We start from the raw sequence: 576,716 nt of genomic DNA, 5'->3' as shown, positions 1-576,716 counted from the left end.
CCCTTGTAAGATTTTGAGCATAACCTTGCTAGCGTGTGAAATGAGTGCCTACCACCAGCCAAATTTTGCCAGTTAGTTCATGTTCTCCAACAGACACTCAGGAACAAGAACAAACCAACAATCAAGCTACAGGAGGCCAAATTTAGGCTGAACATCAAGAAAAGCTTCTTAGAGCAGTACAAAAATGGAACCAGTTACCTCGGGAGGTGGTGAGTGCTCCAATGCTGGAGGCATTCAAGAGAAAATTGGACAATCCATCTGTCAGATCTGCTTTGATTTGGATTTCTGCATTGAGCAGGGGGCTGGACTCAATGGCCTTATAGGCCCCTTCCAACTCAGTTATTCTATGGTTCTATGATTTTGCAAAACACACATTCACATAATACACAAGCACCACAAATGCAATTACGTGCCCACTCTAATTCTTCATAGTTGCTTTTAATTTAATTTACTTTTTTTTTAATTTTAACCTTTAATTGTTAAGGGTTTTTTTAAAGTTTTTCTATAGGTGTTCTCATGCTAATTTGTTGCAACAATATGACAGTTCTGGTGAAAACACAAAGCACCAGATCCTGCGTTTGATATCATATGCAAAGCATTTAGGGGTACATTTGGAAAATATTAATTTTGCTACCATGTATTGCATCCGCAGTGGTATGGCTGAAATTGACATTTCCAAAGATTTGAAACGTGATCTGGAAGGCCACAACCAACTACAAACACCAACTATTAAATGATGAAGATTTTCCACCCTTTATTGCACTGGCAGGACAAGAGCACTACTGGTCGAAATGGAACAATGCTTTAGATATGAAAGCAAACAAACTGAGCCTACGGAAAAGAGAAGACGTAAACAAGACTACTTGTGGAATAATTGATTAAAGAAGACTGAAAAGACGTTAGGCGGAAATGCTCCCCACTTCACCTGGCAAATTAAATATTCTACTCCATTTGATCCACCTCTTTATCTTAATATTCTGACAGTTCCAAAGCAAAGGCAATCATATATGATCTCTTGTTGCAATGTGCTCCCTATCAGGAGGCCATTATTCAAATTACCTTCAGACCAACATTACTGTGACTGTCCCCTTTTCAAATTTTATACCCCATCCCATACTTTCTTTTATTGTTCGATATATAAAACAGCAAGAAAGCAGTTCCTCCAAAAAATGGCAATTGAAATATTTACCTTTCTCGGATATCTCAAGACTAAAATTATACTTGAGCAGTCTTTGCAAAAAAATGTGTTGTAGATCTGGCAAATTTCTTTTTTAATATATTTTTAAACTCTAAAACTCGACACGCTGTAAGGCCTACGGGCTACTAAATCTAAATGAACTTGAAGTTTTATTTAGGGATGCATCAGGGATTGTGAAGTGAAAGAAGCTAAACATAGCTGCAGACAAATTGTATTATGGAAGGAGTCAATATGGCCAGTGAAGGTGGTCATCCTCGGATGTAACTAGGAGATCAATGCAAAAGAAGTACCCTAACATTGTAGCACCCAGGTGATTTAGTACTAGGGTAGATAATTCTTACCAAAAATTACTGTAAAATAAAAGTAGTTTCATATGTGTGAAAAGGAGATTGCTTGTGGAGGCAGTTGTCCCCATACTTACAGATAATATACCCCACTTAAGACATCACCATCAACGCTACCCCTGGACCCCTTCAAATCAATCCCTGTACACACCCTTCTTGCTTTTCTACATCAGCACAAGTGGTGGCAAAGGCCTAAATCAATGCAAATATATTCACTTGCAAAAAAGTAGAAGCACCAAAGGCACAGGGAAAAGTACAGATTAGGAGGGAAATGTCTGGGGTGTTTCGCATTGAGCTGTACACCATGCAGTCAATGGAAAGCGCTATGAATCTAACCATGCCAATCTCAAAGCAAATTTCATATCATTTGTCAATGTAGTTGCCCTCTAAAATACCACAAGCTAGCCAGTAACAACCTTCTGGAAATTGTAATCCAAAGAAGGAACATTTCCAAGGTCTATAGTGGAGATAATTTACTGTAGGTCTACAGGTTTGGAGATAACTTACCATACAATAGCTACTTTTCTGTTCTGTATTCCACCACAGATAGTATTTATAGAAATTCTGTAAGTCGTCTGCCACTGGAATTTAGCATCAAATGTTTATTTTTTTTAAAAGTCTCAGCCTAGAGAAAAAGAAATGTGACCTGGATTGTACACTGATATAACTAATATAAGTTTCACGATACTGGTGGGCAGAAAGCATTTTGTCATTGTCATGTAAATAGTTATTAGCTGGATTGAAGAACAAAAGCTAGAGGAAAAGATATACGATGCAGCAATGTGCAGGGGGAAGTAGTTCTTAAAGTGCTAAAGGGATTTATTTATGCTCAATGCACTTCAGAAAAACATCTTTCTTAAAAGAGTGATTCTTTTTATCAGCCAGCTGCATAGCTTTCTCCTTAACAAAAGCCAACTCTGATGACGGACATATTCTCACTTGCATATTTTTTTTTTTGCATTTATATACAGCTGCCAAGATACTTCTGTCCACCATCACAGACAGATCCCCAATTTGTTGTTGTTGTTTAGTCATTTAGTCGTGTCCGATTCTTCGTGACCCCATGGACCAGAGCACGCCAGGCCCTCCTGTCTTCTACTGCCTCCCGGAGTTGTGTCAATTTCATGTTGGTTGCTTCGCAGACACTGTCCAACCATCTCATCCTCGATCGTTCCCTTCTCCTCATGCCTTCACACTTTCCCAACATCAAGGTCTTTTCCAGGGAGTCTTCTCTTCTCATGAGATGACCAAAGTATTAGAGCCTCCGCTTCAGGATCTGTCCTTCCAGTGAGCACTCAGGATTGATTTCCTTTAGAATGGATAGGTTTGTTCTCTTTGCAGTCCAGGGGACTCTCAAGAGCCTCCTCCAACACCACAATTCTTTGGCGGTCAGCTTTCTTTATGGTCCAGCTCTCACTTCCGTACATCACTACAGGGAAGACCATAGCTTTGACTATTCGAACTTTTGTTGGCAAGGTGATGTCTCTGCTTTTTAACATGCTGTCAAGATTTGTCATCGCTTTCCTCCCAAGATCCCCAATTAACCTCAGTAACTGATGAGCCTCACATGTTTGCTTCGTATCCACTCCTGAACCTGGGAAACCTGAAAAAAGCGCCGCATAATTTTTGGAGCTACCCCCCACTTGTTCTCCTCAAGAGTACAAGCAGGGATGAGTGACAACACCCCCTAGCCTCATGCTTTCTCAGACCTAGTCCTACCAAAAGCAGGGGAATTTCGCTGGATTTGGCATTCTCAAAAAGGGCCAAATTTTTGCATCTCCCAGAACCCCATGCTAGAAGTAACACAAGTTGCCTTGAGAATTGGCAGGGCTCTGAGACCAACAAGGCATTCTGGAGATCAGAGTGTCACTAAATTATAAATACATTGCAAAATGTAAATGGCAAAAGTCTGTGCCATTCAAAGACATACACCATGACTGGCCTGTCCAACCGGCCCTAACAAACTACATCCAGGTTTCAAAGGCTACCCTGGGCCTAACAGCCCTTATAGGCCAAGAAAGTGTACTGTGGGTTGGGACGGGTGAAGAGGTCAAATGAGCACATTTCTGTAAAAAGAATAACTTAGCCTAACCGTAGCCAGAAGGGATGTGGTGGTGCTGCGGGTTAAACCGCAGAAGCCTGTGCTGCAGGGTCAGAAGACCTGCAGTCGTAAGATCGAATCCACGTGACGGAGTGAGCTCCCGTTGCTTGTCCCAGCTCCCGCCAACCTAGCGGTTCGAAAGCATGCAAATGCAAGTTGATAAATAGGGACCACCACTTTCTTTACATAATTGGGACATGGTGGTGCTGTGGGTTAAACCGCAGAAGCCTCTGTGCTGCAAGTTCGGAAGACCAGCAGTCGTAAGATTGAATCCACGCGATGGAGTGAGCTCCCATCACTCCTGCCAAGATAGCAGATAGCAGATCGAAAGCATGTAAAAATACAAGTAGATAAATAGGGACCACCTCGGTGGGAAGGTAACAGCGTTCCGTGTCTAAGTCGCACTGGCCATGTGACCACGGAAGATTGTCTTCGAACAAAACGCTGGCTCTATGGCTTGGAAACGGGGATGAGCACTGCCCCCTAGAGTCGAACACGACTGGACAAAAAATTGTCAAGGGGAATCTTTACCTTTACTTTTAACCATAGCCATCTTGCCTTCTGTAACTTGCTTTGCTGCATGACTATCATGTTTCTGCTCAGTAGACAAATAGGCAAAGGAGGGAATGCCGCCTGCATTCCGTTGCTTGAAACTAAATTGGAAATGTGTCCTTGAGCCTGTTAAAGAGACCTGGGTGCCAAACACAGAACTGGGAAGAACGAATTATTGTCAACAGCCGGACACCTGCAGAACCTTCTCTTCCCCCCCCTTCTCCTCCCTCTCCGTTTTGCTACCCCTTTTATGTTGAATTTATAGAAATGTATACTCTGTATCAGCAGTACGTTTCTTATCCGCATGTTTTGCGGGCAAAGTTGCATCTGTTTGCTTGCTTTCAGCTGAAAATAAACAAACATCTATTGGATCACCTTGTCCCTTTTTAACTGACTAATACATCAGAGACAGGTTAATGGCCAAGAATTAGTTCTGGCACCATTCGCAGGGTTTCCTGATTTTTTGCACCACAGATCCTGTAATACTTCATTCTGCGAATTTTATCTACTTTGCAGGCACCTCAATGTGATGCCCCAGGGAGAAAGGCCTAAAGGCTCTGAGGCTTAGCTAGGCCAGTCTCTGTTCAAGTGTTTTGTTCTTGTCCTGGTGTTCAATGGGCGCTTTCGTTCTGAGCAGGATCCCAGGGCAGAATTTGGCTTAGCTCAGCCTCAAAGAATTCTAGCCTTAACCTAACTCCAAGAAGCCTGCTGACGTGTTTGAAATATGCCTGCAAGGTAGGTAGAATTCCCAAAATGGAGAAATGTAGTACAGTGGTGCCTCGCATAATGAGCGCACCGTTTAACGACGAATCCGCATTGCGATCTATTTTTGGGGATTGCTAATTGCGATCGCATTGCGATGTTCTGAATGAGCAAACATCATATTGCGATGATCGATAAGCGTTTCGCTTACCAATCTTCGCATTAAGATGTTTTTAGAACAGCTGATCAGCGGTTCCAAAATGGCCACCGGGTGCCCAAAATGGCCACCACAAGCATTTTCGCCCGCTGCCCTCGCTTACCGAGGCGGCGAAAATGGCGGCGCTGTGAAGGATCTTCGCTGAACAGTGAATTTGGGCCCCATAGGAACGCATTAAGTGAAGTTTAATGCGTTGCTATGGGGTTTTTAGTTCCGTTTAGTGACGATTCCGGATAGCGACGATTAATCTGGAATGGATTAACGTCGCTATGCGGGGCGCCACTGTATTGACTATTCAGAAAAATCCTAGCAATAGGCTTTGATACAGCTGTGAGGTCCCTGTGCACCTCCAGGGCCCAAGTGACCTATTCTGCCAGCCACAGTACTACAGCCCAAATTCCCACCTAAGCCAGGTAGAAAAGCCGCTATGGTCTTGCGATCCCTGCCTCCAATGGTAGCTAAGGCAGCTGTGCTCAATATAAATGCCAGCCCGGTTTCCTTCCTAAGGAGAGGCAATATACCATCCAGCTGCTGCAGCAGAAACAAAAGGAAGCCAGAAAATACTGTACTCTCTTGCAAGCAATTCTGATATTGCATCTGTTGGAGTCTTATTTACAACTTTACATGCTGTCTGTGGCTTGAGTGACTGGGAGAGACTTTTCTGGGCTGGGGTGGCTGTCAATCTATCTAGTATTTACCAATCGTTCCCTCCTGCTGCTGAATGTAAAGACAGCCCCACCTCTCTGCTGAGTGTTCTTTTCCCCTCTCTTTAGTCTGTTGGAAGTCAGTTGGTGGTGTTTATCTTTGCTATTGATAAGTAATGAAACATTTCTATTATTTTTCCTACAAATGTCTCAGTGAGTTATTGAGGCTTTAAGCGCCAGTTAATGACTGGTTGGACTACCTGGAGACCTTGTAACTATTCTTCTCCTCTGTGGATCTCTCGAAAAGATTTTTTCCAGATGTTTTCAAAACTCTGCAACAGCACCTTCCATATAATTACAAAAGAATACAAATGATGAAATAGAACAACGCTTCTCTTGCTACTTAGGACTGATAACAATGTAAGATTAACCTTTTTAGAACTTCCATGGGAACATGCCTTTAAAAATGCCTTAAAACGCCCTTTCATGAGAATATCTGAAAGTAATTAGGAAGCATTTCTCTTTATGCCAAAACAGCTTAGAAAGCCCAAAGTTCTCACTCCAGCTGTATTTCAACCAAGCTTCACAGAATCTCACTTCCGTTCCTTCCCCATGTTGTCAAAACAGTTTTCCTTCTCTCTCTCCCTGAAACCGCCTTCCCTCTCCTATTAAGATTATCCCTGCCTTGACTTCCCCGCTGACAGTTGCCAGGGCAAGATTGTACTTACCTGCTTTATTAATCCCTGGGACGAGCCCTTTCACCTTTTCCCAGGCAGCTCTTTAAAAAAGCTGATCTGCTCAAGAGTCTATTGATTTCTGGTTTTATCAACTCTAATCACCCTCACTGCAGATAGACATGGCAGAAAGTTACAACTGTATACACATACTCTATTTGTGAGGCTGGTGCCCCTTTGGCCTTATCTCAGTAAGCATTTTAGACACTAATTGTAGTACCACTGGTGTATCTCCATTGCTATTAAACTCTGTCCAGGGCATTTGAATGGCTAAGAACTGGAGGTCTTTACCAATTTAATTAGTGCTCGGCTGAAGGATTTGGCCCATAGCAACAACAACAACTCAAAAATACCAGCCACAGTCAATCAAAATAACAAAAATATTGACTGGTTTTATATAACAGATACAAGTTTTAACCAAAAACCTAAGTGTCTGTTAAATATTGACACAGTATGTATGCTGTTTCTAATATTGCTGTTTTTTGTAGCTCTGGTTGTGTTGTTTCTGAGATCTGCAACTGCTTATAATACTGTGTGAAATTTCTTGCGGTTGTTCCCAAAGTCCTGATGACCACTAAAGTGTGTTTCATCCATAAGTGAGATGTTTCAACTGCCATCTGTCTGTATTTTGTTTTTGTTTTTTCCATTCTTTATTTTCAACTCTGGCATCCCCTGGAATTGCAGTGTCAATGATCCAATGACTTCTTCATTCTATGTCTGGAGTGTTATGTTCAAGGTGTCTGTCCGTTTGGATCCAGAAATCCCACAAGAGCTCAAATTACTCATTTTCTGACACCTTCTCTACCTGATGTTCCCACGGGTTTTTGGACGGCAGCAAGTTATATTTTTTGCATAATGTCCAGTGCACCAAATTTGCCACTTTATCATGTCTAACTTTGTAATCTGTTTGTGCAATATTTGGACATTCACATATGCAAAAAAAAAAAAAAATCCATGGTGCCTTCCCCAAAACTGTAGGGAACTTCTGGGCACTTTGATTCTTTCCATTCATCTTCCAAGAAGCACTGTTTGTAGAGGCAAGCAAATAAGATAGCCAGATCTGATCTTTATATCACAGTTAGTGTAATATGCCAAGTAATTTCTCAGCTTGGAGTATAACAGATATTTAAGGGAAAACTCATTGCTGTTATGCAGTAATTGAAATCAACCATCTTCAGATTGACACTGCGGATTAAGAAAGCATCATATTGACAAATGAAGGTGACACATATCTAGCTTAAACTGCCAGGACAATGTGCATATTTAGGACGTATTCATGGGGGTAAGAATTTTCCAGTGCTATTCTTTGATCATGATATTTTTATGAATTAAGATGAACACAGCTAAAAATATAATACATTGCAATATTTTAAAAGCAGTTAAACATATAATTGCTTTTAAATACTTTTGGCAAGTTATGCATGCATAATGGACATTTTGTTAGTCATGGCAACAAATTGTCCTAATTAATGAGGTGCTGGTCGTGTTCCTAGTCATGTACTTGGTTACATCATGGGTATGTGACAAGGAACACAACAGATATCTCAGTGGTACCAATTCACTACTGGGACTTTCACTATTTGCCTTCCACATGTCTAAATTGTCAGTAAGATTTTTGGAATCTTGTAAGCCATCACAAGAGGGGATCCTGTAGACCCTCTTGACTACTGTCATTGGTGTAATCAGCATTTGGGTTGGCCTTTGTTATGTAAAGTGTGGCATTCTTTTTCCTGCTGTCTGTGGAAACATGCTATTGCATTATATTGCAAGGCAATGTCAGGCCATTTCCTGGGGGTTTGAACTGTGGACACAGGAGCAGTATTCCACATTCATAACCCAGAGCTGTTTATGAACCAGAGGTATTTTAAAGGATTGGATCCTATTTCTCTTCATCTCCTGTCACCTCTATGTATAAACTGTAACTTTCAATCTTTACTAAGATCCGGCAGCAGAACTTGCAAAATTTACTTGTTTTGGAGTGTCTTAAATGCTCCTTGTAACTCCCCACCCCCACCCCCATATTCGTTTTCATTGCAAGCTTCTCTTTTAATCAAATCTTTCTTCAGCACTTCTATCCTTAAACCATGTTATGTTCTGCTGAAATCTGATTGATTAAACTAGAAGCCCTCTTCCAATTAAACTGTTTGGATTACCAGAACACAATAACTGTCTGCTTTAAACTAGGGCTGCCTTCTAATAGTCCTTCTTGTGAGAATCAGCTGGAATTAGTCCTGTTTGTCCTGTAAAATACTCAGCTCTTTTTAAAGGGGCAGCTCTCATCCACAGCACAAAGTTAGACAGGAGGTATGTTGTTGTTTTTTAAGGCCAATTTTCCTGAAATTTTCTAGAAGTTTTATTCAAGCCTTTACTTAAACAAGTGGAGACATGGCATGAAAAAATGGAGCTGTTCTACAACATCTGGAACGGCTTTTTTTCAGACCATTGTGTGTTCTGAGATGGGGGTGCATACACTTCCAACACATCCCTCTCTCTCCACTTTAAGCTTTTGCACGTTCACAAAAATACTTGCATCGTGGGCAGGCTGATGGAGGCAAAGGCATCCTTTCCAATACAGGAGTCCCAAGCAATTTAGAGAGTTGAAAGTTTGGAAGTTACACTTTGAATTGGACTCAGAAGCAAAAAAGGAACCATCACAGATCCCTCTGGGTTGGATTTTCTCTCTGACGGAATGGAGAGGACAGCAAGCAGCAGGAGAAGAAGCAAATTATACACACCAGGGTCAAAGGAGTCATCATGATCTCTCCTGGCACCAGAACTGGAAGAAATATTGTTTCCTTTTTTCTTTTCAGAATGCATACAGTGGCTTTTTCAGAGGTGACCAAGAGAAAACGTGGGATATTTCACAAGACCTAAAAATAATTCTATGAGGAAAGGAAGCAGGCCAGTCCTGCTGTTCTGTCTGTTTTACTTCTTCCATTGCTCTCCTCGCATGTAAAGTGGTGCTTTGAAGATGAGACACTATGTCTGCGAAAGCTCTGTCCACACAATTTTCTACACTGCAAAACTGGCATTTTGAATCACGTGAAAACTCTCCATGCCCCAAAGAATTCCACCTCACTGTTTGTTTGAGGAGATCAATGAAAGTGGGAGTTGACACAACCATGTTCCCCAGCCTGATCGATCTATTTTCCCTCCATTTTATCAAGCTTGTGAGGAATCTTACTTTCTCTCTCTTCATGGGTGTTTCCATAAACAGACTGAAACAAAGGAAATTATTTTCTTTGCAGCTTTGACTGTCCTGAGTGGCTAGGCTGGTTAAGAAATGCTAGGATCTAGTGTATGAAAACATGTTTCAGAAATCTCTGTATATAAACACACAGTTTTGTCTGTTCATATTAAGCCTGAAATTGCTTACAGCGTTTATCATACCTTGCAACAGAGAACCACTTTTTTTAATTACCAGGGTAATATATTTATTTTGCTTAATATCTGCAGGGAGACAAGGCCTGCCTTAATTTATTGCAGCATCATTAAGAAAGAAAATGTTTGAACCCACAGGGCGTTAGATAGTGCATTTAAATGATCGTTTAAAAATGAGGTTCTCATTGCTCCCTTGTTCAGGATCTTTTCCTGAACAGCCCCCTCACTGCCCGAAAAGAGGAACAGAAGGTCAGTGGATATGAATGAAGAGAAAACAGATTGCAAGCTCTTAAGAACCAGATCAAATTATCCTTGCCTTTATGCTTGTTGTCCCCAAACTGTTCATCTCCAGATGGGCTGGACTGTAACTCCCATCAGTCCCAACCAGCATATTTTGTGATCTGGAGACCCTGGCAATAGTATGAGAGCACATCTGCAAGGTGCCGGTCTGAAGAAGGCTAGTGTATGCAGAGTAGACAGCAAATGCATGTCAGGTGCTCTTGCCTACCAGCCACTCCTTTCCCAGACTGGACACTCCGGATATCCACCACTCAAGCTGTGAAAATTTTGGTAAATTCCAATGAAAAGCAAATATGAAAATCTCGGTAGGCTAGTATGGCTACCTTAGCAGTGCTTAAGGAAGATAAAAGGAACTACTAAACAGAAGGACAAAATGTATTCACGGAGGCTTTCACGGCTAGGATCTAATGGTTGTTGTGGGTTTTTCGGGCTCTTTCGCCAGTCTCTGTGGCCGGCATCTTCAGAGGACAGATCAGAGTCCAACCCCCTGCCCAAGGCAGGAGACCTCATACCATCCCAGACAGATGGATGTCCAATCTTTTCTTGAAAACCTCCAGCGATGGGGCACCCACAACATCGGGAAGCAAGTTGTTACACTCTTAATGGTTCTCACTGTCAGGAAATTCCTCCTTATTTCCAGGTTGGATCTCCCTCTGATGAGTTTCCACCCATTGGTTCTTGTCCTACCCTCAGGCACAATGAAGAATAAATCGATGCCCTCTTCCCTATGGCAACCCTTCAGATATTGGAAGACTGCCATCATGTCTCCCCATCAGTCTTCTCTTTGTTAAGCTAAACATTCCTAGTTCTTTTAGTTGTTCTTCATAGGATTTAGACTCTAGTCCCCTTATCATCTTTGTTGCTCTTCTCTGCACCCCCTTCCAGGGCCTCAGCGTCTTTCTTTTATTGTGGTGACCAAAACTGGACATAGCACTCCAAGTGTGGCCTCACCAGCGTGGTATAGAATGGTCTGTGTTCTTGATGCTATCCCCCTGTTAATGCAGCCTAGGACTGTGTTGACTTTCTTGGCAGCTGCAGCACACTGCTGACTCATCCTTAGGCGGTGGTCCACCAGGACACCTTAATCCCTCTCACAGGTACTATTGTCAAGCCAGGTACCACCTATTCTGTACCTGTGCTTCTGGTTTCTCCTACTTAAGTGCAGGACCTTACTTTTCCCACCACGGAACTGCATCTTACTGGACAGAGCCCAATGTTCAAGTCTGTCTAGATCCTTCTGAATGTTGAGTCTATCTTCCAAAGTATTAGCAATTCCCCCTGGCTTTGTATCAGCAGCAAATTTGATGAGCGCTCCTTCAATCCCCTCATCCAGGTAATTTATGAAGATGTTGAAGAGCACTGGACCCAAGACAGAACCTTGAGGGACCCCACTGCATGCTTCCTTCCATGTAGACGTGGTTCCATTGAGGACCACACGTTGAGTTCGTTTGGTCAGCTAGCTGCAAATCCATCTGGTAGTTGCACTCTCCATCCCACTTTGTTCTATCTTTGTTCATTGCCTCTGAGCTTGTACCCTTTTTTAAAATTATTTTTCTTTTAAAGATATTGTGACGTTCACCCTCGTGCCCCCCCTGCTTGACCATCAAGACTCTGAGCACACGAAGGCAAACAATCCCCTCTTTTACACTGATGCCACCAGGTAATCACTAAATCACCATTGCTTCAGGAAGATCCAGGTCCACACTTCAAGGTCTTTTAAATATAACTTTTGTTTATTGATTGATTGATTGATTGATTGATTGATTGTATTTATACCCCGCCTATCTAGTCATTTTGAACTTTTGTTTATTGATTACAGTTATTGATAGTGATTCATGGATGTCTTCTTTAAATCTTCTATCTGATAATACACTCGTAACCCTAATCACACCTCAGAATTCCCCAAACTCCACACTGTCTCCCTTCTCTCACATTCCACTCTTACTGACTCTTACTCTTTGACTACGACTCTTATAGCATCTCTCTCGGCTCCGCCTCTCAGCAACATGAATATGCATGAACCATTACATGAGTATGCATGAACCAAACATGAACCATTGACCTAATAAATGGGGTACGCTCAGTGGTGGGATTCAGCAGGTTCGCACCAGTTCTACAGAACTGGTAGCTAATGTATTATTGGTTCTGCAGAACCGTTTGTTGGCCTGCTGAATCCCACCACTGATCCTGGCCAGTGGTGGGATTCAGCAGGTTCTCACCAGTTCTACAGAACCGGTAGCTAATTTATTATTGATTCTGCAGAACCGTTTGTTGGCCTGCTGAATCCCACCACTGGGTACGCTACAGGTATATTGAAACATCGGCAGTAACAGCCACCGCTAGCAAAAACAACATGAATATATTGCTCAAAAGAAGACAACTTGAAAGTTACAGCTTACCAGCCCCCTTGTGGGTGAAAGAGGGCTTGAGTTTTTAATTGTAAAGGAAGTGGCATTGCATTTCATTTACCTATTTATTTATTGGATTTCTATCCCGCCCATCTAGACCAAAGGTCTACTCTGCATCTACTCTGTCTTTTTTAAAACCATGCTCTTCACAATACTTTGCAAGTCTTTCAAAACCCATTTCATGCTCCCAACACGGTGCAAAAGACTTGCAAAGTGTTGTGCTGTTGATTTATTTCCTTTGCAAAGGTAAAGGAGGGAAGGGGAAAGGGGAGCAGGAGAGAAGGCACAGACTTCTCTGTTGCACGATTGATGTATTACTGTACTTGTGTTACTTAAAAGCAAAGACAAGGGGGGCTTGATTGCCCCAAGAAACAGTAGAGAATATGAGCAGATACAAAATTAAGAGCAGTGTAGCCTGCTATAACAGTTCAAATAGAAAGAAATTAATTGATAGCGTTAAAATTCATGGTGCTTATATACTGCCCTATCAAGCTTAAAGCACTGTCTTGGTGGTTTACAAGTTAATTATGCAGGCTACACATTGTGAAAGCTCCTGCCAGTATATAAACCATGAGACCACGAAAATAAATGTACCAGTACAACAGAGATCTAGGAATACCTGGTTTCTTTTGGCAGGTGTGATTAGGCCTACAAGTCTTCTTTTACTCTCCTCTCACTCTCATTGGTTTCCAGCTTTACCGTCCTTCCACTGCTTGAAGCAGGAGACTGAATCTGCACTCATACCCTTTTTTACATGAATCTTTAAGCACAAGGATAGACCCTCTGAAGACAAGCAAAGAGGAAGGGATAGATTATTCCTCTTTGTAGTTTATCCAGCTTTAGATATGGATAATGCTGGTGGGGGGCTACAAAAGGAAGCATAGCTGGAAGGAAGAGCTGGTGGAGATACCAATAGAAGGGTATGAGGGACCTTTCTCTGGTTATGATGATCTTCTGAATTGGAATTGTGGTGCTGGAGGAGGCTCTTGAGAGTCCCCTGGACTGCAAGGAGAACAAACCTATCCATTCTAAAGGAAATCAACCCTGAGCGCTCACTGGAAGGACAGATTCTGAAGCTCCAATACTTTAGCCATCTCATGAGAAGAGAAGACTCCCTGGAAAAGGCCCTGATGTTGGGAAAGTGTGAAGCCAAGAGGAGAAGGGGACGAGAGAGGATGAGATGGCTGGACAATGTCATCGAAGTGACCAACATGAATTTGACCTAACTCCGGGAGGCAGTGGAAGACAGGAGGGCCTGGCGTGCTCTGATCCATGGGGTCACAAAGAGTCGGACACGACTAAATGTCTAAACAACAACAGCAACAACAACAGTTTGTAGAGAAAGTCTTAAAATCCTGCCTCTCTTTCAGGCACCATTTAAAGAGTCTCAGAAGTTGGGTCCTTGTAAGGAGAAAGGCGAGGGGAAAATATTTTAAATAAAATAAATAATTAAATAAATAATAAATAAGTTCATTTTTGAGTCATACTCATGCAGACTTATGTGGCATCACTGAGAAGCCCTCACTCTTGTCTGCTTTTCTTTTCATTTCCTCTTATTTGAGCAAAGCAGCCCTGGGTGTACATGCTGACTTATCCTGGTGGATTCAATCAGAAAACATCGCATCATTTAGCACCTGTAATCTCTTGACAGCAGGAAGTGTGTATGTAGAAAGCCAAGCAGGTTCAATGAGGTACTCTACAGTCAGAAAATCAACTCAAGCAACAACATTTATAACAAGTTAACTTCTGATTGCATTTCCCTTCTAAAAAGTAATAAGGGCAGTGCACTGTGGCATGCAGTATGTAAAAGCCAATTAGGTACCTTTGTTCTTACAGCTCCCTATTTACGTATTTTCCTTCTGACCTTTTTTCTCTTTCTCCTTAATTTTTCTTCAGCTGCAAGATTGGCAGGAGGAAGTTAATTATTTTAACCAGCACTACTTTCCACACAGAAACTTTTATAACAGGAAACACTTTGCTCAGCGAGAAAAGGATTGGAAATCTAAAGAGATATTAAAAACAAAAAACAAAAAGGAATGAGGGGGGAAAGGAAAGTTAATGTTTTCCCTGACAGCTTCTCACCTGTCGTTGGTGGCCATCTTCCTGGAAAGGGAAGTTATAGCTTCTGACAGGGAAGCTTGCAGGAGGTATCATGTGGCCTTTTATAACAGCAGCTTGGTGATCTGGAGGATGGCTGTGCATTTAATGCTTTGGTACAAGGTGTTTAATATCCTTTTTTACAAAGTAGATTTATTTGATTGGTAAGGCAGCAGGGAAGCCAAGTAGCCGTTGGCAGCCAGCTGTGAAAAGAAGCCTTCAGAACTGAAGACAAGCTGGAGCCTCCTTTAAAAAAATAAAATAACAGTAAACAAAGGTGGCACAAGATACTTGGAAAGTATCTGCTGTTAAGGTCATGTGGAAAAAATTACAGTTTGCCCATCACACACACAGAGAGAGAAAGAGAGAGAGAGAGGAGAGAGAGAGAGAGAGAGATTAACATGCTTATTTTTCTAATCAGATTCTTTAAATGAACTGTATTCCAGGACAGCCTGAGAAAAGGGGACTAACTGTGTTGGAATTTTTGCAACCTCAGATAGACTATCAATAATAAACTGCATCCCTAATTTTTTTAGTAAAATGGTTTGTTTGAAGGTCCAGTCAAGAAACTGCCCACAGTTGAATCCATGGATTCAAGCGCCAGCTACTCTGCCTGTAGGATCTGAGGCTATCAACGAGGGTTCCTGCAGATCAGAAGATGCTCTTTCAACCTTATTATGAGGTCCCGAAAGAAAATGATTAGGCAAAGCAAAGACGGTTTCCAACGCCATACGGGTTTGCTTAGCATGGTGTGCACGTGTCTAGCGTTCACGGATGCAAACGGCACACTCATCGGGGATCCAATAGGCCAGGTTTTGTTGCATGCCCCATAGTGGGCTGAAGGACAAGCAACAGCATCATCCAAATCATCCTGCTGAGTTTTCTTTTTCACTCCAAGATTTGAAACCTCTCAGTGGAACTGTGCAGCGTTGAAGGCATTGACCTGATGGCAAGATCAAACTTGCAGATTTGTAGGCTAATCCCTGCTGCTCTTGACTCACCCAGCTGGCTCAAATGTGTGCAACCCCCGTGTGACCATTGGAATGAAAATGTGCCCTGATTAGAGCACCAGAGGAGGCATGGACAACTCTAGGAGGAACCAGACACCCTCCTGCAGGAATAAAAGGCTTGAAACAAACAGTTGCTACTGTGGTGTAAACTTTATATATGTTTTTTGCCTTTGGATCACAGGGTTGGAAGGGAGCCAAAGACTGCCTGCCTAGCCACATGGCTGCAAAGGCAGGACATCCCTAGACCAGATGTCCAAAATTTTAGGAGTCTATCTGCATGAAATAATCATAACACTCTGATATCATTTTAACTGTTTCGGTTCCTGTTACAGAAACCTTGAACTTCTAATTTGGTGAGATACTTAGAATTTCTTGCTGTGGTTCAGGGCAGAGCACTTAAGTTACTTCTTAGCCAACAGAGAGAGAGAGTCAGTAGCCTGCAAGTCCATCTTGTACAGCCAACTTGACTGGTACCAAGATGGCAAAGGAGGAATAGATTTTTAATTCCCTTATTTACTTGTCTTCCTCCATGATTTTATGTTCCAGCTCAAAAGAGCAGGCAAATGAGAAACCCATCTCTCTTCCTCTAGCTTGCCCTGATCACTAGGGGAAGAATTTCTATGACATTTCACATTTTCTCTGCAACCTATATTTGAACTCATAAGCAAGTTCAAAGATGTTCATGGATAATCTGGCCTTTCTCGCCAGATTAATCATAAGCGTGTTCAAATCCACCCATGAGCTAAAACATTGTTGTCGTTTAGTCGTGTCCGACTCTTCGTGACCCCATGGACCAGAGCATGCCAGGCCTTCCTGTCTTCCACTGCCTCCTGGAATTTGGTCAAATTCATGTTGGTAGCTTTGATGACACTGTCCAATAGGTAAAACATAGGTTGCAAGAAAAAAATGACACGCCATAGAAATTCTCCTCCTTATCAAAATTGTGAGCTTGTGAAATACAAGGCTCTGGTAGGTGGTTGGTGAAGCACACCTTCAAGAATGCTTCCAAAGTTATGAATTGCTTGCAGTTCCTAACAAAATTATGAATATATACTTCCTTTCATATCCCTCAGTTTTTTTCTATTTGTTTATATCCCTTTTGGGTATGTTTTTGTTGTTTATTTTCTCAGTATAAATCTGTCCTCTTTTTCCTCCTCCAGGATTACCACAACACTCTGTCTGTGTAGGTGGGTTTCCTTTTTTCTTTTCTATTTTTTTGGATGTTTTCCCAGAGATTTCTAATATAAAAATGGCATACGCTGAACTAATAAATAATTATGTGGCATTTGGAGAGAAGAGAAGCTGTCCTGATGTAAAAGCGACAGTTCATCAGCAAAGCAATGAACTTACCAGGAGAGGCAAAAGTAACATAACATTAAAGAGAGAGAAAGAAAGAGTTAGTCCCCTCAATATTCTTCTTTTATCATTTCCAGCCAGCCGGCAGGTGAAAAGAAAAACAGTCAATAGACGCGGTGACATTTCTCAAAGCTAGCAGAAATGGTGTTCAGGGCTGCAGTGAATGAAAAGGGAAGGCACCAGGAGGGGAAATGCATTGCAGGTACCCAGTGGGATCCTTTTAAATCTGTGCCTCTTCATTGTGCAAAGTTCTTACAGGGGGTGTGTGTCTATCTGTGTGTTTCCCATTGCATATATTTCCCATTTTACCATCTAAATCAAGATGACACAAAATTGACGTTTTAATTTATTCAGTTGCACAAAGTGTCAGGTAGCTCCGCCTCTTCAGATGTTTGGGCCACAGTGGTAAACTGTGGCCATTTTGGGAAGCCACTCTGAATGGCAAAACACATACAGTGGTGCCTCGCTTAACGAGCGCCCCATATAGCAATGAATTCACATAGCGATCCCTTTTCCGGGATCACTAATGTGAAGGCATCACATCGGCCCCAATGGGTGAAATTCGCATAGCGAAGATCGGTAAGCGTTTCGCCGGTAAGTGTTTGGCCGCGGGCAGCATTTTCGCGCCCTTGGTAAGCGAGGGGAGGGTGCGAAAACGCTGTGCGCGGCCATTCCGGGTGTTCCGGCCGCCATTTTGGACCCGCCAAACAGCTGATCCGTGGTCTCGCTGCGGCCGCAATGGCCGCGCACAGTGTTTTTGCGCCCTCCCCTCGCTTACTGAGGGCACGAAAATGGCTGCTGGACCCGGAAAACATCGATGTTTAATGCATTCCAATGGCTTTTTTTGATCCGTACAGCGATGTTTTCGCATAGCGAAGGTTAATCCGGAACGGATTAACCTCGCTATGCGAGGCACCACTGTATAGATATAGATAAAGGTCTAGATATAAAGATGATATGTGTCATCAGCTTCAACATTTTTGCCTCCAGAGATAGTTCAGGCTTGATTTGATCTAGGACCCACTTATTCTTCTTTCTGGCAGCGTGGGGCACCCAGAAAGCTCTCCAGCACCACATTTCAAATGAATCAATGTTTTCTCTCTCATCTTTCTTAGCTGTCCAGCTTTCCCACCTATATATGGTGATTGGAAATGCAAGTCTCCAGTGACACATCCTTGATCTTTTGTTTTTCCTAGTTCCTTCATTGCTGCCCTTGCAAAACTCAGTCTTCTTTGAATTTCTGGGCTGCAATCTCTATTAGGACTGATGAACCAAGGTATACAAGATCTTTCACCATTTCAATATCTTCATTGTCTATTTTAAGGCTGTGTAGTTCTTCTGTAGTCATGTTTTCTGTCTTCTTGGGCACTTTTCTCCTGTCACTTCCCCTAAGAGCATTTCAAGTCATTGCTACTTTCTGCCAATAGGATGGTGTCATCTGCGTACCTTAAATTACGGATGTTTCTTGCACCAATTTTCACTTCCCATTGTTTTTAATGTGATTCTGATAGCATTCCATGTTGCATTTGCATTCAAGGACTAGGGAGGCTTTGGATTTCGGTGGATCTTTTTCTGGTGAGCTAGTGTGGTGTAGTGGGTATGCTATTGGGCTAGAATGTAGGAGACCTGGGTTCAAATCTCTGCTTAGCCATGGAAGTTTATAGGGGGGTTATAAATGGTATATCGCTCCTTGAAAAACCCAACTCACGTGTCCTTTTAGCAGTCTTTTTGCACCTTGACTTTCTTTGGGAAAAGAAATGCATCTTGGCTTATGAATTATTATGACATTTATTAAATCTGAGAGGCCATCTCAGAGAAATAAAGCACGCACAAAACAACATACACATTTTAAAATGTGAATGGCTCAAATTACACAAATGCATTAGTCCGTAGTAGAAACGTATTTTAAAATAACACACATAAAACAGTGTGTATACTAGATAAAACATGTTAAAATGCATTCTTAACACATTTTTCTAGTATAATAATAAATAATAATAATTGTGTTCATAGTATATACAGCATTTAATGTGGGGGAGAACGACTCTTGAAATGTGATACTTTGCCTTTAAAAAAATGGGGGGATATCCAAATGGGATTTTGAGAAATGTAGCAACATTTAGCATTTGTACAACCCTAGTCAGTTCTTCTTCAAGGCTGGAAATCTTTCCGTACCCTCAGTCATCTGCTGTGTCTTCTGGTATCCATGATGCCACATCAGCCCTACTTCTGTAGCTTAAAATAGTGGGATAACTTTAATGATGATGATGGTGATGATGATGATGATGATGAAGTCAATATCTTGTGGGATTTCCAGATCCAAACAGATAGACACCTTGAACATAACACACCAGGTAAAGGTTCCCCTTGACAATTTTTTGTCCAGTTGTGACTGACTCTAGGGCTCATCCCCGTTTCCAAGCCAAAGAGCCAGCGTTTGTCCGAAGACAATCTTCCGTGGTCACATGGCCAGTGTGACTTAGACACGGAATGCTGTTACCTTCCCAGGTGGTCCCTATTTATCTACTTGCGTTTGCATGCTTTTGAACCGCTAGGTTGGCGGGAGCTGGGACAAGCGACGGGCACTCACTCCGTTGCGTGGATTCGATCTTACAACTGCTGGTCTTCTGACCTTGCAGCACAGGCTTCTGCGGTTTAACCCACAGCGCCACCACGTCCCATGATAACACACCAGACATAGTAGTAGTAGAACAATGAAATGTCTGGATCATTGACACTGCAATTCCAGGAGATGCATGAATTGAAAATAAAGTACTGGAAAAACTAAGCAAGTACAGAGAACTTGCAATCAAAACATCTTGCCTCTGGAAGAAACACACTTCGGTAGTCCCTGTAGTCATCAGGGCTTTGGGAACAATACCAAAAAATTTCACACAGTATTATACCGTTTCCCCAAAAATAACACGTAACCTGAAAATAAGCTCCAGTGTGATTTTTCAGGATGCTCATAAGCCCTATCCCAAAAATAAGCCCTTGTCAAGTGAAACCCCACCCTCCGCCATTGTGCAGCAACCAGAAGAAGATGACATGACTTTAAAATAAAACATCCCCTGAAAATAAGCCCTAATGCGTTTTTTAAGAGCAAAAATTAATATAAGACTCTGACTTATTTTCAGGGAAATACAGTAAACAGTTACAGATCTCAGAAATCACACCATCAGAGCTACAAAAAAATGGCAATATTAGGAACAGCATACATACTGCACCAATATTTAACAGATACTTAGGTTTATGGTTAAAATTTGTATCTGTTATAGAATAACAGTCAATATTTTTATAATTTTTATTTACTGTGCCTGGTGTTAATAATAATAATAATAATAATAATAATAATAATAATAATAATAATAATAATAATAATAATAATAATAATAATAATAATAATAATAATAATAATAATAATAATAATAATAATAATAATAGAGAAGGACTGAATTCCATAACTCAAGTATGATAGTTTTTTATGGTGTCAACACTGTTCATCTCTTTCCAGTATTCAGTGATTTACTCAGAAATTTTGAATTCTGCTTTCTGCAGTTCAATTCTAATAACATTAGAGGGTTTTTTTTCCCAATTAAAGGTCAAACTATAACCAGTAATTCTATTTTTCTGTTGTCAGCTCAGATACAGAGGTAAATTTGGAAGAAGAAATTCCAGGGCCAACCTCCCCCATAAGGAGAGTCTAAAAATGCATTGATGCATATCAAGAAGCACGTTCTAACAGTTTTTGTTTCCACCAAGGGCAGTCTTTTGCAAAGCTAATGGCTATTAACTTTCTATCCCAGATCATGACAATTGCAAAATATGCTGAGAAAACCCATTCCTCTCCCAGGTGTGGTAAAGATTTCAGCTATGTTCAGAGAGAATACAGAAGTGGGGGTAGTGAGGGGTGGCAAAAGGTGGTGTTATAGACTCTGCTACTCAGAAGGTCCCAGGGCTTTCACCCTGCCACCCCCAGCTGCAGAATGCTACTGGTCATCACTTATCCCCCAAAAATATTTCTGTCAAATCCATCATATACTGCATACAAATAACAGGCCGACTGTAGTCCACATCTCCACCACACAGTTTTCATATAGTCACCAATTTCTCCAGCCCAGAGCAAAAGAGGTTGTTTGGGGGGTTGATATAGCAAGGGGAAAAAAGGGTAAGAAGTAAATGAAATAGCCAGAGGTCCAAAGGATATTTTTCTTTGTGGACTGACAAAGATTTAGGTTACATCTTTCAGGAGTAGCAAGAGTTTTTACAGTTAAATAGCTCACTTCTTCACATGCATGGACAGTTGGTAAGCTTCGGATATATATACCACATGTGGTTGGAGTTGAGATATATATGATGTACTGAGCAAAATTAAATGTAGAATTGTTAGCTGTGGCACTTGAATTGACACAAACATCCTGGCACTAGATCGTGTGATACAAACGCTTTTTCTGAAGTGGCAGTTATCTGATTTCCACCCTGGGCACTTCTCATCTTCTCAGCTTGAATCCTGCTCCCTAGTTAGCCACATCCATTCAAACATCCCTGTTCACCGGCTTTTATATTTCATAAGTGTTCCAGCCCATCTCTTAGCTCAAAGAATATATCAAACCATATTTGAATATGTATTTTAAAAATGTGGAGAGATTATGCATTCTGTACAGAGTTTTAAATAGAAATTAAGAGAGTTATAGAGAAACAAGACAAAATAGATGTGTGGATGGATAAACCAGGTCAACAGATTTGTTCTTCCACAGAAGTAGAGACTGGTGTCCATCAAAATGCATATAAAGCAAACTTTTTAACAGTACTGGGTGTTTTGGATTGTCATTCTTTCCTTTAAAACCCTACCTTCTCTCTCGTCGTGTTACTGAGCCAGTATCACTCATCTTGCTGTGATTGTGCATTTATGGTGGGGTTTTTTTTACCTCCTAGGTGTAGAACTTTGCACCTATCCATGCAAAATTTCATTTTGTTGCTTTCAAGCCAGTGCTTGAGCCTACCAAAATCTCCTGCCATGGAACCTTCTCCATCATTGTCCTGAGTATAATAAAATTGGGTTTCCTAAAATCTAGCATACTTGTGGAACTACACTCTGCTTTTGTTCCTCTGAAATCAAGAACTCACTTAGAACGTGGTCAATTTCACCCAAAGTTCCCGTTATTACCACTTCACTGATCAAGCCATTTCTGTTGGTTAGGATGAAGTCCAGGACAGAATTGCTTCTTCCATTTTTTAAAATTTATTTTTGTAGGAGAAAATTATCAGCCACACAAGCTAAGAATTTCTTGAAAGGGCCATATTTTGCAGGATTTCTTAACAGATATCAGAATAATTGAATTATTCCATTATTACTACAGTAAATCATGTCTCTTTGAAATTCATGCAATTTGTTATTCAAATGTTTTATCCACATCTCTTTGATGTGGTAGTAGACTCCAGTTTACCACATTCCTTCTGCTTTTCATGCCAGTTATATTAATCCAGGTGCTCTTGATAGAACAAGCTCATCCTCTGTTGTTTCTGTATAGGAATGTGTATTTTTGATATAGTGTGACTCAAAGCCTATCTCACAGCCATAAATACTCCACTCCCAAGCAAACTACACCAGAGCACACAGTGCTGTCCTCTGAAGATGCCGGCCACAGAGACTGGCGAAACGTTAGGAAGAACAACCTTCAGAACACGGCCAAAGAGCCCGAAAAACCCACAACAACCATAGTGTGACTCCATCACCCTTTGTATTCTTTCTGTTCGTTTTGAATTATTTATATCCTTCAGTTGCTGTATTCTAGTCATGGGAGTCATCCCACTGAGTTTCAGTTATCCCTATCAAGTGATATTTACCCTCCTGAACTAGGATTTCCAGTTCTTTTTGTTTGTTTCCCAAACTCCTGGCATTCATATAGACACTGGAGGTTGTGTGATTTGCAGCATGCTTTTCTTTGTAAATGTTTATGAATACTATTATTAAAGTTAATATTATTAACCCCCATTAGAACTGTTTGTTCCATTCTTATTGTTCATAAGGCTTCATCTATATTTCCCTCTGTGCTTGTATCTCCCTCCCCATTCCAGGTCAGTTTAAAGCCCTCATGGTGACATTCTTCATGCTGTGGCCAAACAGATTCTTCCCAGTCCTTGTGAAATGCAAGCCATCTCTTGCTAGGAGTCCACCTTCCAGGAACTTTAGCCTGTGATCCCCAAAAAAACCAAATCCCTCACATCGACATGTCATGAGTGCAGCCAAAGATCTGGAACCCGAAGGGTTAACTGTAGCTGAGGAGAATGTTGAGCAATCAGAAATACAAACACCTGAATCGCCTCCAGATTCTCCTCCCCAGTAGACAGGCTGAGGGCCAGGCTGAGGGGAGGACTTATGACAAGAAGGTCAGAGGATCGCTTGAAGGCTGCCTGCAGAAACATCCGATCAACTAGCCCTGAGTTCTGACAGGATGAAAAGGCTTCCAGCAGCTCAAGGGCTGTTTTATTTATTTTATATTTATTTATTTTATTTATATGCCGCCCACTCTACCCAGAGGTCTCTGGGCGGCTTACAATAATTAAAATTCAATACAATAAGATGATTAAAATACAATTATAATACAATTAAAATACAATTAAAATTGCCATCATCAGGACCCACAGTTGTTATTTCAATTAAAAGCCTTCTGGAACAGGAAGGTTTTGACCTGGCGCCGAAATGTCATCAACGTCGGCGCCAGACGGATTTCAGTTGGGAGGGCGTTCCATAGTCTGGGGGCAGCTGCCGAAAAGGCCCTTTGTCTACAAGCCATCCCTCTTACCTCTTTGAGGGATGGCTCTTTCAAAAGGGCCCCCTGGCTAGATCTTAACTGCCGGGTAGGCTCATATGGAAGGAGGCGGTCCTTCAAGTATCCAGGGCCCAAGCCGTTTAGGGCTTTATATGTCAAAACAAGCACTTTGAATTGGGCTCGGGCAGCAACTGGTAACCAATGTAAATTGAACAGAATTGGCTTGATGTGATCTCTAGCGGCTCCACCACTCACCAGCCGCGCAGCTCGATTCTGGACCAGTTGCAGTCGCCGGACCGTCTTCAAAGGCAGCCCCACATAGAGCGCATTGCAATAATCTATACGAGATGTTACCAGTGCGTGTGTAACTGTCATGAGACTCCGCTCATCCAGGTAGGGCCGCAGCTGGTATAATTTCCGCAGCTGAAGGAAGGCGCCTCTGGCCACCGAGTCCACCTGGGCTTCCAAAGTTAGACTGGGGTCCAGGAGCACCCCCAGGCTGCGGACCCTGTCCCTTAGGGGGAGTGTAACCCCATTCAGGGCATGGTTCACTTTTCTGCTCAGTTCTTTTAGCTAGCTAGTGTGTGTGTAAGAGAGAGAAAGAGAGTTGGGTGTATTGTTTCTTGTCTGGCTTTTGAGTAGTAAAGCTTCATCACTTTTTACTATATAAGCAGCTCTGAGATGGCTGAAAATCCATGGAAGCAACAAGTCAAACCTCTGGCTTGCATCCATGCTCCTGACAACCTTGAACCTTGTTCCCTGGACCCTTGGCTTTGGACTCTGACCCTGGACTATGTTGTGTGAGTTGGCTTTGGTATTTGGATATCGGCTCTGCATTCCCTGAATTCCTGACATAGCATTGGTTTATCGGACTCTACTGTTGTAACCCCCAGGAACGTGACACGACAACACCTTTGTAATCAGTTATTCACCTGGAGCATTTTCCTTTCCCTTTCTATTCCTCTTCCAAATACTTGTAGGATGGATGAGAAAATTATCTGGGCCCCCACTGGGTACTTGATTTTCCTTCCTGGAGAGTCAAAGTCTGATATGATTTCTTTGTAGAGAGGTTGAGAGGAAAGGGCTATGCATCTTTGGATTTTATGAGTGATGGCCATCATTCCATCACATCCGTGATCTGTCCTCCAAGAATCCAGAGTTCTTCCCTGCATCAATGCCACACAGCAGGCAGTCTCCTAGTATTACAACCACTCTTCTTCTTTTTGTAAAGTGTGGATTCAGAGACTCTGTCTGGCTCAGCTTCAGCTTATCTCATGTTCTTCCGTGGGGGCCTCTTGTATATCTTCCTCTGCATACTGTTCTTCCAACAGTGCTAACATTTTATATATCCCAATTTCTTTCTCTTTTTAAAATGCTGCTGTTGGCTGCTTTGGAATGGGTGTCCTTTCTCCTGGAGGTCAAGTCTGGGTTGGTGGCTGTTCATGTAGCAACGGCAAGTTTGCTTTAGATAATGCCAGGCAGAAGACTCCAACTCAGACAAGGCAAATGGCAAAGGAAAAGGAAAGGGTGAGAGGGAAGACTGAAAGTGGAGAAAGGCAGATCCTACTTTCTCAAAAGTGATGAAGCTTTACTACTCAAAAGCCAGACAAGAAACAATACACCCAACTCTCTTTCTCTCTCTTACACACACACTAGCTAGCTAAAAGAACTGAGCAGAAAAGTGAACCATGTGGGAGTGTGGTAACTTTTCTACACTCCCAGCAATTGGGGAGTGCAATATAGCTTGTTTCTTTCTGTCCCTTCTTTCTTTCCTTCCCTCCATTCAAAGTTCATGAAAACAAATTCTTGAGCAGTATAAAGCAACATATTGAGATATGGGAACATAGTTCAGTTATCTTGGATGACTGAATAGTGAGAACTAATTCAGCAATTACTCCAGAAAAATGAGGATTTTTGTCTTCTAGTACTTGAGGAACAAGGTCTTCAGAAAGTGGTGTTTCCAATAATTAAATAAAGGTTTAATAAAACACTCTCTCGCAGTTGCATAGAAAGGGCAAGAGCACATTAACAAGGAAATGTATTTGTGCAAGAGTTTCCACGACAAGCTCCATCTGGGTAAAGTTGTCCTGACAATCTTCCTTGTTGTTATATTGTGTTTATTAAACTAAAAAAAAAACTTTCATTTCCTCCCTTAGAAGTGTGTGGAAAAGATTCTTGATAGGCATTTCTCTACATTGGAGGATGAAGTTGTCAATCAACAAAGTCTAGCTCTTTCCCCTTTTTTTATCACCTTATGAAAAGATGCCTTATAAGGTGTCTGAAATTTTAGTTTCACCTTTTTCTGCTTTTCACTGCTTCTTTTTAAATTTTAACCCTCTAAATGCCCAATTGTTCTGGTTCAGTCCACAACAAATTCAAACCTGAACAGTAAACAAGTAACAGCTGTTTACTTCAGTCCCAGAAACACCTGGGCCAACAAACAAAACAGCCTGGATTTAGCTCAGAATTTAGAATTCAATTGACAGCAATTAACACTTATGTGTGCACACAAGTGCATGCATGTGCATGCATGTGTTCAGGCACACAAGGGAGTGAGGATGAGTGAGGATTTGCTTCTAGGTCTCCTGAGTCCTAAGGGGTGTGGTGGCGCTGTGGCTTAAACCGCAGAAGCCTCTGTGCTGTAAGGTCAGAAGACCTGCAGTCGTAAGATCGAATCCACGTGACGGAGTGAGCTCCCGTCGCTTGTCCCAACTCCCGCCAACCTAGCGGTTCGAAAGCATGCAAATGTGAGTAGATAAATAGGGACCACCTCGGTGGGAAGGTAACAGCATTCCGTGTCTAAGTCGCACTGGCCATGTGACCACGGAAGATTGTCTGCGGACAAACACTGGCTCTCTGGCTTGGAAACAGAGATGAGCACGACCCCCTAGAGTCAAACACAACTGGACAAATTGTCAAGGGGAACCTTTACCTTTACCTTACCTCCTGAGTCCTAGTTCATCACTCTGTCCACTGCACCACACAGAGTATCCAGCAGCCCAAGTATTGAGCAATTAGGAACTCTCCGATACATTAGACAGTTGATACAAATACATTCCCTTATTAATGTATTTGTTGTGTTAAAATAAAAGTATGTAATCCAGATTAAATGATGGCTAGGCATGTATTTGCACTACATGATTGGATTAGCGTGATCCCACTTTAATGTTTATGGTTCTGCTTTCATAACCCTGGGCTTTGTAGTTTGGAGAGCTGCTTGGAATTATCTGCTAGACAGCTCGAGAAGCAATCCACAGAACCACAATTCCCTACGTACTCAGAGCAGAGAATTAAATGTAGACAGCACCCGGTGAGTTCATTTCTAAACCACAAGATACAATGCATGGAATTACCTACAAATGATGTGCTCTTCATAGATATGCCTGTTAAATAAAGGTAAAGGTAAAGATGTGTGTCTTCTTCCAGGTAGGGCTTTCTTTTGAGTAAATATTACACACTCTGGAGCTTGACTGTGGGGAAGAGTATTACTGGAATGAAATGTATACACACGCACACACTTAGGGATGCACATTGTCTTTAGATAAACTGTAAACTGGGACCAAACATGACTATTTGTGGGTTTTTAAGGCAACCATGTGGCGGACCAAGATCCCCAGGGCATTCAGAAATCAGAGCAGTGCCCACTGCAGATTCCTCGTATTCAATAGAACATTTGTGGAATTAAAATGTTAACATTAAAAAGATTCCATGTAAATAAAAAAAATTTAAGGGGAATCAATAGCTTATAAGGAAGATGCTGAGCTGGTATCAAAGGAGGAGCCTGAGATCTTCACTACCACCATGAGGCCCAAGGCCTGTCCTCCCTACCCCAATCACTTTAAGTCTCCGAGTGAATATACCAGGTTGTAGCAGCTGTTTTCTGCACAAAGTTACTTGGTTTTTACAGGTTTGAATTTTCTTTCCCTTTCCCTTTGTTCCTCTTTTCAAAACAGTTGGTTGTTACACTACTAGGACTGAACATGTATGCTTGTACAGATAGATACCTGTGTTTCTTTGTGCTATAAGGTCTGTAGATCTTCAGCTGTAAGATCGAATCCACGTGATGGAGTGAATTCCGGTCGCTTGTCCCAGCTCCTGCCAACCTAGCAGTTTGAAAGCACGTAAATGTGAGTAGATAAATAGGTACCACCATGGTAGGAAGGTAACTGCATTCCGTGTCTAGTCGTGCTGGCCCCATGACCACGGAAACTGTCTACGGACAAATGCTGGCTCTGTGGCTTGGAAACGGGGATGAGCACCATCTCCTAGAGTCGAACACGACTGGACAAAAATTGTCAAGGGGAACCTTTACCTTTACCTTTATCTACATTTGAATACTTGGGTCTATTTAAATTCTGGAAGTGTGACATTGGGAGGGGATGCCTCTAGAGAGGAAGAAGGAAAGCAGGAGGCTAGCACTTGAAGGAATAAGATGCAAAGAATCAGAGGCACAAGGAAGCACGACATGTACTTGGAGCTACAGAATTCTTACCAGCTCTCACCTTGGACAGCGATTCAGAGCTGCTGGAACAGGGACAGCAAATGCAAAAAACATGGAAATGATGGTGGAGGATCCAGTGAATAGAAGGATTCCTAACACTCAATAAGTGGGGAAAAACACAACAATGAAGCAGCTTGAGGGAATGACTCATGGTCTGAAATGTTTCTGTATAAATGTCAATGCACAGGACATGGGAAACAGGATGATCTTGAACTCTTGCCACAGGAAGGCAAATGTGCTAAAATAAGCATAACAGAATAACTGTAACTGAAATAATTTAATAATTGAACATAGTCTTAAAGAATAGACCAAGCAGGAAAGAAGGAGAATCAGTGTTATAGATAAAAGCTATGAACAACTGCAGAAAGATCCATGAACTGGAACAAGAGATGTCGGTGGGAACCATTCACCAAAAAAACAGATAAGAAAAAAATAATAGCAATGGCACTGCATTGTGCTACTTTCCAGACCAGGGGTTCTTAATATTTTCTTTACTACAGGCCTTCCTTAAATATATTTTGTTGCCACAGACCACCAAGACTTAACTCAGCATATAAAACTCCAAAATGCATCAGATATTTGTTTAAAGTTTCTCATGAAGAGTCTCATTGACAAATACTCCATGCTATGACAGCAACACTTTTTAAGATGACTGGAAGAAGCTTCATTTTACTTAGAATCAGATGCAGCCTCATCAACAGCATCAGTTATTTTACATTTCAGATTCAGCCAGTGATCCATTCTGAAGCTCAGCTAAAATGTATTGTTACAGAATTCACTGCAATAATATTGAATAGTCACTTTACTTGGCAATAACCAGTTTTATTAGCGATATCAAAGAAGAAAAACAATCACAACATCCATCTGAACACTCACTCTGATTGACTCTGACTTCCTGCGGCTTCTGACTGTCTGTGTAGTAGCAAGAAATGTGACGTGCTTTCTCTCAGCCACTCAGGATCCTTCACTTGGATATTCTCACCATGTGCAGATATATCAAATAGTTACTTGCAAACAAACAGTTGTTTTCATAACCAGTTTTTACTTTTGTTTGTTTTCAATTGAGGCAATAGGTTAGAAAAGCCAGGTTTTACAGAAACAAGCAAGGGAAATTAAGATTTTGTTTTATGTTTCCTTTTCTTGCTTGCTTTCTCTTTCATTCATTCTTTCTCTTTTAACTGCTAAAGATCATAACGTTTCTTCAAGCCGTCCCAGGCTCCCTGTGAGGACAATTGTGGCCCCCATTGTGGACCCACAGACCACAGATTAAGAAACTATGTCCTTCACAGACTTAAGATTTGAATGATGTCCTTCTCAGTCATGTTACCAAATATTCAAAGAAGTGAGATACAGTGGTAATAAGAGACTTCAGCTACTCTAATATCTGTTGGAAGCTCAACTCACAAAAAATATAAGGTCCTCACTGACTTTTCTGACAACTTCACTTGAAAGGGCAACATCAGAATCAGCTATCCTGAATATCTGGTCTTAGCCTGATATTGGACTATGAATTTAGGTCTCCCTACCCTGATACTCTTGAGAGTCCCCTGGACTGCAAGGAGAACAGACCTATCCATTCGAAAGGAAATCAACCCTGAGTGCTCACTGGAAGGACAGATCCTGAAGCTAAGGCTCCAATGCTTTGGCCATCTCATGAGAAGAGAAGCCTCCCTGGGAAAGACCCTGATGTTGGGAAAGTGTGAAGGCAAGAGGAGAAGGGGATCACAGAGGATGAGATGGTTGGACTGTGTCATCGAAGCAACCAACATGAATTTGACCCAACTCCAGGAGGCAGTGGAAGACAGGAGGGCCTGGCGTGCTCTGGTTCATGGGGTCATGAAGAGTCAGACATGACTAAATGACTAAACAACAACAACAGCCCTGATACTGATACTGGAGTGGCATTGCCAGTTCCTGCTCCAGGTGGCTTGCATTTAGTCAGAACTCTCCACTATGACCTGTCCATCTTGGGTGTCCCTGCATGGCGTGGCCCTCAGCTTCATTGAATTACTCAAGCCCCTTCACCACGACAAGGCAGCAATCCATGAAGGGGAACACGACTTAACAACTAAACAATAACAACAACAAGCCCTGATTTTCTGCTTCATTGAGCTGACCTGTACTAAGCCATTTTGCCTTACCCTCTTGCTGGCAGCCATGATTCTCTTTTACAGACCAGAGCAGAATACTCTGGACCTGTGATACTTTCTTATGTTGGTGGAGTATTTGCAACCTTACATGCAACCTTTAGTAGGTGTGGCTGGGAGGGCCCTTTCTGGGCTGGGGCGACCATTCAGCAATCCAGCACTAAATAATCACTCCTTCCTTCTGTGACAACCCCAGACCTACTGGGATATATCACCCTTTAACTAAGCTGCCACCAACCATTCCCTATAAGGAGTCACACAGACCAGGAATGGATTTTACTAAACAAAAGAACAAGGTTTATTGAAATAACAGGGTAAATAAAAAGATCAGGTAAATAGGATAATGTAATGTGGCATAGTCCCAACCATATACATACAACAGTTTGGTTCCCACAGAACCCTTTAAAGTAAAGCACAGACCCTGAACCTATCAGTTCTGGCTACCCAGATAGAAACCTGAACCTATCAGGTATGTACTAACTGACACACAGTTGTACTCAGTCTGACACACAGACTCCAACTCCTAACTCTCCACATCAGCTCCAAATATATATACAGTACAGCTCCTCCCCCTGATGTCCCGCCTTCCACTCCCCATAGGATGGAACTTTCCCTCCAAACCCATGACAGACAGGTACCATCAGTGCTGTATGTGACATCTGCATTCAAAGAGAGACATGCCTCTCTGCTAAGAGCCTTTTCTCCTCTCCTCTGTCTGTTGGAGTCAATCAATCTGTTGGAAATCAGTGAGTCTCTCATGGTCTTTTGCTGAAAAATCCTTGCTTTGTTAATTGGCTGTTGAATCTCTCCCATTGTATGTAAAGAGAATGACTTTTATTCTTTCTTTAATTTATGTTTCAGATTAGATTTAGTGCCAGTTGATGAGAAAAAGGGGTGTTCTAATTCGGAGACCTTAAAGCTAATTTTTCTTTGTGAATCCCTGCACCTCTGTTGCACAGTTAGAGGGATTTGACCAAAATTCTAAACTCTGCAATATATGAGGTTACTGTCACATTCAAAATTGTGTCCTGGAATACTTCCATACAGTACTTTGTTGCTGTTGATTTTTAATAAGTGCATATTGGAAGACAAACCCTGCTTTGGTCTTGCTGTTGTTGTTTCCACAGAAGGCTCCTAAGTGATTTCTCAGTGGAAAGAATCCTGGAATAGCAATCCCAGATACACCTAACCTTGAGGGTTCTTAGGGTGATCAACCTGTCAGATAATGAAACATATTTTTGACATTGGTTGGGGATTAAATCATCAGCAGTGCAAGAGCAACTGTAGCATTCTATTTAATTCTGGTCTCTCAAATTGCCTTCCACTTCTGTCCGTGAAGAGTTCTTGTAGCGCCAGCTGCAAATTGCTGTGAACCTTTTATGATAAGCTGAGATGCAGCATCTCTTAACCTTGCAAACACCTTTTGTGTCATTGCATGCCCTTTAAAGTATCTCAGAAATTATGAAAAAGCTAAAAAGGCCTCCTAGTTCAGATGTCTCCCTGGGCAACGATGCAAGAAACACAGTTTGAGATGAACTAGTAGTCTAAGAGTTCTGAAAGCATTTACTAAGAGGTTCATCAGAAATTATTCTAGCTTTGTCTTTGATCTGTTTTTGCTCTGGACATCTATTTCTATCATAGAAATCAATGTGAGATGTCTTCAGCACACACACACACACAAAAACTGCCTTATAGCAAATCAGATCATTGGTTAACCTAGCCCAGTATTGTCATGGCTTTCTGGAGTTTCAAGATTGTTATAACTCAACCTAGGAAACCACATAATGCTGTCAGGTCTTTGTTGATTGATTGATTGATTGATTGATTGATTATTTGATTTGATTTGATTTGATTTGATTTGATTTGTATCCCGCCCATCTGGTCTATACGACCACTCTAGATGGCTAGGGAATTGATGTGCTTCCTTGAGTCTCTAGACAGGCATGCAGTCTCTGAGTATTAAGTGCTTCAAGGCAAAAACCTATTTGTATCTAGAGGTGGTTTTAAAATCTGGGAATCAATCTTAGCCAATTTCCAGCAAGCACCAGGTTGGCTGGCTGAGTATTAAAGTGTTTCTATATATACTGTGTTCACACAACAGTGTTGGATCATTATTTGAAATTTGAAGGGAGCAAAGCAGGAACTAGAATACCAGCGCTGTGACTCACCAGCCTTCTTGTGGTACAAAATGGGGGAAAGCTGCATTGGTTGGTGCTAGAGATGGGTATGAAATGGGCCATGAACCAAAAAAGCCAATGAACCAAGCTAGTTCTTGGTTTGCTTCACAGTCCACTTTGGGGATCCTGTTTTGCCAAAGCAAAATGAAACACTGAACTCTTTCCCTTTGGCAATTCCTCTGGCCACCCCCTTCCCACTGCCCCCATTGCCTCCACTTACCAGCTCTTACTGCCTCCTCCACCAGCACCACTGCCACAGGTGTCATCCTCAGAGGCAACAGGCCTAGCTTCCCTGCCAGGAACCAAATGCTGTCTGTAAGCATGGGCCCGCCTAGCAGCTGGGCAAGGGGCACATGCTCAGAGACCGTATCTGATTTCCCTGCCAGGAGTTTGCCACAGCCTCTGAGCATGCACCTATGGCAGTGGTGGAGGCTGAGGTGAAAGAAGCAAGTAGGGACACACACACACCGGGGCACCACCAACCTTCATGAACTATCACTTTTCCATTTTGTACCTATCTCTAGTTGGTGCTAAGCCTTCTTTAATTAGTAGCAGCAGCACGCGGGGGTGGGCAAACACTAATAGTCCAAGGGCTGCACCCATCCACCTACCCACCATTCCTGAACCTTGGAAAGTTGCTACCACTCCCAGGAAAGTTCACACACACACACAGATACACACACACACACAAACACACACACACACACACACACAAACACACAAATATCATTTCAGCCCTCTACTGACCGTAAATGAAAAAAGGTTTTTTTAAAAAATTAACAATTTTGAGGGAGCTTAGGAGAGCCTTTAATGGAACATGGTGGCGCTCTGGGCTAAACCGCAGAAGCCTCTGTGCTGCAAGGTCAGAAGACCAGCAGTCTAAAGACTGAATCCATGTGACAGAGTGAGCTCCCGACGCTTTGTCCCAGCTCCTCGCCAACCTAGCAGTTCAAAAGCATGCAAATGCAAGTAGATAAATAGGTACCACCTCAGTGAGAAGGTAAAATGGTGTTCCCTAGTCATGCTGGCCACATGACAATGGAAATTGTCTATGGACAAACGCTGGCTCTACGGCTTGAAAACAGGAATGAACACTGCCCCCTAGAGTCAGACACGACTGGACTAAAAATGTCAAGTTTTAGGAGAGCCTTTGGACATGGCAAAATGCTGTCAAGTCTCCAGGAAATGACACAAAGACTTTTTGAGCCAAAAGGATTAATTATAAAAAAATAAAAAATTAATTCAATTTTCAAAAGTCAGAGAGTGGGACGAGCAAGTGTCGGTGAAACATGTGTGGCCTTGGGCACATCACTGCCAAATATTTTCCCCACATCACCCCCTGCTGGCTGTGTGGTGTCACTTTCCAAGACTGGCTGCATTTTGCTCCTCTTTCGTTCTTTTCTTCATCATATAGAACATTGCACAATTTAAAATTATGCATGTGCAGTATATGAAATATGGTTAAAATTATAAACCAACTAAAATATTAAGATTTTACCCATATTCTAGGCCCATTTAGCTGGATACCTCTAGAAATTGTTTCCAAAATCAGCTGGTTCCAATTCACTTTCTATTCCCTCCCCATCAAATCTGGGATCCCCACACACCCCCACAACATCATACAGGCCCACTCTCTGGTCTCAGATTTAGCCCTAACATCTCAGAGAAGGGGTTGCTGCTGACATGGCAACCCAAAGATCAGACCCCATTCTCACAATGCCAAGACTTCTTTCTGAGAAGGAACTCTCCCCCAGGTCAAGAAGACATACCGCCTAGAACAGGATGGACAAAGTTTCTTCTGTCCATTGTCCTTCTTCCCTTGAAATGAATTACTTTGGAGCTGCATGCTGCTAGCAGTGGACAGGAGAAATTCCTTTCTCTCCCTTTATCTGGCTCCTCTCCATTTTCTCTCCATCCCTCTCCTTTTTTCACCCTCCATCTGCTGAGGGTGGGTAGCTCCAGAGACAGTCTACACGCCTCCTCTTCTGGGGGCATGTCAAGGGGTCTCCAAGGTTTCCCACAATCCACACCCAAACACCTTTTCTTCTGTATTATAGCTTGTCTATCAGAGGTTCCCAAATCTGAAGCAGAAGAGAGCCCTTAGACCTATAGCCCCTGAGGCACCCTCCCAGCAACCCGAAGCTTATGGTCTAAAGTTGGGTTCTATATCCTCATGCTACAGTAGCCATATGTTCTCCTTTAGAAAGGAACATCTGGCCTCCTCTACATACACAAACACCCCTTGAGGCCCTGCAGCCAGCAAACAACCCAGAAATGCAAACACATGTTGAGGGAACACTCTCCACACACTCTTAAAATAATTTAATGGCCACTAGAAGGCACAAGAGAGCTGGACCATAAAGAAAGCTGACCACCGAAGAATTGATGCTTTTGAATGGTGGTGCTGGAAGAGACTCTTGGGAGTCCCCTGGACTGCAAGGAGAACAAACAGATCCATTCCGAAGGAAATCAACCCTGAGCGCTCACTGGAAGGACAGATCCTGAAGCTCCAATACTTTGGCCATCTGATGAGAAGAAAAGATTCCCTTGAAATTACCCTGATGTTGGGAAAGTGCAAAGACAAGAGGAGAAGGGAACGACAGAGGATGAGATGATTGGATAGTGTCATCAACATAAATTTGACCAAACTCAGGGCAAGACAGGAGGGCCTGGTGTGCCCTGGTCCATGGGGTCACGAAGAGTTGGACACAACTAAACGACTAAACAACAATATGTAGGCACAAGGAGAAATTTTCATTTACAAAACCCCTTTTTAAAAAAAGAAAAAAGAAAAAAACAGTAGTGTTGGTCTCATGGGAGTGGAGTACCTAGTGAGCTATCATGTGTTGCCCTTGGCTTCTGGGTAAGGCCCCACCCCACCCCTCTTGACACCCAGAGTCCCATTCTCTGCTAAAGAAATGTTTTTTTTTTCAAATAAAACTGCATTTATATTGGCAGGAACAGATACTTATGCAAATTAGCCTTAGATGAGGAAACTTTTGATTTCCCAACATATCAATGTATGCTCCCCCAAAGCATTTTAATTAATAATTATATAATTTACAATTTCCTGTATCATTTGACTCTACCATATACATTTGATTTTATCCTATGTTTGGTTTGGTTTTGTTTTTCCAAAAATCTGCCCCTTCGTTGCCTTTTAGTGTCTTCAGAAAGCCTTGTTTGGCTATTGCTCCTGCAACAAACTAAACTTAACTGAACCATTCCACCTCTAAATATTACCATCGAACCACTGTGGAAATGCACATCTCCTGTTTGCTCGCCTCGTGGGGTACTCTCAGGTGCCCTATGTAGAGGTTCAATTAAGCTATCTGAGCTAGTAGCTATTGTTCAAATGTCTCTGCTGAAATTTGTCACCTCCTTTTTTTTTCCCCTGAAGAAATCTGAGCTAGCGGCCAAAATCTAATCTGGAGATTTAAAACATTCCATAACTTAATTACAGACTGTTTGAATAAGTACTTCTCTTGTCTTTCCTAATTCTGCCAATAGTTACACTGATTATATGACCCTGAATCAAGGTTTGTGATAGGGACCAGGGTAATGGTGAAATTATCAACTTCAGACTATTCATATACTTTTCACTACTATTTTATTCTGTGACATTTCTATTTCTTCATTCGAAAAAGGCCCTTTAGACTTCCCTTATAGAACCATTTCATATAGATTTGTTTGTTTTGGCTGCCTTCTTCTGCACTTTTCCTATTCTCTAATATGCTTCATGGAGCAGGTCAACTGCTCAGCTATTTAATTAAAAGTTTATTCAAATGTCATTTCTCAGTTATTATGTCCAAAGCTTTTGGATCAGTAGGAAGTGGTTTCATGTAGTGAACATAGCAGCCCTTTCCATGTCTTCAGGGTCCGGACTGATTCATCTCACTCAGAGTGTTGTTGTTTCCTTCTAGGTAGGCAGGACTGCAAGAGAGCTTATTGTCTCAGTTAACCCTTGCTTGAATGACAAGGCACTCCTTTTGGCTGTATCCTTGGTCGTTCTTTGGTGGTGGCCCTGGGGTTCCTCTGCAACCTGGTTCTGCTTTGTCCTTTTCGCCGTGACAACAGTATCATGTTGCAAATATCCGTTGGCTATGGGAGCACACCAAAGAATTTCAGAAGAAGGTCAGTCTACGTTTATTGTTGTTGTTGTTTAGTCATTTAGTCGTGTCCGACTCTTCATGACCCCATGGACCAGAGCATGCCAGGCCCTCCTGTCTTCCACTGCCTCCTGGAGTTGTGTCAAATTCGTGCTGGTAGCTTCGGTGACACTGTCGTCCCCTTCTCCTCCTGCCTTCATGCTTTCCCAACATCAGAGTCTTTTCCAGGGAGTCTTCTATTCTCATGAGATGGCCAAAGTCTTGGAGCCTCAGCTTCAGGATCTGTCCTTCCAGTGAGCACTCAGGGTTGATTTCCTTTAGAATGGATAAGTTTGTTCTCCTTGCAGTCCAGGGGACTCTCAAGAGCCTCCTCCAGCACTGCAATTCAAAAGCATCAATTCTTTGGCAGTCAGCCTTCTTTATGGTCCAGCTCTCACTTCTATACATCACTACTGGAAAAACCATAGCTTGACTATTCGGACTTTTGTTGGCAAGGTGATATCTCTGCTTTTAAAGATGCTGTCGAGGTTTGTCGTCACTTTCCTCCCAAGAAGCAGGCATCTTTTAATTTTGTGGCTGCTGTCACCATCTGCAGTGATCATGGAGCCCAAGAAAGTAAAATCTGTCACTGCCTCCATATCTTCCCCTTCTATTTGCCAGGAGGTGATGGGACCAGTGGCCATGAGCTTAGTTTTTTGATGTTGAGCTTCAGACCATGTTTTGTGCTCTCCTCTTTCACCCTCATTAAGAGGTTCTTTAATTCCTCCTCGCTTTCTGCCATCAGAGTGGCATCATGTGCATATCGGAGATTGTTGATATTTCTTCCGGCAATCTTAATTCCAGTTTGGGATTCCTCCAGTCCAGACTTCCGCATGATGTATTCTGCATATAAGTTAAATAAGCAGGGTGACAATATACAGCCTTGTCGTACTCCTTTCCCAATTTTGAACCAATCAGTTGTTCCATATCCTGTCCTAACTGTTGCTTCCTGTCCCACATATAGGTTTATACACTACAGCGAAGCCTTTGACTGTGTGGATCATAAGAAACTATGGGGTTTTTTTGTGAAACAAAAGGGGACTACAGCCAAGAAATCTGAAGAAGACTTAGACTTGGAAGGACAACAATAAAGGAATTAGAAAAGAACACCAAGTGCCAGGATGTGTCACTGGAGACCAAGCTAGTCTTGTATTTCTAATCACCATGTATGAGTGTGAAAGATTAAACAGTAAAGAAAGCTGAGAAGGGGGGGGGAGAACTGATTTGTTTCAAATATGGTGCTGAAGGAGAGTGTTGCGGATACTCTGGAAGGCCAGAAACACAAGTGGGTTCTAGTTCAAATCAAGCCTGAACTATATCTGGAGGCAAAAATGATGAAACTGAGACTGTTATATTTTCGGCACATCATGAAAAGGTAAGATTCTCTAGAAAAGACAACAATTCTGAGAAAAGTTAAAGGTAGCAGGAGAAGAGGAAGACAAAATACAAGATGGATGGACTCCCTTAAGGAAGCCACATGCTTTTACAAGAGCTGAACAGGTTGCCATAAGTTGGAGGTGACGATGGCACCTAACAACAACAACAACAACAACAACAACAACAACAACAACAACAACAACAACAACAACAGGCTCATGACTTCCGGTTCAAGGCTCCATGCTCACATCAAATTGGTGCCCATACCTTTGTTTCTGAATAGGGTTCCAGATCAGTTGTTTTTTTTTCCCCTGGTAAAAAATAAAAAATAATTTTTTAAAAAATCAATTGAATAATAAAATTGAAATGAAAACAATTAAAACTGCATAAACAGCTAAAATGCTAAAATTGCGCACAGTGCTCTAAATGCGACCAAGCTATGGAGTTTCATAATCATAAAGATACTTATGATTTGATGTTCAGTCTCTTAGTAATTGTTCTTGTGCCTGAAGTTGCCTTTATCACTGCTGAACTATACAGTTGCTTATGTCTTCGGTGAGTTATTTACCATTTCCCCAGATCTCTTTCATGAGATCTCAGAGCCAGTTGAGCTCCCTTCAGCACATGTGTGAAGTACATCTCCAGCCATAATTAGAGAAAACTGGCATGAGTTCTTCATATGCATGACTTGTTAGGCAAATCTCAAAAGGAGGAGGTGAGAAGCAAAACGTTTGCCAGGGAAGAAATAGCTTTTCTAATATTCTACATTCATACCAAGAAAGTCATGCCACCCTGGGAACTTTAGTGCTTATCTCATCCAACCACCTGTTCAGCGCAAAGAATCCAAACCTTCAGTTCTGCTTGAAGATCTCCAGCCGAGGAAAACTCATCAGCTCTATAAATACTTGTTCCATTGTCGAACTACTCTTACAGTTAATAAATTTCTCCTAAAGGGTAGCAATATTCTTCCCACCTGGAATTGCCGATTAGACCAAGCCCTGCCTAGCTGAAGAGCAGAAAATGAGTTCTTGCCTTCCTTTTTGTGACATTTTTTTCCAAATATTTGAAGAGTGATCTTATATCCCCTGCCAATTACCTCTCATCCAGATCAAACCTATGAAGTTCCTACCACCTTTTCTCATACAACGTGCTTCCTACAATCTCTCACAAAGAATAATTGAATGCTGGCAGCTTAACTGTGAACAGATGATGATCATGTATACTTCTTTCGTAGACGATGAACAGATTAAGCATAGAAACAGTCACGCTGGATCAGACCAATTGGCAATCTAAACAAGACCAGAGGTTCATCTAAATCAGATTAATAGTCCATCCTGCAGTTGCCCCCTTCAGAGACTGCTAAGGCACACAAGAGTTTTGCATAAACATGATAAGTCAAGGGCCATAAATAAACCTTTCCTCCGCCTTCAGTTTATCTCTCCTACCTGAACATACTCTATTATTAGAGCACAGAAACCTCTCCTCACTTTGTTCATGTGATACACACCATAAGACACACAATTTTGGTTCTGATTAAGAGAGAGAGAAATCAGTCCTCTTGTAACAACGTCTCTTTTCTCTTTCTGAAGGAAACAAATACAAATATTTATTCACAACCTAGGAAAACTGATGGATAGCATATGTCCAGGGTAACCAACCTTCTGTACTGTTTTAGTAAAGGGAGATTTTTCTCTGTTCCTAACAGAATCTTGGCACACTGAATGGAGGGAAGCATCCTCAAAGTGGCAAAGCTTTAAAAAAAGTGCCTCCAGGCTTTGAATGTTCCATTTAAAAAAATTACAATGTGGATATCAGTAAGGTCATCAGCATAACCCCTTCACAAATCCTGTTGCTACAGAGTCATTCTGTAGCACTAAAAATAATTATTATTGCCAGATAAGCTAAGTGGAAGGCAGTTAGGGGTTACTTAACGTCCATTTGTGTTAGCTTTTGTAAGTTATAATACATTTCGGCTGTGTTCTTGTAGATTTATCTGTTGTGCTCCCTTCCACCCCCGCACATGCTTTCTTCATGGAGTGCAATGTTCTCTCCTTCTGTCACACTTTTCTCTTGTAAGAACCCTAGGATATTCTGGAAAGAAAAGCCACAGTCAACCAATTGACTTCATAGGGTCTGTCCACACTGGCATATAAATATGGTATATGGATGGTTGATGGCACAGTTTGGATCAGGGAAAAAGACAGTGTCCTCTTATGTTTCTACTTAGATCAAGCCATCCTTCCCCTTTAAGAGCTGCCAAACACTTTTCTGGACCAGCGATAAGGCATGCATTCTTTTTGGCATGCAGTTAATCAGGGGAAGCACCTGGCTCGGCTTCCCTGCTGGCTCCAGGTGCCCCAACTGGCACCAAGGAGGTCCTCTTCCACAGAGGCATCCACCGTCTTGAGGCAGGCACTGTGAATCACAGTGTGTAAGAGAAAGTGTGTGTGTGTGTGTGTGTGTGTGTGTGACAGCGCAAGTGTCAGTGACCTTGGTAGTGGCAGTGAAGCACTGTTCCTTCTGTCCTTCTCCTACATGTCCTACAGCTTTGCTTCTCATCCTCTGCCTTCCTGCCCTGCGCACCCTTTCTCTCCTTCCATTTTCTCTTTCTTCCTTTCTTTCCCAATTCCTCTCTTTTTTATTTCTCCTCCCATCTGTCTGTCCGCCTTCTCTCCCGGCTCTTTCACCTGCCATTTCTATATTCTTGGCCTTCTCCTTGCTGCTCTTCCATCCTCTTTGCTCCTGTCAAATTCAGTTCCCAATTCCTTCCCCATCCAACCGGTATCCTCTTTCCTCCTTCCCTCTTGCTTCTTTCTGTCCCAGGCCTGTTTTCCTCCCTCTTCCTCCCCTTTCCCCTTTCCCTTTCCTCTACCCCTCCTTATTTGCTGTTTCTACTTTGACGATTGATTGGGCTACAGAACATGGCCAAACAGCCCAAAAAACCTACAACCACCATCAGATCCTGACCATGATAGCCTTCGAGAATACACCACAAGGGGTTGTTTGCTGTTCATACAGGTGGAGCATGCCAAACGGCACATAGCTTTCCACATCTTCTACACCACTGGTTCTTAACGTTGGGTTACTCAGGAGTTTTGGACTGCAACTCCCAGAAGCCTTCACCACCAGCTGTCCTGACTGGGGTTTCTGGGAGTTGCAGTTCAAAAGCATCCGAGTAACAAAGGTTAAGAACCACTGTTCTACACAACATTGGTTGATGTAAAGGGAAGAAACAGTCATCACCAGCATTCACATGGATGGTTATGTACAGCTGGGTCAGGAATTGGGGGAGAAGATTATATATATCATATTTACCAAGTACTCATGAGATGGACAGCGGGTCCGTGGTCAAAGAGTTGGTGGAAGTTTGAATTATGTTGTTCCCTTTTTGGTGCAGAGAAAGGAACAGCAAAATGTTCCTAGTTTAACCCTGTCCTTGGAAAAAAAGAAAAAGAAAAATGATCAGTCTGAATGCTCTTAGTTAAAGGAAACAAAAACATGCTTGTGTTCTTTCCTTTTGTATAGTGAAGAGCTACACCTCCACACATTTATCTTCAGAAGGCAGAAAAAAATGGAGAAAGGAAGAAAGGCAGCTAACAAAGGAACAGCAGGGAAGAAGAGGTTGTCTCAAGGACTCTAACCCATAGTAAAAAAAAAATTCTGTAAGTTGGTAGAACATACAGCCATCTTCCTCACAGGCAGCCAATGTTAAAGGAGAAATACACAATGCTGTATTTTTCCAACAGGAAGAACCACATTTTCCTAAGCTGTACTAGCACACACCAGCAACCTTTTTCCCCTCCCATCCAGCAAATCATCACCATCTTCAGTGAACTCCTGCTGGGCCTACAAACTGTCCCATTTGCATGTTTATGTCGATTTAAAGTGTGTATTTTATTTTTTATTATTTTTATTTCTATGCCACCTTTCTCAAGTATAGGTATCTGAATCACTTCTGTCATCATGCAACGCTTGGAAATGTATAGCCTTCAGACCTAACTTGTGTTCGAATCTTCATTCAATTCTGGGAGATACAAAGTGGATAAATTCGGGTCAAAAAGAAAATGAAATTAAATTCGTATCCATTTTTATACCAAGCCTCTGCGATGATTATGTCAGTACATATTGGAACAGAATTGATCCACTGGTATGCATGCACAATTTTTTATTGATGCTGTTTTCTAAAAAAAAAAAAAATAGTTCTTGATAGCTGATCCCAGGTCTAAACTGAGCCATAGGGTGGTTACATACTACCAGCACTGATGCAGAACTTTTAGCCACATGTTTAGCATCATTACAGAGAAAGTACAATCTGGCCAGAAGGTAACTCTGCCCATCTTCCAACATGCCATGCCTAGGGGCTATCCTCTGAAGAAGGTAAGCTTTGGCTGAGGTTAGTGCAATTTAAACAATAATCCTACTTTATGTGTACATTTATAGCCGTGCGCCTCAATGGGGAACAGCAAGAGAAGCAGTAGAGGGCAGATAGCACTCTTATATAACTGTAAAATGTAAATATTATCAGCATCCTGAAATGATATGTTCTCTTTCTCGCCTGGATAATCACTTAAAATCTACTGATTACCTCTGTAGCTCTGAGACTGGCAGGCTGACTGACAAAATTTAATATCGGTCTGTTAGATAGGACACAATTTTGTAATTCCGCTAGGTTGGATGCTATTCTGTGCCAGAAAGTGTTACATATTATTCTTGCTAGTTTTGTGCTTCCCAGCCTAAAACTCTTACACAGCTGTTTGAGCCTATATTATGTTTGGTGCAATAAAGGAAAAAGATAGGAAAGCTGGTTACCTGGATAAAATAAGCACAATAACAGAATGGGCGCTTGGGAGTAGCAATTGTATTTTCGCCACCAAGAAAAGGGAGAAACGTTTTAGGGATGTTCTGTTTCAGATCCCCAAATAATGTAGATAATGTGCATCTTGACATTAGGAGGAGGGAGGGAACCAAGTGCTTACACAGCTCAGCTGTTTGCACCAATTTACTTTAGGGCTGTGCAAAAGATACTGTCAGCTCCCAAATTCTGAACTAAATTGGGCTGATCCAGATCAATCTGGATATGGTCCAAAACCAGGGATGTGCATTGCCCCTGACAACCTGCTCGCTGCCCAAATAAGGTCGCATAAATGGGCCTGACTCACCTTCTGCCCTTTAAGAAAACTTGACCCTCGTTTAGGTTTATGCCCGCACAGTAGGACCCCAGTAGCCTCAAGGGATTGGTCCCAAGTCCCACTCCCAGTGGATGCTGGAAAAAATGCAGATTATAGCAAACACTGCCTCCCCAATCCAGACACCTGCCCTGCCCTTGCCAAATATCCAAAAGGTAGAGGGACAAAGCCCCCCCCCCTCCAATCCATGCAAAAGGACGGCAGAGCATGGAGACTGCGGCCACAGCTTTGAGAGAACTGTTTACCTGCATGCTGAGCTGTTGGACAGTGCGCTCCCAGGACTCAGTGCAAAACAAGCCGGATGGAGACAGCCCCATTCCGCTTCCCAGCTAGATTGCCTGGTGCTTGACTTTTTTAAAGGGTAAACTAGCAGACAGGAGGAGCCTCCACCACCACCTCCAAGGAAAAAGCTTACAAGAGGACAGAGATTAAGGAGCCAGAGACCATGTTATGCACAGTCTCTCTGACTCCTTCTGCTGACCAATTCTGTCAAAATCTGTGATTTCCCCCCTGCATTTTAAAAGATACTTTTGATAAAGTATTTGATATAATATTTGCATCCTGTGGATAAGTGAATCAGTGGATACTGTATCTGTGCAGGTTTCCCAGAAGAGCTCCATTCTCATTGATGCAAACAGCTGGACCAGATTGTAGACTAAATGCTGAATGTCACAAGGAGGGCAGAAGGCCTTCTGGTCAGGTGGTGGCTGTCTGCAGAGCTGGGTGTTGCTTTCAATTTTCATTTTAAAAAAAACAAAAAAAACATCCCTATAACTGCCCAGAGGATGCTTGCTCAAGGCCATACAGTCTGGCTTTTCTGGGAAGCACAGTGTGGAATTGAACTCTGAACCTGTGGTTTGGCAGCCAGATATCTAAACCAATGAGTTATCCATCCATCTGCTAAATATATAGTATAGTATAGATAACTCAGTGCAGATTTCTCAAGATTGTTAAGCAGCTTTGGAGAACCCATTTTATGATCCTGAGAAATGAGACACTTTCCCTTGCAGCTCACCTTTGGAAGGAAAGGGAGGGTAAGTTTCACACTTCTTTTAAAGAGTTGCTAACTGAAACAGTGCATCAGTGATGCTTGACAGGGCTTTAAAAATACATTACAACACTTTAAAATAAACGCAAAACCTCCCTCTCCCCTGCCCAAGTGGAAGATTTACATTTCTCAGGATCATTAAGGAATTTCTCCAATGGGACTGTTAGAGTATTGGTATTGAGAAGTCTTCCTTTTTAAAGAGATGCAATCTTTCCTTTTAAAGGGAAAGATTTTGATCATGCTAAGCAGGATCTCTTGAGATGCTATATGGTTTCCTGACCTGAAACCACTGGATCCTTTCATATGGATGCGAAGATCACAAATGTCACCTCTGCAGGACCTTAAGCCTGATACAATTTGGCCATCTAGCCAAGCCTAAGTTTCAATATACAAAAATAAGTAAATGTGACTTGAGAATGCAGACATTCTCTATGTTATAATTAAATTGTAGTCAAAGAAAAATCCATGGGTATTTTTCAGATTACTCATCTTTTAGATGTTTCCGGGGGGGAAACAGTCTTTCCCATCCCTACAGATGTGTTACACTATACTTTTAGTCAACCCCACCCATCTTGATCAGTGTTCACATTGGCTTGGAGGATGGACCACGTAGCCCAACGGATCTGCAGACACCTGCTTCGAAAAGACTATGTTAAAGAGTACAGTTGGCACACTGCTAAAGATAATTAGCCATTCAACGTGACTCATCCTTCTGTTCAAATATATATTTTGTTGATAAATAGAAGCTATAAAATATAGATTAATAGCAGCTACAAAAAAACAGAGCAAAAAAAATCAGTGGTAGCAAAACTTCTGTTGTAGTTTTCCTCTAATCACAGAGAGAAAAATGTACAGAAGCTCCATGGCATACTTATTAATTTAAAAGGCTCAATCTTATCCTCATGAAAGGTAGTAATCAGAGGCATTAAAAATGAGATAAATAAATGAATAATCAAACAATGGCCCATTCATTCTGAGCCTCTCTATGCACATATTCTATTCAAAGTTAACCTAGTAAGATTTATTCCAGAATTAATGAATAGTCCCTTTCAATGTCAATGATCCATCTTATCCCTGCAACAGCCTTTGATACAATTATTCAGTTAGCCCAAAAATAATGCTTTCAGTTTAACATTTGTTTTCATGTTCCTTCAAGCTACAAAAATCTGGGAAACTGCAGAGATTAACAGACATGTCATTAACAGATACCTTATTTAAACAATATGGGTATGCTATCCTGTGGTGTACTTAGTTTGGGCTTTACTGCCACCTTGGAGAAGGCAGAGTGTGTTGGAATTATTTTTACAACCTAACATGCTGTCTGTGGTTTGTGTGACTGTGAAGGATTGGGGGGAGGGGCTGCTATCCAGCACTAACCAATCATTCTTTCCGGCCTCTGAACTCAAAGAAAGCCCCACCTCTTTGCTGAGTGTTCTCTTTTCCCTCTGTTGGTGATAGTTGTTTGTTTGCTGTTGATCAGTTCAGTTGGTTGCTAAGTATATGTGCAGTTTTTTTAAAAAAAAAAACACATATGTTGTAATTCTAAGCAACTGCAAGCAAAGAAACCATTTTTATTCTTTCTCCTACAAATGTCTCAGTGTGAGTTATTGAATTCATGAGAAAGGGATGAACTCTGGAGAACCTGTCACTATTTTTCTCTGTGGAGCTATGCCCATTTACTGTGTAGCAAAAAGGATTTTATTTTTCCAGAAACTCAAAACACTGCAACAGAGTGGTTGTCCCAGATTTGTCTATTTACTTGAAGAAGTTCTTGCAACTGCTGTGCATAGATAGGGGAGCTTTGTATTCAAATCCCCAGGGATATGAATACAAAGCTTGGCACAACTGCCACAGCAGTCCATTCCCATCCTTCCAGAACTAGCCCGGTCCACTCACTGGGCTCCTCACTGCCAATGGCAGTGACATTGAGCCAATCGCTGATGTAGCCCCGCCAGCACTGCCCCAGTTCTCCCCACAACAGACCACTCCAGTGAAGAGGCAGAAAGATGAGTCTCCCCACTCAGCTGCTGAGCAGTCAGCTGAGGGGAGAGGCGGGGAAGTGCCAGTGTGGCTACGTCTGCAATTGGCTCAATGTTGCCACCATTGCTGATGTCCATGCTGCAAGGAGCCAGGTGAGTGGACCAGGCATGTTCGGCAGGGGGCGGGGATGATGCCCTGCTTCATATTCATATACAGTGGTGCCTCGCAAGACAAATGCCTCGCAGGACAAAAAACTCGCAAGTCGAAGGGTTTTGGCATTGGGGTTGATGACTCACAAGACAAATGTTTCTATGGCCGTGCTTCACAAGAAGAATGTTTTCCTTTTTTTTTGTTTGTTCCTGCCTCATGTTCGCTGATTTTTAAATGCTTTTCTATGATGTTTAAAAAGTTAACATTTTGTATTAATTTTTTTAAAATCATCTGCACAATATGTATGGCTTTAAAGAGCACTTAATAAACCCTTTGTAAACCAAATTTGACTTTGTTCTGACTTTTTTTTTTTTTGCCCATAGGAACACATTAATTAGATTTCAATGTATTCCTATGGGAAAAACGCGTTTCGCAAGACAAATTTTTCACAAGACAACATTAATCGCGGAATGAATTAAATTTGTCTTGCGAGGCACCACTGTACCCTGAGATACAAATACAAAGCTCCCATGTCTAGTTGTGATTCAGTAATTTAGATCTGAGCCTGATTAGGTGAAGAAGAATAATCTCGGAACTGCAGAGCTGGAAGGGACCCAGGGGGTCATTAAATCCAGCCCCTGCCAAGGAGGCCCCCTGGGGGGGGGAATCGAACTCCCAATCAGCCAGAGAACTAAGCCTTGGATATGTTCCAACCAAGATGTAGTAATCTGAATCTTCGCACCTCCTATTGGTTTGCACTGGAAACTTAAAATTATCTGAATCAATGAATTAGCAATTTTTGACAAATTTCTTGGTTCGTTTTTGCTTTGTGCCCATTCGTAGTCAGAAGCAAAAAAAGTAGTGCGGGAGATAATTTTGAAAGGGCATGAAGAGACAGGACAGAAGGTTGAGAGAAGAAGCAGAATGGTGAGGAGAATGAATGAGATTATTCCTGCTAAATTTTAGGAAGATGGTTGCTGTCCATTGCACGCCCTTCCGAGCTGATGTTCCCTGACAGTTTCATCCAGTTAGTTACAGAGAATGTTGTGCTATCCGCCTTTAATATTTACTTCAATATGCTTGATGTTTTCTAATATGTGTGCTGCTAATATGTTACTCAGTAGAGGAGATCCAAAGGATCTCCTGTATGGAGAATTAGTGCAGGGACATCACCCCAAAGGGAGACCACAGCTGAGAAACAAGGACATCTGCAAGCGGGATCTGAAGGCCTTAGGAATGGACCTCAACAGATGGGAAACCCTGACATCTGAGCATTCATCCTGGAAGCAGGCGGTGCATCACGGCCTCTCCCAATTTGAAGAGACCCTTGTCCAGCAGGCCGAGGCAAAGAGGCAGTCACAAAAGCAGCAAAATCAGGGAGCTGAACAGGGTGCAGATTGTATCTGTCTTCAGTGTGGAAAGGATGGTCACTCTCAAATTGGCCTTCTCAGCCACACTAGACACTGTTCCAAGTCCTCCATACAGAGCATGTTACCATAGTCTTTCGATACTGAAGGATTCGTAACTAAGAAGGGAAGAATTGCTGCCTTCAACTGTAGGTTTTCTGGCAGCACTGTACTGGCAACTGAAGGAAGTAAGATGCTAAACTAAGAAAATGGATTGCAGTACACACTTGCCACATCCTATTGAACCTGGCAGACCTTGGTTTCTGAATAAGCACATACAGGAGTGATCCGCATCCATTTTTGAGAGCCTGAAAAATTTATTTTGGTTTGCAGCTTCCAGAATCCCCCCAGTAGTTCTGCTGGCTCTGGTTTACTCTGTTCTCATTTCTTAGCTGAACTAAAACAATTACAGTATAACACTCTGAAAACTTGTCTTGTTCTCCACAGAAAAGCCTTAATCTCAAAGCATTGTGATCTACTGGCTGTAGCTTTCAATGCAAACGTTTCAGTCAAAACTTATCTAAGTTTTCTTCTATAATACAACTGTGTCTGTATGTGTTCCAATATGAAAAAAAGAATCTAAGATCTCTATCCAAGTGCTTGCAATGCCTAAAAGTTTTGAACCAAAGGACTTCTAAGATTAGCTTTTACTTCTGAAATTCTAATCAGGAATGGATGCTATGTTGTGCCCACATAAAATGCTACATTTGCATATTATCAAATAAGCCACATTCCTACTAGATCTATTAGTAAAAATAAAATAAAATACATTCCAATAAAATAGCTTAACATACAGTATTTCTTTCCATTCTCTTTTAGTTTGAAAAGGCCTTTGGCAGCAAACGCAATCAGAACACTTTAAATGTTTGTGCAAAGTTGGATTATCTGGAATTTGGCAATTAACAAAATCCAAACAGTGCAATGTTTCCTTCCAGCTTCTATATCTCTAAACTCCAAATTCTAGGGGCCAGTTGGTATTCTATTCAGTATATGCCACTCGATATCCATAGTTCTCTTTCAATCATTTTTCAAAGTTTGATAACATTCTTACTAACTTTGTGGGTTTATTCATGCAGGTATTAAAACTTTCACATGAATAAAATCTCATTAGGTTGTAATATTCCTACTCCAGATGTTTTGCATCAAAGCTTGCACTCTCCCTGACCATTGGTCATGCTGGCTATGGTTTTAACTTTGAAACATCTGAAGAGCAAAATGCAAAAATCTGCTCTTGCTTCCAGTCGTTCTATCACAACTTCCTTCCTTCAGATGGCATTTTAATAAAATAGCTATAATTAGTGCTGGGTTCATTGGCCAATACCTCATTCAGAGCTGTGCAGTTTAACCATATGCATTCCTACACAGTGCAGGAAGCAGAGTGAAGCATTGTGCAATGCAATTGTGACAACACAGACAACCCCCTTGTGACATTTGTTCTGCACAAATGGAGATTTTCCTGGAGAGAGGGCTTATGTGGCTTCTCTTATGTCAGAACTCGAGATGGACACAAACCGGAAAACTAGTGGTTCGTGGTTAACCATGAACCATGAACCATCACAAACATCCCGAAAAATGCACCGGCCTCCAAGCATGTAACAGGAAGCTTTCAACCTGTGCATCTCAAGGCCCACCTACTGTGTGGCTACAAGCTATTATGGTCACATAAAATTGGTCATATACAAAATGGTGTACCCAGAAGTAATCCCTTACTTATGAGGAATCCAGGGCCTCATTAGTGAGTCAGGGACTTCAGTTTCCGTTGGCTGACCAAGCCTGTGGAATCATGCTTTGTCACTAGACAGTAAGTGGCTGGTTGGCTGCGATTCAAAGACAGCCTATGCACATCTTGAAAGAAAGATTTGACAGCTCTCTGCCCCCAATTTCCTGGATTTGTCTCAACATCCAGTGATATGGGATGCTTCTCTGTAGTGTTTGGCTGGGGGGTGGGTCCAGGTCATCCAGCCAGGACATGGACAAAGGGCGACACCACCTATCTCTTTATGTGGAGGGAGATATTTTGCCAAAGAGAGCCTTATGTACTTACATAAGTTCTTCCTGCAGTTTTGAAGACAGATGGGGACATTACCCATTTTACTACAAATCATTGCCATTTTTCTATATTTTGTTTTCTTTTGTTCATGTATTATCATTATTATCATTAATGCTGATACAATTCAGAATACCCCATGTGGACTGGGGGTATTCTGGAAATCATACTTCAAAAAAGTAACTTTCAATCACACAGGGAACTTGCACAAGATTGAGCCGATATTTATATCGTATCACATAATACAAGCGTATCACACAACATATGCTCACTGCCTTAGTTATTGCCAGAAATCCAGGATCTCTGTGTTACCAGCAACAGTTCTATTAATGGCCAGCATTATTAATATAGTAAAATGCCTAACCTATAAAAAGCCTGTTCATATTAAGACTCTGGTTGAATTAAAATTGGCTTCTTGAGTCCTGGAGTCAGAACCAAGATCTGGCTTGGTTCCTTTGCTACACTATCTTTGCAGAGTTCTTTGTTGATACTTCCTGGTTCCTCTCTGTCCACTGCCCATCATAGAGATGGAGAACCAGTGATTGTCCAGATGTTGGTATAGATGTGTGTATGTATTTACAGTATGCATGTGTGCATGTATTTTAAATTAAGACACATGTATTAATATGAGGGTGGTGCTATAGGCTGAACCAGTGGTCCCCAACCTTGGGCCTCCAGATGTTCTTGGACTTCAACTCCCAGAAATCCTTGCCAGCAGAGGTGGTGGTGAAGACTTCTGGGAGTTGTACTCCAGGAACATCTGGAGCCCCAGGGTTGGGGACCACTGGGTTAAACCACTAATCAAAAGGTTGGCAATTTGAATCCATGAGACAGAGTGAGCTCCTGTCGCTTGTCCCAACTCCTGCCAACCTAGCAGTTCGAAAGCATGCAAATGCAAGTAGATAAATAGGTACCACCTCTGTGGGAAGGTAACAGCATTCCGTGTCTAGTCACACTGGCTGCATGATCACGGAAAGTGTCTATGGACAGACGCCAGCTCTTCAACTTACAAAAAGGGACGGGCACTGGACCCTAGAGCCAGACATGCCTGGACTTAATTGTCAAGGGGAACCTTTACCTTTACCTTTATTAATAAGCAACAAATGTTTCAGTCTATTTCACAAACAATTGAAATTAAGTCTAATCAGTTCAAAACCTCCTTCCATGTACTGTCATGTGTCACAGATAGTTTTGCACTCCAGTTCCCATTATCCCCTCCATCTCTCATCCTACATTGGCTAACTTTATTGAGCTTTCACATTTCTCCATGGAAAGCTTGAAATGAATGTTTGATCACATCCTGCAATTTGTTAGACCTGTTGAGTTCCACTGAATATAAGAGGATTAATTTCCATCTCCTGACGAGCTATTATAGAACATCATTTCTGAAAAGCTATGTCAAATGTGAAACTATACCTCCCCATTACTGAAAATTAATAATGGAAGATATTCTAATTTTCAGGGGGTGGGGTTGAATAAAATAAATACAGTGGTGTCTCGCTTAGTGATCGCTCCGTTGAGCGATGAATTCGCATAGCGAGGGGGTCCGGCCCATCGCTGGAGTGTTCGCTCCAGCGATGGCCCCTATGGCGTTTTTTCGCTGTGCGATGATCGCTAAGCGATTCGCTTAGCGATTTTCGCACAACGAAGTGGGGGAGAACAGCTGATCGGCGATTCCAAAATGGCCGCTGCAACTTTTCCCGAAAATGGCCGCCCCTATGGAGAAGCTTCGCTCAACGGTAAGTTTAGGGCCCATTTAATGCGTTTTAATGGGTTTTTTTGTTCCGTTGTACATTGGTGTCTCGCTAGACAGTTACCCCGCATGACAGTTTTTTCGCTAGACATTGGCTTTTTGAGATCGCTATAGCGATTTGCAAAACAGTGGTTCCTATGGGGGAATTTCCTTGGACAATGTTTGGTCCCTGATTTGGAAGCCGATTTTCGCTAGATGACGATTTTGACAGCTCCCTCCATGCTCACAAACAGGTGTTTTCAGGACCTAAGCTTCGCAAGACAGTGATTTAAACAGCTGATTGGCTGTTCGCAAAGCGGTTTTCCTATGGCCGATTTTCGTTAGAAAACAACGATTCTTCTCCATTGGAATGCATTAAACAGGTTTCAATGCATTCCAATGGGGAAATGCTTTTCGCTAGATAATGATTTCGCTAAACAGCAATTTCAGTGGAACAGATTATCATCATCTAGTGAGTCACCACTGTACAACCCAATTTCCAACCTTTCTAAAAGAGACAAAAAAAGACCATCTGCCTATTTGATGTTTTGCAGTATATTGCTTTGATGGTGTGCCTGGAAAATGCCACAAATGTCCATTCAAAAGTTAATTAATCCTTCCTGTTATCAAAATCAGTTTGATATATGTAAATGGTGCAGGCTTTCCCAGTCATTGCATATATTTCCTTTAAAGTCAGCCTTTAAGTGAACTAAATCAATGCCAATCAATCATGGACGTAGAAAATCTATTTATACGGGAGAATATATTCTGTTCCCTGCTTCTCCTTGTATAGGAATAAATGCCGTGCATTCCATACATTTTAAGAAGTTATGTTGCTGCCCAGCCAGGATCTGATTATGTCTTCTGTTAGTAGTATAGCAAATAAATGAATAATTCATTTAATGCTCTAGCAATCAACTTTCATATGTCAATCAAAGAGAAAATACATTATTAAAATGTCCGTACAGCAGACATGGATAGAGTTCAGGCTTGTAGGATCTATCTTGGTGGTGGTGTTGTTTTTAATTTTTAGCTACAGCCCTGAGGTTCACCAATCAAAGCCATGCAAAACAGTTGGAGTGCCAAGCAAGGAATGCAAATTCATATTTTAGCTCAAGGGGGGGGCAGACCTGATACATCCTGAGCTCCATACAGTGGGACACCGACATACAAGGGCAAATCTACATCCGGGCTACTATGGAACACATTCTGTAACACCCATGACCAGAATCCTGATGCCAGTGTAATTGAAGTGGAGTGACATTTGGAGTCAAACTGGTTCACGTTATGGCATAAGCAAAGATATTATTTCTTGCACACTGAATGGCAGAACCTGGAATGCAGCAGACAATGTCGACAGTGACTTTAGAAGTGGAGGCAATTCTCCTCCAAAAGGTTCACGGTTTACGTTAAGCTCACAGATGCAACTATGTTGCAACTAATGGGAGGCAATTAATGATGTTTCCCTTTATTGTACAGCTTCGAGTTTAAAAAAAAAACCTTTGTCAGATGGGCCCAATCCACCATCACTGTCTATTATCACCCATTATTCCACTGCTCAGATCATCGTCACCGTTTTAGAACTGAAGAACTGAACAGACTCTATGGATCATGAAAGCATATTGTTTTCTCTAAATCCTATGAAGTTTTATTTGGTGTAATTTTCAGGAACGGTAGTCCACTTCATCAAACATACATGATGACGTTGGCTGCAGTCCACAAATGCAGATGTTAAAATTTCTGAGGCCAAAAACCAACTGTTAATCTCAACTGAAGTAGATCCATCAAGTAAATGGAACTTGATCATTCAACACTTAAGTTCCATACATTCAATAGATCTCCCCTAGATGGCTCTAACAGTAGTATTTAAACCATCAGCCAAAATCTTCTTGCATTTAGCGTATATATATATGCGTATATATAAGGCACACATCTGATCAATGCTATTGATCAGATGTGTGCCTTATATATATATACAGTATATGCCAACAGTATATATTTCAGTATATATTTCAGTATATATTTTGCAATTTTCCAGCTGTCCATTACATGATCGCATAACCAGGACACAAACCGGGCATACATCAGGCAGATGGAAAGATAACTAGCACCACATGTGCAACTGCCCTTTTATTATCAGGATTGTAGCCATGTTATGGCCCCAAACTCTTGCTTCTTTTACTAGCATGAACTGCCTCTTCTCTGGAAGTTTGAGCTGCAGTAGATAAGAGGAAATCATGTTCGTCTCCACACAAATCTGGCAAGAAATACTGATTGGAGTGAACATCTATGAAGATGGGGGAACTCAAAGAGAGGCAGTGGCAGGAAATAGCTTTGCTCCCTGGTTTCACATACCTGAGTCATTCAGCTGATTGTTTTTAGCACATTTACTTTGGAGCAAATCCCACCGAATTCAGCAAGGCGCACTTCTGATTATCTACACACAAGATTGCACTGTAAATCATAGATGCCCCCTTCTCCCTGGAAAAGAAATGTAGAAAGGGACACCATTTAAACCTTGCTGTCTACTTTTGAATAGAACACTCCAGGTTTTTGCAATACAGTTTTATTTGCCTTGCCAATTCACAAGTATTTGTAAAATTGAACCAATTTATTAGCAGTGGCAATTTACAGAATACTTCTCAAAATAAAAGAATATGTTACAATATGAGTGAAATGCTGAGCTATCTCTGCCAGGAGGCCAGAGGAGGGATCTGGGGGTAGGAAATTCACCATTCTTTGGCTCTAGAATGGATTCTGCTGCTCTGCAAAATCATCACTGCAGGCAGGTCTCCACTATCAGCTATTTCTCCAAAGCGATAAAGGCAGAGCAGGTGATTTTTCCAGTTACACCTCCCAGAGACCTTTGGCTCCAAGATGTCCTTGGACGTGGTCTTGAACAGGTAGCCAGAGCAGCTGGGGAACAAACGTACCACCCCATTATTATGCCATCTGAGGTGATGGCCTCTCCTCACCTCCTGCATTTTACTCACATCAAAAGAGGTTGGTTCCATTTGATGATTTTTCTGTGATTCGGCAAAGCAAATTAAAATCGGTGGTTGTTGTGGGTTTTCCGGGCTTCGAGAATACATCAAATTAAAATCCCTTGCAAACTACCACCAAGTTGTAGATATAAAGCTTTAACATATTTCCTATTCCATACTGATTTTCCCTCCCTACCGCCCGGGATTGGAATGAGTCATTGAAGAAAGAGCCAGCTTTCTTTAAGTGACTTGTTACCGGAAGCAGTAGCACAGAAGTACCTGCACATGGTAGGCAATGAAAGAGACATTGGAGCTTCTGAGTGTGTCTAACTGGAAGGGTTGTTGTTGTTTAGTCATTTAGTCATGTTCGACTCTCCGTGACCCCATGGACCAGAGCACACCAGGCCCTCCTGTCTTCCACTGCCTCCCGGAGTTGGGTCAAATTCATGCTGGTAGCTTCAATGACACTGTCCAGCCATCTTAACTGGAAGGGTAATAACCTCCAAAATTTAGTGTGGCAGCATCCAATTCCCTATAAAACTCCTGAGCCCACGTTGATTGGACTCCAAAATCTGATTCTCAGAACAGAAACCTGGCAAAGCTGATTGTTAGCATGTACACACACTGCTGGACAGGTTTGAAAATATCACACTCTTGAACAAAGCCGTGATCCCTGCAATATACACAAGACTAGACTAAAGGGAGTGATTCACTCAATAGTGGCAGCAGAACTTTGGCATGCAAAGGATAAATTTATATTTTTACCATAAAAATTATAGGGGGAGAAAAGACTGACCACTTCTAAAACTAGTCCTCATAACAATAATAGGAGAAATTAGGATTTACCAAACAAGGGAGCTGGGACAGCAGTACAGAAAAGGTAAGGCAGCCTTTTGGAGCTATACATTTAATAGGAAAAGTGATATTCATCTTTAGTGGGACTATACATGGACAGAAGGTTTTTTGGTTTGTTCTCCCCTTTTACTCCTCTTAGTAAGTCATGGAGGGTGATGGCTATCCCCAGGTTCACAAGCTTCAGACCAGTGGTGCTAATGAACACCCTCTCTGCATCAAAAGAGAGCGGTTCTTGGTGGTAAATGCAGTGTTCATTCAAGAATGCCCAAGATGTTATCTTACTCCAAAGTATTATGGGATAATAATGGTCCTCCCGATGGTATAAGACAGTATCCCATGAAGACAATATTTCTGAAGCATTCTGGGAAAGAAATGGTACACGGATGGTGCTGGCTGTGACTCACAGCACTCGGTCTGCAGGGTAGACCATGACCCACTGCCTGTGGTCACTTTTTTCCTTCAAGCTGGCTTTATGAATACAAAATAACACAAACAAGTGGATGGCAACTGCAAGCTGCCACCAACAACTGCTGCTGCAGAGGAAGTGGCAGCCCAAAACATCCACAGATGTTGTGTCATTGGTTGTGTCATGTTGTGTAAGATCCTTGCCCATCCCACTCCATGGTAAGTCTTATCAAAATCTAAGCCGGAAGAAGAAAATGTGAAGTTTTGGCTTACACTTAAAGCTGTTCCATCTCGTTACGGGCTGTGACTTCCTCCATGTTTGCTGTGCTTGGATACCTGCACATGAGGTAAAGGTAAAGGCAAAGGTTCCCCTTGACAATTTTTGTCCAGTCTCCATTTCCAAGCCATAGAGCCAGCGTTTTGTCCGAAGACAATCTTCCGTGGTCACATGGCCAGTGCGACTTAGACACGGAATGCTGTTACCTTCCCACCGAGGTGGTCCCTATTTATCTACTTGCATTTGCATGTTTTCGAACCGCTAGGTTGGCGGGAGCTGGGACAAGTGACAGGCACTCACTCCGTCACGTGGATTCGATCCTACGACTGCTTGGTCTTCTGACCCTGCAGCACAGGCTTCTGCGGTTTAGCCCGCAGCACCACCACGTCCCTCTACCTGCACATGAAGCACACACTAAAAACAAAAAATCTAAACCAAACCAAAACCACCTGTAAAAAGGTTGCTAGGTCTCCAGTGTGCTTTCATCCACAGTAAATAACTAAATAAATCTGTGGCACTGCTGTCCTGGAAACTCCCCATCACTCAGGAGAACCTGAGCGAGGAGAAGCCAAGAAGATTAAAGGTACGAACTGAGTTCCTATTTGCTGGCATTGCTTGCTGTGTCGATCCTGCAGCCTTTGCAACAGCAGGGCAGGATTGCCTTTCAATGCTTGCCCACAGGGCTACACCAGAACAAAACAGTACGCCAATTTTTCTGCTCAGTAACACTTGTCAGGAGCCAACGATTTAAACAAAACGAAACAAAATTTTGTTCTGGTTTTAAGAAAGCAAACATGCTGATCAGACCCAGCTCTGAGAAAGGAAGCAGCTGCAACTTATCAGGAACTAACTTCTAACACTAACATGACCATCTTCCCTGCCTCCCTCCACCGTAGCCCATTAAAGTAATTAATAATTGTCTGAAGTTTCACCAGAACTTTCAGAAATATCCAGCTGGTCCATTTGTTACCACCAGCTTACGGTACCAAGCCTTGTCCAGAAAGCTTAGCGCAAGGACAAGCAACTCCTTTTTAACTAAAGGCTGAGTTCACTTTCAGAGGCCAAAGATGAAGAAGTGGGAACAAAAATATGATGGTAATTTAGTTTTAATCATTTACTGCCTAGAGGTGAGCTTTATAAGAGGCTTTTTAACCTTTTGGAATGGGGGCAAATTTTAGCAGAGTTTAGAATTTTTGGTTAAATTCTTCTAGCTGTGCAGCAGAAATACAGGGATCTGCAGAGCAGAATAGCTTTATGTTTCCCAGATTAACCTACCCCTTTTTTCATTAAGTGGCACTTCCAGTCTTGATAACTCACAAAGACATTAATAGTAGAAAGAATAAAAGGTTTCATTACTTACAGCTGTGAACAGATAAAACAGCAAACGAACAAACACGACTGCTTTTCAGCAACAGACTTCAATGGACTAAAAAGAGGGAAAAGAGCAGAGAAAGCAGAGAGGCTCTCTTTGAATTCAGAGGCAGAAGGGAACTACTGTGTTTCCCCGAAAATAAGACAGGGTCTTATGTTAATTTTTGGTCCCCCCCAAAAAAAAACAAATTAGGGTTTATTTTCAGGGGATGTTTTATTTTTTTTTATGTACAACAATCTACATTTATTCAAATACAGTCATATCAGCTTCTTCTGGTTGCTGAACAATGGAGGAGGGCAGGGTTTCACTTAACTGGGACTTATTTTGGAGGTAGGGCTTATATTACGAACATCCTGAAAAATTGTACTAGGGTTTATTTTCAGGTTAGGTCTTATTTTCAGGAAAACAGAGTATTTGTTAGTACTGGATAAATTGACAGTCACCCCAGCTCAGAAAGGTTCCTCTCAGCCGAACTACAAGCAACATGCAAGTTTGTAAAAACTCCAGCAAGAAATCCATGCAAGAACTGAAAAACCACCAAGTGATACTATCATGGGAAAGTTTGTGATGCTACCTAGGAAACTCCAGATTTGGCCCCAGAACCTGAAACTTCCCACCCAAACTTAAAATTACTATCGCTTCTTCAAAAATATGACTCTGACAGATGCTCCCCAAAATGCTTCAGCCTAAAGATTATTCCTCAGCCTAATTGTGATGTTCATACTTTTCACACAATAATTTTTAATGTATTCCATCTTCTCTACCAAGATAGTGGATTTGGATCCATACTAGAAAACAATCGTTTTTTTTCCAGTACCTTTTCTACCCCCTCCAGACGTAGCTTCAAGATAACATCTACTCCAAAATGAAATGCGGGATCCACTTCATTCCTTTAGCTGTTTGTTTTATTATACATACTTCCTCTCCTCCTTCTTTGTTGAGAATGACCAAATGTAAAAATCGGAGCCCAGCTGTTCTATTTCATACAGGATACTCCAGTATTTCAGGTACTGTTTCCATGTGTCTAGTACCCCATCTATAGAGAAGGCCTGGTCATGATGGGATATCTTAGTATTGGAATCATCTCTTTTTCTCTTGTTAATCCAACAGTAAGCCAGCAGCTTGCCTGCATGGATGGCCCACTGCTATTTCACACAAATGGAAGCCCCAGATGCCTCCAGAAAGAAACTATACATGATGATGTACCATTCATTTCCTCCTTTAATTAATTTAAACTCCATTCAAAGCCTATACCAAACACTGTGGTGATGGATCCCACAAACTCATTCTGTATTCTGTGTTACATGAAGTACTTTATGTTCGCTCTCTTAAATTCTACATGAAGTGGATGCTTTCAGTTGACGGTATCCTTCAGTGAGTTAGGTATCTGACCGCGGAGACAGAGGCTGGAAGTTCATTTCTCCGTGGTGTGTCCCAAGAGAAGAGCCAGCCTGTGTAGCTTTGGGCAAGCTGCACGCCCCATGGTGCCCCTCAGAAGAAGGGACTGCCAAGTCACTTCAGAGTATCCTGTATCTAGAAAAACCCTGGAAAGTGTTGTCATAAATCAAAATTGACATGATAGCAATGCAATTATTATTACCAGATTCTCTCAAGCTTTAGTGTCATGAGCTTTTTTAAAAAAATCTTCTTTGAAAGGCCAAGACAAGGTATTCCACACTGAACATTTGGAAATGTTACATTTTGGAATACAACTCCCAGCATCCCTCCGCCAGCGTGGCTTGCCAGACAATGCTGGGAGTTACATGCCAAAAAGTAACTTTCCAAGCCTCTATTGCGTTCTGCATGTGGTCCTTCCACCTCCCTTTAAAAAAAAAAAAGAAATAGAATAGAACATGACCCACCTGGGATTGGCATATAATTTATTGATGAGCTCCAATCCACTGTCCAAAGACCTGTGCAGTAGAACATGTCCAACATCTGTTCCATAACTGCTAAGTTATAACTAAGTTATAACTCAGAGCTGGTTCCCATCCCAAATTCTTACGCTTGCTTTCCCCCCCTGTTGCTGCAGTGCTGAACGATAATAAAAAATATGGAGGAGGAGGTTAGTTAAGGTGAGCCATCATTGGTTACAATTTATGAGATGGTTATTTGGAGCACCAATTCCCGAGGGATGCTGGAACGGTGGTACCTCATGATCCCTCAAGACACAGATGGATTGGTGCTGCTTAAAAGAAAGGAATGCTTTGCATTTCAATGATGAAGTCAAACATGCTATCCTGGCTCCCGCTTCAGAGTCCTTTAGGAATTCCTCTCAAAGCCTCCCTCTCCATGCTGTTATCTGTAGAAAACATGCCCCCAAAAGTCTGCTAATGATTTTGCAAAGCCAATGTCATGCTATTGTTAGAGGTGACCTGGCTCATCCTACTCCATTCAGAGATGCCTCTCTTAATGCCTGCTGATACACAGCACAAACGACATATGCCTCGTGCTGTGCATACTCGCAAACAACTGTGTGAGAAATCCCATTTCAGTTTGAGGTTCAACAAGCTCATCTCAACCTACACGGTGGTCTCTAAGCTGGATGTCATTTGTACTTCAGAGTCCTCAGACTGATGGATGACTGTAGTCACATCCAGAAGAAAAGGCTCACAATTGAAGAAGGTATGGAGGTGCACAAAATGCTCATTAACCATGCTTCAGTCAATATTGGAAACAAGCACAGACGTGCACACATTTGGAAGGGGATGGATTTCTGCCCATAAAAGAGGAAGGGGGGGATAAAACTGCATAGAGTATGAAGGTAGGAAGTGGGAAACAAAGGATGTATTTTCCATGATGAAACTATTCCTTTGTAATTAAACATCTCAAGCTTGGTTCTCTTTCATGGTGAAATTGCTCAAGGTCAGAAAAAAAGAATCTAGGGAGAAGGACTAGTAGCATTCCCTTTGATGTTGCACAGAAAAATACATCGTGATGGGAAAAGCGATGCTTGAGTTAGTTCAGAATTTGCTGACTGTTCATAATCTCTCTTGGTCAAGACACAGAAAACATTGCAAGAGTTGGGCTGCCCATTCCTTACTCAGCTATCTACGAGTGCCACAACTGAAACATGTTCCTGCTATTAGTGCACATCATCGCTTTTAGGCACACATGCACTCCTGCTGCTGGAAATGAATAGTCTTTGGAACGCACACATCTATGCATTTATGGGTTTTGTTCTAGTAATAGAGAACTTGGAAATGCTAAAAACATGGACTGTTAAAAAAAAAAAAAGGAGCCATTCTTGGAGTCTTAGTTGTGAGAGCTGAGGGCCCCAGCACCCACAGGCTTTCCTGACCATAACTCCATAGGCTCCAGTTTGTAAGAATAACCAGAAACAAGCTTTATTTCCTCAGACAGTCAACGCCAAACTAGAAATAGAGATGAGTCCACTCCCTTTGTGAGCTTGGGGGGGGGGGGGTTAGTTGACAGCACTAACCCCACAGGAAAGGTCAGAAAGGGAGGATGAGATCCAGGCCCAGCCTTAGGCCTTTTAACGATAACTGGCAAATTTTGGAGTCTACTCCCTTACTCCTCCTGGAGGCTCCTCTCTCTCTCTCTCTCTCTCCCTCTCTCTCTCTCTCTCTGTCTCTCTCTCTCTCTCTCTCTCACACACACACACACACACACACACACACACACACACACACACACACTACAACTGGGAAAGAGTAGGCATCATTACCCCTGTTGGCTACTGAAGGTGCCAAGTATGTGGAGGTGGCACTGAGGTCTCCTTCCTCTGTCTAACTGGCAGGGCTCAAGAGTCCGCAGCAAAGGGTTCCTCCTCCCACCACTTTTCCACCTCTTCCTAAGGACAGAAGTGGGTGTCCTATGCCGGTTCCCCTCAGGTTTCTTCCTCCTCCAATGTCAACAGGTCTTCCCTGGATCTTCCTGAGGAAGGTTCTGAGCATTCTGGTCCCTCCTCTTTTATGCCAGCCATCACCTTCTCTCCCTTCTATCCTTCACCTGTCAGTTCCTCTGTGGACAGCTGCAGTCCCTCTCTCTCGCTGGCCACAGGACTGAAAGCTCAAGACTCTCCTAGGCTTTTCTGGGGCAACGGGTCCAGGGCAGATGGCCCATCCTGAGCACCAGTAGCAACCCCCTCACTGTAGTTCAAAAAGTAATGTTTTTTTTTTAAATCTCTAAAGAAATTTACATCTGTGCTTTGTCTTTGTGGTCACATCTGGCTTCTCAGTTCCAGAGCTTCCTGGATGAGACAGATTATCTAGATCCATTTCAGTCTGGCTTCAGGCCTGGTTATAGGATGGAGACTGCTTTGGTCACTTTGGTGGATGGCCTATGCTGCGAACTGGACAGGGGGAGTTTTCCTCAACAGGATCTTGGCCAGTACGTTTTCCTACAACTTCCCGTCCTTTCATAGCCTCACAACCATAGCTCCATTTCCCCCTAATGCTCCCCTTCTCTTCAGGTCCAACCTGACACTCAGATTTGCCTGACCCTTCCACTCCAAAATTACCCACCAAATTGTCAGTGATTTTCAGAGCCTTCACTTATTCCATTTTTATAACTCTGCAGAAGATTTTATTTGGCCCTTTGGGCTCTTCAAATTAGTCTTAGAGGCATACATAGAGAACAGGAAGAAAGATGGAAATTAGGCAAATGAATTCATTAAAATGGAAAGTGCTAAATTCAATTATTTCTCAGGCCATATTTAATTCAATTTAAAAAATCATTTATGAATGTGGAATATTTGGCTTCTGTGCCCAGAATTCAAAAAGCCAAGATATGGCCCAATATTGCTGCACATATTGTGCCTGCATTGCCAAGAGGAAAAACAATGCCAGGCTTTACATCACTGGTTCTTAACCTTGGGTTACTCAGGAGTTTTGGACTGCAACTCCCAGAAGCCTTCACCACCAACTGTGCTGGCTGGGGTTTTTGGGAGTTGCAGTTCCAAAACATCCGAGTAACAAAGGTTAAGAACCACTGCTTTACATAGCCAAAGGGCAGCCTGAATGTTGACAATGCCAGTGGTAGCAGTCAAGACAGTATAGAGGATACCCGCTTCCACTTGCTACCTTTCACAAAGTGACACCATGCATTGGAAACTCCCAGAAACCGACTCCATTTTTCATTGGTTAACCACTTCTCATCCAACACAAAGCAATTGTCAGGCTGCTTTTTGAAACAAAATCAAAAAGGGAAAACTATTTTCCCAAAAAATAAAAAATAAAAACTATTTACATTGACTGAAAGAATTCTGAGCCATTTTTTATCCATTTGGTCCATCTTTATTGTTAAGGTTTTCTTTCCTCCTCTTGGATCATCTTGTTTCCATGGTGGACTTTCCTTTGATGCTTCCCATTTGGTCTTCTAGCTCAGATTCCAAACTTCCTTCTGAGTTTGGTCCCAGTCGTCCACTTGATTGCTCACCTTCCTGCTTCTCATCTGCCTTTTTTCTCTTCTTTCCTACTCAGCCATTTCCCCCTTTTCCCCATAAAGTCCTGCCTTCATTGTTGAGTTAATAGAATATATCTGCAACTGGAATTGGAAAAAGACACCATTAGGTATTAGCCACTTGTATGTAATTGAATTTGCTCTCGAGGATGTCAGCTCTGCATATTTTCTCCATTAAAAAAAAAACTATTTGGCACAGAGGAAGAACGGACTGCCTGCTACAGTGGACCCTTGACTTACAGACGGCTTGACTTACAGACTTTTCGAGTTACAGACTTCTCTGGCCGCAAAATTTAGGTTTGACTTGCAGACTGAGATTTGACTTACAGACCAGAAAAAAACCAAAATGGAACAAAAACGGCCTGTTACGGGATTAATCGGTTTTCAATGCACTGTAGGTCAATGGAGACTTGACCTACAGACTTTTTGACTTGAGAACCGCCTTCCAATACGGATTAAGTTCTCAAGTCAAGACCCCACTGTACATCTGTGTCAGATTTGGCACTGGTCTGAAGTCCAGTTTCAAAGGTATAATTTTTTTGTTTGGGGCATCCATACTTTTTGAGTTGCCTTATCTATTTCCGCACTCTCAAGCAACAATAATATAGATGATTCATCTGCTAGGCCAAAGCCTGCTCACACACCACGTGTTAAACTTATTTTGCTCTCTTCACCTTTCTGGGCCTTTCTTTGGCTGACATTCTGACCCTACCAGCCAGGCTTCTGGCTCATGATGGCTCCCTTACTATGTCATTCTCCACCTCAATTGTAAAGTTTCAGATACCCATGGCAATAATTCAGTCAGCTGGTGTATTTCATTCCCAAGAATCATCAGGAACATCGGTTGCTTGGAGTACAAAAAGGTGTATGTGTAGGTTGGATCTGGACTCAAATATTCATACTTGCCCCATTGAAAGTCAAGGTGAATGTTAGGCATGGCCCACTCGTCTCCCACCCATCTCTGCTGGAAATTGGTATGATTGACATAATAGTTTATCATTATGCATAACTAGTCAGAAGTAAACCCATTGATACTCTTGGGACCTATTGCCCAACACTTCTGTAAGCCCCATTGATGTCACTGAGCCTATGCTAGTTAGGACTAATAATTTGATTTTGCTATTTAGAGTGTAATATTTGATACGAGAAAGCAGAAGTAAAGTGCAAGAAATTGCATCCGGTTCATTGCAAAATCCTATCTATTTACAAGTAAGGTCCACTGAGATCAATAACATTTACTGCTAGATCAGCATTTGTAATACTGCAGCTCCAGCTGCACATATTTAGTCTTAGTGACAGGGAGCTGTTGGGACAAAGTATAGTATTTGTCGAGACAAAGTATAGCAGAGACATGACCTTGCCAGCAAAGGTCCGCATAGTCAAAGCTATGATTCTTCCATTAGCAATGTATGGAAGTGAGAGCTGGACCATAAAGAAGGCTGACCGCTGAAGAATTGACGCTTTTGAATTGTGGTGCTGGAGGAGACTCTTGTGAGATCCCTGGACTGCAAAGAGAGCAAACCTATCCGTTTTGAAAGAAATCAACCCTGAGTGCTCACTGGAAGGACAGATCCTGAAGCTGAGGCTCCAGTACTTTGGCCATCTCATGAGAAGAGAAGACTCCTTGGAAAAGACCTTGATGTTGGGAAAGTATGAAGGCAAGAGGAGAAGGGGACGGCAGAGGACGAGGTGGTTAGACAGGGTCATTGAAGCAACCAACATGAATTTGACCCAACTCCGGAGGCAGTGGAAGACAGGAGGGCCTGGCGTGCTCTGGTCCATGGGGTCACGAAGAGCTGGACACGACTTGAGTAGACAACAACAAAATAGTATTTTCTGAAATCCCATATTTCTCCATTCTGGGAGTTCTACCCAACAGACAAACGGGCTGCTAAATGTGGCTCATCTGTAAGAAAGGCCAAAAGTGGAAGGTTTTGTGGCCTGGGGTTCTACCTAACTTCTTATCCATAAAGGAAGGGCCGAGCTACCAGAGGAGCAGCTTCCTTTCTGCACAGAAAAGTAGGCAGTGCTAGGGTCCAAATAGGGTACAAAGATTTCCACTTTAGGCCTTTCTCCTAGATGACTCAAGGTGTCTGTTTGTCAGGTGAAACCCCCAGAATGGAGACTTATGGGACCTGTAAGAAAAAAAAAAATAAAAATAAACATTCCCATGCCTTGTTAGGACTAGGGGTCTATGCCAAAGACTCAATTGATAGAAGTGAATGAAGGGAGACGTGGGTATCACACCTATGCTCTTCAGGGAAGCAGTCCCAAGAAATGAACAGTGAGGGAGAAAGAGCTGAGAGGCTGAGAAATACACTGTCTGCATCTAAAACACTGCTTCTCTAAGAGCTGCTTAAAATGCAAGTGGCAGGGATCTCAACTCTTCTCCCATTGCAACAAATGGAACCCCGTAATTTTCATCAAGTGCTAGTCTCTTTAATGGCTAACGCCTCCATCAAAACTGTTCCAGCTAAACCCTCAAGGAGAAGTTTTTCATTTCAAAATAAATATTCTTTTGCAGTATACAAAATATCTAATCATGTATTTATCGATAAGTACTTCTAAAAGTCAACATAATTATTCAAGTCCCATTATATTTAATTTGCAGCAAATTATGCATTTAGCTTTAAGCCGAGGTTGCTAGGATGGTTAAAGTGAAGATAAAGCTTTCTGCTATTTATAAAAGTGGCTTTCAGGGATACAGCTTACAAGTCGAATGCTCGGAGTTTGAGATTTTAGCACAGACAGTGATCACACCAAGATTTAAAGAACAGCGTATCAACTTTACATTCATACGGAACAATCTTCTCAGTTCCAGAGAAAGTATAGTGGAATCCAATACATGTCTACTCAGATGTAAGACCCACTTGCTGCAATGAGACCTGCTCCAGTGAAGTGTGCATAGAATTCCATTGGGAACCCTTATAGGGAATTTAAAAGGGAGGGGACATTTCTAGAAATTTGGTTATTCCTTTAGTTAGCAGAGTACAAGACAGGAAAGGAAAAAAACCCACAGAAACATGAAGAGATCTGCTTAGTTTCACCAAACACCAATGATGCTGGTAAGTCTTTGGATTCAAGTCCCAAGTCTAAGTCTTTGGTACCAAGTCCCAAGTCCTAAACCCCGTCCAACTCTCAAGTTCCTATAAAAAATAAGCTTTTTTTCACAGAAAAAAAGGGAGGGGTGGGTGGGGTCTGTGTGGGATGTGTGTGTGGAGGTCTGAGGCTTGTGAACTGCCCATGTTTGTTTCCCTCTGTCCTTCCCTGGAAAACTTTTTTTAAAAAGTTTTAAAATGTTTAAATCATCCTGCTACATCTATCTTTTAAACAGCTCAATTTTCAGGGAGGATTTCTCTCTTTTAACGGGCTGCAGACACAGGGAAACTGCACTGCAGAAACCTCTCAGGGCTTGCACGGGACTCCTCCTCCCTTTGCCCAGGCTGGGGATCGGGGTGGGAAACAAGGCTGTTTCTCCAGGACCGGATGGATGGAGCTGCTGCTAAATTTGCTGTCTGAACCCTTCTCCGCAAGTTTTTGCATCATTCTGCAATTTGTGTGTGTGTGAGTGTGTGCAAACACATGGGTGACATATTTTCTTCTTGAGCTCCTTTCCTGCAAGACACACACACACTCTCTCTCTCTGTCTCTGCAAAATAAATGTCTGAAATAAAGTTCTGAAATAAACATGCTTAGGATTCCCTCTACAGAGTGGCGCCATCTTAGTTCTTGCAATGGTGTCAGGTTTTTAATTTGCCTGGAATTATTATTTATGTTATTTCTTATGAAATCCATTTTTCTATAACTGTGTTACATTTCTTTTATTGTAATTCTATTGATCTATTCTTGCCCGTAGATTGGAGAACAGCTAATAAATACTGCAAACAAAGGCATGAAACAGGCCTCTCAGCAGACAAATATGGGCAGCGGTTGAATGATTTTCATAATAACAAGGTAAAAACATGGTATTAGAAATGGCACATGGTCCATTACTTTAAAACTTCTGTATAAAGACAGTGGATTAGTTTCAGCTACACAGACTAAATTCTTTTTCTTGTTCCCTTTTAATTTTGTCATGCTTTGATTTTTCCTATTTTGTGCTTATTTTAACTGTGAGTTTCTCTGTGTTCCTTTTCTATAGTTAAAATTGTTGTTTAGCAGAGGTGTGTGAGGAGGAACAGAAATAACCTTTCATTTAAAAAAAAATAGTATCATTGTCTTTTTCTGGGTGTTGTCTGAACGTGGAGCTCCAGAATTAATAATATCTATAACTGTTTCATTGCCTGTAACTGGCAAATAAAGTCCTTCCCTGATCATCCACCCTAGTCACTCTGATAAGTCATTTTACACATGGGAATAGGAGAAATCAGTTTTCTCCAGGCTACCACAGTACATTCAGACTAGAGTTGGGACATGAGCATATGACTATTTGTCAACATTAGTTTTTTAAATTTTTATTACATTTTAATAAACACTTAATAGAACAAGAAAAATATAACTAAGAAAATATATAACTAAAACAATACATTGCATAACCAACTTAATTAATCAAATAAATTTAGCTAAAAACAAACAAACAAAATATTGCTCCCCTCCACCAGGACCAAAAAAACCCCTCAATTTTCCTTCTTATAACAGAGCCCCTTATCCCCACCAAAATGTTTCCTGCAAAGGTGAGCATTCTTTCCCTTTAACCTCAGGAACAGGCCCTCCCAAATAAATAGCCTCAGGGTGTGACTGCACAGTGGAATAAATACATATTGATGTGCTGTGAATTTGCACAATGGATGAATTCTCTTTACCAATCAGACAGGAGTCAATGGAGAAAGGTGAGGAGCTGGAGCTGTCCAGATTTGTAGGAGGCATGGCTACAGCAAAAGCTGCCTTAACAAGCTGAAAACAAGGACTGATTGCCAATTTCCTTCTTGCTTGCTCTTTCTCTCTCTTGCCTTCTAAGTGCTGTGGCATGGCTTTGTTCCAGTGCTGGCACCAAGCCTTAAAAACTAAAGGAAGAGAAGAAATAGTTTGGAGACAAAGGGTTCTAGGTCAAGGGGAGCTGACGAGTGCCCCAACCAGCCATTCACTGGCACTGCTAAACACACTGTTCTTCATAAGTTCAGGTAATCACAATGCCTGGAACAATGCAAACACATTTGATTGCAGAAGAAGAAGAAGCCCCAGCAGCAAAAGGGGGGGGAAGTATGGATCAGAAGGAAAAAATCCTAGCTAATTTGCATTGATTTGTAGTCAATAGAAAATAATATGAATCTGACAGTACCAGTCCCAGAGCAGCTCCTTCTTTTTACCACCTACTTGCCTACTTTGTAATTTTGAGCGCTATACACACCACTGTCTAGAGAGAGGGGGTGTATTCTGGTCCTGTTCTTCTCTTGCTTAATAGGTGGGAAAAATTAGATAGACTAGGAGGTTCATAAATTTCTAGATGTTTGTCTTCCACTGGGGCCAGGACGGATAATGTGTCAGGTAAAGATAGGCATGAATTTAAAAATGGATTGCAAAATTCATCAAAAATCGCTGATTTGTTGATTCACATTCATCAAAAGCAATGTCCATGATGAATACAAATTGACACATTTGAAGCAATTTTTGATTTGTTAATTTGTTGGGCTATAAAATGCCCTCCAGGCACCTAGATTCACCAAAATTGCAGATAAGTCTCCCCTTATTCTCCTTTACAATCCCTCCAAGTTTAGAGAAGATTGTGTTTTCCCCAAGCTAGCTGCGAAAGGACATTTTCCTGTAGGACCCATTTTGTGCTGTATAACTTTGATGTTCAAAACCCAATCTTCACCAAACTTGGAGGGATTGTGGAGAAGAGTCAGGAGAAGCTTCTCTGCAATCTTGGTGTCTCTACATGTCAGGGGAAAGTTTGATAGGGTTTTAAAGTCAAGACGAATCAATGAATTGATTTGTCTATTCATCAGGAAAAAATTGTAAATTCATGATTTGTTTACCTAGATTAATTATGAATCACAGTGAATTGCCTTTTTGGTCCTGAATCTCAGAGAATGGGGTGATGTTGATGGGGCTGCCCTAAATGGTGTTCACGTGTGGATAGACTTAGTCCCATGCTGGAAATGTCTCAAATAACAATATCACTTGCAAGTTCAAGGGTTTACCAAACTGAGCAGCTGCATAGATTTATTGCTATTGTTGTTCTTCCCTATGGGAGAGTGGATGCTGGATGGCTAGTCTTGCTTTAGATGCAGGCACTCTGACCAATCATTTTAGGCTGCACCTCCACCGATCTCCAAGGCGTGGGGAGTCAATATCTTCTTCCTTTTCCTTTCTTGTTATGTGGCTGAAGTATTCTAGCTTTCTCGAATACACATTTTATATCATTTTGTAAACTTTAAACATTTCCCTTAGTATTTCTTCATTTGTTATCATCTTGTCAACTAATAAATCATTTTCAGTGAGAATGAATCTTCATTTCAAATGCTTCCATCATTTAAGTGATAGTCTATTTTAGAGCCTGCAATTCCATGCTAACTACTAGAACTGAGATAACCATAGGCTCATGCAACGCACATCCCCAAAAGCCAGATTTAAATTTTTGCTGCACATCACATTCTGTTCCTTAAAGATCCTTTGGTCCATCCCTGTCCTGACTTTTATTGCACATCTTCATGCAACAAGATTGAAAGGGACTTACATTTGCAATCATGCCTTTTATTTGAATTTGTTTGTTTGTATGGGCTACCATGAACCTGGTGTTCTTCACATTAATTTTATATCATTCTTCATTATTTATTGGCTAAATCAAGCAATAGATTCAAAAGTTCCTGAGAGCATCCAATGTTGTTGCCACCATACACTGGCCTGCTATTTTCCCTATCCAGAATGGACTGTTTTAGTGTGTAACCCTCATTTTCTTACATTCACCAGTCTGTAGCCTATTAAGTAGCAGCCAAGAAATACAGTTCTCCATGGTACTGAGGTGTAGAATTGCCGTCATTTTAACAGGTGAATAAGTTCTTTCTTTCCACATTATGGTCCTTACATTCTCTGCCGTTCTCTCAAGATTCACAGATGTTCCGAGAAAAATTTCCTTTATTTTAATTTAGAAGGAGTAGGGTGATAGCACACAAGTATGTGTGTATTTGATGTAGATGTGTTGAGTCTTTCACAATTATTGCTACTTCTCTCCGTATGTCACTGAGTGCAATGCCTGTTAGATAATTGATTTTTATCAACAATGGATGGCTCCAGGCATCCAATAATGACACTGCAGCTTTCATTGAGTGCTATATCTACACGTTTTACATGGACTGAATCATATCACATTTGGAGTAGCACAGGGCCAAGGCTATAGTTCTTAGTGTTTGTGGCTGAGTGTCTCAACTTATTCTGGATGGTTTTTATATAATATTTTTACTTGAGAGAGCTTTTGCTTTGTATTCTTATAGATTTTTTGTTTCTTATTTTTATATGTTAGCAGATGGTCCATAGTATTTGAGGGTAAGCTGATGGAAATTTTAGGTGGCATTTCTAGGTAACCTAAAGTTTCCAAGATCTTGTTTATTTCTCAGATGAAATGCAACTATTTTGAGTCTTAATAGAGTCAGGCTTAAGCAGATTTCTATCATAATGTGCACAATATTCTTCTCTTAGAAAATGTTCTACTGTCTGAAGAATGTCCAATGAAGCAGTGAGTGCAAGACTCTTTATATAAAACTTTGTGTGCCTTGAGGAAGTAGTAAAGTGTTGATGCAAACGTTAAACAAAATAGCCCGTATAATCCCCTGGGGTAAACCATTCTTTTCAGTCCTCTCTCAACTGTGTTTTCCTTGACTGTTAACAAAAACAATCTGTAATTTTGCAACAGACTTGCTATTACTTCATGATTCTTCATTAGACTGCAGAATTTTTGCAGTAGTACTTGATGTTGAACAGTGTGATAGACAACCGGGTAGCCAAACAAGGGCTACTAACCTGTGACTTTTCTCCCTGTCACATTAAATGCAAGGCTTGTGCTGTAGAAATATTCCCAGGTCTAAAGCCAGCCTGTCGTGGGATCAGGAGTGGTTCCATTACTTTCATTAGATGGCTAAGAATAATTCTTTCCAAAGTTTTATAAGGATGACTGTAACGTGGCCGAGCCACTCTGAGGTCACCTCCTACTCAGGCCTCTCAGAATGCCCACCACGCCACTAAACACTCTTGCTGCCACCAACCTATCCTTTAAATCACAAGGACTAGGGTTTCTCTTAAACAAAAATGGTTTATTGATTACAAGAAATAAAATAAGTAAATCACAGGAAGTTAATCTCGATGGTAAATCACTGTTTCTTATTTAATCAAAACATAGACTATCCCTCACTGACTACACAGGCACACAGGCCTCTAAACAAGATCTCCAGATCTCACTCACTCTCTAACTCTATCAATCTCTCAAAACTGATCTCTCAAACACCATACACACCCCTTTATATCCCAGCTCCTCCCCCTTTAGCACCACCTTCCGTCCCCTCATTGGCTGCTGTTCCACTGCCCAGCTGTGACGGACAGGTGAGGGCAGGGCTGAACGTTACAATGACTAAGTAGTGAGATCTGTCTGAAGGGGTTTTTTTGAGGGTTTTTTTAAGGGTCGGTGGGCTCTTTGCTAGGTTTCAACATATTAATCACTTGTGACTTTCCCCAAATTTTCAGAATCCTGAGAGAAGCAAGACAATAATTAAAGACATCAAGTAGCCACATTTTTGGTACAGTATCAAAATGTTTTATCTCTTGTATGTCCTCCAGGCCTGTCAGCCTCATAGCTACAAACAGCTTTCTCCAATTTGCTTAAACTGAATGGTCTCGCAAGATCTTTGGTCTCCAGTTGCTTGTTTCTTTCAAGTTTAAGTTCTAGTTTGCTTGGTTAGTGTTCAAACCTGCCATTAATGAGGAGCTGATGGGTTATTTTATTTGCTGAAATCTTTGCGTGAGTAGGATCTTTAGCTAGTTCACTGTTAAGCCATTTCCCAGATCTTTTAAAGGCTTCTCGGCATTTATTTCTTCTGTGAGTTTTACCCACTTGCTCTCTCTTCATTTCTGAGACTGAAAAACAGGCAGGGATGAGGACTCAAGTCCCAAGACTCACTGTCACGTCGGACTTAATTTGCACCAGTGACTTGACTCGGACTCAACTTGGGTTCTTTTTTTTCAATGACTTGGACTGCAATTCATGACTCAGAACCCATTCATCCCTTCCTTTTTTTTCCTGGGGGGAAAAAGCTTGTTTTTAATAGGGACTTGGACTTGGGACTCTGGACTTGGTAGCAAAGACTCAGACTTGAGACTCAGACCCAACATCCCTGCCAATGAAAGTAAACTACCCAGCCCAAATGGTCTCTTTGCTCAAAAAGAACTCAAGTGAGTAAAGAAGACTATTTCCTATGTTAGGCTTCTGCATTCCCTAGGATGTGGGCTGTTGGGATGATTTTTCCCCCTCTGCTTCAACAAATTGTTAATAGGCTTCTGGGACCAGACAAGTATTCTATGGAACCCTACCCAATGTTGTGCAGTACTTCTGCCCATTGTCTTTTAAAACATTATATTTCCTGAGGCATGCTACTGTTGATAGTCGGACTATCACCATGAGTTGGCACATTCTGTTGGTTGGCAGATTCAGAATTGGGCTACAGACTGACTTCTTGCGCTGCCGGGCTATAAAAGCACACTAGCAAATATCAAGTCCAGGGTATAGTCATATTGCCATCCTTTGTTATTGAAAAATTGGGGAAGTTTGCTTTCATGAAAAAGGGTTAGCAGGGACATTTTTGCCCATTTTTGCCCCCCTTCTCCACTAATAACATCACGTGCATATTCAGAAACTACTTTGGCAACTGGAGTCTCCAATCATAACACTTATCTTTTGCTTAAGAAGACAATATAGTATTTTAAAGGAAAAGGTTGGATTAAGTGGTGCATAAATGGAGCATACTATGCAGTTACTTTGTTATCCCTGTATCATACAGTTTTGTCAACGCAATAAATAATGTTGGGAGCTCAGGTTTGACTTAATACCACAATTCCGCATCATCTTGTGAGGTCTTGGTATGGGCTTATACAGTGGTGCCTCGCTTAACAACGATAATCCATTCCAGGAAAATCGCTGTTAAGCTAAAACATCGTAAAGCGAAATTAAAAAACCCATTGAAACGCATTGAAAACCGTTCAATGCATTCCAATGGGCTAAAAACTCACCGTCCAGTGAAGATCCTACATACAGAGGCCATTTTCAGTCCCTGTATAGCGAGGAATCCGTCCCTAAGCACAGCAGGGAGCCATTTTAAGCACCCAGCAGCCATTTTGGAAACCTGACAATCAGCTGCTTTTGATCGTCATAAAGTGAAAATCAGTTCCCAAAGCAGGGAACCGATCATCGCTAAGCAAAATTCTCCCATTTAGACCATCATTTTGCGATTGCAAAAACATAGTCATAAAGAGGATTTGTCGTAATGTGGGGTAATCATTAAGTGGGGCACAACTGTATCAAGAATTAAGGACCTGGCCCTCCATATCTTTAACTCTTCAGCTCCCACCATTACTGTCCTTCAAGATCAGACTGGGAACTGGAATGCAACAAATCTGGGCAGTTACAACTTCCCAAACTCTGCTCTGTGTGAACACTTAGTATTAAGGACGTGAAGAAAGCGTGCTAAATTACTTGATTTCTACAGGCAGCCTGTCTTGGCATGTCAAGACAGCTTGTTCATTAACCCTGTGAAATTTCTCACCTTTGGAGTGAAAATGAAACACTTGTACATTTTCCTGCAGTTTGCATAAGTCATACTGGGCAAAACTAATATATTTTCCCTTGCAAAGCATACCTTGTATGAACAGAAGGCCTGAGTGATTGTTCACGGAGATGCAAACAACGGACGTGGGTTGGTTTGGATTTTGGAAAGAAGAAAATATAAGGCAGCAGCTGTCATGCTTTAGCTACACAACCTGGGCTAGAAGTATTCTCATCAATACAAACTCTCCCCAGATCAACGTAAAATATCTCATTGTCTTACAGGTGAAGAGAAAAATGTTGCTGTTTCTCATTTTTTAAATGTGAGGGAAAAGTCCAGGAGGGATTTACATCCATATTGTAATTCCCCTTGCATCGAGAGAGAAAGGCAATACAGCTGTCTCTCTTGGTTGTAGATACAGACATGTTCTGCAGATGAAAAATGAGGAACATGTTGCCTGCTCATCAGCACCTGGGGGGGGGCAGGGTGAGACACCATGAACTGTTTCCCCCTGCTCTCTTCTCTTATCAACACCTGTGGGCATCTTAGTCCTCGATGAATATAGCTATTATGGAGAATTAGAATACCAGTTCTGTTCTAAAGACACATACAAAAAAAGGACAACAGCCGTAATTACATTCCACTATAAACAGAGCTCTTGAGTTTAATTTGCATTACTCTCTTTTTATTATTTATTGGCAACATTTAATTACCACATCCTTCACCAACCATAATTAAAGATTCAAAACAGGCTTGACGACTCAATTAGGGTCCTTTAAAAGTTTTATTTTTGGTGTGCGCCTCCATTAAATTAAGGTTCAACTTTTACTGGAAGTCTTTAATATCGCAACACATTAAACTGAAGGCTTGCTTTGTTATGAATAAATCACTCCAGACAAAAGCTGGTAAGCTCTTACTCTGAAGTCCATGATTACAATGTAATATTTATGTTCCACCCAAGGAAGACATAAAATCTGCCCCCCTCAATCCTCCTCCTTTCTGGTACGCTGCTGACAATGACTTCCTTTCTGCACCCCTGTTTTCGTCCCAGTGCTGCCTTATCTACGCGGAATACAGAAAATAATTCTGCAAACTCCAGATACTCCAGTACTTTAAATTTCTCCTGGCAGGACTTTTTCCCAGTTTTGTTGAGAGAATTCTGAGATTCTGGGGCACATCATCCATCCAAGTACCATCTCGACCCGGCCTGGCTTAGCTTCAAAAATCTGACAGGCTCGCAGAGTGATATGGTGGCTCTCTTCTGGCTGAGGCTATAATACCAATGGAGACATCTCCACTGGATTTGCTGTCCATGGACATGCTTATACCTAAGGATCTCCGCAGGCTCAAGACAGTGTGCCAGAGAGATTGATTGGTATGCAATCAAGGCAACTGACACCACTCTCTAGGACTGTTGGGATAACAGTAATCTTGCCTGCACTAACACAGCCATCAGTGGGACACTTTGCCACCTTATATAATTGTCCTTTGCCACTAACATGATTGGTAAAGTTCTAATTTCCATCTCGGCAAACCTCGAAATCTTCCCTCCAGAAGCTTAGAAGGAAATGCATTGAACCTAGCTAACGCAAAAGCCCTTATGGCTTTAGATGACATTGTGCTGGCTAAATACGAGGAGGTGATAAAAGCAGATTTCTTAAGAAACTGGCCAACATGGTCTGTAGTTCAATCTCACATACCCTTAACTTCACTGTGTTAATTGCATCCATAAGACCAATTGCTATATGTATACTGGGAGAAAAACCAACTTTTTATATCTCTTCAGTTATATGTTTCTTCCACTGTTTCTGCTTCTTTTGTTTTATTGATAGTCCTTTTCTTTCTTCCTGTGACCATTCTCCAAGCAACAAGCAAACAGGGGCTCCTCTATGCCGGAGACTCCTTCCCCCCCCCCATTTTTTTCTTCTTACTGCAACTGCAGATTATAACTGTATGTAAAGATACCTTTTTTATATAACTTTAAATGCTTCTAGGGTGATTTTTACCATACAAAGTGTTTGTGTGTGTGGAAACCAGGGAGACTCTTGTTTGAAGAGAGTGGGATGATCTCTCCACATCTCTGTGTTGTTATTTTTTTTTTTACCATATACTCTGCTGACTAAAGAAGAATAAGCAGATTCCCAAACTGCCTCCCCACACACGCACACACTTTACCAGATTTTCCTAGTAAGGACAGCTATATACTTGTTTTGTGGGCACCAAGAAGTAAGTTGTGGATGCAAACTACAAACCAGCAGTCTTATTGGTGTGTTTTATACAATAAGCACCTGGGAGCTAGACTGAGGCCAGCCGATGCCCAAGCTATGCTGTTTCTGTTTTGGAAGAACAAGGTCTGGGAGGCACGAGGATGGCTTCTCATTTTGACTGCGCCTCAGCATCTCTGGACTTTTGCTAGCTTGTTTTTCTTAAATTGCTTCTAATTTTAAGGAATACTGCCCAGCATTTAGGGATTCTGTAATATTCATGCATGAGGCAGGAGTTAACAGGGCAGAGCAAATGCACAGATGAAAAAGAATTTCATGAGTCAGGATCGAACAAAGATCTCCGAAGATACCGTGAGAATATCTACACATAACCTTCAGAATCTGCGCATCCGCATGGCTTATGGGCCATTGTGGTGAAATACAGCAGACATAAACCAATGCATACATTTTAAAAAGTAAACGGCTAAAAATGGACATTGGCATAAATGCATTTCAGTCAATAGAAAAAAATGTGTTAAGTTAGACTCGTAGAATTATAGAATAATTGAGTAGGAAGGAGCTTATAAGGCCATCGAGTCCAACTCCCTGCTCAGTGCAAGAATCCAGATCAAAGTAGATCGGACAGCTGGTTGCAAAAATGAATTTTAAAAAGGCACACAAATTTATTTGCATAAACTATGCACAAGGTCTCATAAGCTGATGCGAAACAACAATGGTTATTTTAAAAAGGTTGGGATTTGGAGGATTTAACAAAATCAAAACTGAGCAAATTTCTGCCCCTCTAGGATCAGACAGCTCTTGCAAAATCTGAAATGACCTGAAGGCTTTTATGCACAGACCCTAAAAGGCCCTCCTGGGCTCCAGACCTTCCTACAAAAGGTGAAGCCTTAAAAGGACAGTCTGGGAGGTGAGCCCTCCTATGACCTTCAGCAAGTATGTTCTGGGTATGTTGCTTGTATTTGGTACACTCCATGACTGTGGAGCTCTGGATGATTCAAGTCATTGGGGGGGGGGGGCTGACATTATTAGCCCAAATTACTTGAGCTCTGAGGTCTTGGGAACCAATTCTAATCCAATTTTAGTACTTGGACCCTGTTTCTTGCCACTAAGAGTTATAAGCATGTTCATGTTTATTCCTCTTTTTAAGTACATAAAAATTTTGTTATGTTCCTACCGATGCAAATACATGCTTTTATTATTTCATTATTTAATTAATTAATTAAAATAATGAAAGAATGTATTTGCATCAGTAGGAACATAACAAATTTCTTCCAACTTGTCAGCAAATTTCCTGCATGGAGGGTCTGATCCTCCTCCACTAAAATATACATGTGAGAATTAATGTTTTTGTGAGATATGTCCAGGATTCATGTTTTACTAAGTGTACAGGCACAACTGCGTCACAAAGGCATGATTTTTTCCCCTCCGCCAACAGATGTGAGATTATTTCCTTCTTTTCTTGATTATTTCATTACGTGAATACATGTGTGAATGTTTAGACAAACTGTGAAGACAGCACCTCCCAGTCCCAGCCTAGAGAGAAGACCCAGAAGGACACCATGATCAATGGTCTCAAAAGCCGCTAAGAGGTCCACCAGAACCAACAAGGACACACTCCCCTGTCCAGTTCCCAGTGTAGATAATCCACCAAAGCAACCAGAGCAGTCTCAATCCATAACCTGGCCTGAAGCTAGATTGAAACGAATTAGATAATCCGTCTCATCTGGGAATCCCTGAGAAGCCACAACCCACTCCAGCACCTTGCCCAAGAATGGTACATGAGAGACTGGCTGGTAATTATCCAGTGCTATGGAGTCCAAGGAGGATTTTTTTTTTTGAGTAATGATCTTACTACTGCCTCCTTTAAGTAAGCTGGGATCCTACCCTGCTGCAAGGAGGCATTCACTACCCCTTGGCCTCACTCGGCCAGTCCCTCTCTGACAGTTTTTACAAGCCAGGACAGGCAAGGGTCTAGCAGACATGAGGTAGCCTTCACCTTTCCAAGGGTCCTTTTTACATCATCAGGCTGCAAAAGCTGAAACTAATCCATAAACACAGGGCAAGCAGGAACCATGGTTACATCTACAGGACTTGTATTGACTACAGCATCCAAGTCAGAGCAGATTTTGCCTGCAAAGTGCTATGCAATTTTTTCGTAGCAAGCTACTGAGTGGTCAACACTATTTTCCTGTGGCCCTTGATGTAACAGGCCGTTGACCACTCAGAAGAGCTCTGCTGGGTGGCTCTGGGCAGACCTGATGGTGGCAGCGAAGAATGACTTCTTTGCCAATGCCAGTGCCGTGGAATAGGCCTTCTAATGGGCTCTCGCCCATGTTTGATGAGATTCACTCTAAGCTTTCCACCATCGTTGCTCAAGTCTCTGTCCCATTCATTTCATCACCAGAGGCTCCCCTGTAAAACAGGGGGTTAGTCTGATTCTGTTTAATGGAAGGGGGTGCTTAGGAGCAGTTGTGTTGACAGCTCTTGTCATTTCATTCCAGAGATTCAACAGAATCGCCTGCTGAGGCAACAGGAAATTGCCCAAGAGCCACCAGGAAAACATTTGGATCTATCAGCCTCCTAAGGTGGACCATATTAATCAGTCCCCCAACCCTGCAAAGGCTGTGAGTTCCAGTTAGCGGAAACTCAACTAGATGATGATCTGTCCATGACAACAGGATGATAAGAGTTCCTCCACACCCAGACCACCAATATCTATCCCAGTACTTTAAAAAAAAGGTCTAAAGCAGGGATGTCCAACCTTTCACCTTCCCTGGGCCACATTAGAAGATGAAAATGTGGTTTGGGCCGCACATACATTTGGTTTGGGCTGTATGGGGGGGGGCAGCCCTAGCCGTCCTCCGCAGCCCCGCTCCAAGCGCGCTTACGGACAGCTGCAATCTCAGACAGCAGAGGCTGCCAGCTTCGACTCCGGTGGCTTTATGGGGCCGGGAGGGGGTCCACCTATTGACGGGGATGGGGCAATGCAGTCATACCGCCCCCCTGTCCCCTCCCCTCCCACTCCTTCCATCCTTCCCTCTCTCCCCCTCTATTGTTGTGACATGCCCCGGCAGTGTAACTTGAAACTTTGGAATTTCTTTAAAAATAAAAAAATTGCACTGGGACGCATTATGTGCTGACCTGGGCCGCATGCGGCCCTCAGGCCGCGGGTTGGAGAAGCCTGGTCTAAAGTGTGCCCTGCAGCATGGGTGTGGGCAGTTCCCTTTGGGACAACCCCATGGTTGTCATAGAAGACATGAAGGTCTGAGCCACTCCCAACAAAGCTGCCTCGGCATGGATGTTGAAGTCCCCTAGCACAACCAGCCGAGGCGACTCCCAAGAGCACAGCCGAGACCAGGTCAATGAGCTCAGGCAGGGATAGTGCTGAGCAGCATAGTGGGTCGCACACCAACAGAATCCCTATTCTGCCTTGGGCTCCCACTTTCAAATACACACATTCAAACCCAGAAAGCTGGGGGAAGTGGCACCTGGTGAGAGGGATAGTATCATGATAGACCACTGCAACTCCACCTCCCCACCCCACATGCCTTACTTGCTGCTGCACAGAAGAGGCTGGTGGATGAAGCTGGGTGAGATTAACACCCCCAGCCTCGTCCAACGAAGTCTCTGTGATACAAGCCAGATCAACCTGCATTTCCAGGATCAAGTTGTGGGTGGCTGCTGTTTTTCCATTTACCGATCTGGCATTTAGCAGCAGCATCTTCAACCCAGGGGGGCAGGCCATCAAGGCTAACCAAGTTCAATGCTTTCTTGTTATATTTTTAAAATCACATTTGTACTTCAGACAGTCCTAGTCAATTGATAGGCAGAGAGATTCATCTGTAAATTTAATACATTCGTTTTGTGTACAGCATTTGTAGGGACTGTGTGGCATTGTTATGAAGCCAAACCAGAGTGCATGCAGAAAACAGATCTCCTGGCTCGCTCTGGTGTCACTTCGATAGAAAATAGCACCCAGAATCGGAAGGCTATGTAAATGCTGCCACTGTTGACTTAAACAGTTCTTCAATGTCGATGTGCCCTCTCATCAATCAATTATCTCCCCCTATAGCTATCCTCGCCATCTTAGCAGTTCGAAAGCATGCAAATGCGAGTTGATAAATAGGTACCACCTTGGTGGGAAAGTAAAACACCGTTCCCTAGTCACGCTGGCCACGTGACAACGGAAACTGTCTTCGGACAAGCGCTAGCTCTATGGCTTGAAAACGGGATGAGCACCACCCACTAAAGTAGGACACGACTGGACTGAAAATGTCAAGGGGAACCTTTACTTTTTTATAGCTATCATTGTTGGTCCTTCTCTTACTGATAGGGAACAACTGGGCCTTCTCAGTGGTAGCACACTAACTGTGGAAGACAGCCATCAAGGAAATTCTCTGACATAGAAAAAAAGACATTTCACTCTTCTCAAGCATTTTACAGGCAACTGGTTGAATAGGTCTTTTAAAAAATGTTTTAAAACAAATTGTTTCAAATTTTTGAAAAGCTTTAATTAAAAAAAATCATTGTCATTTATATATAGTCATATACTCCTTTTTTAATCTATTCGTATAATACCAGTGTAGGAAATTTTTGATGAGCACGCTGTGGATCCCCATAATTATAGGGATTAAGGGGGATTATAACTGCTGCTGCTGCTATTAGTGATACTGCAGAGAAATGTGAATCCCAAAAATAATACTTAAATTGAAGGAGAAAGGACAACCCTCTCAATTTTCAGCCTGAAAACAGAGGGGAAGGGGTAGAGAAGTTGAGGGGCTTGCGGGAAGGCCCACTTTGGATGCCACTCAGCCACAGTGATAATTTATCGTCTTGGGCTCTTGCTGTGCATCAGCTCTTCATCCTAACTACTAACAGTAGTAGAAAAAGTAGTAGAACTTTTGCGACTTTCAGAAACACGGGAAGACTGTGTTATACTTCATTAGGCCATTGATCAATTGTGTACATCATCATCATCATTATCATCATCATCATCGAATTGCAGAGCTGGAGGAGTCATTATAGATCATCAAGTCTAGCTCCTGTTAACGAGGCACATTGGGGAATCAAACTCCCAAATTTTGGCTCCCCACCCATATAATTAAATTACTCAGCTATCCAGGAATTCTTTCAGCATTGTCTACAAGGATCCACAGCGATTCACCAACATTACAGGCAGGAGTTTCTCTTCATCCTGCATGGAAGTGCTGATGTTTGAACCTGGGACTTTGGTGAACTAAGCATGTATTTTGTCAGTGAACCACAGCCATTCCCATTTTGCATGGCTAATCCCAGCTCTTTTATTTAATCAGAACGGAAGATATGTTTTAACCGTGATGACCTTCCATCCTCAGCTCCTGTAGCCATCTACTCACTATAGAAGTATACTGTATATAGCCAAGAGTAAGATCTGTGAAGGAGATGTCATCCCCAAGATAGAAAGCATTTATCAGAGATAGTCTGATAAGGCACCAGTACATTTCAAAAGGCAAACAAATCTCAAACAAACAAATAATAGGATTTTGATATTTGTTTTCTTCATTTGAAAATGTTTTATTTCAGTTTTTTTTAAACGTTGTATTTTATTAAAAAGGAACGAGGGGAAGCACCACTGAATACTGATAAACATGATCCATATTAATAACAGCATATATATTTATTTATCTATATATACATATGTCTCTATCTACACACTTCTATAAACAAAACTTCCTTTGTTTTACCTTGCATGAGCAGCTCAGAGGGCATTGGAAAGCTGATACTTTTTAGAGCACTTGGGGTTTGTTTATTTGAATGCTTGCCCTTTTTGACAGAGGGTATAAACGTACATTATTTAATATCCAAGACAATGAAGTTTTTCCCAAATGTGGATCTTTTGGTCTCCAATTCCCATCCACCCAAGACCAAGAGTGTTATTTTTTGTAACAAAAGACCTCGTAAGGCCACCTAGTACACACCTTTGGTGATTGCTAAGACTTGTCAGAGAAGGTTTCTCCAAAATGGACCTTCCTTGTGATGGCCCCCCAACTTTTCAAAGCCCCACAGCACTGATGTTCAGCACCTATACATTATGACATATCCTGATGCCTGTTCAGGAAGCAACATCACAGAAAACACCAATGCTAACAGATGAGGTGCAGAACTTGTGCTGTTTGCTAGACCAGGTCTTGACTTGGTACATGACCCACATGTGAGGAGCACCTCATCTTACCACTCATGATCTTTCCTTGCTTTCAATTAATGGGTGATAAAGCTACGAATTTCTGGCCCTTGCTTTTTTACCAGACAATTTCTTTTGCAAATTGTTTATATTTTAGTTGTCTGACTGTAAATGCTTTTATTGAGATTCAAATATCATGATGATACATTGCATTTTATTATTTTTGTTTTGGATTTTATTACCGCAAACCACTTTTGAGATAAACTTTCAGAAATAGAAAACACATAGAAAACAATCAAATACATTAACTGAATAAAATGGTGATGATGATGTGTGCCTCAGATTCTTTACTTAGGAAAAAGCCACCCACTGTCTTCAAAAATATTATGTCTGCGCTGGCGTGCAGAGAATTTCACTCTAAGGTTGCAATTAAGGCAGGGTGATCATCCTGCCTTTATTCCCGCCTCCTGTACTGCATAGTCATGGATGATTAAAAGTTGTATGATTCGCATGTCCATGTTCCATTTATGACAGAATGCTCTTTTGCCGGTACAGTGGGTGAGATTAGCAACATTTCTCCTTTATCCCGACCCTTGTCTGCCATCGTCCTCTGCCAAGATCATCACCTTTTCTCCATCCTCTGCACTCCATTTTAAGCATTCTTCCACCCACCCGCTGTATGGCATGGTGTATAATTTGACATAAATAACAGGTTTTGGAGATACAGATTTACCAGCATTTTGTTGTTGTAAATGTATCCCATTCTTCCGTTACAGAAACCTGTTAATTCAATGTCCTTGGAGAGAGAAAAAAACAGGGAAGTGCAAAACTTGAACTAATTTAAGACCACAGTTTTTTGAGGCATAGATTTATCAAAATTTGTTTGCTATATATATATCTATTCCATGCTTCCATTGCATAAAGTCTTTTTTTTAAAAAAAACGAACACCTGAAATAGTGCTGCTGTGGTTTACCAGTATATCAACCAATTGATGTAGTAATAGAATCACTGTAGATTCTAAAGCAGAAACAAAAACTGCATTTTAGTTGTTTTAGTGGCATTTCCAGCAAGTTTGAGGAAAAAGGCAAAACCATTCACTCCCACTCCACACCTCACTGTACACATTTTGATCTATGGTCTCAAGACATGCCCAGCAATATTCCAGAAGGAACACAATTCAGAGCCAAAGAAATGTGAAGAAATTGGGGGTGGGGGGGTGGGGAGAGAGAGAAAAGTGGGGGAAAACAAGAAAGAGAAAATGAATAAAAAATATTTTGGAGACTGAATAATATGCACAATGATGCAAAAAGGTTAGATCTGCTCAGGATTAGCAACTATGTTCAATCATTAGAGGAAATATTGAAATTATTTATGAGGGACAGGGAATGCCTGTCTAGTCATGGTCTAAGCCACTGGTTCTTAACCTTGGGTTACTCAGGAGTTTTGGACTGCAACTCCCAGAAGCCTTCACCATCAGCTGTCCTGACTGGGTTTTCTGGGAGTTGCAGTTCAAAAGCATCCGAGTAACAAAGGTTAAGAACCACTGGTCTAAGTCAGTGGTTCTTAACCTTTGTTACTCGGATGTTTTTGAACTGCAACTCCCAGAAACCCCAGCCAGCACAGTTGGTGGTGAAGGCTTCTGGGAGTTGCAGTTCAAAACTCCTGAGTAACCCAAGGTTAAGAACCAGTGGTCTAAGTTACCTTCACTTTGCATGTCTTTGAGGGTGGAGATTCACTCACCAGCTCCCAAATGGATCAACACAAAACAGCTCTGTATACTCCTCCTTTCAATGTACCCAGTTGTAACTTTAGGAAATGCAACTCATCTGAAAAAGGAGAAGTTATGTCTTTCCCAGCAAAAGCAGAGGCATTTGATGTTGAGATATTCCCATGACATCAGAGCTGCATTTCACACTGTTCCCCGCGGCCCCGGAAATCGGCATTCTGTTAAAGCTTCTGCTGCACAGAAAGGTCTGCCATTGAACTACTGTCGGAACATACAACTGGAGCAAGTCTTGTGCAAAGAAACCTGCTCTTTATTTGCACAGTGGCAATGCTGGCACAAAAAAAAAAAAATGAATCCCACATGCATCCACTGTCAGGACTTTCTATAGTTGGAAGCTCAAAAGACGTGGGTTTTCACCTTCATTGCAGTGGGTCTCAGACAATCATCCATTTTTGCTTTTACCTGATCCACAGTGTATTTAATAACATTTTGTTTTGGCCATGATTAGAGATGGGCACAAACTGAAAAAAACAATGAATCAGGCTGGATCGTGGTTCGTGGCTAAGCATGAGCCATGAACTGCCAGAAAAAATGAACTGGTTTGTGGTTTGTTTTTCCGGTTCATGCCTGGGGGGGCAGGTACACCTTCCCACTGCCCCCCCATTGCCTCCCTACCTGATCCTGTCACAATCGCCCTGCTCAGAGGCAGAAGGGCTGGCCTCCCTCTCTGGAGTGGGAGCATGCATCCATCTATTGGCTGGATGGTGGCAGCTGCAGGAACGGGTGGGGAGGTGAAGGGGGCAGTGGGGAGGAATTGAATGGGCATCCCCTTTTGCTGAACAAAACAAAGCACCAACGGGGAACTTCAGCAAAACAGGATCCCCCCTCTTTTTCTTTTTCTTTTTTTTCTTTTTTTTTTTTTTTTGAAACAAACAACAAACCAGCCCAATTTCTTGGTTTTTCCAGTTGACGGTTTGGTTTATGCCCATCTCTAGCTATGACTATTTATGAATATGATTCCCATAATAAGGCTATGCAACTGTATCAATTGCAATTGGCATCAGCCTTCTACCTTCTACCAACAATTCGGTTTCTTTTCCAACTGGTTAGCACTTTTTAAAAAAGCCGTCCTGAAATGTTGTAATTGCACATCTCCTCTCAAAACGCATGTTAAAATGTTAATTTGCTTTTCAAAGGCATACTATCAGCAAAACAGCTGATAATAATGTGTTGCAACATTTGGAGATGTGTGAAATCCAGCTGCAAGCTGGATTCTGATCTGCACACCATATTAGTCTTGCCGGGTTCAGATCAGGTCATTTCAGAGAGGAACGAGCAAAGATCAAATTCCTCAAGACACAAGACAAAGGGGCATCTAAGATTTTATCCTTCTGGCACCAATCCTAATCGTCTTCATTTAAGTTGGACTAATGAAATTGGAGTTGTGATGTGCTTTCTAAAATTGTGATTTCATCAATCCATCTGCAAAATATAATGGTTTCCCTTTCCCCAGAATAACTAGTGATATTTGACACACACAAACCCTCCTGTACAACCTAAAATGGAAAGTATTTGGTTTTTCAAAACTTAATGAAAAGAAAGGGGGGGGGGAACTGAGCTTGTTTCTACTAAATAACCCATATGCATCTTGCACCAATGCTGATTTCCAAGCATTCTCCTTCCCCTCCTACTTACCTTCTCATTACTGTCTTCTGTTGACATCCCATTTAAGTAGTTCTGGGATATGCAATTTCCCAGGATCTATTTATATTCAAAGATCTATGTCAATATTATTTTGCACTTAGCACAATGAGTAAATTCTGGAAAGTGATTTTTCCCAGTATTCCTTAAAATTAGAACCACGCCTGAGAAAGTGGGTGGAGCAAAAGAAAGTTTAGAAGGTCAGGAGTTGGAAGGAAACACTAGTTAGGTGCCTTGGAATATTTCAGATCTTCCACCTGCTCATATTTTAAGGGTCAGCTTTTATTCAGAACCTGGAAACCATGATGGAGTCATCATGCTCACTTGATAGTCAAAGTAAGTATCATAAACCCAAAAGATCCTTAGCTGAGTCAAGACATACAGCCTGTAGCAACATGGGTAGAAAGACTTCATTCAGTTTTATAATACACAAAGGCATGGATCAGAAATAAAACAGAAAATGTCATATTCTCCTTGTACGTATCCTCCAAGAAGTGAGGTGCAATAGAGTATATTTGCTTGCACGTGACGTAGCGCAGAAGCAAGCACTCCTGCACACTCAGGGAGACACAATTATTTCTTTTTCTGGGCTTCAGCATGCCCCTTTTGCAGAACTAAGTGTCTGCACTTTGTACATTGGTTTTTTGGGTAAAAGGCAGGACAGCAGCCAGATTATGGACTTGGATCTTCTCAGAAGTAACCCTGGCAGCTAACTCTACCATCGCCTGACTGAAACCTACCTGACCCTCATAGGACATGGAAAAGTGTTAGAATCTTTAGATTGCCAGCTCTAGTGAAACTGAATGACTATAACAGATGTTATGGGACTGCTCTGCCAACAGATGAACCTAATTGGTTCTCTTGCTTGTTCAGAGGTGGGCAATGCCAGTGGGTCTAGGGACCAGTTTTGGTCTCTCAGTACCTGCAGGGAGCCCCACCTTTCCCCTCACCTGAGCATTCAAAGCAAGCATTGACTACAAATTACATTGTAGTAATTTGTTTTCAGCATTTGGCACCAAATTACTACAAGCCATTTATTATTTGTTTACCTGTTTTATTTATGTGCCACCTTTCTCCTCATAGGGCATGCAAGGTGGCAAAAGCAAGCACGTGCTTGTTTTAAAGACGCGCCCCTCCCAGTGGCTACTGAAGTCTGGTGCCCGTTCTTCCAGGGAGTTGGGGCTGCCAGAAGTGGCCTCAAGAGCCACTGCACTTGACGCATGCACAAGCTGAATGTTAGCCTAGGTCTTGAGCCAACAATACCCATCCCGGTCATTGAAAGAATATGGTACATGAGATTTTACAACAGAAACTACCTCTCCAGAGGTTAATTTCACTATAAATTTCTTGGAAAGATCGCTCTTTTAGGAACTGTCTGACTTTATTGAAGGCATTAGCATTTTCATACAAAATGTGTTTTCCAGTGGGATGAATAAAGCAGCCCGTCACTTCAACTCAGATCACCGGAGTTCATAACACAAGAGTTAAAGCTTCTGAGCATCAACATTACAGCCGGGGGTGGGTAGACAAGAGCAAGTTGGACTTTGGAATGTCATTCCCAGCTATGCATGAAACAAACACGAGATGGCAAGTAAGGAATAGGAATATTAAAAGAGGCAAAAAAAATCTCATTACGACATCTCCTCTTCAGTACAAGAGATCTGGACGGTTGTTTTTGAGCCCTAAAACGAACGAATGGAGGTTTTGCTTGGCAATGGGGGAGGGCTAGAGAATCCTTTGATTAAGGCCTAAGCTTCCATCATCTTTGAAAACAGGGAAACAGTGCCCCTCCAAATGTCATTAGAGCACACTGCAACTTCTCTCATCCCATTACATGTGACAGGTATGCTGGAATACAGCATCATGAAATGGGTGTTAGGTTAAGAGTACTGTCATAGAATTGGACACTGGGATTCGGCCATGCTTTAATGCCCAGGATTCCTGATCAATAGAAAGAATTACAACATAACAGAAGCTGCTTTTTTTAAAGATAGGGTCCAATAGCTTTCCAGATAGCATGAGACTACAAGTCTCATCATCCCTAAGAAGCTCTGAATGTAGCTGATGTGAGTCAGAGCCCAACAACGTCTAGGCAGCTATATGTTTCCCACCTGCCTTCACCTTTAGGCATCCTGTCTCCGTGTACATTAGTCACAAGTTAAACCAGTGAATTGTAGCAAGATTTCTCCAAAGATCCATTTGGTTTGTGTGCCTTGTATGTTACAATGCAATCCTAATCATGTTTATTTAAAAGGTAAGACCCTTTGGTTTCATTGGAATGTACTCCCTTAGGGCACAGAACTATGTCCTAAATTTCCAAGGTGAGGAATTATAAGCAATGTTTACATCCATCATTTGGAAGAGGCATTTTCTAGCCACTTCACCATCACTTTTCAATACTGCAATTTAATATATTAGGCTGTATACTAGCAGAATTCTGCAATCGATATAATCTCTGCAAATTAATCAAATGTCTGCCATTTCCATGATTCTGGAATCTTTACTATTCTGCATTATTTAATCTTAATTTCTTAGACACGAGAAGAATTTTACAGAGCACTGAAACACCTCCTCCAGCTCCTGAAAAGTCAACCTTCTGGCTATACAGATCTCAGAAATCACTCGTATTAAATCTCCAAGGGCTAGAACTTTTATTCCCTCCTTCCTTTTCTTGTTTTTTTTTTAAATGTAAGCTGGCATTCACTATACAGTGGTGCCTCGCAAGATGATGTTAATTCGTTCCACAAAAATCGCTGTCTTGAGAAAACATTGTCTTGCGAAACATGGTTCACCATTGGAATGCATTGAAATCTATTTAATGCGTTCCAATGTGGGAAAATTGTTGTCTTGCGAAAATCATCCACAGAAAACATTGTCTTGTGAAATGCGGTTCCCCATTGGAATGCATTGAAATCTATTTAATGTGTTCCAATGGGGAAAAAAACCGTATTGTAAAGCATCGGTCTAAAAAAAAAAACAACCCATCTTGCAAAGCATAGACCCAAACATCATCTTGCGAAAATCGTCCATAGGAAAAACCATCTTGCGAAGTGCAACAGCGATTGCAAAAACCCATCATCTTGCAGATTAATCGTTGCGCGAGGCAATCGTTGCGCGAGGCACCACTGTAAACTGAATTCTTTGCCCATGTACCAGCTCCAGCACTCCTGTGAAATTGTTCCACAGGCATGTCCTTTTCAATACATTTCCTGTAAAAAAAGGTTTTAAAATAAATCCATGGTGCTCATCTGTTGCAGTTCACAAGTTAACATTAACAGAAATAATCTTTCCATTAAGAAAAGAAAAAAAGAAAGAAATACATGGAGCAGCCCTTAAGTTTCAGCCTATATGCTTTTTCAATTCCAAAAATTCTACCATCATATATTTCTCTTTCTTGCTCTGGTGCTTGTATCCTGCATAACTGCAGGCTGATATCCTGGGATCTTGCTCACCGCTTCTTAGCTAGGCTGAACTAATTTGATTCTTGTTTCCACACAGCGGCCTATCGATTTGCTTTGAGCACTACAGGAGAGTGATGTCCTAAATCTTTCCAGAGGCACCATTGGTGGGCTGGATACAAAAGCCAGCAATGGCATATAAAAGATCCTAAGTGCTTATAACACTGTCAGACAGCAATGCCCACAAAGAATGGGCTAGGATACCCCACCAACACCACACACAATGTTGGTATCCCGTTTATCTTTCCTGCTTCTTGCTTCATACCTTAGTATTTCATTCCTCTCAAACTCCTAGTTGGGCTCACATGGTGGGCGTCAACAGTTGAGCAAACACCTCTTAATGGCTGCCATTCTTCATTTCCCATAATGGCCTATACTTTGCATTCCAAGACATTATGGATGAAAAGCAGCCATCTACACAGAACAACAGTTGGCCACAATTGCACTCCAACCCATCTTGAGTATGCTCTGGGAGTAACACCAAATGGCAGTTGCCAAGAGTGGCTGGCAATGAAAACTCTGGTTGCCTTCCAGGAAGGTAAGACATCCCCTAAATGGAAGTGCTAGACATGTTTCCTATTCATGCCCATTCATTCCCCTTTGCTTTTGGTTTGGGGCAAATGCATATCTATATTATACCCAAAAGTTTCCCTTATTTTTCCTAGTTCAACCAGTAACTTGGGCATGAAGCATTTCCTTCCTCTTTGGGGGGAAAAGTAAGGCAGTGATTCAAGTCCTTCCATTATGGGTCTAATAATGCCTTTGCAAATATTCCTTTATTTTTTTCAGCAACATGATGCTTCCGGCCATGCACACAAGTGCATACCAGCACCATTGCCATTCAGTGGTGTTACATGAGGATGTGATCACATGTAAGAGGTTTACACACCCACTTGTCTTCAATGGGCAGTTCTAAAATTATAGACTTTGGGTTATTATGGAGGCAGGCAGGCAAAGAGGCACCAGTCAGACCATCTTGGTCGACGTTACTCAGCAGGGCTATGCAGAAAGTCCTTGGTTCTTCAAGCAAGAGAATGTGGTACAGCGATTACCATGCAAAACACACTTGAGTGCTATGCAGGCTTGAATGCTCCTCTATGATGAGCTCTGTTGTATTTAATATTATGAGTTGGCTACAAATGAAAAGACCAATTAACCTGACTGAAAGAGGAAAGGAAAGGAAGGATTGTGTGTCTGGCAGCCCCAAGGATGCCGAATCCTTGCCTCCAGCCTGATCCAACACTGGAGCTGAAGACACAAACTGAATAAGCTATTTTTGGTCAGCATGGTGCTTCAACTCTGTTATACTTATGCTAGTAACCATAATAAATGATGCTTTTCAAGTTCTGGCTCATCGCAGACAGCCAATGAGCTGCAATGATTGCACAATGGAAATATGGAACTATCCCTTCCTGAACATAAGCAAAATGAGTTTACGTATCCAAGTCAATATGACCTCCAGCCATGCTAGTCATAAGTGCTTAAATCAACTATAGGTCACCTCTTTCAGTCCTAAAGATACAGCCAAGCAAGCACCCCAAGGCTTACATTTGACCTTTCAAAAGACTGCATCTGGATCTACTCTAACCTCTTAATCTGCACTCAAAACCACTTGCCTACAGATTCTTATAAATATCAATGGATCCATTTGGAAGGGAGTTAAATTATGTTTGACTGCTTGCAGATGGAATCCAAACTAATGTGCATGTCTCTCTTTGAACTCTAATAGCTACAATTTGGAAAAAATAGTGTGATCATATGAATGCTTCCATGTTTGGGTAGCCCTCTTGAAATGCACTGAAAGGGAGGAGGACAATTGCCCCCTGTAAAGGAAGTCCCTTGCAATGCTGGAAGTTTGGCGTATCCAGGCAGAAATGGTGTGTGCTAAAAAAATTCCTATGAAGAGTGCCTTAACCTTTGAGCAAACAGCCTATGTGCTTTCCCCTTATTAAGTGACCAAGAGGATTGACTCTTTAGCTGCTTATTTCTACTTGCAGCTCTCCTACCAAAAGTTGGACAGGTAGAGATTCAAAAACTCTCTTTGGAGGCAGACATTAGTCTGGAAACAGGAAATGTATAGTTATAAACACAGAAAGAGAACTGTACAGGCCCCATTAGTACTCCCAGTCCAACATGGCACATAGCTTCCCAAATAATGGTGATCTTGCATCATCTGCTCCAAAAATCTTCTTCAGTGGTAGACAGTCAGGAGGTTACACAGCTTCCTTGCATCTCTTGTTGAAAGATGCTGAACTTTGCTTTTTCCTCCTGCTCTCAGCCATTTTGGTCCACTTCAGGCTGCAACTGGTATAATCACAAGGAGATCTAGCCATCTCTGGGCACCAATGTCCATACATATACAAACAACACGCAGGTACCAAACTCTTGGCTGGCACATACACATCACTGTGTACATGGGATGAGTTGGTGTAGGTTCTGCACTGGTTGCCTCTAGAGGGGCAGGAGTGGGAGGTTAGGCAGAAAAATGAAGAGAAGGGATGGACAATACAATGCCACATCTTTCCTTTGAGTCATCGTTCTTTTTCTTTCCATTTTTCCTTTTCTTTGTTTGGTTCTCCTCCTCCCTTTTCTTGCTCGTATTTAAAAGTCTCTGTGCTTTTTCCGCACATTTGGCCCAAACTCCAAAATAAACACTTTGCCTGGGTGCTTCAAGGCAGGGTGCTATCTGGTCTCCAAGGATTCCAGGTATTCCAGGGCTATGTCATAGCAGAAGTGGTATTGTTCCTTTAAGAGGGAGGAGAAAAAAAGAGAGAGAGAAAAGGGTAAGAGTGAGTCCATTGTGCTCCCCAAAGACATAGCAGCAGCAGAAGATAAGGCAGAAAGCACTGTGGTCTTGCCATACATCTCCTGATGGAATGGCTAAATATTTGGCAAGCACCAACAAGGGGTCCTAACTTCTGTGTATTCCTGTTAAGTTCTTTATCAGGCCAGAATCAACCCCTTGCATGGAACTCTATGTGCATGCAACCATATACACATAGGGACCTTTCTCATGCTTTTGGGATATCCAAGAGCAAACCTGGTAAGAAAAATGCCATCCAAGCTATGCACCTCCTTCATGAAGGCTTTAAATTTATGACAGGCTTGACCTGAACCTCTCTAGCAACTGACAAATTTCCCTATTCTGATTACTTTTTAGGTTTTCTCCCCCACACACACACACAATTCTTACATTTTATTTGTCTTTAACATATTTTTCAAAAGTCTGCATGAACATCTGTGTTCATTTTTATCCATATTTCCCCTACATGCAATTTTGCCTCGTACGCACTTTTTTGCAAACCAGTTTCTCAGTAGAATTCATTTTTGAGTGCTGTTTTCACTAATACACATAGTTTAATGTTTTTTTTAAAAAATAAATAACCAGGGCTCTCAATTCAAAGTGGATTTAAAAATAATAAATAAAGTTTTGGTTTGTGCCTTGTGTCAAACATGCCATATTAGATAACTTTGCATTATAATGGGAACTGAACACATTTCCCCCTATCACTACCCCCTGCCTTTCGTATCTTTCTGGCACGTGCAGGAGGTGCTGATGTATACAAACAATGGATTGTAAAGGCACAAAAACTCTACTGAGGATGCTTGGGGCACTAATTCTAAAACAACATCTTCGCCACAAACAAAAGCTGGCATGAGTTCCAGAGCAAGGAGGAAGCCAATAACCGTGGCTATTTCCTGTGCAATATCTGTGCTATTGCTAACTCTCAGTACTGGCTGGGTTCCATCACAGGACAGCTTGGTAAAGAGCCTCATGGCACAGTGGTTAAACCGCTGTACTGCAGCCCAAACTGTGCTCACGACCTGGGGTTCAATCCCAGTAGCCGGCTCAAAGGTTGACTCAGCCTTCTATCCTTCCGAGGTCGGTAAAATGAGTAGCCACCTTGCTGGGGGGCAATGTGTGGCCTGCATAATTAACTTGTAAACCACCCAGAGAGTGCTTGAAGTGCTATGGGGCAGTATATAAGCAGCACGCTTTGCTTTTGCTTTTGATAGGTAAGAGGATGATTATACCATTAACACCTGATTACACCCTTGGCATATTGCACTGATGTAGCTATGCGGCACACTTCTGTATAGGAGTGAGCTATGCACAACTGCCCAGGATGCCTCTGAATATGAGCTACTGGGGAACTACAGTCAGAACAGCAGTTCCCCAGTGCTGCTTACAGGCTTCCCACAAGCATGCGGTTGACCCTTCTGAGAAGCAGCACACTACATAGGAAGGCCTTTGGTTTGGTCCAGCATGCTCTTCTTATGGTTTTATGAGACCTGCTGTAGTCTGATAGGAAGGGATTTGCGACTACGATCCACCAGCTTTCTAGGAAAACACAGAGTCTTACATACACACATACATTTCAGCCTTGTTATGGGATGACCCATTCCCTGAAAGACAAGAAGTCTCACAGATAAAACAGATTTCCCCTCAGCGTGATGAATCCACCAAGTGATGAACGTAATAAGATCCTATCAAGCAAGAGTTAACTTTGATCAGAATGGCTCTCATTAATTGTGAAAGGTAAGTTCATGGTGACAATGGGGAAACAGTTGCTCCCGTTACACCCTGGGCCTTTGATAGCTGTAGCTGTAAAGCAAAAGAGGAGCCCTGTAGCAACCCAGTTACCTATCAAAAGCTTGCCAGAAGGATATGAATGCAACTTGTGTTCCATAGCAATGGATATAAAAATGGCTGAAGGTTTGGTGCCTCTACTGGGGGAGAGGCAGAAAGGTATGAATTCACGATGTGAGAACACAAAATCTCACAATCCATGATGGTGTCATGATTGGAGTAGGTTTGAGGAGACTAGGTTGCACATTTGGCTTTCAAACCATAATTAATCTAGCCGACTGCACAGGGCTGTGGTGAGGATAAAATTAAGAGGAGAAAGAAACTAGCTTGCTGTTCTAACTTCAGTGGAGGAAAGGTAGAAAACAAATATAACCAACAAATAAATGCTGTCTTTGCACCGTCTTTTCTACTCATGGTGGAATGAGGACCCAAACGTGTTTATGCCTGTATGGTGTGAGGGCATCATGATTTGCAATCCCACAAAAAATGTAGCATACACTCTACTGAACCCAGGGAGAGTTACTCCCAAGTAAATATGCATCACATTATTCCACACATATTTGAGTACACCTAGGGAAACAGCACACAGTGTTTGCATGTTTCAAAAGGGAAAGAAACAGCACTACAGTGGGGTCTTGACTTGAGAACTTAATCCGTATTGGAAGGCGGTTCTCAAGTCAAAAAGTTCTCAGGTCAAATCTGCATTTCCCATAGGAATGCACTGAAAACCATTTGATCCGTATCTGCTCTTTTCCGTCCATAGAAACTAATGGGAAGCTGCTATTCTGTCTTCGACCACTAGAAGGGGATATTTTGTTTCTTTTTTTTTTTTAGGTCAAGAAAGGTTCAGGGAAGGCGGGGAAAATACAGTCCAGGCAAGTACAGTACCAGGCAGTCCGAAGACTGTCTCCCAATCCACTCTCTAAACGCTGGGAGGAGTGAGGAAGCAGACAGGCACCCTTTTCACTGGCCAACAGTTAACTGAAAATTCACATTTTGCACTTTCCCTGCCTCCCACGTGGGTTTTTTTCAGTTCTTAACTCAAATCTAAGTACTTAAGTCAAGTCAATATTTTCCTATGAGAGCGGTTCTTAAGTCAAAATGTTCTTAACTCAAGCCGTTCTTAAGTCAAGACCCCACTGTAATACAAAGAAAGAAAGAAACTCCAATGAAGCCCGGCGTGAAAAAATGCTCTGTTGTGGTGGTTATTTGGAGAGTAGGGAGGGAACTCAGACATGGGAGGGATGTGGAGTGTTTAGGTACCCTCAGAGTGCAAGTGGGAATGAGATGAAAGAGGAGCCAAAAGCCATATTTAGAAGGGGCTGTTCTCTGAAGTCAAACAGTGAGGGCTCCTTTTAAGAGGTGTTCTACACAGCAGAATGTTCTTCTTTTATCTGTATCCCTGTCTTGCTCTGATGGGTAATTCTCTTGTATTATAGGAGCCTCCTACTGGGATAGGATAAGACTATCATGCGTTTCTATCATGTACTTCTGTCATACTCATGGACCGTGTGAAGTGGTCCCTGGGGAGAAAAAGAAGGATCAAAGAAAGGGAGAAGGGCCATGCTAGATATTTGGAGGGGAAGGGAAATGAGCTGGGATTAGTCTTCAGCTTGAAAATAATTATCCAAATGTGCAGCAGAAGTGTGTCACAGTGGTCATTGGAAGAAACTGGAAAAATTGGTATAGCTCTCGGCCAAATAGTTACAGTAGTTAGTAGCTATGGTCGCCGTTTTTGAAAAGAAAATATTATTCTGCCATTTTTCTAAATATTTCTTGCAGTTCTTTTAAAGAAAAAGACTAAATTCTACATGTTCCATTGTACAAAAGTCTTATCCACCTTGAGGTTACCTCAGTATCTGTCCAAAGCACAAGGCATAGGACAGCAGCTGAACCATTTAATATTTCTCCTCCATCATTTCAGGAGGTCAAAATCCCTGCAACTTTAACAGTGACTAAAAAGTCGTAGTTACGTTGCAGCTGGGTTGAAGGTATCTGCCGCTGTAATGCAAACTAGTTACATATTAACTTGCCAGCACTGAAATGATGCTGCCACCAGCAGCAGATTGCTGATAATTAATGGGTCACTACTTCATTTTTAGGTTGCATGTGATTTCGTCTAATTGTGTGCAAGCCGTGTGCAATTTACAATCAACTGCTAACTAGCAGCAATCTGCTGCCACCAGTGATGTCATTCACACTGTTCTGGCCTAGCTATGCAGCAGGATCTAGGCCATTATTCAGAGAGGAAAATTAATTACTTAATTAATTGCAATTAAGTGTGACTGGTCCTACACAACCCTTGGTCCTGAGGGATACCAGAGGCTTGATTCCCTCTTCCCCCAAAACAGGCAACTCAGTAAGATCAAATTCATATCCAGTTTTTGTAAGAATGACCAAATGACACACAATTCCAAACGACGTACAAATTACATAGGTACATCTTGCAGAAAAGTTCAGAGAGAAATGACCTACACGCTAGGGCAATGTTTCCCAAGCTTGGGTCTCCAGATGTTCTTGGACTAAAACTCCTAGGGGCCTTCACCGTTAGCTGTTCTGTCCAGGATTTATGGGACCTGTAGTCCAAGAACACATGGGGACCCAAGTTTGGGAAACATTGAACTAGAGCATCAGAAGGCCTACAACAAGAGTGGAAAACTTGTGGTCTTCCAGATACTGTTGGGCTTCACCTCCTATCAGCCCTCACCAAACAACATAGCAACTGCAGTTCAATGACATCTGGAGGGCCATAGATCTGAAAGCCTAAGCTGACCAATGTAGACCTTCAGTGTTTAGACTGTTGCAACTCTTTACATGGTAGGTAATGGAGTATTAACCTTAAAAATCAAACCACCTTAAGAACTACTTGTAGGGAGACAAGTTTTAACTCAGGCTTTCCTCTCTTGTGTTAGATTTCTACATGCAAATATTTTACTTGGAGATATTTGTACTTTGCATGGAGAATGTTCTATCATGCGGACGGACCCCTACAGATGCAGTCAGCCAGAACTCAGAGAGGGAACAGGTTTAACGTCATTGAGTGCAATGACAGCTGTGTTCCTATGCATGAGCCCAGTTTGGAGCAGGTGTACTAAGAAATATCCTTCTTCTATTCAGCAAAATGCAACAGCAGTCGCAATATACTTTCTGTAACATTGCCCAGGAACCAGGGATTAGAAAATCTGTGAGGTTCATTCTTCCTCCAGTTAATTTTTTACAACCTCGGGTTCTCTTTGTCTCTTTAAAAAAATTCATGCAAAATTATCTGAAATGAAATTTTAATCCATCTGCACTGGCAAAATAACTGCAACTGTTCCCAAAATCGAGAAATACATGTTGCATCTGTTTGCCCTGTACCGTATGTGTTAAAAATGAGAAGCATCTCAGAAAAAAAAAATGGATGTCAACCCTAATTCAATACTAGCATGGTTAAAAGAAACAGGTCCAGATCCAGACATTTAAGTGTTCAGTACCCAAAGTCCTGTACCTGGATAGATATATCTGTCCATTTTAATATATCTCGCATGCAGTTTTAAAACTCCGATTCTATCAATTCTGAAGATGAAGAAACTTGAGAATTTGGGGGTAACTCTTATGAAAATAATTTGTAATGACATTCTCTCATATTTCGGCTAGAGAGAAGCAGGTAAGGTTTTACTAGCAACAGATACAACTCAACTGTGCCTGTATAGTGTGATACAAACAAGTTTCTCCAGAAGAATTGTATCTCTGTGTACAGTTCCCTGGAAGCAGGCAGAAAATAACATTTCTCTGTGTCTAGTTCCTTGGAAGGAGATAAAAGACAAATGACTTTGTTGTGGGTCTGAGAGGCAAGGCTCAAGACCTTCAAGGCATGTGCATACACCAGCAGGAAAGATATTTTTAAAAGTCCACTGTGAAAAGGATTAAAATCTGTAATCAGATTGCTAGACAGTCCAGTGGTTTAGATGTCTGGCTGCACAGCCAGAGGCTGGGGGTTTGATTCCCCGCTGAGCCCCCTTGACAAGGGGTGGACTCGATGATCTAAAGAGTCCCTTCCAGCTCTGCAGTTTGGAGAGGATGATGATCATGCTTTTAGATTAAGAAAAAAAAAAGAGAATTCTTTGCCTTTGAAGCAATACAGAAAATCAAGAAACAAAAAAGCTACAGCAAATAAAACCAAACAAAACCACATACAGGGCCCAGATCCTCTACGGGTGCAGCTCAGTGAAGCTCTACTAATAATAAATAGGCACAATCTCATTTACTCCAGTGGTGGTTCATTAAATTAAGGCTAGCAAAACAGATTTGCAGGTTCTCTGGGGAGCATAGAAAAATCTAGTTTGCATTTGCTAATACCTTGAAATCTAGCCCAATAGGTTGTCCAATTCTATCTCTCTGCTTCATTTCTATTGCTTTCCCTTAAATTCACCCAACTATTCAAGTTGTGTTTCCGCATGCAGTCATATCCGCCCGCTTTCTCCAAGATAAATATCTCCTCTCTCCTCAGTTTTCTTCTCCTCTCTCCTCAGTTTTCTTGCTGGCATATTCCCTTCCCCCTCTATAGCAAGCAAGAGGGCAAGAGAAACATTTCTTTTAAGAGTTGGTTCTAGAACGCTGTCCCAGATTTTACTGCCCTGTTTCCAGGCAGCAAACAGGGCTTCACTCTATGGGTTTTTGAGACTTCAGGACCGCCTTGGTGGTGCTACCGTAGCCATTTCACGGACGAGTGAGGATGAGTTGGAACCTTGAAAGCTAAAGGCAGGGAGAAGATGACCAGTCCTGCAGTGCCTGAGTTCATGTGCGTAGCAAAGACTGAAAACCCAACTCTGCTCCACAGTCAGAAAAGGAATATGGACCTCCTACACACTCCACAAGAATAGCACTGACTGAAAGCCTAGTTTAGCTTTAGAGTCTGCAGGTGAATACTCTGCTACAAAGGAACACTCTTCATGAGAGTCCTTGTGAGGCTGACTTAGGAGAAGTGGGTCTAATTGAAGGAAAGCTCTTGCTCCTATGGAGATGAGCCGCCCACGTTCCTGAAGCTCAGTTCTAGGTTGGGCTTGGAAGCTAAGCAAGACAAACTGCAGCCACAGCAAGCTCTGGAAGCAATCTTTCCTGAACTTCAGATCCTGCCTGCTGTGAATCCCTTGCTTGATTTTGCAATCTTGTCTATTTGCTTTTTACAGCTGAAAGGGGCAGACCCTTAGAGAATTAGAGACAACTCATAATCAGAGCAGGGAGTGTACCCCTCTGTGAAATTTTAGAGTAAGGCACCCTACCCTGGTCCATGGACCACAAACACCCTGGCTTGTTATTGGACACTGTCTCTGGGATCCTTCTTAGTGGGTTTATTCTGATAAAACTGTAATTATTTCTAGACCCTTGCTTCTTTTCTCAAGAACCTCCTTGCCTGGCTCAACTATTTGGGGAAGGGCAGTTCCCTACTACTGGGGCCTCACCCATCCAGGAACAGGACACTAAACTATTGTTGTTATCTTCAGGCCGAAACGGTAATTAGGGATGGAGCCTTATTTGAAGGGCTTCCACTCCCGTAAGTCATTGAGAACCCCCAGGCCAAATTAGAAGAGCGAGCAGGAGGCAGAACAGCCCTCTTGTCTCTCTGCCATTTCCAGTACCATTTCTCCATCAGGCAGGAAGAAGCGCATGGAAGGCTGAGTTCCAACCAAGCCTGCTTCCATATAGAGCACATGGAGGCGGCATCCATCAGAATGTACCCTCTCATTCCCCTTTGCGAGTCAAAGGGAATCCTCATATATACCGTATTTTTCTGTGTATAAGACTATACCTTTGTCTAAAATCTTTAGACTAAAAATTGAGGGTCGTCTTATACACGGAAGTAAGCTGAGGAGAGAACAAAAATAAGTGGAGAGGAAAGCAGGGATCAAAGTGATCCGGCAGGGCTTTGATCCCTGCTTTCCCTTCCACTTGCTAAGCCCCACTTAGATTTCTTAATTTTGGGTTAGAAAAGTGGGGGCGTCTTATACATAGGGGCATCTTATACACTGAAAAATATGGTACCTTATACATTGCAGCAAGATGAATTTTTTAGAAGGTGGTGGCAAAGGAATGGCAAAGAGATGAGAGGGCTGCTCTACCTCCTACCAGTTTGAGGACATAATCTGGCCTGAGGATTATCACCTATGGGAGTAGAAATCCTTTAAATACCAAAGTCCCATCTCTGCCAGTCATATTGCTCATTAGAACTCTCCATGTGCATGGATCCTTTTAGGGGGCAACGGCAGGGTCCTGCATTGTCAAATCAGCCCTCTGAAATGGTATACACAAAGCAAACTGTTCGCTGTGCAAGCAGTCATACTCTCCTTTGCTGCTGAGTGCTATGTTTCTTACTTAAGAGCAACACAGACAAAGGAGAACACATGTTTCTTGCATTCACTCTACTTTGGCTTTATGCTATTATAAGAGAAGCCCGACTGTGTGATGGATGAAAGTAGGATCAGGCAGTACTGATCCTGCTTTCATCCAGAAGTGCAAAGATTAGACTTTGAAATTTGCACGAGGGATGTTCACAGAGAGTTTCAGGAAATATCCCAGAGCTTCCACAGAGTCTGAAGGTGCAGGTAAAGAAAATATGGCACTTACAAAAGTCTCAACCATATTTGGCTTGTAGTTACGGAGGGTTTTGGCAGCAAAGAAAACATCCACCAGCTTGTGACACTTGATCATCTCCAAGATCATGGTGCAGGCACAGAAAGTGCCACTCCGGCCACCCCCATTCCTGCAGCAGAAGGAAAACACATCATGTCAAAGTATACAAAACCAGTGCAACTGAGATAAACAGGCCAATCCTCTCCCATTTTACCCAGCAGCTTTGAGCAAAATCAGGGACCAATAAGCTTTTGTGAGGGCAATTCTCAGGCTAGCTGCAGAGAAGTGAAATCCAGCTTTTGATGGGTTCACATCACAAGGGACAAATGCTCAACCCTTGTCCAGCCTTGACGGTTGTTGTTTTTGAAAACAATGTAAGAGCAATGAGTTTCTGAATGTGTTCACACTACACAGTTCTAACACGGTGGCACTGTTATATAAGTATTCATTCTCACAGTCCTAGGATGTGCAGCTTCGTGACATAGAAACCTTTACTGCAGCCAGGGAAGTCCAGTACTAGACCTCTCTCTCTAACACAAAATTCTAAGTATATCATCAGATTCCTAATTCTAGCATTACTTGCAACAGAGATGTGGTACTTACTGTGGCATCACATTCCTTAAATGTGAAGATACAGCCTGCACATCTCTATGGGTTATGCTTACAAGACATGGAAAAACGACAGCGACACAGCAAAGCAAAACTAAAAACCATGCATGTAGCACCACTGGGATTTCCATTTTTACAGCAGTATTTGTTTGATTTTTTTCTTAATATTTGTATACATACTGTTTTTAGTTTTTAAATATTGTCTTTTGATAATGTAAGCCACCTCGGGTCCTTTTTAAGGCAAAAGAAAGTAGGGGTTAAAATATATGTTAAATAAATAAATAATATCAAAAGTATTCCTTACTTTCAGAACAGCCTGTAAATCTCTGGTTACCTAATCCTTTCTCTTGCTGTTGCTTCTCTACGATCATTAATGATTATAATAACAAATTATTTAATACAAATTTTGTCTGAAGGGCTTTACGGTTTACCCAAGGGACTGACTAGATTGTGTAGCTGTGTTTATTTAATTTTATTTTTATTTATTTATTTTGCAGGAACGGGCTGATGTCCAAAATGAGATCTTCTTCCCCACTGCAAAGAATGTTTGCAATGTACAAAGAGTACCTGCTTTCAAGACTCTGCATCCATGGCTGCCTATCTTTCTGATATAATTAAATGCAGATTGGTGGTGATGATTGAGAAATAATCCTTGCTAAGAGGTTAAATTGCTCAGCAGGGTTGGGATGAATGTTTCACTTCTGTGCAAATAAACAGGGGAGTTTAAAGACAGTAAAAAACCAGAGGAGAGAGGGGAAGAACCACTTCTATCATTGTAATGATGAGCACTTTCCTAATGGGGGTAATTGTTATGACACAGGGTTCCAGTAATACCACGTTTACCTCTTAGACAAAATGGCATGCAAACACTGTGTTAGTCCTAGCACTGGGGCAAGCTTTTTCCTCAGTTTGGGAGATGCCTATTGAAAACTGGAACACTATTTGGCACTCTTACAAAATCAATTCATTGTTGGTTAGGGATGGCTTACAATTTGTTTATAATCAGGTGGGTAAACTTGTGGCTCTCTACCGAGGATGAGAACCCCAATTCAAAGAGCATATCTAGGAACTCTAGGCTTTGACCTCCTGTTTTCGTGGAAAAGTTGACTTAGGTTAAATAAGCACCAAATGGTCCACTGGCAACATTTGATCGTTCAAATGGATAGTATAGTGACTATCATTTTCCATATCGTCATAGAGAGTTGTCGGGTAGGTGGGACTCGTCAGGCTTGGAAGCCAGCCCATCTAGGAGAAGGAAAACTCCAGTCCCAAACCTCCACTGCCTTGTGGCTATATCCACTGATGGAAAAGGCTTCAGGAGTAAACCTCGAGGCAAAATCCGGAGCCGGAGTCCCGGAGGCAGTTCGTGTCATTCTGGCAACTCCTGCAACATCGCTGGAACCAGTTGTATTGGCTCTTGCCTTTCCATTGCACTATTTCAGTGATGTGGAGAGGGGGGATTTGCTGCTTGGGTAACAGCCTATCCTCCATATTATTTTACCCAGACTTCGTGCTCTGGAGAGGACACTCATACAGAGCACGTTACCGTAGTCTCTTGAGACTGAAGGATGCCTAACAGAACTCCCTTCATTCCTGTTCACTTCACTGGCCACACAGCAACAGCAACAGAACACCAAGGGAGTGAAATGCTCCAAACAGTGCCCAACTGACCACAACAATCATCACCCACACAGCCCAGTGGCACACTGGCACAGTCAGAAAGTCCACCCCCTTGCCCACACATTCTTACAGAAGCAAACAAAACAATCCTCAAAGCCGCCCAAATACTCACTTTTAACAGAATAAATACACAGTAAATTAACAAATGAACAATTTTAATAAATCGATTAAACAGGGAAAACACCCACACGTCCACAGGGAGGAAACTGCAGTTTTTAAAGAAAAACTGTACAGATCTTGAAAGGAAGGGAGGGAGGGAGGGAGGGAGGGAGGGAGAGAGGAAAGCCAGTGAACAAACAGAGCCTCATCAAAACTCCTAGAGATTTCTCCGAATCCACTTGATGCTTTCTCTTTTCCTCACTGAGCCCACCAAGAGAAGCAAGCAGGTCAGGCAGGCAGCAAATATAACCAATAAAGAGAAGGACCAAAGAGGACAAGATAGGTCCCCCTCCCCCAACTAAGCGGGTGTCCAAAAAATAATCCAAAGGAGGCACGCTGGCAAAGGAAAGCTACCTGGCAAGAGCAGCAAAAATTATCCAAAGAAATTGGGGGAGGGAATCCCCCACAAAATCAAAGGAAAAAAAGGCAAAAACACTGAAAGGATTCAAGGTGGAAGCATAGCAAGCCGACAGGCAGCAATCGAAGACAGAGGATACCAAAAACTTGCACATTCACATAAGATGAGTCCTGTTGGATCAGGCCAAGGGCCCATCTAGAGCAGCTTTCTGTATCTCACAGAGGCCTCTGGGAGCAGACGAGACAACTAGACACCTATCTCCTGATACCCCTCCCCTGCATCTGGCACTTTGAAGTACCTTCCTTTTAAGCCTGGAGATGATACTGTGACAAACCCAGACCTACTGGGATCTGCCACACAGCTACACTAAGCTGCCACCAACCATTCCCTATAAAAAGTCACACAGACCAGGGATGGATTTTTAAACAGTAAAAGAATAAGGTTTATTTTAAATACAAACAGGGTAAATAAAACAATCAGGTGAATAAAATAAAGTAACGTGGCTTATTCTCACACACACAAGCATACAGTTTGGTTCACCTAGAACCTTTAACTTAAAGCACAGACCCTGAACCCATCAGTTCTGGCTAACCCACAGACCCCTGAACCTTTCAGGTTGGTACTCTGACACACAGTAGTACCCTGTCAGACACCCAGACTCCCACAACAGCTTCTTCTTCCCCAGCTGCTGCTTCGTCCCTACCCAGTGTCTCACAGTCTGTCTCAGCATCTCCTCTTCACCACACAGGCATCACATATTTATACAGTACAGCCCCTCCTCCTGATGTCCCGCCTTCCACTCCCCATAGGATGGAACTTTCCCTCCAAACCCATGACAGACAGGTAACATCAGTGCTGTTATGTAACACCTCCCCTCTTTATAAGTTGTTTTGTAGGGGGAAAGCTAAGGTGCTTTTCACCAAAAAAACAACCTGTATAAAACATACAACAACAGTTATACATACCCTATAATACTTACATATACTTACACTCCAAGTTAAACATAGCAAATAGGCATTTCAAACATTTACCATATGCATTACATCAATTTTACCTTTATTAATACAAACCAATTTAAAACCAGGTACATTTTAACTTTTTGTCTTCATTATATACATATAGTCCATGTTCTTTCGCCGTCTTCAGTCTTCAGGTCTTCTTGATAAGGCGTCAGCAACACAGTTCACTGACCCTCTGACCACCTTCACTTCAAAGTCATAGTCCTGTAAGTTCAAAGCCCACCTCATAAGTTTGCTATTGTGGGTTTTCATTGTCTTTAACCATTGCAATGGTGAATGGTCAGTACACAGAACAAAATGTCTTCCCCAGATGTAAGGCTTGGCCTTCTGGATCGCGTAGACTATGGCCAAACACTCCTTCTCCACGGTTGCCAAATGTCTCTCACCTTTTTGAAGTTTCCTACTCAGGTAGGACACTGGATGCTGGCCACCATTCTCATCCTCCTGGCACAGAACTGCTCCTACCCCGCTGTTAGACGCATCGGTGTAGATGATGAACTCCCGGTCGAAGTCTGGAGCACGCAGGACAGGATAGTTGATTAACGCCTCCTTCAACCTCTGGAACGCCGCCTCACAGTCGCTGGTCCACGGGATGCGGTCATCAGCCTTCTTCCTCGTCAGATCGGTCAGCGGAGCCGCAATCTCGCTAAACCTCGGGATGAACTTTCTGTAGTAGCCCACCAACCCAAGAAATGATTTGACTTTTCTCTTGGTGGTGGGTCTAGGCCAATCTCGAACAGCTTCTATTTTGGCCTCCAGGGGTTTTATCATTCCTCCCCCTACCATGTGACCTAAGTATTTTATTTCTGGGCTACCCAGCTGACACTTGCTGGCCTTTACTGTTAGCCCTGCTGCACTTAACCTCTGCAGCACTAACTCCAGGTGTATCAGGTGATCTTCCCAGGTATTACTGAAGATCCCTATGTCATCAATGTAGGCCACTGTAAAGTCACTGAGCCCTGCCAAGGTCTGGTCCATCAGCCTTTGGAATGTGGCTGGTGCATTTCTGAGACCAAAGCTCAGGACTCGAAACTCATAGAGACCAAAAGGGCTGCAAAAGGCAGTTTTTTCTTGATCCCTGGGATCAATTCTTAATTGCCAATATCCCTTTACCAGGTCCAATGATGAGATGAACCGACAACCCCCTATGGTTTCAATCAGGTTGTCTAGCCTGGGCATTGGGTAGGCATCAGGAGTGGTTACACGGTTTAACTTCCTGTAATCAACACAAAACCTAATGCTCCCATCAGGCTTGTCCACAAGGACTATTGGAGAGGACCAAGGGCTAGAAGAGGGGACGATTATGTTCTCCCTCAGCATTTCGTCCAGCTCCTTCCGCACCTTGTCCCTATAGGGTCCCGTTACTCGGTATGGGGATACTGCCTGCGGGGGTGCATCCCCTGTGTGGATCCGATGCATCACTCCCTTCACTATCCCCGGCTTGTTGGAAAATACCTGTTGATATTTATTAAGCAGCATTTTTAATTCTTGCTGCTGGTCTTGGGTGAGTGCAGGACTGATCTTTACCTCCTCTGGGTTGTATTTTACTTCCCCTCTACCCTCCCAGAAGGGTAATTCAGCTTCCTCACTCTCAGCTGCTTTTATCGCGAATAAAACCCTCTGTTCCCCTCTGTAGTAGGGTTTTAGGGCATTCACGTGAACCACCCTCCTTGCTTGGTTCTCCTCTTGCTCTATTAGGTAGTTCAGGTCTGACATCTTGGAAATGACCCTATATGGTCCTGCCCATTTGAGCTGCAGCTTATTCTCTCTGCAGGGCCTAAGCCAAAGCACCTCCTCCCCTGGGTCAAAGTGCCTCTCTCTAGCTTTGCGGTCATACCATGTTTTCTGTTTGACCTTCTGCGCTTGCAGGTTTTCTGCTGCCAGCTCTAGATTTCGCTTTAGGTCATTCATCAAGGTGTCTATGTAAGTCACAACGTCTTGTGGGTCATCCTGGGTGATCTGCTCCCAATTTTGTTTTATCAAATCAAGGGGCCCTTTCACCCTTCTCCCAAATAAAAGTTCGAATGGACTGAACCCGGTACTGGCTTGTGGCACTGATCGATAAGCAAACAAAAGGGATTGCAGCTTCTGGTCCCAATTGTTTGGATTCTCTGCCAAGTAAGCCCTAATCATGCGCATTAGAGTCCCATTGAACTTCTCAGTTAACCCATTACTTTCCGGATGATAAGCAGTGGTTTCCTTGTGCTTTATTCCACAGATTTGCCATAAGCGTTTCATGAGCTTTGACGTGAACGATGCCCCCAAATCTGTGATTATCTCTGAGGCAAATCCCATCCTGGACATGTACCCCACCAAAGCATCTGCCACTGTGTTAGTTTCAATATTAGTCAAGGGTATGGCTTCAGGATACCTTGTGGCATGGTCCACAATTGTTAGGATGAACCTGTTCCCCCTCTTTGTGGCCTTGGGCAAAGGTCCCACAATATCCACCCCTATGCATTTGAACGGAGTGTCAATCACAGGCAAAGGGCACAGCTTTGCTTTGGTCCTGTCGCGGTTATTCCCCTGCCTTTGACACACATCGCATTGTTTACAGAACTCCCTGATCTGCTTCCCTATGTCAGGCCAGTAGAAATTCTGTGTGATTCTCTGCTGTGTTTTGTTGACCCCTAAGTGTGCAGCAAACATGTCAGAGTGCCCCCTTTGTAAGATCATGGGGCGATACTTTTCAGGTACCACCAGTTGACTTCTGATCCCATCTCCCCCTTTTGAGATGTTCCTCAGGGTTTCTCTATATAAAATCCCCTTTTTCTCCAGAAATCTCACTGGGGTTTCAGGTGTTAGCTGGGCGTCAGTCACCTGTTCAAAACACTTTTGGAGAGTGGCGTCTGCCTTTTGCTCCTGTCCAAATCTGCTGTCTGTGGTTAAGGTTTCCACCACAGCTTCTGAACTCCCCTCTGCTTCCGCCTCTGGCTCATCATTACCCCCTTGAACTGTCCCCGTGGTGGCTTGTGAGCGTGTAATCACTAGCACCCTTTTCACATGTTCAGCCAGGTCATTTCCCACGAGCACGGCTGCTGGCAGAGTAGATGAAATCGCTATCCGCCAATCTCCCCTCCAGCCTTGAAAGTTGACAGGTACCTCTGCTACTGGCAGAGAGATTACCTGCCCCTCAATACCTGCTACCTTTATGCTCTCATTTGGGATTATAAACTCCCGGGGAATGATATCGGGATGGCACAGGGTTACCTGGGAACAAGTGTCCCGCAGCCCCCTATACTGACGGTCAAGTATTCCTACGTCCACCCCGGCTGTCTCAAACAACTGAGAATCTGTTTTTATCAGCAAGCAGCGCTTTACCTCCACAAGAGGACCATTTTCCTCAGCCTGCTCAGCATAGGTAGCTGTTCCAGACTGAGTAGCCATGGCAACAGGCTCCCTCTGTGATACTGAGCCTTGCTCTTTCTGGACACAGAACACAGCTTTTGGCTTGGTCCCACTAGAATTCTGAGGCACCATTCCTTTTAGCTGCTTCAATTTCTCACACTCTGAGATCAGATGACCCTTTCCCTGACAGAAATAGCATTTTCTGGTGTATTTTGATTCTCTCTCCTCTTGTTTGGGTTTTCCCTCCAAATTCTGAGGGCTTGGTTTCATGCCTGAGGGCTTCCCTTCACCATGGGCCCCTCCCCCTTGCTGGCTTTTCCCTGGTCCCTGAGAGTACTTGCTGTAGGTTTCTTTGGGTTTACCTACAGATTTCCCCTCACCCAAGGGCTTTCTTATTTGGGAGATAAAATCCGCGATCTCTGCGGCTGCTGCCACAGATTTCGGTTTCCTTTCCCTCACCTGGAATTTCAATTCCCCATGCAGGACTGAATAGAACTGTTCCAGGGCTATCAAGTCTTTAAGCTGTTCATAGGTCTCTGTTCCCTCCTGCGACAGCCATTTCTCAAGCAGCCTCACCAATTGGGCCCCCACTTGGGTAAAAGTCTGTTCTGGCTTCTTGGTGAGGGACCTGAACCTTTGTCTCAGCTGCTCTGCATTTATCCCATGTCTTGCAAACACCAGTTTTTTAAACTCTGCGAAATCTTTCATCCGTTCCTCAGGCATCTCGGCATAAACCTCAGCCAGGCTACCACTGATTAAAGACCGCATGATGGTCATCTTCTCAGTTTCCCTCACTGAGAAGTCCACAAACGCTCTTTCCACTAAGGAAAAGAACACCTCGGGACAATCTCCCTTGTGGTACACAGGGAATTTCTTCAGGTCAGCCTTAGACAGTTGGCCCCCCTCAGAATCCCTATTATTATTATTGTTCTGGTTCATCAGTTCCAATCTCTTTAATTCAAACGCCATTCTCTCTCTCTCTAATTCAAATTGCCGCTGTTTCTCTCTTTCCCTTTCCTCCATTTCCCTCACCCTCAGTTCATGCTGTTGGGCTATGAGTATTTTTCTGAGTTCTGGGTCTTGCTCTCCTGTGCTGTCACCTTGCACTGAGCCAAATTCATCCTCAGAACCTTGGTCAATCTGGGGGTCTTTCACTTCACTCATGTCTGCTATCTTGCTTCGAGTCAAGGGCATAATCCCCCCTCAGAACAGGCTGCTTTAAAAAGTCAAGCCTCAAAATAAAACGACCACTTTTTTCCTTCTTGCCTCAGAACCAGCTCTCCCTAGAGATTGCTGCTGTTCTTCAGCACTACTTGCAACAGTATCGAGTCAGAGCCTACCCCCCTCTGCTGGGCCTCTCAGCTGGCAAGCTAGCTCGCTGTTGCTACGCAGTTTTGCCTCAGCGTTTTCCCGCCAAAATCAGGCTGCCTCAGAGCACCTTAATCTAAGTCTCCCCAGTTGGCACGTTCTTCTACTAGTGCACCTCCCCGTGAGGTACACCTAGAAGATTACCTACGCGCCTCAGACTGTCCCTGACTGGACCCCCCTTGCTCTGGGCACACCTGCCAAGGCTTTGCTGGACCACTGGACAACTGGACCAGTCGTATCCCACACGCTGGACACCAATCAATGTGACAAACCCAGACCTACTGGGATCTGCCACACAGTTACACTAAGCTGCCACCAACCATTCCCTATAAAAAGTCACACAGACCAGGGATGGATTTTTAAACAGTAAAAGAATAAGGTTTATTTTAAATACAAACAGGGTAAATAAAACAATCAGGTGAATAAAATAAAGTAACGTGGCTTATTCTCACACACACAAGCATACAGTTTGGTTCACCTAGAACCTTTAACTTAAAGCACAGACCCTGAACCCATCAGTTCTGGCTAACCCACAGACCCCTGAACCTTTCAGGTTGGTACTCTGACACACAGTAGTACCCTGTCAGACACCCAGACTCCCACAACAGCTTCTTCTTCCCCAGCTGCTGCTTCGTCCCTACCCAGTGTCTCACAGTCTGTCTCAGCATCTCCTCTTCACCACACAGGCATCACATATTTATACAGTACAGCCCCTCCTCCTGATGGCCCGCCTTCCACTCCCCATAGGATGGAACTTTCCCTCCAAACCCATGACAGACAGGTAACATCAGTGCTGTTATGTAACAGATACATCCCCATCATGGCTTGTAACCTGCAATGGACTTTTCTCCAGGAATCTGTCCAATCCCCTTTTCAAGGCATCTAGGCCAGATGCCATCATCACATCCTGTGGCAAGGAGTTCCACAGACTAACGACATGCTGGTTAAAGAAATATTTTCTTTGGTCTGTTCTCACTCTCCTAACACTCAGTTTGAGTGGATGTCCCCTGGTTCTGGTATTACGTGAGAGGGAAAAGAGCTTCCCTCTATCCACTTTATCCATCCCCTACATAATTTTATACAGCTCAGTCATGTCCTTCCTCGGGCACCTTTTCTCTAGACTAAAGAGCCCCAAACACTCTAGCCTTTCCTCATGAGGGAGATGCTCCAGCCCAGTCATCATTTTAGTCGCTCTCTTCTGCAGCTTTCCCAGTTCCACGATTTCTTTTTTGAGGTGCGGTGACCAGAACTGTATGCAATACTCCAGGCGCAGCCTTAGCATCATTTTGTGCAATGGCATTAGAATGTTGGCTGTTTTATTTTCAGTCCCCTTGTTAATGAAGGAGAGACTTAAGTAAAGAAAGAGCACTCCTCACTGACTTCAACCAATCCAGGCCTTTTTACAGATTCGAAATTCCACTTCCCAAGAAATTCTGACCCGCTGGTGACAGCAGCTCTTGCATCACTATTGGATGAAAAATTTATCGGGACATTTGACAGATAAAGGGTGAAGAAAATTCTGCACAGAAGAGGGATACACAAAACCCCGAAAAACATACCCATCTTTCATTAGTATGAATTGTTTGCTTGAGAGATTCTTTCAGTAATCAATGTAAGGAAACAGAAACCAAAAAGAGACCCTCTTTCAGCCCCCCCCCCCACACACACTTTCATTTAAACACAAGAGGCCTTTCCTTGGTTTCAAGCAGGATTCATTCTTAGCCCTATCTAGAGATGTCAGGAGCTCATGAATACAAAGCTTATGCTTCATCAAGCCAACAGTCCCTACTCAAGAAGAATAATCTGACCACCCATAAGAAAGATGGCCAAGGGTTTTGTAACTTTTTTCTTCTTCTTAGGAGGAAAACTGAACTCCCCAAATTTGTTTCCTATCCTAGGAATTTGTTAGCATCCCTACTGCTTTTCTATTGCACTCTATAGTGCAGCTATTCTAATAATGTCATTATCCCCTTTTTCTCAACTCAATCAAGTGACTGTTCAAAAAGCATTGCTTCAAAGAAATGGTACACTGTGTATTAAGCACAGCTACTACACCCACCTAAACGGTTATGAATGGGATTGTCGCTCCTTCAATTTCCTTAAGTAAACTTGAGCAACTATTCCTTCAGCACCTGTTTCATTTTGGTAAACTGATGAGAGCCAATTAAAATCAGTCTCTCCCCTCCTCCCACAATGTACAAAAACAGGCATGCTGCCAGTTTTGCATTGTAAAATTCTTCAGAGCATGGATTCCCATCAGAGCTAATAAATCCTTTACACCTGCTATTATCAGATTAGCCAGATGCATGTAAGACTCCTGCTTATGAAATTGCAACTTTCCTGCCTTTCTTACAACCTAGCACTCTGGAGAACTTCTGCAAAAATGCTGCCAAATTATCTTTAGGCAAATAAAGGCAGACAAGTTTGCGATCGGTTTATTTGTTTAAAAAAATTGCTAGGTGCTCCTGTCATTTTGGAACTGTCTGCTCCCATGCATGCTATTTTGTGTCTGGAAGTGCCAGTGGAAGGGCAAGGTGCCCCCAACCTCTAAAGGAAGAGGGCATTAGACCCACCAGCCATTACCTCCCAGGATGTCCATGGAGGGAAGCTTTGTATACAAGGTAGCTATTGTGATTGTGTCTGGTGCACTGGGGGGAAATGGTCATAGAGGCTTGTTGTGTCCCTGTGGCAAAAGGCATTGGATCTAGCAGGCTTCCCCAAAAGGCAGGTCAGAAAGTTTTTGGGACTGCCATGGCTCTCCAAAGATCCCACCCATTTGACAACTTGTTTTGAGAGGACAATTCAGAGTGTGGCATCAAAGGGCAGCTCACCATATTCTGTAAACAAACTGTAGAAAACTGCAACTGCACCATGATGGTGCTCAGCTATTTTTCTTGCTATGCTTGGAAAAGAATTTAAGTTCCTGATGGTAATACCAGTTTTGAAACACCTAAGACTTGTCGAGAGAAAAACCAAAGATTGCCTCCAATGTCTAGATGTCTGAAATGTTTTTGATGTGTTTCAGAGAAATAAAATACACACAGAACGATGCACGTTTTAAAATTTGAACAGCTATAAACAGCTTTATCCCATGCGCAAAATATGGACAAAATCATGTTATGTTGTACATACATTAAATGTAAAAAAATGCTTAAAAAAAAGAGAAGTAGAACAAATACAAATAAAATTCCATTGCGAGAGCAAGGCAAAATGCTGAGTCTTAAAATTAATGTGAATTAATGATAGAATCAGACTGTAGGTGTACCATAGCATGCAATCAAGACTGGGAGATTTTTTTCACACTGTTATTTCTAACAATATAAAGACTCTTTATATTTCAAAGACTTCCGTTTAAATTAAGTTTCTCAAGAGTGTACATTATTGTTGGGCATGGCTGGTGACACGAACTCCATTTGAAAAATGCTAATTACTGTCCTTTCCCCCCACCAGGCCCGGTGATACTTACAAACAATGCACGATTGTCCTTCCGTCACCACTCTCCACCTGCCACTTCTCTACTTGGGCTAATAAATGCAGGAAAGACTTCTTAGAATCTGGGATGTCTCTGTATGCTGACCATCGCAGGTACTGAAAGTGTCGAACCATCAGATGCCCCTCCTGCAACTAGAGAAAAGTCCAGTGGTGGGATTCAAATAAATTAACAACAGGTTCTATGTCCTAATGACGGATAAATAAATAAATAAATAAATAAATAAATAAATAAATAAATAAATAAATAAATAAATAAATAAATAAATAAATAAATAAATAAATAAATAAATAAATAAATAAATGCCCAGGACAGTGGGATCCGATGAGGGTTTCTTCCACAGTGGTCTCCCTACTGCCTATCATCACAACTACTTCTCACATGATTAAGACATCTGGATAAGTGTATCTGTTTGGGCATACCGCTGCTGTTACCCTCACCGTGGGCATGTGCCAAACACACACACACAAACAAACACACACCTCACAGTGGGTGCTTATGACCAAGTTTGACAGAAAACTGACACATCTCTCCTTCCCCTTTACCTCCTATTTCACCCTATAGCTCACCAGCAAAAATTGCTTCCCTCCCCTTTCCTGCTCCTGAAATGACTGATAGCCCTGCTTGTTGTTACCTGGAGGCCGCCTTTGCATACCTAATGTGGTTTCTAGGCAGAGCAACAGTCTTATGTGGTACCTTTAACTTGAAAAAAATCATAGTAAAACGAGGACGGTTGGGTGTTTGACTGAAGTGGTCTCACCCCAAAACTTTTTCCCTCTGTATCCTGCCCTCATGCCTTGTCAATCACCCCCCCCCCCCCGCCTCAAGGCCATAGGCTTTCCTCCAGTGACGTCAAGGACTCATCTTCCCCCCCTTTCCCCCAGTGATGCCTCTGCTCTTTCCAGGGCTTTATCTCTCTCACCCACACCCCACCTCAGATGGCTCAGTGTGGTACGGGAAGGGAGGCAGCTAATTGTGCCCCCCTCCCCCCGCTCGTCGCTGGTCACCTGGCCCCTCCTCCTTCATTCATCTCAGGCCAGCAAACGGTTCTACGAACCAATAGTACATTTAGGAACCGGTTCTATAGAATAGGTGCGAACCTGCTGAATCCCACCTCTGGAAAAGTCCCCAGTTTTTGGTAACTTGCTTGGATAAGGTAGCTTCACCCATCTTCTAGAGACAGGCCCCACCTCAAACAACAGTTTGTAACTTGGGATCCACTTTAATAATTATGTTTATGAATACATTGCAAAATCCATGTTGTGATAGCACCTTAACGGAGTCAACGATAAAAGAACAAAGTAACTGGAGGTTTTCAAGTCTCCAGGTACCCTTCCCAGGTAAAGACAGATGTTACAAGTTGTAAGCAGAGGAGACGTGTAGTTGAAGTCAGTAAAGCCACCTTGTTTGCATATTTATTGAACTGTTATGGGAAGAAAGACTTGCAAATAGATAAGTGTTCTTTGGGATTTGGTTTCACCGGGAACGGCCCCTAGCCTTGCTGTGAACATGAAATACAACAAAAGCCAACAAACGTGGAAACTGTGTTGAAGATATGGGCAACCATCTTTGAGACTTCAAACTGTTAAGGATGGGCAGCTTGTGGTCTTCTAGATGTTGTTGGACTGCAACTCCTGAGATCTCTCACAACCAGCTATGTTGACTGCAACTGATGGGAGTTGTCCGATGATGACATCTAGAGGGTCCCAAGCTGCTCATTCCTGCACTAGTGCAACCAATGCAAAGCAGACAAGGATGCTGTACTCAACCAACTGTACAGAACAAGATGTTGTGGTGAGCGATGGGGTTAGCTAACGATTTCATACCTACCCATTTCTTCTTCAGATGCAGATCTGTAATGCTTTGCTTCAAAATGTCTCAAGCCAGCTTTGCTGCATTTAGATGGCCCCCCAATTTACTCTGGGCTTCTATCCTAATGTCCTGCATAGATGGCGCTACTTGCTTTGCTATACTCTGCCATGCTTTCAGGCAGGAAGGGCCCTAGGCAAACCCCCTGTTCTGTACAACTGTTGAGGGCTGTGCGTTTACTTACCTTCTCTTCTTCTGAAACAAAAATCACAAAGAAAAAAAGGGGAACGCCACTAGGTCATTGTGTGTCTCACTGGCGTGCCCTGACGCAGCAGCCGAGGACAGATCACTTAGTCTAGCTTCTGGCAGCAGTATCTCTGCAATGCTTCTTACTGATGAAAATGGAATATTTCACTTGACCCAGAGTAAGCCAGAGCAAGTCCCAAACTGCATTGTACCATCAGACCTTACATTTGAAAAATCTAACTCTGATGCCTGCACTCAGTGAGACAAGCAAGCAAGCACCCAAGCTCATGAAGATTCCTTTTGTTTGCTCTGCTTCTGCACATTGATAAGGGATAAGAAACGAGAAAGAAAATGTAAAAGCAAACAGAAGGAAATTAAAGCTGGGCATATAACTGCTCATGTGCCAGTCCTCAAATTCATTTTGGAAATGCTTCACATTAAATTAGAAGAAAAGGCAACAGTGCGCAGGAACAAGACCGGCGTGGAAGAAATTGGATCTGTTCATCCCTTGTCCTGATTTATCATTACTCGGAGCTTATTCCAAGCCTTAACCTCTGTTCTGCCCATCTCTCTCCTAAACACAAACAAGCACATTCACACACGCATAGTACAACATAATTTCTGGCAACAGGACCTAGTCTTATTCTTATGCTCTCCACTGTAAACTTTATGTGTATGTCAGGGGAAGGGGAGAAATCTTGAAAGGCAAGGAAACCAAGGAGAGGATGCCCTTTAATACATTGGTAATCTAGTTATTTTTGCAATCTAATGTGGTTAAAGGGCTCTGGTAGGAGGGGGATTATGTGCACACAGCTAAGATTGCCCAGGATTTAACACAGGTGGAGGCAGAGCTCAGCACCAAATCAGGAGATTCTGTGGGTGATGAGAACACCGAGCGAATCAAGACTGGCTTATCAGATGAATCACTGGGACTTGCACTCAAGCTGCTATTAATGCTTTTATAATGGGTTGGGGCAGGAAGAATACAGGACTGAGAGAGGGTGACCAATAATCGGTTTCTTGAGCTATCAGCAAAAAGTTTGGATGCATTTATCTGTCCGCGAGATCTTAAGCATTTGGATGAGTTCTGCTGAAATTTCAATTTGAGGGAGTAATGAACCTAATCAAGAATGTTAGTTGCTATAAAACTGTAAGCAAATCTGATCTGCACTTCCCGGACTAATACAGACTCAAAACACCGCAAACACTTTGATCTGGGAACTTCGCCATATTTTGGGATATAGTTCCCATATATTAAAAAGATGCATATTTTAGGTGGGGGGAGAGAGAAATGTTTACAACAATACATTTTATGAAAGTGCACTACAATTTTCACTCATTTTTATATATGGAAAATTCATGAGAAAACTGGGAATAAAAATACCAGTCATTGTTTCATTGTTACTATTTGATATTTTTAACGATTGGTACATTCGTGGTGGCGCTGTGGGCTAAACCGCAGAAGCCTGTGCTGCAGGGTCAGAAGATCTGGCAGTCGTAAGATGGAATCCACGCAACAGAATGAGCACCCCTCGCTTGTCCCAGCTCCCGCCAACCTAGCGGTTCGAAAGCATGCAAATGCGAGTAGATAAATAGGGACCACCTCGGTGGGAAGGTAAACAGCGTTCCGTGTCTAAATCACACTGGCCATGTGACCATGGAAAGATTGTCTTCGGACAAAAACGCTGGCTCTATGGCTTGAAGAGCGGGATGAGCGCCGCCCCCTAGAGTCGGACACGACTGGACAAAAATTGTCAAGGGGAACCTTTACCTTTATCTTTACCTTACATTGCCTGGAGAGCTCTGTTTATAACTTATCAAAAGGCAGAGCAAGTTAATGAATTAACTTCTGAAAGTGTTCCAATCTAAGAAGGAGTATAAATGGGGGAAAGGAAACATTGAAAGCCATTTTATATCAGTTGGGTCCACTTCCCTATCCCGTTGAATGTTGCTTAGCCCAGAAGACAGTGGCTCTAGACAGTGTATTTACAAGACCTGCTACCTGGGGATGTTAGCATCCTTTTTATATGGATGAGAGAGGTAGGACCTGGGGAAGCATGAAGTCTGCCACTAAGCTGTGGTCCCTTTCCTTCCGCACTTCTTTTCTTTTTCTTCCCTTCTTTTCTCCTCCCTCCGATGAAACTCAAGCTCATGCCACTGACTGCTGAGTTTCTTGGGAAACACCAGGAAGGAATCTGTGTCTGATGACATTCGGTTCCCTGAATTCTATCACCACTGTGCCTGCCTGCAATTATTCAAGACATAGCCTGCAAAGACAAGTGTTGGCAGGAGCTGGATAATGTGGTATCATCTGATGCTGATTAAGAATGAGCCCTGCATCTTCAGCAAGAGAACAGAGAGGGAACAGCTATGGCATCTCCAAAGCTTTGAAAGCTACTATAAAAAAAGTGGTTTGCTACAGTTAAAGTTCCCAAGTTCCCAAGGATGGTTAGTTACCACTAGGTAAAGGTAAAGGTTCCCCTTGACATTTAGTACAGTCGTGTCCGACTCTAGGGGGCGGTGCTCAACCCCATTTCCAAGCCATAGAGCAGCTTTTGTCCAAAGACAGTTTCCATTGTCACGTGGCCAGTGCGACTTAGGCACACTGTTACCTTCCCAGCGAGGTGGTACCTATTTATTTACTCGCATTTGCATGCTTTCAAACTGCTAGGCTGGTGAGGAGCTGGGACATAGCAACAGGAGCTCACTTCATTGCGTGGATTCGATCTTATGACTGCTGGTCTTCCGATCCTGCAGCACAGAAGCTTCTGCGGTTTAACCCACAGCGCCACCACGTCCCTCTTAGTTACCACTATAGCAGTTCAATTTTTATCCCTACTTCTTTCCTTTTTTATTTCTCAAGAGCATGAAAAATAGGTACTTTTTAGATAACTTTTAAAAAATGAAAATACAATCCTCTGCTCGCCGGTGATACAGAACAAGTGTTCCTGCCATCCACCTGCCTGTGACCTCAACACTCACAACGGAGCAGAACGCAGCAGCAGAGAGCACAGGATGAGCCAGCACTTCATCATTTAATAAGATCATACCATCACAACAATGGAGTTAGGTAAAAGTATCAATTAAACCGCAAAAGAGTGGAAATATTCCTCATCAGGCAGCAACAATTAAGTGAACATGTATTCACTCAATTAAATTAAGTAATTTAGTTATGCTCTGGTTACTAGGGAAAAAAGAAAGAATTAGAACCAAGTTGTTGCTTTTGACTAGGTCTTCCAAACTCATTTTTATGCCAAATCAATTCTGCAAGACACTGAGTGGAGGAAACAGAAGGGGAAAGGAAAATAGCTTCATTCTCTGAGCAATGCTGCATGACAGGGGAGGAGGGGAGGGCAGGAAGTAAGGTGAATGAAAGTGGTCCATGAATTATAAACCATAAATGTCTTCCTTGTTTTTTTGTTTTGTTTTCCATGTCTGTGTCTGCATGCACATTAAGAAAGCTTTGTTGTTGTTTAGTCATTTAGTCGTGTCCGACTCTTCATGACCCCGTGGACCAGAGCACACCAGGCCCTCCTATCTTCCACTGCCTCCCGGAGTTGGGTCAAATTCATGGTATGCCATCACCTCCACTGGCCTTGTTGTTAGCCATGCTTTTAAAGGCCCACTTGACTTCATTCTCCAGGATGTCTGGCTCGAGGTCAGCAACCACACTATCTGGGTTATCCAGGACATCCAGATCTTTCTGGTATAATTCCTCTGTGTATTTCTTGCCACCTCTTCTTGATGTCTTCTGCTTCTGTTAGGTCCCTACCATTTTTGTCCTTTATCATGTCCATCTTTGCACAAAATGTTCTTTTAATATCTCCAATTTTCTTGAACAGATTTCTGGTTTTTCTCTTTCTATTATTTTCCTCTGTTTCTTTGCACTGTTCATTTAAGAAGCCCCTCTTGTCTCTCCTTGCTATTCTTTGGAAGTCTGCATTCAATTTTCATAAGTTTCCTTATCTCCCTTGCATTTTGTTTCCCTTCTCTTCTCTGCTATTTGTAAGGCCTCGTTGGACAGCCACTTTGCTTTCTTGCATTTCCTTTTCTTTGGGATGGTTTTGGTTGCTGCCTCCTGGACAATGTTACGAGCCTTTATCCAAAGTTCTTCAGGCACTCTGTCCACCAAATCTAGTTCCTTAAATCTGTTCTTCTCTTCCACTGTGTATTCATAAGGGATTTGGTTTAGATTATACCTGACTAGCCCAGTGGTTTTTCCTACTCTCTTCAGTCTAAGCTTGAATTTTGCTACGAGAAGCTGATGATCTGAGCCACAATCAGCTCCAGGTCTTGTTTTTGCTGACTGTATAGAGCTTCTCCATCTTTGGATGCAGAGAATATAATCAATCTGATTTCGATATTGCCCATCTGGTGATTTCCATGTATAGAGTCACCACTTGTGTTGTTGGAAAAGAGTGTTTGTGATGACCAGCTTATTCTCTTGACAAAACTCTATTAGTATTTGTCCTGCTTCGTTTTGAACTCCAATGTCAAACTTCCCTGTTGTGCCTTTTATCTCTTGACTCCCTAATGTAGCATCCCAGTCACCTATAATGAGAAAATCTTTCTTGTGGTGTCAGTTCTAGAAGGTGTTGTAAGTCTTCATAGAAATGGTCAATTTCAGCCTCTTCAGCATTGGTGGTTGGTGCATGAACTTGGATGACTGTGATGTTGAAAGGTCTGCCTTGAATTCGTATTAAAATCATTCTGTCATTTTTGAGATTGTATTCCAGTACAGCTTTTCCCACTCTTTTCTTGACTATGAGGGCTACTCCATTTCTTCTACAGGATTCTTGCCCACAGTAGTAGATACGATAATCGTCGGAATTGAATTCACCCATTCCCGTCCATTTTAGTTCACTGACGCCCAGGATTTCGATGTTTATTCTTGCCTTCTTGCCACACCCTTCTTGCCACACCCTCTTTTTAAACCATCTCTAAGCTATCAAAGCTTAGAGATGGTTTAAAAAGAAGGTGTGCATCTGGTAACAGATCTCTTGTTTTGCTATCTCTGGGCTACATTTTCTAGAGAAAAATGTTCCTGGATAGGAAACCCTAGGAATTTTTGTTTCGTTCCATTGTCAGGTAACCAGTGTAAAACTTGAGATAAAAGCATATCCTCAAAATATACTTGAAAACCCACCGCATAAGTAAAACAATTCATTTTAACATAATTTTTAAGAAAATACACTGGGAAAAATGATAACAGAAGTTCTTTTTTTAGAGGAAAATGAGTCATTTTTAAAAAAATGTACATGCAAATTCCCAAAACAGCATGATATTTTAGGCTTCTCACCCGTGTTATATTCTGTACCCGGAAAAGACGAGCAATAACATCCTCATCAGCTGATCTAGAAATGAATTCCACTTCCATCGGCCCGTACTGCTGCAATCCTGGCTCCGGCCAATACTGTAAACAAGGCTAAAGAGAAAGAGAACAGTATAGAGTTCAGAACATGTAGTACTGGAATGTAATCTGTCATTTATACTATGAGCTCTTGTGTGGATGTGTCAGTTAACTTCTGTCAAATGGCCTCAACAAGAAGCTCTAGGCGCTTACTGAATTGGAAGGAAATGTTGCAGTGTTTCAAAAACTCACTGGGACACATATCCTGGGATAGTATATGGCATGTGACTGCAAACCACAACAGGGACACAATTAAAAGTCGTGGAACAACAGGGGGACATTTAGCTTGTGTGACCACAGTCTCAGGTACTAGAGATGGACAAATCTATACGAGGTCATGTTGTTTTTCTGTGCACTGAGCAGGAAACCTCTTCTGCCCTAGTATACAGTATACATATTAATCTGCACAAAAAAATCATTATTTAAATAGTTTTACCATATATTTTAAATCATTCACTTCAAAATATATCTAATTGCAAAATATCACTTTCTATATGTGTTGTGTGGAGGTGGGATGGAACTAATAATTGCATAAAAATATTTGGGAAACTCATCCTGGAATTTCCAAAGTTTGCTTACAATCTTGTGTGCATATTTTACTGGTCCTAATAAAGGTGTTGCCTTCCTGTGGATTTTGGGATTTTTCTTAAGGAGCAGCACTCCTTGCTTGGTTTTAGGTGTAGATGAGGTAAGTATGTTAATCTATACAAGCAATTATGGGTTAAAAACAAACAAACAAAGAAAAATAGAAGAACAAATAAAGAGACAAAAATTAAAGACTAACTGTTATACTTTAATGTGAGCTTTCGTGGAAAAGTCCACTTCCTCAGACATAAGTGAGAGATACAACATACTGTAGCAAATATTTATATATGGGTTTATGTGTAACACTCTATTATCTCCCACCCCCTCAAAAAGTCCCATATATTTTTATACTTTCTAGTAGAGATGTTGTTCAGCACTACAGGCAATGGTGTAGTGATAAGTGGTAAGTCTGGAATTGCGGGAGTTCAGCAGTCACCCAGAGCATGGAAACATTTCTAAGTTGTGAGCGACTATAGATTCTAGGAGCAGCAGTGTAAAAAATTAAAATAAAATTCCCAAGAACTGCTGGATAGCTCACTGGTTTAGGTATTTGGCAGTGGAGCCAGAGTTTGAGAGTTCGATTTCCCACTGTATCTTCTTAACAGGGACTTGGACTTGATGATTCGCAACTCTACAGTTCTAACATTATTGTTGCAAGATTATAAAATCTGCAGGCGCCATTATTATGTTACTCCAGCAGAGAGGCCTCCAAATTCTCACAGCAATGCTGACTCACACCTACAAGCAGCTCCCAGCGGTTCTAGCTCCAGCAAGGGTAGACATTTTGTCAAGCTGAGGGAACATACTTGTCCATTCAAGGCCAAGCTATCTCCAAGCCCTTTGCATCACAGCAAGGATCACACACAACGAGATACTGTTGCTGAGGAAATCTACTCTCCCTAGCAACTGCAAGAATTGCAACTACATTTAGCGCCACTGACGATAAGCCATTTTTTTCAGCCACAATCTCTGCACAGCCACTGCCAACTTGGAAATCTGGAAACACAAGGTTTAATATTCCTCTGTGTTAGAAGTGTCAGAGAAAGATCGCTGATAGGACAAGATCCTGCTCCCACTATCTCTCATCCAGCAGCGCAGCTGAAGGGTCATTCATTCAATTCATTCATTCATTCAATTCATTCATTCAATTCAAGGGTCATGAACGCGACTGTTTTGTGCCACTGATGGCCAGGAAGGCAGCATCAACACAAAATATATGATGTTTGTCATTGCACTTTAACAGAACATTTAGCATTTCAGACCATCTGACAGCTCAGGCCTTACTGCGTGGCAAATGTGTTTGAGAAATAATTGGTTATTAATAGGGGCTATAAATCTCTGTGATCTTGATGCCTTCCGGACTCAGAGCTATAATTTGGATATTAAAACTTCCTTCGGGAAGACATAGTTCAAGCGAGGGATATACCCTCTAAGTCACCTTTCTAAAGCTGTTTGCTATAAAGGCTGATTTATTGGATGTTAGCGCGAAACTGGTAAACATTTAAAATAAATGTGGCTAAACAGCATTGTGTAGACATCCCCAAGGAATAAAATGCCCAGTGGGGCACGCAGAATAAGGTAATGTAGAATTATGGGAAGCAGAATCACATCAAAGCCATATTTGCTAGTGTGCCACGGTGGCAAGAAGCAGGAATGTAGACTTTAGGTGCCGAGGAGAAAGTATAACATAAAAGAAGATAAAACAACACTGTTGAGTCCAGAGTTATTTCATATTTAATGCATTTTAATACCTGTTCTGATTTTGGTTCACAGGAGATCAAAGTCAGGGCAACGTGAGGATTTACATAGAGCCATGTCTCCCAAAGTTGCCACCTGCCATTTGTGAAACCTGGGCGTTGGGGAGGATGGCTTTGATCTTGCAGGGACTCCAAACTTGCAGTTTGCCTCACCTTACCTATGTTTCTCAGTAATAGTTGCTACCTGTCCTTTTATTTATGTTTACCTACTGTACAAGCCACCCTCAAAATCACAACAGCCAGGGCATCCTGCGCCTCAGCTGTTGATGAAGCTTGCTTGAGAAATCAAGACTCAGCCCAGAGAATCCACCCTGCTCATGAACTGTTTTCCAGACCAGAACATGCCCTTCTTTCACTTCCCAAATTCATCTTCCTAAGTACCTACAGTTCTGGTAAATGCTGACTCCCTGCTGTTTAACAATAATAATAACAAAATAATTCTTCCTTCCTCCATATTAATGTAAAAATCTGGAATAACAAAGAGATGAGATTTTTTGTATAAACTGTGGGTCATTTGTTTGGGGTGGGGTGGGGGGAGTCTTGTGCTTAAAACACTTAAATTTTAAGCAGTTTTTATTTCCCATCAGTTTTGTTCAATGGATTTCGGGGTTCTTTTAAAATACAAAATAGTTTCTGTAAGCATGCTTTCTCTCACACAAGGCAATTGCTGCAAATGTCAGGCAAAGTATTCAGGCAAACTAATTAATTAGCATTTGCAAAGCACTGTGGGAAATTGCAGTACTCTATGGAAAACAAAACAAAAAGAAAGATGTGGGCACCCAGAAACCCACTAATTGCCTAACGACCCTTTTACACAAAACAATGCTGATTTGGGGGTTGACCAACTGCCATCTTTACCTAGTCCTCTTCCTTATCACATTTGGGAACAAGGTTTGCCTAATCCAGTGGTTCTTAACCTTGGGCTAGTCAGCTGTTTTTGGACTGCAGCTCCCAGAAGCCTTCACCACCAGCTGTGCTGGCTGGGGTTTCTGGGAGTTGCAGTTCAAAAACATCTGAGTAACCAAGGTTAAGAACCACTGGCCTAATCCATTAATCTCCACAAAATCATAGAATTGAGTTGGAAGGGGCATATAAGGCCATTGAGTCCAAACCCTGCTCAGTGCGGAATCTAAGTCAAAGCTGATCTCACAAATGGTTGTCCAATTTTCTCTTAAGAACCTAAGAAGAGCCCTGCTGGATCAGGCCAAGGGCCCATATAGTCCAGCTTCCTGTATCTCGCAGTGGCCCCACAGTTGGCCTGTTCTCACTTTCCCAACATTCAATTGGAGAGGATGTCCCCTGGTTCTGGTATTGCGTGAGAAGGAAAAGAGCTTCCCTTTATCCACTTTATCCATCCCCTGCATAATTTTATATGTCTCAATCATGTCCCCCTCTCAGGTGCCTTTTTTCTAAAATAAAGAGCCCCAAATGCTGTAGCCTTTTCTCATAATGGAGGTGCTCCATCCCTGTCATCATTTTAGTCACTCTCTTCTGCACCTTTTCCAGTTCTGTTACGTCTCTTGAATGTTTCCAGTGTTGGAGGGCTCACCACCACCTAAGATAACTGATTCCATTGCCACACTGCTCTAACAGGATGTTTGTCCTGATATTCATTCAACTGAAATCTTGCTTCCTGTAACTTGAGCCCATTGTTGTGTGTCCTACACACTGGGATGATCAGGAGCAGATCCTGCCCCTCCTCTGTATTTGAAAAGTGCTATTGTATCTCCGCTCAGTCTTATTTTTTTTCTCCAGACTAAACATGTCCAGTTCTTTCAGCCTTTCTTCACAGGGCTTGGTTTCCAGCCCCCTGATCATCCCCGTTGCCCTCCTCTGAACTTGCTCGAGTTTGTTGGCATCCTTCTCAGAGTGTGGTGTCCAGAACTGGACACGGTATTCTAGATCAGTGGTTCTTAACGTGGGCGATAATGCCCCCCAGGGGGCGATTTCATTTTTCAGGGGGGCGGTAGAACAAAAAGGGGCGGCGTGGGGGCGCTGGAGCAGAAGGGGGGCGGTAGGGGGCACTGGAGCAAGCCAAACCTGTGAAGATGGCTGCAGCCTTTTTACAGTGTGCATGAATATATATTTTCCTCCAATTTTAATTTAGTTTCAGATTTGAAATTTTTAGTTCCTGCATTTGTTTTTATGCCCTTTTTATATTATTTTTTTGCGTCTTAAAATTCACTTGCAACTAAATCATTAAATGTTTCTTTTTGGGGGGCATTTCACTTTCTTGGAATTTAATTTTGTTTTCAGGGGTCATTGGATTTAAATAAATAAATAAATAAATAAATAAATAAATAAATAAATAAATAAATAAATAAATAAATAAATAAATAAATAAGATATCATCACCGCAGGGAGGGGGGCGATGATAACTTCCTCAATGGCTCAAGGGGGCGTTTCTTTCAAAAAGGTTAAGAACCACTGTTCTAGATAAGGTCTAACCAGTGCTGAGCTTGTCACTGTAAGATTGCGAGCCTTCCCTCCACCCCCACTGAAAGCCAATGTTTGATGGCTTTCCTTGCCCCCCCCCCCCAAGTTTTATCAATGTTCCTTTATCAACACCTTAATGCACTATAGGCATTAGCTTTTATGAAGCAGCAGAGCTCCTCAACTCACTCCGGAGGCTGCTCGAGTAGTAGATTACAGTGGATATAAAAAGTTTACACACCCCTGTTAAAATGCAAGTGTCTGTGATGTAAAAAAAATGAGACAAAGATCAGTCATTTCAGAACATTTTCCACCTTTAATGAGACCTATGAACGGTACAACTCAGTTGAACAACAAACTGAAATCTTTTAGGAGGGAAGTAAAAATAAAAAACTGAAATAATATGGTTACATGTGTGTGCACACCATTAAACTAATACTTTGTCGAAGCACCTTTTGATTTTATTACAGCACTCAGCCTTTTTGGGAATGAGTCTATCAGTATCGCACATCTTGACTTGGCAATATTTGCCCACTCTTCTTTGCAAAAACACTCCAAATCTGTCAGATTCCAAGGGCGTCTGCCGTGCACAGCAGATGCCCTTGCAATCTTCCCTCCACCGAAAAGATTTCAGTTTGTTGTTCAACTGAGTTGTACAGTTCATAGGTCTCATTAAAGATCACCCCACAGATATTCAATCAGATTCAGGTCTGGGTTCTGGCTGGGCCATTCCAAAACATTAATCTTCTTCTGGTGAAGCCATTTCTTTGTTGATTTGGATGTAATATTTGGGTCGTTGTCATGCTGAAAGATGATGTTCTTCCTCATGTTCTGCTTTCTAGCAGAAGCTTGAAGGTTTTGTGTGAATATTGATTGGTATTTAGAACTGTTCACAATTCCCTCTACTAAGGTCCCTGTCCCAGCTGAAGAAAAACAGCCCCAAAGCATGATGCTGCCACCACCATGCTTCACTGTGGGCATGGTGATCTTTTGGTGATGCGCAGTGTTGTTTTTGTGCCAAACATATCTTATGGAATTAGGGCTGAAAAGTTCAACCTTGGTTTCATCAGACCATAACACTTTTCCCCCACATGCTTTTGGGAGGCTGCCAAACTTAGCCGGGCTTGGATGTTTTTCTTCGTAAGAAAAGGCTTCCATCTTGCCACTCTACCCCATAGTCCAGACATATGAAGAATACGGGAGATTGTTGTCACATGTATCACAGCCAGTACTTGCCAGATATTCCTGCAACTCCTTTAATGTTGCTGTAGGCCTCTTGGAAGCCCCCCTGACTAATTTTCTTCGAGTCTTTTCATCAATTTTGCAGGGACATCCAGTTTTTGGTAATGTCACTGTTGTGCCATATTTTCTCCACTTGACGAAGACTGTCTTTGCTGTGTTCCATGATATATCTAATGCCTTGGAAATTCTTTTATACCCTTCTCCTGACTGATATCTTTCTAACAATGAGGTCCCTCTGATGCTTTGAAAGCTCTCTGTGGACCATGGCTTCTGCTGTAGGATGTGACTAAGAAAATGTCAGGAAAGACCTACTAGAGCAGCTGATCTTTATTTGGGATTCCTCAGAGGCACTTTAAATGATGGCAGGGGTGTACTGACTCCTACTTAACATGAGTCTGAATGTGACTGTTTACTGCTGAACACAGCGACATCACCAGTTATAAGAGGGTGTGCATACAGATGCAACCATATTATTTCAGGTTTTTTACTTCCCTCCACCTTACAGATTTCAGTTTATTGTTCAACTGAGTTAATAGGTCTCATTAAAGGTGGAAAAAGTTCTGAAAGGATTTATCTTTGTCTCCTTTTTTTACATCACATTTTAACAGGGCTGTGTCAACTTTTTATATCCACTGTATTTTATGTAAAATCCACTTTACCATTATCACAGGAAACTAAGCAAAGAAGGAGAAAGTGACCCCTCCAAGAAAGCATCTTCATGGAAACTCAACTATCCTCCCTCCTCTGATGCGTGTATCCCCCCCCCCCTTCAACAAATGTTTTTTTAAAAATGGGTCAAAGCTATAAGACCAACCATAATGGAAACCAGAAGAATGAGGAAATGCCTTGCGGGGATCTGAAACTCCAAATGCTGAGACAGCATCAAGCAACAGAAGCTTGGAAGCCACCCTAACTATAGGAAAACCAGACCACTTATCTAGTATAGGCAGAAAGCTCCTAGTCCTTATGTTTATGTTTCCCAATTCCAAACCTGCCTTTATGTCACAGAATTAGCTGCCCTCTGTGTCAGTTGCTCTCAGAGTTAATTTCACTCCTGAATAAACTCCCTCCGGCTTTGCAGCATTACTAGGTCTCCTTGGCATGGTACCACCAAAGACGGTGTGTCTTTTTTTGTCCCGTTATTGAAGCACCTGGAAGTCCTCTTTAACAAAGCAAAAGCAATTGAGAAAGGAATGGCCCTCTTCACCTGAGGGGGTCTTTTAATTCATTCACTTGCCTGCTTCCAGATCAGTGTTACAGCGGAAAAGTTTGGGCCATTTGCAATAAAGTATCTGATCTCAAACCATAAAATAATCCAGTTAATGAAGACTTCTCCAGACATCCATTAAGAGTCTTTAAAACTAATCTTATGGGTTTTTTTTAAACCTAGTACATTTTCCAGACAAATTAACATTGCAGACATATAATGGATTCTTAAATATACCATGAACTTCGCCAGAAGCCTTTGAGATTCTGCGAAGAAAGGACCAATGCTCCATATTTTCCCTGACACCCCTGATAATCCACCATCCAGTTTCTTTCTACAAAGAGCATTTCTTGGTGGCCAGAGTTTATTATTGCTAAACTAAGAAAATTGTGCAACTTATCATTCAAACATATTGCAAAATTCACAAGACATTGTATATAGTCCATGGACTAGAAATTTGTGCAAGTGTTTTAATTCTTAAGTACCAATATTCTGAACCTCTTTGTTCCATAATACCTGGCGGAAGCACTTCCAGACATGGGAATAAAATCTCCTATGGCCGGACAGTAAGCTTCCTACAACCTCAACAGCAGTGTAGGGTCTTGAAAACATGACGTGAGGCCTAATATGGTAGTAATTGTGAATTATATTTTGCTACCAGCCTGCCTACTAAAAAAAAAGCCTTCCACTCCAGTCCTAGTTTTAGACCAGAAATCTCAATAATTAGTGACCTGGCAATCCTGTTCCTGACAGATTTAAGACTTTTTAATTAATGAATAAATAGCCACCAATCATTACCATTTGAAATTTCTGGACTATCTTTAAGAGCAGCACCACATATAGCACAAAACTAACTAGAAGTATCTGAAATGTGACGGACTGCTGGAGCATAACTGCCTTTTATACTTTTTAATAAATTAGGATGGGATTTCTGCTTCTTTCCAAACTCCGTATTAAGCAGGTGCAAAATCTATGTTGTCACGTGGTGTATTGCCCTTCGACTGCCAACTCCACCTATGTGGCCGGTGTAATATTCTTTTCATAGCACCTCAGGTGAAACTGGGTATTGATTTGCTGGTCTTTGGCACGCTGGCTGAAGTTTAAGGGAACTGCTGTGCTTCCCTGTGCCTCCAGTTGGGGACACAACTCTTAGTGTGAGCTGAGATCTGTGCAGTGGCTTTCAGGGCGTCAGATTTGTACAGGGAGAGGGAAACAGGCTTGTACATTGCTGGTGTGTATAAATAAATAATAACATCTTCTCACATACATTGGTCTTCCGATGATATTTTTCCATGACATGGCTGTTGTTTTCTGCTATCAGTTTTTAATGATTTACAACAACAAACAACAACAAACCCCACCCCTCCTACAGTGCCATAAAAGTACAACAGGCGTTCCCCCATGAGTGATACAAATTCAGAAAAAAATGGAAGGGAAAGCGAAGGCAACTTGAAGAAGTCAAGGGCGTCGTTTTCTTTAGAGACAGAGCTTGAATATTTACGATAACTAGAAAATATCCTAGCTTAATTTTCTTTGCCATGTTTCATTACCTGTCCCCATTACAAACAAGTGCTAATCCAGAGCGCTGCCAGCTTCCTAAACCTGCCTGTAGCAGGTATGGTTTTGTTTCACTGCTATGCCATACTGGAAATAAAATTCAAGGCAAAACTTGTGTGCATTAAGTAAACTACACAATTCAGAATCCTGGGAGTGTTAGTGCAAGAAAGCAACTCGCCTAATTTCTGCTTCATGAAGAGTAGAGGTGTACCTTTACTGAGGTGTAAGATTCCTTTATTTTACTAGGACATATATCTAAGCATCTCAAAGAGCTCTGTCAAGACTAAGGCATGGACAGTGAATTCCATTGTTGTTGTTTAGTCGTTAAGTCGTGTCTGACTCTTCGTGTTCCCAGGGTCCAAAGCATGCCAGGCCCTCCGGTCTTCCACTGCCTCCCGGAGTTTGGTCAAATTCATGTTGGTAGTATTCACGAAGGCTTTCACGGCCTGGATCTAATGGTTGTTGTGGGTTTTTTAGGCTCTTTGGCCATGTTCTGAAGGTTGTTCTTCCTAACGTTTCGCCAGTTTCTGGCTGGCATCTTCAGAGGACAGTACTCTGTGCTCTCATGTTGGTAGTTTCGTTGTCACTGTCCAACCATCTCGTCCTCTGTCATCCCCTTCTCCTCTTACCCTCACACTTTCCCAACATCAGGGTCTTTTCCAGGGAGTCTTCTCTTCTCATGAGATGGCCAAAGGATTGGAGCTTCAGTATTCCTTTACTAAATGTCTAAAATCTCTTTACTGAAATCTAAACAGTACAGCAACTATCAGGGCTTAAACAACAGTGAAAATAACAGCAGAATTTTGTAGTAATTCAAACTCCCCCTTCCTTCCTCCTCCTTCCCCCCTTCTTCCTGTGACTCTACCTTTCCTCTAGGCAATACAGTACTAGCTAAGTTCTCAGCTAGTATCCCAGAAGCCTGAAGCCTGAGGGAAATCAATTGAATTTAATGTTGCAAAGCTGGAAGGGAACATAAGCACCCTCAGTTCCAACTCCGTGCCAAAGCAGGAAATGCAGTAAGATGCATAATGCCAGAGATTTGAAATGTTCCTTTTTTGGACTACAGTTCTCATCATCCCCAAGACAGCATTCACTGCAGCGGGTCGTTTGCATTGAAACAGTGCAAGCCTCTCTGCAAACCGATTTCTGCAAACAGGATGTAGGTGTTTGCATGCAAAAGGAAACATGTTCTCATTGTGAAACAGTGGATGGCTTCTCTCACTGGCTGATTAAATGGAAAGGCTTTTTCTGACTGTCATTAGGTCAAGTTAGTTGCATATTTCACCATCTCTTTTTCATAAGGGCTAGAGACGTGCAATTTGTAAAAATAAAAAGCTTGGAATCCATGGCAAGTGACAATTTGGATGGGCACCAGATGGCACCTCTACATCTGGGCAAGGGCCCCAAGGCCCTTTTCTCCACCTATCGTTTGTAACCCTGCAAACTATAACCTCATCCAGCTCTGCCATCCATGTGCCCTTTTTCTGGTGCAAAAGGATGCAAGAAGGCAGGATTAAGCCTGGCAGTAGTAGTACCCCAGTATGTAAATACATAGTAAATCCTTGTAGGCAAGCACTATACTGGTGCTACCGCTGCAGCTTCTGCACTTTGTTCATGTATAAAACACCCCTGCAGCACAAGGATGAGGAAGGCCAGTTGAAGAGTAAAGGAAGAAGGAAGAGTCGCACTTTTGCTCTCTCGTGTACTCATCTTTTCTCTTTTTGTTGACTTCTGCATGCTCCCGACTTCCGTGGGAGTTTTCTCTCATGCAGGCCAAGAATGAGAAAAGAGCAGCAGGATTGCACAGCATTCTTCAAAATAATAAATAAATAATTTTTGGGGGGGTTCAAATTAAAAGAGAGCCTCCATGCCCCTGATTGATAATAGAGCTGTAGGGATTCAACAGTATTGGCACAGTTTCCAATTCCTAACTGTTGTGACCATTGTAGATACAGGCTCTGTGTTCAAAGTATTAACACAGAGCTTCCTGGAGGCAGGTTCAGAGGAGAATAGCAGTCCTTCTATTCAATGGTCACGGTGTTCATCCTGCTAACATCTTTTCTCTGATTTGAACCCTAACGCCACTTGATGTATACATAACTCAGCTGGAAGAGATCATTTGGAATTGAAAGGTCTGATGCCAGGATAGCAATATGACTACGGCAAACCAACTGTATCTTTCCTTTTCAGCTAAAATGCTGCTTTTAGATTTTTGATCTTAGCTAGTTATATTTTGATGATTCTGTTTTACCTTACATTATATATCTTTTTTGTTCCATTTCATGTATGATGCGTTAATATGGTACTATTTTATTTTGCTTTTGTGTATCGATTGCATTATTTTTGTAAGCTGCCTTGAAGGATATTATCCTATGAGGCTGGTTAGAAAATGCTTATATAAATACGGTGCTGCAGGGAATAATCCACTTCCCATAGGCACCGTGACATGCTGTGCCAAAGAATTCACAGAAGATTATATTCAAAATGCTCATCTTTCAAAGTACTTCGGGGGGTGGGAGATTTTCCCATTTATTTGTCATAAATGTGTGCTGCCTCATTATCTTCAAGCTCATCTCTTGTCCAAAATGCCTTCTGTTTTTCTCAGTGTGCTTTGCTAGGGCTGTCAGGAGAGAAGGTTTGTGTTGCCTGTGATTTCAGGAACAAAACGTAAGACCAGATAGTGAGCCCATTGACATGGGTGTGAGTGAGAGAGTGAAAGTGAGACCATTTCCTGGACTGCCTCCTGACACTGATCCCTTTGCACTGAACCAGTGAGTATGCAACCAAGAGGGAGAAAGAAGGAGATGTATACAAATTTGTATAGTATGCAAAGTAAACTGTCTGATTTGCATAATATGCAGTTCCAGCCGGTTATTATTTGAAGTATGATAACCCTATCTCCATCAGGCCACAGGAGTATGTGTGTGTTTGAGGACAGAAAGAAAGATGATACTTTCCCACTGACCCTGTCTGTGATTGAGCTCCAAAGCTTCATCTTGTGTCCTTCTCTGGCCAGTGTTCTTGCTATCATCTCATACTTTGTCCTTCCCATTTCTTGTGTAGATCTCCAGTTCTTCACTCTTTCCTTCCTTGCTTTAGCTGCTCTATTCCCTATTATCTGTATTCCACTCCACAATTTTTTTCTTTTTTTTTAATCCAGAGATGATTTGATTTTTCATCTCCTTCTGCAACCTCTCCCCAGTGTGAACCCCGTTTCTCCCAAGGCGAAATGGATACCAGTGTGCCCCTTGATGTTGGGATTTTCTGAGGAATTTAGTGAAGTTTCACTTAATTATTTCATTATCTGTTATGTACAGAAGCAAAATGGGATCAAGGCTGACTAGTCCCCGCTCATATTTTGTTACTTTCTCCAGTAATAGTATTATAACTTCTAATTTGGCGCAAAAATATAACAAGAGACAAAAATGTTCTGGCACCTTAAAGACTAATGGCTATATTTTAATGCCAGCTTTCATGCTTCAAGTCTAGTGCTTCAGATATAACAGAGAGACTATATGACTATCATATTGATACATGGCCTTGTGACCAAGTGGGGATCCATGCACTGGCTAACAATGGCTACTCCTTTGAAACTTAACCTGAATATACTTTCAAGTCTAAAAATGGTTGCATATTAATTGAGAACATCTATTTTAAAAATAAATAAATGCATAGTTCATAGCTTGGTTTCAGGAAAATCAAAGTGTTTACTGAGGAGTAAAGACTGACCAGTGTCTGGGCTAGCATTTCAATGAATCTCAGATTTATCTTTCCTTCTCCTTGCATTGGCAAAAGAACTAATAGTAGTGGTGACAGGAAAAACTCCCCTCACTAAATGTACACATTAAAGCAAGTTTGACTGCAGGCAGATTTGTTGTTCAAGTGCATTTGGCGTTTCCTCCGCATATCTGAGGAAGTCCATGGAACCTCCAGAATCAAGCAATTACTACTTTAGGGACAACCTGATCAAGTTAGCATTCGAAATGTTTGTCAGCCACCTGCTTTGCACAATACACACCTTTTTATGAGCAAAAGGTATGATGGTTCCCTAGTTAATACAGTGAATGTCTGAAAGCGGGTGAAAGTAAAAAAAAAGAAATAAAAATCAATATTCAATATGGAGCAGCTCAGACAAAAACTGATCTTTTTCTGTATTGTTTCTAATGGCTATTGGTGAATATGTTACAACAAGTTAAATATACAGTAGTAGTCAACAGTTAATTATATACATTAAAACTGGGAAAACAAATATCTCTTCTAAGATATAAGAGAAATCCATCTTTGACTGTCCATAACCACAAATAGTATGATTGTCAACACTAGCATAAACTCTTGAAAAAGCTACATCCCTCTTATCCAAGTTACCTAAAGAGTACCTTGGTTCTGACAGTGGGAGGCAACCTAAGCCTTCTCTTGTGCCTAGAGTTTATAAAATGGAGAGTGTGGCAATGGGGAAAATTGCTGAGCCTATGACACAAAGTAGTTGCCTGTAGGTCATAGGGGTCATGGTGTGACAATCAAGAAAGGACAATGAACCTCTGAAATTTCCCTTACACTACTGCTGCCAGCATCTTAAAAACATTATCCCTACAGGGCTATCTAATGCATCCAATTCATTTAAAAAAGAAATTGGGATATTTGAATCCGAGAGAGACCCAGCTGCTGCAGCTGCATGGGTTTGCTAGCTGGAACCATCAGTTGACAATGCTTTTGGTTTGTTAACTGGAAAAAGCAGCTGACAATGCTTTGAAGAACTGAGTCATCCACAAATCATGAAAGGTTTATTTTCAATGATTTAACAACAGATTAGCACAATGCTTTTGCCAGCAATTTCCTCTACCTAAAAGAAGGAACACCTTGGACAGTCTTCCTAGTGGCAATTCATATTATAGTAAAATATTCTAGGGAGGGATCATTACAGATGCATTCTGTTAAGTTTAGCCAAATTCTTTCTATGAAGAAATTTACATATATTGAAGGATTCTTATTTTTTTAAAAAATAACCGAACTGAGGCTCTTACTCTTCCCTACCATCCGTGCATGGCAAACGGATCTCTGTTACTCACCCAGGCAGAGTTGGACTGGTTGAGTTGGTTCAGCATGATAATGGAGGTGCAGCCATAGTCATACACCAGTCTCCAGAAATCTGTGATGGTATTCTGCAGCGGATGCAAGGTCACAATGAAGGCAGCGCTCTTTGTGTAGCTCTGAAGAACAAAGAGATATGGGGTTACGGCAGAGCAGGTACATCAGGGCAGGACCCCCAGCATGGCAGCTGGTGTCATGATTAGAATGGTGGAGAGGAGCCTTGGAGACGCATGTTTCAGTCCCATGAAACTCAATGGATGACACGAAGCCCGTTAGCATCTCACAGGAGGCTTGTGGAAATAAAGTGGAAATGGGTAGAGCCATGCATGTCACTCTGAGTTCTCTCTCTTTTTTTGGAGGAATATCAGTGTTACTGCTAAAGCTTCAAATGGTGCAGAATGCGGCGGCCAGACTTCTCAGTGGGACGAGAACATATCAGCGTATTTCCCCCACTTTGGCTGCCTTGCATTGGCCATTCGTTTCCACATTGATTTCAAAATGTTAATGATGACATATAAAGCCCTGGTTTACGACCTCAATATCTAGCGGAACACTTCCTCCCCCCTAGATCTAACCGAATCACTCATTCTAGCCAGGAAGGGTAGGTGAGGGGCCTAACGCCGAGGGAGTCCTGGAGAGAAAGAACAAGAAACTGGGCCTTCTCGGCAGTGGCCCCTCACCTTTGGAACAGTCTGCCCTCAGAGATCTGTCTGGCTCCCTCGCTGGATGTTTTTAATAGCAAACTGAAGACTGGCTCTTTTGGCAGGCTTTCCCTCCTTGAATATTTTTCCCCATCTTGAACTATATTACTATTGTTGGCTTTTATTTTATTATATTGGTTTTATTCTGTTTATTATTGTTAGCCACCCAGAGTAGACTTTGGTCTAGATGGGCGGGGTATAAATTTAATAAATAAACCAAAAAAAGTAAATGCACAACTGATTGATGATATGGCCCAGAACACCAAAACCTTCGACCTCACTTTATTTCGGAAACAGCAACATAAAAAACATGGACAAGAAAGCGAGAAGACAAATATGTCTGGCACAAAAAGGGGGTGGAGGGCATGTGATGCTCCTGTTGCAGGAGTTCTATGCCAGTTCCTGCCTGGTTTTACCGGTTCACATCACTCACAGCACACGGGTGGTCAAGAGCAAGCGGAAAGGTGGTTTCTTTGCTCCCTCTTCCTTTTATACAATTTAGGAGCGATCCTCACAGCCTAAGGATTGCCGTTGCCTAAACACTCTCTTCAGCATCGTATGTATATTTATTTTATTTATTTATTTATTGGATTTATATACCGCCCCATAGCGCTACAAGCACTCTCCGGGCGGTTTACAATTTTAATTATAAAGGCTACACATTGCCCCCCCAGCAAGCTGGGTACTCATTTTACCGACCTCGGAAGGATGGAAGGCTGAGTCAACCTTGAGCCGGCTACCTGGGATTTGAACCCCAGGTCGTGAGCACAGTTTTAGCTGCAGTACAGCGTTTTAACCACTGCGCCACGAGGCTCTATATCTCAGTCACTCTCAATAGGGGCCCTATTGGGAGGGGGCAACAGAGTGGAAACGCATACCACCTTATAAGGTTCATTATGCGATTTATACAATCCTGACTTGGCCTATATTTCTTTTATGTTGTGTTTATGGCCATGGTAAAAAAAAAATGGTTGAGAATGGCTGATATACATGATGGAGCTTGAAAAGTTACTTTTAAACTAAAAGTTACTTTTTGACTAAAAGAGAATTTTTTAAAATTTCCAAGCTACCCTCAACAGTCACTGCTATAGCTACTATTTTTAAATTTTAATTGTTTACTTCCTCTTTTCAAATATAATTTGTAGGAAAACATTTGACTGTTGTTACATGTTGCCGGCCTCTACACAACACACTTTCCTAGAGAGAAGAGAATAGTTACTTTTTGGATAGCAACTCCCAAATCCCCCACCAGTTACACCTCTGTTACTGGAAAAAAAGAACACCAAGTACAAGTAACTAATTGCTAACAATGCAATTAATGAGCTATTTGAAACTAATTATATCCAGGCTATGCCAGGAATGAATAAGATCTGTTCAAGTGACTTCTGTGGACCTTAGAGGGACTCACCCCTCTTCTTTTTTTTATGGAATGGGTCTTTTTAACCCACCATAGCCTATCTATGCCACCTCATTCTATGTTATATAAAAAAGATTTTTTTAGATCCACTTTTGTCATTCTGAAATGAAGGAAAGATGAAGCTCGAATACTAGGAGTATTTTGCTATACTTAGAAACAAACCCGAAGGTGGTAGAATGCTGGTCACTTTTCAGCTGTCATAAATCTGAACTAAGCCCTTGCCTATTAATGCACACATGTCAGTAAAAAAGGCTCAATCACTTCTGCCTGTTTGCAAGTTGTTGATTGAAACCTCAAGTGACAGTTGGAGCGCATGAAACAGCTATCTCTGATCGATCACAGAACTTTCATATCCTCACATATTATTTCAGGAAATTCTGGCTCCATCGATCAGCATCAAAAATGAGCTTTTAAAAGATGGAAGCTGACCTGCTCAGGCTTACCACGGCTGCTCTGAGAAAAGTCCTGACAGAGCAAAGACACTAAAAATCCTGCTGTTCTGCCATTTGTGGCTCAGAGTTGAGAGAACAGTTTCGTTTTATTATTATGTTTATGAAGAGTTTGGAAAATTCCTTGTAAAAACTACAACTTCCAGAAGTCCCCAGCCAGCATGACAACTGGGAATTGGAGTCCATAAAGGTGAATTTTGCCAACCTTGTGCTCATTCAAGGAACTCTGACAATGTCCATTGTTCTCTCTGTAACAATTTTTTTTACAACAAACCAGCAACATAGGTAAAAACACAGTGACCAGCCTGAGCGGCCAGCAATTTGTTTTGTTTTATGGGAGTCAGTCCTCTTATTTCAAGAGCCATCAGAGGCCAACCTTTGGTTTGAAAGCATCCTCTACTTGGAAAGGCCATGCAGATCCACACCAAGTCATGTTTAATAATAAAGAACTGTACAAAACGAAGCCAGAAGCCATCGGAATTTTTCTTCCACAATTAGCATCCAGACAGCAGATTTTATTTATCATTTATTTAAAATACTTATACCCCACCTTTCTCCTCAGAAGGACCCAAGGCAGCTTACAATAGTAAAAACAATTTATGGATTTATGGATTCAACAGGTACATACATAGACCTCCACACTCTAGTGAAATGTATTTAAAGATGAAGTGTTATGGATCATGGTATTCAAATGTTCAAACTCACATGTTGGCTTTTTAATTAATATTTAAGTCTGTACATTGTCAATTACACACAGATGAGGTTGCAATAGTTGCTTAAGAGTCAGCCCAATCCTCATTCTCCTTTGGGGGATCTCTAAACTTAAGTCTCCACAGGGGATGTCAAAGAAGAATCTACAAACAGTAGGTTGTTACAACATGATCTCAAGACACTGTAGGTCTATACCAGCACATTACATTGAGCTCAGAGGTGTGGGCATGCTTTCTGCCAGGACTGATTGAGCACAGCTGGGTGCATGACAAGGCTAGCATCCAGTAGATCCTTGATTACAATGTCCAGTAGGTGCCCCCTGCATTTGCAGCTGCTACGTTTTTAGCCTTTTGTTTCTGATCATGGGGCATTCTTGGCAAAGATACTGGAGTGGAATTGCCGGTTCCTACCCCAGGTGGATTGCGTTTAGTCAGAACTCTCCACTATGACCTGTCCGTCTTGGGTGGCCCTGCACAGCATAGCCCATAGCTTCTCTGAGTTACTCAAGCCCCCTCGCCACGACAAGGCAGCAATCCATGGAGGGATGGTTTTTCCTGTAGTGTTGTATGGAAGTGAGAGCTGGACCATAAAGAAAGCTGACCGCCGAAGAACTGATGCCTTTGAATTGTGGTGCTGGAGGAGACTCTTGAGAGTTCCCTGGACTGCAAAGAGAACAAACCTATCAATTCTAAAGGAAATCAACCCCGAGTGCTCATTGGAAGGACAGATCCTGAAGCTGAGGCTCCAGTACTTTGGCCATCTCATGAGAAGAGAAGACTCCTTGGAAAAGACTTTGATGTTGGGAAAGTGTGAAGGCAAGAGGAGAAGGGGACGACCGAGGATGAGATGGTTGGACAGTGTCATCGAAGCAACCAACATGAATTTGACACAACTCCGGGAGGCGGTGGAAGATAGGAGGGCCCTGGCGTGCTCTGGTCCATGGGGTCACGACTAAACGACTGAACAAACAAACAAACACGTCTTGTTTTTACTGCTTGTTCACTTGCTTTCTCTCCAAGAGTGCAAGGAAGAGGAAAGTAACCTCTGCATGCCTGAAATATTATTGCAGAAATGGAACTTGTTCTATCAAGGTAGAGACAAAATGTAATAATCATTGTTACTATCTGGGAACATGCAACTCATTGCATTTTATGTGGCTTGCATGTGACTATTCATGTTCCTCTCGACTGCTGGTAGGTTATTTAATGTTAGAAAGCTCTCCCCTGAAGTGTTCTAAATGTTCATTCTTTTTGCAGAAAAAAAGAATATATAGGGTCCTAATTTAGGAACAGTGGGGGATGGTTAGCTGGTCCTGGACTCAAGTTAAACAATAATTCATACTTCCTGTAGTGAAGTAAATCCATAAGTACTTATGGTGTTACAATATTTTTTGTTATTGTCCTTCCAACCTCTGCTTGCTCCAACTCTCTCGGACAGTGATTCCCAACCTTGAGTAATCCAGGTCTCCTTGAGCTGCAGTTTCCAGAAACCCCAGCCTGCACAGCTGGTGGTGAAGGCTTCTGGGAATTGCAGTCCAAGAACTGGGTTACTCAAAGTTGGGAATCATTGCTCTAGAAGATGGTGTGGTCTAGGCCCAAGAAGGAGAAATAAGTGAATAGGCCATGAAAAAGAATAAGAAGGAATTCCAGACTGGTGTGGTTCACAGAGAGCTCCTTGGTCAGTGGGTGCCACACCCCCTCCCACCAAACATCTGGAAACAGAATGCATATGAAAATGAGCAATACTATACTTGAGCTATTTATCAGCTTTGATCTGAAGTGTTATTGTAGTCTCTGAATTCTTGGCTTGTAGCAAGGTACAGAGTGTGACAAAATAAATTGACAGGCAAGCAAAGCAAGAAATATGAAAGGACTTTCCCAATGAAGCCCTTGTCTACAGCACAGAGAGAGAGAGAGAGAGAGAGAGAGAGAGAGAGAGAGAGAGAGAGAGAGAGAGAGAGCTTTCCATTAAAATTGTTTGAGGGTGCTGTTGGGTGAATAGACAGCCTGCTCTCAGATCTTTTTTTAGAAAATGCAGCCCTCTTCTCCGAACAGGAAAGAGGCGCCTTTGATCTAAGAACAAGTAGCAGAATGTCTCCCCAACAAATCAGTTTTTTCTTCTCCCACAGGAGGTTATACGCTTTGGATAATAAGGGCAAGTAATGGAAAGTGGTTCTCGTCTCTTCTCTATTGTACTCTTAGCCTGGCCGGTAATATCTCTTGGGGCTTCGGGGTGGGTGGGAAGCCAAGTTGCCAGGCACACAAAAGGCAGCCACACACCTCGGGGTCTGACTTCTAACACACATTTGCTTGGAGGATGGGAGAGGGTGGCCTAAAGTGGGGGGTAGGGGGGGAAGAGGTGACCCTGAACTTCAAGGTAAAGCCTTTGAAAGACTTATTAGCAGCTCAAAGGAAGTAAGTGCTTTTTAGAGGCACCTGCAGAGAGTGAATAAACAGTTCAGGGTTGTAGAGCTTTTATCCTTTAGGTCTTTGCTTTCTTAAAGAGTCCTTGAAACAACACTCAGGGACTCAAGTGATAGGTTCTCTGCACTTGGAAAATGTCTCCCAGCTTTTCGGATTTATCTTAAATTCTGTTAGTGTAGTCTTTCTTCTTTCTTTTTCTACAGATCTCTCCTCTCTTCTCCAATAAACCGGGTGATTCGGGTTTGCTTTTTCACATTTGAGGAAGGCAGCCTTTGGCTGAATAGGCTGCGTCTTCCCCAAAAAGCCGCTTACAACGTTTTGTTTTTTTTAATTAAATAGTAGACGAAGTGGAGTAATTCCTGTACTACTTCTTAATGGAGAGATGAGGCTCATTCTTTTTCATGCCTCAGTTGTGCACTTGCATTAAAGAAATGATACTAATTTGCTACCTGATTGGGAAAGAAAGGCAGGTTGTGAGCCTGTGAAACCAAGGCAGTGTATTCAGCAGAGACGAAAGTCTCAGTTGATTAATTGGCACAGTGGATTTGGTTTATAGAGCCAGTTACCCAGGATTCTTAACCCACCCCCCATCCTCATCAGCCCCAGGATCTCACTAACTCCGCTTTCAATTTGTCTTTTTCTCATATGACCCAACTCTCATGCCTGCAGTTGGAATTAAAAGGTTTTGTCCAAGGTTGGAAGTAACATACATTTAATTCATTCCTTTTTGCAATAACAAATGATCCAATATACAACCAGATTACAGGCTGTATACTGGATCATTAAAACCCACCATCAACATGAGCTTCTTCTTCATGGTAAATGTTATACAGTGAGGATGCTTGCTGACCCCTAATCCTGTCCATGCTGACATAAAGTCATACAGATTTATGCTCAACCTTCTCTATTCCCTTTTAGAGAACTTCAGCAAGACTGTTGTTTAGGTCTGTACTGGCCTTTGTGTCTTACTAGATCGCCAAGTTAAATTCAGTTCCCAGCAATTGGTAATGGCTCCAATTCATAGCACCCCATATCATAGCAAAGAGCTAAGGTCTGGAGTTAAAACAGGACCATTATTTCCTACAGAACACAAGAAAAAGAGAAATAGAAGACAACTCTATTCTGTGGGTTATCTGCAAACAGGCACAAACCTGCTTGCAAGACACACCCTTTTTAAATACAATTCCTCGTATCCAAGCAGGACATATAGTTCCAACTAGCATTCTCAGTTGACCAGTGCTAGGGAGCTTTCAGGCTACTGGCAGCACTGGGATTCGGGCAGTGGCTGAGAGTCTTCGTCTACTCAACATGCTGTGGAAACAGAGCTGTTAGAGATGCCTCCCTCAAAACCTCCAAGAACTTGCCATCTGATGAGGGGCAGTTTCAGCAGCTGTTTTCACTGATGTTTGCCCACTGTTGAGTGGGCATAGACTCTGTTGCCCTGACCCCAGCACTGTCAGTAGCCAGAAACCCTCCCAGAACTGGCCAGATGGTGACAATGCTTTACAGAAGAAAAGAAACGGGAGTTTTCAGGAGAATAATTCTAGATATCTGGTATTCTAAAGCATCTGTCATGCCAGAGTACCTCAGCAGCATTCACCAAAGCTAACGTATATCTACTATTAGACCACCCTCCATTCACACTCTCTCGCCTCAGTAAGAGGCAATGGTGTGCTGGGAAGTCACCATTTTGTGTCATCTCCTCCACAGACAACCGTATTCTTCTGTCACCACTCTTCCTGAAATAGTGATGGAACCACACCAGGCATTCTACTGTCACCTATGCCTCTATGCTACCAGAGGACTGCCTTTGACAATATTTCGCCTCAGAGGTGCAACAGATGCTGTGAAAATGGAGGGCACAAGTAGCAGTGTTGGAGGAACCCATGGCCTCCAAGCTAAGAGAAGTTTCCCTCAACCCAAAGTCGTTGCTCACTCCCATATAATCCATCTACAAGCCAATCTTTGACAAACCTCAGGGAAAAAAGTCTTTATTGCTGGTAATTTAGCTTCCTTTCAAAGCTTTATGTCTGACTCCACTTTCAGAAGGATCTTCCCTAGCAGATTGACCCCTCTCCAGCTAATTGAAGCAGGTCACTGATTATTTTAGCCCTTCTGCTTTTCTTTGCTTTTTTTACTTGAAAAGTAGCATTGTGGTTTTTGCTCGTTTGCATAAAGTACTATAACCAGCCTTATGGTAGGGACAAAAGGATCATGCATTAATGTGCTCATTCTGTATGGACTCTATTGTAAGTGAAGATGTGATCTGAAAGTCAGAATAGATACATTTTCTCTCAGTAAAAGGCCTACAGAAAGCACAAGTCCAGAAGTAGCTTTTATTATTGTGGACTCTTGCCTTAGTGGCCTAAATACAATGCTATTCTAAGCCAGAGAGCAATTAGGAAGAAATTGTTCATACATTACCAAGGAATGGCAGGACATTGCATCTCTACTTCATTTTAATACCACATGAAAAAAATATCCCATATTATCTCATTCTCTAGTGAAGTACACAAAGGCAATGCTACATGTCATGCTTAAACTGGCTCTTTATTTTGAAGAAAATCAGCTACAGAACACAGTCTGGATTGAGACCCTGTATTGTTTCCCTGTTGATAACCACCCTTTCCTGGCTGCTACTTGACCCTTGAAGGTGTTGATTATAGTACATGGCCTCTTGAAGGACAATGGGGTGGGTTGATTTTTGGAAGGAAGGCAATAACTTTCAGCAAAACAAACTGAGGCATACAACTCTGGTGGGGGCAAACAGCTGCCAGTTGGTCGTCCTCCAAGCGGCTTTTTATGCAAGTGGTTTTGTTTGTTTGTTTTAATCACACAGTCCTCCTCTGTGAACACAGCTTGCAAAGTGGAGCTTGGAAAAAATAGTTGTCCCTGGCTAGCCAAATAGAAAATCTTGTATTGTCTCAGGTTTTCTCTGCAACTGTCTTGCCTTTCTTATAAAGAGATAGAGATGTACCGATTTTTGTTCTTGAAGCACAATGCCCAGAATTTCCCCGGCAGCTGGTTACCTTGGGCATTCTGGAAGTTGGAGTCCAAAATCACAAACCTGCATAACATGATAGAGATCTGCTAGCAGCAAGCAGGCATTGCTCATCGCTGCCTCGTTTGATTGGCTATCCCTGGCCAATTTCTCCTCTGTTTGGCCATGTAACAGGCAGCCCTAACCTCACCTGTCCGTCACAGCTGGGCAGTGGATCATCAGCCAATGGGGTGACGGAGGAGGATGCTGGAGAGGGAGGAGCTGGAATAAAAAGGGGTGTGAAGAGTGTGTGAGAGATCAGATCTGGTGTGTGAGGGAGAAAGAGCTTATTTAGAGGCCTGTGTGCCTGGATAGTCAGTGAGGGAAAGTCTGTGATTAATTAAATAAGAAGCAATGATTGACATCGTGATTAGCTACTTGTGATTTTCATATTTTATTTTGTTATCAATAAACCTGTTTTGTTGTGAAGGAAACCTTTGTCCTTCTTAAGTGGTCTTTACAATTGGTGGCAGCGAGAGTGTGAAATGATGTGGTGGGCATTCTGAGAGGCCTGAGTTGGCAGGGACATCAGAGAGGCCAGCCACGTCACAGGCCATTTTCCTGGGACCTAGTGGTTTCATAACCATTTACCTCATCCTATCACTCATCTCCTCATCACTCAACCTTCCATCCTCTTCCTCTTCAGTTTCCTGTTCCCTCAGTTTCTATTCAAGTTGTTGAATAAAGCTGAATATGTAATTTGCCACAGAAGAAGATGTGAGTTAAGTTCTCCATCTAGAAGATAGCAAGCAACATCTGTTGGAGCCAGAATGACAATCTGAAAAGAAAACTAACTTTTCTGATCTGTGCTGTACACACACACACCAGGCATGTCTTCCCACTCCATATGAGGACACAGCAGGACTGTTCTTGCAGGCTTTGGCAACATCAGAGCCAGGGAAGAAACGGTTCCCCAAAACCTCAAAATTATGAGACCTGTAGCCCACGAAAAGGACATTTCCCATCTCTGTGGTTATGCCCCACAAGTACAATCCCACCTCCTGATATAATGAGTGTGTGGAGGGAACAAGAGAAAAGAGGATATAATAAATGCAGCTTATCTACTCTGCCTGCCTTGCTGCCAGTTATTTCAAGTTCTCGCCACAGAGTTTTGAGAAAAGAACACTGTGGCAGATTCACGCTCAGATGCTGCACAGACTCCAGCTCTTTGTTGGAAGTATTTACAGTAACACAGTGTGTCATTTCAGCTTGTGCACTTACAAAAGAAATTCTACGCATAATGGATTTTATTTCCCCTGGCTTGGAAAAGAAAGGGGGAAAGAGGAGAGAAAGTGGGGGAGAGCAATGGAGGCTCCTTCAACCAGCCCTCACAGAATTTACATTGCTGTCATCTTTAGGTAAGCAAAGAAGGAGAAGAAAGGGGAGATATATTTTTAAAAGGGCAGGTGAGAGTGAGAAATGGGGTAGCTTATAGAAACTGAAAATTGAACTGCACAACATAAAAAAAAATAGAGGAAGAGTGCTTTGTTTGTTTGTTTTTTAAAGGAAGCTGCTGTATATTGTAGATGAGACTCTTTGTCCCTTTTGCCCAGCACGATTTGCTCCAGATTGCCATTGATTCTCCAGGATCTCAGGAAATGATCACCATTGGATCACTGGATCCTCTAAAACAGAGATAGCAGCAAACTCAGGATCCTCTGCACATGAACACATTTCTGACCACCAAGCAAGAGTTCTTCTCTGATCGATGCTCAAACAACAGAAGAAAAGTAGTCTGTAGGCTGTTAAATATTGGTTCTTCAAATCACACTTATTTACTTAATTGCCTCCTTTGTTCCCATAGAGAACTCATAGAGTTCTGGCCCTTCAGACTGCCGGTAACCAAGCCATAAAGGGCTTTGTAGGTCATAAACAGCACTTTGAATTGGGCTGAAAATGGACCGATAGCCAGTGAAGCTGTTGTAACTGGGAGTTATATGCTCTCTGTAACCAAGTCAGTCACCAGTCCATCTGCAGCATTTTGAACTACCTGAAGTTCCCAAGCACTCTTCAAAGGTGGGCCCATCTTCCTCTTTTCCCAGTTCCTTTTAACTTGTCTTCTTATAACATGTCCAAAAACAGCCTCAGTTTAGCATCTAATGAAAGTTCAGGCTTGGTTTACTATAAAACCCATAACTTGTCTTTCTGCCCAATTTCTTGTACCCTCATCAGAAGTTGTTTAAAGTTAATGCTGTTTTCTGCCAGTAGTAAGGCATCATCTGCTTATTGTTGATATTCCTTTCACCAATTATCACACCTCCTTTATCTGGATCTACACCAGTTTTCCATATGGCATTTTCTGTGTGTAGACTGATCGGCTAGGGAGCTAAAATACCCCCTAGTCTGGTACCTTTGCCAGTGGAAACCTCTTTCTCCACATTCTGTCCTAACAATAACAAGAAAGGGCACCTTGAAGCTATTCCCAACAGTGCCCATATGGCCCCTGGGAGGCCCTGACACATTTGAAGGGGGCTACAGGCTGGAAATAATTCTTCACACACCACCTTATAAGGGTCATTAAGTGATTTACACAATCTGATTCAGCTTATATTTATTTCATATTGTGTTTATGGCCATGACCAAAAAAAGTTGAGAACCCCCTTCTGCTCCTTACCATCCACATTTGTTGAAAAACAAGTCTGACAATTGTTTTGCATTTGGGAGAGAAGTAGTTAACTGATGAAAAAAATGATTCAGCTTCTACGATTTTCCCTTGGTTGGTGTCACATTTGTGTTATCAATCAATGGTGCTGTCAAAGTTATTTTTTGTTTGGGCTGCCCCCATTTATAGAATTGCCTTAAAGAATGTTGGTTTGCTCTGTTGCGCAATAGCATCACTGCACTCTTGTGCACTGATAATATAAACTCATGCAGTTACTTTCCTGCAAATTCTTCATTCATGGAAATTTTCCCTTCAAATTTTTAAAAAGTCTTTAGTTTTCCAGCCTTTTGATGCCGTGCAACTGTTATGGACCTTGCTCTTGGAATGGTTTGATTCTCCATGTTTAAAGAGAAAAGCTATTGAGAAAAGTTTTGATTCCTTTATTGTGATGGTCAGGGATGGGAAACTTGTGGTCCACATCACCTTGACAACAGATATCATACATCAAACCAGACTTGGACTCCTCTATCTCCACCCTGCCTCTAACACATAACGAAGGTACTTACATCAGTTAAGGCCGCATTGATGTAGTTGTTGCTATCTCCGTCCATGGAGATCAAGAAGGGGAGGCACCGGTCAGGAGGCAGCACGTCCATACTACGATTCTTCTCCCGATTGCGTGGTAGAAGGGCGATGCTGCACTCCTCGACATCCAGGTGGGGTGTTACAGAATTCAGAGTCTGCTGGACACAAGGAAACCAGGTTAGGCAGCATTTTATAATCTTATAGACAGGGCAGATTTTACAGCTATAGTAACAGACATTCTTCTTTTATAAGGCTTGTTATATTAAAGGCCCAGCAAGATCCAGGGGATACTGCTCACTGGCAGAGCACATGATTTACAAGGAGGAAGCGACAAGCTTTGAGCCACTGCTTTGATTTCTTTCTGTTTCATGTACTAAGAGAAATTCAGCAAGGAAGGCTTGTCCAGATATAGGTAGGTGCCTTATGTTGAGCTAAAATACTGCTGTATGATTCCAGGTGTGCAAGTGGTAGAGTTTCTGCCTTTGCTTGCTGGACCGCTATGCTTTTAACAAATATATAAGAGGTAACTAATTCAAGAGGTGGCACATGTTGTCTGATCACTGCATTTCCATACTGCAGAAAGCTTTGGACATTTGCCAGTTGTGCAGCTAGAGTCTTGCCTACAAACAAGTGGACATTCCAGCTCCAATGAATGTTTCTGATTATCACTGAAGCTACATGCCAAGGGTTGCAACTTTTAGTGATAGGCTTTTGTTATCACCATCTAACTTAAAATAGAAGCTAATTTGGAGAAAGAGTTTCTTTTCATTCAGGAAAGCCTCCAGCTTTTATTTACTCACCTGGAACTCCTCCCGCAACTGTGATGAGTTGCTCTGCGGATCTATCCTGACCATCTCTTTGTACGTGGGCCTGAATTCACTAATTGGAATGCTGGTTTCCCCACACAGGCAGGCTTCCAAAATGGCATCATGGATGAATACATATTGCTCCTTTAGCAAGAGAAAATAAAATCAGATGTCCATTACAATGATATTGCTGCATTTTTAGACATTTATAATGTGCTTCTATTTTTCTGAGGTGACATACAGCAGAATTCAAACCAACAATTAAGTCTAAGCAGATTAATATTTCATTCATAACTTACAACAATACAATTCATCTGACTGATGGGAAAATTAAACGTTGCAGCCTTAGCTTCACTGGTGCATTTATTCAGTGTTTCACAAGAACTGGAGAAAATCTTGACTTGCCTTATGAATTAAAAATGGATGAATAATCATAATCAATATAAAAGGAAAAGAAATAATCAAGACAATCTGTAGTTAATATAACAAAATAATACACCTACAGCCAAAAAAATCATTTAAAACTTCCTCCATAAACCACAGATTTGCACTTTCTTACCACTGTCACCAGCACCCAATACCACAAGCTGGCAACAAACAGCTCTTTCACACCTATGCAGCTAAGAGACTGAACGCGCCTACAGGGGGCAATGGAATCCATTCCAGGCAAACCTTCTTGGGTGGAGCTTCAGTATTCTAGAATGTGGTGCTATCTGGATGCTTTAGATCAGGCTTGTCCAACCTTGGCCCTCCAGATGTTCTTGGACTTCAACTCCCAGAAATCCTGGCCAGCAGAAGTGGTGCTGGCCAGCAGAAGTGGTGCTGAAGGCTTCTGGGAGTTGAAGTCCAAGAACATCTGGAGGGCCAAGGTTGGACAAGCCTGCTTTAGATTGAAGCTCTGATCAGTCCAATTGTGAGAAACTGGGAGTGGTCATTCAAAGCTACTAGCACCCGGTTCTACTCCATATATGCATAACTAGTACAGTGATGCCTCGCTTAATGAGCGCACCGTTTAACGACGAATCTGCATAGCGACACATTGCGATGTTTTAGGTGGCAAAACATCGCATTGCGATGTTTAGAAAACAGCTGATTGGCGGTTCCAAAATGGCCACCGGGTGCAGAAAATGGCCACCCGCAACGTTTTCGCGCCCTGCCCCCGCTTACTGAGGCGGCGAAAATGGCGGCCAGATGGGGAATTTTCGCTTACCGGTGAGTTTCCCCCCCCATAGGAATGGGGGGGGGTTACGTTCCGGATAGCGACGTTTCCGGATAGCGACGTTAATCCTGGAACAGATTAACGTCGCTATGCGGGGCACCATTGTATGTATTTTGGGAGCGTACTGTGGATGCAAACACAATTGCCAAAGCTCAGAAAAACAGGAGATGATTGGTGTTGGAAAGGGTCTTCATTACTTTGGACATTAGATGAGGTGCTGTTTCATCATTTTTGGTATGCCAAGCCTACAGTTAAAATACCCCAATGTTAACAATGCCAGAAATACCACCACACAAAATGTGACAAGCAAAAAAGAGGGTATAAGGACCAGGAAGAGGCATTTCCCCCTACCCTAAACTCACTTCAGTCTGGATCATGTTGATTCTCCGTGAGCACAGTGTCTTCACACAGTTGTATATGTCCACAACGCCCTCACACTCAGCCATATCGAGCATCACATCCAGGACGATGTAGCATCCTGTTCTCCCTGTGCCAGCACTACGGAGATTTGTGGAAATGAAAAACACAATGGCAGATGCTTAACCCACATCCTCCACAGCCATGTTTAGTTGCAGAATTCTCACAAAGAGCTAGAACCGCAATATAAGCCATCTTTATCAGTGCAATCCATGGAAATAACCTTTACATCTTCAAAAAATGCAAGACCCAGGCCTTAACCCTAACCATACCACTATATGTGAATTCCCATAGGGTCAGAAAAATACCTCATAACCCAATCCAATGTTAGTTTTTCAACCCACTTAAAAAGTAAAGGTAAAGGTTCCCCTTGACAATTTTTGTCCAGTCGTGTCCGACTCTAGGGGGCGGCGCTCATCCCGCTCTTCAAGCCATAGAGCCAGCGTTTTGTCCGAAGACAATCTTTCCGTGGTCACATGGCCAGTGTGATTTAGACACGGAACGCTGTTTACCTTCCCACCGAGATGGTACCTATTTATCTACTTGCATTTGCATGCTTTCGAACCGCTAGGTTGGCGGGAGCTGGGACAAGCAACGGGCGCTCATTCCGTCGCGTGGATTCGATCTTACGACTGCTTGGTCTTCTGACCCTGCAGCACAGGCTTCTGCGGTTTAGCCCACAGCGCCACCACGTCCCATTTCAACCCACTTAATGAAGGTTAAATGCCAAGGCCTAATATCTCACAGAATGAGGTGGATCAGATATTTGTTGGGTCTTCATTATAACAGGTCCTGGTGGTAGCCATTGTTGACATGAAGACTGAGTTTGAAAATTGCATTGGAAGAATGCATTCAAAAATGAGAAAAATATATACAGTTTTGTTTTTTGCAAAAAAAAAATTGAAGACTATACACTTCAGTCTGTTTTATACTATAAGGAAAGTTCTTCTAATGCAGAGGTTAGCTGGTACTTGATGGTCTCAAAATTTTCCCCCTAGACTGTCAAAGCAAGATCATCAGCATAGATGAAACTGGAGTGTGGAAATGTTGGTTGATCATTTGTGTAAATGTTAAAAAGCAATGGTGCCAGGACACTACCCAGTAGGAAGCCATTCCTTTGATTTCTCCAGCAACCATGCCTCGCTTGAAATCCAAAAAAAAATCTTCAGTTTTGAAGCGCAGCAGTGTTTCTAGAAGTGTTGCACTGTACAAGACATGGCTTAGGCAAATCCCTCCATCCCTTCTCTTTCACATACATGCAGAGAGCAACACAACACTTAGAATTTCACATTTTAAAAATTAGCTACCTTGCAATTTAAAACCATAACCCTCTCTCTTATAGGAGGCTTGTTCATAGAATAGGGCTGACCCTGGACTTCCCCTGTGTCACAGAACCCATCCATCAAACTTGTAACAAAAGCCCTAAGGCAGCAAAGTGGAACCACTTCTCCTCCTTTCCCATTGAAGCTTTAACACTCCAGTATATGAATTCCTCGGGCTGATGAATCACTTGCTGTGATTATCAATGATTGCAGGCTGGGGAAACTAATTACACTTGTTGACCCTGATGAATGAATACTGATGAAGCAATTGGCAAGAGGGGGAAAGTGTGTGTGTCAGGGGTAGGTGGGGAAATTCCCCAGCTTTCATTCATCACTTCTTCCTTGTTGATCCAGCACAGAAAGTACCATAATATAGAAGTTGTAAAGAATAGCTGTAAAGCCAGGCTGAACTATTGAAAAAGAGAGAGAGAGAAAGAAAAGGAGCAACATGGCCATGTTCTGCTAGAGCTAGCTTTGCAAGCAAAGCAAAGCAACACAAAACAGAAAAGAAAAAGAACACCAAGTGTAAGAACACAAGGGAAACATTTTGTGGTCTTTTGCCTTTTCAGCAAAACTATCCATGTAGCAACTCTGGGGATGCAAGCGAACTGATGCAGCTGTAACATTTAAGGCCTTACATGAGCCAGATGCAGAGCTTGGCAAATTACTTTCAAAAACAAAACCAAGGAGCCTAATGGCACTTTACAGACTAACAAGTTCTGTTTATACTAGTCTTTGTCTAGAGGGGCGGGGTATAATTCTAAATAAAGTAAAGTAAAGTAGTCCTGTTCTTGCTTGTTGCTTTCCCAATATTTCAAAAACTAAATAAAACCACCTTAAACCTAATGCTAGCTGATTAGCTCATTGAGTTAGGTAGAAACTGGGAGTTCTATTCCCACTGTATCTCCTAGAGAAAAGCTGGCCTGTGTAACCTTGGGCAAACTGCACAGTCCTAGAACAGCCACAGAAGAAGGTGATGGTGAAAAACTCCTCTGAGTACTTCTCAGGAAAATCCTGAGAAAAGTCACTGTAAATTGGAATTGCCTTAAAGGCCCATAGGTAAAGATTCCCCTTGACATTTAGTCCAGTCGTGTCCGACTCTAGGGTGCGGTGCTCATCCCCGTCTCCAAGCCGTAGAGCCAGCATTTGTCCGAATAGCAGTTTCTGTGGTCACGTGGCCAGCGTGACTAGACATGGAATGCCATTACCTTCCCACCGAGGTGGTACCTGTTTATCTACTTGCATTTACATGCTTTTGGACTGCTAGATTGGCAGGAGCTGGGACAAGTGACGGGAGCTCACTCTGTCGCGTGGGTTCGATCTTACGACTGCTTCGTCTTCTGACCTTGCAGCACAGAGGCTTCTGCAATTTAACCCACAGCGCCACCACGTCCCTGCTAAAGGCCCATAATTATTGCTATAAGATGGATAATAAAATGGCTTCCAATTCGACAACCACTGCTCAAAAAATGCCTCTCAAGTAAAAATATTATTATGTTTAAACTTTTAAAATAACTTAAATAAAACTAGTAAACATAATCAGTTACATCATCACTCCAATGCTACATTCCAGGATCCCTCAGCCAGTAACGTTTCCAAGCTCTAGATAATGACAAACAGTGGGTCTCATTTAAGACAATTTCCCATGTTAACAAGCATTAGCAGCTGGCTGGGGAATTTTAGGGTGGGAATTTTGGGGTTGGAAAAGGTAAATTATTTCCAAGATCTATGCTTAATACAGGAATGTTCAGCCCCTGGATCCAAGCCAATATCTGCTGTCTCCTTTACTTCTCCCAATGGTCTTCTCCCTTTCTCTTCCATATAGCTAGGGAACAGTTTTGTAGACCACATGAATATCTGATGTCGAATTTGGAAATACTGGTATGCTCTGAGGCAAAAGAGCATGTGCCAGAAACCCTGCTAAAACGTATCCATAAGTAAGTATGTTGGCCTCTAATTCATTCTGACAGCATTTCACTCCTCCCTGGACAAGGAAATAGTACATTCCTTGACTATCTCCAGTTTTCATTTCAACTATGTGAGAATCTTGCTATGTTTGTTGTTTCTAAAGAAATTTCCAGAATGTTCAAATTTGAATGGATGGAAAGAACTCAAAATCAGAAAAACATGAACACGGGAGAACTGAGTTTGGGAGATTTTCTCATCCAAGTAGACGGCTTTCAGTACTTAGCTCACAGAAATCTCTCTTTATGTATTCAGCCATGTTGGCAGTACTGGATTATGGCTGCCATCTTTTTTTTCTTGAAAAGCAGATATAGCATGATTCTCTCTCTAGTGTGAATAGCTGTACCTACTAAGGGGGACAGTGCAGGTGACTGACAAGTTAGTTTGACACTTTTTGATCACTAAATTTCTCCATAAACTTGATAAAGACAACTTGAGAAAAAATTTTAGTGATGCTTTGCTAATTCACACCAGAGGCTGAAGATTCTGTGAAGTATTCAGTTAAAGGACTATTTTTCTCTGCTTCTACCTTTCTTAACATTGAAAGTTATATTAAGTTATATATTTGACACAGAGAAGGTCAATCATTTTACATGAAAACTATTACTTTACATGAAAATGATTGCTACAGGACTTGATCTTACCTGCAATGGATGACGATGGGCCCTGCATCGGGAGGCGTCGATGCCTTCACTCTGCGAATGAATGCCAGGAGACCAGTAGCATGATAAGGCACCCCATGTTCTGGCCATGATGTGAAATGGAACTGCTTTACCTCGTGTCTTGCTGAATAGCCTCTCTGCAGGAAGAAAAGAATAAGCCCTATAGACAAATCCACTGAGCAGTGCTAGGTTTGCTCTTGAAATCATCATCAATCCACAGTTTTCCTTAGTCTAGTGAATGTTAGATTATCTGGCCTTTTTTGACATTCAGACTACAATTTAAAGCTTTGGTAACAAGAGTGGATAACCTGTAGCACCCTAGATGCTGCTGGACACTCCAGCTCCTATTACCCCCGATGGGAACTTGGAATCTTATTTGAATTCTAGGAATTGCTGCCAAGACCCCCTTCCCAACCACAAGAATGCTTGAAATGTTTCAAAGGGGCTTTTAAAAGCTGAGCAGTTCTTCATCCAGTGGTTAAAAAGAAGAACAAAACTCCCTTCCCACTCCCAATCAGACATTTTTTAAAAAAAAAAAAAATCTGCTTCCCCTTTTTGGGAAAGAGGCTAGCTAGCTAGCTAAGTAAGTAACTAAATCAATCAATAAATCAGCCAGCCAACTTCTAGAAAGTGAATTTAAAGTTGAACTTGGATGTCTATCTAATAACTATCCATACATCTAGAAGTTCTTGAAACAGAAACTGCCTGGAATTCTTTGGTTCCAGCTAGGACAGGACACTGAACAAAATATAATTAAAAATGCCAGATATATCCCGGAGATGACAGATAGCATGAGATAAGCAAATAGTACTTTGCTTCCACCTCTGAACAGCAATAACATTGAAATGTTCCCTGAATATTTTCCTATGTTGATATCATGGCTTCAGTTTGGGATTCATTCTGGAAATATCCATACTGGTGCCAATCTTAATTGAACCTGGATTATTCTGTGGCTAGCACTGGGAAAGAATCTTGTTAGAGTCAATGGTTTCAAACTCACCAAGAACTTCTTAGATTCGCAGATCTAGGAACTTGTAGGACATTTTTTATAAATACAGTCTGAAATGTTACTCAGTCATGTAAAAGGCATAATCTTTAGCAGCAAATTGGTGTGACTTAAAAAATCACCATAGTCAAACTACTGGACAGCTCAATGGTTTAGGTATCTGGGTGTGAAGCCAGAGGTTGGGAGTTTAATTATCTCATGCATATTGGGTCACAATGGTGTGATAACGACTATGGACATTTATTGACTTACATACATTTGGTGCCAAAAGTTACGGTTTTGCATAAACTCTGCAACAAGATTTCAGTCAAAGTATGCCTCAAACTATGAACACATTTTAATAAGACCATCAAATCCAACCCCCCGCTCAATACAAGAATCCAAATAAAAGTATATCTTGACATATGTTTGTCTAACTTTCTCTTAAATGCCTCCAGTGTTGGAGTGCTCACCACCTCCCATGGTAACTGGTTCCATTGTCACACTGCTCTAATAGTTAGGAAGTTTTTTCCCCCCTGATGTTCAATTGAAAACTGTGGCTTCCTGTAACTTGAGCCCACTATTACATGTCCTGTACTCTAGGATGATTGGGAAAAGATCCTGGCCCTTCTCTGTATGACAGCCTCTCAAGGATTTGAAGAGTGCTATGCTATCTCCATTCACTCTTCTTTTCTCAAGGCTAAACATGCCCGGTCCTTTTAGTCTTTCCCCATAGAGCTTGGCTTCCAGTCTCCTGTTCAACCTTGTTGCCCCCCCCCCCAGTTTGTTTGCATCCTTCTTAACATGTGGTGTTCAGAAGCAGAAACAGTGCTCGACATCAGCCTAAAAAGAGCTGAATAGAGGGGAACTAGTACTTCATGTGATTTGGAAACAATACTTCTATTAATGCAACCTAAAACAGCACTGGCCTTTTATGCAGACCCACTGCACTGTTGGCACATACTCAGCTTGTGATCTACAACAATTCAAGATTCTTCTCACCTGTAATATTGCTGAGCCAAGCATCCCTTAAATTATTAAACGAGGTAAAGACATGCATAACGACATGCATATCTTGAGAAAAAATTATGAAAAATGTTTACAAATTTCAATGCAAGGAGGGGAAAAAAAAACACAATTTCCTACAAAACAAGGATGAAATGGAAATGCAGGTTTGGAGTAATACAACAAAATCAAGCCCGGGAGATTTCTGAGATCCTCTATCGGACTACCCAAACTGACCTCCCCAGCTTGCTATGAGGACTAGAGCATGGGTGAGAACCACAAAGCTTGTGTTCACTGAAAAAAACAAGACAAAATGAATGCATTGTGGCTGCAAAGCTTGGCTTACATAAAGAAAAATGGCCAGATTATTGGCTGTCCTTTATGTATTATATCTGCCTTCACCCGAAATAATTTGTAATTCTCACTACGGTGATACTGTTTTATGTAGATGTAACATACTCTTGGTTGTACTAGGTTTCTCTTTTAACAGAGCTGGTTGTTTCTGGGTGGAAAAAAATGCCATATTGCTGATAAAAGAGCCCTTCCATTGAAGTTTTCAGAGTTGTAAGGATTGCCATAGAACGATTACAAGGCCACTAGATCCCTGAGGCTCTTAGGTACTTTACTTGTAACAAGACTGTGATTTAACATTCCTGCAGATTAAGGGGGGTGAATTACAGTTGCGAATGTCCCCAAGATATAGTATGACTGCTCAATAATTGCCATGAAGCTTTCAATTCCTGTCTTGGAGATAGAAATAATTGTCCATTCCCTGTACAATTACATGGCGCTTAGCCTGAAATTAAACCACCAGGAATGACCACGTAAATAAAAGGCTGTTTCTGACACATTATTTACTGGAACTACATGCTTGGATGAAGTATCAAAAGAATATACATAACCCAGGAAAGCTGAGGAGGTGGAATTCTGAGTGCAAAGGCATAGTTTAGCAGGAGACAGAGGAGTAGAATGGTTTTTAAGGCAAAGCAGTGGAGGGTTTGCATGACATAACAGGGAACTTTGAGGAGAAATAAGAGACGTCTTCCTGTCTGCAAAAGAACAAAGGGCTAAGCGCAAATAGACATTGAAGTTGTGTTCTAATACCCAGCCAAATTTCAATCTGCAAATTCAGATACAAACACAGGGACATGAGTGTGCATGTGTGCGCACAGAGACAGAAAGAGAACAAAAGAAATCTGGATCATGCTTCTAAATATGGACAAGAGAGAGGAACTGTAGAAATGCTGGGGAATTTTATTTAGCCTGCATTTTAAATACACAATTTTTAAACACATACTGTATTCCAGACTACTGAGTAGATTATGCATTTCTCCAAATGTTGTGACATAAATGTGCCTATTTTAGGGGAAAATATGGAGAGGGAGAAATGTTTATATACAGGTGCATTGTGGAAGGAATGCATACAAATCCTTCTTTTAGGATAAACATATGGGTAATTTAATTGTGAATTTTCATGAGGTTTAAAAAAACAGACTCAGAAGATGGTATGAAATTTACATGAACACATGCACCGGAAACAGATTGATCCATCTCTCAATGGCAACTAGAATATGAATTTCAGGAGGAATATTTGCACTCACTTCTGAAATACCCACCAAATTAACATGGAAGTCTTTATACATGATTGTTGTATACTCTTCCAAGAATAGAAAGTGAGGAAGCGTAAGCTGAGATAAGAGAGATGACCCTCTGAAAACCTCTTTCTAGTTAAATGTGGCATCTCCAATACTGAAGGGTTGCTGTAACTTTGTTTTGTAACACATGTTGTGCAATATTGGCATTTTGCTTTTTTTTAGCAGGGAGAAAGTCTCAGTAAGATGGCCCTCGCGTTTGCATAAAGGACCTCTGGCTGCAGAAGAAGCATGGCTGATAACAGTATCTGTTGTTAGCCGCTCAGAGTGGTATAGATGTATCAGATGGGCGGGATATAAATCAAATAAATCAAATAAAATAAATAAAATATCTCACAATACTATTCGGCCACACAGCAAATTATTCACCATTAGCCGAACTTACCCTCTCCAGATTGAATGTCCTCACAACATATTCTGCCAGGGTCTCTGACTTCACCTGAGTAATTTTAATGTCACCATACATCTCTGTGTCATCTGGCCAGTACTTGGAGCATTTTACCTGCAGATCGAAAATAAAAACAAAAACCCCAGAGATTGTTATGCATGTGCTATGGAGAGCAAGCCACCAGGAGCCACTGGGTGAAGAGCAGAATAGAACAGGTTTCTTACCCTTCCCACTTCCACCAGCTTTGTTATCATCACTATGCTGGAACAGTGTTCTTGCCACACCATTCTCCAAAAATCGTAGACCATCTCCTGCTTAGGGCCTGAAGAGAGAGAGAGAGAGAGAGAGAGAGAGAGAGAGAGAACTGAAAATAGTACAATTATCAATTTTGTCTCTAGTCTACCAAGATAATATTCTGAATGGGTTGGAAGGAAGTGGAGAAGGACATTAGAGTGTGATGGATAAGAAATATATGAGAACAGTTTACCTTGAGTTGCTATGAAGTGGTTGGATCTGTGATAGCCCTGTGAAGTAACAAGACAATGTATTATGCTCCTGTTATATATATATTTTTAAATGGTCAAAGACAGTCTTCTAATATTTGCGACATCACCACCAACAGTAGCTCCATGGTCTGCTCTTTTTGAAGATGTTTCAAGCAATTTTCTTGTGCTATCCCCTTTGCACCAGCACATATTCCAAAACCTATAAAAACCCAAAGTGGGATGCATGTATGCAACGAAACCGTCAGTCATTGGCTGCCCACAGCATGGTATAAGCAGTGCTGGTGATTGTCTTCTTACAATAGTGAAAAATCTAATGCTTGAACCATCTTGGAAACTTGTTATGGTCCTGTACAAGTCATTCATGCAAAGCCAGCTATGATTTATATTCCGTACATGTCACTTTCTTGCAACAGGCCTTGTATACTTTGTCATCGGCCCCATCCATCATTGTAGGGCGATGCTGTTTTTGCAAACTACCTCCCAAATCATAGCTCTTCATATGTACTTCAGGTAAAGCAGTGTCTCTGGGTTTTTTTTCCCTTTCCTTACTCCTGTCTCTGTGAAAAGATGTGCATGTTTGGCATCAGCATACGGGCAGCTGCTGAGTTCCACCAGGTAGCAAGGTCTACCCCTGACAAACATCCTGCCCTCCGTCTTGCTTTTCCTGTCACTTATCTTCCACCCACAAGTGAGAACAACAAAAAGCAAACAAATTCGCCTCATCTTGAGATATAGCAAGATATTTTCTAGCAGTGTCAGTGAGAAAACTTGTACTTGTGAGAATGAGCTTTGAATAAATTCTATGCAGTTATGACAGCTTGCTCTTTTTGCTTTAATATTGTCTTTTAATGATGTAAGCTGCCTCTTTATACTCATTGTTCTTAGCTTTAAATATCATTTTTAATGATGTAAACCACTGCTGTATACTCATTGTTTTCAGCTTTAAATATTGTCTTTCAATGATGTAAATCACCTTTGGTCCTTCTTAAGGAGAAAGGCAGGGTAAAAATATTTTAAATAAATAAATTCAACTCGGAACTTATATCGCATGCTCAGTTCCAGGCACTCCCCCCCCCCATCCCATTCCTCTTCCTGTGTATACTCATTTCACATGATTAAAGTATGCTGATGACACCCAGCTTTACGTCTCCTTTTCACCAACTGCAGGTGATGCCATCCTGTCCCTCCAGCACTGCCTGGGGGACGTACAACAGTGGATGCAGGAGAACGGGCTGAGGTTGAACCCGGACAAGACGGAAGTTCTGAGGGTGGGTGGCCCTGTGGATGGTGGCTTGGGAAACTCCGTCATGCTTGGGGGGGGTGGCCCTGGGCGCGAAGAGTGGGGTCCGCAGCCTGGGGGTACACCTGGACCCGATGCTGACCATGGAAACGCAGGTGGCATCGGTAGTCCGCACCGCCTTTTTCCACCTTTGGCGGATTGCCCGGCTGCGACCTTATCTAGACACGGAGGCACTCACTACCTTAGTACTTGCGCTTGTAATCTCAAGACTAGACCACTGTAACACGCTCTATGTGGGGCTACCTTTGAGGCTGATGCGGAAACTTCAGGTGGTGCATTTATTTATTCCTGCACTATTTGTTATTGTTGTATGCTAATGTTTTTATGTGTTTTTTTTATTATTTTTGATATTCTGTAAGCCACTAGAGTGGTAGAATATACCAGATGGGCGGGATATAGTAGTAGGCATCCTTCAGTCTTGAAAGACTATGGTATCGTGCTCTGTATGGAGGACTTGGAACAGTGTCTAGTGTGGCTGAGGAGGCCAATTCGAGAGTGACAATCCCTTCCACACTGGAGACAAATCCAATCTGTCCCCTGTCCAGCTCCCTGGTTTTGCTTCCTTTGTGACTTCCTCTTTGCCTCAGCCTGCTGGACAAGGGTCTCTTCAAATTGGGAGAGGCCGTGATGTACTGCCTGCCTCCAGGCTGAACGATCAGATGTCAGAGTTTCCCATCTGTTGAGGTCTATTCCTAAGGCCTTCAGATCCCGCTTGCAGATATCCTTGTATCGCAGCTGTGGTCTCCCTCTGGGGCGATTTCCCTGCACTAATTCTCCATATAGGAGATCCTTTGGAATCCGACCATCAGCCATTCTCACAACGTGCCCAAGCCAGCGTAGACGTCGCTGTTTCAGTAATGTATGCATGCTGAAAATTCCAGCTCGTTCTAGGACTACTCTATTTGGAACTCTGTCCTGCCAGGTGATACCAAAAATCCGTCGTAGGCAACGCATATGGAAGGTGTTCAGCTTCCTCTCCTGCCGGCACAAAGGGTCCAGGACTCGCTGCAGTACAGGAGTGTGCTCAGGACACAGGCTCTATAGACCTGGATCTTGGTATGTGTTGTCAGTTTCTTATTGAGCCATACTCTCTTTGTGAGTCTAGAGAACATGGTGGCTGCTTTCCCAATGCGTTTATCCAGCTCGACATCTAGAGAGAGGGTGTCAGAGATGGTTGAGCCAAGGTACACAAAGTCATGAACAACCTCCAATTCTTGTGTGGAGATGGTAATACAGGGAGGTGAGTCCACACCCTGGCCCATGACTTGTGTTTTCTTCAGGCTGATTGTTAGTCCAAAGTCTTGGCAGGCCTTGCTGAAACGATTCATGAGTTGTTGGAGGTCTTCAGCAGAGTGGGCAACAATGGCTGCATCGTCTGCAAAGAGGAAGTCCCGCATGCATTTCAGTTGGACTTTGGTCTTCGCTCTCAATCTAGAGAGATTAAAGAGCTTTCCATCTGATCTAGTCCGGAGATAGACACCTTCTGTTGCAGTTCCAAAGGCATGCTTCAGCATGACAGCAAAAAAGATCCCAAAAAGTGTTGGTGCGAGGACACAGCCCTGTTTCACTCCACTTCGGATGTCAAAGGGGTCTGATGTTGAGCCGTCAAAAACTACAGTGCCTTTCATTCCATCGTGGAAGGACCTGATGATGTTAAGGAGACGAGGTGGACATCCAATCTTGGGAAGTATTTTGAAAAGGCCATCCCTGCTAACCAAGTCAAATGCTTTTGTAAGGTCTATGAAGGCCACTAAGAGTGGCTGCTGTTGTTCCCTGCATTTCTCCTGCAACTGTCGGAGGGAGAATACCATGTCAGTGGTGGATCTATTTGCTCGAAATCCACACTGTGATTCCGGATAGACTCTGTCTGCAAGCACCTGGAGCCTCTTCAGCACAACACGGGCAAGCAGCTTCCCTACAACGCTAAGAAGAGAGATACCACGGTAGTTATTGCAGTCACCCCTGTCACCTTTGTGACAATGTTTGCATCCTTCATGTCCTGTGGTACTCCACCTTCCCTCCAGCAGAGACAAAAGATTTCATACAGTTCGGTGATGATGATCTCCTTACCGCATTTCAGCACTTCAACAGGGATGTTGTCCCTTCCAGGTGCCTTGCCAGAGGTGAGGGAATCCAAGGCCGCATTTATTTCTGCTAGGTTTGGTTCGCTGTTCAGCTCTTCCAAGACAGGCAGGCACTCAATGTTATTTAATGCTTCTTCGGTTACTACATTCTTTCTGGAATATAGCTCGGAGTAGTGCTGCACCCAGCGTTCCATCTGCTGTGCTCGGTCCTGGATGATCACACCTGTAGTAGACTTCAAGGGAGCAGATTTCTTCTATAATGGACCTAAGGCCTGCTTGATACCATCATACATTCCTTTGATGTTACCTGTGTCCGCTGCTATCTGTATCTGAGAGCAAAGCTGAAGCCAATAGTCATTGGAGCATCTCCTGGCAGCCTGTTGGACTTGGCTACGAGCGGCTCGAAGAGCTTGCAGGTTGTACTCGCTAGGACAGGCTTTGTATGCTGCTAGAGCTCTTCTCTTATCCTCAATGGCTGGCATTAACCCCTCCGAATGGGCTTCGAACCAGTCAGCCATCTTTCTGGTCTTCTTGCCGAAGGTGGACAAGGCGGTGTTGTAGACAGTGTTCTTGAAGTGTTCCCATCGTTCAGGTGCATTTACATTAGCTGGACCTGGAAGGGTTTCCTCGAGTGCTTGGGCAAATTCCTTCACTTTTCTTTGATCGCGAGTCTTGTTGATGTCAATACGTGGTCTTCCTTCCTTTTTCATGTGATACAATTTCTTTGTTCGCAGTTTTACTCTACTACACACCAGGGAGTGATCAGTATCGCAATCAGCACTCTGGTAGCTGCGTGTGATCGTAACACTAGGAAGGCTAGAACGTCTAGTGAGGATCAAATCGAGCTGATGCCAATGCTTGGATCTTGGATGTCTCCAGGAAACTCTGTGTTGCAGCTTCGTATTAAAGAATGTGTTGCTGACACAGAGACCATAGTAACAGCAAAACTCCAGTAAGCGTTGGCCATTTTCGTTCATCTTTCCAATGCCAAAACGGCCTAGACAAGTGGGCCAAGAATTGTGATCAGCACCAACTCTAGCATTAAAGTCTCCAAGAATGAACAGTGACTCTCTTTCAGGGACTTTCTTGATAGTAGCTGCCAGATCGTCGTAGAATTTGTCTTTCACTTCTGTAGTGGATGACAGTGTTGGTGCATATGCACTAATGAGGGTTACTGGTCCTGCTGATGAGTGGAGCTGCAGAGACAGGATTCTTTCACTCCCCACAGTGGGTGGAACAATGCATCTCAGGAGAGTGTTTCTGACTGCAAAACCAACACCATATTCCCTGGTCTCATTCAATGGTTTTCCCTGCCAGAAGAATGAGAAGTTTTTTTCTTTGACAGATCCCGAGTCTGGCAGTCTTGTCTCTTGCAGGGCAACAATGTCCATCTGCAGTCTACTCAGTTCCATGTCAATGACAGCTGTCTTGCGCACATCGTCTATTTCTTGCAGGTCGTTAGGAAAGCCGTAGTCAGGAAAGCCAGGGGTCATTGTCCGTACATTCCAGGTGCCCAGCTTTAGGGCAGAAGTTTTCTTATGATTGTTGCATGGTGCACGGTTGTCGATCTGCTTGTCGGGTTTCACCCTAAACCCAACGCACCCCGTGAGGTTAACAGACCGTGGCGAGGTAGCACCTTACTGGCTGGGGGCTGCCCAGCTTAAGGCGGGTGGTATCTACCTAGTGAGGTGCAATGACCTCTCCCACCGTCAGAAGTAGCCCCTGGCGTCCTGCTCTACGCCAATTGAGCAGAGACTTATAACCGGTAACTGCTACTTCCCGTGTTGTTTCGACGCTGTATGCGAAGCTGGAGTGTCCTCTCCAGAGCACGAAGCCTGGGTAAAATAGTATGGAGGATAGGCTGTTACCCAAGCAGCAAATCCCCCCTCTCCACATTGCTGAAATGGTCCAGTGGAAAGGCAAGCGCCAATACAACTGGTTCCAGCAACGTCGCAGGAGTTGGCAGAATGAAAGAAAATGCCTCCGGGACTCCGGCTCCGGATTTTGCCTCAAGGTTATCTCCTGAAGCCCTTTCCATAAGTGGATATAGCCACAAGGCAGTGGAGGTTTAAATTTGGAGTTTTCCTTCTCCTAGATGGGCTGCCTTCCAGGGCTGACGAGTCCCACCTACCCGGGCGGGATATAAATTGAACAAATAAATAAAAATAAAATAACCAATGAAACAGTGACACTCTGAAGGCCAAAACTGCTAGCTATGGCTTTTCATCACAGAGCCATCAAGTGCGGATATAGTCAAACATGGTAGACACAGTCAAGCACAGCCCTGCACTTCACTCACTCATGTTTTCAATGTGTTTGTGTATGGAGAGATTGTATGAACCCTCATCTCCCTTCATATATATTTGTTCAAATCTAAGTCCTCCTGAGTTTAATGGGGCTTATGCTTAGGGTGGTAGCTGAAGTGCTTAGGCACTCTTTGCTGCAGATATAAATGCCTTAGTACGGACTGTTATTTTTAGCATCCAGACTTTTTAACGTACTCATCATGAACCCCTTCCCCAAAAGATTTATGGAAAGCTTTATGTAGGTTACATTAAAGTCAAGTATAATGAGAAATTAATTACAAACATCTTGTAAATGCTTAGCACATTTTTTTTCATAAGAAGTAAAAATGTGAACTGTACAGAGTAAACAAGGATTATTAAAGGATATTTAAGAAATACAAAAGTGCATGTTAGCATTATGAGATGGAAGAAAAAATAGCGGCAACCTACTTTCATGATAATTTGAATTTAAATCTATGGCAGATACCAATAGAAAGATTAGATAAACAAATAAATATCAGATCAGACCACAGTCCGATTCTGTTTTCCCAGTAGCATAGCAGCACTCAGTCCCACATGTAGTTTTCCAGTGGAAATATGCAACCAATTGTGTGTTTTTTCCCCCAACTAGTATCCAGACATATATGTTTTGCCTGCCAACTCAGAAAAGTTCAAATCCTGCTACGTGCTGAATCAGCAGGATACGTAGCCCCCAACAGGGTGATGAGCACATTCTCAGGGTGTTTCACACCCATCAATACAACAAGAAAAAACGGCACCTTGTCATGTCTCAGACACACAGTCTAGAACTGACTTAAAATTTCTCAGCGGACATTTTCTCCTTATAAACTGTTCAGGCATGTTTACTTTCTAAGCCACACTCCCTAGAAAAAGAAGGCCACTTGGCCAGCGCCCCCTCCCCACATTTACTCACATGCTTCTCTCAGAGCACTATGGAGAATCATCTTCGGAAAAGAAAGCCACTCCATCTGAATTTTCTATCCCACTTTAACCCAAAGCAACCCTTCCCTGGTTATAGAACATCCTCAAGAAACTGCTGGAAAATCCCTACCCTCTCCTGAGGCATCCAGTGAAATACACCTCAAAGTCTCCCACAATTTATCTGCCCACAAACAGGAAGGAGAATTTTGAGAGGCTATTTGTACATAGCACTGACATAATTTCTCCGTTAGCCTTCCTGGAGTTACTCCAATGTTTTCCTTGGCCAGCTGCTACAGTCCCAACAACCCTGTCAAGATCCCAGACCCTCCACAGAAACAGGAGTTTTCACATGTCATCTTTTAATATTTCACACCGTGCCCCAGAATAAGGCTATATCAGATGCTTTGGGGCTTTGTGGAAAAAATTTAAATGATGGCTTTTAGGCACCTGGTATCGCCAGGGTGGGGGAATGCCACTGTAAGATACCAGATTGGATCTCAGTGAGGAATTTTCCAGTGACCACTTTAAACATGGAACTGACCAGTTAAGGGTGTATATTGCAAGGAATTTCATTTTCCACTGCTGCTGAAATTCATTGGCAGGGTTACATGCCAGAAAAGGCTGTTCTGTCTTTCCTTCCTTCCTTCCTTTTGGAAGGCCAGCAATATTCTGCCTTCATTGTCTACAGAACTCCAGGGAGCAGGAAGATGCTGGCAGCACCGTGCTGTACCAATCAAAGTCAAAGCAACTGCTGCCAGCTGTTTGTGGCCCCTGCAAAGAGGGCCGAAACACTGGCAGCCTGTGGGAGTGTGATCCATGATGGGTGGAGAGAGAAATACAAAGCACCTACCCTGACATAATGGGAGCAGCATGGAAGGAAGACAGGTAGCTGCTGTTTTTGTCACTCTGGGACAAAAATCTATAACTCAAGTTCCCTTCAAAATCACTTTCACATTTTCATACCTCAAGTAGACCTCATCATTGCCTTCGCTGCAAAAATTGTTTTTGCAACATTTTCCATCTATTTTTCCTGTTGAATTTTCACTGTTATAACCCCCTTTTCTCTTCTTCGTTCCAGAAGGGGAAATTAAGAACTGCACAGCAATTGAGGAAGAAGCACTTTCTGGCAAAGCTCCATTACATACATCATAATCACAAACCAAGCAAACTCAACAGTGTGGATAAGAAGACCACACTTCTCCACTTTCAGTCACGTCATAAACATAGCCATTAAAGGAGGAAAGACGGAAAAAGGGAAGAAAGATACGATGTATACTTACTTCTCGATTTATCCGAATCTTAGAAGCCCAATTGGACACAGGTTCAAGAAAAAAAAAGAGAGATCAGAGACAGACAGATTAGTCAGACACAATCTGAGGAAGACCAGACTGTTTAGTAACGGAGATACAGTAGACAGCCATAGCATAAGATAGACGAGCAAAGAGGAAGCAACAGTAGCAAAGGATATTTCAATTTAGGCTATATCACAACTATAACTAGATGCAGCAACAGGGGATTTTCTCCAAGGAACCAAATTTAAAGGATGTACTGCTTTCCCTGACTTGTGAAATTGACCTGGTCTACTGCCATAGGACAAAACAAGGTAGACTAGACCAGTGGTCCCCAACCTTGGGCCTCCAGATGTTCTTGGACTACAACTCCCAGAAGCCTTCACAACCACCTCTGCTGGCCAGGATTTCTGGGAATTGAAGTCTAAGAACATCTGGAGGCCCAAGGTTGGGGACCACTAGACTAGACCTCCAGAACAGATGCTAATTTTTCACAAAAAGCTGCAGATGAATAAGGGAAATGATTGGTAGATCAAGTCTCATTGAAGCATTAGAAGACCAATCTACGTGAGGCTCAGTAGGCCAGGCTTCTGGCCCCAACATGGAGGGGCAGGATGCAGTGGCATCCATACCTAGATTGTGGGTTGACCAAACATTCTTAGTGAGTGATCAAATCCACCCACAGCTCAGTAACCAGGGCCTTTGGGTTGGACACAACAGAAACACAACTTATGAAATTTTTTTGTGTGTTTGTGTATTTTTCCCATAGTTTTCGCAGTACTGCTGATCCGCTGTGTAGCAGGGAAGATGCTAGTAAGGTGCTCAGTGCTTCTTGTATTATTTCCACATAGTGGTTTATAAAGTTGATTTGGAGGCACATTATGCTTTGCTTGCCAAACTTCATCAGATATCAACTAGCAAAATCAAACATCCAATGCAGATAGCAAATACACAGTTCAAATGTTACTGAATGTTGAATATAGTAATAAAAAAACTACTGAAAAAATATTCAGTTATTCAGTGACTATCCTGCAAACTACTGACATCAAAATATGAAAGTTCGCAGAGCAAACTAGCTTTAGCTGTAGAACACATTTTTTCAAGTACTATTCAAACTATTAGTGGCAATTCAGCAATCATATTTAATGTGGTATATGGCAGGACCCCTTTATCTGAGGGATCAGTATCCACTGATATACTCATCCATGTTCTGAAAATATTAAAAGAAAAATCCTAGAAATATATATTTCTAAGGATGAAGTTACCAGAACTGGAAACTAGGGGGAGCCAGAAACCATGACATGTATTATGTTCACTATTAGTGTTTCCTATAATCTGTGGTTTTCAGTACCGGGGGGCTGCTTAAAATTAATGCCCCATGGATATTGGGGGCCTACTGGATTCCCTATTGTAGTTTCAAAATTATGTGTTATAAGATTAATCTATTTTTGGTCTGAGTTAATTTTATAAGCATTATTTAATGAATCTCCTTGTCCTGTTTTGCATTTGACTCCTGTTTTGGAAGATGTAGATGCACAAAAATGTATATTTTGGTATCTATTTTGCACATAATAGCTGAAATCCAGTAAATAAGTTGCAAGTAGACTCAATGAATGAGCAGCCACTGTTTTATAAAACATATATGTATAAATGCATTTTAGCACTAATTATGCATTTCCAAACTGATTTTAATGAGAAATTGCCTTTTAAACATATTTTCTATTTTCTGGAGACAAATAGTACCTCTCAAAATATGCAGGATCATTAATTTCCAATTTAGCTATTAGGTCAACTCCTTATTAGAATTTTCAAAGACCAAATTTCTCAGGAATCCTATTAGGGCACAGCAAACTGCTCTACTGTTTAAGTCTGTACAGCATTCAAGAGTCCCTAAATTCCAGCTTAACTGTAACAACTTCTATCAACTATTCTGGAACTAGACTGTGTACACTTTACCACATCTTTCACTAAAGCTATTCTTTTGGTTTATTGCCACTGTCTTTTTGGCTTGGCTTGGTCTGGCAATACAACCCATTTTTTAAAATTCTTCACAGAATTCAGGTAATTTTGGAGTGAATCCATGGGAAGCCTTTGGAAGTATGTCAGCGTCTAGACACAATATGGTTTATTTGGACTTTACCTAGAGCTCTCCACAAACATCTACACCTCTCCTGACATTATTTCATCCTTGGAACACCGCCTGGGAGGCAAAGAGATGCTGCCTTTGTACTGAAGACAGAAAAAGGAATAAACAGAGTATCGGACTCTAGGAGTGGTAGAACCTCTCAGCTTTTGTGAAAAACAGAGACACAGGAAACATGGAAAACAGGGACAATTCTACATTACAGAAGCAAAACGACGGCAAGGAGACACGAGCAGAAGATAAAGAAAACTAAACCAAACATTCATAACTTGGGGCTCTGTTGAACAAGAGGCTGTGGATAAAATAAGGGTCACAGCACTGATGCACTTACATCAATATAGTTGGCATTTATATAGTCTGAGTTGGGATCTCCAAGAAGTGGATGCAGTTTAACACGATGTCGATCATCTGGAACAAAAATCAGACAGTACTGTCAGTGCCAACCAGGCAGAAGGATGCTTGGAGAAACTGGGTATTGATTCCTCACACTTTAAAGTTACTTCCTCCCTCCCCAAAAACTTCCAAGATTTATGAGGAGAAGGTTGTTGAATCTTTTCATGAAATCAAAGACATCATTCAATTCATTATGAACAAGCCCCCCTGCATTATTACTCTAGTGTTGACCTGGAAACCAGGTGCTAAGTCTCTGGCTTCCATCAGCTGCAGCTACTGTAAGAGGTAATGAGCACCACAGCTCAATAACAATGTGTGTGTGTGTGTGACAGGACAGGTTTCTGCCATCCTGCTCTAGCGGGACCTCAGCCCCTTGAAGTATAGTGTCCTGCAGAATGGCATACCCATCCTACTTCCTGCAAATCTCCAAATGCTGGTTGCATCAGGTATGGTTAATCGTGTTAGCCTTTTGCTGCCAAACCAAAAGAGAGACTCGTGTCACCTTAAAGAATAGCATCCACCATCCATCACCAGACCTTGGAAATAATTAGTTAAGACTTGTGCAATTACTTGTAGCAAGTTACTTAGTTTTTTCAGTGTGCCCCCAGAGACATCTGATGGGTTGTATCCATGACAGCTTATGTTAAATAGAAGTATTTATTTGCAGCTCTTCTATTACTCTGTCAATTTCTACCTCCTCTCTCCTCAATTAAAAATGCTAACTATCTTTTTAATGTATTCTCGAAGGTTTTCAATGGCTGGGATCCACAGGTTGTTGTAGGTTTTTCGGGCTCTTTGGCTGTGTTCTGAAGGTTGTTCTTCCTAACGTTTCGCCACTCTCTGTGGCCGGCATCTTTAGAAGACTGGAGTAGGAACTCTGTCCATGCTCTGAGTTCCTGCTCCAGTCCTCTGAAGATGCTGGCCACAGCGACTGGAGAAACATTAGGAAGAAAAAAAGCGTGCTGCTTCTATACCGCCCCATAGCGCTTCAAGCACTCTCTGGGCGGTTTACAAGTTAATTATGCAGGCTACACATTGCCCCCGCCCCCAGGAAGCTGGGTACATTTTACCGACCTCGGAAGGATAGAAGGCTGAGTCAACCTTGAGCCGGCTACCTGGGACTGAACCCCAGGTCGTGAGCACAGTTTTGGCTGCAGTACAGTGGTTTAACCACTGTGCCACGAGGCTCCAGAACTTGGTCAAAGAGTCTGAAAAACATTAAACAACTACTTTTTAATCTTGCAAATACATAAGAGAATATCAAGGATCTGTTGTGATGTTGCTCTGCCTCTGAATGGAGGACATCTCCTTCCTGGGCTCCAGCAGTGGGCTCTGCTCTGCAGTCCATCCAGAATTTTGTACATTTGTTCAAAGTGCCTAACTTCTGGTTAAGGAGGTAAAAGATACTCACTAAATTTGATTTATGCTGTCTCAATTTAATGAAACACCTAAATAAGAAATTTTCCCTATGGAATTCCTGGCCTTGAAGTAGAAGTGAGAGGAGCATAATTTCACTATCATCCTGTGTGCGAAACTAATATCCTTTTCCTTTTAGAAGCAAAGCACATGCACACAGCAAGTATAGAATGATTGGCCAATTGCTCAAAAAGATACAAAGAACCCATCCGATGCTTCTAATCCTTAATACTGCAAGCAGAAGTCATTGTTACACTTGGCACCACTTGCACTGCTTGCACTGAAGCACTATTTGTGTTGTTTCCATCAATTTCCTTAACATATTCTTCTTCTCCCCTTCCATTGTTGAGAAAGACACAAAACACTGCAAGTTCTTAGGGATGAGAAGAATAGTTAAATGGCTCCTTATCCTTTCATGACAGAATAAGAAAAGGGAGGCTTTAGATTCCAGACATTTTTGTTCACTAAAGACAATTCCATGATCCTCTATGTCAGAAGTCGATCCCGCCAGCTTCCCATTCTCCTGCTGCACCTTCTGCAATGGATGGAAGGGAAACCCACCACCAGCTTCCAGCTACAGATGGGAAGAGTTATTTCTAGGAAGCGCAGGCTCTATCCTTGCTGGGCTTGGGAACTCTGGAAGGTTTGGATTTAAAATTTGAAATTCTTCCCATCTGTGCTCTTTACTGCTGGCTTGCTACTTCCTCAGAGAGAGGCAGGGAAAGAATAGCCTCAAGACACATGAAATCCACTCTCTTCTCCTATGGCTTTTTTTTTCCAGGCAGCAGGTAGTCCACTGCTCTGTAGGCTGGTGTTTGAAGTCCAGAGCCTTTCCAGGAAAAGACATGAAGATCAAAACACGGTATCCTCCTCCTTCGAGGCACATTTAATTAGAGTCCTCAGGTACCTTTCTCCTTAGGAGTAGCTAGTACCACACTTTCAGCAGAAACATAAAAGCCCGCCCCACCCCTGAGTGGCCTGCCAGCTCTTGCTGTATCTTGCCCCCCTGCTGCCAGAATACGACTCTTTTTTCTTCCCTAACAGTGAGCACAAGATGGGTGGCTTTTTTATTTACACTTCCTGAATTTAAGCAGAGTTCCTTGTGGCCTCAAAATTCCCAGAGGTCTATCTCTAAGCATCCTTCTAAGTATAAAAGACAATGAAGAACCAGAGCTTGGAAAGTTATATTTTAAAAAAATAGATGTAGCAGATGTAGTTCCAAGCAATGTCCCTTCTGCATCAAAAAATAATTCCCCCCCCCCCCAATATCCTTCCTTCCTCTTAGTCAAAAGATTTAATGGACTTTTATAACCTTTGTAGGATGACAACTTCTAGAGTTTCAAAGTACAGGCTGCAGTCCTTCCACGGTCTAGTCCGAACAAGTTACTCTTCCAAGTTCTGGTTTCTCTCTCTCCAGCTTGCATGTGGAAAGGGCCACTTTGGCTACACAAGAACCAAAACTTGCATAGTGAGCTCATTAACACAATATAGAAGGTAAAAATCAAATTCATGGGCAGCAGGTAGCCCTTTCTTTGGAGATGAGGATTGCTTGAACATGCAGTCAGCAAGAAATAAAGAAGAACGTCACGTCAAAACCAAGTGTCTTGTTCCTAAAACCCTTATTTTACCTGCAGGCTGCAGCAGCAAGAAAGAAGAGAAGCAGGGTCCTTCTCTGTTCAGAGAAACAGTGTGGTGTAATGTGATCAACTAAGACTCAGGACACCTGGGTTCAAATCCCTGTCCTCGTATGGAAACTGGTGGCATCTCAGATACATTGAAAATTCTATTAGAGTTACCATTATTTGAAAGTAAATTGATGGCACATAATAACGCCAACAAATACTTTTCAGCTGGCAATGCCATTTCCATCATGCCCAACACAGGAAATGTCAGGAAGCAGGACTGCCATAGGAGCCACCAGGAATGTCTGGTTTCTTCTCCTTGTGAATTATTTTTAACTCTGTTCTAGCTAATCCATATAAGAACACAGCAAATACAAACAATAACCTAGGTTAGCTTTCTTCCTCGTTCCTCACAACTACCTTTCTTTTTGTGTTGTGTAAATTGTAGGCATGATCATCTTTTTAATTTATTTCTCAAAGGCGCTCTGGGGTGCTTCACATAACTAAATAGGCAGATAGATGCAGATTCAATTAATCAGCCCAAATCGATATGATTCATTTAGACATTTTAAATCTACCTTTATAATTACATCTCCAGCTAACTACACTGAACCTGAAGAAAGCTGTCCCCCTCCATCACTCATTTTGCTATGCAACACTGACAGACTTCTACTAGCTTAGCGAAAACAGAGACATAGCGAAGCAGAGGTTGTCTGGAACACATGCGATGACCTAGAGATAGGTGTGCATAGCAGTTGGCATAATTAATATGGCAACACTGAGGAAAAGGGCAGCATTGGACCAAGTTGGGAAGCTTTGCCTGATACAGGGGAGTAAGGCCTTTTTACCTCAGCTTTTCTCATTTACCCTCATGCCACCCATCTTTTCAAAACAGCTGGTTAAAGTGTGTGGTGGAAATATCTTTTAGTTTCCACGAGCTGTTTTGGATAACTTGCTCCCATTTCTGCTCTAGTGTTAACAGGGAATTTTCAGCTTGAAAAACAGAAAGAAGGGTCAGCTATAATTAGAAGCGAGAGAAATATCAGTTCAGTGTTATGTAGGAGAGGCAAAAGTAGCTTTGGTAGGAGTTAGTTGACAATGTGAATTCACTGTAGCTTTTTTCAGTCATTACCATTACTTAACCACTTCTCCTTAACACAGTCCACCACAGCATCTAGCTTCTCCGTTGTCTGTAATCACATTCTCTATGAGGAGAGAGATGTGTTTGTATTGGACGGGCTCCTGCTTAGATATAGGCTTTCCAGACTAGCAGGAACACTGATTTTCCAAGATGCTCCCTTCTAATACGTTGGACAGGAAAAAAGTAAGTAATAAAAATATATACAGCTAATGATTTGCAGTCATATACTCTGTCCTCAGAACAGATGGCAAGGAAAGGTCAGCCATTTAACTCTTCCCAAAGTATTTGACACCAGTTCTTTTCTCTCTCCCAGCCTCTCTCTTGCTCTCACACACATTCCACCATGTACAACGGAATTAGCGAACATGTGGCCTGTCAGATGTTTTGGACTACAAAACCATCACTGTTGACCATCTTAAGCAATTGTATGGGATGTTGGGGGACTGTAGTCCAACAACATCTCCAGGGCTGTTCCTCATGCGCCATATTGGATTGGTTGCCTCATGTCTGACAGAACCTTCTGGTGAAGCCTCTCTTGCACTTGGTCCCTGGAGCTGGTGGTAACAATAGTAGTTTAGGGCAATGGCATATATGCTCCCAGAAACATGGCATTAAGGATATTGTGGGAAATTAAAATAGCATCTAGGTCCAACTGTCTGCAATATCCTTACAGTACCAGCTGGAGTTGTTTAAAAGACATAAACTTTTTAAATTTTATTAGAAAGAAGTGTGGGTCTGACTTCTATAGAAAAGGGGAAGCGTGCTCAAGTAATCATTTGTGTTTCAACGGGCTGAACACACACATTACTCCTGTGCTTCTATGTCCTTAATCTCCAAAAAAATAAAAGGTGGAGAACATACCTCTGTATGCTGTAACAAAGCACGGCAGATTTCCTTAACAAGGAAACACCACACTGATTCATTAGATCCTATAACTATTTACAGTTTAATGTGTCTAGCTGCCTCTTTCCACAAGCAAAGTTTTCTTCTGCAGAGTGGCCACACTGTAAGGGTTCCATAAAAAGGTTTTGTGCATACAGGGACCTGGACACTATTTCACTACCATGTAAAGTAAGGAGAACGTTAAGAGAGCTGGAGAGGGAGCCTGGCAGCAAGCAACCCAGGTATTTTAGATCACAGTCAGTACAAGATAAAGAACAACAGGGGAAAGAAAAGATTATTTTAACTGAACTTGAAAAGTGGGGTTCAAATTTTCAAGACGGGCAGACAGACAGTGTATATATGTATTCATTCACTCAAGAATCTGGGAACATGCCAGGTTCGTGGTGCTCTTATTCTGGCACATAGAATTTAATCCTACTATATACCCTTTCTAGCCCATAAAACTCCGCCACCAACTTGAGTGCACTGGAGATGTAATAATTTTAGGCAGATGACACTTGTCAAACCACACGGAATCCCCAAGGTGTGAAGTGAGTTCTGTGGACAATAGCGAAATGATTGCTTTTGCAGGCAGAAACCGAGATTGAAGCAAAAATCTATCCTCTGTGTATTTGACGAGCTAAGATTCTAGCAAAGTGCAAGCCAAATACATGTACTTCCCAGGGGTTGCGGAGTTTCAGGACATTTTGAAATCCAAAAAGGAAGAAAGTTATTGATTTTCTTCCCCCTTTGTTTTTCTTTGAAGCTTTAAAAGACACTTACAGGTAGGTATGTGATCCTGTCGCCCTTTGGTCTTGTCTTTCTTCTTTGAAGCATCCCATCCTTCAAAGAAACTCTAGGAGGAAGAGAAGAAGTCTATTATGTGCATAAAGACCCTCTGGAAAACCAGGACACATTAATCTCTTTTGACAGCACAGATGCCCAGTGTCTTCCTTAAAGGACGGCTCCACCACCTAGACTCGAGTCTAGTAATCTCTGTGCAGCATTCATGGGTGATCCCCCACTGACTAACTAGTATAGAAGAAGGGGTACATACAGGATGGAGTATAGGATAATTTGATTTTAAAAAAAGCAAGCTGTAATGGAGGCAGGGCTTAAAAGAACAAGGAGAGTAAAAAAATAAATAAAAACAGGCCAAAGCCATTTTAAAAAGCAATCATAAAATCTGTTTGAAAAAACCAAAGGCTGTACAAAGTCATAACATCATTAAAAAAAGAATTATAATGCTGGAAAGAATACTAGAGGTCTTCAATTAAAACACATTACAAAGTAGGAAATGCACAGTTAAAGCCCCCTATTGTCAAGAAGTTCTTTCTAATGTGTAGGTGAAATACTCTTTCTTGTCAGTTGAATCCATTTATTATAGGTCCTTCCATCTAGAGCCTCAGAAACCAAGCTTGCTTCCTCTTCCACATTATAGCCTTTCAAGTACCAGTGGTGCCTCGACTTACGAACATCCCATTTTGAGTTTACGACCAACTCTGGCCGCAAAATGTTGCTTCTACTTGAGACCAGAGCTTCCACTTACGAACAGAGAAAGGCAGGGAGAAAAGGTGGGAAATTCAAATTGCTAACTGTAGGTGGCGGCGAGAGTGCTTCTTTGTAGCTCTTTTGCCCCAGCAGTTGGAGAGTGTGTCAGAGGAAGCTTGGGACTGCCTCGCTTCTGCTTCTGAGTGAGTGTGTGTGTGTGTGTGTGTTTGCAGGGAGGCTTTGGGCTGCCTAGTAAGGTAAAGTGCCGTTTTCTGCTTTAAAAAAACTGTTCTGGGTGGTTTTGCAGCATGGTTTTGGGCTGGGGGGTTATGTTTCTGTGCTGTGATGGGTCTTGGGGCGTTATTTGTTTTTTGGGCTTTTCCCTCAATTTCCGATGGGTCTTGATGGATTTTTTTTTTTGCTTCCCTCCCATTTTCAATGGGTCTTGGGGGGGGTTGCTTGCTTTTGGGGGGTTCCCCATTTCTGATGGGTCCTGCATGCTTCCATTGCTTTTTCCTTTGCATTTCTGACCTGCCCCCTTTGTTCTTTGTGCATTTATTATCTGCTTCGTTTCTTTTCTGTGCATTTCCAAAGGGTCTTGCACGCTTGATTGCTTCCCCCCCCCCTTCGGCCCGAAGAGGGGGGAAAGCACAGTCTTGCAGTGATTTTTTTGTTACTTTTTTCTATGGCTGGAATGGATTAATTGCATTTCAATACATTCCTATGGGAAATGGTGCTTCGACTTACGACCATTTCGAGTTACATCCATCTTCTGGAAACGATTATGGTCGTAAATCGAGGCACCACTGTATTTAAAAATATTGAAGGCTCAAGCCTTGTCTTTTGAAGGCTAAATATGCCCCACTCAGTTAACCATTTTTCTTAAGACTTGGTTTCCAGACCTTTTGTGATTTTGGTTGCCCTCCTCTAGATATGGCCCAGTTTAACGATTTTATTTTACATTTATTTATTTAAAATATTTATATGCCACAAGAAGCCTTAAACAGATATCATAACAAAACTCATAATAAGAGCAATATTAAAAACATAAGTAAAAAAAACAGAATAAAACCATCCTTTTTAAAAATCCCCTTGATCAATCAGATGTTTAAAGGAAAACCTATGTGAAGAGAAAAGTATTTTCTTGCTTGCAGAAGCACAGCAAAGATGGTGCCTGTAGCGTTCAGCCATGCCCTCACCTGTCCGTCACAGCTGAGCAGTGAAAAAGGAGCCAATGAGGGAACGGAAGGTGGTGCAAAAGGGGGAGGGGCTGGGATATAAAGGGGTGTGTATGGAGTATGTGAGGAGATTTGTGAGTCTGTGGGCCTGTGAGCCAGAAAGTCAGTGAGAGTAGGGTTCTGTGTGTCAGTGAATTCAGTGAATGAGATTGATTAGCATCTTGTGATTTACCTATTATATATCATTAATGAAATAAACAAATTTAAGTTTTAAAGCAACACATGTCTCACAGAATAATTAGTATTGAAACTGAAATATTGGTGGCAGCAACTGAGTAGAAGAGTGAGCACCTCCTGGAGGCCTGAGATAATAGAGGCTTCAGTGCGCTCACAACAGTGCCAACCTGACCTCCCATGAGAGGCAGTCCCAGAGTCAATCAGCAGTCAAGAGAAAGCGCTCTCCCATGTTCTCACTAAACGCACCTGTGAGAGTGGCGCGACTGAGAGAAAGGCCTCTCCTGATGATCTTAACACCTGGGCAGGCTCGTAAAGGGAGATGCGGTCCTTGGGTTAACTTTGACCCAAGTCATTTAGGTTTTATAAGTTAAAACCAGCACTTTGAATTGTGTACAGAAATGTACTGGCAGCCAGTGGAGGTGCTGTAACAGAGGAATTGAACGTTCCCTGTAACCAGTCCCAGTTAGCAATCTGGCCGTGGCATTTTGGACTCAATGGGGTTTCTCAACACTTTTCAAATGCAACCCAACGCAGAGCAGGTTACAGTAATCCAGCCAAGATGTAACTAAGACACGTGTCATCATGGCCAGGTCAGACCTCTCACTGAACGGGTGCAGCAGGCACACTAGTTTTAACTATGCAAAAGCACTCCTGGCCACCACCAACACCTGGGCATCCAGGCTCAGAGACAAATGCGAGGCAATCCCCAACCTGCACACCTGTGCTTTCAAGGTGAGTGTAAACCCATCCAGCACAGGCTGGATCCCTATTCTTTGATCTGCCTTTCAGCTGATCAGGAACACCTCTGTCTTGTCTGGATTAAGTTTCAGTTTATTCTCCCTTATTCAGTCCATTACTGATCTAGAATTGGAACAACTTCCATGAATTTAGATGGAAAGGAGAGAGCTGGGTGTCATCTCCATACTTGCTGATATAGGAACACAAAACTCTGGACAACTTCCAGTGATTTCATGTAGATCTTAAATATCATGGGACAAACAGAACCCTGAGGGACACAGGACAACAGCATCCTTATATTAGACACGGTATTCCAGGTATTCTGACCAAAGTAAAACTGAGTGATACTATTACATCTGTTGATCTGGATCCTAAACTTCTGTTGACACAGCCTAATACTGTATTCTCTCTCTCTCTCTCTCTCTCTCTCTCTCTTTTTTTTTTTTTCCCTGCCATATCACACTGTTGGCTCATGTTTAGCTTGCAGTCTATGAAGTCCTTTAGATCCTTTTCACATATATCATTGTCAAACTAGCTGCCTCTTAATGTATATTTTTGCCTTGGATTTTTCTGGTCTATGTATAAAACATTTTTCAACTCTTTTTGTTTATTTTGGCCATTCAGTCGTCCTGAATTCGGATTATATCTTCTGAAGCAGTAGCCACCTTTCACAGTTTGGTATCTGCAACTTTGATAAGCATCTCCACACCCTCATCCAAGCTCTTTATAGAGGTGTTGGACAACCCAGACCTGGTGCAGATCCCTTAGCACATCACACATCACTCCTCTCCAGGAAGATGAACAATTATAGATTAATACTCTTTAAATAGGGATTGTCAACCCATTTACAAATTGACCAGAAATTTAACAGAGATGGAACTAGGATTAGCACTGATAATGAAATCATTTGCTAACTCTCTCTCTCTCTTGCTCTCTCTTGCTCTCTTTTCCCTAATTCTTCTGAGCAGGCACAGTCCTGCAACAGCTAGAAATGGGGGAGCAGATAAAGATGTTACACACATGAGCTATGCCTGTTTTAATGCAAAGTATTTTGGGTGACCTAGGTAACTGAGAACTACTGAGTTTCCAGAAGATCTGCTCTCAGTGGAAATCAAAAACTGCAAGAATTGGTCTTTTGGCATGGACCAACACACCTGCTTCCATTGTTAAGACCCTCTTTGAGGGTATGGCTGGGGGCGAGGGAATTATCACGATGACTGCCTGCACTTCAACATTTACCTTAACATCTCTGCACCAATCACTTCGCTTCAAAGCGCATCTTCCAAAGGACCTGTCACAACAATTAAATCATTTCCTGTCTGTATTGTCAAAAAGTACACCTACTGGAGAACATGAAAATGAGGTAGACTGCTATGACTCCTTGAGGAACACTAGTCAAAGATTGTTCTAGGATATGATTCCAGAATCCACCTCAGAATCGCATTTCCTGTGGGAACAACTCACTCAGCCCAAAAAGAGTCAGCTTTATCCAGAGAGGAAAAACATCTGGGATTTTCTACAAGGCATGGAAAAAGGAGGGGCGTTTTTGGATAGCTCATCAGTTTATGTATCTGGCTGTGGAGCCAGAGGTTGAGTTCAATTCCCCACTATCCCTTCTTGATAGAGGCTGGACTTGATGATCCATCGGGTCCCTTCCAGCTCTGCCATTCTAAGATTATATCCCGTATTATATGCTGTGTAGATTCCCAAATAGACACAGTCTGTTCTAGAAAGGAGGCACATGTATGACCTTCTGGAGGGAGTGAAGCCTTGCATGTTGCCCAAAAATTGTCCCAGGATTGTGGGTAAAATATGAAAAACCACCCTTCTTTAATATTTTTAAGTAGAGGAAGTGTTACAGCAACATGTATCGGCATTCCTCTGGCTTCCTTAGAGGTACTGGCCAGCATTTTCCTCGAAATCGTATGTCACACAGCCTTCTGGGAAAAGGAAATGACATCTCCTCCTCATGGCAGTTAAACAGCAATACAATCTGGAATAGTGACTTGCAATCTACTTTCCTTGGATTGCATTAGCCTTTTTATACATGTGAATTTTAGAAACATCTTTTCATCTAAGACAGTTCTCACTAAATATATTTCTTAGTGGGTTCGTTCCTCTATATGTATATTCCGCACGCCTCCAAAAATTCCGCACATCCCCCTCTGATCTTGGAATGCATATTCCTTCCCCTATCCCAGCCCAAGATTCTTTTCTTCCTTTTCTTCCACTAAGCAGGCCTGTGTGATGTGTGGAAAGAATAGCAACGCCCACTGTTCTCAGCAAAAGAACAAAAGTGGAAGAAAATGATATGTTTCCTTCCTTGTTCCTAATATTCAAGTGCCTCTCAAACAACTGGTTTTGGAACATGTATAACAGCTTTTCAAGGTGCCCTAATTATTGTAACTAGACCAGGTTTCTCAAATTTATAATATTGGAGAGGAGACTCTCAGGCATCCGTAACAATTGAACACCAAACAGGAGCTCCCACTGCAAACCCGCACACATTGTGATGACAGGGTCACAAAGCAGAGGCACTCAAAATGTTCCATTTTGATATGGCATAAGAAACAGCACTGCTGTACAGGAGGCAGTGCTTTTTCAGAAAGAAATATAAAGAATGAAGAAAAGGAGGAGGAAAGGAAAAAAAGAAATCAAGGGACAAGATGCTCCTCGTAAATTCTTGGGCTGAGCCCACATTGGCACAGGAATTTCTGACCCAAAGAAGTATTCCTCCATACAAGCAACAGTAACAGGAGACACATCTACACAGAAGGCAGAATAAATTTACAGAGTGTTCCTGTATCTCCCCACACTCTAGAAATTATTAAGATTACCATTCTCATTCAACATGTTGAAAGCGAAATTGTTCTGTTAAAAAAATAACAACAACCAAGCCATCAAAAATTCCAGTGAACTGTTCCGGGTGCATGTGTGCAAGATTATTGAGCTTAGCTTAGTTACAGGATGTTGCCGGTCGGTGTGTGAGCATCTTGTCTTGCACTATGTAATCTTCTCTCCCAGTAGTTTGCAGCTTCCCTCCCTTCCCACACTTCAGTATAATTCCAGCATGACTTAACCCTCCCCATGGTTTTCTTTCATATCAGGAAGTGTGGGAAGCTGGGAAGAAGTATGAAACAAGAATAAAATAAAATACATAGAAAAATAGAAAGAGAGAGAGCTATCATATAACAAGAAAAGCCCCCCAAACCCCTGTAGAATAAATTTCCACACACCCGGAAAGCAGTGAAAAAGTATAGAAAGCTCTTCTTTCAGAAAATAGGTTTCAGTTCAGCAGTAGCCAAAATATGTGGTGATGGTTACTATGGGTTTCACACAAAATTAGACAAGTTGATGAAGGAGGAGGACAGGATGGGGTTAAATTGCATTTCTCAAGTTTGGGGCAGTTTTCCGGATGGGGCTTCCTCTACTTGCATGAACAGGATAGAAGTGAGACCTGCTGGCCCAAGAGAAAAGGAACAAGCTCTCTCTTCCTTTGTCAGCACACCCTGCTACTTTGATATATGCTAAGGTAAGCAACTGAGTGGAGAAGAGCTCTTTCTCCTGTGGGAAGTTACTTTTTTTGACAATAGCTCTAGAGTTTCTCAGCCTGTTTTCCAGCCAGCGTAGCTATTGCCATTCTTCTTTGGCCTGGATTTTAATACAAAGCAACCAAATGAGTGAGGAGAGCAGCACCGTGGCACGGAGTTCAAGAGAAGCAACAGTCTGGATGGCAATGGGAGAGGTCGGAAGAGAGATGACATGGGACTCCAGGAGAGGTGGGTCTAATACCAAGCCAAACAGCTTCCCCAGCTTTATCTGAAAGTGTTCCCCAAAAGAAGGCGGGGTGCCAAAGTCTCACCTCATACTCCTGTTTGAAACCATAGCCTTCTGCAGTCTTCATCTGGTTGATGTGCTGGAGAAGATCAGCCACTCGGACCGCAGGGTGGAGCTGGCCAGTATGATAAGGGGAGCCTTTGCGTCCACACTGCCTTCGAGGAGAACCCCCTAACAAACTGCTGGACTCATTGACGACACTGCTGCGCTGATCACCTGGGAAGGAGGAATCAGACATGAGAGAAAGTTAAGAAAGGCAGGATCCACAAAAACAACAAAAATACACAAATGTCCATTTGCCAAGCCACGCAAAATTTGGTTATGGTCAATTCTAAGATGTACATTTTCGATCCAACTGATGGTGTTAGAGCTTTAGTGGAATAGCAGATGTCAGAAACCTTTTTTTTTACACCGTAAACCATAATTACCCGGTCACATTTGAGTCACCAAAAACTGTTGATTTTGTCACAATGGATGCCACTACATCTGTTTGCAAGCTGGCTCATTGAGCTAATTGCTGGTGATGTAAAGCAGACAATGCTTCTGAGTGGTATAAAATATGACTGGCTGGGTACACCACAGCAATTTTGTATTAATCTTTTTTTAAAAAAAAATAATCTGTAGATGGGCGAGTAAAACCATATTCCTGTGATTTGATCATCTATGCTGAACATGTCTGACTCCTAGGTGCGCTCGGTGTAACTAAAAGAATCACACCGCAAGGTTGGAAAAGTACTGTAGTACCTTTCATCCATCATTGAGGAATCAGAAGATCTTACTGCTTTAGCTCTGCACAGATGTGCATTGTACAATAGCCAGATCCAAAACCATCATTTTTAAGACAAATCTGTTCATGTACATGAAAAAAATTGTGTTGCATCAAGTCAATTCTGACCTAGAGCAACCCTTTCAGGGTTTGCTTACTTAAATTATTCTAGGCAAAGGTGGTTTGCCATTCCTTTCTTCTGGAGGCATCCTGGGACTGGGCAGTATGGCCAAGGCCACACAGGCTGGCTCCTCTAGGATGCACCTATTCATGTATAGACCTACGTTATGATTTTATTCTGCATATTCCCCTTTTCCCTTCATATTTCTCTTTTTATTGCCTGTCGCTGTGTTGAGTTTCTTTAGTATACACTGTCATAATCCCTGATCGGTATTTCAGAACCTACCCACCCTCTGGATAAGGAGAGGCAAATCAAGCCAGAACCAGAGTAAGGTCATGGAAGAGTTAGATCCAGACCAGTTCACTGAGAGACCCTTGAACAGGCATAGCAACTGCCTGCTGCTATCTAGAAAAAACTGCTTCCCCTACTGGCCACATGGCCCTCACTTTCAGATTGCCAGTCAAGAAAGAATCTAGACTCTAGGCAGTGGTCCCCAACCTTTTCAGAACTGTGGACCAGTTGAGGGGCAGGGCCTGTGTGAGGAGGGTACCCCCCCTGCTCGCAGGTGGGTGTGGCATGTTCACAGGTGGGTGTGGTGCACTCGTGGATGGGTGTGGTGTGCTCATGCACATGTGTGTGGCACACTTGCGGGTGAGTGGGGCACACATGCGCTCCATGCCCACCCACGAGCACACCACGCCCACTATGCGTTCATGCGGGGGGGGCGGGAGATCTGTCTCCGCGGCCCAGTCCTGTGAAGCCCACGGACTGGCACCGGGCCGTGGACTGGGGGATGGGGACCCCTGCTCTAGAACACAAGGTCTTCTAGGCTCCAGGTCAGAAAATCCGCTTCCAGAAAAGAGGCAGGTTCTGTCAAGATTTGTTCCTTTACGTGAACAAGGGGTTAAATTTAATATTGTAGTGAGAATGCAAAGTCATGCCTGTAAATGTCAAGTCAATGGATGACAGATGACATGCAGCTGGAACAAGCTTAGGTAGTGCTTGTTAACCACGTTCAGCTGCTATGTCTGCAGTGATAGGCTGCTCTCACTATTTAAGCAAAGGAGTGAGAACAGAGTCCGGTGGTCATTACTTTGCTTCTGTGAATGTTATGTTGCTCTGAGAGATCTATGCCTGTGTATATAATGCCATGTATATATATCTGACCAATGCTAATATATTAAGTCTAATCTATTATGCTATAAGTTTTATCAGAACTCTCTCCATGTTTTTTTCTTATACATTCGCATCTTTATCTGCTTATAAAGGGGAGGATTTGAAGCTCCCAGATAAGAGAATCTGTGTGACTTGTTATCTTGGGCTCCAAGGTTTGTTTTCTCTAACAGAGTGCTCTTGGAAGTTTCATTATCCAAATCTGACTCCAAGCTTCTGGAGAGGCAAGCACCACATCCGCTTTTGGAGTTGGACCCACGCCAACAGGTTCTGGGAGGGGTAACCTGGATTGAGATGCACAAAAACTGGCAGTCTAAGAGTTCACTGAGGTCTTGCAACTCTGACCATATTTTTCAGTGTACTAGAAGAAATATAAAGGTAAGATTTGTTTGCTTGTTTATAGGGAGCTATGAAAGTAACTAAGCAGGGATTGGACAATTATTTTTAATGCATTGCAAGTAGAGATGGGGGTATTTGTATTTGTATACAATTCGCTCGCTACTCCTGGCAGGAGGCAGGAGGACAAGCCTCACTGCAAGGTTGAAGAGTGGCGAGCGGATCACGCACTGTGGCGCCATTGGTAGAATTGCGGTCTGCATCAGTGGCGGATCGGTGGGTGGACCATCCGGCCCCATGGGGCTGGACCCTCGTTAACGCCACCTGTGCGGGGATATTCTTATTCATATACAAATACCCCCATCTCTAGTCACAATCCCTCCACAACGCTAGTTCTTTCAAATGGTTGTTAAGCAACTTTATTTTCAAAAAACCAGTCTGGTATTTTTAACTTTGGAACAAAAATCCAAGGTAAGAGGGAATAAGTGGCTTTTGACATGGCCCAGTTTGTTTTGTTTTTCTTTTTACTAAACAGCTTTATGTAAGAGCCTATTACAGCAGAAAAAAAACCTACCATGCAGATAAAACAAATTACCAAGAGCTGTGTAATACTTTGGTTCATCAACTTCTCCAAATCAGACTTAAAAAAAAACACCTGCAAGCATTACCAAGGAGGGGAAGCTGCCTTTTAAGCTCCTTTCTTAAACAGAGAGGGCCTGTGTGCCCCCCATGTTACACACAAATCTACCTTACCAGGACACCTCCATTGTTGTGCTTTCCAAAGTATGTATTTCTCTTTTTGGAATCACCTTCCAGGATCCACCAGAAGCTAGAACTATCCAGTGGAGATGGGGTGTTGTTGTTGTTGTTTAGTCGTTTAGTCGTGTCCAACTCTTCGTGACCCCATGGACCAGAGCACGCCAGGCCCTCCTGTCTTCCACTGGCTCCCAGAGCTGGGTCAAATTCATGTTGGTCGCTTCGATGACACTTTCCAACCATCTCGCCCTCTGTCATCCTCTTCTCCTCTTGCCTTCACATTTTCCCAACATCAGGGTCTTTTCCAGGGAGTCTTCTCTTCTCATGAGATGGCCAAAGTCTTGGAGCCTCAGCTTCAGGATCTGTCCTTCCAGTGAGCACTCAGGGTTGATTTCCTTCAAAATGGACAGGTTTGTTCTCCTTGCAGTCCAGGGGACTCTCAAGAGCCTCCTCCAGCACCACAAGAGATAGGGTAGAATACCACAAACCTTCATCCTATAAACGGTCCATTTGGGAAAATCCATTAGCAGAGTTTGGAAGCTTTTGGAAGCTGCAAATATATGACTGCAGCACCAGTGAATAAAAGGTATAGGTAAAGGTAAAGGTTCCCCTTGACATTTTTAGTCCAGTCGTGTCTGACTCTAGGGGGTGGTGCTCATCCCGCTTTTCAAGCCATAGAGCCAGCGCCTGTCCGAAGACAGTTTTCATTGTCACGTGGCCAGCGTGACTAGGGAGCGCTGTATTACCTTTCCACCAAGATGGTACCTGTTTATCTACTCGCATTTACATGCTTTCGAAATGCTAGGTTGAGAGCAGGGTGGTATAGAAGTCAAAGCAATAATAATAATAATATGAAAAGTTCACATCAACCTTAACTAAACAATGGCTGGAGACATCATATAATAATAACTCAGCTTGTTGGTATACTTTCTTAAGTAGACAGACAAGAAACAGGAGCTGAAAAGTTTATTTAAGTGAAATAACCTTTTAATGTTGTATTTTTAAACAAAGTTTTTCAGATCTGCAATTTCTTCTGTGGGATCAAACACTGATTCCTGTAGTAATGGCAGTAATGTAATACTCCAGGCATCAGTAACACCTACTCATTTTGTGTATTTTCATGAAGTCGCCGCATCAGTCGAATTAGTTGATCACGTATGTTCTCTTATATTGCACTTACTATCAGGATTTACGTATGGAGCTTTTATTTCCTATTACCTGTAAATCTCCTGGAAGATCAGAGGAGTATTATGTACAGTTGCTACTCTCTGACAATACCCCTTATATTACAAGACAACTGGCCAAATTTTGTGCTGCAGCAATAGTTATTCATGACCAGATGTTCAGGTTGCGATCAAGACAAACAATATAATGCTTTTATAAAATAACATTGGCTGAAGTTTCGCTTATTTTAAAGATATAGAGTCAGCTTAGCTGATTAGGGTGTTATTAATTTGAAATAAGGGATTGTTTTATCATGTTTTCAATGGAAAATTTATAATTCTGCCTAGTTTTATGAAATTACAATTGTATGTATTTATTTTATACTGTTCTGGTCTTGCTCGCCCTTGACCGTAATAAAGTCGTCTGTCTGTCTGTCTGTCTGTCTGTCTGTCTGTCTGTCTGTCTGTCTGTCTGTCTGTCTGTCTGTCTGTCTGTCTATCTATCTATCTATCTATCTATCTATCTATCTATCTATCTATCTATCTATCTATCTATCTATCTATCTATCTATCTATCTATCGTATTCATTTTGTGTGGACTCATCTCAGTTTTTCTGTCCATCGAGTATACCAGGGCTTTAAAGTCAATTATACAGAACAGAAACAAGCCTAAGGACAACTGTCCCAAGACTACACAGGAAAATGCTTCAATTCAGCTAGCTCAGATAAGAATTAGAAAAGACAGAAATTTACACAACCTAATTTGGAAATGGGCCGTGAACAACGTGGAGAGCGGAGACATAGGAAACACAAAAATAAAGGAAGGAGTTCCGTTGGGATACTAGACTCCATTATGAACCTGAACTTCTAGTAGGATCATCTAAGGCACCATATTTATGCATTCATCCTCTTCAGAATAATGGTCACATCAGCAGAAGAGAAAAGACAGGTCCAATGATGATGGGGGTGTAGAAACATCTGGAGGCCAGTTACTGGGCAGCAGTGATAGCTGAAGGTGATACTGGGAGTAACACCCAAGCTAACCTTTGTTACTACTTTGCAGAAGGATGCAACAGTTAGCCCCCTTTCTTACCTTGAAAGCTCATTCAAAGGGTTGCCATTGTTTGGAGGCAACTTGATGGCACTTTGCAACAATGACAACTCTTAAGAATTCTCAGTTGGGCATGCAACTGTTGCGTGATTCCTTTCCAAATCCTTTCTGGATTCTTGCACTGCTACTTGAGATATGTTGTATGGGAACAGGGGCATACACTGATGTTAACAAAGCACAACATCTTTCACCAAAACATTAGATGTCATATGTTTTAAGTTTATATTATGCACAGCCTCCCCTTTGGCTGTTTGTATAACTCCTACTTGAAAATTCCTGGATTACTCCAATTCTTTCTAAACAAAGACTGTTGGTGGCTTAACAAAATGGAATACTCAGGAGCCAATGCATACTTCTGTAACTTATACATCAGTCATTCTTTTCTACTTCAAAACTGTTTTCATCATTGCATCTTTTTTTTTCTCTGCCTGACACACACAAACCCCCTCTGTGTCTCCTTTTTTCTCCCTTGCAGTCTCTGAGCATCTCTTGTTGTTTATTGCAGAGTTCTAATCACAACTTTGGAAAGGCTACTTTTTCAGCTACAACTCTAGTGTCATGTAAACTGGGGAATCCTGGGAGTTGTAGTCCAAATAATATTTCCAAACTCTGGATGTAACTTTGGTGGCATGACAGAGTTCTCAAAGTGATTATCCGACACGCCCTTTTGTGAAACCTGTCAGGCACAATTATACAGTCCCAGCATCTAGTTACCTATCTGAAAATGCTGTTAAATTGCCTCCCTCCCTGTTCTTTTGCTTGTGGCTTCCAGACAGAAAAAGATCCAAAGACAATGAAAAGCCCACAGACACATGTGAAGCCAACACATTGAGCAAAATGCACATGAGCAATATGCACAAAGGGGCTTGTGTAGCACACTCCACCACTACAGAGGCTGTGGGAATGTTTTGTTCCTTAAAAGAGTTACCTTTCCTAATCTCAGGGAAATGAGCGATTGACTGTTTCCATGTGGGAAGAGGCTCCACACGCATCTTAGCTCATGTATGTTTTCCAAAACTGAAAATCCTTACAAACTTAAAAATTACCTAGCTTTCTTATGGCTAGTTGTTTATACTTGACTAAAATCAGTTATTTTCCTGGACTAAGGTTTGTATTCTCCCAACTGGTATATCAGCCCTATCCACTTTTCCCAGACACTTGTCATGTTATTTTTATTATAAGTTAGTTAATAAGAATCAAATACGCATTAACCAGTTTGCACACAATACAAAGATGATGACAGAGAGTTAAAAAAAAACCAGAAAAATTATCAAGCATCTTTCAGTAAGTAGGCCCTTCTTCGTATTACCACCAGGAAAAAAATAGCAACTTGAGCAGTAACATAAGGATCCCAGTCTGATAGACAATATATAGCCAACCACTTATTAGGATAGTCTGGAAATTTTTGCAAATTAAATTATTTCTTATTTGTTCATAAAACTTGCAATACAGAAGGAAATGGGAGAAAACTTTGAGATCCTCAGTCATGCATGGATCATATATCTCTGGAAGAGGAGTTCACCAAAGTTTGCCATGGAATAATGCTGAGGATAGAATATTAAATCTAGCAAGCATAAATGCTCTGCAAGCCTAGGTAACACACAATAGGGGAGCAAGTTCCATTTGCTAGAGAAAACAGCTTTTGTCTCTTAATGTCATAGAGTCTCTGGGATATTAGATTTATTCTAAATGTTTGTTGTTGACCGCCCAAACATAAGAATGGAAACAAGAGGATTGTCTAAGGATCTAATTTTATGCTAGACCAAAAGTGACCATGTACTAGTATAAACATCAATTAGTATAAAATGCACATAGCCAGAATGCTCAGCTAAAAAGCAAAAGTGAAGCCAGAATTTTATCATCTCAATCCATGCTTTTCTGTTGCATTGGCCTACACCAGATTCCAGATATAAAGCCACATATCCTACACAATGGGAACACCCAAAAGTGTGCAGAAGGCTGATGTGTAATTTCTTTACTGCACAATTGAACGTACTGGTCCAGATGGGAATGCCACAGAGTAGGCTTGACTTCAAATACATGAACAACACAGAGGACACAATGTCCATCATTGATGTAAAAACAGCAACAGCTGATGTACTGCACTTAGCCAGATTAAGTGCATAAATGAGTAGTCTAATTAGAATTGTTCTTGATATTTAACCCCAGATATCTAAACTCTTTTTTTCAGAACATTATTCTGTAGTGTCCTGTGGAAATTCTCCCAAACCTTGGGAAAAAACATAGATTTTGTAAAATTAATGGACAACAAATTGACATCTCAATAGACCACAGAAGCCATCGGTAGGGACTTTAGGCCCTACTGGGTTAAGAATAAAACCACAGCATAATCTACATACTGTATAGTAACAGTGGAATTTGCTGAGGACCAAATTTTGGGAAATGACCCTCAACCATCCTCAAATCAAATTATTCAAGAACAACTTTAAAAAATAGGGAACTAAAACACATTCTTGTTTAAACCCCTTGTTACTCATGATCCCATCAGACAATTTGCCCTGTGGGCCATAGCGAACCTGACTGGTGATATGAGTTACATAACTTATGGATAAGGAAGAGCTAAGGATCTTAGAGGTCTTAGACAATTTATCCCACAGAAGTTTCCTAAGGACAAAATCAAAAGCCCCTTTGAAATCAAAGAAAGCTGCAAACAGTTTCCTCACACCTGAATTAATATATTTCTCTGCAAAACAAGCCGGAGTCACACAAGGATCAAACATGGATCTATTAGGACTGCACTGGAAACCAATCTGTTTCATCCCTAAAACACTGAGTTTCCATGCAGGTTAACGCAGGATCAGCTAAATGCCTTGCATAAATTTGCCAACAATGAATACAGAGGGATAATTCCCTGGTGAGTGTGGGTCTCTGTTTTCAAAGACAGATATTGCCTTAGTCCATGACAAAGATACCCTCCCTCTATTATCTATCAAAGTAAAGAGGGTGGCTAAAGGAGAAAGCTGCAATTCAGGGGGAGTGACCCTGTGCCTGAATGCAAAGGTTATAGAACTGACATACAGCACATATAGGATCACTCCCCTTTACTTAATGTTCAGAAATACAAAACATAATACAATAATTAATTATCTTTGGTCAAGTCTAATGGGTCACAAAATAAGTTTGAAATTAACAAGGGCAAGGTTTTTCTCACACTTCACGGTGCCCTGGCTGAATGATGAATTATGTGCCACCTCTGAACTACTGCATTCAAACATGGAGTGGCAGATGCCAAGAACTGGACTGTCTTTCTAATTCAACGCTGATTGAATTTAGGGACAAGTCTGTGGTTTTCCATACAGTATGCAGATTAAAGAAGCCATAAACCCTCTGGCTAGTGTTTCAGCAAACTCCCCTTTCTGCAGGCTTCCCAAGAACGAGGTTAAACCCACTGCCAGCAAAAGCAGGTGCTGTCATGATGTTGTTCTCCACAGAGTGTAAAACAGTAGCAGTGAATTCGAGCTGAAAGCTTTCTCAGACACTCACGGAAGACAAATTGTTCCTATGAACCAGTCTTGTTGAGAACATCCTAAGAAACTGCATTGGCACAGTAACTAGAATAAAATAATTGTCCTGTGTAGATATATAAAAGAGGAAAACTCATGCCCTCTGGGCTTCTATTATCCGTGAAACAATAGGACGAATCATATTAATCTTGTAGTCTCTGGAAGGAAGACGCAAGCAAAGCAGGCATCTTGACGCTCTGCTAACAGATGTTATTAGCATATGGCTGAAACTGGGGCGCAGAAAGAATTACTTTATAACTAAATCAGGACAGAAATGCATTCATTGGCACAAAATGATCAGTCTTAGCCTTTTTCCTGAAGAAGAGCTGAGGCAGGGGGTGAGCTGTGTTTGGGAGGACATTTTATTTGGTAAGGTATTTTCTTCTAGGCTGACCTTTGTTCTCCCTGAGGGGCAGGAAAGTTTTAGGCATAGGATCAGACTCTTTCCCCCCCCCTTTTTTTTTTAATTCACTGACCAATCAGTCGAGATGGAGAGTGCAGGATCTGTTGCACTTGTAACACCTGTGGTATGTTTGTTTTCTTGCCAATGAGGTGCCTGGGTAGAAATGCTCTAAGTGTTTGTTGCTGGTCCTCTTGGAAGACAAAGTCCAGCAGCTGGAGGCCTGTGTTCTAATCTCCACACTCTTAAGGAGCAGGTCGGGCAGGTGGGGTTCGTCAGCCTTGGAAGGCAGCCCATATAGGAGAAGGAAAACTCCAATTTCAAACCTCCACTGCCTTGTGGCTCTGTCCACCGATGGAAAAGGCTTCAGGAGTAAACCTCGAGGCAAAAGCCAGAGTCCCAGGAGGCAGTTCATGTTGTTCTGGCAACTCCTGCGACATCGCTGGAGCCAGTTGTATTGGCTCTTGCATTTCCATTGGACTATTTCAGTGACATGGAGAGGGGGGATTTGCTGCTTGGGGAACAGTCTATCTTCCATAATATTTGTGATGGAGTTGAAGCAGTGTGAGATATGTAGTCAGAGAAATGCAAGATGGAGTCAGACAGGTTCTGTGTGAAGATGATTTGAGAGACATTGGAATGTGTTTTTCTAAGTGCTATCAGAGTGTTTTTCTGAAGACCGGTACAGCATGGTTCAAGATAAAGCTGAAGGTCGGAACAAGGAGCCCATGAAAGACTTAACATTCCAAGCTAACTGGAGAAGAAATAAAACACCTGGATTTTCATGGGAATTGAGGGAGGAGGAAGATGTTATAGCCCCTCGAGGCTAATAGGTTAATAGCCATGAAGTGTCAAGAAGGGAGGAGTTAGAGAATGTAGAAAATGGATGATGGGTTCTGTGGAATAAGTTCAGAAGTTCTATTCCATGATGATAGGAGAGAAAAAGAACTTGATGGTTTGAGTATGTGGTTTGAAGGAGAAAGAATGTAAGTAGAGAGAAAGAAGGAAGTGGGACCAGCCCACCTTAGCCCAGCTTAATCGTGTTTATTATTTTAATGGGGATTAGTTATTTTATTTAACTGTAATGATCTTTGAATATGTTCTTTATGCTAAAGCTTGAGCAATATAAACTGATTCTATGAAACTCTATTTTTCTAATAAAAATTAATCATAAAAATCCTTACAAAGAACTGACTTCTTGAACAGCAAGGTCTGGCTAAATCCAGGAGGTGGAGAAGGCCACAAACTAGCTATCTTTAAGAGTCCTACCTAACTGAGCTGTTGTGAGTTCTAAGGAATCACAAAGCCCATGTGTCTGTACTTGCAAAGTACTGGGTAAAAGTACAGTGTTCTTTTAAAGTCAGACTTGTTCAAAGGGCTTAAGCTACGCAGTGCTGAGGTCTTGGGACTTGCCTCAGCGCAAAGGTGGCAGATAAATGGCCTGTCAAACTCTCTGACCAAATGCTAAGTGCTTCTTAGGGAGGCTTGGGCACCACATTATTTTACCCAGGCTTCATGCTCTGGAGAGGACACTCCAGCTTCACATACAGTGTCAAAACAACACGGGAAGTAGCAGATACCAGTTATAAGTCTTTGCTCAATTGTCGTACAGCATGACACCGGGGCTACTTCCAACAGTGGAAGAGGTCATTGCACCTCACTAGGTAGCTACCGCCTGCCTTAAGCTGAGCAGTCCCCAAAAAGTAAGGTGGCATGTCACCACAGTCTGTTAGCCTCATGGGGTGCATGGGGTTTAGGGCGAAAGCCGACAAGCAGATGAATAACCCTGCACCATGCAACAATCATAAAAAAACTTCTGCCCTAAAGTTAGGCACCTGGAATGTTTGGACAATGACCCCTGGTTTTTCTGACCACCTGCAGGAAATAAACGACGTGCGCAAGACAGCTGTCATTGACATGGAACTGAGCAGGCTACAGATGGACATTGTTGCCCTGCAAGAGACAAGATTGGCAGACATGGGATCTGTCAAAGAAAAAACTTCTCATTCTTCTGGCAGTGAAAACCATTGAATGAGACCAGGGAACGTAGTGTTGGCTTTACAGTCAGAAATACTCCAGCTGAAATGCATGCAGGACTTCCTCTTCACCAATGATGCAGCTGTTGTTGCTCACTCTGCTGAAGACCTCCAACAACTCATGAACCGCTTTAGCAAGGCCTGCCAAGACTTTGGATTAACAATCAGCCTGAAGAAAACACTATTACCATCTCCACACAAGAATTAAAGGTTGTTCATGACTTTGTGTACCTTGGCTCAACAATCTTTGACACTCCCTCCCTAGATGTCAAGCTGGATAAACACATTGGCAAAGCAGCTACCATGTTCTCTAGTCTCACAAAGAGAGTATGGCTTAACAAGAAGCTGACGACATATAACAAGATCCCGGTCTATAGAGCCTGTGTCCTGAGCACACTCCTGTATTGCAGTGAGTCCTGGACCCTTTGTGCACAGCAGGAGACGGAGCTGAATACCTTCCATATGCGTTGTCTCCGACACATTCTTGGTATCACCTGGCAGGACAAAATTACAAATAGCGTAGTCCTAGAACGAGCTGGAGTTTTTAACATGTATACATTACTGAAACAGTGATGTCTATGTTGGCTCGGGCATGTCGTGAGAATGGCTGATCGTCGGATTCCAAAAGATCTCCTGTATGGAGAATAAGTGCAGGGAAATCGCCCCAGAGGGAGACCACAGCTGTGATACAAGGATATCTGCAAGCAGGATCTGAAGGCCTTAGGAATGGACCTCAACAGATGGGAAACCCTAACATCTGAGCATTCAGCCTGGAAAGAGGCAGTGCATCACAGCCTCGCCCATTTTGAAGATATACTTGTCCAGCAGACTAAGGCAAAGAAGCAGTTCAGAAACCAGCAAAATCAGGAAGCTGGACAGGGACAGATTATATTTATCTTCAGTGTGGAAGGGATGGTCATTGGCCTTCTCAGCCACACTAGATGCTGTTCCAAGTCCTCCATACAGAGCACGTTACCATAGTCTCTCGAGACTGAAGGATGCCTAATAGGTAGCCTAATGTGAATGTGCTGTATTAACTCTTAAAGGTAAATGATAGCTCAGGTCAAAAGTCAACAAAAGTCCTAGAAGACTGCTAGTTGCATATTTAAGACACTTATGCACAGTCTTCATGCCCAAATGTTTTCACTGTTGGATTTACTTTGTAGCTGTCAGCAGATGGAAGCATTCTTCCCTTGTTCCTGCAGAAGCTTTGGAAAGTTATGTTTTGGACTACAACTCCCAGAGTCCCACAGTTTACCTGGCAGTAGCCATTCTAACTGAAGGATTCAAGAGGGCTTAGCGAAAACAAAACAAGGCACACCCAAACTTTTCCAAGCACTGGTTCAATGCTGGTTCCTTCCTGTTGTAGTATCATTCACTATGTCAAGTAGTGCCAAAGAAAGCTGGTACTATAAGGATATGACTGTTGCAAGGGATTGCTAAAAAGTTTGGTTGTGATTAGAGATGGGCACAAAGCGCTTCATGCCGTGTTGTCTCAAGGTGTTGATGCAGCACCACAAGTGCCATGCGTTCCCTCCTACCACTCCCCGGCTGGCTCTGTAACTCACCAGCTGGCGCACAGTACTTTTCTCCTGTTCTTTGCACAACTTTCCAGTCGCAGCAGGAGTGTCTGTTTCCTTTCTCCGACTCCTCTGGCAGCCACCCACTCAAAGGCTGTGTTGCAGGAATCCTCGCCCTGCCTCCTCATCTAAGTGAGTGGTTACCAGAGGAGGCAAGGGATCGAAGCAGACTCTCCTGCTGTGACTGGTCATTTGTGAGAAGACCAGGAGAAAAGCGACATGCACCAGCTGGTGAGCGGGGGAGCCGACCAGAGAGTGGGAAAAGGGAATGCACGGCACCGGTGCTGCCACGCCAACAACTTGAGATGACACATCACGAAGCACTTCACGCCCATCTCTAGTTGTGATACCCTGATTTGATTGTGGTTTTTTATTTGATTTCATTTTTGTTCTTAGTTGTATTGTCTGTTGGGCGTGTGTGTGAAGGAACAACCTGATCTTTATTTATTTTTTTGATAGCCATAGCATTTAGAGTAACTGTGTTTCCAATGCAATTTTTGGAATTACTTTTTAAAAAGCACCTTTGAATCTCTGCAAAGGCCTTTTGGCCGGAAATGAAAGAAAGCTGGACAGGATTTGGTTACTGGATTTATTTTCAGGATGACCTGCACATCTCTTCCCTGTTTCCATGAAGATGGGGAAATACTTTGTAACTTTTTTAGTGAAGTGCAATCAATATTCTTGAAAATCACCCTGCCTTATGATTGTGCTTAACTAGACTGCAGCCATGCAAATAACTGTTGGTGCTAAATGGCAGATATCTACCATTTCTTGTGTAGACTGCTATTCCCAGGCTAATTTCCTTCATCCTTCATCTCCAAAGCTGTTCATCTTATTTTCTTTTGTTAGAGAGAGATAGCCATATATGGAATCCCAATAATGACTACCATTAGACATGTAAACTTCTGTAGCAGTTTCTGTAATTCATTTAGAAATCTTTTGTCTTGCATATTCTTGAAACAATGAAGCATAATAAGAATTGCTAGATAGCTCAGTGGTTTAGTTGAAATAAAAGGGAGCCCTGTCATCTTTACAAAATACAAGTGATAGAGTAGGTGATACCTTTGTAGACCACTTCAAAAAAATCATCATACAATCTGTGAGCTTTAGTGGATCAGGACTAACCACTTAGTTCTAAGATGATGTTGATGATTATTTACCGTATTTTTCTTTTCTCTAATTCTAGTTTTCAGAGTTGTTACTCCTGTTTGGTAACCACACATCCAATACTCAACTGCTATTCTCTTATCAGTGTAAATTATTGCTAATAAAATCTGGTAACGGACCTCAGCCTCATCTGTAATGCACAACAGTTTTAAAGAGAGCAAAAGAGAAAATAGAATCAAGCTGAACAAAAACTATGGTTGAATGAAACAAAGAAATCTGTTCATAAAGAACAGAAAAAGATCATAAAACAACCTGTTTCATAACTGTGATCTAAGAAATAGTCTACCTTTCCAGGCATCCCATAAAGGTTGTTGCAAAGGTGAATTTGTAAGAAAACAGACAAATTAAATTGTTGTTCTACAAATATGCATCTGGTGGGACTAGTGGGGGAGGAATAGCACTAAACAAGAGAAGGGCATCGATTATTTTGTAGTAATGATCTGTCCAGTACGAGTTGCATAATGCTTGTGAAACAAAGCTACACAAAATGCTGTTTGCAATTCTGTTAGGCCAAGCAATTAATAGACCTTAAGATATTAAAGCAGATCTTAGATTTTTTTTAAAAAAAGATAAAAGTTCAGGGCACGTTGAAATGAGGGTTTCTTTTGAGAACTAAAAATACTGCAGTTCAAGTTTAATCTACAGTCTGTTTGAAATCCATACTGTACGTACATCTCCCGGCACACCCTCCTAGAACAACATGTCATTTTATGTATACACATGGGGAAAAATAATTACACTGCACTCATATTTTTACCCCTTCTTCTGCCTGCCACTGCAACAATTTTTAGAAAGGCATTGATAAATCATTCATTATCCATACAGGTAAACAGAAACGAAACTAAATTAGTCCATGTCTCACAGATGTAGGGTCAAGTTTTGTCGAGAACAGTGGGTATAACATGTCAACCACATTGCTGGATAGTTTGCTTCCCCCATCTACATATGTTATACCTTCTCTTCCTAATGACGTCCTCTGGTGGAATTCAAAAGGCCATTTTGTCTGGAATCCTATTAGCAATGCAGAAACTATCTGCTTCGCAGGCAGAGTGCTCCCTGCTTTCCCCAGAGATCTCTGGGTTTGCACTTATGTCATTTGGAGCTTACTTGAAAAACAATGGAGCTGACACATGTGCATAAGGCATAATGAATACCTCCTTGCGCAACTGTCATAAAAAGACAACTGTGCGCAAAGGCGCCACTGCACACATGGAAAGAAACAGGGTTTCCTTTCCTTTCTGTGTAACATTTGGTGACCCAATAAGACATTGTGCAAGCTGGAACTTTGTGTCTATGGATGGATCACATGGTTACTTATTCATTCATCAAAGAACAGAACATGTTGGACCCCTAGGAACACATACAGCCCTCAACTTAATTTCATGGAGCCCCTTGCCCAAATTCCCAAAGTTCTAACAGCCATCTGGTCAGACATCTGTCATCAAGACACTATCTGTTTCTGAGCAGCAGCACACTTGATCAGTTTCTATGGCCCAGCAGGGATTTGAAGGTCTCCCAAGTCCTAGCCCATCACTCTACCCACTACACCACACTGGCTGTCTTGTTCATTGTTTATTACAACATACTCATTTTTCACAAACGGTATGCAAACATTTAGCCACATCTAGTTTCATATATTTTTCTTCCTGCTTCAAGCATTTTTTGGAGGCTTGGTGCATCCCCAAAAGCTTGTGTTTGTGCATCCCCCAACTTGCCCACCCTGGCTCTAAGGCAACCTTAGAATTTACCTCTGTTGCTGTAGTTGTGTGTGTCCATGAAGGACAAGCCCAGCCTCTCGTCTTCCTGCAGGGTACTCTGGTCTGTAAAGCTCCGATCTATCGCATTCATCATGTGTGTCTTCTCATTTCGGTAGTTGATTGTTGCTTTGGCCATGTTGACTGGCTTCCTAATGCAAAATTGTAAAGAAGTGAAATAGGCATCAGCTACAGAAAGCGATCCACTCGTGTAATCTTGTGCCAGATGATTTTTTAATAACAAAACTAAAGCAGAAAGACTAAGGGTACAGTTACACTATGGAAATAAGTAGGGGATGAATGGGTGTTTTTGAAGTCAGTTTAACGTCATGTGGTAGTCACGTGGTTTGGAGTCAGTGCGTGTGTTCTCTTGGGGCAACTCCCAGCCCATTAGTAAGCTGTGTTGTATACTGGTCAAGAAAGGCTATAGGGGCTTTTGAAATTATTGTATTTCTAAGCAAATTGACACCCCGGAGCTCCAGCTCCAAATGTTCCACCCTGCCAAGACTATGTGGAGTGAAATATATGCACCAAAACCCTAAAAGAAAACCCTGCACTGTCCTAGCTGCAGGGAGATGTCCTGGTTGCTGGAACGTCCTCCTGGAACCACTTTTGAGCATTTTGTTCTGCATTCCCCCCCCCCCCCAGCCTTGGACTGGCTGCCTCTCAAAGACTTTTGCTGCCACTGCTGCAAACGCACTTCATGCATTGAGATGGCATCGGCAGCAGGGACAAAATCCATGTTTATTTTGATTTTTGATTTTTTTTCAGAGTGGCACAGTGATAAATCAGTGCTACAGATAGACTATAACTCACTTTTCAACATAAAAAAATTCATGCTTCACTGTACATCATGTAGGCAGAAATTTTGTAATTGATATCAAGCATGCTAAACCTGACACAAAACCAGGAGTATTATGATGTGTAAACATGCCCTAAGAAACCACATATTTAAGCGGAACGCACATTTAGCAGAAAAGATTATCAATTTTATTTCAGAGTGAGCTTTCAAAGACCAAAGTCCACTTCCCCAATCATTGGGATGTAAATACATGGAGGAGGAGGAGGAGGAGGAGGAGGAGGAGGAGGAGGAGGAGGAGGAGAAGAAGAAGAAGAAGAAGAAGAAGAAGAAGAAGAAGAAGAAGAAGAAGAAGAAGAAGAAGAAGAAGAAGAAGAAGAAGAAGAAGAATCGTGTGTCATCCCTTTTCAGGTTTTCTAGGTAGAGGGGATTCGGAAATGGTCTACCAATCCCTCCTTCTTCAATTGAGGGGGATCCTGGGACTATGAAGCTTGCCCAACGCTACACAGAGATAGCTCTTCTGGGATGCATAATGGGAACTGAACTCCCAACCTTTGGCCCCACAGCCAGTTACCCAACTGACTGAGCTATCCAGCCATGGTAAATACACAATTGGTATTTATACACACCCCAATTAGCTGTGGGTACGGATAGTAACTGAAACAGATTAACACAGCTACTTCTTTGGGAATCAGAAAAAGTAATTGTTGAGGAGCTGCCTCTTCTAGTAGCCCAAGAGACTTTAGAACCCTTTTATTTGTATAATATAATGCTTGTGCATGACAATTATAAATAAAAAGCTTTACTTTTATATGTGCTTACAAACAATGAGCCATTTATCCAATTGATATACCTCCAGCTGCAACCAAACTGAGGTCAGTATAGTAAGTTATTCCTTATTCTGTTTGAACCTTGGAATTCTGTAAACTTTTTCGAGAGTTCAGAAAACAAAGGTTCACATTCTTTTTTTTAATATTGTTGCTGCTTTCCTTCCAAAGAAGTTTAGATAACATACATGAAGTTTTCAAGGAAATTCCTAACCAGACACTGAACAAACTGAAGCACAATGCAGTGTATTGCTGCATTGCACAGTTTTAGATCACTACACATTGGGGCTTTTAACCATCCCAAGTGACAGAAAGAGAGAGAGAGAGAGAGAGTAGGATATGCTGTACATCTACTCCCAAAGCTGAGCTGTCTGCTGTCCATTTCCCTCCAGTGACTTGAGTACAGGGACTTTGACATTACTGACAACATGCAAGGTCACCAGAGGGTCATGGACAGCAAGTTCATCTTCATAATCATTGTCATGATAATTACAATGTAGCACTAATGGTGCAGTCCCACTTCTCTTTCATGCTTTCAGTTTATGGAAATGGGTGATTCTGTCTCCATAGCTCAGTAGACTCCATCTGGACATTGTAAGACTTCCTTTGAGGAAAGATTGTCTGCTAGTTGACTTCAGGGGAAATAGCACTCCAGGAATGAAGGCATGAGATAGTAATTGAGGTTTAAGCGTGATTACTTTATTTTACTAATGATGCTCTATCACAAACATTAATTTAACGTATCTAACATATGGTAAAGAATTGTTCCTATATTTCTTATTCCTGGGCAAGACAGACTGTCAAGGATTCATTATCCATCCGTGCCCCTTTCTTCTGCTGAGATTTCTTCTTTTTGCACAAAATGTCTCTGAGCAAAACTAGTGCCTTCCCATTGTGAAGACAAGCATACAAGCATATAGAGAGAAAGCACAGGACTGGTTGATTTATCAAAAACATGCAAGCAACCCATCCAAGGCTTCCAAATTTTAACTCCATGCAACAAGATACAGTTAACATCCAGCAGTAAGAGGTAGAAAAGATAGTATGTCCCCTACTACAATGTTGCCTGAGGATGCACCAGGAGACCTTACTAAAATCTTCCCTCAAGCTCATATTACTTGCTAGTTGTGGCCAACACAATTATTGTCTCAGTCTGGCAAATCAGTGAATGTCACATTCTTATTTACTTTAGCATTACTGAGTTGTGTGGTGGGGGAGTCCTCTCTTGGCCCGATTATGAATGTCACCTCTCATCTAACTTTGGCTACTATCAGTTGCTTTTTGCCATTTTAGATCCCTCCGCTAAGTCTTATTTTCCAAATACAGTATATAGAATTAAATTTTACTATGATCATATTAAAACTAATAAAATAAATGAATAAAAAAATCTGTCTGTTATTAGTACTTATATTGATACACTGGATTGTCTCCCGGTTTCGAACCCCTTCCTACTACTTCCTACCACCATTATTACCACTACATTTCTGGAAGTTAGTCTGCTTCCCATCCTAAGAATCCAGTGCATAGAACCTCTCAAAAAGATTTCTGTGTTGTAGGCAATGCTGTTATTCAGAGATCATTAGTATTTTCCCCTTACCCTGTTTCTCCTCCCTTCCATTATTTCTCCCCTGTGGATTCATCAAATAGTGTTCTTCTTATACAGATCAATTGAAGTGAAAAGTCCCCTATGGAAAATTATACTGACAGTGACCTTTCTCAAATAGAAAACTTAATTTCTAACAAGACATAATTTTCTCCTCTCTCTTAATAGATACACTGACAGAAATGTAGGGGGGAAATATCACTGCCCCAAGATTTCAGCTGCTTTCTCTGATAACACATGAAAAATTAAGATAACCACAAGCATTTTGTGGTGTGTGTGGTTTTTTTTTTAAATGTAACAGCCAACCAGTATCACTCCACATTCTTCTCCCATATAGTAACCTGCAGGTGGTTTAAACACAGTTCCTATCAGGCCCAGGCACCCTACTCAATGGTCAGGTATTATGGTTATTGCAGTGTAAAACTATCCAATGGTTGGGTGTTATTTTTATTCTACTGAAAAACATCTGGGCAGCATCCCATTGGAGAAGCCAGAACTAGAATCTATAATAATAATAATTCCATACCATAATTCAGACTGAATGCTATTCTTTCCAGGGTTTCTAGATATGGAGTACTCATAATTGGTTTACCATTACCACCTTCCAAGAATTCTACCACTTGCCCAAAGCTACACAGGCTGGTTGTTTTCCAGAAAACAAAGTGGGGAATCAAAATCCCAATCTCAGTCTCTGCAGCCAGACACCTAAACCACTGAGCTAACCAGCCAGCCCTGCACTAGAATCTAGAAAATTGCAATTAAAAAGAAACCACTGAAAGATGCCATAGGAGAAAGCTGTACTAGAATCTGCAGCATTGTTTATCTTTGTGATGTTGCACTTATGTGTATTCGATACTATTGATTAGCTCTCAATGTGATTCTAAGTGTAGGCAGAATTCGTCAGCTACTGTAGTTTCTATGGATGGAAAAGAGCAGATACAGATTACAGTGGGGTCTTGACTTGAGAACTTAATCTGTATTGGAAGGCGGTTCTCAAGTCAAAAAGTTCTCAGGTCAAATCTGCATTTCCCATAGGAATGCACTGAAAACCATTTGATCCGTATCTGCTCTTTTCTGTCCATAGAAACTAATGGGAAGCTGCTATTCTGCCTTCGACCACTAGAGGGGGATATTTTGTTTCTTTTTTTTTCTTAGGTCAAGAAAGGTTCAGGGAAGGCAGGGAAAATACAGTCCAGGCAGTACAGTACCAGGCAGTCCGAAGACTGTCTCCCAATCCACTCTCTAAACGCTGGGAGGAGTGAGGAAGCAGACAGGCACCCTTTTCACTGGCCAACAGTTAACTGAAAGTTCAAATTTTGCACTTTCCCTGCCTCCCACGTGGGCTTTTTTCAGTTCTTAATTCAAATCTAAGTATGTAAGTCAAGTCAATATTTTCCTATGAGAGTGGTTCTTAAGTCAAAATGTTCTTAACTCGAGCCGTTCTTAAGTCAAGACCCCACTGTAAATAGTTTTCAATGCATTCCTATGGGAAATGCAGATTCAACATAAGAACTTTTCAACTTGAGAACCACCTTCCAATACGGATTAAGTTCTTAAGTAGAGACCCCACTGTACTTACGATCAGCTTCTACATTCCAACAATAACAGAACAGAAAAGTTTTGGACCCAGTTCTTAAGACACAGCATTTCAGAAATTCAAAGTTAGAAACCCCAAATGCAGTTACTACAGCAATATAGCCTAAAATCGAAACTACACATGACTTTAACTGTGTAGGCTCTGCCTTCGAATTCAGTTTCCCCCTACGAATTGCTAACATGAGCTCCTGATCTAGATTAGGATCCTAGCATAGGTTGGAGAAGGTTGCATTAATCCTTACTCTATTATGGGTATAGACCCATATCAGGGGTCCTTCCATTTGCATTGCAAAAAGGTCTCTCTGAACTCAATGGGACCATTCCCTGAAATGCATGTCAGCATCACAGAGGGGCCCTCTTTTTTTTTCTCCCTAATCCTCACAACCACATGTCTCCTGGGGATACTTATTGGATTCTGAATGCAACTGCAGGTTGACATATCTCCTGGATTGGAGAGGAAAAGCTTGAGGAAATGCTGTTTAGTCTACTCTAAGACAGAACTTGCTGCCCCAGCTTCATTGGCACATAATAGTTTTCTGATCTCCTTAATGAAAGACTGTACTGTATTTTATGGAACATCCTGTAGTGTGAGACAATGTTAAAGAGAAAAATGACCTTTTGAGAATGCACAGACCATCATCAATGCAGTGTCACTACCGCTTTCTCTGAGTCATTGGAACAAATGCAGATGCTCTACATTCCTCCCACCATGACCATGAATACAATAAATGAGATTTATCTTCTCATTCCAGAATTTGGCAGGTTTAAGCCACAGATCTTCCACTTTTGAGCCAAAGCTTGGAATACTGTTATTTTAAAGTAATATACTATTGATGTTATTATTTTCAGTAATTACATTTTTTAAATGGTATAATATGAGTCATGTTTTACTTCTTCATTTTGTTTTGTTTAAAAATGTAGTTACAAGTTAAAAAAAGACCATGAATGTGAAAACAATTCCCAAAATTATTCCCCAAGAACATTTTAAGAGAAATGAGTAAACATTACTTCTTACACATCCAAAAAAGAGTAAGACTATTAGAAGATATTTTATGTGAATCCATAAGAATATCATAATCAGCCTTATTACAGTGAACATTGTTATTTCTCAGCTCCAGGAAATCGTGGGTGAGACAGCTTATCTGGATCCATTTCAATATGGTTGCAGGACAGATGGAGAAGGTTTTAGCTTTCTTGATACATGGATTGCTCCAAGTACTAGACAAGGTGGGATCCTTTTTAGTTTGGCTTGACTTCTCAGTACCTTTTGATACCATCAACCATGGAGACATCCTTCCCAGAGATATCTGTTTTGGTCACTATGGTACATGCCTTAGTCTATCCCACATGGATTATTGTTAACACCCTCTGTATGGAACTGCCTTTGAAGAACATTTGAAAATTTCAGCTTGTCCAAAATGTCGCTGTGAAAGTGTTGACTGGAGCCAGTTACAGGAGGCATACAAGACCTAAAGCACTACATGATATGGTTCCAGTCTATCTGAACAATCATATCTACCTACAGGAGGCACCTCAAGTTTAAGATCTTTAGGGGAGGCACATCTCTTCATTCCAGAAGCCATCACAGACAAGTTTAGTAAGGCCAAAAGAAAAAAAAATGTTTTTGCTTTTCCTGGCTGTTCCCAGGCTGTGGCACTTCCTCCCACAGAAAGCCAGAATGGATCCCCCCCCTTGTTATCCTTCCACCAGTAAGCAAAGATCTTTTTTCTTAGGGATGTAAATCTTTTCTTATTTATTTCTTGTAGGTGAGAATGAAAAATGTCACAAATGTTCACCCTCCTGGGAGACATTATGAGTTTTCACATGTTAGCACCTTTCCCCCCAAAAAAACGGAAGTGTATTTTTGTGGGGACTTCACACAAAACCATGTGTTTCATACAGAAAACTCTGTGGGGGTGGGGTGGGGCAAAATTAAGTTTTTAGTGAATAATACAAGCCTTTCACACTTTCCCCCCCTAAATACTGACAAATACTGTTGCTGAGTTTTGTTCTCATGTAGGAGCAAAAAAAATCTTGCTGTGATTGCCCTCTCTTTCTGACAGCATGACCTAAAGTTTGGAAACAACTTTTACTTATCAAGAGCAAGATTGAGATCATAAGTAGAGATGGACACGAATTTTAAAAAACAAATCATGAAATTCATTCAAAAATTGCTAATTCATCAATTTGTATTTGTACAAATCGATAAATACGAATCAATGAATTTCTTGCAATTTTTTAGCAAATTTTGATTTGTTGGTTTGTTTGGCTATAAAACAGCCCCCCAGGCATCTAGCAGCACCAAAACTGCAGAGTAGGTTGCTCTTCCTCTGCCTGTCCTCTACAATCCCTCCATGTTTGGTGAAGATGGGGTTCTAGATATCCAAGTTATACACCCAAAAAAGAGGGTCTCCCTCAGACACCTAGAGACATCAAAATCACTGAGTGGCTTCCCATGATTTCCCACTACAGTCCCTCCAAGTCTGGTGAAGACTGGGTTTCCTCAAGACAGTTGCTAAAGGACAATTTTCTGGGAAGACTCATTCACTGCCTCGTGGCGCAGTGGTTAAACCGCTGTACTGCAGCCAAAACTATGCTCACGACCTGGGGTTCAATCCCAGGTAGCCAGCTCATGGTTGACTCAGCCTTCTATCCTTCCGAGGTTGGTAAAATGAGTACCCAGCTTGCTGGGGGGGGGCAATGTGGAGCCTGTATAATGAAATTGTAAACCGCCCAGAGAGTGCTTGAAACACTATGGGGCGGTATATAAGCAGCACACTTGGCTTTTATTCATGTATAACTTGGATGTCTGAAATCCAAATTTCACCAAACTTAGAAAGTTTGTAGAGGGGAATCAGTAGAGGCTTCTCTGTGACTTTGGTGTCTCTTGGTGCCTGGGGGGAACTTTCCTGGGGAGGGCTCTTAGTGGGTGTATAACTCAGATGTCCGAATCCCAAATTTCACCAAATTTACAGGGAGTGTAGAGGAGAATCAGGGAAAGCTTCTCTGTGAATGGGGTGTCTCTAGGTGCTGTGGGGGCATCTTGTAGGATCTTAATATAAAAAATTGAATTGACAAATTGATTCATTGATTCATCAGGAAAAAAATCATAAATTTGTAATTCATGATTCATATATCTTGATGAATCACAAATCAAAATGAATCATTTTTCTGATTCATGCCCATCTCTAGTTATAAGCCAACTGTTGGCTGAGAAGCATGGAATTTGTACCCAAATACACTTGGAAAGTGGTAGTTTGGGAAAGGCAACCTTTAAAATATTAATGCAAAAACAGGTGATACCTTTACATACCACTAAAAGGATCATCATACAATACATGAAATTTCATGAATTTAAAAAAAGCACTTTATCACATGTGTACCAGTGTGAAGAGCTTTAAGTCCAAAAGTTTTTGGCAAGATGGAAATTGCCAGGCACATCTCTCTTAGATGTAGGTCAGGAGATAGTATGGTTGCCATTTTATAGTTACAGCTGAGGCAGCTGTGGATTGAATGGATTCTTTAAAATATTGTATTTCACAGCAATTTGGTTTCTCCCATTGATCTCCGTCTATTTTCTTTCCATCTCCACCTAACTGTGGAAACATGTATGCTCTTCCCTTGCTCTTCAAACAGCACATATTGGAAAGAATATATGACTGAAAACTTGAAAAAATCCAGTCAAAATGTCTATAAAATATTTTAAAATACCCTTACCTTCAAAAAATAACTGGACTTCACTATCAAATACCATTGTGACTTGCTATGTTACTTCTGAATTTTACCCTATTATACCTTATTACTTTTTTTAAAAAGGTACTACAGAGGTGCCTCGCTAGATGATGATAATCCATTCTACTGAAATCGCTGTTTAGCGAAATCATTGTCTAGCAAAAAACAAATCGTCATCTAGCGAAAATCGGTTTGTGAAGCAGGGACCAAACATTGCCCAGCGAAATTCCCCCATAGGAATCACTGTTTTGTGAATCACTGTAGTAATCGCAAAAAGTCAACATCTAGCGAAAAAACTGTCATACGGGGTAACTGTCTAGCGAGGCACCACTGTATGTTACAGGCAATTGTGTCACTGCAATTTGTTACTTCCTAACTGTGAGTTAACACTAGGCAAACAGAAAAAGCTCACAAATCTCTACACGAAACTAGCCTCCAACCAACCCAATGAGAAGGAGAAATTAGTGTGATCTCAAGATGTGCAGATTACAGGATATGGTGGAACCTGAATGGGTTATGCACATTCTGGATGTAGCTGGATGCTCTGAAGCAGTGGTTCCCTTGAGTAATCCAGGTGTTCTTAGACTGCAACTCCCAGAAACCCTGGATAGCACAGCTGGTGGTGAAGGTTTCTAAGAATTGCAGTCCAAGAACACTTGGGTTACTCAAGGTTGGGAACCATTGCTCTAGAGGGAATCTCAGGTTCTGATTCCCTCCAGCTGCAAATACTTCCCCTCCTCCTTTGGTTCAGGACTCACAACATTTAATTGAAACAGCATTCCCCCCTCCCCATACACAGATACAAACAGGGTGTTTTTAACATTTATGTGACAAGAAAAGGAAACAGTCAGGAGCAAGGAGCAGTGGAGCAAGCACGAGTGAATGAGAATTACTTACGGATAATAGGAATAGGAATAGTAGTTCCTCCTGGCAAGCGTGCAAACAAAGAGAAACAGCAGATATTGCATAAGCAGCTTTTTTTCTTGGCAAATAATGAAGGAGAAGATGGGATACTTGGAGCCTAGAAAATGACAACAGACCCGAGACGGGCCATTGTCCATGCAAGGGGAAGGGAATGGAGTTGGGGAGAGGATGAAAAGAGGAAAGAGAGAGACCAAGAAAGCAATCAGCCAAATAATGGGAGGAAGCTTTCATGCTTGCTCTCTGCCTGAAGGCAAGCGAGGTCACCTGCCAACCCGAGCTATAGATAAGAGGGAGAGCAACTTGCAGCCCTTGGTCTAAATTCAAAAACTCCTGCAAGCAAGCAATTAAGACATCTAGGAATAGGAATCTGTCCATTGTCCTGGAGGTTCACTGGGCAGGGAAGAAGAGAGAGATGGGATGTCAGAAAAGGAGATGAGGGATGACGGGGAAATGGCAGGGGCGGGAGAGAAGGGGGTGTTAAAAAGAAAAGATGACTTGGGGGAGACACCACTTGGTTTAAATTCTTTCCGTGTCCACCACTGGCTTCAGCAATCCCCGCAATTAGCAAACAGTTCCCAAAAGGTTATACCCATCCCTGAAGAAATGGCATTGTCAACAGGGGTAAAAAAGGATGCCTGCTCCTGTTTTAGATCAAGAATGGATCACCAACAAATGACATCAGGTATCTTTAAAAGCACAAGTAGCATTAGCAGATGTGCTAATGTAAACTGAAAGAGATATGTAAAGTCTTGAGCACTTTTCGGCCTATACCCAAATACTCTCATTGGATTTATACATGTCCACTCTTACCTTTACACAACAAAAGGGTTGGAAGCAGGAAGGGGCATATGAGTGAGGACACAAAGTGGGTGGAAATTTCATTTGAAGTCATGCTTAGATTCCAAGATTGTTCCTCTAGTGGAGGAATTACCAAACGGCACCAAAATCAGCCAAAAGTCAAAAGAGTGTTGACAATAGGAAGCGGTGACGGTAACTTTCCTTCGCCTCACTTCTTCCTGAAATGTCTCTCTGAGATTAAGCAAGAAGTCTCAGGCAGATCTTGGACACATTCGTAGTGGTGCTAACCCATCATATTAAATCATTAAAGAAAATTGACTTAATTTGTGAACTTTAAACTGTTAAGAAAAGTCTGCAGAATTGATTTAGCCATTAATTTGTTTTTGCTAAACAAAGAATAACATTTAGAATTACCCAAAAGGGGACAGCAACAAATTAAAGTAATGAGAATTCTGATAATTACCCCCCTATAAAATATGATGTTGCTGACATTTAATAATTAACTTTAAAACTCATTCATATAATGTTATGGGTAATACTTTAATTTTGTGAAACCCCGTGTAGTGTTGTGGATAGAGTAACAGATTAGGACTCAGGCAATCTGGGTTTGATGTCATGAAAGAAGTGTGGAACTGGTAAAACGACTCCTTAAATATGTCACTTACCTTTGAAAGCCTATTAGGGTCACTATAATATGGTGCTGACTTGATGGCAACAGCTTTAATTTTAAATCAATTATTTCCAAGTCCTGATTTTGGGTTTTGATTCGAGATGGGCACGAACCTCATTTGGAGGTTTATGCCGGTTTGTACACACGGCACCCACAGGTGCTGCGCATTCCCTCCCTTCGCCTCCCCAGCTGGATTCCCCACTCACCAGCCGGCACACACTCCTCTCCTCCTCCTCCTCCTCCTCCTCCTCTCTGGCTGTCCGACCCGTCTCCGCCAGGAGCACAGGCTCCTCTGCCCCACCTCCTTAGCTGATCACCCACTCAGACAAGGAGGCAGGCCAGGCAAAACTGTGCTCCTGCTGGGGATTATTTAAACAGCTGAAGAGGAGGAGGAAAGGCATTGGTGGGTGGGTTGTTGGCTGGGGAGGTAGGGGAAGGGAACATGCGGTACCTGTGATGCCGTGTGTACAAACCGGCACGAATCTCCAAACCGAGGTTCATGTCCATCTCTGGTTACAATGAATGAGGCAGCCACCAGTAAAAACTGTCACATGGGAATCAACTGCTTTCTGGGAACTTATACTTCAAAAATCATCAGAAAAGATCAAAAGAATGCATCTTCATGTTATTAGAGCTATGGTAGCATCCTGCTCTGCCTCTTTCCAGCAAGCACGATCTTTTGCAGTGACCATCCCTTCACTCCCAGGCTTTCCCTCCTCCCATTTTAGTGCCTGACCTTCACACACAACCTTAATGCTCCAAGATTCCATGCTTCCTCTAAAGGCTAATGATGCAATTATGGGAATATGGATTTTATTGTGGAGAACTTTTCAAATCTCCATACAGAGGTATTTTTCCATACTGCAACCATTACTTTGGGAATATATTCCCTAATGCTGACACGGCCCACAGGAATGAAAATAATACCAATATAAATTATCTGGGCCAGGTTAAAAGCAGTTTGAACAAACTCTGCAAATGGCTACACATTTGCTTTCAAGTTTGGGAGATATGTTAGAGGTGTGACCGTGTCTTGTAAGGAAACCTCTTGCAAAATACAGTGGACTCTTGACTTACGGAATTAATCCATATTGGAACGGTGGCTGCAGGTCGAAAAGTCTGTAAGTCAAGTCTCCATTGACCTACAATGCATTGAAAACTGATTAATCCATAACCAGCCATTTTTGTTCCATTTTGGGTTTTTTTCCAGTCTGTAGGTCGATTCTCCGGCTGCAAGTCGAACCTAAATTTTGCAGCCAGAGAAGTGTAACTCGAAAAGTCTGTAAGTGGAGCCATCTGTAAGTCGAGGGTCCACTGTATATCAAATTGGAAGCATCAAGACTTGCAAAGGCACACCATGGGGGAATACACTGGGATGAAGGCAATCTCAGAGCGTTAACTGTATAAGCAGGCAATTCATAGGCACTTCAACTACAACAAGGTGTGATAGCAAATCTTGCACTAGGCTTTATCTTTAATCAGGTTTAACTCCAGAGAATCAGAACTTCCAGATAGCTTATTTGGGGGGGAAACCGTGGTTTGAGATATGAGATCAATTTTAAGGTACAGAAATCTTTTCCAGAAAAAAAAACTTCCATCAAATCAAGGGCTATTGCAACTTTGGGGGCAAAACTGCACCCTACAATAAAAAGGAAAGCTGCTATTTAGGATATTCCCACCATCCATCCCATCCCTCACCCAGTTAACATTCTACAGTCTTAAACCGGGCTGGGATCTAAACCTCCTTTAATTTCAGGATTTCCCACTGGTGTCAAAAGTTTGGTTTCTTCACCTTTTAGCACTTTTCGGGCCACAAAAACGGTTGAATTACAAAGTTATTTGTTTAATGGCAAAGTTTTTATTTTCCACAATGTTCAGGTAAATTCACATCAAGAAGCAACTGAATGAAATTCTTATCCAACCTTAGACTCAAGTTATATGATGCCTTCTCCTGGATTACAAATGAAAGATTCGATGCAGGTTAGATTTTAATATTGTAATTTGTTTTACAAAATATGTATTTATACTATTGATCACAGCCTTAAGAGGCCCTGAGAGTCGGATGAACCACAATATAGATATTTTATATACACACATATGCAGCGAGAGAAATAAACATTCATCTCCCTGCTTTCATATGCCTGGAACACTCTTCTTCATCAGAAGTTAAATCTTCCAACTCTTCTAGGCAGTCAAAATGTATTTTATAACACCCTTCCGGACAGTTCCACTCTTTCTGTCACAGCTAAGCATGCAACCGGAACACAACTAGCATGGCACATGGGCCTGGAAGTAACATCCTGGCCCTAACTAGAAATAGCTCAGCGACATCCCTACTTTTATATCTGCTAATAAGATACAGTAGTGTCCTGGCTATATCCCAGGCAATTTATTGGCTTCCATTAGCTTCCTTCCCATTGTCAACTTCCTCACATGAGAAGTACGGAAAAAAAGCATCACGCAAGGTCATTCTGGGTCCACCACAGCCTCCAGCAATACAGACACCATGTGTTTTTTAAATCAGGAAATGAAATCAAAGTGAAGGCTGGATCCAATAAAAATAAGATTTAGGTATGTACACTTAATAGTGCTGTGCAGGAGAACAAACAAGTGGGACATACAACAACAAAATGCAGTGTGGAATACTCCAGCCAGTGTTCCAGCTGGTCATGCCTTCTTTATAGGAAACTGTATGTCCTCTCCTCCATCCTCCACTTTTCATGCCTAATAGATAGTCAGCTAAGGATGGGAGGAAGGATCTGACTACGGCTAAGATGTTGGTTGAAACTTGCTGTGCAAAACTAATATATCTTCCTTTTGTGAAATGAAGCATGCACTTGTACATCCATGCACAGACAGTGCAAATGCAATAGGATGGACTGATTGGTCACAAAAACACAAAAGGGGTAATCAGAGCTGTTATGTTTACTACTTTATGGCATTAGGCAACTTCATTATGTTTACTTTATGGCATTAGGCAACTTCCAGCATTGTGATGTATAGAAATTTGCAAAAGGAAGCTTCAAAAATCACGCAAAATCTCTCTGGGGTTGAGAAAAAAACATAGATTGCACCGTTTTGCAGTGAAGATTAGAACACTTGAGTTCTTCTTGGAAGGATGAACAAAATTAAGATTTACACACCTACACTCAGGTGTGTCCAGACTTTGTTTAATGCCACTGGGATCTGTCTGTTTGTGTGACTGTATATGTCACAGAGAGAGACAGTGAGAGAAAGAGAGAGAGAAAGCACTCTTCTTTTTTTAAAATAATACAGCTGCAAACCTTATGGTTCCCTCAAGCATTTTGATACCACTGTCTTGTTTCTAAAATACTGTCCTCTTAGGTTCACTCTTAGAAGTACTGATTACATCAGATTCAACAGGTTTTTAAGTTGTGTATTAGATAAATTAACTTAGCTGAACTGCAAGAGGGACCTTCACTGTCTCCCATTTCCCAGAATATCTATCCACTGTACCACACTCATTGTCGCTGATAACATTATACTCCACAAATCTGTCTAATCCTCTTTTACGGGTGTCCTAGTTAGCAGCCTTTGGTATGTATATGGACACTGAAAAGCAGCTGAGGTTTTATAAACCTTGGTCACTTTTTTTAAAATCTGCAACAGGTTTTCAGTTGAGTAGACTGCTGGCTGCAGCTTCATCTGGCAGTGGTTGCAGCAAAGGGCAGCCATTTTAATTTCCCACAATGCCCTGTAGCATTATGGTGTTCATTGAGGGCATTGTGGGGAATTTAAATAGCTGCACATCACCAGAACTTAGAGAAAAAGTTATTTTTATGAAGTATAGCTCCCAGAATCCTTCAGTCGGCACAGCCTCTAGCTGTACTGCTAGGTCATTCTGGAAGCTGTAGTATGTTCTCAAAACTGGTTTAAGCCAAAGGGGCATTTTAAGATGCAGAGGTAGCACCGTCTCATCATAGGCCCTGAATGCTGATCGCTCTCATTTGACTGTATTGGAAAACTAATATTTTAGGGTTTTTTTTAATAAAGAACGATAAGAATTCAGAATGAAACATATTCCCCCATTGCACAAGCACCCCCATGGGGCAGCTGTCTTTTACCTTCCATGAAAATGGCATAGCACACAGCCCATGTGGAAGATGACAAACCTCCTCCTCTTTTCCCTTCCCTTCACACAGGGTTGAATAATCCCCTTCAGATTCCTTTCTTAAAACTTAATCCTGCTTCCACATGCTGTTCATTTTAGAGTAATTGAAGTTGTGTTTCAATAGGAAAACAACTCTGGAAAGAGCAGGAAGTGCATTAAAATATTTATTGACAAGTTGGCAAAAAAAAAAAATCCCAACTCATTTTGAGTGTGTAATTGTTCATCATGGGTGGAAACAAACCTAAACACATACCTGTTCCTTTACTACAAGAAATGTCACTTGAGTTTGGATCTTTGTGTATAACCTGTTTAAATTCACTTTAACCCAAGGGAACAGTTTCTATATATGCTTATTCACTCACTTCCATACACATCTCCTTCCTTCTTCCCTATCCTTGTCAGGACACTTCTGTCCCACAAAAATTATGCTTTGAGACATCTTTCTGCCATGTGAAAAAAAAATCAAATGAGTATTGTACCCAGATCAATCTTCCCAAACTGGGCTCCCTAAATATGTTTTGTCCTGTAATATCCACCATCCTGAACCTTTCAGCCAGGGCAGGTAGAGATCCTGATGATGACCTGTACTGCTCTTTTCTTTGTTTGCTTCCAGAAGGACAGAAAACTTCTGGGTGGCATTCTTTCCTCTTCTGGCTGTGGCCCAGGTATAAACTGAATGCAAAAAAACAACCCATTCAACAACTTCTTAATCTTCACATTTACATCTGATAGACCAGAAATGAATATTGTTTGCAGAATAATTTTGGCTTGAAGCCAGGCAGTAGTGGCTGCAGAGGATTTTATGAGCTGCTACCTTTTCATTACAGCATATTCTATGCTCTGCAGAGTCACTGGACATCTCCAAGCATTGCTGGCCTCCATATATTATTATAGTTACCCTTAAGCCTTCTCCTCAACCACATTTTATTGGCTATGTAAGACAGTAAAGCTAATATTACACCTAGGTCAACCTTCCTTAACCTGGATTTCTCTAGGCATGTCATCCAATTATTCCTATTGCCATGAAACACTGCTGTTTCTCTGCTTTGGATTCAGACACCATGTAGTTTTTTTATCAGGAAACCAAATCAAACTGAAGGCAATGCTTCCTGTGTGCATTCTGGCAAGAAGAGAGAGAGAGAGAGAGAGAGAGAGAGAGAGAGAGAGAGATTGCCCTGTAGCCCAAAGCAAAATCAATCAGTGCTACCAACAAATTCCCTTGATTTTTAGCCTCTGCTTGAATGTTCCCATTACCAAAATCTCCTTTCCTTAACATTACAGTGTGCAAACAGGATGCCAATGTTAGGAGATAATTCATCTCACCTCAGCATTAAAGCAGTACAAACTTCACATTTCTGTATTAGAGAGGCTGATCTCTGTATGTGAAAAATACAATATATTTAAGCTATTCATTAACACCAAACAGCAGGCATGATTGCAAAAGAAGAATGAGGCTTGCGCTAGTATCATTAATCCTGTCAAAGGAAATTTTGGAGATTATTGGCTCAGATCTCTTATCCACATTTCCCTCGTTCTCCTTAGCAACGCTCCCGGTTTTGTTTATGAGCAAAAGACTCCCACAGCAAGCCACCAGCTTCTTTCCATTTTTCCTAAGCCGTGGACAGAGACACAGAGAGCAGCAGGCAACACAAATGCACAAAATACATGGGACGGGAAGCATGAAAATCATCCACCAGAGACTCCTGTGCGTGTGACCATCCAGCCTCTGCAGCCTGGTCTGCTTTTCCCCTGCACTTGACCACTTGTGTCTTTCTGACTCTTGCCATTCCCTGGTGGGCTGCTTGGAAAAAAAACAGCTTGAGACTGTTGCTTGAGACTTAATGTTCCTTAAAGGGCGAGGGATCGTGCCTGTCCAGGCAGAATGCTCACTAATGAAATATAGATGGAACATGAGGCAGTCAGTGGTGACCTGTTTCCTTGCCCCCTGCCAGCCTTTGAGATGCAGCTCCAAGCAGTCTGCAGGGTCCATGCTGAGCAGCTGTCCAGTCTGCTAGCAGCGAGGATCGGAACAATGACAGGATCTTGGTGGGACTAGAAACCACGCTGTGGAAAGTCCTGGTGTGACTGGGCAAAAGGATGGGGCTTGTCTCCGTCTCTCACGTCTAAGGCTCAGTGTACTGAATATTCTGGATTAATCCAGGACACAGGCAGCTTTTCTGATAGCCTTCTTCCTCATGACTCATTAAAATGACCTCAAGACAGAAAAGATATCGAACTGCGGCAGGCCTGGGGGAGCTACATTTTCATCCCCCAGCAGCTGCAAAGAAGAGCACCAGAACCCAGAAAGACACCAAACGGTCACTCCTGATCTTGAAGGCTTGATTTTGATTTTGGGGAGATTTAAGAAATACACCCACAAACAAACAACAAATGTATTCTTGAAGGCTTTCATGGCCGGTATCTGATGGTTGTTGTGGGTTTTTCAGGCTCTTTGGTCGTGTTCTGAAGGTTGTAAAAATATTTTAAAAATATTTTAAATCAAGTAATTAATTACATTAAATTAATTTCTGGTGTCTTCAGTTGGGTAAACAGAAGACACCTGCACATCACCCAACAATGACTGAATATGTATCTTCATTCCAAAGTACTGAAATCCACTTTTGACCACCAGATGTTACTGTATTTATGAGATCTACAAGCTCATTAACGTCTGGTAATGAGATTCATTGGGTAATCATGGTGAGGAGGCCAAGGGCATAGGCTAGCAAAGGGAATCTGGAAACTAGGAGGCCCTAAAAGCTTTCCTGAGAGCAAGGTGAAGGATTCCTAGGAGCTCTCCGGGATCCTGAAAAACCCACTCCAGATCCCAGTTACGTTTGCCCTTCTTTCAGGCAAACTATGTCCAGCTGGCCTTGCTGCAACCTCCTAACTGATGTGGCTGCGCATCCACTGTACCCAGGGTCTCAAGTCTGAAAACTGCACACCTCAGCTGAAGTAGTATAAGGCACCTTTTGTGGTACTTTATGTGCCTTTTCTGATACATATAACACAAAGCTGAGACAAGGGACTCATTTTATTACAATGTGAAATTTGTCCATGAGAATTTCTTATTCTTTTGTGAAAAAGTGTGAAATTATTCACAAGGAGACAGATTATATGGTCTGAAGAGAAACCAGAGTATGACAGATTAAAACAGAATACATCCCTGGAAACAAGACAAGAGAGGCTTGGGGTCTTAGTCTCCTTCTGCATTATCACTGCTTTTAGTGAAACCACTGATCTCGTGGAGGAGTAGTTAATCTGCAGTACTGCAGTTAAGACTCTGCTCACAACTTGAGCTTGATCCCAACACGTTCGGGTAATTGGCTCAAGGCTGACTCAGAATCCCATCCTTCCTAGGTCAGTAAACTGAGAATGCAGCTCGCTGGGGGGGGGCAATGTGTAGCCTGCATAATTACATTTTCAACCACCCAGAGAGTGTTTCAAGCACTATGAGGCAGTATATAAGCAGTACATTTTGCTTGCTTTGAAAGCAATGGTATGCAAAGGATGCGTTTCTGTTTCTCCACAATTAGCATTCAGGTGCAGAAGCAATTTCTCTGAACTCTCATCTCTCAATGGGATGCACATTCACACATGTGAATCCCAACAGCCAAAGTTGCAACAGATCTATGAAGTGACATATACAGCTGCCTTATATTACATTAAACTACTTATCCATTTAGGTCTGTGTTGTTTATACAGGTAGGCATTAGCTCTCCAGCGTTTCAGACAGGCGCTCATCCCGGTCTATATCCTGAGCCTGAAATTTTCTCAAAGTTCACTACAAATTGAGCACTAGCTGACTCCAGCTTGATAACAACAGCAATTCCTAAGGGGCAGCAATGGACAAACATGTCTGCTTTGCATTCCACCATGCTCCCATGTTGTCCCAGCACCTCACCCTGTTTGCGAATTTTCTTTAAAGTCCACTCGTATGCATTTGCTCACTCTCCCCAATATACACATTTTCTGGCATGCATTTTCCTCCACCCTTTGTACACAACTGTCTGGAAGATGCACATTTCCACCCCCTCTGTGTGTTTTTGCCCATAGAACTGTATCACAACATTCAGGCAGTGCAAAAACAAAAGACAACTGCCTTCCAGTCAGGCGTATTCGCTCAGGAAGCAGTCAGACTCTATTAAAATACAGGAATGTCCCCTCTTGGAAATGGCTAACTTTCCCTTCCTCTGAGAGTCACCACCAGAACAAGCCTGTTAGGCTACTGGTGAGATGAAATACCTGTATGACAGAAGAAGGGAGTATGTCGAATGGCAGGTGGTGTTGCTGTAACCCATGGCGAAGGCAGAGACATGTTTCCTTACCCTTTCCGAATGACAACAATGATGGCCCCCAAGAGGATGATCAGTACCACCAGCCCTCCAGCGCAAATGCCTAGGATGAGCCCCATCTCCTCTGAGTGTTGGGACACTTCCAGGGGACGTTTGCTTTCTTTGCAGGCAGCTGTAGGAGACAAACACAGGACAGATGGGTCAAAAACAGAAATTGCTCTGACCTGCTTTACTGGCATAAATAAACCAGCACTTTCTTCCCTTCGGTCATGTACATTGAGGCTGAGGAACTCCCTCCCTTCAGCCCAAGAGATTCTGCAACATCCACATGATAAAGGCAGTACATATGCTGGGTAAAGGGGTTTTGGACACCTTTTATATAAAATTTGTTTATTTAGGATCATATGTAGTCCCCCTTTCCTCCAGTGAGAGGATCCAAGGCAGCTCATAATGTTAAAACAAGCAATATTAAAAGACAATAAGTTACAGATTAAAAAGCAATTAAACACGCAACAACGAAAACCCATTAATTAAAAAGTATTTAAAAGTTTAAAAATGTAGAAAAGCAAAGAAACCAGGATCCAGGGACTCAGTCCTGGTTACTAAAAGCCTGCCTGAAGAGATGGGCCTTCAACAGTTTTGTTGAAACCCTTCTAGTTACTTGCCCATAGCCCATATTGGCCACAAAATCAACCTTTGATTTTTCAAAGTCAGCTACTCAGCAATAATAACATGCAGGAACGTGTACCATCATGTTCTGTAGGAATAGTCTCAATTCACTTTTTTCTGCTTAATAAATCTGATCTTGGTGAATACACTTTCTTTCAAAATTTCAAATAATGTCCCTCAGAACAACATTCTCAGTGGAATGTTAGAATTTCCAACTTTAACACATTTCCAACTTTAACTAGTATCATGCAGGCCTCCCAAAAATCTGGGAGAACAATTAGTAGAGCTACTTGTTATACGAATCTCAGGTTTTGCAATGTGGTCAAAGTATCAGGCTGGGACTGGGGAGGTCCAGGATCCACAGAAGTATGAGACTCACTGGTGACCTTCAGCTATCTACTGTCTCTCAGCCTGTGCCACCTAACAAGGCTGTTGTAAAGAGGAAGAGAGCTATGAAGGCTACCTTGAGTCATTGGAGGAAAGAGAGCAATAAACAAACTAATAATTGAATAAAAATAATGTAAAATTGCAACATTTTTGTGATTGGTGAATAATTCATCAGACATGATATACCGTATTTGCTGGTGTATAAGTCGACTGGGAGTATAAGATGCCTCCCCCAACATTCCCACTCAGAATGTAGAGTTTGTTATATACTTGCTGTATAAGACTACCCCCTCTTCCGCATGCGTGATTCTGCTTTGGCTGCATCATGGGGAGAGTTCCTTTTGCCCCTTTTGGTTCCTTTTCGGAGGCAGCAGCCATGTGGTCGCATCTCAAAATGGCTGCCACCTCTCTGCTGTTCCGACAGCTGTTCAGCGCTAGAGTCAGGCTGTTCCCAGGCTAGGAGCTGGGCTCTACTGGGTCTTACTACCAGGTAAGTGACTTCACTGGAAAGAGGGAGGGTTTGCTAGACATGCACCTGGCGTACAAGACGACCTCCCACTTGGAGGCATGTTTTTCAGGGCCAAAAAGTCATCTTGTACGCCGGCAAATAAGGTAGATTTGAAAGGCAATGGGCATTTTAAACATATAAAGTATTCCGTACGAACTTGCCCCAGATCAGTTCTAAGAATCATGTTTGTTTGTTTAATTCACTCAAGAGAATGAGAATAGGCATCCTTCAGTCTCAAGAGACTATAGTAACATGCTCTGTATGGAGGACTTGGAACAGCGTCTAGTGAGGCTGAGAAGGCCAATTTGAGAGTGACAATTCCTTCCACACTGAGGACAAATACAATCTGTACCCCGTCTAGCTCCCTGATTTTGCTGCTTTCGTGACTGCCTCTTTGCCTCAGCCTGCTGAACAAGTGACTCTTCAAATTGGGAGAGGCCGTGATGCACCGCTTGCCTCCAGGCTGAACGCTCAGATGTCAGGGTTTCCCATCTGTTGAGATCCATTTCCAAGGCCTTTAATTCACTCACCCTGTGACCATATGACCTTTAGGCATGCTGTCCTTTATGACACAGCATCTGACATTACTGTACCTGGGAACAGACCACTAAAATCTTCAGCCTCCCTCAGGGAAATCTGGCAGGCCCTGACTTGGCATGCTGGCCTTTGCCATTGAGAGCAAGACAGAAAAACCAATCAGCCACTGCCTGTGGGTACAAATTTAACTGACTACGCCTTGCAGTATGTTCCTGACTCATCTGGGTGGAACACCAGCTACGCCAAGGAGCAAAGAGGAGTGTGTCCTTCTGATGGCTCGGTCTGGAAATGGCCAGACAAAGCGGCACTCCCGCTCACGGCGTATACTCAGCCAAGCATATTCACTGCCTGTTTAATGTTCTAGTAAACATTCCAATTCAATCCCACATTAAAATAAAACATACAAACACTCCCCAAAACCTAGCCGCTTGGTGTCCTGAAACAAAGGAACCATAAACATATAAAAGAGACAAATTATGTACTCCCCATCAGCAAAACAAAAACCCACTAAGCTTGTTAAAAAAATCCTTTCTCTTAGTGCTATTGCACAAATATATTTTCTTGGAGAAGTGGTAGTTTTAAGTAGAATCCAGTTTTCACAAGGAGATATTCATGTAGGGCTATGCTGAGGCATTGAACAGAAAACACAAAACAGGTTTTAAAACATCAAGCAGCAATTGCACAATACACCCAAGCTAAGCATTGTTTGAGTCATGACTAGAGATGGGCATAAACCCACAAAGTGGGCTGGTTTGTGGTTTTGTGCCAAAACAAAATGAAGCTCTCAGAAGGGAAGCAGGCAGGCTTGTCTCTGTCCACGTGCTGGCCTAAATCGGCATGGCGGCGCAGCGCTGGCACAACCGGAGAAGGTAAGTCCACCCCCCAAGGCACCAGCCAAAAACTGGACTGGTTCACAGTTCGGTTTAATGCCCATCCCTAGTCACGACACAGTCATTTTTCTTTTCTGATGAGATGACCTCTGAATGGCCATAACTGTGCGCACTACAAGCTTCCAGTAAAATTCTCAGCAGAACTTGGACAGATACTTTTTAAATGCCAAGTTTCCAGTAATCACCCCAAAGTGATAAACATTGAATACAATTATACTTTTAAAAAAACTCTTAGTTTCTTTATTATTCCAAAGAAACCCCCATTCTTACCTTTGAAACTACATTTTATAAAACATCAGCCTGCTACAAATCATGTCGCTGTAATACAAAGCACACCTACCACTCAATGGAACTATTAAAGCATCTGAAAACAGTGACAGCTGTGTAAAGGGGTTATGCTAGCCTTCGTACATTACAAATCATAATGTAATGTAGTCTTAGTAATCACAGAAGGAAATAATTGAGAACATCTCATTATTATGACTAGTTACTGACTCCGAGAAGAGCAAATCTCAAAGGGCAATTAAATTCTTGTTATTGATTAAGGGGTGCAAATTTGTTGAGTTCTCACTGAAATGTGAACTCAGCCCTACCTAGTTATAATAATTGCCTTGCCCTAGGGCAAATACTACGAACCAGCCATCTTTAATTTCCTAGTTATGCTCGGATAATATTCGAAAGAGATCACGAGTCAACAATATCTGACACAGTGCCTTCTTTGTGGGACTGATGAAGTTTGTCCTGCGTGACCCCCAAAGTGAGATGGTTTGTCCAGGTCTAGAAACATAGAAAGGATTTTTTTTTACTACACATTCAGGTAGCCTGATAATGATCTCAAACTGAGTTTAATGTTGCATTACAATGTCTCTTGTAACGTGTTCTTTTTCTTCTTTGCTGCAAGAAGGAATAAAACCTCCTTCACTGGTAAACTAAATTGAAACTGTTTGTAGCTTCTACAGCACATTTGTGCCCAAGTGGGGCCTCTGCCAACCTGATTCATGAGCCTCCTAGCCCCGGATGCATCTGGTAATTTTAAAGTCACTCCATACTAACATACGTGCACACACAGTTTAAACAGGATGCTTTGCTACCCCCAATTTAACAGACCAGTGGACAAGATGTGCCACAATGAAGCAGGAAAACGCATGGAAGGCTGCCTTCTCTTCCGTTCTCCAAAGTAACCCATCTGTTCCATGACTCTGTTGCAAGCTATAAAGAATAATTAACACAAGAGCTGTTGCTTTGAAACGCCACGCTGTGCATACTTAGAAGTACTGATATGGCTTGGACGCCTGACTTGTACTCAGATCATCTCTAAGCGATGAGCAACATGCAGAATGCAAAGGGTTTTTTTTCTTGATGCCTCTTTATATTCTGGAACTCTGCTCTGGTTTGCATCCACGGACAAGCGTAGAGGCTTATTCTTGAGCATGCCTTAAATCCTAACAAAAAGAAACAGCAAATCATCCCATAGAACCCAATGCAAAGGAGAAACAAATCTCAGAGAGACAAAAAAAAAAGCAGTGGGGTTATTCTCACAAAAGTACTGTAAAGAATTTTTAGACCAGGAAATATTTGAATGGCCTTCTTCAGAAGAAGAAAACATATTCGACCTGGATGGATTTTAAGAAAGTGCATCTCCAAACTTCAGGAAAGTATAAGATGGGCGATGATTCTCTCAGCGCTTGGAAAATTTACCTTTCTAGACTACAGCTCTTGGAAGAGCTGCCTAAACAACTCTGCAAGTTGCAGTCTAAAACATTAATATTTCTAAGCTTTCATTTCTCCTCCCTCCTGGACAAACTGAATAAAATAACCCCTGCCCTCTACTCTCTTGGTCTACAAATAGGAGAATTTGAAAAGGCCATTAGTCCACAACAACAGAAAAAAAATATTAAACATGGCCAAAACTAATAGCAGAGCAAATCAATGGTTCTTCTCGCTGGCTTTTTCAACATACGTTTGCAAGATCCAAAGCCACCACCTCCCACCCCCTGAAAAATGGGACATGACTTCACAAAACGGAAATTTGTTTTCTTGAAAGATCCATGTTATCCTTTATTTAGCTTTTTTTAACCCAAAACAAATGTTTAAATTCTGCAACAGTCTGGGGTTGTGGATTATCCTGGCGCCTGGGAAAGATTCATTTCCAATTTAAGTCCTAAGTATTTTGATATCAAACAAATGCTTCAACAGAAGAATTTATGAAACCGATTTGTGTTAGAGTTTAGATTTTAGACTTAGATGGGGATGGGGGAATGCCACAGCCAAATCCCATCAGAGTACAGTATTCTGCAGGAATTTAATAGTGACATCACCTCATGATGAGCCATGCATTTCATTAGAAAATCTACAAGACCAGTTAGATTCTTGCTCCTATTCACCTTGCAAATACATTTGACCCAAACTGGCTGTGTAAAAGTGGTTAAAGACTACAAAGGCCACAATGCATTGCAATTGTGGCTTATATCACAATCTATATGTTTATGTCTCAATGACTTAAATATGCTGTTACTTCATAAGTAACTTCATACATGCATTACTTCATACATATATGGCCGCAACCCACAGCTAGCACACACATTTAGTAAGTTACCTTGTATATATAAAATAAAAGGTCAGAAAAGGGTATCTTCTGGAGCTTATGAAAGAGATAAAGAGGCTTACAAGCTGTCCTATCCAAACTCAGAAACTGTTCTGTCCCAACATCAGAACACAAACCTTTGCATCTCTCTTCCTAGATGAGAACAAGGAATTGCACCATTATTTTTCTCACCCCATAAGAAAGCAAGTTATTTTGTTGCCCTCTCAGTAAGAGAAGAAAATGAAACCAAGAAGAACTTTTTGGTACATTGAGCAAAATTGTGCAAAATAATGCTTCAACACAAATAATACAATTTGCACAAGATGATGGTGGTTGCTGCTTTTTTGCATGAACCTTTAAGTATCAGAAGCAGTGAAGGGGGGTGTTTCTACCTCTTGTTCAGTGCTTCATGTTAGTTGGCCTTTGTTCTATGTCTCATTTTAATATATATGCTTTATTTCTCAAAGAATAAGAACATGAGCTTTTCACAGGTAGTTTGCAGAAGTTCAGAGACCGTGACAAGCTAAAAATGCACTCCTCCTTTCACTCTTGCCTGGAAGCAAAGAATGGAATTCTGAAGTCATGATCAAGGTGTCTTGTCAAGCTAAGAAACAATAAATTGACAGGAATGAAGAATTTAATGTATGTTCTTTAGATCCCAGCAAAGCTCCATATTTCTTTGCATGAAGCAAGTGGGACTTTTCCCAGCAAATGGGACACAGATGCCAAGTCGACTGCCCTATAGGTGTGGTTTAGAGCCAGCCCTACAATTAGACAGAATGAAGAAGCCATCCCAGAAATTATCATCATTATTTTAGAACTGGAGAGGTGGAAGGGATCCTATGGATCAAGTCCAGCCTCTGTCAAAAAGACATAAGGAGGAACTGAATTCCCAACCTCTGGCTGCGCAGACAGATACCTAAATGACTGAACTATTCGGAAAGCTTATTTGAGAATCTTTAAAGATTAATATAGTAAGTTATTGAATGTAACAGTGGGCACGTGACTTATTCCAAATTAATTAATTAATTATGTTAACTTCTATGCTGCCTTTTTCTAGCTCACAGGTCATAAAACAAACAAAAACTTAAAACAAGTCACAGAACCCATTATAAAGTTATTAAAAACGTAGCGGTGTCCCCTGCTTTGACCACTAGCAAACTATATTTCAGTGGGGTGCTCCCATCATGGTTATGAGCCCCCAATCTGCCTTAGCTACCGTTCCTAATCAATAATCTATGAAAACAAACACCATTATTATTAGTAGTAGTAGTAGTAGTAGTTTTATTTGTATACCGCATTTCTCCCAACAAGGGACCTAAAACGGCACACGGCATTGAAATCAACACAATTAAAAACACAATAAGTTAAATATTAAAAGTTAAATGTTGCATTACTGGCAACAATGGACAGATCAGAAAGGCTAATTTGTAGTGGTTGAACTAAGCAATATATAAAATGGAGGTTTACCTTTCCGAGCAATTCGGATGCAATTCAGTCTTGTTTCCTAAAGAAAGAAGAAAAAGACACAGTCGTTTTATGTACCCATCAAGAGGATTTGCTCTGTTCTGCTCTAGAACTGAAAAGGGGAAATAATACTCTACCAAAGTCATCTGTGAGCTTTCCTTCCCATTTCTACTTTGCATAGCATAGTAAATAGAGGCGAAACGAATAAATCAATCAATGCAATCAAACCTAGATTTATTATGGCTGCTAAGTGATGGGAAACATAAGGGATAATGGTTACAGTTGCTCTTCTAGAAAATCAAGCTTTGTGGTTCATGCCTAGGATGAGCTGAACAGGAGAAGGAAGAGAAAGTGTATACTTGTAACTGGAAGGCATCAAACACCTTTACCTTATCTCTGTAATAAAGGAAAGTTCAAGGTTGGACTGAGTTCACTCCCTGACTGAACAGAATTAACCAGAAGAATGGTTTCAACTGAGTGAAGGGAAGGAAGAAGTTACTCTCTTCTTTGTGAAAGCAGATTTGCAGATCTTCTGGAAGGGTCAGGAAAGTATTTGGGTATAAAAATGGAGATAGAAGTAACTTAGTTTAGCCAAGTTATCTTCTAGCAGAATGCTTTGCTCATCTCCTGGTCTGCTACATGACATGCACTCTGTATATGCTCAGGGACTATGCTGCAGCTATGCCAGGATGCAAGTATAGATTAACTAGTTTTCTAATTTTGTTCTGTTGGACTGTTCTGGGATTGTTCTTACCTCAAACCATTTTATGACCTATTTTGCTGTACAAGCCTTCTGATTATTTTGTAACAGTTGAAACTGCTTTTAAGTTTTACATTTTTTAGCCACCTTTAATAAAACACACAATTTTACAGCTGTTTGGTTCTTTGGGGGCTGAGAGGGTTGGTGATATTAAAATCAGGCTTGTTTCAAACATCTACTGGGGTCCTGTATGCTTTGTCGTATTTTTAACATTCCTATCTTGCAGGGTGTTGGAGTTTTATTTGCAACCTTGTGTGCTATCTGTGGTTTGTGTGACTGGGAAGGATTTTTCTGGGCTAGGGTCCGTTCTCTTTTTCTTTCTGTCCTGGATTAGTAGCAGGTGCTTTGTTTCCTGTTGATCTGTTTAATTGATTTCTAAGTATGTATGGAGTAAAGAAAGAAGCATACACAAGTCTGTAACTTCAATTGACTGTAAGTAAATGAATGTTTTTTTTATTCTTTCTCCTATAAATGTCTCAGAGTGAGTTACTGAGATTTTAAGTGCCAATTAATGAGAAAAAGGGATGAACTCTGTGGAACCTGTGGCTATTCTCCTCTGTGGATCTCTGTACTTCTAGTGCATAGCAAAAAGGAATTGTACCAGAAATTCCAAACTCTGCAACACTGGGTTGGTGTGAGAGTCACAGTGTTTAACCCTTTGGATTTTTAGTAACTCATCCGAAGCACTGCTTAGTTAGAGCAGACTGAGGTACTGAGCAGAAAGATCCTAGTCATCAGTACATTTGGACCTCCTGGATTTTACCCACACCAGGACAGTTAAGATAATATGGCTGAGTGATTAATGTGGACCTATCTGTCCTGGACGTGGTGGCACTGTGGGCTAAACTGAAGAAGCCTGTGCTGCAGGGTCAGAAGACCAGCAGTCATAAAATCAAATCCACGCAACGGAGTGAGCTCCCGTCGCTTGTCCCAGCTCCCGCCAACCTAGCGGTTCGAAAGCATGCAAATGCAAATAGATAAATAGGGACCACCTCGGTGGGAAGGTAACAGCGTTCCGTATCTAAGTCGCACTGGCCATGTGACCACGGAAGATTGTCTTCGGGCAAAACGCTGGCTCTATGGCTTGGAAACGGGGATGAGCACCGCCCCATAGAGTCGAACACGACTGGAAAAAATTGTCAAGGGGAACCTTTACCTTTACCTTTATCTGTCCTGGAGAAACCTTGACATTAGCATCTTGAAAATCTCAATATATTTTCAACATTAAAAGTCAGGGTGGGCAACCACTGTTACAGTAAGGCGTCTAGTCCCCAGAGTAAAATATGCCACACACAGAGGAAGCACAAACTTTAGATACAGAAGTTCCTAACAGCCAAAATCTTGCTGTGCAACTACATGAACGGAACTCAAGTGTGCATGTGCAACAGAGCTGAGCTAACATCGAGGCAGAAGTGCTATCCCCAAAGCACTTCTGCCAGCACATCTCACAATTCACAGCAAACACAATACACTAGCTTTATGGGCCCACAGCATGGGAAAGGGATAATCATTCAGCAAATGAGAAGACACTTTGCACGCAAAAGTCCCCAACTTCATATTCCAGTATCTACGGGTTTGTTTGATTAAACAAAAACACAACTCAGGTTGCAAGGTTGGAAGACATTTACAGAATACACCAGAGACCTACTGCCAAATTAGTGGCAGGTAGAGCAATCGGATGATATAATATTAGACATTCTAATATATTCATTAGAGATGGATTGTCTGTTTCACTCTCTATAGTGTTTATACTTAGTACTTCCACTTCGTTTCTTGCATAATTTTATCAGTTTTTTTCAACTCCACAAAAATTGCATGCATAAAAAATCATAGCCATTTTGTACCTTCATAATAAATGCCTTTTTTGCATAATGTTTTCCTGAGCATATGCACAGTAATGTGCAATTTATCTGAATGTATACATTTTTGTATGCATTTCAGATCAGAGAATAATACCACAACATTTTGAGATGTGGTCAAACTGAAGCATAATTGGGATGTAGATCACACATAAAGTTTCAAAGTGAAAATTAGTTTGATTTGTATAAAACTGTGAACCAAACAACATTCTCTTCTGCCATTCTATTCAGCTAAGTGGAATTTGGTGCTGTTTGATCCTGGAATGAGTTTCCCAGAAGAAAATTTCAAGCAGCACACAAACTGTGAGTAACATCTTAAAGTATGAAGAGTATGAACTTCTGGATAGCTCAGTGGTTTAAGTATCTGGCTGTGGAGTCAGAGGCTGGGAGTCTGGTTCCCCATGGTGCCTCCTTGACAGGGGCGGGATCCAATGTTCCGTAGGGTCCCTTCCAACTCTGCCGTTCTATTATTTATCTATATTTCAGAGAGAGGCTTAAATGACAACTTCTCCCTTGAGAGTGGCTTCATTAGAGATCCAGTTGTTTGGGTGAAGTGGGTGATCAAAAGTGTATGGATTCTGTTGACTGTTGCTTTACTTAAATGTTGTATTAAAAATAAATTGTTCATCAAAGCAAAATTAAACACAGGAAAATTTCCAAAACAGTAGAAAAGGAGTCTTGTGTTTAATGCAGGGGTCTTCAAACTACAGTCCACGGGCCACATCCAGCCCACCTAGTCTTTTTATCTGGCCTGGCGGCCAATTGGAAAACCTGAGGTCTCTAGGGAGGAATCGCCATGCATTTCCTGTTTGGTATTGGCTGTAATTCTTGTTTCTCTTTGTCCCTAGTGTAGCTTTTAAAATGAATATTTAGGGGCCACCAGGTTTTTCAGGTCCCCCCCCCCCAAATCTGCCATTCTTAAATATCACACAATTCTTTTCAATTACTTTTCAGTTCCAAAATCACCTCTTTCCCAGACAATTTGTCCCGTTGGTTGGGATATCGAGTGCAAAAAATAAAATAAAATAAATAGATATGCTTATTTTCTCTTATTGTGTAAAATACTGTATGCATAAGCAGTTGCTGGTTTAAAAAGAAGCCCTCATATGTTACATATCTGACATCCATTAAGTATTGTGAGCTTAATAAGTCACTTATCTAAGTGCACATCTATCACTCATAATATTTTAGGGATCAGGACGAAGCTGTATGGGTTTCTTTTATTGATAAAACAAACAAACATCAGGGACACAATCCTGATGGTTCAAAGGGTCTGGAAAAGAGGAATTGCTGCAGCTGGCGTCCTTTCTCTGAGAGAAGTCTGTTCCAGATAGTGAGAGGGCATCAGAGAGGAGACTAGGGCTATAAAGTCAGGGGAGGCTTTAATCATCATCATCAGCAGCAGCATCTTAAAACTGCAGGACTGGAAGGGACCTTATTGGTCATGGGGTCCAGCCCCTGTCAAGGGGACCCAGGGGGGGATTTGAACTCCCAACCTCTAGCCAGAGACCTAACTGACTGAGCTATCCAGTAGTTCATTAAGGATCATCAACGTCTTAGAACTGCAGGGTTGGAAGGGACCCATAACTTTCCACTTAAGAAAAAAAAATCACCCCTATCAAGTTAAAAAAAGTTCTTTTTAAAACTTGATCCATTCATTCATATCTTTTTCAAACTATAGTCCACCCCAAAACAGTCTGAGGGACAAAGCACTAGCCCCTTGTTTAAAATGTTTGAGGACACCTGGTTTAATGGGTCTAGTCCTAAGTAAGCAAAGCGCCTTTCTATTTAGAATCATAGAAAAGTTAAGTTGGAAGGGGCCTACAAGGCCATCAAGTCCAACCCCCTTCCCAATGCAGGAATACAGTCAAAGCATATGTGCTAGGTGATTATCTAAGTTTTTCTTGAATGTCTCCAGTATTGGAGCGCTCACCAACTCCAGAGGTAACTGGTTCCACTGTCGTACTGTTCTAACAGAAAGTTTTTCTTGATATTCCACCGAAAATCCAGTTTCCTTTAACTTGAGCCCATTGTTGTGTGTCCTCTACTCTACAATGATCGAGAGCAGATCTTGCATTTCCTCTATATGACAGTCTTTCAAATATTTGAAAAGTGCTATCATATCACCCCTCAGTCTTATTTTCTCAAGTCTAAACATGCCCAATTCTTTCAGCCTTTCCTCATAAGGCTTGGTTTCCACCCCCCTGCTCATCCTTGTCGCCGTCCCCTGAACTTGTTCCAATTTGTTAACTTCCTTCTTGAAGTAGGGTGTCCAGAACTGGACACAAGACACAAGGTGAGGCCCAACCAGTGTTGAATAGAGGGGGCTAGCATCTTGTGGGATTTGGAAACTATACTTCTATTAATGCAGCCTAAAATAGCATTTGCCTTTTTTTGCAGCCACATCACACTGTTGGCTCATATTTAGCTTGTGATCTATGAAAATTCCAAGATCCTCCTCACTTGTTGTTTTGCTGAGCCTGGTATCCCCCATCTTATGCAATTGGTTTCTTTTTCCGAGGTGCAGTAATTTGAACTTATCCCGGTTGAATTTCATTCAGTTGCTTTCGGCCCAGTGCTCCATCTTATCAAGGTAATTTTGAGTTTTGTTTCTGTCTTCTAGGGTATTAGCTATTCTGCCCAATTTGGTATCATCTGCAAATTTGACAAGCATTCCCTGCACTCCCTCATCCAAGTCATTAATAAAAAATATTGAAGAGCACCGGGCCCAGGACTGAGCCTTGGGGTACCCCACTTGTTACCTTTTCCCAGTTAAAGAAGGACCCAGTTAGAGAAGGACCCATTAACCATCACCCTCTGAGTACGATTCTGTAGCCAACTGCATATCCATCTGACACTTGATCTATCCATCCCACACCTAGTTAGTTTGCTAATCAGGATATTATGGGGCACTTTGTAAAAAGCTTGGCTGAAGTCAAGATATACTACATCTATAGCATTCCCTCTGTCTATCAGGGAAGTGACCTGATCAAAAAACAAGATCAAATTAGTTTGGCAGGATTTGTTCTTCACAAATCCTTGTTGGCTTCTAGTTATTACCGCATTGTTTTCTAGGTGCTTGCACAATGACTACTTTACGATCTGGCCTGTAGTTCCCAGGTTCCTCTTTTTTGCCCTTTTTGAAGATAAGGATAACATTGGCCCTCCTCCAATCCTCTGGCACCTCACCCATTTCCTGTGTTTTCAAGAAAATAATGGATAGCAGTTCTTAAGATTTCTTTAGCCAGTTCCTTCAGTACTCTCGGATATTTGAACTTGTTCAAGGTGGCAAGGTATTTCTTGACTATTTGTTTATCAATCTCCAGCTGCAATCCTGCTCCCCCCCCCCCACTTGCACTTCCAATTTGTATGTAAGTTCATAGTCTGTCTTATGGGAAAGACTGAATTAAAACAGGAATTGAGCATCACTGCCTTTTCTTTGTCCTCTGTTATTTTTCCATCTCCATCGTGGAACTGTACCACTACAGTGGGGTCTCTACTTAAGAACATCCCTACTTAAGAACAATCCAACTTAAGAACAGCTCCATTTGCTAAATTTTGCTTCTACTTGAGAACAGAAATCCAAGATAAGAACAGGAAAAAAAACCTTTCCTGCTCTTTTTTTAACCTTAGGTCAACTTAGGTTAAAAAAAGTTCTCCCCCTAGTGGTAGAGTACGTATTAACCAGCTTTGCATTAGTTCCTATGGGAACTAATGCTTCAATGTACGAACGCACCTCTACATAACAAAAAAAACCAGCCAGAACGGATTAATTGGTTTTCAGTCCATTCCTATGGGAAATTTGGCTTCAACTAAAGAACGTTTCAACTTAAGAACACCATTCCAAAAAGGATTAAGTTCTTAAGTAGAGGTTCCACTGTAGTTTCTATGGACGGAAAAGAGCAGATACGGATTAAATGGTTTCCAATGCATTCCTATGGGAAATGCAGATTCAACATAAGAACTTTTCAACTTGAGAACCACCTTCCAATACGGATTAAGTTCACTGTATGTCTTTTGTTTGTCTTTTGCTACTCACAGACCTCACGCCTATGACTACTGACACCTAGAGAAGGCTGCGAAGCATCAAAAATAAATTGGACCTTCTCAGTCATGACAGCCTCTGTGTGGAACGCCCTCTCACAGGAGGTATATGTCAGGCAGCCTCCCTCTGAATCTTTAAGAAGCTCCTGAAAGCAGGGTTTTTAAGGAAGACTTTGGAGAGGCCTTCCTCAATTAATGGGACAAAGTGTGATCGTGTCCAGTAGAATCCTTTGGCAGTTCCTCATTTTTGGCAGGAAATAAAGTAGGAGATGTATTAACTGAACTCATGATTTGGTTTTTATTTGTTTCTGACTTTTCTGTAATGATTTCAATTGGATCAAAACAAGACCACTCCGGCAACAAGCCATAACTAGGTGATATAAATTCACGTCCACTGTCCTGGTAACTTATTGGGGTGCTGGGCCAAACCGTTCTTTGTCGGTGGGTCTCTGAAGCGGTGCGCTCCTCACCGCACAGATTGTCCTGCAACATGAGTGTCTAGCCCAGTCACCCTCCTGGGGTGGTTGATTGTAGGTGGAATCTGGACTGATCACCTTCTTTCCTTGGCCTTGCACACACGGGAACATGATGACCGTCCGTCCACTCCCGAGTTTCCACCACTCTCTCTCTCTCTCTCTCTCTCTCTTCGTCTCTGGAACTGGTAACAGTCCTCCAACTTTCAAGTTCGGGAAATCTTTCAGTAAATCACATGCCTTTTCATAACCACTATCATGCTTACTTTCTTCCTTCTCTCTCATTCCCTCTCCTTCCAGCTTCCTCCTGAACCATTGTTCTCCCCTCACATTTAGACTCTCCTCCTCCCAGATTGACATCTTTTGCTCCTCCCCTTTTCCTTTCCTCCTCCACCAGACATATTTCAACCTTCCCTTTTTCCTTTTTCACCTTTTCTATCTCTCCCAACATACTGCATTTCAGGTATTTTCAAGTCATCGCCCTCTTTTTCCTCAATTATATCTTCTATTACCAAGGATGGCTCACTTTCCTTTATCTCTCCTTCACACAGAGGGTGAAAGAAGAAGAATATTGAACGAGGAACAAAAGGAAGGAAGGAAGGAAGGAAGGAAGGAAGGAAGGAAGGAAGGAAGGAAGGAAGGAAGGAAGGAAGGAAGGAAGGAAGGAAGGATGGAAGGAAGGAAGGAAGGAAGGGGAAGGGGAAGGGGAAGGGGAAGGGGAAGGGGAAGGGGAAGGGAAGGGAAGGGAAGGGAAGGGAAGGGAAGGAAGGAAGGAAGGAAGGAAGAAAGAAAGAAAGAAAGAAAGAAAGAAAGAAAGAAAGAAAGAAAGAAAGAAAGAAAGAAAGAAAGAAAGAAAGAAAGAAAGAAAGAAAGAAAGAAAGAAAGAAAGAAAGAAAGAAAGAAAGAAAGAGGATCGGTGGAACAAAGGAAGGAAGGAAGACACATCTATTGAATTTGGCCAGTGCAAAGGAAGAATTATGTTTCACTTCATTTTTTAAAGAATGTATCTAAATGCCACAAGGTCTTTATATTCAGGACAAGAGAAATGTGAGGTTTACAACATGTGAATGTGGCAGGAAGAGAAAATTGATAGATTCTCCCATCTCTAATGACACACACTGCTTTCTGTGTAAATTAGTATAAAAGCAGGCCATTAAATTGTAATTCGATCATTTGTCGTTATAGACACATTTGCAAACGAACATGCTTGGCACTAAATTCTCACGGATAAAAGGGGAGAACATTACCCCCCCCGCCAGGTTGACAGAGCTCTCCGCCAAGCCCTTCAAATCCTACAAGCGCAGCAGTGCCTCAGTCCCATACATCTGGAGTTTTGGGAAGTCCCTCCCACCAAGCAGAGGAACCATTTGTCACTATCTTCTTCCCAGCCTTCTGGGCAATCTCATCTGCCAAAGGAGTCCCTGAAGGCTTCTCCCTGTATAGCTCGTATGCCAGCCAAATGACATGCTAATAACACAACTGTGGCAGATAAAAATGAAACAAATGAGCATAATTTTCCTTAATGTCTATCTGTTATGATGGTGCCATTTGGAATATTCTGGTGCTGAAGTTCATAAGAACCAGACTGCATCCATAAGGAGGACGCTGGGAAGAATTTCGGTCGGAGAGAAAATCAATCTAAGGCAACTCCTTGCAGCTGTTCCATTCTCCCTGCAGGTGGACTGTGAAATCAATTGCCTCTGTCATTTGTCACTGAGTCGGGCACATGAGAGCCAAAACCAAGTCATAAGAAGAGACTTGCTGGATTAGACAAAGCTTGTTATCTGCCGCAGACAGTTATATCCGTTTGATACCACTCTGTCCTATAGAATTCTGGGACTGGCAGTTTGGTAAGGTGTTAAGAATTCTGTGATAGTGACCTATTGCGCACTCTCATGAACAGAATATTAAGCACCTCCCTATAACCAAATTTTAGAATTATTTAGGATGCAGCCACAACACCAGACTGTAAAGTGTAAAGTGGTACCAGACTGATTAGGGGTATCTACACCCCTCTGTAAGGACAGATCCTGAAGCTGAGGCTCCAAGACTTTAGGCATCTCATGGGAAGAGAAATCTCCCTGGAAAAGACTCTGATGTTGGGAAAGTATGAAGGCAAGAGGAGAAGGGGACGACAGAGGATGAGATGGCTGGACAGGGTCATCGAAGCGACCAACATGCTTCCACCCACCCACCAGAGCTACCTCTTAAGATTGTTATGAAGACAAACTGAGAGAGCTGTGTATATTACCTGGAGCTTCCTGAAGGAAAGTTAGCATATCTCTCAAAGAGAGAGAGAGAGAGAACTACCATTCAAAGCCACACCTTCTATTTTTGCCAGCTGTCTGATAAGACACAGAAACGTATTTGTGGGGGAAATTTCCATACAGCTCTACTGGCGTCTGCTGCTCAAATCCTAACTCGATACTACCAACTTCATTCAGTTGGGTCAGAGAAGAACTGCTGGAATGCACCAGTTCAAGGCATAGATAATTCTCTTGAGGGAACCCCTATGATTCCGGCAGTTATCTCAAAAAGCCTTTGCCGAGGCACGTAACAGATTCTTGGATTAGTCAGGTCACATTTATTTCCTCTGTGAAAGCTGAGTTACCAAGGAAAGGATAAACTTTATTCTCAGTCATAACAGGACAATAAACCCTGTGAGGGGAGCTCAAGGGGACAGGAAAAGCTATGGGTTCTCAGAGGACATCTCCTTGTGTTGAGAGATGTGAAGAGGCCACTGCAGGGAAGGGTGCCAAATGGAGCATTGTCTGCTGAGATGTTCTTTGCCAGCTGCCTAGCCTTTTCCACCTCCAGTCCTGCTCTAAGAAACCCCATGAGATTGCTTTTTCCCCCTCCAGGGGCAGAAAAAGGAAGGATGTTTCTGATCATCAAGCAGGATCATCACTGGCATGTGAATGCATGAATGAGCTGAATGTTGCCCTCCCCAGATAGCTGAATTTAAAGTCCTGTCAGGCTTATCCAGAGAGCTGATGATAAGGAATACTTAGAATTGCAGTCCAACAACTTCTTGGGGGCCACAAATTACCCACTCTTGGACCAAGGCAAGAGGCTGTAGCTCAGTAATAAAGAGTTCACTTTGCCCATGTGAAGAAGAGGCACCAGGATAATGGGATATCTCAAAGCCAAAGCCTATAAGCGATTGGAATGGCTGGCTATGCTTAGCCAGGAGAAAAGAAGATTAAGAGTATAGCTGTAGGCAGGCAAATCTTTGTTTTTTGGACTTCAACACCCAGAATTCTCCAAAAACACATCCTTGCAGATCCCTACATTTCATGCACCTAGAGAATGGCCAACCTTTGAAGCTTCATGGGCTTCCCTAATGCTTGCATCATGTTGTTATTAAGGAAGGAAGGAAAGAAGGAAGCAAGCAAGCATCAAGTTGTCATGGGGCTTCCTGAGAGTCATAGTTCTTCAGAAGGTGCCCCCTATCAAGCTTAATGGGCAGTGAGACCACAACTCCTACTATCTTCCAAACCTATGAGGGCCTGGGTCCCTGCTGGCTGGTCCCATAACAGCAGGAGTGGTTGACTTCCTGGGTGTGGAAGACACAGTAAGTTCTAAAAGTCTATTGGGCTTTTTTAACTGCATAAATTTAGCTTAAAAGGCCAACTCATGAAAGTAATGTTGATACCTGTAACTAGTTTCTTCCAATGGCAATGATCACTAATTACCTTTTACTGATACATTTCACCTGACAAGAATGGAGGGCGGGGTGTGGAATCAGTTGGCCAAAGATGTATCAGATGCCTGCCCCACAATATATTCATTGTTTCTTCTCTAGTTTGTGAAAGACCAGTAGCATCTTAGAGTGCCTCCTCAAGGTGCTAAAAGAGCAAATTTAAGGGCGGCCAAGCACTCTATAGGGCTACAGTACTAGAGCACATACTCAGTGCTTCCATTAAGATAGAATGCGCTCTGTGTGCGTTTGTGTGTGCGTTGATGAGGGCACGTGTTTGCATGTACCAGCTTACACATGATGGCGCATATGCTTATGTATGTTCAATCCATAACCAGAATAATTTTTTCGAACTTATGGATCATCATACAGAAGCCTACAAATATCAGCGCTGTGCAGATGGAGCTTTTGAATTAGGAACATAAGAAATATCTGGTCAGAATGTTTGTCCCTCGAGGGTAAATTCTCTGTGTTGTCTGGCAGCCAGAGCTTGGAAATGTGGCCTTGTAGTTGGCAATCTGGTTCCTTCAGTCCAAAATAATAACATTTCCAAGCTCTCCTGGATGCAGAACACTGAATTATAAGCTGAAATCTTTCCCATTATCTGCTTACTTACTCCTTTTAAACTGGAGATTGTGGGGAAGGAATTAGACACAGGGTCACTGCATGCATAATATGGACTCCAACAACAACTCCTTTCCCAAAAGTTGTTAAATCCTCCTGCAGTGGACAGTGTGGCAGCACTTGTTGCTGCAATAGTGCTGAAGCTGACCAGTTGTTGACTTCAGTCTTGTCCCCTAGATTTGAGACCACTCCAGCATTCATGCAAGAACACCATATACAGTGATGCCTCGCTTAACGACGTTAATTCGTTCCAGCGAAATCGCTGTAGAGCGAAAACGTCATAAAGTGAAATGAAAAAGCCAATTGAAACACATTGAAAACCCCTCAATGGGGTTCCAAAGGGCTGAAAACTCACCATCCAGCGAAGATCCTCCATAGGGGCAGCCATTTTCACTGCCTGTAAAGTGAGGAATCCGTCCAAAAACACAGCGGGGAGCCATTTTAAGCAGCCGGCAGCCATTTTGAAACCCGACAATCAGCTGTTTTTGATTGTCGTAAAGGGAAAATCAGTTCCCGAAGCAGGGAACTGATCATCATTAAACAAAAAAAAACAAACATTTAAAACATTGTTTTGCAATCACAAAAGCGATCGCAAAAACCTAATCGTCAAGCGATTTCATCACAGAGCAGGGCAATCATTAAGCGAGGCACCACTGTAATATGCACATTCACAATGACAGGACATTAATCCTTCTTGAGACAAGATTGCAGCACATCTCAGCTTACACCTGCACGTTACTACTCACCCCTTTGAGGTTGCTCATAGCCTGGAAATAGATGAGATAAGCCTTCTTGGGCTCCAGAGGTGGATTCCAGTAGCCACTGTATGTTTGATTGTCTCCTACAGTGAAAGGCTTGGCTTCCGTGAGGCTGCTGGGTGGAAGCTCAGCTCCAAAGTAGTGAACAGACCCGCGGGACATTGCGTCGTCAAAGGTGAGCGGCACTGGGAAGCACTCCTGACCACCTGCCTCTCGCTTGATTTTCTTGGGCCTGTCCTCTTCCACAACGACTTGGTATGTGCTGGGGACACAGTGAGGAAAGTAGGATAGAGAGAGTAAGAGAAAGATAATAAATGAAATCAGAGAAGGCCAACAAAGCCCTGAGGCTCGAGAACAAAAAGAAGAAGACCACCTGCACACCCTGCAGTTCTTTGCAGAATAAGGAAGAACTTATTTTCTAGCTGCATGGAGCTGGATGACAACATTACAGATGGAAGGCATGCTATCATCCTTATATTACTTCTCATCTAGGGGAACCAATCTTTCCATTTTGGTTTCTCTTCATTTATCTGTTTCCAATTTTACATTCAGAAAAGAAGAAGAAAAATTAAGACCTTTTTCAATTTTGAATTTAGTTTGGTGCAAACGTATTTGATTGATTGATTGATTGATTGATTGATTGATTGATTGATTGATTGATTGATTGATCCCCAATGAGGGGATCACAATAATTAAAACAAGTCAGTCTGAAGTCACAGTAAATTACAGAGCTGAAAATACAATGAAACATAAAATGATAATTTAAAGGATTGTCCATCTAACTTCTTAAGGGAGAGCATTCCACAACCTGGGAGCAGCCACAGAGAAGACCCTCTTGACATTTTTTTAAATATCTGCATGAATTTGTACTTATTTTAAGTTTCTGTATGTATTCTGTGTATTTTGAAAACATATATAGTTTGAACACATTTCAAGAACTGTTTTCACTAATTGCATATATTTGTATTCTTAGCCGCCGCCACCCACAAATACACACATTTTGATTTGGAAAACTCCATTCAATGAAGTTGAAATGTTCTGTTTTGCATAACATAAAATATTTAGTTTGCTTTAAATACCAACTAAACTAATTTTATCCTGACAAACTAACTTAAGACTTCCAAGTGGAAATGTAGAAAAAGTGCATGCTTGTTTCAAAAATGTCTTGAACATAGCATTATTCTAGCACACTTTATGAGAAAGAATGGCTATGGTACTCTTCTTAAGGAATATACCAGGAAAATGACGTGCATGTGATTTTCTGGGTAGCAGTCACTGGCCTCAACAATTCTACTAAAAAATGCAGTAGAAAAACTGAAAAAGACTCAATTCTGCTGCCACCAAGCAAGGCAGTTCCTCTCTCTGTGAACCCAAAAAATAATTTTGCTCCTCCTCAAACACAGAAACACTCCAGTTGCAAATGCTAGGGCAAATTACAAAATACCTTTTTTTTTCCTAAGCCCTACGAGCAAACCAGAATTGTGTTTGGAATGCAAGGGTGCTATTGTGGAGAGCATCCAAGAATAGCTATTACTTATAGCCAGCGATGCTAACATGGCAGAAAGTTCAATAAAGTCACAAAGCTTATGGCTTCCTGAGGTCTGTCTTGACCTGAGCCAATAAGTTATGTAACTAGGAAGGAGACATACTGACTACAATTTGGCCCCCTCATTTATGAAAGATTTAGTGGGTTCCAATGACTTGGTGAAACAGAGTTGTTGCCACCCTTTTCCCCCATAGGAAGGTACCAAATATGGGCCATGAGAGACAGAGTTTGGCTAAGCAGTGTTACAGAGAGACAACTGCCAAAGGTAGGTGCTCAGCTTTGATTGTACTCTGTTGCTGCCAAAACTCAAGGAAGCAAGACTCTTGTCAGACAGGTGCAGAATGGGTGCAGGGACTTGAATTACTCATCCAGACAGCATCCCCCAGGATATCTACAAAAGCAGGGCCTCCCTCTCTGGCACTGAGGGTGCAAACCATGGACAAACACAGAGAAAGCCTGGATGTGAGAAGCTTGTAATTAAAGATGCCAGCTCAGGAACATCTCCTGTCTCTCAGCCTATCTCACAAAGGATAATAACAGCATGTCAGAGGGAACTGTTTAAACATCTGACAAGATTCCCAAGCAGACTTTACACTTTAAGGCAGACACAGGCCTTGTTAAAGCTGCTGTTCCTTTTTAAAACAATAATAATATGCCATTGCAACAAAATCTTCTCTGTCCCAATGAGAAAGTTACCTCAGGTGAGGAGGTGTGGACGCCGGTGGGCGGTCTCTGTTAGCAAGACTGGTAAATAAAGATTCTAATTACAGAGATGAGAATGAAGTGAGCAAGCAACCACATGAGTCTCTATGTCTTTCATGTTCTGGCTGTGGGTGGCTCGCAACAAAAATACTCGCAAAACAGTGCAATTCAGATTTGTAGCCAAGTTCATGTGTTCGGTTGAACTGAAGTCAAACTCAGTGTCAGCCTGCTATTTTCATGTACAAACAAGAAAAAACTGCCCATAGTTGAGATACAAAGTTGTCAGCCTCCATCCAAAACTACCTGTATGGCATGACCTGGGCAAGTCAACATATCCAAGTTTACAGCAGAGAGGATTTAGGCCAAACAGTGCCACATACTATTTTTCTTGGAGGTGCACGCCCAATGATGATACCAATTGCTTTGATCTTCAGTTGAGTTTATTAGCCTGCATTTTTGTTGTTCCTTTTTTTCAGTTATTGTAGTTCACATTTTTTATAATTTTGTTTACACAGAAAATATTTGTTGTTAGTTTATTTGAATGTATTGACATAACTCTAATCAAACTCCCCTTCCCCCTGTTAAACCAGTCTTTTGAAAGAGGGTAGCTAATCAAGAGGACTCAGGTAAACCCAGAACGGAGGCTGAGTCTGGGACAAAGAGATCGGCATGTAGAACAGTTTGCTTGGAAACTGTGGACAATTGCAGGGCTCTGAAATTTACAGATTTTGGGTCCATCTAGATATGACAGAGAAGATTAATGAATTGGAAATATGTATCAGAGGCACGGCATAGGGCATCTAAAGTATTAACCTATCCACACACTTACTCACACCAGGACAGCCCTACCATTAGGCATAGTGAGTAAGTCATCTCAAGTTGCAGATGCCTGAGTAGCAGAAGGAACATTAAGGTAGCATACACATCACTAGAAAAAAAAGAAGCAAAAGAGTGTGCCTATTTGCATTAAAATGCAAATACTTATATAGAGAGATACAAAATAAAAAAATATTTTATGATTTAAATAGAATTACAGTGTATGTCAGTGGATTCCCATTGTACTATAGTGGACAGAGTGATGGAGTAGGACTCTGGAAAATAAGGTTTGAATCCCCACTTCGCCATGGAAGCTGACTGGGGGAGAGGAACTGGTGAAAACACTCCTTAAATATCTCACTAACCTTGAAAGCCTTATTAAAGTCTCTATAAGTCAGTTCTAACTTGATGGCACAGAACACACAAACACATTGTATCTCATATGAGTAGGGAGGACTACGACCAGGTATCTCCCAGGTCCCTGATCTTCTTCCTTATAGGTTTTGATCTTTAAACCAAACTTGTACTGGGCAGTTCTTTGAAAGCCTTTTTAAAAAGACGTGTGGCCACTCTATGAAGCAGTGTGGTGTTGGAAGAGAGATCTATGCACACTACAGAGCCAACCCTGCATTCCCTAAGCTAGGCTGCTATGTCCAATTGTGGTGGAGCATGCTCTCACTGTTGGGGTGCCATTTTGTCCTTCACCTCAGACAATAAAATGTCTTGGTCCAAGCTACCCATCAACAATATCTGCATAGCAAAACACATAATTATTAGCATGATATCAGAATGGTGTCCCCTGCAAGGCAAACATTATGTGTATCTGTGTGTCTAGGTGTGATTACTTTTATTGGGAAAATAAGTGAGTGCAATTAATACTTTTTTAAAGGAAGGGAAAATGACATTAATTCAATTTACAATGGCATCAAAAATTTTAAAAGGTGCATATATTGCTTGAGTAGATGGGATTTCCCATACCTGATTGGGGCACCTCTGCCCTGTGCTGGCCTCAGCAGAACAGTGATGGTGCTCTCTGACTCACCCAGTGGGGAAGGCATGTCCCCATAATCAAAGCTGGGAGCTGAAATAGAAGCCATAGACAGTCATCAAAGGGAGGTATAATTTCAACAGAGAAACTCACAATTGCAGCGCTCTTTTGTCTGCAGATCTGGGGGTCCATGTAGACATAATACATAAGATCCATAAAAAGAATATATATGTGTGTGTGGTTAGGTTAACATTTTAGATACCCATGGCATGCCATGCCACTGATATATATATATATATCAGTGGCATGGCATGCCATGGGTATCTAAAATGTTAACCCAACCACACACTTAGACACACAAAGATAGCCCTACTGTTAGGCAGAGCCAATAAGTCACCTCAAGATACAGGTTCCTGAAGAGGCAGAAGGGATATTAGGTATCATACACATCACTAGAAAAAAGGATGGAGCAAAAGAGAGTACCAACTTGGAAGCCTAGCTATATCAAATATGCAATGGCAAGTGATGTATTAAGCATCCAACAGATAAAGGCTGGAGGAGCTGTGGCTTTCTAAAAGTGGTTGGCCTCCAATTTCCATCAGCCCACTGGGTTAATAGGCCGAAGTATTGAGAGTAGTTCACCAACATGTGGAGGGCTGCAGCCTCCCTGCTCATGGAAGAAGAAGTTGGGAATTCACTTTTAGTTTAAGCTCGAAGGACAGATCCTGAAGCTGAGGCTCCAGTACTTTGGCCATCTCATGAGAAGACTCCTTGGAAAAGACCCTGATGTTGGGAAAGTGTGAAGGTAAGAGGAGAAGGGGACGACGGAAGATGAGATGGTTGGACAGTGTCATCGAAGCGACCAACATGAATTTGACACAACTCCGGGAGGCAGTGGAAGACAGGAGGGCCTGGCGTGCTCTGGTTCATGGGGTCACTAAGAGTCGGACACGACTAAATGACTAGACAACAACAACAAAACTGAATACAGTGCATATGTGGCTGATCTTCCTTCCCACCACTGGGGTTCACACCCACTGGGTTCTTTCTCTTGTGAAATTTCATCCAAGTCCGGCCATCTCACCTAAATCACAGCAAAACAGCCAGGCCTCTTTCGTTGGCAAGGCGAACACCAGCTGTCCCTTGATGCACCCCTGCTTGGAGCATTCCCCCTCTCCCCCAACCAGTGGGTTTCTGTCAACAATTTGAGAAGTCACATCAGGATCCTGGGGAGGTGAGAGTGCCCCACAGGCTTCATTTTTCTGAGTTGTTACTAAAGCTTCTGCTAAAATTGCAATATCATAACATGTGGCATAAACACAACAATACCAAAGACCACAACTAAGACATAATCTTTACAACAGATATTTCTCCCAGATATTTTGGTCTACAAGGCTCACGATACCCACCCAGTGTGACCAACAACTGGGAATGCTGGGAGGAGACAAATTAATTATTTCTTTACTTAATTAAATAAAGGGATAGAAACAAAGTAACAAAATAGATGAATAAACATCAGGAGGGTACCATATTTGGGAAAGCTGTTTTACATAGAACAGTAGGCACGTAGGAGTTTAAAGCTCATCAGAACAAAATCCAATAATAGTTAACAGTAAAATGGAGTGGGGCCCATCTATACTTCACGGGCCAAGATGTCCCTCAGTACCCTGTGAAGGCTGGACCACTTTTAAAAGAGAACGAGATAATTTTATGGAAGACAAGACTGTTGATGGCTTCTGCTCTCAAAAGCTATATATTCTCTTCAGCACCCCAGGCAGTGGGCCTCTGAAAGCCATGTGCCAGAGAACATGAGCAGGAATGTATTACTGTACTCAAGTCCTGCTTATGGGCTTCCCACAGGCTTCTGGCTGGCAACTTTCAGGATACAGAAAATTGGACTGCAGAAGCCTCTCTCTTTTTTTTTCAGAGCTAACTTTTCTCGCAGCCATAAGTTCCTCATGACCAATCGTTAAGTGCTCAGCAAAACAAATAAGTTTTTACTGCCTTCTGAAAAGCGAGCAAAGAACAGGCAATAAATACATATAGGGCTGTGCAGCGAATAAATTGCAAGCCATCATTAACTGCCTCCAGTGCTTTGGCAGAAAGGGAGCATATGCATGTCATACATAAAAATTAAAAGGCAAGATACCTAGGATGGGAAATGACAAGAAATTCCATATAGGTATTGATTGTGGGTTATTACTTCCCTTTAGTGCCACATTATATATCACAGTATTTGAAAACCTAAGACAGAGGCAGGAAAAGACTCCCTTGTTTTCACATCAGCATATTTTGGCAGGCAAACCTATGGCAAACCTTCAGCCCTGGTGATCAAACTAGGGTGTCCCTGCCCTTTTAAAGAAATGTCCTGAGCTTATATTCTGCAAACTGGGATGCATATGGCAGATTTATATTCTTAGATGTAGACTTGGCAGAATCAGTAAATTTGAAGTCCATTGCACTTAAAATACGTGTTTTTATTCTAAGAAGTCTGTCCCATTTTATCTAGGCCTGGCCAAAAACACTTGGCCAACTGAGGTGAAGAATTAAAAAACAGCGTCATCTTCATCAACAACAACAACATTGCAGAACTGCAGAAAAGACCCTACGGATCACTGAGTCCAACCCCTGTCAAGGAAGCACAGTGGAGAATCAAACTCCCAACCACAGCCAGACACCTGAATCACTGAGCTTCTGTATCTGTTTTTAGCAGAGTTAGATCAACACAAGCATCTGGGTGGTTAGTCCCAGTGCAGACCCATAGAAAATATATGTGGTGTAGTTAACATTCAAAACAACAAGATTTATTGAGAAAATTAAATTTAATTTACAAAAGATTAAATCCTATTTTTAACTTAAAAGAAGGTCTGTGTCAGGGTAAAGATGGATATTGTCGATGCAGGAGGTCTGGTCCTTATTGAAAGAAGAAAGGAAGTCAAAGTGCAAGGGGTGAGAATAGCCCCTCAGAATATCAGAAAACATAGGATAGGTGGGAGGGAGCACAGGACAGAGAGAGGAAAGGACAGACTAGCCTTTAGTTACATCTGATATTCGGGATTTTTGTTGTTTAGTCATTTAGTCATGTCCGACTCTTTGTGACCGCATGGACCAGAGCACGCCAGGCCCTCCTGTCTTCCACTGCCTCCTGGAGTTGGGTCAAATTCATGTTGATAAATGCAAAGAGATGGTGCTTGGAGGACTCCTCCAATGGTCCATAATCCCTCCCCACCTGCCTACTCCATGACCATGAAAAGCTAGTTGGACTGCCAAATAATCCTTCTTTAAGAGTGCTAGTCTAGCAACAAACTCCTTTACACCCGAAAACACCAGACTAGCTTAGTGGATGCAAAGAAAGCAGCAGCATCTTTCAACTCTCTCTCTCTGCATCCTCCCCTGCTACATCCTAGCATCTGCTGTTTTAGATGATGACCTTGGCCAGCCCAATGGTAGAGACTGTCCCAGCCCCATTTCTCCAACATTCTGAGAAGCTTCTTTCTAAAAAGCTGCACAAATGTTGCATTTAGTAGGATTTAAATATGTATTTCAAACTTCCTCTCAAAATATGCAACACAATATATTTCTTTTATTTCTTTGAATATCGTGTATTTTAGTGTTTCCTTAACTATTTTTCTTGAATGAAGGAGTGTGTATCAGAATGATACTGACGTGAAGTAGGTTCAGATACCTACACACTGCAATCTGCAGATTAGTCAAAACGATGCATTTGCAAAGATCAAAATCCTTAAGTGGCCCTACCGTAGGTCCAGCTGTTTCTAGAAGAAAAGGGAAATAGGTAGTTTATACGGAAATGATGAGACCAGCCAATCAGAAAGACAAACTCAGTTGAGTTTAAACTACTAGCTTTTGTCAAAAACCCCATGGCCCGTTTTGAGATGAATTAAGTTCCTGGTTTCCAACTGACAACCTGAGCTAGCTAGTATTCCTCTGTGCAGCTTGTGCCCTGGAAAGATTCCAGATGCAACATCATGAGAGGAAGAGACAAAACAGTTTGGGGGATATGAAAGAATTTGTCTTTGGCAGTGAGGGCGTGTTTTTAAAAAAGGAAAAGTGCAAATGCACCGTGTGCAAATGCAGAGCCTCAGAGGGTTGCCCATTTTCTCTCTCTTTTAAATACTTGATAACTTAAACCAGCAGCGACAGTTACACCAGTCTTCTATTTGCATTGCACTGATTATACCAAAATCAATTATTATCCCACAGTCCTTTGCTCTGGTGTAAGAGACACAGAAAGTGGCAGGATACATTCATTAGTTCTGTGTCTGACAGAGGAGGCCAAATGGAAAACAAAGTAAGGAAACTCCAAGTGGTCAAAAAGAAAAACTGAACACAAAGATGGCATTTTTGGGAGGCATTGGCTGGGCCACCTTTTCATATAAACAGATCTCAGACTCATTTTTCTAAACTGACACATAAACTAGAATACAATGATCCTTTGCTTTCTGCACTTCTCCCCATTTTGCTATGTCGTTCTCTTCTATCAAAAACTGCTTGCAAAAAGACATACTTTAGGGAGAACTTTAGTTTCTTCTTTCCCTTCTCCCTTCCTTTCCCTCTTAGGGAAAACTGCACATAAAATGTCTGCCAAAGTTCTTTCACACAAAATTGCACAGGAAAATGGGTATAGATTTCATTGTAGATTCTTTTCTTTTAAAAAATATGAATGGAAGAAATAGAATAGGATGAAATTGTGCTTCAAAATCGCAGCTGTCACAAGAAATGCTCCTCTTATAGCAGATGCTTTGTCTTGACGGTGATGCAGGAGAGTATTCTGGCATCCTCCTCCCATAAAAAGCAACTACAATTTCAGCCATGGGGACCCTCGAAGGCATGCTATGATGAGTCGGAGACTCAAAGCATCCTCCTGACACTAGGATCTTGCCTACCCATGATGAAGGGGCCTATTCACTCCTGGGACTGTGGACCAGTCCTTGTCTACTGCAGCAGACCCCACTGCCACTGACCTACAATTGGGGCAAAAGAGTCAATCATGTATTGCTTGAATCATTATCCCTTCAGCATGCGTCTGCTGATTTATTTACTTTGCGAAGGGGTCAGGTTTTGGGGCACTGTGGCCAATTGATGGCTACCACACTTGTAACATTTTTAAAAAAATAATTAAAAGATCTATTGATAAATTGCTTATAGCAGCAGCAGCCACTGCCACAAAAACAATATATTGCTCATAAGGAGACAGCCTCCCTCTACTCTTGTGGGTCTAAGGAAGAAAAGGGGAAAGAGGGCTTGAGCAGAGAAAGGGGCATTTCCTGCTTTGAATTGTTTGTGGGGAGAAAGAAAGGGACATTGCATTAACATCTCTCTCTCTCTCTTTCTCTCTCTGCTCTTCACAATACTTTGCAAGTCTTTTAAAACCTACTTCTTCCTCCCAATGCTGTTCAAAATGGAAAAGAAAAATGAAAGCCGAGAACTGAGAGGGCGATATATGCAAGAAAATAAGGAAAGGGGGATGAGTAAAGGAGGGAAGGGAAAAGGGGAAGAGGAGAGAAGAAAAAGAAGAGAGAAGAAAATGGAAAGTGGGGAAAATAATCAGGAAGTGAAAATTAAAAAGGAAAGGACAGAAGGGCTGCAGGTGACATATACCACCAGGTTGCACATTGACTAACAGTTGGAAGTGAGAGGAAAATAGTGATAGTCTATGAATTATTAAAAAAGAAAAAGAAAATTTTAGGATAGCAGGGACCCCCAGAAACAGGACTACAAATGAATTTATTTATATGAGATGGCATGTGTAGCCTACAGAAGCGGTACAAATAACAAGAAATGTACCAATTGAACTGGCAGCCATGTGAACGGGCCCAGCGGTAGATATAGCATGTGATATACCATATACCGTGCTTCCTAAGAAGGATAAAAATGAAATTATTCTTTTGGCACAGTTGATCCAACCCCTATCAATAAAAGGATCTTTATAGCTTAGCTGCCCTACATTGACACTGACAGGGAATAGAATACACATGCCACTAAGTATTGAGTGGTATGAACTTCATCTCTGATCAGGTCAAAGTTATCACCTTGATAGATAAGCTACTTTTACACCAATAGGTCTGTAATTTCAGGAGGTGGCCTCTGGTTTCTTTCTTTTCTCATGGCTCCTATTAAGCTGGTGACAATGTGTAATAATATATAAATGTGCTTTGTACAGTGAATTTCCCATCCAATACATGGGCATGTGGGAAAGACGCTTTGTTTTGCCAACCCTGATCCACTAACCACTCATACTTTTCTCCCCCTCAATCACCTCAAAAACTAATCCTTGCCCTCACTCACCCTCCCTTTGCAAACAGCTTGCAGGCTCTGATTAATTAGTAGTCACTCAGGGCCATCTCCTGCTGGCTTGTAATTCCAGTGCCCCCATTAACAAAACATCATCAACCCATTCAGCCCTCTTAATAGCTACACCACAGACATTTGCAAACAGCCCTAAGTACTGTATGGCTTGTTAATGAAGTCCAATTAATCCCTTGTTTGTGCCTCTGCAAGTCAGAGTATTTTGTTTCTTCTCAGTAATCTCTCCCCTCTGGCATGCTTTTTTTGGGGAAAGGGGGCTGTTATTTCTATGATAATGGGTCTTCTAAATAATGCCCGCTTTGCTTCTCCTCTGGGCCAAGCAGGCCTTTCTCTCTTTCTCCCAGAAACAGAGTGCTTCCACGGCCAAGTGGCTGGGGCTTTTGGAATATTCCATCTAGCACTCCAGCCTTGGCAGAACTAGCTTTTCCTGTAATATCTAAGAACTCATACTGTAAATTCTGGGCATTGGCTTGAAGCCTTCACTGCCAAAAAAACATTTTAAAAAATAGAAGATAAAGATAAAACAAAAACCCACAAAAAGAATGAAGGTGGGATTTTCTATTCCGTTTGGTGTCAGTATTTTTAGTGGGTGGGGAGTGTTTGGGAATTTTATGTGTGTGCATGTGTCTGGTCTCTGGGTGTCTGTGAATTTCGTTGTATGTGTATATACTTACAATGACAATAAATTATTATTATTATTATTATTATTATTATTATTATTATTATTATTATTATTATTATTATTATTATTATTATTATTATTATTATTATTATTATTATTATTATTATGCATTACAGACCTATGCAATCTTTAATTCAAGACTACAGGCAAGTATCTTCTCTATATCTGGCCACTGGTCCATCTTGCCCAGTACTGGCAACGGCTGTCCAGAGTTTCTGGGGTGATTCCTTCCAGACTCTTAGAGATAATGGATATTGAACAAGTGACCTTCTGTATGCCACTGGCAATGGTGCGGCTAAAAAATATTGTAAATAAATAAATAAATAAATAAAAACTGGTGCCACACAGCCTTCACCCAATAAACTTCTCAGTATTTCACAGAGATCTAAGTAGACAATCAGGGTTGGCAGGATTAAGACTCTAACTTAACGTAAGGTACCTTTCATTAAAAGCAAGCACTATTCAGCCATTAGTTATCTAATTCTCAGCAACTTGCTTAGAGATGACCGCTGACCTCTTTCCCTTTCCTTCCTCCTCAACTCCATCTCTGAAGCGAAGAGGTTCCTGCTCACACAAAGGCTCTACATTCCAGCAAGAACCCAGATTTTCCAGGGTTGTTCCTCACATGTAGAGCCTACACATGAACAAAACCATTCAGAAATGTGACCTTGCATGTGGAGAAAGTGAAGATGGAGAGTTTAGGGTCTAGGCTCTCCTCTCTTAACCAAACAAGGCTATCAACAAGCAAAAACAGTTGGGCATCGCCTTTATTACAATCAACCAAGCTCAACGTTCTTCATCAGGTCAAAAGGTTAAAAAAAAGGAAGGGGGGCAGGTCAAGAAAATTCAATCCAAAATTGGGCCAGATTTTGTGCCGTTAGCATTGCAGCTAGACAGAGATTGCAGACAGGGAAGGAAATAGATATGCTTAATTTTGTTTGCAGGATATATCATCAATGGCTCTTCTTCATTTCTGGAGCCAGAAGGCTGTCTGAAACTCAAAAATCTATCCATTGCCTTGGCTCCTGTGTAAGCTTAAGGGCCCTAATAAAAGTATTACCCAAATCTGATCTTTGTTTTCATTCACAGTGAAAAGGGCCATTTCTTTTATTGTCATTTTTGCTCTGCTCCCTCTTCTGCAATGCTTATCAAATGAAAAATACACAAAATATGATTCTCTGCATCTGTGTCATCACCATCCATCTACCAAGATAGGCCCATCTTGCTAAATGAAAGACATTATTCAGGGAAGAAGGAAAAAATTGTGCACACAAAGTCCTACGTCATCTAATGAAAAACACAAACCCTCCTCAACTCTGCGATGCCACCTTATCTATTCCACCTCAGACAACATCTCCCACTCACGCAGATAAATATCATTTCTCCAGGACCATTTCCAGCAATACGCAGGGCCGGCAGCATTCAATTTCTCCTTTCCTAGACCACCCCCACTAATAGATCCCATCAAAGCCGCTCCACTGAGTTAGGAAATGTGTTCCCGCGCTGGAGATTCTGTAATGTAAACAAGGCAGCCTTTGGACCACCCTGCAAGTAAATTATCCAGCAGGGTTATAAAATGTAATGCATACTGTTTTCCATTTGAATTTTGACTGCGGGGTAGATGGAAAGGGGGAGAGGGCCTCTGAAGCATGAAGAATCCCATTTCAAGGGGAAGCATATTTAAAGGAATCAGCACAGTGAGACAGGTGGCTCCGCGGTCAGTTCAACTGTACTGGGTTGCCACTCACACCGACTGCCACAGCATGGCCGGGGCTGTGACATCTCTCTTGTATAATGTACACTGTAGGAGAGTCTCTTGTCCTAATGCTCTTGCACCAGCCATCACATGCACAGGAGATGTTTTGTGGAATATATATTGTGGGAAAAACAAGAGCCTTTCCAGAGGAGTAACTACAGTCTGATGCAGAATAGACAAGCTCCAAGTTGAATTGTGAGTTTCCTTTTTACTCCAGCATGGGCCCTAAATTCTCCAACAATACATGAAGATACTGTATCACCATAGGCTTCAGCAGCTGTGAGAGTCAGGAGACGTTTCCATTGGAGATTTATTAGCAACCTCACATGCTGCCTGTGGGTTGAGTGGCTGGGAGAGATTTTTCTGGGCTGGGGGAGGACTATCCATCTATCCAGCAGTAGCCAATCATCCGCTCCCTGCTCTGAATTCAAAGGGAGCCCCGCCTCTCTGCTGAGTGTTCCTTTCCATCTCTTTAGCCTGTTGGAAATCTATTTATTGGCTGTTGATCAGTTCAGAACTGCAAGTAAAAATATGTGTTTTATTCTTTCTCCTAATGTCTCAGACATGAGAACTTCCATCTTTAAGTCTTACATAAGAGAAGGAATCATGACTCCAAATAATGTCTTCGTCCTCACCCCACAGATGCTGCTTCAAGGGACTGGGCAGCAGTGTCAACTTTTAAAATCTGTAACTTGCCGTTTGAATATTTTGGTCAGCTAGATTGAGAGGTTCCTTTACTGTACATCTCTGCATCCTGATCTAGCTTTATTGCTACTGTAACATGGTCTTATTGGTACACGGAGATTTGAACCAATTGGTATAACTATCTACAATGTATTGTGTCTGTAATAGCACTAACATCTTCATTTACTTATGAAGTGCTTTGGAACCTTTCAATGGTATAACTTTTTAGACAGGTCTTTCAAGTAGGAATATAAAAATTTGTATGTCTCATTTTTTCTCTCTCCAAGAATTAGGAACATCAGGGTTTGGTTTGGTTTTCTTCTCACCTGGAAGACAGGGAGGACTTTCTCCCTCCAGTCAATCTCAAGGCTAATTTATGTTTTTTATTGTGTTTGGTTTTTGATTTCTTTCTCTCTTTTTCTTTTTGGGTAACTGTGCAAACTGTGTGATTACACTAAATCACTGTAGTTGCTGTCTTCTCACACGGATTTTAAGGAATCAGTAGTTCCAGTTTGGTTGTTGGTGTCTTTCTATCAGCCAGTCTTACCATCCTTCCTTAGCTTCAAAAAGGGGGGAAATAATAATTTTGTGCAAGTATATTTTTGGACAAAGTGGGGAAACGTCAAAGTTACCCATGTTGTCTTACTCTTCTATTGGGCATGAGAAACTCATGTATGTCAACACACTCTTGACACACTGTCTCGGCATATCCAGACAGCCCATCTTAAAGCAAACACACACACACACACACACACACACACACACACACACACACACACACACACACACACACACACACACACACACACACACACACACACACACACACACACACACACACACACACACACACACACACACCACTTGATCAGGGCAAATGTGAATGTTAAATTGGAGGAAGAAAAACATCTTGGTTCACTTCCATTATACAGAAACATCTGAAGGTGCACTGTAGAGAATGTGGCTCCGTGTATTGATCTGGAAGTGCTTTTCAAAGAATGCTACACGGAAGCATTTTGCTGGTTTAAATTCAGCTGCAGTCAACACTGGAATACAAGGAGTTAGCATGCAGTAGCTGTTTGCAGGCAGGCAATTGTGGAACCGGGGAGCTGGTTTGAGACCACAAGAGACCCCCGTTCCCTGCAAAAGGAGGATTTCCAGGGCTTGGATTCAAAATGCTTTTGAATAGCAAGCCTATTGCCTCCTGCGTCTTGCATACAAAGCAATGAGCACATGGCACAGGCTGTACTGAAAAATTCTGGCTTTTAGCATAATTCTTAATAGGTTGCCAGACATCAGACTCGAGCCACCTGGCAACTAACCAGATGCCTTTGCCAGAGAGTTCACAGATGGGCCAATAGGCAAAGAGGCTGCAAAAATAAAATCCATCCTCTCCACCTGTGCATATCCAGGTAAAGCACAGAAGTAGGGAGGTATAACAACATATGCATATAGCAATTCTGCATACTGAGCCTTCTGTCTGGAACAAAGAAAACCTTGTTGTTTCATAGCCCTAGCCTTGCACTGGAATAAGAACCTGATCCCACAACACCCAGTAGTGGATCAGAGCCCGGGCTTGCAAAGCCAGTGCACAGAGACTTTTGGATTAGTGAGGATGATAACATGCTCTGCCCTAGAGGTATAAACCACATGCTTCCCTGTTGCCTCTGAGCTTGGTGACAATATTCAAAGTAGCTAGAAGAAAGAAGACAGATTTTTTTTCCAGTAACAATAAATTGTTTTGAAGTAGGATATGTGTTTATCTGCACATATAATCTCCCCCTTTCTCACATACACACACATCCCAGAGATGGGAAAGTTAGCAGAATAAACAATTGAACTAACTTTTATTAGGGCTATGCATTGTCATGTTGCATCTAATTTATGACACCCATAATTGGGTTTTCAAGATACGTTAAATATTTAAGAAGTGGTTTTGCCACTGCTACTCCTCATTGAGTTTTGATGGCCTCAGGGTGGAACAGGAGGAGCCTTAAATATCACCAAAATGCCACCAGATGGCCAGCAGGAGTTCTAATTTAGTGGCAATTTTCAAGTATTAAAGGCTCCTTCCCCATATCCCAAGGCTGGGAAGGTTTCCCCAAGGCAAAAGGGATCTTTAGCAAGCCTCAGAACCTGAAAGGTAGGACAGGAAGTTTTCAATTAAATTATATTAAGCATCTCAGTCACCAGATGATGATGTTCAAATTATGCAGTGCAAAGGAATGTGAACAGGATTTCCAGCCACTCATTTGGTGATTCAACATTTAATGCAGGTCCCAAAGCAGTATAATTAAAAATGCAATGCAAAGTGAGTTGTATTGACAACTACCTGTGTTTTAGCTCATCTGTTGAAATTTTTAGTTGCCACTAGCATTATTAAATCAAATCCATTACTATTATCCATATGCACACAGTCAAAGCAAATCAACACAGTTGCATGCATTTTCAGGTTTTTTCTTGGTTCTGTGTATGTCAGGACTATCTTAATGAATGCCAGGACTTTAATATTTGCCACTTTGTCACTAGCAACACTAAATGGACACCAGTGTTCTATTAATGAATTCTCAATTACATTGTGAAAACCGGAGGAAAATCCATGAAGCAGGAGTCTGTATTCTCACTTAAACATATAATTAAAACTGCCAGGCCTCAGGATACCAACGCCTGGGAACTGCTATGCTTCTCCAGGTCGGAAGACTACATTCAGGGCAAGTGGCATGGAAGAAGAGGAACTCTGCTTTTCGTATTTGCTTGGTGGTTTTAAAGCCTGCATACCTGTTTGTATACATTCCGATAGACACCGGGGCTCACCTGCTCAATGTAAAGGTGTTTGCAGGTGGACTCTACCTGCCAGTATTAGCACTTAAAAAGGCTGGGAGTGAAGGAAGCAATGGCTTCATGCACTTGGGCCTATTATGCCATTTGGAGCACTGCAGAGTGTGGAGTACCAGATTTGCAACTCATAAGCCTTAGCAGAAGCGATGCAGAATCTGCAAGAAATTGTTCTGTTGGCTGGCAATAAGCGTCCCACAAGCTCCAGTAGCAGGATACAGCCTGGAGGACGTCCCATTCACCTATCATGTGTGCTGCAGGTGAGGCAAGTAGGGCCTTTGTGCTGTAGCTAAAGTCATGTCATCCTCCACCCCAACCTTCCCCACCTGCCTTTCTCACATCACAAGGAACCACTCATGTGACATAACCATCTCTCACTTCAGAAAAAATTCTGCCCCTAGTGGTAGGAATGGATTAAGTAGCTTTGCATTAGTTCCTATGGGAAGTAATGAATCGACTTGCGAACCGCCCCTCAACTTAAGAATCAAAAACAGCCGGAATGGATTAAATGGTTTTCAGTGCATTCCTATGGGAAATGCTGATTCGAGTTACGAACTTTTCGGGTTAAGAACAGATGTCCGGAACAGATTAAGTTCGTAAGTTGAGGGCCCACTGTATATCTTGAAATAGAGCTTTCCCACACACTCTTTTGTTGCTTGCTTGCTTGATTGCTTGCCTGCTTGCTTTCATAAGCCGAACAATACATTTAGATCCAAATGCATTTCAAATGACATACCTAGAAGTAAAATAGGCCCTATAGTTCCATGTATATCCCTTATTCCTCTGTCCAACTCCTTACCCCTGGATCTCTTGGCCTTCTTATCTGGTGATAACAAAAAAAAATCTGGCACAAGACCTACCTACTTATTGCTTGCAGTTCCGCAGTGGAGACATACCATGTTACAGGACCATGCAAAATTTCATGGTCCCAGGGCACCTTAGTTTGTAATTGATGCTTACTTTACAAAACACTTAATTGCAAATGTCACAATTTAGAAGTGTTATGCCAAAGTTTTCAGGGGGAAGAGAGAGAGTAGCTGGAGAGAGAATGTGGAGATGGGGGCAGGGGGAGAGAGAATGTAGAATGTGGAAATGATCATATATGCGTGGAGTGGATCTGGAAAGTTTGTATTCACTTGGTCAGGTCAAGCAGAGGCATTGACCTGATAAAAGATAAACATTTCCTGATCATGTCACCTAAGAGCTGACTTTGTTGTAGTTGCTTTCAGTAATTATTTATGCATTTATGCACATGCTCAGTGTTATTTTGAAACTTACCACTTAGAGCTATAAAAGAGTAACTGTTTTATTATTCAGAGATAGTCATTATATATACAGTATTGTGTGTGTCAGTGATAGTGATTTTCCACTTTTGAAAGCAATACAGTTTATTGTATATTACTAACTATGTTCTGTTTTGTGACCCCCAGCCAGAGAACTGGGACAAGTCTTTCTAACAATTGCAATGCGAGGGAAAGAGCAAGGAAGCTGCTATGTGTACCCTCAAGGGAATTTGTTGACAAGGGAACATTGGTTATTTATAACAAGGCATCACCACAAAAGAAGAATGAATGGGTGCAGAAACAGTGGAGGCAACCTAGAAAAGCAACTGAAGATAGAAATATATCTATCCAACTGGAACTGCAGAAAAAAAATCATGCAAAGGTTAATATGATTTCCTTACATAAGGAGCTGGCAGAGAGGCTTACAACTGAGCCATGATCATCTATTGGTGTATTTGTGAGCAGGAACCAGACACATATAGTCATCAAACTTTTAAAAGCAGGAACCACTGTCTTTCCAGCAATTACTCCATGCACCATGGCAGAGAACCCAAATGGCTTAGGTCCAGTCTTACGGATGAAGCCTAGATTTTGCCCTGCTCCAAACCCAAACATCTTTCTCATCAGCCATGCCACCTACCTGAGATGTTGGTTGTGATCTCAGTCAGAGCTGTTTGTCCAAAGCCCTTGCCAGTCCGTGCCCGAACTGAGAAGAGGTAGGTTGTTCCAGGATGCAGGTTGGAAAAAACATGGTATGTTTCATTTCGAAGTTTAGAAACAGTTCGTCGCGGGCCAGGCACATTTACTGCAGGATCAGAGGATTCGATGCTCTGGTAGCTGATCTAGGATGACAACATCAGTAAGAGAAAGCAAAAGATAGCTTTGCAGATATTGTATCTGCAGAGATTAAAGCATTCTCCTGTTTTATTTTCCAGAAAATCTCTACCAGGTAGCCTTGTCTGTTTGAGGCATTCCTCCCTATCAGCAAATACAGATTCTACATAGGGCTTCCCCAAGTTGTTAATTTTCAGAGATTCAAAACAGAAGCATTACTGTCAACACATTACTATTACCATTAATCTGAAGATTAATTTGTTGATGTTAATAATAGTGAATATTATGATAAACATTATTAATGCCTTACTTTTACATTCTAAAAAGTTAATTAGAATTACTAGAAAAATATCAAAAATACTGCTCCAATTACTGCTCTGAAGTAAGGAATTAAAGTAATACAAAGTGTCAGTTGTTACACAAATCACTGACATTATTGACCTTAAAATGACAAGATAAAATTGTGAAAAATTATAATAATAGTGAACAAATTAACTTTTCACATTAATTCCAAGGTGTTGTTAGCTTGTACATTATTTTAGATCATACAGCGTTTACCTAAAACCACAGAAACCATCTTTTTCTATTATATTATCCCTGCCTTCAACCCCAGTTTTGTTTTTTTTGTTTGTTTGTTCATCCCAATAACAACAAAAAGCAGACTGTTTCAGGGATGGAAGGATGAATGAATGTAGTGAACACAGTTCTAGTATTTCAAGACTTGAAGAGCTTGTACCCATGCGAGGGTATTGCTCCACATTCTTTCCCCTTCAAACACTAACCAGTCTGCTACTAAAATCTGGGTATACCATATTTTTCCACGTATAAGACTATACTTTTGTCTAAAATCTTTAGACTAAAAATTGAGGGTTGTCATATACACGGAAGCTGAGGAGAGAACAAAAACAAGTGGAGGGGAAAGCAGGGATCAAAGCGATCCTGAAGCTTTGATCCCTTTCCCCCTCCACTTGCTAAGCCCCACTTATTTTTCTTAATTTTGGATTAGAAAAGTGGGGGTGTCTTATACACAGAAAAATACGGTAATTCCAGCTAAATACCTATTAAGTCCCACTGACTGGCTTGTTCTTGTGCAGGGCCAGAGATCCCACCTGTAGGCAAACTGCTGTTGCATCATTCTGTTGTTCAGATTTATTCCACATGAAGCAATGGAACACAGAAGCAACTAATTAATAGTAATTTGTCCCTTTCCCCAATAATAAAGGTATAATTATACCACATTTTGACTGTAGTTTCATGAATGATGGCATCATTTCTTTTATAATACTCTTCCTGGTTACTTTTCTTGGGGGTGGTTATTCTTCCTGTTATAGGAGTGAGGCTTCACTAAATGAATTTACCTTGTTACTTGTCAGAGCCCCCCCTCTCTCAGAGTGACTTCCCATCTCACTTGCACCTCCCAATCTATGATGTTACCAGAAATCTGTAACTAGGAACTGGGCCTTCTCCATGGTGGCCACCATGTTGTGGAACTCCCTCCCTGTGGAAGTGCATCAGGCCCTTTCCTTCTTTGACTTCAGGAAAAAAGCAAAGGCTTTACCCAGGCATTTCATATTCTTGCCCCTCTTTAACTTTCGCTTTTGGTCTCTCTGACTTTTGATGACCTGCAATGCTATAGGCTGATTGTTTGGTTTGCTGCCACCTTTTATCAGAGTATAGAATGTATTATTTATTGAGATTGAGAAGTTTTTTTTTCTAATGTTTTAATCAATGTCACTGGTGAATTTTATTTTATGTTCATGTTGTTGGCTATATTGTAAGCTGCCCAGAGTAGTGGCCTAGCCACTAGATAGGCAGGGTAAAAAAATCAAGATAAAATAAAATAAAATAAATGTAGGAGAATATCACATCATTCAAGAACTTGCTTCTGCTGTGCCTGCAGATGGTTCCTTGTGTTCTGCCAAGAATGCTGAAGTGACAACAAAGAAGATGGGAGAAGAGCCAGCAGCTTGAGCGTTTAGTTTTATCCTCATAAGTAACTACAAATGCAACTCTTTAGTTACTTTTGATCCAGAGAAAATAGCTACTTTTCAAAACCGTAATTGTAACAGTAACTGACAACTTGAGAGGTAGAAGTCTTAGAGTTACAGTAATTACTTTCTAAAATACAAGCTTCCAAGCTTTGGGTTTCTTTTTTTTCTCTGTTCCTATTCCTTAGTTCCTGTGTTCCAGGTCCTTGGCAGGCTCAAAGTTAGGCCACTATTCATCACAACTTGGAAAAAAAATAAATATTATTGCTAGCTTGCAGGAAGAATTAAATGAGCTGTAGTCCCAAGAAAACGACAGTTCCAATTTCTGTCACCAGTGACTGCCATTCATCTCCCTTTAAATCCTGTTTTTGCACTGGGTAGCTGAGCTCGAGAACTATTTTGCATTTATTTCATTTCTACTTCACCTTTCTCCCCCCAAAACCGGGACACAAGATGGCTTGCAAGGTGTGAGGGAGGACACCAGCAGTGTTCTGATCTTGCCTGGCGGAGCTCTGGAAAGTCCTTGGCTCCCAGACCCCCCGGAGCAGTGGAGCCTTCTTAGTTGCAGTGCTGGCTTTGAGAATACCAGTGTGACAGACAAGAGGAGGGTCCAGGGGAATGAAAGGAGTGGACTCCACTGCCCCCTACCCACCTATATCGTCCATCATTAAAAGGACTCAAACCAGGGCCAGGACTGATCCTCCCTTCCTGTTTTACAAGACCAGGAATCTGAGGGATCCTGGAGTCATTAATCAGGGGCTCTCTCTTGAAATAACATTCCCTGCAGGAAAGGTTAGTGCAGGGGAGTCAATCCTTCCATTAAGGGTCTTGAAAATTCCATGCCTATTCCGAGCCATCCATCTCGGGAAATAACAGCTGTTTCTGGTTATCCTTCCAACCTGAAGCCTATACAGTTATTACCAGGAAACCTTGCAACTGCTGGCCCCACTGGGAGCGGTATCAGCAATGCTCACACAATGTAATTAAAAGACAAGTATAATTTTATAAAATCATAAATATTAAAACCGTATTAAGTCAGACTAAAATAGTGCAACTAAAAGCATCACAGTAAAAATGGTAATTATAATTAACAGCTCTTTTAAACCCTAGTCAGATCGCAAAGACGTGCCTAAACAGGAAGGGTTTTCCATGCCTGTTGGAAGGACATTAGAGAGGTATCTGACCTAGCTTTGTCCATCAAGGAGTTTGGGAACAACCACCAAAAAGGTCCTCTCCTGTATCCTCCCAAAGGGGCCTCTAAAGGAAGCACAGCTGACAGAAAGGCCTTTCCTGCAGATCTGAAAGCTCAATCAAGTTGGCACTGAATGCAGTTTTTCTGATTGTTTTAACTGCCTAGTGTCCCCAGCCTGCCACCACTACATGTCATTGTGGATAATCAACACAATGCCTTCCAGTTGGACCTCGGGCATTCCTCATAAGGCTCCACAGCTTTGTGAGAAATGAAGAGGATGGCTTCATGAGAGTATATTTGCCACCAGATAGGGAGCCCCATTAATATAAACCACCAGAAAATATTTTTGAGCCGGACAAAATATAAATTGTAAAGAAGGGTAATAGCTTCATCTGCAAAGGAATATTGAAACAGAGTTCCCTTATTTGCAGAAGGCCCCATTCATGTGTCCCAAAGCTGTGTGCCCTAGAATTTGCCCTAATTCTAGAATGCTGTTTTTCCATGTTTCTTGCAATTCTGTTCACAAAGGCAGAGGGCATGCCTTGCATGAAGAAGATCTATCTCCAGGATCTCTACTGACAAGGAAGCAAGGGATGGAAAGATATTTGTATGCTTCAGATGCTGGAGTTCAGAAAGATAATGCACAGCTAGGCGGACTGATGAAGTGTTATATACAGTAGCCTCTTCTTATATTGCTAAAATAGTACCTACCAAACAAGACATACATCCTAATGTAAATAAGAGAGAAAAGTTCAGATTCTACATTAAAGGCAAATGCATATTTCCTCCACAAGAAAACTGTGGTGTCTTCCCATTGCCTAATTACAAAGCAAAAGGCACGCTAATTTGTCAGATGCAGATTGAGGCAAGCTGGTGTTAACAATAAACAAATACTCCTTTCCTCTTTCCACGGCTTCTGAATGTAGAATAAGTGAGGCATAAGGTCTATAGCAGTAAAAAGAGTGAGGGAAGATATTTGTAAAAAAGGCCTGATGAATTTTGGAAAGTAATTGGCCAAATAATGTTGAATATTCATAACTCTTCCTTACACACACACACAAACACCCACCTTGAAATTTCATCTCTCTTTCATAGTAGGCTTAGGAAAATGTTCCCAATTTTTACGCAATATATCAAACAACAGAAAACTGAGTCCAATGTGTTCTTCTTGGAATTAAACGAATCTCTGTTTTCTCTTTCATTTAGAGTTACAAACAGAGGCACCGTTCTTTTTTTTTTTAAAGGCAAAACAGAGACTTACTGAAATACTGTGCCATCAAATATGCTTCTCAGAACACATACAGGCATGACCAAACCCACGCTGGCACAGAATGGAGTTCAAATTCTTCAGCTTCTACAGAGGAGCTAACCAGTGACTGAAAGCTTTGCTAAACTGAACAATGTTTAATTCTTTTAGGTCTTTGAACCAAACTAAACAAAAGCCTAAAAACTAGCAAACTATCCCATTTCCCCAAAAATAAGACCTATCCTGAAAATAAGCCCTAGTATAATTTTTCAGGACGCTCGTAATATAAGCCCTACCCCAAAAATAAGCCCTAGTTAAGGGAAAGACCGCTCTCTACCCTTGTGCAGCATTGTGCAGCAACTAGATGATGACATGACTGTAAACTAAAACATCCCCTGAAAATAAACCCTAATGTGTTTTTTGGAGCAAAAATTAATATAAGACCCTATCTTATTTTCGGGGAAACATGGTAGCATGTCAGGGAGAAAACTGATCTAGTTTTCTTGTTCTTGGCATGCTTGTTTTCTATTTGCAGGGACTAATTTCAAATGGGACCTATTTACTCAGCTGTGATTCTCCACCTGGAGTTTCAAGTGGTTCAGCCAGACACCCATTTATACTCTGCCCGACTGAGAACGTGTAGATTGGGAAATGAAAAGCAGCTTGAATTCTGTATTCCAAACAATGGGTTCTGAATGAACTATAAAGTTGTCCTTAATCTTCAAGACTGCAAAACATTGTCTCCAGAATTACAATGGAGCCTGTGTCAATTCCCCAGCAGACAACAGACAGCCTGCAGCTTGGTAGGAAGAGCTGCATAGATAAGAATCAGCTTTTTCACTCCGCTGTTTCTGCGCTCTAATAATTTTCGTTGATGCTAGAGAGGACAGAAGCAGAGGACGAAAAGCAAAACAAGATAAGAAAGCAAAGCAAAGCGTGCTGCTTATATACCGCCCCGTAGCGCTTCAAGCACTGTGGGTTTTGCCTGGCTGCCTTTGGGAGGGAAGATGTGGCAGAAACCAAACACCCACACCCGGACACACACACATGTCTGTGCAAGAAACTATACTATAACAATACTATAACAATGTCCTCTTTTCTCTCTGCTTGGAAGGGAGTAAACAAAGGAAAGCTATCTCCTCGAAGCCTTGCAGGACAAATAGCACATTCCATGAACTGGTTCTCTTGAAGTTCTCTGCAGGCAGTTCCGGGAAAAGGCCCTCCTAGATCAGCAGAGATGCTGCTGTCACTTGTGAGGACTCCCTCAACCTTTCTTTAGCCCAAGGAATCCCCACAGCATCCATCTCCTGCTCTGTCTTTCAAACAGCAACATTTGGAAAGTTACATTAAAAACACACAACTAGTTACCATTCTAGGACTGCCCAGACCGCCTCAAAGTAGTAAGCTGTTATATTGTACTGGCTAGAATCCTATTTCTTATGCCCGCTAGTGTAAATCCATCAGGATATATTTCCACGCTCATTTCTTCCAGTTAAACAATCAGTGTTTGCTCACAATGTAGTTTTATTTGTAATTTGCAACTTCCACGCTCTCCACAACCACGATAGTCAGTGAGTCAATGGGGATCTGACTCTACCAAAGTCATTTGTGGTCTTTGAATGCACTTCATCTCATCCCTAAGTGGGTCCCCTTTCATAAATGACCAAGTCAGCTTTCTGCACCACCTACTAGCCCTCCCAGATTAACCTATGATAGGAATGAGGAATTTTGAACCCAGCCCTCTGAGCTTCCCTAAATGTCCACACACTCCCTATGACATTATCATTTGCTGATTGACTAACAAGGTTTTTCCTAGAGTTGTGCAGATTTGTGTTTTTAACTACAACTCCCAAAAAGTGTCTAGTCCACCTCCCTCCAATTCTGGAAGGTTTAAAGGTTTCCTATAAGTAAAGCCAGCCTACATGGCCTTGGCCAAAGCTGCATAGCCCTGGGACATCCCCAAAAGAAGGAAAGTGTAAGCCACTTCAGAGTTCTTTCTATCTAGAAAGCCATGAAAAGCATCACCAGAAGTCAGAATTGACTTGATGGTTTCTTATTCTTATTATTACGTATTATTAAAAACACCAGGCACTGTCAATCAAAATTATAAAAACATTGACAGGTTTTATATAACAGATACAATTTTTAATCCAAAACCTAAGGTAAAGGTAAAGGTAAAGGTTCCCCTTGACAATTTTTGTCCAGTCATGTTCGACTCTAGGGGGCGGTGCTCATCCCCGTTTCCAAGCCATAGAGCCAGCGTTTGTCCGAAGACAATCTTCCGTGGTCACATGGCCAGTGCGACTTAGACACGGAACGCTGTTACCTTCCCACCGAGGTGGTCCCTATTTATCTAATTGTATTTGCATGCTTTTGAACCGCTAGGTTGGCGGGAGCTGGGACAAGCGACGGGCGCTCACTCCATCGTGTGGATTCGATCTTACGACTGCTTGGTCTTCTGACCCTGCAGCACAGGCTTCTGCGATTTAGCCCACAGCGCCACCACATCCCTTTTGATCCAAAACCTAAGTATCTGTTAAATATCAGTGTAGTACGTATGTTGTTCCTAATATTGCCATTTTTTGTAGCTCTAATGGTGTTTTTCCTGAGATCTGCAAAAGCCTCAATGACTACTAAAGTGTGTTTCTTCCAGAGGTGAGATGTTTCGATTGTCAGGTCTCTGTACTTTGTTAGTTTTTCCAATTCTTTATTTTCAGCTCTGGCATCCCCTGGAATTGCAATGTCAATGATCCAGATATTTCTGGATTACTACTACGTCTGGTGTGTTATGTTTGAGGTGTCTATCAGTTTGGATCTGGAAATCCTGCAAGATCTTCACTTCCTCATTTTCTGACACCTTCTCTGTCTGATGTTCCCGTGGGTTTTTGGAGGCTGACAAGTTATATTTTTGCCTATTGACCAGTACACTAATTTTGCCACTCTATCATGCCTAATGTTGCTATCTGTTTGTGCAATCTTTAGACATTTGCAGATGAGTTTCCCCTTTTTCTTGGCAGAGTCAACATTTGCTGTTAGCACTAATTCCTTGGATCTTAGCTTTCATCACGTTGCTTTGGAGTGTTTGTTCTTCTGCAGCAAAAATCAAGCCTTTGGTGTGTTTTTTTCTTAATGGTCCTCAATTTTAGCCATGCTCATGCTGAATTATTATCATGCTTTCCATCAATATTTTTCAGGTATTGTCCAAGTAGTGATTTGTTTTACCAACTGTTTGATTTATTTTCAAATTCTTGTTTCTTATATTGAGCCTTTGTTTCTTCTTTTTCTCCTTCTCCTTATTTAAGGTTTAGTTACTGGTAATAAGAACATTTGGCTAAAGAATATCTGGCATTTCTGTTCCTCCCCTTTTGCCTTTGGCCCTATCCAATATGGCCCTGCAGAATCTCAAAGAACTTGAGCTAAAAGAGCTCTCCATAAACTTTCCTCTTGGAGATCTATATGCATCCTGAGAACAACACACATATTGATGAGGAGGGAGGATTTGCTGCTCCACCTCAGGGAGCAAAACCTTCAAACATGTTGCCCTGCTGGAAATAACAGCTGTGAGAATGATGTGGAAATTATTATTTGGACCATGTGCATTGAAACAGGGAATGATGCTTTTTCTACTTTATTCCTACCAGCGTCTCCATCCTCCAAAGCTGTTATTTGCCTCTGAAGTTATTCTGAATATTTCTAAATAAGCAAATAAAGCATTAAAAAAAACCTGGGAGAGAGCATCATCTAATAAATATATCACAAATTTAAACCAGCATTGTGTATTTGTGACAAGATGGAAGGGCACATGCCTTTCTCTTTAAGTTGTAATAATCTACCAGCATTGTCTCCTGGGTATTTTGAAAAGAAGCATTACCCTCTCAAACAAATATTGATGTGGAGTCATTTTTTATAATGACTCTGTGTTTGTGTGTGTGTGTGTGTGTGTGTGTTTGTGTTTGTGTTTGTGTGTGTGTTTGTGTTTGTGTGTGTGTTTGAAAAGCAGGGTCACATTGTTTCAGTCATAATTCTACAAATAAATAAACTGAGTGACTAAATGTGTGTTCTGCGTAAGTGAAAAAGGATTATTTTTAAAAATCTATGAACATATAGTTAAGGGCTTTTAAAAAAAAGTAGATGATAAAACAATGACTGGAATCCTACTGAGGTCTGTGTAAGAACTGTACAATATCCTATAGCTAATTGACAAAGTGCCATTCAATGAGCAGGTCATGCTGTGCTGGTGTGTCCTTGCTGGCAGAAATTCTAGTGGCAGGATCTTCTTTGTAGTGGCAACTAGACATGGGGACAAATAAAACAATTGACAGAGGTGCTGCGTTACCAGACTACGCCAGGGGGCGTAATGGTGAAGTGAACTGCCCAGAGATGAAACCAAACAGACACTGTTGTAGTGTTGAAAGTATTATTTACATTAAAGTCCATATATACAGGGGTAAATACAGCTTCTCTTGGTCTTTATACAGTCCTGGTCATTCACAGTAGTTCTTCAGTTAGCAATGGTAAATTTACAGTTTTCAGTAACTAAATATTGTTACCAATATAAAGAGTCCTGCATCCACGAAGTCTTCTCCTCTCACCACAGAGATAGTCTTCTCCAGGATCTTCTCCTTGCAATATGGCAAGTCTTCATCCAGCGATGCAGAATATACAGCTCTCAGCAACACGATCACCAGCAACACAACAACCAACCAACCACCCAAACTACCCAACAGTTTGTCTCTGTAAGCTTGGCTAGTTTTATTCTTGGTTCAACCAATCACATTGGTTGTCACACAGCTGCCTCAATTAACTCAGCTGTGCTCCTTTGTTACATGTTGCTTCACTAAATCTGATCCTGTAACAACTTATCCACTGAATTGCAATGAACAATTCCCTAGGTTGACTTTGAGACCTGTCAATCTCCTCCAATTGTTTATAGCAATTCTGTAACATATCTATCTTACATAGTACATTGCCTTGAACATATACAGAGTTCCTTTTATATTCACATATACATTATATCATACCCAACATTTCACATGCTTTATTATGTTTAGTTGGCCCCAATACTTTTGTTAAACAATCAGCTTTGTTATTTTCTGTTCCACAGTATACCAGTTCAATTAAACCATTTTCTATACTTTGCTTTACATTTTGGTACCTGATATCTGTGTGTTTAGATCTGCTTTTTACATTTGGTGAGTTTGCCATTTGTATGGCAGCTTGATTATCTTCAAAAACCTTTATTTGTGATTTTATATTCACACCCAGATCTTGTGCCAATTGTTTATAGAATACTAGATCTGTACACAATTCAGATAATGCTGCATACTCAGATTCGGCAGAAGACAACGATATAAATTTCTGTCTAGCTGTCTTCCAGCTTATCAAACTTCCTCCCAAATGCACAGTCATGCCTGATGTTGATCGTCTGGTTGTTAAATCACTACCATAATTTGCATCGGCATAAGCAGTGATAGACAGTTCTCCCACTGGTTCTAAATTTAGCCTTTTATTTTGTGCTTCCTTTAAATACCTAAGTACTCTTTTTGCTGATTGCATGTGCCTTTCATTCGGCTTGCTCACATTCCTAGATAGCAGGTTTACAGCTATAGAGATGTCTGGCCTTGACCATCTGCTCAAATATAGTAAGCTGCCTACCAGTGATCTATATACATCAATATCACATTCCGGGCCATTCATATCTTCTTTCTCAAACTCTATGTTCATAGGAGTTGCTGCACCTTTACAATCCTCCATCTTATATTGTTTTAGGAGTTTTAATATTTTGCTCTTTTGGGCTATTTTAAATCCTTTCTCACTTCTTTCTATCTCTACTCCCAAGTAGTTACTTATTTCTCCTAAATCTCTTAACTTGTAGTGTCTCTTTAACATTTGTATTACTTCTTCAGCCTCTTTCTTATCCTTGGTAAATATGGCTAGATCATCCACAAATACTAATACTACAGCTTGTGTCTTCTCATTTATAAATAAACAAGGGTCAGCCTTTCCTTGCACAAAACCATTATCTTTTAAAGTTTTAGTTAAATGTTGGTTCCATTCATGGCCACTTTGTCTGAGACCATATAGACTTTTTTTCAATATCCAGCATTTACCTTCACTTTCTATACCTGGTGGAATTTCCATATAAATGGTGTGTTTCAGGTCAGCATATAAATAGGCTGTTTCTATATCAACATGCCTGGTCATGAGATTATGCTTGGCTGCATAGGTTAAAGCAAATCTCAATGTCTCTGGTCTTAGAGCCGGTGCAAAAACTTGATCATAGTCGTTTGAAGTTTGTGCATACCCTTTTGCCACTAACCTTGCTCTATACCTCACATTACCATCGGCATCCACCTTCCTTTTAAATACCCATCTGGAACCAATTACTTTTGATTTTTCAGGCAGTTTCACCTCCTCATAAACTTTCAGTTGTTTTAATGAATTTAACTCCTTCTCCATTGCCTCTTTCCATTTTATTTGTTCTTTCTCAGGCATATTACATATGTCATCATATGTCTCTGGTTCAGCCACATTGAGACAGTAATAGGTCTCAGGCTTGTACCTGTCTGGAGTTTTTCTCTCTCTGCTAGACCTCCTAGGTAATTCTCTGTCCTCCTCTAGAGTTTCCCTCCTTTCTGAGTTGGATGGAATTTCTTTATCTGATTGCATTTCCTCAGGTTCTACCTCTCCTTTAATTTCTTGCTCTGTTTGTGAGTCACTTTCATCTGCACTATCTTCACTACTTTCATTCCTTTCATGCAATTTAATTATTGCTTCTGGGGGTTTACATATTTTGTCCCAGTTACTGTGCTCATTAAAAGAAGCACTGCTACTTATTACAAGTTTGTTGGTATTTGGCAACCCAAACCTAAATGCTCTCCTATTTTGCTGATATCCAAGGAAATACATCAACCTGGCTTTCTTCTCTCCCTTTCTCCTTATTTCTTTTGGGATGTGAACCCATGCAGGAGATCCAAATACGTGTAAAAATTTTAAATTTGGTTTTCTCCCAGTCCAAACTGTGTAGGGTATATTGTTTATTCCACTGTGCCAAAGAATATTAATATAAAAATTCGCACAAAGTGTAGCTTCACCCCAATATTTCTCTGATAGATTACTCCCCCTAATCATTGCCTCAGCCATGTTCTGCAGAGTTTGGCCCCTTCTTTCAATAAAGGCATTCTGAGTAGGTGTATAGGGAGCGGCTCTCCTGTGAGTAATGCCATTTTTCTTTAATATTGCTTGAAATTTGGCATTTGTAAACTCTGTTCCATTGTCAGTTTGTACCACCTTAACCTTTCTTCCTGTTTTACGCTCTACAAATTTGAGCCATTTTTCAAACTCTACATGTACTGCACTTTTATCTTTCATAAGATAACAGTATCCAAACCTGGACTTTTGGTCTTGGATAGAGAGAATGTATCTAGCTCCTCCTAATGATGCACTTTTGGGTCCAATTACATCAATTGACACCAAATCTAATATATTTTTCACTTGTACATCACTATGTTTCATTATAGGAGCTTTCTTACTCTTGGCTAATTGGCATGCTTGACAATTCACATATTCATTACATTGTTTTAGATTAACTCCTACTGAGTTTTCAATTGTTTTTCTAAGTGTTTTGTAGTTTGCATGTCCAAGTCTTTGATGCCATAAATGAATACAATCTTTGTGTATACATTTGTTCTCATAGACATTGTTAGCCTTAGTACAGTTTAGTCTATATAAATTATTTCTAGCATAGCAATTCAATTTTTCATTGTTCTTGCTAGTTATTATACATTTACTCTCATAGAAAGTGCTAACAAACCCATTCTTTGCTAATGAACTCACAGAAAGTAAATTATGCTTCAAATTTGGAACATGTAAAACATCTATTGGTCTAGCAATATAAGGCAATTTCACTTTACCTTTTCCCAGTACCTTAGCACTAACACCATTTGCTAAGCATACTTGTTGGTTGGATACAGGTTGGTAGTTAAATATTAGCTGTTTGCTCTTACACATGCTGGCAGTTGCTCCTGAGTCGACAATCCACTCTTCACCCTGTTCAGAGTTATAAATTTCCTCAGTCAGGCTTAGTATTTCTCTCTTGCGTCTGGTTTGTTTTTCTTTTCCTTTCTTAAATTTACAGTCTTTCATCAGATGTTTTCTTGAGCCACAGGAAAAACAGCGTTTTCCAGAATGAATGCTTGCAGCTGTGTCCCCCTCCTCCTCACTTTCTTTCAGCTTATCACGTTGATTAGTGAGTTTGGAGTCTCGGAGCTGTTTGTTATCTTTTCTCTTTTGTTCCTCTTCCAACAGTTTGCTCGTTATATTAATTACTGTTAGCTCTGCTTGAGGAAGAATTTCTAAATTGGTCACCAGCTGATCATATGACTCATCTAATGAAGACAGAATAATAAATGCTTCTTGTACTTCTGTAAATGTGATGTTCTTTTCCCGTAAGTCCATCAACATTGACTTCATTGCCTCTAAATGTTGAAGCATACACCCACCAGCTTTCAGTCTAGTTCGAAAAAGTTTCCTGGCAATTTGAATCTGGCTTCCAACGTTATCTCTTACGAAGAGTCTCCTTAAATCCTCCCATGCCTGCTTTGCTGAGTTTTGGCCTCTCAGGTGGATAAGAAGACGGTCTTCTAGAGTTAACCCAATAATAGCCAGAGCTTTAAAGTTTAGTGCTCTTTTTTCTTCATCTAGAACTGCTGGGGGATTTTCTACAATGTCCCATAATGCTTCCTTTTGTAGTAGCAACTGTACCTTCTGCTGCCAAGTTGCATAATTCTCCCCATTCAACTTTTTTATGCACAGTCCAGCCATAGTCATTTCGTTGGCCATCTTTACCACAGACTGTAGACCACACTACTTTGGCTCTCTCTGTTCAGCAGTTTCTTCAATAACTTCTTAAATTTTATACCTGTATGCAGTCTGGTGCGCTGTCTGGGCCCATAACCAATTGACAGAGGTGCTGCGTTACCAGACTACGCCAGGGGGCGTAATGGTGAAGTGAACTGCCCAGAGATGAAACCAAACAGACACTGTTGTAGTGTTGAAAGTATTATTTACATTAAAGTCCATATATACAGGGGTAAATACAGCTTCTCTTGGTCTTTATACAGTCCTGGTCATTCACAGTAGTTCTTCAGTTAGCAATGGTAAATTTACAGTTTTCAGTAACTAAATATTGTTACCAATATAAAGAGTCCTGCATCCACGAAGTCTTCTCCTCTCACCACAGAGATAGTCTTCTCCAGGATCTTCTCCTTGCAATATGGCAAGTCTTCATCCAGCGATGCAGAATATACAGCTCTCAGCAACACGATCACCAGCAACACAACAACCAACCAACCACCCAAACTACCCAACAGTTTGTCTCTGTAAGCTTGGCTAGTTTTATTCTTGGTTCAACCAATCACATTGGTTGTCACACAGCTGCCTCAATTAACTCAGCTGTGCTCCTTTGTTACATGTTGCTTCACTAAATCTGATCCTGTAACAACTTATCCACTGAATTGCAATGAACAATTCCCTAGGTTGACTTTGAGACCTGTCAACAATGAACCGTGATATTCGCTAAAAATCACTGATTCATTAAATATTCGTCCCTTCATATGTCTGAGTTCCAGAGACCCCAACAAATACAAAGGGGTGAAGATTGCCCCTCTTTTATTCATCTCCCATACGAAGAGCCGGAAGGCTCTCTGCCTATGGATCCTCACAGCCAGGCACTCCCGACAGCCTGTCCCCCACCCCTTCCCCTCCCTCCCTTAGTTGCTGCCATCATCCGGCGGCACCGCTGTCCATTGCTGCCCAATGCAGTGGCCTCCACAGCCTGCCGTAAGGGAATCTGGGCTGCCCTTTGCAAAGATGGCGGATGTGGCTTCTTTTAGGGCAGGGAAGCTGCAGCCACCATCTTTGCAAAGGGCGGCCCAGATTCCCTCAAGGCAGGCCATAGCGGTGAAGGCCATCGCAGTGAGAGGTCGTGGATGATGTCTGTGGAGGCTGCTGTGGCGCAGGTTGCCACAGATGGCAGTGGTGGTGCCACAGATTGCAGCAGCCAAGGCAGGGAGGTGGCAGGGGTAGTGGAAAGGGGGCAGGGGGCAGGGAAGTAGGCTATGGGGGTGGGAGGTTCATCTTTTTTAAAAAAAATTACCCAACAAACCGATTTGTGGTTCATCGGTTCATGGGGAGGAGATTCGTGGTTCGTCACCTTTGATGGATTCACCATCTCTAGCAGTAACAACCTCATAAAATAAGCTTGAAAGAGATTAATGTCTACATTAATTTACACATACATGCATATATACTGTACGTGCATGTGTATATGTCTCTGTGTAGGTATGCAAATTTGGAAAGAGGGGCTATTGTTCAATTGAGATGCCGTATGTTTCACCACTGAGGGGAAGATACAGGTCTACACATGCTCTTGTTCAGCCTGCAAGCAAATAAATCCACTCTCAGTCTATTATCCGGGTACTAAGTTATGATGGGTAACTTCAAGGCCACTTCTCTTCTTTCTTAATGTCCTTTCCTTTAAACGGAGCTTGAACTAGAAATAGAAGACATCTTGAAACAGAATGCTGTCCTCTGAAAGCCATTCAAGTAAAGGGCCGCCCGCTGTAAAGTAGCATACAAGGTGACCCTAAACTTCACAGTGTACACAATAAGAACATCTATTTCTTCAGAATGGGCTAAAATTCTTTGGGTTATTTTGTTTTGCTGCCAGTTTTCTTTCAGTGAAACTCCCTGCTAATTCTTGCAATGTTTATTTTTGCTTATCTCATGCTGGTATGAATTTTGTGGAGCTGCTGCTTTTTCGTACCTTGTCTGAGTATTATTTTCACTCTTTCCTCATTTGGTATAGTTGCAGGTTTGAGTTTATTTAAAAGGACAAAGACATAAACAAAGACATAAAGAAGCCGGCCAGCAAGCCTTCTTCAACTGGCCTTAGGACAGAAGTTCGGCACACTCCGCTCCACCAAAAGGATTTGCAACATACCTCATACTGAGTTATCAGACCATTGGGTTCCACTGGTTCCTCCCACTTTAGAAAAATCATGTCCTCCAGTGGGGTAAAAGTGAGGGACTCTGAAGCGATGCCTCCAGGAACTTGGATCAGGAAGAATGGGAGGAAAAATAGGAGAAATATCAGAAGACAGTCTTGTTATTTGGCTTTCTTGCCTGGCTCTACACAGTTATATAAACATGCACGTTTCATTTATGTCATGTATATAGTCATAACTGTGCAAGTGGAAAAATACCACAAACACAACTGGATCCCAAACTCACAGTGTGTGAAACTGCAGCCACCATCCAACCGCCTTGATCATCCTAATACTTAGCATCTAAATTAGCCATTTTCTAAAGACTACATTAACAGGAAGGATCAGAACTCAAATGATACCTCTCATTCCTAATTGTTCTGGTTCTATGCTCTTAGAACATGGAAATTGTGGTCTGGAAATCCTGATGCACTCTCTGCAAGATCTAGACCTTGTATTTTTACGGTTCCAGATCATGCAGGGATAGTCTCAAGGTGGGCCTCACCATTAAGCAGAGTGATGTAGCTGTTGCAGTCAGCAGATGCTGGAAGGCAGGAGTCAGTGACATGATACTGGAGGCCAAAACTGGGAGCACCCTTGCGTCACCTCATTATATCTGTTCTCATCAGGTGCAGCGGAAACCATTCACCAGCAATGAAGTCAGATTCAGCTGTTAGTCTGGTTGTGCTTTGCACATGGAATGCAAAGGGGAACATCTATCCTGTCCTTTGCTGCAGCCAGTAAAATGGTTGGGCTGGCCCTGGAGAGTGTATATGTGTACGGAAAATGCTGGAAATGGGAACAATGAGCAAGTGTTCCCCATTAGATCCTGCTCCACATTCTCATCGCTAGATATATGGTGTTTCTTCAACCATATGCAATTTCTTTCAAACACACACACATACACACACATACTCTCTCTCTCTGTCTCTGTCTCTGTCTCTCTGTCTCTGTCTCTGTCTCTGTCTCTCTCTCTCTCTCTCTCTCTCTCTCTCACACACACACACACACACACACACACACACACACACACACACACACACACACACACACACACACACACACACACACACACACGGGGAGAGAGAGAGAGAGAGAGAGATACTCCAGTTAGACCTCAGGATGCCTTCCTGAAATACAGAACGATAACCAAAACAGTGGTAAATGGGGATTTACAAATGAAAATTTGAGCCATTTCCAAGTCTTTTGTACTAGATGAGGAGGAGGAGGAGGAGAAAGATGGAAAGAGGAAGGTGAAACACGAAACAGAGAATGTGCATGGCGCATGATGAAAAAAAGAGGCAAAAAAGGAAAGGAAAGTCAGTGGGGGAAAAGGCACTCCTACAGCCTCCTCATACACACAGTCTGTCTCAATCAAAGAACAATGGGTTAATTCTTACATTAAAATATAATAGTTGGTCTTTAAGGTGCCACATGTTTTCGTCTTTTTTGTTTTGTCTCTTTGGATTTTGCCTGATGTGCAGACTAACACGGCTACCTCCTCCAAAACTACAACTCTTAAAAGGTTGGTGAAAAGCAAATTACAAACAAAGACCATGTGAAATGTGACGGTGTCAAGCGAGGTATTACTGTACACTATTACTCATTCATTTAATATCTCCTCCACTCATTAAGTGCTTGAGATGATGTGGAGATAAACTGAGGAGAAGAATAAATGCAAATTAAAACTAATCTTTTAACAAATGACACTGAATTAAGAAGAGATGCCATTACAATAAAACCAGAGAATGCTAATAAAACTACAGTGTAACATTTCGTCATCAGAAGCTTCATGGAACAATGTCAGAATTATTAACTAGTTGAAAAAGAAAAGGTAAATATGCCTGTAACCAGGAATGGGGAGCACCGTGTCCATGAAGGAAGTGGGCATTTACTTGTCCCACCCCAAATTCTAGATTTATTTTTTAATTCTATTTTATAGAAACAGACACACTTTGTTGTGTTGGCATAAATCGTGCACATGAATTGGGTTGATACTACTACACAGCTGTGCACCCTTCTTCCATCTATTAAACATTCCTCCAAATGACGTTAGTGAGTGGTGGTTTCTATGACTGGGCCACTGGAATGCAAATTGCAAATTTACGTTGGCAGTTAGAATAAATATGGAATAAGGTTGCAATCTGAAGAATGTGTAGTTGAAAGCTAATTCCATAAAAACCCATAGGGTTTGGTTCAATGATGTGCTAAAAACTAGGGGCATTAATGTGAAACTGGCAATCTCTCTGGGAAATCTAACATATGGAACAGAGTTCTTCAGCCTTCCACTCTCCCTCTTCCGTGGACATCATATTTTGATTCCGGATGCCGCCACTGCACAATATGAACATAAGGAGCTCTGTGATCGGATGAGGGCACAGAGCTGAGAAGTTAGATCTTTTGACCTTGCAACTACAGCCACAGTGCATTTGATGGATGTTTAAAAACGGTCCATAGGAAACCTTAACAAGGAGAGCGTTCACAGGTGAACATACTTTTATTTTCATATCTGGGATGAAAAGAACATGAGATTTTTAAAAAACAACAACAACAACAACAACACCACAAATTGAGAAGAAGCAAAACTGCCAGATTAGTTCATCCAGGTCCAGAGCTTTGACTGCTCACCTCTGGACAGTAACTGTATTACTGAGTCGTAACTGAGTTAGAACCGGTGTTTCTTCCTCCTGACAAGCACCTCATCTCTGGCCACACAGGTACAATCTCCAGGAGAGTCTGTTTCAGTTTGCTTTTACACAACTATGGAACAAACTAAGGATTTTTAAAACTCTCATAAGGGAAAAAGCAACACTGATAAATGTTCGTATCTCTATTATATCTTGCAAAACTGCCTCCCTCTCAACCAATTTTGTTTTGTTTTGTGTAGGAAACATTGTTACAAAGATTTAAACAGGTTGTTTGTGAATGCTGTTCCTGACCAAAACAAACAAAAAAATGCTGGTATTTTTGCTCACTTGTAGAAATGAGAACACTTGCATTAACCGCCTATTTCTTTCTCAGCAGTATCTCATTTTTTTTTCCACTTTTAACAAGCAAAAATGCAACAGCTCTTTTTGTTGAAGACAAGATGTTAAATATTTTTCACATCCCTGATGTGAAGACAGCAGGACTAAAGTATGCAGAAACACATACAAATGTAAAACGCATCCCCTCCACACACGTGTGCAAACAGTACTTCGCTTTTTTGTAAAGATTGTACAATGCATTCGCCAGAACCGTCTGCACCATGCCAGCGTTACTGCAATGAATTAAACTAGTTAACAGGATCCCACTGGTCTCTCTTTGTCATATGCCAGTTGTCCAAGTTAGAGTAAAATGAAGGATATCATGAACTAGTACCATGCACATGGGTGTAACTCACTGATAGGATCCTGGCCACTGTTTCTCATAACTGGATCAACTCTCAGTACCCGACAGGGAAGTTTTGAAGAACACATGATAGCAATGCTTCCTCTGTGTCACCTACCCACTACAGTGGTGCCTCGCTTAATGACGATAATCGTTTCCAGGAAAATCGCTGTTATGCGAAAACATCGCAATTGCGATCGCAAAAATATTGTCGTAATGTGGTTTCATCGTAATGTGGGGCAATCGTAAAGCGAGGCACGACTGTACTCCTGTCTGAATCAGAGTTTTCAAAATTACTTTTAATATAATGTTACATATATATTTCCATGGCACCCTGAAGAAGTTAATTATCATTACAGTTAAAAAAATTTAAAAAACTTTATTTCCCAGTTTCTCAAACATAACTAAAATAAATACTTAATGATGTAGTGATGTTTTCCAAATCCTGTGGCAAAGTTCCACCAGCAAAAGTCACTTTGAAGTCTCACATGAACCTATGGAAAGAAAGCTTCTGACCTCCCCTCCTCCACAGTTATGCATTTATTTATTTCCTACAGAGCTCAAGGTAACGGGCAGGTTTTCCTCCTGCCCTCACACCGTTATTCTCACAGCTCAGCTACTTCACAGGGTACTTGTCACAGGCTTGACAGCAACTACGGAGCTCCATGGCTCAGCATTTTGAACCCGAACCTGTTCGGCCCCTAGTCTAACCTTCAAATCACACTAGTTTGGTAAACACATCCCAAAGGGAACTGGAACTTTCATGTCGACTTTGAAAGAACAAACTGAGAACAGAAAATTTAACAGCCAAGGGAAAAATCATACCATAAATTGAATGTATTTGCATAATCCAGAGCACTCTGGGCTGATTACAGCAGACAGGGCCCTCAATCCTCCACAAATTAGCACTCAGGCAAATACATGCCTGGTGAATCTACAGGCAATTGTCGCTCATGTATATTTTATAGAGACAGCTTAATTGCATTTTTTCCCCCAAATCCACAGCAGTCAACCCACTAACTAAAGGCAAAATAGGAGAGTCTGAGATGGAAAGGGGCCGAGACTGGATACCTGAGCAACAATTTTTGTTTTGCTTTTCTTTGCTTTGTTTTTAAAGCATACAACAACTGCTTGGGTCACACTTCACAATTAATCTACTACACAAACTGTGTAATAAGTTTCTTTGCTAGCAGCGAGCAAAAAGTAGACCATCTGTGACTGATCTGCAGTCAATCAATAACTATTTCTGACTCCCTAATAATGCTTTATAATAGTAAGCAGAATGATGCATCTGATGAAATGAAAGTTGCTGCTATAATAGATCTGCAGAGATTGGAAAATTTGCTCCCAGAATCTTCCCTCAGCACAGCCAAGAACTCTGCAAATTTGTTTATCTTTTAAAGTACAACAGACTGCTTTGTTCTTTTTGTTGCAATCGACATAGTCATCTCATTGTTGTTGTTCTTGTTATATGTGGCCAGGTCAGCTCCTGATTTATGGCCACCTGCTTGAATAAGAGATCTCCGACATGTCCTGTTCTCAAACGCCCTACTTAGCTCTTGTAAACTCAAGATTGTGACTTTGTTTAGGGAGTTAATCCATCCCATATTTAGTCTTCCTCTTTAGCTGCTGCCCTCAACCTTCCTTAGTATTCAGTTCTTTCCAGAGAAACTTTCTCTTGATGTCCTCAAAGTATGATAAGTTCCATTTCATCATACTGCTTCCAGAGACAGTTTAGACTTGATTTCATCTAGGACCCACTTATTTGTCTTTCTGGCACTCCACAAAGCTTTCCTCCAACACCATATTTGAGATAAATCTTTCTTTTTTCCTAGTCAGATTTCTATACTGTCCAGCTTGTTGAAAATCAACTGTGAGAACTGCTTTGTGTTTGGGTGAGAAGTGGTTAACTGATGAAAAATGAGTCAGCTTCTGGATTTCCCCTTGTGTGGTGTCACATTTTGAATAGTGGAGAGCACAAGAGGAATCCGGTACAGCGGGGTCTCTACTTAAGAACTTAATCCGTATTGGAAGGTGGTTCTCAAGTTGAAAAGTTCTTATGTTGAATCTGCATTTCCCATAGGAATGCATTGAAAACCATTTAATCCGTATCTGCTCTTTTCCGTCCATAGAAACTACAGTGGAACCTCTACTTAAGAACTTAATGCGTTTTGGAATGGCGTTCTTAAGTTGAAACATTCTTAAGTTGAAGCAAAATTTCCCATAGGAATGGACTGAAAACCAATTAATCCGTTCTGGCTGGTTTTTTGTTATGTAGAGGTGCGTTCGTACATTGAAGCATTACTTCCCATAGGAACTAATGCAAAGCCGGTTAATACGTACTCTACCACTAGGGGGAGAATTTTTTTTTTAACCTAAGATGACCTAAGGTTAAAAAAAGAGCAGGTTTTTTTTCCTGTTCTTCTCTTGGATTTCTGTTCTCAAGTAGAAGCAAAATTTAGCAAATGGAGCTGTTCTTAAGTTGGATTGTTCTTAAGTAGGGACGTTCTTAAGTAGAGACCCCACTGTAGATTATCTTGACTGCTGCCATTGGTGTTTTCAATACCAGCTTTAGCAAAGGGCAACCTTCAGGCTGCTTTTTGCTAAAGCTTGGCATCCTTTTTCCTCCTGGCAATGCAGGAATGATCTTGTGAAGCAGCATTGAGCCATTTCCTGGCTTTTTGAATGATGACTATAGAAGCACAATATCCCACATTCATAAACCAGAGGTTTTTTATGAATTGGATTAAAGAACTCTACAGCAAAATTCAGAAAAGTGCTCATTTTGGATTATAATGGAATTTTGATTCATGTACTGGTTTAGTAATGCAAGATTAGGTAAGTCTGCATAAAAAGTAAATCAAATTAATTTCTCCTGGGTCTCTAAGCAGAATAGTTGAAAGGTTATTACTGCTACCAGGTTCGCAGTGAAGCAGCTGAAACTCCAGCTAAACTGTCCCAAAAATCACCCAGATGGGATGGGATTCTTATATGTGCAGCTAGGAAAGATCCACAAATGTACCAGGCATTGTTTGCAGACAAGTCGAGTAAAACTTCCTTGGCTCAGCCAATTATCCCCCCCAGGTATACTCCCCACCCAAGCCTCAGACTACTATGAAACACATGTCACCAGAGATCATTAATTCATGTATGCATTACCTGAAAATAAAGTAAAGAATTAATGAAGGGATGGTGGGAAATGGTGATCCTGAATGTGAATCATGATGTATTTTGCAAAATTATTGTTTCAAACTTTGATGTCCTGTATTCTGAGACAGTGACCTATCCAGGTTTTTATCTATATAAAACATTTTCAGAAATGTAGTAGCCTGATAAACTTTAAATGAGAGAGCAGCTTTACAGCAACCGTACTCACAGTGCATTGCTTTTTCTTGTCCCTCCCCCATCCTTTTTTTTAAAAAGTGACTTGGGGAAGGGGAGGCTTTTTGGAGAGAGGTGAGTGCTGGCCCTGCTTGTCTGCTCAAGCTCATCTTTCCTTGAGAGGCTACATCACTGAAACACACCACCTACAGACAGGCCCCTGCTTTTACAAGAATGTCTGCAGGGAAAAACACTTGATCGAATTCTTCCAGCATGAAAAAAGTAAAAGCCCCCTAGAGGCAGACAAAGTGCTGCTTTCAGAGCAAAGGGCTGGAAAGAGTTGAATCAACATTTGCATCATGCAGATAATAAAAACCAATTTCAAATTCACCTCTTTTATAAGTGGAGCAAATCTATAATCATCTCCTAAAGTGCCATATACCTAATTAGTTGGTTCTATCTGTATTCTAGGCCCATTTGAGCCCAGAATTCCCTCATTACCTTTCCCACAGTTAGGTGACCCCAAAGCAGTTCCATATCCTGCAGCCTCTAGTCTACACCCTTGCCTACTCCTCCACATCTGTGACATTCTAAGGGTCTAAGCCCCGGTTCAAGTTTTTGTCCTCATTCTCAAGGAATGTGTGGCAACTCTGCTCATCATACCTAAAGCCAGAATGGGCTATATATCCTATTAGGAGGGCTAGGCAGAGGTGTCAACCTACATAAATCAGTTTGTTAACCCTTATTTTGAAACCAGCAGAGATGTTATGTACCACCAGCTGGAATCAGGATTACAACAAATATACCAAATTCTGCCAGGAAGAATGAATGCCTGTCATTTACCCAAGTCTGCAGCTTTCACAACCAGCTGCTCCAACTCCTCTGACAGTGTCTTGTGTAAATATCTAATCTCCAGGCAATTTGGCTGGATTAGTGGAGGACTGTCATTCCCACTAATGATCAACAACCTGCAATAATAACAATGAAAAACAACAACAAAAATTGGAGGCAGAACCAGGATCAATAGTCACTGATTTAGAACAGAGCCTCTCCCTCTTATTCTCCAGCCTCAAAGATGTCATTAAGGAGGAAGAGGCCAGGCAATTGCTTTGCAAATATCACTGTTCACAAACAGTATCATCTGCCACCAGCGTTATGGCACCCTCTAATTTTAGGAAGATTCAAGCAATTACACACTCTTTAGAAAAAGGAGGAGAAGGAGAAGAAAGGGGGGGAAAACAAAGCTATTATCCTCTGCATACAAAGAGAGGCTAACAAAAAACAACAACAGCAGGATGGTGGATGTCCAAAAGCATCATTCACAATCATTAGCACACCTTTCTGAAATGGGCTCAGTGAAGGCTTGAGGGGTTATATGAATAATATTATTTGCATTGAAGCTATTATTCACTTTATTGTCATCATTAGAGCTTTGCCAGACTCAAGGCAAGACTGCAAAGGCAGGAGGTCTGTAATCTGTCTGCCAAAACTAAGCTTAACATTCCCTGGCAATAAATTACTCTTCTTAATTAAAGACGGAGGGGAGGGTGGAATAGGATTTTGTTTTTGTTTTGTTTTTTCCATCCAGGCTTAAAGATACACCTCTTTAATTCAAGGCACTTGAATGAGGTTTGACTGGAAGAATATGTTGCCCAAGGACTCCGGCCTTTCCTATTTACCAGAGATGGTTGTAGTCCTCTAGCACTTCTCTCCATCACCCTTCATTCATACTGAGCAAAAGAGGGAGCATTTCCTGTAGAAGCACAAACATCTTCAGGATACCTTTCTGAAGATGGGCAAATTGGCAGTGGTTGCTTCTGTATCCATTCTAGTTCCAAATCAAGATGTCCCTATTGTTTTAACATTTTAAGACTGATTCAGGCTCAACATGGGTTGCTTTTTTTATTTGTTGCTAGTTTTTTTAATGTCTCTATTTACATTTTATAGTTACACTGTTCATTTTACATGCTGTCAAGTCAGTTGTGACTCCTGGTGACCCTTTTCAGGGTTTTCAAGGTGGAGAATGCTCACTTCTGGGAGCACAATGGGACTAGGCTGCTACTCATGGGGAATCAAACTACCACAACCTCTGGCTCTGCATCTAAACCACTGAGTATATACTACACCCTGGTAATTCCTCCAGTGATAAAGGAACAGTTTAGAATTTTTTAAAAAAATTAAACCCTTCTTGATAAATCAGGTTTTTTTATCTTGACTCAAGTAGAACCACAGAAAGCAAAATGACTACTGTTAGTTTCACTTATCCAGAACTATTCATTTCAATAGTTCTACTTTAGTTGGAACTAAAAGTTGATTTAGACCCAATTTGCCCCAGTTATTGTCTTTGGACATGTTTTGTCAAGTTTTGTTTATGTCTGTACATGAGTTGGTAGGGTTTAAAGACTTTAGTGGCTCCTTTGTGTTTTCTCTGCATTGCCACCTCAGGTGCTTTGCAAATACTTGCAATAAAATGGAAGATTTGCATACTGCTGAGCACAGATGAAGGCGTTGCAGCTGTTTTCAAGTGCAAATGCCCCCAACAGAATCCTGTTGGCTTAAGATATACAGGAAGAACTGAGAAAGGGGCTTCTCTGAGCATGGATGGTTGAGGACTTCACTTTAATACTAGAATTGAGTCCTTTCAACAAAAAATGTTTCTTTTTTTCTTTCTATTCCAGCAGCATAGGTAAAGGTACAGTAAAGGTAAAGGTTCCCCTTGACAATTTTTGTTCAGTCGTGTTCGACTCTAGGGGGCGGTGCTCATCCCCGTTTCCAAGCCATAGAGCCAGCGTTTGTCCGAAGACAATCTTCCGTGGTCATATGGCCAGTGCGACTTAGACACGGAACGCTGTTACCTTCCCACCGAGGTGGTCCCTATTAATCTACTCGCATTTGCATGCTTTCGAACCGCTAGGTTGGCGGGAGCTGGGACAAGCGACGGGCACTCACTCCGTCGCGTGGATTCAATCTTATGACTGCTTGGTCTTCTGACCCTGCAGCACAGAGGCTTCTGCGGTTTAGCCCACAGTGCCACCACGTCCCTATTCCAGCAGCATACATTAGGTAAAACTTCAACTTTTGTGGTTCCTCTTGTAAAATCATGCAGCAGCGGCTGGCAAATTGCAGCCCTCCAAAAGTTGTTGAACTGGAAATCACAGCATTTCTCGCCATTGGCTTATATTGATGGGAACTGCAACCCAATAACGTCTGAAGGATCCCATCTTGTCACAGAAAGACTTGCCCAGAGATCGATCAATGGGTGCCAATCTACCTTTCTGTCCATCCATTCCTCCTCCCTAGAATATAGCAGAGGGGATTTTCCAGTTTACAATAAATCCCTGCCCTGTTCCATGGTTCTCAAAGTTTTGTTAAGATGAAAGGGATCTCTGGAATCTGGTGGTGGGGATGGGAATCTTTTATTCCCCCCCCCCCCAATGGCCATGGTAGAGCTGTGGCCAATGACATCACCAGAGTTCTGCAGTATAACTTAAACCAAGAGGGTTCTGTAGATTCCCTCAGAACTCTTCACTGAAACATTAGCAAACTGTCAGAGAAGGCTGCATGAAAATTCCTAAATTTTTCACTAGAATCATGACTGTCAATTTGTTCCCTGGCACAAACTGTCTATTCTGAATTTCATAATGATGTTCTGAAGATCTACAGGTAAGATGTGCAGTGCTTACATGAATTCTATTATTTGGTGAGGAATGAAAGCCCACTTTGATTTCACCACACACACAGAAATGCAGACAAAGCATTTCCACCTGATTTACAAGCTAATTTAATCAGAGGTGAGGTGTCCTACACAAAGCACTTATTAAATTATGGAAACCTTTGGGGCAGATATATGCATTTGCGCTCGAAAACAGATGCAACACCTTCATCTGTGCTCAGCAGTATGCAAATCTTCCATTTTATTACAAGTGTTTGCAAGGCACCTGAGGTGTCAAAACAGAGAAAACACAAAGGAACTAATTTGCAGGATGTTTCACCTTGTTTGCATGATAGCATGATGCATTTCAAGCATTTTGCCACTTTGGAAACTTTAAAGTGATATCTATAATGAGCTTTAAAAAATCATCTATGGCACCCAGCAAGTGAGCCCCACCAGAAGCCCAGGAAAGCAACTCACTACGTTTTCCAATAGATTTGACAACTATGACTAACTTTTCAAAGTTATTAAAGAAAAACCTTTTCAGATATCCAGGTATTGCATAAAACTAACATGCAGACAAGGGAGCAGTTTCTCATGCTTTTCATTTATTAAAAAAACTAAAGTTCTTTACAGCCCTATTATATGATTTTCAAGTTTTTTTTATATTCTGAAAAACAAAACAAAAATTTGATCCATCTGCAAATACTGCTAGCATTAAAAAATGACTGTGTTTCCCCCTCTATCCAAATTGGTGTTAAAGATGAGAAACTAACCCCAATTCAGCATTACTATGAATATATAAGATTTTAAAGGCATACTTTTCAAAAGTTAAGAATTCAAAATCTTCTCTGTTTATGTTTCCCTTTTTTATAACAATGTCTAATCCTTCTCAAAGTGATATGAAAATATTTGTGAATTTTGGCAACTTCATATAAAAAATGAAACAGAAGACCTCCTCTTCCACCCTTGTGCATAGAACAGGGAATAGAATCGTAAAGCCACCAGAAGAGGCCTGATTAGGTCCAACCAAAAGCCTATCTAGTCCGACATTCTGTTCACATTGTGGACACTCACCCGGTTGGGAAGTCCACCAGGATGACTTGAGTGCAACGGCCTCCAATACTGCAGTCAATACAGCCATCCTGACTAGTAACTTATTGGTAGTCCTAACTTCCAGCCATGCTGATCTATCCGTCTTAATAGACCACTGGATTATTGTTCTGTATCCATGATATAAAACACCAGGAAATTGTTTCATATTGCTGCACAATATCATGCCCATGTTGCCAGCATAGCAAAAGGAAGCCTGAATGTTGACAACACCATATGAGCAGGCAGTATGATCAGGATTGCCTCTCGTGCTCGTTACCATTTCTTCCATGGCATTTTGATTACTTTGTGGCTTGAAGCAGTAGATACCACAAGCACTTGTTGAAAAATAGCTCTGATAATTGCTTTGTGCTAAGGTGAAAACTGGTTAATTGATGAAAAAAGGAGGTAGGTTCTGAGATTTCTCTCTGTTTGTGATTCCTTGTGAATGGTATTGAGCACAAGAGGATACCCTGTAGACCATCTTGACTGCTAAGATGGATGTCATCAACATTCAGGCTTCCTTTTGCTATGTAATGTTTGACATCCTTTTTCCTGCTGGCAACATGGGCACAATGTTGTGCAGCAATATCAGGCCATTTCCTGGCATTATGTATTGTGGACAGAGAAGAACAAAATTCCACATCCAAATATCAGAAGGTTTTTTGAGTCTTTTTGTTTGTTAAAAATTTGAATTTCTTGATTTTTAAAAATGTAAGTATACAAAAGCTACACACAAATTCCAACAGCAACTTCCCTTATGTAAAATTATCCAGTGCTAGAGGATCCCAGAAGAGAATATGATATATAGTTGCTGTGAGAGAACAGCTTCCATTACAGCAAAAATGAGTAAACTGAGGCTATGAAACCTTACACTTATGAGAATACAGAACTGACTGGAAAACACAATGATGCTGGGAAAGGTAGTAGGGGGGCAGTAGGAAAAGAGAACGATCTAACATGATACCCTGTTGGTTTACAAGATCTGAGTAGAGCTGTTAATGATCCTCATCAGAAGTGCCTTAATGGTACATAAGATCTTTGGAGTTGTTTATTATTATTATTATTATTATTATTATTATTATTATTATTATTATTATTATTATTATTATTATTATTATTATTATTATTTAAACAATTGTATAGTGATGAGATGGATGGGATGGGAGACTTTAATAGGAGACTATGACAGGACATAGACTCCAAAGCTCTGCTAATATCAAGTACGTTCATCCCCATCTACAAAGCAAAAAAAACAGTAATTTCACAGTTTAAATGAGTGAACTTCTGAAAATTTGTTCTGGATTCATCTTCTAATATATATTTAAAATATTTTCAATATCTGTATTTTTAATATATATATGGAGCTGATTTCCCCATTGAAAATATATGTGAGAAGACCGCTTGGTCTAAAAAATCCTGAGAATATGCTTACTGAAGACATATGGCCCTTTTCCAGAGGTTTGTCACTCCATTACTTTCTTCAAAACAAACTTGTTTTATTTTACTCTTTAATGAAAATCAGCCTTTTCAGTCTGTATCTGTGACTAAATATCTCCTTCCATCTACATACAAAAGTATATGTTTGCTTCATTTCACAAATTTACTGCTGGCAAGCCTTTCCTATGCATGCTCAATCTTTTGACGAAATGACCGGTTTTCCCCTTTGAAAGGTCTTTATTGAGGATCAATATTTCAGCACCTGCAATCTGTATTCTTTCCAAATTAAAAAAAAGCAGGTTGGGCCAAATATTCTCTTACAAGAGAAGCAAAACTGGTCTTTTCAATTTATTCGATCTGTTTTAAATCTGCAGACATTTAGCATCACCTATTTCCGAAATGGGGAAAACAGTTTTACTAATTTTTAAAAATCGCAATTCAAAAACCCATTGTCTGAATTTCCTCAAATTTGGCACATTATCAGAGCGGATTCTCTATTACAAGTGTGCCAAATTATGTGCTGACCTGAAGCTCAGTTTAAAAGTTATACTTTTTTTTGGACCACCTCCATTTTTAGAATTGCCTTACAGGATTTTGATCTGTCCTGGTAGCACAAAATCACTGTTACACTCCCATGCAGAATTAATATTGTACTACATTTGAGGGATGTACTTTGGGCACTTCATGATAAGACAAGATCCTCTGGAAAAGACAATAATATGGGAAAAGTTTGGAGATAAAGACCAAACGAAAGATGTATTGACTCAGTGGAGGATATTCCTTTAGGCACAAGCAGCAGGAAATCTGCAAGAAGGGCAAAAAGGCTTCTGTTGTTAAGCTTAGAGGGGCAGGTAGACAGAAAACATATTATAAATTCAAAATGCCGTGTGATGTAACAATGCCATGCAATGTATAATGTAATAATTTAGCATAACAATAAAATAACTCCCATATCATAGCAAGGGGGGGGGAGAGAAGACCCATGATTGTTATCTAAATAGATTTGCCTCACAGTCTTCATTGTTTGCTATTCCTTTCTTAATGGCCAAGTAATGGCTCATAATGACAGGTGCTCAGATACAATCTGATTAGCAATTATTGTCTGCTTGCATGGCAGTCGTTAATATTTATCAAGGCGCCTTAAGGAATCCTGCAGAAAATGGCATTAATTCCTACACAGCATCTCAGAAATTATGCACAGGATTTCACAGGAAGAAACTGAGGACCTTTGGATGGTCAGGAAATCCCAACAGAGGGAAGAAGAAAAGGCATAATATCCCAATGAAAGCTGTGGGACAGAGAAGCTTCTAGATTCACAACCATGCCATGCTCATAATAATGGCGTGTCTGATTTACTGAACTACCATGATGTCATGAAATGTCAACAAGGATAATCCTACTTCTCACCACCTTCCGCGGGTCTTTTCTCCCTCAGACTACCAAGAAAGATGTCAAAACTGTGTTGGGTGAGGTCATCGGCTGTGCCAGTCTGTTGAACTCTACTGAAGAGTTTTCACTTGCGTCTGAAGTGCTCTCATCTACTTGGGAGGATGAGTCTGAGCAGTCTAGGCCTGCCCACTAATGAGCCATTACTTCTCCTAATGGAAAACGCTTCCATTATTTAATGTTCTGGAACAATCTTTAAGGGATCAAATGACAGCGATGATGCCTTTTTCTCCATGTCATTGATCTCTGTAGGAAACAAATAAAGTAGGAATGAGGTTGGTCTTGGAGCAACTCAGCTTTTGAGCGGCCCAGCTAGTGCCAAAAACTTTACAAAGTCTCCTGTGGCTGGCAGCCAATTTTATGATGAAAAGGGCACTCACATGGAGGTGGAAGTTCAGAGGAGCTGTATGCAAAAAGATAAAGGGGCTGGCTTCAATCGGCACCCCACTGGCACCCTGAAAGACAGCATTCTCTTTTTCTCAGATTTGTACCACCATTACAGATCAAGGGTGTTTCTTTGCCAACATACAAAACGACCGTGGCCCCTTACCCACCAAGAAAGTGCGATTACGACACCCAAATAAGGATACATATATGCCTAAAATCTGCATCTGCTGATCTATTTGGGATAATTACTATAGACAATATTACTGTAATGAGGTGAGGGCCTGTTGTGCTTCTGTTACCTTCTGATGGACAATTTTAAGGCTGCTGCTTAGCCTTGTCAACTATACAAGTGTGCAGATTTGCGGGGTTTTTTTGGGGGGGGGGTTGGACTACAACTCTCTGAACTCCTAAGACAATGTGGGAGCTGTAGTCCAAAAACACAGATCTGCACATTTCCAGTTATCTATCTTACGGCTCAATCACACATGACAAAATAATCCCAGCTATATCTATTCTGTGGTATTGAAATTGTTTTTATAAATTTCCGTTCATATGACACATAGGTAACATTAATTTGACAAGCCAATTGTCCCCCCCCCCTTGCCAGGAGGGATTTTTTTTAAAAAATGTACCAATTATGTATCACTTCAATCTTTATAATTTCAGTGTGTATGAAGGTTGCTGTTGATTTATTTACTTTGCAGAGGGGGCGGGTTTTTGGGTGCTGTGGCCCTTTCATGGCCATTGTGCTTGTACCCCTTAAAAAAATTAAAAGGGGGATATTGATAAATAACTTGTAGCAGCCACCACAACCAACAGAGAAACAACATGAATACATTGCTCAGAAAGAGATAGCCTCCCCCCCCCAGCCTTGCCAGTATAAGGAAGGAAGGGAAAGGAAGCTTGAGCAAAGAAAGGGATGTTTCCTGTTTTGAACTCTTCAAGGCAAGAAAGAAAGAGACAATGTGTTAATATATCCTCTCTCTCTCTTCTTTAAACCATGCTCTTCAAAATACTTTCCAAGTCTTTTACAACTTGCTTTCTCCTCCCAGTGCTGTTCAACAGGGAAAAGAAAAATGAAAGCCAAGAACTGAGAGGGAGAGATATGCAGGAAAATAAGGGAAAGGGAATAAATGAGTAAAGGAGGGAAGGGAAAAGGGAAGGAGGAGAGAAGAAAAAAAGGAGAAGAATAGAAAATAGAGAAAGGAATCAAGAAGTGAAAATTGAAAGGGAAGGAAGAAAGGGTTGCAGGTGACATTGTTATACATCAACTAACAGTTGGAAGTGACAGGAAAATAGTGATATCTTATGAACTTTTTAAAAAGAAAATTTTAGGGCAGAAGGGACCCCCAAAAACAGGATAACAAATTAATTGATTTATATGAGATGTCACATGTGGCATACAGAACTTGTACAAATAGCAAGAAATGTACCAGTTGAACTGACAGGCACATGAACAGGCCCAACAATATGCATATATACCACTTGACTGCATATAAAAATGTATCAATTCAAAAAAGAGATGAAAAGAATTGCTAAAACTAGGATTCTTTTGGTACCTGTGATTGGGTCCTTAATCTTTGGGTCAGACTTGGATTTGACAGCATTGCAATCAGAGGATGCTTTCAAATAGAGGGTTGCTCTCTGTAAAGCAGGACAAACTACAGAAATAGAACTATATTCCCTTTGCTGAGAATCCAAGGTCTTCTAAACACTACTACCATCTTCACTATCCAACAGGATTACAGTGATCTGTAGGGATTGTTGGGGTGGAGGTTCTTTTTTGGATTGGGAACCTCCATTCAAATGCAGTTATTTATATCTTCTGTCCGTAAAAATCTCTAGACAGGTATTTTGGTGAGGAACTAGTCAATAATTCACATGTGTGAATGCACTTCATGGCAAATTCTTTCATTGTGTGTTTTTAATGAATTGTTAACTTGGAAATAAAATTCAAGCAATCAGGAGCAGAATCACAGTACAGTGGTGCCTCGCAAGACGAATAACTCGCGGGACGAAAAATCCACAAGACGAATGGTTTTTGCGATTGCTGCGGTGCCTCGCAAAACAGCTTCTTCTATGGCCATGCTTCGCAAGACGATTTTTCCCCCAAGACCAATGCCTCACAAGATGAAAATAATTCATTCGTCTTGCGAGGTTCCCATAAGAATGCATTGCAATGCATTCCTATGGGAAACCGCTTTTCGCAAGATGAAAATTTCGCAAGACAGCGCTACTCGAGGAATGAATTACTTTCGTTTTCTGAGGCACCACTGCACATGGGAGGAGATTTTAAACCTTTCTGCCATTGACATACATTCATTAACACGCTCTACCTGTCCCCCAGTAGTTGTTATTTTAAGGAAGCTACTATTTCTTTCAGGTTCCAAAGAAGATACTGCGGAAATCAATGGCAATTTCCATGGTGGGATAAAAAGCAGTTAAAGGGGGTCTGCAAGATGTGACAGAAACTAAAAAGGGGAAGAAGGGGAAGTAAATCTTCCTGGTGATCTTCACTTTGATCCCCAGCCTTGAAAGATTTTATTTAACAACAACTGTTAAAAATGGTCATGAATTTAACACATTAGCTCGAATTCTATTGGTCATTTATACTGGCATATAGGCAGAACATTAACAGCAGCAGAAGAGTGAGCTAACATTGTGTGAGGAAGCCAACTGGACTGGCAAAGGGACAAGTAGTAAGGCTTATAAAAGCTGCCAGAGGGGACTGGCTGAGTGGTCTAAGGCAGAGGTCCCCAACCCCTGGTCCGTGGCCTGAGCCAGACTGGACCGCAGTGAGAGGCCTCCCCTCCACCGCACGCACTCACCCCCCGCACGGCTGATTTGCGCTGGTCTAAGGGATAGTGAGTGCCTCCTTGCAGCACAGTAGCAACCCAGCATGCTTAAAGACAGTTATTGCAAAAACCCTCCTCGGACCTTAAAGTACTGGATAATTATCGGTCAGTCTCTCATATTCTGTTCTGGAGTGCTGGAGTGGGTTGTGGCTTCTCAGTTCCAGGGATCCCTGGATGAGATGGATTATCTAGAGCCATTTCAATCTGGCTTTAGGCTGGTTATGGGATGGAGGCTGCTTTGGTCTCCTTGGTGGATAACCTACACCAGGAGCTGGACAGGGAAAGTGTGTTCCTGTTGGTTCTGCTGGACTTCTCAGAGGCTTTTGATACCATCAACCATGGTAGCCTTTGGGGCCGTATCTCTGGGATGAGACTCGGAGGCACTGTTTTACAGGGGAGAACCTAGAGGTTTGTGCTGGAAGACTGCTGTTCAACACCCTGGCTGTTGGTCTGCGGTGTCGCTTGGCTAATGGTAGTGCAACTGCACCACAGTTTCCACAGCAGTCCCCACTACCTTGGGAATCATCATTCCTTTCTTATATTTAAAGCAAAGCAAAAGCAAAGCGTACTGCTTCTATACCGCCCCATAGCACTTCAAGCACTCTCTGGGCGGTTTACAAGTTAATTATGCAGGCTACACATTGCCCCCCCCCCCCAGCAAGCTGGGTACTCATTTTACCGACCTCGGAAGGATGGAAGGCTGAGTCAACCTTGAGCCGGCTACCTGGGATTGAACCCCAGGTCGTGAGCACAGTTTTGGCTGCAGTACAGCGGTTGTAGGGCGGAACAATTTTAAAAGGGGGGAACCCTAAAGTACAATACAACAAAAAGAAAACAGACTCTTGAGTGGTGTGTCAAGTGTTTGCTGGGGATAGATAACCAGAGTCAAGATGGGAGATGGAATGAAATATTATGAAAACCGGGCCCTAAACAGGAGGATTCAGCACTGCTATATGCTGATGCAATTCTCAGTTCTGTATGACCCTAGGTGTATGCCCTCTCATCTGAAAAAAGCCATCATGCAGCTCATCCTGAAAAGCCCTAACTTGGTGACAGATGATCCCAACAATTATAGACGTGTTGCCAATATTTCATTTATGGGTGAGATGTTCGACGGAGTGGTGGCAAAGCAGCTGCAGACATTCCTGTAACAAGTACAGAAAGCAGTAGAAAGGTTGATTACTTAAGTGAGGAAAATTGACCATAGATCCCCAGTCCTGGCCCGCCTGCACTTGTTTCAAGCCTTGCCCTGGGTCAAGTTCAAGGTGTTAGTTTTAAGGTACAAAAGCCTTAACAATTTGGGAGCTTATTACCTGTCAAAGTGCCTCTCCCACAGAAAGGTTGCCCATTTTACCCAATCCTCCCAGGCCTTGCTGTTCCAGTGCTCGTGCCAAGGAAGGTGAAGAGGGCCTCAACTTTCTTGGTCAGGCTTTCTTGGTGGTGGTCCCCACACTTCAGAATGGCTTCCCTTTGGAGATCCAGCAGGCCTTCTACTTGCAGAGTTTTAAAAATTGCTCAAAACCACACTTTTAAAGGAAGCTTTAAAGATATCCTCCCCCTCAGTTAGTCTGAATGCACCACCTGTCACCATTATTTAGTCTTTTAGTTCGTTTATTTATCCATTTGTTTTATTGCTTTGTCAACTGCTTTCCTTTATTACTCTGTTTTGGGGTGGAATGGGAGGAGGGGAGATAGGGTTTATGCTGTATTGTAAGCCAACTCAGAGTTGTGGCTTCCGCTAAGTGGGGCAGTATGTAAGTGCTAGAAATAAATAAATAAATAAATGCATTGGCCCAGGTTATTTGATTCTAAACAACCTCCAACTGCGTTGGTATGCTGTGGCCAAAATGAGCCTCTTCTGCAGTATTTCAAGTCATTTGTATGTCTACGAGCATATAGTAAAATATGCTCCAGGGAGCTGTAACCGGCTGAGACTTTCTGGCATATAATTGCCACTTCTATTCAGATGTTCAAATGTCCTTCAAATGTTACAGAACAGAGTAGGTCAACCTGTGGCAGAACTATAAAAATACACCATTTGCTGAAACTGTGCAGAAGCAGTGCACTGAGAAACAGAAAAAGCCACAAGAACCCCACAATTATACCTATTCAAGAAAGAATTAAAGCAAACAGGATGACCCTAACTTGTTCACTGGAGTCACAATCCAACACAATCACAGGATCTGAAGATCCAAAGTTAACAAATCTGCCCTTCAGTAGCCCCAAATAGAAAAAAGAAAGAAAGAAAGAAAGAAAGAAAGAAAGAAAGAAAGAAAGAAAGAAAGAAAGAAAGAAAGAAAGAAAGAAAGAAAGAAAGAAAGAAAGAAAGAAAGAAAGAAAGAAAGAAAGAAAGAAAGAAAGAAAGAAAGAAAGGGGAAGTAGATGAGAAAACTTATGGGAAACTGTTAAGCAGCCATTTCCTCCTCTTCATATTAAAGTTCTTCCCCCTCCCCTTCTGATTGTTTTTAAAATGGAGAAGATTTAACAAATGCACAGAAACATGAATTTCTAATGAATACCCTAGGACAATAGCTATATATCAGAAATAGAGCTTCATAAAGCAGTCCCATGCAGATTCAGATAGCCACATTAAATAAATTGGATAGGCAGATAATTGAAACAGACATGCAGAATTTACAGTATCACTCTGCTCAGACCAAGATGTATCGATCCCCGGAGAAGAGCAAGCAGCACACTATATTAGACATCATATTCAACTCCAAGGAAAAGGAGAAAACCTTGTTAATCAGAAAAACAGCTGGAGTGCTTACAGTGCAGTAAAAAGCACAGCTGGAGCTACTGTATGAGGGATCAAGAAGAAAACAGCCGGAGCAATTACACCGTGGTTAAAAACAGCGGGCAAAATTACAGGTTGAAAAAAGTAGGTTAGGAATGCAGAGCTGGACACAGAGCAATTGGCTAGATTCAGCCTTTGGGTTGGAAGAAAGGGTGTCCTCAGGGTCAGCCCTACCCTTAGGGAGATCATAGCAACAGCCACCTCTGGCAGAAGGTGATGGAGAAGGAGGTAGGGAGGAGACAGACTTTGGAGAATAGATGCCCTTCTGTCATTTAAGCCGGCTGGTTTCCTTTAGGACATCACATCCTTACTGGCAGTGAAACATTATTAACTTCTCGTCCAGTTGTCTTCTCTATTTGGGAAGGTGAAGGAGATGACCTCTTTTTCTCGAGCAGCGACATCAATTAGACTGACCCTGGGTGTTCTGAAAAATCAAAGCAACTAATTCTTTATGGGCATGTTAATATCGGTGTTCTCAAGCTACCAAAGAGCTCATTTGATTATTTCCACTTTACCTTCGTAACACACATTCTGTTGGCTAATGTTCAAAGTACGTGTTCTCATGCTGTTGCTGCCATTTAGAGTACAGTACATGCAAGTTTATTGTTGATAATGCCTAGGGTCGTATCTAGCCCCGGCCTAGTCCTCTAGGGGGAAGGGACCTAACCCTCCCCATAAGACCTTCACTTGTAGTTTTTCCGTTTTCCCTGGTCTCTGAAGGCTGAAATGCTGCTCCTAAGGTTTAGTTACTGTCAGTAAGATCCTAAAGTGAAAACATACTGAGTGCTGAGAGGCAGAATGTTGCTTCCTTGCCCGCCACCCACAATTCTTCTAGAAAGTTGTGGTCCAAGATATTTGCTGCCTGGGGAGGAGCAGCAAACAACACGCACATAAAACAAAATATATTGTGCCAAGGGCCTCTTATTTTCACTCATGAAGTATAAAATCCTGCATGCACCTCTTCCCATTCCTGGCAACAAGACCAGGGCTATGACAAGGTACATAACTAACCATTTTCCTGCCCTTTGGGGACATCCCAAATCTCAGTCTCACAAATGAAAGTACTGCCCCTGCCTGGGAATAGGATCTGAAGAGGTCTCTAGTGCTGAAGTCTCAGAGAGAGCTACTGGCTAGCTCAGTGGTTTAGCTCTCTAGCAGAGGAGCCAGAGGTTGGGAGTTCCATTCCCCACTGCCTCCTGCACAGGGGCTGGACCGGATGATCTATAGGGTCCCTTCCAACCCTGAAGTTCTAAGATGATGATGATGATGATTAGCTACATATAGTTCTAGGTCTCTGTGTGAGGAGAGACAGATCAGAGAGAAGGGCTGAAGGAAAAAAGACAGATTTTGTTGCGTGTCACAGCTGTAATAGCCGGGAAACCTACCTTCTCTCCTCTCCCAAATGCTACCCACTTTTATGGGCTCAGTGTGAAGGTATGTGCATGTATGCTACACATATAGTATTTTTTTTTCAGGTGGTGCCACACAAAATGTGCCTCACTCTCAAACACACACACACACACACAGTTTCATAGTTGTTACACAAGGAGCCACTCCCAGGACATCGCAAGTGTTCATACCCTGTAACTTCAGTACAGGGCATCACAAGTGCTGATCCCCTTGAATTATACCTGTGGTTTTGACTCTGGACTCTTTAGGGAAGTGAAGTGGCCGACTTTGCAACCTTATTTAGCAGCCACCTTCCACCGGTTCCATGGTGATCTACAAAAAAACAGGGCACTATATGGCAAAGGATCTCTCCACGGAACCAGAATAGTTAACATAGGGATGGGATGGGATAACACTGAAATGAAGCCTGCTAATATCCACTACACAGTTGAGTTTTGAGCACTAACAAGCTCCTCCAGGTTAATTGCTAATACTTAAAGCTTAAACAGAAGTGTGGAGATTAATTACAATGTAACCTAGAGCTGTAAAGTCTTATGATAAAGCTCTGGATGAGAAACCAAACAATTCCCCTGTGATTAATGCTGGTATTTACTCTGAACTGGTGAAGTGGAGTTAATTGCAAATTAGGAGTGCAACACACAAGGTTCACACTCGTGTGCTTGCCTAGACTAATGCTGCAGGAACACACATTCACTGACTGTAAAACATGGCCTTCATGTGAAGAGCTATACTTGACTATCCAGTACAGGCAAAAATGTAGCTCATGATGACGAGCACAGGTAGAAGACAAGAGGGGATCTGTATAGGCAGAGAAGTCTCATTTTGGGGTCTTTCGCACTCTCAGATTCTGCCTCTGGTCATGCTGGCTGGGGAATTCTGGGATATGTGGTCCCAAAGAGGAATCTTTCCTAGATCTAGTGCAGGCTTGTCCAACCTGCGGCCCATGGGCCGCATGCAGCCCAGGTTGGCTCGTAATGCGGCCCAGTGCAATTTTTTATTTTTAAAGAAATTCAAAGTTTCAAGTTACACTGCCGGCGCTTGCGGCCGGAATGTGGCCGGGGCATGTCAGAACAGTAGAGGGGGAGAGAGGGAAGGAAGGAGTGGGAGGGAAGGGGAGAGGGGGTCTGCGTGACTGCATTGTGCCGTCCCCGTCAATAGGTGGACCCCCTCCCGGCCCCATAAAGCCACCGGAGTCGAAGCTGGCAGCCTCTGCTGTCTGAGATCGCAGCTGCCAGTAAGCGCACTAGGAGCGGGGCTGCGGAGGATGGCTAGGGCTGCCCCCCCATGCGGCCCAAACCAAATGTATGTGCGGCCCAAACCAAATTTTCATCTTCTAATGTGGCCCAGGGAAGGTGAAAGGTTGGACACCCCTGATCTGGTGTCTAAGCCAAGCCCCTCCAGTGTCAGCAATGGAAATCAGGAGTCCTTCCCCCATTCTCTCAATGTCCCTCTCAGTCATGCATAGCATTTGGAAAATGGTTAGTCAGAATGCATGAAGCAAGAAGGTGGTAGCCCCTCCTCACTGCTTCCCCACTGCGGTCCTTCCGATGTGGAGAGTAAAGTCTGAAGAGGAGAGACTCTGCAATAAGTGGTGATCCATGTGTTCAGAGACTCTAAATAATCATGAGTAAAGGACTCTTCCTCTTCAGATGTTCCCTTTCCACCTGCGGAGAACAAGAAGAGAAGGGGCAGCGGGTAGCCCTCTCCCCTCCTCATGTGTTTAGATTCATATTTCCTGAACCTCTGAATCTTGAGAGGAGCCGTATCTCTAGGCACAATACCTCAGCAGGGTAGTGGAATAGTGTGGAGTGGAGTCCACCCTTTTTAGACAGAGGTTCAATCCCTTCAATCTTCAGATTTTAAAAAGGGCCAGACACCATGTGATGAGCACAAGCTCTTGCTGCAGGATCTGCTCCTCCTTGGTATAAACAAGAAATGGCTGCATGAACCGATGGTGTCATTGAGTAGAAGGCAATGCCCCACATTCCTTTATAACAAAGAGGAGAAGCATTTGCCCCTCCAGATGGTAAGGATTTCAATTCCTGAAAAAAAAATTCAGCCACATAAGGGATTGTGCAAGTTGTAGTAGTCCAAAACATCTGGATGGACAATGTTTTCCGACCATCGTTATTGTCCTTCCCAAAACTTGAAATACAACTCTCAAAAAGGAACTCAGACTGTTATTCATTAGTTTGCATGAGTAGCACATTGTTACTGTTACAATTACCTCCACGAAAGTAATATACTCTGTTGTGTGTTGCTAATGCATTACAGTACTAGCGCTGCCTTTGAAAAATAAATGAAAATGCCTGCTGGTTTCCTAAAATAGGAAATATTGAGAATATTGTGATAAATATAGAGGAAAGCTTCCCGTAGTACTTTCTTACCTCAACATGCCTGGTAAAAAAAGACACACACACACATACAATTCAGTTGGAGATAGGGTGGAAATTGTAGTACTGAAAAAGTGCCAGGTTGGCTAAAACTTGGCAGACAAATGTTATGAGTATGAATTTCGTGAACAACTTGAACTGTTTAACAAAATGCCCTTCTATAAAACACCATCTTTCCTGACTAAGTTGAACGTGATGAGTATCAGGAATTAAAACTTATGTCAATGCATGGGTTGGCTGGAACAATTTTACTGGTGGTCCTCCTAAATGAAACGTCCGTGTTCAGAAGCAGTATGCCTCTGAACAGCAGTTACTGTGACCAGCATAAGCTTTGGTAATGTACCCTTCTGATGTAATACTAAGATACTTCCTGTCAGCTGAAGTCTAGAGATGGATATGGAAGACATTTGCCTACCAACCACTTTCATCTTGGAAGTGTGAGAAACTAAAGTTGGACTTAACACATAAGCACATGGCAACTCAATGAAAACAGACCACATTGTGCATGTGTTTGCTGCCCATTGGAGTGCCTACCTAAGATCCTAATGAATCCCTTACACATGTTCATGTTCTCTCTCTTGCAAATGGCAATACTTGCTCTTACCTGTGAACATTTTTACTGTTCCTCTGTATCTGATTGCTTTGGCTCTCTCTCTCCCTTGTACACCTGCTTTTGCTTCCTTTCTCTTGCCCATGTCCTTGCTCTCTCTCTGTCTCTCTCCCTCTCTCCCTCTCCCTCTCCCTCGCATACACGAGCACCTGCTCCCTCTCTCGTTCATTCAGTCTCTCACACGTGCAGCTGCCATTCTCTCCCTTATCCATGTGTATCGGCAAACCCAGAGTCTTGTTTCCCCTCACATGCAAAGTCAGCCTCTCGCATGCTTGTGCCTACCTATGCTATCTCTTTCTGTCCTGTTTGCACACTTGACTGTGCCCTTTCACTCATGTACATTCACCCACTCTCTCTCATGCATGCACATGTACACACACAACTGTGTTCACTCTCCAACCCATGCACTTGCCCACTCTATTTTGTGGCTAGTATCTATCCACCTATTCTCACATGCCCTCTCATGCCTTCCTTCACTCTTGCTATTTTGCATGCACACCTGCCCACCTACTCTCTCTCTCTCTTTCTCTCTCTCTTGCACATACACATGCACCCATCTATTCTCTCACGAGCACCTGCTCCACCTTGTGCACACATACACTTCCTCTCTCCTATACACAAGCCTATAATAATTTCTTGCTCCTTCACGGACTTCTTTCATGCAGTGCATCTACTCTTTTGCACGTGCCTAAGCTCTCTCTCTCTTACACCCCCACACTAATTGGCACAGTCAATGGGCAGGGATTATAGCAACTGTGGTCCAACATCCCCTGGAGGGATCCAATCATCCAACCTCTGCTCTCTTTGCACAAATAAGGAGCAAATGGATTGAAAACAATCACCTCCAAGTGGCCAGTTTTTAATTTCTTAACAGCCCTGGCGTTTTCAGCATATATACAATGAAAAATTATTTTCAGGACTAGAGTTTTATCAAAGTTTTTGTTTTATCCGCATTTTTAAGCACACTAACCTAGTTCACGTGCTGTACAGGTGGATTCCTGTAGATCTCAACAGTTATCCTTCAGACTGAATTGGCCTAGAATAGGTTTCTTGGTTCAAAAAAAATGCTGTACAAGAATGTTCACTTTAGGGGAAAGTATAAATATAAACCATCATACGAAGTCTTAAATGCAATAGCCAGTATTTTGTTTGTCTTACATGATTACAGAAGGATGATAGAACTATTTCTCTTGCTCTGCAGGCTTCCCTTTGCATGCTCAGTTTCACACTGTTTATAAGATTGGTTGTGCAACCAGCTGTGTCACTGGTCACGCAACGGGGTGCTGTTGGAGCCAACAAATGCTTACATGATTTCTGCTGCGGAGTAGAACATTGGTCAACAGATTGTATTTTTAATTTACAGGCATGCTGAAATTGCATGGAATGAATTTATAATTAAACATATTTGAAACATGGACAAAATGAAAATAGACTGAAGTAGATCCTTAGCTCATCTTAGGGCATGAACCAGGAGATCCAGCTTTCTTGGTAGAAAAAATATCAGCTAGACTTGAGGTCTCGGTAACTTATGGCATGAAACCATTGCCCAAGGAACCGTATCTGGTTATATAACCTCAAATATGTTTACATAACCTTATAACCACAAACGCCAATCAAGTGTTGTGCCTCAGTTATCCACAGAAGACCTGGGAAATTGTTCTTTGCGGTATGAAAACTACTTATTCAGGTCACATATAATGAACCACCTGCACAGAGCAGACATAAGAGGCAAGCTGACCTCTGAGCCTTTTGTCATCGTTAACATCTACCTCACAGAAGTGTTGTGAGCCTTAATTAATTGGCATTTGAGATCCACAGTTGAAAGGTGCTGGCGGAGAACAAGGCAGTAATTACAAGAATTATTGTTGTTATTGTTATTAAGCTTTGACACACTTTACAGAAAGATGAAAGGAAAAACCGTCTGCTCAGAAAAGAGGTCTGCAATGAAATATAAAGTCTGCAAAAACAGAAAGGCTGGGGGAAGGGTTGACCTTGTCTAAGATCCTGTCTAGTGTGCAGCAGGATTCTGAAGAGATGAATGAGCCACTTCAGGTACAAGTGGATGGTGCCATGTTCCAACATTCTTCTATAACTTCCTCCTTGTATGTAAAGAAAGCAAACAATTGCCCCACCTGCTTTTTCCTCTACTGGTTTTCTACTTCTGTGAAGTTTTTTTTCTCCACCAGGGAAACTGTGATTTATTTCTCTCTCCCTCCGCCTCTGTCTGTCTTTCCCTTTCTTATGCACATGAGTGGGCATGCAACCCCCCAACATCAAATTTGAAGGAAAGTACAGTCCATTCTGCAACAAATCTCTGCATGCCATTATTTCCTCATTTTGCTGCATATGTAAATCAGCCAGCAGTAAGCTTGGAGAATTTGACAACCTTTGTCTATGCCCTTCCAGCAGTCTGTCATGCCCAACCCCGCAAGCTCCTTCATTTTCATTTTTATGCAGACAATTCTTGTCATAGTCGAGTTATTTAAGTCAGATTCCAAATAACTGGAGGACAACCGAGCGGATGCTATTTCCTCCAACCCCTCCTCTTGCTGTCTTAACTCTATAACAATCCTTCCATCCCATATGCATGAGACCAGCCAATTATGATTCTTTTCTCTTCCCCGTCCTGCTTCTCCTTATCTTAGGGTTGTTACAGCAAGCTGAGCACCTGAAACACCTGAAGGCAAGCATGGGGCCGGGATGGAAGGATATATATATATATATATATATAAAGTCTAAATTGTAACTATGACAACAATACTGAATTGCTGTCCTGCATCACAGTATCGCCCCATATTTTTACAGTTTCTCATCAGTAAACTTTTCTTAAGTCAACACGTTCATCAAATTTGAGATTGGCTTTAGAGTGCTTGAACCCTAAATGCTGGTCTGACACAAGGAGAACACTGCAAAATACGTAAGCATATAAACACACTATATTTTCCAAGTTGTTTGTAGGCCCTTGCCTGAGTAGTATTATATTGCTATGGCCTTCCCTGTCCCTAAGATCCTATCTATCTATCTATCTATCTATCTATCTATCTATCTATCTATCTATCTATCTATCTATCTATCTATCTATCTATCTATCTATCTATCTATCTATCTATCTATCTATCTATCTATCTATACATACATACATACATACATACATACATACATACATACATACATACATACATACATACATACATACATACATACATACATACCCTGCCTATCTAGTTGAACGACCACTCTAGGCAGCTTCCAACATACATAACACAACATATAAAATATAACAACATATTTATACATCAATATACAGGTTATTCAAGATGAAAAGGAAAGGAAAAAAATACAAGAAAAAAGAAAGAAAAAAAGGAATCAGGTATTAACTGGAGCCTGAGTAAACATCCAAGTTTTCAATTGATTTTTTAAAATGCCCAGCGAAGGGGCCGCATGAATCTCTGGAGGAAGATTATTCCAGAGGTGAGGAGCCACCGCCGAGAAGGCCCGGTTTCTTGTTTTTTCCTTCTAGGCCTCCCTCGGCGTCAGGCTCCTCAGCCTCACCTCCTGACTCAATCGGGTGATATGAGTAGATTTTGGAACCTTCCTTCTGTTGACTGTGTGAAGAAATATGTGGATATTGGAAAAGTCTTATAAAAAGCATACTGAAAGAATTTTCAACCACCTGTCGTGTTCCAATTCAACAGGTTCTACCTGTCTGATGTGGACCTATTAAAGATGTGGTGCTTGACAGGAAAAAGAATGAATCAGCATAATAAGCCTGAGTTAGCATACTAAGTGAGTAAATACTAGGGATGGAAGGAATGCTCACTAAATTCCTTTACATGATCATATACTTCTATGAGGCATTGTAAAACCCTGCAAGACTTCCCATATTTAAGTAAGAATGAAGCAAAGAAGGAAGCTGATTTGCCTACCAAAGTCTCTGTAATTTGCATAAAATGTTTCTAATGTCCTTCCCCTTCAAAACAAACACATAGACAGCAAGCACGGAAGGACCAGCTAATGGTAAAGAAAGTCACAGCAACTCATCCACAATGATTCATGCTGTCAAATAAAGCAAGAGCCAGCCTAGCTTGCCTGATTTTTTTTTTTTAAATAACGGGCAAAAATATTCTATCCAAAACATCATTCCTGCCAAAGTGAGAAAAGGAACATTTCTGATGTTTTGATCCTTTTTCTGTGGTTTCTGATCCTTATTTGTGATGGGGAGCCAATTAAGGATTTATACTCCTACTGAATAGCAAGACCCAGTATCCTGTTGCTTTTTACCACACATAGAAAGAAAATCCTGGGGAACTGATGGGATGCTGAGGCCAGGCACATAACCAAGACACAACCAGCACTTCATAATTTAGCCATGGTGACTTCCTCAAACTCTCTTTGGCATAGGGTCCAAAAAAAATGTATGTTGGTCAAGGATTCAAAGCCAGGCTTCTAGCAGCATTGTACTCAACACCCTATATACCTGGATGAGGTGGTCAATTCCACTTCTTCTCATATTTAAATGTTTTATATCTCAAGATTCCCCCCCCCCAGATTTATTAAGGGATTTATGAACACTGAAAAGCTCATATCAAAAGGTGAACCAAACCAAACTCTTACCAATTGCTACAACTGGATTTTATTTCAGTATTATCGGAACATTACACGATTCACTATCCTCCAGCATCTGTTACCTGAGGTCAGCTGTATCATCACCTAATGCTAGGGTGACCTTTCAAGTCATGAAATCTTACTTTCCAGTGTGAGTCGAAAACGGTTCTTGCTGGCGGACGGCAAGAAAGGAAAGAAGCTGACACTCCACCCTAGTCACCAATGTAATTGTTTAATTAGCAAGCCTCAGTATTCACAGTCGTCCATCTGGTGATGGATGCTTCAGGAATCATAAGCTTATTTCCCTCCACCCTTTTTTTAACTGAGTCTGCATGAGATGACATCTGGAAGATTCCACCAGCTGCATCCTGATTACATCATTGTGAATTATTTGCTACAAATTAGCTCCATTAAGCTAGCAGTATGCAACTTCGCTTGTATGGGTTTTTAATAGGCAACTCTTCCTCAGTGCCTTTAAACACACCCGTTTCCTGATTACAGAGGACAAAGAGATCTCTTTCCCCCATTTTTCTGCATCCTATCCCCATTTTTTTTCCAAGACACAAAGACTCACCATCTTCGTCGGTCTGAAACACCATCTCTTTGCCTTCTTTCCTGCCCTCGGGATTAGAGAGAATGAGTTTGACATGGACGTTTTTATAAGGCTGTAGGTTCTTGATCGTGTAGCGGTTGACGTTCCGCTCCATCTTCACGCACTCCCGGAAGGTCTGGTTGTGGCCAGTGCCCACCGCGTAGCGATAGCAGAGGGTGACGGTGTACGTGTGACAGCGGGTCAGGTTGTAGCCCAGAGGCTCCCACTGAAGCGTCAGCTGCCTGGGCTGGATCTCAGCAAAGGCAAGGCCTTTAGGAGCCCTCATGGGTTCTGTCGTTGGAACAGAAATAGAAGAGAATGGAAACCAATGGTGCATGAAACATTTGTACAGTGGTGCCTTGCTAGACAGTTACCCTGCATGGCAGTTTTTTCGCTAGACATTGACATTTTGTGATCACTATAGCGATTTGCAAAACAGTGATTCCTATGGGGGAATTTTGCTGGACAATGTTTGGTCCCTGCTTCGCAAACCAATTTTCGCTAGACAACAATTTTGACAGCTCCCTCTGCGCTCGCAAAACAGGTGTTTTCAGGACCTAAGCTTCACAAAACAGCTATTTAAACAGCTGATCGGCGGTTGGCAAAGCGGCTTTCCTATGGCCGATCTTCGCTAGACAACTATGATTCTTCCCCCATTGGAACACATTAAACAGGTTTCAATGCATTCCAATGGGGAAATGCTTTTCGCTAGACGATGATTTCGCTAAACAGTGATTTCAGTGGAACGGATTATCATCATCTAGCGAGGCACCACTGTATTCTTGGAGACCAAGATGTTGGTGAACAATAGGAACAGGTTCAGGCTCTGGAAGAGACAAATGGAGCAGAAGCAGCCAGCCCAAGCCACCCACTGAATTTTGTGAGGACTTGAACTTGAACACAAGTATTCAGTGCAGCCTTCACCTTAATTAATTCAAAAGACTCTACATCAGACGACCAAATGCTTATTTGCTTAAAACTTTTATAGCTCTTCACTTCTCCCAAAAGGTACCCAGAGTGACATATAAACTAAACAGCAGGTAATCCCAGCCTATAGGCTTACAATATTAGTACAGACATGTACATGTAGAATAATTACTTTTCTGTAATACTGGAGGATGGCTAAAAGTTGGCTGGTTTCAGCAGAGCTGTGATGGGACAGCTCTGAGAAAGGCTGGTTTAGACTGCAATCTGTGGAAGACAGAATACGGTGGTGCCTCGCTTAACGAGGATAATCTGTTCCAGCGAAATCGCTGTAGAGCGAAATCCTCGTTAAGCGAAAATAAAAAGCCATTGAAACGCATTAAAACCCGGTTAATGCGTTCCAATGGGCTGAAAACTCACTGTCCAGAAAAGATCATCCATAGGGGCAGCCATTTTCGCTGCCTGTAAAGCAAGGAATCTGTCCAAAAACACAGTGGGGAGCCATTTTACACAGCCCGCAGCCATTTTGAAGCAGCCAATCAGCTGTTTTAAAATAGTCGTAATGCGAAGAATCAGTTCCCAAAGCAGGGAACCAATCATAGCAAAGCGAATTTTTCCTATTAGAACATCGTTTTGCGATCGCTTTTTAGTGGTTTCATTGTTTAACAAAACAATCGTTCAGTGAGGCACCACTGTACTAATTCTTGCCTGTAACAGTAAGTCAGAAACATCTACTAGATCATACAGATCTACACAGATTATGATCATTCGGTTCATAACCCTGTCTCCCACAGAGACAAAACAGATGCCTTTTGGGCGTGAATGCAGTAGCCCTCTCCTGTTACTGCTTCCCAGCCACTGGTACTCAGAGGCATACTGCTCTGAATCTGCAGGTTGTATTGAACTCTCATGATAGTAGCCTTCAACAGAAGGATCTTCAAAAAATCTGTATAATCCAACCCGTTGGCCATCATCACATCCTGTGCCACAAATCTCATAAACAAATCATCATCTAAATCTAACATAACCCAGAATTTTTGCTAATAGAGCAAAAAAATCTCTGCTAGCATGATAGCAAAGAGTTACACCATGGCTGTGTAAGTGATTGCACGCCTTTTTGCACATCTGTTTCCCCCATCCATTGTAGAACTGCTAGGGCAACAAAACCTACATTGGGCACCCTCTTTGCACTAACTCCGAAAAAGTGCAACTGCTAGTACATTTGGTCTTCTGGTAGAGCAGCTACGTGAATGGACCCAGGCCTGGATGGTGCATTCTGAAGTACTCTCTTTTTGTCTGATATGGTGGAGAGCTTGTATCATATCATATTATTCCTACATTTCAAAGAGAACTTAAATAATAGTCCTTTCAATGTATTCTCGAAGGCTTTTACGGCCGGGATCCGATGGTTGTTGTGGGTTTTTCGGGTTCTTTGGACGTGTTCTGAAGGTTGTTCTTCCTGATGTTTCACCAGTCTCTGTGGCCAGCATCTTCAGAGGACTGGAGCAGGAACTCAGAGCATGGACAGAGTTCCTACTCCAGTCCTCTGAAGATGTTGGCCACAGAGACTGGCAAAACGCCAGGAAGAACAACCTTCAGAACACGGCCAAAGAGCCCGAAAAACCCACAATAACCAATAGTCTTTTCCTTCAGAAGAAACTTTTATCTACATTTCTGATTATGACATAATCAAAACTGTCTCTTCCTATCGTGTGGGAAATGTTTGTGGTTATTCTTATGCTCTGAAGCAATTTTAAGCTGCTAGTCTGCAGCATCTACGAGAGGATGAAAACCCACAGTACTAGGAAAGCCTCTCAATATTTCAGGCAATGACAGCTCCCCCGTGTCTGTGCTGTGCCTTCTTCTAGTTAAATATTTGAAATTTTTCATAAACATCATTGAAAGAGACAGCGCAAGGTGAAAATCCAGACTTCGCAAAATGCAGCAGTAGTTTTCTATGGCGGTATAACTGGGACCAATCAATCTAATCGCCTGATTTCTTTTTTTCTCTATAATGATAAAAAATCTATCAACTTTACGAGGGTTGTTTTTCTGTCACTGTTATTTTAAAAGTATTTTAGTTGTCCACATAGAGCCTGAATTTACACTGTCATGGCAGCCTGTAAGTGGGGATACATTTCAGTAAAATTACCATTTCTATCATGATTCTTTTTTTTTACTGTTGTTAAAAATGAGAAACTGTTTCCCACAGGATTTTATCCATATTCCAAATGTGTTTTGCAGAAATCCTGTGTATGAATATACTTTGAAAGTACAAGAGACTCTTGAACTCTTTAGAGGTTGATTTCTAACCCTTTCCTATTGATGTGCATGCTGTTTATGCAGTATTTTAAATATTTTTCCATGTGTGATAGTCCGCTCTTTCACAAAAGAAAAATGCTCACAGCCGCTTTCTAATACTGACAAACACAATAGGCATTTCCATTCACAGCAGCAATATACAAGAGACAACAGCAGTCATACCAGATACAATCCAAATTAAAAATAGAACTGTAAAGACCAAACTAGACACGACTTATCTGCCCTGGCCCAGTCATTGAGCAACCTGTCTAGCCCAACCACTGCCCCCATCAGAATCTCCACCCCTGTTAGCATGCTAGCATGCTAGTTACAGTAGGAAGGAACCCCCAGATTGGCAACAATGGACATTTTCTTTTACACACAGGATATACTGTACATTTGTGGATGATTCTGATCATAGCCAAAGAGAATTGCACTTCCTCCACTGCCATCATCTTGCTCACACATACACCCACACCAGTTATTTGTTTTTTTAAAAAACCCAACCATACTACGGCAGGAATGGACAATGTTGGCTAGCAACATGATTTCTAACCTGCAGTTCCCATCTTCTCTCTTTCCTCTTTCATCGTTGGCTATGCTGGCTTCATGGGAACTGCTGTCAAGAATATCTGGAAGTTGTCCACCCAAGGAGGGCAAACCACATTATACTAATGGCCTTGGAATTATCTCCACCACTTTCTATTTTAATGTCTTTGGGAAGCTTCTCTGTCATGAAGAAAGTCTATACATAATGGAAAACTGAGAAGATCAACAGGAGGTAAAGCAAGAAAGTGTCCTCCACCATCTGAAGAAGTAGGCCACAGCCCATGAAAGTGGATGCCAAATACATTTTTTATGTTTCTGTGGTACTGCAAGACCCTTGATGTTTTTCATTTCATTTTGCTTTGTTTTTGTTACAGCAGTACAACATGGCTAATCCTTGGAAACAGGTGTTAAGGTACATGATATCTAAAGACTAAGGGTTAAACTAGGTACCACAAAAGAAGCCACATGCACTTATTCATATACTTCCTATATTTTGCTTTATAAGTAAAAACTGGTTGGACCAGTTTTTAACTTCTGAAGGGACATATCGGTGAGGGACATTGAAGTCTCCCTCACTTTTAATTCCCATAATTCGTTGTCCAAAATCCTCTCTTTCAATCTGCCTCTATTTCGATACCTCCAGTGAAGTTTAGAGATAAGGATGAAGATATAAGTTGGGGTGAACTTGGTAAAGGAAGAGAGAGTCATAAGAAAGTTCCTTAAACAACGCTGTTGTTCTTTTTCATAATCCAGTGGGAGGTACTTGAGACAGGTTGCGTTTTTGCTTGCTTGTTTATTTTAACAGAATTTTGGAAAAAGCAAAATTAACAAGTTTGCTCACCCAAGGGCAGGGTTCCCCCTCTTCCCCCCCCCCTGCCCTGCCCCTGAAAGTCTCCTCATTTTAAACAGCTACACAACAAGCAGGCATAACGCGATCCCTTCTGTTCAGAGGAGACAGTGACGTCTTATTGGATTTCACCAATGCAAATGGGTTCATTTTTTATTTTTTCAGGAGCTATCAAAAAAAAATCTACAAATGCCTCTACATGTTTCACAGAAAGAATGTGAGGATAAAAAGCTAGAATATGGAGAAAAGCAGAAGTGACATATTCATCCATCCCCACACTGGGACCTTTGAAGTTACTTCAGATTGATCTTGATTCCTCCAGTCACTGGGCTGTCTCTTCTTATTCATTTCAACAATGGCTGCATGCTGGATTCAGCAGAAGGCCAAACTAATAACTTAATTGACCTGATATAGATCAATTTGTCTGGACTGAAGTGGAATGGCCAGATTCAGTGCTGAGGTGATGTGAGGTGATTTCAATATGGAGCACAAATTGAACTGGAACAGGCAAAAATTGTTCTGGACTTCTTGTGGCTGTTTAAGCAAGCTGTCTCAAACCTATGTACAATATGCAAATCAAGTTCATTAATGCCTGCTTCATTCTTCTGTCAATATGTTTCAGCTTTTGCATAATTATGTAGTACCCAGACAGTATATTTTAAACTTGAAACAAAAAGATCCAAATTCATATCCTGACTTAATCACAAAGCTTTCCTAGTGCCCTCAGGCAAGTTGGAACCTCTCAATGTAGTAAAGTTGTTTGGAAGAAAGAAGATAGAAACCATGTAAAGCAGCCATGTACATTGTGGGTGAAATAGAGGCTGGTGATGACATTCTTATGAGATGGCTATTGTTTTGAGCCATAGTTTTTACTGAGAGAGAGATTGAGAGAGATTGAGAGAGATTGAGAGAGAGAGAGATTGAGATAGAGCGATAGAGCGATAGAGCGATAGAGCGATAGATAGATAGATAGATAGATAGATAGATAGATAGATAGATAGATAGATAGATAGATAGATAGATAGATAGATAGATAGATAGATAGATAGATAGATAGATAGATAGATAGATAGAGATAGAGAGAGAGAGAGAGAGAGATAGAGAGAGAGAGAGAGAGAGAGAGAGAGAGAGAGAGAGAGAGAGAGTACATATATGTCATATATGTGAGAACATCACAGACAGGGATTTTGGCACATTTTTAGATCCAAGTCCCAAGTCCAAGTTTGAATCTTTGTCACCAAATCCTGGGTCCCAAGCCCCAAGTCCAAGTCCGCACTAAAAACAAGCCTTTTTTCTCAGAAAAAAGGGAGGGGTGTAGGTTCTAAGTAACATGTTGCTTCCTAGTAAGTAAAAATACATCAACCTTCTATGGACATGTACTGACTGAAAAAAGACCATGAGTGAAGTCACCAGAGTGACTTAAGTCCAATTTGATAGCAAGTCCCATGACTCAAGTCTGCATTCCTGATCATAAGTATCCCTATGAATTGCAAACTTTCATTCAATTGGGCAGGGGGGTGGGGGAAACACAGGGGAAAGTGAGGGGAAATTGCAGAAACTGGAGGAAAACACAGCATCACATTTCTGCCAGAGATACAGATGAACACTTCATTCTAACCAGAAAACATCCTAGTTTATCATTCTTGGCCATATTTGAATTTTCATCACTCTAACAATCTACCTATACATCTATTTAACTACCAAAGCTACTGACATCCGCCACATTTTGCTTCCACTTCTTTTCAATATAATCGTTCTCTAAACATCCACCCCACTAGCTGCCTATTTTCAATACTCCGGGCTACACTGTAGTAGGGAACAAGATTCATAACAGAGACTGGAAATTTTAGTTTTCAGTACAGAACCCTTCAACCAGAATAGTCACTGATTATGTTGGGTGGGGGATTCAGGGAACTGTGGTTCAAGAAGGGAATTTTGCCAATCTCTGCTTCCTGTTCTTTGGTGCCACCAACTTACAGTGACCCTAACAGGGATTTCAAGGTAAGTGAGATATTGAAGGACTGGTTTTACCAATTCCACACACAGCCATGAACTTCCCATGGCTGAGCGGGAATTCAAACCCAAGTCTCCTAACTCCTAATCAGTCACTCTATCCACTACACCACACTGGGTATCCCCTTCTGCTTCCTAGTAAGTACAAATATATCAGCCTTCTATGCACATGTGTTTAGGAATAAGAGCAATTTAACTTAGCAGGATACAGGATTAAGCAGTTCAAGGAGTTACGTCAACACATACAGGTGCAGAATTTGTTCTTTGTTTGTATTGCATTGTCATCTCATTATCATAGTTTCAAACCCCTTTCCAGAAATGTAAAATGCACACAATTATAAACTAAAAAAAAATTAATGGAAATAATATATATCAGAAGCTTCCTGCTTCTCTTTTCTTATTTTTCTCCCCACTCTTCCTTTCCTTAGCATAAAATTCAACTTAGTTTCCAACATCCAAAAACTGTGGAAAATAAAATGGAACTAGATTTTTTTTTTCAGAAGATGCCTAATGTCAGAACCGAGAGAAATTCCCTTTTGGTACAAGCTCCCACAATCTCTCAGGCAGCACTGAGTCCTATGCCTTTATTAAAGAAGACAAAAAGCATTGTGACACATTAGAGACTAACAGCTATACACTAGGACAGCAATATCCATGGGGGCTCAGTTCCAGCCCCCACTCCCGTGGATACTGAAAAATGCAGAAGTAGTGAATGGTATACATAGTGTTGTCTTTGGCTCCTTCTAGTAAATTTCAATGTTTTTTTATCTAATGTTTTCAGGCAGAGGATGAGTGAATCCACAGATGGTGGTCTAGTGCAGTGGTCTCCAACCTTGGGCCTCCAGATGTTCTTGGACTACAACTCCTAGAAGCCTTCACCACCACCTCTGCTGGCCAGGATTTCTGGGAAATGAAGTCCAAGAACATCTGGAGGCCCAAGGTTGGGGACCACTGGTCTAGTGGATGGGGGGGGTTCCTACTGTATTTTAATTGGAGCTTTCATGGACAAGTCCACTTCCTTCAAAACAAGTGGTAATGTCGAGAATGGAAGACTTTAATTGTGAGCCTTGTTCTGAAAAAAAAATGAGTCTGGTTATTGTGAAGGAAAATGACAGCCATATTAGTGTACTTGCACAGACTAACATAGCTATAACTCTGAAAACTAAAGTCCTTGTAACTCAGTTGACCAAAATAGCCATTGCATGTTTTGCTTGATAACTTTGGTTGTATACAAGTTTAAATCTCAGTGTGGTTTTTTTTCTAAGTATAGTTTGCAATCAGTGACACTTTTATGGGTACTGGGTGACAAACCTAGAATCTGGGTAAAACGTGTTGTTGTTGTTTAGTCGTTTAGTCGTGTCTGACTCTCCGTGACCTCATGGACCAGAGCATGCCAGGCCCTCCTATCTTCCACTGCCACCCGGAGTTGGGTCAAATTCATGTTGGTCACTTTGATGACACTGTCCAACCATCTCGTCCTCTGTCATCCCCTTCTCCTTTTGCCTTCACACTTTCCTAACATCAGCGTCTTTTCCAGGGCGTCTTCTCTTCTCATGAGATGGCCAAAGTATTGAAGCCTCAGCTTCAGGATCTGTCCTTCCAGTGAGCACTCAGGGTTGATTTCCTTCAAAATGGACAGGTTTGTTCTCCTTGTAGTCCAGGGGACTCTCAAGAGCCTCCTCCTGCAGCACGTAGCCAATGGGTAATATGGCAACCTTACATAGTTGAGACTTTATTTCCCAGAAACCTTAGCTAGCTAGGTCAGGAGTAAGAGGTTATGAGAAACACAGTCTAAAGTACTGAGAAGGTCAAAAGATTCCCGCCCAAGAACTATGGGAATGCCAGGAATCCTCCTTTGCACAGCCCTGTCCTAAATAAATCAGGAAGGAAATTTTACTGTACTGGAAACCACCTAAAATTCCCCACTCTCCAGGGATCATTGCATACATTCAGTATGCTGGCCACAAATACATTTGGACTAGCATCCTATTGGTGAAATTCATGGGTGTAACGAGGCATTCTGCAGGCAGTTCTGACATTAGAGGAATTGCATGAGCCAGTATTCACCTAAAACCTCTGCATGTGGTGTTTTATGCTCTGGATGTCACAGCTGGGTGATTCCTGATCTACAATTGCATTGTGTGCTGCTCTGCTTTCCTTTAACTCCACTTCCCACTCTGTGCAAAGAGGGTTACAGTGAGCAATTACAAACAGGATGCTAGCCTTTGAAAAGAACCCTAGAAAATTATCCCAGGTATAACCTTGGGAAATCTTATTGAGTCACTACAATATGTTCAGCACTTCTGTTCATGTTTAATTCAATTATCTCCAGGTTTTCTCAGCAGTAAACCCCAGTACAAAACCTTCCCAGGTTACAAACCAGAGCTCAAACCACCCTTGAACCCATGCCCAGCCATGTTGCAGAACCTGTGCTAATCCAGATGTTGATAGACTATGATACCCATTATTCTTTACCTTTGAAAAGGTTGGGAGGGACTGATGGGAACTAGAGTTCAATAAAACTGGGAAAGTCACAGGTTTCTCCCCTGACCTACAACACCAGGAAATAAGGAGCTCCACTATACTGTGGTAACATTCTTCTAATGGTCAATGCACATACTGCTGTTTGGTCAGAACAGCCCAATCAAGGACCCATAGAATTAATAACAGCCTAACTGATTTTGTAACAATCTGGGCTTGGGTTTTCAGTCTCAGCGATTTCTCCATACAGGAAGCTTCTAATAAGCTCTGCCTGATTTGGAGTTAGGCCCTCAACCTGTTTTTAAACCATGTTATTTGCCTCTGGCCCTTTATATCCTTGTTTTTCAATTCCAGATTTGAGCAGGCAACATGATTAGATGATGCCATTTGCTTTCAGATCCTGAGTAGTACATTTTCTGCATGGTACAGCAAGCACTACACGGTACAACACTGATATATTTCATTTGGGCAATTTCTTTTGGTAAGCATGTAAAAATGAGAATGTAGAAACTAAAGTGGAGGTTAAATATATAAAACAAGAAACAACCCAGATTTGTTGGTAATGGAAAACCAGTTTCATGTTGCTTACATAAAGAAAGGGCAATTGCGTCTTACCAAAGAATTGTGAGACAAGAGAAATAAACAGCAGAAAATTACTAATTGTGGCAGATGAAGCTATGTAAAGTGCACTAATTCAGCAATTCTGGAATTTTATAGGGCTATGAAGTCTCTGTGCATATATTTAAAAATAATACAGTAACCTTTGAACTGTAGTGCTGAAAGGGACCTTACGGATCGAGTCCAGCCGCTCCAAAGAAGACACAGTGAGGAATTAAGCCATTGAGCTAAAGCACAGGACAACTCAGAAGCTGGGCAGTGAGTGGACAGAACATACAAAAATATTTCATTATCAATGGTGCCTATGTCTTAAATTCCAGAACTAGAGATCAGCCTTTCAGGTCTAAACAAAGAACCGCCAAACATGAAAGGGGCTCTCTTTGATGTAATTCACGTTATTTCATAGTTGCTGAAAGAGAGCTTCTAAGCATGGATGATTTTGTTTCTCAGAAAGAGGGGCATCTGAAAGTTTCATGTTTGGTTCTTTCTTTTAATGTTCTCTAGTTTGTGTAATTTTTGGTGTCCTAAATTTCACCTTTTATCTGTCAAATAGCCTAAGAAATGTTCTATCCAATAGTGTCATAAAAGCTAGCAGAAGCCAATCAAAATTTGAAGGGACATGAATTCTGAATGTTCTTTGCTTCAGACACTCCTTGAGCGATTGCTGCATGTTGAGTTCCTACTGCTTTTCATTTTGGATTGCTGCTTGATTGTCTGGTGTGCCTCCATCTTGAATCTTTTCCCTTTTTGCCTTTTTTCCCTTCATTTTTTAAGGAATTTCCCTTCCTTTTTTTTTGAATAATTTTTGTTGCTACTAGGCAGCCTGTGCCTGTATGTCTCCTTGAGATTATTTTTCATTCTCCACAATAAACCTGGAGATATTTGTATGTTAACATGCATGTTCATGTTTCTGTGCACATGTGTGCATGTGCAGTGGGGTTGGGGGATTCTTTAGCTATTCTTCCCCACCGCCACCCCACCCCAACCCCCCATGGGTGTGTGGGTGCTTTCTCTATTTGACTGATTTTTTTTTTAAATTGTTATTTGGTTAATTTCCTGTGTTAGTTAGTCTAGAGAGACTATGGTACCGTGCTCTGTATGGAGGACTTGGAGCAGCATCTAGTGTGGCTGAGGAGGCCAATTCGAGAGTGACAATCCCTTCCACACTGAGGACAAATCCAATCTGTCCCCTGTCCGGCTCCCTGGTTTTGCTGCTTTTGTGACTTCCTCTTTGCCTCAGCCTGCTGGGCAAGGGTCTCTTCAAAATGGGAGAGGCCGTGATGCAGTGCCTGCCTCCAGGCTGAACGCTCAGAAGTCAGTTTCCTGTGTATTTATTCTATTAAAGCTACATATTTTAGTGGGGTTTACAGGGTGTTTTGTTTGCTTCTGTGAGGGAAGGTGGACCATGGGAATTTGTGAAGAAGAAATACTTGCTATCTGCAGGTAGTCAAAACCCAACACCAGGGGTTGGTCCTTGGGATGTAAAAGGGAGAGGAGTTTTCATTTCAAACAGTGCATTTTGACAAAGACATTGCAGGAAATGGGGGATAGAACAAACGTAACACATGCATACCCGTCATCACGTTAAGCCAGTGGCCTTGGCATCGACTATGAAAGGGAGATATTGATTGTCCAGGCTTTAAAGACACGTGAAACAGAAAAAAATCCTCTACCAATGTCACTGACCCTGAGATCTGTCACTCAGTTTGATAGGATTGCCAGTTCAGCAGCATCCCATTCCTTGAGATTTAGGGGCCAAAACCTGAGATGACTCTGGGGATGTCACAAGCAAGAGCCTTGGCAATTCTGCAGACTGGTGTGTGACAGATGGACAATGTGGCGATAGAATGATAAATTCAAAGGCCAATGACATAAAGTTCAAACAGCTTCTCACCCAGAATCTATTGAAAGAATTGTGCATGGTCTGGTCCACAGCATTCAAATAGTTCAAAGAATGCTATACGAGGGTCATCCAGGATGCTAACAGGAAAAGCAAGAGATATAATAGAAATTTCATAGTGTGTCAGTTTGGGCAGCAGCTGTAGAATAATAAAGGCAATGACAAAGAAGGCGACCTCAAAACATGTATAAATGGCACTCCTGAGGCCATTCCTTAAAATGCACCCTCAAACCTAGTTTGTCAGGCTGCCAGCATTCCATTCCTTGTGATTTTAGGGTTAAAGCCTAAAATTTAGGGAGAATCCCTGCCCACAATACCTGGGTTGCCAGGTCTCAGAACAAACCTATGTGGAGACTCAGAGGACCAAAATTAATTTTCTGAGACTTCAGCTGGCACCCAGAGAGATTGCAATATTAGCAATACTTTGGCAATCTTGGGGTGAAGGGGGTGGAATCAATAGATGTGCACATAAGCAGGCTTCGGAAAGATGGTTTTGTCATTAATCCAACTGGGTCACAACAAACAGCCCACATCAAAGAGGATTTATCCTTTTGAAACAACCCTTCAGGGAACAGCAAGGATGAGATGCTTTGCTGGGTATTTGTTCCCCCGGCCCCTAAGCAGGCACACACACACAAGCACACCTAAACCACACTACAGTCTTGCTCTTTAGCGACTAGGCTAAAAATCTGTTAAACCCCAGACATTATAAGAGCATCTGATTACTTTTGATGTTCAGTGATATATGTTTAATTGTGGATGTTAAACAGATGTCACTCATGTTTTGATTTGTAAGCCAAGACAAAGACCTTATGGCAACATACAAGATTAAAAAATATTCTAAATAAAGGCACAATATAGAAGCCAACTGGTGCAATTGAACAAGGGTGGGCAACAGTGATCCTCCAGATATTCTTGTTTCCATAACTCTTATCTCACTTAGACAACACAGGCAATGGTGAGGGATAATAGGAGTACAGTGGTGCTTCGCTTAACGGCGATAATCCATTCCAGGAAAATTGCCGTTAAGCGAAAACATCGGAAAGTGAAAATAAAAACCCCATTAAAAGTATTGAAAACCTTTTGATGCGTTCCAATGGGCTTAAAACTCACAGTCCAGCGAAGATCCTCCATACAATGGCCATTTTCACTGCCTATATAGAGAAGAATCTGTCCCTAAACACAACGGGGAGCCATTTTAGTTACCCAGCGGCCATTTTGAAACCGCCAATCAGCTGTTTAAAAATCATCGCAAAACGAAATCCCCCCATTTAGACCATTGTTTTGCAATTGCAATTGCGAGCGTAAAAAGATCATCGTAAAGTGGATTCATCGTAATGCGGGGCAATCATAAAGCGAGGTGTCACTGTAGCCCAAAAGTATCTGGAGGATCACATTTGTTCATCTCTATATTAGAAGGAACACGATCATTGCAAACATATGGCCCAAAGTAGACAGTAGTGGTCATCTGCCCTTCATCACAGCTCTCTGTTTGAAGGTGTACCCATTCTAACTCAATTTTTAGACACAAAAATTATAAGAAAGAAGAGCAGTTACAACCTGCACAACAGAACGAGCAGACAGGAATACCAATCACCCAATTACAGTTTGAGATGTATAATTTTCTGTTTAAATGACAGGAATGATTCAAAATTTGCCTCTATACATACAAAGCCTCCTCTCTTTTTTATGATGCATATGGTAATGCAGAAGCAGTTGCCTGTCTAATAAGATGCAGGAATCCTGGTTTAAAGAAAGACACCACTTTCGAAATCGTCTAAAATGCTACTGATCAAAACTTAAGTTTAAAAATCCCCGAAGATTTTAACTCCTAGAAACCTCCAGCCACAGGCAATGGCCTTATTGGCCAACGTTTCTGTAATAATTATCAAAATTAAAGAAGCCAGTAGCCCATGAGGAAACATCACAGATGTCTCTAGACATAGCTCTGAATTGGAAAGAAGACTGGAGGGCCCTTCAGATCAGATCACGGGGGAAAGTGCCATAGCTCAGTGGCAAAGCAGATTGTGTGCATGCAAAAAGTGCCAGATTCAATCCCCAACGTGTCCAGGTCAGGCTGATAAACTCTCTTGTCTCAAACCATGAAGATCTGATGCTAGTCATTGTGAAGAAGAAGGAACCAATGATCAGACAGAGTATGGAGCTACTATGTCTCTCTGTTCTAGAGATGGAGAGCATTATTATTTGTCATACTGGCTAGGTCTTCCAGGAGCTGTTCTAAAAACAATAATGGGTTGTGAGAGTAGCAATCCAAAACATCTACAAGACCTAGGTTCTCGTCACCCTGCAATACTCAAAGAGCGGGCAGAGAGGTCAAAGAATAACACTGAATGTTCCTGAATTAGCAGAAGTGTGTCTTCCCTGAGATCTACAAAACCCTCTGTATTTATTTCTCTTTCCTTATTTGTCCTTTGTACTTGATGGGGACTCATCAGGCACAGACATAAGAGGGAAAACAAATTACCTATGCACAACAAGAAGAAGGGACTTTCCAGTGAGCTCTTAGAAACCAACAGGACAGGACAGACATTCCTCGTTCCGACAAGTTCCCTGTCAGACTCTTGAAAGGGACATACATTAAATACACTCAGTGAGGAGAGACTTAATTAGTTCTCATAACTGCCTTTGATGCAACGTGCCTGTTTTAGAAAAAAGTCTGATCTTGTTTCATTTATTCATATGAAACATCGCACCTGTTTGTTTCAGCAATAAAAGATTGACTCGGATTGATAGAGGAAAAAAAAGGTGAATTTGAAGGAAGTATTGATTAGGGGCATTAGAAATGGGACTTTGAACAAAATGTTGCTGTATGGAATATTCCTGTCCTGGGATCCAGCCAGCCATGTCTTTTCCAGAATAATTCCCATTCAATCCCTAATTTCTGTTTCCCTTGCCAACCACCAAGGAACATTCTGCAACCACCAAATATAGCCAGTCTTCAGTAAGTTGCCTTTTCAGACCACTTGGCTGTTATCCTAAAATTATTTTAGCGGAGGCTGTTTCAATCATCCTTAGGGTTTTCAGTATCTCTTATCTATAGATGATGTGTTATTTCTCTAAATCAATGTGCACCCTCCCCATAGGGTTTCACCAAAAATCTCGTTGTTGTTTAGTCGTTTAGTCGAGTCTGACTCTTCGTGACCCCATGGACCAGAGCACGCCAGGCCCTCCTATCTTCCTCTGCCTCCCAGAGTTGGGTCAAATTCATTCTGGTAGCTTCGATGACACTGTCCAACCATCTCATCCTCTGTTGTCCCCTTCTCCTCTTGCCTTCACACTTTCCTAACATCAAAAATAAATAAATAAATAAATAAATAAATAAATAAATAAATAAATAAATAAATAAATAAATGAACGAACGAACGAACGAACGAACGAACGAACGAACGAACGAACGAACGAACGAACGAACGAACGAATGAATGAATGAATGAATGAATGAATGAATGAATGAATGAATAAATAAATAAATAAATAAATAAATAAATAAGGTCTTTTCCAGGGAGTCTTCTCTTCTCATGAGATGGCCAAAGTATTGGAGCCTTAGCTTCAGGATCTGTCCTTCCAGTGAGTACTCAGGGTTGATTTCCTTTAGAATTGATAGGTTTGTTCTCCTTGCAGTCCAGGGGACTCTCAAGAGTCTCCTCCAGCACCACAATTCAAAAGCATCAATTCTTCGGCGGTCAGCTTTCTTTATGGTCCAGCTCTCATTTCCATACATCACTACAGGGAAAACCATAGCTTTGACTATGCGGACTTTTGTTGGCAAGGTGAAGTCTCTGCTTTTTAAGATGCTGTCAAGGTTTGTCATCGCTTTCCTCCCAAGAAGCAGGCGTCTTTTAATTTCGTGGCTGCTGTCTCCATTGAGGTGGTTGGATTTTTGAAACCAAAGTATTTAGAAGGGTTACTATGACCCCAAGATATTTCTGGAAACAAATAAAAATGGCCTCTGATCACCTGAAGCTTGCCCATCTCTTTTATATAGCCCTGACTTTTTTCACTAGAGCTCAAATAATCGAATGTTTGCTAAAGCCAGCTAGCTCTGACTTATGGCAACCCTTTCCAGGGACTTCTAGGTGTACAGTACACAGAAATAATTTACCATGCCCTTTTTCTGGAGGGACTCTGCAGCTTGCCCAAGGCTACACAGTATGGCTCTTTTCCAGGGAGACACAGCGGGGACTCAAACTCCCAATCTCTGGCTCCACAGCCATATACCTTACTCACTGAGTTATCCAGCCAGCTACTGTAGCTTGTAGACCTCTAGAAACTCATGAAATATAGGAATATACCTGGAAAAAGAAGCAGCAAAAACAGGTAGTCATAATGGAGGGACAGGCCCTTCTCAATAGGTAGGCTTCCATCCATGGTCGGAGGTCCAAGAGTCACCAGGAGATTACACCTTCTTTCTTTTGGGGGGGAAAAAGGATGACAAAGGGAACACTATCACACTGACGTGATGTGGTATGGTGAGTAGAGTGCCAAATTAGGACACGGGAGACCCAGGTTCAAATCCCTGCTCAGGGCTGGCACCAGTAAACCTTTTTAGACATTGGGCAGTCCGTAAAGAAGGGCAAAACATCCATCTCATTTACAGTTGGAGATGACACCTGCAGCTGGGCATCGGGTTAAAATTCAATGAAATGTTACCCACATTACTGAATTTGGCCAACTGCAATCTACACAGGTGGTGAGGTTTAGCGACTTACTGTACTTTGGAATGTTGAATCCAATGCAAAACTGAATGGCACACAAGAGCAAGCAGCAGCAATGTAATCATCACTGCCAGGACAGAGAGGGGAGTGGGGTTGGAGACAGAAAATCTACTTCCTTCCAAAGCACATCCTCAGCCACTTTTGAGACTACATTAGAGTTTCTTCACCCATTTCTACTCCCCTTTGTGCGCTGACCAAAAGCCTACTGGAACATTGTACTCTGTGGTAGATACAAGCAGGGGATACCTCAGGTCACCCATTTAGGAAATGGAACATATACCAAGAAATTCAGAGATAGGAATTAGTTTTTGGACTACAACTCCTAGAATCCCAGATGTCGCCAACTTGGCCACTGGTCATACGACCTGTGGAACTCTGGGAACTATACTCCAAAACTAATCCTCTGAATAACCCACCAAAGGGAAAACCAGCCAAGCTGGCAACATTTGTGAACAAAACAAGCCTTCACGCTGGCATTGTCACACTAATGTTCCTCTTCGTGTGTGTGTGTGTGTGTGTGTGTGTGTGTGTGTGTGTGTGTGTGTGTGTGTGTGTGTGTGTTTCAATTTACATATGGCTAGTTAATGGAGGCACTCAGGGAGGGGGGATTAATAAATAAAGCAACAGAATAGCAGATTGCTAAACGAGGTGGTGTGCAACAGACCAAGGCAGCCTTCAGCTCAGTAATGTTTCCTAGGAATCAAAGACGCCATGCAAGTTTCAAGAAGCGAGCATCCTGAGATAAAGACAAGGCATACAGATCCTGGAAGCAAAAGGATGCCACAAGGAAGAGATGATCTGCATACTAATCAAGGGCTTCCTTTATATCCCCTGCCCAGGATTGTACAGCAATGCATGCATTCAAAATGTTCTGATAAATGCCGGCTCCGTTTTTTTGGTAGCGTTTGCAGCCTGAGAAAGTGGAGCAGCATTTTCAGCAATGGACTGTACTGACAGCAGGTGCATGTATGTGCGTGCCTGTGCTGGTTATTTATCGCTCTACCACTAAGTCTACCACCAGCCACTCTGGTGCTATAGTTGAGAGACTGGGATTGGGGTTTGGGAGATTCGCGTTCAGGTGTCCACTGAGCCTGAAACTCACTGGGTGAACTTAGACCAGTCACACTATCTCTCAGCCCGGCTTGTCTCAGTCAGGAATTAAGCAGGAAGTAGGAGCACAACTTGCATTGCTTTGAATTTCCTGGAAAGAAAGCTAGAATGCAACTTCAGGGTACAGGATTTATGGAGAGGGGTGCCCCCCACCAAATTGCCACCATTAAGGAATAAGAGCTATGTCTAGAAACTCACAAGAATGAATGAAAATTATTAATGAGAATATTAATTGAAAGTAATAATAATTAATATAATAGCAATTGATACAACCACTTTGGGAGGTTTCATCACTTTCTGCTGTCGTGGTTCATACATAAGATTGACACCATTCTGAATTCACAGTGGAGATTTGTATTATCCCATACAAAGGTTCCGAACGCTCCTTCTCTGACCACACCTATGGGCTATACCAGATGATAGCATTATCACCAGAGTAAGACCCAGCTCTTTGTTTGCAACTACCCTCCTGCATTACTTCCTGTAGCAAAATGTAAACAATAAAGATTTACCATCCAGCTAGTCCACCCCAGCCCATGTTCATATTCCCTTTTTCCCGTCTTGCTGATTTTGTACATCAGCCTGATGAGCTGTGTTCCTCAAAAGCATGTACAGTTGCTGTACTTTTGTATCCTTTTTGGTTGGCCTAATAAAATTATTGCATTATTAGAATGTATTTCAGAATTTGTCTTGCTCCACAACAGCTATCGCTCCTTTTTTAAAAAAAATAGGTATTTTGGAAGGATACATCTGTAAGCACACGTGCAAATGAATTACTCACTGGTTAGCAAGCTTAAGAGTGATGCACATGGGTCTGAAAAATAAAGGAGAACTGACCAGTGCCCTCAAGAGTCAGAAAAGAAAGCACAGATAGTGCTATATTTTTTAAAAAAGAAAGCACCCATTGATCTCCAGGAAAGAACACGAAGACTCTGACACAAGCAATACAGCAAGATCTATATTTAGTCCCAAAACGGAATAGTGAGAAGAATATCAAGTCTGGGATTTTTTTTTCCCCCTTCAGTATCTGTGCATCACAAAAGTACAGGCAGCTGAGTGGTACCAAGGTCACTGCAACAGAGGCAAGCAGTTGTCTAAGGCGTGTCTGTAGGGAGGAGCACGATAGTACCGATGCCCATTTTTAACTGGGATAAACTGTGGCACTGTAACATAATGGTCAAAAGGAGGGTCAAAGTTCCAGCCAAGAACAAGGCTCACAAATGGAGGCTATTATTTATATTAGCTTCTGCTGTTAATAGTCAGTTACTATTCAGCTACCTCTTAGCTAGTACTTGGTCACTACTCAATAGCAACTTCATTTAACAGATATATATAAGATACCTGAAGAATATTCATCAAATTCCTTTTCTCATCAATTCAGCCTGTATGAATGCAACAAGAAACCTTGATACAGTGAGAATTTTCAAATGGTGGCAAGATATTTAGGTCTGTGTAACTGGTGCAAAATATCTCTTTGCAAAGCAGCATCCTTCCCTTTCAAGGAGGAAAGCACACATATGTAGGAAGCACAGAAGAACGGGCTGAAAAAGACACAAATCAAACAATCTGTTGTTAGTCTGTGGAATGCCTTGCCACAGGATGTGATGACGGCATCTGGCCTAGATGCCTTTACAAGACGCTTGGACAGATTTCTGGAGGAAACATGCGTTACAAGCCATGATGGGGATGTATAATCTCTAGGCTTCAAAGGAAAGTACCTCAAAATGCCAGATGGAGGGGAAGGGGATCAGGAGACAGGGATCTAGTGGTCTCGTGGGCTACCAGAGGCCTCTGGTGGGGCCACTGTGAGATACAGGAAGCTGGACTAGATCATGTTCTTGGCCTGATCCAGCAGGGCTTTTCTTGTGTTCTCCACAATTTATGTTAATCCACAACTTCAGGAAAGTTGACCTATGACTTTTGCAGTCTCTTCCACTCAGAGCTGTATTTAGCCATTTTAACAAGCAGCATTGTTGCCTATTTATTCCGCCATGAATCACAGATATGAATTCCCCATGAAAATAGTGGAGGAGGATGTAGTATCCCCAGCAAAAGAAAAATAATAGTGTATGCTTTCAGAAAAAAGGTAAATAAATAAAGCCAGGAAGTGATGCTATTTACATTCCTATTATTCAGCAGTGGATTCAACTCCACATTTAATTGCCTTGTGAATTTTTGCCCCATCCCTTGCTTCTGTCTGTAGAATCCTATGGCTCTGCAAAGTGCCTAAAAGCCCATGCACAAAGAAATTGGCATCATGATTTTGCACGCTTTGCTCAAAATGCAGAATTTGCACAAATGGCAATTTGGGAATTTTCACTGCTAGCAGTAGGAAATATCTCATGGTCATGGCCATTAAGGAAGAGAATGCTGCCTTTTTCATCCTGCCGACAGACAGGTCATCCACTGACCGTATCCTTGCTGTGCGCTGAACCAAAAAATTGCAGGCTGTAACCAAGAAGATTTGGGAGTCCTGTCTTCTCCCATCATTAGCTGAACAGCTGAGGTTTTTTTTCTCCCTCTTCTCCTTGCCATGTCCTTAACACCTGGGAGTGCTAGATGAAATATAAATGTAACCACTACAATATAATTGTATCATATGCAACAAGATACCATATAATCTAATTTAAACATACAGGTTCAATACAGCAAGGTGTAAATTTGTTTTCTAAAGGCCGTGTCACATCTGACATTGTAAAGAAGATCCCCACCTTCTACCCCTGCCCTTTAAAATTCATCGACTCTCGAGGTCTCTCAAGCATAGCACCAGCCAGAACGGGGAAAGTGGCAGGCTTAAACTCCTATCTCTTTTTAATTTCAGTGTTATTTAAACGATCAGTGGCAAACAGACAGGCTGGCACCCCAGGGCCAATGTAAGCAGACTCACAAGTGCTTCAGTCAAAGATCAGCTAACAAGGATGTCTGAAAGCATTACTATTGCTGAATATATCCATACAATTAGTGCCTTTACGAAGCTGCCGGCAGTTAGAGGCGCGAATACAGCGGTAGAACACTCAGGTACAGCATCTTGATCTGTGTCAATCACAACATACTGCAGCAGAGGGGAATCTACAGGGCCGCTCCGGGGCTGCCTCTAGTAAAAGCTGTAAATGTGCCTGTCAGGAAAAGGCCAGGATAATGAGAGAGAATATTCATATAAAGAAATAATTTCAGCCGGGATGAAAAGCTGCTTGACGTACTGCCACCCACTAGGGGAGGGCAACAGAATTTATGGTTATGAACAGGGATTTACACATCTATAAAGATCATATCCACAGAGATTCTCTCTTCTTCTAACCTCCACGTCAACTCCACACCCCACTTCTATGGGGCTGTTGGGCTTTCAAATGATTTGAGCTCTGTCCCTGCTGTCTTTTCTCCCAAAAAGTCCATATTCATGCATGTGGTTTAAAGTGTATGCATTGCTTGAAATGCATTCCCCCTCCCATTGCTGAAGGATGTTTAAGTAGCCTTAACACACTTTTCATCTGTGCACTTCTCCCCCGCTCCACATGTCTATAGACATCAATCTGTCAGACGATTCTGAAGCACAAGGTGCATTCGTCCTCCTGCCTGATCTTTTCTTTAATTGCAGATTCTGGGTGTTGGAGCTGGACTGATGACAAGCTAGTCTATTTGGAAATGGCAGTCCCCCAAAGCCAGCCCCTCTTCTAATAATAGTAAGAGTTTAATAATTTGTGCAGTGAGATCAGTCTATACTAATAAGTGAGGAACAGATCTTTTGTCAACTTACTATCTCTTAATTATCCTTCAAAAATTAAATGGCGCTCAAATACTTTGCATTACAAAACATATTACTTGCAAAAAATATACTGCTCGTATTCAAGCAGGGTTGAAGAATCCCTTAGGAGTTCTTTCCCCATCAAGACGGCAAGGCTTAACTAAAATCTTGGCATCAATATGTTTTCTCCATCTCCTAGCTTAAGATGCATCATTTTTCTAACACTGTGTCCTCCCCAAGTGACACAACACCCAGTGTGGCAGTTTGGGATTTTATGTCAGAGCCTGCGCTCTCTGCTTGGCCAGAGCTTGGAGCAACATACTTTTATATTTGTACCAAAAATATCTTAAGTTACACACTCAGGGGGGACAGAGGGATCCCTAAATGGAAGGGTGGAGGGACGTTCCTGAGGAATAATCAGTTATTTCTGGTTCCAGAGCCATCCGGCACCTCTGTATGGTTTTGCAGATAGAGATGAGAGCCGCCTAAGCCGCCTAGCCACCCCATCCCCTCCTTTCCAACAAAATCTCAACGTCAGTGTCCTCGACCTCCAAAGAGCCAATTAGGGTGACCTTGGGACACGGGATGCTGTCACCATGGCACTCGCTCCCCTCACACAGCACTGGGGCTGCGAGGCAACTTGTCATGTCAGGCCATACTCCAGTGGCATCCGCAAGGTCATGCCGTTCAGGAAGGAAACACAGCAAGCCTTCCCCGTCCCGCAATACAGAATGGCCTGAGACCAAACAGACAGGGAAAGGGCAAGCCAGCTGTCCTCACAGCACCCTCTCACAGGCCATTATGTCTTCAGTGTTCCCCTTGGTGTCTCTCCCGATGCTACTCTTTGCCCCTAAGAGGACAAGCCCTTTCTGCAGGGCAAAGAGACAGGCCATGGCCTTCTGCAGAGAGAGAGTCCATTTCTGCCAGCCTCTCCCCTCCACCCAGCTTTCTTCTTGTCAGGAGCAGCCTAGAGATCTCTGTGTGAGGAGCATCATCCAAGCCACCCTGGTCATTTCCATCACTGATTAAATTTCAAGTGCACACTTCCTCCGAAGAAAGAGAGAGTGACAGGTGCAGGACACTCCGTGAACTATGCGGAGGAGGGATCAGTGAACATTTGGCAGGGAACTGACCAGAGGGGGCTGGGGAAGAAAATATGAAAGAGACAGACAAGGACAGCAAAGGAGAGAGAAAGCAAGCAAAAGGCAGCAAATGAAGAGGTGGGGGGGGGGAGGCACAGAATTGCACAAGAAGAAGATAAGAAAAGAGCAGGGGGAAATTACATCCCTCATCCACACAAACAGAACACCGTTCTCTTAATGGTAAAGCTATACACAAGACTCACTAGAAAATCTTAATTGAGGACAGTGGGTCACATTTGCTAATTAAAAAGGTAAAAGGTAAAGGTTCCCCTTGACAATTTTTGTCCAGTCGTGTTCGACTCTAGGGGGCGGTGCTCATCCCCGTTTCCAAGCCATAGAGCCAGCATTTGTCCAAAGACAGTTTCCGTGGTCACATGGCCAGTGCGACTTAGACACGGAACGCTGTTACCTTCCCACCGAAGTGGTCCCTATTTATCTACTTGCATTTGCATGCTTTCGAACCGCTAGGTTGGCGGGAGCTGGGACAAGCGATGGGAGCTCACTCCATCACGTAGATTCGATCTTACGACTGCTTGGTCTTCTGACCCTGCAGCACAGGCTTCTGTGGTTTAGCCCACAGCGCCATCACGTCCCCAATTTGCTAATTATGGAGAGCTGAATCTGCCTGGGGAGGAAAACCACTAGCCCAGATCTGCAGCATGGAACCAGAGAGGTCAAGAGCACAGAGCATTCGCAAAACAAAGTCTGTTTCGCTCCCAAGCTCGGGGGAACTCCCAGCCAAGATACCTTGGGAAAGTTCAGGTCAGGCCCTCACGGTGACAATCCTGTGAGCCGTGCCCTGAGGTATATTTAGTGGGACAGGATTTCCATACACTAAACCAGCTTGCCTTGTAAGGCTCAGGGAACAATACAGCAGAGCAAAGGATGCAGGGGGCTGTCGCAAGGAAAAGTCAAGTAGTAGCAGAGCTGTGCATTTATCTAACACAGTTTTAAAAACTGCTGAGCCCTTTGCTGTTGCCTTTTTTGGTGTGTTTTGTTGTTGTTGTTGTTGTTGTTTCACCACCACATGTGGCAAACAAGTTTCTGAGCTCCCGCTGACACGGCTTCCTACACCAAGGGTGCTTTTTGCTTAAAAGCAGTCATAAGGCAGGGCCTGGGGAAACACGAGAGCTTGGCTATCATAATCAACACAAGAGACTATTACTATCCACCAAGGTGCACATTCCCATAGCTGTAGAAGCTCAAGCTGCCGGCGAGTCGCAGATCAAGTGTTTAAGGCCGGTTTAGAAAGCCTTGATGGTTTTGGAGAAGAAATCAGGTGCATTTCCTATATGTGTTTTTCACCCAAGGTGAAGATCGGTGTTGCATTTTAAGAGAAGTCAGCTGGTTGCTGTCTACTGAACATAGTAAGCTTTCTTCTGTTTTGAGAAGAGAGCTGGAAAATAATGGCTCTGTAGCAGTCTGAAGGGCAAACCACTAGGTTGGGCCTGAAAGAAAAATATAGACGGGGACAGCAACGCAGTGCGCCATAGTGAGGCCAAGAAGAAGCGAGAGCAGCAGTTGCCATCAGGCAACAATTTCAGTGGATTATAGTTCTTGGATAAAGTCAGTACACCAGGCTCAGTATCTACTCAGCAAAAGAGCTTCCATGGTGTGGAAACTGTGTGGCACGGAGATCAGGTTCAAGTCTCCACTGAGGCATGCAACTCATGACGTTGGGCCAATAACCGTCTTCAAACCCGATCTATCTATGCCTTGGGGGGGTTCTTCGGAGGATAAATACAAGGAAAAGGAGAGCCATGTGTGATACCTGAGTCCACAGGATAAAAGGTGGGATATAAATGTAGCTGGTTAATTAACAGGAAACAGTTCCAGCTTCCTAACACCAAGTAAATACAGTGGACCCTTGACTTATGGAATTAATCCATATTGGAACGGTGGCAGCAGGTTGAAAAGTCCATAGGTTGAGGGTCCATTTCCCATAGGAATGCACTGAAAACCATTTAATCTGTTCCAACCAAAGAAAAAAATTCTGGGCTTCCAAAGCTGCACCCGCTGCCCGCTGCCTCCCGTCCCATGGGGGCAGGAGGCAGAGGGCAGTGGGGGCAGCTTTGGAAGCCCGGCAAGCCCAAAGCTGCTCTACACCCACCACCAACTTTTGGCTTGCCAGGCTTTGAAAGCTGCCCTCGCTGCCCACTTGTCTCCTGTCCCTGGTGCCCTCTGCCTCCTCTCCCCACGGGGATGGGAGGCAGAGGGCAGCAGGGGTGGCTTTGAATTTCCCACCCTTTCCCCCTGCCTTTCGTAGGTTGAAGCTCCGGCCGCAAGTCGAACCAAAATTTTGTGGCTGGAGCTTTTTGTACCTCGAAATGTTCATAAGCAAGGACCTTCGTAAGTCGAGGGTCCACTGTAAGCCCTTATCCACTGGAACCATGGAGCCACAGATCATTAGAATTAACAAAAACAGGAGAGAAAGTTAAGCCCATTTTGATCAAGAGGCACATAATCTCCAGTACAAGGTTTATTTTTCAAAATACTCTTTATCCAAATTTCTCATCATTTTTTAGAGATCAGAATTTCCTAGGCCTTTTTCTAAAGTCTCCCTGATGGAAGAGGAATTTTCTGTTTTAATACGTAATCATCTGGATTTTGTGCAGAGCGCTGTCCATTTTCTTTTTGCCACAGCTTTCCGTATGCTGACATCCTTCCCTCTTCCACACAGATTGTGGGAGTGTTAGTTCTTTTTAAAGTACCGCCCCAGGAAATCCTCTGTGGCCACATATCCAACAAGATACTTGTTGAGTTTGCCCATGAACAATGTATGTCGGTGTAATTGTAAAAAGAAAAGAAAAACACCCTGTATAACAATGCTCACATATCCATGGGAGCGTATCAAGCCCTGAGGTGGGTAGTGGTTTAATCAATATGTAAGCACATACGTACATCAGGAAAAGAAACAAAAGGAGAGAACACTGATATAGTGCTGATGTGCCATCAATTAGATTTTTTTTTGGCAATGTTTTACCAGTACACAAACACATACACACAAAAAAGTCATGGGATGTACATGTGGTGGTGGCAGGACACAAATGAATGGAAGGGAACAGAAGCTGCAGGAAAAATGCATGTTCCAAGAACCTTCTAGGTTCTGATCTCGCTTCCCCTGGGCATAAAGGATCTGAAAGGACATTCTGTCTCGGTGGAGTTTTATCTGAGCAAGACGTTCTGGCACATCCCATGTTTCTTTCTCTGCCTTCTGGTTCAGCCGAGATTCCAGATTGCTCTTTGGAGTCACTACTAGATCCCACCTCCTGACTCATTCTAGACTGCTATGGAGAACACAATGCAGACTACCTGATCACTTGTCTTGCTCTACATATAATTCCTCTCCCCAACACCTTGACTGTGGGTAGAATGATCATTTCCTGACTTGGAGATAGCAAACACACACACACTCCCTTTCTCATGCACTCTAAGTTTGACAGGCTGTAGCTGTAGCTGTGATGCTAAATCACATTGTACTTCACTTAAAAATACAGTGGTGCCTCGCTTAGCGAGTGCTTCCCTATGCGATGAATTCGCATAGCGAGGGGGTCCGGGCCATCGCTGGAGCATTCGCTCAGCGATGGCCCCTATGGCGATTTTTCGCTTTGCGAGGATCGCTAAGCGATTCGCTTAGCGATCCTCGCAAAACGAAGCGGGGGAGAACAGCTGATCGGCGGTTCCAAAATGGCCGCCGGAAGGTCCGCTCCGCATTTTCGCGCCCTGCCCTCACTTACCGAGGGCGCGAAAATGGCGGCGCTATGGAAGAAACATCGCTTAACGGTGAGTTTTCAAGCCATAGGAACGCATTGAACGAAGTTCAATGCGTTTCAATGGCTTTTTTAGTCCCGTTTAGCGATGTTTTCGCATAGCGAAGGTTAATCCGGAACGGATTAACCTCGCTATGCGAGGCACCACTGTAAGGCACAGGATCCCTGCACCTTGTTTAGAAACAGACTTGACCATCTTCTAATAGACTTTCAGCAAGGTTCTAAGTAAACTGATTTTCCTTCTCTGACCAAGAAGTAAATTCAGCAGTAATAGCAACAACAATAGAAACCCAGGGGGCAACACAAATGGCTGGGGGGCCATGCAATCCATGGGGTGTGTGTTACCAATCTCTTCTACAATGCTTCTAAATTGTGAGTCACTCAATCTCAGTCTTGTGATGGTACTTTCAGTTGTCATCCCGCCTTGCTTAATTTACAACAGAAAGGATCCCTCACTGCAAGGCAGTTAGGAGAGCCAATACAAACACAGTAGAGGGCTAGCAATCCCATTCTTGCATTCCCCCCCCCCACAATTGTCTAATGCTTCTAAACCAGCAGATTTTCCAAATCTGACCCAGATTTCATTTCTTTATATTTCTTTAGCAGCTCTAAAGCTTCTACATGTCCCACATCTGAGCAGTGTTTCTTTTTATTAAATCTAGTATGATTTTATCAATGACCACGACCAGCTTCAAACAATGGATCAGGTACTTAATCAGATAAGAAAGGAAGTCTGAATAAAGAAAGAAAAGGGGAAAGCGATTGGGAGTAAAGATGGAGGAGGAGGCAGGGAGAAGGACACAGGGAAAACACCAGATGGGCCTTAATAAAGTTCTTCTAATGGTGTGCATATATATGCACAAGCTACCCTCATATATTTTTATCACTCTTCTCCATACTGCAGTTTCCATTTGCTCCTTCTTCCTTGGCTTCCAAATGCATACAAATCCAATATCTGAGAACCTACTACAGTACCTGGCTTAGATTGTAACATTCATTTAATAAAGCACTTGTTTTGGGTGACCAATGTGAGAAAGGCTGAAAGGCTGTTATAAGCCTTCGATTCTCAATGTATAAATGGCTGCTTCCAGGGGTAAACCTCTATTCTCACAAGAGAAGAACCCAGGTTGAGAGCAAGTTTTTTTCATAAATGTCGATATTATTCATCTTAAGTTCGTTGACTCTATCTTCTGAATGATGAGTCTCTTGCAAAAAGGCAATGTCCACCTTATTTTTTTTTCAATAATGTTTCTATTCTTCTTCTTTTCACTATTGATCCCAGGCCTTTCACGCTTAAAGTGGCTAGTCTTATTCTCTTGCCCTTTTCAGTTCAAAGTCTCTCCTCCTAACAGGCCCTGTGTGCAACCCATCCCCCCAACAAACAAACAAAAATACACTAAAAATTAAACTCAACACAACCCAAACATATAATGCTTTACCCCTAACAACCCACTGAACATTTATCTTTTTTCCAACCCCACCATATTCCTCCACTATAACTACTAGCAAGGGCACAAGGTGGGGGGGGCGGACACCACCATTCTTTGGCGGAACTGCAACCAGAACCTCGCCTCTGCTCTTTTTATCAAATTTTCGCATTTCTTCTTAATATTTGATAACAATGAGGAATTAGAGCAGCCATAACTGTCCTCCACGTCCCCTCCCAGATTTAAGCATGAGCATTCCCAGCTGTGAGTTATAGTCTACGGGCGTCAACGGCTGCTAAACCACATTGTCCCTGGCCTTTTATTAATCCGCCTGCTGCCAACAAGCTGTGACTGTTCCTTTCCTCAGTTGCTCAAGCAATGATCGTTTGTCAGTTTAACGTGGCCCCTGTTGGTGCGCAAAACCCATAAATCTGGATCACAAGAGCTGGCTCTTTTGTCAGAAAGAGGTATTTCTCTGGAATGGATTTGCTTTCTTCCCTTTGAGGTCTCAAGCTGGTCATTAGTGCCTGGGCTAATTGAAAGCAGCAGAGTCAGTAAACACATCCACCTTGGAGGCAGCCAAGGACTTAAGGAACTTGGTAACATCACCCAGTTTAGACACTCTAAGGACACTGGACAAGCTTTTCTCGGGTCTTCAAAAAAGTCTATCACCCGTTCCTCTCCAGACTGAGCTGTATTAGCGAACCATAGCTCTGCAGTATAGCCAGAGTCTTCCCCACAACCCCCAGAGCCACCAAGGGGACTGTGTGCTGTGTTGCTCACCCACTCCTTAGTGAAGAGCCCATTTGCAGGACAGGCTTAATTCCTTTATTCTCTTCCTCATCCTAATCCCAGGGCCAACCCAAGAACTCTTGCTACCTGAGGAGATGCAACAAATAGTATCCAGTCAAGCTGCTGAGTACCCAAAGCCAGCAAAGTATTTTGGTACATCAGGCAGAAAACCCCATAAACACTTCTTCCCATCACAGGCAGTAAAAACATGAATAGTAAATTAACAAATTAATTAGTAACCATTTGAACTCAGCATTCTTATACTATCTCTCCATCTACAATATCATGCTGGCTCTCCTGAATGGCAGGAACTTTCTGGTTTGTTTGTTTTGTTTTGTTTTAGGAACAAGGCTGTTTGCTGTTGCCTGGAGGTGCTGACTGGAGGTGCTGAGAACCAAACCCACACTTCTGCATGAAGGAAACTCTGCATGCAACCCTTGTACTCCACCACTGGTGTATATATTCCTTCCCTAATTTAAAGGTCCATTAACCATATATATTAAATTTCATCATTTTTCTGAGACGCCTTAGGCTTTTTAGTGATCCCTGGGTTAGTGTACAGTGCCGAAGCAGTCTTGGACTCTTTCCATGGAGACAGACATTCGGATGTACAATGCCTGCTCAGATCACTCTGCAATCCACTATTGCCTCTGGCTTTTTGCGCCTCTTAAGGTTACAGCCACAAGCAACTAAAATAATGCTGCGGTCCTGACTTTCTCTTCCTTAAGCTGACAGCTTTGCCGATTGCTGATTCTATGATTTCAGCATCAAATTAGAAGTGCTGAAAATGTATGCGAAAGAACTTGGTAAGGGCACCCTATTTAGACAGTCTAAGGGCACTCAAAGAGCTTTCTCGGGTCTTCAGCAAAGTGTATCTCCCATTTTTCTCAAGACTGAGCCATATTAGTGAATCAATATGGAACAGGGAATTGGAAAGTAAAATGCAAGCTAAGAAATGGGAGACTTTACTAGAATTGATAAAAGATGTTTCCCTGGATTTGAAATTGAGATTAATCCAACGAAAAATAATACAGTATTCAGAATATATTGGACCCCACAACGGTTATTTAGGAAGAAAATGATAAATTCTGATAGATGCTGGAGATGCAACAGTAGAAACACATCCTTAATACTTATGGTTTGGACATGTCTGGTAATACACTTATTTTGGGTAGAAATTCTTACTTGTATTAATGTAGTTTTGGGAAAATCTATGATATTTCATGATATTCACATTCTTTTAAATTATATTCCCGCTATATGGGGTCTAACAAAGGGTCAACGAAATTGGATTCTGAGAGCAGTCGTGGTGGCAAAAAGATTTATATTAAAAGCCTGGAAAGATTATCATCCTCCACCCTTCACACAATGGTCGGAAGATCTGCAACAATTAGCCTCATTTGAACGAATATCATACAGAAAGCAACTCTGTGAGGATATCTGTATAGATCTATGGAAGCCCTTCACTGACTCATTGTAAATGCATAAGATCGTTTATTGTGAACGTATATATTACCATACTATTTTGTATTGCATTGACCTTTTGTCTGTCTGTTTGTTTTGTTCTGTTCTTTTGGTCCCGTTTTCCTCATTTTAAACTCTTTTTCACTTTTTAGTGTAATTTAAGGCAGTGACAGATTTTACTTTCTTGGGCTCCATAATCACTGCAGATGGAGACAGCAGCCACGAAATTAAAAGATGCCTGCTTCTTGGGAGGAAAGCGATGACAAACCTTGACAGCATCTTAAAAAGCAGAGATATCACCTTGCCAACAAAAGTCCAAATAGTCAAAGCTATGGTTTTTCCTGTCGTGATGTATGGAAGTGAGAGCTGGACCATAAAGAAAGCTGACCGCCGAAGAATCAATGCCTTTGAATTGTGGTGCTGGAGGAGGCTCTTGAGAGTCCCCTGGACTGCAAGGAGAACAGACCTATCCATTCGAAAGGAAATCAACCCTGAGTGCTCACTGGAAGGACGGATCCTGAAGCTAAGGCTCCAATATTTTGGCCATCTCACGAGAAGAGAGGACTCCCTGGAAAAGACCTTAATGTTGGGAAAGTGTGACGGCAAGAGGAGAAGGGGACGACAGAGGACGAGGTGGTTGGACAATGTCTGCGAAGCAACCAACATGAATTTGACCCAACTCCGGGAGGCAGTGGAAGATAGGAGGGCCTGGCGTGCTCTGGTCCATGGGGTCACGAAGAGTCGGACACAACTAAACAACTAAACGACAACGAAGTTTATATTGTTATCTTAAACATGCAAAAAACCAAAAATATTTTTTTAAAAAATGCATGATGGGAACTGCAATTCATCATCAGCTAAGGAGTCACACATTCCCCACCCCTGCGGTAGGTAAACTATCACTGTTCCCTCATAGACACATCTGGAAAAGTCTCAAGAGCAGCTTTTCCTACACGCTCTAAAGCAGTGATGGTGAATTGATGGCACGAGTGCCACAGCTGGCATGCAGAGCCCTTTTCTGCGGGCACACGAGCCATATGTTGCCGGATCTCTACTACCCCGCTCCACCCCGGCAGCCAAACCTCAGGAGGCCGCTGCAGCCACAGTGCTAGCACTTCAATAGGTGGTGGGCCAGAATCTTAGGTAGCTGGTGCTGGCAGCGGATCTGGACTGGGGTCTTAAGGCACCTCCGTGCCCGGGATTCCCCATCCACCGCCACTTCCAACTCTGCCGCTACTGTGGCTCTCCAACTGCTGGTGTTTTCTTTTCCAGTTTGGGCACTCAGATGCAAACAGGTTCACCACCAAATGATGGTAGTGAAAATGCCTACCTGCACATTTTGTTCTGCTGATGAGAGGAGGCCCAGGTTTTCCAGTCCCTCCATCTCCTGGACGGGTGAGCAAGACACTGATCTCATATTCTGTGTCTGGATCCAGGTGCCACAACTTGTAGGTCTGCATGTTCACGGCGTGCACTTCTGACCACGGCCCCGAGGTCATTCGGTACTCAATTTCTTTCCTTACAATAGGACCGTCTCCGATGATGGAATTGGTGTTGAGCTGGATGATCAGGTATGTTGAGCCTGCTCTCAGCAGTTGTGGGGGTGCAATGGGGGTGGGTGGTTCTGTTCAGAAGGAAAGAGATGTGTTAGTGGACTTCCTCATCAACTTTAGCTGGTCATCATGAAGAAAACCATGCAAATCCCCTGATCCAGGAAGGTGATGGATTTACAGATAAGTGATGTTAAGTTTCCAGTCGAATAACAAGACAGTGGGCATCTCTTGTGGTGGATGGAAAATTTGCTGTATAAAATACACTTGTATATCAGTTCACGAATATCATTTCACTAGCTTAGTGGGAGCCATGAGCATGGAAAGAAGCTGCACTTCACATCCTGAACTTACAAACCTATCATTCTAAAGGTCACTTGTCCAATCCGGGTGATAGCATGCTTACCTGCTCAGATAAAGAGTTTGTGTCACTCAGCATGAAAAAATTTCCCCCTCTCTTTATTTCCAGAGGGCAGGGAGCTAACGTCTTCCATTCCTCTCTGCCATTTGCAACACATGGAGGCTCTGCTATAAAAGACCTGTTGGTTGTCCAGGTCAAAGGATAATCCCTCAGCCAGATGAGGTAAGAAGTGCAACTATCTTTATGGCAAAAGCCTCAACAGGAACTAGATGGACTCATAAGACTCCCCACCATGCATATATAAACAAACAAACAAACGAATGAATGATCCATTCATTCATTCATTCATTCATTCATTCAACTTATATGACGCCCACACTACCCAAAGGGCAGCTTACAACAATATGATGCAATAAAAAGATAAAACAAAATACAATTAAAAAGACAATGCCAATGTCATCAGGGCCCACAGTTGATATTATTTCAATTAAAAACCTTCTGGAACAGGAAGGTTTTGACCTGGTGCCGAAATGTCATCAATGTCAGCGCCAGACGAATCTCCCTAACGAGTTCGTTCTATAGTCTGGGGGCAGCTGCCGAAAAGGTCCTTTGTCTACAAGTCATCCCTCTTAACCCCTTTGGGTTTCTGCTGGTCCAAAACCACCAACCATCATATCTAACATGCTAGTTTTGTTGGTCAAAGCTAATTTGGTGTAGTGGACAGAGTGTCAAACTGAGATTCAGAAGTTCCAAGTCCCCACTCAACTAGTTACACTCAGCCTAACGTCTGTCAATAAGTTGGTTGTGAGAATGAAGAAGGGCACTAGAGAACCATATACAGTGGAGGAAGCATATGATAAAAACATAGTGCTAATATAAATAGCATTACAGTTTCTTCATTTGTAATTTTTGAGCATATTTTAGTGACAAGGCTATGTTTACTCTTTCAAAAAATACCAATGCATAAACATTTACCGGACCACTATAGGTATTTATTACCTGTTCCTGAATTTGTATTGTTTTGGGGACCACATGGGCTTTTCCTGATTTTTTTCCTTTATAAAAAATAAACCCCTTGAACTCTATAATCATCTTGTATGGGCTTAAAAGTGGAAACGCAGTATAAAGCTTCTGAGATATGTAATCTGTGAGCAAATTTAATCTGAGATCAGGGAATTTGCATGCAGATATACAGATCCCTATGCAGAGGAAATGCAGAGTGGCCAGAATCCTATTACTGATTTATAGTTCCATAAGGGAAATTGCAGCACATGTCCAGGAATGCAACCAGTAATCAACAATTTGCCACTGAGACTTAGCCAAAGACATATTAATAGGATTCTGGCCATGCTGGAGATTCTCCTCTGAAAATTTGGCTGTCTTTCCACACTTGCAACTGATCAGTGGGTTGCAAGCCACAAAGCTAATGCCCAACAAAACGTGCTAATTCTTTAAGGAATCACATGATTCTGTTTCTCCCCTCCAGGCCCCCTGGCCTATTCTAAACCAGAGACGGGAAAAGTGTGGCCTTCCAAAGGTTATTCAACTGCAACTTCCAATATCTTCCCCACTGGCTATATTGGCTAAGGCTGGAGGGTACTGCCATTCAGCAAGACTACCCCGGTATAACAAGAATGTTCAGTAGTTCAATGAGAATTCTATAGTTCAGGGGATCCCGCTGAGTTCAATGGGATTTACTTCTAGGTAAGTATGTAAAGAAATGGTCGAATAGTAAACATGAGAAAAACTGATATGTCCACTGCTTTGGGAGACCAGCTAACATGGACATGGAAGTTAGCCTCTATCTGATTTGTAATTTTGCATATGTTCACTCATACATTTTTTCTATCCCATTTCTGCATTAAAGCACAAAGCAGAGGCAGCAAAGCTCCCTTCACGTACTACTTCATGCTCCCTCACCCAAAAAGCTCAGTAACGTCACAGTGCAGATAAGATACTTAAGGCTCCTGCTCTTGTTTCCTCATAAATAAGTAACCGCCAACTACATCTGCCAAAAGGAATGAACACAGTGATGTGCAAGGAAAGCATCAGCCCTGCCAGTGGTCCCCGAACTTCAATTGTGTATGCTCATCGAGTTGCAAAATCTATCCATTACAGAGCACTCACAAGGGTTTCAGTGCCATGTGTAAAGCAGGAGGCATGACTCCCAATCTTCATGCCTGTCTGTTCCCAGACTTAAAGCACAGAGCCACAGAACTGTCGAGCTGGAAGAAATCCCAAGGGCCATCAAGTCCAATCCCCTGCCAAAGCAGGAAATCCACGGCTAAAGCATCCCTGACAGGTGGCATCTTTCTCTGTGCTATAGGTCAGTGACATGGAAAACCAGCATCTACTAGTCAGTTGGATACAATAGCTTTGCCAGGCCTTATCTTTCTAGCTCTGTTCTCTTCTCAGAGGGTGGCCCTACCCTATCAGTGGCCCTGCCCCTGCAAAGGCTTGTTGGGAGGGGGGGGGAATGGCATGAAAGCCCTGAAGGAGAGCATTATTTGCTAAGCTACCTGTCCTGGTAAGCAGCCTAAGCTAACCTGCTCTCTTCAGGTGTGGTGGAGAAGATGCCATTCCATTCCCAGTACTGAATAAAAATCTGACCGCCAGCCCCACTGGCTTTTGTACAGAGGTATGAGCAGAGGTACGGCATCTTTGTCTTCCGGTATACGTTACAATCTTTCCCAGTATAAGTTAAATTCAACTACCACACCCACCGAGCCATACCTTTCACAATCAGTTCCGCGAAGTTGGAAACACCAGAGCCCCTCCCGGAGTGGGTGACACAACGGTAGAAGTCCTGGTCTCCTTTAGAAACTTTGTCCAGTTGAAAAGAAGCCAGGAATCTCCTGTGGCTGATATGTTTCACTGAGGCGGCTGGGACAATCTCTCCATTCTGCCTCTACCACCCAGAAAGCAAAAACAATAGAGAGCCCTGTTAGAAAGAAGTTATTGCGTTCTTTTGTGCCTTCTGGGAAGTTAGTGTTTCAACATACCACTTTCCTTTTCTTCCCCCTTGCTTTTCAAGCTTTCCAGCTAAGATCCCAATGCTATTCATGGTTGCACAGGAGATGCAGACGTGAATCAAGATCAAGCTACGTACCTTTTCATGGACAAAAATGGGGGTTTAAAAAAGTATACCAGAATATATCCCCAGAATCATAAATTTATCTTCTTCTTCTTCTTCTTCTTCTTCTCTCTCTCTCTCTCTCTCTCTCTCTCTCTCTCTCTCTCTCTCTCTTTTTGGAATTTTTTTCCTTACAGCTTGTTTGCTTCGCAGGTTTGCATACAAAGCAAAGCAAAGCAAAGCAAAGCGTGCTGCTTATATACTGCCCCACACGCACATTTTTTAAAAACAGAGTTATTGTTCTCTGTGGCTACATTCAGAAATTAGGCATCCAGCGTGCTGATGTCAGACACTGCACAGTCTCTCACAACTGGCTACACAGCTGCTAACAAAGCCAGACAAGAGTGAGGACAAAGCCTGCTGCCTTCATTCTAAGGGGATAAATATCTTCATTCATTCCTCAGACTCCGCCAGATTATCACTTAAACATAGGGTATATTGCAATGAAGGTGAAGGCATGGGAGTTGGGAAGTCATTTTAAAACATGCTCCTTTTCTCTTTTGCTTGAATCAACTCTTTGGACCTGCTTTCATTTTGCAACTTTTGTACCCATCTTGCCCTGTGTCTGAAATCCCCTCCCAAAAAAATAAAAATAAAAAACATAAATTATCTAATAAACACTACAATGAGTTTTTTGACCATGCAACAGAACAAATTAAATATAGGTTGGAATCCTGTTGTTTAGAGTAGTGAGTTGCATCTGAAGGAGAGTCACTGAATCAGTGGGGAACTAGTGAGTCAATTCCTCCACAGGCCTACTCTAATTACAATTTACTATGTTAAACAACAGGATTTTAGCCATAGAATAAAAGTGTCTAGGCAAGAAGAACTGAAACATGTGTTTTACTCACACACAAAGAACGTCTCCCAAATTCCATATGCCTAAACAGATTTTTTTAGGCTTCACAATGTGTATGGAAGACGTTTTCAGCACTCTACAGTTATCACTTTCTAGCTGGAAGATGGTCAGCCTGTACTCTAAAGAGATAAGGCTGCTGGTAATAAACATCAAGAGGGAAAGTCCACTCTAATATTTCCAGTTCCCATCTGTTTGCTACACTACATGTATTCCATGTTTATGTCACCATTCTTGCAATAAATTTTATGTTGGGGGGGGGAATCAGCTGAACGTGTGACTCACAAACTAATAGGACAGAGAAATTGTCTATTGTGCATGACAAATAAACATAGCAACCCCCACGTACCTGCATGAGGAACCTCTCTGTCTCAGAAGCCTTGCCCGCAGCCACACACTGAAAGGTGGCATTCTGTCCAGCATTCACCTCCACATCACCCAGCCTGGAAAAATGTGGGGCTTTTGCTGCCAAAATATGGAAAGAGGAAATATATATACATACATCCTGAAATGCTACAGTTTCTTATTCTTGTAAGCTGAGTACTTAAAACTCAAAATACTGGCATCAGAATTCTGGCCTATTGTACTGTAGGCCTTTGAAGAAATCTCCCTTCAAATTCATTTCATACGTAGGTTAGGAAAATGATAGTGAGCATTTTGGAAATGGCAGCACACTGAAACTTTTCAGGAAAGAATGTGAGAGTATCACTGACTTTGGCAGCTCTTTCCCCTAGAATGTTCTGGAGAGGGAATATGATAGCCAAGTGGTCAAGAGTGATTAAAAGGACTTCCACTGCTGCTATTGAGAAGTCAAAAAAGGAGTAGCCAAAAGACGATACCCAGTACTTGTGCAAAAGCAGAATCCACTGCTGTGCACAAGCTGGAAGGATGAGAGTTTTGGATTTTCTGGACTTCAAACACTATAATTCTCCATTCTTGGAGATTTACCTAGCTTACAGACACCTTGTGCGTCTTCTGTGCTGTCAGGTCAGAACTCACTTGTAGTGGCCCTAATGGGGTTTTCAAGGTAAGTGAGATAAATTAAAGAGTCGTTTTATCAGTTTCACTCCCCCCAATGAGTTTTCCATGGCCAAGTGGAGGCTCAAATCCTGCTCTCCAGAGTCTTAGCGCACCACACTATACACTATACTACACCTTGCCAATACCTACGAAATGTGATTTACCCAGGAATGCTGGCAGATCTTTGGGTTTGAGTCCCAAGTCCAAGTCTTTGGTATCAAGCCCAGGTCCCTATTAAAAACAAGCTTTTCTCTCCAGAACAAAGGGAAGGGGTGGCTGGCTTCTGAGTTGTGAGTTAAGTGCAAGTCATTAAAAATACTCGAGTTGCGTCACCAGTACGAATTAAGTCCAAGCTGACAGCAAATCCCACAACTCGAGTCCCCGTCCATGGATGTACCTGAGATAAAGGCCTATTGAGAAGGCTCTGAAGCCAAGCGAGGCCAAGTTCTGCCTAAGCTTCAGAAAGAACATTCCCAGCTAGTACTGGGGCATGAAACAGAAAGCTTGGGTGGATCCTGACCAAGGTAAAGGTAAAGGTTCCCTTGACATTTTTAGTCCAGTCGTGTCCGACTCTAGGGGGTGGTGCTCATCCCGTTTTCAAGCCGTAGAGCCAGCGCTTGTCCAAAGACAGTTTTCCGTTGCCACATGGCCAGCGTGACCAGGGAACGCCGTTTTAGCTTCCCACCGAGGTGGTCCCTATTTATCTACTCGCATTTGCATGCTTTCAGACTGCTAGGCTGGCGAGAAGCTGGGACAAAGCGACGGGAGCTCACTCCGTTGCGTGGATTTCATCTTACAACTCCTGGTCTTCTGACCCTGCAGCACAGGCTTCTGCGGTTTAGCCCGCAGCGCCACCACGTCCCTGGATCCTGACCTAACTGCACCTCAGAAGTCTTCCAATTTAGAACATTCCCCTAGTTGCATCACATTTTATTTTTGTTGAACTGTCTATAAAATCGATAGAACTCCCGACATGAAAGTATTTGTAGTCCACAAAATCCCATCACAACGTCAATCCCTCTCTTACTGTTTCATCTTCCCAAACACTCTAAACACCTCCGTAGAGCTGCAAACCCTCTGGAGCTTGTTTCTGAGCAACTGTAAGGGCTGCAGGTGGGACCCAAAACCCTAGTTCTATTGCCAGCATCACAACTGATTTAGGCCAAGAGACTTACTGACAATGGCATGGCCCTGCTATGCCTGCTATTTATAAATCTTTAGCAAAAACATCCCGCCCCTCAGAAAAACACTACCATTTAGTTTCAGGTACTCCTCTTTCTTTGTCTCTTCCAAATGCTGAGGTGGAAGTTTAACTGATTAGCCCTGTGACAGAATATACAGAATGTTTTGAGCGTTTAGGAAAAGCACAATATCCTGGCCAATATTATCACACTGATTTTTTAAAAAACCGGAGCAAAAAGAAAGGAAGGCTATCATGAAACAATATTGGTCTGAAGCTGGACTCAATAAAGCAGTTATCTATCTAACAATCCTACCAGTTTGCTAATTAAGAAGACAAGGGGACTAAAGCAGCAACCCTTAACCATTAAAAATGGAGAGAGTTGGTATGAATAAGTTATGTAGTTGAATCACAGTCAGAAGCATCTGATTGTTATGTGATCTGAGCCTTACAGAGGAGATAACCAGGCACCATGGTGCTACACACATGATTTCGATCCTGGGGACTTTAAGGAATTAGGGGAGGAATTGGGGATCCCAACATTGAAACGATTGAAGAAGCACAGTTTTGTCTATGTGGAGAAAATAATGACGGAAGTCAACAGCCCTATTCCTACTATGTATTTTTACACTGTGAGATAGACTAAAATCATATTTGCAAAATAATACAAGAAGCTGTTTTATATGCAACCAAACCATGGGTCCATAAATGTAGCTGAGACCTTCCATTTTGAATTACTTTTAGAAGCCAGCATGGAAACAGTGTGCAGAGTACCATGCAGTAATACTTACAGCAGGGATAATTTAAGAGCAGAATGTCATCCAATCCGAGGTACCCTCGGCGTTCATTGGAGATCACTGCCTCAAACAGAACCTGAGGAATAATGAGATATACACATTTATCAGCTCATTCTCAGACAAAGATCTTTCTGAGCATGTGAGGTGAAGTCAACTGGCACACTGCTGGGATTGTTAAAGGATTACACAGTGGTAGGGAAAAAGTACACATAGTCAAAGCTATGGTTTTTCCTGTAATGATGTACGGAAGTGAGAGCTGGACCATAAAGAAGGCTGACCACTGAAGAATTGATGCTTTTGAATTGTGGTGTTGGAGGAGGCTCTTGAGAGTCCCCTGGACTGCAAGGAGAACAAACCTATCCATTCTGAAGGAAATCAACCCTGAGTGCTCCCTGGAAGGACAGATCCTGAAGCTAAGGCTCTAATACTTTGGCCCTCTCATGAGAATAGAAGACTCCCTGGAAAAGACCTTAATGTTGGGAAAGTGTGAAGGCAAGAGGAAAAGGGGACGAGAGAGGATGAAATGGTTGGACAGTGTCGTCGAAGCGACCAACATGAATTTGACCAAACTCTGGGAGGCAGTGGAAGACAGGAGGGCCTGGCATGCTCTGGTCCATGGGGTCACGAAGAGTTGGACACAACTAAAAGACTAAACAACAACAACAAAAGTGGAGAGGAGGCAGTTTCCCAAAGTTCTCCATACAAGTACAAGCATACACACATGGCATGGCAACATTATAGCCTTCTGGAGTTTGTTGGAGTTATTCCAATTTAGTATCAATTTTAACACTCTTTCTTTTTTCTTTTAATCTGTGCGAGGTGATCTAGTGCTAAACTAATATAGCAATGCAGTGATGCAGTGATTCTGCACTAGATGCAGCAGTTTTTTTAAAAAAGTACAGGGTGACTAACAGAAAGATCATGGTATGCGTGTTCCTGCTTTCGCAAAAATCACACTCCAACTTACTACATCAGCAGGAAACCACCCAACGTCACACACACACCCCTGTCCTTTTGCAAAATGAAACAAATGATCATACAGGCAAAACACCATTGAAAGTGTAGCAGTTAGAAAAAAGTAGACACTACCGCCCAGAGGTAAGGTGGGAAAGTCTGGATTGGAAGGAAAAAGAGATGGGCTGATTTGCATAGATCTTTACACCATGTGATCCTTGAAAACTACTTTGCATTTACCTGTGTCAATTCCAGAGTAAATTGTAAAGCATTTTCCAATGCAGTCTCATGCTAGGTTTCACACTTCCTACTGGCAATCTTTTTCTATTCAACTTCCATAAGCTGTTTGTTTGTTTGTTATACCATCTATCTGGGCAGCTTGCAAGATAAAATGATGGTAATACTCATAACACAATGTAATGAAACTAAAAATTCAAAATAAAAACAATAGACAATACATTTTAAGATACATACTAGCAAGAGTTTAATTTTCTCCAAGATGAAAATTTGTGCACTTTTCTGCACCTAAAACATACACATTTTGGTATGCTTTTTTCCCCATATGTGAATTTTTCATATACAAGGGGAAAAATTAAAGGAACACATCTTTTTGTGTGCAGTTATTTGTTTCCAACAAAGGGAACACACCTCTCAAATGCATGGATTTCTCTGCTAGGGTGCATTTCATTGTCAGTCTCAGGAAATACAAACTGAGTATTGAATATATGAAAATGTGGATCAAATGAATCAAATTTTTCTGTATTTCTATTTTAAGAACAAAAGCCCTGTCAGAGTGACTTTTTTTTAAAAAAAAATCCCATATGTTAATAAAATAGAAAACATTAAAAACAAGCATCCAGTCCAGAAAATACTAAATAGTAACAATGCAGTGAAAAACTGCAGAAATAAGAACTGTGCCCATGCTATTTGATGGATGCCGTGATGCCAACTCTACAAGACTGGTAGAGCTTTTACACTTCTTGTTTCTCTGTCCCACCACCCTCTGAGGCATATTTGGTAATAATGTGAAAGGGGCCTTTCCTGATCGCTGATTCAGTTCCCTTTTGCCCTTCGCTCACCTTTCCTTGTACAACATTCTAAATTCTACAAGCAGTACTTCTAGATTGATATCAAGTTTGTAGAAGCCATTTTAATGCAATTTTATCCCTTCCTTCCTCCAAGAAACAAGTATGATATGGTGTCATACATTATTTTATTTCTTTGTCATGCGATCAATAGTCTGCTTTTCCTCACCTAAAGGCAAACACAAAGCATCTCACAATGTAAAATCAATTTCAAACATAAAAGAAGAAACACATTACAATGAGGCAAGCCACACACTCTTCCCCAGACCACAACTATTACTTCTCTGACAAGTAGGAGTAACAGACAGAGTAGCAGGAAGCTGCTTGTTCCTTGAACAGCTGTTTAGAAGAGGGAATTTGGAATGTCAAGAATGCTTTTTACTCTTCCCTTCCTTCCAGCTAATCTGCACCTACCAGCATTTCTATTTTCTATGGCTCCCTGGAAGGACAGATCCTGAAGCTGAGGCTCCAATACTTTGGCCATCTCATGAGAAGACTCCCTAGAAAAGACCCTGATGTTAGGAAAGTATGAAGGCAGGAGGAGAAGTGGACAACAGAGGACAAGATGGTTGGGCAGTGTCACCGAAGCTACCAACATGAATCTGAACAAACTCTGAGAGGCAGTGGAAGACAGGAGGGCCTGGTGTGCTCTGGTCCATGGGGTCACGAAGAGTCGGAGACGACTAAACAACTAAACAACAACAACAAAATGGCTTTTAAAGGTATGGTGTCCCAATTTGATCACTCCGCAAAGAAAAGAAGAAAGACAGCTAGGTGAGATTATAATAATCATGTGTTGTCAAATCAGTTCTGACTTACAGAGACCCTTTTCAGCGTTTTACAGGTACAGAGTAATCAGAAGTAGTTTACTATTTCCTTCTTCTGGGGGTGCCCTGGGACAGTGCAGCTTGCCCAAGGCCTCACAGACTGGACCTACTTCACAGGAACATAGCGGGTAACTGAACACCCAAACTTTGGCTCTGCAGCCAGATACCTAATCCTCTGACCTTATGTATGGGTATGATTGTTTCATTTCATTTATATACTGCCCCATTAGTGCAATACACTATTCTGGGCAATTTATAGCATATTCAGTTATAAACAACAACAATAAAATAATAAACAAACTACAAGAGGCATAGTTACAAAGGAGAAGGCAACACACAAGGCATAAAAATCAGGCAGGGGTGCCATGAAAGACTATTCTGAAGAGCACTGTTTTTAGGCACCTTTTAAAATTTGGGAGGGGGGCGACGAGGTGCAGCTCCACTGGGAGCTAGTTTCAGAGTGGTGGTGCCACAGTGAAGAAGGCCTGGCTCCTTGTGGATGAGTTCCATTATTATATATATTAAAAAGAAATAATAGAATCCTAGGTGAGAACTCCCAGAATGCAGCCCAGTGAATGCTTAATACCATGGAATGTTGACTATTATGGAGTGCCACAGGGGATAAAACTGAGCAGGTGATGGAATGGAGTCCTCTAGAAAAAGGTCTGACTAGCTGACCAAAATGGTGGAAAGGTATGTTCCCGCTTGCAAAGCTCATGGTTGTGTGATCTCTCCTTCCTGTACAGTATATGGGTGGTATTGTTTTAAATACAAAAGCAACACTACTCATAGCAGAATGATAGCCACAGAGAGAATAATAATATGCAGAACACTGTTCTGAATCTCCAAGAACACCCTGTGTAGTGCGAGAAAGATCACCAAAGAGAAAACACCAACCATTCTCCATAAAGGAAGCTCACCTGTGCCCTACCTATGTTTGCGTTCTGCCTTTGATATCTACCTGCCTCCCTTGTTCCTGGATCAAATCAGACAACGTATTTTCCCTTTTTTTATAAAAAAAGTGGTGTTTGTCCAAGTGATGAAAACAAACTTTTTTTTTATCTTAACATGATTTGCCTTACTTTCAGCATGCTTTGTTTTGCAACTGGCAAGTAAAAACAGGCTCAACTTGAAAGTCTGATTGCCGAAGTGTGTATCTCTGAGGAAATGCTGTTCTACATGGCAGGTGAATGGGCTAATGCAACACAGGGAATACGCATTTCCCTTAAAGTCTAGCTTTATTTTCTTACTCTCTGTGTCTCTTTACCCCTTCCCCTCTCCCACCCACACACCTTTCTCTCTCCTAACCCCTAGTAATCATCTTCTGTTAGCTATACCCACAGACTTCTCTCTCACACGCTTCTGATTTCAGCCCACACCGTTGCCGAGAGTCCATCCCCCACACACACCATGAGCTTTCTCCCGAAGGCAACACCAGTGTGTGCTCACCTGGTATTCATTGGGCCAAAACATGCTGACAGCCAGCTCCACTTGGTGCCACTGCCGCCCATGGGAGCCAGAGACGTTCCACACCACGCTGCCCAGCGGGCCCCCATTCACCTTCACATAGACATTCAATGTCCCAGGGCTATGTCCATCACGGCTGTACATGAAGTAGCTGAACTGGAGGCAATGGGTGTCATTCTCGCTCAGCGTCTGGAAGAGGATGTGCGCTTTCTGCCCCTGCGCATGCTGAGAAGAGTTGACCATCAGGTAGGAGCCTATGACAGAGAGAGAGAAAGGGAACAAATTGTTCATTCAGCAGGAAACCCTGGATTCAAAGGGCATGTCTTCAATAATCCCTCAGACCTTAGACTGACCCCTTTAACAAGGGAAAGAAATATCAATACAGGGAGTTTGCAGTTATTTTTTTAAGTGTCATTAATTACTTATTGTTTCAGTGGTGGTAAAGGCAAAGGTAAAGATGCCCCTTGACAATTTTTGTCCAGTCGTGTTTGACTCTAGGGGGCGGTGCTCATCCCCAATTCCAAGCCATAGAGCCAGCGTTTGTCTGAAGACAATCTTCCATGGTCACGTGGCCAGCGCGGCTTAGACACAGAATGCTGTTACCTTCCCACCGAGGTGGTCCCTAATTATCTAGTCGTATTTTGCATGCTTTTGAACCGCTAGGTTGGCGGGGGCTGGGACAAGTGACAGGCGTTCATTCCATCACGTGGATTCGATCTTACAGCTGAAGATCTACAGACCTTACAGCACAGAGGCTTCTGCGATTTAACCCGCAGTACCACCACGTCCCGTTCAGTGGTGACATATCATTAATACACCACTGAAGCATTAGGTAAAGGTAAAGGTTCCCCTTGACAATTTTTTGTCCAGTCGTGTTCGACTCTAGGGGGTGGTGCTCATCCCCGTTTCCAAGCCATAGAGCCGGCGTTTTGTCTGAAAACAATCTTCCGTGGTCACATGGCCAGTGCGACTTAGACACGGAAAGTAATGGTGATATCAGTTATTACATCACTTTTAAAAAAATAATGATGTTGGTAGCATTGGTACACAAAAACTAAAGTGCTAGTGTTGTTATTTGAAATATTGCTTTCCCAGCTCTGTTACTGATCGCGGTACATCAGCTCAGCATGTGGTGAACATTAAATCTACTGAGCCCATGCATGGAACAGAGGTCAAAAGGTGCAAGATAAATCTTACACACACATACGCACAGTTACACTGTTTACAGGTTATCTGACCCATTTTACATGTGAAGAAATATGAAGACAAAAGACAAGACTAGGATCAGTCAGTGGAGCCAAGGCACAGAATCCTTTAGTAGAAAAGATATATAAGTAATAACTAAGAGAGTGCCCTGAGCACATGCAAAGGACTTTTCCCTCCTCACTGAGCTTCTGCTACTTCCCCAGCCTATGCCACACACACACATTTTCAGAGTAACGGCATATTCCACATACAGATTAAAGGCCAAGGCAGTTGAAAGCCAATGACAACCTAAGAATAGATGCTTCCTCTGTCCTGGCAGAAAACTATCTTTGTTTTCTGTGACTCTGCTGTTGCAAAACACCTTGCAAAGAGGAGTTTTGTCTTTCTTCTTCCTTTCAACTCTTCCCTCTTCCCCACTGCCTGATGAAGGCTACACATCACAAGTCTGACCTATAACAAATTAATGTTACTAATGTTATTATGAACAGTGTTGGCAAAGCAACCAACATGAATCTGACCCAACTCCCGGGAGGCAGTGGAAGACAGGAGGGCCTGGCGTGCTCTGATCCATGAGGTCACGAAGAGTCGGACACGACTTAACGACTAAACAACAAATGTTATTATATAATAAAGGTAATATAGAGTGGAAGGAAAGCGCACCACACTCCAAGAGCAAGATAAATGGTCTACCTCAATTATGGATGCTTCATGATTTTGTACTCGACAGAGCTTGGAAAATTTACTGTTTGGACCACTGCCTCCAGAATGTCTCCTCCAGAGTAACCACTTGCTGTGCTGGCCAGAGGAGTCTGTAAGGGGAGTCTTTAAAAACAGATTGGATTGATGTGCCCTTGGCCTGTGAACTTTGCTCTTTAAATTTTGTGATGCAATTCTTAATTAAAAAAAAAAACAAAAAAAATACGAATGTGTGTATTTGAGGTTAAAATACATTTAGAAATCCATATTCTCAGATAAAATATTCATTTAGTCTACACTTAAATACACAGTTTCAGAGAAAATTGACAACTGTACACAGCTGTTGAAGTCTCTCCCTTGCCAGACGGCACATTGAGAGTAGTATTTAAATATATTCACATAAATGTTTCTTTCTTTCTTCTTTAAAAAGACAGATTATTCCATATATCTGTACCACACAGTTGCTGGGGAACATGAGCAGGTTTCAAGTTCATGTCCTGGTTGCTGGACTCTGTGAAGGGGTTGCTAACAGAACCCTGGGCAGCCATCTGACCCTAACAGGGAAGGGAGAGGGGTGAGAGGGGCTGGCAAAAGAGCTGGCTGATGAAGGTCCCCTATGAGGGGGAAAGGGCAAGACAAAGACCAGGAGAAAGGAGAAAGACCAAGAGGACTCAGAGGCTTCCTTCAGGGAAATGGAGGGAGACACCAAGACTCTGGAAGAGGAGGAAACATGTGAAGAGGATGGGAAGGCTTGGGATCCCCCTTTCAGTGCCTCAACTGAGGTGGAGGATGATTGGGAAGAGGAGCCCCAAGCTGAAGTCCACAGGCCCCACCCATTGGGTAGAGGACAGGGTTGTGGAGCCTACTGCACCTCTGACATGATCTTGACACCTGTGTCATCCAACAGGATCTGGAGAGCCCACTCCGACCCAGTTGCAGCTCTGGTCACAAAAGCAACACTGCAAGAGACAGAGGAGTCTCCAGGAGGAGGAGAGGAGAGGGCACCAGTATTTCCCACCCAGCTCTACTAGTCATCCATAAAAAGGCTCAGACCATGGTCAGGACTCATCCAACCAGACCAGGACTCTCAGCCCCCCCCCCCCGTGACCCTATAAGAGGACCCTCTTGAAAGGACATTCCCTGAGGGGTAACTGCAGGGGACTCAAGCCTTCACGAAGCTCCAGGAAGGGTTAAGGACAGTGTTGTATCTGTTTTTTGTTTGTTTGTTTGTTTGTTTGTTTGTTTCTTTGTTTGTTTCTTTGTTTGTTTGTTTGTTTGTTTGTTTGTTTGTTTGTTTGTTTGTTTGCAATAAAGTCTGTTCTTGGTCATTCTCACAACCTGGAACCCTTGGAATTATTACCAGCAAGATTCAGCAACCACCAGAGGTGATCTATCAGTGATCAAATCCTCCCATATGCATCTGGTTAAATGGTGGCCATTGCTGGAACAGAATACAATAATTGAAAGGCGTGGGGTGATGAACCTTCGGCACCATCAGGCGTTTTGGTTTGCAGCTCAACCCCAAATGGCCAATAGCAACAGAAGTCCAAAACACCTGGAGGACCAAATTGTCTCCACCCTGAGATAGGTCTAGAGATGGGAAGGCCTGGGTGGATGGGGAGAACAGAGAAAATGTGGACAAACTGTTTTTTTTCCCATTTTTCTTTTCCAAAACTTTGGTTTTTTCAAGAAAAATGAAAAAAAATACAATGATAAATAATACGTCTATGACATGGTATTCAAACTATATAACATGAAGACCTTAATGAAAGAATTCTGAGACTTTATGTATTTACATTCTTATAGGTTGTTAGTCTGATCCACAAGAACTCTCCTTACATTCACCAAAGCTAGCAGATAGGCATAGCTTGGGTTTTTTTTTAAATTATTATTCCTGACAGATGTGTGGTCAGATCCATCCTGTTAAATCATTGCTATGGAACGCTCTTGCATCCTCTAAGTATGAGTAGCAGATGCATTAGCTTCAGAAAGTCATTACAGACCTGGACTGATCCATCACCTTTTAATTAGCAAAAGGAAATTACTTGGGGTTACTGTACTTTCTCTTTTATGTCAATGAGATTTAAAAAGCCCTATTTGGGTATCCTAAAAAAGGTTTATCTGGATGCAGGATGAAGGTAAAATAGCTTTTCCTCTGTTGTTATCCTTCACATATGGAGAGTGGCAATCTGAAAAGAAAGCAGGCTCACCAGGTGATTGGAGATCCTAAACTATCTCAAATTCCTGACCACATGGAAAGCCTCCACTTGTAAACTAGGCACTGTGGACAAGGGCAGCCGATGGAGGTGAGGTTAGCCCCCTCTTCTTCACGTGAACGGTTAGATCTTTCCTGAATGCCTGAATAAAGCTATGGACTGCCCCCAATTCAAAGCACGAGGTTTTCTGGATGGTTGCACTTATCCTAGGGTGGACATTGCCACATGTGAACTCCTACATCACATGGGTTCCAAATCGTATGGAGAAATGCCACACTGGTAGCAGTGAAAAGGAGATAACAGGTCAGATGTTAAGCCATGGTTAGGAATTCTATGCATTTCTGAAATATCATGAAAGCCCAACACAAAGGTGGCCATTCATTCTGGCATAATAGCAATCTGTAGCCTTCCAGTTATTGTTGGGTTGGAATTCCCTTCATTCTTGGCCAGTATAGCTAACAGTGTGGGATGATGAATGTTGGCAGTTCAAAAACACCTGAAGGGCAACAATTTGCCTATCTCTGGGTTAGAGAGTTGGACTGGGACTTGCAGGTCCAGGAACTGGTCAAGACTGAGATCCCAAATTTATTTATTTATTCATTCATTTAACTTATATGCCGCCCACTCTACCCAAAGGATCACAATTTATGTGATCTTGAGATAACCACCTCTTTTCAGCCTGACTTTCTTTCCAAGGTTGCTGGAATGATAAGAAGTGCAGGACGAGAAGCATGTAAACTGCCTCAAGCCCACTACGATGAAAATATAATAAACAAAACTTGTCCTTCCAAAACAGATGTGTTGGTGGAATTGAATTAATCAGTTCAGTAATCATTAGAAATTTCTCTTTGCAAGGATTTGAAGACAGTGCTTCCAGGAAGCTAGCTGAAGGCAGCAGAAGGGGAAATGTTGGTATCTAGCACAGACGGCTTTTCCTGTATGTCACGAAGTCATTATTAACCAACTCGTAATCGTAAGTCTGTCTTATTGGTCACAAAGGGCCACAGGGTGGCTTGTAACATCAGAAGGAAGCGGGGAAGAGTACAAAATCAACCAGTCAAACAGATATAAAACAAAACATAAAAACTGCTATCAGATGAACAAATGTGGTCTCCAAATTTTGGGATGATTGCTAGAGCATAATCACTTATCGCTGTGTCCCATTAATAGCTGTTTCTTTCCTACAGCCTGGATTGCAAAATTAGGTGCTTGTGAATGATAGCAGCATCCTTGTTGACAGCTATCATTTGCACCAATTGAGCAAAGAAAACAAACACATGATTCTGATATCCTCCAAGTAGAATGTCTGTCTGTCTGTCTGTCTGTCTGTCTCTCTCTCTCTCTCTCACACACACACACACACACACACACACACACACATCATCATCATCATCATCATCATCATCTTTGTATAATGCCTCTGTGCAGATATATTGCTGTTTCCATCATAGCCAAACAGACCATGATAATTATTTACAACCTATCTGGAAACCTGCTAGCTGCTTCTCTTCCCCTTTTATTGCCTCGACACTCCTATCTCCACCTGGATTTAAACCATTTAATTTCCAGTTCCACTTCCTCGAATCATTTAACACCTAGTTGCTTCTGACTTTAAACTGTGCTCAGCAGGCTGTTAGGCGGTTCAGAGGCCATTAGTGTAACAAACCATTCCAGTACTTGCAGAACTTTCCATGCATCTCCACCTTACACCTTGCTACTTCCATAACTATAGAAAAACATAGCTATCAGTATCAGTAGCTAAGGAACTGAGGAAGGAAAGAATTGCTAATCAGGTAACTAGATCAGGTCTGCACCCAAGATTTCCCACAGCTCAAAGGCAAACATGATCCTTTGAGAAGCTGCCTTTTACTGAATCTGATCATTGATCTATCTAGCCCACTTTTCTCAACTCTAAATGGCAGTTGTTCTCCGGGATTTCAGACAGGATTTGTTTCCTTGCCCTTTCTGGAGATGTTGGGGATTGAATCCATGAGTCCCTGCGTAGGAAACGTGTTTTCTGCCACTGAGCCCTGCCTCTTGTAGCACCTGGTATTCCTTGGTGGTCTCCCATCCAACTACTAACCAGACCCAGTTGTACTTAGCTTCCAAAACCAGATTAAATTGGCTATGTTCGTGTAGTAATCAGTTTTCAGAGTGGCAGCTGAATCGTAAAAATCAGAGGACACCATGCTGTAGTATTATTTTGCTTTTTCAGGTTAAAAACATAATCCAAAAGTTCTCTTCCTTTTGGAGAAGATTATATGAGTTTGTGCACATATTTCACATTTCTGTCTGGCTTTTTTGTTGTTGCACAAAAATGCAGAATGTGTATATTTTGTTGTTGTTCTTATGTGCAGTTTTTCTGGGTTTGTTTTGTTTTGTTCTGCTAGTGCTGCTACTGACATGAAAAAGCGGAAGCTTTTTGACAGTTTTTTGGATGGGTTATGTTAATGTATCAAAACACCTTTTTCTTCAAGGGCAAGAAAACCTGTGTACAGTATATTCACTGAACTGCAGTCAGAGACAGAGGCAGGAACTGTTCCATTTTCTTCCAGCCACGGAGTTGCAGTAAAAAAAGATACGTAAACATTCGAACTTTCGGTCAGTAGCGCTAGGACTCTGAAACAGAAATCTAAAGCCTCAGTTATCCAAGTCTACCTTACCACATTTTAAATTCATGGAAGTCAAAGCCATTATGACAGGCAGTGGGACTTGCTGATGGTTGTAAGACCACGAAGTCCCTTGTTCAAAATTACCTAACTGGGCTGTTTATTGCCATGAAGGCTGATCAGAATTTCAGTGCTGTGAGAATATGCGAGCACATGATAGTCATGATCACCTAGGGAGCCTACACATGATCATTCTGCGTCACTTAATCAATAATATTTCTGAGAAATGTCATGCAAATTACCTTTTGGAAATAACCAACTTACCATGATGGGGAAAGTTATTGCTTTCAGCCAACTTTCAGCAGTGCCATTGTTAAGTTAGAACTGGGAAAGAGGCAGGAAAAGGGCAGGAAGCAAAATGACCAGGGAGGTAAAACTGACGCAAGGAAAGTCTACCGCTTTGGGATTTTTTCAGGAGAGAGAGAGAGAGAGAGAGAGAGAGAGAGAGAGAGAGAAGGGAAAAAAACAAGAACACGGGGCATGACAAAGTGCAGTGAAGAACCTTTGGCCATTATGCTAGAGTTCACCTTTCTTAATCTCTTACAATGATGGGTGGGGCTCACAGGAGAAATCTAAAATAGCAGGAGAACTATCTACATTTCCTATCCTTCTCTAGTATTTCTTCTCACAAGAAAAAGAATAAATTTTTAAAACCCTGAATACTTGGTCATAATCATAGCCAAGAACCCAGGGGTGTGCTGACTTCAAGACTGTCTCATCTTTGTTGTTGCTTCTGTGAGAATGCCACTATTCACTGACTAGAACAAAATGCAAATATAACATAAATAAAGAACAAGGTGCATCGAAGGACATTCTGAATTTAATAATAAGTGTTCAGATGCAGTCTGAACTTACACAAAAGTCCACGACGGGTTACACCAATCTCTCTTCATTTCAGAAGCCCAAGTGTGAGAAAGCCATTTGTTGTTAAACATCTGGGAGTAAGAGACCCTGTCAATATGTTGTAAACCATATAGAAATCCACCTAATGTACTTCCGACCATATGTGACATGCCAGCTGTCCCCAAACCAGAAGCCTCTCCCATGGACATACAACTTTGGCATGTGTCCATTTACGTCATTGCATAACTCAATGTCTAACTTCACATTCTCAGAGTGTAAAAGATCAGTATCATGCAGTTCCTGTTGCATGAGCAATTGGAGAATGGGTTGCACAAGAGGATGTACACTTGGTAGCATTACTGCTAGGACAACTACTTATATAATGTGCATTATCGTGAGGATTTTCACTTTGCTACCAGGGTTAGATGTAAGCCTGTATTGGAAACTGCAACTTTCCAAAAGGGACAATTATTCCTCTGACTGCAAACTGAGAACACAGCAGATAAAACAAAATTAGATTTATTATTTTTTAAGGGCTATCTGTCTTAATTGCCCTGGATCTTGTAATGAATAAAAATGATCCCATTTATTTAAACTGAGAATTGTTTTCTTGACAGCAGCCCTTTAAAATTTAATTGCACTTACTCATTTAATTTACATGGAGCCACATGACTATCATTTTCCAAGATTCTTCACTGGACAATTCCACTTTAACAGAATGAAAGCACTGCCCTGAAAGCAGTGCAATCAAATACTGTATCTGCAAACAAAGATATGCACTTTCTCTGCCTCCTACTGGCTGACAACAGAACCGCTGGCTATCCATTCATTCTTTCTATAAGATCCTTGTCTCCCAACTACTCTCCAGTTGTAATAAAGCTTAGAACATGGGGAAACCAACCAACTAACTGGGTGGTATAAAAAGAATAGAAAGAATAAATAAATACACAGATGTCAGTGCTTAAAGACAAAATATGTGTGTGGCTGTGCGTGCATGCTGTTGCACTACGATCCCCAATTTGAAATGCACAAATATGTGAGATGTCCCTTTAGGCACCTCTGTAGATAGCAGATTGGGGTATTCCAGAGCTTCCCAATGCATTACACCATCACTAGACTGGGCAGTGCTGCTTCCAAATTACAGATAAGAAACTAATTTGCACTGGGAGTTTAGCAGATTGTCCCAAAAGTGATACCAGCTGAGTCTACATAAAGGATTGTGGAGATTTGAGAGTCCAGTTCTGGATATGAGCACTGTCTTTCCTGTTTCCTGTTTTCAGCTGTGAAAGGGATGGTAACTTTGAAGACAGTGGTTATCCACCTCTACTTCCCTGTCAAAGTTAGATCTTTGTTGCCATCCTGAAATTCCTCTGTGTAGTCCTTCCATGAGTCCATTCTCCCACAAGGGCAAGGAACCTGTTGCATTTATATAGGACAAACCAAATATTGCATTACTAGGGTGTATGAGGATTCTTGCTGTCCATTATGCAATGGGCCATTTTGGGTCACACACTAATTCATGTGCCACAGCACACAACACTAGTAGCATAGCTGCAAATTTGGAATTCCTCCATGAGGTTTACAGAGACCACCACACAGACACAGAGAGTTTTAGACCCAGTTTGACAGGGACTTGTTTAGTTAGCCACTGTGGCAAACAGGATGGTGAACGTCACAGGCACATCATCTGATCCACGGGGGCTCCAGAGGGGCTCAGCTTTCCACAGATTAGAGAGGGATACTACCAAAGATACTACTTGTTCTGATGCTACTAAAATGGGGCCTGGAATCCAGATTGACTGGATCCAGTGGATTACTTAGCAGCTGCACCTCATGATAAAAGCTCTTCAGGCTGTTGAATTATTGACGAGCATTTCTCAAGTTTCCATTCCCTTCTAAACAAAATCTAAAATCTACAAATGACCAACACTTTTATTAGAAGCAAATGTAATTCCACAATAGTGTGGAAGCTTTTGGCTTGGTGGTGGCCAATGGGCTGCAAGCAGAGATTGTGTTTTCAGAGATTCTGTTCAACTCCAATTTTGTACATAAGCACCAACTAATGTCCTGTCAAACCTGTGCCCATTCTCTGTCTTGGGACCAAAAGTCTGGACATCTATGGTTCTCTTGTTCACCCCAATACCAAGTTTGATAATAATTCTGAAGAACTCAAAAGCTTTTCACACTGCTTATGGTCCTGCAATTGGCCCTAATCAAGGTATTGCTATTCTATGGGTCTTGTGGTTCTTTTTGTTCTTATGTACCAACACGAAAATTTTTGCTCCTGTATTCCTTTCTGACAGTCATTGACTCTGAATCAATATCCTTCTACCTTATTTAAAAGGAAAGTAGTTCTTCAGAACAGAATCCAGCCACATGCTGACTGATCTGTTGATTTTCTTTTTTTCTTCCACCCTCCAATTCATTTCTTATCCTGTGAAATTACCAATGTGCCAGCAAGGCCAGGTCTGCCTGTCCCTTCCACACCATGCCCAACAATGTAGCTTTTAGCCTCCTCCTACAACTAAATTGCAGTCAAGATTTGTCTTTTGAAAGCCATCCATTGTACAGGATAATCTACCAAAGTTTCACTCCTGAATGAATGTTCTTTCCTACTTTCAAGAACAGCTGAGGAAGAGACTCCAATTAAGTTCCTGCAGGAAACCACAAGGAGGTGGTATCCTATCTCAGCTGCAGGAAAACCAGAGCCACTTACTTACCAGTTGGTGGGTGTTTTTGGTTCAGACGGGGGATATGCAGGTGTTTCAAAGCCATGGGCTTCCTTCAGGAAATATTTGAAGGAAAAATCCTGTCTCCTTTCAAGTACTTGTAGTTATTCATATCTACAGCTTTAATTCTCTGGAGTCGTTTCTTTGGTACATTTCTTTTTCCGATTAGTGCATCCTTCTAAACTTTATAGCAGCCCGTCAAATCCAGATACTTCTATATCCTAAACCCTGGAAATGCGGGCGGGATTTTAGACTTCCATGCTTTAGACTATACCTCCCACTATGCCTTACCCATCAGCCATACTGGCTGACACCCCTGGAGTGCCAAATGTACCCCACACTGCTCAATAAAAACAGCAAGCTTATTCTCCACATAATAGACAGCGAAACAAAGGTGACAGAAGCAGCCAGCTAGAACAGCTCTTGATGATGGTTATTCTCTTGTCTGAAGTAACAGCCACAAGGAGAGCTGCTTCCAAAAAAAACCTTCCAGTCCAGGTGGAGAGACAGACAAAATGTAAATGTTTCATCCATGATACTGGTCGCCTTCCTGTAACACCTGATATAACCTGCCCCAGGATGACGCAGAAGGAGTGTTCATTTGAGGTGACAACCAGAGGAGCCCCAAAATCCATGTACTTGAAAGCATTTTGACAGTTGGGATTGAAGGATCACGTCAGGATGCCCTAGCAAACATGAAGAGCACTTTTTGCACTAGCCTACTGTGAAAACTGGCTCAGTAAAAACCTGTGGCCCTTGTCGACTGTGCAAGGTCAGGGTCCTCACCCTGAAATGAATATGAACATGAATACAAATACTGTATTGCTCTGGAACTAATCAAGCTAGACGCAGGAACACAGATTAAACCAATCTTTAAAAGAGTATTTGGCATCTAATGTCAGTACATATAAACGAGCCTTAAAAGCATAAACTGATCAAATAATAGCAATAAAGTATAATATGCATTCTGAAAAAAAATGAATTAAGATGTGAGATTAACTTGAAGAACTTGTGAAGCAGGCAACAAGTTCCATTTTTCCATGGCGTGGATTTAGTGGTCCTATAGGATATATACAGGATATAATTTGGAAAAGATCAGCCTACATCCCAATCCCAAAGGAGGGCAGTGCCAAAGAATGCTCCAACTACTGAACAACTGCACTCATTTCACACGCTAGCAAGGTTATGCTCAAAATCCTCCAAGGTAGGCTTCAGCAGCATGTTGACCGAGAACTCCCAGAAGTACAAGCTGGATTTCGAAGGGGCAGAGAAACTCGAGACCAAATTGCTAACATGCGCTGGATTATGGAGAAAGCCAGAGAGTTCCAGAAAAATATCTATTTCTGCTTCATTGACTATGCAAAAGCCTTTGACTGTGTGGACCACAACAAACTATGGCAAGTCCTTAAAAAAATGGGAGTGCCTGACCACCTTATCTATCTCCTGAGAAACCTATACATGGGACAGGAAGCAACAGTTAGAACTGGATATGGAAACACTTATTTGGTTCAAAATTGGGAAAGGAGTATGACAAGGCTCTATATTGTCCCCCGGCTTATTTAACTTATATGCAGAATACATCATGCGAAAGGCCGGACTGGAGGAATCCCAAACTGGAATTAAGATTGCTGGAAGAAATATCAACATATAAACATCATCTCCGATATGCAGATGATACCACTCTGATGGCAGAAAGTGAGGAGGAATTAAAGAACCTCTTAATGAGGGTGAAAGAGGAGAGCGAAAAAAATGGTCTGAAGCTCAACATCAAAAAAAACTAAGATCATGGCCACTGGTCCCATCACATCCTGGCAAATAGAAGGGGAAGATATGGAGGCAGTGACAGATTTTACTTTCCTGGGCTCCAGGATCAATGCAGATGGTGGCAGCAGCCATGAAATTAAAAGACGCCTGCTTCTTGGGAGGAAAGCAATGACAAACCTAGACAACATCTTTAAAAGCAGAGACATCACTTTGCCAGCAAAGGTCCGCATAGTCAAAGCTATGGTTTTTCCAGTAGTGATGTATGGAAGTGAGAGCTGGATCATAAAGCAGGCTGACCACTGAAGAATTGATCCTTTTGAATTGTGGTGCTGGAGGAGGCTCTTGAGTGTTCCCTGGACTGCAAGGAGAACAAACCTATCCGTTCTAAATGAAATCAACCCTGAGTGTTCACTGGAAGGAGTGACCATTTCATGAGAAGATAAATCTCCCTGGAAAAGACCCTGGAGAAGGGAAGAGGAGAAGGGGACAACAGAGGATGAGATGGATGGACAGTGTCATTGAACCTACCAATATATATTTGACCCAGCTCCGGGAGGCAGTGGAAGACAGGATGGCCTGGCGTACTCTGGCCCATGAGGTCACAAAGAGTCAGACACAACTTAACAACTGAACAACAACAACATATAGTAGTCTGTGCCAGTTAACAGGAATAGGACTGTGCATAGAGGAGAAGTGTTCTTAATCTCAGCTACACTCAGATATGACAAGAGGGTGTGGAAGCCCATTGACAGAAATCACAAACAAAGTGTGAATCTACTCTGCAGTGTTGTTGTTTTTTCTGAACATTAAAAGAGTTTTCCAATGTGCTAAACCTATTATGGGGCAGGGCTCGGCACCTTGGAAACCTCCTGTAAAGTTCACACCAGAATGAATTCACATCCTCTATAAAATCAGAGTCACCACCCTCCATGATCTGACCATGAAAATGACCATGTTTCCTGGGTTGGGCTTGGTCATAAGACTCCACAGAGTCTGTTTCCCGAAACTACACTCTCCTGAAACTACTGCACCATGAAGAGTTTCAACAATTACAGATTTTCCCCATACCTGTGTTCCCCCATTGCATTATAGACATGTAATGACACTGCTTCATGCAGCGCAACATAATTATCTTATAGCGGGAATTTTCGTGGGCACAGCTTTTCTCTCTCTGCATGCAACTTCATCTTCTGCACAGCTGCTAACAGTACAGAACCCTATTCCCTTCGACTATCCTAATGGAGAAAGTTGTACCCAAATGCCTTCTCCTTCTCAGGAAGCTAATTAAAGTCATAAAAGTCTCCACCAGAGGATTTCTCAAAGGGGTGGGCAACCTGGCAAAAGTTTACCTGGGGGCCTTAATTAGCAAAGCAAGCTTGTCTATTCAAGGTTGCTTACATCCAGAGCCATTTTTCAAATATCACTCCATGTGGAGGCAGCTATTGTGCTGGGTAATAAAGCTTCCATTTGACTAAATGCAGCCATGTAAAATAGCTACTCTCACTCTGGCACCTTCCAGGTATGGTAGACTAGATCTCCTATAATGCACATTTAATGGCCATGGTGGCTGACAATGAAAGGAATTGAAATTTAATGGGTCCAGAGAGTACCCACATTGTAAAGACTGGTATAGGACATCATTGCCAAAGCAAATTCAAGCATATGCAGCAGACCTGGGCAAAGTGTGGCCCGAGGGCCAGGTACGGCCTGCGAGCCGCTCCTGTCCAGCCTGCGGACAGTTTTGAACATCAAAAGCATTTATAGCTTTTTGTCTAAAGTTGATCAGTTGCTTATCTTTAACATACCACAAAAAACCTCTTTAGTATTTGTGAAGATTAACAAGTTTAAAATAAAAACAATCATAACATCACTGTTTCTTTTTTTTTTTTTTTTTAAGTAAAGTTGGTTCGGCCCCTGAACACAGTTCAGATTTTTCATGTGGCCCCCCTATAGAAATTAATTGCCCACCCCGATACACAGTATAGTTGGAAATTACACTGCCATAGACAAGACTACATCGCAGAGCAAACCCTGTACAGACATCTCTCAGAAAGGCCTTGAGGAAGTACATTTTAATTCCATCCGCCTAATGGGTAAAATATGAGATCAGTCCCTGCCTTAAAAAAACACCTTAAGGTTGCAAAGATGATGTTACTAAACATGATTTATTATTCTTTATATTTCTGTCATGACTTTCTCCAATAAAGAAACCCCCAAATAAATGATTCTCCTTTTCCCCACTTTATGCTCCCAGCAAGCCTATGAGGAAAGTCAGGCTGGGATAAAAATGATGGCTCCCAAGGGCTAGCAAGTGAATTTCACAGCTGAGTAAGCATTCCATCCCAGATCTCCTGAGTTCTCATCTGACAGTCTAACAATTCACCACGTAAGTTCTCTGCACGTGATGTTAATTCAACGTCAGCTCAGCTCTGTGCTTGACGTTTACTACCCATGCATCCTGGATCAGAGCCTAAAAAGTCCCCCCCCCCCAATGACAAATCCCAAAATCCCTAGCCAGCATGGTCACTTGATTGGAATTGTTGTCAGAAAAGTAACTTTTCCAAGCTCCCCCTCCATCTGAGACCATAAAAATGGAAAGTGTTTCTGTGTGCACGACATTTATGCTGGATGGATGGCAGGGTTATACAGCAGCTGCCTCCCTCTGCACCTTAGTCTTCATGTGTCCATAACGCCCCCCACCGGACTCCATCAATAACCAGCAATACTGTGTTTAGCAGAGGTAAACTGCCTTTTTAGTGCTCCTTTTCTGCCACCAAAATCTAGCCACTTTGCAGAGTAGAAGAGGGCCTGCTTGATACACTTACCCACCCTGCCTCCAGCCAGCCATTCTGTTTGGAACAGAGGAAGACAGATGCCCTTCCATTGGTGCATTTGCACAGTTGCCCACTTAGCTTTCACCCATAGATTCTCCCCTTGTTTTACTCTCTCTTTTCTTCTCCCTACCCTCACATGTCATACTTTAACCTTGACACTGCAAGCCAGGCGGCAGAACTCCAGTATTTAGTATAGTGTCACTTTTTGCATGCCTCTCTTTGCAACATGCAGAGAACTCTCAGATCTGATGGCCGGCTGCATGGCAATTCTCTCATTTGTCTAGGAAAAGCAGAATAGATCAGTTTATATCACAACGTGTAAATGTAAAATTCCCCTAATATCTCTACAAACCTGGGTGCTTTTGAATCATAATGGTACCCACAAAGAACACCTAAGAACGGTTCTCCACGCAACTAGTGGTAAATGACTGCAAAACTGACAGGATGAGCAAAGATCTCTAGCCAAACGAAGAATTGCTCTTGACTCTAATGAGTGCAGGAGAAAGAAAGTTGACAATAAGGAAGGTTGCCAGAAATAATACAGTTTTTATATAATTTAATAATTCTATTTCTGCATTCAATGATCTTCATTCGAAGGTTGGGAACCTATAGACCTCAGGAAACCTATAGGTATAGCTGGACTACAAAATCCATCAGCACTCTGGGAGTTGTAGTCCAACATATGGAAGGCCACTGATTCCTCATTCTTATGCCTGACTTCCTCTCATTTACGTTTTACTAACACACACACACACACACACTCTCTCTCTTTCTTCCCACTTGCATTGGCATTTTGATCTTTGATTCCTCTTCAACTCTACCGTCATCCTTTTCCCTTTTCTTCCTTGTTTTCTTTCTTTCTTTCTTTTCTTGCATTCTTTCTGCAGTATGTTACCACTTGGCAAATGCCCATGATAGATCTCAACAGCATCAAGGTTAGGTGTGTGGAAGGCATAAGAGAGGTCCATCCAGGAAAAGCAACAAAGGCTCAGCATCACTAGCAGGCAGAAAAGTCTCCAAGCAACAACAGCAATGTGTCTGCGGACGGATCTCATGTAGCCTGTCAGTTCCAGAAGGTTTAAATTAGTGATGTTGCTGGACTGCATGTTTCCTGTCTTAGAAATGTAAATCTCAGTGGCTCATATTCTCACTTGAAATAGTAAGATTTTAATCCATGCCAGAGAAGAACTTAAGCCTGCTTTTTCTGCTTTCTTACATCTGTAAGTACTACTGGGAAATCTACATTTCCCAGTGCTCCTGGCAGCTGGCTCAAAGCTGTAGTAACTTATCAGGGAGAACAAAGACAGAAAGGAAGAGAGAACATTCCCTTCCCCCTTTTTCAGCACCATTGGAAAGACAAGCCGGACTAGCCTGCAGAAAAGAACAGGACAGAGGGCCCTTGGGAGGAATAAAAGAGGGTTCAGACTTGATCCGGAGGGCAACAAAGAGTCTGATTTTAGCGCAGCATTAAATTTTCCAAACTCAGTTCTGAGGTCATGGACAAAAGCATCTTCCCTGTCATTTAAAACAAAACAAAAAGGGAAGGGGGAAAGGGATTTTGAGCAAGATGGTTGTATATGGGTGTCGATATACAGTACACAGATTAGGGATATGAAGAAATCCTGTTAAAATATCCATTCTTGACAAAATAGATTGTCTAAATACACTGGGACAGACTACCCAGGGTTCAACCATCCCTGTAAAGAGATCCTACATCCAGCACAAGAATGTGCAAAGTCCTTTTCAGCGAATTTCTGAAGACTGTGCAAAAAATCTCCAAACAAGACTAGTCTCTTTTCTTTTTGCGAACCAAAGGAAACACACCAAGCAAGAAAAGGAGTGCCTGTTTTTATCAAAAACATGGAGGCAACTCCATCAGATGCTTCTCTTTTTTTGGAAAAAAAAACCACAGCAAGGTAGTAGCAATTGCAATTTAGCTGTGCAATTACCTAAATTGTCCTATTTGCAAAAAATAAAAACGAAAACAAATCATTAGTGCAAATTTAAAAACTTTTCCATGCCAGATAACTTTTCCTTGCCATCATGCAAGTAAACAGGACTTGTTTGTAGTCTCTCATTCTCTAGAAAGGCAGGAATTCAAATCTTTGGGACACATCCATGAAATCGATCAATAAGGCACCTGGAAGAAAAACTTTAAAAAGCAGAGTGTGACGGCTGTGCTGCATTAGGATGAAATCCAATCTGAGAGTGTCAACAGAATTCATAGATTAAGAGATGGATGCATTTAAGTGGTAAATGAACCAAACTCCCCAACCACCACTGTTATAGTACAAATTCCTTCAGGCAAAACCTACAAGGATTCCTTGCTTAACGGTCAAGCATTGCATGAAGGCAAGAAAGCTTCTTAGGAGAAGTTCAGTAGAGACAAAAACAGAAAGAGAGGAGGGAGAGAGACACACTGAAGACATCCATCTTTGCTGCTGCTTCCAATCAAGCTGGCCCATAGGGCTGCAGGGTAAAATTGGAACAATACAGAAGGCTGAAACAAGTAAAAAGCAAACGACAGAGAAGTGAAATATTCAGAAATGTCCAGTTTGCCTTTAACTTTCCTTCAAGGACTGTGGCAGGCGGTCACCTTGCATTCACTTCAGGAAATGCACACAGGCTGTGGCGTTCCCCAAGCTTTTACTTCACGTTTGTGACTAATGTTTTGAAGGAAGGTCTAGCTGACAGGAACTATGCCACCACCTGCTAAGAATAAGAAAATGGCGTCCAAGGGTCCCAAAAGCAATTATTTCCATTGGCTTGCCTCTTTTATTCGGAGCGCAAAACAACCACTCATTACCCAGGCTATGAATTTCTTCCTTAAAGTTGCAATTTAATTCTGTTAAAATTCACAGGTCCAAACCGAAGAATTAATTCTACCAATGCCTTCCCTGCTATTAAATAAATTGAGGAAATTATCTCAGGCAAGTGGATTTTTAGTACCATAATTTATGGTTATCAATTTAATCATTATTTAATTTATTACATAAATACAATCCAGCAAGTTTATTCCATCCTCAGCCCTGTGAAAGTTTTAGCATCTATTTCAGAAAGCATCAAACATACCTTCCAGTTAGAACCCCAGTCCATGGTATGACACCACAATTAAAAAAGGGGTTGAAAATAAAACAGCCAACATTATAATGCCATTGTAGAAAATGCTGGTAAGGCCGAACCTGGCGTATTGAGTAAAGTTCTGGTCACCACACCTCAAAAAAGACACAGTGGAACTGGAAAGCTGCAGAAGAGAGCGACTAAAATGATGACTGGGCTGGGGCGCCTCTCTTATGAAGAAAGGCTACAGCGTTTGGGACTCTTTAGAGAAAAGGCGTCTGAAGGGGGACATGATTGAGACCTATAAAATTATGCAGGGGGTGGATAAAGTGGATAGAGGAAAGCTCTTTTCCCTCTCACACAATACTAAAACATGAGGACATCCTCTCCAATTGAGTGTCGGGAGAGTTAGAAGAGACAAAAGAAAATATTTCTTGACCCAGCGTGTTGTTAGTCTGTGGAATTCCTTGCCACAGGATGTGGTGATGGCATCTGGCCTAGATGCCTTTAAAAGGGTATCGAACAGATTTCTGGAGGAAAAGTCCATTGCAGGTTACAAGCCATGATGGGGATGTATCATCTCCAGGCTTAAAAGGAAGGTACCTCCAAATGCCAAATGCAGGGGAGGAGGATCAGGAGACAGGCATCTAATGGTCTCGTGGGCTACCACAGGCCTCTGGTGGGGCCACTGTGAGATACAGGAAATGGACTAGATGGACCCTCGGCCTGATCCAGCAGGGTTCTTCTTACGTCCTTATGTTCTTAATTTTGTAGCTCTCTCCTTCTACCTTATGATGCATGCAACAGAGCTTCCAGTCTCTGATTAACATATTTTTGTATTCTGCTGTTATGTGCCATAAAGTTGCCTCACACTTATATCAACTTTAATAGGGTTTTAAATGCATGTGAGTAATTCTAAGAGTGATTTACCACTCATTTACCATTGAGTTTCAATGGCCGAATGGGGATTTGAACCCAGGTCTTCTGAGTCCTAGTCTGACTACACTTGTACTAACAGAGAGATATATTACCTTAGATATACTTTTAAAGTCCTCAGGTTAATCACAGAGCTCCCTCAATTTTCCAGTGCTGGTGGAAAGAATGGGGACTGCTCTGAAACCATGGGTTCCCAACTTTGGCAATGTTCTTGGGCTACAACTCCCAGAAATCCTGCCCAGCACAGCCCATGACAAAGGCTTCTGGGAGTTTTAGTCCATGAACATCTAGGGACCCAAGATTGGGAACCACTGCTGTAAACCATGTCACTTTGGCCCTTATCCAAAGACGTAGTGCCCTGGGTCTTGCCTGCCCATCCCACAGAAGGGGGGAAATGGACTTGCTAGTTCCTCCCTCCCACATTGAAGCCACACTGGAAGAATTTCATTGAGGAGAAATGATAACCCTGGTGACACAGCTGGCTGAGGAGAAAGTCCATTCATAAGTATGACTTCCTTTGACTGTTCACCCTCTCAGTACACACTGAGGCCAGTTTTCACTGACACTGGGAACAGGAAGGGTTTACTTTCTGTTTCCTAAAGCTGACCTTCCCAAATGAAGAATTAAGGTGGAGGGGTGTGTGTGTATGATCTGACAGCCCAAATTCCTTACTTACCGTCTCCTTTGAACAGATAGCACAGACATTCAACTAACTGGTTCAGCCCACAGGGCAACTGATTTTATGAATATATTGGTGTATTATGCTCACCTATGGCCCTAGCAACAGAACTGTATAGGCAGATGAGAGGCATACAGACAGCCATTTATCCAAAGTTTGTGAGTAGCACATCAGAACATGGTAGTAGGCATCCTTCAGTCTGGAAAAATTATGGTAGCGTGCTCTGTATGGATGACTTGGAACAGCGTCCAGTGTGGCTGAGAAGGCCAATTCGAGAGTGACCATCCCTTCCACACTGAAGACAGATACAATCTGTTCCCTGTCCAGCTCCCTGATTTTGCTTGTTTCAGGACTGTCTCTTTACTTTGTTCTGCTGGACAGGGGTCTCTTCAAATTGGGAGAGGCCGTGATGCAACGCCTGCCTCCAAGCTGAACACTCAGACGTCAAGGTTTCCCATCTGTGGAGGTCCATTCCTAAGGCCTTCAGATCCCGCTTGCAGATATCCTTGTGTCACAGCTGTGGTCTCCCTCTGGGGCGATTTCCCTGTACTAATTCTCCATACAGGAGATCTTTTGGAATCCAACCATCAGCCATTTTCACGACATGCCCTAACCAACGTAGATGTCGCTGTTTCAGAGGCACTATCAAAATGCTACATTCAGCATGTGATCAACTCATAGGTTTAGGACAGGTAGCCTCATGCAGACTACCCAGCTGTTTTTATATTTCCAACCTCCCCCATGGTCCCGTTTGTCGCCACTTACAGAAGTCTGTGGCTCTTCTGAAAGAAGCTATTTCCTCCCTCCCTTCAGGAGAAGAAGCAGCCATTTTGTCCTGCCAAGCTTCAGAACTCTCTTATGAGTGAGGACACCACGGGAACCTCCTACACCATAAACAGCTGTTATGTGTCCCCAAAACACTTATGACGACTCTATGAAATAGCGACAGAACCTGTCACTAACAACTCTGCTCAAGTCTTGCAAACTCAAGGTTGCGACTTCCTTCACTGAGTCAATCCATTCAAAATTTGGTTTTCCTTTTTTCTTCCCACCTCCAACCTTCCCTAGTATTGTTTTTAAAAAAAGAGTCTTGATGAATGTTTCAGTTTGGCTGAAGTTTCTTCTGCGTATCCTCACTAATTTTTGGAACACCTGTTAATACTGAACCAAATATATATTACATTGTGAATGATGGTATGAAAAATACCCATTGGACCAATTTAATCACCCACCAAATGTGGGTCAGAAAAGAAAGATACTGAATACTGACATGAGGCTGGACATTCTTTTGTTTTAAGCTTTAAACATGCTGAGAAAGTAATGTTCAGCACCAGCTGAAAACTAATTGTGTTTAAAAATATGCTACACACACACACACACACACACACAGAGAGAGAGAGAGAGAGAGAGAGAGAGAGAGAGAGAGAGAGAGAGAGAGAGAGAGAGAGACAAAAGTTTTGCTTTAAAAGACTTTAATGCACATTATTTTACTCATTACTTAAATATCTGGAAAATACAAGAGACGCTCAGACTGGTGCCATTAAAAACAAACAAAAACAGCTTCGGGGGAGAGATGGGGGTAATACGAATATCTCCCCACTGGTGCAGATAATGAGGGTCCGGCCCCTTGGGGCCAGACCGACCACTCGCAATTTTGCCTGCTGTCCCTTCCTATCACTCCGTTGCTCGCAATAGATTAGCCACTCCCAGCAGAAGGCGGGATGACGAACCTCTCTGCCAGGTCACAGAGTGGCTAGTCCATCGCAAGCTCCGGAGCGATAGGAAGGCTCCTAGGAGCTCGTGACAGTGTCGAAGTCGCGAGTGGTCAGTCTGGCCCCAGGCGCCTGGACCCTCGTTATCTGCATCTGTGGGGGATATTCCTATATGAATACAAATACCCCCATCTCTACAGTGGGGTCTTGAGAACTTAATCCGTATTGGAAGGCGGTTCTCAAGTCAAAACGTTCTCAGGTCAAATCTGCATTTCCCATAGGAATGCATTGAAAACCATTTGATCCGTATCTGCTCTTTTCCGTCCATAGAAACTAATGGGAAGCTGCTATTCCGCCTTTGACCACTAGAGGAGGATATTTTGTTTCTTTTTTTCTTAGGTCAAGAAAGGTTCAGGGAAGGCAGGGAAAATACAGTCCAGGCAGTACCAGGCAGTCTGAAGACTGTCTCCCAATCCACTCTCTAAACGCTGGGAGGAGTGAGGAAGCAGACAGGCACCCTTTTCACTGGCCAACAGTTAACTGAAAGTTCACATTTTGCACTTTCCCTGCCTCCCACGTGGTTTTTTTTTCAGTTCTTAACTCAAATCTAAGTACTTAAGTCAAGTCAATATTTTCCTATGAGAGTGGTTCTTAAGTCAAAATGTTCTTAACTCGAGCCGTTCTTAAGTCAAGACCCCACTGTACTTCTGAATGTTTGAGATGATGTTGCAGCCAGGCTACTACTGCCTGAAAGCAATGTATCCTTAAGTGAATCAAAGTGCTGCAACACCAGAGCTCAGAAAAGTTACTTTTGAGGAAACATCAGTGGGTCCAAAATGCTGCAGCCAAATTGCTAACTGGGGTTGGTTACAGGGATGCCTGTGACCAGCTCCAGCGGCTGCCCATCCACTTCCAGGCAGAACCCGGAGTGTTGATTTTAACCCAAATGGCTTGGGACCAAGCTATAGCAGGGACCACATCCCCCTTTATGAGCCTGCTTGGGTGTTAAGTTCATTAGGAAAGGCCTTTCTCTCAGTCCCACCACTTTCACAGGTGCGTTTAGTGAGGACCTGGGAGAGGGCCTTTTTTGTTGTTGCTCCTTGACTTTGGAACCCCCTCCCACAGGGGCAAAAAACTTTCTCTTCAGGCAAGCTTTCCCTCTGACTGGCTCCATGAATGGGGCTTTTTAATGGATTATTGTACCTCACGGCTTTGTATGTGTTTGGTGTTGCTTATCTTTTTAGTATTCGTTTGATCCTTTTTCACATTTGTGTGCTCACTGCTGTTAGTTTTAATATTGTCTTTTGACAATGCAAGCTGCCTTGAGTCCTCTTTAAGGAGAAAGGTGGGCTAAAAATATTCTAAATAAATAAAATATGTAACAAAAAAAATTCTCACAGATCAGCATGGGAGATACAATCCGAAAATGCATTTTGCTTGTTTGTTTGTTGTTTGCAACGTATATATTGACTCATGAGCAGTTTACAACATAATTATGCAAGGAACATTTTGCCGTCCAGTGAGCTGGGCACTCAGTTTACTGACCTCAGAAGGATGGAAGGTTGAGTCAGCCTTGAACCAGCTAGCTGCACCCCTCATATGTGCCATCATATTATCTCAGTAGAGATGACGTGGACTTTTGCCATAAAATATAGCTTTAAAAAAATGGCACAACAAAGAATTGGTCAATTAAGAAATCTATTTGATGTCCAGGATTTTAGTGGTGTATCTATGTTTTGTTCCTGAGCACAAACAGCCAATAATTTTTCCAATACTGCAGTTTTTATCAGGAGAATTGCTTACAGGTCTCTTCTATCAGTAAAGGGGGGGGGGAGTAATATCAGAAGTGCCATTCATAACTTGAATGGCAACGCGCGGAGAATCCTGTCTTGTTTTCTGGGAGAAGACAAAGGAAGACAGACCAGAAAGTAAGGAAATTAATGAGGATGTTCAGCCCAAGCCAAATCCACTTCCAAGAAAACAGAAGGGATGAGGCAAGTTGATTCTTTAATCAAACTGTAATTCCAATATAACTCATGTCCAGTGGAAGAAAAATGTCCCTCTTCCCAAGCATGATTGCCAGAAAGCCGCTGTAGAACAAATCTCTTGCAATTCCACAAAGAGCTGCTGTGAAAATCCTCCACTGAGTCAGTTCACAAGGTCGTCCCTTCCATGGCCGTTTGAAAAGAGTCAGCCAAGCCAAAAGTGCTCCTGGCAATAGGACCGCACAAGGACTCTGGCTATGTCACCAAAGCTCAAGGGAAATGGGTCAGGAGGGCAGCAGGTCCTTCTGACAAGGCCAGCAGACGATGGAGGAAGGCACACGGCTCGAGTGGAGAGCAAGGTTTGGAGCTGACAGGCAGGGTCCGTACAAGGGGAAACCAAGCCAGGACCTGCAAGACAGCCAAGTGTGCTCTCACGCAAACATCCTCCCTTCAGTCACCGAGAATAAATCGCCATCTCTCCCACCATGGGTGTAGTTTCCAAGGCTTCTCAAAGCAGTAGCCTCAAATATTTCAAAAGAAAAAAAGGAGCTAGGCATGCTTTGACACAAATCAAGATTGTTCAGAGATAACACTGAACTGAATGTTACTGAGTGAACCTTGAAACCACGGTTTGAAAACAGATATTAGTGATTGTTGTGGGTTTTTCGGGTTCTTTGGCTGTGTTCTGAAGGTTGTTCTTCCTAATGTTTCGCCAGTCTCTGTGGCCGGCATGACCAGAGCACAGCGTGCTACTCCCGTCCTCTGAAGATGCCGGCCACAGAGACTGGCGAAACGTTAGGAAGAACAACCTTCAGAACACGGCCAAAGAGCCCGAAAAACCCACAACAACCATTAGATCCCGGCCGTGAAAGCCTTCGCGAATGCAGATATTAGTGAGTTTGGTTTTTTTATCTGAACTAACAAGCCATGGCTTGAGATACCGTTCTGCTTTCAGCATCTGATGTTTGTCGTGGTTGAAATCCCAATAATCTGAGATTGCTATATGCACAATTACAGGGCATCTTCTCCCTCCTTAAGGACATAGGAATGTAAAAAGCTGTCTCGTGTTCAATCAGACCTTCATCCCTCTAGCCAGGTATGATCAAACAACTGATGGAAATGGCTCTCTGGGGTTTCATGCAAGATTCTTTCCTAGACCTGTCTAGTGATCCTGGCTATTCCCTGGTCATCTTTCATCCAAGTACTAATATATGGGCACTATATTGCCAACTCACTGGAGAAACCACCCCAGTCTAAAGTATTTTACAAACTGCAGAACCATTATGTAATCCTATAACTGTTATCACCTAGGGAGGTTCCAAAGGTTCTTCCCAGGTCACTATACACCTTGGACCAAGTACCCCCAGGGCAGATCTGGAAGCTTTTTTCATTATGAAGGTTGAGCAATCATTGTTTTATCCACTACATGAGTGACAGACTAGGACTCAGGAGACATGGGTTCAATTCCCTGCTCGGTCATGGAAGTTCACTGGGGGAGGTGGATCTGGTAAAACCATTCCTTGGTTTTGGGGTCACTATAATACAGTTCTGACTTGACAGCACATAACAGAAAAACAATCTAATTGCACTAACCTGTCAGTGTGCTTCACTTTAAAATGGCACCACCCCAGCCAAATCCTATGCAGCTTATTGCAGGTTGGGTGGGAGGAAAAAAACTTCAATTGCAAACTTCGTTTCACACAGAAGGGGAAAATTCTTACCTGGACCTGAAACATCCTACTGAAGCTGGCACTGACCACTGAGTTGGGAGAGTGGGCTGCAGCAATTTGCAGAAGGAACAAAGTTTTATAATCGCTGCCTCTTCCCTCACACTCCAACCTCACTAGGATGTTATTTTTTTTATTGCCATATACGTCCCACCCTACTCCCTCAGGGAATGGAAATGTTGGCTCTGTTTCACAGCTGGTGGTTAGGGTTATAGGGCCACATAATGGTTCGGCTCCCGTAATAAGCTGTTGCAAAACCAGAAAAGACATGAAGCTCCAGAGGGGGGGGGAAATAGAGGCAATCAACGATGGTATCATTACTGTAAACAGGTGAAATATTTTCATTATAATGTAGGAAGAATATCTCACTTCGGCACAGAAGAACTCTCATGAAGCAAAACTCCTTTTTTTAAAAAAAAAAAAACTTTTCAGCTTTTAATAGACAAAATAAAATTTCATGATGAGAAGGGGGCAAAAACACTATGAGCGCAGGCCAATCTTTGTCAAGTTTACGCAGACAATCAAAATTTAGCATGATATCATTTCATGCTAAATTTTGCTTACAGGAAGCTGAGATTAAACATCTTTTAATCACTCAGCCATTGGGCGTACATCACATTCCCACAAGAGCTGCCATTCTCTGCCCATTCATAGATATTCTGTTAACCAGTCACAGAATTTGCACTTCTAGAGAGAAGGCAGAGGTGGCAAAAAGAGCAATCAATGACACATCCCTCTTTTGAGTTCAGAGGTTTGGGTTGGCCTGGGCTTATCTTCCCAGCATAAGATAGCCAGCTAGTGGGGAAGCTATTAGTCTGTCTTGCCACAAGATCTCCAGGTGGAATGGCATGGAGGGGACCTGGAGGGACCCCAACCTCAGTTTATGCCTGCACCTTTCTTGAACTTCAAAGTAATCACTCTAAATAGTCAGCAAAATGTGTTCTTTGTTTATCCAACACCTTGTGTCCTGCTTCCTGCTTCTAAATCGCTGCGTCAATCTTTCACAGATAACAACAGCCCAAGAGACAGTGGGTTATGGTTGCTGTAGGCTCTGGCAAATGTGAGCAAAGCTCCAGACATTGAACTGCAATTCCTAGAATAAAGTTCAACTTTATACTGGTTCACTCGGGTGGCACAGGACAGAAAAGGAATTTATTGGCTTCACATTTTCTGACCATATTTTCCACTGCCAAGACTAGCAGTCAGGCAAAGTGCATCTTGACATGGAAATCTACGTAAATTTCTGGGGCTTGCGGTGCATTTTGCCGAAGGGAAGAAAACTCATGCATTAAACGATGTTTTCGCGAGATGATAACTACACGGGCATTTAGCTCACTGTTTGATCCACTGTGGGGATGGGCTGGTTCACTCCTTTTGCTGGTGATCAGATGGCACAATTGCTAGAGCAAACCAGCCCACCCCTAGAGCATTCCTACGTTCACCTTTATGGGTCCCTATCAGGGACTACTCTTTTTTAGGTGCAGGTAGGATCATACTGTTTTGGTTCATTTCCAGCATGTACAATCACTGGGATCGAACCAAAGTAGAGTTTTCTGCTTTTAATTTCCCATCTAGTTTCAACTTCCCAATATAATTAGTGGCTTGAACAGACAGCTTAACCACTTACTGATACTCGGAAATTGGAGAACAGAGAGAGGACGCATATTTAAAAAAAAAAGAAGAAGAAGCTAATTACAACAGTGTTAATAGATCTGGAGTATCAAAAAATACTTTCAGTACTGGCAGCATCAAAAAGCCTTACACCTATGGAAAACTATAGGTACAAATGCTTAAAAATATATGAAAACTAAACTTAAATTGCAAACTTATACTTCAGTAGTAATTTAATCCAAAATACAGGAGAATAAAAAGTATAATAAAATGCTAAAACAGATGTTTCAATTACTTTCTAAAATGCAAGAGTTTACAGCCTAAAAAGGCACATTCAAAAAAAACTGAGAATACATTTCTAAAATGCCAAATATTTTAGAAGAATACAGTATGCTAAAGAAAATGCACTTCTTAGCCTTTAAAGCATTTGGAGTACTTTTCTCTACTAAACACAGAGAAAATTACTCCAATTGCTCACGCAGCCCAACTAGTTTGAACCCATGGAGGAAAATCCATGTTGTCCTCATCTGCTGTTGTTGTTGTAGCTACTACTACATAACTGCTGTTGGTATCTGGTGTGTTTGGTATGGCATGTTGTATTGCATTCTCGTCTCATGTTGATGTGGGTGTCTCCTATCTCTCTATATTTATAGTTATTTCAGTTGTTTACAATTTCTCTTCATACCGTAAACATTCTCTTTTCTAGGGCTTACAATTTATAGAGATCTGATGCACCAAGGATTTTTTTATAAAGGGAATTTCTATTGGTTTTGCACCTCCTGTAAATACAAGGGCTTGTAACGCAGAATCTGGCAGGCTGCCACCATGACGATAAACCCTACTATTGTGTCTAAAATTTGAAAAGCCTGTAAGAATCAAGGCAGGTAAAGTAAAGAATCTAGTACACAAGGTACTGTAAAAACCAGAGTATAGCAGCTACAAGGAGTACAAGTTATAGAACTTTCAAATGCTGTCTCCTGTCATGTTAGCACATTGCTACATTTAACTAATTATTTCAATACATTTTCAGTTCTCTCCCACAGCTTGACCGTCAGCCACGAAAGAAATTCCTTTGCTAATCAAGGTTTATGTACACAGACCTTGCTTGGCTGAAGAGCTGGCTAACTGTTTTACAGTGCAGTTCAAACCATATTTTAAAAATACAATTTACTTTTTCTGTACTGCTTTTTCTACACTCCCCTTAACTATTTTCACACTCTGTACAGTACCTTCACAATCTCACATCTTGAGATTGCACAAAGGGGACATAATGAGAAATGTAGCCAAGCCCTGAGAAAATATATTATTTGAAAAATACATACAAATGTGATTTAGTTAGTGGGAAAATGCATATAAAAATGCATACATTAGAAAAATGTGTACATTTAAAACATAGACACAAATTTCAATGTAGGGAAATAGAATGAGTTTTGCAACCTGGTACAGAATTGAAGTAGGCTAATAATAATAATAATAATATAATTTATTGTCATTGTAAGTATATACACAGTATATCACTAAATTCACTAAAAATGCCAATAGAATTCTAATAAACATAACAAAAATGAGATTGACAGTTTTTCATATTCCTTGCTCTGAGTGACAGATTTTAATTCACAAGAAAAGTGACACGCACATATAGGCAGCTGAGCAAAGAAGCTATTTCCAATAAAAGTTTAAGCTTCAGAAATTTGTAGTTTGATTAAATTAGCTGTTCAAAGTTCAAAAATCCAACTGACTTGTCCAACAACCCTCTCAATGGGAACCTGGCAGGGTCTCTGTGACCAGAGGATACTATCTGATGCCCAATGTGGTGAGTCACTGGGCTACTTACGAATCAAAATATTTCTCAGGTAACAGCGTTCCGTGTCTAAGTCGCACTGGCCATGTGACCACAGAAGATTGTCCTCGGACAAAATGCTGGCTCTATGGCTTGGAAATGGGGATGAGCACCGACCCCTAGAGTCGAACACGACTGGACAAAAATGGTCAAGGGGAACCTTTACCTTTACCTTAACAATGGTTCCAAGGCTCCAAAGTCAGTCCACTTACCCCTGGCTTCTCAGCGGTTCCCTATGATGTAGGAAGATTATACAGAGTCTTCCAGGTTAAGCCAGGACTTCACCAGGACAGCAACCATTCCTCTGGTTCTCACTTGACAACGGGCTGTCTGTCTGTCTGTCTGTCTGTCTGTCTGTCTGTCTGCCTGTCTGCCTGTCTGCCTGTCTGCCTGTCTGTCTGTCTGTCTTAAACATCACTACTCTGGACAGTTTATAACTTGAAAATAATGTAACAACTTAAACTCTCACCCAAAGCAAAATAATCTAAAAGATAATCCCATAAAAAACCAGGAGGGTGATGACAAAGCCCAAGGAAAATCAAAATACAGCATAATTAAGTATCACGACAAGGGGAGGAGATTCTGGATTTCCTCCTGGAATTTTAGGAGGGAAGGTACACCTCCCCAATAACACATTCCATAAGGAGACAGCTGCCACTGGGGATACTTGGCTCCTGCTCATAGACCTCTGGGCCTCCCATGGGATGGCCACCTACAATATCAAAGACTGGGAGATGTGGGTGGTCGAACTCAGGGAGAGGCACTCTGAGGGGTACCAAACCATTAAGGGCTTTGTATGTCGACATTGACAAGGGACATGGTGGCGCTGTGGGTTAAACCGCAGAAGCCTCTGTGCTGCAAGGTCAGAAGACCTGCAGTCGTAAGATTGAATCCACGCGACAGAGTGAGCTCCCGTCGCTTGTACCAGCTCCCTGCCAACCTAGCAGTTCAAAAGCATGCAAAATGCAAAATGCGAGTAGATAAATAGGTACCACCACGGTGGGAAGGTAATGGCGTTCCATGTCGAGTCACGCTGGCCACATGGCCAGGGAAGATTGTCTTCAGACAAACGCTAGCTCTATGGGTTGGAAACAGAAATGAACACCACTCCCTAGAGTCGAATACGACTGGACAAATTGTCAAGGGGAACCTGTACCTTTACCTTATGTCAACATTAACTTGAATTGGCACAGAATCATACAGGCAACCAGTATAGATGAGCCAGGACCACAGAGATATGATCATACTTTGAGGTCCCCAAAACCAGCCAGGCCTCCATATTTAGCACTTCTTGCAGCTTCTGTACCACCTTCAAGGGTAGTCCCACACAGAGAGCATTGCAATAGGCTACATGGTAACTCTGGCAGAACGTTCTCTTAAATGGAGGGCCATCTTGTGACATTTTGCTATCTGGGATGAAGAACAACATGGAGCCCACCCCGCATTCCAAATACAGAAGCTGACTGCACTGTCAGTTGAAAACAAAGCATCTTTCCACCTGATGCAACAGGCTAGTTTAAAGGGCAAAGGACAGGCAATGTGGCACATACTGCTCTGCCCTCCAGCAAGCAGAAGCATCTGAAGAAGTCAGGAGGAAAAATACAGGGCCACCAATATTCCCCCCCCCCCGAATTTGCTGCTTGAAGCAGTTAACTCACTCTGCCTAATAGTCAGATCAGCTCTCACTAAAAGGGAGAGGAAATCTGCTATTTCACCTCAGTTTTCCTGTATAGTTCAAAGCTGCTAGGCCTAGTACCACTCAGTGCTATCACAGTAAAACGGCGTTTCTTCATGTCATACAGTCATAGCAATTAGATATGAGGACAAATAAAAAATGAATTGTGATACTCATTTTGAAAAACACTGATTTGTATAATATTCATCACTTTGTATTCATCAGTTCTGGAGGGCCCAACAAATATGAAGTGACAAATATTCACCCCTTTTTTTATCCCTTCATTGGGCCCAAAGAGCAAACTAGGCTGCTCGAACGGCTATTCTGGAAACCTAGTTTGCTCTCTCTGCTTACAGGCCTGCTGAACCCACTCTTTTTGCCCCCACAGCTTGCCCCCTGCCCCCATCACCTTCCTATCTTGTCCTGTCACCACCTCCAGAACAGAAGCTAGGCTGCCGGAAAGGAAACCACTGTTCCGGCCAGCCAGCTTGCTCCCTCTGCCTCTGTGTGTACTGATCAGATGACTGGCAGAGAGAGGATAGCCGGCCAGAATGGTGGGCTCCATTCTCGCAGATTAGCTTCTCTTTCCGCTTTGGCGGCGGTGGCAGGACAAGATAGGGAGACAAAGGGGGACAGTGGGAAGGGGGTGGGGTGCAGGCAGGGCAGGGGGGCTCAGGTTTTTTTCAAAAATGGCAAACAAACCAATCAAAGGGAAAATTCATCGGTCATCAACCTTGATGACCCACGAACCACAAAATGCCATTTTCGGAGTTCATCCCCATCTCTAAAAGCGATCTATATTTCAGAGCACACCTCAAATCCAGTACTATGAAAAAGTAAAGGTAAGTCAAATTTCAAATGGGATCAAGACTTCAAAGGGGATCAAGCAATGTCCAGCGCTACAGATAGTAGCTGCTGGGACCAGGAATCAGACAAGTATGCCAGTACAGTAATGCAACAAATCCAGACTGAGGGCCAAACTGTACATTACAGATAGACCATCACTGGAAGCTGGAATTCACTAGCATTCCATAGATGTGATTCAGGCAGAGCTTCATGACTGAACAACCATACCTCCCAACGGTCAATCACTCCAATATGCAAACCACAGGAGGTGTGAAAATATCTTGCTAGGACAACTAGCACATGTACCTAAAGAATTCCCTCTCCTAATCAAGGCTATCTGTAATGTATGTTTTTGGTCCGAATTAGGAGTGTGTCTATACTATCAGATGCTTTGTCTCTTAAGGGAACTTGGCCTGTCTAATTACAGCAAGCTGTGATAGGCAAGAGTAGCTGAGGCTCATCAAGGAACTCTGAGTCCTCTGAATCAGAAGGTAGTACAGTGGTGCCTCGCAAGATGAAAACAATTCATTCCGTGAGTCCCTTCGTATTGTGAAAATGATCGTCTTGCGAAGCACGGTTTCCCATAGGAATGCACTGAAATTGCCTTCAATGCATTCCTATGAAGCACCTCACAAGAAGAATGCAATTTTTTTCGTCTTGCGAAGCATCAATGCAAGTAAAAAAATTAATCATCTTGCGAAGCACGGCCATAGGAAAAACTGTCTTGCGAAGCACCAAGACATCACAAAACACTTTCGTTTTGCGAGTTTTTCATGGTGCGAGGCGTTCGTCTTGCAAGGCACCGCTGTAATATGATATCTGATAACAAGGAGATATTTCCTACAAAAGATCAACGAATATGGAGAACCTCGTGTGGTCCACCAGCTACTGAGTCAACTTTCCAGACTAGAATCTTTGCAGTTGCTTCTAAGGATTAGGCCTGAAGATCCTGGTTTCTGACATTTCTCACTTTTACCAGCATTACAGATTTTTTTAAAAAAAGGTGTGAGAATCTCATTGCAACACAGAAAAGGATGGAGCAATGAGATCCTTGCCCCACAGAGCATGGAAAGCACCAAAGGGACTGAGTTGTGCAACACAGAGCCCCCCCATGTTGAGGCATCCCTCTCACTGCCCTTGGGAAGAACCTAGCCTGTCCCTCCACTCAACACCTGCAACTTGCCACTCAGTTAGCTGCCATTGCCTTTCTCCCGAGAGACAAGATCTTTCCCCTGGGGCTATTTATCTATCCAGCAATCCAGCCTTTGCAGCTGCTGACTAGAGGAGGAAACTTCACACATGATTAAGCAAGCTACAAAGAGGCTCCGGCAGGTTCTACAAGCCTGTGATTAAGAAACATTTTCACATGATTAAGAAATGGCTGTGTCAAAAAGCATACTGAGTTAATAGTCGCAGTAATGGGTAAAAAGCAAACAGACCAAAAAAAGATGCAGTTAAGGATCGAAAATGGAAGTGTGGTGTGTGGGCAAACAAATGTATCTTGGAATTGAGTTGGATGAATGATGCAATCACAGACAAACTGTCAAGGTTAGAAGAGGGATGGACCGCAGCAGCTTCCTTAAGATAAAAAATGCAATATGCAAGAAAACATTAAAATTGGCTTTGAGGATATGCACAAATATATACAGTACATATGGTGGTATGTATTCTCAGTTCTACTGTATAGAAGAGAATTTAAGATTTTCACATGGGCCACCAGAAAAAAAGAAAAACAGGGTTCTTGCTTGAATTAAGAGCCTGTGCATGAGTAGGGATACCTGCACCTGCAGACATGTCACTTTTAGCACATAGAAAGTGACAACTTGAGAGGGCATGGCCTAAGCACACAGAACATATCCATATACTGTAGGTAATGAATGACAGAATACTCCTGAAAGGTGCACTAACTAAAGCTCATAGTTAACACAACTACTCTGCTTTTGAATTGTGGTGCTGGAGGAGACTCTTGAGAGTCCCCTGGACTGCAAGGAGAACAAACATATCCATTCTGAAGGAAATCAACCCTGAGTGCTCAGTGGAAGGACAGATCTTCCTTTCTCCTTTTTTTCTTTTCTTTGCTATTCCATCTTGGTAATCCTCTCTTTAAATTAATTGTTTTAAATTGAAATTTTAATTATAATTTTATGATTTTATATATTGTTATACTGTTCTGTTTTATTTTGTAAGCCGCCCCGAGTAGACATGGTCTAGAGGGGCGAGTTAAAAATCAAATAAATAAATAAATATCTTGAAGCTGAGGCTCCAATACTTTGGCCATCTCATGAGAAGAGAAGACTCCCTGTAAAAAAACCTGATGTTGGGAAAGTGTGAAGACAAGAGGAGAAGGGGAATGACAGAGGATGAGATGCTTGGATAGCGTCACCAAAGCAACCAACATGAATTTGACCCAACTCTGGGAGGCAGTGGAAGACAGGAGGGCCTGAGTGCTTTGGTCCATAGGGTTACGAATAGTCGGACATGACTAAATGACTAAACAACAACAACTCTGTAAGGGGCATTGCCTGGGCATCACTCAACATACCCTGGTAGGTCTGGTACAGATTCTGGTTGCTGAGTGCCAGGGGGGTTCAGAAAGGGAGATGGAAGTCAGAGGTAAGAGACAGGAGTCAAAGAAAGATGAGCCACATCTGTGTGAAGGAGGCAGAGGCTGGACCCAGCTGATAGTAATTGGGCATGGGGGGGGGGAAGAAGAGGAAGAGGAAGGACAGTTGGATTCATCTTCCTCCACAAGCTCTGAGAGGGAGGAGTGGGAAGAGGCTGAAGAAGAGCAGGACTGGGTGTTCTGCAGCCTGGCAGAAGAGTACAAGATCACAACCCAGAACCCCTAAAGAGGAGCTTGAGCCCAGGTGCAGATGGCCAAAGGATGGAGATGTGGCAGGAGTGTGCCGTTCTTTAGCCTTCTGTTGTTGCTCATTTATCTCATCAGCCCTCATGGAGACCTCTTCAACCAGCTACTACCCCAACATAAAGCAGGCTCTGGAGGGAGAAAGATTAGAAAGAGAGTCTGAGAAAGCAACAGGAGGGACTTGAGAGACTCGGATGCCAGTGAGCAGTCAGATGTATAAGCCATCCCTCAAGGCTGGCTTGGGGCTGTTTTGGAGAACCAGCACCTTTTCACAGCCCATGGACAGCCCAAACCCAGTGACTGGAATTCATTTTCAGGAAAGACTGGATTTGGCAGAAGTAGTGAATCTAACGCAGCCCCCCAAGAGAACTGGCAGGATGGGGTGCAACTGATGTCCAACCTTTCTCTGTATCCCATTCTTCAATATTTAATAAAATCTAGTTCCAGTGGCTCCAAAAGTCTGAACTTTATGGAAAGCATGACTGTGGAGGGTTTCTCCGCTGCCCCCTCCCTCAGCAAGTATGGCGACACGAACATTCCCCCCCCCAAATAAATCACCAAGTTCATTCATCTGATTTCCAGTTAATTCCAACTTTATGGTGACCCTTCTGGATCTTTTTTAAGGTTTAATGTACTCAGAAGTGGTTTATTGGGCTCTTCTTCCACACTGGTGCTGCTTGCCTAAGGGCACACAAGTGGCAAGGAATATAATTCTTCCAGCTACAAATGTCCAGGTTAATCTCAGTTCATTCTTCTCCCAGAAAGCAGCAGGGGGTTCAAACCCCTGATCCATGGGGTCTTGCAGCCAGATCGTCCAACTCATTAGGCTCTTCAATTTCCCCATGGCATAATTACCCATAATTGGACTGCACAGCTTTTGCTTTTAAAATTATGCAGAAGAAAAGGGCGTATTAGGAGACCATACACACTTAATAAACTCTTACATATTTTCACCTTTGCTTAATATATTAATGTTGCACTTTAATCAACTTAGTGATGTCTAAATTATTAATTTATCATTGCTTCCATGGTAGGTACACTGGCAGCTACTCCAGTTGGTACATATTTGTCATCATTATTGAACTCTGTATGTGATAGTGATACAGTACTTATTTTAACACTCCTGCATAGAATGTGACAGATCATTTATTCTTTTAGCCCTTGGGTAAGTTGTCATTTTAAAAAAAACACTTCATATGGGTTTTCATCACAACCTGCCTGCCATTCTTGAGCCCCAACCCACCCCCAATTAAAACAGTCCCCAGGACTGGCTCATCTTGGCATCCACAGGGTTAACTGGGACCCCTTTTTTTCCTTCAGATGTGTTAGCACTGAAGGATGAAAAAACACTCCCACAAATGTATGGAGATATCTCAATAGTTTATTAGTGGGTTGGTTTCATTTCCAGGCTGCGTTTCTCCCAGTAGGATAAAGGCCACCCCACAGACTGTCTCTTTCACTTGTTGACAGAGAAGATGGGGCTAGCATGCACCCCTCCACATGAGGGAGCTCCCCACACTTAGATAACTGATTAGCACTTTCTGACTATTATGAATAGCAGATGCACGAAAAGAAGTCCATAGAAGGGTTTGCGCCTATAACACAAAGAATCATTTAAAAGTCAAAGGCTTGTTTATTGCACTTCTACATTTTCTGTTTATTACTAGAGACAGGATTTGCTGAACCCCTTTTTTCACTGACCAGCTAAACATATCTACACTGCAGCTGAACCAGGGCATTATGCGTTTACATGTTCAGCAAACAAAAGTCAAATTATTTTAATTTATCATCAACGCACAGGATTTGCTTTCAATTATTCTCTCTGCTGGAGGGTGCTGGAATGCTATCTTTGTCCTTGAGACGACTTTAGGGTATGCAGATTCTGTCCACAATTTTGTTTTAGCCAGTCCATGCAGGAAAACAGGTATGGTACTTGGTATCAGCTACTACCCCAACATAAAGCAGGCTCTGGAGGCAGAAAGATTAGAAATAGAGTCTGAGAAAGCAACGGGAGGGACTTAGGAGACTCAGATGCCAGTGAGCAGTCAGATGTACTGTATAAGCCATCCCTCAAGGCTGGCTTGGGGCTGTTTTGGAGAACCAGCACCTTTTCACAGCCCATGGACAGCCCAAACCCAGTGACTAGAATTCATTTTCAGGAAAGACTGGATTTGGCAGAGGTAGTGAATCTAACGCAGCCCCCCAAGAGAACTGGCAGGATGGGGTGCAACTGATGTCCAACCTTTCCTTACATCCCATTCTTCAATATTTAATAAAATCTCTCTCATTTGGGGTGGGCAAAGTGCAGCCTGCACACTGCATGTTAAATGCCAATGGGCATTTTTAAAGCTGCCCTGGGTCTCCAAGTGCCCTCCATACAGCTGCCCATTTTTGAACTAAAAATTGTGATTTATCTAGCCCTAGAACCCTCATGGTTATATCATCCTGCCTTTCCTCCCGTGAACAGAGGGCGATAAACACAGCTCTCCCAGTCACCATAACCCTGTGAGGCAAGTCAGGCTCAGTGTGACAATCCCAAGGTCATCCTCGGGCCCTGAAATAGTCATTCTGGCACCTAGGGCGTGCGGCACCATCTCCCGCCCACTCCACACTGAAGCATAGATGCACTCTTCTAAAAATAAAAAAGGAGCATGTACACCACCACTTCCACTCCCATAAAAGAAAGATAACACTTATGGCTTCAAGAAAAGGAAAGTGAATAGGTCTGGGAGGTGTGGCTGTTTTATTTTCCTAGCACTCACCAATAAGTTCAGTTTAATAGCCACTGCCTGGACAGTTAAGCGGGTTGGATATCTGAGGTCCGGGATTTGATTCCCCAATGCATCTTGCTTGATAAGCTGTGTCGTTTTAGGTGAGCTATACAGTCCCAGAGCACACACACTGTCCACCAAAAAAGGAAATGACAAACCACTCCCAATTACTGTTTACCTAGAAAACTCTAGCAATGGTTGTCGTGAGTCAGAGTCAAACCTGACAACACTGAATGAATGAATGAATGAATGAATGAATGAATGAATGAATGGATGGATGGATGGATGGATGGATGGATGGATGGATGGATGGATGGATGGATGGATGGATGGATGGATGGATGGATGGATGGATGGATGGATGGATGAATGAATGAGGGCATATCCCTGATTGTCCAACCTAGTTACAGTCCTTGCAAACCTGTATCCTGGCTCAAAGAGAGACTAGCAGGGTACATTCAATTTCCAGTCCAACGGTCTAACTACTATACCACTGTGGCTGCTCAGGTTCAGCCAGCCATGCTTTTCTCCAATATATTATATCATTCACCCACCCCCCACTCCATGACTGCTCATCTTGTTCTTCTGACTGACATTCAGTCATGAATGCCATGGCTACCAGGCATGATCAGTCCTCACCGGCAGAGGGATTTCTTAGACCACAGCTTACCCTATTTTCTTTTTAACAATTTAGCAATTTTGAAAACATTCAGGATCCTGGCTCTCTTGAAATGCATTTTCTTTCTCTAATTACCTTCTGAGTGTGCTCTCAGAAGAAATCATCTTCAAAAATGGGAGGAAAGAGGATCAGGGCAAGTACCAACCAGTCCAATTGGCAGTGAAAACAGGAAAGGTTCTAAAACTGATCATTAAATGGTATGTATACAAACATTTAGAAAAGAACACTCTGGCTGAGATCTTGTTGCTTGGACGAAGTTGAGGATGGAATGTTCATTACATTTTTGGACGACACCAAAGTAGGAGGGGTAGTTGGTACTTCAGAATACTGAATCAGGATTCAAGGTGAATTAGCCTGGAGAAACTGTCCAAAACAAACTACATTTCAACAGGGGAAAAATGTAAAATTCTGCATTTAGGCAGCAAAGGATAGGTAACAGCTGGCTTTCCAGTACTATGTGTGTGAAGAGGCTATATGCGATTTTGATCACAAGCTAAACAGAAGAAGGCAACCAACATGTTAAAATATCTGAAAACCAAACCTTTTGAAGAACGGTTGAAAGAGCTTGGTACGTTAGCCTAGAAAGCAGAAGACTGAGATGTGATATGATAGCAGACTTTAAATATTTGAAGGGCTGTCTCACTGAAGATAGGGCAAGCTTGTTTTCTCCGGGAGAATAGGACCCAAAGTAATCAAGTCAAATTCCAAGAAAACAGAGTTTGACCAAACTTTAGGAAGTAAACTTTTAGGAGTAAAAGTCTTTGATAAAAGAATGAATTTTTGGATAGAAGTTGAATAGCCATCTTTCAAGGCATACTTTCATGGTGGATTTCCTGCTTCCTAATCTGGGGACTGGATTCAGTGACCCTTGCAGTCCCTTCCACTTGTGCAATGCTGTGATTCTATGATTACGTCTAACCTATAATTGCATCTAGCCATTGGAGAAGAAAGAAAAAAACTGATATCGATGAAGAATAGAGATGTTACTTTTGGGATGAAGTCACTTCAGAAAATTAAAAATCAATACAGCCATAACATTACACCCTTGAAATTATTGACTTGGTCATTGATTCTGCTACACAATATACATAGGTCAAGCAGCACAAAGCATGGATCTTGTGAGCCATCCATCAATCTCCACTAATGCTGTTTTTTTTTTACTGAATCATGACCTGAACCCACGTTATATTGCTTCTGCAAGAGAAGATTGGAAATTAACATTCTACTGTTTTGCAAGAAACAGGGAACATTGCTTATCAAGTCTAAAATATCAGTAGGAAGCTGATCTAGCAATATGGAACCATATCTGTATTTTCAGAGATCAATTAAAATCAGGAATAGGCTATAGGAGAGCAATTAGATATCAGAATTTCAATTATCCCTAGCCAGTATAACCAACGGTAGAGGACATAGTGTGAAGCAATGGAACAGGTAATCCAAAAATACCTGGAGTCGTAAGTTGTTCACTCTTGACTTCTATCCCTCAGTGTAGAAACAGCTCTAAACAAGTCACTGTGAAAAATGTAAATATCGGAAGACTAAGGAATTAGCAAAGCATCAATGGAGCAGGATGTGAGGTGGGAATTCCTCTCTGAATGTACACAGACAGCTGAAAGCACTGCAGGTTTAGGGGTTTGCAGAACCAGTGCATTCAACTTCCATCCTGCTATTATGAAGGCAGCACTAGAATGAAATTTCCCAAAAACAACTGTACAAAGGAGGTACCATTAAAATAATACCTATCTTGATAATTTATAATTTATTTATTTATTCAAATTTTTGTCATTCCTATCTAGTGACTAGGCCACTACTGAAGACAGCTTACAATGCCACAACATACAATGTATAACAAAACCACAATGAAATAATCTGATAAACCATTATACAAGGAAAAGCTAATCTCTAAATATAAAAAAATTAAAATAACACAGACAGCAAATACACATGCACACATGTACAAACACGTGCACATGCATACACGATGATAGCAGAACAGAAGACAGAGATGATTATTCCAGAATTTACAGAATATAGGTGATCATAGGTAGAATTAGTCCAGGGTAATCTGACACAGCCCATTTAAATTCACTGTTTGTTACTAGAAACTTGCTTGTCTGAAACATGAGCCTACTATGGCTTTATTCAGTTACCAAGGAAGCGTGTGGAAACCCCAGATATTGAGGGGAGCATTTATCTTCTTGAACACAAAAGTGAAACTGTCTGAAGAGTGGGAAGTGGTATTCAGGTAGCCTCTACACAGGAAAGAAACTCTTTCCAAACTAGGGTTCTGGCTCACATGGAGGGGCTACTTGGACAAAACAGGTTCACACTCTCCAGACTGTCATATTTCTGTGTTCAGTATAATAACAAAAGTGGTGAGCCATCAGTGTTTCCCTCATGGCATGTGGGTTCTACACACTCCCCTGATAACGACTGTCACAATTCCCACGTGGCCCCTGATTGTTTCACCAAACTAGGCACTCACACTACGTGCCCCTCAGCTGCCACCCGTTGATGCCATCAACAATACCTATTATTAATAATAGATATCCAGGCCATATGTCATTTCAAAAGAACCAAATAGAATTTCTTTTTATCGATACAGGTGTTGACAGAATAAGCAATGTTGTTAACTCTTAAACAAACATTCTTTATCCACCCTCAACCACCACTCTCCCGCCCAAACTCCAACTCTCTCAACTTTCTATCTCTCTCTATCTCAAAACTCTATCTAAACTCCTGCTGCTGATGATGATGAGTCTCTTATACCTTGTGACGCCGCCCCCCTCCAGCACTCCCATTGGCCTATGCAAACAGCATATGAATATTTATGACCTGGGTGAACACCACAACTACATAGGGCTTATTTTGTGTGAAATACTAGCCATAACCAAATGCTATGGGGGGAGGGGTAGAGATGCCATTTATGTATTATGTAGGATTATACAGTGGTGTCTCGCTTAACGGGCGCCCCGTTTAACGATGAAATCGCATAGCAACAAAGATTTTGCAATCGCTTTTGCAATTGCATTGCGATGTTCCCTATGGGAAAAAAATCGCTTTGCGATGATCAGTACCCTTTTTCGCTTACCGATCATCGCAAAGCGATGATTTTTTAACAGCTGATCGGCTATTCCAAAATGGCTGCTGGGTAAAAAAAATGGCCGCCCGCTGTTTTCTGGGACAGATTCCTCGCTTACTGGGCAGCAAAAATGGCGGCCGTATGGAGGATTTTCGCTTAAAGGCGAGTCTGAAGCCCATAGGAATGCATTGAAGGGGTTTCAATGCATTCCTATGGGCTTTTTAATATCGCATAGCGACGAAATCGCTTTGCAGCGATTTTTGCTGCACGGATTATCGTCGCTATGCGAGGCACCACTGTACATTCTTCCTAACACAGACACGCTTTCAATTTTGCCTGAATTCATCTATCTGCCAGCATAGCATTCCATGCTCATTGAGCATTTCCTGATCTGCTTGGATTGATTATGAAGTTCTCTCTTGGATAAACACACAGACACGCCAGTGGTGTGCACTTCACATAAGACATACTTTGTTCAATAGGTCTTATTTTCATATGAGTGCCTATTGCAGCCTTGCAGCTCAATGAAATTTACTGTGAGAAAATACTTTTCTTCTTTTTCTCTTCCCAGAACCAAAAGTGCTAGAGGCAAGCTCTTTGCCTTGATGTAACTCAACTGACTGTTAGGGTGGTGGGCACCCCAACCTCTTCTCCTGGAACAAACAAGTGTGCTATTCAAAACACGTTTTCTTGTTCTGAAAAACACATTTTCAAGGCTGAGTATCACTGGGGTTAAACTCCTTATTTAAGGAGTGGTAAGAGGCAGTGACAAATTTTACTTTTTGGGCTCCATGATCACTGCAGATGGTGACAGCAGCCACAAAATTAAAAGACGCCTGTTTCTTGGGAGGAAAGCGATGACAAACCTTGACAGCATCTTAAAAAGCAGAGACATCACCTTGCCAACAAAAGTCCACATAGTCAAAGCTATGGTTTTTCCTGTAGTGACGTATGGAAGTGAGAGCTGGACCATAAAGAAAGCTGACCGCTGAAGAACTGATGCCTTGGAATTGTGGTGCTGGAGGAGACTCTTGAGAGTCCCCTGGACTGCAAGGAGAACAAACCTATCCATTCTGAAGGAGATCAACCCTGAGTGTTCACTGGAAGGACAGATCCTGAAGCTGAGGCTCCAATCCTTTGGCCATCTCATGAGAAGAGAAGACTCCCTGGAAAAGACCTTGGAGTTAGGAAAGTGTGAAGGCAAGAGGAGAAGGGGACGACAGAGGATGAGATGGTTGGACAGTGTCATCAAAGCTACCAGAATGAATTTGACCCAACTCTGGGAGCAGTGGAAGTTAGGAGTGCCTGGCATGCTCTAGTCCACGGGGTCATGAAGAGTCGGACACAACTAAACGACGAAGCACAACTGGATAATCACAGCAGGTTTAATGGATGGATTTGAAAGCCATACATCTTTCCCCTCTTCTTTTTTTTCCACCACAAAACTCACAACCCTCTGAAACAACATGTGAAGATTCTCAGTCATCCAGGTGTGGTCATCTGGAAGTTGAGTCATGGCAACTGGACTTCTTTCTTGTTACACTGAAATGTTTCACTACTCATCCAAGCAGCTTCTTCAGTCTTCTGCAACAAGTTTGCACTGATGAGCAGTCAAAATGAATGAATGAATGAATGAATGAATGAATGAATGAATGAATGAATGAATGAATGAATGAATGAATGCTGTTTCTTTCATTAATATGCACGGATAGGTCTAGAAGTAACTGGTTCTGCCTCTGGCAACTGAGACCTCTGTCCCATTTTACCCAGTAGGCACCAACTACCAACCCTAACAATGATGTAAACCACTTACACATACAACTTGACTTCACATTGAGGGTTAATAAGCCCATACTGTCTCTATATATGCAGCACAATGTACTTAATGGCAGCATGATGACATACATTCCAACCAGGTTTAGGCAACATGGTTCCAATCCAGACATGGCTAGAGTACAGCTATCACAATTTAGACATGCTATAGCTTATCCAATTCATAATCTAAAAGATTTGCATGGCTCTAGGTTGCTTATCTCTGATCCAGATTATGTTAAGGCTGAATGTGTTGGTGCAGTACATTGGTCATGAGCCCTTTAACCCTAACAGTGTGGTGGTGCAACTTAAACTTGTTTGTGCTTTCTGCATGGCTTTGAATCTCATTTTACTCAGTCCCGATTTGGCATATTTGTTTTTCATTCGCCTCTCTGCTCTGCATTCCTTATTTAATGATGCTGGTTTGCAGCACAGAGTTTTCACAATGAAGGCCTGATTCTTATTCTGCATATGAAAATGGAAACTCCTATAAATCTCCCCTTGAAATTAAAAGAGGGGTGGGCTGAGGGCGTACACAAGAGTCTAAAGTCAGAAAGACAAATTATCTTCATCAAACGAAGAGAGAGGGAAACATAAACTGAAAGAACAAAAAAAGGGGGAAACAATATGGGAAGGGAAGACAGAGGAGCAATGGCCAACAGCCAACCTCTGTTCAAATAAATTCAGTGCTCTCTAGAATTGGCAGATATCCAATAAAAACTCATTTTAATCTAAGACCCCGAGCCTCCAATGCAAAGCACTCCCAAGAGATGCCTCAGTGATGTGAAATATTATTCATCTACCTAACAGCTGGGATAGACTGGAAAGGAGTGATAAGACTGCACTAGTGGCCTCTAACCTTACTTGTCCATTCAAAGCAAACAAACCCAAAGGCAGGAAATGAGGATTATCCTTCAGAGTCTACAAACTGGACCAGTGGGATTTATAGATCGTTCCCACAATGCAAAACCTCCATCAAGCTCATGGAGAATCTGACTCAAGCATCCAGGACATCAGGGCCAGATGTACCATCAGGCAGGGAGTGAGGTGGTTGCTTCAGCTGGGCTGGGCCTTTCCACTTGTTTGGGGACAAAACGGTGTGTTCCAGGCAGTCTCTCTGTTCTATCATAAGCCAGCTCTTTCCTTGCCCTACTCTGTGGTGCAAAATGCCACCTCACTGCCACTGTTGAAATAAGATTTGACCCAGTTAGCTTCTGCAAGTGGAACAAGAGGCTGGATGTGTGCACATACATGCATGCGCCTCCTTGGCTAAGCATCAAGCAGCAAAGTGCTTTTTGCCAGCTCTACAAAGAGTTGAGTAGAATCCTTGTGTTCTTCAAAGACACGGCGTCTCCCCGGAGTTTCTGTTCTTTTGCTTTAAGCTGATTCTTCAGGATGGCTGTCTCTTATCTTAGAAGATTACTTTAACTTTAGAACCTGTGGCTTTACTATCTATATAAATGATTTAACATCTGATGACTGATGGATGATTTTTGGACTTCTTTACCCACCCACTCTGACCAAACACCCCTCGAGCTCTGCAATGCTCAGTCTAGTGAAAAGTTCTGAGGATTTAAAAAATGGACTTTTGAAGAATATTTTATTAGTTCAATAAAGGGGATGTCCAATTCTGATTTTTAGATTCTTAGAACTACAGAGGGAAGGGACTCTATGGATCATTGGGTCCAGTCTCTGACAAGGAGGCACAGTGGGGAATTGAATGCCAAATGCTGACTCTGCAGCCAGAGACCTAAACTGTTGAGCTATCCAATTCATTTTCCCCCCAGTGCCTGACAGTACAGAAATACGAAGATGACTCCTGTTACTAGAATGGAATGTTTTCCAAATACAGTCACCAAATCTGAACATCAGCACAAGTGTGAGCAAACAATGCTCACACAATAGAAGAATATCTGTAGAGTCCCCCCATGTTTCTTGACTCATTTTCATATGAAGTGGTAGCCACCATGGATGCTTGGTTGCTCTCTCAAATAATCTACAGAACAAACATTAATATTTATCCATTGTGGTGAAGGATTTGTGACCCTTTAGATTTTGTTGGACTGCAACTCCTATCATTCTTGACCTTGACCATTGGACTGGGATGGTGAAGATTACGAAGGGCTGGAAGTTCCCTGTACTTGATACCAAAAGCACAAAAGAGGTTAAAGTGTTCTAGAATCACTTGTGGAAACAACCCTCTGTCAGTGCACCTAAATGGAACTATGTTCAGTGCATTCCTTGGCATGTTTACTCAAAGGTATCTTCCACCAAATTGAGTGGAACTTAGACCCAAGCAAATAGGCACACGATTGCAATCTGTGTGAACCTGCTGGAAAGGAAGAGGAAGACAAAGGAGGGTCAGGGTCCACAAAGCCTCAACATGAGCCAGGGGACAAGGCATGCTAACAGGAGCAGGACAAGAAGCAGGACAATGAGGCCGAAGCACTCTGTGATAACCAAACAACAAACCTTGAAGGCAGACTTCTGGCAACGTGTCTTCCAGTTTTTTAAAGCTGCTGCACTTTTAATCAACCTGACCAGAGAACAACTGTGATGCTTCTGTTACAAAGTACCTTTATTCGGACATAACAAGGAGCTGCTCACCTTAATTTCCTCCTTAATTTCCAGGTCTGTCTTTCTCTCCTCTTTTAACTTCCCTGCGGCTTAAAGCTCAGTCTTGAGATTTAAGGATCTTGAAGGATGGGAGAAGAATTCTCTTCCTGAGCTTTCTAGCAACTCATTCCAAAATGGTTTATCAAAACTGAAAGTTGAGTATGTGTTTTATGGAATACAATACAGTGGACCCTTGACTTACAGACGGCTTGACTTACAGACTTTTTGAGTTACAGACTTCTCTGGCCGCAAAATTTAGGTTTGACTTGCAGCCTGAGAATTGACTTACAGACCAGAAAAAAACCAAAATGGAACAAAAACGGCCTGTTATGGGATTAATCGGTTTTCAATGCACTGTAGGTCAATGGAGACTTGACTTACAGACTTTTTGACTTGAGAACCGCCTTCCAATACGGATTAAGTTCTCAAGTCAAGACCCCACTGTAAGGGAACAAAGGAAAGCTGGCAGATATTTTGAAAATAAAGCAAATAGTGCAATCTTCCTGACACATGCTAAGAATTTAAAGGAAGAGACTCTGCCACACCTTCAGTGCATAGCAGTCGTGCATGATCAGACCGCTGATAAGATGGCAAAACATAGAGGACACTTAGTGTCTTTTCTTACGATTTGTCAGGGTGCAGGGATGTCAAAGGGATCTGCCAGCCTAATCTGTTTCACCAAATTCATGATATGAATAAGAAGACCCGCTCATCATGCTTTGGGCTATGAAGTACTAATTAAACAGAATGTGTTAATTGTAAAGAAAGAGGCTAATTAAGCATGAGTTTGCTCTAGCCGCCTACAGTATTTTGTGGAATAGGAAAGCATGTTGCAGTACACTAGGCATATCGATAGGTGCTCTCTTACAATTATCTTGAAAATAGAGACAGTGGAATAGCAGGTGAGCGTAACAGCACCCTCGGCAAGCCTTTCTGGTAAATTTTTTTCCATAGTGTTTCCAAAGCAGGCAATATTTTTTCTAGACCACTCTAGGAAATGTAACATGGCTACTCACAGACAAGCAGCACCCATCAAAACACTAGAGTCTAGCACAGGTACTCCCAATCTTGGGTCCCTGGATGTCCTTGGACTAAAACTCCCAGAAGCTTTCACTGATAGCTACGTTGGACAGAATTTCGGAGCGTTGTAGTCCAAAAACATGTGGGGACCACAGGTCTAGCTGCCATTCCTACTACAGAACACCAGTGGGGGTAAGAAAGAAATGGACAGAAGTTAGAGGTATAAGTAAGAAATTCCATGCTCAGTGAGACTGAGTTTACCTTCACCATAAGTAACTAGCTTACTTAACTGTTGAAGCCTTGAAACAAGAAGGCTGGTGGGCTTTGTGATGATCACCAGATAATTAGGATAGCAAATAGTCTCTTAGAGATAGATGTTAAAGAAGTCAGCCACACACACAGGGATGTCTGCCAGCAGTGTTCCTGGTGGGTGACTAGTAGAAGAGGCAGATTAACACCGAATGGGTTCCCAATGAATTCTGCCCTGCCCCCAGGAGGACTGTGTTTTTATTAACCTTACAAGCTCACAGATGGTGGACAGTATACAGATAGGACAATAGTTACATCATGCCATTATGATTGGCCCAAGGAAAGTCCAGAAACACCTCTGTCTTGTCTGGATTAAGTTTCAGTTTATTCACCCTCATCCAATCCATTACAGATACCAAACACTAATTTAGAGCCAAAACAGCTTCCTTGGATTTAGGTGGCAAGAAGAGGTAGAGTTGGATGTCATCCGCATACTGGTGACCCCAAACCTCAAAACTGGACAATCTCTCCCAGTGGTTTCATGTAGGTATTAAAATTTACATGTCACCAGAACACCCTGTCAACTCTGGTACCAGACTAAAATGAAAATTATTTTTAGGGCACTAAAAAGAATATTTTGATTACATTTACATTGATCTTAGTTATGCTAGATTCTGTTTCTCATCAGTGTTCTTCTGAGTATGAATTTCACTTTAGTTAGTGGCTGAAATCCAGTAGTAAGTTGCACCTAGAGCAGGCCCACATGAATCAATGAAATTTATGGAGGCGTTGATGTACCAAATCCCCACTACTTCAGTTGCAACCTCCTACTTAATTTCAGTCAAAATCCCCAGTCAATGTGGATTAAACATCACCATCACATCATCATCATCTTATTGGAATGATGACAGAGATCTATGTTCAAGCTATGAAGCTCACTGGGTGACTTTGCGCTGCTTTCTACTCTCAGCCTGATCTGCTTCACAGGGATGTTTTGATAATAAAGTGGGAAGACAGAAGACTATGTATTCTCACCCTATTCACTGAACGAAGACAGGCTATCAAGGCAACAAACAAGCAAACAATCAAATCATATATTATTAATATTTCTACTAGCTGTAGTGGTGGTAGTAGCAAGGGGAGCAATCTTAGTAGCAGCAGCAGCAGCAGCTGTTGTTTTATTGATATTAATATTCTTTGATTTCTAAGCAAAAGTGCTCTATTCTACCCACTTACAGAGACTTTGAGGTGAAGCTACAGAGGAAATATTTGCAAGATATACTGTGCCAGTGTTTCCAGCTGGCACTGTTTCAAAGCATTCATGCCTTGCATCCTAAACAGTGCCAGACAGAAGCAGTGGCCAGAAGCTGACACAGAGATGCTTAGGAATGATCAACCACACCGAATGCAAAATTCAAATTCCTGTGGTGCTCCATAATTACTAAAAAACTAATTCTGGAACAAAAGCAGCCAAAACAGTTATCTTGGCACAGATTCCGTTGGGGTTAAACAGCTATTTTACAAAAGTTGGTTCTTGAAGGTCAGTGAATGCATATTTCTATTGCAGAGACCAGAGGGAAGGCCTGCTTTAGCTACTCAGAATGAAGAGAATGAGAGTTGTGTTGTTCTTCTTTTTATTATTCTACTGTGAGCGGCTCCAGCCACTGTATCCATGATGAGGCAGCAGGTACTGGCTTTATTGGACTCAGCATACAAAGAAAAGAAAAACAGTGTCCCTGTAGTCCTTTGCAGGACGGGGCCTCTAGCCTCAAGCACCAGGGATGGAACTGGTACCTTTCTGTCCTTCCAGTCCTTGCAGGGCTGAGAGAATGTTCTGTCCCAGCACCCAGCTCCGAGGGAGTGACTTCACTCCCGTGGCAGCTCATCTTGGCTGAAAAGTCCAGGCTGTGAAAATAATCTTTGCCAGCCAAGGATGGGGCTGTGCAGCACCGGCTGACCCTGTTTTTCAGCTTTCAACTTGCCTTCAGATAAGCCAGCAGGCCTCTGAGAAGCTCCTTTCAGCATCTACCCCAGCAGACTATTTTCTCTCTTTTCCAAAAATGACAAAAACTCCCAAATATCCAGTGCCTCCTCTCCCTCTCCTTGCTTAAAAGGTAAAGGTAAAGGTTCCCCTTGACATTTTTAGTCCAGTCGTGTCCAACTCTAGGGGGAGGTGCTCATCCCGTTTTCAAGCCGTAGAGCCAGCGCTTGTCCGAAGACAGTTTCCGTTGTCACGTGGCCAGGGTGACTAGGGAAAGCCGTTTTACCTTCCCACCGAGATGGTATCTATTTATCTACTCGCATTTACATGCTTTCGAACTGCTAGGTTGGCGAGGAGCTGGGACAAAGCAACAGGAGCGACGGGAGTTGATCTTACGACTGCTGGTCTTCGGACTCTGCAGCACAGGCTTCTGCGGTTTAGCCCACAGTGCCACCACGTCTCCTTGCTTACTTGCCTCTATATCTCCACAGCTACAGCTGGTTCTCTGCGGGTGGGTTTAGGGCCTCCACCCTCACCTGCCTCAGATGTTTCCTTCAAGGCCAACAACCCTTCTGCCATTGCTGAGGGGGCTTGCCCACACTGGCACTTAACTCCTTCCCCCCCAGCCGGTTGTAGCTGGCTCACATCTACCAAGAGGTTAAAGGTCAGCTAGCCTGTGTGTTTGGTGATTTAAATTTCAGGTGGATGGAGTGCAGTTTCCATCAACTACAGTTTCCATTATCCTTTGCCACTGGCCATGCTAGCTAAAGCTGATAAGAGCTGCCTCCCAACAACCACGTGTTCTCCACTGCCGCCTAAGCAGTATAGGAGCTGTAGGAAGTGACTAAACAAAATAGCCGCAAGCGGTTATGTTGCCAAAGGTTGTAATTAGCAGATCTGGAATATAAATATTGCTTGCAATGCTCAGATGGGTTACAAATGGAACATCGTTCAGAAAATAAATTTTACTTTGTTTTTTTAAAAGCTGTATTGAATAAAACATAAGATTTGTTCAACAAGGAAGTATGAGATTAATTGTCAATGTGTTAACTACAGCTCAGATGTGAAACTGCCCAGAATTGAGCACCACATAAAATTCTTGTTTTGGTTGATTAGTACAAAAGAAGTGACTTGTAATAATCAGAAATAGAATCTCCATAAATATTCCATGTAGGGAGGAAACATCATTCCAGCGTTTCTGAAAGAAGAGCCTTTATTTACTGACCATTGAAGGGCCAAGTGGAATGGCCTGTCTCAATAAGCTCTGACGTTTCATTTCCTGATATTCCATTTCTGTTTTGGTTCATTTTCTTTTGGGGGACTCCTCGTGTTTTGGGGTTTTTCCCCCTTTTGGGCACAACTCCTTTCATTTATCACAAGACTCTTTGGGATCATTTCATATCATTCCCCCCCCCCCAATCTGGTGAGGCAAGAAGAAGGAAGCAAGAGAATGGGGCTGGCAGGGCCAGGAGGAACACAGTGGCAGCGGGAAAGAAGAGAGGGGGAGAGGAAGACGGGACAGGTGGCCACACTAGGGAGGTACATGACAGCAAAAGCAAAAGTCAAGGAGACAAAGAGAGAGCGGGGCAGGCAGCCTCTACGTTGGAATATCAAGGTGAAGCAATATTACATATACAGTGGTGGCTCGCAAGACGAACGCCTCGCGGGACGAAAAACCCGCAAGACGAATGGTTTTTTGCGATTGCTATGGTGCCTTGCAAGACAGCTTCTTCTATGGCCATGTTTTGCAAGACTTTTTTTTTCAAAACCGATGCCTCGCAAGACAAAAAAAATTCATTCATCTTGCGAGGTTCCCATAGGAATGCATTGCAATGCATTCCTATGGGAAACCGCTTTTCGCAAGATGATTTTTTCGCAAGACAGCATTACTCGCGGAACGAATTACATTTGTCTTGCAAGGCACCACTGTACGGTGTTAATCAGGTCCAACACTTATGGTGTAAGGGTACACTGGACAAAACATGTGTGAACATATGAACTGAACTATGGAATGGCCTGCCTAGGGAATGGCATGGAGAAAATCTTTGGTGTACTTCAGACACAGCATAACTGACTGTTTCCTGTTGGCCAAAAGGGCTGAGGATTCATTGCAGCCTGGACCTTTGTATGACAGAATGAGCAAAGAAAGACTGATATGTACATGACTGCTGTGGCAACAAGGCTCTGGCCAAGCTTGAAGGCAATGGAACTGTATAGACAGGCCAAGAACGCACCCTGATAAGATGCTACAGTCGCATCATGTACTACAGGACAAAGGGGAATAAAGAAAAGTGATGCAATGCACTTTTGCTCCCAGTTTGCCATTCACCAACACAGAACTGAATTTTAGGGTGGAAGGTACAGAAGCCAGCCAGAATGCAAGAAAATCAGGGGCATCAGTGGAGCAAGAAACAATTGTTCTTTGGGACTCGGACTCAGCGTCACATTCTTTCATAGTCACATTCAGATGCTTCTCAGTTCACTTTTCCTCCTGTAATTTTTACTTTTGCAGATTTTGACTGCTCAGGGGCCTTTAGGCCTTTGCTTGCCTTCATTTTGAGAGAAGTTTCCGTTTATATAATGGGGTAGAGATTGATCCTTCTGTGAGATACGACACCTCCCTTGTCATTACGTACCTTTCACACACCCATGCCCCCTACAATATTTTTTATTTTACTCTATTTTACATTTTTTTCCTTCTTATTTTTCCATCTTGAATCTCCTGGATCAATTTCCCTGCACGTTTCCCTGTATCATCAGGAACCTGTTCATTGGGATAAGTAGCTGTATGTCTTTTTTTTCCCCTCAATCTTTAGGCCAAACAGCTGGAACATAGTGAGCTTCAACTAGGTGGAAGGTTAGGGACAAATATTGTGTTTCATAAACAGCTAAGTGTGGCTCATTTTGCATAACTGTAGTTTCATTTAATACTGTAATACAGGTTGTTCTGCTCTGCACTCTTCATTTCACCATCACATTGTGCTGGAAATTTATTGATTTTTCCTTTTATTTCTTTTATATTGTGTATTCATTTCACAAATATTTCCTGTTTATCTGCTGTAATTTAAATACGTCTTTCCATTAATTATACCTGCAAGTGGCCTCGTGTCATTTCTGGTTATGCCCTCCTACCCACTGGGGTAACAAGGAACCTTATTTTCACACGGATCTAACTGAAGGAATCAGATGGACAAAATGTGATTGAAATACGTTTTCATTATCCTCTTTTTAAGTTAAACTGAACGAATCTGACTTCAGAGGCTCTCTGTTGGAAATCAACAAAAGAATCCATCAACAAAAGTAGGAGACTTTTTCAAACCCCCCACCCTATTTCAGTCACCTTGAAAGTCCCATCTCCTAGTATTTAAGCAGATGCTGGAGGCTGATCTGTCCAGCATGTTAGAGCTCCTTTGTTACACTGCAGAACCTCTATGAAGCAGGAGGTTCGACTAGAATATGACTTCTGAAGTCCATCCCAAATCCATTATTCTCAGCTTCCTTATGATCAAGTGTGTTGGCAGTGTTACTATACTGGCTTTGCATTATGGTTTGTTTATTTGTTTCAAACTCTGAGTTTTGGGAAGTGAAACCTTTTAATTTTTTTCTACATGTGGACAATTTCATCTTTAAATCATGTGTGTTTATTTGCAACTATGTGTGGCCAGAGGAGGAAAAGGGAGCCGGAGAAGGCAGGTTAAGGGGCACACTTTAAACAGCAGATGCTTAACAGACACCATCCCAAACAGTTCTATCTCATTTAGATCCCACAGGGAGACAGGAGAAAAACGCCTCCCCTCCACGACTCCCACCTCTTTCCAATGATCTCGTAATGGCCCAACCAATTCCATACTGAGTTTAGTGGGTGGGCATTTATTCCAAGCTAAGGACAAGCAGAGAAATCCTGTCTTTGGGTCATTCACAAAACATAGACATTTTTTCCACGTACAGTTTGTTGCCGTTCAAATGCCACCTAATACTGTCTCTTTTAGCAAAAGATGTGCTTTAGATGTTAAGGATAAGAATCAGTTTCAATGAATGAAATATTTACAGTGGTCTCAACAACAACAACAACAACAACAACAACAACAACAACAACAACACACACACACCACATCAGCCAAGAGCTTGTTGACAACTTTCTGTAAGTGACAGAAGCAGATCACTATCCAGGTCCCACAGGGGCACAGATGAGAGACCCAAGACATTTCACATTGTTTGGAAAGAGGGGAAAATATTTAGCATAAAAACATGGCATAGTTTTTTTAAAATGTGTAGAATGTGTGACTTTCATGCACCCTTGGTTGAGGTAAGGCCCCCATGACCCGAGGAGGCCAAATCGCCCTGCTGCCCTCTCTCCATCACAGGGCCTGTCACTATATATGCAATTTACGATTCCTATAGTCTTGGAATGTCTTTTATTCCTCTTCCTGGGTCAGACTCTTAACTTGCAGAGATAATGGAATGAATATAAGGTTACAGATTTTACAGCTATGAGTCACCCCATCACACATAGAGCTTCTATGGTACAAATTACTCCCATTTGATTACTCCAGAATATGCTGTAAGACTCTCCACGTGGTGTTAACCCTTAAAGGTGATTCAGAAGTTTCTGTTAGTGCACAATGATTTAACTGGTGCAGAATGCAGCTGATCCTTACTCTTCAAACATCTTCATCTTGAATAGTGTTTTCCAACCTGGGGGTTGTGACACCCAAGGGGATCACAAAGTGTTTTGGGGGGGTCATAAGTCATCTTATATGTGTTGTTGTTTAGTCGTTAAGTCTATGGCCCACTCTTCATGACCCCATGGACCACAGCACGCCAGGTCCTCCTGTCTTCCACTGCCTCCCAGAGTTGGGTCAAATTCATGTTGGTAGCTTCAGTGACACTGTCCAACCATCTCGTCCTCTGTCATCCCCTTCTGCTCTTGCCTTCACACTTTCCTAACATCAGGGTCTTTTCCAGGGAGTCTTCTCTTCTCATGAGATGGCCAAAGTATTGGAGCCTCAGCTTCAGGATCTCTCCTTCCAGTGAGCACTCAGGGATGATTTCCTTCAGAATTGATAGGTTTGTTCTCCTTGCAGTCCAGGGGACTCTCAAGAGACTCCCCCAGCACCACAATTCAAAAGCATCTTCAGTGGTCAGCCTTCTTTATGGTCCAGCTCTCACTTCCATACAACACTACTGGAAAAACCATAGCTTTGACTATGCGGACCTTTGTTGGCAAGGTGATGTCTCTGCTTTTTAAGATGCTGTCAAGGTTTGTCATTGCTTTCCTCCCAAGAAGCAGGGGTCTTTTAATTTTGTGGCTGCTGTCTCCATCTGCAGTGATCAGAAAGTAAAGCCCAAGAAAGTAAAATTTGTCACTGCCTCCATATTTTCCCCTTCTATTTCCCAGGAGGTGATAGGACCAGTGGCCATGATCTCAGTTTTTTTATGTTGAGCTTCAGACCATTTTTGCGCTCTCCTCTTTCACCCTCATTACAAGGTTCTTTAATTCCTCCTCACTTTCTGCCATCAAAGTGGCATCATCTGCATATTGGAGGTTGTTGATATTTCTTCCCACAATCTTAATTTCAGCTTGGGATTCCTGCAGTCCAGCCTTTCACATGATGTATTCTGCATATAAGTTAAATAAGCAGGGATACAATATACAGCCTTGTACTCCTTTTCCAATTTTGAACCAATCAGTTGCTCCATATCCAGTTCTAACTGTTGCTTTCTTTCCCACATATAATTTTTTCAGGAGATAGATAAGTTGATGAGGCACTCCCATTTCTTTAAGAATTTGCCATAGTTTGCTGTGGTCCAAACAGTCAAAGGCTTTTGCGTAGTCAATGAAGCAGAATGAGATTTGGTCTCTAGTTCCTCTGCCCCTTCGAAATCCAGCTCGTATTTCTGGGAGTTCTCGGTCCACATACTGCTGAAGCCTACCTTGGAGGATTTTAAGCATAACCTTGCTATTGTGTGAAATGAGTGCAATTGTACGGTAGTTGGAGCATTCTTTGGCACTGCCCTTCTTTGGGATTGGGATATAGACTGATCTTTTCCAATCCTCTGGCCACTGCTGAGTTTTCCAAACTTGCTGGCAGTTTGGAAACTATAGTTTGGAGCAGTGTCATCTTTTAAGATTTTAAATAGTTCGACTGGAATGCCCTCACCTCCACTGGCCTTGTTGTTAGCCATGCTTTTTAAGGCCCTTGTCATTTCACTCTCCAGGATATCTGTCTCAAGGTTAGCAACCACACTATCTGGGTTGTCTGGGACATTCAGATCTTTCTCGTATAATTCCTCCGTGTATTCTTGCCACCTCTTCTTGATGTCTACTGCTTCTGTTAGGTCCCTACCATTTTTGCCCTTTATCATGTCCATCTTTGCACATATGTTCCTTTAACATCTCCAATTTTCTTGAACAGATCTCTGGTTTTTCCCTTTCTATTATTTTCCTCTATTTCTTTGCACTGTTCATTTAAGAAGGCCTTTTTGTCTCTCCTTGCTATTCTTTGGAAGTCAAAGAATATATGCGTTTTAGCCCTTGTTAAATAGTTTCTTCCTTGACCTTTCAGAGCGAGATAATAAAGTTAGTGTGTATGTGTATGTATGAAAAACAGACCCTTTGGGGGAGAAAGAAGACTCTACTTTCTGAGAAGGGATGACTTTATTCTTTTAAAATGCCTTTTTATGCAAACACATGGGGGGAGGGTTGCAGGTTACTTGGCTATTATAAAAGAGAGACATGACTCGAAAAAGATTAGGAACCACTGATTTAGAATGTAACTTTTCCAAGCTCTACTACTGGTACATTTCTACTCAATTAAATTTGATACTTACTACCTTGAAACCCTTTAACATCCTGTGGTAAAGATCTTTAAAGAATCTCCCCTATGAGCCTCACCATGTTTTATTATGTAAAATGCTTCTCATGAATCTCCAATCTCTGCTTAAACTCTGCATGACCACTTTTGGTCAAAGGAGACAGCATTTGTCTCTATAGACACATATTGTGAGCTGGAAGAAGGCAGTTTCCTATGTTTCTAATTAAAAAAAATTTAAAAGGTTATTCTTCAACCATAACCCTTACAGAAAAAAAAACATATACTATATAGGCAAGAAACTAAATGCTCGACAACAATATTTACCTAATGAGAGAAAAAAGGAATCCTCTGAAAAGGCCAAATTCTGATGACCATTAAGTCACTTCTAGTGAGCCTTTGTTCGTTAAGCTAAAGTTCCCCACAATTTACTTACACCGTCATTCCTAGATATATGATCTTAGTGTTTGGTCACTTTAAGGTATGTGTTGCTGGAACCGACTCAGCTGCTTCAGCAATCCATACAGCTCTTTAAATGGCTGCCAACTCTTCCTCATTATTCACTACGAATCTCCCTATCTTTCTATCACATAAAAAACTTCTGTTTGACAGCAAATTGCTCTAGATGCTTGTCAAAAAGTAGATGCTTATATAAGAATTGCACGCGAGACCACTTCTTTCTGACTAGAATACAGAGCTTCTCTCCAGGGATAGATTAATCTGTCAGTTTTGGTTTCTATAATACTCACATTTTTCAGAACATACGTTCATTCTGTCCTGTTTCCATAATAGTTTGACAGTTTTTTAAAGTCTGCATGAAAATATGTGCACATATCTTCCTAGGAACAAAATTTGTGAATATCCATACTTCCTTTTGAAAAAATGCACATTTAGTTAAAGACAAAACACATGTCGGCCTTCTTCCCCATTTTTCCTGCAAGCAACTCTTTATGGTAGGTAGGCTAAGAGACGGAGTTTCACTTACAGGGCATTTAACAGCTCAGTCAGGACTTGAACATCCCAACTCCTAGTCTAACACACTTGCCTTTATATCACTTCCCCTCACAAATATATGTATATTCACATGGAGGTGAGACTACATCTTCCTCCAGAAACGAAGTCAGGATGCAAGCTCATGGGAGACATGGCAAGCCACGCGGCACAAACGTCTCTCCAGCACCTTGTTGCACCATCCAAAACTTGCCCCCTGAGGAAAGTTCATCATTCCGCATTCTATAGTGCAGCCATGCCAAGCTTTGGCTCATGAAAGTCTGTTTCATGAATCATTTTTAGTCCTCGACATACTACAAGAGCCTTTGTTGCTCAAACTCACCGTGAGGAAGGTCAGAGGTCATATGAGGCATGAGGTAGCTCCGGATCAACTCCCACTCAAAGTCATCCTCAACACCTTGGCTGTATTCACACTGGTTATAGTCCCCATCTTCCTCAAACGTGCAGCCAGCTGCGGAAAATATAGAAAAAGGAACAGCTGTGTGAGGGATAACATTTTTGTACAGAAAGAAACATAAATAATTCTAATAGGATACATAAAAAGTCACAGGGAGCACAAGAAACAAAATACATTCAGCCACACATCTGCTGCCGAGATCCATTTCCCCTTATAGTTTCTATTCACTGGAAACACAAAATTATAGAGTATGAAAGCACTTCATGGCTAAGCTATACAGAAAATCCAGAACTGCCTTCTGGAACAACAGAAAATGAATCTTCTTATTTAATTTTGACCATTTTCAAGTCATTGTGTCCCTAAATTTGTCTTCCAAGGTTCTTCTGTTAGCCTTTTAGTTTTTGAAGTTTAATGGGTGCCTGTCAGAAAAAAAAGTTTCTTTTTTTAAGACATAAGACATAAGACATAAGAAATTTATTTGTCATTGCACTCACAAGCGGGTGCAACGAAATGAGGTGCTCTTCCCCAAAGTAAAACTGGACAACACCACTACAAAAAAAGTTAAAAATATACACAACACTCACCATACAAATATAGATACCCCGTTTCTCCCAGCAATTAAAATTCCACCAAAAACTTATGACCCCGCATTTAAACTCAATATTGCACTTGGGTAAAAGCTGTTCTTGAATCTGCTTGTCCTTGCTTTCAATACCCTGAATCTCCTTCTCGATGGTAATAGTTTAAAGAGCTGATGTCCCGGGTGAGAGGAGTCTTTCAGTATGTTAGATATCTTCCTTTTTCAGTTAGAATCCATCCACCCATTCATTATTTATTTATATCCTGCCTGCCTTCCAGTTTATGGAGCATGCATGCTTTGACTTTAATGCCCACGCATAGACGCTGCTATTTGGCCAGGATTTTAGCATATCAAATCAAAGGTCCGACGGTTTTATCCTCTTGATGGAAATTTACATCTAGTAACTGAGCCTGTTGGTTTTGCTTTGTTATTTGTCTAACCTTGGTACTGTATGTTTTATACATTTCATACTGATGCATTACTATTATCCTTGTTATACTCTGCCTTGACAGCTCTGTTGGAGGGTGGCCTAAAACAACGGTTTAAAATTAAATAAAATTTTTAAATAAGTTCAAGTTCAAAGATCCTAGAGAAAGTAAAGACCTCTGCTGTCAAATATATTTGAGACATGACAGGCTGAACATTAAATTCCTTTTCCAAGCCGCTTTAATCCATAATTAAGTCTGCTAGTGAGGAAAACAAGTTTTATAAGTAGCTCAGTCCTAGGAAAAGAAACCAGTCATTCAGAAATATTATCGGGCTGTGCGTTATAAGCTTAAACCAAATTTCACAGGAAAAAAGGAATGCCAAGGGAACAGGGTTTCTCAACCCTTTTTTTAACCCACACCCTGTTTTCATAAACATAAAATTCTGATCTTTTGTCCCCTTTACAGCTTGTCTTCCCTAGGGCCATGAATAAGAGGAAGCAACTGGAGACTTGCCCTGAGAGCCAAATTTAGAGGATGTGCCATTTCCCCCAGACTTCCAAGACTGGCCATGTAAGACGACAGTAGTAGACTAAGACATAAGAGTGAGCAGAGGAAATGTAGTCAAGTATACGAGTCCACGTGGTGGCGCTGCGGGCTAAACCGCAGAAGCCTGTGCTGCAGGGTCAGAAGACCAAGCAGTCGTAAGTGTCCCAATTCCCGCCAACCTAGCGGTTCGAAAGCATGCAAATGCAAGTAGATAAATAGGGACCACCTCGGTGGGAAGGTAACAGCGTTCCGTGTCTAAGTCACACTGGCCATGTGACCACGGAAGATTGTCTTCAGACAAACGCTGGCTCTATGGCTTGGAAACGGGGATGAGCACCGCCCCGTAGAGTCGGACACGACTGGACAAAAATTGTCAAGGGGAACCTTTACCTTTTATACGAGTCCCTCAGACCACGGATTTTCTTCTAAAATCCTGGCCGCCATTTTCACCCTTACCCAGCTCCACATGTCGAGATTCAGAATTATTCCACTCTAAGATGGAAAATGTTAAAATGTTCGCAAAATGCCTATAATGGTTACCAGGAAAGACTGCACAAAATAGTGATTATCAAGTTTTGGACAACATTGTCCCTTTTCCACCACCACCCCCAGAAACCCTCATACCTCCTCGTCTCTTCTTTACTATAATCCTATCCCCCTTCATTTTAGATTTTAAAATTAAAATAAATACAAAAATGAAACAAAAGTAAGTACACATTTCTTGAGATACCCTAAAGTTTAGCACTGTAATCAATCACAAAAGTTTTTCTAAGGTCATATATTTCTTGAAGGCTTTCACAGTCGGGATCTGATGGTTGTTGTGGGTTTTTCGGGCTCTTTGGCTGTGTTCTGAAGGTTGTTCTTCCTGACGTTTCGCCAGTCTCTGTGGTCGGCATCTTCGGAGGACTGGAGTGGGAACTCTGTCCATGCTCTGCTGAAGGAGCAAAACTCAACAGAGCATGGACAGAGTTCCTACTCATGTTCCTCTGAAGATGCCGGCCACAGAGACTGGCAAAACTTCAGGAAGAACAACCTTCAGAACACGGCCAAAGAGCCCGAAAAACCCACAACAACTGTCCTATATTTCCTTCCCTCCCCCACCCCCCTTGCCTCACAATCTTGTGCCACCCTTGGAAGTACTTCATGTCCTTCCTAGAGGCTCATGTCCCCTCTAGTTTGGGACACAACAGCACAAATATTATAAATGCTGGAGCTGGAAATGGGGGATAGTCCATGCCCATGTACTCCACCTACAGAGACAGACAGTACACTTCTCGTGGGGTCCCTTCTAGGCCATTCAGTGTCACTAGTAGGCGAATCACATTTTCACTTGCAAGCCAAGCGCATTGCCTTCTGTTTCCCCAATAAGAGGCCATGGCGGGCAGCTCTCTCTTAATTACACTAGATTTGCAGGGGAGAGGTGTTGAGAAGCTGAAGGAGCAAAACTGAAGCAGAGTAAAGCCCCATAGAACATTCCTTGGAGGTTTTCCCCACCCTTAGTTTTTGTCTTTGCTGTTTTTCCCCAACTCAGTGCAATAGGATGACATTGCTGGGGGATGGTGGGGGAGGGATTCTTCTCCAGCTCAGACTTCAATCCAAGCTAAGATCAATTTAGAGGCTCATGAAGCCTCTGAAGTTATTTTACAAATTTCTAATAATCCTCAGACTGGAGCAATTTTGGACATGATGTGAAGCGTCAAGACATCAGGAGGATGTAGGGATGTAAATCCTGACTTGATTTGTCCTCATGGGGAAATGAGAATACTTCAAAAATTTTCTCATTAACACCAGCCACCACAGGCTTTATTCTCTCTGGTTTGGGTAAAAAATCTTCACATTTTACCTGCCATTTTTGTGCATTTCTTGTAAAACACACAGAACAAGCTGGTGAAAACAGGGGCATTGTGCCATGGCTCACTGAAGGCTTGGCTTGGGGCACCTACAGGAACTGTTTGGCTGTAAAGGAGAACTCCATTAGGGGAAAAAGTAGATTCTTAGGAACCCAGCTTCCCAAATGCCAGAAGCTGAGCTCTAGATGACGGCTGACCAGCTCAGCCTTATAAACCTCTGCCTTGGCTGTTAGAAGCAATTTCTCTCGTGAGCTGCAGATGGTGCCTACTGTGTTCCTTGTACCATCACCCTTGCCAAGACTATGCTGCTGATTATGACCTTGGGCTGTCCTGCCTCTGCCTCTCGAAATCTCCTCCCTTCCTGTTTGCTGCTTACAACTTGACTGACTAGAGGACCTTGGGTTATTATTAGGCTCGGGTTTGGATTCTCCTCCCCTAGCTTGTGCTGGACTCTGATATAAGTTTGTTTCTGACCTTGGCTTATTTTCCCCCTCTAGATTTTCTCCATCTGGCCCATCTGCCGGTGGTCTAGTTCTTTCCTACTGGATCCTACCCAACAAGGAACACAACAGTTTGTGGGGTTTTTTTTTCCTGTTATGATAAATCACCTTGTCTTGTTCTTTCTGCTCTGTATGTGCTTAGTTACATACAAGAATAAAAAATGTTCTTCTACATAAAAACAAAGGTTCTGCACAGAATATATTGGGAGGGGCATGCAAAAACCATGATGGAGGAAAAAGATGTTGACATCTCAGTTTTATGCTGAAGCTGAGATCTTGCAAGAAAACTGGAATGCTGCGTCATTATACTGGGATAGCCAGCAATCTTAGCAGGAACAAGACTTCTTTATACCTCTAGCAAAAAGCAAAACCAGTGAACTCTATATTTGCCGTCATCATCATCTTAGAACTGCAGAGCAGGAAGGGACCCTATAGATCACTGAGTCCATCGCATCAAGGAGGCACAGTGGGGAAATCAAATCCCCAACTTCTGGCTCCATAGCCAGATACCTAAACCACCGAGCTATCAGCAGTTCTATACCATGTTGTACATGGTTATCTGAAAGAAAAAGAAAAAAAAAGTCAGCCTATGAATGAAGGCTGACATGTTATCTGAATTCCTGCATGTTATTTAGAAGATTATGAGCAGAGAGAGGAACGTGCATAGTTCTCCTCTTTTTAGGCAACTGCGCGCATTGCATGGATGTTATCGCAAGATCTATCATTCCATTCCCTGCTTACATGTTGATTGTACATATGAATAATATTGACTGAAAAAAAGCTTAAATTATAACCCTGGGACTCTTGCTCTTGTCCATGCCACATATAGAAGTTGACTGGACTGGCAGCTGAATTTTCTTTTACGGGGTTGCTCCGGGGTGCAGGACAGGCCGTGTGGTACACAAGATCCAAGGAACAGAAACGTTGGAAGGAGGTCACAAAGAACTGTTGAAATGCTGCAAGTGTTGCCTTGCAGTCATGAATTTATGTATTTATGTATTTATGTATGTATGTATGTATGTATGTATGTATGTATTTATTTATTTATTTATTTATTTATTTATTTATTTATTTATTTATTTATTTATTTATTTATTTATACCCCGCCCATCTGGCCTAGAATACCACCCATGAGAATGTATAAAATACAGGTTGCACTTCTTTCAGAGACAGGAATGGTATAAAAGAAATAACTTAGCCAGATTTTTGCCAAAATATAACAATGAAAAATGGTAAGCAGATGTTTCATACCAAAATGATGTTCCATACTCTGTTAGGAAGATTCCAGCACCAAGCAAAGTACAGCGGTGCCTCGCAAGACGGGCGCCCCATTTAACGAAGAAACCACATTACGACGATCTTTTTGCAACTGCAATTGTGATCGCAAAACGATGGTCTGAATGGCCTTTTTTCGCTTTGTGATGATCAGTTCCCTGCTTCGGGAACCGATTCTCCCAAAACGACGATTTTAAAATAGCTGATCAGCTGTTTCAAAATGGCTGCCGGGTTTTTAAAAAAGGCTCCCTGCTGTTTTCTGGGACAGATTCCTCGCTGCACAGGCAGCGAAAATGGCCACGCTATGGAGGATCTTCACTGGACAGTGAGTTTCAAGTCCATAGGAACGCATTAATCGGGTTTTAATGCGTTTCTATGGCTTTTTAATTTCGCATTACAACGTTTTTGTTCTACAGCGATTTCGCTGGAATGAATTAACGTCGTAATGCGAGGCACCACTGTAAGTAGAAAGCACAGAGCTAGCTGTGAGCTTACATCGGCCCCAGGGAGGACAGAAAACTTCCAGCTTACTCACTGGTTTCTTCACAGATCATCAGTCACCTTTAGAAATAATGAGCCTTTCTCATAGTTGCAGTCATTAATGGGAAGCTGGCATATTCACAGTAGGTAATGAGGATGCTCAAGGTAGAGAAAAGCCCATTTTCAGTAATGATGGCTAAAAGAAGAAAAAGAAAAGAAAGGAAAAGAAAGGGGGGAAGAAAAGAAATAGGAAGGATTCGGTCCCTATTTTTTGATCCCACTCCTTATAGAGATGTTGCATTGCTTTTCTAACGTTTCTCTAAAAAGCCAACACCAAGCTGGTCCTATCTAAACAACCATGTTTTGCAAAACACAAAAGTATAGGATGGATAGTTATGAATTCTTTTCCCAATTTTTCTGTTCAAATATTTTCTACCGGAACACAGTGGCAACAGAAAAGAACTGAAATTTAGAGCTTGGCATGTATCTTTTAAACAGGTAATTTGTCATTTGAGTTTTTAAAATCCATGTGCACAGACACCCTAGCCTGGTGATCAAAAGCATTACCATTACTATTATCAACAAAATTTAATGACTCAGTGCATTACAGTACTTAGTTCATGCTAGTTTCAGAATGGATGGTGAGAACAAAATTATTTACAAAAGTACTGTGGCACCTTAAAAATTAATTATTTACATTGCTCACACGGTATGGTCAAGGTCCCTGCAAATTGGGCAAAGCTTCTCTATGCAAAATCAGTGCCCTTTCCTTACGAAATGCTAAACACACACACAATCATGAAGAACAACTGAATGAATGTTTGAAGACATCCAAACGATTTTTAAAATTGGAAGCACTGCATGGAACAAAGCAGCAGATGCCAGAGTTTTTGTTATTGCACAGTTTTGCACCCGAAACGCACACAAACATTATTGCCAATGAGATAACTACCCTCAGGAGCACCACAAACTATCTTGATGTCCTGTCATATGAGAAGAAGACATCGACATTGATTGACCTTACATACCACAGACTAAGAGGGAATGAACAGGTGAAACACACCCAGTGAGCTTCATGGTTCGACTTAAAGGTGAATCTGTCTGACACTCTGATCACTGCGCCACACTAGCTAATGCTAGCAGGGCTGACTCATTCACTTGTTTGCTATTGCTTGCAACACGTCAGCTGCAGTTGCTACTGCAAAACAATAATAAAAATAAAAATAATAAGAATAAGAATAATAAGAATAATAAAAATAAGAATAAGAAGAGGAAGAAGTAGAAGTAGAAGTAGAAGTAGAAGTAGAAGTAGAAGTAGAAGAAGAAGAAGTAGAAGTAGAAGAAGAAGAAGAAGAAGAAGAAGAAGAAGAAGAAGAAGAAGAAGAAGAAGAAGAAGAAGAAGAAGAAGAAGAAGAAGAAGAAGAAGAAGAAGAATCTCCCCTGTACTCTCTATTGCTATACCCTACTCTCAGGTAGTTTTCACTAGTAAGGTGCTTCATCAGCCAGCATTTTATTAAAGAAACCAAAGGGAGCGTTCTGGCAAACCCACTGCTGTGAAGAGTTGAAACATCCCTTCTCTTCCTCACCTCAAATTCACATTTCCTCTACAATGCACCTCGTAAGAACCCCAGGAGTTGCATCATGCTAGACTTGTCAAGGTATCAGAGTTCAAAACCATAAGAAACACAAACAACAAAGAAAACTGATTAATTAACTTTATATTTTAGTATGTGAGTGCTGTTGTTTTTAAAGCTGGATTCTTTTTCCTTTTGTGCCCTCACCTAGTAAAAATATCTCAAAGGATGTCTGAAAATGTCCATCTTTGTGAATACAAACTGGCTTGATCCACACCTGTCAGTTTGGTTTGTTGATTAGAACATGATTGTCCTTGTTTTGCTTTTCCTCGGATTTTGTCATGTCATTTCCAGATCAAAAAGCTCATTAAAAGGCTTTAGATTAATATGTTTTAGACATGCAGGTATTGTATATTTTGGATCAAAATCTGTCCAAAGATATCAGTTTCAAAAGGCATTTCTGTACTACTTTTCATGTGGATTTTCTCTCTTAAATAGTACATGGATATGGACGGCAGGATGGAATTGGTGTATGAATAAGCAAATGCAAAACGATCATGGATCAAAACTAGACTGATCTGTCCAGCAGACTTATATGCTCACTACACACAGGAATTTACACTTGTTGCTATGTCAGTTCTCTACTATGCATGGCAAGCACATAACACTGCCAAGAAAACAGGACTTTTTCCAAGTTCCTGTTAAATAGACTGAGAAGACCAGCTCTTCTTATGAAGGGGAATATAATGTGGGGATGGCTGGTTTCCAGGGATGGAGGAAGGTGCATTCCACATCCTGAATTGCACTAGAAGCCATGTTACCAACAATTTTTTTGCCACCACCATGATAATTTTGTGGTTATATCCAAGGCTTCTTCCTCCACCACTGTAGCGGATTCCAAACTTTAGCAGCAACCCTAATCAATGGCTATCAACAGTTCAGGAGGGTGGCAAAGCGCCCTCCCTCTAGATCAGGCTTGTCCAACCTGTGGCCCAAGGGCCGCATCCGGCCCAGGTTGGTTCATAATGCGGTCCAGTGCAATTTTTTAAAAAGGAAATTCCAAAGTTTCAAGTTACACTGCCAGCACTTGCGGCCGGAATGCGGCTCGGGCACATCACAACGGTAGGGGGGGAGAGAGAGGGAAGGAAGGAAGGAGCGGGAGGGGAGGGGACAGGGGGGCTGTGTGACTACATCACGCCATCTCTGTCAATAGGTGGACTCCCTCCCGGCCCCATAAAGCTACTAGAGTCAAAGCTGGCAGCCTCTGCTGTCTGATATTGCAGCAGCCAGTAAGCGCGCTTGGAGCGGGGCTGCGGAGGATGGCTAGGGCTGCCCCCCCAATGCGGCCCAAACCAAATTTATGTGCTGCCCAAACCAAATTTTCATCTTCTAATGTGGCCCAGGGAAGGTGAAAGGTTGGACACCCCTGCTCTAGATGGAGTCTTGCCAGTCTGCATGATGAAACATTCCCTCCAGAATGACGACGGGAATGCACCATTTCCTCCACAACTATTGATTTTTAAACATGCACTTTCACTAGGCCACAAAACATCCTTGTAGCCACATGCAACTCACTGGATGCATGTTGCCCACTCCAGTTTTAACGGCAGGGGTTAGGAATCTTCTGATATGTCCATGGTTTTAGCAAGATATCAGTTGCAGCAGACATTAGAGCTCTACAGAATATAACACTTTGTCCTGTTTTTCTCCCCAGGCTACCTGAGCAACATAATAGAGAAGTCAGAATACGTACAGTTCATTTTGAAAGATCACTCTGATCTGGGCTACCATAATCTTAAATGTTGGACCAAACCCAAAGAAAAAAACAGCCAAGAGGACATAACATTCCTGCCCTCCAACATTATTTTATGTTATGTTTTTATTAGTGAAGTGAGGTTAAAATAGGCTACAGCTAAACATTTATGCAAAAAATTAATTTGCAAAGAGCTTTACAACATTGATCATGCTTATCCTTGCAAGGAAGTCTACTGTTAATAACCTCCAAAGATGCTAAAAGAGCAGTAGGACGCTGGATTCCTGGATTGAGTCAGGATTCTTTCTGAACCATACCTGGAGATGCTGGATATTGACCTTGCCATCTAGCACGTGTTCTACCACTGAGCAACACCCCCTCCTCTAAATCAGGCCTCATTTTGCAGGGAAGGGGACTTGGGTGCATAAACCTCCCACATACCAGGCAGAGGATGAGGGTCAAACTTATGACCACTGGCTTAGGTGGCTGTGAAAGAGCATTACAGTAGTGCCTCGAGTTACGAACGTCCCGACCTACGACCATTTCAAGTTATGACCAGCTCCGGCTGCAAAATTTTGCTTTAACTTGCAACTGGAGCTTCCACTTAACGAAAAGAAAAAGGTAGGGGGAAAAGGTGGGAAAGTCAACTTTTTAATTGTAGGTGGTGATGAGGCTGCTTCTATGTAGCTCTTTCACCCCAGCAGTTAGAAAGTGTGCATCGGAGGAGGCTTGGGACTGCCTCCTTCTGCTCTTGAGCATGTGTGTGTGTTTGCAGGGAGGCTTCGGACTGCCTTGTAAGGTAAGGTGCTGTTTTCTGCTTTTTAAAACCTGTACTGGGTGTTTTTGCAGTGTGGTTTTGAGCTGAGGAGGGGTTATATTTCTGTGCTGTGATGGGTCTTGGGGGTTTGTTTGTTGGTTCCCCCCCATTTCTGATGGGCCTTGGGGGGGTTGTTGCTTTTTGTAGCGTTTTTTCCCATTTCCGATGGGTCTTGGGGGGGTTGGTTGGTTTTCTGTTCCCCCCCATTTCCGATGGGTATTGGGGGGTTTTGTTGCTTTTTGTTCTATTTTTTTCCATTTCCGATGGGTCTTGGGGGCTTCGGTTACTTTTGGGGGAGTTCCCCATTTCCAATGGTCCTGCATGCTTCCCTTGCTTCTTCCTTTGTTTTCTTTGCATTTCCGGCCTGCCCCCTTTGTTCTCTGTGCATTTCTGATCTGCTCTGTGTGTTTTCTTTGCATTTCCAATGGGTCTTGCACGCTTGAATGCTTTTTGCCCCCCCTTTGGCCATAAGGGATTAATCGCATTTCCAATGAGTCTTGCAGTGTGTGTGTGTGTGTGTGTGTGTGTGTGTGTGTGTGTGTGTGTTTCCTTTGGCCGGAATGGATTACTTGCCTTTCAATGCATTTCTATGGGAAATGATGCTTCGACTTACGACCATTTCAAGTTACGTCCATCTTCTGGAATGGATTATGTTCATAAATCGAGGCACCACTGTACTATGCACAGCAACTAGGAATGCCTTTCCTTTCTCCTCTACCTACAGTCTCCAAAGCCTTCTATGAGGCTTTGTGGAACTAAAGGCAGATATTCCACATGCAAAGGAATGTACTAAATGAAATAAGGAAGATAAGATATATTCCTAGAAAAGAACAGATAAACTGATGTGTGAAAACAGAAATTGCCTAGAGCTTCAAAAGAAAACCCAGAGCATTTTTTCCTGATTAGACATTTTAAAAAAAAAAAAGCAGACAAGGAAGAGGAGAAAACCCCTATGTCTTTCCAAAGATCCTCTTAATTGTTCATGGGCCCTAAAAGTATAGGTACCCCAAAGAACAAAAGAGCAAAATCTAAGATTCACCTTTTGATTTCCTCTGAGACACACATTACGAACATAGTATACTGTACTTCTTGAAACAACGGTGCGTCCCCAGCCAACCAAACTTCTCTTTAAGTTGATAATAGAACATAACAGAAAAACATCTAAAACATCCTCCATACCAGGAGGATTTGCTAGATACTGTTCATTGCACCCCACTGCTTTCCTTCAAAAGAAGGGGCTTTATTTAAAAAAAGCTCTTTTATGAAACATCAGCAACCTTTGTTGAGATGGGGGGGGGAAATGCACATAGCAATCTGCAAGGGTGGAACACTTTCTGGCTCAACCTCCGACACATTAAATAAAGTCATTCTGAATTCCAGCAAACCTTCTTCCTGCAAGAAGCCAAGGCTTAGTAACTGAGCTGTGCCATTTCAAGCAGTGCATATTCTACACACGCAAACACCTTTACTGTTTGCCGAAGACCTTACAATGTCTTTCAGTTCTCTACTTTCTCTTTTCTTGCCAAATCCAAAAGGCTCTGGGGGTCGTACTTTCAAGGAAAAAAAATAGTATGGCATGTTAACTGGTGCAGCCCAAGCTTGTTGTTCGCTGACCTATTTGTTCCATTAAAATCACCGATTACAAGCAGGGCACAGCTTCAGTAATCATTAATGCTGGCCCCCTGGGCCAACATGAGCAGGCACATTAAGAAAGCCCTGAGCTAGCAAAATGAACAAAGGCAAATTTCCCCTTAACAGTCCAGCCAGCTCTCAGAACCTATTTATTATTTTGTTACTTGTTAATCTATCTTTCCCCTTCTCCTCAAGTTGCATTGGTCAGTTCCCCTCCCTCGGGCTTTCCTCCGAGTTTTTGAAAGATACATGGCCAGGAATTAATTGGCTTCTTCCCAGAACCAACATCAGCAAGGAGAACTGTAGTTAACAACATTAAGTGATAAATCTGACAAACGTGGTCAGCTTGGTTTGGATTTGTACATCAGTCCCTCTGGTGGCTCTGGGCTCTTTTTGTGAGCTTGCAGACTGCAACCCTCATCATCCTCAGCTTTAATGATCAGTGTAGTTTGACATCTGGAGGGCACGAGGTTATAAAAAAATGGTTGTACATCTTTCACCAGGCTGGTATCAAGGGCAAGGCTTCTAGAATGTTTTGGTTTCAAAGAAAGAAAGAAAGAAAGAAAGAAAGAAAGAAAGAAAGAAAGAAAGAAAGAAAGAAAGAAAGAAAGAAAGAAAGAAAGAAAGAAAGAAAGAAAGAAAGAAAGAAAGAAAGAAAGAAAGAAAGAAAGAAAGAAAGAAAGAAAGAAAGAAAGAAAGAAAGAAAGAAGGAAGGAGGGAGGGAGGGAGGGAGGGAGGGAGGAAGGAAGGAAGGAAGGAAGGAAGGAAGGAAGGAAGGAAGGAAGGAAGGAAGGAAGGAAGGAAGGAAGGAAGGAAGGAAGGAAGGAAGGAAGGAAGGAAAGCTCGATAGGAAGTCAGTCTCTTCCTCCATTTTATAATACTATTCTGAGAAACAAAGAACTAGAAGGAACCCTCTGGATCATCAAATCAAGCCCTTGTCAAGGAGAGATAGTGTGCAATCAAACTGCCAATCTCTGGCTCTGCAGCTAGATAACTGAACCACACAGCTATCCAGCAGTTCTTGAAGGAACCTTCTTAATAACAAGATTCCTAACTTTATACACACAGTATTCCGACAGAACACAGCCTTACCTCAATGAATGGATTCCCTGGAGCTTGCAGCTAATTAATTTAACCAAGTCCTATTCAAACAACAATCATGCACACTCTGAAAGTGCAAAACTAAAGAGTAAAACTTCAGGCTGTCATAAAAAGATGCAAGAACGGGGTTGAAGAAAAAGGCCCTCATAGAAATTCTGAGATATGCCAGTAAGAGACGTTTGAACCATGGCAGTGATACTTCTTAATACATATTGGGCTCATTAAATCACACTCACATAGATCTATTCAAAGGGGACAGAGAACAAAAATAAAACATGCACAACTGTTCTGGGGAAATAGCAAAGATTATAACCAAGCCGCATAAAAAGTAAATACCTTTGTTTCGGAAAGATCATGTGAAATGTTAATTGAAAGGAAGCAATGCTGAGAGAGTTCAGGCTTGTGTAAACTGTTGAAAGTTAGACTCAAATTCCAGGAGGTAGAAGGGATTTTGTGTAAATCAATGTGATGGGCACATTGTAAAGGGTGATGCTATCATTACCCAGCAATGTCAATCTTTATTTTATTTCTAATAAAATAAATATCACCTAAACACACCAAACTAAAACCTCCTATCCCTCCACAGAACCGTTCTGATTCTGAGGCTCTCCAGGGTCCTTTTTGCCCCAGGGAAGCTTTTGAGATGGATGTGGGCATTGCCTTTAAACAGCAGAAAATCACTACCAGCAGTTCTGCTGTCAGATTTGGACTGCTGTCAGCAATTTAGCAGCATTGTTCACATACAATGGTGCCTCATTTTACGACCATAATCCTTTCCAGAAGATGGACGTAACTCGAAATGGTCATAAGTCAAAGCACCATTTCCATAGGAATGAAAAAAATCACTAAAAATAAAATAAAATAAAAATCACTGCAAGACTCATTGGAAACGCAATTAATCCTTTCTGGCCAAAGGGAGGTGGGGGAGAAAAGCAATCAAGTGTCCAAGACCCATTGGAAATGTGCAGAAAACAAACACAGCAGTTCCGAAATGCACATAGAACAAAGGAGGCAGGTCGGAAATGCAAAGAAAACAAAGGAAAAAGCAAGGGATATATGCAGGGCCCATCCAAAATGGGAGGAAAACCCCCAAAAAGCAACCAATCCCCCCAAGACCCATCAGAAATGGGGGGAACCAAAAAACAAACCCCCAAGACCCATCACAGCACAGAAACATAACCTCCCAGCTCAAAACCACACTGAAAAAACACCCAGAACAATTTTTAAAAAGCAGAAAACAGCACCTTACCTTACAAGGCAGCCCAAAGCCTCCCTGCAAGCACACACACTCTCTCTCAAAAGCAGAAGGAGGCAGTCCCAATCCTCTTCCAATGCACACTCTCTAACTGCTGGGGCGAAAGAGCTACAGAGAAGCAGCCTCGTTGCCACCTACAGTTAGAAAATTGAATTTCTAACCTTTTTCCCCTGCCTTTTTCTGTTTCTAAGTGGAAGCTCCGGTTGCAAATAGAAGCAAAATTTTGCGGCTGGAGCTGGTTGTAACTCAAAATGGTCATAAGTATTAAAGGCTTTGTATTAAAGGCTTTCCGCTTCCCCCATCCTGAGGTTCCTAAAAGCTGCCACAGAGCTAAAGGGATCCCTAGTGAGCTTCAGAACCTGAAGGGGAAGATAGGAAATTTTAAATTAAAATAACGATAAGCATCACAAAATGATGACATCACCACCATTTATGCCCGGTGTAGTTGTGCAACAGGATTTCAGATACAATGTCTGACTAGGGCTCAAGACACTTGGCTTTAAATACATGCTTGTCCATGGAAATTCACTGGGGGTGACAATGGCTAATATCTGACATACAGAAATGATCTGATTGCATATAGCGCAAACATATTAGCAGTTAGGAAAAGCAAATGGGGTGCAACAGAGGAGAGGTAGAGAAGAATTATTTTCCTTATGCTACACATACACCCTTCTTCATGGATTGCTGCCTTGTCGTGGCGAAGGGGCTTGAGTAACTCAGAGAAACTATGGGCTATGCCGTGCAGGGACACCCAAGACGGACAGGACATAGTGGAGAGTTCCGACTAAACGCAATCCACCTGGAGTAGGAAATGGCAAGCCACTCCAGTATCTTTGCCAAGAACGCCCCATGATCAGAAACAAAAGGCTAAAAGATATGACGCTGGAAGATGGGCCCCTCAGGTCGGAAGGCGTCCAACATGCTACTGAGGAAGAGCGGAGGACAAGTACAAGTAGCTCCAGAGCTAATGAAGTGGTTGGGCCAAAGCCGAAAGGACGCTCAGCTGTGGACGTGCCTGGAAGTGAAAGGAAAATCCAATGCTGCAAAGAAAAATACTGCATAGGAACCTGGAATGTAAGATCTATGAACATTGGGAAGCTGGAGGTGGTCAAACAGGAGATGGCAAGAATAAACATCGACATCCTGGGCATCAGTGAACTAAAATGGACAGGAATGGGCGAATTCAGTTCAGATGAGCATCATATCTACTATTGTGGACAAGAATCCCGTAGAAGGAATGGAGTAGCCGTCATAGTCAACAAAAGAGTGGGAAAAGCTGTAATGGGATACAATCTCAAAAATGATAGAATGATGTCAATACGAATCCAAGGCAGACCATTCAACATCACAATAATCCAAGTTTATGCACCAACCAGCATTGCTGAGGAGACTGAAATCGAACAATTCTATGAAGATTTACAACACCTTCTAGAACTGACACCAAAGAAAGATGTTCTTCTCATTCTAGGGGACTGGAATGCTAAAGTAGGGAGCCAAGAGATAAAAGGAACAACAGGGAAGTTTGGCCTTGGAGTTCAGAACGAAGCAGGACAAAGGCTAATAGAGTTTTGTCAAGAGAATAAGCTGGTCATCACAAACACTCTTTTCCAACAACACAAGAGGCGACTCTATACATGGAAATCACCAGATGGGCAATATCGAAATCAGATTGATTATATTCTCTGCAGCCAAAGATGGAGAAGCTCTATACAGTCAGCAAAAACAAGACCTGGAGCTGACTGCGGTTCTGATCATCAGCTTCTCATAGCAAAATTCAAGCTTAGACTGAAGAGATTAGGAAAAACCACTGGGCCACTCAGGTATAATCTAAACCAAATCCCTTATGAATACACAGTGGAAGTAAAGAACAGATTTAAGGAACTAGATTTGGTGGACAGAGTGCCTGAAGAACTTTGGATAGAGGCTCGTAACATTGTCCAGGAGGCAGCAACGAAAACCATCCCAAAGAAAAGGAAATGCAAGAAAGCAAAGTGGCTGTCCAACGAGGCCTTAGAAATAGCAGAGAGGAGAAGGGAAGCAAAATGCAAGGGAGATAGGGAAAGTTACAGAAACTTGAATTCAGACTTCCAAAGAATAGCAAGGAGAGACAAGAGGGCCTTCTTAAATGAACAATGCAAAGAAATAGAGGAAGATAACAGAAAAGGAAAGACCAGAGATCTGTTCAGGAAAATTGGACATATTAGAGGAACATTTTGCGCAAAGATGAACATGATAAAAGACAAAAATGGGAGGGACCTAACAGAAGCAGAAGACGTCAAGAAGAGGTGGCAAGAATACACGGAGGAATTATATCAGAAAGATGTGGATATCCCGGACAACCCAGACAATGTAGTTGCTGACCTTGAGCCAGACATCCTGGAGAGCGAAGTCAAGTGGGCCTTAGAAAGCCTGGCTAACAACAAGGCCAGTGGAGGTGATGGCATTCCAGTTGAACTATTTAAAATCTTGAAAGATGATGCTGTTAAGGTGCTACATTCAATATGCCAGCAAGTTTGGAAAACTCAACAGTGGCCAGAGGATTGGAAAAGATCAGTCTACATCCCAATCCCAAAGAAAGGCAGTGCCAAAGAATGCTCCAACTACCGTACAATTGCACTCATTTCGCACGCTAGCAAGGTTATGCTCAAAATCCTACAAGGTAGGCTTCAGCAGTATGTGGACCGAGAACTCCCAGAAGTACAAGCTGGATTCCGAAGAGGCAGAGGAACTCGAGACCAAATTGCTAACTTGCGCTGGATTATGGAGAAAGCCAGAGAGTTCCAGAAAAATATCTACTTCTGCTTCATTGACTATGCGAAAGCCTTTGACTGTGTGGACCACAGCAAACTATGGCAAGTTCTTAAAGAAATGGGAGTGCCTGACCACTTTATCTGTCTCCTGAGAAACCTATATGTGGGACAGGAAGCAACAGTTAGAACTGGTCATGGAACAACTGAGTGGTTCAAAATTGGGAAAGGAGTACGGCAAGGCTGTATATTGTCCCCCAGCTTATTTAACTTATATGCAGAATACATCATGCGGAAGGCTGGACTGGAAGAAACCCAAGCCGGAATTAAGATTGCCGGAAGAAATATCAACAACCTCCGATATGCAGATGATACCACTCTGATGGCAGAAAGTGAGGAGGAATTAAAGAACCTTGTAATGAGAGTGAAAGAGGAGAGTGCAAAAAACGGTCTGAAACTCAACATCAAAAAAACTAAGATCATGGCCACTGGTCCCATCACCTCCTGGCAAATAGAAGGGGAAGATATGGAGGCAGTGTCAAATTTTATCTTCCTGGGCTCCATGATCACTGCAGATGGAGACAGCAGCCCTGAAATTAAAAGGCGCCTTCTTCTTGGGAGGAAAGCGATGACAAATCTGGACAGCATCTTGAAAAGCAGAGACATCACCTTGCCAACAAAAGTCCGAATAGTCAAAGCTATGGTTTTTCCTGTCGTGATGTATGGAAGTGAGAGCTGGACCATAAAGAAAGCAGACCGCCGAAGAATTGATGCCTTTGAATTGTGGTGCTGGAGGAGGCTCTTGAGAATCCCCTGGACTGCAAGGAGAACAAACCTATCAGTTCTAAAGGAAATCAACCCTGAGTGCTCACTGGAAGGACAGATCCTGAAGCTGAGGCTCCAGTACTTTGGCCATCTAATGAGAAGAAAAGACTCCCTGGAAAAGACCCTGATGTTGGGAAAGTGTGATGGCAAGAGGAGAAGGGGACGACCGAGGATGAGATGGCTGGACAGTGTCTGCGAAGCAACCAACATGAACCTGACACAACTCCGGGAGGCAGTAGAAGACAGGAGGGCCTGGCGTGCTCTGGTCCATGGGGTCACGAAGAGTCGGACACGACTAAACGACTAAACACACACAAACACACACACATACACCAAAGAAGAGGAGGTGAAAAGAGAAAGAGGAACCATTGGCATATGGAGAACATACTCCTGAATATCAATATGAGGTGGCATATACTGCATTACCTCTCGATATTCTCAGACTGTCATGAAGAGAAGGTGGAAAGTGTTGCAACTCCAGTTAAAGGAAATGAAAATTGTGGGCAGAAGTTTCAAAGGAAGGCATGATAACAAAAGTCCAAGGCCAGATCTAAGAGAGAAACATGAGCTAATAGGATTCTCTATCTAAATCCTGGCTTCTAAGGGTTGGGAAAGCGATTCCAGATGCAAGATTTCAGGCATTTAGTGGATTCAGTTGAAAAGAAAGTTGGCAGAACATCATCAGGAGGCTTCCTGAAGCATGAGATCTTCAGTGGAAACAGAAACAGCATGTAGCCCCACACCAGAATGAATAAATATATGCCTCTTTGCACAAGGCTTTGGAGGTGATGTGCCCATCTCATTAACACCTTCAGACTACAAACTTTTGTTCTTTTTTGAGTGAGCAAGAGCTGGATCTAACCTGCTCGTAGTCTTGCATAGCCCGATGGCCCTTTCCCCTCAAGAAGCAGCAAAGTATCAGCAAACAATACAACGTTGCTAAGGTGTCTGCTTGGAAACATCAGAGGAACTTCGTTCTTAAGAAAAAGATTCAGGGGTGATTACTCTCTTGGCTTCCAGGAAAGGTTATGCTTATAACAAAAGAAGAGTGGAGTGAGTTTTCAGTAGGATTCTCTGCATAACCAGCTGTTCGATTGGGAGATATTCATGCCTCGTGGTGTCTCACTGATTAGACTGTCTACATCCTGGGAGCAGACTCCTTTGAATAGGACTAGTTAGTGCTCTATATCCTATCCCTTTCTAGGCCATGAATTATTTTTCATGTTGGTGTTTACTCCTTACTTTTCTGTAGCAGTCATGCCAATTTTCTTCCTTTCAAACAGGTTTCCAGTTTAATTAGCAATTCTGTTCATTATACAGGATATACATGGAAAGGCCAACACTTTCAAACGTAAGTCCTTGCCTGGGAAAGGGAATTTATGTGAGTCTAGCCAACCCAGTAACACATCATCCCTCATCATTGACTAAGCTGGCAAGTGGGAGTTCAGTCCAACAACTCTCGACGATATGGATGTACATCGTTATTTGAATAGGAACTGCACCTTTTTTTTTCTCCACACTAACAAAAAACAGCAAGGAATGTGCAGGTGCTCCTGACATTATTCTCACAGAGAATAGATTGTTTAGTTTTCTGCAAAATTTCACAGTTTGTGTATATTGTAAACATCAACATGAATTTTGCAATTTGTGTAAAACTAGAACAACTATTCCTTTGTTTCAGGGGTATTCAATAATCTGAAGCATTGGATGGGTTGTTTGTATCTTTCTAAATGAGATTAATACCAAGTCCTTTTGAGCGTGCTATGCATGTATGTATGTACTTTACTTCCCAAGGGGAAAGGACTCTAGCTTTGTGCACGTTTATTTTGCGCAAATAAAAGGGATCTTAATGAGAAAGGAAAGCTCATTGTCTAATCCAGAAGTGAGGAATCAAATTCCTTGTTGAAATGTCTCAACAAATTGAGTCAGCTAAAATCAATGAGGCTGAGGAATTTAGTGGGTATATTTCTCATCCCTACAAGAGAGTCACACACCTCACATGCGACTTACAACCATTTGCACTCAAATCTGCACTTTCTTCACATCTCAGTCAATGTGTGTTATGTGCCATCAGGTCAGAACCAATTCACAGCAACTTTAACAGGGCTTTCAGTTTAAGTGAGATATCTAAGAAGTGGTTTTACCACTTCCATACCCCCATGGAGCTTCCACGGTCAAGCAGAGATTCAAACCCAGGTCTCCTGAGTCTTAGTCTGTTGCTCTGTTGACTATGTGACAGCAGATACGATTCTACTTCTCCCCTAGAAATAAAAATGTCCACTTGTACAGGGTGTGCTGCCTGAGCAAAGATAATATAGAAATTTTGAAAAGTTATTTTTTGTGGGGGGGGGGGACTTCCTACAGCTTCCAGGATATTCAAGGAGTTGGGATCCAAATAGTAACTTTCCCAAGCTCTATGCTGGACTGTACCCAGATGAAAACAGCTGAGGCCAGCTGGTGACGTTTTTTTTTTCCTTGAGGCTTCATCTCTCTCAGAGCAGCCGACCCAGCCATGTATTGCAGTTCTGTCCTTCTGCCAAGTTTGCAGCGCCGGGAACTGAGATTTTGTTCTAGACAGCTCTAACCACAGTGCCCCAGTTCTGCAGAGAGCATGATGCAGGCACCTGGGCACGTTCCAGACCACAGCCTATGAATTACTCATTGGCTTCTGTTGTTCTGTGTCTCAGACAACTATTTAGAAAATACACATCCCCACAAAGTAACCCATAAGTATTTCCGACTTACAATGGACGCAGGAAGAAACACAGCAATAATGCATAACTATGCAGTTGTACCCATCTGATGTACCAGTTTAACTGCCATGCTTCCATTCTAAAGACTATAAATCCTGGGATTTGCAGTCTCATATTGTACTCAGAATTCTCTGCTAGAGAGCATTAGTTTTGTAGTTCAGGCCAGTGCACCTGAGCTCTGTAGTAGAGAATTCTAAGTATCTCACCAAACTACAACTCCCAGTTTCCTATGTGATGGAACCATATGTCCGACATTGCCATTCCCACCCACAGTCATGCTGATGGCGAAACCATCATTGGCAAAGGTTTCCATGAATTTCAGACTGTTTGAACTTTTCATTCTATATTTTATTGCAACAAGGTAGTGGAGTTCAAAATACTGATGGGTGTTGAACTCATTTCAATCCTCCAATCCCCAGTGGTCACGTTCCTATCATCTGCTCCCTAAACATTTCAGTCTCCTCCTGATCCCTACTTCCTAACAGAGGAATCAGTGGGTCCTCAGTCTGTGAGGGGCATTAGGACTTCAAGGCAGCCCTGAGCCACTCCACTCCATTCAGGGAGGGCTTGAACTTATGGTTACTCAGAAATGGGGATGAGTCTCTGGTCCTTTCTGCTTCCTCTACCTCCCACTAGCATTTGCACTTCTAGCACCACCTCCTCATTTAGGAGTGGGCTGGGTACCCACTGGACATTGAGGCCTTCTTGGAGATATGGTTGGGGATGGTGCCAGCAACGGGGGTGGACTTGCCTCCCATCCTCTTACCTTGGATACTACTCATAGGAAGTAGACATTGAAGAAAAGTAGTGAAACATACAGCAACATATAGTAATGTAGCACACATACAGAAATAAGATTCCTCGTGCCAATTGTAGCAAACTTTAGCTGACTTTGATGCCTAGAAACACCACAAGGCAGGCCTACAAGACCTCCAAACACATTGGAATGTTACAAGATGTTACACGGAAGGTGTGAAGAGGCCCATTTACAACAGATCCTCAGTCTTCAGGAAGAGCAATGTCAACATATAGATAAGGAATACAAATCTGGGGGAGGGGGGGCAAGATGTCCACCAGATGACAGCCCGTACACCAATCAGGGCAAGGATCTGAACTTGTTGCAGATTAGGCCCAATCATGGTTTGGGGGTCTATGACGCCCTTTTTGTAACATATATATATATATATATATATGTAGCCCTTCCTCTTCTTCCCCCTCTTCCCCTATTATCCTTGACAGGCCTTCCTCTGACCAGGTCCCACTCCTTTGCCAAGATGTGCTGCACCACTTCTTGCCTCCTTGCTTACATCTGTTGGCCATCATCCCACATCTGCACTCTCCTGGGATTCAGGAGCTGGGTCTCCTCCAGGCCTTCCTGAGAGTTTTGGGAGATGGCAAACGGCTCATAAAGGGGCACTTGTGGGACAGCGAGAATGCAATTTGAATAAGTAGCTTCTCCTTTTGTTTCCTTAAAAAAAAAACATAATTCTATAACATGATAGCCTGTGGCACAAAATAAAGCTAAGTAACATATCCACATACTCCATGTAACTATAAAAGTAATTTAAACAGTTACAATTAAACTGCACAAGGAGAAAAGTTATCATTGCATTGCAGTCCTGGTGCAATTCCAAGGATATCTATGTTACTTGGTTAACAGCAGTTTGATATCAATTCCCAAAATACATCAAACAACACGGCCGCTAGCTCTTCTAGCTGGGATATTCTTGGAGCTGCAGTCCAAAGAAATAACTTTTCCCATCTCTGCTAAAAAGAAACTATTTCAGTTATATCATACAATGAGCCGCCTTGGGTCCTTTTGGGGAGAAAGGCAGGATAGAAATATTTTAAATTAATTAAATAAATAAATGAGAACAGGAAGTGTGACTTTGAAAAGAATGGCTAAATTACTTCAAGCTTACTTTGTAACAGTAACTTTCGAAGCCATGCTTTGCCTGCTGCAAAGAATACTGTATATAAAAGCTTCTCTTCTTCCAAAACTCCATGAAACCTGGTTCTCGCTCGCTCACTCGCTCGCTCTGTGTGTGTGTGTGTGTGTGTGTGTGTGTGTGTGTGTGTGTGTGCGCGCGCGCGCGCGTCTGTATATGCACATGCACATGCGTGTGTCATATGCAAATAGATTTCCTGTTTCCAGTTCTCAGAAAGTATCATGGCTGCCTTCTTCCCAAGGAAGCGGAACCCTCATTCTTGGGAGATTCCTTTCTCAATTCATTACTACAGTTTAAATTCTAAATCATTTGCTCAGTCTATGCAAAGCAAGTATATTTGTTTCCATATCTCTAGCAAGATAAGGGAGACCAGCAAGTTCAGACAAATGATATGACATATCCATCTCAAACGTCAGGCCATTTGTCATTCCCCCCTGACTTAATCCAACTGAGCAGCTGCTATCAGCATGAAGGCTAAAGGCGAGACAGTGGGGAGGGCCATGACTTGTTTCCATGCCAATTGATGTAGAGGCAGTGAAATAGAAATCTGCATACTTGGGACAGCCAGAGTTCATGTCAGGATAAAAAAAAAAATTAGAAAAAGCCACAATAGAAACACAGAATAAACAGATCTTGAAAAAGTTGATTACTTAGATTGTTGTCTGACCATGTTAGCTGGCTGCGTGGGGGTTGTTGTTGTGGGCTGTTATAGTGACCCTCATAGAGCTTTCAAGGTAAGTAAGATATTTAAGAATGGCTTTACCAGTCCCACACCCCTAGTGAATTTCCATGGCTGAGCAGGGATTTGAACCCATGCCTCTTGTATCCTAGCCCAGTGGTCCCCAACCTTGGGCCTCCAGATGTTCTTGGACTTCAACTCCCAGAAATTCTGGCCAGCAGAGGGGGTGGTGAAGGAGTCCAAGAACATCTGGAGGCCCAAGGTTGGGGATCACTGTCCTAGTCCATCCCTTTTTCCATTACACCACATTGGTATCACACTGTGAATCTGGAAGCTATAATTAAATGGGAACAAGCAATATTTCCAAGCCCTGAATTAAATTCTCCTTAGTCAGACAATAGGTCCCTCTTTCTCAGTATTACCTACTCCCCACAATGGCTCTTTCCCAACCTTACCTTTAACTGTAAATAGCCAGGCATGGGAGGTCAAGGTTCAAGTCCCTGTTGAACCATGAAATTGATTGGATGTCCCTGAAGTGGACACTCTCTGTCTCAGGCTAACCAACCTCACAGGGTCACTGTGAGAAGAAACTGGGGGAAAGAAGTACTATATACATCACAACCACCTTAGAAAGTGCAAAGTCAACCATTAATCTACTCTCTCCTTGATATGTTGAACGTGTTCACCTGAAAACTCTAGTGTAAGTGTCAGTGATGTAGATCATGGTTGAAACAGAATTGGCAGGCCTTAGAAACTTTGCCTTTTTGGACTCACAGCTCTCAGGATACCAGACTGTGGGAGATGTAGTCCAAAAAAGCACGCTCTGAGCATTATTATTGATGAATTTAAACAGTGAGGTCAACTAATCACTGGAATTGTAACACTTGCTAATTTTTGACAGTAACTCTACCAGCTCTGCTGTTTGCACTGGGAAGAACTGCCTTCACTTCACCAAGACAGACCAGGATGGGGCATGAAAAAGGAAATCAAGGTCATTAAATGAGGCAGCCTCACAACACAAGGCAAAGAGAAGCATTTGAAAGTGTCCTGTCTAACAAAGCAGAAAGCCTCCCACCTCCTTTTAGCATTTCAGATAGGATTAGAGGTAGAAACGTCTGTCAGGAATATTAACATGACTAACAGCCGCATGCTGAGAAAAGCTACTCAAGCCTAAATCTTTCTCACCAAGACTCCCTGCCAGCTGGATGCCACCTTCGGCGCAATTTGTGCAGCAGGCAAGATTTTCATGACTGAAGTACTCATTCTAGGTTTGTTGCCCAGGGAATTAAAATGGATATAACCTAAGCTGTAGCACAAGCCGGCTAGGTCACATTCAAAGAACTGTCATATCCAAGTAATAAGCTGCGTTTGCAAGGTTCTCCTTCAACGGACTAGATGCATAAAAGGAACAAGGCTTGGAAAACTTATTTTATTGGGTTACAAACCCCAGAATCTCCTATCAGATTTAGGTCCTCAGATCCTATGCAAAGGAGACCCGAATGGGCTGGGAAGTTCAGCAGAAAATTTACATTTTCAACTATCAGAATGTCCTTTAAAAAACTATAGAAGGGAAAGTAAGACCACACTTGCTAGCAGCAGCCAGTGGCCCACACCCAGGAAGTCAACAGTCCCAAAGCCCATGTGATTACAAACAGATCTGAAAAGCCGACCTTAAATGCTTACAGCTGTGTACACAATGGCTGGAATCCTGCTGCTTAGCATGAATTACAATAGAGTAGGCCCACTGAATAAGTGAGGATTTGGTGAGTCAAGTCTTTCATAAATTCTGTTGTTTCAAGTGGGCCTACTCCAGTTGCAACTGTCTTTAGCACAGTAAGTTGCAAACGGAGTAGACTCATTTTAATTAATGAAACATATGGAGGAGTTCTCACCAAATCTCCACTGATTCAGAGAGATTACTTTAGTATGACTTCTTTTATTAAGCAACAGGATTTCACCCAATGACTTCCTGCAGTTGGGGTACTATTTTCAGGTGCCTGTAGACCTCGGGGAACTGTAGGTGAGATAAATAAAGAAGGATGGATGAACCTGTCAGTTTTCTTTTCTTTCACATTTCAGTTATTCAAAGCTCTCATTGATTTTCTTCCATTGCATTCCACCACACCCGAAACAACAGGCTAATTCAGGGGGTCCTGGGGAGGTTATGTAGCAGATATATGTCTGTTCTCCAATAGAACTGGTGGCAAACGTAAAATGGAATTACTGCAAACCCTTCCTTCCATATCCGGGCCCTGAGAGAATTGTCTCAATTTGTCAAATGGTGGGAGAAGTCCAGTTATCCCTAACATAGACATTCAAAGGGCACAACCACCCACGTAGAAGTTAAAGCCAAAAATAATCATTTAAAAACTTGTGTTTTATGGACCAAAAGGTATCTTGGAATTATTATTATTATTTTACTATAACTCTCAGAATTCCTCAACTATGGGCCATGTGGGCTGGGGGATTCTGGAAGTTCTAGTCCAAATAAGTAACTTTTCCAAGGTCTGTTTCACGTAAAATGGCAGATTAACATAATGCTCTGGGTCTTAATGGCTAATCTGTGAACATGTCACCCCCTAATTTCATCATGATACATATGATGCTCATAGTCATCCTTCAGTCTCGAGAGACTATGGTAACGTGCTCTGTATGGAAGACTTGGAACAGCCACAGTCCAAAATATCATGGCTATATTAGGGATTCTCTTGCTTGTCTCAAAAAAGAATAACTAAAAAGAAAAAACAAAAACCTTTATCAGTCTGAAGAATACATGTTAGTTAGCTCCGCCTGTAGCAACTGTTCAAGATTATCAAGGGACACAGCCTCATTCTGTCAATGTTAAGGGCCATTACTATGTATTTTAATATATTGGCCACTGCAGGAAGTAGGAGATGCTGAGCTAGTGTGACACAAGAGTTTACTCCAACTGAGTAGTAAAACACAGATTTCAATAGATTGCAGCTGCCATGAAATTCTTGGCAATATTCACACCAGGACAATTAACAGCCCTGAATAAATTTCTTGGACGCTAACGGGACTGTCCTCTCATTCATTTTGAAGTTCAACCAACAGAAAAAATACAATCCTACTCAGATAGTTCAGTAGGAACTCTTAATGTGAGCTTTGAGTGGATCTACATGCAACTCAGAGTGGACTATGTGAAACCATTCCAATATTCTAATACACATACTGCAGAGCTATTTTGTATGTTCAAACAAGAAACTAAAGAAGTTGCCCATGGGAAATGGCTGTGCTTCAGTAGCACTGCAAGCGCTTTGGCTGAAGATGTCTCAGATTCAATGTTTCTCCATGGAATTTCTGGCTAGGGCAGGGGAAAAAGTCATATCTGAAACCCTGGATGTTTTAGGAGTCTTAGCGACAGGCAACCTGTCATTCTCTTGCTGTTTTGGACTATGACTTGCACAGGCCCAAGTCAGCAGATCAAAGTCTCAGTGATAGCGGTTGTACTCTGAAACATACAGGAGGCACACATGTCCTACAGCTGACAAAAGAAAATCTTGAGCTATCTAGACTGATGGCTGTAATTGGCAAAAGTTCTCCAGAATAACATGCCTGGATCTGTCTTTCCAGCAGAGAGGCCAGGAATTGAGCGCCAGAACGGTACTTAGATATCAGAGCAGCTGAAGTCTCACTGGGTGATCTTGAGTCAGTTATTTTCTCTCTCAGAAAGACCTTAGATCTGTCCACTTTCTCTCTAACCAATTTCACAGGGTTGAGAGAGAAAAGCCATTACACCACCCTGAGATCATTAGAGGAAAAGTCAGGTGTAAATATAACAAATAAACATGTGCAGTTCCTTAAACTGAAAAAGACAAGTAATAGCGGCCAAGGAACAGAAAGATTTTTGAGGAGATCTTGGGCAGCTAATATCAGTCAGAAGAGATAACACTAGGGATGGACCATGTACAGATCAATGTTTTAATGAATGCTTGCAACAATCCCTTTTGGAAACAACAAATACCAAACTCCACCATTCTGGGAGGTACAGCCCAAGAAAATGATTTTTAAAAGCTCTGTTTTTCACTTGTATACAGCTTCAGTCTATGTCCTTACAGCACACCTGCCCTTAAGTCTGAAATATAGATTAATCAGTCTTTCTGAGACAATGGGGTACAGGAAGCTTTTCAATTGGAAGTATTTACAAGAAAGATAATTACCCTCCCTATTGCTTCACAAACAACCATCACGGAAGAAAAACAACAACACAATCTTCCACTTCCATCTCGAAAATGTGCCAGCACTCGCCATTTGTCCTAATGAAACCATTTTGAGCAGTGACCAGCAGAAGCTTAAAATGCAATTATGTGGAAGGGGATATTGTCTCGATGCTCACACGGAGCTGTCTAAGCCAATCAATCTCTTCTCTTTGGACAGGTTTAATGTTATTGCCTTTCATGTGCAAGGCCTTTGGTATTTTTTGCTCCACTGTTGCTTGCTGGAAAAGGTTCCAAGCAATGAGTACAGACGCTTCCGTTTAATAACAAACTTGACAACCATTTGTATAGTCTCTCTCTCTCTCTCTCTCTCTCTCTCTCTCTCTCTCTCTCTCTCTCTCTCTCTCTCTCTCTCTCTCACACACACACACACACACACACACACACACACACACACACACAGAAGCAACTTTGCAAATCACTTTCTTGTTGGACAGGCACGAAGAATAGTAAACGTGCACTACAAGGAAGGGTAAGACATATATCTCAGAGAGGTCTAAATTTAACAAAATATATAGCTTTCTCAATTTTTACCATAGAAACAAATTCTACAAGATCTACTGATGTACATTATCATCTAATGGGAATGGGCAGAAACTGAAATGCTGAAACAATTTGACACTGTTAGTGCTTCATGATCAACAGTGGCCAGAAGCTTACTGTTGTTCATGTAAGGTTTTTGTATGTTGCCAAGGTTAATTGCAGCTGATAAGGTGCAAGGACATGCCTCAGTCATGTGCCTAGTCATGAACCCTAATGAACAACTGAGATGCACCCCTACACCTCATCAATTAGACACAACCGGCTGTGGCAAGTTACATAAAATTTACATGAACACCAATAAGATTCCAACGAATGGTAAATCAGCTAACATTTAATAGTTCAGATATGCCCATTTTTAAGCCAGTTGGTGCTTTAACAAGTTTTAAAGAAAAGAAAGTGGGACAATTTAAGACTTTCAGGACTGTCAGATACACCATAATGGCTTTTGTCAATGTGTATCGTATAAGTCCATAACAAAAAGAGAATAATTCTGAGATCTCTCTTTAAGATGTCGCAATTAATAGATTACTGGCTTCTTTGTTTTCCACTATTGAGAGCAGTATACTAATAAGAGGCATGAGACAAAGTGGTTAATGAGGATCTGCTTTCCCAGCCTTCAGGATTACAAGGAAAAGGACATATTATGTGGGATTTTTGTTGCACCTTGAATAGTAAATTTGACTACTTTTATGTGCAATTATAAAAAACAAAAACAAACCACCAAAGTTATACAGCTGACCATTATATTTAGCCAGGTTAAGTGTCCTATGAAGTTTCAATCTTGACAGTGTTGGTAGATACCTAGAAAAAGGGACCTTCCAGGGACCAGTGAAAATATGAGTCAAACATCTTGATTCAACTGGGAGGTCATAACAAAAAGACAAATGCAGAGCCGTGGTAATTAAAAAGAAGTTACCACTGCCCAAGTTTCAATCTGGAATATGCAGGAAAAGGTGTTTCTCCAAAGGCTAGCAGTTTATAAACTAAACAAGATCTTAGCTCACAATGGGGGATAGCTAGAGGTCATTAACAGAGCTATGTAACATATGGTGAAATGGGATTTTCTAGGTATGATAGATCCATTGCAATTTCACCAATGATAGTTGATATCATAGTTTTCAAGGAAAAGGCTGCACAAAGGTGTCACTCTTATTAGAAAGTTTTCCTCTGTCACTGCAAAAACAACTCTTTCCCATAAGGTAGTTTTTGCATAAACACTTTAGAGACAGTATAACCATACTTTTGCCAACTAAAACAATCTTTTGGCTATATACAACACTGTAGAAATATATTATGGGTTAAAACACCCAGTTTATCTTCAGACCTCCAGTTACACACTGGAATTTACAGATCTACCCATTTGGAAGTAGCTGGGTTTATATTCTGAGATTACGAACTAATACCTCAGACATTGATCATTAGGTTAACAGAGGGTGCTGCACTTACTTTCAAAGTAAAAAAGATTTAAATATTATAGAACCTTAAACCCCTACAAGTGCAAAGACTCCAAAAATAGAGAGGACTCTTCTCTAGAGTCATTGTAGCAATGGTTTGATGAAGAGGACAGAAGGGTGTCAAGGGCACACCAAGGCCTCCATTCAACTTACTGAAGTGTATCTCTGCTGTAGGAGAATGAGATATGTCATGAGAATGTGAATTTTGGACCAGAGCAAAGACCTGTTTGGTTTTATGTTTTCGCAGTGGCTAACCTGATGTCTAGAACTGCAGTTTTACCCTTGGACCCCCAAGGATGTGATATATTCTCATACTAGAAATAACACACAGCTATCTGAACTATAGCCAAAGGTGGTACTAACCTCAGTGAATTTTGCTGACCGCTTTTAAAACTGTTCTAGTTGGCAAATATCACTATATCACAGTTCAGTGAATTCCACAATTTAACTATGTGGTGTCTTAAGACATATATTCCTTCAATTGATCTTGAATCTCCCACCATTCAGCCTTCATGGATGACCTGGGGTTCCAGCATTAAGCAAGAAACATTTCCCTCATGTCCACTTTCTCATAGTATGCACATATGAAGATATGCGTGGTGTTGGGAGGTGAGTCTCCCTATTCATCCATGGGGGGCACTAAACAGCCCCAAACAATACAACCTTTCTTCATAAGGAAGTAGCTTCTATCCCTTAATCATTTTTATCACCTTTTGCTATATAATATGAAATGGATCCTGAATGTTCATGTAAGCTTTCTTTAGATGTTAGCATACTTGAGCAACATTTCCTCATCTGCTATCACTGAATCTTACATTGGGTCTCATCAGCTTCTAGAACACATTGAGGGAGCTGGCCATGGTCCTGAACATTTGCTGCCAGACTACAGATACAGATCAAAACAGAATGCTCCTGCAAGACCCAACACAGAACAGAAGGAAGTGGCACATATAAGGTCACACAAGTAGCAGAGTTGGATGGAACCAAGCCATCTAGAGTACTACTTTGAGCAGATACATAAAGGCCATCTGAATGCACACATACAGAGACACTGATACCTTACACTTTTCTAAAGCCAGGCAGGATTCTCTTACAGAAACAGGATTACTCCCCAGTGAGAGCACTGTTTTAAAAGCAACAGTGAGGGGCTCAGTTCTTTGAGGACAGCCTAGCTTTGGGTCTTGCACACTCTGAACTTAAATAAGATAGTGTTGGTTGTTGGCTCCTGTATGGTTAGGAACTACTAATCACCTTGAGAATGCTCCAGTGCTTCAAAGCACGAGCAGGAAAAGCCAGGGAAAGGACACAGTTAAGTGACAGCAAGCATTGGCAAACATACAAGGAAGGATGCTAGCAGCTTCAGAGTGAGAACAATGAGAACAACAAAAAAGCTGAACTGCCTAATTAAGAAGGCAGTAGCCAACTTCATTCAGGCATCACCTCCTATATTTGCCAAAGTCCTTCAGCTCCCTAGTTTCAACACAAAATTTATTCCATGGTACAAAGTACTATGTTCTATAATCAGAATGAGGATGAGCAGATGGTAGACACAACACTGTTCAGAATCCCTTTGTGATTTGCTCTTCTAAGGCTTGGTGGCAAATTGCTGCTTACTAATAAGCTGCAGGTTGCATTTCAGGGCAAATATTTAATTGCCCAATTGGGCATGCACTCAGAAATGCAACCAGCAGCTCCTTAATGAACATCAATTTGCTGCCAAGATTTGTATGATCTTCCTTGTTGCTCTCATGTGCTGTCAAGTTAGAACTGATTGTTTTTGGAGGTAAGAGGGACAGCTTGTAGACAAAGGGCCTTTTCGGCAGCTGCCCCCAGACTACGGAATGCCCTCCCGACTGAGATTCGTCTGGCGCCGACACTGATGACGTTTTGGCGCCAGGTCAAAACCTTCCTGTTCCAGAAGGCTTTTAATTGAAATAATATTAGCTGTGGGTCCGATGGCAATTTTTATATATATTTTAATTGTATTTTAATTTTTACTGTATTTTAAATTTTGTAAGCCACCCAGAGACCTTTGGGTAGTGTGGGCAACATATAAATTAAATAAAATAAATAAACTGACTTATAGTGACTGTAATAGGGTTCTCTAGATCAGTGGTTCTCAACCTTAGGTAACCCAGGTGTTCTTGGACTGCAACTCCCAGAAGCCTTCAGCACCTGCTGTACTGGCCAGGGTTTCTGGAAGTTGTAGTCCAAGAACACCTGGGTAACCCAAGGTTGAGAACCACAGCTCTAGATAAGTGAGGTATCTAAAACATACTTTTACCCAGTGAGCTTCCATGGTAGAGCTGGGGAAAAGCTCAGGTCTCCTGAGTCCTAGTCCATCATTCTATCCACTATGCCACACAGGGTACTTCATGATTTTCCTTGCATACAGTATGTGTAAATCAGCAATATCAGCAATATATTGCTCCATATATATATATGTCAGGACAGCAGATTCCTATTGACCCTAACAAATCCGTAATAGAATCTACATCAGCTAACTCCTTATGCCACCTTATTTTAAAGTTATCCCAGTGCATGGGCCTCTGTGCAAGTCAGAATTGTGATAATCACCTGAATGAATAAAGCATGGGGAGGAAATGAAAAATATAGGAGCAATCCTAGCATATGTGTTCTGACGGGTCCCAACATGTTGAAAGGACTGTGTAAAAAGAAAAGAGATTCATACAAAGCTTTATGGGACAGCACATGAAGGTAAGGGTAAAACTGAAATAGGAAAAGAGGAGGAGAAATATGGAAACAAAAGGAAGGGGGGGAAAGAATATATGACCTGGTGCAGCCAGAGTGGCCTAATTAAATACTCCACAGTAACTCAGGAATATGGATGGCTGCCCAGGAGCTTGCCTAGTCCTTTTGATCTGTTTAGTCTATAGGCCTCTTGCTTCAGAGTTAATTACACACATAACCCCTTTCTGTTTAAGCTAATGCACCATGGGAAATGTTCCATGGACTGCCTTTCCCCTCTTCTTCTTTTCTTTGTGTTGAGCATCCTTTTAAAGCAGTCCTGTGCTCGAGGGAAGCTCAATGCCCTCATTAATTGGACCACATGAACCTCTTTATTCTGAAAGGCTTTTGTTCTCTGGGACAGAGCAAGCAGCCGCCTCAGAAAGCAAGGCAAAGGCCAAACAAGAGCACATTCCAAGATGGCTTCTAGTAACAGCTCTTGCCACACAACAAGCTTTCTTGAAATTTCTTGGAAAGCTTTTTTTTTATAAATCAACAAACAATGGGGCTTCAACGGAAGCCTGGCAGAACAAATGGTATCAGTAACACAAGAGAAGAGAAGAGGCACTTCCCAAATAGATTACATTCCCAATGTTCAGTGTGGCGCAGTGGACAGGATGTCCAGCTAGGACATAGGAAGTCTGGCTTCAAACTCACTGCGATAGGGTGGCAATAGTACACTAGTGCTTGAACATCTCACATACTGTATTTTGAAAATTCTATAAGATGCCACAAGACAGAAACAACTTTATAGTACATAATAGGATCATGTACATAATACATAATAGCAACAGAAGTGGCAGGGCAAGGTCCAATATTGCGTTAAAGAGCTGAGATCAGAGGGAGTCTTGCTTGACTCAGGGCAAATGCTAAGATAAAAATGATTAGAAAACATCTTTGAACAGGTGAAAAGAGGAACACATATGCATGGGAACATTAGGAGAAGGGATAAAGTACATTCTAGCCACCTCAGGTTCAACAACTGAACATCTACCTGGATAGGTCTAGAAGCTTTGTTAGAAAACAGCCAGGATTGACCAATCTGGAGGAAGGTTAACCCCTGATCTCATGTGAGGAGAGCATTTAGTCCTGCATATTTTCCCCCTATAATGCTCATCAGCTCCATCCAGCATGGTGAAGAATATGCAAGGAGAATTGTAGTCAAAAGATATAAAGAGTGTAAGGTCCATCACCCCTCCTTTATACCCACACTACTTTTTTGAGCTGAGACCACCACCTCACCAAAGCTGGGATTTGCTATAGAGGAAGGGATGCAAGATCCTATATTATAAATATAATGTCCAGCAGGAGTTGGGCAGTAATATCCAATATGAGGTCAAAACTTACAAGCATGTACTGTATACAGTGGTGCCTTGCTTAATGACGTTAATTCGTTCCAGCGAAATCGCTGTGGAGAGAAAATGTTGTAAAGCGAAAATAAAAAACCCATTGAAACGCATTAAAACCTGGTTAATGCATTCCAATGGGCTAAAAACTCACAGTCCCGTGAAGATCCTTTATATGGCGGCCATTTTTGGTGCCTGTATAGCGGGGAATCTGTCCCTAAGCACAGCGGGGATCCATTTTGAGCACCCACGGCCATTTTGAAAACCTGACGATCAGCTGTTTTGATCGTCGTAATGCTAAGAATCGGTTCCCGAAGGAAGGAAACAATCTTCGCAAAGTGAAAAAAAAAACATTTAAAACATTGTTTTGCGATCGAAAAACATTGTTGTGAAGCTGATTCGTCGTAATGCGGGGTAATTGTTAAGCAGGGCACGACTGTACTTATTTTGGTAAAATGATGACAGGCACTATTTATGCAGGTTTGTGCTGTTGTTCAAGGCATGGAGGTAGAGCTGATTTTGTTTCTTTGTTTTTAAGCAGTAGTAACTCTTTTTGATTCCAACATGGAACCCTTAAGCACTCAAATTTTGCAGGCCATTTCAGGCTTCCAAGATGGCTGCCAGCTCCTGGATCATAACTTGCCCTCCATTTGCTAGATATTCATAGAAATCAACAGACAGCTGGTGAACAGCTGAACAGCTTCACATACACAAAAACCACCAAAGCATATACAGGTAACCTTTCACTGTTTTGATTAAATTTTCATTCTTGGCCTTTCACAGGAGACCAGTCAATCATCCTGTGCCAATAAAAGCAAACTGTGGTCCAGTCTAGATGCATCTCGGGGTGGGAGGGAATTCTACCCAGCAAGCTAAACCTTGAAGAACATTAACAAAGCTTTTGAAAGATGTTTCCTATTACTCGCAGAATCTCTGGTGGCACTGCTCAGATCCAGTTAAACTTTGCAGATTAATATCCTGACAAAGACCCACCTGCTACTTCCAAAATACTACTTACAAATGTAGGCAGTGAAGCCATAACAGAAGTTGGCCCAACATCCTTAACACTACGGCTTAAAAATTCTAAAAGGCATGTATCTCTATAGGAGCTTGCCTGGTCTTTAAGCTCCTCGGAAGAGGCCTCCCTCCCTCTTTTTATGACCACACTCATAGCCAGGTTTGGTGATGACAACCTTCTTGGTGGTTGCCCCAAGATTTTCTGAATTCCCTTCTTTATAATCTTAGAACTGCAGAGCTGCAAGAGACCCTACAGGTTACTGAGTCCCGTCCCTGAGGGAAAATAAACTGTCTCCTCCTTAATGTCCCTCCACCACCAAACAGATACACATTTTAAAAAGCAGAAGTGATCAGAATCTTGATCATGGGTATTTTGCTGATTTTGTTGTGTAGTGTTCAAATTGGTTTTAAAGGATTTTAAACTTTAATAATTGTATATTTGTTTTAGTTCATCAATTTATTTAGTACCATTTTAATATTATATTGAAAAAGCAAGCTGTGGGTCATGGCAAAAGTGAGGTGGGGGTGGAGAATTCTTTACAAAACTACTTTAAATATGACTTTCATTATTTCCCAGGTAATCCATACCCTTGTTCTTTTATTCTTGAAAATGCTAACATGGAATGCTGGAAAGTGATTACATCTTTATTGTGCAAACCTATGTTTACAGACTGTGCTGTATGTTTACTGTTGTTTTTCTTGCTCCAATCTCTATGGAGAAGACAACTGCAAGGAAGGGACATTAATAATAGAACAAACGACCAAAGAGTCAACAGATTATAATGATTCTACTGCCCAAGCCTCTCCAAACCTTTATCAGAGCATTTTGTGGCTCTCTATATGCAATCTCCTTCCACACAGCCCTCCCCTACCTTTTGTATTCTCTTTAATTATAAGGAAGATAGCCAAGACTAAATCTACTCTGCTACTTAGTAGGATTTATTATATTTCAAGTGAACTCCTGAGAATAAATTGTGCATGCAAACACAGACGCAAAAAAACACACTGAGAGGCACTGGTGCAATTATACATGAATAATAGACAGTCAGTGCCACAATCTATCCTAGTTTCAAGACTAGATTGTCTGGCAAGTGTTTATTTGACCTGCCTGGCTTCTTTGTCATCTTCAGGTGAAATATAAATGAAATGATTTCACAGCCATTAAAAATACACAAACATACTTAGTTGCCATGCCCAAATAGTCTGTGAGAGGAGAAATAGATGTGTATCAAAAGATACACATTAGTCAACATTGTTCTAATGAACAGCAGTACATTATGGGTTATAAGCAGGATGGGACCCCTTTTTCCTGTGAAGGCGTAGCTGAAACTGCAAGGTCCAAAACCCAGCAGAGGGTATGGCCAAAGTCAAAAGTAGGCTGGTGCAGAGGTAGAAGTGGGTGATGTTACAGAGGTGCACCTCACCTTGATTCAGCACACAAACACACATACACACAACATTGCAGGTGGAGAGGAAGACAGGGGAGAATAGTTAAGAGCAATAAATCTGGAGCACGACCACTGATAAGTTATGCCGTATGGAAACTGGGCATGGTTTATGTAGGAGTGGGAAGTTTCAGGCTTGGGGGCTAAATTTGGAAATCTGGAGTTCCCCAAATGGCCTTGACCTCAGCCAGCATATCGTCATTTGCTGGTTTCCCAGTTTTTGTATATTTAATTTTTCTAGAAGTTGGAATGTTGTGCCTAAGGATTAGTTACTACCTCTAAAACCTTTACTCTAGAACATGGTGATATGTCTTGGTTCCTTGCTTTTTCACCATTGAAATGTGGCTTCCAAGAACTTCTCTGAAACCAAATTCATCTCTTGAGCTGAAAAAGATTCTGGCCTAAAGACTTCCCAGGAAGGCCCCCCCACTCCCGACACCATTTCTGGCTTACTCAATTATGTTGACATAATCTATTCTTCCATCTTCCTAAAACGGTTCACATAATGCAGAGGAAATATATACAAGGGGAGAAAACAAAGACTGAAACAATACCAGGAGTCATTTGAGAGATAAGGCAGAGAGAGATGTAGGCTGCTAAAAATCCCAGAAGGCCCTGCAAAACATGGCTTTTGTCATATCCTCCAAGTCATATACACCAAGATTTCGTGAAAAGGAGGACACACTTCTAAGAACCCAGTTCTCAAGCATGAATACCTGAGGCTGGTGATACATCAGTTCTACCATGAGCTGGATGGAGAAAGCCACTATGTGGCAAAAGGTGAAGACTGAGAAGCAGAACTGAAGTTACTTCACAACAGAACTGTGTGGATTTTGTCCACACTGCTAGTTTTGAAGTGAGAGTCAACAACCAGACTGCATCACTGGTAGGCAGAGATATCTGGCAATTGAAGTCTTCCTCCTTCCACCTTGTGGCTCCTACAGCTACAACATAATGAAACAGATTATTTGCAGATTGGACAAGCCACAGCAGAGAAGGGGAAGTCATTAATTATTATTGAAAATTGCCCCCTGCTCTCTGCTATCCACAAGGGTAGTTACACCAACAGAATTGCAGCTATCATGTGCTACAAGAAAAAGACCTACACAGTGTTTTTTTTTAAAAAAAAAAGGTGTGACAAAGATAACATCTAGTTTGATTTTGAATCTGGGAACAAAGCAAAAGAAAGCCTTCTCTTGTGCGCCTGTCAGGCAGTCCTCCACAGATAATGAGACCACTCTTCAGCCCTTTCTTAAAGCAAATGTGATTCATTTTTTTAAAGAATTGAAAATGTCTGTGTGACAATAGCAACATGGTTATCCCCATTTGAGACTCAGCTTGATATATTTGTTTCCTCTAATGGATGAAAAAATACAGCCTTGCGCCCTCTTTTTCAATCTAAGATATCGATTTTAAACAAATTGCTGCCAGAGAATTTCAACTTCATTCACTTCACATCTGAAACCATCGCCCCTCCAAGCTTGGCTCCATTAACTTTCACACATTTGAATAAATTGAAGGAGACTTTGCAGTGACATATATCTGACATGCCACCAATGTCTCTAAATTCCTGTGGGAGTAGAACTGTACCCTTAGCATCTACAAAGAGCATTCTTGGGATATTTAGAAAGGGAAATAAACACTTGAGGGGTTGTAACATGTGAAGAAGTCCAATTTTGCAGACTTTTCATAGACCTTTAAAAGAAAGAGTAACAATGCCTTATTACTTCAAAATGGGGAAATCTAGCATAGGGACAATAACAACAATGGCAGCAACAATTCATTCTTCCCAAATGAACTCTGCACACTGCAAGATTGCCAGGCACATCCCCAGCATATAGGTAAAATTTCTTTTAAATAATGCCAGAGAGCTTTCGGCATAAGAATTACTGGAGAAAAGAGTTATTCTCACACATTCCTATCCACTGGGAAGCCATGGGAAACCACTTAGCACAGTAAGAAAACAAAAAACTCTTAAAAGACACTATAAATCAAAATGGACTTATTGGCCAAATATATGCCTGAGATACTGAAAATCCTTTTTCTTTAGTACTAGTCAACCTCTACTTTAAAAAAGAAAGAAAGAACCCCAGAACATTTATGTCATGGACAAACTGGCTAGAATCCAATGTTGTATTTCTGCTAATGGAAGTAGCTCCATCAGCAGAGCTTGGAGGATGCAACCCAGAAGACAAGGAAATACTCTGAAACAGATTTTCAAGATAGGTTGGGCGAGGAGGAAGTCCCACTGTGGCCATGGGAAGGGGAATAACACACATACACTCTGTCCCACTGACAGACACCCTTCTCTCACTGCAAATATGCAACTGGATCTTGGCCATCAAAATTATGCTACCATAAAAACAAAACATGGGACCAGAATAAATATGTAAATAAATATTTTGTATCTGATTGCACAAAAGTACCTTTTTAATAGACACAGCCAATGTAACTATTAAGCATAGCATACTTAATAGGTAATTGAATATGCCTGAACATGCACAAGAACCGGCCTGCAGTCCACAGCATCTGCTAGGTCCCTCCACAAGGACCCCAGGGATAGATAGAGATATATCCTAATTATCTAAGCTAAAGCTAATACAGTTTTGAAGCATTCAGTCTCTGTCTTTTCTGGATGACGATTCTACTTCCTTGTAAGAGAACTCACAAACTTTTGCATACATTAAATCATGGCTTCACTGATGCTACACCTATACAACCTGACACCTGCTATCTATACACAGCTGATGTCACAGTTGTTTCTGGCTATCTTCTTATGCTCTGCTCCTAATGCCATGGCTGGTGTTTCAAAACCTTAGCATCAATGAATTTCTTTCCCGGCTGGACAGACCTCTGACCTTCCCAATACAACAAGTACCACTAAGCCATATAATTTCCTCTTAGAAATGTTTAGTTTTTCTTTTACATCCTACCTGTTTTTAGTGTTGCGATGTATGTCAAACATATAATCAGCCACAGAGTCTGCTATGATTTGTTGTGCTTTCTAATCTAAAACAAATTTTTACATTTTTCTGTTGTTATAGTGAGTGGTTTTATCTGTTTTTGTGACTTCGCTTCCATGATTGCTATTCAGAAAGCCACATACATTATATTTTGTAAAGCTATCTGTCTTTTTCAAAAATAATCCTAGGAGAGTCATACCACTTTAAAGACTCCACCCCATCTTTTTGCAGCTGCTCCTTGTAAAGAGCAAAAATAGGGTAAATCAAGATTAAAGAGCATCTACTAGATAAACTGGACAATGTTCTCATATGGGCTTGGATACCAATTCATAAATATATGTTTTGCCATAAGCCTCCTATTTGTTAGAGAATATGAGGAAAGCAAAATCCTGTATGTTGCACTAGACTGTAATTGCATTCAGATGACTATATTTTGGACAAGAAATGAGTAAGTCTTTCAGCAAAGGACATAGATCTAAAATGGAATGTCTTTAATTCGCTTCCATTTGTTTTGCCTGAACTGATAAAGTTTACAACAAGCTTCAGGACAAGTCAGCACGTTATGTCATGGTTTGAGGGTGGCTCAACATCTTAACTTGTTTCAAACCTATTATCAACAATTTCCTAGGTGGATCAAAACTAGGAACTGCAGTCATTGAAAAATATCCAGGCTTGTATGCTCTGACTGCATTTGACCATAAAATTCAGAGAAGTATGAACACTAGGGTATAATTAGTTTGAAATTCATGTACTGTATTGATTTGGGAAATCAATACATGTGAATGTAAGAATATGAGGAGTTTGCACCAACACAGTCCTTTGTGAGTGCGGAGAAGAACAGGCAGCCTGACACCCTCTTGACACAACTCTATGTGCAAAAAGTTGATTTTGTCATAAAGGTATCGGTTCCCCTTGACATTAATCCAGTTGAGTCTGACTCTAGGGGGCGGTGCTCATCCCCGTCTCCAAGCCGTAGACCCAGCGTTTGTCCGTAGACAGCCCCATGTGTGTTCTCATGGACCAGAGGAATAATGTGTGTTAAATTCATATATTATGTATCCATGTTCTGTGTACATTACATGGTGTACTTGTGTACTGCTTATATGATGTTGTATTGTGCTGCATTACATGCATTAAGCTTGTTGTAAACCACTCTGGATTCACACTGTGGTGATGTAGTGGATAGTGTGATAGACTAGGACTCAGGACACCTCAATTCAAGTCCCCACTCATCCATGGAAACTCACTGGGGGTATGGAATGGGTAAAACTAGTCCATAAATACTGTATCTCACTTACCTTGAAAGCCCTATTAGGGTGGCTGTAAGTCAGTTCCAACTTGACAGCACAGGACACCACTATGAAATATTTCTAAGAATCTAAGTGGCTGATGAATACTCATAAATAAATGAGAAAGACTTATGACTCTCTTATATTTGCTTTTATTTCTTTGCCATCCCAAATTGCATCCTTTAGCATTTGGAAGAGAAAAATATCATTGTTGAATTGTTACAACCTAAGCAGACCCTGGTTGACACCTTTGGAAAAATCAGTTCGGGTCACCTCACCCATCTCCAGCTGGTTGCCTTGTATTGGTATTCGTTGCTAAAACAGAAAGAGTATATGAAATAGGCCAAGGAAACACACGACCCATTTACAGTGTAAAACAGCTATTAATGGGTCTGGCGAACAAGTGTCTTGGCAGGGCAGAGCAGAGGAAGAAGCACTAAACAATGAGATTGGATTCTTGCTCCAGGCAAGGCCAGGTTTCACTCCCACCTTTTGGCTACTGGTAATAGTAAGAGGGTTAATACAGCAGGAGGAAGCTAACAGTTTCCTCTTTACATAAAACATGGGACAATTTACCTTATGTTAAAGAGAACATGGATACTAACTGTCCCTATCAACTGGAAACACTCCTGCTAAATCACTACCTCTCTTTTTTCCCATTTGTGAATGATATTACAATGCAAACAAAATCATTCAATGAATCCGATTTGGGGGGGGAACACTTTTAACACTGTACTTCAATGTGAACCCCCAAATTGTTTATTAAAGAGCCACCCAATAAAGCACTCTAATTTTTCTCCATCTTGGATCAGAATCAACTGCAGCAGCCCTTGGCAGATCTGTGCCACGCATAACCTTGTGTGCCCAGTCTCACTACTACTCAAGATGGTAGATTGGGGATGGGGTGGAGGAGCAGGGGAAACAGGGGTTTCTGAAAAAGGGAGAGTCCAGCAAAGAAAATATTCTAATCCCTCAGACTGCCTGGAAAAACACAGCCACGTTCCTTCATATATATTTTACCACAAAAACTAGATTTATTTTCTAAGTTCATCTAAGGCAAGCATTGAAGAGCTCATTCATCTCTAGGGAAGACATCTTACAATGTTCTTAGCATGAATTGCTAGAGTTGTCATATTTTTCCCCCATGTTCAAGCCCTCCCCCCAGGGTCTCCAGCAATTAAATTTCTAAGCAGAAAACGATGCATCATCTCTAATGTTACTGCATGCATCTGAACACTAAGACATCATGCTGCGCACATGCCACTTCGCGCGCACACTACAGCAGTGAAGATACATTTTGCACTATTAATAACTCTCTAGGGCAGCAGTCTTGGTCTAGTCTAGCCTATCTTTAGCATAAACATCCTTTTAAAATCATTGGAGAACAGGTGACTGCAGAGAAAATTTACATGACATATAGCTGACATGGGAGAGCTTCCAGACTTTTCAGCATGCTCCATTGCTACTTTTTGATTTACATCATCTTACATGACAAGTGGGAGTAATTTTTGTTTTGTTTATTATTCTGTGGCTTAATTTGGTTTGGTTTCCAGAAGCATCCTTAATACTCTCTTACTAAAGCAAAGAGGTAAGCTGCAAATGCTTTGATGGAGAAATAGACATATAAATAGATGACTTCAACAATGTGAAAGGACAGCTGTTGACTTCAGCTTGATTGTGGCTGATGGAAAAGTTGAAAAGTTGGCAACCTGAGATGTTGGCATGAATTTGCTGTGCCATAAGGCTTGTGAAATACTGTAGATTTATATAGTTTCCTTTATATTGTTTTAAATGATAAGGACAAAGATAGTGATTTCTCTTTCTTTCCAGTACTCTGTTTGAAAATCTGCCTGCATTCTACACAACGGTATCCTTTTGTCCCAAAATGAGAAGACGAGTTTGGGTTTGCCAATCAACATTTAGTTCTCAGAGAGTAACGTAGACTAACCATAAAGCATGCAGATCACCTAGCCACTTTCTTCCCCATTGGGGGAGACACATTGCACTTCTATTTATGTTCTAGTGCCCAGAACCCTGTTACTTACATACAGTACTCTGGTATAAATCAAGTTGTATAAATTGCAGTGGTGAACTGCCACCAGCTAAGCTTGTATTCCTCACTTGTCATTAGTTACCTGGCCTTATACTCAACAAAAAAATACAAGCTTATGGCAATTTGCTGCCATGATTTATACCGTTTGACTCATGCCCAACTATCTGAGTAACAGGATTCAGGACAGCAATTATTGCCAACTGTGAATAGCAGCTCCAAATTTCATTTAAATCTGTGCCCCTCTTTTTTGTGACACATTTTCTTTTCTTTGGTGCTATGCAAGTGCCCATCCTATTCCTAGTATCACAGAATAGAATGAATAGCAGCTGACTCTTAAGTATAATTTGTTAAGGCTAATACTACAGGCAAAATGGAAAAGTGACAGAGATCACAAATCATTCATTCATTCATTCATTCATTCATTCATTCATTCATTCATTCATTCATTCATTCATTCATTCATTTATTCACTCATTGCATTTATATACCACCCATCTAGTGGCATGCCACTACTCTGGGCAGTTTATAACAGTTAAAACCAACTCAAAAAAAAGGACAAATAATTATAACCAAAAAAAAAAAAACCTTAGAGACAACAGCAATACTAGATAAACATTTGTACACAACAGGCTGAAAAATCTCCCATGGGGGCTGGATGTTTCTGAAAGCCTTTTTAAATACTATGGTTTAACATGTTTCCTGAAGGGTCGGGAGGGAGGCAGGTTGGTGTACATCTATGACAAAATAGGATTGCTTCCAATAAGCAGGGATGGCTTCGGGATCTACCCACTTAAAAAGGGTCAGTTTCAGGATGCACCCATTTGTTTTGTTTTGTTTTGCATGTGCATGTGTGTCTAGACTAAATTAAGCTGCCTTTCAGGATGAGATGTCCACTCAGATCCAGCAAACACGTACTTTTGATAAAAATCCAAATTTTCAAACAACAAATTGCAAACATTCAAACAAGTTGAGCCAAGCAAAGTCTATCATTAATCTTAAGTTTAAAACACATTTTTTCAGCCAGCAAAAGGGAACCATTAGCAACCCTCTAAAATTATCAACATACTCAGCAAAAACCTAATTGGAACAAATGGACTTTCAAAACCTTCTTAAAGGTCAAAACTGAAAAAGCAGTCATTGAAACATTTTGAAAGACACTTGTTGAGTTTCTCATTGATTTGCAGCAGGCAAGTTGTCATTTTCATTGCTTGATATGCTGAAGTAATTTACTGTGCTACACCATATTAAAGTCTTTTGCTGTTAATAAAAGCAGGTCAGAAAAATATGGAGAAATTCTGTCCAGCACCATCTAGTAGCTGTTTCTGACACTGCCTTTTGGGAATACACAAATTCCTTGAAGAAGCAAAACAAAAAATCCTATATAAAAGAGAAAATGTAACTCATTACAGTACACCCAAAAAGTGACTTGGTAACCATTATGTTGCTTTTTAACATTGTACCTTTCAGAAATCCAAATAGTATCTAGTTGCAGCTAATTACATTACTTGTATTTCCAAGTACAGTGGGGTCTCGACTTACGAGTGGCTCGACATACGAACGTTTTGACTTACGAACTGCTCTCATGGGAATATATGGACTCGACTTACGAACTTAGATTTGAGTTACGAACTCTTTTTTTCCTTTTTTAAAAGCTAAGTCATCTTAGGTTAAAAGGAAAAAAGAAAAAATATCCCCCTCTAGTGGCAGAAGGTGGAATAGCAGCTGCCCATTAGTTTCTATGGACGAAAAGAGCAGATACGGATTAAATGGTTTTCAATGCATTCCTATGGGAAATGCAGATTCGACTTAAGAACTTTTCGACCTGAGAACTGCCTTCCAATACGGATTAAGTTTGTAAATCGAGACCCCACTGTACTGTAACAGGAGGGAGTTACACAGCTTAGACATCACCACCAAGAAGGCCCCGTTTCTACCATTTCTGACCTAATTGCTCTTAAAAGCCGGCCAGCAGGTAGGGATGCTTAATACTGATTGTAGAAGCCAGGCAGATCCACTCTTCAGAGAAACTAGACTCACATGTGAAAGGAAGAATGCACACACATCCACACATGTGCACATACATGCAATATATCTGATTTCTTACAGCAGGCATGGGGAAATTTTAGACCTCCCAGACAACTGTCACAATCCCCTTCCACTGAGTTGGGGAGGCCTAATTATCTGGAGGCCTAGCCCATCTTAGATTCAGGAGAAATTAACTTTGATTCCAACCGTCAAGATGTACAAAAATATCCCAGTGTTAAAGGCTCAGTGGTGAAGACTCCTCCTTAAGCATTTTTTTTTTTTGGTCATATTATTTAGGGATACAAAGGAAAGCTGAATGATATACCGTTATAGCTAGAGATGGAGGTATTCATATTCATATAAAAATATGAATATCCCTGTGCAGCTGGAGTTAAGGAGAGCCCAGCCCCTGTGGCCAGAACATCCATTCATATGTCCACTGGCGTTAGTTGCCCCTCTCTTCCATCCAATCACTTTGGAGCACCACTCAGTTAGCTATTTGGCAGCCTTGCAGGGAGACTCGTCCTCTGCCAGGAGTGGCTAGCTGACCCACAAGAAAATGGCACTCAGGAGCAATTGGAAGGATGAGCAGGGTCACCACCACTGGCGGACGTGTGAGTGGACGGTCCAGCCCCAGGGGCCAGACCCTCATGAACTCCAGCTGCACAGAGATATTCGTATATGAATACAAATACCCCCATCTCTAGTTATGGCCCAAACACAGAAGACATGCTACACCTTTGGGCTTTGGGATTCTGGGAGCTGTAACCCAAAGATGTAACTTTTCCAGTCTCTGGGCTGCACCCAAACTGCTCTCTGTCTGAACATGACAGAAGTGGTCGTTATGGCAAGCTGGACAATGTTTGTAGGATTTGAATGCATTTTTTTTCATACCTAGATCCTCCCAGGGTGACATTCAATCCTGCACTCCTGTACCAGCACCTCCATCTGATCTCTTTCAAATTCTTGTTTGGTTGGGGAGGAGGGGAGCTTACTTCCACTTCTGGAAAGGAAAAAGAAAATGACTTCTTTGTTCTCTTAGAACAAACCTAGAGTGCACCTTTCCCTAGGGAACTGCTACTCTTGGAACCTTCCGTAAGTAGCAAGCTGTGATTCTCTTTTCTAATCTAAAACAATAACAATTAAAGATGGAGCACGGGAGGAGAGGGGCTGGCATGGACTCAGGGACTGTATGTGCCGGAGAACTCTCCCCTAACTTTAGAGAGACTATAGCCTCAGCTACATGCTATCATTCTCTTGGCTCCCCTCTGCCATATTCAAAAGAAGAACACGTTACTATTGGCAGCCTGAGCTGTAACAAGCTGGGGAGAAATTAATTACAGCTGGAAAGCAATTGTTAATTGAGAAGTGGGTGTCAAATGCCTCACCTTTATCACAACCTGGGGTGGCTAAGCAAGCCACGCCAATCACCCATTTCCAGATTGCTCAGCCTCTCTGTTCTTCTTCTGAAGATAGCTTCAAGAAATAAATCAGGCTTGTACATGACAGAATACGAATCTTTTGCTAGCATATCAGCCAGCCTCTGCTGCTAACATCCCCCATGTGTGTTTCCAACTTAATAAGAGATCAACCTTCTTGTACACAAGGGAATCCAAATGCAGCTCAAACGGGCTCACTAATTTTCTCAACAGAGAAACAAGACTAGTTCGTTGCCATTGTAATTAAGTCCTGCAATATACAGTAACACTGTCCAGGAAAGCCCCATCTGCAGCTAATTCTTCTCTTTGCTTCCTACATCATTTACAAGAAGAAAAAGGAAATCAAGGAACAGATTCCCCTTCGTGTCCCTGAAAAAAAAAATTACTAACTGTGCTATGTGGTCAATGTATACCGGATGACAGTTGCAGGGTTAGGAGCAAGAGGGAGGGATTAGACCCCTGAGCAGAGAGCACTCCTTGCATTTTGTTGCACAGCCCACTTGTGAGATACTAAAGAACAAAAGAGAGATCATCCATCTGGCAGATAAGTCTCAGAAGAGGGTGCATCTATCGATCAAACAGTTAGCAGCATTACTTGGCTATTTCTTAGTCAGTCAGGTTATAATTCAAAGATCAAATTTCACAAAATGAAGCGGGGTGGGTGGGGGAAATTGATGGAAACTTTGCAGGTAACCTGTCCATCTCATAAATCACTGGCTCAAATTCTCACCCTGCTCTTTGATCTCAGAAAACGCTTAGATTAGGCATACTTTCAACTATTCAGCTGGGCAATCTAAAGTGTGCTGCTCTCTAGTGCAATCTGGAGCTTTCAAAGTTAGTTTTTTTTTTTTTAATGGTGTTAGTTGCAATCTGAATGCCAGAAACTTCTAGCCTATGATACAATGTTTTTTATACTGATACATTTTGAAGTTTCTCTTGTTGTCAGTTTGCAACAGAACATGAGACAGCAGCATGAAATATAAACCATCTTCTCCACTGTTTAAAGACATTATTAATTGTAACTATGAAAGAGCTAAAAAGTGACACTGTGCTTCAAAATGCATGATGTCATTCCTTATTAAGCTGTAATTGCACTACAGTGTCATTAAATCCTTTGCTACTGGAGAAATGAATCACTTACCATTAACAAAGCATCTATAACCAGTAGTCATGCTGTCAAAGGGAGTTATAGTCCAGAAGGTAACTTTGCTAAGCCCCTGCCATTTATACAAATGGTGTATGAAGTTCCCCCTGTTCATCACATTTATGTGAACATAGACATTTGCTTCTTCAGCTGAAGATGTCCACAAACATGAGTTTCGTTCCATCATCTCATAATGCATCACTGCTCCCTTCACAATCCGGTAATGACAGGACATGGTAATTTTCTCATCCAAAAGCTTTTATCAAGTCTTCCATTCAAATAATTAAGAGGGATCTGGAGAGCCTGGGAGGGAACATGTGTCCATTTTGAACCTTAGAGGAGCTAATTAGGCAAATCATAGGAACAGCTCTGTGTACTGAATAGACAAAAGGCTTTGATTTGCCATAGATATTCACCCACTCAACACGATGCCATTAGCTACCGACGTTGCCAGAATATAGCTTTTCTCTGCCTCTTCACGAGTGACATCAAGGCCCTCCGCAGACTCCCTTCCTCTCTCTCAATTCACTTCCTCAACCTCCTCACTAGTGCCTGCTACAGGAAGACTTGTGTCTAAAATGGCTTTGCCAGGCTCAAAGCAGACTTTGTAGCTGTGGTCCCTGCATATGTTCTGGCCCTCCAGCATCCACCATGGACATGATGGCTGCAGCTGGGGGGAAAAAACTTTTAAATAAGTGTGCGCTGTTAAGACAACTCTGACTTACGTTGACCATTTTCAGTATTTCCTAAGTACAGAGCACTCAGAAGTGGCTTATTATTCCTTTCTTTTGGGGGCATCCTGAGACTGTGCAGCTTGCCCAAGGCCACACAAGCCGGCTCTTCTCCCTGGAGACACAGTGGGGATTTGAACTCCCAACCTCTGGCTCTGCAGCCAAATACCTAACTCACTGAGCAAGCAGGGCAGCTGCCAAAATAGGTGGAAATGCAGGAGAGATATAGGCAGGATGTGCATGAGGCACTAGAGGATCCAACATTTACCCACTCCCATTACCACCTGAACTAGTCTGCATCCCCAGCAAAGATAGTAGAAAGCAATGTTTCTCAGTTTTCTCCCTCCAGGTGTGTCAAACTGCAGCTTCCAGAATCCCTAGCCATTGCACATCCTGGCTGGGGTTCTTGGGCACTGAAGCCAAACAACATCCAGGGGATCCAAGCTAGGGAACTGCACATGTTAAAGAATGTTGCTCCCATTCAACTCAATGAAGAGGAAAAGAAAACAAATCTAATAAATTGCTGCTCCCCAATCTCTCAACCCACTGACACTGTCATGGTGGAACACAGGTTGTGGGTGCAAATCAGCTCCCCTTTCAAGAGCATACTACCAGCAGTATAGACACCCTACACAGGGAGTCTACCGTTTAGGCAATGCTGTGGAAATGACAGGGGCACGCCTCATGCCATCCACACTTAGAACTAGGGATGCCGGAGAATTTCATGGCACCTGCATTTTTAAGGGAACTGACCCAATTCACATGTCCCGCACTAAATTCTTTTATTCTGTCCTGAGAATGGCATATTTTTCTAATGCAGTTCTCATTCCAAAATCTGCAAAATTAACACATTAAGGAAAGTTGCATATAGAAGTGCTTGCTTTAGGAGAAAGCTGAATAGGGTAGGGGAAGATGTAAACTAAAAGCATACGTTAGGGAAAATTATATAGAAAAAAATGAGTGATAATTTTTTTTCTAACTGCAGAATGAGGAGGAGTTTCCATAGAATGGACTCATCCTGACTGCATGCATGTGAAAACTGCCATGGATTGGATAGAGATTACTTTCCTGTACTGAGCACAGTAGAGAGAGCTCTGGTGAGGGGACACAGGAAAGAAAGCAATAAAACAGTGTATCTTCAGCACAAGACACGGACAAAATACATACTCCTCTGCCTAAAATACAAACAGCTACTTTGCTTGGGGACTCCAGACCAGCAGCGCAGACAAGTGATGAGATTATCCTCTTAAAGAGGTACCTCCGAGTCTAAAATTATCTAACTCCTGTAGAATAGCAACTTGAAAAGCTCTCACTTTTGATATGGTTACATTTCTTCCATCTACAGCCATTATTCCATCCCATTTTGTTCATGACAAGCTGAGAGGCCCTTTTTCTCCCCCTTTTTCCCTTCCTGCCAGGGAATTCACACACAGGGTCTGTACACATATTCAGCACATGCCTTTACCAAAAGTATACCTTTTGTACACTTTTTCCGATTGACTAAAATGTGTTTGGGTGCATTTCCAAATGTATTTTTGTGTGTCCTGCATTTCTCCCAAATGTACCACATCCCTTGCAAATGGACATTTCTGAGGTATGTCACACTTTGCTTCATAAGTTTTGGGAGATGCAATTTCAGTGAAAATCTCATTTGACACCCAAATTCTTTATACTCTTCACCCAGACAGAAACGCCCAACAGCAACTCCAACTCCACTGTCACAAAAGGGGATACTAGGGCAAAGAATGCCCTCGGGCACTTTTGGCTTGTTTAATCAGAGCCAGGATACACACAGCAGAACATACTCTTCCTGCATACATACAGAGTTCCACCATAACTTCCAGGAAAAATGGTAGAAGTATGGGCTTTTGCCACTAGATCCCCCTTCTGTCTTGCAGACAGCGGGGAAGGCTGGCATGAATGCAATCAGGTTACTTATGTCAGGGTGAGCAAACTCAAAGGATTGAGAGGCTGTCCTGGAGCTCACAGAACACGGTGAAGGGCATAATATTCTCAGTTATGGCAAAATCTGCTCCTTCTGCAAGGTAAACAAGGTGAACTGGGGTGGTGTGCCTTGTTTTAAGGGCCTAGCAGCAATCAGTAAGGGCAATGGACCTTAACTCCCTCCCACCTTGTTTACATGTAAAATTTGTGTTTACATGGAAAAACAAAGATGGCAAGGATTGGCATATTCACAAAAAGACTTGGAAGAGTACACAGGTCTGTTTGTCACCTGTCTCTGATTTATGTAAATATATCTTGCTCAAGTATGTTTTTGATCTAACATAGATCAGAGAAATAAACTGATTAAAATGTGGAACGCTGCATTTAGATCCATAGCGACTTAAGTCATGAGCTAACATAAAGATATGAGTCTGGAGACAGTTCAATAAAATAAGGGAAGGGATAGGGAGGGAGGAGATATTTAGTAAGATGTATGAATGTAGTTTTATATATATGTATATAGATGTTTTTAGTGTTTTAGTGTTTTTAATGTTTTTAGATTGATTTTATGTCTCCTAATTTAAATAATGTACCTTACTTTTGCTGGTCAATGACCGCAATAAAACACTTATTTATTTATTTATTTATTTATTTATTTATTTATTTATTTATTTATAAGGGAAGGTGTTTAATTAACTATCAGCTGATACTGAATTCTTTGAATAATGAGCAATAAGAGAAACGCTCAAAAGTGCAAAATGCAATATTAAGAGGGGGAAAAATTCAAGGATTAATGAGCAACACAAAAACAGTGGTGAGAAAAGGCCAATAAGGTGAATGTACTGAAGAAATAAAGGATGAGAGGTGAGCAGGAGCAGAATGAAAACATTTTCAAAAGAAAAATACAGTTCTAAAGTTAAATTGAAAAAGAAAAAAAATCAATGCCAATAAATCAAAAGCAATTACTCTACTGTATCGTGCAGTGATAAATGTAAGTCGCCTTCCTAGCAGAATCCAAGACATAAAAAAATTCATGAGGTCAAGGCTGCCATGTTCCAGTTTGCCAAATCCAGCTGTTTCCATATTGAGCACCTTCACTGTTGTGCTCCCTTTCTGGCAATAGGTTGCAGCTTTGGCATCACTGGCAAAGTAACCAATATTCTGAGAAAGCCAATATAGGATAAAGCTTGGAGTGCTGTGCTTAGGACAGGGAGGTCCAAGTTTAAATCCCAGCACAGTCACAAAGCTTAGTTTGGCATTCTTGGAACGATCCATATCGTCCAAGCTCACCTTACAAGATGAGACGCATGTAAAGCAGGCAGGTACATTGCTGATCGAATTGGTGCTGATTATTGAACATTGAAACTACCAACATGAAGAGTCAGACACGACTTAATGACTGAACAACACCTTGCTGATGTATACAGATAAAAAAAATAATAATGCCATTTTATCATATAAAGAGGATTCTAGACATATTCTCCTTCTCGTCAGTTTCTTTTAAATTATGTGGGGAAAGACCGCAGTCTCTACAGGTCTGTGAGAATAAACAGGAATCCTTCATGCAATCTAGAATGAGAAATGCAAGGGAGGGAAAACTGCAGAAAACACAGGGGGGGGGGGAAACAAAGTGTACAATTTTCTTCTATGATACAGGTTACAGGTTAAATATTTTCGTAAAACAACAAAACACAGCTTAGCTTTCTGTGCCATATTTAAGTTTTCCTATTCAGCAAACATATTAATCAGCTCATCTGTGTTCAGGTCTCAGTGCTACCACTCAATGCTGTTACTCAAGTGACCACAGTAAAGGCAATGATCAAATCTGCACATTTTGCATGTCAGTTTACTCACCCCACTATTTATACTGCCTGTCCCAGACATATGTGGAATAATCTGCAAAACGAGGCAACATTCTGTATATTGGATGAAGTGGATGCCAATTCAAGAAAGGCTACTGTATATATCGCATAAGACTTTTTAATGATGCTAAGGAGGCTGATGTATTATGTTTTCACTGCAACAAGAACCACAGAGAGTCCATGAAAGCTTTCAAAGGTGTTTGATCTAGTCCCAATTAGAGCAGACTCACTAAAGGGCATCCTTCTCCCTTTTGTGCTTCCTCTTATGGGCTATTGATCGATACTGATTATACTTACTGCCTGTGGGAGCTGGAGGTGGCTCCGTCAAGGCAGCTGATGTGGACAGCTGGGTCACTGGCTGTCAATGGCAAAGGCCATAAGGATACCAGGGTGGAGGGTCTGGGGACTTAAATGTTCAGCAGCTTGCCTGCAGGTCTGTAGGGCTCTTTCCTCAAAGGTCTAAGTGCTGGTTTCAAAGGGCTCGTTAAGGTTCTGGCAGCGGTGGCATTATTCCACAACATGCCCCTTCCGAGGCAGGAGAGCCATTTGGAATGCCTATCGGTCTGTGGAATCTGTGTTGCCCTTCTTAAAGAAGGCCCTTGAGGCCTTTATATATAATGCTGAGGAGGTGTTAAGGAAGAGCCAAAGCCTAAGAGACACTGGATATGGGGAAAAAGAAGAAAAATACTCCAGTAAGGAGATGCAAGATCAAAAGCAACATAAACAAATGAAGCGAGAAGGTAGCGGAATAACTGATCCAAGCTGCCGACAATGCAGTGGGCTGAGGGTAAGGCAGAAGCCATGGATATATATGCTGGATGGATGTGTGAGAAAGGCCCTTTTCTCTAGCTAAAGCTAGAGAATACTTTGCCTGAGCATACACAGGACTAAACCCATCTGTGTGAATGCACAGAGTCTATGAAGAAGAATAGTCCCTGGACATGTAGGTTGAGGAAAATAACTTCTCCAATCTCTGCTTCCTAATAAATACAGTGTTGCCTCGCTTAACGAGCGCACCGTATAACAACGAAATCGCATAGCGATCTCTTTTTTGAGACCGCTAATGCTGTCGCTTACCGATGGCCTCTATGGCCAAACCTCACATTGCGAAGATCGGTAAGCGTTTTGCTTACCGATCTTCGCATTGCGACGCCGGGAAATCAGCTGTTCGGCAGCTCAAAAATGGCCGCCGGATGACCCAAAATGGCCGCTGCAACCATTTTCGCGCCCTGCCCTCGCTTACCAAGGGTGCAAAAATGGTGGCGCTATGAGGAAACATTGCTTAACGGTGAGTATAGAAACCATTGGAACACATTAAACTAAGTTTAATGCGTTCCAATGGCATTTTGCATCCCGTTTAGCGATGTTTCCTCATAGCGAGGGTTAATCCGGAATGGATTAACCTCGCTATGTGGGGCACCACTGTATGAACATATCAATCTCCTATACACATAGGAGAATAAATGGTTCAGAGGGTGAGACTACTGTATGCTTCTAAGAAAAATAACAATTTGTTTTTTATTAAAGGACACTGACATTTCATTATCATTGTTTTAAACATCTTGTCAGAAATCACAGCAACAATAAGATTAATAAGCTTAATACTATTGCTACTGTGACGATCGCCCACGTCACTCAGGACATTCATATTCATGAGCTGATTTGCATGATCCTATGAGAGGACTGAAGAGGCGGAGTCAGCGGCTACATGAGACTTGGCGGGAGACGGAGGGGTCAGATAGGGCTGGTTAGTCAAAGAGAGAGGGAACAGATACTGAGAGAGAGAGAGCTGGTTAGAAAAATAGGTAGAGAAGATGGCAATGATATAGCAAGAGAAAAGAAGTATGTACTGAGAGAAGTGTTGATCAATTGCTTATGTGTAATGTGTATCTGAAGAACTTCTGTTATTATTCAATCTGCTTCACTCCAATAAATAAGTTCTGTTTCTGTTCACAAGACAAGTGTTCTGACAAACATCATTTATATTGTGGATTGAAGTAATCCACTAGTGGCAGCGAGAGGAAACTGTGAAATGAGCCTTTGTGAGGAAAGATAAGCAGAGGCCACAAGGGCGAACGCCACAACTACTAATAAGTATCTTCAATAATTTCTCCTCCTCCTCCTCTCCTCAGTATATCATCCAATTAAACCTCCAGATTTATGATATAACAACTTGGAAAAGTTCTTTTTTCAACTGCAGCTCCCAGAATCCCCAATCAGAATCCCTCATTGTAGTCCAGAAAAGTAAGATTTGCATAATATTGCCGTGTCAATTGTGTTGCGGCAGAAACAACAGGGGACATGAGACCTTATTCATATATCAACATTTTATTAAGGTACTAGCAGCTTTTACAATAATTTGCATACCCTCTGATCCATCCCTATTGGCTTTATTGATTTTTATGCACTGTCTACAGCCAGCTCTGAAAAACAATTCAACTCTCTGCAAACCAACAAGAGCCACACTTTCCTGAAACGGCAACTTTTACCCAACAATTGTCTGTGGGGGATAAGGAGAGAAGTCTTCAGTCTGTCAATCTGTCAATGGCTAATGTCACTGAAAGGCTTGTTTCTTCTGAAAACACGTATTTTTCCCTGTATCTTGGCTTTTATCAGGGTTAGAGACATACTTTTCTTTTAATGACTGCTTGGAATAACCTATCTTCAAAACGGTACTGGATGGCATGTCTAGATTCAAGGGAAACATAGACAATCAGGTGATGAGGCAGCCCTACTTAACATGGGAATAGAAAAGACTGGTGGAAAGAGTATTGCAATAATTCAAATGCAACAAATATTCAATTGCACCATGGGTCTGACAACAGAGAAAAAAAAATAAAAGGTAGAGATGCTGCAACTGTTGAAAATAATTTAGCCATGCATCAAAGCTGAAAGCCAGTATGAAAAATAACATCAAGATTTCTTGTCTGACAAAGGGGAAGGGGGTTCTTCCGGCAACAGATAAGGAAATAAGACTGTGGAAGGAAGATAAGCAATTATGCCTTTTCGGTGCCTATACAATTGTGCCGAACAGCTGGAGTTCTTCAGACTCAAAGGTTGGTGCATCTAGCAAACACAACTCTCTGTGATCCACACACCAATTAAGACTACAGTCTTATACTGAGAGAAGAAAAGGGAGAGATATTTGTTCCATTCACATTTTAACAGGAACATATCTTGTTTGCACTTATCTAAAATCTGAATGCTGTCTTCAGCTATTGAATGATTTTGGAAAGACATCTTCCTCTGGCCCCTTGACCCACGCTCATGGCCCTACAGCCTAACCACTCTGCATTTTGGGCCATGCCTTTGCTTCATGGGCTACTGCACTCACATATCTTTGCATCACATATCTTTGCATCACTCCTGGTCCTGCATTCTGCATCCTGATGACTAACAGCAGCCCATCATGATGACTAAGAGCAGGTCATTTTTCCTTCTACTAAGGTCCACATTCCTTTGGGGTAAATCTAGTGGAAGCCACAGGCATGTAAGAGGGTACAGTTGCTTTTCCCCCCATGTTCCCCCTTTCTCTTACTCTCTCCTTTTTCTCTCTTTCTCCTAACTCCCTTTCTGACTGGCTATGTCCTTTCTTCTGCTGTTGACTAGAAAGCAGAATGCCGAAGAAGTTTAAGAGCCAGAGTCGCTGAGAGCAGGACAATAAGGACAGATGCGGATGATGAACAGAAAGCAGACACCTAAGGAAACAGTGAACAGACAAGGTAGAGGTCTGAAGGAACAGGCTGGAAGAGGCAAAGAGTTGAGAATATGAGTGAAAATGTGGTAGGGAAGAAGCCACTCAGTCATCATCATTATCAGCATCAGCATCTTAAAACTGCAGAGCTAGAAGAGACTATGTGGATCATTGAATCCAGCCTCTATCAGGGAGGCAATGTAGGGAATCAAACTCCCAATCTCTTAGCTACCCAGTCAGATACCTAAACCACTGAGCTATCCAATTCTCATGCTTAAGGACATGTAGGCCAGTGTACTGCTACAAGCAAAGCAGAAGAGGGGCATGGCTAGGGCTTACCTGATGAAAAGGAAGGCCGGGTTCCTATACCTTTAATAGTTGAATTGAAGAAGAAATTTTGCAGATCTAATGCAAGTTATGACCACTAACATTTCCTCTTCCCCACAACAACTAAAGGTACAGGAAGCCTATCTTCTTTTTCATTCGGCAACCATAAGCAGAGGGGACTGGTGGCATTTCACATCTTGCTTTGCAGTGACCAGAGGAAAGCTTTGCCAGCACAGTTCTAGCTAGTTTTAATTAAGTTAATTAAGTTAATATTTCTAGCACACATTGGAAGGATGAAAAGGTGTTGGGTTAATGAAAATTATTTCATACATGAAACCTGACATTTATTCACAGTGCCAGTTACATTAAGTATTCCTTTCTCTTTCCTCCTGTAAAATAGAAATGTTTAAAAAGCCGTTACCAGTTTTCCAGTGCCTGATATAAGCTGATTAGAGGACCGTGGGAAGTGGCGATATTAAAAAATCTTGCCCGTCATTTGTTTTCCTTTTCTAAGCCATTTTAAATATTGCATTTAATAGAAAAATAATTTGCTCAGCTCAAGGAAACATCAATTTGCTCCTTGAAGACTCATATATTAAGCCAAAGAAGCTAATATGTAAACATTAGCAGTTCCAATAAAGGCATGGGGTTATGCCAATTTGATTCCAGTTGAGAGAACAGTCAGATGTTAAAGACAAAGGATTTACATAATAAGTCACTTATCCTACATAATATTATAATTTAAAAATGCAAATGTCAGAGGGACAATAACAGCCTATCCGCAAAAACCAAAGAAACAAAATATTCCTTCCCCTGGCACCATGAAACCCTAAAGTTAAAGAGGAATCATCAAGAGGAGAATTAGGGATAGCTAGGTTTGTGTGTTGCTGCCCCAAGTGGTGAACCACTAGAACTGCAGTAGAGTGTCTTTCCGGGCTGGCTCTTGGTCCTTCCTATATATGTCTTCCTGTTTTAAGTGTCATTTGACATAATCAAAAATAGATTGTCTTCCTGGACAAACTAAAATAGGGGCAGGTAACTTCAATGGGTCCCGGAAAGCGTTTTTCTGTGTCCCAGACACGTCGGTGGTCACATAAACCACCAACAATGCAACACCAAAGCAAAACAAACACTACCAAAAACCAAACAAGAGTTGGCTGGCAGTTCAGTTTCAGTTTTCAGAACTGTCTATTTAGAGACGTGAAACAGGGCAGGAGGATGCAATGACCTAACTGAAAAGTAAAACGGCTATTCCTGCCTGCACCCAGAAATGGAAACTTAACTGGAATTGTTTTTGTTCTGGCTGGTTTTTGCAAGAAGGAAAAATCAAGGCTGGGGAGAGCTCCAGAAGACAAAGATTGGGAAAGGGTGCATTTTGCCCATCTCTGAAATAAAAAAAATATTTGAAAACCAACACAAATGTACATGTAATTAAAACAATACATTTGAGGACCCATCCTACGTATGTCTTTGGTGTGTGTTTTTTGAGGGTGCAGGTGGATGTCCTTAGAAGCTATCTCAGAAGAAGTCTTTCTGACCCTCAAGTCAAGGGCCATGTGCCTTTTCCAAGATGTTGCATGTGATCTGAAAAGGTTTTTTGAAATTCAAATGTTTTAAAATAATAGCACATGAGTTTTGTTTCTATTGTTGCCATAAGTGCTGAGGTGATTTGGATTTAAGTGGTTCAAAGTTGCATCCGTCTGTATTCTTGAAGGGGCATAGTGACGATGTCCTCTTCAAAATGATACCGGGCTGGGAAGCCTGTTAAACAATACAATTGTCTTATTCTACCTCTCATGCCACCCTTACCCTTGGCAATGGGCAATGGGGATTTTGGAGGCGGAAAGTCCCAAACTTCCCCCTCCTGACAGTCATAAGAGGAAGGAAGAAACACCTGGGCGTAGCTCATGAGGTGACTCTGCACTGCCAGAAAGCTGCCTTTTCTCTTTCTCACCGGTGGGAGAGTGCGCAGTATGCACGCCAGTGTTTCCAGAGCACTGCGAGCAGAGTCCAATGCAGTAACGTCTTGATTTAGCCCTTGCGCCCCATTACAAAGATCCATCTCCCCCGCCTCCTCCTACACTTGGGACGGGGAAAATGTGCTGTTTGTTCTGCTCTCCCTGGCTATGCTCCTTCCTGCACTGAGCTATTATCCAGCTACTAACTGGCAATAAAGCTGCATTAATAATTAACTTCCACTTCATTAGCATGCAATAACTGCCTAACTCCCACAGTTCCTTACCACCTCGGGCATACATAGGGCCTTTTTATTTACCATCCAAGCACTGAAATACTTACTGTGACTTTGGGAGTCTTTTGAGGAGGAGATGGTGGAGGATGCACATATGGAAAATCAGGGTGCATGCTGGCAACTCTTCATAACACTGATCCAGATAACAAAGTTATTCCACCACGTGAAGAATAGGATAGAATAAGAACTGCGGAGCTGGGAGGGACCCGATGGATCATCATCAAGACCTGCCCCCGTCAAGGAGGCCCAGGGAGGAACTGAACTCTCACCCTCTGATTCCGTAGCCAGAGAACTAAACCACTGAGTTGTGTTACCTTCACAGTTTTTCCGCTCTCAGAAAAGGGTTGGTTGTGGTTGCCCCATGCATACACCTTATAAGAGGGGGGTCTCATGGAGATGCTAGGCAGCATTACAGCTAGGTTGGGATTTTTTTTATCCCTTACATGGGAACTTCAGGTTCAAGTCTCCATTGACCCAAGAAATCCACTCTGTGGCCCATCACTCCCTCTCAGCATGTCCTAACTCATATGCTGTTAGCATAACATGGAGAAAAGATGAAATAATAATAATAATAATAATAATAATAATAATAATAATAATAATAATAATAATAATAATAATAATAATAATAATAATGATGATGATGATGATGATGATGATGATGATGATGATGATGATGATGATGATGATGATGATGATGATGATTATTATTATTATTATTATTATTATTATTATTATTATTATTATTATTATTATTATTATTATTATTATTATTATTCCTTAACTCTAACAACAACAACAATAGTAGCTTTTGTTTGTTAGTTAAATTTATATCCCGTCTTTCTCTCACAAACAGAACTCAAGATGACCTACAATTGAGAAGACAACTTAAACAACGCATGCATTTTTAAAAGCACAATTTAGAAATGCACAAATTCAAAGCCTCCTCTGTTGCGAAGCAGAGTTATTTGTCAAAGGTCTCCCTGAATGGCGAGGCTTTTCCCTACCAGATGAGAGACAACCTGGAAAGAACCAGCCTAGCCAGCCTGCGGAAGGTGCTCCAGAGTCACTACACACTAAACTGCCATAACAGACACAACTCTAAAGGTGAGGGTGGCGAGGGTGGCGGAAGGGTACGCACACTGAAGGTGTGGAGGCTGCCACTCTTTCACGCTGAGAAACTCATTCGTGCACATGCGCACAGCACTGTACATATGGGGTTGTGCCTAATAACAGGAGAAACCTATGGGCCCAGGATTGCCAAAGACATGACACGCACACAGGGCCCGTTCTGTATAGCCAGGACACTGTCACAGGCAGGACTGGAACAAGGGCACAGTCCTTATCCGTTTTTGACACCCCTGGATTTGAAACTGCTCAAATAATACTTTGTAAAAAAAAATATGGAGGATTCCTGCTCCTAGAAGCTTCTGCGAGTCTCTTTTAATCCAGCATATACAGCTTCAGGTTTCTGAGCAGACCTCTTGCCTTATTCAAAACCTCCTTTGTAGTGATCATTTTAAATTGGAAGCAGATTTCTAGTTATCCAGATTTTTAAGGCACATTTTTTTTTGGTTGGGCCATGGTCTGTGCTTTTTCGGGGAAGAAGATAAAGAGAACCCACAGACCTGCCAACGTCTGTCTATCCTATCCTCCGGCTAGAGGGAGTAGCCCCTCTCCCTTTTATCCATTCAGTGAGCTGGCCGTATGTATGAAGGATTATGCTAAGGAAGATAAGCAACAGGAGGAGCCTGCGACCTTTTATTTTGCTGAGAAAATGTGAAAAGTATGAGGGTGTTTCCCCCCCCCCCGAGAACATTTCCAGACGGGTGGTAGAATTTCTTTTCCTCAGTGGTGAGAGAACAGCATCCTGAACCGTAATTGAGGACAGCAAGCCAGCTGAACGGAGGAGGGCAAGTCCTCTGGCACACAATGACAGCCCTATAGTCCAGCTCCTGACTCCTGCTCTTCACCCCTCAGAATCTCTTGCCTGAGGTGGCCATTCATCGTGCCTCATGGTAGGACCGGCCTCAGGAGGATAGTCCTCCCTCCCCCCTGTACAAAGGAGAGATGCAAAGGCTTTAAATGTTTCACTTTGATAACAGAGTTGAGTTTGAATCTCATAAAATTCTCTCTCCTCCTCCAACCCCCAAGACACACGGTTTGCCCTGCATCCAGCAGGGAGCCTGCCTGGCTAAAAGAATTAAGAACCTGAACTTAATTTGAAAGCAATCCAGGCTGAGAGCAAAGTGTTTGTGAATAATTGAGGCCAGCACTGCCCTTGCAGTGAGGACAAAAAAAAACAAACCAAGAAAGGAAACAGCCGGGCTAATTTAGGCCCAGGATTGCATGAGTGATGGGCATACACTCAAAGAAGTCATAAAAACCCAGCACGGCAGGACTAAATTTCCCGTGATCCAACATGTGCCATATCCACTGGGCCCCTGATGGCACTTACAAAAGCAAGCAGGCAACCCTTATTTATGTTGCTCTGATACGTAAAGCAGCGCTGTCTGCATTTCCAAACGATGCCCATTTCTCTTCCAGTTCCCCGGGCATCTCCAGTTATGAAAATCTCTGGCACTGTTTGAACACACCTGCTGCTTTGGGAAGACGATCAGAGAGCCCAGAGGCAAGGATGATGTTGCTCTTTGGAGACTCTCTCTAGCTGATCAGATCCTAGGAGATGAGCGAATAATACCCAAGCAGGACCGGCCTCACCGAATGCCATCAGGGCAGAACTGGAGGAAACTACCAAGGGTTTTGCTAAGCAGAACAAACATAAGGATCCCAACATGTGACAGGCCTGAGCTAATTGAAGTCATATACCAGGCTTCCAAGAAATAACGAGCCTCTGCAGTTTTTAGAGTTGTGGCCGTGTTAGTCTGTGCAAGCATTTCAACAAGAAGTGCAACACAAAAGCAAAAGAAGATATTGTGGCACTTTAAAGACTAATGGCTACATGTTAAAGTAAGCTTTTGTGGAACATTGCCCACCTTTTCAGACCTATACGTTAGAATACGAAGACTAGAGAGCCCTCTGCAAGTTGTTGGATTGAAACTCCAAGTGTTCCTTACATGCAAACGTGCTGATTATGGGTGATGGGAGTTGTAGTCCAATAGCATCTGGAGGGATCTTCTTTGCCCAGCTCTGCCATACAAACTGCCATGAAAAGAGGAAAAGTCTCAAAGCGCCCCTGTCCTGCCTGAAGAAGCAGGAAAGGTCCTCTTCTAGAAGAAAGACCAAAAGATACTCAGCTCTGTGCTTTTGACTTTCCTGTCCAGCTCACCTGAGATATCACAGGTTAGCAACAAAGCACAGGCTTTGCATGCAGACACCTCTGATTTAGTTTCTGATGTCTCCAGTCAAAAGAATCAGGTAAGACTTACAAGCAGACTTCGGAATCCGGGACCCTAAAGAAGAAATGGGTCACTACCTTTTGAATTTCTGTTCCCTGATGTCCCTGTCCACTCCCACATGGCTATAATTATTTTCTGACTGAGTCTGCCCTCCATGCATCCCATAAAGAGAATGAAATAAAACTGTATGCTAAATCAAACATAGGTCTTTATGGTGTTATGAGAAAAATCAGTCACAGTAGACAGTGCGGAGTCAGAGACATCCAGTATGAATGGTCTTTGACCTGATCTAAAGACGCTTCCTATATTTTCTTTAACTCTCGTTGCATATTTGTAAACCAATCCAAGGACATTTCTACTTGGGTGCAGTCTAAACATTTTAGACACAGACATTCTATCCGTGGTTCTGAGAAATCCCATCTCCAGGGCAAATCTTCAGTTTAAAGGCTCTGCTCGCTAGAGGGCAGCAGTTCACCAGTTCAAGACACTAAAATTTGAATTTCAATATATATGCGTCTCTGGGAGGATAGAAACAATGAACTTCAGATCTCCTTCATATAATCTTTAATACTAAATGAAGAACACTGGATAATGACGTCAGACTTCAAATTATGATAAAAAGGCACCCCACAGCATGTTATATTTCCCAGTCCTCTTACATGCAGGTTTTGGTCTCCAGTTGGACTGCCATTATGACCCAAGAGAGGCTTATTGCCTTGATGGGCGGGCGGGGGGGTGTCTCCATTTATCCTAGAACGAGTAGGGGCTGGTGAATGAAGTGTGTCAGTGAATGTCAGGGCTGGAGTAGACCAAAGCTCAGGATGACTCTTGTTGGTCAAGCAAGCCTCAATGTATAAGTATCAAATGACCAATCTTGATGGAGCTTGAAGGTACTTTTCTGAGAAGGCTGGCACCTGCAAGTTCATCATACTGGGTAATTGCACCAAAGAGCTAGCATTTCCCAGCATGCAGTAGTCAAGGTAAAAGGTGCCACAGCTGCATCCTGGCTCACCATTGCAGACCTTGGCACGACCAAGGCTTGGAAATCATTAAGCATCTATTTGTTACCCCATATTCATTTTTAGTAACATATTAAAATGTGTTATTTTAACCATTAATCAGCAACCATGTTTTGTCTTTTGCCTTTAGTAATCATTACCAATTCATTATGTGGCATGATTGAGCAGGTTGCCACTTTTAATCTTTTTCTAACTTAACAATTTATCCAGTAATGTGATAAATTAATTTCATAAATTTCTGCTAACATTTTTATGTTAACAAATTCATTTTGTTTAATGACTTAGCATTAATGTGTCAGCTCTAACCCAAACAGTTCGGAGGTCTGGATCTTTGGGGCGACCGCTGGAGGTTCTGTTCTCCAAAGCAGGGCTGTTTGCTTCTGAGTAAAATATCTTGAATTGGCCCTATTCAGAAGTGCAGAAACGGTGACTGGAATGGACTTAATCAGGACTGCAAATCAAAGAGCAAGAATCGTTTCCTTTATTCAACACCAGCCACTGATTTTTCCTTGGCATTCAGTCTTTGGGAGGGGAAAAAAAAATCTGCAGACATTCAGATGGAAGTCATGTCAGGCCAAAGTAGGCAGGTAAAGTTTTGACTTTTCAAAGACTGCTTTGTGGCCAAATTATCTCCAAGGCAACACAGAAAAGATTAACAGTCAAATCAATGGCATTCAAGGTTACAGTAATATATATATATATATGAAAGCATAACTAAAAACTGCCTAGATCTTAAGAGAAAGAAAAAAACATAAAGCATTTGAAAGTGGCTGCAGATCCGTAGTGTTCTTCCCATGCCAGGAGCCTCTGTCACAATGCTGCACTCAATCCACGAGGAAGACATACATAAGATCTTTCACTTCTGAAAACAAACTGTATTGAAATATAAACTCAAAATATGGATCAACTATTTTTAACTATAAAGAAACAAGGTCTGTTGGGATTGAACCCAGATGAATGGAAACACTGATCCCGTCAACCGTTAGCACCTCGCTGTGTCTACCGAAGCTATTAATAATAGTTTGCAAGTAGAAATCGTGGTGCTGGTTTCAGTCATCAGATCCCATGCACTTTGAGGTTGGCATACTGGTCCACAGAGCTTGGCATCCTCTTTAGAGCTCCCAACCTCCTGGCCGAGGGATATGGTGGCACCCCAACTGTAAAACCTCCTTTGTAAAGAAGTGTATGAAGCACCTCCTTCAACACCCTGCAAGTACCTGATGAAGACCTTTGTATTCTCTTAGAATAAAAGGACTTAGATCATTCTCTTAGGCCCTTTTATTGTCTTAGGTCTTCAAGCTCTTCTCACAGGATACAGATATTTTTATGCTGGTTTTTTCTGGTTTTTAGTTCTGCTCATTTTTAAATTGAGTTACTGTATTTCCCATATGAATGCTGCCAGTAAATCAGTAAATAATGAAGACAGATAAAACATTTGGAACGTGCTGAAGGTGTCTTGCAAATATATTCATGGTCTTAAAGACATTTTCATGTCCCAGATTGAAAGAAGAAAAAGAAATATTATCCTGAACATGCCCAGACTCATCTGGCTTCAAAACTAAGCAGGGTTGGAGCCGGTTAGTATGAGGATGGAATTTCACCGGGAAACGCAAGGTGTTATAGTAGGAAAGGGATGAACCAGAGTAGCAGAATGCATGCTTCAGACACAGAAGGCCCCAGATCCAACCCCAACCTCTCTAGGCAAGGACAGGAAAGAATCCTGCCAGAAACCATGGAAAGCCACTGCCGGTCAGTGGTCATAATGCTGGAGTACAATGACCAGTGGCCTAACTCCATCCCTAGTTCCCAACAATCTTTTACAACATCCAGAACACTGCGAGGAAGTCAACTTTGAAAAGCACTGGCTGGTCTATCAACTTCACTCTCTCAGCAACCCACACTATCTTCTTCGTTTTTTGAAGGTTGAGGCTAAAACATGTGCACATCTGTGCATTCTGGCCTTAAATATACAGCCTGTTAAAATCAAGACCGTCTGCTTAAAACCCAGGGAGGGGAAGGACTCTTCAGAGAGAAGGCCCAACGTTCAATTTACAGAGATATACTTGTGTAAGATACGCTGTAGTGCTGTGTTTACACTGCAGGTGTGACGACCTTTGAGAACATGGTTCATGTCTGCACCCTTATGCCATCCAAAAATTATGATGCTTTTATTTACAATCAGTTTTTCTTCATGAGACCTATACCATCTGTGGGGAGCCACCTTTTTCCACAGTTTTCCTACAATTCTAATTGAGTCTCACAATTTGGGGGTGTTGCCGTAGCAGCAGCAACAGTTTTTCTGGACTACTTGAAGTTGCTGAATTTCTCACCAGGCATTCTAGACAAGAATTATCCAATTCACCCAGAAGAAATTTGTTTAATTCTCTCCCCTTCCCTCCACCAATAGACTGTAGAATTAAAGGTACTAGGAAAACAATATCCTCAGGCAACACTAGATGGATGCTACACAAGCCTCTTGCAGTGTTTCTGCAAAAGTTCTCTTCCAAATCCTGTCATGCTGAACCACCATCAGACAGGCTCTTTAGGACTTATGCAATTTTTAACTTCAAGACTCTGGAGGGCACTAGATTGAGAAAGTCCATGTTCCGCCACCAGCAGAACTTGCATATCTATCATCCCCCAAAAAGGAAGGAAACCCTCCAATTTAAAGCAAAATGGTTAAAGCTGTATTCTCCAAAAATAATGAAATTCAGACCACTTCCTCTTCACTCCAAAGACTGTATCTTAATTTCCAACTCAGGTAAACTCAAGAGGCAAGCTTCACTCTTTGATTCTCTACAGACAAAAGGCCTCTCCTTGTCTAGGATTAAACTTATTAAAATTCCTTCCCTCAAACATAGATCATCCAAACTAATAACGTTTCTCTGACTATAGAGACAGGGCTGCGCTGCAAATCTTCTCTTTGTAGATGTCGACACTAGCAAAACCTGTGTTTCATTTCATTTCAATTCCGCTCTTTAACTATCTAGGAAGTGGGGTTGCCACTGAGGATGTGATACAGTGTTCACTTTGTGTTGGAGTTAAAATACAAGAAGGGTGCATCAAGGTACCCATGAACAGTGGTTTCAATTAACTTCTTTTGTAGGGGGGGTGCATTATTCAACCATAATTTTTTTTTAATTTTCTCTTTTGGGAATGTTCTGGCTTTTTAAAGTATGGGCACACAAAGAGATCAATTGCAGGGGGGATGTACCATACAACTTAAGTTACAGTTTTGTTTTGTGTCTTTTTTTTAAAGCCTCCAGATCAATAATAAAGCAAAGAGTCAAGAGCAACAAAGCTCTTGGGACTCACCATTTTTTTGCAAAGAGCTGGATATCTAAGAAAATTGTAAAGGTAAAGGTAAAGGTTCCCCTTGACAATTTTTTTGTCCAGTCGTGTTCGACTCTAGGGGGCGGTGCTCATACCCGTTTCCAAGCCATAGAGCCAGCATTTTGTCCAAAGACAATCTTCCGTGGTCACATGGCCAGTGCGACTTAGACACGGAACGCTGTTACCTTCCCACCGAGGTCGTCCCTATTTATCTACTTGCATTTGCATGCTTTCGAACCGCTAGGTTGGCAGGAGCTGGGACAAGCGACGGGAGCTCACTCTTACGACTGCTGGTCTCCTGACCCTGCAGCACAGGCTTCTGCTGTTTAGCCCACAGCGCCACCACGTCCCTTCCATACTCATCCACAAAAGAGAAGTTGGGGGCATTTAAGCCTTTCTCTGAAAGAAACTTGCATATCCTACAAGGACTCACAGTTGGTGTTCTACTCAAGTCATCCCCTGGGAAACCATTCTATCAAAAAAATTGTCCTACCATGAGGAAAAGAGAATACCACAAATTCCTTCCCATTGTTCCTGCCCTAAGTTGTACATTGGGGTAAAAAGCTGAAGTAGAGACTTCAAGTTTTCAAGAAGTGACAGGACTGAGAGAAAGAATGCAGTATCAGAATTAATAGCTTGAATTAAAAGGTTGTAAAAAATTTTTAAAACACAATATGGTTTCTAACATTAGTTTCTATGGGAAAATAATGTGAAAACCTTTCATCAATCATGACTAAACAATAGCTACAGACACAGAATAATCAGCTATTCTTCCAGTCAGTATAATCAGCTATTCTTTTACAGTCCTATGAGAGCATCACATGTGTGTCTCCAGTAGGTAGGGAATGCGAGGAGAGGGAGAGAGAATTTGACATCCCTTGGCATATTTGGACACAAAAAAATCATGTCTTTTCTGCAAATGACTGAGTTTCAAGGTACTGTATACAATATACTGCATTAAGATCAATACATTTTGCTTGGAAAACAAGGGAGCATCCGTATTAAAGTTCAGCCTAAAGGGTGGCTGATGAATGTGTGTTCCTTTCAGTTGAACTGCATCAGCTCAAACCCGAAGAGCCAATGGTGAAGGATGCCAGGAGTTGCATTCCCCAGCTCTGCTCTAAAGCTTTCTCTGAGATAATGTTCCATTTTAGACAAGCCCCCTCTCCATGGGAGAGAAATATAGGGCTCTCATTTTCTTCTAGTGCAGTTGTTTTCAACCTTGGGTAAACTCAGGTGTTCTTGGACTACAACTCCCAGAAGCCCTCACTACTAGCTTTGCTTGCCAGGATTTCGAGGAGTTGCAGTACAAGAACATCTAGGTTATCCAAAGTTGGGAACAACTGTTCTAGTATATCAGTCAGCCATGTTTCTGCGTACTTAAGTTCTGGTTGCCTGCTTAACTGGTCTCCATTTCAAGCAAGTTGACGTATGCTGTGGTTTTGTGTTTTTTTTACTAATTTCCTGCTGGTGACCTCCTCCATTTACAGTCATTACTGTGTTTGTTTCCTCCCCAACCCCATATTTGCTTTGCCTTCTCATAAAAAAAAAAACCAGCCACTCTCTTTTCCACAGATCATGAACTCAGACAAGATGAAAACAGTTCAGAATTTACTGGTGTTGTCTAAGATGGAGGGCCAAAGTTTCCTCTCACCTTTCAGCACTAACACCACCACACCATCTCATGAGGCCCTTTTTATCTACAAAGCTCTCTTCCTCCATTCCATTTTAAGATACCAAACAAAGCACAAGGATTTAAAATAAATTAAATCTTTCCCTTGCCTTTCTCTTTCACCCTGGTTACTTGTGTAACGTGTCCCCTGATGTTACCTTGAAAATTTGCACATTTTAATTGTCTTTTTGACTGGCCTAATAAACCCAGCGTGAATTTCAGAATTTGTTTTGTGGCAACATGACCACCCTTAGAGTTTGAATCGAACGTCCAGGTCATGTAGTCCGGGGCGCAGATCAAAATTGCCAGTCCAGTGGAATGGCAGGGATCTTACAACTAAAGCATCCTTGATAAATGGTGATCTAGATTCTGCTCAAACTCCTCCAGTGGAGCACAGCCTACTCCCTGAGGTCCATCCCAATGCTGGTTTTTTTTTTCATACAACTCTTACTTCTAACCCTTAAGCAAGTATCAGTGTCCTTGGACTGGTTGGCCTCTGCAGCCAGACAAAACAGATCTGCTTAAATATTTGAAGGGTGTTATAAAGCCTCCAAGGTGACCTTCTGTTCTCCTGGCTAAATATTCCCAGCTCTTTCAGTCATCTGACAGAGAATCAAGCTTCCAGACCAGCCATCATCCTGGTCACCTCCCCTGGACAGAATCCAGTCTCTGCATGTTGTTCATTTTCTTACATCCAGAATGAGATGTGGCCTCACTAGCATAGAATAGAACTGAATCACTGTTTCTTGGATTCTGGGCAGTACATTTCTAGTAATGTAGCCTGGGGGAATCTCTGGCAGTCTGGCTATTTAGGACCTCAACTTCTGGGAAACCCAGCCAGTTTAGAAAATGTTAAGGGATTGTGGGATGGGTGTGTGTGTGTGATCCAAAACGTCTGCAGAGCAAAATGTCCCACACAGATAGTACTTGTTTGTTGTTTGTTCAGCAGCCACAGCACACTGCTGTGATGTTTTGACTGGTTCCACATTTTTTTGATTATTCCTACCTACTGTGATTATCTCATTTGGAGGAAAAGCAACATGCAATAAGGAAAAGTCTGGGACTTAAGTACAGTGGTGCCTCGCAAGACGAATGCCTCGCTGGACGAAAAACTCACAAGATGAATGGTTTTGGCAATAGGGTTGATGACTCACAAGACGAATGTTCCTACGGCCATGCTTCGCAAGATGAATGTTTTCCTTTTTTTTGTTGTTCCTGCCTCATGTTTGCTGATTTTTAAATGTTTTTCTATGATGTTTAAAAAGTTAAAGTTTTTTGATTGGAATTTTTGAAATCATCTGCACAATATGTATGGCTTTAAAGAGCACTTAATAAACCCTTTGTAAACCAAATTTGACTTTGTTCTGACTTTTTTTGCCCATAGGAACGCATTAATTAGATTTCAATGCATTCCTATGGGAAAACGCGTTTCACAAGACAAATTTTTCGCAAGATGACGTTAACTGCGGAACAATTTAAATTCGTCTTGCAAAGCACCACTGTACTTCCCAGCAAGACCTGTCATATATGCACCTACCTATACACTTAGCTTACCTCCAAAGGTCCTACATCACTATAGGTTCAGAGAGAGAGAGAGAAGGACAAGACCTTTTAAACATCAGTGTCAAGAACTACGGAATCTCACTTTTCTCGTTTTGAAGAGCCATGGTGATAAGTTGTTTGAAGTGCCAAATTAGAAACCTAGGTTCAAACCCCCCTCAGCCTAAGAGATCCCTGTTTGACCTTGTGGGCATCAGAATGATGCCCACCACACAAATGTATTGGGAGAATAATTTTGCAGTGGGTAGAGGAGAACTGCATGCAGTGTCATGAACAGGCCACAACTGTGGTCCTCAAATCTGGAGCCCCAAATGTTCTTGGCCTGAAACTCACAGATACCCTGACTATTGGTTATGCCGGTCAAAGTTTCTGAAAGTTACAGTCCAAGGACATGGGAACCACGGCCTTAGAAGAAAGATTGGATAAAAATGCGGGGGAAAGTTTAAATAAATGATTAGACTTCAAGCAAAGACAGCTTTATTTCAGAGGGCATTTGAGACCCATTGTTAGAGATTTTATTTATTGCTTGGTACTTTGGTTGGACTTTTTGGTTTACTGTTTTAATTTGTTTTAGACATTTATACATAAAGTATCTATAAATAAATGTGTACATTTTAGCAACACTTAGGAAAATTGATGTACCTACAACATAGTTGTTAAAATAACAAACCGTCTCCCCAATGTGCCACACTATCAATCACCATCTTACACCAGAATCTTGTTACAACTACTCAAAACCAGATGCAGAGGTCCTTTCTCTGTCCCACTGCCTTCATAGGGACATCTCGTGCGAACATAAGCGGGGCCTTCTCTGTGGATGCTCCCAAGTTGTGGGCAGCTCTCCCTGGGGGGCTAGTTTGGCCCCTGTGCTTCCAGCAAAAGGTAAAGACCAATATTTTTTCAACTAACTGGGCAGTTTTTGAACTTGTGTGCTGGATATTATTGTATGTGTTTCCAATGTGTTTTATAGGTATTTAAACAGTTTTAACCAATTGTTTTAATTGTTAATCTCAATTTATTGTGGGTTTAGTTGGTTTGTTGTTGTTGTTAATAACTTGTGAGTTGCCTCTAGTCCCTTAATAGGAAGAAAGGTGGCACGGAAATGGAAATAAAATAAAATAAACAAGCCCCAAGTTCAATGTGGCTTTCTCCTAAGCAAGCAGATATAGGACTACTGTCTTAATAAATACTGCATGTGATTATGCAAATGGAAATTCTGTTGTGAATGCACACGCAAATAATAAAACACCCATATCATTGAATTACACATACTTTTGGTAACTTTCACTTTTATTGCATACACGTACAGTACATGAAACTGCAAAGATAAAAACTGACCTGCTGGGTTTTCTATTTAAGTCACTTAACACATAATGCTACTATGTCAGGGAGTAGATAAGTTTAGTACCCTACTTACCAATATCCTTGTTTTCTAAAAGCACAGCATTTTTAAGGTGGTGTAACATCCCACTTTAAAACCCTTTTCCCTCATTAACCTGTACACTATTACTGCTGATACAATACAACACTGTTCCTGTGGAGATAATAACCCTGCATACTTTCTAAAACAGGGGCCTGTAAGCTTGCCCCTCCCCTTCTTTTGATCTATTTGCTTCACTTCCTTTGTTTGTTAAGTCTCTCTCTCTCCCTTCCTGACCTCTGACTATGAAGGATGTCTCTCCCACATATGAAGACTCATTTTTCCCAATTTCCTGCTGACTGTAACCAAACATAGCATCTGTAAGTGAAGATACCGTATTTTTCGCTCCATAAGACGCACCTTTCCATAAGACGCACCAATTTTTTAGGAGAAGAAAACAGGAAAATATAATCTGTTTTCTTAGCTCCATAAGACGCACAGACTTTCCACACCCCTGTTTTGTGGGGAAAAAGTGAGTCTTATGGTGCAAAAAATACAGTACATTTTCCTCTTAAAATGCTTCCAGTGATTTTTAACATTTAACGTGGTAGTTACTGTGAAAAGGAGTGGATTACTGAGACTTTGGCTATGTTCTCACACTTCCTCTGTGCAGTTGTTGTTTGTACCTGATCATCTGCTGACTATAAAAGGGATTAGCTAAATTTTCCAAACGTTATAGCACCATGTGATTTTATGTAAACATGGAGGGCAGCCCTGATGGGTTTTACTGCAGAAAAATAAATATTCATCCTCTGTATTGTGATGTACCCAAATGTTCTCAGAATTTCAGCATTCTTTCTCATCCTTTTCTTTCTTAAATCTGTGCCTGCAGTCAAAATTGTGGGTGTTCAAAACTATAGAGATCAATATACATGCACTCACATTATGTTCAACAAACAATGGTATGCTATTACTTTCCATAATCCCCACCCACCCACTTAAAGTGGAGGAGGGTAGTTTGTACAGAAACAGCATGCCATTCTAGCAGGTCCTAAAATTAAACATCTTCATTTGAGGGTGAGGGAGTGGATGATGATGAATACGGTATGAGAAGAGCTACACAAATAATAAAACAGAAGGGGAAAAAAAACACAACACCCTGGATATTGGCAGTGAGGTACAAGGTGGCAATTAGTGGAAGCAAGCAAATCAATCACAAAAGCACACCAGCTGCCAGGTAGGGAGGAAACTATTGATTCCCTAATAACTACATACAGAAAGCCCTGAAGGAAAGCAAAACAGAACAGGAACAGTTCTCCCCACTGTCACTGTGGTAATGCCTGAGTCTTCCTGTCCCCAGAGTTAACTCAAGGCAGGGAAACAAATGGAGCACCAAGGTCAAAGTACCCAAGTTCTTCTAACACGTGAAAGAGAGCCTCCCTTGAGCACCACACTTTTAAGCTAAATAGTCAAGCTTTTGCTGACCTTCTGTGCCCAAAGTCTGCTGTCTGAGGACGGCTTCCTCCCTAATGGCAACGCTGAGAGCCGGCTTGATGCAGTGCTTAGAGAGCCAGAGCCAGGCTTGTGAAATCAGGTTCTAATCACCACTGAACCATGTAACCCAGTGGATGGACTTGGAGTAATTATTGCATCAAATTATATTTAGCACAATTTTAGAAAAGATACTCCCTCACATAGGGAAAGATGTCTGTCGTAGTACCTAATTCTCTCATTCAGTGCTTGGTCACTGGAAGGTGAATATGAGCTCTCTTTTTTTGCTGCTGTAATCACTCGGGTACATGAGAACATCTCACTTTGATAGGGAAAACATTAATTATAAGGCAGCCCATTTAGTACTATTTGTATGTTTCATGACAAATACTCTTATTGGAAGCTGCCCAGAGTGGTCGATCAGACCAGATGGGCGGGATACAAATCAAATCAAATTAATTAATCTATTTATTTATTTATTTATTTATTTATTAGGAGAAGTAAAACTCCGATTTCAAACCCCCACTGAGGCGCCGCCATCGTCCTCCATGCTGTGAGAGAGCAGGCCGGGTAGGTGGGGCTCATCAGCCTTGGAAGGCAGCCCATCTAGGAGAAGGAAAACTCTGGTTCCAAACCTCCACTGCCTGTGGCTATATCCACCGATGGAAAAGGCTTCAGGAGTAAACCTAGAGGCAAAATCCGGAGCCGGAGTTCCGGGAGGAAGTTTGTGTCATTCTGGCAACTCCTGTGACATCACTGGAACCAGTTGTATTGGCTCTTGCCTTTCCATTGAACCATTTCAGCGATGTGGAGAGGGGGGATTTGCTGCCTGGGTAACAGCTTATCCTCCATATTATTTTACCCAGGCTTCGTGCCCTGGAGAGGACACTCCAGCTTCGCATACAGCATCAAAACACTAGACGCTGTTCCAAGTCCTCCATATAGAGCACGTTACCATAGTCTCTCAAGACTGAAGGATGCCTATGCTATGCATTTTCTGAATGTCTAGTTTGACCCATTATTTCTTGGCCTGACCTACTGTACCTTCTCAGGAGTGCTGTGAGGCTAAAGACTGAAGAAAGAATAGGCCTCAGGGATGGGTATTCTGTGCAGTCGTCCCGTGCCCTGATTTCAGAGGGTACCAAGATGAGCTCAGTCATGGTGGTGTGTTTTTTTTCATGTGCTCTCTGTGGTGAGCTACCAAGAGTTAAGAACTGCTACATAGCCAACAAAAAGACATCAAAAGCAAGCCTTTGAGAATTCACCAGCGTTGCACAATGAGCTGCCCATTGTTCAGAAGGTGGCCTGTCAAGCTTTCGGCCTGAGCAAAGTGGCTATGAAAGCGAGGGTTTGAGCAAGTTCATTCTCGATGAATGGCTGCCAACTTCACTACACGGCAGCGACTTCACTGGGAGCAGAAGATGAAAAAAGGACACCGGGGAAACAACAACAACTAGCTCGCTCTAGGCTTTTTTTCTGAACACTGCTCAGAAGAAGCCTGGGAGCAATCAAGTCATTTCATGGTGCGGGTGTTGCAATTCTGCACAAACCATGCAACTGGGTAACACTCCAATTCTACAGGATTTTCTGGGGGGGTGGAAAGTGGGGCAATTTGTAACACAGTCCATAAGAGCAAAGTCCCCCCCTCCATACCTAATATGGGTCCCTGCCCTGATCTTGCTACACTGCTCACCTAAATTCTTGGCATGAAAGGAAACAGATGTTAATTTGAGGCTTAAATGGTTGTTCGAATATATTAAATGAATTATTTTTGGATAAACTTAAGGAGGCTTTAAAATATAACTTAGTGTGGTTTGGGAAAGACAAGGGCCTGTAAGGGAGTCTAAACCTGTCATTATCGGGCAAAATCTTTCTTTATGAGAAGACTAGTTGGGCAAGTTTAGTGTTGGCCCGAGGCAAGTTGCCTCAGTTACAAAGCTTGGCACAAGAAGAGAAGGAGCAGGAAAGGCTTCAAGGAAGGTTTTTGTGCAGAGCAAGTGGTCAGAGAGAATTTCGGGCATGCCAAGGGAAGAGCTTTAGCAGCGAATGAGTGAGTGAACATCACCTAAGATTTCCAGTCATTTCCAGGCAAGGTGCCACAGGGAAAAGCACCATCGTAGGATGGGGACACAAGGATGGTGTGGATAAAAAGAGTCGTTCCTAACCTGTGAGACTCAGTCCCAGGAAACAGAAAGAAGCTGTACCAGAAGGAGTGCAGGAGCTTTCCACAACCTGACCCCTATTCTCTGATCCTTAAATTGGAGGCAGAGGGGAGAGACAAACTGGGTGGGGGGGAGAGAGAGGAGTGTATATATATATCATTCTGCTGCAGACAAGAAATTTCACAAGCTGTGCATGAATGCAATAATTCTGGTATGTCACCCCTCCCACCTCTATCAGCTTTGAATATATAATGATAGGAGGCAGCACGAGAGCCCCCGAAATCACACCTGCCCAAGTCTCTATAAACCTTCCTGTGGCTTCATGAAGCTGACCCTTTAGGGATAATAAAGGCAATCCAGATGTATGTACGCTGATTGGAGGAAAGGAAGAGCATACGTGAAATAAGGCTGACGACAACTGGCAGTCCTGGCCTGTTTGCCCAAACATGGCTATCTATGAGATATTGAAGGAATGGCTTACCATTGCCACATCATGAGTTTTAAGAAATGAGCAGAAATTTGAATCCAGCTCTCTTGAGTCCTAGGATGTTACTCTATCCTCTGTGCCACACTGGCTCTGTAAATTGTGGTTTATAATCATGCAATGAGAAAGTCAACATGAGTGATGGAGAAGACATTGTGGGCACAGCATGCATTCACAGAGTGCCAGTCTACTGTCTGGCATTACATCTGAAATGTCTGTGGGGAGGGGAGAGAGAATTCAACCTAGCCTCCAGCCTTCACCGTTAGTAGCATAAATCAGAAAAGCTACACATTCCAAACACACATTCCTAGAAAGCTTTCCCATCCCATTCTAAAAGCATCCACAGTTGCTTTCATACCCTCTTGGGGCAATAAATTCCAATCAGCTCTCCCACACACCCAGCAGGGAATGGAAAGAAGAGAATGCCCTATTGATGGCTTCACATCTTGTTTGCTTGCCACAGATTTTTTTTTGACGTTTCCTACATCAGAAGTTTTAGGATAAGACGAAACCAGGGAAACTTCGGTCTGAGCGCATTTTTGCTTTTCCTTCACCTTTGACCCTGAAGTCCACCTCGCCTAAGACTCAAATCTTGCAAAAAGAAATACACAAGTGAGAAAAAAAAATAAATGAGAGCATACCAGGCAACATCTCCACAAACCCTTGTCCCTGTGGCTTCCCGCTGAGCTTGTGTCAATAAATTACAAGACAAAATCACAGCAGAGTGAAGTGACGTGGTATTGATGTCTTTGTGTTTTTCACAAGGCCAAGGAACACGAGAAGCTTTATTGGTTTGCAGGCTGTCAAGGCAATTAAAGGAAGGGAGCTTGTTTGATGCAGTTGCTTCAGCCTGTACCGCACGGCACTCAGTCTCGCTCAGCAGCCAGGAAAAGTAGCATATCCTTGAAACAATGGCAGAGAAGGGAGCTGGACACATAAGGAAGGAGTTTCCACTTTTATCAGCAACATCCGTTACCAAAAAAAAAAAAAAAAGACGAAATGATTCCAGTGTGGAAACGGCAATGAAATAGCATTTCCTGACAGGGCTTCCTAACAGTTCTTTTTCTAAAGCCTTGTATACACACTGCTGCAGAACGAAAGGGATATAAACAGATGTACTGTATAAGAGGAGAAAAATAGTGTGCTACCCCATGTGTGGAGGAAGATTATATATATTTTTTTTTATTTCTCCACAGCATCAAGGTTTGGAAAAAGGGACATGGTGGCGCTCTGGACTAAACCGCAGAAGCCTCTGTACTGCAGGGTCAGAAGACCAAGCAGTCATAAGATCTAATCCACACGATGGAGTGAGCTCCCCTCACTTGTCCCAGCTCCCACCAACCTAGCGGTTCGAAAGCATGCAAATGCAAGTAGATAAATAGGGACCACCTCGGTGGGAAGGTAACAGAGTTCTATGTCTAAGTCGCACTGGCCATGTGACCACGGAAGATTGTCTTTGGACAAAACGCTGGCTCTATGGCTTGGAAACGGGGATGAGCACCGCCCCCTAGAGTCGAACACGACTGGACAAAAAATTGTCAAGGGGAACCTTTACCTTTACTTTACCTTATCAAGGTTTGGGGTGGGGATATGTTTCTCCTTATAAAATAAAACATTAGCACAGCACAAAGTGAATTTAATTATGATCCTTAGTTTTAACCAAGGAGTTAGCTTTTATGTGGATACTGCTTTTCAGTGCAAGGTGGTATTCGCCTGCATCCTGAAGGGTAGGGCCAGGCCTGTTTTATTTGCACCTCAAATACTGTATGTAAGTTTGTGTGACTGGGAGTGACTTTTTTTGGGCTGAGGTGATTTTGTACCTATAGGGCAGTGACGGTGAACCTTTTTGAGCCCGAGTGCTCAAACTGGGGGGGAAAAAAACAACCCAGTGGGTGGCAGGTGGCTGCAGAAGCAGAAGTGGGAATCCCGGGCAGGGAGGTGCCTCCAGACCCCACTCTGGATCTGCCTCCAGTTGTGCCCAACCCTGTCACTACCTATAGCTCGGCCAGCCTGCCGCTGCCAGCACCAGCTGCTCTGGATCCTGGCCCACTGCTAGTCGGGGTTTGGCTGCCAGGGATAGCGATCCAGCAACTTATGGCTCGTGTGCCCACAGAGACGGCTTTGCGTGCCGGCTGTGGTACACGTGCCATAGGTTCGCCATCGCTGCTGTAGGGCATCATGAGAACCTACGGGTTGTTCTGAGGTGACTTTTTTCTATCCAGGACTAACCCATCGTTCACTCTAGCCTTTGAATTAAAAAAGGAACCCTGCCTCTCTGCTGAGTGCCCTTTCCTTATCTCCCCTGGGTTAGTGTCAGTTATTTGTTTATTGTTCATCTCTTTGGTTGGTTGCTCAGTACAGTATGTGTGCAGGAAAGAAAGTGGTATACACAGGTCTGTAAATTTCAAACAACTACTGTATAAGTAAAGAAATGGTTTTTACTCTTTCTCCTACAAACGTCTCAGAGTGAATTACTGAGACTTTAAGTGCCAATTAAGGAGAAAGGAGTGAACTCTGGGAAAGTTTTAGCTTTCTCCTCTGTGACTCTCTGTACTTCTACTGGGTAGCACACGGAATTTTACCAGAAATTCAAAACTCTGCAACAAGCCCTACCGTTGGGTACCTGAGACGAATGCCTCAGACACAAGGGGCAGCAGAAACAGTCTCTTTGTCATTTCTTCTTCTGAGCCTTCTGTCCATTTTCCTCTGTTAGACCGAACATGGCCTGCAATCAGGGGTCACCCGAGGCCTCCACTGGAATGAGAAGCTCACACACTGTGGCAACAGCCCCCTCTGCCACTCTATGGAGGCCCTACAGTGCCATCAAGACCACTCGTCCACATCATCCAAGCCTTGGAGGGGTCTGTGATCTGTATAAATCTATAATGACTGCAAAAAACCAACTCTCAACAGAGCTGGATACTAGAGTTGGGCACAAACTGGCAGTTCAGCAGTTTATGCCAGTTTATTTATCAGCCGAACAGGTATTCAGCGCTTTCTAGTCCTGCCTGCCCTGGTGGGTGTCCACTCAGAGTCAGTATAGTTCTTAAGCACATGGCTCTGAGAGGTCACCAGAACCAGGTAGTGTGGGTAGGGTGACCTGGAAAATCATCTGTACCAGAGGTTTACCAAAACATACTGCATCCACTGCATGGTTCGGAGGAGTCTTCAGAGCCAGGCATATAGGGAATAGCCAGTTCAGGAAATCTACGCAGAACTGTGGTGGCAGAGTCACTGCGGCCTTCCCAGTGTTAGATCTGAATCTTGTAAGACTTTAATTAACACTTGTGATTTTCTTCTTTATTTTTTGATAAAAACTACTATGCAAACAGAAGTATCATGGAAGTTACCAATTATAGAAAGGAGAGTCTCTGTGACTTCAGAGTAATGAATGCTCCCGTCTAGCAGAAGGAACAAGAATTATCAATAATAATAAGAGTAATGCCAATAACCCTTTTTAAAAAATCCTGTCTCTTTTTTTTCTTTATTTCCTGGAGTGGGGAGGAAAAGAAGCCTACATTCCAAACTCAAGGTGACAATCCAAAATAAACAAACCAAATGCTTAAAATGATACCTTCCCCTACTCCTAAATTTTATAGCAAACAAGAGTGGGGTTTTGTTTCTTTGTTATATTTTAGTAATACAATACAGGTATTAATCAAAGTACAGTACAATTTTTGTTCCTACAGTAGTGTGCAGAACATCTACTGCTGTCTAAGTAGTACAGGGGCTTACAACATATGTCAAGCTGACATGCTGGGCCAGGGCTGATGAGAGCTGTCGTGCAGAGCCTCTGGAGAGCATAGGTTGCCTACCTCTGCTGAATAAGTCTAGATGGAATAAGAAGCTACAGGAAATAAAGATTTCCAAAAATCAAGACTCTACTGCCTAGAAGGATTCAAAGACGTCTTTCATCTACTTTTCATTTGATGATGTGAAGGAGAACATTTATCTCTAGATGGCAGGAAAGTGCATCCATTTATGGTTTTTAAAGTCTTTTCAAGACCGACGTAGGCACAATCTTTTGCACACAAGACAGATTCTAAGAGAAGCTATATTTTTACTGCCTGGAGTGGGGAGATGCTTGCAAGATTTTCTACCTCAACTGCCAAAAAAGTAGATGTAGTTAAAACCTTGATTTAGTTTACTAGATGGGCAACTTATACTTCTCTGTTCAGGCAGTAAAATGTATTGAGTCAACCTTGTAGCAATACTTTTACTAGGATCAAGATGTGATGCTACTGCCACTGTCTCCTCCAATACAGCACAATTTTCATCTACAATTTAAATCATATAAGAATCAGACAGAAAACAAACCAGACCAACAAAAAATATTGCAATGAAAATGCCTTGTATACAAACCCTCTAACAAAACCGAAGATAATTCAAAAGTCCCCAGATGTTGTTGGACTACACTTATCCACTGACCACAGGTCTGAGGCTTCCAACAACATCTGGTGATCCAAAGTTGCAAACCACTGAACTATTGTCATAGATCTAAAGATGTATTCACACTCACTCACACAAAATTAGAGTTGAAGAATATTCCACTTAACTGCTATGGCTCCATCCTCTGGGAATCCTGGGATCTGTAGTTTTTTGACTTACTTAGAATTCTCTGTTGTAATTCAAAGAGGTAGCCTAGATCTCTTCAGCAGGTAATTCTATGGCCAGTTTCCTATAGGTCTTGATATGAGGTCTACAAAACTTGCAATAGCTAACTGTAGCTAAGTGACAACGTGCCAGGAGACATCGCAGATGCCTATTGTATTATCAGACACACAATGGAGAAATACATGTAACTTTATAAATCAACAGCAATTAGCTGTGATAAATTATGCAAAACATATGTGAACACCTACAGAATTCTGGCTTATGTATATTAATAATTATTATATGCTGTTAAATCAATTTTGACGTATGGCAAACTTTTTCAGAGTTTTCTAAGTATACGGTACACAGACATAGTTTATCATTCTCTTCCTATGTAGCCCTGGGACTGTGCAGCTTCCCCAAAGCTACATGGCCTACTTGTTCTTCTGGGACGTATTTACCAAACTATAAATCTCAGCAGATAAATCCATAACAATTAAATGGTATCAGCCTGGCCGAATTCTGTAGTATAGATATATTCCTACAAACTGGGCTAAAAATATATTTTAATCTGGTCAAACACACATTCTTATATTCCTTCACTATTCCAGATCTCTCCGGAGATGTTGCCCCAGTCCTCTTGGGTAAGCTGTGCCAGGGCAGTTGAGAAAAGCAAATCTTTCTCTCTTGCACAGTCTTTCTTCCTGGTGCACTTTAAAATCCAATGCCTTGTTAACTCTCCAGGCTGGACAAACCAGTTTAGGTGACATAAGAAGCCACAAGCAGAAACTGGGCTGAAGACCAAAACTCTTATTCCTGGTTGAGTTTAAAGACATTTTGTAGATTTTTTTTCATTTGCTGTTGGTGGTGAGAACACTTGTTTTCTTTGTCTAGATAGCAAAGCTTCCTATCCTGACAGCAGAAACACATACATTTAAAAACCTCAGATGCTTTAGGCCAATTCAGACAATACTTTTTACAACACAGGGCCTAGATTTTGATTGGCAGTTGCAAGTTGGGTCTGAACCAAAAGAAGCAGTTAAAACAGTTCCATGGATAGAATATGTACAATGAAACTGTGTGCTGGGCCATGCTACCTGGCTGTAGAGATGCTGAGATATATATATAGAGAGAGAGAGAGAGAAAAACACACACACACACACATATACACACACACTGTATATATATCTATATATCTGCATCTTTATATCTCTCTATATCTCAGATAGTTTTTAAAGAGCTGTGCTGTTAGAAAGAACTAAGGTATCTGCTTTTGTGAAAAAGCTGTGAAGCTTCTTGTTGGAAGCAGCTTTACAAATACATATAAAGAAATAAATGGGTTTAACTAATAAAGAAAGGAAAACATAAAGTACAATCACCTTTTGCTGTCGGATAAAAACTTGATAGCTTCTAACAATGAACCTTCACATTCTTTGGTGTTTTTTTAAACAAAGTTCTTATTGGCTTTCCAATACCAGCTATAATTTCTGAAAATAGCAGTCAAAAGAAATCAAGGGCCGGTGCTGGGACAAAGATTCAAGGTTGTGTCACCAAAGTAACACCACTGCTGTGTGTGTGTTTCATCAAAGTTTTGTTCCTTTGTTTTAAAAATGTGGCAGAAATTCAGCCTTTAGCTGCAGCAATGTTTAAGTAGTAGAGGAAAGGGGACACTGGTTGTTTATCCGGTGTGGTAAAGAAAAAATCCAGGGGAATGTGTCCCTATTTACAAGTTAAAGTGCAACCCCCAACTTAGTGTAGTGGTTTGGGGGTGGTTGTTAATTCAGGGTGACACACACTGGATAGAGGAGGGTGGTGGAGCCTCCTTACTACAGTCTTTGCCGGTAGTGATGGGCTTTTCATATGTAAACAAAACATGCAAAACACAAAATAAGTTTTCTTGTGGAAATGATATTCTTTTGGTGGGTGCTGAAGGAGAGTCTCTAAACATGTATGGTTTCATATTTACACAAGAGAAGTACAGGAAACTTTCATGCTTTTTCCAATGTCCCCCCTTTTGTGTAACCTTCCAGTGCTCTTGCTTTCATACTTAGGCTGTCAGTCTGAGAAATTTGTAATACAACAGCATTGACAGGACTGTCAGCAACCAATCAGAATTTCTGGGGGGGGGGTAGGGAGTGGGGCTTCTAAATCCCTAGAAAAGCCCAGAATGCAATGAACACTTCAGTTGTTCCATTGAGACTACTGTGTGCTGAGCTCCTGGTGCCATCCATCTTGGGTTATCTTGCCTGATGTACCTCATCTTGAATTCTTTCCTCCGTCTCTGTTTTTCCCCTTTTATTTTTATGCTAGCATGCCTCCTCAGAATTATTTTTTTCCCTTGTGATTTCTTTGGAGATTCTTAACTGCTTCTGGAGTGGCAGAAAACATGAATGGGGAAACTTGAATGGGGAACCCAAAATAGGCTTTCCTTTTCATGTAAAAATAAAAAGAACAATACATGAAGAATACACAAACAAAAGAATCACACAAACACACACCAAAAAGAACCTGAAACAAAAAAAAATTGAAAACATTTCCTCTTTATATCCCTGTTTGCCAGTCAGCACAGACAATATGGAGCTAAATGCCACAGTGGTCTGGCTGTATATAAAATTGCTTCACGGCATCTTCACTTTGGCTGGGACTGAGGGAAATCTGACACATCTTCTCACAGAACTGTCCCAGAACTCCAATATACAACAGGCATGAAACCCGATCTTTCTTCTTCCATCTGTGTCCTCCTCCCTCCTCTTTTTTATTAGGTTTATTAAACTGGAAGCCATAAGTTTCAACCTGTGGGTTCCTAGTTTTTGTTAGGCTATAATTCCCAGAATCAATCACTGCTGACCATGATGGCTGGGGCCTCTGAGTGCCGAAGTCAATAAAATCTGGGAGCCTAAGAGAGCTTACCACTGTAAAAAGCCATTATCTTAAGTTGTATACTATCACGGCATTGGCAGAAATGCATTACATAATGTCAAGTAAATAACATGCCTGCACACTATTCATCAATGAAACTCTGCATGTGTATTTCGTTCATATCGGTCGAGGGAGGGGGAGGCACAGAGGACATCAACGATCATGGAAGAGGACAGGTATGCAAAGGGGGGGTATTTGTGTATATAAGGGCAGAGTTATTTATTTAAAATATCTTAACCCACTTTTCTTCTTATAAAGGATCTAAGGAGGCTTACATCATTAAAACACAGTACAGTGGTGCCTCGCAAGACGATTGCTTCACATAACGACGAATTCACTTTACGATGAGGTTTTTGGAGCCATCTTGCACTTTGTTTAACGATGTTTCCTATGGGCGATTTTCGCTTTAAGATGTTAGGGACCTTGCCTCACAAGACGGTTTAATTTTAGGTCCCTGTTTTTGACAGCTTGGTCTTGCTTCGCTATACGAGTCTTTTAATTGTCTCTGTTTAATTAGATGGCTGTCTTCGCTTGGGAACCACGTTTTGCTTAACAATGTTTCCTATGCCAATTTTCGCTTTACGATGACAATCCATTCCCATTGGAACGGATTATCAGGTTTTCAATGCATTTCAATGGGAAAACGTGTTTCGCAAGACTATGTTTTCGCTTAACAGAGATTTTCGCGGAATGAATTAACATCGTCTTGTGAGGCACCACTGTATTTAAAAGCTAAAAATAGTAAACATACATATACATATTAAAAAGAATCAAAGAAAAACTATACTAAAAATAGTAAATAAAAATCAACACCAAGGCCAGATTCAAAGCAACAAGGCATAATGTTCCATTTAAAAGCCTCTCTCAGCCAGCCAGTCGCTAAGGGAAAGCCATGCACAAAGAGAAAGGTCTTTGTCTGGATATTGAAAGATGGGTAGCCTAGCCTCTCATGGGAGGGAGTTCCAGAGTGTGGGAGCAGCGACAGAAAAAGCCTTCTCCCATGTCCCCACCAAGTGCACCTATGGGAGTGGTGGAACAGAGACAAAGGCCTCCCCTTTGGAGGTTCATAAAGGAAGATGTGGACCTTGAGATAGCTCGAACCCAAGCTGTTTATAGAGCTTTATAGGTTAGACCTGCACTTTTTAATTGTGCTTAGAATCAGATAGGCAGCCAGTGGATCTACTAACAGGGGCGTCTTCTGATCCCTCTTAACAAGCCCCAGTTAAAAATTTGGCTGCAGCGTTCTGCACCCAGTGACGTTTCCAAACACTTTCCAAGGGCACTGTTACTTAACTAGAATTGTAACAGCCAGAATTAGGTTTCCTTATGCAACTGTGTGAAAGTGATCTTATAAGCATTCCTTCTCCCTGCTTCCTCCCCAGACTCTCGTTCACATGCCTGGACCTGCTCTAGCTGAAAAAGAGAGGTTGAATGACCAACAGTGGAAAAACGATCTCATATGCATGCTTTTTTTTCCCTACAGCTGGATGTTGGCCAACATCTTTCACCTGAAGATTGATACACCTGGTGTTCGTTTTGTTTTTCATATTCGAACTGAAGATGAGCAACTTCAAGGCAAGCAATATCTTCTTAAAAGTTCTCTGTCTCTGAACCTGACCTTGACTAGGAAGCCCTTTAAAATAGAAAAGTAGGACATATAGCCATCCTACTGTCAGTTCCTGGATAGAAAACGGAACATATGAAGACACTCTGATACAGAGCAGGGCTCCTACACACACATATCGCTTTGTTATTCAGTCTATAGTATTTCCAATGGAGAAGATAGAAAGATTTTATGGTTAAAGTTGGTGTAGATTTTTTTAAGGGCTTAGCCATGGGAATTTCACATTTAAAGAGAAAAGTTAGATATGAAGGTAATCTATGCATCTAAGAAGAAGTTCCCATGGTACTCTGCAAACAGCAATACAGAAAAATCCCTAATCTTGCTGATATTCTTAATTGCTTTGTCCCGTAAACAGACCTGTTTAACAAGGGAAAAATAAAAGACTGCTACGACATTACAAGCCAGGGGAGATCTCCTAGGGGAAAAAGGCAAGTAATCTTCAAGAGCCATCTGACAAAGATTATAAATACTGAGTGCACTCCAAATCAAAGCAGGAAGAGTTCACAACCAGAAATACTCATGAACGAAACTAAACATGAATTCTTCTACATATACGTTCCTTCTTTATCCAGTTTGTTAGTTTATTGAAGGCAATACCCTGACTAAAAATCCCACAGGAAATTTCAGTTGTAGGTACAGTGGTGCCTCGCTACACGATGATAATCCATTCCACTGAAATCATTGTCTAGCGAAAAGTATTTCCCCATTGGAATGCATTGAAACCTGTTTTAATGCATTCCGATGGGGAAGACTCGTCGTTGTCTAGCGAAGATCAGCCATAGGAAAGCCGCTTTGCGAACCGCCAATCAGCTGTTTAAATAGCTATCTTGCGAAGCTTAGGTCCCGAAAACACCCGTTTTGCGAGCATGGAAGGAGCTGTCAAAATTGTTGTCTAGTGAAAATCGGTTTGCGAAGCAGGGACCAAATATGGTCCAGCGAAATTCCCCCATAGGAATCACTGTTTTGCGAATCGCTATAGCGATCGCAAAAAGTCAATGTCTAGCAAAAAAACCTGTCATGCGGGGCAACTGTCTAGTGAGGCACCACTGTATTCAACAGTGGTCTAGGTGCCTGGCTGCAGAGCCAGAGGTTGGGAGTTTGATTCCTCACTGGGACTGGACTCAATGATCCATAGGAACCCTTCCAGCTCGGCAGTTCTAAGATGACAGTGACGAGGATTGCAATGCATACACAATAGCCTGTAAATTAAACATTGGGAGCTTGCTAAGTACAGTATAGAAACTGAAACTTCAGGAGCAGAATTGCTTTTCCCAAGCAAGTACCACTCAGTACAATTCTCTCTCTAATTTGGACATTCTATATGAATTGATTGGATAAAGGTACACAGATTGTTTTCACACACAGCACTGAACCCCTTGCAAGCCTTCTTATGTGGTCCTCTGGACATGTTAGAACATCTATCATTCAATCTAAAGAAAATATAAGGGATATGTTGAAAAGCTTGAGCACTGAACATCCAATCAAGCAAATGTAAGCATAACCTTCAAATGGAAACAGCAAGAAATATGTTTGCTGATGAAAGCATCAAAGTCTGGAGATTATTTTCATTGAAGTTAAAGATGCAAGAAAATAAGACAGCACTCAGTCTTTCTTCCTTGTTAAATGGAATTAATTTATTGTCAGTACAGGGAGAAAAATACCTATTAACATAAATATGAATCTCATAAATCTATGTAGGATTTGTAATGACCCTAACAAAAAAAAAATCCTTTGAATGAAGTCAGAGCACATCTCATTCCATGGGCTGCCCATTAATGTGGCTTCTTAGTGTAAAATTTATATTCAGGCTTAAAAGTATATATTATCCACTGATTTTTTTTTCTCTCCCCCCCCTATGTCTTTCTCTCTCTTTTACCCCATACTCATGTCTCACTTATAGTCATGTAATCAAAATGCCATGCTGATGTTCCAAAGCAAAGTCCCAATGGTTAATCATTAAACTTTTTTGCAAGGAGCAGAGAGTGTCCTTTATTAGATTTTTGTTTCCTGTGGGAAGATAAAACCAAGCTGTCTTGAAAAAGCAGAGAGAAGGGGGAGGAAAGACATCAATAAAAAACAAAGCAAAAAGCTTTTGGCGCCTCTGCCAATTTCTTGATCAAATCACAGGGCACGTCTTGTCACCGGAAAGGAAGTGCCATGAACTGACACCTGACAAGATGCGCCCAGACTTAGTCAATTTTCAATAGTCAGAGAAGTAATTTGGCCTGGCTGGGAGAGCAGAAGGGGAAGAAGGATGAACATCTTGAACATTTCACTCTGGAATTCAGTAAGGCAATCCATCTACTCAGGCTTCAAGAAATTATGCAGCCATGGAGAAGAAATACATTTGGCAGACACATATTTGTTAGAAGATTCTTCAATAAAACCTCCTTGGGGGAGAAGCATAAGAAGCGACCCTTAAGACCTCTGAAGCTCAGAATTACCTTCATCGGTGCAATAATGTAATGGAGCCAGGGCTCATGAGGTCTAAGTCCCAAGACTTTTCAAGTTGCAGGAACAATGACATCACCTATCACTACCCTTCAATGTTCTCGTTCTATCTGCTAGAAATACTCTAGTTGCAGCCTCTTCCACTTAATGATACTTCCATTTTTAATAAGTTTTACCATCAAACAAAAAGATGGTTTATCATTTCAAGCAATTAGCCCAAAACAAAACAAAAATTCTGGAAGGAGAAGTCCAATTCTAAAAAGTTACAATATGGTGATTTTTTTTAAAAAAAATCACTTATATCATTAGTATCACTTGCAAAGTCAGAGGTCTGAATCTAAATGGCAGTACCAAATAGATCATAATCCATTAAATAGGATTGCCATAGATGTTGACACATTGAACCTACTTTAGTTAGTAATAGCAATTAGATTTAGGCTAGAGAATGTGCCCTTTTCAAAGGATGCTATCAAAGTCCCGCAGAGGAAAATTCCCAACAACATACAGTACTGTAAATCTACAGAGAAGCCACACCCAACTCAAGATGACCCAACACTGCCCTCAGTACAGAGGAAACCCTAGAAAGTTCCAACATAAGATGGAATGAACTTTACAGTACTTAATAATTATTATTAGACATGGGGAACCTGTGACCCAAGGATCTGGTTGTGAAGCCCATCCACTATGGGCTCTGTTCCTACCCGCTACTAGTATTCAGACCAGTACCGTTGGTCAGCAGACTTTGCCCTAAATCATGCAGATCTCAACAGGATAAGGTTTTCAATGTACAGTATAAGCGAAGGCTTTCATGGCCGGGATCTAATGGTTGTTGCAGGGGTTTTCGGGTTCTTTGGCCGTGTTCCGAAGGTTGTTCTTCCTAACATTTCGCCACTCTGTCTTCAGAGTGCTGTCCTCTGAAGATGGCCGGCCACAGAGACTGGTGAAACGTTAGGAAGAACAACCTTCAGAACACGGCCAAAGAGCCCGAAAAAAACCACAACAACCAGGAGACGGTTTATTCACTTCTCCTCTATGAACTATAGGCTGCCCAGAGGAGTGCCCATTTGCTTTTATGACAGTGACCTGAAGCAATGGCTAGTGTGAAAAGATTAAGATTTTTAAAACAAAAATAAATTGAGTAGGTACAAATTGGTCTTTTCAGAGCACATTTCTTCCTTTTCATCTTGTTTTATTTTATTTTTTTTCAGCCGATCATTTGGCAGGAGGCCTCTGGGCACCAATTCTGCCATCCAGATGTCATCCATAAAAAAAGACTGTCTTTAGGGAAAGTTTGTTAATGCCCAAATTTGAGGAGATGCATAATAGCTGCTATTTTTAACTGCTCATGTGTTAGCTTTCGGGGGGTGGGTGGGGAAAATGTTAATATTTCACTCCAAGGCTCCAAGCAACAACAGCGAAACTATGTTGCTCTGTTTGCACATGTTTTGATTGCTTTCACCATTTGCCAACAATTGATTTTCTTTCCTCTTCTGAATATTAACAGGAATCTTCTGTTAATTTATTTCTTCACACCCAAATCACAGCAGGGCTTGGGAAGAGGTGAAGATTAGTTGTTCAAGCACAACCGCCAGAGGGAGCTCACGGCCTAACTTTTTTTTCTAAGTCCTTTAAATTATGGGGTGTTTCTTTCCTGTACCCTTCAACACCTTGTATTTACACCATAGGAAAAATGAAGCAAGGAAAGAACAAAATCGAAGTCATTGAATGGAAATCTAAATGCGCAGACACCATGAGTAATCTTCTGCTACTGAGCATCCAAGAATATAGAGTGGCAAGACACCGTTCCATCGTGCGCCTTATTCTACCCCCACCCCACCCCAATCTTGTAGATCTTTTTGTTCATCTGTTCCCCCCACCATGGCCAGTTCCTCATATTAAGAGAGAGAGAGAGAGAGAGAGAACATAAACAACAAAAAGAGGGGAAAATAGATTTCCACAAAGTACCTACATTCACTGCATGCAAATGTGCAAAAATAACTTAATATAATTAAAGTAGAATTACAATACATCTGAGCAAAGTAGGAAAAATAGTGCTGCATAATGTGCTGTCCCGGAGTAAACATGGGGCTTCTGTTCTCAGAATGGTTACCCTGTTCAACTGAAGTCTAATTTAAAGTTAAAGGACCATAAGAACCTACCTACCTCACACAGTTACAGCACTTTGATAACACTTTATAGCACTTAGTACTACTTCAACTCACATGAGTCCATCCTGGGCTTTGAAATTTGTCAGAATTTTCTGCTATATTTCAGGGGAATTCCAGGGTTCTATGGAATGGAATCCTAGCAGTTAATAACAAAACGCTGTAACTGTGAGGTCTACATATAGTTTTATAGTGCTTGAACTTGGCCTGGACAACCGTTCAAATAGAGAACAAACATATTTAAAGTAGGACTATAATTCCCAGACGTCCTCCATGCCGTGAGGGAGCAGGCCGGGTAGGTGGGACTCATCAGCCTTGGAAGGCAGCCCATCTAGGAGAAGGAAAACTCTGATTTCGAACCTCCGCTGCCTTGTGGCTATTTCCACTGATGGAAAAGGCTTCAGGAGTAAACCACAAGGCAAAATCTGGAGCCGGAGTCCCAGAGGCAGTTCATGTCATTTTGGCAACTCCTGAGACATCGCTGGAACTGGTTGTATTGGCTCTTGCCTTTCCATTGGACTATTTCAGTGATATGGAGAGGGGGGATTTGCTAGTTGGGTAACAGCTTATCCTCCATATTATTTTACCCAGGCTTCGTGCTCTGGAAAGGACATTCTAGCTTTGCATACAGTGTCGAAGTCCTCCATATGTTAGCCAACAGTCAAGTTTTCTAGGAACAGTACTTCAGCTTTGAAGACTACAACTATGTAATAATAATAATAACTAGAGATGGTCATGAACCACAAAAATGGTGGTTCATGGTTTGAGGCTACCCATGAGCCACAAACCACAAACCATGAGCCATCTGAACTTTTTTAAAAAAAGCCACCAGCTGGTTCATTTATTTAAAGAGTCTAGGCCGGGGGGCGATGAAACTAAACCTCCCATCTCCACAACCTGCTGTGTCTTAAGATGCCAGAAGATGAACAGGAAGTAGGAACAGCAGCAGGCAGGGAGACAACGGGAGCAGATGGAAGGGGGCAGAAGGGAATGAACCAGGACATTTGTTAAATCCTTTAAAAAAAGTTTGTGGTTCGGGTCAGTTCTGGTTCATCGGCTTTAACAAACCCAAACCAACGGGAACCAATGAACCAGAGATTTTTACGGAACTTCCTGGATCTTTTTTTAGTTTGTGCCCATCTGTAATAATAACCTCGTGCCATCAAGTCAATTCTGACTTATAGTGAAACTTTTCATGGTTTTCTAGGTAGAGAATACTCAAAAGTGGCACTGAATGGCCCAAATCCTGTTGCTTAGAGTAAGCCAAAACTGTAACTTTCGGTCCATTCTTTTCTACTAAGCCAAGCAACCCAGCCACAAGTCTTAGTATAAGTGTGTGCATACATCCACCAAGCCAGCACGCACCACCACCACCCCTCCCAAGAACTGCTGCAGGGATGGTTTGTTTTCTGGGGAGGAACACTTATGATTGGGTTACAGTAAGCAACAGTTTTCAGACATATTCTCATTTGCAGCAAAATTCTTGTCTGCGTAAAAAAGGGATGGATTTTAAGATGGTTAACTGCGCTATAACTGTCTTTGCAGTCAAGAGACAGATTATCTAATTTGCAATGAAATAAATACACAGGAACAACAGTATAGACTAGAAAGGAAATGCTAACAGCCTTCCACATGCCCAGAAATCTTTGCTTAGGGGAGGACTCCACCTTCCTCAAGATGCAAGTCAAGTCTCTAATAGCATTTCTGCAAACTATATTATCCATAGGAGACTGGAAGTCCATTGTTCTCAGCAGCACGAGTGTCCCATCAACATGTTGGGTATGACAAGAAATTAGTCAGCGTGACCTGAAACAGCCATGAAAGAGAGGAGATTTAAGCTTCTTTAACCAATTACTAACTCAATTTTCTTGCAGTCGTTTCCATAGCTTCATGCTTAAGAAATCTATGTGAAAATGATAAAAAATAAGTATCGGTTTTTATGTAAAACAAATGAAATTTCTAAATGCAATTCCACACACTGCAGGAGGCTGTCAGCTCCCAACACTCTTTTTCAGACATATTGGGTGGAATCCTGTTGTGCAACTTTATGCTGTGTAGTTCTCGGGGGGGGGGGGGAAATCGGGATATCAGGAAAAACTGCCTCTCTACCACAACCACCATCAAGGAGAGAGCAAGGACTCTTAAAATCAGCCCAACAGGACTGCAAACTGAAGACATCATCTTTTTACACCCACAAAGTAACACTATTAATTTGGCTTCAGTTGGCTTCTCTGAGGGACGTGGTGGCACTGCAGGCTAAACCGCAGAAGCCTGTGCTGCAGGGTCAGAAGACCAATTTGGGGGTGGTCTTCTGACCTCTGTCGAATCCACGCGACAGAGTGAGCTCCCGTTGCTTGTCCCAGCTCCCGCCAACCTAGCGGTTCAAAAGCATGCAAATGCAAGTAGATAAATAGGGACCACCTCGGTGGGAAGGTAACAGCGTTCCGTGTCTAAGTCGCACTGGCCATGTGACCACGGAAGATTGTCTTCGGACAAACGCTGGCTCTATGGCTTGGAAATGGGGATGAGCACCACCCCCTAGGGTCGAACACGACTGGACAACAATTCTCAAGGGGAACCTTTACCTTTACCTGGCTTCTCTGACCTGGTGAGGACACAGATTCTGACTTCAACACTCCTATGGAGGCTGCCACATTTCTGCATGGCTTTTCCCCCCACATAACCCCAGGGTGGGGGACAACAATGCATTTTACATGGAAGGCAATGGAAATTATATGCAAATTGCTTTGGCAGTTTTTTGTTTCGACTATGAATTTTTGGGATTTTCATTTATAATATTTTTTCTGCAATATGGACTGAAGAAGTGCATTTAAATCATGAAAGCTTGCAAATTGCTTGATTTTTTAAAAGTGGTCTAATAAAGGTATCACCTCTCCTGCTTTTGTACTTAAGCTGTATAAGGCTGATGATGTCACCAGCCAAGGATGTTTCTTTCAGGAATTAAAACTTTCCAATCATACCCCCCAACCCCTTTGGAATCCTTTTCTCCCAGGGAAGCTGCTAGGGGCTGTGGGAAAGAGAGGCTTTTGAATTTCTAGGAACTTTGGGACAATTTCACCAGCTATGGGGATTTTCAGAAGTCAAATATTCCTCTATCCCACAAAGATTCCTCCCATCCTGTGGACCCCCAATGTCTTCCCCAGGATGGAGTGGATCTCAAAGGAGCTTTATTACCTTGGCAGGGTGGGGGTGGGGATCAGAAACATGGATTCCCAAAGACAATGGCTGCGTGCAATTATGTCAGGATTTAAGCCATTTATCTTACTACTTGTATTTATTATGAAATGTGTATATGACAAATTGGCTTCCCACTTTCCCAACATCAGGGTCTTTCTGAGAGAGTTTTCTCTTTTCATGAGATGGCCAAAGTATTGGAGCCTCAGCTTCAGGATCTTTCCTTCCAGTGATCACTCAGGTTTCATTTCCTTTAGAATGGATAGGTTTGTTCTCCGTGCAGTCCAGGGGACTCTCAAGAGCCTCCTCCAGCACCACAGTTCAAAAGCATCAATTCTTTGGCAGTCAGCTTTCTTTATGGTCCAGCTCTCACTTCCATACATCACGACAGGAAAAACCATAACTTTGACTATGTGGACCTTTGTCGGCAAGGTGATGTCTCTGCTTTTTAAGATTCTGTCAAGGTTTGTCATGGCTTTCCTCCCATGAAGCAGAGGTATTTTAATTTCATGGCTGCTGTCACCATTTGCAGTCATCAGAAAGTAAAGCCCAAGAAAGTAAAATCTGTCACTGCCTCCATATCCTCCCCTTCTATTTGCCAGGAGGTGATGGGACCAGTAGCCATGATCTCAGGTTTTTTATGTTGAGCTTCAGACCATTTTTGGCGCTCTCCTCTTTCATCCTCATTACAAGGTTCTTTAAGTCCTCCTCACTTTCTGCCATCAGAGTGGTATCATCTGCATATCTGAGGTTGTTGATATTTCTTCCGGCAATCTTCATTCCGGCTTGGGACTCCTCCAGTCCAGCCTTCCGCATGATGGATTCTGCATATAAGTTAAATAAGTCGGGGGACAATATACAGCCTTGTCGTACTCCTTTCCCAATTTTGAACCAATAAGTGGTTCCATATCCAATTCTAACTGTTGCTTCCTATCCCACGTGCAGTATAGATTTCTCAGGAGATAGATAAGGTGGTCAGGCACTCCCATTTCTTTAAGGACTTGCCATAGTTTGTTGTGGTCCACACAGTCAAAGGCTTTTGCACAGTCAATGAAGCATAAGTAGATGTTTTTTCTGGAACTCTCTGGCTTTCTCCATAATCCAGCACATGTTAGCAATTTGGTCTCTAGTTCCTCTGCCCCTTTGAAATCCAGCTTGTACTTCTGGAAATTCTTTGAACTGTAAATCCCTCCAGCAACTCCTCACCCCCAAATCAGCAATTTCAGTAGAGAGCTAATTATACAAATTCAAGAGTTGCATGATTTCACTTTTGAATATTAAACATTTTTTTTAAAAAAAATCGTAACAATAACATCAACAAATTACCCGTATTTTTCGCACCATAAGACACACTTTTTTCCCACAAAACAGGGGGTTGGAAAGTCTGTGCGTCTTATGGAGCGAAGAAAACATATTATATTTTCCTCTTTTCTTCTCCTAAAAAATTGGTGTGTCTTATGGAAAGGTGCGTCTTATGGAGCGAAAAATACGGTAGTTTTCAGTTCTAATGTTTCAAGCTTTTGTTCTGACACTAGTTGTACATAAAACAAATTCCTTCCAAAAGAAACAAAAAGTGGGACTTCCTTGCCAATGTGACTTATTTGTCCTGACAAACTAATGTCATGCTTACTCAGAAACTGACCTCATCAATGTTGCAGCGGGTGCTGAATTTTATAAATTCTGGACATCTCAGTAACTAGGCAGCAAGGAGTGTTTCATTGCATTAAATTGTTCACACATAACCAGATACCAAAAAGAGGTCTTTTCTACAGAACAGGAGTATGAATTTCAGAAATGCCTACATCAAACTGAAATGGTTTTCAGATGCTTATGCCAATATGTCAAAATGTATACAGTGGCTGAGACAGGATGGGACATGGCTGCAGAAGCCCCAAAGGAAAATGTGGCTTGAGACAGAATATTCTCAGTTTTGTTTTGTTTTGAGGGAAGGGTTTTTGGTCATTTCAACTGGCTCATCAATTCACATTTAATATCTTCCCTTCCAGAATATTCATTTTCCTTTGACACATGGTATGTGCCAAGGGAGATTCTAAAAAGTTGAATTAAAAAAACACACACACAGGCCTTCCTGTTTAAAATTTCTGCAGGCATCCTGAACAGGAAAAATGTATGATATTTCCTGAACACCTGCCATGTTAGGGATGATCTTAATCTCAATAGGCCAAGGACCTGATCTAAGCCCAAGTCACGCATTCCTGTTCTGTTGTTCAGAGTATTCTTCAAGCATCACAGCTAGAGGTAGCCCTACATCCTCGTTCTGCAGAGGAAAGCTTCTGTTTCAAGGGTAGCCAGGGGCCAGACAGTCCTTCCTATGAAGCAATATCCAGTCCATATCCTGTTTAAAGATACCATAAGAAGAGACAGTACCTCACTACCTAGCTAAGGCTGAAAAAGTATGTAACTCACCTGGTCAAGTTTCCCATGCACACAATATAGGTTCTACTTGAATTATATCTAAATGGGCATGTGTATATGTAATTTAATAAACATATTTTATGCAACCCCGTGTCTTCACACAGGCTCTGACTGATAAAGAATTCCCTTTGGCTACCCAAAGTGCAGCAGGAAAAAGTATGTGATCTACTCACTAGTTCCTTCTTTACCCAGTTCAATCTACTTTATCACAGTGTAATATCATGGTATCAGTGTAATCACACAGTTTTTGATACTTTGGGGTCACAGGGTTGAAGCAGCCCTTCTTATATTATACATTACTAAAAAATTCTCCTCCTGCAGCCATCTGCATAAATTCTGTAATTTATTCCAGAATTGCTTGCTCTCAGCCAATTTAAAAGATTAGCGAGCAAAGGTTAATCTAGATGCCAAGAAGAGAGCATATTCCCAAGAATTAACCCATTTTTCCATCCGCAGTAGGGGTGGACTTGCAAATTAAGCCCATTCTTATTTGCAATGACCAATCACAAAGAAAAGCATGCGAAAAGCAAGATATGTAGGTGGGAAAATTCACCTGCTAGGAGAAAGAATAATCTTTTTCCGCTTGAGAGAGAATATCTAAACACAATATCCAATTTGACCTTCAGTCTTCTTTTGTTTGAGGTTTAGGACCTAGCTGAAAGTTATTTAGAAAACCTTTTCAGTCTTCACATATGGGCTTGGGTGAGGGGCACAAGAGACTTCTATGACTGCTCCTCCCCTCCCCTCCCCTCTCCAATCTCATATTCTTTTTTCTGAGATATCTGAACACACCCCCAAGTACATACATACCTCATCAACAGGAACTAGAAAAGGTAAAGGTTCCCCTTGACAATTTTTGTCCAGTCGTGTTCGACTCTAGGGGACAGTGCTCATCCCCATTTCCAAGCCATAGAGCCAGCGTTTTTGTCCAAAGACAATCTTCCATGGTCACATGGCCAGTGCGACTTGGACACGGAACGCTGTTACCTTCCCACCGAGGTGGTCCCTATTTATCTACTTGCATTTGCATGCTTTCGAACTGCTAGGTTGGCGGGAGCTGGGACAAGCGACGGGCGCTCACTCTGTCGCGTGGATTCGATCTTACGACTGCTTGGTCTTCTGACCCTGCAACACAGGCTTCTGCGGTTTAGCCCGCAGCGCCACCACGTCCCTAGAACAGGAACTACAGATGAGTAATAACCAATCACAACTCCAGAGAACTCTACAGAACTGACTTTACTGTGTTGTGGGAGGTGCACTGCTCTGCTGACAGTCATGACTTGTAAGGCTAAAAACTGCTTTTACATGCTGTGGATCAAAAAGGCTAGGTGGGCTCAACCTAGAACAAGAACACTTGATCTTTTAACATGCCAAGCCAAAGCCATTTTCCAGCTTCAGTACTGATGCCATGTGTAATTCCAGAGGATTTAACGCCATTTGAGCATAGCTACCCATGGAGTTGGAAGCACCAACCCACGGCAAGCAGATGCTAAGCTAAAATAAATAATACATTCCACTTGCATTCAAGCCATTCAATTTCAAATTTGAGTTCAGTTCATCCGCAGCATTTCCAAACCTTTGGCGACAGCCACTTTCACACCAAAAACCTTCCGTACTACATGGAAAGGAGGAAACTGAACCTACTAAACTTTCAGCTGTTAGGATGCGTCTGAAAGAAATCATTCATCCAAGCAATAGCTGTTTTTCTGGTGCCTATTCCAAACCTGTATTCATGGTAGTGAAAGAACAAGAGAATCAGCTGAAAATACAATAGACCGGGAAATGAGAAACTGAAGAGCCCATATCTTCAGGATCCTATTAAGTAGTAACAAATGGGCTGCAATGTGTACCTGACTGAGTAATCAAAGAGGAAAACATCTGGTTGTCTTAAAAGGTTAATTGGTCAATGGACTGTATTTTAATACAGTGGTGCCTTGCTTAGTGATTGCCTTGTTTAACGATGTAATCGCTTAGCGATGAGATTTTTGGAGCGATCTTGCACGCCGTTTAGCGATGTTTCCTATGGGCGAATTTCGCACAGCGATGTTTGGGACCTTGCTTCGCTTAGCGATTATAGTTTAGGTCCCCGTTTCACTTAACGATGGTTCTGACAGCCCCATGTTCGCTGTTTTTTAAAGGTTTTAAAATGTTTAAAAAGGGTTTAGAATGCTTGAAATCGTTAGTGCACTTAATAAACCCTTTGTTAAACTAATTTGGCTTCGTTCTGACTCTTTTTGAATTTTTTGTAAAAAAAAAAAAAAATCCGCCATTGAAATGCATTGAATAGGTTTCAATGCATTTCAATTGGGGAACCGCGTTTCGCTTAGCGATTTTTCCTATGGCGCTTTTCGCTTAAGGATGGCAATCCGTTCCCATTGCGATGGATTATCCGGTTTTCAAAGCATCTCTATGGGAAAGCGCGTTTCGCTTAGCAATGTTTTCCCATAGCGATGTTTTTTTGGCACCAATTAAAATCACTAAGCATTTTACTTACAGTTACTTGCAATTACTTACAGAACATATTGGGATGCTTACATTTCATTCTAATAAGTAATGCATAGACCTTATGCGTGTAATACTGTACTCATTTGTTCCTTGAGTGGGAACAACAAAATAACTGTTCACTATGGTTCCCCATTTTATCTGCACTGGGAAACTATGGTTAATGGTCCTTTGGAAACTAAACCACATCTTTACATTTTGGATTGTTCCAAAGACATTGTCCTCTGTTTCCCAGTTCCTCCAAAGCTGCTTTGGACAAAATGGAAGATTACAGCACTTTTTGAAGATATTAGTCTGTAGTTAAATTTGCAATTTAAACGGTAAATTTTAATGTTATGTTATTGTCATTGCCATCCTCATACAACTCATATAAAGTAGAAGTACCAGCTTCTCCAAGTCAGCTGCTCCAACTATTACGTAGCTGACACACCAACTGAGAGTTAAGAATGAGAACATTATGAAAGCAGAGGCTCTATCTTTCTCTCTTTCCTCTGTTAAACCATCATTGGTGGCAGGGGAAATGACGACCATCAGTTAGAAGAGCAATTTTCTGCTCACTATATGTTATTATATTTTTTAAGTGACTTAATAAAACAAAGAAAGATTTTTTCCCCTGACACATCAGGGCAGGCCCCGGCTTGGGTTATCCTTACTCTGTACTGTAATAACAAAAAGTAAACTAGGATTACCACTCGGTGCTGAAATCAATAGGACATTATCGCTCAGGCAAAAGAGGCCAGGAAACTTCCTGTACAAAGAGTTGTAAATATGGAGAGAAGCAAGCCAAAAGTCTTGAGAGAGAGCATATAATAAAGACAACACATAGTTTTGAGTCTCAAAAGCATTGGCCACTTTTGTTTTTATTAAATATATGGGAGGAGGCAAAAGGGAATTATTTCATAGCTCAAACAAGTTATTACCATCAACTTTACCTTCCTGGTAATAAACATTTTATCACACTAAGAAAATGTGTATAATAATTAGAGCAATATATTTTTACATACGTACCAATCTTCAAGGGATCCCAGCTTGAAATTCTATCCTACAACTCTTTGTTCCTAAGTCCTACTTAAATTACTTGTTTCTGTAAAACAGAACAAACATAAGGAGGGCCTGGAACAAAACGTTGCTCCATGAATGCAGGATTCCATCTAGACCATTCAGTGTTCCAGACCATTGGTCATGAGCTTTCTTGGGATATTTCATTCCATTAAACTTTTCTCCTGTTTTCTATTCCCGAGCCCTCCAGCAGTCTGCCAGTGTTTTGTCCCGGTTGATGTGTTCAATCAGTATTGGGCTGCTTTGGATCACTCCCATTGCTTGGAATAATAAAACCGAACAATCACAAGTATGTTACATATTTCTACAAGCTGGCTTCATGGCACGCTCAGCCAGATAGCCCTTTGGTGTCTGTGGTGCTGCCTAAGGGTCCATAGCTGGTGACTAACTTTGCAGACAACCTTTTAGAAAAAGTGGCAGAGAAGCAAAGAACACTTGCACATCAGACACTCAAGAGAGGCAAGTGAGTCTTGAGGAAACCCACTTCTGGGAGGTGCCCCTAGCTTCTCCAAGCTTTCACTGTCCAACATTATAATACAGTGGGGTCTCTACTTAAGAACGTCTCTACTTAAGAACAATCCAACTTAAGAACAGCTCCATTTGCTAAATTTTGCTTCTACTTGAGAACAGAAATCCAAGATAAGAACAGGAAAAAAAACCTTTCCTGCTCTTTTTTTAACCTTAGGTCATCTTAGGTTAAAAAAAAATTCTCCCCCTAGTGGTAGAGTACATATTAACCAGCTTTGCATTAGTTCCTATGGGAACTAATGCTTCAATGTACGAACACACCTCTACATAACAAAAAAAACAGCCAGAATGGATTAATTGGTTTTCAGTCGATTCCTATGGGAAATTTTGCTTCAACTTAAGAACGTTTCAACTTAAGAACACCATTCCAAAACGGATTAAGTTCTTAAGTAGAGGTTCCACTGTAGTTTCTATGGACGGAAAAGAGCAGATACGGATTAAATGGTTTTCAATGCATTCCTATGGGAAATGCAGATTCAACATAAGAACTTTTCAACTTGAGAACCACCTTCCAATACGGATTAAGTTCTTAAGTAGAGACCCCACTGTATAGGAAAGCACCCACAAAGTTCACACATCTGTCTCACAAACACACCAGCCAGAAACCTGAAGTGCAGTTCAGCCATCCTTTGCTCATTGGTACATCACGAACTATCAAATAAGAAGTATCACTGAGGAAATGATTCTCCCACTCAAACGAAGCTGCCAGGCATGCTAACTGGCATTTGTTAATGCCACTATTGTTTTCAGAAGCCTCCAGTCAAAATTCTGTTGATGCAAAACTCACATGTTTCCAAATCTTACTCACACATGACAAAACCTCTTGACTTCCAAGAGTCCCCAACTCTGGGAACAAATTAGTGGGGCTCAGGCCTCCCCCTCCCACGCAGCCCCACCTGTTTTCTTGGGGGAAATGCACAGATGCATCAAAGTGAGAACTGCTCCGCCTCACAAACAGCAAATAAACTTTGAGGATCAAATATACCGTATTTTTCTGTGTATAATACACCCCCATGTATAAGATGCCCCTCACTTTTCTAACCCAAAAGTAAGAAATCTAAGTGGGACTTAGCAAGTGTAGGGGGAAAGGGATCAAAGCCTTCCCCTTCTGCTTGTTTTTGTTCTCTCCTCAGCTTACTTCCGTGTATAAGAAAACCCTCAATTTTTATTCTAAAGATTTTAGACAAAAGTACAGAAATATACAGTACCTAGGGAGCATTTTGAGGCTGCTAGGCTCACAGTAGGGCCAAAGTCAGAAGGTTGCGGAGCAAAATACTGTGTGCTGTTGTTTTCTTGTACGTTAGACATAGCCAGTAAAGCATGAAAACAGGAAGAAAAGAGACACAAGAGAGCTAGGCAGAAATGGGAAAGACTGAAAAAGCAATAAAGACCATTTCAGCAAGAGTAGCTTGGATCATATTTCTTGGATAAAGTAACTGACTTGCATGCAGAAGGGCCCAAATACAACTTCATCATCACCAGTGAAAGTTTTTTGGTTATTAAGACCACTAAGAGAACTTCCTGAGATCCCAGAGTAACAATGTGATGAACTCTTGCAAAACTATTTGTTTTCAACATGTATTTTTGACACATATGCCAAAATCTTGATGCTTAGCATAGTACAGTACATTACACTACAGTAGGTCCACTGAATCCATAGGAACTTGGTGAGTCAACGTCTGAATGTTCCATTGATTCAAATGAGCCTACTCTAACTTCAACTTACTTTAACATACTAAGTCACAGTTAGAGTAGGCCTATCTGAGTTACGTATAAGAGAGTTGCCTCACTAAATCACCAGTGATTTTCTATGCTAAGCAACAGGATTTTTGCCATTGAGATAGCTTGCCAAGAAATATCTAACATTGTGTGCTTTCTCACCTAAAGCAAAAGGGTAAGACAAGACTGTGGATTTTTATATATTCATTTGTGCAAAATGTCTGTGCATAAAACAAGTGTCTTTCCTTTGTGAAGCAATGTATACAAAAACCCCATGTGTAGAAGGATTAGCTGATTGAGGGAAGAAGGCTCTGAGCGTTAAAATTTCATGCAATGAGGTAGAAACTATGGTCATTCTTGCAATGCATGATTTGAACAAAAATCATTTCCACAAGTCTCAGAACTTCCCATGGATAAGAGGAAAAATTTTCATCAACAGCATTTAAGTAAGAAGGAAAAAATGGCAATTTCTTGTTTTTGCACAATAAAAGGAGACATGCAAGGATTAACATCACTGTCCTGGAGACCTGCTGCCAACATATGAGAAGCTACTGTGTTGCAGACGGAGCCATCCCAAGGCATTTTGCTGTCTGAGATGAGAGACATGGTAGCACTCCTTTCCCTTCCATCTACAGAGGCTAGTAAGACTGGCAGTTTGAAGTCTTACTTCAGTATTTGTGATAGGACATTGATCTCCCCAAAACCTAATGGCAAGAGGCTAGCTTTATGGTACCCCATTGGAGGAAAGATTACAAGCAAATACGGTATGCCTACCACCCTGGCCATTTTCCCATTCCAGATCTGAGCAGGGCTGGAAGAAAGAAATTCTGGGATTGATCATTCGTAGAGTCGCCATAAGTGAGAGACAACGTGATGGCATGTAACAACAAAAACAGATATCAAACAGAATCACTTGCTGAGGCAACAGGAAACCATTTAGATCCCTCCACCTTCTAGGAAAGATCATTTTAATCTTCTCTCTACCTGTGGGAGTCCCGCGTGCCAGTAAGTCTAAATCTCACCAGCTAGTGATCACTACATGACATAGAAAAGCCCACCACATTCAGAACATCAACCATTAAAAAAAAATAAAAGATGCAGAGTGTGTCCTGCAGCATGAGTGGGGTCCAGTATTACTTGGGATATTATTATTTGGTCCTCATGGAGGATACGAAATCCTGAGCTACTCCTGACAGAATGGATGCTGAAATCACCCAGCACAAGCCAACAAGACTCCGACACTGCCACTGGGAGCAGTTCAGTTACTTCAAGAAGGGAAACTGCTTAGCAGGTGAGAAAAATTGGGGCCGGGGGTGTCACACTTTCCTCCCTGCAGTAAAATTTTTCTGCAGTGACATTTTTGTTGTTGTTGTTTAGTCATGTCCGACTCTTCGTGACCCTATGGACCAGAGCACGCCAGGCCCTCCTGTCCTCTGGGAGTTTGGTCAAATTCATGTTGGTCGCTTCGAAGGCACTGTCCAACCATTTTGCTTCTTGACAAATCACTCGTCAAATCTCGTGGGATTTTTCAGAAACTCCCTGGCCAGTTTTTCTGGAAGAGACACCAATCTGGCACAAGATGGCATCTGTATACTATTCCCCTGAGAAAAGCAGAAGAAAACACCAACTTACACAGAATTATACAGAGCATGGACTGAGTTCCTACTCCAGTCCTCTGAAGATGCCGGCCACAGAGACTGGTGAAACGTCAGGAAGAACAACCTTTAGAACACGGCCAAAGAGGCCGAAAAACCCACAACCACCATCAGATCCCGGCCATGAAAGCCTTTGAGAATACATTACACAGAATTGTCACAAAAATGCGTTATCAGAGATCTGCAAGCCTATGAAGCTTTTTCTCTCAAAATGCACATTTTTCATATCTTTAATAATTGCAAAATGGTCCAAATCTACCTCATTCTGCAAGGACTCTGACAGGATAAACCCTTGCTATACTGCCATGACCTCACAGAATCAACTTCATCCCTCCCTCCCCCAAAAAACTCTGCCTGTTTCTGTCCTTTCTAATCTTGTCTCACAACTAGGGAGGCTTCAATAATCCAGCCTTTGCCAATTTTTATATGAACTGACTTGATTTACACTTCTCAGACCAACATGAAGATCAGAAGCCAGTTATTCATCAGCTTTCACCTTCACTGAACATTCCATGGCAATTTTAAGCTTAAAAAGTATCTAAATACATTTAAAATGTGCATTTTGAGAGAAAATGCATCTTAAAATGTGCATTTTGAAGGGAAAGCACATCAAAATACATCCTGAAATGCGATTTGGGAGGAAGAGTTTTTTTAAAAGTGCAATACCTTATAAATCAATGTAGAAATGGGATAGAACAGATGTATGAATGAACACACGTGAACGTGACACATATCAGGAATAGACAGAATTGCGCCCATCCTTATTGCCAGCTTTTCATTTTAAGAATATGAGATACTTTGTTCAGTCCTCTCTATACCACTTCAGGTCTTCTTGTTGTTTCAAGACCAGCTGAATTTTTAAAAAGGAATAACGAAAAATAAAAATTTAGTGTGAATGAAACATGAAAGAGAACAGTATGTTGATTGGTCAATGTGCCAGAGTAGGGCTGACATTATTATGCAGAAGGCTACAGTCATGCAACTAGGTGAGCAGATGATGAAAGCTGTTGGAACTGCTGTGTGCTAAGCAGTCTGCTCTGAGACTTTCAAGTTGGCTTGCTGCCTTCAAGTATGGTCGTGTATGATCATCCATGAACATTATTGAAGAAGGATTCAGCTTCCTGTCCACATGTCTCCTTACACATGAAAAGAGGGGGCAAGGGCAGAACAATATCTTGATCACCTCTGGCAATTTCTACATAATTTATGCATTTTCCCCAGTGAGAAAATGATGTTTACGTGCAGTTTTTCAACTGTATACAGCCTAGGCATTAACATTTTAAAATACAGTGTATGTCCAGATTTAATTCTCAGGAAGCTTCACCAATGTGTTATTCATGAGACAAGGTGCACGTTGTCTCACAATGAGTCTTGGGATGTGTGAAAACTGAACTTTCATCAACACTGTCAAACCAAACAGCCTTATTGGGGCGGGGGCAGATGCAGAGCTAGCACTGTGCCAAGATTATTAGCCCTAAAGGAGACCCCATTGGTGTGGTTTTTATTTGCTTTTCATGTTGGCAAGTGGAAAATGAGACTCACAAAGAAATTTTATAAAGTGTATAACCTTGCGTTAAAGTGGTCTGGGGGAAAATCACTAATAGGCCAAGCATAACTGATGGATTAGAACAGAGGTGGAATGCAGGGGGGGGGGGTCACAGCCATGTCTTCTTTATTTTTAGAAGACAATAGACACATCGGTTGTTGTGGGTTTTTCGGGCTCTTTGGCCGTGTTCTGAAGGTTGTTCTTCCTAACGTTTCGCCAGTCTCTGCGGCCGGCATCTTCAGAGGACAGCACAACCTTCAGAACACAGCCAAAGAGCCCGAAAAACCCACAACAATCATTAGATCCCAGCCGTGAAAGCCTTCGCGAATACAATAGACACATCCTTCTCCTCCTAAAACTGTTGCCGCTTTTTAATTTTTGCACTAACCGAAGATCAAATCCCATAAACACTGACTACATGGGCAGACACCCCCCCCCTTCCGAGAAAGGCTACATCAGCATTAGACAAAGTTAGACGGTAGTCCTTTGAGGATTCCCTACATATAGCCCAATGGGTAGCAAAACTTAACTTCCCCCAATATCCTAAGCTTCTCAGGAGGTTATAGAAGATAGGCAGGAAATAATTCCCAGACAGCCTACTGTCCTACTCAGCTACGTAAGTAGTGGTGGCAATGGTGGAGTGGGGGAGGAGAGTAAGTAAGGTAGGTGCTGGGACCCATGAAGGGGGGTTCACTGCCCGGGGGGGATGAAATAAAACAAAACAACAATTATGAAAAAGTTGAGTATTTCATTTCACTTAGTGAAAGTGTGGGTCCACCAACGACACACGGAAAGAACCATGAACCAGCCCGATTCATGATGTGTTTTTTTGGTTCATTGTTCATTTTGTGCTTGTATCTACTGCAGGTTCAATGTTCCCAGAAAATATCTCACCCTTTAACAGGATGAGGATGAAATTTCTCATCCTTGCCTAAAAGTACAAGCATGGATTTACATCCCCAGGTGAAAGATAGTGTCTTTGGCCAAAGCTGAAGTAAGAGTCAGCTGTAATTCCTGCTGATTTCTGTATACAGAATGGAGGGAACACTCCTTCTCTTTGTTGTGGCCAGGAAGTTATTCGTGGCCAGCCCTGCACCAGGTGAAATTGCTGTTCTTTTCCTTGCTGAAGCAAGAGGGAGAGCTCAGCACAGCTGGCAATGCACTTGCAAAACTTCCCCAGCTTGGGTTCTGTACAGTCCAGAAATGATCACGTGCAATTAGTTTGCATAGAAGAAACTCTGTGACTGTGATCCATGGTGGCTCTCCATGTTAATTAAAACACTGATTTTTCCAAAGTTCAAATTCATGTAGAGAACTTCCATACATAATGGAGGTTCTCTTGTTTAGACTCCACACCTTCATAGCAATAGAATCTAAGAGAGAGTAGGGTGGGACTAAAGCAGTCCCTCCTGCATAAGATGAGTGTTGCTAAATATTAATGACAGAAAGGTCTGTTGTTGAGCTAGATTCTCAGATCCATTCTAAAAGCTCATATATTAACACCACAAAACAGTCTTCCGTTGAGTCAGATGGTGGTTATCTAGCCCATGGTTTTCTGCTCTGACTGACGAATCTGTTCAAAGTCTCCGGAAGGTCATTCTCAACATTTTTGAGATATCCTTCAAACTGAAGGTACCATTCATTATAAGGCACCACAAGACACCAAAGGTCTAGAAATACCATACATTTTGCAGATCATTTCAAAATTGATATCTTCATTGGGAATCTTGGACCTTCTGCCCACAAAAATATGTCTTACTGTAGAGCTATGGCTTTTAGTTGTATCTTTTCTTCTTAAGGGATTCAATAGTCAAGTATGCTTTGACAGAAATTGGCGCTGACATATCAATTGATTAAGTGTGTGTATTTGCTAAGATAAGTGGCAATGATGTGGTTGTTTTTAGAATAAAAGTGCTTGATTTATGCATTAACATTTCTTCAGCAATCCATTAGGGTGAGGGTAAGCCAGGGAAGGGAGGGTGCAGGAAGGATAGGCTGCTGTCAAGATGACAGCAACAATAGCAGTAATTGAACTGAGCAATTAATAACAAAAAGCAGTAATGCATAATAAAAACAAACATGCAGCTGCTCCTTCTGCATGAAGACAGGAAGTAGTAGAATGTTGCCAAGCTAGTTTTTATCTACTCTAGGAGCATGTGGGAATCTGACTGAATAAAAAAAAGGAGGATGTCATGGGCCTGGTATAGGAGCTCATGATGGAGAGACTGGAAGTGCAGCATGTATGTGAGAAACAAACACAGCCTCGAGGAGAGGAAACCCAGGGAATGAGAAAGGGGGGAAGAAAAGGAAAATCACAAGTGAAGGTGAAAAAAAGCTAAATGAGTGATTTTAGAAATCCATTAATTCTCCCACCCCACCCCACTGGAAAATTACTGCTGCATTTTCATTTTTATTTCTGTTTTGCTAAGTCCTTCACAATTGGGAATAAGTGGTTTGATTCTCTTATTTAGGTCACAAGACTTAACTACATACTCCAGAGTAGTTCCAGTGGGAAGAACTGGATTAAGGGGCACCTGTACATTATGTGTCATTGTCAAAACTGACTTCTTGTGACCCTAACAAGACTTTCAAGCTATGTGAGATATTTAAGGAGTCTGTTTTATTTGTTTTATTCACATCTTAACGTACACCTTTCTTTCAATGAGCTCAGGGTAACATATATGGCTCTCCTCCTGTTCACTGAATGTTCACAACAAACCTGTGAAATGCTGTAGGTCATGTTGAGAGTGAGACCACTGTCCCAGTGAGCTTCATGGCCATAAAGGTCTGTGAGCATAATGTGGGGAGATAGACAGCCAGCTACACTGCTTTGTGCTTATTTTGGAAGATAAGATATAAATATAAGTAATAACAGTAAATAATATCTAACTATCCTAAATACAGTGAAGTAATAAAGCTAAAATGGAAGATAAAATAGGGGGAAAGGCAAGCCATGCATGCCACCTTGATCTAGGGAGAGGTATAAATGCTAAAGAGCATCCACCAAGTAAAAGTATTTATTTGGCTTTAATTTGGATTAAATTGACTGTTCCTGGTGGGTTAACTAAATTCCTAATCCCAGTTTTGTTAAGAGGCAGGCCATGTTAACTGGGCAGTCTTCCCTCCCCCAACTAAAGAGAAAGTTTCAAAAAGGCAGAGAGGGAGAAGGGCAGGGGGGTGGTTGTGCAAATCACCTGCAACTATCCTCCATTTTAAGAGATGGGCCATAAATTCCAAATTGCTAGCTGAAGAAGAGCTTGAAACCAATATGCATGTTGCAGCTATTTTCATCTAAATGCACTAGCCTCTACACCATCAGCCATGTGAATCTGGGACATCAAAAACAGCGCATAAGTTTGGAACTGCCCACAAGAACTTGATGCACAGCCTTGGAGAAGATGCTTTATCATTGAAAGCTCATGCTTTTTTTGTTTTGTTTTACATTCTTCATGGTTAATTAAACGTGTCACCTGCTCCTGCATTTGAACAATAAAATAGTTATAGTGAATAATATGTATCTATCCAAATTCCAGTTAATTAACAAAGGTTTAGGAGTGTATATAAAACTAGGTAAAATCAAGAAGAGGGTAAAGGAGGGACAAGAGGGAAAAAGAGAAGGGGTGTTCCTGAGTGGGTGAAAATTGAGTTTTCAAAAATTAACGCAGCTGTTTCCTTCCACTGAAAGCTCCAAAGAGTGGCAAGCTGGAGAGAGTAAAGAGAATCGCGGAGGGAATTTTTCGTTTTTCTTTTGGTGATTTTTCTAGTATAGTAACATATATTTAAGTGCCAATTTAAAATTAACATAAATATTAAAAACATATTCCTTTCAACACAAACATAATGTAATTAGGGTTTTTTAAAGTAATAATTAACTTAATGTTTGACCATTTTTCACCAACATTCCAAACTCTTGTGATTTGGCCGGTCTTGGGCCTGAAAAAAGCAGACGCAAGCAAATTCATTGTACGCTCTGTTAAAAAGAGACAAGAGTTACTGCCAAGCTATGCAATGTAAGACTGGATGTTCTTTCCCCCACCTCTAAAACCAGTACTCCATCTAGTACTGATTCCTACATTAATGAACAGACACACCCAAACACAGGCAACCCAAACAGATGATACTCAGTTGTGACTTTGCTGGTTGAAAAATTTTGGGACTGCAGTCCAAAAAAATATACTTTTTCAAGTTTTGATCTGGACGCATTCCAAAATGACTTTTAATCAGAGTGCAACCGAGTCCTCCAAAGGCTGCCTCCTTTCTCTACTTAAACGATCTTAATCCATCTTCTGAGACCCCCATCTGCTGTAATGGATATAAAGATGAACTAGGACTCAGGAGGCCTTGGTTCAAATTCCCACTTCGACATGGAAACTCACTGAGGATATGTGGGCATTGATTACAAACCCCTCCTTAAATATCTTATATATCTTGAAATTGGCATCTTGTTCATACACTAAATGAAAGCAAAGCACAGCTGCTCATATCGGGAGGAAGTTACATACCTGGGAATGGCGCAGACAAAATCTGCAGCCATCAAATACACTTTATTGCCTCTTCAGAATGCTGCAGAAGCATTTTTAATAATCTCACTGACCAATTCTTCAGCGGAAATTCCAAGCATCTGAGCTTTTAAGCTTTTTTTTTTCTACCCTGCCTTCTTCCCCAGAGGAAAGGAAACATTTTCTCTGCTTGCATCCAAGCAAGAGGTGGAATTTAGCTTTGAACACTAATCCATTGAACGACCCTACAAGTTCAGTGTTTGGTAAATACTGCTGACAAGCAAGAGCTGGGAAATTATAGAGGAAGTTAAATGCCAGAAGGAATGAGGGGAGTTAAAGCAAGAATAGAGGCCTTGCTGAAACTTGTTTTCAGGAGAACACGGGGATGTTACCAGCTCAGTTCACTAAGAAAAATATATCACACTGGGGATTGCTTTATCATTCCATCACCTCCCTTTGCTAATTTCAGAGTTTTTCCACTATCAGATCTAGGAACAGGATTATTATTATTATTATGTCTAAATCATAGCACTACAAAGAGTGTAGGACATTTGGAGGCCATCTGATTCACATCTTGGCACAAAAAGGCTAACAATCCAAAGAAAATCCCCCCCTGACATAAGCAATCCGGATAATCCAGATAAGAATCTGCAGTAAAACCAGAAATGGGGGTGGGGGGCAAAAGTTTCAGGAACTGATGCAGAGTGCATTCATGCTATACCATTATGCCAGTTTGATACCTCTTTTAACTGGCATCCATGGAATCCTGGGATCTGTAATTTGGTCAGGTAGCTGGCGATGGCTTATAGAGACTCTACGGCACCCTCCCACTTCTGAGCTACAGCTCTAGAACTCTCAAACAGAGATTTTGAAACCACACAAACGACAGATCCCGGGATTCCATAGGATGGGGTCCTGAGAGTTAAAGAAGCAGTTAGCTGGGCATCCTTCAGACTCGAAAGACTACGGTAACATGCTCTGAATGGAGGACTTGGAACAGCATCTAGTGTGGCTGAGGAGGCCAATTCGAGAGTGACAATCCCTTCCACCCTGAAGACAAATCCAATCTGTCCCCTGTCCAGCTCCCTGATTTTGCTGCTTTTGTGACTTCCTCTTTGCCTCAGCCTGCTGGACAAATTGGGAGAGGCCACGATGCACCGCCTGCCTCCAGGCTGAATGCTCAGATGTCAGGGTTTCCCATCTATTGAGGTCCATTCCTAAGGCCTTCAGATCCCGCTTGCAGATATCCTTGTATCGCAGTTGTGGTCTCCCTCTGGTGTGATTTCCCTGCACTAATTCTCCATACAGGAGATCTTTTGGAATCCGACCATCAGCCATTGTCACAACATGCCCAAGCCAATGCAGACGTCACTGTTTCAATAATGTATACATGCTAAAAATTCCAGCTCAATCTAGGACTGCTCTATTTGGAACTGCCAGGTGATACCAAAACACATATGGAAGGTGTTCAGCTTCCTCTCCTGACGCACACAAAGGGTCCAGGACTCACTGCAGTACAGGAATGTGCTCAGGAGAAGCATCATGTTCTCTAAATAGGCAGTGTAGACCAGGGATGGTGGCAAGTCTTTGGGTCTGTGTCTTTGGTACCAAGGTCCGAGTCTTGAGTCCCAAGCCCCAAGCCCGAGTTCCAGAAAAAAAGGAAGGGGTGTGTGAGTTGAGTCCAAGTCAAATCACCAGTGAGACAAGTCTGATTTGAGTCCCCATCCCTGGTGTAGACAGATTGAAGTGTAAAAGTAATCCGTGTCACATATGTAACTACAGTGGTAGCTCGGTTTATGAATGCCTCGGTTAACGTAATTTTCGGTTTACGAAAGAAAATCCATTGTAAATAACACCTCGGTTTACATACCTTTTTTGCAATACGAAGCACGTTTCTGCAGGATGCACTGCACCACCCTCATGCATGCGTTTCTATGGAAAACCGCATTTCAGTTGTGAATTTTTCGCAATACGAAACATCCCGAAGAACGCATTAAATTCGTAAACTGAGATACCACTGTACAACTGTGAACAGCTACTGTGTTACATATACTGGGAGCAAACCTGTGGAAGGGGGTACTTAAACACTGCCAAAAGAGAGAGAAAGAGAGCAGAAATGTGTAATTGAAGATTAGACAAGGCTGGGGACAGATATGTATAAAATGATCTTTTATGACCTGTTTCCAAAGAATGACTCTTTCAACAGTGAAGCAAATGAAAAGTAATTCCTTGTGCATGAAGCTTGAAAATATATAATCAAATATCCATCAGCTTGAAGTGTGGCAGATCCAGATCCAGTCATGCTTAGAGTAGACCTATTGAAATCCATGGGACCTAAGTTGTAAGCACCAAGGATTCCATTGGATGTTCTCCACTCTAAGAATGACTCATAATATATATACTATAAAGCAAATACTGAATATTGAAAATTGCCATCTCTGAATGGCAATCCTGTTGGTTAACAGGAAGTCAAGTATCTCAAAGAACTAGCCTAAAGGTAAACAGGCTGTGGAGGTCCAGAGGTAACATGTGCACAAAACCCTCCATGGACCTTGGAGGGGCAAACCTGCTCCCACAATTCCCTCCAGAAATAATTTTCTTGCAAAAAAATTTTTTTTTGTAAAAGCTGAAAAGCTCCTTTGCACCCAATGTAAAAAAATTGGGCCAGGGATCGTCATTTAGTTGTTTAGTCGCGTCTGACTCTTCATGACCCCATGGACCAGAGCACGCCAGGCCCTCCTATCTTCCACTGCCTCCCAGAGTTGGGTCCAATTCATGTTGGTAGCTTCGGTGACACTGTCCAACCATCTCGTCCTCTGTCCTCCCCTTCTCCTCTTGCCTTCGCACTTTCCTAACATCAGGGTCTTTTCCAGGGACTCTTCTCTTCTCATGAGATGGCCAAAGTACTGGAGCCTCAGCTTCAGGATCTGTCCTTCCAGTGAGCACTCAGGCTTGATTTCCTTCAGAATGGATAGGTTTGTTCTCCTTGCAGTCCAGGGGACTCTCAAGAGCCTCCTCCAGCACCACAATTCCAAGGCATCAGTTCTTCGGCGGTCAGCTTTCTTTATGGTCCAGCTCTCACTTCCATACGTCACTACAGGAAAAACCATAGCTTTGACTATTTGGACTTTTGTTGGCAAGGTGATGTCTCTGCTTTTTAAGATGCTGTCAAGGTTTGTCATTGCTTTCCTCCCAAGAAGCAGGCGTCTTTTAATTTCGTGGCTGCTGCCACCATGGAAAAATTGCTTCCCAAGCCCAGGGGACTTTCTAAGGATCCCACTCTCCCTAAAGGTGAGTGAGAAGGTGCTGAGGGCCAGATTTATACCCCTAAGGTCTCAGGCTTCCCTCACACAAAGTCCTAGTGAATTTGGTGGGGTCTCCCTCTGAGTAGATATATCCAGGTCTGTGCTGTAAGGTGGCTGTATAGCTTTACTTGTTATTGAGTACTCTCATCCATTTTCATTGTTTCTCCCGGGTTAATGTATGCATTTCCTGTAACAGAGGGATTTCTTTTTCTACTTAGATCTGATTATTACTCTTATAAGATGTGAGTTATCCTGAAAGTTTTGGTAAAAAAAGGGATAAACATATACAAATAGTTGAATAAATCAATATCTATAAACTAATGAATCTTGAATGAGGTTTTAACCCTTGTGATTTTGTTTTTGTTTTTACAAAGATATAGCAATTTTGAAACTTTAAAAGGTTGTATTGATGGATCAACGAAAAAACTGGAGTAATTAAGTTAGACAATCCTCCCAGTCCTTGGGTTTTAATTATTTGCCTTGTAATTAAAACAGAATTAGAATGGGTTATTAGAAAATGGATACCTTACTGACAGTGAATAATGATTTTTTTATAACTCTTGGAATAATTTGCTTTTAATAAGTATTCTGTAATTAATATGACTGAAAAACCACGTATTAGTTCCTTTTAAAATCGTTTTTAACAATGAAATATATATTAATTATACTACAACTATGTAGTAAATAGACTGCAGCCCTATTTTTTGTTTGTTTTTCATCTAAGAATAAGAACAATTTTAACAACTAAGCTTCTTATCCACAAGAATGTCAGGCAGAGCCTGAGAAATCTAATTTTTTTGTGCAACCTTTTTCTTTCACTCTCACTCTCTGACACCTAAAACAATTCATTGCTACAGACAGGCACAGAACAGACCAGTTTGTATGACACAGGAAGGGAAGTTGAAAACACATACTCCAATTTGCCAGCTTCCTGTTAGCACCGGCCACGGCTACATGCCCAGGAAAAAACTTTCACCATGAGACATGATGTAAGTAAGCCTTAAGGCGCTTTAAATTGGTGACCAATCTGTACTATTGTAAAAGTGATGAGAAACCCCTTCCTTCTCTGCAAGTCTTGTTGTCTAGCTGGGCAGTGGCAGCCAAGGAGTGTGTAGGGGGCAGCGGCAGCACAAGGGGCATCTTCAGTGGCTGAGGAGAGCCCTGCAAACGCCACTGCTGCGAAGGCACACCCTGGCTGCCACCACCCAACCACCTGCCCAGGGAACAAGCCCTGTGAAGGAAGAGGGGCAGCAGAATCCTTGCCTGCTCAACGTGCAGCAAAAATGGAGCCAACTTGAGCTGGCAATCCCCAAGCAAGAACCATATTGCTGGCCAGCCAGTGCTGGGAGATTTCTCAGCTTCCTTGTCACTGGCTAGCTCACACTGTTCTTCACGGGGAAAGGAAGCCAGTGGCTCTCTTTTCACTACATTGAAACAGGACATGAGTTTTGCGTAGTTTCACTCCGATTTGCAAACAATCCTCAGGTTTAAAAAAAAAAAACAACCTCACTGGAGGTTATCTACAAATGTGTAGTTCCTCCCATACAGCAACAACCTGGAATTTGAGATACACAAATCAGCAGTAGCCACTGCCAGGAATATTTTGGATAGAATGTATAAACATAAATATAAGTTTATAGTAAACAAAATTATGTAATGTGAAGTTGACATTATATTTATAATATTTGTAATATTTATAAGCCAGTAGTGTCATCTTTTGAAAAAGTAGAACTTCATGAAGCAGAAAGGATAATGAAGCAACACCAGAAAATCAACAATATATGTTCAATAGACTTTTGGCTAGGTGAGCTCCTTTAGAAATGTTTTTCTTTGTGTGTGTTCTAAACATACTTGGAGACTTTTATTTTATGTATTCTTATTTTATGAACTTTGATATTTTTCCACACATTTGCAAGAAGTCTTTTAAAGCTTTCAAAACTTATAATGCTTTTATTTTTTTAACTCATGTGTTCTAGAGATGTCTTCTCTGCTTTTATAACCTATAAAGGTTCATGTATTTTTAGAATGTAACTTAAAAAATTCTTCTTGGCTTTTCATTTTACTTTTGTTCCTGTATTCTGAGGTATTTGCCTACAGTTTAACACCTTCATCTTTTCATAAGTTGTAAGGATGTATTTTGAGTATATGTGCCTGCAAGTGTTCTTCAGAACTGTGAGACTTTGGGGTTTCATAACAACTCTGAAGTGATTTTGTGCATATGCAACATAGAAGCAATACAGATAAATAAAGCTTATAAAAATAGACAAGAGTTTGCCTAGAACTGGTGCAACAGTGAAAATACTTATACTTTGATACTCATATGAATATTGATACGACTGTCTGTGATTGTTTAGTTTTGTTCTGGGATTAACCCTTAATTGGGATAAACACCAGCTGTGATGAAACAGGCTTCCAATGTTTTCCTGTTGGTCTGTGATACTTCTGTAGGACTCCTGGGGTGATCAAGCACCCTCTCAAGGGGTCTGACTAGACTCTCAGGTGGCAGCAGTAACAAGGAGTGCCTTTGAAAAAAATTCACTTAGTGCATTAGCTATGATATTTCATGCATTGGCAATAGTCATCCACACCTTCGTTACATCACATCTTGACTCCTGCAATGTGTTCCACATGGGGTTATCCTTGAAGAGGGTCCTGAATCTTCAACTAGTGCAATATGTGGCAGCTGAGCTGCTAACTGGAACATGGTATCATGATCATATCACCCTAGATACTGAAGGATAATTATTTACCAGGCTAAGTGTACTGGTTTTAACTTTTACAGCCCTAAACAGCATGAGCCTAGCTATCTAAGGGGCCATCTGCCTCATTATAGGCCTTTATTGATATCTTAGATCTTTTTTAGGAGAAAGATGGCATATAAATATTTAAATAAATAAAATAAATAGGATCTTCAGGAGACGCCGCTTTAGAAACATCACAGTTTCAGACGCTCGTCTAACAATCCTGTCAGGAAAGGCCTTCTCCTGTTTGGCTGCTAGGCTATGGAACTGCATTCCTTTTCTGAGTTGTGATCTATTTCCACTCCAGCTGATTTTAAGAAAAGAGTTTTTAAAAAATCACTTTTAACTGGCATCTGATGTTTAACACGCTCTACTGTGTTGTATTTAATGGTATCCTCGTTGATTTTAATGGTTTTACAGTGGTTTACATGCTTTTACTATTTGTTTAGTTAAACATGGTTTTATTTTTTTATAATTTTAAAAAAATTCACAAGCATAACCTTGAGCATTTTTAGAGGAAAGGCAAGATATACATGTAATGAATAACAATCACAGTTGCATTCAGTGGATTGTTTGTGTTTGTGTGATCAGACACAGTCAACAAAATGTGGCAAACAGAAAGGAAGGGGAAGCGCTTGGTTTCTTGGACACATATGAAGAAGGGCCCCTTCTCTTGTGGGGCTGTAGAATCCTTGACAGACATTCTCACTGTGCAGAGATGGCCTGTTTCAACCAGTGGCAAGATGTTTTCAACATGTCAAGGATAACTCAAATTGATACCAAGGTTTGCTTCCAGCCAAACAGCTCATACTTTTCACACTCCTTCCTCTTAAAGTATCACTCCATCCTTAACCAGAGTGTTCACAAGATGGGGAACAGACAGGCCTGAGAAACATCACCTTCTCGCTCTTATTACTGTGCTAAAAAAAATGCAACCATCATTTCTAGCATCAGTATCTTTGGTTTCCTGCTGTACTTGCTCCAACAGCCCTGGGGCTAGACTGCAGGCATAAAAGGCAAGGCAAGGTATATTCTGTCCCAGAAATACCATGCAATGCTGATATGTGTCTGTGAAGCAATCTGAAGCAAGCCAGGAGCAAAACAAGGCCTGCCTCACTTGCTCATCCAACATGTTTCCGATGTGGTGAATCCCCAGGAACCTTTATTGTATGATTTGTTTTTTTTTTAAAACAAATCTTGCCAAAGTATACAGTGCCAGTGATTTCTTGGAACGGATTTCTTATTCTCACACACTGCCGTTGTTGTTCATCTGCTGCAAAGGGACAAGATCTAGAGATCACTCCCTCCCTGATTAAGAATGACCTTGCCGTCGCGATCCATGTCAGACCATCACAAGGCCAAGAAATACCGGAATATAGAAAGTTGCCTTACAACCGTTAGGGCTGAGATACATGCCCTACCATGGGAAGTGGTGGTAATGACCACCAAGAGAACAGAAGGTGATGGGGCGACGCTAACAGCCTGAGCTTCAGTACTGGGTTAGCATGGTAATGCCAGGGACTGGGCTGACTGGGCCCATCCCAGCATCCTTTCTACTTGGTTGTTTAAAAAAAAAAGAATTTAGTAGCAATAGAAATTGAGAGTCTGCAGATTCTAAAAGGACCTTCTCCCACCAACCTAGGCTCTCTCTTTGTGGACTATATACCACAAATGGTCCTCCAATAATGATCAAAGATGGGGATGCTGTCCTTCAGATACTAACCATAATCCTACCGGGGGGGGGGCGGGATTTATGACAGTGTAAGAGTTACAAACATCATGGTGGCAAATTGCTACTAGATAACAGCCTGCCATTTGCATTCTTGGCTGCACATTACACCTAGGATGGCCATATCCAACTGGCCAGGAATTGCCTGGATTTTAGCCATCCTACTTGTTTCTGTTTTGGGCAATTGTCTGACCCGGACTCCCTGTTCTGATTTAAAAGGCAGGAAAAAAATGATGTCTATAGCCCTTAGAGAGTCAGAGATATAAGGCAAAATAGTCAGCCACTGGTTTGTTCGTTTCTGCTCTAGGAAAGGAGTATTTCTGCATCCAAGATCTTAAAACTACTCTCTCCCAGTTCCTAGGTAAATCTGGCAATTTGGGGATAGTCATTCTATCTTGCTTGCAGACAAATGAGGCTTGTTTTGCAGAGCTGCCTGTGAACATAGGAAGCAAGTCCTAGGAATAAATGGGAGAACTGTGCACAAGAATACAAAAATCACTGTGCAGAACTAGATAAAAAGATTATAATCTTAGTACCTTTTAGTATTTAAGGTGCTATGGAGTTTGCTGGTTTTGGTACAACAGTGTTGGCATGACAATATTATTTTGTTTGTTTGTTTGTTTGTTTGACTTATATGCTGCCCACTCTACCCAAAGGTCTCTGGGTGGCTTACAACAATTATGCAGAACCTGGAAACAGTTCTTATTTGGTCCACAACTTCCATGCTGGCTGATGAGTTCTGGGAGTTGTAGCTGAAAAGGGATCTAACATGCAGTACTATGTTATCCTGAGTTTCCAGGTAGAAAACAAACAAACAAGCAAGCAAGCAAGCAAGCAAGCAAGCAAGCAAGCAAGCAAGCAAGCAAGCAAGAAAGAAAGAAAGAAAGAAAGAAAGAAAGAAAGAAAGAAAGAAAGAAAGAAAGAAAGAAAGAAAGTTCCGTTTTAAGTTCCATGGGCATCTGGTATCTTAGCTGCCTGCAAGCCTGAGGAAAAGAAAGGCTGTGGGAAAGGGAATTGGAAATGGAAGGAACAAATCAGCTTGTGCTTGCTGTGAGATTTCTCGGAATTAATTAATTAATTAATTAATTTAACATATATAACTCAGAAATTGGTGATAAATGAACTGTTTTCTGATATTGAATCAAAAAAGCCATATCAGAAAACATTTTTTGGAAAGACTAATTCTTCTTCTTGTTTTGGGAGTATGGGATAGCCCTTGATTTGCTTTCCCAGTGTGAGGAGTTTGCCTCTGGCGCCCCTGGGGTGCCCTCTCTCTCACCCCACAACCCCTGGAGAGTCCGTTGGAATCACCTTTTACCACGCTTCAGGCAGGCACTGTGGCCAGCCCAGAAATGGGAGGGGAAATTAATTGATAAAGGCCACCTGGGTGACAGGGTGTGGGCTTAGGTCTGCTCCTAGATTATGAGAATAAAGCTGAAGGAAGAGAAAGGAGTAGGACAGAAAACTAGCCACAGGAACCTAGAGGCAGCCGGAGGCATGGAAACTGGAGCAGGCCCATCTTGATTGGAGGAAGAGGGCAAATCGGGGCGATGGAGTGAAGGAACAGGAGGAGACTCCATACACTGGTTGAGAAGCCCTGAACCAGGTCCTCATGGAGCTCCAACATCTACGAGGAAGGGGCTTCAAACTGCCGTCCTTGGCCTAGGGCCTGCCGCCAGTGGGAAAGTGACTCGTTCTGACTACCCAACTCCAACCCAGAAGCAGTGGATCTAGCAGAAGTGGCAGAAGGCCAAACAGTAATGCCTCCAGGAGGGCATGAGATGGCCAACAGCAAGACAGCAGAGCACTGTTTCAAGCAATCTTTGAGGGGAATGAACCACACAGCTTAGATAGCTGGACTTTATTCAGGACCAGCCCCAGTGGAGTTAACTGGGGGCTGTAAAAGAGATGCAAAGGGTCCCAGACTTGTGAAGAGAACTGAGCTCAGGGGAGGACTGAGAGTGTGTGTGAAGGGAACCTTGTACTGAATGTGTTTGACCTAACAATGAAGACTAATTTGCATCCCACTCTGAGTCATGGACGTTCAAGACACAGATACTGGCCCCACCACCCCAATCTAGCCTGGGGGGGGGGTGTACACCCAGTTAAATGACTTAACTAAAATTGATGTTTTACATGCATAGGAGATTAATATACAGTACTTCAATTTGCTATGAATCAAAGATTGAGAAAGTTACTTTTCCTGGGCTATTGCCATGGCCATGCTGGCTACAAGATTAGGGATGCTGTAGTCCTTCAGAAAGTAACTGCTCTCCTCTAATTACTCTTGGGCATCTCATTCTGCATCACAGTGTAGTCCACAGCAGTGAAATGAAACAGCAGCTGTTGGGTGTGGATGTTTAGAAAAGCTTTATATTCAGGAGATATGAAAATAAAATATGGGAGGGCCTTTAAGGAGTGGAGGATGCTCTTGCTGTACTGTACTGAACAGACAATGACTTTGAAATGTCTGTTATTTCTTACACCAAGAAACCACTGTCATAGTTTTTAGGGAAATTGTTGTGTCAGTTTGTCACAGCAAAAACAACAGCCTTCTGGACACCTTAATAACTGGCAAGTTTTGTTTGTCATAGAATTTTCCTGGACTGTAAACCACTTCCAGCAAATGTACGGAGCGTGGGCATATTTATCATACAAATAAGTGCAGCCAGTCAGGTGATGGGGCACAGAGACTCTCAACAAATCAACCAAGCAGAGTTTGGTCATAGGGTATGCCTGTGCCAACATTTTGTGAGGCCACACCTGTGTAACTGTAGAATAACTGACTAAAAAGTGAGTTACTCCACAAAAGGAATAAAGTTGCTGCTGTTGTGGCAATCATAATATATCTTAGTTGTGGCTTTGTTACTGCAAAATGGAATTAATTTCAAGTAACTCATGTATAATTAGTTGCAAAGCCATCGTGACTAGGAGGCATTGATACAAGAACCCTGCATTAATTTGTCTAATCCCATTTGAAAGCCATCTAAGTTTTAGATTAGGAAACAGGACAACTGGAGGCTGTGCTGTGGTTAAATATTGCTGAGGGCTTTTCCTCACCAGCTGTACATTGCATTCATTTACTCAGGAAAAAAAAGCAACAACTGCTGCAGAGTAAATGAATGCAGTGTACAGCTGGTGAGGAAAAGCTTCCACTGACATGTAATCATGGGTCCAGGAAGAGGTGGATTTACTCGCTGGGGTGATAATAGTGTCCCACTTTCACAAATGCTGTTTGGGATGCAATGGGGGGAAAACAGAGCCAAACTGACACTTAAAGGAAAGGAAAAGGTTGAAGGTTGGGTCATATTTCTCCAACATTTTGCTTTCCAGTATTCTTTGAACTCTGAATCCCATCAGTCTTAGGCAACAGAGTCCATGCTCAGGGATAATGGGAGGAGGAATCCAAAATACTGAAGCCTGCTTCAGGCAGAAGCTGGTCTAGACTCTTATGACATAAAAGAATTACCCCCTGGGCTTTGTCACAGTCATAGCACAGCCGTGAAGAGCAGAGAAGAGGATATGCTTGAAGCAGTAGAATACTAAATGCTTCTCATGCTCTGAACCCCAGGTTCAGTTCCTGAACTTTCTCATTCAGAGAAGGATCAGGGAGCAGGTGATTGAAAAGACCCCTGCCTCAGATACTGGAGAGTCACTTCCTGTCATAGTAGTCCCAGGAGGTGAAGAAAATAGACCTGGATCTATTGACAGTATGCCAGCAAGGATTTCTAGTTCCCAATTATTTAACACTAATAGCAACAAAATACCTCTCAAACAAACAAAGAGCTTGGGACAAGAAGAAGTGGAGACTCATATGTATAGAACCGGGGGGGGGGGTCAAGACCCCAAAGGGGGTCACAAAGTGTCACAGGTCACCTTATATTGTTGTAGCCCTTGTTAAATAATTTATTTCTTCACCTTTTGGAGCGGCATATTAAAGTTAATGTGTATTTATGAGAAACAGCCCCTTTGAGGGGAAAAGATGCCTCTGTTTTCTGAGACAGGATGACTTTACCCCAATAAAAATGTCTTTTTATGAATACATGGCAGGGGGGTTGTGAGTTACTTGATTATTATAAAAGGGGGTTATGACTTGAAAAAGGTTGGGAACCACCAGTATAGAAGGACTGTAAGCCATATTCTATTCTTTTACTTCAATTCTACGATGCAGATTTCTGTATGTCTCAACAGTCTGTTTCCACTGACATGTAGATTGCTATAGGGATCACTGTTGGCACTCTTTGGATCGGGGAAAATAACAGTGTCCACACATGTTTCTGCTAAAAATGATCCATCCTTCCTCTTTAAGAGCTGTTGCACACCTTTCTGGCACAGGGCTAGGGCATGCATTCTTTTTGGTACAATTCAACACAGTCCAAAATAGCTCTTTGTTTAGCCTGCACCAGCAGGTATCCTTAATAAAATAACACTAGGGGCACTGTTAACTACAGTGACAATCCTGTGACATATTAGGTGGGTTGTGGCATTGAAAGGGAGGACAGAGAAACCCCCTCTTCTATTTTTATCATCTTTTTTAATATTTGTTTAACTAGCACAGCAAAATTCTAATACCATGCTAGGTTGATGTGTTGCTCTTCCAATATGACTTTCACTTTAATTAACAAATAAAAAAAGAAAGCCACTGCAGCCAGCTGAATGACACCTGAAAGAAAAGGAAGATAAGGGGGCTATGTTGACTCCATGGGCTCCAGTCTATAAGGACGTGTAGCTCCAGTAGAACCCCAGCTGAGGAGAAAGGGGGGAGTTATCTCGCTTCCATCTTCCCAACTTTCACTCCAGTGTTTTTCCCTCAGATTGCAGCTGTCCTCAGCTGCTTTTGCTGCTGCCTCCTTACTTGTGAATTAACTTGATAATTTTGTTGTTGTTGTTGTTGTTTAGTCGTTTAGTCGTATCCGACACTTCGTGACCCCATGGACAAGAGCACGCCAGGCCCTCCTCTCTTCCACTGCCTCCCGGAGTTTGGTCAAACTCATGTTGGTAGCTTCGACGACACTGTCCAACCATCTTGTGCTCTGTCGTCCCCTTCTCCTCCTGCCTTCACACTTTCCCAACATCAGGGTCTTCTCCAAGGAGTCTTCTCTTCTCATGAGATGGCCAAAGGATTGGAGCCTCAGCTTCAGGATCTGTCCTTCCAGTGAGCACACAGGGTTGATTTCCTTCAGAATGGACAGGTTTGTTGTCTTTGCAGTCCAGAGGACTCTCAAGAGCCTCCTCCAGCACCACAATTCAAAAGCATCAATTCTTCAGTGGTCAGCTTTCTTTATGGTCCAGCTCTCACTTCCATACATCACAACAGGAAAAACCATAGCTTTGACTGTTCAGACTTTTGTTGGCAAGGTGATGTCTTTGCTTTTTAAGATGCTGTCAAGGTTTGTCATCCCAAGAAGCAGGCGTCTTTTAATTTCGTGGCTGCTGTCTCCATCTGCAGTGATCATGGAGCCCAAGAAAGTAAAATCTGTCACCACTTCCATATCTTCCCCTTCTATTTCCCAGGAGGTGATGGGACCAGTGGCTATGATCTTAGTTTTTTGATGTTGAGCTTCAGACCATTTTTGTGCTCTCCTCTTTCACCCTCATTAACAGGTTATTTAAGTCCTCACTTTCTGCCATCAGAGTGGTATCGTCTGCATATCGGAGGTTGTTGATATTTCTTCCAGCAATCTTAATTCCGGCTTGGGGTTCCTCCAGTCCAGCCTTCCACATGATGTATTCTGCATATAAGTTAAATAAGCCGGGGGACAATATACAGCCTTGCTGTACTCCTTTCCCAATTTTGGACCAATCAGTGGTTCCATATCCAGTTCTAACTGTTGCTTCCTGTCCCACATATAGATTTCTCAGGAGACAGATAAAGTGATCAGGCACTCCCATTTCTTTAAGAATTTGCCATAGTTTGCTGTGGTCCACACAGTCAAAGGATTTTGTGTAGTCAATGAAGCAGAAGTAGATATTTTTCTTGAACTCTCTGGCTTTCTCCATAATCCAGTGCATGTTAGCAATTTGGTCTCTAGTTCCTCTGCCCCTTCGGAATCTAGCTTGTACTTCTGGGAGTTCTCGGTCCACATACTGCTGAAGCCTACCTTGTAGGATTTTGGGCATAACCTTGCTAGTGTGTGAAATGAGTGCAATTGTACGGTAGTTTGAGCATTCTTTGGCACTGCCCTTCTTTGGGATTGGCATGTAGACTGATCTTTTCCAGTCCTCTGGCCACTGCTGAGTTTTCCAAACTTGCTGGCATATGGAGTGTAGAACCTCGACAGCGTCATCTTTTAAGATTTTAAATAGTTCAACTGGACTGCCATCACCTCCACTGGCCTTGTTGTTAGCCAGGCTTTCTAAGGCCCACTTGACTTCACTCTCCAGGATGTCTGGCTAGTAAACTGGGTAAACCTGGCTCTGTGTGGACTTGCAACATTGGAGAAGATAACCTGTAACATGATCTCCAGTGTGGACAGAAGGATCCTTCTCAAGTGAGAGTTGAAATAATCGCACATAACATAAGAATCTTTTTAAAGTCCACATATTTCCCAATGTGGACAGATTCTAAGCATACATATTTTGCAACAGGATTGAGTTAGATGATTAAATATCCTGAGCAGGTTATAAAGTAGGCAGGTGCCTATACTCCTGTGACAGCAGAAGTAAAGACAACAGATGTCCTTTTGCAATCCATACAGCCTCTTTCACCTCTGTGCAACAAAGGACAGAAAGTACTAGTGTTCTAGCAGTCCCCCTCCGTTCTTCACATACACAGGAGAACGGCTTAAATATGCATACATACAATTTATATAATTTACAAACACACACACACACACACACACACCTCTTTTGAGAGCCACCCACATAGACTAATTCAATTACCCCAACTACAGCATTCAACTGTGCAAGCAGCACCTACTTATTATGTCAAGAGCATTTATTCAGCTAATTACACAGGAAGTTAACGATTTCTTTGTGAATGGAGATGCAGCCAAACCTCCCTCCCTCTCACCACCACTGAAAACAGCCACAGTCCTCTAAGAAAGCGAAAACACTACGGGTACTCGAGTTGTTTCTTCTTGTGTTGTCGTGACACAGGGTCTCTCTGTGGAACAGATGGTGGAGCTGCAATTGGAGTGGACAGGAAAGCAGAGCCCTAATTTATTGCACTCAAGCTATCTGGATTTAACTCTGAATCTCCACATGCATATAAATCAGCATAGGTAAACTGCACACAAAGCTATCTCCTCTATCATCGTTATGACACATTTTTTGGAAATAAAGCTTGCCCCTCAGTTCCCTACTTCTCTTCGGCTTCCAAAATATCGCCTTCACAGGGACTTTTAAACTGAAGGACAAGAAAACTGCACACTAAGAGACTGAGACTGGTGTATTCCATGATCGATTCCTCCAGCTGTTGACCTGCAAAATCCATGCAGCCCTGTTAATTGTTTAAACAACCACTGGACTGAGATTCTGCTTCTCTTCATTCCAAAGAAACACATGCCGCCTAACAGACTAACAAAGAGGAACGGTACCACTTTGTATTGACCACTTCACCTCAGTAGGCCTCATCCTCCCATCATAGGGATCACAATAGGAATTTGTTCTTCATAACAGAAATTAAAGCTGTTGTCAGAAAAAAAAACATGCAAAATGCACAATGCAGAAACATGCTGCATAGGTAATCCTTCACCACTCACACCCGTTCACCATCCGAAAATGCAGCAATCATGCACAGCCACACAAATGCAGCTGTCGCACACTACATTTTGCATGCTATGTCCAATAAAGCCATTCAAAGACAGAACTAGCACATGTGTGGAGGACCGACATGCTATAGCGTAGTTGTTTCCAACCTTGAATGCCCCAGTGCTGGACGGGGTTTCTTGGAACTGCAATCCAAGAACACCTGGGTTACCCTAGGTTGGGAACCACTGCCATAGTGGATCACATGCCAGACATGAACTAGAGATGTCGCTGCTATGGGAAGATAACACAAGCTGCATAAAATAATGCATTGTGTCCAGATCATATCAGCCTCATCTGAAGTACCACAGCATGGAAAAAACTATGCTTTGGACTACAACTCCCACAATGCCCAGCTAGCACAGCCACTGTACTGTGCCCAGTTCAGAACATCACATTTTAGGAAGAACATGGATAAGTAGAGCATTCCCAGAAGGGGAGTAATCAGGACAGTCATGGACTAAGTCCTATGAGAAACAATTGAAAAAGATGGGAACACTTGAGTCTAATGAAAAAAGTTATAGTTATCTTTAAATAACTGAATGGTTGTCATGCAAGAGATGGAGAAGACTCATTCCTTGTTGCTCCAGAGGGAAGGGACTAGAAACTGCAGAGAAACAGATCTCAGCTAAACATTTATAACAGCTGGCGTGCTAGAAGGGACTGCCTTTGAAACTGGTGGGCCCTCTTTTACTAGACATATTTAAGCAAACATCTGGACAAACATCTGTTAGGGGTGAGGCAGTTACCAGGGATGGCCCAGCCATTAGCCTACTGCTGCTGCTGCCACCATCAAAAAGGGGCCTCGCTGCTTTTCTGTGCATCCCTTACTGATTCAAAAAGCCAGCATTACTGTTGGCTAGCTTTTAGAGAAAGCCAGACAGGGCAAAGCACTGAGCGCCCCTCACAGCACCACCTACTATCCCTGGAGTCTTTTAGCAGGTTGCAGCATCACTGTGTGTTTTTTTTCTGCTTCCGCCATTGGCACCAAATGGAACCCTTAAAGCTGTATGCATCCAGGGGACAAGGGGGTGACACCAGCAATAACCTCCATGTAGTGGGCAGGGTATATTGGTTCCCACCTCTTGGGTTGGAAGAGCTTTCACTAGCCCTAGAAACTGCAAATCACTTTGTGATTCTTTCATTGAGTAGAGAGAATTAGATAATGTGATCTCAAAGTTTCCTTCCAACTCTAAAATTCTGTGAAGCTCCACCACATTGTTGGTGCCCTACAAACCAGTGGTTCTTAACCTTGGGTCACTCAGGTGTTTTTGAACTGCAACTCCCAGAAACCCCATCCAGCACAGCTGGTGGTGAAGGCTTCTGGGAGTAGCAGGACAAAAACACCTGAATAACCCAAGGTTAAGAACCACTGCTACAAACCAAAGCAGGAGAGACCGAGAAGCACTGCCTAAATGAAGTAATCGAAGAAAGCCATGAAAAACAGATTAACGACAGCACCCAACCAAAAACAACAATGGAAGAATGCACTCTTGCAAAAGTCACTCCTTGAAAACTCCCAGGAACACCGCTACAGAAAACGGGCTGCTCTCCCTCACCCCACAACTAAACTCTCTTTAAAGAACCAAAAGCACCCAACCATGCCATCTGACCCTCACCCGAGTTGAGGCAAAACATCCCCCAGGAAGCAAGCAAGCAGGTGGCAAGTTCCAGCAGCAATTTGACCACCTGTCTCTGCCACCTGCCGCAGTCGCGTTTGCACACAGTCCTCCCTAGAGGTGCCCGTTACAGCTGTTCACAGCCAGCAATTGGTAGGAGGAACTGCCCTTTGATTCAGTTTCCAACCTGGAAATTCAAATGAATCGCCAGAAGAATGCCACCATGGAGGATGCTCATCCTAACATTTAGCTGAGATTGGTTTCCCTGCAGTTTTACCTGCTGACTCAGGAGCAACAGGGGATGAGCCTGCTTCATGAATCCTTGCTTCCGGAACAAATGAAATCTGGTTAAGATGGGGTCCCACCATTGTGCAACAATAGAAGCAGGGTGATGGCGTTTAGCAGTAATAAGGGCTTGGCAACCCCCTCCCCTTCAGTTCTGCCCTGCATTGAGGAATGAGAAGTAAAAGATAGTATGCAAGGAGAAGTGGAGCTTGGCAAAGTTATATTCAGGGAATTACATTCACTCTGCATGATCAGCAACCTGGGGTACATGGGGAATTCCAGGCTCTGAAAGAGGTTTTATTGCATCATAGGCGTCCTTCAGTCTCAAGAGAATATGGTAACATGCTCTGTACAGAGGACATGGAACAGCATCTAGTGTTTTGACGCTGTATGCGAAGCTGGAGTGTCCTCTCCAGGGCATGAAGCCTAGGTAAAATAATATGGAGGATAGGCTGTTACCCAAGCAGAAAATCCCCCCTCTGCACGTCACTGAAATAGTCCAGTGGAAAGGCAAGAGCCAACACAACTGGTTTCAGGGATGTCGCAGGAGTTGACACTTCAGAAGGAAAAATAACCATTCCTGTTAAGCACTAGAGTTTTTTTTTTTAAAAAAAAAATGTAAGCACATGACACACAGACAACAAGCTGTGGGTTAGAATACCAGAGCTAGGGGTCAAGAGTTTGATTCCCAGTCTACCTCCACGGAAAAGATCCAGCCTGTACAGTCCAGAGTAACCATCGAAAGAAGAGATTTGTAAACTACCTCTGAGTACTCTGTACCTGGAAAATCAAGATTCTGATTCCATAAGTCAGAATCTACTTGATGGCACAATGTTGCTGTTGTTGTTCGGAGAACATATGTGTAAAGATTAGAGATGGACACAAAACGAACCATGAACGAAGAAATGATCCAGGCCATTTCATGGTTCATTCCGAGGCTCTTCAGGGTAATGAACCTGCCCAAAATGAAACACCAAACTATTATCAGCATTGGCAATTCATACACTTCTTTGATTTGTGCAATTGAGAACTGCAACTGCTAAAGAGCACTTTCCTAAGGGGTTCTGCTTTGGGAGGCTCTAACACAGACATCCCATATCCAATCTCCAAATTTAGCAGAGTGGGAAGGGCAGTCAGCTGAAGACTCGCTGCACATTTGGCCTACTTGCGCAGGGGACATTCTACTGTTCTTGGAAATCCCAAATCATGAACAATTCATTTCGTCGGAAAGTTTGCGATTCGTGAATAGCAACGAACCCTGAGCCATCATGAGACACTGTTTTCCTGGTTCGTGCGAATCTTGACTGACGAACCACAAACCGTCATGAACTGCCATTTTCCCAGGTTGTGCCCATCTCTAGTAAAGATAGTTGCCTGGACAGCAGGTCATCTTTCATTAACGTTTAAGTTTAAATTCTTCAGAGTCTGGGTCCTAGTTAGTTTGGAAGATTTATGTTTAGGGTTTTGCTGCTGGTGGTGGTGATGTTGCTGCTGCTATTTTGTTTCCGTTATATTTTGGGAGGTAGGGGGGTTGCTTGCTTTTTTTGAATTTTGGTGCGATGTATTTGTTCTTTTTATTTATTTATTTATTTATTTATTTATTTATTTATTTATTTATTTATTTATTTATTTATTTATTTATTTATTTATTTATTTATTTATTGGACTTGTATACCGCTCCATATGCCTTTAAGCATAATAAAAAGGCATTTAGAAAAAAGGCAAGGCAAGACAAGGCAAAAAATAAATCTCGCCACCACAAAAGCCACACAGCCTCTTCTGTGAAGACTCAGTGAACAGACAGATAAGGATGGGAGCTTAACAAGTCCTGTTTATCCACCTACTTGTTCATGCCAGGCCACAAATTGCTGAGAGATGGTTTCAGCCATCTTGGTTTGGCCTGAGTTACACAAAAACATGCGTGCTGTACTTGGTGGTGGCGGCGGAAATGCAGTATCAAATACCTCTGGCTATGCTGAGATTAACCACAAACCACATCTCACAGACAGAACACCAAGGCTCTGCCAGACCTCCCTGCCAGGAGCTAGTTATTTGAAGAGAAAGTAACTGGTGATTGTCTGAAGCAGGAGGCATCTTTCCATTTGTTACTACCCCTGTCCAGAAGACAGTATGGGTGAACCCAGAACTTAGAAAAGTTACTTTTGTTGGCTAAAATTCCCAGAATCTCCTCAGCTATGCTTCTCCAAGCTCTGAGTGGTCCCACATATTCTTGGGCCCGTGGCTTTTGGGGCCTGGGGTCAATACACTGATGTGCTGCTCCCTTATGGGGTGAGCCACCCATCTCATAAAAGAAGTCGCACCCATTGATTAAAGACAGAAATGTGGACAAAAGCAAGCTCATGCTTGAGTAGGGAGCTGCAAATGGATGCTAAAGCATGGAAATGTGAGATGCATGTCTGATTTTGTGCAGAAGTTCGGGAGATGCCCATCTTCCTGCAATTCCCTGAGACTTAAGCTGCTTGTCTGAGACCCTACTCATCCTGCACAAGAACTGAAGAAGGCCTGGGTGATAACCAAGAAGTGGTGGGAACTCTTATATAAACCCCCAATTTTGACCACCTAATTGCTGAAGCAAAAGCTTCATGTTCCAGTGCAAAACCTTCTTGAACTGTAGAAATAGACAAGAGTTTTATATAAAGGTTTTGGGTGAACAACACTGGCTTTATCAGCAGTTCAGAGACAGAGAGATACTCTGCCTGGGTTACCCACATTGTGAGACCAATGTGACCCCCTGTATTCATACAGCCATTCCAATATTTTGGAACATTTCTCTATCCCATACGCCTCCTACAATTCCTCCTCTTTTATAAACTCAGGTTTCTCCTGTACTGGCCTGCCATTGACTGGGATTATAATTATTCATCTTTACACTTGCAAAGATCAAAGCCTTTCTGCCCGATGCAAACAGAAGTAGATCACAGAATCTCCAAGGAAAACACAAGACAACCAACATCGTATGCAAACATCTCTCCCCCACCCACCCCCTGCATGTGGCTGTTGCTATGTCCCCCCCTTCTGCCTAAGATCTAATGAGGACAAAATCCTACCAGCTGTTAGCATGACAGGTAGACCGTCCTGCTACAATTCCCAGCGTAGGGACATCTGCCAGTCATTGCAGCGGAAGGCATCAGGTGAAGCCACCTTGGCACACAAACCACCATCCTCCTGCCTCTTTCCTAATTGGAACCGTCAGTCAAGGCTTGAGTCTTCTTTGTTTTTCTCATTCCAAGAACTCTCCGAGAGGTTGTCAAAAGAGGCTTTGCTCTGCACAGGAGATTTCGAAAGGGAGCCTTTCCCTTGGGAAGTGTCTGCCTTCTGAGAAAAGATTAGCAATTTGATGAAACCCTATCAAAAGAATACCAGGAAAGAAGACAAGGTTTGGGTTTACCCTGCATTCTATTAATAATGTAGATATAATATTTCACAGACTGGAGGAATAAATAGCCTTTTGTCAACAGAGCTGTAATTAATGTAACTCAGTGGATCTGAAACGTTTGGGAAGGCAACTGGAAGCAGCAAGAGGACTTAAGGCCAGGGTTGGCAGAGTGAGGCCATTACTGCCAGACGAGCGGAGGCCCAGAAAAAATTGCCACCCTCTGCACTGTTACTTACTAATGATATCTGCATCCTATCTTTGTTCTAAAGATAACTAACAAAGATCATTAATGGTTGTTGTGGGTTTTTGGGGCTCTTTGGCCATGTTCTGAAGGTTGTTCTTCCTGACATTTCGCCAGTCTCTGTGGCCGGCATCTTCAGAGGACTGGAGTAGGAACTCTGTCCATGGGCAGCGTACTCCAGTCCTCTGAAGATGCCGGCCCCACAGAGACTGGCGAAACATCAGGAAGAACAACCTTCAGAACACGGCCAAAGAGCCCGAAAAACCCACAACAACCATTAGATCTCGGCCGTGAAAGCCTTCGTGAATACAAAGATCATTAACTTTTTAAAAAACAGTAACACTCATCACAATAATCAATAAACATCAAAAATAGTTTGATATAAAATCACTTGCAAAGTATCATTTGCATTAAATGTCTTTATCTAATACAGGGGTATGAGAGCCTACAAGGACCCTCCTCTAGATCTTCTCCGACCCTCCCCAACACCCCTATAAAGTATTTTACCCCCAAATCACAAGAATGGCTACCCTCATGGGAAGAGCCAGCTGGGCAGACAGCCAGACGGCTACTGTTGGCTCCTCTCATTCCTAGCCCTTCCTCCCATGCCTCAACGTGCCACCATTTCTTCACCCGCTTTCCATTTCTGCCCTTGGAATGAGTCTCCCTCAGCAGGGCATCTCAGACAGTCTTTTGCCAAGGATGTTCTAGCTCTGAGGTTCAAATACAGAGCAGGGAGTTAGATGCTTCCAAGACCTCTTCCAGGTCTTGAAGTGTGAATCTATGCAATACAGTTCCAACAGTTTAGTGCTTCACCTACCATCTTCCATCCTTAGGAAATCTCAAATGGTACTCTGGTGAAACAAGCAGAACTCCTTGTCAAGAGAAAGCTACTGGACTCCCTTGAACTACAGAGGAAATTCTAAGGGCCTCCCTAAATTTCAGGATTCTATTGGGAGGAGTTACAGCAGTTAAAGTAGAATTAAACTGCTATAGTGTGAATACTCCTTGACGACTGTATTATTTTTAAAAAATGTGTTTGCCCAACCTCTACAGTGATGTTATATAAAACAATTCTGTCATTCTTAGAGCTACAAAACTAGATAGATTGCAATAATATGATTCTGCCATATGGTACACAGCATTAAGTACATCAACAGTACATATATTTAGAAAAACTGTTATCTGCTGAAACACTATTGCACAAGTTATGTCAGCAGAAAGATTATATCACCTGTCAGTGCTATCATCCGCACAGCAAAGTAAAGAAAAAGACTTTCTCCTTCCATCCTGTAGCTCCCACAGTTTCCACATGATGAAAGAGATTATATAGGAGTCTGAAAAGTTAGAGGACAAGACTAGGAAGCTGCTAATTACCAAAAATTGCCCCATGCTGGTGACATCTTTACCCTTCCATAGGCATTAGTTACACAACAGAACTTCAGCCAATATTTTATATATACATAAATCGCAACATGGCATGATTACTTTATTTGTGCACATATATCATTCCTGCCCTCCACACCAAATTTCTTCCACCTTTCCAAAAATAGATCTAAATGTCCACCCTGTTGTCTGTATTAGTTTTAACTGATTTCTACAATGAGAGGTATTTAGTGTTAAGCTACTACAAAAAAACAGCCTGGACTCAGAGAGGGCAATATGTGACCCTGCTGATGTTGTTAGAACGATGCTCCAATCAACCCTTGCCATTGGCGATGCTGCTACATTTGATGGAAGCTGTAGCCCAACATCTGTAGGGCCACATGTTACTTCTCAGTCTATAGCAACCTTTGTTGATCTGCTCACCTGCAGCTATTTTGGAGTACCAATCCAACCATTACCAGCTAACACAACCACTGATAAAGATAGAATCCAGAGGCAAAACATTAGAAGGCTGAATTCCACACTGTTAACCAAAGAAGTGGAGAAGACTCCTCTCTTTCCATCCCAGCAAGTCTTCTATCTGCATGAATGGTTTCAGTGAAAAGATACGTACAAACTTTCACTTCTCCTAGATTTTGCTTTTAGTTTAACAAAACTTTAGTAGTTTGAGTGTCACTCAAGTGATCTTAGGTTGGAGTGTGTTTCCTGTAAACCAAAGCCAGAGTGCGTGGCGCTTTAGAGGTGACACCTATATTAGCAGAGCAATGCAGAAATTACAGATGTATATGGTCAGAGTAGAAAGAACCCCTTTCTGTGCAGGAACCCTGAGCCATCTCATGAAACTGGTGGCAAACCTAAAAACTTTTGCTATCTGAGGCAGACAAAATGGTGCCCCCTCCCTCAACCGTTAATTTGACTGGGGGTTGATTCTTCAGTACTTCAGTCCTGGCCATGGTACTAAAATACTTCTGTACCAGAGGGTAATTTAGCTTACAGGGCACAGTACAAGCCACACACAGTACAAGCCATGGGGCAACATTACAAGGCCCGTCAAAATACACTGTCTGAATGCAGGTCTATCTTTGTCTATAGATGCAAGATAGACCAGCATTCCTTCATTCAACTTATGATTAAACTATGGAATCCACTACCACATAACATGACAAAGGCCAGCAGGTTTTTAGGTGGCTTTGAAAGTTAATATTTTAAGTGAAGAAAAGGCCTGTTGACAGCTATTATTGATGACAATGATAATGAAACTTCCAGAATCAAAAGGAGCATACACTTATGTTTGAAAGGAAAGAAGGAACGTACGTTGCTCTCATTTGGGCTTCTGATTGCTAAGTGTGCAAATGAAAGGAGACTGAGCTACTGTACACAGATCTTTGTGATCGAGCATATCATCTTTTCTGATGTGCTTAAGATAAGTAGCGTAGAAAGGTTCTGTCTGCCTAGTGTTCGTCCAAGCTTAGAAAAGGCAGTGTTTTCAGATGGCAATGCCCAGAATCCCCCATCTAGCCTCACCACTCTTCCAAGCTCTTGGGCTTCCTTTGAACATACTGTATTTCAGTGTGTGTGTGTGTTTTGGGGAGGGGAGAACAGAGGACTCCAAAGAAAGGAGCCTGACATGTACCTCTAGCCATGTGTTTTATAACGTTCATGTCTCTTCTGCATCACCCCCAGATCTGTAATGCTCAGCCTGATTAACAGTCCTGCACAACTCAAAAGCTAATTTTTGTTTGTAAGATATTACTGGTCTAATAAAATATCACACACCCTTGTTAAAACAGTACAGTACTGTTTGAAAAAAATAAAATAGAAGAGTTTCCAAACTCCAGTCCCAAATGGGCAGTATCACAGCCAACCGCCCTGCCCAGCCGGTTCCTTCCTTCTTCCTGGCAGCCTGAATCCCTTGGGAGAGGAAAGCAGATCAGTCCATTATAGTGGACAGTGGCACCCTCAGGGCAGGAGATCAGAGTGTGTCTCCATTTGAAGAGGATGGCCTGTGTAGCACCATTAGCTCCAGAGTCTAAAATCAACTAAGTGCATCACTAACGGCAGGTCTCTATTAATAGTTCCCTAACCCCCATAATAAATGGCTGGTGCTGTTTCAATAGCATGCCCTGCTGCACCTGTGCCAGAGATTTAAAGCCCAGGGGAGGGGGCTTTTGTCTGTGTGTGTGTGTGTGTTTGTGTGTGTGTGTGTGTTATGTAAACAAATCCAAGGCAGTGCTTCTGTTTGGCATTCAACGCAGCAAGTTCCAGTCCTACAAACCTTCCCTCTGTTGTCCTTCAGCAGCTACAGACTCATTGCCTTCCTCTGCAAAGTTTATGACCCTCAGAAAGACATCATCAGAAAGTTCAAAGCAGATCAGCAAAAAAAAAAAAAGTTCTGGCATCCTGTGAGGCAGCAAAAATGGAAACAAAACATTTCCACCATGTAAGCACCTGTGGAACTCTAGGCCTCAGGGCGCCAGGAGAACAAACAGCTCATAAATATCAGGAGAAGAATCTATAAGGAAGAACAACATTGGCGACTATAATGACAAAGATAAAAATTACTAGGGTCATGAATCCTGCGTGCCTTCAGGCACAAGTTGATCTCCAGCTGTTCAGGGAGATGATTCCCAATTGGTATGCAGTAACCAGAGCTACTGAGATTATGGGAGTCAAGCAAATAACACACATTCTCTTCTTCAGCTCAGGTAAGTTCAGCAGTGACTGGATTCAGATAACAGAAAAGACTGCTGACTGCAGCATCAGACTTAGGAACCATAAGTACACATATCACAAAAGTTGGCTTACACTAGAGTAAGAAGCTGGCCAACAGCTATTCTCCAGAGTGTTGGGCAGAATTCTTTCCTAGCCTTATCCAGAAATCCCTGGTTGTATCTGGTCGACTGCCACCCAAGTAGCAACTAGGTCTACCCCCAGTTTGATTCCAGAATCTTAAAAAGGCAATAGAATCAAGGAAGTACGCTCAATCAACCTAGACAAATTCTATTCAACTAGCCACTCAGCAACTAGCAAGCAATAGTTAATCTTCTTCTGTAACCTGGCATAGCCAGTGTTGCATTAATATTCCTTTATAATTTTTTTAATGAATGAGGAATGGTACAACTTTATAGATTTTACTTACATCCCATCTCAGAACCTAGACTTGGCTGGATCAAGACAAGATTTAAAAATGTGTACAGTAAAAAAAAAACATTATAAGATGGTACAACTAAAACCAGACAAAAACTCGTAGACTTAAATGAATTATAACATAAAAACCCTAGAGGATTTTAAAAGTTTATAATAAAAGTGTAGCAGCCATCTATGGGGAATCATTTTCTCAGTACTTAGTCAAACCACCAAAAGCCAGAGGAAAAAAGCCTTTACCTGTCAGTCACATCTAGAGATAGGCACAAACTGTCAGTTCATTTCCCAGTCAAACAAGTCTTTGGTGCTTCAAAGCCCCACCTCCTCTAGCAGCTGCCCACTCAGAAGCAGTGACTGGGGGAGGCAAAGCAGGGAAGCCAGGGCATTACTTCCAAGTGGGTCCCTGCCAGGAGAAGCGAGGCTCTGAAGCGCCAAACATCTGTTCAGGTAAGGCACAAACTGGCACAGAAAGCCAAACCAGTGGCTCATGTCTACCTCTAGTCACAGCCATACAATGCATGGTGTGCATACTCATGATTGCAATCAGTTTCCTTATATGCAACTGTCATATAATATGACAGGTATAACTCATATTACATACAAATCAAATCCCACATCAAGGTCATGAAATCTAACAAATACACAGCACTCAGATGAATCATAGAATCAAAGAATAATGTAATTGGAAGGGGCCTATAAGGTCATTGAGTCCAACCCCCTGCCCATTGCAGGAATCCAAATCAAAGAATATCTGACAGATGGTTGTCCAATTTTTTTCTCGATTCCCTCCATTGTTGTACTGCTGTAACCCTTCTTAATGTGCAGTGTTCAGAACTGGACACAATACTCTAGATGAGGAAAACTAGTACTTCACAGGATTTGGAAACTACACTTCTACGCAGCCTAAAACAGCATTTGCCATCGCACTGTTGGCTCATATTTAATCTGTGGTCTACAATAATTCCAAATTCCTTCTTGCATGTGGTTTTTTCCTTCGGTGTAGAACTTTACACTTATCTCTGTTTAAGTTTCATTCTGTTATTTTTAACTCAGTGCTCAAGCCTATTGAGATATTTTTGAAATTTTGCTCCTGTCTTCCAGTGTATTAGCTTTCCCACCCAATTTTGTGTCATCTGAAAATTTGATAAGTATTTTCTGTACTCTCTCATCCAAATCATTAATAAAAATGTTTAAGAGCACCAGGCCTAGGATTGAACCCTGTGGTACCCCACTTGTTACTTCCTTCCAGTTTGAGAAGCCATTGATAAACACACTCTGAGTACAATTCTGTAACCAATTGTGTATCCACCTGATAATTCTTCTATCCATCTCATACCTAGTTAGCTTGCTAATCAGAAGATCTTGGGTCACTCTGTCAAAAGCTTTGCTGAAATCAAGATATATTACATCTACAACATTCCCATCATCTACCATGAGGATACCCAATCAAAAAAATGAAATTAAGATTAGCCTGGCAGAATTTTTTTGCTTTTGACAAATCCTTGTTGGCTTCTGGTTATTACACCAATGCTCTAAATGGGACAACCAATCTCATCTTTTTGTATTTCTCTGCATTTTTGACATACTGAGTCTCGACCCCTCTTCCATTTTTCTGTTCTTTTTAAATTTACTGAAAAGCTCCTTTTCTAACCAAGCCTTCATGGGGCACAATTTCAAGTGTCAAGAAAAGAAGCTGCCTTACAAACATTAAAAACTCTGTTTAAATATTAAACAGGGAAGGCCTTCTGTTGACTGTGAATTCGGCGTGACTGTCAGCCCTGGTGCAGCAACTTAAATGTTTGTAAGTACCATGTCCAGCCTTTCCCTGGGGACACAAATCTCCTTTCTCCACACACAGGTTCTGCGGTGCTGATCTCCAGCCTTTGTTGAATTGCAGGGCCGTGGCACAGGAGGAAAGGAGCAGCATAAAGAGATCAGCTTCAAGACACCAGCAGTGTGGCTTCCCTCTTGCCTGCCCCACTTTGAGCCATCGGAATAGGGGGCTGAAGGTAGCATCACAAACCCCCTGCTTTCAAATCTGCAGCCAGGTCGAAGAGGAGAGCAGCTACTAGCTAGGTTAGTTTAAAAGACAATTCAACTTCAGAAGGCAAAATCCTTCACTCTGTTTCCAATGTCTGAGTGTGAGCACTGTTACTTAAGTTGCCTACATAAGAGGCTAGTATCAGAAAGCTTGGGACAACCCCAGGATTTGCCAGAAACAGTTGGGGGGGGGGAGGGAGATAACTCCCAAAACAGTCCAGTGCAGACAGTGTGTTAAGTGACAATAGAAGGATGACTATTTATTTTCAAAAGGCTTTAATGACAAGAAAGCAAATGAAACAGAGTATCCTTGAGTCTGGCACGGCTTGTTGCTACACTCAAAGATTGAATGGGAGCACTTCATACTGCACCATTTTGTTGCAAACGTTGCTGTCCACATGAATAGCATTTGCTTAGCAGGGATGACAGGGTTGGTCCTGTCACCCATATTTGCAGGCCCAGCCATGGCTTATGTAGGCTTCCCAGGACTTACCTGAATCACCACTGTAGGAACGAGATGTTTAGATCTTTTCTTTATAGATCTTGCCACAAGCCAAGCCAAACACAGCCAGTAGTAGCCACACATCTCGGAGGATAAATCTCCACACTGCAGAAGGGAGTGTTGTGTATACAACATATATCGATACAGATAAAAACAGAGTAGCAGAGCACCTAGTACACAACATATATTGTTGCAGACACAACATATGTCGATACAAGCATAAAAAGAGGAGAACAGTTGCATTTTGGATGGTAGCTCCCAGAATCATTAGATAACATGGTCTTGAGGATTCTAGAAACTACAATAAAGCTATACTCTAAGCCTTGTCTGCATAAATCTGAAATGAACAAATGTTACACCAACAGATAAAGAAGGCCTCTATATTCCATTTTGACTATTTAAGTGTAACATACATGTTAAAAAAACTGGCAGGTTGGTTTCTTGAGCTCCTGAATTTTTTTTTAATCTAAGGCAGTCCACATTTCATGCAAAAATCAATACCTATTTTGTCTGCCCTGAATCTATAACCACTACAGAGGAAATTTAGTATGAGTCAGGGAATTATGCAAATCGTAGTCCAAAAATGTAACTTTTTTGTGGTTTGTGTGTGTGTGTGCGTGTGTGCGTGTGTGTGTGTGTGTGTGTGTGTGTGTGTGTGTGTGTGTGTGTGTGTGTGTGTGTGTGTAATAAACAGATCAAAAAGAAAAGAGAGAAGCTGCAACAGCTAACGCTCTATCTATCTTCCATTTTTAGCAGACACTTCTGTATTGGAGATCTGTTACTCCAGTCTAGACAAATCACAGGGGGATTTGATTGCCTGTGTTTACCTGTATGTGCAGGACTATTTGGACTGGATCATATGTAACAGCCCTTTGTAGATGAAAGATGGTTGAGGAATTCCCTTCAGGTGAATTCCAAGGCTCAGCTACTTGTTCCACACCTCTCAGACTAATGCATGGACAGCAGCAAAGTTATCCTCGGGATTTCACACTTCTTTGAATTATGCACTGCAGTTCTCAGCTCAAGGAACGTATCAAACCATGTTTAAAATCATGCCTTTGATGACAGAACACTGCTGCTATTATATGCCATCAATTTGCTTTGGGTTTAAGATATATGAGATATTGGGAGTGGATTACTATTGTCACTTCTCAAATAAGTTTCCCTAACCAATGAGAGATTTGAACCCAGGTCTCCAACATACTGTAAAACACCTGGTCACATTACTTGGGTATTCAAATCTTAAACACAATTATGCCAGCAAGATACTGTTAATTGTGCAGTGAAGATTCCTGAGCATTTCACAAAGCCCAAGACGTAAAGAGCAAAGAACATCCTTCAAACCAAAAACCAGCAGCTCAAGAAGCCAACCTGCCAATCAGATCTAAAGGGAGAACAGGGCCCCGGTGAAAATACAAAACAACCCCCAGCATTTGGGCTGGAAATGCAAAGTTTCGAACCTGATATTTAAACAAGAACTAAAAAGTTTGCCAGACACATTGAACAAGACAATTATGTTTTGTGTGCATCTACTAATCAAGGATTATTACAAGAGTGTTAATGAGGGGCGTAAGCAGCCAAGGTGTATCAGATTCACAGAGCAAGGCCTTAGCTAAGCCTAAGATCCTTCCGGTTGTAATCTGTCCTCCAGGTGCAGCACCTATTAGGTGTTCGTAAGGTGCCTGTAAGGTAAAATAGAGAACTAGGGAATCCCATCCCTAATTAAATTCCCCCCATGACCCCAATGTTGTAGCCCTTATCCACCACCCCCTCCATCCACTCCTCCCATTGTATAATATAAGACCAAATTGCTTTGCTTGGTTTTCAAGATAGCTGATATTCTTAAGATGTTAAATTGTTAAGTCAGCCGTAAACGATTTGGTATCTACCACCACAACTATGAGATGCAGGGGGCAGAAGCATCTATAGGAGACTAAGCACTGACAAGTCCTCAAAATTAATTTAATTTGAGACATTAGTGATGGCTGTAATAAGATGCATAAAAATTGAGAGAGAGAGAGAGATCAAAGCATGAAAGAACATGCTTTAATTTTTATTACCAAAGAAAGTCAGTAACTTTTTTCTGGAGGAGTAAAGGATGATCGACTCATAATCCTAAGCATACATATCAAAGGATGTTTACAGACATGACTGCATTTGGATCACAATATTTTAATAAGCAACACAGTGCATTCCTCATTAATTATCCATTACTGCTTCATAAAGAACCTTAGGATTGGAAAGTGAATGGCACAAAACTCGTAAAAAATAATTCAGAATGACTAAACATTCCCTTTAAAATTATTTCCTAAAATAAATAGAAAATATTATTCCTTACACGAATTGTGACATAATTACTTTTGAATTGTAACTTTGTAACTCCATGGGGGGGGGGAATTCCAAAACTTTGTTATAAGAAATAACTATGTTACTTGTGAATCTGGGATTCAGCAAACTGCAAAACTACCAAGAAGTGCCAAAATAGATGTCAGCAATTTAAAAAAGCCTTGGCTTTACATAGGTAAAAGTTCCCCTTGACAAATTGTCCAGTCATGTCTGACTCTAGGGTGTGGTGCTCATCCCCGTTTCCAAGACGTAGAGCAAGTGTTTGCCCGAAGACAGTTTCCGTGGTCATATGGCCAGTGCGACTAGACACGGAATGCCGTGACCTTCCCACCGAGGTGGTACCTATTTATCTACTCACATTTACATGCTTTCGAACTGCTAGGTTGGCAAGGAGCTGGGACAAAGCGACAGCTCACTCCGTTGCGTGGATTCGATCTTATGACTGCTGGTCTTCTGACCTTGCAGCCCAGAGGCTTCTGCATTTTAACCCGCAGCAGCACCTACATAACCCCCCTTTTTAAAAAATATAGAGAAGCCAGCTGTGGGTCAAAATGACTTTGGAGGAGAGAGAAAGAAAACAGCCTCTTCAAGACAGCTTGGCACTCAGCTATTCATGGAGGAGGTTGGCTTTCTTAAACAGTGCGAAGGGCTAATTAACTGATAACCATATTAAAACCATAATCATGAGTGGGCAGCAGCACCATTGTTTTAGAAGGTGTTTTCTGAAATAAGATTGTGTTTCCAGCGGAAAATGGTGACAAATTTACAGGAACTCTAAGCATGCTCTCTTGGGGGGGGGGGGTTAGAAAGAAAAAGGGCAGAAGTGTGTGTATATGCTCTTTTGTTTCTGTTTTTAAGATCAGGACAGAGTCGTCAAAGGCCCAATTCTTCTCTGAGGAAGCACAAAGAACCATTGGCCTCTCTTAGCTTTTAGTCATTTTAGTTATTTCCCCGTCATCTTGGGTCCCTTCAAGGAGAAAGGTGAGGTAAACATATTTTAAATAAATAATAAATATTTAAAATATTCTGTACATCGGAAGATCCTAGGAAATTAAGAATATTAAAAAGCCACTTGGGCATCATCAGGGAAAGAGAAAATACACCACCAAAAAAAGATGGCCACGAAGGACAAAGATTTCCATTGTGTTTGCATAAGCTTAGCTATACGTATCTCTGTCCGTGTCCGTGTCCATGCCCGTGTGTGTGTGCGTGTGTGTGTGTGTGACTCAGCAGTCCTTCAAACAGAATTATTGTCCACTATGAAGTCGGAAACATGATCACCCTCCATTAAAATGATGCAACTCTTGAGTGAGAGGGTTGGAGAAAGGTCAATATGAAGAATAGCTTTGCTCTATTTTCATATTTCATATGTGCTCTCTATGTCTATCATTTCGATTTTGTACTCCCTATCACCACCTTCCTAGTAAGCGTAGAGCTTACTCCATGTGAAATCAAACACCGCTGCATCATTTAATAAGCCCATTTGAACACCTGCCTTCTCATCACATTAAAAAGTTCTGAAAATCAGAACTTTTCCTAACTCTGCCACCAACTCCTTTACTTTTGTAAAAACTTACCTAAAGAACAAATTTGTGCCTTGAAAGTTTGCACACTGCAAGGTGCAATGTCTGAATATGGAGCCAAGGGGTTGAGAGTTCAAACCCCCACTGTGCCTCCTGGGAAACAGTCCAACCCAGACCACCCAGAGTGTATGGGGCTGATGGGGTTATTATGTCCCTTGCCACCTGTGCACCCTTAGGCAAGCTGCACAGTCCCAGAACACAAGACTGACAAACCACTACAGAGGACTTTGTTATGTTCCTATTTATGGCAAGCCTTGTAGGGGCTTCTAGCTATGTGAGATGTTCGAGGAGTGTTCACCAAGGCCACCCTCTTGAGTTTCCACTGCTGAACAGGGATCTGAACACATCTCTCTTAAATTCAAATCCAACACCCCATCTTTTACATTACACTAGTTGTTAATCTGACTACTTTATACCTAGAAAACGCTGGGAGGGTCATCATAAGTCTGGATCAACTTAACAACATATTATTAACTATAACAAAGGTACAATCCCAACTGAGATTTTGGAACTTATGTACAACATACCCTTGGCCACTAAGCTACAGACCTTCAACAACTGCGGGGTGGGGGAACAACCCTGTGCTTTGCGAACCACCTCCCTCCCCGCAATGGTCAAGGTTTACCCTTTGCTCATTCCAGTTGTCACGTTAGATTTTAAGCGCTTGGGGCTCAGACCTTGGGGAGAGAACAACAGTTTGTAGCGGAACTCTCTCCCGCTGGCCTACAAAGCAGTCAAGGGGAAAACACGACATGATCCCCAATCAATGGGCATTAGTGACGCTTCAGCAGCACAGAAAGGAGCAGAGGCATCAGCCTCCCAAATAAGTCCCAAGGGAACCTGCCCTTCTCTTCCTTTTCGGTTTGGCACTTTCCCCAAAATGTTCTGTTGCCCCAAAAGCTCACCAGAGTCCACAAGCCAATTCCCCACACAGGGAAAAGGACACCTCTCCAGGACATTGGTTCTTTTTTGCTTCTGGGCAAATAAAGTTTGCCTCTAAATCAAGGTTTTAATTCAAATTTGAACCAGGCAGCCCTTCAGTTAGAGGACTCCTTCAGAGGATGTTTCTATTTTGCAAAGTAGAGTCCCATATGAGCTCTACATACATTGTCATCCTGGGTGTTTTAGTACCCAAGATCACTTCGTCATCAACTTCTTAAATCACTATGACTTATCAACCTTGTGCTATTCTAATACCAAGATCCATGACCACTTTATACTATATCAGGGCATGCATTAAGCAAAAGGTAGGAAAAATCCCCAGAGTTATTTAGTTGTTTTTGTGTGTTTATTAACAAGTCTAAAAGTAAAACAAAAACAAACAAAAACAAAGAAAGCCCAGAAAATTAAAGACAGCTTCAAGCAGTCTGTTAGTTAGCTGATCTTTTTGACAGATCTTCACAATTTCATACAAAACATGTTCAAATGCAGATACATCATTTGTCTGTTTGAAGTATACGTCCCAGAATTCTTCAAAGATTATGGGAGCTGTAATCGAAACAGTAATTTTTGCCTGCTCCAATCAAACACCATCGGTGTTCCATCAAATCCAGCTGGCTCACTAATGTCGCCAGAATCACAAGGCTGAGGAACAAGGTAACCTTCATCGACTTCTTAATGGCAGCGCCTCTTTCCTTCTCTCCTCCCGCTACCAACCCTCATGCTCCATCACTCTGATGCAAAGGGCAGCCGTTAGGGAAAGGACGCGTCCAAGAAATGAAAGCCAAGCCAATGCGTCCTGATCCTTGACCCCAATTCCAAGCAGGCCCTCAAAGTGAGAATGTGCCTGTTCATTATTCCAGACAATAGAGTTATCTATCAGCAGGAGAGCAGGCAGCACCAGCTTGGGGCCAGGGCACAAGATGAACCAACCACCATGCATCAGAATGCATTACCACAAACAGGCTGAGACTTTCAGAAAAGTTGGTGGGCTCACTTATCTTCCTATGGAATCTGAGCTTGCTGGAGCATAACTTGGATCTTCAAACTTACGCAAAAACATTACTTATTGATTAACAGTTCCCAACAAAAAATTGTTAAGCCAAGCAAGAAGAGTCTGAAGTATCCAGAGTTGCTAACACTAGACAAAGGGCAACAATGTTGGAGAATCAGGAGGTCATTTCAATCCTTCCCCAGAATCTTATGGGCTACACACACTCATATTTCAAAACCAGGAATGACCACAATTTTAATTCTTTATTTTCAAAGGCTAATTTGAGGTTTAAATACGCCCAGGGGATGAAATAGATTTTAAATGCCCAAATGCACCTGCAGGCCCATTCAACTAATTTTTTAACACCTAATTACTGTTTTACAAAGTACTGTAGTTCAGAGGAGCCATGGTGCCATACGAGGCACCACTTGTGGTCGATCAAAGTTAGTGGAAAAAATGACACTCGTTATCTCCAGGGTGGCACCTATAAGGACATGCAGGAGCTGCTTTACCCCGCAATAGCCCTCCATGCAGGGTGGATGAAAAATCAAATTATTTTTTTAAAACCAAATTCATATAAATCACTATTTAACTTATAAGAATTATTTTGTGATTAGATTGTAAAAAAATGAATTGCTTTTAATTCAAAGCGTGATTTAAATCAAATCCACGCTGCCACCATGGCTATTGTTCTTTAGCAGCTAGATTCAGTAACATCTTCTCTGCCATGGCTAAACAGTCAGTGTCTTCTCTGTGGTCTGGAGGACAGTTCCATACGTGGGCATTTAATTCCACAGATCATCAAAAAGCCAGTAGGAAATAGAGTTTTTAGAGTATTTCAGAAGGACCCAGAAAGTCTGAATTCAGGTCATGAAATTAACTGGTTAAAGTCGGGTCAGTAGTTTCACATTGTAAGTGAATTCAAAACAATTCCACAGCATAATTGTTAGTGTAAGAAAGCAAAATCATGCATTCCACTCTGAGCAACTTGGGTGAAATAAACTGAGATATATACAGAAAGTCACATACAGTATGAATATGTACAATTGACATCTGGGAAGGAGGATGTCTATGCTTTTGCTGTTGCAGCAAAAGCAACAAAGAGTCTTGTGGTACTTAAAAGACAAACAAGATTAATTTGGTATAACTTTTGCAGATAATTGTTGCATCTGAAGGAGTGCTCCATGAACACTTGTGCCAAATAAACCTTGAGATTCTTTAAAGAGCCACAAGACTCTTTGTAGTTTCAACTGATGCACCTGTTTTCCTTGGATGGAGGGGTAGACAAAATGCCCCTTTAATCCCCACGCTCCTCAGATCTCTCAAAAGCCCTCTCCAACACACCCAAAACTGCTCTAAAATTACACAGCCCCTGTGGCATACTTTACTATTCAGGAATGATGTAAATTTGTGATTTGAAGGCAGGAGTGACAGAATATGGTCATAGCCCTCCAAGATCCAGGACTGCCCACACTTGTTCTGTATTCTTCTATCCATGCACAATCATTCTTATAATTACATATACATGTGGACTTCAAGCCCCCCAAAGGTAACGTCTAATGTAACATCTGTACTGGGCAGGACTGGCAAAGGATTCCTGATCTGTTCTGCCTTTGCAGCACGTACTTCCATATACTATGAAGCTGACCCAGATTTACACCTCTAGCCACTGCACAAATCTCCCCACATACTACATCAAAGGGACTCCTCTCAAGTCAGAACAGCTTCTACTCGTTCCAGAGGTAATGAGCATTAATCAATGGGCACAACACTTGGATGTGACAACAAGGGAGGAAGAAAAATCCATTTGCAAAGAGAACCACAAATCAAAACTATGTTAGTTCCGCAATAATGCAACCCATCTCAAATGCAAACGGCTCCAGAATAGGTAAACTAAGCATGTAAGCTGAAAAAGGTCAATGATCCTGAAGCAGCCAAACCACAAGAGGTCTGAAGTGCTCTCGTGTATTGGATGGACCAGCACAGAAATCTGTTTCAGGATTCAAGACCTGTCTTACTTTTTGGAGGTTTTCAGTGAAGACTTTGTACTTTTTCTTGATAATTCATGCGATCTTGTAGATCATAACTAGTGATCCTCCAGACATTGTGCGACTACAAGTACCACCATCCCAAAGCATTAGCTACAATAACTAGAGCTGATGGCAATTCATTTTATTTTATACTACTTTATTTGCATCCCATCTTTCTTTCAAAAGAATGACTCAAAGCAACTTATAAAATTATATTTTAAAAAATATAAATCTAAAAAATAGAACATGCTGGCCAGAATCCTGTTACTTATATCCACCAGGGTAACTTCAATCACATAAATTTCAATTGCCAAATGCCAACAATGCAGAAGCCAGTGCTTGTTTTTCTTGCCTTGGTGTGCAACAAGAAAACAAATGTCAACTCTGCAACTGGTGGCAGTTTGCTGTTGAAGTTTATGCTACCGGTGAAGTGCAATTAAACATATATGGAAACAGGCATTGAACAATTTGGAGCACATGAGAGAAAAACTTAAAGTACAGTGGTGCCTCCACTTACGAATGTCCCGACTTACGACCATTTCCAATTACGTCCATCTTCTGGGACGGATTATGGTCATACGTCAAGGCACCACTGAACAGTATTTCCCATGAAAAGCCCTTGCCTCAGCATCCAGCTTGTTGCCAAAGTCTGCCTGTTTGATATGGGAAGGCCCTGCCTGCCAGCAAAAGTTGCAACCCAACAGCATCTGGACAATGGTGGGAAAAGTCAGAATTCATAATAATGGTCTGCATCAGCTTTCTCCCACTAGTGCGTTCCAGATGTGTTAGATTCCAGCTCACTGGAGATTAAGGGTTTTTTAGTTCCACGTCTGAAGGTCACCACATCAGCCTGGGCTGTAGAGATAAGGCAGCTTCCTGTGTACCTAGGAACAGCAATGAGAGAAGACTTCAAACAGTTGTTTACTGGACATTAAACAAGTATTACTCACTTGGCAATGGGTAGTGGATCTGCAGCACAGGCCGAGGAGGAGGAGGAGGAGGAGGAGGAGGAGTACAGGGAAGGGGTCTTCATGCAGCTTTAACCTTGCACAAGACAGCTCCTAAACTCTCAGTCGGGTGACTCTTTTTGTGATATTTACCCATGTACATGCATTTTGCCTGACAGATGGAGCACATCCTAATCCCCTCCCCTTTAAATTAAATCTGGGATCAACTGAAGAAGATCGCAAAATCTAAGTCTAAAAAGGTTTCCATGTGGACTGCAAGGAGAAAGGCGAAATCTTGGCCTGAAGGTCCTCATAATTCCAGGCTGTTTCCTGTGTATTAGCACAGGTTTTCATCTTTTACGCCAGGTCCTACAATAGCTGCAATCAGGCATGGGGAATTGTTACCCATCTAAATGGTTCGGACTACAAAAGCAACACTCTGTCACCATTGGCCAGACCAGCTGGGGCTAAATGGCAACTGCAGGCCAAAAGATCTGGAGAGAAAAAGTTTCCTCACCACTGAGCTACAGGAAGCCACTGGGTGCCATCTTGTTTAGGCCTGAGCTGAGTCGTCAATCCATGGTGTGGTGTGTGTGTGTGTGTGTGGCTGAGTCGTCAATCCATGGTGTGGGGTGTGTGTGTGTGTGTGTGTGTGTGTGTGTGTGTGTGTGTGTGTGTGTGTGTGTGTGTGTGTGTACATTTCCTCACTCCCTTTCTCTTTGCCACCCCCACCCCTATTAGATCTTAGAAAACAGCTGAAACCTTGAACTGCTACCTCTGAGCTGTGATGAAATGGAGATAACAGAACAAACTGAGAAGATAATCCAGATAAAACAGAAGTGTTCTGGGGAACTGTATCCCTAATAGCCGCAAAAACACCACGGAGTCTTGTGGCATCCTCTTCAAATGTGGGAAGTGGGCTACAGTCCATGAAAGCATAACCTTGTTAGTCTTAAAGGAATGGCAACTCCTCTCTCTTTTTTTTTTTGCATTCATGCATGCAAAGGTACCAAAAAGATTTTGCACTGAGGTTAGTTTGCCATCTTGTACCGTTCTATAAAAATGAAGTAAAAGTAATGAACAACACCAGTGCTTACTCAAGGTCCCCACAGCCAGAACAACATCAGGAGTTCCGTTGCACGATTCACTGCTTTTTGTTTGCCAAGCCTCCACACAGAGTCACGCAGACTTTTCCCTCTTCTCGTCTTTCCAATCTGATTATCAATACAAACACAGCACTGAGCGTTTATGCATTCATTTTAAACAGCTTATGCCTTCTTGATCACAGTCCTAGCAAGTAATTCCCACATTAGATTGGGAAGGACCTCAGATTCAGGAAAAAGTATACAAGTGATGGGGTGGCTGTTTAGTCGGTTTAAAGCTAATTCTATTTTCACCTTTAAATTTTATAAGATTCTCAAAGAGGCTTAAACATCAAAGTAATGTGATTTTAAAAAATCATTACAGCTGGATCAAGGGACCAAAATTAAAAAGCGGGCATATACAGAAGTCCTTAAAGGTATTCTGTGCAATAAACTAGCATACGGGCAGGCTGTTTGGCACATAGTTCTTGCTTCCAGCAGCTTGATGCTTGTTCTCAGCATCTGTTAACTTTTACTTTCCACTGACAAATTGCAAAATAAAGTAAACTGGAGTGCAAGATATGGTGCTGAGTGAAAGCACATGCTATGCCAGACATCTTTTGGCACTTGAGGAAGCTCCTTATCTAATGACGTGCTATTTGCTGCCAAGATGTCTGAGATTTCTCTTACACGAGCATTAGCTGCCAATGGAATTTTGACCGACTGTACCAGTTCAGGTTGCGTAGGGGAGACTGTATGTTTGAGTTCTGTGTAGCTCAGTGGCTTAGATCTCTGGCTGCGTAGCTGGAGGAGGTTGGGAGTCTATTCCCCATGGTACCTGCTTGACAGGGGCTTGCTCAATGATCCATTGGGTCCCTTGCAGCGCTGCAGGTCTAAGCTGTTGTTGTTGTTGATGATGATGATGAAAGCAGCACATAAAAGTCTAGTTTGTCTGGAAAGATACTGACCGTGCCTGTTCCTTGTTTTCTTAATCTGTTATCTGCTTTTAGTTAAGAGTCCACATCAAGAAAGGAAGAGGCATGGACTTCACCTATAGTCCACAGTGACACAATCCAGTCCATCTCCTCAGAAGACTAGCATCTCACACTGCCACCCAGAGAAAGCAAGACTGGGCAGCTGGCTGGCTTCACATTATGACTGCAAATATACATGTACTGTACGTGTTTTTCAAATGGCCCGTGAGGCATTGATGGAAACACATTCCAAGACAGGGCAACACCTTTATTAGACCACTTAAAAAGTTATAAATAAAACAACTTCTCAAGTTCTCCAAACTCTTCATCAGGTAAAGATATCATAATTTTTTGGTAGTACAGGAAACAGTTAAAAAAACCTAGGCTGAATAACCTGCCCATGGCACATTTTAAAATTTATTTTTGGAAAGACGGTAACTGACTGCCTGGAAGAAATTCTGCGGCCATTTGAAATTCTGCCTCGTGGCGCAGCGGTTAAAACTGCTGTACTGCAGCCAAAACTGTGCTCACGACCTGGGGTCCAATCTCAGGTAGCAGCTCACGGTTCGCTCAACTTCCCATCCTTCCAAGGTCAGTAAAATGAGTACCAAGCTCGCTGGGAGGGTAGCAATATGTAGCTTGCATAAATAACTTGTAAACTGCCCAGAGATGCTTTAAGTGCTATGGAGCAGTATATAAGCAGCACACTTTTTGCTTTTCTCTTCATAAAACTGAGGCTCAGACAGTCAGCATGGCTAGCAGTTTGGCTGTAACTGACTCTAACCTATTGGGATACCAAGATTATTCTCCTCTTTTGCTGATACAAAGATTGAGACCTTGCTTCTCCCCCTCTCTCTTTTTGGCTGCTAGAGCACAAAGAGGTCTTGTTGCACCCTAAGCCAGCCTTTGGTCTGGAGAACAAGAGAGAGACACGACCAAATAAATACTTTTGCCACCTGTCTTAGGAGGGACCTAAGCTCCATTTTTCCATGGGAAGAACATCTGACCCTATTTTCATCTCATTTGCCTTCACATCACGTTTTATCCCATCTTTACCTGGAAGACTTAAAACCTCATTCTATTCACAACGTTTTAGTGATGCATCATATGTGTCACCAAAATAAATAAACACAAAGCTGTGCTCAAACTGTTCTACTTCAGATTTCAGTATGAGATTTCCCCAGTAGACTGCTCCACCACACAAACTTCACCCTTCCCCAAATGAATGTAATCTCAAATTGTTGTCAGGGATCAGCATTAGTGGCCATCACCACATAGCAGAGGACCTATCATCAACCCCTGGCAACTGCTAACCATATGGCTTCTCCTGTTTTGCCATCAATCCCCAACCCAGCTTTTCAGAGCAGGGGAGAGAACCCTTAGAACACCTCACAGTCTTCCTCACAGGCAGGAGGGAGAAGCGTATGGACCACGAGACCAGAAGCGTGGAGGAGGTGGGTCACTTGGGCAGAAAGAGAAAACGGAAACGTTGGTTTTATGGATTACATCTCCCAGCTGGAGTTGCAGCCTTTAAAAAGGCGATTTCTCCTATTTCTAGGCAGGTCAGTCGCTGGGAATATCTCGCCCAATAGCCCCTTAAAACCTGAAGTTCAGTTCTCCAACCCAATGTCAAGGGTGGGGACAGGGACGGATTGTAGCAGCATTCTATAAAATTCTATAAAAGTGAGATGCACACACCCCTCCTCCTCCACAAATTCATCTTGTATGCATTGCTGCCATCTCAGTAACACTCTGTATGATGGTAAGGATGCAAAACCTTTCATTATCATCTTTTTATGAGCCTATTACAGAGCAGGCTACAGTGGATTATAGACGTGATTATCAGAGTTTTGTAATCGCAAGAATATAACTATATAAATAGAGAAATGAACTCCTAGTTAGTGAATCAGGAATGCAGTGTGGGTGGGTCGAGGCAAACGGGCAGAAACACTGCTGTATTTGAACATCTGATGCAGCCGACTCTCGAGGGCTGTGTGGGCAACGAAAACGGCATGTCTCAGCAACTCAACCCCTGATCGTCAGGAGTCTTTTGTTCCAGACTCTGCCACTGTGACATTATTTCGCAGAGACCTTGGAAAACTTACCTTGTTCCCTGGGAGGACTTTTCCCCTCCTGGCCTTTTCAGCACTGCAGCTATTTAAAGGAGGGTTGTTCAGCTTTCTAAACCCATGAGTAAAGAGTTGGGGACCTCTGGGAAATGGAATAGTAGGTGAGTTTTCAGAGAGAGTGCTGGCTTGCCCTCCAATTAACAGAGTAAAAAAAATCACTGAAGGTGTGAAATGCAACCATGCACCACCCTCCCTGAAGATAAATATGTTCCTGTGTGATCTCTGTGTAAGAAGTGGGCAAAGATCCAAAAAAAGCTTACATTGAAATATAACAGTCTTTAAGGTGTCACCATGTTTTCGTCATTTTTTATTTTTCTTTTGGTTTTGCTTGATATACTTGCACAATCACAGCTATTACTTCTAAATTAAAGACCATAAGTAAGTTACTCTTCTGGACTACAGGTCCCAGAATGCCTACAGCCAGAATGGGCAGCTTCTGAGATTCCTGGAATTGTTGCCCATTAAAGGATTCTTCTAAGGATTTCTTTTGCTGGTATCTCGAACTGAATGGATGAAGACAACCTGAGAAATCGGAAGGGAGAGTAATCCTTTATTATCCAGCAGGTATTTGTTACTATGGTAGAATATATACAGTTTCTAGAAAATTGAGGGTGTGTGTGATTGACTCCAAATATTTATTTATTATTTATTTATTTATTCATTTGATTTATACCCCGCCTATCTGGCCCACCGGACCACTCTAGGCGGCTGATATAATGATATTATGACTATTATATTTATATACCACTGTTTCTCTAGTAAGCTCCAACTAGTGTACATGGCTCTGCTCTTCTCCACTTTACCCTCACAACAACCTTGTGAGGTAAGTCAGACTGACTCACTCATAACTCAACTAGTGAGTTTCAGTCAAGATTAAAACCTTGATCTCCCACCACTCAATCCAGTGTTCTAACTGCATAAGTGTTGGTACAGAAGAAGACTGTTCCTGGTGAGCTAGATCTCCTCACTGAAGGTTACCCTATTATTTGCAAGAGCACCTCCCAGACCCTAGGACAGCCTTTTGTATCCTCCATAGATTTTACCACAAGCATTTCAAAAGCCCGTTAACAAAAGAATGTGTGGAGGAGGGGAAGCAACTGTAATCCACAAAGACAGTCATTATTAATAATAGATAAATGACATATCAGCAGGGTTCCTCATTATAGCCCCCACCATCTTGGCTACATCTGGAAAGGTAGCTGATGCAATTAATATTCAAGTCTTACTCAGAAATCCACGCCTCCTTGTCATGCCCTGGGAACACAAAACAGACTGTGCTGCTATGAAACCCATCCTTCTTCCCCCTTCTCCCCACAATTACTGGCCTGGTACTTTCATTTTGGAATTGTTGTTGTTTAGTCGTTTAGTCGTGTCCGACTCTTCGTGACCCCATGGACCAGAGCACGCCAGGCCCTCCTGTCTTCCACTGCCTCCCGGAGTTGGGTCAGATTCATGTTGGTCGCTTCAAGGTCACTGTCCAGCCATCTCATGCCTCCTACTAAATTTATCAACAGGGGTTGGGGTGGAAAGAACAGCTTTTCTGTCTTTAACTATTGTTCAAGGAACTGAGGTCGGGGGAGACTGCTTGTGGTTCCCAAAGCTATCCAATGGGCATTGAACAATCTGGAAAAGTTTGCTCAAGATCAAACGTGCAAAGCATCCGGTGTTCTCTCTCAAGCAGACCAACAGTTCTGATGAGCGCATGTGAAATGCATCAGAAAGGGAGAGAGTAGGCTATCCCAGGACAACTGTGTTTTCCTAGCAGATTTTCAATCAAAACAAGCATGGCCCTTTGGCAGCTTTCAAATCAGCATAGGCGACACTAGGGCAGAGTAATGGATGACACACATACACCCAAAAATCACTTCCTAAACAGTATTAACAACAGAATTTTGGGGAACTACAGTTCTGAGCACCCCACTGACTGGTTAACCGTGGCAGATGGTCATGTGTGTTACAGCCCATCAAGCTGCATCCAACATATGGTGGCCATAATTGGATTTTTAAGGTATATGATTCAGCCAACCAGACATGTCATCCAGCTATACACACACATTAGTGGACTTATTTTCAGACTAGCTACCCAGAGCTCATGAGGGAGGGGATTGGGGTCCCCAGACAGAGACAGGCACAACTGCCTGCCTGACCACTGTGCCACTGTAGTTACTGTATTTAATTTTTTGAAATTGTGAGGAAAGCAATCAAAATTAAGAACTACCCATCCCGTATAGACTTCACAAAAATCCATACATTACACAGACTGGGTCTGGTCACTGCACCTGAAGAATAATAATGTAATGCTGGAAAAGAGGCAGAAGAGGGTGCTCAAAGGTGCTGTCTGTGTAGGACAGAGTAGCTCAGCAATGAAGAGGTTCGCATTTACAGTTCCAGATAATCATCATTATGGGCTGTCAAGTCAATTTTGACTTGACAGCACATGATGTCAAGGTGACCCTTCTCAGGATGTCCCAAGTGGAGACTGACTACTCGGAGGTGGTTCTCCATTCCCTTCTTCTAGGGACGTCCTGGGACTGTGGAGCTTGCCCAAGGCTACACAGGCTGGCTCTACTTGCGGAAAGTACAGTGCAGAATCAAATTCCCAAACTCTGGCTCCACAGCCAAATATCTAAACCACGCTTAGAGTCCCTGACATTTAAAAAAAATCAAGTAGGCTGGAGATAATGGTAGAGGTGCTTAAGGTTATGCATGATGTAGAGAAATTGGTTAGAGATTCCTTTTCCGTCCAGGGGATTACAGAAATCATTGAGGGCAATGCTATTAATTGGCATATATTCCCTCCAGCCCTGGATGGAGTGTGCCGTCGAATCCCAGCTGCTGTGGGGCAGGAGCAGATGTGTGCTACTGCTCTCCTGTTTTTCTTACAGGCTTTCCACAGAGTGATCACTCCGAGAAACAGGATGATGGATTTGGGTCTAATCTAAACTTTATGATTATAGGATCAGAGATTATCATTTGAGGATGAATTATTGCAGCACACTACATCATCTTCCCCCCCCACTCCCACTTCCTCCAAACCCTGAGTCCAGTCCAAAGCCTTGAATTGAATGTACAATTTCAGTGAAAGGAAACCTGGCTAATGCCATCATCACTAGTCCTGGGAACGTCACAGTGGAAAGATAGGATTATTTATTCTCACACGTTCATCTTCTCCAAGAGTATTTATATATTGGCTCCTTTCCCTTTGTAAGCACGAAGTCATCCACAGGCACAGCATTCATTTCCTGTTTGGGCTGTGGGAAGCGCAGTACAACACACAATTACTCAGAGCAGCAGTAACACACATTATGCTCTTTTCCTACAACATTTTTGCACGGCATGGCAAAAAGCAAATCCACGATTCCCTCGCAAAATACACATAACACCGTGGATGCAACAACATATGTCCGACATGCAGAATGACTTGCTTCCATTTAGAATTTATTTGTGTTTTCTACTGGGCACTTTTGGGAACTTTTTTTTAAACTGCAAGACTCAACGCTCTTTTCTGCTTTCTCTGTGGGATATGCTTCACTTGGCTATTGCACAGTGACACAGGATCGGTCAGAGTCTACAAAGTACCACCCACTTCTTGTAACAGACTTAACTGCAAACCACCAACCTTCAAATACCCAGGAATTCCAGACCTTCTAATCTAACAATGTCTGGAAATCTACTCTTTGCCTATCCAGGCTACATAGGATAATCTAGAAGGAAGTCCCGCAGGGTTCAAACACCATTGCCTCTTTGTCTGTCTCTGCCAAGACACACTTTCCCTTAACAACATTCTTCAAATCAGGGCTAGGCAACTGTGCACCTCAATTCCTTATCAATGTCAGCTCTGATCATCCCTCATCATTGACTACGGTGGCGATTGCTACTAAAAGTTGTTCACCCAGTAACATCTTCATAAACTGGCTGGATACCTCAGTAATTTAGGTATCTGGCTTCAGAGTCAGAGGTTGGTATTTTGATTCCTCTCCTGTGAACACAGCCAGCCTGTGTGGCCTTGGGCAAGCTGCACAGTCCTAGGGCATTCCCAGAAGAAGGGAATAGGAAACCACTTCTGAGTATTTACCTGGAAAAGCCTGAAAAGAATGACCATAAGTCATCATTGACTTAATGGCACATTATTATTATTTTTTATCATCTTCATTGTTGTTTCAGGTGCTGTTGGAGTTGAAGTATAAATAAGTCATAAGTTCTCTGGACCTACCCCATAACTGAGCTTTCATGTCAGTCGCAAGTTGGTTTAAATAATGTGTGCACTTAAGTCAAAGTTTATTTTTAAAGTGCCAACTGCTCATGGTGTGTGTAATCATCCCACTCTCATAGACCACAGCATCTTCTTTGCACTCAGGAGATGCCGCTTTAAAATAAATTAAATAACTACATACCCTTTGTGTACAGAAAGTCACACATTTCTCAATATTTTGAGGCTAAGTTAAGGAAGAATCTGGCCCGAAACCCTGGAAAGCTACTACCCATCAAAACACTGCCCAGCTTCCCATGTTCTTGCATTGTGCAGGCTTTTTAGCTGTCAGATACATGAGCAGACGATAATGAATGGATTTAAATGTCTTCCCAGTGCAACTTCTATTATACAGCAAAAACAGCCCTTGGGGAGAAAAAAAAAGGACAAGAATTCAAGAACTTGATGAAACCTGCTGTAATCTGGAACAAGCGTGCTGCACCTTTCAATGAGCACAGAAAGCTTTTCCCATATAACTTATCTAAAGTGCAAAGGAGGAAGAGCTTTCCCGGCATAAAGCCCCATCTGTTTTATTGAGGCAGCCATGGGAAACGGAAGGCATTTAAAACAACATAAATGTGAGTTACTGTACATTTACGGTGGTGGGTATAGTAGATGGTGAACTTACCATAAACTTGGGTAACCAGTAATTTCCAGTAAGCAAGGTTTATATAATAGGAATGCCTTCCTCCTCCTTTGAGGAAAGGGCTGTAGTTTAGCAGAACATGTGCTTTTTTCATGCAACTGATCTCATCAGTTCAATCCCCAGCCTCTCCTTTCGTATGTCTAAGGAGGACTCCAGTCCAGGATTTCAGCCTTCTAGATAGTGCTGGGCTACCATCCCCATCAGCCCTAGCCAGGACTTCCACAGTGGATGATGAGAGTTCTGGTGAACAACATCTGGAGGGCCATATGTCCTCCATCCCAGCTCCACTTTGAAACCCTGGAATCACAGAACTGCAGATCTGAAAGGTAGTCCAAAACTCTTCTCATCCATCCCCTGTTGTTATGTGCCTTCAAGTCAGAACTGAACCTATAGAGACCCTAACAGGGTTTTCAAGGTAAGTGAGAGGTTTAAGGAGTGGTTTTACCAGTTCCACACGCCCAGTGAATTTCTATGGATGAACAGGGATTCAAACCCAGGCCTCTTGAATCCTAGTTATTCACTCTACCCACTACACCGCATTGAGTATCTAGTACAACCTCTTGCATTGCATGAAATCCACACCTAAAGCATCATTCACAAATTACAACCCAAACTTTATTTAAAAACCCATATGAAAGAGAATCCACCACTTGCTGAACAGCTCCTACAGTTAGTGGCAATCTCCTTTCTAGCAATTTGAACCTATTGTTTTCACATACTGGTGTGAACAACTCTGTATAGATTTTCCAATTGTCTGATTCAATATAAAACAGATCTCTTTGTTCCTACCATTAGAAGGATCGTGAATGTCCTGCATGCCTTTATTGTTATTTTTAAAAAATCTGGCTTTGGTTCAAGGAAGGGTATGCGGCTTCAGAGGAATTGCACACATTCATGTACACGTACAGACCACCAACAAGGATACCCGACAATCGAGTTAACCTGCTGAGAAAGACAAGCACTCATAGTAAAGAAAAGACAGCAGGAACAGCAGAGAGGAAAAACTCCCTGCTAACACTGCCTGCCCAAATCAAACAGAGGTTGGAAAATCCAAGGACTGTAGAAATTCAGTAAAAAGACCAAAAAAAAAAAAAAAAAGAGTTGCTGAACAACCTAAGAGGAGGACATGCTTTTAATGTGTAATTTGCACAAAAAATATTGCTCTTTTCTTTTCAAACATCATGACTGGAAGTGATTTCCTGTGTATCCTCCATTCCAAGACTGGTCTTTTCTGTTCTTCAGATGTAGCTGGATTGGGATCACAAGCAGAAGCATCTTGCCATAGGCGCTTCTTTATTGCCTTCCCTGGCCACATATCTGAGACAGAAATGTTTTTCGCCACCACCCTGCCTTATTCCATCATCCCACATCCCACCAAAGAGAACTGAAGAGGATCTGAAAAGGAGACAACTGTTCACCGTTATTCCCACTTGAACCATTTCAACAACCTGTCAGCCCACAGGTGACAGGAAGAGTGAAAGGAAACGCTTGCATCCATTTTTGGGAACCAAGCTACTCCCAGTTCCAATTCTTTCTCTTTCTCTTTCTTTTTCACTTTTGTCTGACTTCAGGCATAACAAACATTAGCATTTATTATTGCTAATGGAAAAGAAACAGAAGAGGGGAAATCCAGCAATCAGAACACTCAACGCTCTGCCATCAGGAAAAGAAAATGAAAATTCAGATGTACATTCATTTTTTTTTCTTGAACTGGATCCCACCTCCATTGCAAAAATCTTGCTCTGATTTTGTGGAGGGGAGAGTCACGCATGGGCTTTCAATAACATTCCAGAGTCGCCTCAAACTGAGAATGAGAAGGAGCTTAGCAAGAACTCTGTTCTAACCAAAACTCACCACGTCTAAGTCCCTTGATGCCCCCAGCAGCAATTAAACAGACAAACAGATAAACACCTTTGTATCAAGCTTTTGCCAAGCATTCTATCCTTTGCCACTAGAACTTGCATTTTGTTTTGGATCTTGGGATAAAGCTGCCAACGTCAACACTGTAGTATCACACACTTACTTATACAAGGAGAAACAGCCAAACTAGCTAAGGAAGTGAAGGACCCATAATAAACACTTTCAGAACACAGCTGTGGGGGGAGGTTTCTCTCCCTCCCCCCCCCCCGCATCAGAGACAGCCACAATCAGGACAAATGATATTTATAGCCAGCCCTCCAGATACATTTCACACATACATTGGCTGATCAGACAAAGGAACCTTCACAAACTGTTGTCAAAAAAAGTATTGCAAGGTAAAACAGCACATTTAAGAATGTAGCACTTCATGTGGATAAGCCTACAATGACAACAGAACCCCCCCCCAAGCCTACAGCCTCATCATAAAAGTATTACTACAAGCAATATATATTTTTATGAAACAGTGCAAGCCAAGTGTTTAACTTGCTTTCTTTGGAAGCTCTGGAAATGGGATTTTTTTAAAAAAAATGTGAGTGCCATTAAAAATATTAACTTTTGAACACAAAAACAGAAACTTCCTTTCTAAGCTTTGTTTCTGAGACTTGTTTGTTTAAAGGGAGGACACAGCTTTTGTTCTGGGGGGAAAACACACACAGCGGATGCCTGCAGATCAGGAACAGAGCACGTTATCTGTTCCTGGTGAATATCGTGCTGCTAGATAAGTTTGATGTGGCAAAAACTCCTAATACTAGCTGCCTTTTTAAAAAAATATATATTAAGGCTTTAGAGAAATAAAAGCCAGCCTCTCCCTTCTTCGTAAGGAGCGTGTATGTGTGCATGTGCATGCATGTGCATGCATGGCAGTTCTCACATACACACAGAGGGAGTCATGTTCTGCTTCTGTCCCTTAACCAAGGGTGCCAAAAGTTGCCAGACAGGTGGCATTTTATTACAGGAGGGGAAAGTTCGCACCTCAAGCTCAACAAGCGTATTTTCCAGCTATTTTTCATTTCCCAATAATTCCCCCTCCAATGCTAAGTGAAATTACAAATCTGACAGCATGCTCAGGGGGCAGTCAGAAGGCAGACAGACCTCAAGAGTTCTTTCAGCATCATAGACAACCCGAGGGATCCCTTAGGGCAGTGGATTTTAAAGAAGCACCAAGGATACAGCTCACCATGATCCAAGAGGGGTGTCCTAGGATTTCTAGATTTAACTGCAAACCACCAACCTTCAAATACCCACATGTAATGCATTACATGTAGTGCCTAGTACAGGCTCGAGGGACGTGTGTTATCCTAAAAGACCCAATTGCCGCTGTCAGATCAATTGATAAATATACGAATATTACTATGCAGCAGTACTGGGGGGGGGAGCATTTCTTGCTTGGATCTTCTTTTCCAATCACACATAAATATGAATAAGGGAGAAAAGATCATCTCATTGGTCTCTTGCATCTTGTTTCACCAGCTCCTCACTCCCTGCAGCCTGCATATTTACACGCCTTCTGTAAAAAACAAAGTCTGGGGCTGTCATTCTATAATAACCACCCTTCTTCACCTGGGAGCAAGTTCCATGGGACACAACGGGGGCGTCCTTTTGCCGTTCATACCCATACGATAGCACGATCAAACCCACTGCCAATAAAGTGGGAAAGAAACGGGAGATCGGGTGACACAGAAAACCGAAATCAAAGATCTTTCTTTTTGAAAGTACGGAGGTATTCCACATCTATGGAATGGGTTCGGGAGCCGAGAGAGATAGGGATGAGAGGGGGGGGGTGCTCTCAGAAATGAACGGGTTTTTTTTTTCCTTCCACTGCCAGCGCAAACCTATGCCTGCACAGTCGAAAACCAGCCCGCTCAACTCGGTGCCACTTTTTCCCAAGTAAGTGAACACAGGATTGCAACCTCCGGGGCCATCTCAAATCCATGCCTCTCGGGCAGTTTAAGCCGTTCTCTTAAGCAGGACCCAACGCGAGACTAGAAAAAGGAAAGAGAGAAAAGTTGCCTGATCTCCCCCACCCCTTTTTTTTTTTTACAGCGATTGCATGAACACGAAAAAAGGGAACAAAAGGGGGGGGGGGAGAATAACATAATAGCCAGCACACCCGCAGACGGAGGAAAGCGCAACTAAAGCGATCCAGGAAATTTACAAGGCGAACGCGTCAATTTCAAAACTCCGGCTCTCCTCCGCCCTCCCCGCCAAGCTGCGATCCTGGATCCTTTCCTGCACAAACCTTGGAAGTTACAGCGGGAGACGGGAAAGCGTAAACAAGTTGTGCCATTAAAACAAGACGCGCTCCCCCCCCCCATCGCCTGGACAAACTCCACGAGAAGGAGAACAGGGGGGGGGAATTAAAGATGCGGGACCGGAAAGAGGGAGAAATCTGGGGGGGGGGGTTGCGATCAAGGTGTGTTTGGGGAGCGGGGAGGTCTCGGGGGGGGGGCTCTCAGGGCTGACCTGTAGGCGTTTCGGTCTCCAGAGAGCAGATCTGGAAGGTTAGCATGAAGATCAAAGCCCGGGTGTTCCGCATGGCGCGTTACGGAAGAAAAGGTACCCCTTCTCCGGCAAAAAATTATGGGAAAAAGTTCTCTGTCCCCCGCAACCTTCTCGCCGGATCCTTCTTCCTTCCTGTCTTCCTTGGGATCTGTGGGTTTTCCTCCTCCGCCTCCTCCTGCCCGGGGTTGCGAATGCTTTCCTTTTCTTCTTCTTTCTTTCTTTTTTGACTCAGAGACGCGGCGGAAAGTTGCCCAGAGAAGCCATGGATTCCCCAGTTCCAGCTGAAATAGCAGGAGCCGGATTGGAACCGAAATCCTTCGGCACGCACAAAAAAAGAGAGAGAGAGGGAGAGAGAGAGAGAAAAGGGGGAGGGAAAGAAAAAACCTCCCAGCACCGAACTGACGTCAGGCTTCCAAGCGAAGGGAAGGCAAAATGAAAAGCGGGCCGGCTTTTGGGGGGGGGGGAGCCTGCTGTAGGCAAAAGGCGAGAGAGAAAGAGGACCTGGATTGGAAAGGCAGAGGTTGCCTCCTGCTGGTCGAAGGAGGAAAAGACAAGCGGGGTTGAAGAAGAAGAAGAGAGAGGGACCGGGCGGGTTGGGGGTGGGGGCCGAGGGCGAGCCTTGACCTGCTAGGTAGGGAGCTTCTGCATGGCAAAAAAAACTATGTGGAGAGACGGAGGCTGGGTACATTTCTTCTGACCATACAGCCTGGAGGATTCTGGGGACTGTAGTCCAAAAGAGTAACATGTCCCAAGTCCTGAGGCACACCTTAGACGCGCATGAAGGTGGACGCACCACCTGGGCAATCAGGGAGGGGCGGCATCCCGCCAAAAATCCCCCGTGAGGCAAGCGGGGCACTGCTTTCCTCCCCCCCCGCGCGCGCGCAACCTCTGCCCAGCTGTCCCTCATCAATAGAATGGCGCGAGCAAGGCTTTTGGGGCCCAGGGGGGTGGAGAATAGATGCCGCGTTGAGGGCTACACAACGCGCTCTCACAACTCCCTGTGGCTGCAGAGGGGGCGGATTAAACTTCATGCCCCTTCCTAGCCTTCTCTTGGGCGAACTGCTGGGCCGGATTTAAAGCCTCATGTGGAGCCCCTGAGGTGTGTTCTGGAAAAAGCTGCATCGCTAGAACAATAAAAAGGGCAGCCTTCTAGCAATTATTTTCTAAAAACTGGAGTTGTAGGGGCTTTTTTTTTCCTCTCCAAAGGGAGCATAGAAAGGCACGAAGTTAGTGTATTTAAATATAGCTCCTAAACATAAGAAACGCTGGGTGCTAATCCTGTCCAGCCTTTCTGTGGCTTCTCTGCTGCCCAGCCTCCGTCATTCCCCGAGAGGCAAACCGGCAGGGATGTTGGCAAGTCTTTGGATCCAAGCCAGGGTCTTTGGTACCAAGTCCTGAATCCCTTTTTTTAAAAAGCTTTTTCCCTCAGAAAAAAAAGGGAGGGCTGGTTCGATTCTGAATCACAAGTCCATTCCAAATCATTTGGAAAAGAAAAAAACGAGTCAAGCCCAAATAGAGTCACCAACGCGAATTAAGTCCGACTTGACAGCGAGTCCTGCCGCTTGAGCCTCCCTCTCTTCAACCCAGATACCTCCTGGCAGGGAGAGCTCAACACATTTTGCAGTCTGAGGGTGGAACAGCAAAGCACCTTCCTTCTCTCCAGCCGAAAGGTACGTAAGTGCCCTAAACCAGCCAAGGTTCTTTTGGCACAGATAAGTCTTAGAAATACTTGTCTCTATCCTTACAGTAAAGATACAACAAGAGAGGTTTGCAGTAAAGATACAAGAGAGCTGCCCTTTTATAACACTCAAAATCTATTGCCTGAGGCAGCCGCCTCACTTTGTCGAATGGTAGGGTCAACCCTGACCTCAAGCCATTTCCATTTTTCCTCCTAGGAATCCGTAAAATCCTTTTATTCTTTCTTACTGGAATAACATTGGTAGGGAATGCTCCCAAGCATCTAGTCACAACCATTCCCGCATCTCTTCCTCGCACCGTGGCTGTTCATTCAGAGCCATTTGACACAGAGAAAAAAGGTTAATGGTTAAGCTTTATGTATTTCTTTGCTATTTCCATAATGAGGCTACTTGGTGAAGGGGTTGTCCCCTTCCTGGTTTTTTATTATTCTATCCAAACATACACTTCAGTTTTGGGAAGACACAACATTCCCAGTCTTCATAGGAAAAATCTAGACCATAATAGCCAGATTTCACTGAAAACCTGTTGCCTGGGACTGCAGAGGCTGAACGGATGCAAACAGATCCAGCTTTGTCATTAAGCAGAGCCAGGATCCTGCCTCGGATGGCAAACTTCAGGAAAAGCAGCAGGCCCCTGCTTAGGACGGTTGCTTCTGAGCATCCTCTGTTCCATCCTCCACTGGAAGGCACAGCAGTGTGTGCCCTCATGGCCTGTCTCAAGCCATCTAAGTGAGCTTGATGTCCTCACATCAACTGCCAGTGCAGTGAGCTTGTATATACGAAACAGAGAGGAGGTGCCATGTTGTCCTTTGCTTCAGGCAACAAAATGTCTTGAGCAGAGCCTGGTGACATTACAGCTTTGGAGTCTGGTAAAATTCCAGCTTCCAGATTTCTAGGAGTTATTCTCTAAAACATTTACTTTTCAAAGTTTTGGTTTGGGGCTAGCCCTTGGTACAAGGACTTCCAAGTGTTCAAAAGAGTGTTCAGCTGGTCTTTCACACTGCTGGCATCTGTTGTCAAATGCAAATCAGATGCTGGCTACAAGGTACAACCTCTTTTGGAAAACTGCCACCTTTTGCAGACCAAGTTGCTTATGACTTGTGAGGCTGTTGAGAGTCAACGGTATTCGTTGCTTCACCTGGGAAACCCCTCCTTACTGACATCTTAGAAGAAGACATGTAACTTCAAGGCAAACTACAAATTTTTCATGCAAAAGGTTCTGCTCTTGGAATCTCCAAATCCAAAAAGATCAGGGAGCAAAGGGCAGGAAAGACCTCCAGCTGAGGTCCAAGAGGGGTGCTGCTAGTCTAAGTAGATAACATATTGATCAAAGTTGGGACCACTTTCAATCCCAGGACCAAACTCAATTTCAGAATTCATGGAAACCCCAGTCCATGGAATTCATGGAAACCTTTGGTGAAGTCCAAAGCAAAAGCATTTTCCTTTTTTGGAATGGTGGGGATGGTGAGACCTCTTGTACAATAGCTGGGAAACCATCCTAAGGAAAGTTTGTGACCCTCTAGGGAAGTCCAGGGGGCCAAACTGGAACCCCAGGAGGGTCACACTGGGCCGAAAGGCTTAAAGTTCACAATCTTTGATATACAGTAACCTGTTCTAAAATGTTGATGTTCTAACAGATCAAGTAAGAATTTGAATAGAAAAAATATTGCTAAAAGAACGTGGTTCACTTATAAAGGTAAAGGTTCCCCTTGAAATTTTGTCCAGTCGTGTCCGACTCTAGGGAGTGGTGCTCATCCCCATCTCCAAGCCGTAGAACCAGCCTTTGTCCGTTGACAGTTTCCGTGATCACGTGGCCAGCGCGACTAGACATGGAACGCCGTTACCTTATAGGATGAGACATATAAAGAAATGTGGTTTCATCCCAATTACACTGTGATGGCTCTATCCTATGGAATCCTAGGTTTATAGCTTTGGTTTGTAATATTTATAATTCTCTGCTAGAGATGTTTATTGCCGTCATTCAAGGGTGCATAGTGAACTTCCATAGCAGAGAATTATTACTGCCTCACCAAGCTACAGTTCCCAAGATTCTCTCGAATTGAACCATAGTACTATAGTTCCAGTGATATCAATCTGCTATAGATATGTAATATAGATGCATTCTAACTCTTTTTTGCCACAACATACTATTTGGCTTTATTAAACTGAATGTAATTTGTGTGAGACAAAGGAATCAGTGTGGAGCAAAGAAATCATTTTTTTCCCCAAGCAGCTGGAGGGGATGTTGAGGGCAAGAAGAGTGGGATCCTATGAGGTCTCACATTTTGATGGGTAGACGGGATGATGCTGTCCTAGAGGATCTGGTAGGACAAGACCAGTTTCTTAAGCAGCCCTTGAAGGCAAGGATGAGGGAGAGACAGAACAACCCATTACGACTGATATTTATTTTCCCGCCCTCCGTCCCTTCCCGACCTAATGATCCTTGTCCAGCTTTCAAGGTGATGTTAAGAAGGTAAAGGACGCAGTCTGTTTACATGCCACAGGAAGACATAACTTGGACAAACAACATAGAAGAGGGAAGAGGGCAAATGGATTGGCAAGTCTTCAAGGAATAAGCATAGAGATTGTGTGGAAGACACAGACCGACTGTGTGACATGCTGGCACATGAAATCGCGACTGCTGTTCATTAGATAGAGATGCAGGGGAGCAGAGATAGCTGGAAGCTAGCAAAGGAAGAGAGCAAAGTGAGAAAAGCAGAGAAATTCTCCATCCTGTCAAAATGACATTCTTGAGCCAGCTGTACTACACAGATGCCAACACACACACACATACACAAGGACCATGGGTAGTATTTTATCCACCACTCAAAGAGATACAGGGAACTGCCTTCAAAGGCAGGATCAATCAATACCAGTGGACATCATTTCCAAGGGAGTTTCTTTGGTCTCTTCTGCAATGAAAGGATATTCCTCCTCCTTCTAAATGTGATTCCTTTTGGAACAAAACACTGTCGCATGTGGCAAATAGTGTGGTTTCCTGTATTATGTGTTTCCAGACAAAGTGGTTCCCTGTATGCACTTCCCCATATGGCATGCAAATGGAGTGCTGGGGCCAGATAAAGACATGCCAAGCCCCTATGCTCTTCCAGCAGCTGCCCGCTTATAGGCAGCGCTGAAGGAGTCCCTGCCCCACCTTCTCATCTAAGTGGGCAGCTGCTGGAGGAGGTGGAGCAGGGACGTCCGTGCTCCTGCCAGAGAGGGAAGGAGCAACGCATATCAGGAGATCGGAGGGGAAGCCGGCTGGAAGGTGGGGAGTGAACCTACAGCACCTGTGATGCTGCGCCGACGACTGAGACAACACAGCACAAAATGCTTCACGCCCATCTCCATATGCTACTGTCTAACAGGATATATCCAGGTCTGTGCAGGACTGAAAGGGTAGTGGAGCCAGCGCTCACAGAGTCAAAGCCCCTGGACCTACGATGTAGTGGGGACCATGACATCACCTGCTACCAGTCTCAACATTTCCTGTTCCCTCTCTGGTTGGCTGCAGCCCTCACACTACCGGGGGAGAAATGTATTTTCCTAGGAACAGCGCCTTGTTGCAATCCATCCCTGTTGCAATGTGCAGTATTTGAGAAAGGCTTGGTGATGAATGGGAATTTCAGAACCGTGGGACCACCCACCTGCCCCCTACCTGCTGCTGCCACACCTGCCCAGAGTTTCCCTGATCCCCAGTTGCCATCCTCAGAGGCAGCAGCCCTGGCAGGAAAGCTGGGCTTCTCCAATTCCCAGCTGATGGCCATGATCAGCTCTGCCGGGCTTCCCAGCGGATCAATGGGCACATGGGCAGAGGCTGCAGCCTACCTCCTCTGGCTGGCTTTCCACTGACACCCTCACCTGTCCAGGCCACCCAGGGAGGCCAAGCTGATGGTAGTGGCAGAGATGGAGGCAGAGGTGGCAGTGGTACCCGTGGCGGCAGGTAGGCCAAGCAGTAGTGGCAGGCGCGGGGGGGAGCAGAGATGGACCCAAACCACCATGAGATATAATGATAACAGTTTCCTAGAAGAGATGGCTGTGGATGTATGATTATTCGTATATGTACGTAGGCGGGGGTTAGAATGATTGGCAGATAATTTGGTTGATGTGTTTAGAATGTGAAGTGAGGTTGCAATGAGGCAGAAATCAGTCTTTGATTTCCCCAGGGAGGTAGTTGATTAGAGGGACTGTCTTGGGAGAAAAAAGTTAAGGAGAGAGATGTGTGGTGTGGCGTCTGTAGAAACAGTTAATGTCAACAACATGTTGAAAGATAGGAGAGCAGTTTATAGGGAATTGTCTGTGAATGATATAAAGATTATAGATAATATCATTAATAATAACCTTGGAACTACACAGCTGGAATGGATCTTCTTAGAGATGGGCACAAATTAAGTCATCCATGTCCAGGGCGAGTTGTCAGGTACGCACAGATGTTGTGTGGGCACAGCACCACCTCCTCTTCATGCTGACCTTGGTGTCAGGGGAAAGTGGTGTACCCATGCAGGGAAGCCAAAAGGATTGGGACCACAGGGAGGTCATGACGGGCTCTAGGGCCTGAGGTTCCCCACCCCTGGATTAAACTCACGTTGGGCAGGATAACTTCTTAATGCTTTCTCGTTGCAGGGGTTAAGAAGCTCCTGTCTTTACTGGTGTTCCCTTAGGAAATGCAACTACAGTGTGTGGTTCTGGAAATCAGCATGGGCAAAGTGTTGTTCCTCTAACGCTGCCCCCAGGTTTCCAAAAGAAAATTTCCCAGGACGTATTGTATTTTTCCAGCCATGGTTTTGTACTGGTTTCTGCATCACTGCAACCAACCATCAAAAGTAGAAATACTCTCTCTGTTCATGTCTCATTTTAAAAAATGTGGTTCTGCAGAGATTGAAACGTTTGATCCCAAGCCTGCCCAAATTGCCCATCCCTTGTGTAGATAAGAGGGTTCTACCAAATTTCATTCCAGCTTGGAAAAGTTACTTTGTAGGATATAATTCCAGAATTTCCCACCACCATGACCACGGGACTTGCTGGTTGAAGGATTTCGAATATTTTTGGCACAATAAGTAACTTTGCATGCTTTGGAAGAGCTGTGTATATAAAATATCTGTTTAAGAAACTGAGGCTTGCAGGCCCGCGGTGTTTGTTTACCAGAATGCTGGAGATGCCCCTATCTCTGCTCGAGCACACAGCAAGAGCGGTTGGCGTCAAGACAAACCTCAGCAGCCTGCTTCCATCTTGGAGGCACCGCCGCTTTTGCTACAGTTCTAATTTTTTCTTGGCTTGACTTCAGAAATGAATTATCTTCTTTCTCTTTCCACCTGGGAAACTAAAGAAGTTCACTAACTAAATCACTGCAGAGCAGTAGCCTACCTTAATTATAGAAGGAAGATTCCGGAGTCATAAAAAAAAAACAGCTGAATCAACTCTTTAAAAATAATAATCTATTCCAAAATGGACAATAAAGAATTGTGGCAGACTTATGCAAGCGACTCCAACCCCATGATTAACCTTGAGAGCAGTGGTACCAAACTACCTGGGCAGCTCTTATGGGTTTTTTTTTTTTTTTTTAAGAAAGGGCAAGAAGGTTTGCTTCCATCTCTACTTCTCTGCTGGATCAATAACTGGAGGAATTGCTCATTTATTTTCATAGCCCACCTCCTCTGATTCCCTCACCTTCTACCATCTGCAATGTTTTTGCTTACTCGCCCTGAGGCTGTTTGCCAACACGGGAACTCAGCAAAAGCAACATCTCCATCATTACCCATAGCAATTCCTGCAATTCTACTCAGAAGCACGAGGAAAAAGCCCAACTTTTAGGAAGCCAGCTCAGGCAGCAGATGCTGGGAGACACCCTTGGTACCCCTTCTTATCTGCTCCTTCTGACCCTCCGACCATTTTTCTTTCTTGGAGGATGGAGTTGACAGCGTCACCTAGCCTGTATCTCTGAAACCAAACACATAATCATTCAGCCTCAGAAACAAATTAATTTTCAGGGAAGTTCGTCCACTTTCCAAAGGAAGAGGATATAAAAGTTTAAAAGGTGGTGTGACGTTTACTCACGTGGCCTCTGCTTGTTTCACCAAACCAAGGGCTAACGCTACGTATCCCACAAGCTGACACCAACTTGTCGCAATACCCACGTGCCCCTGTTTATTATTCCCTCACAAAGGCGCACGTCGTGTTTTCTTCTCGCTGCCACCAGTGGATTACTTCAATCCACAATATAAATGACGTATGTCAGAATGCTTGTCGTGTGAACAGAAAGAGAACTTATTTATTGAAGTGAAGCAGAATGAGTAATAACAGAAGTTCTTCAGATATTCAGTATACATAAGCAATTCATCAACAGTTCCCTCAGTACATAGTTCTTTTCGCGTGCAAATTCATTACCACCCTCTCTACCTATTTTCCTAACCAGCCCTGTCTCTCTGGCTAACCCTATCTGACTAACCAGCCCTATCTGACTCCTCCTTCTCCAGCCAAGCCTCATGTAGCTGCTGACTCCACCTCTCCAGCCCTCTCATAGGTTCATGCAAATCAGCGCATGAATATGAATGACATGAGTGACATGGGTTTTGGAAACAAAAATAATGGGACATTTTAGCTTAAAGTGCTTATAGTCAATAATTAAACCTTAAAGTGAGGCATTTGGACCTTGTAGAATAGGGGAATTAACTAGAGATGGGCACAAATCGCTGGTTTGGCAATTTGTGCTGGTTTGTTTAGCAGCCAAACAGTGTTGAGTGCTTCCCAGTGGGCACCTGCAAGAGAAGGTGGGGCTGGGAAGCCCTGAACACCAGTTTGGCTAATAAATGAACTGGCATGAACCACCAAACCAGCAATGTGTGCCCATCTCTAGAAATAACCATACAAAAGATACCAAATAATAGTATCACAGAGAAGGACTATAGCCCTCTCAAGAACCGTAGAGGGCATACTGTGACCCTGGTGGGGACAGAGTTTGGTCCCAAGGCTGGAGGTTCCCCCTCTCTGGTTTAGTGTGTTGGCTGAACAGTTCATTGAATGTCATGATTCACCAGGGCAGCCTGAGATTTATCCCAAGCACAGTGTAACTCAGAGCTCATTCGTCTAGCTTGTTGGTGGCCACTTACCCAGTGCTAAATTCCTACAGTGCACACAAAGCCGCATGCGGAGGTAGAATTCTGCAGGGTTTGTTAAAACAGTGAGGAAAATGGTAGGAGGGCTGGTCTGTAGAAGGCAACAGCGTAGAGAAAATCTTTATAAAATCAGTTCCATGTATGAATACCATTTAGTATAACAGAAATTTAAAAAGTACTGTACAGAGGGCCAGTTCAAAGGTGAGAGACCCTGTTTGGGAAAAATCCCTTGTATGAGCTTGATTCAATCATTCTTCAAGCGTGCATAGCAAACATATGATAAAGAGTGTTAGTTCTTCCTCCCTCTGTCATCACTTCCTTCACCCTCGAAGCATGAAGAGTGAATGCCTGAAGGGGGGGAAAAAACTCTGCTAACCACATAAATCCTGGGGAACCATTCAAAGAGCCTCCACCGGCAGTGGACTCTCGCTGCGGTCACTGGCATTTCACTCCAGAGAAAGCAATGAAACAAAGCATGGAGTTGACAGGATTTGGCATGCTCGCCTTCCTTCTGTGCACCTAAGGGGGCAACTGAATAGGGCTATTTCTCTGAAGAGCACATGCATCATTCCCCGCATTTCCAGTGTGCAAGTTGTTGTGCGCCATTGCTTATGTAGGTAAAATGGCACCACCTCTTAGTTCTTCAATAGAGAAATCTAGCTGAAGAGCCGGGTGGAACATTTTTGAGCCCACTGCTCCCAGGGTGAAGTTTGAAACCACACACCCTCAAAGGCCAACTGCAGCCAGCATCTGAACTCGCCTCTGAAAAGGAGACCTGGCACAGCCATCTGCCATGAATTTGTGAGACTCTCATTTATAATTTTTCTGCACTGTCCACACAAGATCAATGTATGGCCTGAAGAGGATGGGTGGAAGGGCACTCATATAATCTTTTCCCTTTCTCTGGCAGGCTCCCCATCATGTGCCTCATCTCACCTTGGTTGAAAGCTTAGTCACAAAACCAGCCATGTGATGGGGAGCCTGCTGGAGAGTGGGGGGGGGGACACTTATGTAATCATCTTTCCTCTCTACAGTTGCTGAGTAGGATACTGGCTATCCACCTCACCATAAGAGTTCCTGCATAAGGGAGATGAGTTTAGGTTGACTGTAGTGATCCACAAAATTAAGGTTCGGAATTCAAATTAGGAAGAGGAAAGCTTTCATTATTTCGATTTCAATGAACTGGCATGTACTATTTTTACAAATCAATGACATATTTTGCTCATGTTTCCAATCCAGGAATTGGCTTCTGGGTATTTTTTAAAAAGTTCTCATGCAGTGAAGATGATGGACAAGTAAAGACTATTCAGCCCCAAATTTACAGACAGCAACATCACATCTAAATGTTCCCAATTTCCATTCCTTCTATGTCGATGGGGCACTTAAAAAATAACAGAAAACTCGAAACTTAACAAAACAGGAGCCTAGCAGGGTGAACGAAAGTATTTTATTCCTGCTGACTATGACTGCAAAATCTTCCTCTGCCTTTACCTCCTGCAGTCCATTTTATTAACTCACATCGCTTTGAAATCAATAGGCTGGGTTGAATGAAGGGCATATTTAACAATGTGTAATGGGGGGAAAATAGATATGTACACTGGCGCCAAATTGTTACTGGCTCTTGCTGTCACCAAGATTGTCAATATTCAGACTGAACAAACTGCCCATTTTAATTAGAGTAACTAAAGCTGGGGGGAAATCCTAGGAACCCTAAGACAGATTGGGTCTCCTTCTCTAAGGTCCAAACTCACAGGATAAGATCTGATCTTGGAAATCCCTCCCACTGCCCATGGGATGTTCCACATTAGTCCCCCACCAAAAAAAAATCAGGAAAAGTATGGAAGATCCCAACTTCTTCCAGTCCCAAGATGGAGGAGGGAGAAGAAATTATGCAAGTCTTCAAGCTGGTGTATAGAAATATTTTTGTTCCTGAGCTGGAAGCAGGGTTTTTTTAAAAAAAAATCAATACTATGGTTTTATGGCTCTCTTTTTTTGTCAATCTCCATTCCTGTCTTATGGTGATTTGTGCTTTATGATAATTTTTTTTCTGTTTGATTTTGTAGTTTGCGTTTTATTATTTGGAAGCCGCCTTGCGGACACTTGGCAGTAAAAGACAGCCTAAAACTGTCTAATAAAAGAACATAAACTGCCTTTAAAAAGTAGGCAATCCTTCCACTGTGTTACTAAATTGGCCACTAAAAAGGAAGTGGCTATGAGTAGTTTATTTACAGACATATGTAGTAATGGAGTAGTTATGGGTTGAGCCTAAAAGAGTTCTAAAATGGCAGGTAGAGAAAGAGTACAGGCTTCAAATAAGTAGTGGCAGCGCCACTGCTCTCTGGCAAGATTATCGCTGCCTGATGTGGCATATTCAGAGTGCCACTTATCTTCTCTTCACTACTGTTGACATTACCCACTCACTTGAATCCTCCTTTGGTCCCTGTCCACACGATTTCCCAGAGGGAGAGAACAGAGTGCCGCTATTCCTTCTAGTCCTTGCATTTCTCAGTGCCTCCTTACTCAGCAAAGGCAGGCAAACAGGCAGAAAGAGAAGATATGGGGATCAAAAATGGTCTCCCACTGGGACACGGTCTCAGCAAATGGCTCCTGATTTCAAACCCATCGATTGCGAAAGGTGTAGACTCACATTCCAAATTGCATTTTGCAGGACCAATGTCTACAGCAAGCCTGAATATGAGAGAGAGAGAAATTTTATACATATTAACCATTCAATTTTGGAGAAAATGAGATTTAGCCAGCAGCATTTGAGAGAAAAATGTCTGGATCCCATGTATTAACTGATTAACAACAATACTTTCCCTGATTGCCCCTCCCTGCCGGAAAAAAACGGAAAGGAAATAAAAGATCCTCAGCAAGTACATGGATGAACAGAATGGATTAAATAGGGTTTGAGACACCAGACAATTGACCAGTGAGACATGATCAATGGACAGCCTATTATTAGACAGCAAAAAAAAAAATTATCAGATGTTCCATGAAGTCAAAACTGCTCTTACATAAGTGGCAGCTTTCCCCTTTTATTGCTCAGCAGTGTTTTCCAATAGGTATCAGGAGCCACTGACCCAATGTCACGAGGCAATAAACTATAGCCTCTAGTGAAACATTCCCAGACTTTGGCAAATGATTCTGGTACCTGAGAAAAGGGAGGGAAGGAAGGAAAGGAAAGGAAAAAGAAAAGTAAGGAAAGGAAAAGGAGAAAAAATGCTGTCTGAGTGTAGCCACCTCACTCTGACTCATGTATTTATTTCATTCGTTTTTTATACTGCCACATTAGTGCAATGCACTATTTTGGGAAGTTCATAACGTAACAAAATAAAATAAAAATATGGCACAGAAAATCCGAGAACAAACAAAACAAACAGAATTAAGTAACTTCAAACCACAAACAGTGCAAAATATTAAATATGCGTGGCTGGCCCTGGATTCTATGCCCACAGGGCCTGCCCTGAATTCCACCTGAATTATAGAATTGTAGAGCTGAAAAAGGACCAGAAGGCTCATCAAGTCCGGCCCTCGGCCAGTGCAGAAAATCCACAGGTAACGCATATCTGACAGGTTGCCATCCAACCTCTGATTAAAAACCTCCAGTGAAGGGAAGTCCACCCACCATCATCCAAAGCAGCTGACTATGTTGTCAAACTTACCTTCAATTCTCACTATTAGTAAGTTTTTCCTAATGTTTAATTATAAACCCCTTTCCTGTAACATATATCTCTTACTTTTGGACCTTTCCTCTTGAGGCTCAGAAAACAAGCCTGCTCCATCTTCCACATGGCAGTCCTTCAAACACTTGAAGATGGTTATCGTATTATCTCAGAGCTTTCTCTTCTCTGGGCTAAACATGCCAAGTTCCCTCAGACTTTCCTCATAGGGCTTGGATTCCAAACCTCTTACCATTCTTGTCACCCTCCTCTGGACATATTCCAGCTTCTCAATATTCTTCTTAAACTGGACAGAGTACTCCAGGTAAGATCTGATCAAAGAATTTGTTGTTTAGTCGTTTAGTCGTGTCCGACTCTTCGTGACCCCATGGACCAGAGCACGCCAGGCCCTCCTGTTTTCCACTGCCTCCCGGAGTTGGGTCAAATTCATGCTGGTCGCTTCGATGACACTGTCCAGCCATCTCGTCCTCTGTCATCCCCTTCTCCTCCTGCCTTCACACTTTCCTAACATCAAGATCAAAGAATAGAGTAGTACTATTGCTTCCCTTGTTCTGGACACTATACTTCTATTGATACACCCTACTACAGGTTTCACAATTTGTTGCTGCTGCTGCTGCATCAAGCTGTTGGCTCATATTTAGCTTCTGATCTACTACAGTCTCTAGATCCTTTTCACATGTACTGCTGCCAAGCCACCTATCACTCATCCTGTATTCCTGCATCTGATTTTTCCTTCCTAAATGCAACATGTTATAATTTTAGCTGTTGAAATTAATTTTGTTTCTATTGGCCAAGTTCTCTAATACATTAAGGTCATTTTGAGTCCTGATTCTGACTTCTGATGTTATTAGTCACACACCCCTCGAAGTTAGGTGTTATGTGCAAATTCAATGAGCATCCCCTCCACACCCTCATTGGAGTCATATAAAGAGGCTGAACAACACTGGGCCTAGGAAAGATTACAGAAAGAGGCTCTGAGATTGCCTCTGTAAGATTCTTTAGGATAAAATTTATGTAGCCCTAAAAGCCTGAATTCATTTAAGGTAGCTAGATGCTCCTGTACCATCTTCTCCGTCTTGGACAGCAGCCCTCTGACTTCCTCCTTTATTCTGCTTGCACATGGTTGGGCACTGGTCTCCTTTTCTGAGAAAACGGAGGCAAAGTAGGACTCCAACAGTTCTGCCTTGCCTCTATTACTCCTTACTAAGTCTCCATTCTCTCCATTCAGACACCAACGTCTTCTTCTTTTTGATTTGAGTGTAGCTGAAAAATTCCTTCCAGTATTTTTTAACCTGTCTTGCAAATCTGAGCTCATGTTGAGCTTTAACCTTCCTAACCTTCTCTCTGCAACTGTTGGCTACCTCTTCACACTCTTCCACTTCCTATACATGTCCCTTTTAAATTATAGCTCACCTGATAACACTCTATGCAGCCAGCTTGGGTTTCTTTGGATGTCTCCCATCTTCTTCTCCAAATAGGAATTGCTTGTGAATGTGCTTTCAGTATCTCACTCTTAAGAAGCTCCCATTCATCCATCACAAACTGACTTTTTTATGTACTTCTGATTCTAGGTTTTCACCCAGTATTTATTTGAGCTTACTGAAATTAGCTTTCCTAAGGTCTACGTGGTCTGTTATGCTATTTTCAACTTTCTCAATATTAGAAGTCCCAAGAAAATATAGTCACTTCTATGAAGGATCCGCTGAGCAATTCTTCTCTATTAGGTAGGGCCAGATCTAGGATACCTGCTTTCCTTCTTGCTTCCTCTAGCTTCTGCTGAATAGCCTTCTGCTGAATAGCCATTGCTATTATATCTTTCCTCTTTGAATATTTGGCAGTCTGATCTAGGAGTGCAGCATCTAAATCTTCAATCTGGTTAGGCAGTTTGTAGCTGTTTCCCACAGTGACATCACTATTATTTCTTTTATTTTTTTATTTATTTACTTTATTTATTTTTTTGATTTATACCCCGCCCATCTGGTCTAAAAGACCACTCCAGGCGGCTAACATTAACCAAATGTTCTTCAGAAATATCCCATGCTTTAGCTCATGTATCTCCTCACAGCTGTACATACAATGCTACTCATCCACCTTTCCTGTTTAGTCTGTTCCTTTTGAACAAGTTTTACACTTCAGTCAGTACATTCCAGTCATGAGATTCACCCCACCAGTAATGCCTGTTAAATCATCGTTGCCTTCCTGTGTTAAAAGCTGTTAGGGTTTTGGCTACAGTAGAATACGCAGAGTTATTGCAGACACTTTACCAGTTCTTCTTTGTTGCAAGACAGTTGTATTTACACGTATTTACAGTTATATACAGGCAGGTATCTTAACAGCACAGCAGGAACTCTTTATACAATCTGGCAGCATGTGCGGCAGCAAGTGATAGTGGAGGAAGAGATAGAAGCAAACACACAGTCCACTTATATACATATACATGGCATATTTTGTCCAATCAGAAAACAGATGACATCATGCTTTGCACCTGGTCTTCTCCTGGTTTCAAGTCATTACATCATGTCCAGAGTGATTCAGCACTCTCACATCTGTGCACAATGGCAGCTCGTTAATGAAACACATATACAGGTTCAGGCTTATAAAATTTCTATACTCTGACAAAAGTTCCAGGTCACCTTGCTTGTTTCCCATGCTCTGTGCATTGGTACAGAAATATTTGAAACCATGGGCCATTTCCAACAACTGCTTCTTATTTTCCTTTTCTTCCAAAAACAGGGAGTTCAGTGTTTAGCTGAAATTGCTCAAACCACATATGGACCAAAGAACATGCCAAGTGAACCCTCTGTAGTCTGACATGAGGTTCTCTTTCAATCTCATACCCATACTACAAGATATACTTATCTTCCTCTTTCTGACAAAAATAGTAAATTGTCCCAAGCAAGAAAAGTCCTTTCAACAAAATGGGAGTCAGGAGGGGAGCACTACATATTTAAAAAATGTTTGGGTTGTCTGGCACCACTGTTCCTTTGCCTCCACTTCATTTTTCTCTCTCCAGATACAATCTTGTTTTCACTTATGGGTATTAGTAAAATTGATTATTACATTGCAGGCAAAAGAGTGGCTGGCTTTCCCAAGGATGGACTGGATTTTTCTTTTAATTTGTGTCCCCATGCAGCATTTTTGACACATTCTGTGAGCTTCATTCTTTCTCCCTCTCCAAGGCTTTCTATAAGCTGGGGTTATTAATAGAGGAACGTGATCTCCAAGTGTGTGCTTCCAGGCAGCCAGACAAAAACAGAAGGATATTCCAGGCTGCAGCATTCTTGTTTCACCTTTGAAGTATTCTGTTTAAGAACAATGATGTTGTGGACCAAGAAGGAGCAAATGGAGATGTGTGGTTACATATGAGGTAAAAACAAAAGAAGAAGACCCAAACAGAGTGGTACCTTAAAGACTAAATTCTTAATTTTAATGTGAGCTTTCATGGACCAATCCACTTCCTCAGGCTTGTCTATGAAAGCTTACATTAAAATATAGCACTTAATCCTTATGGTGTTTTCTCTTCTTAATTTTTTTTATTCTTCTCTTGTTTTTGCCTAATGTGCAACACAGACTAACACAGCCACTTCATCTGAAACTGGTTACATATGAGCACACATCTAGATGCATTGAACCAAAAGATATTTCCGCTTCCTATTAAGGTTGGGTATTTTACACTCTCAGTTTTAGGGATGAGGGAGAATATTCTAGAGTGGTCGCAAGACCAGATAGGTGGCATATAAAAAAAAATAAAATAAAATAAAATAAAATAAAATAAAATAAAATAAAATAAAATAAAATAAATAAATAAATAAATAAATAAATAAATAAATAAATAAATAAATAAATAAATAAATAAATAAATATTCTCCCTTTCATTTCTTTATTTTATTTTTTTTTAACAGGTACATTCTGTCATGCATTCCTGCTTTCATTGATTTTGCTTGAAATCAGCAGACTACCTAAGCTTAACTCTACATTTGTAGCCTCAGGGTCAAACTAAAGATACTCCCTGAATTGAATCCTTTTGGGCTGTGCTGTTTGATGCAAGTTCCATTTCCCTTCTGTTCATTCACATCTATTAATGATGAGTCCATGTGCACAAAAAAAAAAACACTTTAGAAAAGGAAGAAAAGAAGCATTTTTATTCTTTTTCTTCTTCATCAATATCAGTGGCAGTATATCTGTGAAGATTCTCAGTCATCAAAGTGTGGTTATCTGGAAGTTGAGTCATGGAAACTGGACTTCTTTCTTGTTAGGTTGAAATGTTTCGCTGCTCATCCAAGTAGCTTCTTCAGTAGCAGTAGTTGTCATTTAAAAGGCTGCCTTTCATACAGTTTTGCCTAGAGTGGCAAAGAAGAGTGACAGGTTTGTGTGATTCTTGGTTTTGGTAAGATTCTTTTAGTATCATTACTGGTGTTCTTGGTATGATGCCCACAATCACTTCTTTTACATATTGGTATAAGTGCATGCAAAAGAATCTTGATGAACCACATCTGGTTTGCTATTATAGCGCATTATATTCTGGCACCATTCAGCTAATGACAAGCTGATGAATGCACATGTCTACCAAGGAGGAAAGACAAATCCACTTAAAGAACTGAAAATATGAAATACGTTGCACCTGTGCTGTGCTCCATACTTGATTTGGAAATACAAATTTGAACAATGAGGAATTTCATCTTTCGTAATATATTCCATGCACACCCCAAGTGGTGTAGTGGATAGAATAATGACCTAGGGCTCAGAAGGCCTAGGTTTGAGGTTCCACTCAGCCATGGTGGTGGTGGTGGGAATGGGTAATACCACTCCTTAAACATCTCACATACCTTGGAAGCCCTGTTAGGGTCTCTATAAATCACTTCTGATTTGAAGGCGCATAACAACAATGCTGCATATGAGCAAGACAATATTATTTGATTTTCCACAGTCCAGGGAGGAACTGAGATGAGGAAACCGAGCCATCTTCCGTTTTTTATAGTTATCTGTTCCTGTACATCCCTTCCACCATTTTGTGTCTCTGTTTGTTTTCTGGGGATGCCTTATTACAATTTTTGTTAGTCGCTTGGCTTGTGACAGACAAAAGGAGGCAGTTCTTCACATGGGACATAGGTAAGTAATGGAACGTTCTGCTCCCAGGTGTTGTAATTTGAAAGGCAATTAGACAAATTCATGGAGGATAAGGCTTCGGTGGTTATGAACCAAAACGAGGATCAAGGGTACAGGGATATTGTTACCGCACAAGAATAGTTGCTGGACAACACAAGCAGGTGGCGGTTTTTGAATTCTGCTGGTGGGTTTTCTATTGGCCTCTGGATTAGTCTTATGGGAACAGAATACTGAACTAGACAAGCCTTGAAACTGACCCCACATGGCTCTTTTATCTTCTTCGCATTGTTCTTCTTCTTCAGGGTTCACATCTTGTTTTTTCATATCTGAGGAAATCCAATAGTGTGATTGGGTGGGAGTGGGGCAGACATTAGGTAGCGGTCCTTGATAGGATCGAATCCACGCGACGGAGTGAGCTCCCGTCGCTTGTCCCAGCTCCCGCCAGCCTAGCGGTTCGAAAGCATGCAAATGCAAGTAGATAAATAGGGACCACTTCGGTGGGAAGGTAACAGCGTTCCGTGTCTAAGTCGCACTGGCCACACGACCACGGAAGATTGTCTTCGGACAAACGCTGGCTCTATGGCTTGGAAACGGGGATGAGCACCGCCCCCTAGAGTCAGACACGACTAGACAAAAATTGTCAAGGGGAACCTTTACCTTTACCTTTTACCTTGATAGGAGAATAAGGATGGTAGAGGCATGCTCCAAGGTTCCATCTGTGAACAGTCAAAGAATATGCTGTTACATCATTCAGCATATGCGGCTGCAATTGGCTAGCGATATCGCTCGTGTTTCAAGTTTTTTTCCCCCAGTGACTATACAATGTATAGGAAACCTCAAACGAACCCAACCCTGCTCTGTGCCCACGTGAGACCTTTTTGGTCCAGCAGGGCTTCTCTTTTTAGGAAGCTGGGCTGAAGCAATTGGTACTGGATCCTGTGTGCACAGAAGGGTCGTTTTAAAGGAGATCATACCCAACAAAGCCATCCTTTCCAATGCAATCCAACATGATCCAACATTGCCATCTGATCACACCTTGAGTCACCTAAATTCTCTGCCCCCGTTGCCACTTTAAAAGCAACTTGGGTTGGAAATACAGAGAGGAAGCAAAAGCAGGACTTTTCCCCCAAAGGAGCAAGGATTAAAAAGTCACATTTCCAAGGGAGAAGGAGAATGGTGGAGGGGCAAGAAACAGAAACCCTGGTCCTGTTATTTTTAGCACCAGCTTCTTGCTTTAGGGCCAGTATTCAGAACTGGGAACAAAAACATCTCCACGGGTGACATCACACCATATAGATGTGACAACCTTTATTTTCGAAAATTGCTGGCAACTCTTCCCTGTATTCCTCTAGGTATGTGTGCAACCAAGATTGCATGCCATTCTTTTCGCTGCAGGTTCCCTACACTAGTTCATCAAATGATGAGCTGTCTTTGCTGCAACCTGTACAGTTACATTGACTTCAGTGGGAATCCTGTAAGCTTGGAATGTCTCTAGATGTCATGACACCAAGCGCTCATTCTCAAAGGATTTGGACTGGTGTGAAGGCCCTCAGTGCAAAAAGAGAGGCTTTCTGTTGCATCCTCTTGGTTTTCGTTTTTGGCAAAATGAGGAGGGAGGGGGTAGGCTAGTGGAATCCCTTCCTCACCTTTTGTAAACTCTTGCACAGTCAGGTGTTTTTGAACTGCAGCTCCCAGAAACCCCAGCCAGCACAGCTGGTGGTGAAGGCTTCTGGGAGTTATAGTCCAAAAACACCTGAGTAACCCAAGGTTAAGAACCACTGGCATAAACCAGCTAATATACCTTTCGTTGCTTTTATATATGTATCAGAGCTTTGGAAATGAGGCCTCTAGTCAAATATCCGGTGTCATGTTGGGCATAAGGTGCCAAATATATGTGTGCTTGTTAAAATGATATTGGCATTACCATTTATTTATTTAAAATATGTTTACCCTGCCTTTCTTTATAAAAAAGGACCCAAGGCGGCTTACATCAGTGAAAGACAATATTTAAAGGTAAAAACAATGAGTATGCAACAATGACTGACTCCATAAAAAATATACTATTTAAAGCTAAGAACAATGGGTATAAAGATGCAGCTTTATATCATTAGAAGATGATATTAAACCATAAGTATACAAATATTAAAAAGGAACAAATACCACTCTGAGAAATGGTAAACACAGTAATACTAAAGAAGCAGTCAGAGTAATAATGCATAAAATCCATCTAAAAAATCACACCCAGGTATCTAGTCACCATGGGAAGGCTTGCCTGAAGAGCAAGGACTTTGCCTGTTTGCAGAACAATAGCAAAGATGTGGGAGGCAATTCCAAATATTAAATTTAATTCAATTCCAAAGATTTAATTCCACATATTAAAAAATATCAAATAAATACTACACTAAAAGACATTAAAGAAAAGCAATACTGAAATTGCATAGAAAGCAGTAAGGCACAACAATCTCTTTTAAAAAACAACGCTCGGAGTCATTCACTCAGAGAAAGCTTGGCTGAAGAGAAAGGTCTTTGCTTGCGGAAGGACAGCAATGATGGGGCCCGTCTGGCCTCCTGTGGGAGGCAATTCCAAAGTCTGGGAGCAGCCACAGAGAAGGCTCTCTCCTGTGTCCCCATCAGACACACTGTGAAGGTACTGGGAATGAAAGAAAGGCCTCTCCTGATGATCTTAACACCTGAACTGGTTCATAATGGGATATACGGTCTTTGAGATAGCTTGGACCCAGGCCATTTAGGGCTTTATAGGCTAAAACCACCACTTTGAATTGTTCCTGGAAACAGATCAGCAGCCAGTGGAGCTGCGGTAATGGGGAGTTTATGCAATCCCTGTAACCAGCCCCAGTCAGCAATCTGGATGTTGCATTTTGGACCCACTGACGTTTTCTGACACTTTCCATCGGCAGCCCTTCATAGAGCGTATTACAGTAATCCAGCCGGGAAGTAACTAAAGTGTTTGTCACAGTGGCTAGATCAGATCTCTCCAGAAATAGACGCAGCTGGCGCACTAGTTTTAACTATGCAAAGCACTCCTGGCCACCACTGAAACCTGGGCATCCAGGCTCAGAGATGAATCCAGGAGCACCCCAAGCTGTGCACTTGTGTTTTCATGGGAAGTATAACCCTATCCAACACAGGCTGCATCCTTATTCCTTGATCTGCCTTCTGACTGACCAGAAGTACCTCTGTCTTCTCTGGATTAATTTTCAGTTTACTCACCTTCATACGATGCCAGACCCCAGAGCACTTGAAGTTGTGGTGCTTGTCACACGAAGGGAACCCATGTGGCTATACTCAAGAAAGAAGAGACAGTGTCAAGGACTTTGGGGTGTGGAGGGAAAACTCTATCGCTAAATTAGTACCTGTTTCAGGGCGTGCTTCCCAGTGACACCCAGTGTTGAAGGAGAAGCAGGCAAGGCTATTATTTTTTACAAGATAGAATCACCCTTCACATTTAAGACTGCAAGTTAAGAGAGGAAGACAAGATGTCACATTCCCGGTACTGTATTGTCCTCCAAGAAAGTAGAACAATTTGGAAAGAGCCACATGACTGCAATGTTTGCTCACTCTGCCAAACAGTAGGGCTGGCCCTAAGAAAGGCATGTTTAATAATTGTTTGTGAATAGTTCCATTCATGTGTACATATTGGAAGAAAAGGTTCAGCTAAAAGATTCTGGAAACCTCCTCCCTAAGAGCAAAACAACAGCTGAAATGTCCATAAGAATACTGTATCTCCTTTATTAATGCTAGTGCTTGGCAGTGCCAGTTCTTCAAGCACCCGCAGCACCTAAAAAGCAACTGTAGTTTGCTGTCAGCATTATAGCCTGAAGCAACGCTCCTGTTATCTGTGATCTCATCAGATTTGACAATCTAGGAAGGGCAGATCATGTCAATCCTGAGCTCCAGAGACCTCAAAAGGAGAAGCAAAGAATTTTGTGTGCAGAGGAGTGGTGAAACACATCGCTCAGTCCATAGCAGAGTTAAAGCAGACTCACAGGGGCAAACAGGAGTGGGGAAATGTGTGTGTGCCCAACCAAAGCCACTGGATTTCATTATCTCTTGAGACCTAGGGATCCTCATGGCCATGACTGTGGTGATAGGCATCCATCACACACTGCATTATCCACATCAAGAATGGACAAAGTGGCAGAGAAGTTCTTCAGATATTGTTCAGATATTGTCACAGCATTCATCGCCACTACGGCTGATGAGAGATTAGGTCTCGAAAGATCTGAAGGGCCACATTTACTCCCTTCTTTACTGTGATAAAAAATCTCTTCTTTAAAATGGGCACATATTTGTATTATTCCATTTCTCTCAAGTCATGGTAAGCCATCTCTTCAGAATCTGCTGCATTTTGGGGTCCAGTTTATGATTCTGCAAAGTGAAGCCCAGAGAATCTGTCCTCCCTCCCTCCCTCCCTCCCTCCCTCCCTTCCTTCCTTCCTCCCTCCCTCCCTCCCTTCCTTCTTCCCTTCCTTCCTTCCTCCCTCCCTCCCTCCCTCCCTTCCTTCCTCCCTCCCTCCCTCCCTCCCTCCCTCCCTTCCTTCCTTCCTTCCTCCCTCCCTTCCTTCCTCCCTCCCTCCCTTCCTTCCTTCCTTCTTCCCTTCCTTCCTCCCTCCCTCCCTCCCTCCCTTCTTTCCTTCCTTCCTTCCTCCCTCCCTTCCTCCCTCCCTCCCTTCCTTATTTCCTTCCTTCCTTCCTCCCTCCGTCCCTCCGTCCCTCCTTCCCTCCCTCTCTCCCTCCCTCTTTCCTTCCTCCCTCCCTTCCTCCCTCCCTCCCTCCCTTCCTTCTTCCCTTCCTT

The 576,716-nt window shown here is 42.1% G+C and overlaps 2 protein-coding genes and 1 long non-coding RNA gene across 10 annotated transcripts; 1 reads left to right on the top strand and 2 right to left on the bottom strand.

The window, feature by feature from the left end:
* Nucleotides 1-89,800: 89,800 nt before the first annotated feature.
* On the bottom strand, nucleotides 89,801-554,742 carry PTPRU (protein tyrosine phosphatase receptor type U). 8 transcript variants are annotated; one of them, XM_072979748.2, is made up of 32 exons: nucleotides 554,265-554,742; nucleotides 397,159-397,287; nucleotides 340,892-341,163; nucleotides 336,571-336,652; nucleotides 333,929-334,044; nucleotides 332,324-332,498; nucleotides 329,010-329,303; nucleotides 297,846-298,154; nucleotides 267,852-267,961; nucleotides 252,230-252,431; nucleotides 238,013-238,115; nucleotides 233,959-234,232; nucleotides 221,756-221,792; nucleotides 214,744-214,882; nucleotides 204,789-204,818; nucleotides 195,329-195,486; nucleotides 179,473-179,663; nucleotides 172,750-172,822; nucleotides 166,844-166,920; nucleotides 164,361-164,378; nucleotides 156,451-156,487; nucleotides 156,188-156,285; nucleotides 155,961-156,077; nucleotides 151,916-152,070; nucleotides 147,930-148,065; nucleotides 146,343-146,492; nucleotides 145,524-145,700; nucleotides 133,593-133,733; nucleotides 119,635-119,760; nucleotides 112,257-112,414; nucleotides 100,244-100,379; nucleotides 89,801-91,794 (listed from the first exon to the last, which is right to left on the bottom strand). In XM_072979748.2, exons 1-32 carry the CDS (start codon nucleotides 554,335-554,337, stop codon nucleotides 91,732-91,734), a joined length of 4,356 nt encoding a protein of 1,451 aa, XP_072835849.2. In that variant the 5' UTR covers nucleotides 554,338-554,742; the 3' UTR covers nucleotides 89,801-91,731. The 8 variants fall into 8 exon arrangements, with proteins under 8 accessions (XP_072835849.2, XP_072835850.2, XP_072835851.2 ...); XM_072979749.2 differs by having other exon boundaries at nucleotides 145,524-145,697; XM_072979750.2 differs by lacking the exon at nucleotides 164,361-164,378.
* LOC144584290 (uncharacterized) lies at nucleotides 104,141-109,591 on the bottom strand. The gene is made up of 2 exons (XM_078380199.1): nucleotides 104,461-109,591; nucleotides 104,141-104,278 (listed from the first exon to the last, which is right to left on the bottom strand). The coding sequence occupies exons 1-2, from the start codon at nucleotides 108,614-108,616 to the stop codon at nucleotides 104,271-104,273; spliced, it is 4,164 nt and encodes a 1,387-aa protein (XP_078236325.1). The 5' UTR covers nucleotides 108,617-109,591; the 3' UTR covers nucleotides 104,141-104,270.
* Nucleotides 226,922-229,594, top strand: LOC144584292 (uncharacterized). Its single transcript, XR_013538447.1, has 2 exons — nucleotides 226,922-226,964; nucleotides 229,440-229,594. It is a non-coding gene; the product is annotated as an uncharacterized LOC144584292 (long non-coding RNA).
* Nucleotides 554,743-576,716: the final 21,974 nt, after the last annotated feature.

This window comes from Pogona vitticeps, chromosome 9 (genome assembly GCF_051106095.1).
Source record: "Pogona vitticeps strain Pit_001003342236 chromosome 9, PviZW2.1, whole genome shotgun sequence".
Lineage (NCBI taxonomy): Eukaryota > Metazoa > Chordata > Lepidosauria > Squamata > Agamidae > Pogona > Pogona vitticeps.
Note: the sequence above shows the minus strand (reverse complement) of the source record. Positions and strands in the feature narration are given on the sequence as shown.

Coding starts and splice junctions, on each gene's coding strand:
- LOC144584290 (XM_078380199.1), bottom strand. CDS start 108,616: ATGCCCTTGACTCGAAGCAAGATAGCAGACATGAGTGAAGTGAAAGAC.
- PTPRU (XM_072979748.2), bottom strand. CDS start 554,337: ATGCGGAACACCCGGGCTTTGATCTTCATGCTAACCTTCCAGATCTGC. Junction 204,819..214,743: donor ATTGTTGTCATTCGGAAAGG/GTAAGGAAACAT, acceptor CACGCTTGCCAG/GAGGAACTACTATTCCTATT. Junction 156,286..156,450: donor CCACTTCATAGCAACTCAAG/GTAAACTGTTCT, acceptor CTCTCTCTTCAG/GCCCTAAGCAGGAGATGGTC.